The sequence below is a fragment of the Bos indicus genome, chromosome 8 (assembly GCF_029378745.1).
Source record: "Bos indicus isolate NIAB-ARS_2022 breed Sahiwal x Tharparkar chromosome 8, NIAB-ARS_B.indTharparkar_mat_pri_1.0, whole genome shotgun sequence".
In the NCBI taxonomy this organism is placed as follows: Eukaryota; Metazoa; Chordata; class Mammalia; order Artiodactyla; family Bovidae; genus Bos; species Bos indicus.
In genome coordinates this window covers 18746628-19323343 of record NC_091767.1, presented here as the reverse complement: position 1 = coordinate 19323343, position 576716 = coordinate 18746628, and the positions used below count along the sequence as shown (strand labels likewise).

At 36.8% G+C, this 576716-nt stretch overlaps 1 long non-coding RNA gene across 1 annotated transcript; it reads left to right on the top strand.

The window, feature by feature from the left end:
• Positions 1-313627: 313627 nt before the first annotated feature.
• On the top strand, positions 313628-564428 carry LOC139184507 (uncharacterized). Its single transcript, XR_011568009.1, has 4 exons — positions 313628-313902; positions 403246-403328; positions 420630-420835; positions 563874-564428. It is a non-coding gene; the product is annotated as an uncharacterized lncRNA (long non-coding RNA).
• The last annotated feature ends 12288 nt before the right edge of the window (positions 564429-576716 follow it).

The window sequence follows — 576716 nt, the reverse complement described above, 5'->3', positions numbered from 1 at the left end:
TTTGTTTCATAAATGCTTGCAGCTGTTGTTTCATTATTCTTGTTACCAACATGATAGCTAAGATATGTGTCCTTAAGTGACTACATTCTTGCTTACCTGTCATACCTATAGGAAAATGATACAGACTGAAATAAAAATGGGTAAATAAATGAGCTATAAATGGGCTTTATGCTCAAATAATCCATACCCTCCTTATCGTAAACTTAATCAAATTTAAGAGGCTCCTGAAAATAAGGGGCAAAGTCTAGATGTACTGGAACACATTATATTGTATTACAGAAGCCTCTCCCTTCACCTGTGGGAGAATCAAAATCTGTAGCACAAGCCATAGATTCGTAACTCAGTTAAGAATGTCACGATATCTCTTTTTAGGTAGGATTTGAAATTATAATGTCATTGAATACTAGAACTGAAAAGGGCCTTAGCAATCACCTCTCTGATGTCTTAATTTTATAGATGAAAGAACTGAGACCAGGATCATAGGATGATTTGTTCAGAGTCAATCAAATGGTCAGTGGCAGAGATAAAAAAGAATTCTGGTAGTCTCATAGCCAGTGTAGATATGAAAGTTTTATATCAGCAGACCTTACAAACAGTTTCAGTAAGAAGCAGCTGGAGGCACAAATACATTTTACTATATTCTGCAAGAAAAATGACTCTGAAAATAGTTTTATTCCAAGAGAACAGTATTCCACCAAAATTAGGTTCAAAAACTGTCAACAATAAAATAATTCTATCAGCTATTTAAAGTACAATTATTGCTGTGAAGTACTTGGTAGTCTAAAGATGTTTTTATATCACACCAAAACATCTGGACACTTCAATCAACCAGACATATTTACATTTTATAGACAGAACCCAAGAGATAGAGCAAATTTAGAATTTTTGTTTTTTTAGCCACAGGATTAAGTGTGGCATAAAATGTGTGAAAAAAGCCTACTTCTAACATAGAAAGTACTCGGTTAAAAATGGATTTGCTTATCACTACTCTGATCTATTATTTATCTAGTATTTGTTTTAAGTTTTAATTCCTAGACGGAAAACTTATTTCCATCTTCTGGAAGTCCTATATTGGGAGGGATAAGAGGGGGATGAGATAGAGAAATGTAATCTTTATATTTTGTCAGTAAAGATATATTACTTAAATTTGCCAGGAGAGCATAACTTGTTATTTTTCTACTAATATTGTGCTAGGTTTTAGGATGTAGTTCTAGAAAAGTAGCCTGCTTCTAAAGAAACAGTCATCTTTCAAGAAATGAAACCAGAAATCCTTTACTTTTTGTCTTCCAGTACAATTCTCATACATTGTTTAAAACGTAAAGATTATCTCCTCTAATAGTTAACTTTATTAATTTCACCATTCAGTAACTATTTAATTTATTCAATAAATATTAATTATGTTTGAACTATTTACCAGATGGTGTATTAATCGTTGGATATATAACAGTGAACAAGTTAGAAGGCCCTTAGCTTCAGAGATCCTGGCAATTGACGTGAGATACAGGGAGGTAATGATGCAAGGTGTGGTAAAGACCAAGAGAGAAGAGCATATGGGATGCTGGGAAACAAGAGAAGTGGCATCTCACAGAACTTTTGGTGTCTTGGTTAAAGTCAAGTTAAGCGAGAAGGAGGGGAAAGAGAAGAGAAAAAGGAAAGAGAGAGGAGGGAGGAGGAGGGATGGAAGCTGGAAAAACATTTTGAGAGCCCAAAGGCAATGTTGAGGTGCCAAATGGAGATGGCTTTCAAAAGCCATCTTTAAATAAAACTGGGCTTCTGAAAGAGATGGGAATACCAGACCACCTGACCTGCCTCTTGAGAAACCTATATGCAGGTCAGGAGGCAACAGTTAGAACTGGACATGGAACAACAGACTGGTTCCAAATAGGAAAAGGAGTACATCAAGGCTGTATATTGTCACCCTGCTTATTTAACTTCTATGCAGAGTACATCATGAGAAACTCTGGGCTGGAAGAAGCACAAGCTGGAATCAAGATTGCTGGGAGAAATATCAATCACCTCAGATATGCAGATGACACCACACTTATGGCAGAAAGTGAAGAAGAACTAAAAGCCTCTTGATGAAAGTGAAAGAGGAGAGTGAAACATTGGCTTAAAGCTCAACATTCAGAAAACAAAGATCATGGCATCTGGTCCCATCACTTCATGAGAAATAGATGGGGAAACAATGGAAACAGTGTCAGACTTTATTTTCTTGGGCTCCAAAATCACTGCAGATGGTGACTGCACCCATGAAATTAAAAGACGCTTGCTTCTTGGGAGGAAAATTATGACCAACCTAGACAGAAATTAAAAAGCAGAGACATTACTTTGCCAACAAAGGTCCATCTAGTCAAAGCTGTGGTTTTTCCTGTGGTCATGTATGGATGTGAGAGTTGGATTATAAAGAAAGCTGAGCACGGAATAATTGATGCTTTTGAACTGTTGTGTTGGAGAAGACTCTTGAGAGTCCCTTCGACTGCAAGGAGATCCAACCAGTCCATCCTAAAGGAAATCAGTACTGAATATTCATTGGAAGGACTGATGCTGAAGTTGAAACTCTAATACTTTGGCCACCTGATGCAAAGAACGGACTCGTTGGAAAAGCCCCTGATACTGAGAAAGATTGATGGTGGAGGAGAAGAGGACTGCAGAGAATGAGATGGTTAGATAGCATCACCAACTCAATGGACATGAGTTTGAGTTAACTGTGGGAGTTGGTGATGGACAGGGAGGCCTGGTGTGCTGCAGTCCATGGGTTCCAAAGAGTTGGACACGACTGAGCGACTGAACTCAACTGAACTGATCTCCTCTTCGAAAACTCCAGACTTCTTATCTACCTGCCTAGGATTTACTCTCTCAATATAAAGAAATATACAGCAGAAATAAAAGCTGAAAAGTGAGTATAGTATGTGTGGCCGAAAAGTTACATCTTTTCCCAATGACACTGGAAAGGACCTGAAAGGTTTTATGCAGTAGAATGGCCATCTTATTTCACAATAGGCTGAATATTCACACTAACTCATTTCCCTAGTGTCATATCCTTCCTTTCATTACTAATTGTTTTTTTCAAATTTATGTCTCAATTATCTAAGAATAATTTGGGATACCATAGGCTAAGAACTATGCCTTATATTAATATTTCTTATATTTATGCTATGTAGTACTTTTAATATCATGATGGAATGTATTTGTATAATATTCAATATGTAAAGTTCATCACACATTATATCCTTTACATGCTTTTAAATAAATTATAAAATTATAAAAATCACCTTTAAAATGTGTGAGGGGTCCATGGTTATTTTGAAAATTATTTTAGCATTACTCAAGCAAAATATGCAAAAACCACTGTTTTTCAATTGAAATTCTGAAATAGGTTAAAAAAAACCAACAACAACAGAAGTTCAGATAGAAATTGAAACTCAAGGAGGGATAAACAATGGGTAGAATGAAAGAGCTAAGTAAAAATTATTTTCAGAGAAGTAGGCCTCGAGAGAGAGGCAAGATATGAATGGCTAGGGAGTTACCAAGCTCTCATATGCAAATAATTCTAGACTGTGTGGTCTCATAATATAAAAATACCCTTTACTACTCAGAGTGTACACTGTGGTATAGCATCCAGGTGTCTCTTTGAGGATAGAGGCATTCATTCCTTCACAGGCTATTAAAGGAAACTGGCTTTGTTTGAAAGTAGTTGTCCTCCCTGAGGTCATACCTTCTGTCTTCCCTGGGTTGACTTGCATCTAAGGAGTCATTCAAACAGTGATACAAATGCATGGACTCCCCTTTTCTTAACTTACACAAGTCCAGAGGTTCTGTCCGGCTGCCAAACTACCTCTAGGACTGCTAAGTCACTTCAGTCATGTCTGACTCTGTGTGACCCCATAGACGTCAGCCCACCAGGCTCCCCCGCCCCTGGGATTCTCCAGGCAAGAACACTGGTGTGGGTTGCCATTCCTTCTCCAATGCATTAAAGTGAAAAGTGAAAGTGAAGTTGCTCAGTCGTGTCCGACTCTTAGTGACCCCATGGACTGCAGCCTACCAGGTTCCTCCATCCATGGGATTTTCCAGGCAAGAGTACTGGAGTGGAGTCCCATCGCCTTCTCTGACCTCTAGGATTAGTTGACCTAATTGACCTGGAATTAGGAATTAGCAATGACCTGGAAAATTCTCTCTTTGCCCAATTCTGCCTATTTAACTCTTTTGAAGATATTATTAAGGGCCCTCCCTGATAAAATTTGTGCAGGCAGAGAAATCAGAGATCAAATTGCCAACATCCGCTGGATCATCAAAAAAGCAAGAGACTTCCAGAAAAAAACATCTATTTCTGCTTTATTGACTATGCCAAAGTCTTTGACTGTGTGGATCACAATAAACTGTGGAAAATTCTGAAAGAGATAGGAATACCAGACCACCTGACCTGCCTGTTGAGAGACCTGTATGCAGGTCAGGAAGCAACAATTAGAACTGGACATGGAACAACAGACTGGTCCCAAATAGGAAAAGGAGTACGTCAAGGCTGTATATGTATGTCACCCTGCTTATTTAATTTCTAAGCAGAGTACATCATGAGAAACTCTGGGCTGGAAGAAGCACAAGCTGGAATCAAGATTGCCGGGAGAAATATCGATCGCCTCAGATATGCAGATGACACCACCCTTATGGCAGAAAGTGAAGAGGAACTAAAAAGCCTCCTGATGAAAGTGAAAGTGGAGAGTGAAAAAGTTGGCTTAAAGCTCAACGTTCAGAAAACGAAGACCATGGCATCTGGTCCCATCACTTCATGGGAAATAGATGGGGAAACAGTGGAAACAGGGTCAGACTTTATTTTGGGGGGGGCTCCAAAACCACTGCAGATGGTGATTGCAGCCATGAAATTAAAAGACACTTACTCCTTGGAAGGAAAGTTATGACCAACCTAGATAGCATATTAAAAAGCAGAGATATTATTTGTCAACAAAGGTCCATCTAGTCAAGGCTATGGTTTTTCCTGTAGTCATGTATGGATGTGAGAGTTGGACTGTGAAGAAAGCTGAGTGCCGAACAATTGGTGCTTTGAACTGTGGTGCTGGAGAAGACTCTTGAGAGTCCCTTGGACTGCAAGGAGATCCAACCAGTCCATCCTAAAGGAGACCAGTCCTGGGTGTTCATTGGAAGGACGGATGCTGAAGCTGAAACTCCAATACTTTGGCCACCTCATGTGAGGGGTTGACTCATTGGAAAAGACTCTGATGCTGGGAGGGAAATGGGGGTGGGAGGAGGAGAAGGGATGACAGAGGATGAGATGGCTGGATGGCATCACCGACTCAACGCACATGAGTTTGGGTGAACTCTGGGAGTTGGTGATGTACAGGGAGGCCTGGCATGCTGTGATTCATGGGGTCGCAAAGAGTCGGACACGACTGAGTGACTAAACTGAACTGAACTGATCTGAGTCTGTTTCCTTGGAAGATGTTTATGTGTGTGCTGTCTCTCAGTCGTGTCCAAGTCTTCGAGATCCATGGACTGTAGCCCACCAGGCTTCTCTGTCCATGGAATTTTCCAGGCATAAATACTGGAGAGGGTTGCCATTTCCTACTCCCAGGGATCATCCCGACCCAGGTTTTGAATCCGAGTCTCTTGTATCTCCTGCACTGGCAGGCAGATTCTTTACTGCTGAGTCACCTGGAAAGCCGTGTTTTCTGGGACCCCAGCCTAAAACACTTTGTTGGAAACTTACTAGCTTTATCAAAATTTGGTCATAGAGGTAGCTCTATCTAATTTTCAATGATCCTAAATTAATATTAAATACTAATTGATAAATAAAGATTTAATTACAGAAAATCCTGTATTTAAACATGATAATTGCCTGTGATTTCATGTTTGAGAGAAAGCATTACCGTCTTCATGGGAACCACTTGGCTAACTCAGTGGTAAAGAATCTGCCTATCAATGCAGGAAACACAAGTCCCATTCAACGTGGGCTACAGGCCACAGGGTTGCAAAAGAGTTAGACATGACCTAGCAAGTAAAAAGCAACAACAACAACAAAGTGTTACACTATGGAAAAAAATGATAAAAATAGAATTACTGCTAGCCTTAAAATGCTGTAACAGTTTCAAATGTTTATTGGAGGGTGACTTTGAAGACATTTTTGAATCTTAAAAAAAGAGATACTTGTTGGAATGTGAAATTCAAAGCAAAAGTTTTCTCAAGAATCTCTTCTTCCTTGATATTCCTTAGAAACTTCTAGTCTATGTGAATTTGCTTAGTATTTTACTAGAGACTAGAGACTTAAAAATTGACACCAAGTACTTTAAAAATGCAATAGAAAAAGTAGAGTAAAATCAATAATAGTGTGAGGAATGACTTGAACAGCTTGTATTTTCACAGTGGTCATCAAAAAGTAATTTTATATCCAATAATTTGTATCGATTGTTTGCGAAACTGTAATGCATTATGCCATAAGCCTGGTTGTGCAGTTATAAATATATGTATCATTTTGTTGGTCTTGATTTTCTTTTCTTTTTTTTTTTTCTTATTGAGTTTCGTTTTCTCTAAAACGAATCCTATTTCGTAGTATTTATATGTGGAGGCAAGATTCAGAACCGTGACTATTAATTCAAAATAGCTTCAGCCACACAATGGACACTGTCCTCTTTGGGTAGTGAAAAATGAAAAACAAGGGCAAAATAAGTTAAACTGTATATTATTCAAGAGAAAGTACTTTTGGAATCATCTACAGTGTGATCATAAGCTAAGGTGACTTCTCCAGGGATCCATGGGAAAGATTTCATTAAAAGCCGGATTTTGCCACTTATGACAAAAAGATGCATGTGCTAGGGCATATTCAGCATAAAACCTCTCAATACATCTAGAATTTTATCCTGGATACTGAAGATATTACCTCACCAAACCTGTATTGCCCTTGGCTTCTATATTATGAGCCTACCTGAAGGGAGGCCTCATTTTCTCTTATTCTTTGAGTCAGAACACTTTGGAATGAAAATGCCACAGAGAAAAGAGTTAGTTAACATACTTATTAAGGTGCCCAAGCAAGATGTCCCTGATGTGACTAGAAGCACTTTTTTCCCCCTTTATAATTCTCACGTTTACTTGACTTGGGATAAGTGCTGATTCTATGAGGGCTATTTCTTGACTGCCTCAGTGGATATTTATATTAATTTGGAAGAGATGTTGAAAAGGCGTGAATTCTCTGAAGAAGGAAAGAAGAAGGAGCATGAGAGGGAGGGGACGGCTAAGAGAAGCAGCAGAGGAGGAGGAGCAAGAGGAAATAAGAGAGGGAAGGAGAGAAGAAGAGCAGAGGAGGAAGAAGGAAAAATTGCATCAAATGAAGATGGGAGACTATATGTCTATTATGATGTTTGATTAATTAACTATAGGGTAAGAGAGAAAAAAATTTTCCCTCTATCCTTCTGTTGAGTCCATTTCTCAATACTGGTAAGAGATGAAAGTAGATTCTATCTGGAGAACAAGAAAAGAAACTGAGCTCTTATTTCCAGAAGGAGGGATACTTTTGAAGTAATAGAAGTTAACTCTACAATCTCTCAAGCTTAATCGGTTGTGGCTTTTAATCATAGCTCTAGCATTTTCTGTTTATGAGAACTTGAGCATCTTACTTAATGTCTTTGAACTTAATTTCCCTCATCTAAAAATAAAGAAAATTAGTACATGTTTGAAGAATTGAAGGTTGAAGGTTGCTGTTAAGTTTTAATTAATACATTTATTCATTTACTCAACAAATATGTGTCAGGAATTGTCCTATGTCCCAGTTACATAGAAATGCACAATATGGAAGTTCTCTGACCTTAAAAAGGAAGTTAATAAGTAAGAAATACACAAATAAGATAACTTACAGAATGAAATAATGAAGATATGATGAGCGGTAGATCAAAGATAATACGGTAATTTTTCATTGCTTTAGATAAGTATGTTTAGATGGATTCATCCTCAAGTGAACCTCTTCTACAACATTTCAGTTGGAAAGTGACTAGTGGAAGTCAGCCACTGAAGACAAGCATCTGAGGCAGAATGAACAGCAAATGCACAGGCCCTAGAGTGCAAAGCTAGATATAGAGGAAAAATGGCCAGATGTGGTCTGGGGTGAAGCTTTTAGTCATCACATAGTAACTATTGAAATGTCATGTTTCTCATTGAAATTGTTTCTATTATAACTGTAGTGGACAATTGAATTAATGTGAGCAGAATATTACTGTATTTAGTAGTAAGTTGTTTATTGAATAAATTGCTAAACTATCAGTCTATGGGCTTCCCTGGTGGCTCAGAGGTTAAAGCGTCTGCCTGCAATGTGGGAGACCTGGGTTCGATCCCTGGGTCAGGAAGATCCCCTGGAGAAGGAAATGGCAACCCACTCCAGTATGCTTGCCTGGGGAATCCCATGGATGGAGGAGCCTGGTGGGCTACAGTCCACGGGGTCACAAAGAGTTGGACATGACTGAGCGAGCGACTTCATCCAGTTTTAATTCACAGACTTAACTATCTTTGGAAACACAACCTGTTTTGTGAGTGAACATTATTGATAAATTTAACTTCGGTTTCTTGGTCAGATGAATAAATTGAGAGAGGATGGTAATTAAATGGATCTTCTGACTCACGGAAGTTTACAACTTTGAACATGGAGCCCTATTAGTAAATCGCCCTAATAGAACCTATTACTTCTATTAGATAAAGTTATTACCGATCAGTTTTAAGGATTTCAAGGAATCAGTTACAATTCATAAGACTTCTTTCTTCCTCCCACCCCTCCAAGCATAGTTTTCCCAGAAATGGATTAAGTATATTGATTCATTCCTTCTCCTAGGCATGTGCCATGCTTGTTTTATACTCAAGTTCTCATTTAAAGCAGTAATGCACCTTTTATTATATGTAATTTTGAGATGCTTCTGATTGAAAGTCAAATCTATTATATAAAGTGATTTTAAAAATCCTAAATAAATGGCAAATGGCTTTAACATCACAGTTTCTGAAGTTCTAAGATGCTGCACCCTTAAGTGCATTGTTACCGTAAGTCTCCCAGTGAGCTTTATCATTGTGGTAATTCTGGGATCCTGCTTTCAGGAAAGGTCCAGGACCCAGTTTTAACTTTGGAAATGCCATTTGTTTCCTTCAGAAGTCTGCAGCAGATGTGTGATGTCTCAGTGAAGAAGCACAGTAGCCTCACGTCCATTCAAGTCATCATTAAACAGGAGACAGAGCAGGGCTGTATCATTCGGCAACCTCATACCGTTATTATGTTTGCTTAAGCAACAAAAAATCTATTAGTAATCAAACTTCATGTCTAAGTGTAAAGCACAAAGCATAACAGGAACAGAGAAGAACAGCCACTTAAATTCGCATTGGCACCTTGCTTCTAACTTAACTTTTATTTGTGCTTAAATTCGTACTCTCTTTTTTTTTTTCTCCCTTGCTTCCACTTAGATTTAGCCATAAATCATCTTCAGCTCTTACAAAATTCATTATTTGGGCTAAGATAAAAATTTAATTTATGCTTATATTGTCCACTAATGCTTTGAATGATCTTAGTCTATCAGTGTAAAACATTTCTAAGTATCATAAGGCCTCAAACTTCCTGGAATTTTATTATTTTCTCGGAGAAAGATTGTAAGCATTGTGTATTAAGCCTTTTTATAAAAAATACTACTTGTGCCTATTTTAATCAATCGACTAATAGTAATCAAATACTGTTTTAACAGAGCGAGTATCATCTGAACCAGGTTAAATATCAAACAGATACAGGCCAACTTTAACCAAAGAGAAGAATTTCCTTTAGAGTCATTGATACTCCATCACTTTAAAAAGAACACGTATTACAGGTATCATCCTTAATAATTAATATAAGATGGAAGTTATGTTGTTAAGAACCAGTTTCATGGGTATGCAACTTGTGAAGTCACACAGAGTCCTGCACTTAGAGGGGTTCCATGCTTGGTTTAATATTTGGCTATTGCCACCTTGAAATTTGTAATTTTTGAATACGAGGCTTCATGTTTTCATTTTACACTGGACCTTTCAAATTGTGTAGCCAACCTGGTTATATTTTATGATGTATTTATAATTTTGTTTGAATTTGTCTTCCAAGTAGCCAGTATGTCCCAGCATACATAGCTACCAGTGTGTGGGGTGAAGTTTTTTTGGTTTTGTTTCCTTTTTTTTTTTTTCTTCAGTATAGTTGATAAGGTATGCTTTCATATTCCCCATGTTTGTATTCAAATATCTAGAGTAGGAACTGAATTGATATTTGGATTGAAAGTCAGTCACAAAATTTTAATTGGTCAGTGCTTCCCTGGTAGTTCAGCTGGTAAAGAATTCACCTGCAATGCAGGAAACCCTGGTTCGATTCCTGGGTTGAAGGAATTCCTGGATCTTCCTGGATCCAGGAAGATCTGCTGGAGAAAAGGATAGGCTACCCACTCCAGTATTCTTGGGCTTCCCTGGTGGCTGGTAAAGAATCCACCTGTAATGTGGGATACCTGGGTTCAATCCCTGGATTGGGAAGATCCCCTGGAGAAGGGAATGGCTACCCACTCCAGTATTTTAGCCTGGAGAATTCCATGGACTATATAGTCCATGGGGTCACACAGAGTCAGACATGACTGAGCAACTTTCACTTTCACTTCATGGAAAAGAAGTATTAAAGTATCCAGGAAATGCAGATAAAGACTAGACAAGAAAATGACCTTAAAATGCAATATGAGATTTTGATTGGACATGTGGCTGATGTCAATACACTGATGATATTTGAAAGAGAATATAATACTTATTTCTCTCGCTCTCTTTTTTTAAATTTGTGAACTGAGACAATGGCTTCCCTAGTAGGTGTGCAGCATCCTGCTCTTATCAAGGTAAAGGGTGGTTGCTGGACCTTCAAGCTCCCATTACAACTTTTCACGTTTCTTTATACTGTTCTCTGTATCTCTAAATCAGTTCAACGCAAACTTTGGCATTCTGCCATACTCAGCATCCACTGAAAAATCAAAATGAAAGGAATTAAAGACTTAGATGTGATTAAAATTTAACATCTACTGCTTAACTCTCATGAGTCCTGTCCTGAATTCATTAAGGCATCAGCATATGGGCCAGTATGTGTTTATGTAATGGTTAAGATATTCTCCTGTTTGAAGATTCAAGAATAGATTGAGAAAAGCCCCCAAGGCCCCTTCTAGGCCTACTGTAATATTTGATATTGAATTCATGAAATAGTCCTCTTCAGGGTAAAAATCACCTTCTAGCAGAGAAAGAAGATGAAACATTTTTTTTAAGATGTATAATATGCCACAACATCAGGTGGCAGCATGCATTAAAATATATGGAATTTTTAGATCTGGCAGCAAGGTACTCTGCTGTTCTTTAAGAGTCATAGTAGCATCTAGGAAAGAAGACTGCAAAGATAACACAACTTTTAGATATTAGGACCTTAATGAATATGAATCTTCATATGCATTGCATAAAAATTAGACAGTGTTAAAAGTATCTTTACCATTATCTTGTATGCACATTTCAAGTCAGAAGATTGTTTACATCTCATTTTATTATTAGCACTATAAGCATTTGGGAGATATGTTTCTGGGAATACTCCTTAAAAATGACATCCTTTTGAGTAATTGAGGACATTATGCACATAATGTTTATGACAAGAATTAATAGTAAAATCTTAAATAGTAAACTGGTATCGATGCACAGGATGATGTGCAAAGAATCTTTGCCGTTAGTCATTTGAAAAACTTTCATGTAAAATTATGGGTTGGCCAAGAGAGATCACTTTCATATGAGATGCTACGTTTTTCTATGGTTATAAGATCTGTTGAAAGACTTAATTGTTTATGATCCATTTTCAGGGTTCACAGTTTCACTGGTTTCCTTATTCACTCATTTGTTCATTTATCCAACAGGTTTTACTTGACTGCTGTTAAGCACTTTCTTTAGTTCTAGAGTCTCAGTGACAAGAGAGAGTGAGGCAGGAGAAGGTGGGGGCGACATTTTCTAACTCTCCTTCCACTCACTATCTAGTGAGCTAAGCAGAGAATGAAAAAGAATGACAGAAGTAAGCTTCGCTTTGAAACTGTGGTGAATATTATCACAAAGAACTACACGGAGCTAGGAGTTGCATGCTAGTTAGTTAAGAAGAACGAGGAAAGCTTCCCCGGAGCTTCTCAAGATTAGACTTGAGATCTGAGGTGAGAGGCAGAGTTAATGATGTGAGCAAGTTCGAGTCAGGATCGGAATAGGAAAGAGCATAATCTTGATGGATAATAATGATATAATAAAAGACAAAATTAGCAAAGTATTCTTTGAACAACGGGATCCTTGTTCTTCTTGACTCCAGAGATAATTATGGAACTATTTCATTTTTCCTGTAAGTTAAAAAGCAGTTCTTCTCACATTTGTTTCCTTTTATCTAAATATATATTTTAGCATTTTAAAGGGTTGGTACTCACTGAAACACCACTTATTGTAACACTGGACAGGGATGAACTAATGCTAACTATTTCGAATTGATGATCATATCATAAATCAGGTGACATGTTGCATGATGCTTGTGTTTCATGCAAAGGAAAAAACAAATAGAAGTTGATTCCCTAACCTTCCTGTTTGTAGAAACACTGACAGAGCTGACTCATACCTGACATGGTAGACAGTGCTTTGAATACATAATTAGAGATACATTAACTGAACTCTTCTTAAAAACTGAAATTTCTAAGTGATTGAAGGCATTGGATATGTAGTATTTATCATATGAATCAATAAGTGCTTTCATAGTAAATCCCCACTCTCTAATAGCATCACATGGAGACAGAGTGCTTGTTGCTCATGCCATTTTGTTTGGAGGCTGACCTAATGACAGCTAGTCACAGCTCAGTCCTTATAAAAGTTAACAGATTTTGCATTGCACTTTAAAATAAACTTTAGCAACAGTAGATTTCCAGTTTCAGTATTTAAATTCAGAATTGAATGGTTATCATAGTATTTAAGTAACTCCAGTGAAAAATGAATACACAAGAAACTTTTCTTCATGAAACTAAAGACCACACATCAAGTTTTATGTATTTAAAAAAAAAAAAACTTATAAAACAAACTCTGAGAGATTCTGATTATGTGGGGAGATAATGATGGTGCAATAATGCATTTCCCAGAATGACAGCAAGTGATATCTGTAAATGGCCTTCGGTAGAAGAAAGAAAACGTACTGCTCCAATCAATACACAGAGAGTCCGTAATGTAAAGATTAGGATCAGAATATTTAAAAATTTAATACTTTGCCACTCTGTATAGCACTTTGGAAGTCAATATCTTTGGAAACCTGGTCCATTTCCCTTCTTTGAAAGCATTATATATTTAAGGTTTTTAAATTATTTATCTAGTCCATGTGATTAAAAATGAAAAAAGTTAGTCATCCATTATCTTCTGCAGCTGCTGTCTGGATATTATTTCCCCCTCCCCGCCCTCCTTAAATCCTTGATTTTTTTTTTTTTTTCTATCCTGTTAAGAAACTTAATAGATACATTAAGAGAGCAAAAGAAAACCTCAATCACTCACTAACATCAGAGAATGTTGCCGCTTAAACAGTGTCCAAAGGTGGCTGTGTAGGAACAATATACTCAAATATTTTTACTCAGGTATATTACTTTCAGATCTCATAATAAGAAATATAATGTAGTTAAATCACAAAAAAGCCGATATGTCTGTTTTTTTTTCCTGGCCAATTGTAGTTGGGGGCTTTATTTATTTATTATTTATGTAAAAAGCATTATTCTCAAAGTCACTTCAAAGTTTACACTTGAGAATGAGACCATTTTAAATTCTTTTAGTCCTTCCTTTCCAAAATTCATTGTCAAGAAAGGGAGAAATAGATCTGATAGGGTGCCTGATGAACTATTGATGGAGGTTCGTACATTGTACATGAGACAGTAATCAAGAACATCCCCAAGAAAAAGAAATGAAAAAAAGCAAATTGGCTGTCTGAGGAGGCTGTCCAAATAGCTGTGAAAAGAAGAGAAGTGAAAAGCAAAGGAGAAAAGGAAAGGTATACCCAACTGAATGCAGAGTTCCAAAGAATACCAAAAAGAGATAAGAAAGCCTTCCTCAGTGATCAATGCAAAGAAATAGAGGAAAACAATAGAATAGGAAAGACTAGAGATCTCTTCAAGAAAATGAGAGGTACCAAGGGAACATTTCATGCAAAGATGGGCTCAATAAAGGACAGAAATGATATGGACCTAACAGAAGCAGAAGATATTAAGAAGAGGTGGCAAGAATACACTGAAGAAATGTACAAAAAAGATCTTCACAACCCAGATAATCACAATGGTGTGATCACTTACACTCACCTAGAGCCAGACATCCTGGAATGTGAAGTTAAGTGGGCCTTAGGAAGTATCACTATGAAGAAAGCTAGTGGAGGTGATGGAATTCCAGTAGAGCTATTTCAAGTCCTAAGAGATGATGCTGTGAAAGTGCTACACTCACTATGCCAGCAAATTTGGAAAACTCAGCAGTGCCTGGACTGGAAAAGGTCAGTTTTCCTTCCAGTCCCAAAGAAAGGCAATGCCAAAGAATGCTCAAACTACCACACAATTGCACTCATCTCACATGCTAGTAAAGTAATGCTCAAAATTCTCCAAGCCAGGCTTCAGCAATACGTGAACCATGAACTTCCGATGGTTTTAGAAAAGGCAGAGGAGCCAGAGATCAAATTGCCAACATCCGCTGGATCATCAAAAAAGCAAGAGAGTTCCAGAAAAACATCTATTTCTGCTTTATTGACTATGCCAAAGCCTTTGACTGTGTGCATCACAATAAACTGTGGAAAATTCTGAAAGAGATGGGAATACCAGACCACCTGACCTGCCTCTTGAAAAACCTGTATGCAGGTCAGGAAGCAACAGTTAGAACTGGACATGGAACAACAGACTGGTTCCAAATAGGAAAAGGAGTACTGTCTATAAAAGGCTGTATATTGTCACCCTGCTTATTTAACTTATATGCAAAGTGCATCATGAAAAATGCTGAACTGGAAGAAGTACAAGCTGCAATCAAGATTACTGGGAGAAATATCAATAACCTCAGATATGCAGATGACACCACTCTTATGGCAGAAGGTGAAGAAGAACTATAAAACCTCTTGATGAAAGTGAAACAGAAGAGTGAAAAAGTTGACTTAAAACTCAATATTCAGAAAACAAAGATCATTGCATCCTGTCCCATCACTTCATGGCAAATAGATGGGGAAACAGTGAAAACAATGGCTGACTTTATTTTGGGGGGCTCCAAAATCACTGCAGATGGTGACTGCAGCCATGAAATTAAAAGAAACTTACTCCTTGGAAGGAAAGTTATGACCAGCCTAGACAGAACATTAAAAAACAGAGACATTACTTTGTCAGTAAAGGTCCATCTAGTCAAGGCTATGGTGTTTCCGGTAGTCATGTATGGATGTGAGAGTTGGACTATAAAGAAAGCAGAGGGCAGAATTGATGCTTTTAAACTGTGGTGTTCGAGAAGTCTCTTGAGAGTCACTTGGACAGGAAGGAGATCCAACCATTCCATCGTAAAGGAGATCAGTCCTGAGTGTTCATTGGAAGGATTGATGTTGAAGCTGAAACTCCAATACTTTAGCCACCTGCTGCAAAAAGCTGACCCATTTGAAAAGACTCTGATGCTGGGAAAGATCGAGGACAGGAGAAGGGGATGACAGAGGATGAAATGGTTGGATGGTATCACCAACTCAATGGACATGAGTTTGGGTAGGCCCGGGAGTTGGTGATGGACAGGGAGGCCTGACGTGCTGCAGTTCATGGGATCACAAAGAGTCAGACATGACTGAGGGACTGAACTGAACTGAACTCCAAAATTTGTTGTCAAGAAAGGGAAGGTTCATATTTAAGAAGGGTGGAATTAAAAAAAAAAAATCATCAAATTGACTGTTATTTCCTACCCATTTTATTTTATGGTTATCAATTTTCTTTTTTTTTAAGCTTTTATTTTCTTATGTATTTTCTTTCGATTTTGCTGATACCAGAATTGTTGTTTTTTCAAATGTGCTATTTATTTTGGATTACAAAATAGATAACTTTTATTATTTCTTTTGATTGTTTTTACTATTAGGAGTGAAATCAATGTTACACTATTTTAACATCTATTTTTCCGACCTTACCTCAATAACCATTTTATCCCCATTTTCACATAGACATATTTAAAATATCCTATGAGTGAACTGTAAAATATGATGTGTTAAAAAATGAAACCTAGCAATATTCAAAGATGTAAAAGGAGAAGCATTTTATATTCCTCTATTTGATACTAAAAGACCTCAGATAGAAATCCCTTAGATCATTCAAAGAAATTCTCCTTTGATTCTATAGAGATCCCATTATGCCCCTTGGCTCTCAGGAACATTGACTATTAGAAATTCAATACATTGGTGACAATACATAACAGTACTTTTTCCTTTAAGGGCCAAATGAGGTCACGATTAACATGTTTTCTTCTACTTTATCTTAAACTAAATAAGCAAGAGATTGGAAGGAAGATTCAAACTAAGACTCTTGGTGTTTCCATTGGTTATGAACAGATATGGAGGAATGACAGTGAGTTATGTTTTTTACTTCTTTGGAGTCTTGTGCTCAAAAATGTGTATTTTGTGGCCTGACATCAATAGGAAGAATCTTCCGAAGATTTTACTCTTTCTTTTATCCTAGATTTCATTCAGTTAGAAATGAACAATTGATCTCCTTCTGTTGTTCTTGAGATCAGATTTTGGCTGAGATTAGAAGGATAAATGGGATGCTTCCAACATTGCTATTTTATGATTGATAAAAGGGTGGAATATGTGGTGAGAAGAGAAATTTATATTCTGCAGTATTTGGTACTTCTCACACCTTTCTGTAATAGATTCTTTTCACTAGTCTGTCTACTATGATAGCCAATTATGTTCAGAGTGGTATTTCTGAATATCAAGAATTAGAAATAAATCACTGAAGGTAAAAAAATCCACCTGCCAATGCAGGATATGAAGTAGACATGGGTTTGATACCTGGGTTGAGAAAATCTCCTGGAGGAGGAAATGGCAACCCATTCCAGTATTCTTGCCTGGAAAATTCCATGGACAGAGGAGCCTGGCGGACTACAGTCCATAGTGTTGCAAAGAGTTGGACACGACTGAGCAACTGAGTATGCATGCATGCAACTGAACTGATAGAGACATGATAGGATGGCATATATTCTCTCTGGTGAATGTAAGCACAATTGTAGGCTAAATTTTTAAAATAATAATTAGAATGATTTAGATACAGGCTTATAATTTATTAGGAATAGAAATATCCTTAGTGAACCTGAATGCTTCACATCTGGTCTTGTTCAATTTTACTTCTTTTTTGCTTGGTTATATTTTTCTCCATCTGTTCTAATATGTGTCACCTTAATCTTGTATAATCTGAATTGTGTTCTAGTTTACAGTCTCCTTTGTGGATTATAATCACTCTTTGTCAAATACCATTACTCAGGGCAGACTTAGCACCCAGCATTTGTATCTATCTTAGCTTCAGCAAACCCAGTTATTCCCCTGGATCCACCAGCCTCAGCAGACAATAAGATTGCAACATTAATGTTTGAAGTTTGATGGCATCTTTTCTTCAAGGCACTGCAGATTATCTACACCTTTCAAAATCTTCCTAAGTCATTAGAAGTAATAAGTCATTTATCAAATTACTTTAGTATGTGTGTGACACTGTGCTAAGTGCTTTATGTACATTTTCAAATTTAATATTCATCTCAGATAGATAATATCATTATTCTCTCTTTGGAATAATGATTTCCCTAAGAAAGCACAAGCACAGAGAATTTAAGTAATTTTATAAAAAATCTGGTAAATGAGATGATATAATTTGAACCCAATGCTCTGTAATCCAGGAACCGTGCTTTTAATTTCTCAATATGCTATTTTTGGAACTTCCGTGGGGATCCAGTGGGTAAGACTCTGTGCTTCCAGGAAACACAGGTTCGATTTCTGGCTGGGGAACTAAGGTCCCATATGTGACATGGTACAGCTTAAAAAAAAAATAAGTCACGATTTTCTGGAAATGTTTCACATTTACTTACAAGTAGTCCTCTCATGTTCCTCTTCCATGTTCATTTTTATGTCTATTTTTGAAGCAACACTTGAAGGTACACAGTAAGCCACCTTGCTGCTCTTTATCAGTTTCCTTCATGAGAAGCTTGCCTTGCTCACCGCATTGGTGCCATGGAGCTCTAAGATTTTTGTATTGCCCTAAAAAACTAGATTCCTTATTTGCTCTTTGTTTAATTCTGTAGATTTTTAACTTGCTGTCAAATTTGAGTATTTTCTATTTGCCTGCCAGTTTATTCTGTGTTTCTGTGATCAGCCTTTTGTTCCTTTAGTCATCACTGGAGGGCTGTTTTATTAGTCAAAGACTTTTGTTAGAGTGCTAAAGTATAATTTTCAAAAAGTTAAAAACATGACCCTCATAACAATATAAGATGAATATGTCAAAGTTTTTATTAATGTTAATGAAAGAACCGGTTTGATATTAAACCTGGTTTGAAAGGAATATGAGGAATTGGGGTTTTTCTAGTTTGTCAGTTAAAAAATGCAGAAATAAATTTGCTAGTGAATATATGACTGGTTAATGGTTAATGTGTGCTAAATAAGAGATAGTAATCCTTGCATCACTATCCCTAATGACCAGAAATCATTTGAACTGCTGCTGTTGAAGAATCACTTGCAACAAATACTCTTAGACAAGGACTACTTGCAATGCTTTTAGACATAAATTATGTGCATGGCTATCAGTTTTCTAAAAATTAATCTCTAATATTATGGAATTATAAAAACAGTAATGAATGGTACATTTGCTGTCAAAATGATACACACACCAGAAAACCAGATAATCTTCAAGAAAGGTTGGTTACAGCCCACACTATATTGAAAATATCACCAGTGATGTCTGTGTCTGTTTTGGATAAAACTTTTGGATCAATTTTCATGGCGCATTTAATTGGCAGAGTGAAATGTGGCTGAAAACAGATCCTGTATTGTGTAGAAACATGGATGTCATATCAAATTCTTTGTAAATTTAAATCTAGTAAGTACTCTCCTGTTAACCCAGGTCAGGCTTTTTTTGTTTTGTTTTGCCATTTCTGGTTCGCTGGCTTATAGTCTACAATGGTGCTCTTGTATAATATGTAAACTAAGCATTAACTAAGATAAGAACATTTTCCCACCACTCACAGTGGGGAAAAGACCAGGGGACCTTCCTCTGACCAAACTTCATAAGCAAATGACTAAGGTGAAAAAGACCTAGGTTGAATTCTGAGTTTTTTATTTTAGAATTCTTTTGTTTTGGCTTTCCAGAAAGTGTTGACTGATAATTTTCAAACCTTTATATGTGATGTTAGTGTAAGTTTCAAAGAATTTTATAAAACAACCTTGATTTAAAAACTGAAGATTGAATGGAACTAAAAGTAAGTTCTTAACATAAAATTTCTATGATTTGCATAATCTGAAGAAAGTTACCATACAACTACATATACTATGGTGATCTTTCCTATAGCTGAAACAGTAAAGAATCTACCTGCAATGCAGGAAACCTGGTTCAATACCTGGATTGGGAAGATCCTCTGGAGAAGAGAATGGCAATCCACTCCAGTATTCTTGCCCAGGGAAATCCCATGGAAAGAGGAGCTGGTGGACTACAGTCCCAGGGATTCACAGAGTTGAACATAACTGAGCAACTTACACTACATGTTCTATAAACACACACACACACATGCACACACGCACACAAGCATGTATAAATGCATATAATATAAAAAAATTACCTGAGGTATGCAGATGACACCACCCCTATGGCAGAAAGTGAAGAAGAATGAAAGACCCCCTTGATGAAAGTGAAAGAGGAGAGTGAAAAAGTTGGCTTAAAACTTCACATTCAGAAAACTAAGATCATGGCATCCAACCCCATTAGTTCTAGGCAAATAGATCTGGGGAAACAATGGAAACAGTGAGAGACTTTATTTTTCGGGGGCTCCAAAGTCACTGCAGATGGTGACTGCAGCCATGAAATTAAAACACATTTGCTCCTTGGAAGAAAAGCTATGACCAACCTAGTCAGCATATTAAAAAGCAGAGACATTACTTTACCAAAAAGGTCTGTCTAGTTGAAGCTATGGTTTTTCCAGTAGTCATGTATGGATGTGAGAGTTGAACTATAAAGAAAGCTGAGCGCCAAAGAATTGATGCTTTTGAACTGTGGTGTTTGAGAGGACTCTTAAGAGTCCCTTGGACTGCAAGGATATCCAACCAGTCCATCCTAAAGGAATTCATTGGAAGGACTGATGCAGAAGCTGAAACTCCAGTACTTTGGCCACCTGATGTGAAGAACTGACTCATTGGAAAAGACCTTGATGTTGGGAAAGATTGAAGGCAGGAGGAGAAGGGGATGACAGAGGATGAGATGGTTGGATGGCAACACGAACACTATGGACATGAGTTTGAGTAAGCTCCAGGAGTTAGTGATGGACAGGGAAGCCTGGTGTGCTACAGACTATGAGGTCACAAAGAATCGGACACAACTGAGCAACTGAACTGAAATGAACTAAATATAAAAATGTTTTTTAACTAGCTTCACCACACTTCCCTGGTTGGTCAGACAGTGAAGCGTCTTCCTGCAATGCAGGAGACCCGGGTTCAATCGCTGAGTCCGGAAGATCCCCTGGAGAAGGAAATGGCAACCCACTCCAGTATTCTTGCCTGGAAAATCCCATGGACAGAGGAGCCTGGTAGGCTACAGTCCATGGGGTCTCAAAGAGTCAAACATAACTAAGCTCCTTTACTTTCTTTTCTTTTCTTTACAGAACAAAAAAGGGACAACTATGGGGGAAAATGAAATTCAAATGATCTTCATTATCAAACCAATTGAAAAAACTGTAGTCAGGATAAAGGATAACAAGTAGAGATTCTGAAACTAAATGAACAAATCCTTTGATTAAAATGCACGTTGAACCAAAGAAAAGGTCCTATTTTATTTAATTCAAACTGTCTAGCCAAGACTTAATATGCATTTTTTCCTAAGTAGAAATATTTGATGACTTTTAATGCTAATAAATGCCAATAATTATTAGAAGATACCATTCTTTATTTTCAATGAAAACCACCTCACCTATATTGTTTTTTAATGAAGTTATATTTAAATGTTTTGTCAAATGATTGTCTAGCATTGTATTTGCTTTTGCTCTCACCTGCCATCCCACCCTTCCATTGACAGCTACCATATATGAATATAATACCCTTAAGATTCTATTGCATTTTACTAAAAATTCTGAGCTACAATAAAGCAAATTTAATACTGAGGAAAAAACCAGTAAAACATTATGAACTTGATTAATAGATGTTTATATAACCAAAATACTTACCACATGTAGGTTATAAAGTTTTCCAACTTCTTTATTGATATAATACCATGGACTTCCCTGTTGACTCAATGGTAAAGAATCCACCTGCCAGTGTAGGAAACACTGATTCTATCCCTGGTTTGGGAAGATCCCCTGGAGAAGGAAATAGTAACCCACTCCAGTACTGTTGCCTGGAAAATCCCATGGACAGAGGATTCTGGTGGGCCAAGTCCATGGGGTCTCAAAGTGCCAGACACAAGTTAGTGACTAAAACAACAAACCCAATACCAATGTTAGAAATAATAATCAAGATTTCTGCCTTCGTTGCTATTAACAAATTTCTTCCTGGTACCCCCTTGAGAAAACTTACATACACTGTTCTCTGCTATGTATATAAAGTACCATGGATTTTATTTGAGCTGCTTATTTAGATTTTTTTCCTTCAGATCACCTTCTGGGACATGAAAGAAGGAACCAGAAAACTTGGGCAGTATCAACTTTAAATGAGGCACACAATTTATTTTCTGTTAGTGGCATGCATATTACGGGGTCATTGTACTTGACACATGACATTTTTTTTTTCTTACAAATGTCTGTCTCGAGGGACCCTATCATCCTAATAGGTTCTGATGAACACTTTTGTCAATAAAGAAAAGGTATGTATGACAGGATTTTAGTATTTCCAGGTAGCTGAGAAAAATGAGTAAGATAGGAACAGCTTTTCCTTTCCAATCAGTGGTTGAGAGGATAATAGAAAGTGGAGTGTCTGTTATATCAAAATATAACCCAGCTCTGGACTAGACCTTGGCAGTGGGTGGGGGGGTCAGAAAGAGGACAGTACAGGGAGGTGAGTTTTGCTATCAAGCATTCTAATGTAATAAGCCCTACATTTCTGTAAAACCATTGTCTTAGATTCATAAGGAGGAATAGTCCCCATGATGAAAAATGATATATTTGAGAGATATTCTGTTTTTAATCAATTTATCATATTTCCACATTTTTTGCATGTGGAACATTGATTTTGACTTCTGTGGCTTGCATTCTAGAGTTCGTCAAACAGATGGAACAGTGGAGAATTCTAAACAAATGGTTTAAATATTTTGATGTCTTTAACATCATTGTGATAGAAGTTTCTGGACAAAAAACGTAAAGGATATGATTTTCTCACAAATAAATCCATCAGGTGTCCTCTCCCCCCTGTTCCCTCTGCACATTTGGCATCTTCCTGATGACTTCAAGATATAGAAGCATTTTATGAAATATTTGAGACGAAACATTTATTGGAAACTTTGGCAAATGACTATGAACAGACATAATGTATTAATAGTAAAAGCTAATAAAACAATATTCAGCCGAAGGTCTGATGCATACCCAGTAGTTTCTTCCCCTACAGTTGGAGTATGAAGAGTGTAGCACACTGGAGGCAGTTACATTTTCAGAATGAAAGGCATTGTAATTCCTGATCCTTTGGCTCCTTCACTTAAAGTCTTGCTCAATTGTAAAATGTAACCTGAGATTTAATAACGTGTTATCCTGAGAGGATGCTTAGGGATACATTTAGATTAAAAAATATATATTCACATCTTCTGCATAACTGGCAGATTTTTCTTTCTTGCTCAGGAGAGGACTGACAGCTTACCCACCTTTCTGTATTCCATGGGCATTTGCAGCATAGATCTTTCAGTCATGATATAAAATAGTTCTCCAGACCAACATTTTTTTTTTTTTTTACAAGCTATTACTGAGTTATCTGGGTGTCAGGGATTTGATAAATGCATGTGTAGAAAACCTGAAAATGGGTGTATAAGACCTCTTTGAAATGATCACATCTTCTTCCTCAAAATCTTTGGATCTGCAGCAATCCATATTGTTTCTGCCCCATCTTGGTTGGTGATTCCTTTTCAATCTCACTTATAAAGTCTTCCGGTTCTGCTTGTGCTTTACTAATTTAAAATAAAAAAGATCATTTATTCTTTGAATAGATAATATTTCCACATACTATAAAAAAATAAGGACCCAAAGAATAAATGGGTGAAATAAATAATTGCGTGAGATGTCTCCATTCTTTGTCTACTAGTAATCTAACTTCTTGGCAATTCATTGCAGAGAAGCTCTTTACATTTGAAAGAATCTGTGTATCAGTTTTTCTACTAACAGCATATTCTACATATTATTCGCTTTGATTTTTGCCACTTAAAATATATATTTTAGATACCAGTCCTATAAAACTATCTCATCCTTTGTGGTGACCTCATAGTATCATTTAATATATGTCATTTAGATTCATATGATTATGAATTATGATTATGAATCCTTATGATTATACAGTGGAAGTGAGAAATAGATTTAAGGGATGGATCTGATAGAGTACCTGATGAACTATGGTCGGAGGTTCGTGACATTGTACAGGAGGCAGGGATCAAGACCATCCCCAAGAAAAAGAAATGCAAAAAAGCAAATGGCTGTCTGAGGAGGCCTTACAAATAGCTATGAAAAGAAGAGAAGCAGAAAGCAAAGGAGAAAAGGAAAGATAAACCCATTCGAATGCAGAGTTCCAAAGAATAGAAAGGAGAGATAAGAAAGCCTCCCTTAGCAATCAAAGCAAAGATATAAAGGAAAACAATAGAATAGCAATGACTAGAGATCTCTTCAAAAAAGTCAGAGATACAAAGGGAACATTTCAAGCAAAGATGGGCTCAATAAAGGACAGAAATGGTATGGACCGAACGGAAGCAGAAGATATTAAGAAGAGGTGGCAAGAATACACAGAAGAACTATACAAAAAATATTTTCATGACCCAGATAATCATGATGGTGTGATCACTCACCTAGAGCCTGGAATGTGAAGTCAAGTGGGCCTTAGGAAGTATCAGTATGAAGAAAGCTAGTGGAGGTGATGGAATTCCAGTTGAACTATTTCAAATCCTGAAAGATGATGCTGTGAAAGTGCTGCACTCAATATGTCAGCAAATTTGGAAAACTCGGCAGTGGCCACAGGACTGGAAAAGGTCAGTTTTCTTGCCAATCCCAAAGAAAGGCAATGCTGAAGAATGCTCAAACTACAGCACAGTTGCACTCATCTCACACGCTACGAAAGTAATGCTCAAAATTCTCCAAGCCAGGCTTCAGCAATATGTGAATCATGAACTTCCAGATGTTCAAGCTGGTTTTAGAAAAGACAGAGGAACCAGAGATCAAATTGCCAACATCTGCTGGATCATCAAAAAAGCAAGAGAGTTCCAGAAAAACATCTATTTCTGCTTTATTGACTATGCCAAAGCCTTTGACTGTGTGGCTCACAATAAACTGTGGAAAATTCTGAAAGAGATGGGAATGCCAGACCACCTGACCTGCCTCTTGAGAAACCTGTATGCAGGTCAGGAACCAACAGTTAGAACTGGACATGGAACAACAGACTGTTTCCAAATAGGAAAAGGAGTACGTCAAGGCTGTATATTATCACCCTGTTTATTTAACATATATGCAGAGTACATCATGAGAAATGCTGGGCTGGAGGAAGCACAAGCTGGAATCAAGATTGCTGGGAGAAATATCAATAACCTCAGATATGCAGATGATACCACCCTTATGGCAGAAAATGAAGAACTAAAGAGCCTCTTGATGAAAGTGAAAGAGGAGAGTGAAAAAGTTGACTTAAAACTCAACATTCAGAAAACTAAGATCATGGCATCCGGTCTCATCACTTCATGGCAAATAGATGGGGAAACAGTGGCTGACTTTATTTTGGGGGGCTCCAAAATCACTACAGATGATGATTGCAGCCATGAAATTAAAAGATGCTTACTCCTTGGAAGGAAAGTTATGACCAACCTAGATAGCAATATTAAAAAGCAGAGACATTACTTTGCCAACAAAGGTCCATCTAGTCGAGGCTATGGTTTTTCCAGTGATCATGTATGGATGTGAGAGTTGGACTGTGAAGAAAGCTGAGCGCCAAAGAATTGATGCTTTTGAACTGTGGTGTTGGAGAAGACTCTTGAGAGTCCCTTGGACTGCAAGGAGATCCAACCAGTCCATCCTAAAGGAGATCAGTCCTGGGTGTTCATTGGAAGGACTGATGTTGAAGCTGAAACTCCAATACTTTGGCCACCTGATGTGAAGAGCTCACTTATTTGAAAAGACCCTGATATTGGGAAATATTGAAGGCAGGAGGAGAAGGGGACGACATGGATGGTTATGGAAGAGGATGAGATGGTTAGATTTTATCAGCGACTCAATGGACACGAGTTTGGGTAGACTCCAGCCTTTGGTGATGGACAGGGAGGCCTGGCGTGCTGCAGTTCATGGTGTCACAAAGAGTCAGACACGACTGAATGACTGAACTGATAGATTCATATTTAACCTGTTTCTTTTTTTTTTTTTTTTTAGCAAAAGTCCTGCATTATATATCTTTCTGCAGACTTCTTTATGTTCTTGTATAATTAAGTTCACATAATAAATTTTAGGAGTAGAACTTCTGAACCAAAGAATATGTACATTTTTAACTTAAATAGATGAATTTCCAAATTGCCCCTTAGAGACTAGAGTAACAGAAACTCCCACAAACAATAAATGAGAAGTTTTCTGGTATTAATCGATAGTTTTTTATAATATTGATTAGCTTTTTCTATAGCTACAATTTTCTCCTTCCCCTTCCTTCTACCACCATACTATATTTTGGTGGTAAAATTTCCCTTCACTTACATACTACCATCACAATATATTTATTGGCTCTTGAATCACATCTGTATCTTCCAATATACTTATGTTTTATTACTTGATTAACTTTAAATTTTAAGTCTATCACTTATATTGAAAATACAAATAAATTAGCACAAATAAAGTATCCCTTCTCTTTGACTTCTGACTTCATTCTATTATTCCAACATTGTCAGAATTCAAAATATTTCTGTTCAGTAGCCTAAAGCCTTAGCCAATTTTTTGCTTAAGTCACTTTCACTAAACAACAACAACAACAAAGAATTTATTGGTTTTGGCTTCAAATCTAGGTGCTTCTGGATCCAAACATTACTATCAGTCATCAACTTTCCCCTTCCCTGGGGTTAATGTTCCTTGTGGTAACTTCATTTTCTGATTGTGTCTCAGCTTATTGTGGCAGAATTTCCAGGCTGATGGTGTAGGAGTTTAGCAGTTGTATGGATTCATATTTCAATCTTGTTGGATCCATTGGATTAGGGTCCTATTCCTAAACCACATATTGTATTAAATGCCTTCATTTGCTGCATCTGGGTCATATGTATTACCTTATGCAAGGGGATAGTATCAGCCACACAGAATCCACATGGACTAAGAGTAGGGGAGGAATGGTATTTTTAATGCAAAGTTATAATTGTTGTTTTGTTCAGTTGCCCAGTCATGTCCATCTCTTTGTGACCCTTGGAATGACCCCATGCATGCCAGGCCTCCCTGTCCCTCACCATCTGCCAAAGTTTGCCCAAGTTCATGTCCATCGCATCAGTGATGCCATCCAGCCATCTCATTCTCTGACGCCCTCTTCTCCATCTGCCCTCAGTCTTTCTCAGAATCAGGGACTTTTCCAATGAGTCAGCTGTTTGTATTAGGTGACCAAAATACTGGAGCTTCAGCTTCAGCATGAGTCCTTCCAATGTGTATTCAGGGTTCATTTCCCTTAAAATCAACTAGTTTGATCTCCTTGCTGCCCAAGGGACTCTCAGGAGTCTTCTCTAGCACCACAGTTTGAAGACATCATTTCTTTGGCGTTCTGCCTTCTGTATGATCCAGCTCTCATAAGCATACATGATGACTGGGAAGACCATAGCCTTAACTACAGAGACCTTTGTTGGGAGAGAAATGTCTCTGCTTTTCAACACACGGTCTAGGTTTGTCATCGCTTTCCTGCCAAGACGCAAACATCTTCTGATTTCATGGCTGCAGTCACCTTCCATAGTGATTTGAGAGCCCAAGAAGAGGAAATCTGTCACTACTTCCACACTTTCCCCTTCTATTTGCCGTGAAGTAATGGGCAAGATGCCATGATCTTAGTTTTTTTTTTTTAATATTTAGTTTTAAGCCAGCTGTTTAACTCTCCTCCTTCACCCTCATCAAGAGGTTCTGTAGTTCCTCTTCACTTTTTTCCATTACAGTGGTATCAACCTCATATCTGAGATTGTTTATGTTTTCCCCGCCTATCTTGATTCCAGCTTGTAACTCATCCACCTTGGCATTTCTCATGATGTGCTCAGTGTATAGGTTAAATAAACAAAGTGACAGCAGACAGCCCACTCAAAATCCTTTCTCAATCCTGAACCAATCAATTTTTTCATACAGGGTTATAACTGTTGCTTCTTGACCCTCATTCAGGTTTATTAGGAGACGGGTAAGATGGTCTGGTATTCCCATCTCCTTAAGAGCTTTCCACAGTTTGTTATGATTCACACAGTCAAAGGCTTTAGTATAGTTGATGAAACAGAGGTAGATGCTTTTTCTGGAATTCCCTTGATTTCTCTATGATCCAGTGAATGTTGGCAATTTGATCTCTGCTTCCTCTGCCTTATCTAAACCCAGGTTGGACATCTGGGAATTCTTCAGCATAATGCTGAAGCCTAGCATGCAAGATTTTAAGCATGACTTTACTAGCATGTGAGATGAGTGCAATTGTCTGATGATCAGCACATTATTTAGTACTACCCTTCTTGGGAATTAGGATGAGGATTGATTTTTTTCCAGTCCTGTGGCCACTGCTGGGTCTTCCAGATTTGCTGACATATTGAGTGCAACACTTTGATAGCATCAACTTAGGGTTTTGGACAGCTCTGCTAGAATGCTATCACATCCACCAGCTTTTTTTGTCAGCAGTGCTTCCTGAGGCCCACTAGACTTCACATTCCAGAATGTCTGGCTCTGGGTGACTGCCCACACCATCATAGTTATCCAGTTCATTAATATATTTTTGTACAGTTCTTCCTTGTATTCTTTCCATCCACTGGAGGAAGGAATGGCAAACTACCCCAGTATACTTGCCATGAGAACCTCATGAGCCGTATAAAATACAAAATTATAATTATTGCTTGATAAAGGATAGGATGGTTGGTAGGTATCTGCAAATGTCTAGAACACTGTTTTTCTCAGATTTCAGAGTGTGCACACTTGCATTCACAGGGTCAGTGAGGCTTTAGCTTATTCGTTCCACTAAATTTATTGCCACCAATCTACCTAGTTTCTCTCTATGAAAATTTTATTTCATTTTCCTTTCAATCATCTCTGCAATGTTTTATTCAACAAACATTTACTGATCATCCACTATGAACTAAGATTTGAGCTTAGTGCTGAGGATACATAAGCAAAGACAAAAGCAATCTGTCTTCCCTATGGAGTTTATAATCTAAATGGGTAGACAGATGGTTATTGAATAAATGTAAAATCACAATGGCTGATGTGTTTTACAAATTGTGGATGTAGAGATCAATGGTGTTATGAGACTGTAACATGAAATCTGACTTACGAGGTCAGGGAAACAGTGAATGCATTTTCATTTGAAAGAACACTAAGAATTAAGAGTATATTGCAATAGGAGAAATCACATGCCAAAGTCCTTTAGCAGTTATCTGCTGATTTCAACTCCAGGGAGGTGGGAGGTAAAGAGGAGATGAGAAGTGAGAAGGAGAGACAAGGTGGAAAAGGGGACACCTACCATACTCTCAGAAAAGATGAAGCATTTATGTGATGATTGGTGTTGAAGATAGTGATGTTGAAGGTATCCAGACCATCCTTACAGCCTTCAGTGAGGAAGGGTTTCATAGGAAAGATCATTGCGGCTTACAAGTATCCATTTCAGTTCTATACATCCTTAAACTACATCTGGAATTCTTGCTAATTTTGAATATGGACACTTTTTTTTTAAGAGTCAGCTGAATATGTTCTATTCTAAATGTTTTAGAGTCACTTAAAATTTATATATAAGTTGTTTTGCATAATATAAGTCTTGGGACTTAAAGAAATGCTTGCCATCTTTGAATAACTGAAAGATTATGGATAGACTAGTCTGTTGGCTACAAGACTCAGAAGCAGAGTTACTGAGTAGAAGCATCATGCTAAGTCGCTTCAGTCGTGTCCGACTCTGTGCGACCCCATAGACGGCAGCCCACCAGGCTCCCCTGTCCCTGGGATTCTCCAGGCAAGAACACTGGAGTGGGTTGCCATCTCCTTCTCCAATGCATGAAAAGTGTAAGTGAAGTCGCCCAGTCGTGTCCAACTCTTCGCGATCCCATGGACTGCAGCCCATCATGCTCCTCTGTCCATAGGATTTTCAGGCAAGAGTGCTGGAGTGGGGTGCCATTGCCTTCTCCGAGAAGCTTTATGGAGTACTGTTATTGTTTAGTCAGTAAGTCCTGTTTGACTCTTTTGTGACCCCATGGACTGTAACCCACCAGGCTCCTCTGTCCATGGGATTTTCCAGGCAAGAATACTGGAGTGGGTTGCCATATCCTTCTCATGGAGTGTAGTTTAGTCCTTATAGAAAAACAAAATAGAAAAGACAAATAAGAGCAAAAAAACAAACAAAAACATTTTGCCATTGACTTAAAGACTTAAAATGGAATTGATTGATTCAGAATGAATTTCCCATCAATGAAGGGAAATACTATGGTAAACAGTCATTTCCGAGGATATCTTATTTGCGTTTTTATATGTGGTCATGAAGAGGGAAATGTTAATACAACAGATGATAGTTGACTCAGATAACCTTCAAGGATACCTGCTTTCTGGATTCCATGAATCTAACTTCTGTTGCTACCCTCGTTCAGTTCTTGGTCACTTAAACATCACCACTTTTTTTTTTTTTTTGTCTGCAGGAAGCCTAGGCAGTTCTTTCGCCTGAGGCTTAAGATCTGAATGAGCTGGATGTTGCTCTTTTACTTTTTTCAAAATGGAAAATATGTTTTTGGTTTGTAAATGCACTCAGAAGTACAGCAATGGGCACTGAAATTATTATTTTTTAAATGAAATAAAAATAGAGCTGACAGCTAAAGAACTTTCACAGCAGTTATTATGATGTGTTATTATTAGCAGCAGCATGTGGTGACATTTTAGGCTCTAAATTCGCAGAAATACTTCCTGGATCATAGATATTCCAGATGCTAATGGGAAGGAAACAGAAATGCTGGTGTCTGGCTTCACATGAGAGAATTTAAAAACCAAATGAAATAAGAAGGCGGATAATTTTGTACTAGAGAGTAGAGACTGATTTATCTCTATCCCTAGACATTGAAGGGTTAATTCTCAGACTTTCCTACACATGTAAATATCTGCCACCAAGAACAAAATATTCTGAGGAATATATTTGACTCTTTAAGCATATGAAATCTGTCATATTATTAGTGACTTAACAGCAGACTATATCGTGTTTCATGGATTTAGTCAGCATGAGCCCTCTAAAACACAGCTGAACAGAGTGAAAATCTAACATGATGTGGCCTCATTTCCAACGAGAAAAGGCTTCTGTATGCATATAAGCTTTCAGACTTTCCTGAAGAGGTTTCCTGCTTTTAGTAGTAAATTTCTCATAGCAGAAATTCGATGTTGACATTCTATACGTGGACTTAAGACAGCGAAGTGTATTCATTAGAAATGTGGCTTTGGAATCAGTGAGCTGCTTCCATGGCTCTGCTCATCACTAGATGTGTACTCCTAGGAAGTTAATTCTTCTTTTCAAACCTTTCTTTCCTCATCTGTAATATGTGATAATAGTGGTCCCTACCTCTTGGGATGTATTTAGTTTTATTATATAAGGTCAAATCAAGTCTTTCGGTCTATGTATGGCAATGTCACACAATTGGCAAGTCGGGAAACCAAAACTCATACCATACCAGGCCCTTAAATCACAGGGAGCAGTGCATAGTCTGAGTCTGATTGTGTACCTCTCGAATTTGAACTCTGGCTCCACCAGTAACTTATTTTGCTACTAAGGCATGTTTGTATTCTTAGTATAGAAGCTGACTCAGAGTCTTCAATGTGTTATTTATTTTTATTTTACAAATGTTAACCTACCAGTGCTATTCAGGATGGATTATGAAACCCTTTAAAGAAGTTGAATGAAAGGAAATTCATTGTATCAGATGGGAATTTGTTTGGCTTTTACAGAAATTCTCACAAACAGTGACTTAAACAGTTAGGGTGTTTACTTTTTGTCACAAAATGAAGATTTGCATATAGGGGTCAAGGGGTCATGCAGTAGCTCCATGATGTCATTAGGGGCTTGAGATCTATCCTGGCATCCTCAGCCTGGGGTTGTGCCCCTCTGTGGTGACAAGTTTGTTGCTCCACCTTCCTATTCAGGTACCAGGCAGGAGGTAGAAGGGCAAAGAAAAAAAAAAGGCACATGCTGTTTCTGACATCCATGTAAATCCTGAAAAGCAACTTATTTTTACTTCTCATTGGTCAAAACCCTTTAGATTATCCTCTATCAGGAGTCTGGGAAACAGAGTTTTAGTGAATACAGTGTTACCACTATTAAATGAAATTTTTGTTGTTAGTATGGATAATATAGAAGAGACAAATGGACATTGGGACAATGCAATCTCAGACAAAGTATAGAAAAATGGATTTGATGCTAAATTGCCTACTCACACACTCATTGTTAGATTTAATTCTTAAAATCCTTTAGTAGCCGTAAATAGTCCTATTTGCAGATGATAGTAAAGGTTAGTATGTCCCAATGCTGTGAATAGATACAGTCTGTATTTGTCTGGTTCCAAGTTCTATGAAGGGCCTCCCAGATGGCGCTAGTGTTAAAGAACCTGCCTGCCAATGCAGGAGACATAAGAGGTGCGGGTTCACTCCCTGGGTTGAGAAGATCCCATGGATGAGGGTGTGGAAACCCACTCCAGTGTTCATGGAGAATCTCAGGGACAGAGGAGCCTGGCGGGCTACAGTCATAGGGTCACAAAGAATCATATACAACTGAAGCGACTTAGTACGCACACACAAGTTCTTTGCACGCTGTGATCTGTGCACTGTACCACCAGTGTTTCCATTGGGATGCTGTCTCTGATTGGTAGCAGATCATTGGATTCCTGGCTTTAATCCTCATCATTTATATCTTCTCAGAAATGGCAGGTATATGGTTAACTGCGCTTCTGCTGCTGAACTGAAATATAAGTATGTGTACATCGTAAAAGGTGGTTATATCGTGGGGCAGGGTTATCCTGTGAACAGAGCAATTAACTCAGATGTAGGAAAGCTAGGGTCTTATGCTTTGTTTCATCTCTGCTGACAATGGTAGTTAACTTTTCAGGTCCTGAACTATTCTCATTTGTGAGACGGAAAAGGTGATCTGACCCTCATATCTGACCCTGTTCTTGTAAAGATAAAATTAGACAATAGATGTGAAAGTACTTTTCGGAAGTTTAAGTGCTTGCTAGACAAATACAGGGAATTATTATTATTGATCTAGAGCCCAGAGTGGCAGTCTGCTTGATCCTCTATCAGAGGCTTAATTGAACAGTTTCAGTGCAGCCATCTAAGCTGACAGCATTTGAAGACTGATTCTACTCTCTGACAAAGCCCAAGATGTAGACAAAAGCATTCTCTTCTCTCTGGTGCTTGCCTGTGAGGGTGTTTTCGGCACCTTCTAGAAAATAAATGTAAACCTCAGTCTTTAAAATGAGATATCCACTCCTCACAGACCCATTGAAGATTATTTGTGTGAAGAGTGTCTGAGACACAATTTTCTCTTTATATTTCTTCTAAATAAAATAAAATATGATTTAATTTACTGTGGCAACAAGAATTTATTTATTAAGTGGTTACTACATCTCAGACATTGTACTTGTGCCTGGGGACACAGCAGGAAACAAGAAAAATATGGTTCCTACCTTCATGGATTTTCTAATCTATCATGGAAGAATAATATTAGACAGTAAATTAAACATTTCATGTTTCATTAGGCACCTCAGTATGTCACAAATCAGTACAAAATGGTGTAAGGAGGTATAAGAAAGAAGCACAATGGAAACTTTCTTTGTACATTGAATGCTTACACACACACACACACACACACACACACACACACATACCTTTTAACACTCATGAGAAATGTGCCCTAAGAATTCTTAATTTTATAAATCCATAAAGTCAATTTCAAAATGTGATTTTTATCTCAAATTCAGAAAAGTATGCATAAAAAATTCAACTGACCAATAAGAATCTTACTGATTTTAGAAAAACAGTACTGAAAAAATTCATAAAACTGTAATGATAAAGTCTTTGTAAGGTTATATCATTATATTATTAACATTGATAAAAACTTTGGAACCTGAAAATAGAAAGGAATTACATGAATATGATGCATGCCTAAGTGTGTAGCTATGTATCATGCTGGTAATAAATAGACAAAGGGAATATAAAGTTAGGTCATCACAGAGAAGCAGGGACCTTTGACCTTCCTCTTGAGGTTATCTTCTTTTAAGCTGAACACTTGCTTTGGCTAGTTACTCTATACTTGTACAAAATATTTCAGATCTGAAGGCAAAGCTTCCAAATCAGTGTCATCAAATGAAGATGCCTCTTTTATTTGACAAAAACTATCACTAACAATTCTTAAATGAATTTCTTATCCAATTAATAATAGTTTGTTATTGTTGTTCAGTTGCTCAGTAGTGTCCAACTCTTTGTGACCCTATGGAGCAGTACATCAGGGTTCATGTCCTTCACCATCTCCTGTAACATGCTCAAACTCACATCCATTGAATGATACCATCCAACCATCTCATCCTCTGTCGTCCCCTTCTCCTCCAGCCTTCTATCTTTCCCAGCATCAGGGTGTTTTCCATGAGTCAGTTCTTTGCAACAGGTGGTCAAAGTATTGGAGCTTCAGCTTCAGCATGAGTACTTCCAAAGAATATTCAGGATTGATTTCTTTAGGATTGACTGGTTTGATCTCCTTGCAGTCTTGAGAGTCTTCTCCAACACCACGTTTCGAAGGCATCAATTCTTTGTCACTCAGCCTTCTCACATCCATACATATCGACTGGAAAAAACCATAGCTTTCACTATGCAGACCTTTGTTGACAATGTAATGTCTTTGCTTTTTAATAGGCTGTCTAGGTTGGTCATAGCTTTCCTTACAAGGAGGAAGTTTATTTAATTTCATGACTGTAGTCACTGTCTGCAGTGATTTTGGAGCCCCCACAAATAAAATATGTGACTGATTCCATTGTTTCCCCATCTATTAGCCATGAAGTGAGGGGACTGGATGCCCTGATCTTCAATTTTTGAATGTTGAGTTTTAAGCCAGCTTTTTCATTCTCTTCTTTCACCTTTATCAAGAGGCTCTTCAGTTCCTCTTTGCTTTCTGCCTTAATGATGGAGTCATATGCATATCTGAGGTTATTGATATTCCTTCTGGCAATCTTGATTCCAGCTTTTGCTTCATCCAGTCCAGTATTTCGCATATTGTACTCTGCATTCATTTCAGTTCAGTCGCTCAGTTGTGCCCGACTCTTTACAACCCCATGGACTACAGCACGCCAGGCTTCCTGTCTATCACCAACTACTGGAGCTTACTTAAACAAATGTCCATCGAGTCAGTGATGCCATCCAAAAATCTCATCTTTGTCATCCCCTTTTCCTCCCGCTTTCAATCTTTCCCAGCATCAGGAGCTTTTCTAATGAGTCTGTTCTTTACATCAGGTGGCCAAAGTACTGGAATTTCAGATTCTGCATCAGTCCTTCCAATGCATATTCAGGACTGATTTTCTTTAGGATGGACTGGTTGGATCTCTTTCCAGTCCAAGGGACTCTCAAGAGTCTTCTCCAACACCACAGTTCAAAAGCATCATTTCTTCAGCACTCAGCTTTCTTTATAGTCCAGCTCTCACATCCATATATGACTATTGGAAAAACAATACCTTTGACAAGATGGACCTTTGCTGGAAAAGTAATATCTCTTCTTTTAATATGCTGTCTAGGCTGGTCATAACTTTTCTTCCAAGGAGTAAACATCTTTTAATTTCATGGCTGCAGTCACCATCTGCAGTGATTTTGAAGCCCAAGGAAACAAAGTCTGCCTTGTTTCCATTGTTTCCCCATCTATTTGCCATGAAATGTGGGACCAGGTGCCATAATCTTAGTTTTTTGAATGTTGGGGTATAAGCCAACTTTTTCACTCTCCTCTTTCATTTTCATCAACAGACTTTTTAGTTCTTCTTCGCTTTCTGCTATAAGGGTGGTTTTCTCTGTATATCTAATGTTATTGATATTTCTCTTGGCAATCTTCTTCCAGCCCAACATTTTTCAAGAAGTACTCTGCATATAAGTTAAATAAGGAGGGTGACAATATACAGCCATGACGTACTCCTTTCCTATCTTGGAACCAGTGTGTTGTTCTATGTCCAGCTCTAACTGTTGCTTTTTAACCTGCATACAGATATCTCAGGAGGCAGGTCAGGTGGTCTTGTATTCCCATCACTTTAAGAATTTTCCACAGTTTGTTGTGATCCACACAGTTAAAGGCTTTGGCGTAGTCAATAAAGCAGTTCAGTTCAGTTCAGTTGCTCAGACATGTCCCACTTTTTGTGACCCCATGAATCGCAGCAGCCAGGCATCCCTGTCCATCACCAACTGCTGGAGTCTACCCAAACCCATGTCCACTGAGTCTGTGATGCCATCCAAACATCTTATCCTCTATTGTCCCCTCCTCCTCCTGCTTTCAGTCTCTCCCAGCATCAGGGTCTTTTCAAATGAGTCAGCTCTTCACATCAGGTGGCCAAAATATTGGAGTTTCAGCTTCAACATCAGTCCTTCCAATGAACACCCAGGACTGATCTCCTTTAGGATGGACTGGTTGGATCGCCTTGCAGTCCAAGGGACTCTCAAGAGTCTTCTCCAACACCACAGTTCAAAAGCAACAATTCTTCAGTGCTCAGCTTTCTTTATAGTCCAGTTCTCACATCCATACATGACTACTGGAGAAACCATAGCCTTGACCAGACGGATCTTTGTTGGCAAAGTAATGTCTCTGCTTTTTAATATTCTGTCTAAGGTGGTCATAACTTTCCTTCCAAGGAGTAAGTGTCTTTTAATTTCATGGCTGCAATCACCATCTGCAGCGATTTTGGAGCCCCCAAAAATAAAGTCTGACACTGTTTCCACTATTTTCCCATCTATTTCCCATGAAGTGATGGGACCAGATGCCATGATCTTCGTTTTCTGAATGTTGAGCTTTAAGCCAACTTTTTCACTCTCCACTTTCACTTTCATCAAGAGGCTTTTTAGTTCCTCTTCACTTTCTGCCATAAGGGTGGTGTCATCTGCAAATCTGAGGTTATTGATATTTCTCCCGGCAATCTTGATTCTAGCTTGTGCTTCTTCCAGCCCAGTGTTCCTCATGATGTACTCTGCATATAAGTTCAATAAGCAGGGTGACAATATACAGCTTTGATGTACTCCTTTTCCTATTTGTAACCAGTCTGTTTTTCCATGGCCAGTTCTAACTGTTGCTTCCTGACCTGCATATAGGTTTCTCAAGAGGCAGGTCAGGTGGTCTGGTGTTCCCATCTCTTTCAGAGTTTGCCACAGTTTATTGTGATCCACAGAGTCAAAGGCTTTGGCATAGTCAATAAAGCAGAAATAGATGTTTTTCTGGAACTCTCTTGCTTTTTCGATGATCCAGCAGATGTTGGCTTTTTGATCTCTGGTTCCTCTGCCTTTTCTAAAACCTGCTTGAACATCTGGAAGTTTACAGTTCATGTTTGCTGATGACTGGCTTGGAGAATTTTGAGCATTAATTTCCTAGCGTATGAGATGAGTGCAATTGTGCGGTAGTTTGAGCATTCTTTGGTATTGCCTTTCTTTGGGATTGGCGTGAAAACTGACCTTTTCCAGTCCTGTGGCCACTGCTGAGTTTTCCAAATTTGCTGACATATTGAGTGCAGCTCTTTCACAGCATCATCTTTCAGGATTTGAAATAGCTCAACTGAAATTCCATCACCTCTGCTAGCTTTGTTCATAGTGATACTTCCTAAGGCCCACTTGACTTCACATTCCAGGATGTCTGGGTCTAGGTGAGTGTGAGTGATCACACCATTGTGATTATCTGGCTTGTGAAGATCTTTTTTATACAGTTCTTCTGTGTATTCTTTCCACCTCTTCTTAATATCTTCTGCTTCAGTTTGGTCCATACCATTTCTGTCCTTTATCGAGCCCATCTTTGCATGAAATATTCCCTTGGTATGTCTAATTTTCTTGAAGAGATCGCTATTCTTTCCCATCCTATTGTTTTCCTTATTTATTTGCATTGATTGCTGAGGAAGGCTTTCTTATCTCTCCTTGCTATTCTTTGGAACTCTGCATTCAAATGGGTATATCTTTCCTTTTCTCCTTTGCTTTTTGCTTCTCTTCTTTTCACAGCTATTTGCAAGACCTCCTCAGGCAGCCATTCTACTTTTTTGCATTTCTTTTTCTTGGGGATGGTCTTAATCCCTGTCTCCTGTACCATGTCATGAACCTCTGTCCATAGTTCATCAGGCACTCTATCTATCAGATCTAGGCCCTTAAATCTATTTCTCACTTCCACTGTATAGTCATAAGGAATTTGATTTAGGTCATACCTGAATGGTCTAGTGGTTTTCCCTACTTTCTTCAATTTAAGTCTAAATTTGGAAATATGGAGTTCATGATCTGAGCCACAGTCAGCTCCTGGTCTTGTTTTTGCTGACTGTGTAGAGCTTCTCCATCTTGCACTGAAAGGAATATAACCAATCTGATTTCGGTGTTGACTATCTAGGTATGTCCATGTGTACAGTCTTCTCTTGTGTTGTTGGAAGGGGTGTTTGCTATGATCAGTGCATTCTCTTGACAGAACTCTATTAACCTTTGCCTTGCTTCACTTTGTACTCCAAGGCCAAATTTTTCTCTTACTCCAGGTATTTCTTGACATCCTACTTTTTTGTTCCCATCCCCTATAATGAAAAGGACATCTTTTTGTGGTGTTAATTCTAGAAGGTCTTTTAGGTCTTCATAGAACTGTTCGGCTTCTTCAGAATTCCTGGTTGGGTCATAGGCTTGGATTACTGTGATATTGAAGCATGTGCCTTGGAAATGAACAGAGATCATTCTGTCATTTTTGAGATTGCATCCAAGTACTGCCTTTTGGACTCTTTTGTTGACTATGATGGCTACTCCATTTCTTCTAAGGGATTCTTGCCCACAGTAGTAGATATAATGGTCATCTGAGTTAAATTCACCCATTCCAGTCCATTTTAGTTTACTGCATTCTATTTTTTTTTTTTTTTCTGTTTTGAATTTTATTTATTTCATGCTTTAGATTTACTGGACTTAAAAAGAAAAAAAGGACATTAACAGAAAAAGATAGTGCCAGTAACAACTTTGCCTACTGCTAAAGACCTAGATATGTGGCAACAGAACACTAGAATGCAGTGTTCACTCTTGCCTTCTCCTGTTGGATCACTTCCAATTTACCTTAATTCTTGGACCTAACATTCCAGGTTCCTATGCAATATTGCTCTTTACAGTATCAGACCTTGCTTCTATCACCAGTCACATCCACAACTTGGTGTGTTTTTTGCTTTGGCTCCATCCCTTCATTCTTTCTTGAGTTATTTCTCCACTGATCTCCAGGAGCATATTGTGCACCTACTGGCCTGGGGAGTTCATCTTTCAGTATCCTATCTTTTTGTCTTTTCATACTTTTCATGGGGTTTTCAATGCAAGAATACTGAAGTGGTTTGCAATTCCCTTCTTCAGTGGACCACATTCTGTCAGACCTCTCCAGCATGATCTGCCTGTCTTGGGTGGCCCCATATGGCATGGCTTCATTTCATTGAGTTAGACAAGGCTGTGGTCCGTGTGATCTGATTGGCTCGTTGTCTGTAATTGCCCTGTCTCTGCACCTAGCATTTTACTTGGGTTTCTCTTACCTTGGATGTGGGGTATCTCTTCAGGGCTGCTCCAGCAAAGCACAGCTGCTGCTCCTTACCTTGGATGAGGGGTAGCTCCTCTCAACTGCAGCCCCTGACCTTGGATGAGGGGTAGCTCCTGCGCCCTCACGGCTGCAGCTCTAAATCCATCTTGAACACCCGCCACTTCTAATCCTCCACTTCTAAATCCATCTTAAACATCTGGAAGTTCTTGATTCATGTACTGTTGAAGCCTAGCTTGGAGAATTTTGATCATGACATGGCTAACATGTGAAAAGAGTGCAAATTTGTGGTAGTTTGAACAAATCTTGGCATTGCCCTTCTTTGGTATTGGAATGAATAATGACCTTCTCCAGTTGTGACAACTGCTCAGTTTAATGTCTCTTCTAAATGTTAATCCATATATATATTATGTATCTCTCTTTTTTAGCCCAGGCCTAATGGTAAATTTTACCTATTATTCTACCTTGATATTTTAAAATATAGAAGTTTTATTTCAAGAGATCAATTATAGTATATTATATATGAAAACATGGGTATAATTATATAGAAAAGACCTTAGAATGATTCACAGCCTACCCTTAGATATCTTGAGTGTGGCCTCCTTCCACTGACCCCATCCATGCCAAGAGTGGGGGTTTCTGACTTAAGTTTGAGGACTAATTCTACAAACAGCATTGAGGCCTTCATGTTGACTCCTGATGTGGGTCATGTTTATATGATAATGTGATGAAAACTCTTATATGATTTACGTATATGATATTCTAATTGAAAACTTTATTGCATGTAATAAATTTTTGATTGTTTATCAAGATGAACATTTTGTGAAATGGTATGAGAAAGGGTTCATCAAGTTATATCCCATAGGCCAAAGCTGGCTCATTGCTTATTTGTGTAAATAAAGTTTTATGGGAACACAGTCATGTTCATTTGTTTATGGCTGCTTTCCTACTGTGATGGCAGTTTTAATTGTAACAAAGACTATCTGTCCCACAAAGTTGAAAATATTTACAATAGATCCCTTTACAGAGAAAAGTTTATTTACTCCTGATGTAAGATATGTACCATCCCTTATTTTTCTGGGCCCAGTAAAATAAATGAATTGCATTGTTGACTTTGATCTCTAATAGATACTGCTTGGGACCTTGGAGTTGTACAGTCCCATGTTTGGATTCTGGCCCCCCTGTTTACAATTTGTAGGATATTTATTCTATTGTTCACCAGTTGAAAGCTTTTATTTCCTCTCATAGTAAGTGAGCTCATAATACCTATCTCACAAGGATGTGGTGAGGACTATATAAAAACATATTCAAGCACAGTGCATGGCATATGCAAGAACATAATTTTTACCATATTTTACAGTTTAAAGAAAATTAATACCATCAGGGTATTAAGAACTTGAGAATGAAAACAGAGCTTAAAATTAAGGTCAGAATTAGGTGAGTGTTTAGGTGGGTCACCAAAACTTCGGGTAGCTGGAGAGAATACAGAACTGCTGGGCCATTGATACTATCATCTAGTCTCAGCATCTCTGAAAGTGATTCACCTTCCTTCAGATTGGAACTAGATACCTGAAGAGATACCCCACGTCCAAGGTAAGAGAAACCCAAGTAAGACGCTAGGTGCAGGGACAGGCAATCACAGACAACTAGCCAGTCGGATCACACGGACCACAGCCTTGTCTAACTCAATAATTCACAATTTCTTGATAAAATAGAGGAATAGATTTTCTTCTCTTTAAAAGACTGAATGGTAAATAGTGTCTGGAGTAGTGGGGATATGCAGAATCTTCCCTCTCTTCTTAGGGTACATAATCAACCTGATTATGTTTATTCTGTTAGCAACAAGTGTAGAAACATTCAAAACTGGCTTAGCTGTGGTCTCAGCATTGATTTCAAAACATGGATATAAGAGCAGTAAAGTGCAGTTTTCCTCTGACACATAGATGCTCCTTCCATCAACTGTTGCCTTTATATGCCCATATTCCATGGTGGATTTGGTCACTTTTATATACAACAATTCATATTTTTCTCATATAAAAGAAGACTTAAGGTTTCCCTGAAATCTTCCTTCGTTTAAGTAATCTGGGAGAGATTTCTTTACAGTGCCTCAAATCTTCTAGAATAAGCAATAATGGTATCAATTCATTTTTTCTTTGCTGGTTATAGTATATGAAATATTTAAAGGTTATTTATACAGTCCTACTGTCTGACTCTAATGCCGTAAAATGTGTTTTGATGATGATAAATTCCATGGCTTGTTCTTTAGACATCACAGTCAATAGCATAACAATCCTTATGAATCATGTCAAAGCTTTGTTGGCTGATCCTGTAATAGGTGGACATTTGTCTCACAATAATATTGCTGAAATATATTAGCAATAATTTGTTACCACATGGTAAATGTATTAATTTGTATCACATCTGATAAATGTGTATGAAAGGAGATTAAGATGAATATGGATGCTGGCATTAACATTTGGTGATTTTTTTTGTTTGTTTACAAGACACTTTTGTGTCTATTTTCACCATCTCTTAATTTTCTGGACTCAAGGACACCTAGAAAATTCCCATACGTTCACCATGATCCTGAATAGCAGATGCTTAGTGCTGATAAACAGGATCACTGTTGCCTTGCCATTTATTACTGGGGAGTATGATAAATATGCAGGGCCATTTGCACTGAGCTTTGAATCTGCTTGGTCTATTCATGATGTAAAGAAGCATCTGCTTCCCTAAGTCACCCAAACAAATTCCAAAAATGAAAGGTGAAAATATCCAAAAGTTGTTGGATTTTATTTTTCTAAAATTTACTAGTGCTCCACATCAAGGAGATTTAAGAGCAATTGCTTGTGAGAGAAATGATAGATGAAAACTGAAAGCAATGACCAAACATTACTTATGTAAAGAAAATAACTTGTTTTTCCTCTTCCTAAGAGAGGCAAAAAAGTTATTGTACCAGGTTTCTGAGTAGATATTTAACAAGTTCTTAAGGAAAATTTCTGCAACCTTGACATAGGCCATAATGTCTTTTAATTATGGTGATTAAAACAAACAGTACCCCAGACTGTTTTCTTCACATACAGACTTTTTAACCTTTTTCATTCAAAAAAAATACCCAACTCTTATTTCACCCCTGGCCCCCCCATTCCTTCTCCTCCTTTTTCCAAAACAACTAGATTTCTTTATATGCAGTATGAAGACACCTATTTGAAAGGGTTAGAACAGTGATTTTTAGAAACTTAGTATGTGTATATGTGTGCGTATACTGCAAATACTATCACAAGAGGAATTAAACTTGGACAATATAGCCTTTAATGAATATATCTGAGTTTAAAGTATTGAGGAATAAATTTTGACTTCGTATATGATTGATATTTCTATGTCAGAAATATCTAACTTTGGAATGGATTGTCTTAGTGAAATATTGAACTTTCAGTGATTGGAGATACTAAAGCATAAATGCATAACCACTTAGAAGGCATTTTTTGAGACTTAAGAACAGATCTGAGTATCTTTTGAGATACCTTTCAGCTTTGATTTTTATGATATCTACAATGTATATTCACAACGCACATGCACGTGTACAGAGGTGTACTTGTGTGGTAGGCAGGACTATGATATTCATGATTACCCAATTGTGTGGAATGTTCTAATGTTGGACTTTTAGTGATTACCTTGTTAGAACCAAATGATGGGGCTTACTTTGCAGTAGTTTCTAATGAAAAAATAATCATTATTCTTAACTGTCTTGAAAAGAAGTTAATTTCAGGCAGGAAGAAACAGGGAGAAGTGACTACAGGAACAAATGTCTCCATCCTTCTAAACAAGAAGGAGCATTGAGCCTAGAATCTGAAGCATGAATAAGCCTTGACTGGTTCTGGGTTTACGGTTGAACTGCCTCTGGAAGATTTATACAGAAATATGGTCTGCAATAAATAAATATAAAATGAATATTTATCTGAAGATAGATGGGTCAAAAAAGTCTTCCCAGAGGAAATAATATCTAAACCCTGTAAAGGGTTAGGGTTAGGGTTAGGGTGTGTAAAGGGAATTCTAGGAAGAAGGATAATCATGTATAAATGGAGACTAAAATATAGTTTTTCTTTTTTTCCAATGGAGAGATGAAATAAGACTGGGAAGAAACACTGGCATCAGGTATTAAGTGGTTAGCATATGTAAGTTGTGTTAAAGAATTTGGAGTTTATCCAAGAGAAATGGGAAGCCTTTTTAGGATTTTAAGCAGGGGAGTGAAATAACCATATAGACATTTAAAAAAATTCCTACAGGCTATGCTTTAGAGAATGGATTAAAACAGGGCCAGACTTGAAATAGACCACTTGGAAGGCTGTCTCAGTCATCTGTACCGTCAATGTAAGACCTCTGTCACCAGTTTTCCAATCATTCATTTCCAATTCCTGAGCATCCAGCCTAACCTTAGCCACCAGCCATAAATCACTGTATATGTGTCTTTTGCTGTCTTTCTTTTCAGGTAAAAATGAACACCTGTGTGCCTGCTTAAAGGTCTGTCCTTTGGGAGCATTCCTTTCTCTGTTGTCCTCCTGGGTTTCCCAAAGACTGAGGATGTTGTGTTGTAGTTGTGCAGACTTCCAGCATATCATACAATGTCATCTATAAACCTGGGTCCCAAATGTTTCTTCTTTAAGTCAACTGGGCATAAAGAACTCCACATGAGGCCATAGGGGGAAGTTGAGAGAGAAGAGGCAGTAAGTATAGGTAAGCACTGTGAATCTGGTTCATTATTTACTTGTGTCTTCAGGACTAGCTTGAGCCTGATCTCTTACACACCCTTCCCACTTGATGTTGGAGTGATCCTTTCCCCACCTAAATTCATATCTTAGGGTGGAGAGGGTTGTTCAGATGGCACTCTTTCAACATCTATCCATACCTTGAGCTAAACCTGCATCAACATTTTTAGGTATTTGTTGCAGCACGATCTCCACTTCTTGGTTTCATTTGTTGTCTTGGTGATCCCAGACTGCTATAACAATATGCCATATACTGGAAGGCTTGAACAACAGACCTTTATTTCTAACAGTTTGGGAGACTAGTTAGTCCAATATCAAGGAGCCAGCAGATTTGGTTACTGGTAAGAGCCATTTTCCTGGCTGGAAGGTGACCATCTTTTCTCTGTGTCCCCATAAAGTAGAGAGAGGAAGCTTTGGTGTCTCTTCCTCTTCTTTTAAGTACTTTAATCCTGTCTTGTGGGCTCTTCCCTTGTGACCTCACCTAAACCTAATTACCTCCCAAAGGACCTACCCTCTTAGTACTATCAGACTGGGGGCTAGGACTGCGACATATGAACTTGAGGGGGCCACAGACATCAAATTCATAATAACATATTACTATTAAGGAGTCTGGATATTATCTAAAGAAAATGTGGAGTTAGTTTACTATTTTATCAGGCCAGTGAAATAATCATATTTGTATTTTCAAAAGCTCACAAAGGCTGTGTTTTATACAAAGGATTAAAATGGGCAAAACTGAGGACAGGAACACCTCTTGCTGATTAAGATAATAATTTAACTAAGAAATGCATTTTATGTAGACTAGGATAATGGCCATAAAGAAAAAAATTGTATAAGCTTTAGAGATGTCAAGGAGGTCAGTGCAACAGGTCTTTGTTATAGTTCAAGGTTTGAGAAATTGAGAGCTATTAATATATTTTATTGAAATTTGGGTCACATCGTTGGGAACTAAACTGTCACCCCTGAAAGGAAATCTATAGGTTGTTTTAGGTTCATGTAATGGTTGAAGTCCTTTCAGGGTATCTGCATGGAAATGTCAGATATATTGTTGGATATTTAGGAGAATCTAGAGAGAAAGTAATTCATCACTCAGGTTTCATAATGGCCATGCTTGAAACACGTAAATAAGCCATAGGGTTTTTAAATTTATTGTATAGTCATTTGTTTATTTAAGACACATTATACTAAAATGACACAAAGGAAGAGACTATTTAACATTTGTTAGCCTCAGTTTTTCTTCATTTTTCATCATTTTAACAGTGAGGGAAAAACTGAAGCTAATAGATACAATATAGCATATCAACATCTAACAGAATTTAGTGGAGACAGAACTTAAACTCACTTCTTCATGTTGCCCTGACAAAGTCCTAGCAGAAATACCTTGTTTTAGGACCTCAGGCTCATCATATATAAAAGGAAGGAAACCTCTCCCTTCTAATTCAAGAGTCTATAAGTTGATGGTTAGATAATCTTTGTTCTTGTGCAGCCTAAACTTCATCATACCAGGACAGTAATGTTCATAGGCAATTTAGTTTCAACTGTAGGCCCAGCCTACAGGATAAATTTGAAATTAGTTTTACTTATGAAGATTTGAAGGGGAAGGATGACCAGTGTCTCAGTATAACATCAGACTATTTGAGGGAACCACTGCACAATTAGGGTAAGATCCCCTCATTTTACTCTCCATAGAAGACAAAGAATGTTTTACACTTAAAATGAAAGTCTGAACTTTTTTTTTTTTTTTTTGCCTTCATAGATTTTATTTTATTTTATTTTTTTTTATTCTTCCAATTTTATTTTATTTTTAAACTTTACATAATTGTATTAGTTTTGCCAAATATCAAAATGAATCCGCCACAGGTATACATGTGAAAGTCTGAACTTTTTAAAAGGATCTGAGATTTTCCTTGAAAGGATGAACATTTATGTACACAGATTATATTTAGAAGCACAAATGACAAGTGCTTATTAAGCAATATTATCTGGTACTCTAATGATTGTCTCCTCCCTTAGGAAATCTCATCTTACATTATGTGAGGAAATAAATTGACCTGAAAATGAAGATTCCAAAAACAAAATAATCACCAACATGCATATTTTGGTCTTTGGTGTCTACTTTCATTCCCAAAGGACCCCTTAGCAGTATCTGATATTCCTAAAATTTAATGCTTTTATGCTTGATTTAGGATAAATCTGCTATTATGACCTTGTTTTGAATGGCCTGGTGATTTTGACTGGCCTGTTCTTTGGCTCAGTAGTCAATGGGGTAGAATGTATATTTAAGTCTATTAAACGAGGGCACAAACCATCACTTGAAAGAGCTTAATGTTTGCACTCATGAGTTTATCTGCCCTGTCAAACCAGTGGAAGAGATTTTATAAAATACTTCTCTTTTGGAGATAGGACCTTAAAAAATTGATTGCCTCTTTGTTGAAGATATTTCCCCACTGGTCTAATAGAGTCAATGTTAAACATAATGCTAGAAAGGAATGTGAATTTACCCCTCTCTTTTGAAAAAATACATGGATTATTTCACTTGTTTATTATTTCCATGTGACCTCAACTGGAAAACTTCAGTTGAATTTAAAGTAGTATTAGACAATAAAATATCAGTGGATAGGTGTTCTAGACTGTGGTAGATGGGCCTGTGGGCAATGGGCATATGGTAGATGGTAGATGGAAGATGCAAAAAGACCTCTTCAAAAATCGACCCAAGGTAATTCTCTTGAGAGGACTAGAACATTATGGAAAATGTACTAGAGATTTGATGATTTTTTTAAACAAAAATTTGACTGCATCAGGTGGCATGGAGGATCTTAGTTCTCTGACCACAGATTGAACCCAGCCCCCCTGTAGTGGAAGTGTGGAGTCTTAACCACTGGAGTGCCAGGGAATTCTCTGGTAGTAGGTAGGAATGGAATGAAAGGAAAAAAATATTTTGCTACTCTTATTATGACTTTAATTTTAGCTCCACAGAGGTGAGGCTACCTAATGCACAAGATTCATAAACTACCGACTCAGTCTTTACATTTGATTCAAAGACTAAAATAGCACTTTATTCTTAGAAATAAATAAATATACAAAGTAATAGTAAACATTAAATATATTCCACAGAAAAAAAAAGACAACATTTTAAATCGCTGATCTAGTTCTAGTTGTGGGAATGTATATCACTAAAATAAAACTTAAAATATGAGAGAATAGCTAAAAGAATGAGATGAACTCCATTTGGAATGAAATAAAAACCATTTAATTGAATGTCTCCTTTGAAAACATCCACAGAGGAATAAGCTGAAATAAAGCCAGAAATACCAGGAGAACAATAAGAGAATGCAAAACAACTAAACAGAGATTTGGTAGGATAGAAAATGAAGAAGTCATAACTACACACAATGGACTTCCTCATTCACTGGCCCTCAGATTGCTTTTGACACTCCTGTAGAATAGCAAATATAAAGCCAGGCAGATGGGGCCCTTTCAATGGATACTGATAGAAAAATCCTATAATGGGAAATTCTTTCAGATGGCTGAAAGAAAATGGTACAATAATTTGGTCAACTGAAGAAGCAGTAGAGAGACATTTAGCAATAGATATTGTAACAGGAAAAGACTCCTAAACAAACACATGCCCATTGCTTTCACTGGTCCAGGATATTCTGGATTAAGTTGGAAGAGTTTACTAGTGACCCTCATACTTTCTGAAAGTGCATGTACTATTGTGAAGGTAATAAAACATTATCTCAGAATCAATAAATACCACTTTCTAATAACATATAATATGATAAACACTAAGATATAATTAAAAAGGCCAAGTCTCAATATCATAACTCTAATTTTGAATGACAGCTTTGGAAAAAATGCAGCTTTTTGCTCAAACTGTCTTATCAAATATTTGCCCAACAGAAATATCCCATACGAAAAATAAAATTTGCCTTGCAGTATTTTATGTTTCATCTCACATGAATGATAAAGTAATTGGCTGGCTTTATAGTAGAAAACTTATAGGAAAATTATTTTTCTGATCTATTTCTGTATTTATTGAAGTGGTATCCATGGACTTTCATCCATCCTGGACTTTCTCTATTAGTTCTGACACTTTGATCCAGAAGTAAATACTTTCTGCTATTCACTAAAAGGAGTCATGCTCATTGTTTTGACTAGGCTTATGTGTAACTTTATACTGAAGAACTATCATAAGATTACCATAAAATTAATCACAATTTCAAGAATATTCAAGATTACTGAGCAAAATAAAAGAATTGTGAGTCCAATTATTAGTCCATTGTCAGACCTGAATGGAGGTTAAGAAGACTAGATACTCTGAGCTTGAGCTGGGAAGAGGGAAATCTCATGTTGACACTTGGAGATCAACAATAAGTTTGATCAGAAAAAAAGATACTAGGTCAAATTAACTGTTTATAAATTAGTTATTAATGTTGGAGGATAATTTCTGTGGAGGTTTAGTAATTTTTTTCTTCTGCTGCCTAGAAGACTCAACTAATACATGATTGAACCTCTTAATATTTATTTTAACTACTTAAATATGGTACTGTTAAAGTTTGGAAGAGTGTTTAAGGTGGAATGTATATAATGATGGACCTTAGGATACATTCCCTAAAATGATTTGGAAGAAATCTTGGTATTGTTCATCTGGATTAATGAGATTGATGATTTGGTTTGAAGGTTATGACTTTTTGTGTTAGCAAATTCTAAGTTTTGAATTTTACTCATGACTTTATTCCATGCCCAGTAGAAACATTACAAGATGGCATGTAAAGAGGAGAGACAATTAGATTCCAGTTTCTCACTTGTAGCTCTTTTGATCTCTTTTATGAGTTTGATCTCAACTTTAGTATATCTTGTTGGCTTCCCATTTCCTTTTTCTTCAAGTAATTCTACTTTCCCTTTTCTCCATACTCTGTATTCCAGTTCGTCTCCAGCTTATTGATGTACTCTTAGGTTTTCTCAACTCTGTAACAATGAGCTATTAATTCAAATTTCTTATTTAACTCTTAGATTAAATTGAAGGAGGCCAGTTATTTCTGGAAATAAGTATTACCTCCCTGGCAACTTGGGAAGTCAGATGTTGATGAATTTCTACAGTTCTTTAGAAAGAATTTCACTCTTGTGTCAGAGATGAATTTTCTATACAATCCATTGAATATGCAATGGAGAAAAACCTGGTTATGGGTCAGAAAATGGTGGTGATGGAGAAGCAAAAGATGACAGTGAATAGGGTGACTTGGTAGATCATGCAGAAGTTACAAATTGAAAGAGAGCTTTTGTGGGCGGGAAGTTAGATTTGTACATATAGTTATCAAAACACTTTTGATTCAGTGAGTACTAATTAGAGCTAGTTGGCATCTCTTAGGTAATGTAACCACACCAAAAAAGTAGTCTTGATAGCAGAGAGTTTCTAATAAAGGACCTCCAGTATCTTTTACTTGTAGGTAAAAGTTTTAATTATAAAACTGTTTGAAAGAAAAGTAATTCACATTTCTTTTAGGGGGGACTGTGGACCATTATTACCACAGTATTATCCACAATTTATTTTTTACAATGAATTTTCACCATGAACTTTTAAGACAGGGAATTAAAATAAATGGCCTTTCATAGGAGCTCATTTAGGTCTCTCTATTGTGGATCTAACATAAATGCCTTCAAATAACTCTCTGCTTGTGTGTATGTATGTGTACTTGTGTATGTGTGTGTGTGTGTGTCTGTGTGTACAGCAAAAATGTTATGGACTCTAAGAGAGTTATTACCCAAAAACTGTATTTGGGAGTCTCTATACATTTATTTTAAAATATTCAGCTATACCATGGTCTAGCACTCTTCAATAAATAAGCATGGAGGGAAAAAAAAAAATCTCTTCAAATAGCACCTCTCATAAAGGCTATGAAATATTTGACATGACAACTGTTTGAATTTCCATACTGTGTTCACAGTCTACTCATTATTCTGTGGTGCTTTTTCTGCTAATCACTTATTATTGTGCAAGGTGAGCACAGTTAACCTCTTTAAAGAACTCTGATCCAATATTGAATCACTTTCATAAAGATTCTTGGAGCACAGGATCAGTTTGGCTCAATATCACAAAACCCTGGCGTGGTTATTGTCAAAATAGTCACTATTTTTAATCAGATAAATTGATTAAGACCCAGTTAGATATGCATAAAGGAAGTTAGGACCTGGGAAATCCCTTGCAGATGAATTAGATTTTACTTGAAAGGGAGCTTAGGGTTCAGTTTCTTGGTGAAAAGAAGGGATCTGGAAAGGGCTTTGGGTAGCTCCAAAGTTTGTAAACAGTTTAAGACTGGGCTCAAGCATAAAGGGACAAAGTAGAAATCCAGTTACCAGAAATGAAGTGAAAAGGTAGAGCCTTAGTTGCATCATCACAGAAGAAAATGTTCTGCCTTCAGATCTAAAGCACCCATTTCCTGTGGGAGTATCAGGAAATGATGTAGATTCCAAATCTCATATGCACTGAATTGGAGGTTCTTCAATTCCTCCTGACTGACAGCAAATGGGTTCCATGTTGTGGAATACTTAGTCTAAAAGTCAAACTCTGGAATTCTAACTCAAGGAAAGGAAGGAATGGGGGACAAAGTTCCTGGCATATTTTGAGAATTCTGAGTGATAGCTGACCCACTAGACAAGATTTAAACTTGAATTTATTTAATTTTGGCCTCTCTGGGTCTTCATTACTGCACGGACCTTCTCCTAGTTGTGGTGAGTAGGGGCTGCTGCTAGCTGCTGTGTGTGGGCTTCTCTTTATGCTGGCTTCTCTTGTTGCAGAGCACAAGCTCTAGGCTGTGTGGGCTTCAGACGTTGAGACACATGGGCTTGGTAATTGCAGCTCGTGGACTCTAGCCAATAGGCTAGAGTTGTGTATCCTGCTGCCTATTCTCTTTGCCACTAACAGGCTCAGTAGTTGTGGTACATGGGCTTAGTTGCTCCTCAATGTGGAATCTTCCCAGACCAGGGATGGAACCCATGACTCCTGCATTGGCAGGTGGATTCTTTACCACTGGGCCACCAGGGAAGCCCTGGAGAAGATTTCTTAACTTTTAAAGTCAAAGTTGTGTAATTCATTTCCATGCTGTTTTGATGCCTAATAAGTTCTATTACTGTATGCCAAACCTGACTAATTAATGACAGAAAATACTTATCTTATACTTTCCATTTCCTAATAGTTTTCTGTATAATTATCCAAGGCTAGGTTAGATTTTTGAATATGAACCACATTTAAAAAGAAAAAGCAGGGGTGAAAATAGACAGGTACTCTAGAATTATTAGACAGCATTTTAAAAGTCAGGCTTTTTCATATATAGTTTTCAATACTGATAAAAAAATACATAGTTAAACCAATGTATGAACTGACTATTGATATTTCTTGAGAGACCAAAAATATTAGAAATATTCTATTGGAATTTACTGGAAATTATTTCTATTGGAAATAATTTTCAATTATTCCTGACTGTTCAATTTGAAGGAAAAATACATGAATTAAACTTACATTAAATTTATTTCATAATTACATACATTAAATTTATTTCATACATTAAATTACATACATTAAATTTATTTCAAATTTAGTCAGATTGTTTCAACATCAACTCCTTAAATTTATAAGTTCATTTCTATACTGAAAGTTTTTACTACAATCACATCCTGCTGGTTTGTTTCATAGGTCATTATTAACATTATAGAACATTTCTCAGATGTCCTCTTTAACAAAACTATGAAAAAATACCCATGAATTTGTCACCTTTAGTCTCATAACAAGTGGCTTATGTAAAGACATCCTGCTTTGATGTACACCCTCATCTCAGTATAGTAGATATAACATTGTTTAGTACAGGGAAATAGGACAGACTAAGACCAACTCTGATTGAGAGAGTAGACAACATGATACACATTTTTGTCTTTTTAAAAATAGTGTCTAGTTTTAATTATGTCTGGCTTCCCTGGTGGCTCAGATTGCAAAGAATCTGCTTGCAATGTGGGAGACCCAGGTTCAGTCCCTGAGTGGAGAAAAGATCCCTTGGAAAATGAAATAGCTACCCACTCCAATATTCTTGCCAGGGAAACCCCATGGACAGAGGAGCCTGCTCTCTACAGTCCATGGGGTTGTAAAGAGAATAGGCAGCAGGATACACATTTTTGTCTTTTTAAAAATAGTGTCTAATTTTATTTATATCTTACTGCAACTGCCTCCTATAATGGAGGTGTGGGTAGCCAATATGGTATATAATATTGATACATTTACAGTTCAAAGCAGAGGTTGGTATACAAATAAACATATGTGGGTTACCAGAATTTCAGCAACATTTAAAGACCTTGGGTTGGATGAACTGTCCTGTGGAGTTAATGTAATATATTTTAGAAGATACCAGAAGACTAAATGCTAACACTTTCAATTAATTCAGATTCAGGATAGTGGAGAATAACAACCAGAAGAACCCAAGAAAGGGGAGCCAGGGAGGTAAGATGAGAACCAAGAGAACAAAATTGTTCCAAAATCAAGAAAAGGAAAAGTTTAATAAGTATCACCAAAGCTTAAATAAATAAGAATTTACATTCTAAAGAGCAATTTTGGTTGGAGTGGTAATAAATCCTGATTGCATTGCATTCAAGAGAGGAGGAGACATGAAGGGCAGATAACTATATTGAAGGGTTTAGCTGTTAAGAAAAGAGAGATGTGAGACAGACTTGGGTCAAGGGAAAGCTATATTTCTTAGATAAAGATTGCTTGCAGTATGTATGCCATTCAAAGCCTTTTTAACATGAGTTATATATTAAACTGAATTAGGAATAATAAAAGTGTTCAGCCAGGAGTATTACGTGTGTTCTTTTCTCTGAAGTAAAAAAGATGACAACTAAACCTCTCCAGGAAAGGAGCGCACTGTATAGGCTATTCAATATTAATGTTTTCAGTAGAGTTTTTATTTTTGCAGCAAAAGTAAGGATTTTGGAGTTAGGAAGACCCAAGTTCAAATCTATACATTCAAGGTTTAAATTTTTGAATTATTTCTATAGAGGCTGGTTACAAGTATAGACACGGAGTCACCTTCAACCTGTGAGATGATAGTAATTGATGGATCTTTTCCTTTCATTGTTTGATGTCTGTTCTTAATGAAATAACATCTTAAAAATTCTAAGATTTAAAAGAGTTGATTTTAAAAGTTCTAAATGTCCGATAAGCACTCAGTTTAGTTCAGTTCAGTCACTCAGTCGTGTCCAACTCTTTGCAACCCCATGAATCGCAGCGTGCCAGGCCTCCCTGTCCATCACCAACTCCCAGAGTTCACTCAGATTCACGTCAGTCAAGTCGGTGATGCCATCCAGCCATCTCATCCTCTGTCGTCCCCTTCTCCTCCTGTCCCCAATCCCTCCCAGCATCAGAGTCTTTTCCAGTGAGTCAACTTTTTGCATTAGGCGGCCAAAGTACTGGAGTTTCAGCTTTAGCATCATTCCTTCCAAAGAAATCTCAGGGCTGATCTCCTTCAGAATGGACTGGTTGACCTGCTTGCAGTCCAAGGGACTCTCAAGAGTCTTCTCCAACACCACAGTTCAAAAGCATCAATTCTTCGGCGCTCAGCTTTCTTCACAGTCCAACTCTCACATCCATACATGACCAGTGGAAAAACCATAGCCTTGATTAGATGGACCTTTGTTGGCAAAGTAATGTCTCTGCTTTTGAATATGCTATCTAGGTTGGTCATAACTTTCCTTCCAAGGAGTAAGCGTCTTTTAATTTCATGGCTGCAGTCACCATCTGCAGTGATTTTGGAGCCCAAGAAAATAAAGTCAGCCACTGTTTCCACTGTTTCCCCATCTATTTCCCATGAAGTGATGGGACCAGATGCCATGAACTTAGTTTTCTGAATGTTGAGTTTTAAGCCAACCTTTTCACTCTCCACTTTCACTTTCATCAAGAGGCTTTTAGTTCCTCTTCACTTTCTGCCATAAGGGTGGTGTCATCTGCATATCTGAGGTTATTGATATTTCTCCCGGCAATCTTGATTCCAGCTTGTGCTTCTTCCAGCCCAGTGTTTCTCATGATGTACTCTGCATATATGTTAAATAAGCAGGGTGACAGTATACAGCCTTGACGTACTCCTTTTCCTATCTGGAACAAGTCTGTTGTTCCATGTCCAGTTCTAACTCTTGCTTCCTGACCTGCATACAAATTTCTCAAGAGGCAGATCAGGTGGTCTGGTATTCCCATCTCTTTCAGGATTTTCCACAGTTTATTGTGATCCACACAGTCAAAGGCTTTGGCATAGTCAATAAAGCAGAAATAGATGTTTTTCAGGAACTCTCTTGCTTTTTCGATGATCCAGCAATTTGGTCTCTGGTTCCTCTGCCTTTGTACTGAGAACCACTTACCACGTTCAACCAAACATATGAAATTTCGACTAGTCAAGATAGTTTTGGAAGCTGCTTACTGATACAGAATCCAGGCTAAGGATATTCAAGAAATTCAGTGTAACAGATAAAGAGCCTTAGACATCATTTTATAAGTATGTTAGTATTCAATGTATGCAAGAAAGAAGAATCCTCCTAAAGACATTATTCCTCCTGTAGACATTATATTCTGGGCTTCCCAGGTGGTTCAGTGGGTAAAGAATCTGCCTGCAATCTTTGGGAAGATCCCCTGGAAAAGGGCATGGCAACTCCCTCCAGTATTCATGCTTGGAGAATTCTGTGGACAGAGGAGTTTAGTGGGCTACAGTCCATTGAATTGCAAAAAGTCAGACATGACTGAAGTGACTGAACACAGAGGCATTATATTCTAAAGAAACAGTGATTATTAGTCTGTTTTTTTGCCATCCAACATGGACACTTCCTGCTTATGTTCCAAGGATTTGTTTACAGTCTGAGTCTAGGTAAGAGATGATTCTGCCTCTACCCATGAAAATTGTCAAAGACCAGACATTTGTTCTGTCAAGACTCATAGAAGCTAGGGGCACATCAATGAAAAATTGCATCAGGAAAGTTCAACAGACTAGGAAGATTTTATTCAATACTATAGAAAAAGAGGAAAAAAGTGAAAGTGCTCTGTCGTGTCCAACTCTTTGTGACCCCGTGGACTGACCAGGCTTCTCCATCCATGGGATTTTCCAGGCAATAATACTGGAGTGGGTTGCCATTTCCTTCTCCAGGAGATCTTCCCAACCCAGGGTCTTCTGCATTGTAGGCAGATGCTTTACCATCTGAGCCACCAGAGAAGTCCAGAAATAAAGGAAAGAGATTAAACTCAAGACTCCTGAAATGAAAGATGGGATAAGCTAGTAAACTTACTAGAGGATGTTACTGGGGAGTGGGTCAATTAACAAATATAATTAGATCATTTGTGTTTGCTAATTGGCACTTATCAAAATTAGACTTCTACCTTTCCATAAAGACTAGGAGATAGAGGTGCTATCTTCTTTGATGATGATATTTCAAAGAGATGGTTCTCAAGTCCTTGAAAAAGACATTTCTGAGTTGTAAAACTGGCAAGGGGCTGAGAAGATTTACATCTCAAAGAGGCAGAGAATTTACAATTGCAATTTTCTAAAGTAAATTCTTTAAGAAAAGGGATATCAGGGCCTTCTAGTCAGGAAGAAACCTATCTAAAGTTTAGTCAAACTGAAGGAAATTTTAAGGCTATGTTTCTTGGTCTGAAGAAGGCAGGTAATAAAGGGCTTAGTCAATCCGCTACTACTCTTGGGACCTTTAGAATTTACCCTGGTCTTAGTATCTGGAGTCTAGTGCCCACTGGGATGGGTGGAGGTACTGTTGGAGTTGAGATTCCAGCAGACTTATTAGACAATGCTGTCTGACGGCGGCAGCACTAATAACATCTTTTCCATAGCTAAACTCTCCCCATGACTATATTTATGGCTTCTTTTATGAGCCTGGTTTGCCATATTCTTGATTTAATGAACACTCCAATAGCTTGAATAAAATGGTCTTTCTGCTCAGTTAACCAGAATTTATTTTTTCTTTTGTTTGCAATGAAGCATATTTACTGATTGCTCTTTAATGTCTTTTTGGATACATTTTGCGCATTTTTCACTGGATGTTATTTCTTTTATGCCTCTAGGAAGAATTTTATTTACTCCTCTTTGGCACTCCACTGTCACCATCATCACTACGAATTCATTCTTATATTGCCTGGAAAAGTAACAACAGTTCCACATACCATAGCTTTCCCTCAGAAGAGTATTCTATGCCAAAGCAAAAGAAAACTAATTAAAGCTCTCATCATAACTAAAACAACTGGGAACATCACGTTCAGCATAACTGAGGATGCAGGGTATCTGCCAAAAATGTGAATTCAATTTTTTTTGATTCATGTATAGATATAAAAATGTGAAGAATACAAATGTAATTGTTCAGTACATCATCCTCTTGTATTTATGTAATTGTTCATTATGCATTATTACAATATTCTCCATTATTCTATTTTTCCTCTTTCCTTCCTCCCCCTGTCTTTCCTTCGAAATAAATATTTCTTCAACATCATTCATGTTACCAGTATAGTGTGAGATACTATAGGAATATTTGAAATGTAGAAAATTACTTATTGACTAGACTATAGTAAGGAGTTTTTTTGTGGTGCTTGCAGCAGTGAAAACTTACAGGAATGAAGGGAAACTACTCCATGGTATAAAATAAGGAGTGTCCTTGGGACTTCCCTGACAGTCCAGAGGTTAGAAAAACATCATGCTTCTACTGTAAGGGACCGGGGTTCCATCCCTGGTCAGGGACCTAAGATTCCACATGCCATGTGGCACAGCCAGAATAAAAAGGAACATCCTGAGGACAAGGGCATCTGTGCTTTGGAGTCAGTTTTATAGACTGTATTTCTGTTAGCATATTTATACTTGTCATCTTTCTTAACATCATTTAGAAGGTATCATTTCCCCTGTTTTAACCAGGCACTACCTTCCTTCAGAGGCTGTTTGCATACATTATATATGTATCAAGGTCAGAGGGTAAAAAGAATGAATTGACTTGATTTCAGTTATTTCTCTGCTTCTTATTATTTGAGAAGTTCTTTAAAGTTTTCCTTATTTTCCCATATCTGCCGATTTTGGTTATCTTTTTTTAAATATTTTATTTTTTAACTTTACAATATTGTATTGGTTTTGCCATATATCAACATGAATCCGCCACAGGTATACACGTGTTCCCCATCCTGAACCCTCCTCCCTTATCTTAAATCCAGCTTTAACTCTAAAATGATAAAGAAATATGAGTCTCTTATTTCAAATGTTGTATTTAATGAGTATGACCAGGCAGCCAAATAAATTAATAAAACTTTACTGAAGATTATAGTTATTCTATATGAAATTTGAAAATGGTTTCTCAAATCAAATAAAATGCAAAGGTAATTATAAATTTTCTTGCCTTGAAAAAGCCTTGGCTAAAATAAGAGGCTGATGAGAAAACTACTGATCATTAATTATAGGAATGAGAAGAGGTTTCAGGAAAGAATAACTGAGATGACTAAGCAAGGTTGTGCAGATTTCATTTTTAGTTGACCTGTATTGAGTTTCTCTTTTTGTCTCTGTCAAAATATATTGACTTCATTAACTTCTCTAGTCCATTTCTACATTGGGATCCTGGACCTCCAGAGTTATTGAGGAAACATGTGTGTAGAGAATGAAATACGAATTAAATTCAGGAAACATAGCTTTTGTTTTCTGCTGTAAAATATATGTTTGTGTGTTTTTTAAGGAGGTTGGTACTTAGGATAGCAACTATTTTGGTGCCAGAAGACTTGCCTATGTTTCTTGGATTTTGTATCTGTGAAATGTATAACATGATATTTTTATGAATCCTAGTGAAAGAGGAAGGAGGAAGCCATGAAAGGACTTAGTAACCATCAGATAGAGAATCCAACTTTCAGATTTGAACGTGCAATAGCACATGTGGTGGTGATGACTCAACCTAAACCTGCTCTTAAAGGGACTCAAACCCAAGGTAGGCTCTTGACTGAGTCTAACAAAGACAAAATATCCCCAGTAATTAAAAAGATGCTTTTATTCAGGATGTGAAAATAGGAATTGTGTTCATTCATGAGGAACATGTCAAAGAGAGAGAAAACTTTAGGTTTTAAGAGGCAAATAAACAAGTGAGTAGTTTTGAAGCATGGAGAGAGAAGGGATGTGTGGCTCGTTTTGGATATTATATATATGAGGGCAGAGTGGTCCATTATATTATGTAGTTAGATATTTCTTGGATCTCGGCTTCCCTAACTCAGTGGTAAAGAATCTGCCTGCCAGTGCAAAAGGTGTGGGTTTGATGCCTGGATTGGGAAGATTCCTTGGAGAAAGAAATGGCAACCCAATCCAATATTCTTGCCTGGAAATTCCATGGACAGAGGAGTCTGGTTGGGCTGTGGGGTCACAGAGTTGGACATGACTTAACAACTAAGCAGTAATAATATTTCTTGGAACACAAAAATGTATGTGGAGACAGGGGTAGATTTCTTAACATACTTTGCTACTTTCTGGGAACTCAGGGCTTAGATAAACTTCAGCACTGTCAGTTGGTTTCATGTTACACCAGAAAAGAAGGGATTCAGATTTAGAGATGGGGCTATTTGGTTTTTAATTTCTCATTTTGATAAGGTTTTTATTGGCTCTGTTCTTTCCCTGTATCTTAAGAGGGAGCACTACCCAAAAATTGAGTTTGACTCTTGGTGGACATCAAGCCAAAAGACTAGAAGATGATGCTGTTAAAGTGCTGAAATCAATGTGCCAGCAAGTTTGGAAAACTCAGCAGTGGCTACAGGACTGGAAAAGGTCAGTTTTAATTCAAATCCCAAAGAAGGACAATGCCAAAAAATGTTCAAACTACTCACAATGCACTCATTTCACATGTGAGCAAAGTAATGCTCAAATTCTCCAAGCTTGGCTTCAACAGTACATGAACTGAGAACTTCCAGATGTTCAAGCTGGATTTAGAAAAGGCAGAGGAACCAGATCAAATTGCCAACATCTGTCGGAACTTCGAAAAAGCAAGAGAGTACCAGAAAAACATCTACTTCTGCTTTATTGACTACGCTAAAGCCTTTGACTGTGTGGATCACAACAAATTGTGGAAAATTCTAAAAGAAATGGAAATACCAGACCAGCTCACCTGCCTCTTGAGAAACCTGTTTGCAGGTCTAGAAGCAGCAGTTAGAACCAGACATGGAAAAATGGACTGATTCTAAATTGGGAAAGGAGTACGTCAAGGCTGTATATTGTTACCCTGCTTATTTAACTTCTATGCAGATTACATCATGCAAAATGCCAGGCTGGATGAGGCACAAACTGGAATCAAGATTCCTGGGAGAAATATCAATAACTTCAGATAGGCAGATGACACCACCCTAATGGCAGAAAGTGAAGAGGAACTAAAGAGCCTCTTGATGAAGATGAAAGAGGAGAGTGAAAAACTGGCTTAAAACTCAACATTCAAAAAACTAAGATCATGGCATCTGGTCCCATCACTTCATGGTAAACAGATGGGAAAACAGTGGAAACAGTGAGCGAGAGACTTTATTTTCTTGGGCTCCAAAATCACTGCAGATGGTGACTGCAGCCATGAAATTCAAAAACACTTGTTCCTCGGGAGAAAAGCTATGACCAATCTAGACAGCCTATTAAAAAGCAAAGACATTACTTTGGTGACAAAGATCTGTATAGTCAAAGCTATGGTTTTTCCATTAGTAATGTATGGATGTGAGAGTTGGACCATTAAGAAAGCTGGACACCAAAGAACTGATGCTTTTGAACTGTGGTGTTGGAGAAGACTCTTGAGAGTCCCTTGGACTGGAAGGAGATCAAACTAGTCAATCCTAGAGGAGATCAGTCCTGAATATTCATTGGAAGGACTGATGCTGAAACTGAAGCTCCAATACTTTGGCCACCTGATGCAAAGAACTGACTTACTGGAAAAGATCCTGATGCTGGAAAGAATGAAGGCATGAGGAAAAGGGGATGACAGAGGATGAGGTGGTTGGATGGCATCGCTGACTTGACAGACGTGAGTTTGAGTAAGCTCCAGAAGTTGGTGATGGACAGGGAAGCCTGGTGTGCTGCAGTCCATGGGGTTGCAAAGAGTCAGACATGACCACATGACTGAACTGAACTGAGGTAATTTGGAGTCAACTTCATCAACTTTTTTCCATCTGGCCTGAGATCTGCATAGTTGTGGACAGCAGATCACTTTTACCTGGTGGGGGTTTCAATATCTGCCAAACGCCTCAAAGATATTGTTATGCATATCTTTTGAGGGGCCATCAGGACACTGAAGGAAGGCTGCACTTTTTTTTCTTGACTGTTTCCCCCTTGTCTCCGTATCCCCTTCGTTCCCTGATTAGCAACTGCTTGATCCTGCCCTTTGGAACAGGGAACCGTCTTGGAGGCTGAATGAAGCCTGTTTCCTACACTGAAGATTTAGGGACAGAGAAAGGCTTTTGTGCCTTGGAGGCCCACAGGTTCCTGCTCAGTTTCAAAGGGAGAAGGTGGAAAAAAGTGCCTGCTTCTTGAGTGGAAGAGGCGAGTTGCTTTTGCTAAAAAGAAAAAAAAAAAAAAAAAAAAGAAGGGTTTGTCTCATGATCACTGATTATTTCCAGAAATCATTAAACTCATTTGATTATCTGCAGTAGCCCCATGGTGGCTATCAGGAATAGGCAATTCTTCTGTGAGGGGAAAGTGTGTTGCTTATGAATTTAAGGTTCTTGCTTCATTGTGAAAGAATTCAGGGACACAGCGATAGGTAAGAAGTGGACTTATTTAGAGAGAAACCCACTCCATAGAGTGTGGGACATCTCTGAAGTTGAGAGAGCTTCAAAATACAGTGTGGTTAGTTTTTATGGGCTAGGAAATTTCATAGGCTAAGGAATGGAAGAATTATTCCAGGTATTTTGGAAGAAGGGATGGGGATTTCTAGAAATTGGGCCATCCTGCCCACCTTTTTGGCCTTTTATATTTAGCTCAGAACTGTTGTGGTGCTGGTGGCTATGTCATTTACCATGCTACTGTGTTACAATGAGTTATCATGAGGCTCAGGGTCTACTGGAAGTCAGCTCTTCTACCATCTTGGACCCGGTAGACCCTGAACCTCTTTATACACTCATTGTAATATAGTAGCATGGTAAATGACATAGCCACCAGTGCCACAAAAAGTCTTTGTCATGTCCTGTGGCATTCTTTTACAGATTGTGCCCTGCCCCTCCCCTCCTGTTCCAAAAGGAGTCCATGAGAATTTTCTGCAGGAAAGCACTGGAAGAGATAAGGTTAAAATTTATAGTTGAGTTTCTTATCTTGTGCCAACTAAGTATACTTGCTTGTGTAACAGAGATAAAAGTTCATTTTTTTTTTTTGTTGTTCCTGGGAGCCTGGTTTTTATTCTTGGGACCCGGGCCCACGGGACCTTTGTTCTTTAGCTTCCAAGGCCTGTTTTGCCCAAAACCAGTCCCTGATCCTTTTCCTAAATAGCTGTGCTCTTGTCTTCCCTGTCTCGGTTTTGCTCTGGTTAACCAAAGGTTTGAATAATAAGCTCAAAGTCTCCATTAAAGAACAAAATATGAAATAATCATCTTTTGGTGGAAAAGGACTATCTGAGGAAATATCCTCTCTTTTTCCCCCTTATCTTTGGAGAAGTTAATATTAGGTTGATGCAATTGCAGTTTTTGCATTGTTGAAATTTATTGTTTGATATTGGAATACTTATCAATAAATATGGTTATATTAGACATCATTTTAATGTGCATTTCTCACTTTATGTTTTTGCTAATGACTATTACTTGCTGTTTATTTTATACTTATTTAGACTATGGAAATGATATTAGACAAAAAGCAAATTTTAGTGATTTTCTTATTTGAGTTCAAAATGGGTCATAAAGCAGGGAAGACAACTCACAAAATCAACACATTTGCCCCAGGAACTGCTGACAAATGTACAGTGCAGTGGAGGTTCAGGAAGTTTTGCAAAGGAGATGAGAACCTTGAAGATGAGCATAGTGGCTGGCCACTGGAAGTGGACAGCGACAAACTGAGAGCCATAATTGAAGCTGATCCTCTTACAGCTACATGAGAAGTTGCTGAAGAACTCAGCATGGACCATTCTATGGTTGTTTGGCATTTGAAGTCAACTGGAAAGATGAAAAAGTGCAATAGATGGGTGCCGGATGAACTGACTGCAAATCAAAAAATCATCATTTTAAAGTGTTGTCTTCTCTTACTCTACACAACAACAATGAACCATTTTTCAGTTGGGTTGTGATGTGAGGCAAAAAGTGGATTGTATACAGCAACTGGTGACAACCAACTCAGTGGCTGAATCAAGAAGAAGCTCCAAAGCACTTCCCAAAGCGCAACTTGCACCAATTAGGGTCATGGCCACTGTTTGGTAGCCTGCTGCCAATCTGATCCAGTATGGCTTTCAGAATCTTGGGGAAACCATTACATCTGAGAAGTATGCTCAGGTAATCAATGAGATGCACTCAAAACTACAATGCGTGCAACCGGTATTGGTCAACAGAAAGGGCCCAATTTTTTTCCAGGACAATGCCCAACCACATGTCACACAACCAATGCTTCAAAAGTTGAATAGATTGGAATACAAAATTTTGCCTCATCCACCATATTCACCTGACCTCTTGCCAACCAACTATCACTTTTTTAAACATCTCAACAACTTTTTGCAGGGAAAATGCTTCCACAACCAGCAGGAGGCAGAAAATGCTTTCTAAGAGTTTACTGAATCTCAAAACACAGATTTTTATACTACAGGAATAAAACTTATTTCTCATTGGCAAAGATATGTTGATTGAAATGATTCCTATTTTGATTAATAAAGATGTGTTTGTGCCTAGTTATAATTATTTAAAATTCACAGTCCGAAACTGCAATTATCTTTGTGCCAATCTAATAATCTAACCAGCTAAATTTCAAAGCACTGATTGGTATAATTCATTTGTAAATAGAGTCAATTTTCATTGACAGCCTGAATGTGGTGTGCCTTTTCTTGTCTTCTTCTACTCAAGTAAACAGACCCAGAATCTACTTTTTAGGCCAGTGCAGGCCACATTTTTCCTAGAGTCTATTTTTTTCTTTAGCTCTTCCTTCCAGGCAACTATCTGGGCTGTGGAAGGTGCTAAAAGTAAGATTTGGACAGAGAAGGGAACATGGGTAGGTGTGTTTACAGGAGTGACAAAATGAGGAGGCTCTTTAGATTTGTCTGAGACTGCAGGCTTCATTCATGCTTCTTTTGCTTTACCTGATGTTTTTATATCCTAGCCATAAATATATATGTATGTGTGTGTGTGTGTGTGTGTGTGTGTGTGTGTATCACAAACTGGTAGCTTAAAAGAATAGAAATTTATTTTCTTAGATCTGGAGACTACAAGTCCAAAATCATGATATAGGCAGGCTTATACTCCCTTGAAAGTGCTAAGCAAGAATGCTACCTTGCCTCTTTCTAACTTCCTAACATCAGGTGACTGCTCAGAATCCTTGGTATTCCTTAACTGTAGCTTCATTACTCCAATCTTTGCCTCCCTTGTTTTATGGGTTTCTTTACTGAATGCCTTCAGGTATACATCTTTTTACAAAGCCACTATCCATTGGATTTAGGGTTCATCCTAATCCAGTATGACCTCGCCTCAACTAATTACCCCTGCAAAGAAACCTATTTCCTGAAAAGATCATATTCTGAGGTTCCAGGTAGTTGTGGGTTTGGGGGAACTTTGCTCAATACTGTGTATTGGCTAATAACTAATTGTTGCTTTTTTCTCCACTTCTTTCTGTGCATATATCTTGCTCAGGAACCTCATTATTAAGGAAAACTTTCAGATACATGGCTTTTCTGGCATTTATGGCTTGCTTCACTATTAGGCCTCCTATGATCTGGTGGCAAAGTCTTTCAAGCAGAGAGTTCTAGGCATTCACAGTAAGTGCTTTGTTAGATAGAGGTGAATTCAGAAGAAATGTAGATAGGTCACTGGTAATGACTGCTTCAGGAATCTTCTTTTAAATTTTATTTTTCTGTATGACATGATACTAGATTTTAAAAAGTATATGTGCTTGTTCTTCCTTTTTAGTTTGGAAAAAATATTATTTATATGCATAATATATATTTTTATAAATTGAATAGTCGGTAGACTATACAAGGTAATTAATGCCTCCAAGAAGAATTAAAGCTAAACCATTACAAAGTTGGTGTTGTGATTTTTGGTAGAGTTATCACCTCCCCTATTATTAAATGATATTTAATGTAACAATTTTTTAAAGACATGATACATCATATAATATTGTTTTTCACTTAATAAATAATGTATATCTTACAGATGGAAGCAGTATACCTCAGAGCTGTGCAATGCTATGAGTACTTTATTAAAATTTTAATTTAGTCAAAGTATATGTATAATTACATCTGCCTTATTTTTTTCATGCTTTAACTCTGTCAGCCATTCTATATAGCAGAGAATTTTAGTGTTTTGACTATGCATTTATCTATGCTTGAAGCAAATCCAAAACAATCATCAGAATAGAATCCTGTTTCCTCCAGGCACAACTCAGAGAGAGGTGGAATGGCATTATAATTGGTTAAAATTCCTCATCAGACTCTTCTGCTTTCAAAAAAAAAGATAACAATTTTACCTACAGTACATTTGCTTATTAGAGTGTATGGGCTTTTTTTCCAACTGGGATTAAAAAGCAGAAATATAGTCATAATTCAGAAACAGCAATCTTGAATGCTATGTTACTCAATATTTATTGAAAACTTTGTTGAGATAGTATCATTCAAGGAAGTTAATGCTTAAAGGGGATGGAGTCTATTCCTGATATTCAAGGCTAATTATCTGTATTCATTCAGATCACTAAAAAACTGGATTCTTAGACTACGTTGTACTTCTCTGACACACCTCTTCAAACTATTATCTTTACCTTGATTTCTCTTTATATGCTTTTAGAAAAAAAGACGATGTTTTAAAATAAGGCATGTATTATATGTATAACTGAGAGAAAATGAGCATCATGTGGTTAATGAAAAATAAACAATCAAAACAAATAAAAAAGATGAACTGTTACTTAGAACTAGTTGTCCAGGTGTGCAGCAAAGTTTGGTAACAAATCTATTCTTCCTATGTGTTGATTTCTCTCTTTTCTGAAAATTTTGTCTTGGGTATCTGCATTGATTTAGATATCCTAATACATGTGTCAACGTATTAGTTTCCTAGGCCTGCCTTAACAAATTAATGCAAGTTGGGGGGGTTTAAAACAAGACAGATTTATTACCTCCCCTTTCCGGAGGTTAGAGGTTTGAAATTAAGGTATTGATAGTGTTGATTCCTTCTGCAGCCTCTGAGACAGAAGCTATTCCATGCCTCTCTCCTAGCCTCTGATGACTCTGGCAATCCTTGACATTGTGTGGCTTATAAATGTATCACTCCAGTTGCTTCCTCTATCTTCACATGATTTCCCCTCTGTGTATTCATGTCTGTGGTTTGAAATCTCCCTTTGCTTTCTCTTATAAGCAAAACCATCATTTGATTTAGAGCCCACCTAAATCCAGCATGATCTTGTCTTAAGAACTTTAACTTACATCTGCAAAGACTCATTCCAAATACCGTCACATTTGGAGATTCCATATGATCATGTATTTTGGGGAGACACTGTTCAATTCTCTATATTAGAGTTTTCAGCATCTGAGGAAACTGGTCAAAAATCTAAATATTGATACATCTATTCTGTAATAACATGTAGATATGTTGAGAATGTTAAATATTTTAGAATCTGAAAATTCAGAGACTTATTCAGTTGTTGTTGTTCTGTTGCTCAGTCATGTCTGACTCTTTGCAACCCGTCAACTGCAGCACACTAGGCTTCCAAGTCCTTTACCAACTCCTGGAGCTTGCTCAAACGTATGTCATTTAGTCAGTGATGCCATCCAACCATCTCGTCCTCTGTCATCCCCTTCTCTTCCTACTTTCAATCTTCTCCAGCATCAGGATCTTTTCTAATGAGTCAGCTCTTCACATCAGGTGGCCAAAGTAGTGCAGCTTCAACTCCTGCATCAGTCCTTCTAATGAATATTCAGGATTTATTTCCTTTAGGATTGTATTTATTTCCTTTAGGATTGACTGGTTTGATCTCCTTGCAGTCCAAGGGACTCTCAAGAGGCATCTCCAACACCACAGTTCAAAGCATCAATTATTTGGCCTTCAGCCTTCTTTATGGTCCAACTGTCACATCCATACATTACTACTGGAAAAACCATAGCTTTGACTATATAGACCTTTGTCACCAAAGTAATGGCTCTGCTTTTTAAAACGCTATCTAGGTTTTTCATAGTTTTTCTCCTAAGGAACAAGTGTCTTTTAATTTCATGGCTGGGGTCACCATTTGCAATGATATTGGAGCCCAAGAAAATAAAGTCTGTCACTATTTCCATTGTTTCCCCATCTGTTTACCATGAAGTGATGGGACCAGATGCCATGATACTCATTTTTTGAATGCTGGGTTTTAAGCCAGCTTTTTCATTTCCTCTTTCACCTTCATCAAGAGGCTCTTTAGTTTCTTTTTGCTTTCCACCATAAGGGTGGTGTCATCTGCATTTCTGAGGTTATTGATATTTCTCCTGGCTTATTCAATAGATGTTAAATATGAGGCAAAGACAAGTAACGTTACTGAATGTTTGAGTTCTGCTTTGTTTTTAGCCACTTTTAAAGACAAATGCTCATCTGTAATTCTTGATGAGGCATATTCTTGATATTTGATATTACATGACTCAACTCAACTCTCCTATCCACTTTATAAACTAGGCAAGGATCATAAATAGCCAGAGAAACTATGCTCATGAGATTTTTGCCTTTCATAACTTGAATTGGGAATCATGGGCAGTCACATAGTTAAGCAGTAGGTGTTGAAGCTAAAAGAACACATTGAGAAATGGGATAATGGGGTAAACTAAAGGTCTTATCTCATTATGAAGTATAGACATAATGAGGAAGCAGTAATTAAAATAAGTAGATCATATAAATAGTACTTATAGACAGTGAAGAATGTAGTTGATAATGGGTTAAAAAAAAGACAAAAACTTGTTCACAACTCAGGGAATTTACTCTTGCTGTTCTGTCTTTTAATGTTGTCTTTCAAATATTACCCTCGTTTGTCATTCCACTACCTCATGTTTCTGCTCAAATGCCACATTTTCATATACCTTATTTCTGATCACCCTGTGTTAAATAAGCCAGTGCCACATCTCATCACCAGTGCCACAAATACACAACACTCTATCCTCCTTTCTCAGATTGCTTTTTCTTTATGGTACTTATCAAAATACACACACATGTGATACTTATTTTATCTCTTCCCACTGTAATATAAGGCATTCAAAGGAAAAGACTTTGTTTAGTTGACTACCATAAACTCAACTGCCTAGAAGAATGCCTGGCATGTAATAAATAGGCACTTAATAAATGTGAAAGGGATAAAAAAAAAAAAGGTTAAACAGAATCTGAGAGATCCATGAATTATGTTGATAGACATAGAAATTCAGAGAACTCTGGTGGATCTCTACATGCAGTCTTAATGTCCTTGAGGTGGTTTTGTACCATAGACCCTTTTAGAATTCTATAAGACATCTGATACAATTTTTGATAATTACCATGCTACTTAATGAAGAGTTAACAGGTCTTATTGGTTTCTTTTTGTTTGTTTGTTTTTACCAGAGCAATATGAATTAGATACAATACAGCTTAAATTTGTATAAGGGAAATATATTTAGAAATATGCTCCAAATACAGATGTAAAACACATTTCATAGCCAAATATATTGGTAAGATTATCCATTAGCTTGGGGGCTAGCTGTGTCTTTAATCTGATATTTTTAAGTAGATATTCAAAAGTTGGTAACATTGGTAGTAAATAAGGAGTGTATGTTTTTGCAATAACATTTGTAATTCTCCAACCCAGCAGCAAGTTACGTATATTTTTCTTTTTGAATTGTCAGTGAAACAAGAATATACCCAATGTAGGACTGATCTGTGTGATTTTGATGAAAATGTGAGTTTATATTGCTATTTTAAAAATAGGATTATTATAAAAGGAGTTTTTTTATGAATGCATTTTTAGGTTTTCAAAGGCTATTGTTAAAACAAGTTCTTTTTTTTCTTTTGAAAACCCTGTAATTCACTTTACACCTTTATAAATTAAAGTACACCTTCCCTAAAAATGCATTGTATTGGATAGATTTCCCTCTGAGAAGTCTATAGTCTGTGAAAGCCAGATATGAATAGAATTTTATGCCATAAACTATATTACACAATTCATTTCTGCCTCTACTACAGGTTCTTATTCAAATCAGATAGTCTTCCTTTTTTTACCCTTGGATATCAACTGTATTCACATGCATTAAACACATCAAGAAGGTATCTATAAACATTACATGCCCACTTGCAAAATGTATTTCATTTTCAATTTGTAATGGGGATATATGCTTTATGTAAGGAGACATATCTTTTTCAAAGATTTTGGTTAAAAATCATGATACCTTAAAATGACTAATTGTCTTTAGGTCATTCAAAGTGATATCTGTATGAAAGTATCAGAAACAGTAGCTGCTTTCTTTCAGTCTCCATTTCTTATAAATGCTATTTATATGTAATTAAGTTCTAAGGTAATGGATATAAACCAAGGTAACTTGAAAAAGGATGATTTATTATAGTATAGAGATGTCTTATTATGTCTTTACCTTTGTATTTCTTTATTAAATTTAAGAAAAATTTCCTTCTCAGATCTGGGGATGGTATACAGAAAGACTACTGAAACATGAACTCAATATCAATCTTTCAACTGCTAATCATTTGCTAATAGGTATTTATACAAGTATTAGTTACAGTAAAGCTTTTCAAATTCATAGCAAATAATAATCACTTGCAATAAGACATCGTTTAAATAAGACATCTGCCTTATTGATAAACTCAGTATCACCTACTTTGGATCCTTTCTTCATAAAATGTAACATTAGCTAACATCTAACATTTCATATTTTAAAAATATAAGCATAAGACTTCTTGCTGTGAAGAATAATAACTGACTATATTAGCTAAGAACTTATTTAAAACAAAAGATGTTATTTGACAATAAAACAGGGGTCATATTTACTATTTAATAACTGTTTCCCAGTTGTAGATTTAAGTTAAAGTCTGGTTTATCCTCAGGGACAAAAACATTAGTTAAGTCTTAGCTTTTAAATGTTGGTGCCGGGTAGGGGGGCAGGGGATGGGGGTTACAAATAGAGAAAGTAACTGTCACCAGTCTTCAGGTATCTGTAGTGGGAACTCTTCTTTTTAATTTTATTTTTTAAATAATTTGTTTTAATTGGAGGGGAATTATTTTACAATTTGTGATGGCTTTTGCCATACAAATTCATCAACATGAACTTCACATTGTGGCTTTGATTTTAATGGTTTGGTCTACTCAAAAATGTATTTCAGATAAAATGAAATTAGTGAGACTACCCATCCATAATATCTGTAGTTTGCTTCACAGAGGAAAGGTGCTTTCTGTGTCATATTTACATTTTTGTAGTTCAGCAAATTCTTATTTTATTGAAATCTCTCTTATTATAGAACATTTAATTTTAATAAGCTTTGTCTTTAAAAAAATAGGCTATATTATAATATGAAACTCTATGACTTTAAAAAAACTCAAGTTGGATATGTTTAAAAGAGAAATTATGTGATAAAAATTAGCATTTGACTTTCCATGATTTTCACATTAGATGACCTAACACTATTTGGACCCTATTTTTTCCCACTTCCCCTTGCTATCACTATTAATACATTTCTGCCCACCTGATCTTTCAATGTTTTTTCTTTTTTTTCCTATAATGCATTGTCTAAGGGATTATAATAAGTCTAGGTGTTCTTATGAAAAAAATATTGCATGGTCCAATGCAAAAAGCGGCCATGAAGTCATAAAATCTGAGTTTACATTCAGTTCACCATTTACATTCCTGGACAAGAGTATTTCATCTTGTTAGATCTACTTTCTTGTCTTTCAGTACAGTTCACCAGTTCAGTTCAGTCGCTCAGTTGTGTCCCACTCTTTGTGACCCCATGGACTGCAGCACGCCAGGTTCCCTGTCCATCACCAACTCCTGGAGATTGCTCAAACTCATGTCCATTGAGTCAGTGATGCCATCCAACCATCTCATTCTCTGTTTGTCGCCTTCTCTTCCTGCCTTCAATCTTTCTCAGCATCAGGGTCTTTTCCAATGAGTCAATTCTTCACATCAGGTGGCCAAAGTATTGGAGTTTCAGCTTCAGCATCAGTCCTTCCAATGAATATTCATAACCGATTTCCTTTAGGATGAACTGGTTGGATTTCCTTGCAGTCCAGCGCACTCTCAAGAGTCTTTTCCAACACCACAATTCAAAAACATCGATTCTGCAGTGCTCAGCTTTCTTTATAGTCCAGCTCTCACATCCATACATGACTACTGGTAAAACCATAGCTTTGACTAGATGGACCCTTGCTGGCAAAGTAATGTCTCTGCTTTGTAATATTCTGTCTAGATTGGTCCTAACTTTCCTTCCAAGGAGCAAATGTTTTTTGATTTCATGGCTGCAGTCACTATCTGCAGTAATTTTGGTGCCCCCCAAAATAAAATCTGTCACTGTTTCTTATCCTTAAAATAGAAATAATAATATTTTAAAATAGAAATCAAAAACTATCTTTAAAATAGAAATAATAATAATAATAATTCATCTTTTGCTAAGCATTAGCTAAGACAGTGTAAGCAAAGGACCAGATATACTACCTTGTCCAGCCCAATCATTCTGTAAAGTTTCCTGTATTGGTCAGCATTCACCAGAGAAACAGCACAAATAGGAGATAGATAAATATAATTAGAGCTCCAATTATATATTCTTTATTTATTATAAGAATTGGTTCACCCTACTATGGAATTTATGAAGTCCTGTGATTTATCATCTGTGAGCTGGAAAACCAGAGGCCAGGTATGTTTCAGTCCTAAAGGCTGAGAATGAGGGGAGCTGATTGTGTCTCAGTTATAGTCCAAAGACCCCAAAATCAGGGCCAGAAAGGGTAATGGTGTAGATTCAATTCCAAGAGCCAAGAACACTGATGTATAAAGGCAGAAGAAGATGGAAGTTCCAGGTCAAGGAAAAATTAAATTCTCCCTTCCTCTACCTTTTCGTTTTATCCAAGCTCTTAAGAGACTGGATGAAGACCTCTTTCTTTAGTATGGGAAATCTATTTTATCCAGTCTACAGTTCACGTGCTTCCAAAAACAGCCTCACAGATGCTCAGAAGTAATGTTTTTTCACTGTCTGGGTATTCTTAGGCCTAGACAAGTTAACTGGCCCATAAAACTAAACATATTAATCATCCCATTTGGTTCATCTCTCCTGCCACATTTGCCTGTCTCATAGGCACAGAGGTTTGCTGTGTGGTTTTTCTTTTTTTGTGTGTGGGGGTGGGGATTGTTTTATGTTCTTTGTAGCTTGTAATATCCTTAGATTATTTCCCAAAGATGTGTTTACTCAGGATCAAATATGTTTGAAACTGTTCATCAGTATTTCAAGGACAGATGAACATCTTAGTTGGACATAAAAAAGAGTGACTGAAGAAAAGTTAGTGAGCAGGAAGAAAAGGATTATACGTAGACCAGGTGTTGTAAACTAAAAATAAAACTAGGCTGGGTTCTGTTAGCTGAGGTGACAACCACCAAACTTGAAAAGCAGTCTTCAATTTAAGAGAGAGTGAAGCCAGAGTCCAATATGAGCTTTTAGGGTACAGTTTACAGAAGGAATCAAGCAAAGAATTTAGGAGTTAGATCTTTAAATGAACCCAGGAGAGAGATTAGTAGCAAGGTGACAGAAAATTATGGAAATGGGTACAATCTGATGCCAGTTTGATATCAAGCCTCATTGCCTTCAAGACTCCTTTTAAAAGACAAAGTGAATGTTCTTTCTTTTATTATGGGCTCATCTACCTTCATAAGAAGTCTTTGAAAGAGAAAGTGATTGAAAGGGCTCTGTCCATTTTAAAAGTCCTCACAGATTTTAAGCCTTGGACAAGAGCAAGATAACCCAGCATTTTTACTATCTGCCTTGTGCACTGCTTAATTCAGTCTATGGTAGACCCATCAGTGTCTTAAAATTAGGTTCAACCCTGGTTTTGTTTCCTATAATCAAAAGGGATTTGCAGAGGTGTCCCTGATACTTTTGCCTAGACTGAAGCATAGGCAAGTTTTCTGATATTTTATATTTTTGCATACATGTTAGTTTTGTGCTTTAACCAACAACACAGTGGTGAAAGTAAAGTGGATTTCTCTAATTATTTATATAATCTATAATATAAGAAAAGATTTTTAGCTTGGCATTTATAATATGGGACAATGTTACATATTGAAGAATATAAAATGTAACTTTCAACTTTTATTTGGTTAAAGGTTTGATTCACATTTAAAATGCAGACAAGATCATTGGAACTGCATGTTATAGCCATATTTAGTAAGAAACAGTAGTAAAAATATAGCTTATAATTTTGATCACAGTTAGTTATTAATTCATTAATCTGAGCCTTGTATTAACTATCGATAACATGTGAGAGGCCTTCCATTCTAACAGGATGATGGGTATATATTTTATACTCTATGAATGCTTTATTATATCTGAAACTATATTATCTCTAAATGACTTACCGTGAGTCTCAATATTGCCATAGAAGGGTTATGCACATGCTTTCCTGACTGTTTTACATTCCTGCTGGAATGTAACTTTGTTATTCTTTCTATTAAGATATGGGATATTTTTTTCCCCCATCTCTTGAATATCAGCTTGGGTCTGTTACTTGTTTTAGCCTAGACCAACCAGCCTGACAACTTGTATAATTGCAAGGGATGCCTTCTTGGACAATTCGATACCATCAAATCTTGCCCAAATCAGAAAAGCTGGCTAGGCTGCCTGAAGAATTATTAGAAATTATAAATGCTTGTTGTTTAATGTTTTCAGATGGTTTTTTATGTAGAAAAAACTTACTGCTTTAAAAAATAGTATGTGTCTCCTGAAGGTATGAGTTAATACTTCAAGAATATTAATTACTTTAATTCCAAATGCTTTATACTAAAAAGAGGAATAGAAGGAAACCTTTGAGAGTAGTAAGATGAAGCAATGTTTCCTATCACCATACTAAATGATGCTTGGTGAGTAGAAAAATTAAAGAGTCTCTGTGTTATGGGAGTTTATAAGAGAATCATTAGGGAAATTATAAAATGCCTATCAGACCAACAAAGAAAAAAGAATATCAAGAGGACTATTGAACTGATCTGTAGGATAAATGTTTTGTTCTCTGTCTTCTTGACTAATAGAAAGATTTTTCCTATGTTACATGTGCAAATTGATCCTTCTGTAGAAGAGAAAGGGAATGAACTCATGAGATGAATATTTTTGTTCTTGTTCAGTTTCAAAGTTGACAAATACTAATTAAAGAGGTAAATTTTTGGTAAATTTTGGAGGAACTAGTCAAAATGAATAACAGGGTCTTTTTGAGAAGACTGCTGCTGCTGGTTCGACCCCATAGACGGCAGCCCACCAGGCTCCCCCGCCCCTGGGATTCTCCAGGCAAGAACACTGGAGTGGGTTGCCATTGCCTTCTCCAATGCATGAAAGTGAAAAGTGAAAGGGAAGTAGCTCAGTCGTGTCCAACTCTTAGCGACCCCATGGACTACAGCCTACCAGGCTCCTCTATCCATGGGATTTTCCAGGCAAGAGTACTGGAGTGGGGTGCCATCACCTTCTCCATTTTGAGAAGACAGGGTAGTATTTTTAAAAGAATAAATAAATAAATCAATGAAAGAGAATAGAGAGCCCAGAAGTAGGTCCACATAAACATTGTAAATTGATCTTTGATAAAGGAACAAAGACAGTTTAATGCAGAAAAGGTCATCTTTTCAACAAACAATTCTAGAAAACCTGGACAGCCACATGCAAACAAAACAAAGCAAGAATAACAACACCACCACCAAAATCTTCACAGAGACATAGACTTTAATACCTCTTGCTAAAATTAATTCAAAATGAATCAAGACCTAATGATAAAACAAAAAAATAGATCTTCAAGAAGATAAAAAAGAGAAAATATAGATGACCTTGGGTATGGTGATGACTTTTGAGATATAATACCAAAGACACAATCCATGGAAGAAATAATTGATAAAGTAGATTTCATTAAAATTATAAACATTTGTTCTGTTAAAAAATGTTTCAAGAGGCAGAGAAGATACCACAGACTGTGTGAAAATCTTCCCGAAAGACATATCTGATAAAGGACTATCATCTACAATTATTAATATAAAAAAGCAAACATAAAAACTTGTAAAATTTAACAATAAGAAAATGAACACCCTGATTATAAAATGAGCTCAAGACCTCAAAAAATGCCTCACCAAAGAAAGTGAACCCATTTGTAAGGCAGCTATGAAGACAACAGACTTGTGGACACAATGGAAGAAGGAGAGGGTGAGCCCAATGGAGGGGGTAGCAAGGAGACATACGTTATCATACGTAAAATAGATAGCCATGGGAAATTTGCTGTATCTCCCAGGGAGCTCAGTCCTCTCTATGACAACCTAGAGAAGTGAGATGAGGTAGGAAGTCGGGAAGGGAGGTTCAAGAGGGAGGGGACACATGTATATACCTATGGCTGATTCATGTTGATGTATGGCAGAAACCAACACAATACTAAAGCACTTACCCTTTGATTAAAAATAAATAATTGAAAAAAAAAGAATGTACAAATGGCAAATTAGCATATGAAAGGTATGCCACGTTTCATCAGAGAATTGCAAATTAAAGCAATGGGATATCACTATACATGTATTAAAATGGCTAAAATCCAGAATACTGCCAATCCCAAATACTGGTGAAGATGTGGAGCAACCAAAACTCATTCCTTGTTGGTAGGGATACAAAGCAGACATAGCCACTTTGGAAGACATTTCAGCAGTTTCTTGCAAAACTAAACATATTCTTACCACATGCTCTGACAGTTTTGTACCTTGGCATTTATTCAAAGAAGTTGAAAATATATGTCTACACACACACACACACATACACTCACACACTACATATAGACGTTTATAGCAGCTTTACTCATAATTGCCAAAACTTGGAAGAAACCACAATATCCTTCAGGAGGTAATGTGTAAATAAAGTGTAGTACATCCAGGCAGTAGAGTACTATTCACTACTAAAAAGAAAGTGTTAATGTTGATTTTGATAATTACACAAAAGAAGACAACAAAACCATGACGGTTCCCCCTTAATATCAGGAATAACAAGGTTGTCTGTTCCTACTCCTTCAACACTGCTCAGGGGGTGCTGGTATGCACAATTGGACAGCAAAATGAAATAAAAGACATTCTAATTTGATGATAAGAAATAAAACTATATCTATTTGCAGATGACATGGTATTTTGAAAATCCTAAGTTATGTATAAATAATTATTAAAACTAATGTGTGAGCAAAGTAGATACAAGAACATTATCAAATTTCAGTTGTATTTCTCTACACTAGCAATGAATAATTAAAAAAATGAAATTAGAAAAACAGTTTCATTTACCATTGCACCAAAAGTATTTAAAGAATAAGAATAGGGAATAAATTCAACAGAAGTGAAAGACCCGTATGCTGAAAACTAAAAACTTTATTGAAATAAATGAGGGAAATAGTATATAAATGGAATGGCATTGCATATTTATAGATTCAAAGAATACTTGTACTTTTGAATATTAAATTTGTTGTCAAGGGAGAAATACTCCCCAAGTTTATTTCTACCCAGTACCTATCAAATTATTGCTTAACTTTGGGAGGATATAGACATGTTTTCCCTAAAATTTATATGGAAATGCAATAGAACTTCAGTAGCCAAAAGCTCTTGAAAAAAAAAAAAAAGAACAAATATGAAATTTGAAATACTTACATTTCCCAATTTCAAGACTTAATATAAAAGGGCAGTAATCAAAACCATGTAGTGCCCGCAAAGGGGTAAACATATAGATAGAGATCAACAGAACAGAATAGGGGCCAGAAATAAACCCTTACATTTATGGTTAAATGGGATTTGGCAAGATTATCTAGATATTCTCTTTCTTTCTAGCATTATTGCTAATGAATATAAGGTTTCTTTTTGGAGTAATAAAAGTGTTCTAAACTTAGTGAGAATAATTGCCTAACTATGAATGTACTGAAAACCACCTTATTGTACACTTTAAAAGGTGAGTGCTAAGGTATATGAATTATATCTCAGTAAAACTGTTATAAAATATATAATGGAAGAAAAATATACTATGATAAAAAGAAAATCTAATATAAAAAAAAAAAAAGAGAAGGCAAACACATTATAAAAGGAGAATGATTAAAATAACAACTCAATAGTTGTGCCAAGCCACACTTTATACCTGTGTAGCAAGAATCATAGATAGTCTCAGAAAATAAACTTGAGAGCAATTCAGAATGCAGTATAAATATAAAATGTGTGATGTGCATCTATATTTATAGCTATAAAATATACAAATATGTCAGTGTGTTTAAGAAACTTAACAAATTGAGAATTCTTTTATGTACAACAATTAAATGACAGATTCCAACTTAGGCTGAATAAAATTTTTACTGGAGAATATTTTCAATTTGGGGAAAAGCAATATTTAAAGAGTTTGCGGCTAATAATATATCATAATAAAAAATGCATTCACATTCACAATGTGAAGAAGCAAAAGCAGACATGTATTAGATTGGTAGCGATAGATATACCTCTAAACACAAGTAATGCAACAGAACAGAGAAAGTCTAGGGAAAATAAGAAAAATTAAAAAAAAAACAGAATGAAATGAGTCATGACCCATAAAGGTAAATGGCTTTTCAGTGGCAATCATGGAGGCTTGAATAATTCAGAATAATATCTGCAACGTGATGATGGGACATAATTATTAACTTATATATCTATATTCAATAAAATAACCTTTCACAGGCCTACATTTAAAGGAGGAAGAAAACCTAGAGGAAAATAGGTGAATGCACACAGCAAATGGTAGACACATGGGTAATCCAAAAATATTTAGATTATATTAAGTAAGAAATGTAACAAAGACTAATTTGAGGAGTATAGCAATAGACTGGAACAAAAATGTGTGTTGACAATTATATTTTAGATGAAGGTGTCTTTGAATTCAAATTCTAATGATCCTACATGATAAGCATAAGAAAAGAGAGTAGCATAGTGGAAAGAAAAAAAAGGAGATTTGGTGTCAGAAACATACACATCAGTACCCCTGATCTGTCACAAATTAATTTACCTTATCTCTCTTTTATTGCCTTCTGTAGATTTTAAAACTGGTAGGGAGTCAAAAGATTTTAGTAAATAAGGTCCTCAATTTACTTAACTTTTGCATTTCAATAACATTTTAATCTGTTAAGGAAGGAAAACAATCAAAAGAAAGAAACAGCAACACCAACAACGAAACAGCTATTGACTTAATTACGAGGGTTCCTGAAGCAAAGCTAGTTCCCAAGAGAATTCCCCTGAGTTCTATTGTTTAGACTGTAAACTGGAAAATCCAAACTGCGGTCAAGAAAGTTGGAGAGGGAGAGGGTGGGAAGATTTGGGAGAATGGCATTGAAACATGTATACTATCATGTATGAAACGAGTCGCCAGTCCAGGTTCCATGCACGATACTGGATGCTTGGGGCTGGTGCACTGGGACGACCTAGAGGGATGGTATGGGGAGGGAGGAGGGAGGAGGGTTCAGGATGGGGAACACATGTATAACTGTGGTGGATTCATTTTGATATTTAGCAAACCAATACAATATTGTAAAGTTTAAAAATAAAATTAAAAAAAATAAAATAAAATAAAACAATTAAGATATAAAAAAAAATGTTATAACTGGAATGGCAGGACTAAGTATCAAAACTTTGGGAAGAGAGAAGAAAAACATCAGTAATGAGATAAAATACTTGGAGGATTGGAGCTCCTCAGCATAAGGACCATAACATGAATAGGAACTAAAAATCCAACAGAATATGTTGCTGCTGCTGCTGCTAAGTCGCTTCAGTCGTGTCCAACTCTGTGCGACCCCACAGACGGCAGCCACCATGCTGCCCCGTCCCTGGGATTCTCCAGGCAAGAACAATGGAGTGGGTTGCCATTTCTTTCTCCAATGCATGAAAGTGAAAAGTGAAAGTGAAGTCACTCAGTCGTGTCTGACTCTTAGTGACCCCATGGACTACAGTATGCCAGGCTCCTGCGGCCATGGGATTTTCCAGGCAAGAGTACTTGAGTGGCTTGCCAGTGCCTTCTCCTACAGAGTATGTTGGGATTCCATTTTAGGTAGTACTGGCTATATATTGCAGGGGCTAAGCACAGAGTTTGAGGAACACATAGACAGCCAGATCTCAGTACCTCTGAAGTGTCAAGATTTGCCTCTTCATCTACCTCCAATCATCCTTTACAAGTAAGTCAACTTTATTGCCCAAACATAAGCAAATTCATTTCCTATCCTTCCTTCATTAACCGCTAGAACTTCTCACCCTGACCCAAACAAGATTTCTAATCCTCACTTTTTCTCAAGTCTAGAAGTGAGTAAAAGAGTCTTTTAACATGCCTTTCATTTCCCTTTGTTGAAAGGTTTTCATCTGGTGAGATTCTGCTTGTCTAAGTTATACTCAGCTCCTACCCAGATCTTCTTGACTTTTAGGAACTTTTCTGATCTTTTGTGTCAAAATGCCAATCCTCCGAATGCAGAATCTCTATGTAGCCACTTTGTAATTCTGGGGACACTCTCTCTAAGGGGACGTTGTATTCCTTCAGAAATCTTTCCTGAAATTCCTGCTAAATTTCTGGGTGCTTGCTTCTCAGACCAGGGAGGGAAGTTTAAGGAATGAAGACGTTGAATAGGAATGAATGAGTGGCGTCAGCATAAACTAGCTGCATGAAACAGCACACAAGTAGCAGAGGAAATTTATTTTATTGGTACAGATATTATATCTCTCAATTAAACAGCAGACATGATATAAAGGTTTTTTAAATCTGATAGCTAGACTGCTAATACTTCATTAAGAGCAGGCTATTAAACATACTTTCTTTGCAAGTTCCATTAATTTTTCAAGAGGTTAGTTTTTCAAGAGTCCAGTTAGAAAAAATAATGAACAGTTATACAACTCCAGCCCAGCAAGAGAAAATTTCTCAAATGGCATTTAGTAATATCATTGGAAGTTAGAATCCAGTGTGAGGTTAAGAGAGAACTTCAGAGAGGAGGTGACAGCCAAGATGATAAAGCATGCTGAGGACTGATTGCAATTGTCCAGGATAAGAAAGGTAATAGGAAAATCAGGCCGGTCTGTAAGAAAACACATAAGAAAAAACATATATATATATATATATATATATATATATATATATATACACACATACATACATAAAGAGACAAGATAAATGATATTGCATTGAAAGTAGTTAAAAAGGCAGGTAAGTAGAGTAAGAGACTTGATTAAAGATATAAACCACAGTGAAATAAACAGAAAAGATGATGAAATTTTTAAGCATTGTTTTTTGTTTTAGGTTTTTTTTTCTTTTTTTAAAAATTTTTTTTTTGCTTGAACTGCTGACTTTAAACTGCTGACCAATTGCTTTATTAAATTGACAGAAGTGGTTGTTTGGGATCTGTATTAGCACAATCCAAATCTTTTGGACAGTTATGATTCTTCTGTAGTTGAATTTGGGCTAACTGAAACCAAAAACTGCCAGGAAATTCATTAATCCTGAACCTGTTTATAGATATGTTGTGAGGAATGATGATTTATTATCTTAAGACCCTGTGACTTCTTGATAACTATCATGTAAAAATATGAACAGAGAGTACCCATTGGCAAGAACTGTTACTCTTTTCAGTTCACACTTAAACCACTTGTAAAACCTAAGCACATTATCTCTCATTGAGAGGAAGTAATGACAAGTTGGTTTAAACCAAGAAAACCTCTGTATAAATTAACAGATGTTTTAGTTGAAAATAGAAAATGAGTTTACAATACCTGTTCCCAGAATGAAAGAATATGCCAAGTTTTAACCTGGGTATAGTGGAATACATGGAGGCTTTACAAATTAGACTGAGAATATAATCTTAGCTTGAACCTTATCTACATCTCATTTTCATCTCATCTTCAGTTTGGATGATGATGTTCTTCACCATCTTGAGTAATTATCAGATTAATCAAAGATGAGAATCATCCTCCCATATAAGGTGCAGTCGACTAGTATGCAATATTTAGCAGTACTCAATGAAAATATGCCTTTATGCTCTTTCATGGAAAGGAAATCTGAAATATTGAACTTATTCTCTGCAATCTATATTTTCAATCAAGCAATTATTCTACCTACATGTTAAATGTTTGCCAATATCTTCAAGTGTGTTAAGTGCATTTTCTTTAATTAAGGGTCGTGTGTGTGTGTGTGTGTGTGTTTAGTGCTTGTGCATACGTGCATGCTTGGATTTGTGAAAAGAATGAAAGATGTGTTATTTATTGACTTATTAGGTAAACCTCATCTGTGTTGATTTTTGAGGTGTTTCTGTCCATTCTAACTACTGCCAGAAATAAGGATTTTTAAATCCGTTCTCAAATTAAAATCAGTCACGTGGGGTACACATTTCACAACTTTTAAGTAAATTATCTCTAATAAACCCATCCAATGAGATCCTCATTTAGTTACCTTAACATAGATTTTGTAACTAGTTTGTTTTTGTAACCATTCTGGGAATCCCACTGATGCTTTATTGAGACTTTTCTGTAGATCAGGTAGACTTCTGTTATCACCTATATGAAAAAAAAAAAAAAAAAAAAAACAGGCTAAAAGTACCATGGCCATACAATATGGCTCAGAACTTTGAGGCCTTTATTATTCTATTATTATTATTTAGAAAAGGCAGATAGTATTATTTTTTAGAAAAGGCGGATTTAGAAAAGGCAGAGGAATCAGAGATCAAATTGCCAACATCTGTTGGATCATCGAAAAAGCAAGAGTTCCAGAAAAACATCTACTTTTGCTTTATTGACTATGCAAAGGCCTTTGAATGTGTGGATCACAACAAACTTAAAATTCTTAAAGAAATGGGAATACCAAACCACCTTACCTGCCTCCTGAGAAATATGTATTCAGGTCAAGAAGCAACAGTTAGAACCAGACATGGAACAACAGAGTAATTCCAAATCAGGAAAGGAGTACATTAAAGCTGTATATTGTCACCCTGTTTATTTAACTTATATGCAGAACACATCATGCGAAATGCCAGGCTGAGTGAAGTAAAAGCTAGAATAAAAATTGCTGAGAGAAATATCAATGACATCAGATATGCAGATGACACCACCCTTATGGCAGAAAGTGAAAAAGAACTAAAGAGTCCCTTGATGAAAGTGAAAGAGGAGAGTGAAAAAGTTGGCTAAACCTCAACATTTAGAAAACTGAGATCATGGCATCCAGTCCCATCACTTCATGGCAGATAGATGGGGAAACAGTGGAAACAGTGGAAGACTTTATTTTTGGGGGCTCCAAAATCACTGCAGATGGTGATTACAGCCATGAAATTAAAAGACACTTGCTCCTTGGAAGAAAAGCTATGACCAACCTAGACAGCATGCTAAAAAGCAAAGACTTTATTTTGCCAACAAAGATCCATCTAGTCAAAGCTATGGTTTTTTCCAGTAGTCATGTATGGATGTGAAAGTTGGACTATAAAGAAAGCTGAGCACCGCAGAATTGATGCTTTTGAACTGTGGTGTTAGAGAAGACTCTTGAGAGTCCCTTGGACAGCAAGGAGATCCAACCAGTCCATCCTAAAGGAAATCAGTCCTGAATATACATCGGAAGGACTGATGTTGAAACTGAATGGTCACCTGATGGGAAGAACTGACTCATTGGAAAATACCCTGATGCTGGGAAAGATTTAAGGCAGGAAGAGAAGGGGACAAACAGAGAATGAGATGGTTGGATGGCATCACTGACTCAATGGACATGAGTTTGAGCAATCTCTGGGAGTTGGTGCTGGACAGGGAGCCTGGCGTGCTGCAGTCCATGGGGTCACAAAGGGTCGGATATGACTGAACGACTGAACTGAAATTGATTATCCCCAAATTTATGAAGAAAATGTCAGATTTTATGGACACTTTCTCTTCTCATATGATTTTGTTTCTCCTTAAATTTTATAGGAAGATTTTAGTTGTTCCCTAGTGGAATTACAGGTCTTCCTTTCTTGGGTAATAGAATTTCACAGCTATTCTCAGCATCTTCTAGACCTTGTAGACATTACTTAGGAGGTATGGTTTTCATTACCAATTTCCATTCAGGATAGGATTGATTTTGTCTTTTCCCTTGAAGTTAGATACCCTCATTTACTTACTTTGGTCAGAGAAATGTGTGACATGCATTCTGTCAGGACAGAAGCATTTAAAAGCCAGTATATAAATTGCCATCCCTGTCTTTGTGTTGTGGTAATCATCCACATTGTAGAGTATGTACACCAAGCATGCCTGATGTGTAATGTGGGCTAGATGAGTCATAATTGTTCTAAGCTATCAAGTTATGGAGACTGTTTGTTACTACATTGTAACCTGGCCTATCCTGTCTAAAACAAGGATGGCTGGCTGAAGGTTATGCAGCTGTCAATTTCATGGTGGACATGACTTAATTAAAGTACAGCATTAAAAAACTCTGCACAGATACCACATTCTTCTGTACCAGAAAAGGCTTGCTTCTACTGAAATGTGTTCTGGTATGATGCATTTAATCTAAACCAGGTACATTTATACCTTTATAAACAAAAGACTCAACCTTATCATGGTAGCTGTGCATTCCAATAGTAAACAGGTGCTTCCCCAACATACCCATTTTCCAAACTGAGTTAAATTTTGTTTTATGACATTCCTAGTTGGAATAAAAATCTAGTGAATGGAGATTTTTTTTGCTTTACTTACTTTTTAAAATATCTACTACCCAGTAGGTTGCCTGGCACAGCATAATTCATAAGTAGTTAATTCAAGTGTGTTATAGTCACTGTGGTTATTGTTCATTGTTTGACCATGCCCTGTGATAAGCCATAGGGGGAACTTCTCTCTACTAAACCTTGTGTTTTACATATTATTAATTCTTCTAAATATCTGGTGTAGTTTTTGACATGTTTTTGAATCATATGATGTGATTTTTTTCTTATTGGCTAAGAAATTCAGTCCATTTTGAAGTCCTCTTCTAACAACTGATGTATATATTATGTGATTTAATAGATCAGATTTAAATTTTTTAGGGTGAATATTTTCCTTTTGCCTAATGTTTATTACCTATTTTAGTTGTGTTTTGTTTTTTGTATTATTTTTATAGACTTTAAATATATACCACATATATATCTACTTTTGTATACACAAAACTGTATTTTATTTTTTAATATCTATGTTTTTTATAGTTTGGAAATTCTTTATAATTATTGCTTATATCACTGTATTTTAAAACTTTATTCAAACATTTTAAAGCATACAAAAACCTGCATAGTTCAATTGTAAAAGTGTTAGGATTGTTAGACCATGTCATCTGGCTATAAGGCTTTAAGTAGCAAGGACAATTTAGTTTCAGTGAAATTGCTCACTGCTTCAAGGCACCTAATTAGAAATTAAAATACCTAGGTGTTTTTTTTTTTTAATTTCTTTCAAGCTCCATTTCAACATATTTTAATCTGAACTATATTTTTCTGTTAAATATGATTACTGAGCAATGACAGAGCTCATGGTCATTCATTGCTCATTCATTACCAGTTTTCATTTATAGTTGAAATGAACATTTTCCCCAATTATATTTTTTAATCATTCCCAATCATCCTTTCTCTTTTATATAAGAGATATTAAGTCTTGAGAAAATTTCTGCAGAGTAATAAAACCTGTTAGATTAGATTAATATACATGGACTGTTCAACTGTTATTAATTTAGACAGACTTTCATTTTTCCTTTTTTGATTACACAGGACATTGATTTATGGTACATGAAATAACCAAATTGCATTTTTGAAATTTAAAATTCTGGAGTCTTTCTTACATTATTGGTCTTGAACTTAGCTTTTTGTCCTTTAAATTATAAAATATATGCTCTTTTTTAATTCAAAGATTTATATTGTGTAGTGTAGCAAGTATATTAGCTAAATGTTTGCCTGAGATTACTGGATCATTTTTTATGTCATTAGTCTGCTATTGAGTCATGATAGAACACAGCATATCATAAATACTTTTATACTTCCTTTATTAGCTTCGTTGTAGTATGTTTACAGTGCCTATAATACCACTTTCTTAATTAGTTTTATTGTTTGTGCTGTGGTTAGTCACTCAGTCATGTTCGACTCTTTGCAATCCCATGGACTATAGCCTGCTAGACTCCTCTATCCGTGGGGATTCTTCAGGCAAGAATACTGGAGTGGGTTGCCATGCCCTCTTCTAGGGAATCTTCCCAACCCAGGGATTGAACCCAGATCTCCTGCATTGCAGGTGGATTCTTTACTGTCTGAGCCACCAGGGAACCCCAGTTTTATTATTTATACCTCTTTGAGTGAGAAAAAATTTTTGTTTCAAGGCTAAAAATGAAAAATGTTGGTAAGGCCATTGCTCCATCTCACTCTGATAGATGCCAAGAATATTAATATATACAGCTGATTATGTATCTTTAGGAACCTAAACTCAGAGCTGGTCATCAGTGTCCATTTATGAGTGACCCTAGGCCCCATAGTGAATATGAAAGGAAGAATTTTGGCAAATCTTCTGTGTGCCTAAATGTAGTACTTCTAGGAAGTGTATATGCTTGTACTTTATATTGCCCTGATGGATTGTAAACCTTAAGGTTAGTTGAGAGATTATTAGGGAGAACCCACTCAGTAAAAATGCTTGAATGGAGAGAACACATGGATTAATGGCAGGACAACACCAGGTAGACTGATATTTACCTTTTCTCCCAAGTAGATGACAAGAACCTGAAGTCTGCATATAGAAATCTTCAGGGCTTACTCAATCAGAACATTTATTTTTCCTTCCTCAGAGAATCTGACAATCAATCAAAGAGAGATATCAGTCTTTTCCAAAATGATGGGGACTGATAGTGCATCAGAGGCCACATACACTGGCTCCTACTTCTCCTATTCCCTTCCCTGGAGGAGGGCATGGCAACCCACTCCACTGTTCTTGCCTGGAGAATTTCATGAACAGAGAAGTCTGGCCGGCTACAGTCCATGGGATTGCAAAGAGTCGGACACTACTGAGTGACTATCACTTCACTTAACTTCATAACCCTGTCAGGCTAATGCCCAAATTCCTTAATTGACATATGTAAAGAGCTTGGCAGTGGCATCCCCAAATTTATCAACCAATGCATACAGAGTGCCTTTGTGGAGCTATCGTCTAATCACTGGGAGAAGCGTAAAGACCTTTAGAGGTATATAGACTCTAATTTCCTGAAATGTGCATGTCAGTGGATCGGCACAAGACAGAAGGTATTCAGCCATAATTGCATAATTAAATAAATATGATTGTGAGAAGTGCTACAAAGGAAAAATACAGGATGCTATAACAACTAACAAATGAGGAATGGAGGGCAGCAGAGAAATTCTGAGTCAGAATATAAAGCACAGATAAGATGAAGAGGAAAGGTCCTAAGTCAGGGGAAAAAAAAAAAGCCTGGCAAGTTTGAAGAACTATGGTGGAATTCTTGTGAGCAAATTTCCATTGAACAAGAAGAGAGTGCAAAGCCTAAGACGTTGCTCTTGAATTAGGCAGACCCCAGATCCTACAAGACTTTAGAGACCATGTTATAGATGTTGATTTTGTCTTAATGCTAATGAAACCTAACATCTGTAGAGATCTTAGGTCCCACTCAACATGAACGGCAGGTAAGGCATAAAGGGATACTGGTTCTTACCTATCAGTCCTTGTTGTGGAGATTATAAGTATTCTGAGACTTTTTATGAATGGTTATTTGAGTCAAAATGATTATTTGAGTAAAAATCATCCAAGGTCAAACTCAAAGTACAAACAAGTCTCTTTAAGAGAGTCTGTAATTCACCATCACATTTGACCCTTATCAGCATAAACATTAGTTTGAGTTCAGTGTATAAAAATCCAATTTTGGATCAATGTACAAACTGGGGAAAAGTGCTTTCAAAATATCATCAGCATGCAGTGTCCTGGGTTGCAAGTTTCTCTATTTCTTTGTGGCATCAATAAAGCAGTCTAGCTTGTAAAGCTTCTTTTGGCTTTTCAGTGTGTCTTGCTATTGCTCTAATGTGGAAGGGCATAATGGTCACAAATATAAAAAGCTCTTTTACATTAAATTACACAGAATAAATTTCTCTGCTCAGAAGATGATAGCAACTGATTTCTTCAATTTAGTCGCAGAAGATTCTAACATTAAATCTGAAGCTACTGCAGAGTGATCCAACTTTGAAGATTACAGTGATGATAATGGGGCTTCTAGTGAACTAAATTGATGTTTATGGCTTTTTCTTTCCTGCTTTCATTGTTCATGCTGCTACTCCTGCTGATGCTCGGTTCTGGTGTGTGTGGTTTTCTCAGTACTGTTGGCATTTGAGATTGGCTTTAAGAACAGAAATAGAATAATGTACTTGCAAATGAATAAAATTCCACAAAATCTTATAATTTGATAGGACTAACAGTGATGTTAAGTTGACTACTTACTTGTATATTTGTACTTTTCCCACCTAATTTAGTTTTGGTACCATACATAAACTTCATCTTAGAACTTCCTTGCATTTGAAAATACTAATCAAAAGTACTTAAATTCTCTTTAAGAAGACTCTTTATTGCCTTAACTAGTGCACATATTTTATATAATATTAATTTTATTGTTCTTGCTTTTTTCTGTCAATTTTAATATTATATTTTTAATATTGTTTCTTTTTCTTTAGAAGCAAATTCATTATGATTTCCACAAAATTGAAACGTATACTGGATTCTCTTACCTATCATGTTTTATAGGCTATTTTAAAAGATACAGTTCTGAATTATTGTCCTTGTCACAATTTAAATCCTCAGTAAGAAACATTTTTAATGCTGGCGCAGAGGTTAAAGCGTCTACCTCCAATGCGGGAGACCTGGGTTTGATCCCGGGGTCAGGAAGATCCCCTGGAGAAGGAAATGGTAACCCACTTCAGTATTCTTGCCTGGAGAATCCCATGGATGGAGAAACCTGGTAGGCTACAGTCCATGGGGTCGCAAAGAGTCAGACATGACTGAGCGACTTCAGTTTATAATTTTCCACCAAATGGATATCACTTACCTCATTTTAAACTGTTACCCAGTGGAGATTGAGTCTGATTTTACCCTTGTACACAATTTCACCAAATATCCTCTTGTAGAACAATAAGAAGTGTTAGAGTGACTGGTCCCAGAATATCAAGTTGCCTTGCAATAGAGTGAACAGAAGAGAGGGCTCCCTCTTCTTCAGTAGGAATGTCTGAATGAACTCAGTTTCCTACAGGACCAAATTGTGCCTTCTTCTTAGAAGCTTGAATCTGAATTTAATAAAGATCTGCAATGCTAACTTTAAGAATTCAAGAAAATTCTCTTTATACCTAGAGTTGACCAGTAGATTACCTGATGCCTAAGTCCTTCCTGTTTATCCCTACTAAAGTATGTTTCTAAGTTTACACTATGAATTGATGAAGTGTTGGGGGCAGGATGATGCTAATACAATGAACCATGGCTCTTCTATTGCCTGGCCCTCAAATCTCCTAAGAAAGCCTGTCCCCTAACCTTCACTGTGTGGCATTATGGAAACTGCCTTCATTCACCTCGCTGCAGTCCTAGGACATACATTTTTGCAGGCATATCTAATTGCTTCTCTAAAAAGAAAATAAATAAAATATTCACTGCATTTTAGAATCCTTGAAATGCCAGGAAGTTTGCTAAGCTTTCATGAGTTTTATTTTATTTAATTATTTAATTTGATGAAGTTTCAGTAACCCCATTTTACAAATGAGAGTCTAGACTGAAAATTTAAAGACCTAAATATTTTTCCTAGACACATAAGTAATTAAGATAGACCTGATATCTGGGTCCAGCTCTGAAAAGGATAAAAGCAAACTTCTTTCTTTTCTGAAACTAGGGAAAGGGGTTGATAAAGACCATGGTGACGGGGTAGGAAACACTGTGCTAGGGCTAAGTAATGCATAGGGAAGGATGGAAAGCTTGGCACAAACAGTAGAGCTTTAGAATTTTATTCTTGAAAAGTCCATTTCAGGTCCATTTCAAGTCCACTTTGGACTAGAAAGCCAATAGCTGAGGAGGTGAGGCTTATCTTCAGCCCACAGGAGGGGAAATTTTTAGCTACTGCATTGTTTGAAAGCATGTTTTACTTTCAGAATGAAGGCTTAAAGTGGTAAGTATAACTGTTCCCACTTGGTGAATTGAGAGACTTTGCTAAGGTATTGATATATGAGAGTTACAAACATAAATATAAGGTTACCATGCAATTTAAAATAGGAGACATATAGGCATGTTGGTGCAAAATAATGACCTGGAATTGGCAATGAGGAAACAAGTGAATATTCACATGACATCTAGGTCCTGAGATAAAAGGAAGATGCATGCATGTTATGCTAAGTCGCTTTACTCATGTCCAACTCCTTGCAACCCTATGGACTATAGCCCACCAGGCTTGCTGTCCATGGGATTCTCCAGGCAAGAATACTGGAGTGGGTTGCCATTTCCTTTCCAGGGGTTCTTCCTGACCCAGGGTTTCAACCTGTGTCTCCTGCATTCTTTACCACTGAGACACCAGAGTGGCAGAGTTTAAAGACTTCTTCCAATATAGAAACTGAAGCAAAGTCAGGATCAGTCACACCAAGAGCTAAGAAAAACTTCCTGTGAAAAGATGGAGGGTGGATAAGTTCTTAACTACAGGATGGAAGAAGCCAGTATTCCGATTAAAAGTAGAAAGATTTAGAGGGAAGAAAAGCCAAGTCCAGAGAGCTTATTGAGAGGACAGAAAATACATTGATGCTAAATCTAAAGAGCAGATTTATGAATTAAATTCATAGGTTCTGTAGAACCTATAAGAGTCTCTATGAGAGTCCCTGCCTAAGTTTCTAATATTTTCTCATAACAGATTTCTAAAGTTACTATCAAACTCAATTCTACAGTAAATCACATAAAAAGCATCAAGGAAATTTTTTTGATCCTGAATCCAAATATAATCTCCTTGGCTCTGATACATCAAAAAATAGCAGAGATTGTAATCAACCAAATCATTGTTAACCAAAATGGATTAATCTATAGTTTTCATTCATAATTCTGTTACTTATTGAGAGAATTTCCCTGCTATGTTCAGTTCAGTCGCTCAGTCGTGTCCGACTCTTTGTGACCCCATGAATTGCAGCACGCCAGGCCTCCCTGTCCACCAGCAACTCCCGGAGTTTACCCACACTCACGACCATTGAGTCAGTGATGCCATCCAGCCATCTCATCCTCTGTTGTCCCCTTCTCCTCCCGCCCCCAATCCCTCCCAGCATCAGAGTCTTTTCCAATGAGTCAACTCTTCGCATGAGGTGGCCAAAGTACTGGAGTTACAGCTTTAGCATCATTCCTTCCAAAGAAATCCCAGGGCTGATGTCCTTCAGAATGGACTGGTTGGATCTCCTTGCAGTCCAAGGGACTCTCAAGAGTCTTCTCCAACACCACATTTCCAAAGCATCAATTCTTCGGCACTCAGCTTTCTTCACAGTCCAACTGTCACATCAATACATGACCATTGGAAAAACCATAGCCTTGATGAGATGGACCTTTATTGACAAAGTAATATCTCTGCTTTTGAATATGCTATCTAGGTTGGTCATAACTTTCCTTCTAAGGAGTAAGCGTCTTTTAATTTCATGGCTGCAATCACCATCTGCAGTGATTTTGGAGCCCCCAAATATAAAGTCTGACACCGTTTCCCCATATATTTGCCATGAAGTGATGGGGCCAGATGCCATGACCTTCGTTTTCTGAATGTTGAGCTTTAAGCCAACTTTTTGACTCTCCTCTTTCCCTTTCATCAAGAGGCTTTTTAGTTCCTCTTCACTTTCTGCTATAAGGGTGGTGTCATCTGCATATCTGAGGTTATTGATTGTGTATATTGAGCTGTATATTGAGGTCACTGATTGTTTTTGCTTTTGATTTGATAAAGAAATGGCGTAGCTAGGCAACAGAAGCTTTGTGGAATGCTGCTGGAAGGCCATATGTATCTTACTTGCATAGGTTTACTGCAGTCCATGACAGCATTCTTCACTAAGGTTCATTTTAACCAAAAAGGGGTAACCTATAGTAACATTCTATAAAACAAACAAATAAAAAGCAATATTGTTAAAAAAAAAAAAAAACAGTTCAAAAGGTAGCAGTGATTGTGCCCAGACTGTTAACAGACTAATACAAAGAGTGATGACCTTGTGGAGTTTGCTGGTGATGAGATCATAAAATGTGACAAAAAGAGATTGCAGTTTTTATTGTTCCATTGATTTCACCTTTTCCCTTTTCGATATGAAGTTGGATAAAAGACTTTATTTTGTTACTCACTGAGTCTAGGGAGTGTGCAGAGTGAATGATGTTGTCTTCTATTAGGTGCTAACTCTGTTTAAAAGTGGTCAAACAAGTTTATGTCAGGTGAGAACTAAGCTGGGCCTTGCCTCTTGCAATAAATCCAGTGTATGTGATGAAAATTATAATAGTCAATACATTAGAGGATATATAAAATCAAGAGCAGATGGGCTTTCAGAAACCAAAGGTCCTGTTTTCAGGAAATTATCTTGACTATACAAAGAGAGAATAAAGCAAATACAGAGCATTATTAGTGTCATATAGAAGTGATATTTTTTTGCTATTTTTTTCTTTTGCATATTTCCATTTTGTTACATTTGCTCAGGTTTTCTTATCTTACTCTGTGCTCAGTTCATGACCAAGACTTGGTATAATTAATACTAGAATAAAAAGGTAACTAAAGATCACTTCGAGCTTAATTTTTTATTTGTACAAACTTCCTACCAAATGACAATATTTTACATAATCTAGTATGACATTTGAGCTTCAAGAGTCAATCATTTTGGAGAGTCCAAATTTTCACATATTTTGCATGTTTTGTTTTCCTTATAGATAACTTGCAGTCGTTCAGTAAGACTGATTTGAGTAAAATTGTAGAAATTGAGTTAAAATACAATGGCTATGTAGAGTACTTTAAATATTCTGCTGGGGTAGAATTACTGAGGAAATATTACAACTGTTTAATCTTCAGTTCAGTCAGTCAGTCATGTCCAGCTCTTTGAGACCCCGTGAACTGCAGCACGCCAGGCCTTCCTGTCCATTACCAACTCCCAGAGTTAATACAAACACATGTCCATTGAGTCGGTGATGCCATCCAGCCATCTCATCCTCTGTTGTCCCCTTCTCCTCCTGCCTTCAATTTTTCCCAGCATCAGGGTCTTTTCAAATAAGTCAGGTCTTCTCATCGGGTGGCCAAAGTATTGGAGTTTCAGCTACAACATCAGTCCTTCCAATGAACACCCAGGACTGATCTCCTTTAAGATGGACTGGTTGGATCTCCTTGCAGTCCAAGGGACTCTCAAGAGTCTTTTCCAACACCACAGTTCAAAAGCATCAATTCTTCAGCATTCAGTTTTCTTTACAGACCAACCCTCACATCCATACATGACTATTGGAAAAACATTAGCCTTGACTATATGGACCTTTGTTGACAAAGTAATGTCTCTTTATTTTAATATCCTGTCTAGGTTGGTCATAACTTTCCTTCCAAGGAGTAAGTGTCTTTAAATTTCATGGCTACAATCACCATCTACAGTGATTTTGGAGCCCCCCAAAATAAAGTCAGCCACTGTTTCCACTGTTTCCCCATCTATTTCCCATGAAGTGATGGGACCAGATGCCATGATCTTAGTTTTCTAAATGTTGAAGTTTTGCCAACTTTTTCACTCTCCTCTTTCACTTTCATCAAGAGGCTCTTTAGTTCTTCCCTTTCTGCCATAAGTGTGGTATCATCTGCATATCTGAGGTTATTACTATTTCTTCTGGCAATCTTGATTCCAGCTTGTGCTTCCTCCAGCCCAGCATTTCTCTGCATGTAAGTTAAATAAGCAGGGTGACAATATATAGCCTTGACATACTCCTTGCCCGATTTGGAACCAGTGTGTTGTTCCATGTCCAGTTCTAACTGTTGCTTTCTGACCTGCATACAGGTTTCTCAAGAGGCAGGTCAGGTGGTCTGGTATTCCCATCTCTTTCAGAATTTTCCACAGTTTATTGTGATCCACACAGTCAAAGGCTTTATCATAGCCAATAAAGCAGAAATAGATGTTTTTTCTGGAACTATCTTGCTTTTTCCATGATCCAGCAGATGTTGGCAATTTGATCTCTGGTTCCCCTGCCTTTTCTAAAACCAGCTTGAACATCTGGAAGTTCATGGTTCACGTATTGCTGAAGCCTGGCTTGGAGAATTTTGAGCATCACTTTAGTAGCGTGTGAGATGAGTGCAATTGTGTGGTAGTTTGAGCATTCTTTGGCATTGCCCTTCTTTGGGCTTGGAATGAAAACTAACCTTTTCCAGTCCTGTGGCCACTGCTAAGTTTTCCAGATTTACTGACATATTGAGTGCAGCACTTTCATAGCATCATCTTTTTGGATTTGAAATAGCTCAACTGGAATTCCATCACCTCCACTAGCTTTGTTCATAGTGATGCTTCCTAAGGCCAACTTGACTTCACACTCCAGGATGTCTGGCTCTAGGTGAGTGATCATACCATCATGATTATCTTGGTCATGATGATCTTTTTTGTACAGTTCTGTGTATTCTTTCCACCTCTTCTTAGTATCTTCTGCTTCTGTTAGGTTTATACCATTTCTGTCCTTTATTGAGCCCATCTTTTCATGAAATGTTCCCTTGGTATCTCTAATTTTCTTGAAGAGATCGCTAGTCTTTCCCATTCTATTGTTTTCCTCTATTTCTTTGCATTGATCACCGAAGAAGACTTTCTTATCATTCCTTGCTATTCTTTGGAACTCTGCATTCAAATGGGTATATCTTTCCTTTTCTCCTTTGATTTTCACTTCTCTTCTTTTCACAGCTATTTATAAGGCCTCCTCAGATAGCCATTTTGCTTTTTTGCATTTCCTTTTCTTGGGGGTGATCTTGATCCCTGTCTCCTGTGCAGTGTCATGAACCTCTGTCCATAGTTCATCAGGCACTCTGTCTATCATATGTAGTCCCTTAAATTTATTTCTCACTTCCACTGTATAGTCATAAGGGATTTGATTTAGGTCATACCAGAATGGTCTAGTGGTTTTCCCCACTTTCTTTAATTAAGTCTGAATTTGAAATAAGGAGTTCATGACCAGAGCCATAGTCAGTTCCCGATCATGTTTTTGCTGACTGTATAGAGCTTCCCCGTCTTTGGCTGCAAAGAATATAATCAGTCTGATTTCGGTGTTGGCTATCTGGTGATGTCCATGTGTAGAGTCTTCTCTCATGTTGTTTGAAAGAGGTGTTTGCTATGACCATTGCTTTCTCTTGACAAAACTCTATTAGCCTTTGCCCTGCTTCATTCCGTATTCCAAAGTCAAATTTGCCTGTTACTCCAGGTGTTTCTTGATTTCCCACTTTTGCATTCCAGTCCCCTATAATGAAAAGGACATCTTTTTGGGGTTTTAATTCTAAAAGGTCTTGTAGGTCTTTATCAGATCAGATCAGATCAGTCGCTCAGTTGTGTCTGACTCTTTGCGACCCCATGAATCGCAGCACGCCAGGCCTCCCTGTCTATCACCAACTCCCAGAGTTCACTCAAACTCACATCCATCAAGTCAGTGATGCCATCCAGCCATCTCATCCTCTGTCATCCCCTTCTCCTCCTGCCCCCAATCCCTCCCAGCATCAGAGTCTTTTCCAATGAGTCAACTCTTCACATGAGGTGGCCTAAGTACTGGAGTTTCAGCTTCAGCATCATTCCTTCCAAAGAATTCCCAGGGCTGATGTCCTTCAGAATGGACTGGTTGGATCTCCTTGCAGTCCAAGGAACTCTCAAGAGTCTTCTCCAACACCACAGTTCAAAAGCATCAATTCTTCAGCACTCATCCTTCTTCACAGTCCAACTCTCATATCCATACATGACCACAGGAAAAACCATAGCCTTGACTAGACAGACCTTTGTTGGCAAAGTAATGTCTCTGCTTTTGAATATACTATCTAGGTTGGTCATAACTTTCCTTCCAAGGAGTAAGCGTCTTTTAATTTCATGGCTGCAGTCACCATCTGTAGTGATTTTGGAGCCCAGAAAAATAAAGTCTGACACTGTTTCCACTGTTTCCCCGAACCCTTCTATTTCAGCTTCTTCAGTGTTACTGGTTGGGGCATAGATTTGGATTACCGTCATATTGAATGGTTTGCCTTGGAAATGAACAGAGATCGTCCTGTCGTTTTTGAGATTGTATCCAAATACTGCATTTCGGACTCTTTTGTTGACTCTGATGGCTACTCCATTTCTTCTAAGGGATTCTTGCCCACAGTAGTAGATATGATGGTCATCTGAGTTAAATTCACCCATTCCAGTCCATTTTAGTTTGCTGATTCCTAGAATGTTGATGTTCACTCTTGCCATCTCCTGTTTTGACCACTTCCAGTTTGCCTTGATTAATGGACCTGACATTCCAGTTTCCTATGCAGTATTGCTCTTTACGTCATCAACCTTGCTTCTATCACCAGTCACATCCACAGCTGGGTGTTGTTTTTGGTTTGGCTCCATCCCTTCACTCTTTCTCGAGTTATTTCTCCACTGCTCTGCAGTAGCATATTGGGCACCTACCGACCCGGTAAGTTCATCTTTCAGTGTCCTATCTTTTTGCCTTTTCATACTGTTCATGGAGAAGGAAATGGCAACCCATCCAAGTACTCCTGCCTGGAAAATTCCATGGATGGGGGAGCCTGGTAGGCTACAGTCTAAGGGGTTGCAAAGTCGGACACAACTGAGCGACTTCACTTTCTTTCTTTCTATAGTTCCTTTTGGAGAAGGAAATGCCAACCCACTCCAGTGTTCTTGCCTGGAGAATCCCATGGACAGAGGGGCCTACTGGGGCTGCGGGCTATGGGGTTGTAAAGAGTCAGACACGACTAAGCAACTAACACACACACACACACACACACACACACACACACACTGTTCATGGGGTTCTCAAGGCAAGAATACTGAAGTGGTTTACCATTCTCTTTAATCTTGTGGTTTAATCTTGGGCAAGCTGTTTACTTTTTGTGACTGTTTACTCACATGTGAAATGAAAGGAATAAACTGGCTTTCCAGATCAAACATGCTATTTCTATATGTAATTCACTGATGAGATCATTTCTTTCTTCAAAAATATCAAAACCAATCGAAATAGACAAATTTAAATCAACTACAAAGGAAAATATGATCCACCAGCCTTATATTTCAGATTCTGACCAATAAAAAAAGGTAAATGGCAAAGCCAGTAAAGATTGAGGATAGTACTTTAAAAGCAAATTGGCATAGAGAATATATGTATTTATTATTAGCCACATTATGTGGAGAAAAGAAATGAGGCTCATCGAGTTTAAGTAACATATTCAAGGTCACAAGAGTATTAAGACTGAGGATCAAATTCTTGTACCTGATATAAAAAGTAAATCCTTTCCCATTATTCCTGTGATCTATCCTTTCTCAACAATTTAGACTGAAAATTGTTTAAATGACAAGGGTAATTGGTTTTGTTATTTGGAACTTCATAGTAAATTGATTTACCTTCTGGATGTGTTGTCTAGACTTGGCTATATTATATTAACATTAATCTTCACATGAAAATTTTTCCTTAAAATCTAAAATTTTTGAATTTAAAATATTCCTTTAGGAAGTGACCTCAGAGGACATCTAATCCAAACTATTCCGTTTTTTTTTTTAATTTTATTTTATTTTTAAACTTTACATAATTGTATTAGTTTTGCCAAATATCAAAATGAATCCACCACAGGTATACATGTGTTCCCCATCCTGAACCCTCCTCCCTCCTCCCTCCCCATACCATCCCTCTGGGTCGTCCCAGTGCACTAGCCCCAAGCATCCAGTATCGTGTATCGAACCTGGACTGGCAACCCGTTTCTTACATGACATTTTACATGTTTCAATAAAATAAGCTTTAACTGAGCTTAAGCAATCAATTTAAAGTTATGACCAACCTAGATAGCATATTCAAAAGCAGAGACATTACTTTGCCAACAAAGGTCTGTCTAGTCAAGGCTATGGTTTTTCCTGTGGTCATGCATGGATGTAGGCTGAGCACCAAAGAATTGATGCTTTTGAACTGTGGTGTTGGAGAAGATGCTTGAGAGTCCCTTAGACTGCAAGGAGATCCAACCAGTCCACTCTGAAGGAGATCAGCCCTGGGATTTCTTTGGAGGGAATGATGCTGAAGCTGAAACTCCAGTACTTTGGCCACCTCATGCAAAGAGTTGACTCATTGGAAAAGACTCTGATGCTGGGAGGGATTGGGGGCAGGAGGAGAAGGGGACAACAGAGGATGAGATGGCTGGATGGCATCACCGACTCGATGGACGTGAGTCTGAGTGAACTCTGGGAATTGGTGATGGACAGGGAGGCCTGGCGTGCTGCAACTCATGGGGTTGCAAAGAGTTGGACATGACTGAGCAACTGAACTGAACTGAACTGAACTGAAAATTATACTATAAAGCAACCTGTAACCCACAATTCTAACTTTAAGCTAAAAGTTTTTAACTTAAAAAGCTTAGACATAGGGAAAAAATGCTTTGCTCTTTTATTATAGAAAATTTTAATAACATTCTTACCAATTCTTGTGGCCATATGCATTAAAATTTGATCTCTTTGTATTTTGATTGTTTGTCCTAAAAACCATATGGAATATGATCTCATCAAGTGTGAGTATGTGGGTGTTATTTGCTCAGTCATGTCTGACTCTTTGGGACCCCATGGATTATAGCTCACCAAGCTCCTCTGTCCATGGAATTCTCCAGGCAAGAATACTGGAGTGGGTTGCCATTTCCTTCTCCAGGGCATCTTCCCAACCCAGGGATCAAAGCTAGGTCTCCTGCACTGCAGGCAGATTTTTTACCATCTGAGCCACCAGGGAATCAAATGTGAGATGACAGCCTAAAAGAAATAGTAAGTACAATAACACAGACTTGATTTGCAAGGTAAATACTTCATTGCTTGGTAACAAAATTTTAAAGTCATAAAAATTTGAGTTTTGAAATCCCTGTAATTTGGCCACAAACTCCTTTTCCTTGCATAGTGTATTACCTCTTCCTCTCTCCGTGTCCTCTCTTGCAGCTAAATTCAGGCATCTTCCCCTGCTATGTTCATGCCTCATGTTTCACCAACTAGGATCACTAGTTATTCCATTTCATTGGAATGCCCTTTCTGTTACCCTTTCTTTAAGCCTCATCTCCCCTTCAAATATCTTTTCTTGAGTATGTTCAACCTCCTCTGTGAAGTTTTACTGATCTTTCCTTCTATTTGTGATTTTTATATCCTCTGAGCCCTTAGGCAGTCTTCACCATTTATACTGTTCTTTTGATTTTTATCAACCAGTGCCCATGGTATTTGTTCCTGAGCTCAATTGTTAGCAGTCACCCAATATTTCAGGTACTTCCTCATCTAGATTTGATTGTGCTGAAATCCCAATAGTTCTGACTTCCTTTATGGTCAGGTCAGTCAATTTTCTTGAGATAAAATTTCATCCTAGATAGAAAGAAAATAAATAAGACAATAAATAGATTTAACTTGATATAAAAGTGACATGACCATAACAACAGCAAGTCACAAAGCTAGCATTTGAATTAAGTTTTTCCTTATGTCCAATCATGAGTTTTTTCACATACACTTCATTGGAAATCCATACAACACTACTACATGATTTTATGCTATTGATTACCAATTCTAATTTTGTCGCACCTTGATTACTACTAGCTGGTAGCATATAATTCTTGGATATTTAAAAAAAAAAAAAAAAAAAAACCTTTTTCTTTTCAGTTTCAAGATAAAGACTATGAACTGTAGAAAAGCAGACACTTTTCTGAAATTGAACCAACAATAATAGTTACAAATGCTCAAAAATATGGGAAGATACAGAATACTATACCTTCTAATATTATGTAAATGGAAATTGAGGTCCTTTGGATCACGTATAGAGTTAGTGGCACTTATTCCAAGAAGCCACCCATTTGCTCATTGACTGATAATTTATTACTATTGTGATTAGTGCTGTTTGTAGTAGAATCGGTGATATCAATAAGATGCGGAAGGTATTATAGCTTGTATTGGATTCTTCATTGTAAATTTTTTCCTGTATTTTCATGTTGTTTAATTACAATCCCCCCAGTAGGGGATGGACTCTTTTAGTATTTCTGAACCATTCTTATATTGCAGGTGACCCACAGAGACTCTAACACCTAAGGTATATTACATGTATCTTTGTTGGTTTGGGGCTTGCCTTGTGGCTCAGCTGGTAAAGAATCCACCTGCGATGTGGGAGACCTAGGTTTGATCCCTGGGTTGGGAAGATCCCCTGGAGAAGGAAACGGCTACCCATTCCAGTATTATGGCCTGGAGAATTCCATGGACAGGATAGTCCGGGGTCACAAAGAGTCGGACACAACCGAGTGACTTTCACTTGTTGGTTTCATAATAAATGAGTAAATTGATAATTTGATTATTGAAAATCTTTATTTTGAAAGAAAAATTAATCTACAAACAAAATCAAAATAAGATAAATGATTCCAGGCTGAAGAACATCTCTCACTAGGGTAACATAATTTACCTACACTCATTGTCAAACTGAATACCAATAAAGATCCCAGGAACAAATCATTATTGAGTAATTTTGCCAAAATGAAAGTTATATCATGTCACTCCTGTGTAACACCTCCAATGGTTTCTGTATTCTCTCAGAGGATAAAAGCATTTTCCTTTTAGAGTGGCTCACACAGCACCATCTTACAGGACATTTGTCCTTCCTTTCATGTGGTCAGCGTCAGTCACATGCCTCTGTTCACTTTCCTCCTGATACCAGGCACCTTTCAGACTTACAGACTTTTCATTTACCTCCGCCTAAGCAGAGACATTACTTTGCCAAGTTTCGGATCAGCGAGACCTTCCCTAACTACTTACGTAAATTGCAACTTCCCTGTCCCATAATCCACCCCACCCCCACCTCCACACACACAATCACCCACTCCAGTACTCTTGCCTGGAAATTCCCATTGATGGAGGAGCCTGGTAGGCTGCAGTCCATGGGGTCGCTAGGAGTCAGACACGATTGAGCAACTTCACTTTCACTTTTCACTTTCATGCATTGGAGAAGGAAATGGCAACCCACTCCAGTGTTCTTGCCTGGAGAATCCCAGGGACGGGGGAGCCTGGTGGGCTGCCGTCTATGGGGTCGCACAGAGTCGGACACGACTGAAGTGACTTAGCAGCAGCAGCAGCAGCAGCAGCAGCAGCCTTTAACGTAACATACTGTTTCTTTATTGCCTTATTGTCGTTGTTATTCAGTCAGTCAGTCCTATTTGACTTTGCAAACCCATAGACTGCAGCTTGCCAGGCTTCCCTATCCTTCCCCATCTCCCAGACCTTGCTCAAACTCATGTCCATTCAGTCAGTGATGCCATCCATCCAACCATCTTGTCCTCTGTCATTCCCTTTTCCCTCCACCTTATATCTTTCCCAGCATCAGGGCCTTTTCCAATGAGTCTGCTCTTTCCCTCACGTGGCCAAATTATTGGAGCTTCAGATTCAACATCAGTCCTTCCAATGAATATTCAGGACTGATTTCCTTTAGGATTGACTGGTTTGATCTTGGAATCCAAGGGACTCTCAAGAGTCTTCTGCAACACCACAGTTCAAAAACATCAATTCTTCAGCCTTCAGTTTTCTTTATAGTTCAAATTTTACATCTATATATGACTACTGGAAAAACCATAGCTTTATCTAGATGGACCTTTGTCGCCAAAATAATGTCACTGCTTTTAAATATGCTGTCTAGGTTTGTCATAGCTTTCTTCCAATGAGCAACAATCTTTTAATTTCATGGCTGCAATCACCATCTGCAGTGACTTTGGTGCCCAAGAAAATAAAGTCTGTCACTGTTTTCATTGTTTCCCATCTGTTTGCCATGAAGGGATGGGACTGGCTGCCATGATCTTAGTTTTTTGAACGTTGTCTAAAGTCAACTTTTCTACTCTCTTCTTTCACCTTTGTCAAGAGGCTCTTTAGTTCTTCTTTGATTTTTGCCATAAGGGTGGTGTCATCTGCATATCTGTGGTTATTGATATTTCTCCTGGCAATCTTAATTCCAGCAGTGCTTCATCCAGCCTGGCATTTCACATGATGTACTCTGCATAGAAGTTAAGTAAGCAGGGTGACAATATACAGCCTTGAAATACTCCTTTCCTGATTTGGAACCAGTCTGTTATCCCATGCATGGTTCTAACTGTTTCTTCTTGACCTGCATACAGGTTTCTCAGGAAGCAGGTAAGGTGGTCTGGTATTCCCATCTCGTTAAGAATTTTCCACAATTTGTTGTGATCCACACAGTCAAAGGCTTTGGCATAGTCAGTAAAGCAGAAGTAGATGTTTTTCTGGAACTCCCTTGCTTTTTTGATGATCCAGCAGATGTTGGCAATTTGGTCCCTGGTTCCTCTGCCTTTTCTAAATCCAGTTTGAACATCTGGAAGTTCTCAGTTCACATAGAACCAAAGTTCTCTGTTGAAGCCTAGCTTGGAGAATTTTGAGCATTACATTACTAGCATGTGAAATGAGTGTTATTGTGCAGTAGTTTGAATATTCTTTGGCGTTGCCTTTCTTTGGGATTGGAATGAAAACTGACCTTTTCTGGTCCTGTGGCCACTGCTGAATATTCCAAATTTGCTGGTGTATTGATTGCAGCACTTTCACAGCATCATCTTTTCAGATTTGAAATAGCTCAGCTGGCATTCCATCACCTCCTTGTTCAAGGTGATGCTTTCTAATGCCCACTTGACTTCGGACTCCAGATTGTCTGGCTCTAGGTGAGTGATCACATCATGGTGCTTATCTGTGTCATGAAGATCTTTTTTTGTGTAATTCTGTGTATTCTTGCCACCTCTTTTTAATAACTTCTGCCTCTGTTAGGTCCATTTATTGTTTCTGTCCTTTATTGTCTCCATCTTTGCATGAAATATTCCCTTGGTGTGTCTAATGTTCTTGAAGAAATTTTTAGTCTTTCCCAATCTATTGCAATCACTTAGGAAGTGATCTCTCCCTGCTATTCTTTGGAACTCTGCATTCAGATGGGTGTATCTTTCTGTTTCTTATTTCCTATACCAAAATATATGTTTTAAGATGGTTAGGAAGATTTTTTGTTTAGTTTGTATATCCTCTGGCCTCAAATAGTGTCTGACACATAGTCAGTGCACAATACATGCTATTTATTAAATGGATAACATGATCAGTATTAGCTTTAGTGTATCTAGAAATGAATATTTTAGTCTCAATGTTTCTGTGATTTGACAGGCTGTATTATGGTTTTGAACAGCAAAGAATCCTTTTGAAATATTTTTCCATTTTTTTCCCAGTAATTTCCCTGTCATGAAATTTTCCCATGATGTGTGTGCACTTCATGTCTTAGCTTTTGTTGGATGACAGTGTAGTAGATTGAGGTCCACTCCATAGGACATAATTTTATTTTAAGGCATAGTAATATTAAGGACAGAGACAATTACCAGATCATTCCTATTTTATCTGACTAATTATTTTTTTGCTTTGTTTTTACCAAAATAGCTGAAATTGGTCCGAATTGTTTTACTTCTTTTCTCAATTTTAATCTTCTAGTTCAGACATGAGCAATAATGACTGGTGGGCCTGACTTGGCTTCACTTTGTATTTTTTTTTGTTTTGCTTTGTCTTTTTGTTTTAATAGCCAATGAGCTAAATATAGTTTTAATGGTTATATTTTAAGTGATTATGTAAATATCTTCATAATAGCATTGACTTTCCTTTTTTTTTTGACCTACAAAGCCTAAAATATTTATGTGCCCTTTAAGCAAACCTTGCCAACCTGTTTTCTAGTTATTTGATGTTAAATAAGGATCTGAAACTTATGAACAAGATGGTAAAATTAACAGGTCCCATTAGTTGAATGCCTACTATGTGCTTATTAACATTATAAGCACTTTTCATATGCTATTTTAAGTTCTTAATATTCCGTCAAGTAAGATATTTTTAACAATGGTTTTACATGTGAGTGAATAAAAACCCATAAAGATAAATCATGTAAATATCACATTAACAGTTTCCCCAACTATTTTGGAATGAAAATCTTGGCTTACTAAACCTCCCAAAAATTTAACTCCTCTCAACCTTGGTGCCAAACAACTACAATCAAAGTAGCAACAGCAACAATAACAATAAAATAAGGCCAAGTAAGGGGAAAAATTAAGACTCAATGAATAAGATATCAATTCCTTAGAGTTTGAGACTTCCTGTGGGCAGTCTACTGTCTTTGTTTATAGGACTGTCTTATATTTGCTGCTCTGTTTCAGTAACGTATGAAGAAAGATGGAGTTTGTCAGCTTGTAGCCAGGAAAGTAAAGAACTCTTGCCAATATCCAAATATCCCATTTGGTAGTTGATCATGACTTTGTCCTTACACATGTTACCACAACTGTGGGCGCTGCATCTTGATCTCTGAGTGGTAGGCTGTGAGCAGAAACTGTGCGTACTAAAACAAAATAAAATGTTCCCAAGGTAAAGTCAACATAAGTTGAATTTTACACCAGAAATATTTTGTAATACGTCGATCCCATAAATAATAAAACGGCCCTGAAATTTTTGGATATTTATGTTGAGAGACTCTCTTCAAAGAATAGATTGTATGCTTATTTCTTTTATGGATAAAGGCAGAGAAGTAGCTCTCAGGTGTGAATTAACACTGGATGGTTTCATAGAAATGAATGTTCATAAAATTTTTATTTGACCTATGTGAAATCAAAAGTACACAATAAGTGACATAGTATGTTTGAAATAGAGAGTCAGGAAGAAAATTTCATGCATTCCATATTACCTCTTGTGAGATATACAGTTAACTTTTAAAGCAAGCTAATCCTTTGACAATTTTCCATGTATAAATGTTTAAAAATACATAGCAAATAATCTGTCTGCAAAATTATATATATGTATACATATACATACAAAATATTCATATATATAACATATATAAATCAGTGTATATTCACACACGTGCAAGCATATAATTTATACACATACCTTTACCTTTCTATAATATATAAACAAAACATTTCTTTTTTCAAGGTAGACAACCATTAACAAAAGTCCATTTCCCAGGGAACTATAGCATATCCAGTTATTAGTGTATTGTGCTTGTCATTTCTGCTAATTTTCCTGATAGAATTGCTTAATGTTATTTAGTGATGAATAGGCAGGGAGTCCGGAGAAGGTAATGGCACCCCACTCCAGTACTCTTGCCTGGAAAATCCCATGGATGGAGGAGCCTGGTGGGCTGCAGTCCATAGGGTCGCTAAGAGTCGGGCAGGACTGAGTGACTTCACTTTCACTTTCACTTTCATGCACTGGAGAAGTAAATGGCAACCCGCTCCAGTGTTTTTGCCTGGAGAATCCCAGGGACGGTGGAGCCTGATAGGCTGCCATCTATGGGGTCGCACAGAGTCGAACACGACTGAAGCAACTTAGCAGCAGCAGCAGCAGTGGCAGGCCGGGAGTCAGCTTAGAACATAACATTACATATGATCAATATCTAATGATACAGAGAGCGCTAGTCTGGTATGCAATCTAAAACAAAGTGAAAAACACATGGGAAAAAAAAACAGAGACAATTTGAATGTAAGGGATATTGGTAATATGGCAGTTCAAAATCCTGATAGGTGATTTCTATGGTATTTCCACAATTTAATAGTACAAAATGATGAAAACATATTTTCTCCTATTTATCTTGCAATTTTATGTTTCATTTATACAAATATTTTCAAAGGAGATTACCAGCCTCTATATTCCTGCTGCTACTGCTAAGTTGCTTCAGTCATGTCCGACTCTGTGCGACCCCATAGACGGCAGCCCACCAGGCTCCCCCGTCCCTGGGATTTTCCAGGCAAGAACACTGGAGTGGGTTGCCATTTCCTTCTCCAATGCATGAAAGTGAAAAGTGAAAGGGAAGTCGCTCAGTCGTGTCCAACTCTTAGCGACCCCATGGACTGCAGCCCACCAGGCTCCTCTGTCCATGGGATTTTCCAGGCAAGAGTACTGGAGTGGAGTGCCATTGCCTTCTCTATATTCCTAGTAGCTAGAATTCTAATTTCTATTAAATTCAATATTGATTTTTAATTTGTTGGATAGTAAATATTAGGTGAATTAATATTAAATTATTAAAGAGAAATAAGTTGAATTAATAAGGGAATTAGTAATAAAATGATAATGTTTTGGAGAATTCCTGGTAAAGATGGTAGAAAACTAGAACTTCCATGACAGAAAGAAAGTTAAGGAGATATTTCACCAGGTTCAAAAGTTCTTTGAATAAAAGTCAAATTATTTGTTTTAAACTCTATTTAACAAATATCTCTATTTAAAGTTAGTCCTAAAGGTATTTTGTTTTAGACTTGAAAGTTTTATATCTATTTTCTTTTAAAAGGAAGTTAAAATATAAGTACAAGCATATGAGTTATTAGAGTGCCAATATATTTAATATTTAGAGTTAAAAATAACTGCCAAGATAAATTACTGGACATTTGTATCACTTAAAATTGTCACCTGGATCCAATGAACTATAATATTTTTTTAAGCAAAACTTGTGTTCTTGAAGTTCATCTTTGAAAACTGTAAATGAAATAAAAAGTGTTATATGTAGTCTAAATCTTAAGAGTATCTCAGTAAATATTTTTGCATAAAATTCACATTCGTTGTCGTTCAGTCACTCAGTTGTGTTGTACTCTTTGCGACCCCAGGGGCTGCAGCACGCCAGACTTCCCTGTCCTTCCCTACCTCCTGGAGTTTGCTCATATTCATGTCCATTGAGTCAGTGATGCCATCCAACCATCTCATCCTCTGTTATCCCTTTCTCCTCCTGCCTTCAATCTTTCCCAGCATCAGGGTCTTTTCTAGTGAGTCGGCTCTTCACATCAGGTGGCCAAAGTATATATTTGGTTATTATTAGGATTTCCTGTCTTTATACTTAGGATTAACCAAGTGGTATTTTTAGCTATAAAAGGTCCAGCAAGAAGAAGGTAACCAACCACTTACACACCACAAACTGTGCTCTGAAGTTTCCAGGTTTCTAAAACCCCAAGAGAATCTTGAGTTTATTCTCCTTTCAAATTAAAGGCAAATTTTGCTAGTCAATTTCGTACTTCTTTTTTCATTGCAAGCTGGCAGCAAGGGGAATTTTCCCATTAGACTTTGTAGTGTTTGGAGGAGGGATAGTGGTTTTTCTGTAGTACGTGTCATTAAAACTTTGTTGACTTTATGATTTCAACAATTTGCCAGACTGTTTCAGGATGTTGTTGCTACCACAGCAGCTGCATTGCTTCCTTTTTGCATGCATGATTCAAAGGAAGGGGAAATTTTTGTCTAGCTTCTGATTAGAATTAGGGCTCTAATGTTGGTAGTAACTTTGGAGACCATCTTATGTATCAAGATTTACTCCTTTTTATACAATGAGAAAATAAAAATCCAAGAGTTCGAGATGATGGCAAGTGTTCTACAATAGAGTGCAACTTAGAATCTGAGTAATTTGACTCCCGCTCATTTCTGTTTCTATGTCAATTACTCTGCCACTAGAATGTGATCTATGGAATGTCTAGGAGAATAGGGAATTATTAACTTCCATGTTCTTAGATCCAAGATTGTTTGTGAAAAGGAAGTTTTCTTTGTTTTGCTGGCATACAGTGGTCAGAGAGATTTACCTGAAAGATATTTTTCCTTCATTGTTAGCAAATAAAATTTGCATTTTATTATACCTAGTCTGTGGTCTTATTATTAGCCTGCATACATTGCTTAGATAATGAGTACTAAAAATATGATAAATACAAGATTAGTTCTCAGTGTTACTATTAACATAAGGAAACAGTAATGTAGACAACATAAGGATAATAATCATAAATACATAGTACATTTTAAGGTTTTATTTGCTCAAAAATCTGTCTTCTCAATTATGTATTACTTAGAGTAACAGTGACATTGATGTTTTTTTAAAATTTTTTGGTCTACATATAAAGTGATGAATAGAAAATATCCAGAAGGGTATTCTCAGATACTGAGAAGTTTTTCTGCAATTCAGTCTATGATACCGCAGTCCACTGAGTGTATAGGCCACCCAGAGATAATGTGGAGCTTATTGCTTATTAAAGTATATTGCCATTTACTTTGACCCTTGACAAACTCTATTCTTCAAGGTTTTTCCTCTACCCTTCTTTTCCCTTCTTGACAGGTAATGATTTCAAAAGATCTATTAGATATTATATGCATAATGAAAGTGCAAAGCTTGCTGTCAGGTACAATAGACTGCAGTTTTTATTTGAGGCCTCAAAGTTATACTATGTCATGGGTACCTGGAAGGTCAGCAAAGATGGTACATGCTTCCCATCTCATTTCTTTGGTAGATATTAACAAGGTTACTTGGTTAATGCATAATCGTTCGCTTTTCTTTACCCCTTCTCTATCTCAAAGGTCATTTTATTCTTCCCCAAGCAGAAGGTCAATGATGTTCTCTATTCTAATGGTCTGTCCTATACATTATTATGCACTTTGTAGGTTTGCAAATAATATAGACTAATAAAACTTGGTTCATTGATTTTCTTCTTATAGACATTATTGTGTTAAATTCTAAAAGATAACACATTTAAAACATCAGCCATAATTCTATCAATTTTTATTTATATATATTCTCTTTCACATGCATACTTTTTAACATAGTCACAATCACAATGTAGATACCATGTTATATATTTCTTTTCATTCTTAAAATTTTACTCTTAAGTATTATAAATGGTGGTCTTAATTAGTCTTTTAATGACTATGGATAATTTTACCATTTTGATACACCAGGTATTTCTTTAAGGGTCCTCAAAATTTGGACCTTTTTTTGAGCATTACCAATAACGGTGCAACAAATGTTTTCATGCATACTAGTTTGAAATTGTTTTGAATTGTTTCCTTAGGGTACAATCCTAAAATTGGAGTGGTTTAGAAAATGAATGTATTATTATAAGACATTTGACATAAATTCTTATCGCAATTTCCAAAAGGTATGCATAAAATTCAATGTCATCAGCTCTAAGTAAAGAAGTCAATTTCATTGTAACTATGTCCATTCACTATGATCATTTGTATTTTCCCTGTTATATTGGCATAAGTTATTCCTGGTGGCTTAGATAATAAAGAACCTGCCTGCAATGAAGAGACCCAGATTTACTCCCTAAGTTGGAAAAATCCCCTGGAGAAGGGAATGGTAACCCACTCCAGTATTCTTGCCTGGAGAATTCTATAGACAGAGGAGCCTGGCAAGCTACAGTCCACAGAGTCACAAAGAGTCAGACACAACTGAGTGACTAACACAAACATACTCTAGTGATTTTATTTTTATAAAAATTCCTCATAACCGTTCATGTACTTATATTAGACCCCTAATTTTCTCCTGATAAATGTTTTCAACTATTACATTGGAGTGATTCATAATAATCAACTTTTATTCTGAAAAGAACACAGTTTAAGTTTTTATGTTTACATTTCTCAGTATTGTTTAGGTGATCTCTTCTGTGATTTCAAAGCTACAAAATTTGTTTTTCCTTCACATGACTGACAAATAATCCTTATATTTTAAGACTGTTTTTAAATTGATCTGACAAGTGTTTGATTGTAAGTAGAGTTCATCGTGGTGCATGCATTAATTTTGGCATATAATCCACTGTGTCCATTTCAGTTTTCCTAATATCAGTTCAGTTCACTCACTAAGTCATGTCCAACTCTTTGTGACCCCATGATTTGCAGCACAGCAGGCCTCCCTGTCCATCACCAACTCACGGAGTCCACCCAAACCCATGTCCATCAAGTTGATGATGCCATCCAACCATCTCATCCTCTGTCATCCCCTTCTCCTCCTGCCCTCAATCTTTCCCAGCATAAGGGTCTTTTCCAATGAATCAGCTCTTCATATCGGGTGGCCAAAGTACTGGAGTTTCAGCTTCAGCATCAGTCCTTCCAATAAACACCCAGGACTGATCTCCCTTAGGATGGACTGGTTGGATCTCCTTGCAGTCCAAGGGACTCTCAAGAGTCCTCCAACACCACAGTGCAAAAGCATCAATTCTTCAGCGCTCAGCTTTCTTCACAGTCCAACTCTCACATCCATACATGACCACTGGAAAAACCATAGCCTTGACTAGCTGGACCTTTGTTGGCAAAGTAATGTCTCTGCTTTTGAATACACTATCTAGGTTGGTCATAACTTCCCTTCCAAGGAGTAAGCGTCTTTTAATTTCATTGCTGCAATCACCATCTGCAGTGATTTTGGAGCTCCCCAAAATAAAGTCTGACACTGTTTCCACTATTTCCCCATCTATTTCCCATGAAATGATGGGACCGGATGCCATGATCTTAGTTTTCTGAATGTTGACCTTTAAGCCAACTTTTTCACTCTCCTCTTTCACTTTCATCAAGAGGCTCTTTAGTTCTTCTTCACTTTCTGCCATAAGGATGGTGTCATCTGCATATCTGAGGTTATTGATATTTCTCCTAGCAGTCTTGATTCCAGCTTGTGCTTCCTCCAGCCCAGCATTTCTCATGAGGTACTCTTCATATAAGTTAAATAAGCATGGTGACAATATTCAGCCTTGACGTACTCCTTTTCCTATTTGGAATCAGTCTGTTGTTCCATGTCCATTTCTAACTGTTGCTTCCTGACCTGCATACAGGTTTCTCAAGAGGCAGGTCAGGTGGTCTGGTATGCCCATCTCTTTCAGAGTTTTCCACAGTTTATTGTGATCCACACAGTCAAAGGCTTTGGCATAGTCAATAAAGCAGAAATTTTTCTGCTATTTAAGTAATGGCTTTGAACCTTCAATTTTAGAATTCTCATTGTATCATAATGAAAATATCTCCCATCCAAACTTCTAATCTTGTTGTTTAGTTTTGACTGACTTATAATTTAAATGCTACCAAAAAAAAATAGTATTTTGTTTATGATTAAATTACTTCATCAATAAAAGGTTTGAGAGGACCATTCATGCTATTGCATGTAGCTATAATTCACTAAATTAAACAATTATGTCTTTATTTATCTTTTGTACTACTGATGAACATTAAAGTTGTTGCTTTATGAATAAAACATAAATAATATTCTTAGACATGTTATTCGCTGCATGAATTTCTGTTGCATAAATATTTAGGAATAGAATTGCTAGGTCAGAACATCGGCATTTGATTCCACTTAGTTAATAATGGCAAAGAGTTTTACAAAATTATTTAACCAATATATACTCTGGCAACAGTGTTTGTGAAATTCAGTTGCTCCACAGTCTTTAAATCATGTGACATTTTAAGTCATTTTAATTTTAACCATATCAGGGGGAAATTCACAGGTACTGATTCTGGAATTTGGTTCCTGTTTCAAAGTTTTATTAGGTATTTGGGTTTTTTTGGGGGGGTATTTTTAAATTTTTACTTTATTGCACCTTTCTTCTATTCAATTTTCAGGTTTTTTTCTTATCAATTTGTGGATTCTTTTATGTTATTCTGCATATGAGCATTTTATGTGTTACATGTATGGCGAATATCTTATCCCATTGGATGCCTTGCCTTTTCAGTGTCATAGTTGGGATTTTGATAAATTTATCATTCTTTCTCTTGTGGTCAGTGTTCCGTATCTAACTTAAGAAATTCTTTCCTTACCCAGAGCCTCAAAACTAGTCTCTGTATGGCCTTCTAACATCTTTGTTGAAGTAGTCTTCATAATTAAATCTAGAGTTAACAAGGTATTGATGGATCTGTGAAATATGAAGCTGAGGACTGATGTTTTTCTCTGTGTGTGTGTACTCAGTCATGTCTGATTCTTTGAGACCTCTGGACTGTGGCCCACTAGGCTCCTCTGTCCAGGGGATTTCCCAGTCAAGAATATTGGAGTGGGTTGCCTTAAACACCCACCCTTTATTATTATTAAAACTTTAAAATCTATGTTTAATTTATTTATTATTAACTGTCTTTTACCATTTATAATAAAGCAAGTCTCTGAATTTACATGACTCAATTTTTGGTCCTTTGGTCTTATAGTTCAATTTTGGGTCAGTAGTAGACGATATTAGTTATTGTACTTGGGCAAACGTTGGGAGATAGTGAAGGACAGGGAACCCTGGCATGCTTCAGTCCATGTGTCATGAAGAGTTGGACATGTCTTGGTGAATGAACAACAACAACTTTACATTAAGTTTGCTGTTCTATGGAACAAACTTCCTACTTTGATACTAGTGAGTCTTACCTATTCTGGTCTGGTTGTACTGCCATATCAATTTTAGAAGTACTTTATTTCTTCACTCCTATCCCACAAAAAGCAAAACAAAATACTTGGTCATGTAAAAGTTTTATTGTGATTCTGAATGCAGAGTTCCAAGAATAGCAAGGAGAGATAAGAAAGCCTTCCTCAGCGATCAATGCAAAGAAATAGAGGAAAATAACATGATGGAAAAGACTAGAGATCTATTCAAGAAAATTAGAGATACCAAGGGAATATTTTATGCAAAGATGGGCTCGATAAAGGACATAAATCGTATGGACCTAACAGAAGCAGAAGATATTAAGAAGAGATGGCAAGAATACACAGAAGAACTGTAGGAAACAGAGCTTCACGAACAAGATAATCATGATGGTGTGATCACTCACCTAGAGCCAGACATCCTGGAATGTGAAGTCAAGTGGGCCTTAGAAAGCATCACTACGAACAAAGCTAGTGGAGGTGATGGAATTCCAGTTGAGCTACTTCAAACCCTGGAAGATGATGCTGTGAAATTGCTGCACTCAATATGCCAGCAAATTTGGAAAATGCAGCAGTGGCTACAGGACTGGAAAAGGTCAATTTTCATTCCAATCCTAAAGAAAGGCAATGCCAAAGAATTGCTTGTGCCTATCGCACAGTTGCACTCATCTCACACGCTAGTAAAGTAATGCTCAAAATTCTCCAAGCCAGGCTTCAGCAATATGTGAACCGTGAACTTCCAGATGTTCAAGCTGATTTTAGAAAAGGCAGATGAACCAGAGATCAAATTGACAACATCTGCTGGATCATGGAAAAGGAAGAGAGTTCCAGAAAAACATCTATTTCTGCTTTATTGGCTATGCCAAAGCCTTTGACTGTGTGGATCACAATAAACCGTGGAAAATTCTGAAAGAGATGGGCATACCAGACCCCTGATCTGCCTTTTGAGAAAGCTGTATGCAGGTCAGGAAGCAACAGTTAGAAATGGACATAGGAGATGTACAATGTTTTGTTTTAGACCTGAGAATATACAAAGAAAATTATTCAGTCAATTTAAAAAAAAAAAAAAAAAGAAATGGACATGGAACAATAGACTGGTTCTAAATAGGAAAAGATGTACATCAAGGCTGTATATTATCACCCTGCTTATTTAACTTCTATGCAGAGTACATCATGAGAAACATTGGGCTGGAAGAAGCACAGGCTGGAATCAAGATTGCTGGGAGAAATATCAATAACCTCAGATATGCAGATGACACCACCCTTATGGCAGAAGGTGAAGAAGAACTAAAGAGCCTCTGATGAAAGTGAAAGAGGAGAGTGAAAAAGTTGGCTTAAAGGTCAACATTCAGAAAACTAAGATCATGGCATCTGGTCCCATCAATCATGAGAAATAGATGGGGAAACAGTGGAAACAGTGTCAGACTTTATTTTGGGGAGCTCCAAAATCACTGCAGATGGTGATTGCAGCAATGAAATTAAAAGACACTTACTCCTTGGAAGGAAAGTTATGACCAACGTAGATAGCATATTCAAAAGTAGAGACATTATTTTGCCAACAAAGGTCCATCTAGTCAAGGTTATGGTTTTTCCAGTGGTCATGTATGGATGTGAGAGTTGGACTGTGAAGAAAGCTGAGCGCTGAAGAATTGATGCTTTTGAACTGTGGTGTTGGAGAAGACTCTTGAGAGTCCCTTGGACTTCAGGGAGATCCAACCAGTCCATTCTGAAGGAGAACAGCTCTGGGATTTCTTTGGAAGGAATGATGCTAAAGCTGAAACTGCAGTACTTTGGCCACCTCATGCGAAGAGTTGACTCATTGGAAAATACCCTGATGCTGGGAAAGATTGAGGGCAGGAGGCGAAGGCGATGCCAGAGGATGAGATGGCTGGATGGCATCACTGACTCGATGGACTTGAGTTTGGGTGAACTCTGGGAGTTGGTGATGGACAGGGAGGCCTGGCGTGCTGCAATTCATGGGGTCACAATAAGTTGGACATGACTGAGCGACTGAACAAAACTGAACTGAATTGATATTATATCACAGTTTTTGAAAATTTAAGTATTTACAACATAGAACCTTTTAATTAGATGGCATTTAAAATTTTAATTTCCTTATTGTTCTTGATATCTAGAAATAAATTGATTTTTATATGGTATCCAGTGTCTTTACTCAAATTACTTTTGGATTCTAAAGTTATCAACTGTTTGTTGTCAATTATGTGATCTAAACATATTGACAATTTTTCTTTGTTTCATTCATACATCTTATTTCTTTATCTTGCTTTATTTTATCATTTATAGTGATAGTCAGGCATCTTTATCTAGTAACCAATATCAGAAGGAAAACATTTAATCTAATATCATTAACTGTAGTTAGGATGGGTTTTATTTCTCTATTCTGCAAAAAGTAGGGTTTCTGGGGTGTCAATATTATTTATACCACTGGAGCTGAAGTTTTCTTTGTGAAAGTGTTTTTATTATAAATTTAAATTATTTAATAAAAATAAACTATTTTGAGTTTCACTTTTTGGTGTGTCAGTTTTAGTGTGCTTTGCTCAGAATTTGTATATTTCATTTACACTTTCAATTGTAATGGTGTAAAGTCACTTTTGATGTAGTGTGATCTGTTTATAGTCACAAAATTATGCTTTTGTATCTCTCTTCTCTCTTGCCTTTCCCTATTTTTGTTTCTCTCTCTGTCTCTTATTTTTCAAGGTTAATCGACAAATTTATCAATTTTATTATCTTTTAAAAAACTTTGATTTTGTTGAGCCTTTTAATATTTATTTTGTAATAATTTATTAAATTATATTTTATTTACTTTCTTATACCTTATTTGGGTTAAATTTGCTGTGTTTCTTATAGTTTCATGGGATGATTTCTAGATAACTTTTCAACATGTTCAGTTCTTCAGTTATATGTTATGAATTGAAGGGTATTAATTTCACTGTACACATGATTTAAGCTACATTCTACACACTTTATTACATATTTTTATTATGTTCATTTCAAATATTTTCTCACTTCCTTAGTGATTTCTACCTTGATACATGAGATATTTAGATGCTTATTGTTTACTCTCCCAAAGTTCAGGATTTCTACTTGCTATCTTTTAGTCTTCATCTTAACTCCACTTTACTCAGAAAACATTTTTCAGCTTTTGAATTTTTGGATACCTTTTTTTTAAAACCCACATAAGCTGAAAGTGAGTAAATGTTCCATCTGCATTTAAAAATAATGTGTATGCTGGTTTTATTTAGTGCATTAATACACATATTTTAATTAGGTCAATTCTATTCATCTGATTGCTTAAATAGTTTTTGATCTTGATTTTTTCAGTCTCTTTGTTGTGTTATTCAGCTGAGCAATTTTGTTTTAAGAAAACCTCATGATTTATCTTTTTTTAAAAATAAATTTAATTTTTTTTTAATTTTTCATCTATGTTGCTGAGTGTATACATGTTTAAAATTTTATGTCTTCCTAATGTCTATCCTGATGATGGACTTCATGCTAATGAAAAAGAACTCTTTACATCTTGTAAAACTTTTTGCTGTAGTGCATTTTTGTTTGATGATAATTGCATTAGAAAATCTAAGTCTTTCCTTCTGTGTGTCTCCTTTACTCTCATACTGTTGTCATACTCATATTACTCCTGACTCCAGATATGTAGAGATTTCCCCTCCCCCATAGGCAGTGTGTGACACCAGCTGAGTGTCCTGCAATTTAACTCAGTTCTGACACCATCTGGGGATAGCCTCAGGTGCCCCTTGGGATAGCTCAGTCTCACCTTGAAACTGAAGTGGGCTAAGTCTCACTTCAGAGGCCATTCACAAGTCCAAGTGGTCACTTGTGCTTCTGACTGATTGGCTGTAATTCTGAAGTTCCCATTACCCCCTTCTTGGGTTCAATTAAGTTGCAAAAGCAGCTCACAGAACTCAGCAAAAAAGTTCACATACTGTTCTATTTTATTAATTATTAACAATAGTGTTTATTGTTTGGAACATCCAAATGAAAGAGCTATGTTTGGAAAAAAGTATGTGGGAAGGGGGCCCCAAAATTCATGCCCTCTCCAGGGGCACCCCTCTCCTAGCACAATACCAGAAGCTTCATCAGGTAGGTGTAATGGATCATTAACTGCACTTTGAGCCTTTCTCCCTTGGAGAAGGGCATGGTGACCCACTCCAGTATTCTTGCCTGGAGAATCCCACGGACAGTGTAGCCTGGGAGACTACAGTCCATAGGGTTACACAGAGTCGAACACAACTGAAGGGACTTAGCATGAACCTCTTGTAAGAGATGTGGGGCACGCTGCAGACTCGAACTGTGATTGGTCTTTCAGATGCATAGCCTCTTCCATGAGCCCAACCAGTGTTGCCTCATTAAGAACAAAGTATCCTCCTGTTACCCAGGAAAATACAAGTATTTCAGTGGTCCTGTATGAGGAATCAGAGTCAAGGAGCAAACACAAGAAAAAAAGATGCTGCTAATGCTCTTATCATTTAGGAAATTTCAGGAACTCTGCCAGGAACCAGATATCAATTTATTTTGTTTTATTGTCTCACAGTAATACAGCCATTTAAGTCTTATTTTAGTTAGAACATCCATGAAAATGTTTTTTCGTTATTCTCCTTTTAAGTGTTTTGCATGCCTGTGTTTAATTAGTCTTTGCAAGAATAGTTGGGTTTTATCCAGTCTTATAATCATTATCTTTTAGTTAGAATACTTATTCTAAATAATGTAATTTAATATAATTACTGACATAAATAATTCTACCATGATGTTGCTTACTTTCTAACTGTTCCTTCTATATCATCTTTTCTCTTCTTTCTTGCCTTTTAATTTTTTTTTCCACTTTACTCGTTTATTAGCTTGGTCATTGTAGACTTTTTACTCTTCCTTTCAGTTATCCTAGAAACTAAAACTTACAATCCTGACTTCTCAAAACACTCCATGTTTATCTTTTTCCTGACAATGCAATGGTCGTAGAACACTTTTGCACTATTTTGCATCTTTTTGTCTATGTGCTGTTGTTGATGATTATTTCAAATCTATGAGTATTTTAAACCTAAAAGAAATGTTAATTTTTTACAATCCATACTTATTTAGAGTTAGCCACATTTTAAACAATTCTGTTGCTCTCTTTCTTTCCTCAATTTCTGACTTTGTTTCTGGGAGCCTTTCTCTTCTGCCTGAGCAACATTCCTGTACTGTTTCTTTTAGTGAGTCTGTTTGAGGCAAAAATCTTAATTTTTTTCTTGTTTTTTTTTTTTTTTTTTCCCCCTTAGGTTAATAAATTTCCTTCTAACAACAAGTGTTTCCAAAATCACCTATTAATTTAAATATTACTCTAGGCTTCTTTCTAGATGATTTTAGAATTTGTTTGTTCTTCACTTTTCTGCTCTATAAGTATTGTTGTAGTGACCTTTATAGTCAATAATTTCAAGATGCTTTCAGTCATTATCTCCTCCAAATTGCTTCTTCCTTATTATCTTACTTGTTTCTCTCTGGGAAGAAAGTGGAGCTGTATATTATCTATATGTGTGTGTATACACACACACACACACTGTTTTGTTGGCTATCTAGGTATCTATGTCCACTGTTTTTTTAATTTCTATCCCCACATAGGTCAATACAGACTATTGAGTAGAGTTCCCTTTGCTATGCAGCAGGTTTTTATTATTTATTTTATATACAATATTGTCAATCACAGTCTTCCAATTTACCTGTCTCCCCCATCTTTACCCCTAATAACCATAAGTTTTTTTTCTACATCTGTGACTCTATTTCTGTTTTATAAATAGGTTCATTTGTTAACATTTTTTTTTTAGATTCTGCACCTAAGTGATATATGATTTGTGTCTTTCTCTGACGCACTTCACTCAGTATGGCAGTCTCTAGGTCCGTCCATGTCACTGTGTATGACATGTTTCACTTTTTATGGCTCAGTAATATACTCCATTGTATTTGTGTACCATGTCTACCTTATCCATTTCTCTGTCAGTGGACATTTAGGTTGCTTCCATGCCCTGGATTTTGTAAATAGTGCTGCAATGAACCTTGGGATACATGTATCTTTTTGAATTATGATTTTCTCTGGATATATGCCCAGGAGTGGGATTGCTGGATCAAATGGTAGCTCCATTGAGTCTGTTTCTGCCCACTTTTGTTCCTAGTTGTTATTTCTGTGGTCTTGTTTATTCGTGTGCTTGACAGTTTTGGGATTAAGGGACAGATCTTATTTATGGGAAAAAAATCTGTGAACTAAGATAATATATTTCTTTAGAGAGAACTTTTTTGATAGGATGCTACTTGCATTAGTTATATAAAGTCTTTAATCCAACTTTAAGGATTAAGATTCAAAACTGGAGTTTTGTTCCTACAAGCTCTACTTGTAATTTATCATTTTCAAACCAAAACGTGCCTCACCAATATTGGGCTCTCAATAATGCTGCCCAGATTCTCATTTTTCTTTTTTGAAATTGTCTTTGGAAGAAAATGGCCCTAAAAGTTTTGCTTCTCACACTAATTTCCTTTTATTCTGGACTCTTGACTTCCTAATTGTTGAGTATAGTATTAAATCTACAAAGTTTTAACATAGAAAATAAAATGTTTAGCCTTTTTATTTTGTTTTGGCTTTCTTAGTTGACCTTTGTTTGGAAGTTAATTCAAATTACCTAGCCTACCATTATTAGTAGTGGAAGTCTCCAGTTATGTTTTGTTTTTAATATTTTGATTTTTATTTGTTTTTTAGAAAATACACTTTACTTTTTAGATGAATTTTAGGTTCACAGAAACATTGAGCAGAAAATATAGAGATTTCCCATATATCACTTGCCCCCACATATGCATAGCCTCTCTCACTATCAAAGTTCTACACTAGGATCAGTGAACCTACATTGATGTATCATAATTACCCTAAATCCCTAGTTTACATTAGGGTTTACTCTTGGTGTTGTACATTCTATGGATTTTTGACAAATGGATAGTGACATATATCCAGCATTGTAGTGTCATACAAGATTATTTTACTGCACTAAAAATCCTGTCTACTCCACATATTCATCCTTCCCTCCCCTCAACCATGGTGACCACTAATCTGTTTCTGTCTCCATAGTTTTGCCTTTTCCAGAATGTCATACAGTTATACTCATACAGTACATAAACTTTTCAGACTAGTTTCTTTCATTTTGTAATATGTACTTACATTTCCTTCATTCATTTCATGATTTTGATATCTTTTTTTCTTTAGTACTGAAAAATATTCTACTTTCTGGATGTACCAGTTTATCAATCCACCTGCTTACTGAAAGGTGTCTTTGTTTCTTCCACATTTTAGCTATTATGGATAAAGCTGCTGTAAGTACTCTTGCAAGTTTTTATATGAGTACAAGTGTTTAAAAATCATTTGGGTAAATAGCAAGGAGTATGATTGCTGGATTGTATAGTCAGAGTATATTTCACTTTGTAAGAAACTGCTGGACCAACTTCCAAAATGGCTATACTCTTTTGTGTCTCCAGCAGTGATGAATGAGACTTTGTTGCTCTACCTCCTCACCAGCATTTGGTATTGTTAGTTTTCCAGGTTTTGGCGATTCTAATAGATGTAGAGTTGTACTTTTTTGTTTTAATTTGGAATTCCCTAAAGAACTAAAATGGACTGGGATGGGTGAATTTAACTCAGATTACCATTATATCTACTACTGTGGGCAGGAATCCCTTAGAAGAAATGGAGTAGCCATAATGGTCAACAAAACAGTCCAAAATGCAGTACCTGGATGCAATCTCAAAAACGACAGAATGATCTCTGTTCATTTCCAAGGCAAACCATTCAATATCACGGTAATCCAAGCCTATGCTCAAACCAGTAATGCTGAAGAAGCTGAAGTTGAACAATTCTATGAAGACCTACAAGAACTTTTAGAACTAACACCCAAAAAAGATGTCCTTTTCATTATAGGGGACTGGAATGCAAAAGTAGGAAGTCAAGAAACACCTGGAGTAACAGGAAAATTTGGCCTTGGAGTATGAAATGAAGCAGGGCAAAGGCTAATAGAGTTTTGCCAAGAGAAAGCACTGGTCATAGCAAACACCCTCTTCCAACAACACAAGAAAGACTCTACCCATGGACATTACCAGATGGTCAACACCAAAATCAGATTGATTATATTCTGCCAAAGATGCAGCCAAAGATAAAAAAGCTCTATACAGTCAGCAAAAACAAGACCGGGAGCTGACTGTGACTCAGATCATGAACTCCTTATTGTCAATTAAGATTTAAATTGAAGAAAGTGGGGAAAACCACGAGACCATTCAGGTATGGCCTAAATCAAATCCCTTATGATTATACAGTGGAAGTGAGAAATAGATTTAAGGGCCTAGATCTGATAGATAGAGTGCCTGAAGAATTATGGACGGAGGTTCGTGACATTGTACAGGAGACAGGGATCAAGACCAGCCCCATGGGAAAGAAATGCAAAAAAGCAAAATGGCTGTCTGGGGAGGCCTTACAAATAGCTGTGTAAAGAAAGGGACGCAAAAAGCAAAGGATAAAAGGAAAGATATAAGCATCTGAGTGCAGAGTTCCAAAGAATAGCAAGAAGAGATAAGAAAGCCTCAGAGATCCTTGCAAGAAATAGAGGAAAACAACAGAATGGGAAAGACTAGAGGTCTCTTCAAGAAACTTAGAGATACCAAGGGAACATTTCATGCAAAGAGGGCCTCGATAAAGGACAGAAATGGTATGCACCTAACAGAAGCAGAAGATATTAAGAAGAGGTGGCAAGAATATACAGAAGAAATATACAAAAAAAAAGAGCTTCATGACCCAGATAATCACAATGGTGTGATCACTCACCTAGAGCCAGACATCCTGGAATGTGAAGTCAACTGGGCCTTAGAAAGCATCACTACGAAGGAGGTAATGGAATTCCAGTTGAGCTATTTCAAATTGTGAAGGATGATGCTGTGAAAGTGCTGCATTCAATATGCCAGGAAATTTGGAAAACTCAGCAGTGGCCACAATGGAAAAGGTCAGTTTTCATTCCAATCCCAAAGAAAGGTAATGCCAACGATTTCTCAAACTACTGCACAGTTGCCGTCACATCACACACTAGTAAAGTAATGCTCAAAATTCTCCAAGCCAGACTTCAGCAATACATGAACTGTAAACCCCCCAATGTTCAAGCTGGTTTTAGAAAAGGCAGAGAAACCAGAGATCAAATTGCCAACATCTGCTGGAACATCAAAAAACAAGAAAGTTCCAAAAAAACATCTATTTCTGTTTTATTGACTATGCCAAAGCCTTTGACTGTGTGGATCACAATAAACTGTGGAAAACTCTGAAAGAGATGGGCATGCCAGACAACCTGACCTGCCTTTTGAGAAAGCTGTATGCAGGTCAGGAAGCAACAGTTAGAACTGGACATGGAACAACAGACTGGTTCCAAATAGGAAAAGGAGGACATCAAGGCTGTATATTGTCACCCTGCTTATTCAACTTCTATGCAGAGTACATCATGAGGAACGCTGGGCTGGAAGAAGCACAAGCTGGAATCAAGATTGCTGGGAGAAATATCAATAAACTCAGATATGTAGATGACACCACCCTTATGGCAGAAAATGAAGAGGAACTAAACAGCCTTGTGATGAAAGTTGAAGAGGAGAGTGAAAAAGTTTGCTTAAAGGTCAACACTCAGAAAACTAAGATCATGGCATCCGGTCCCATCACTTCATGGCAAATAGATGGGGAAACAGTGGAAACAGTGTCAGACTTTACTTTTGGGGGCTCCAAAATCACCGCAGATGGTGATTGCAGCCATGAAATTAAAAGATGCTTACTCTTTGGAAGGAAAGTTATGACCAACCTAGACAGCATATTAAAAAGTAGAGACATTACTTTGCCTTCAAAGGTCCATCTAGTCAAGGCTATGGTTTTTCCAGTGGTCATGTATGGATGTGAGAGTTGGACTGTGAAGAAAGCTGACCACTGAAGAATTGATGCTTTTGAACTGTTGTGTTGGAGAAGACTCTTGAGAATCCCTTGGAGTCCAAGGAGATCCAACCAGTCCATCCTAAAGGACATCAGTCCTGGGTGTTCATTGGAAGTACTGATGCTGAAGCTGAAACTCCAATACTTTAGCTACCTCATGCGAAGAGTTGACTCATTGGAAAAGACCCTGATGCTGGAAGGGATTGAGGCAGGAGGAGAAGGGGGAGGAAGAGGATGAGATGGCTGGATGGCATCACTAACTCGATGGACGTGAGTTTGAGTAAACTCGGGAGTTGGTGATGGACAGGGAGGCCTGGCGTGCTGTGATTCATGGGGTCGCAAAGAGTCAGACATGACTGAGAGACTGAACTGAACTGAACTGAAAGACAAGTAATTTTGAAATCATTTTTCATACACTAGTTTTTCAACCTGATTTTGTGTGTATGTGAGTCATCTCGTCAGATATTTTGCCCATTTTAAAATCAGATTGTTTTCTTGTTGAGTTTTAAGAACTCTTTTGTATTTTAGATAATATTCATTTACCAAATATGCCTTTTGCAGGTATTTTCTCTCAGTTTGTGACTTATCTTCACATTCCCTTGACTTTGCCTTTTACAGACAGAATTTGTTAATTATAATGAAGTCTTACTAATTACTTTTCATAGACTGTGCCTTTGGATTGTATCTTGAAATGTAATTACTGTATTCAAAGTCATCTAGATTTACTCCTGCATTATTTTTTAGGAATTTTAGAGATTTGTGTTTTACACTGAGATCTTTGATAATTCATTTTGAGTTAATTTTTATAAAATGTGTAAGTTCTGTGCCCAGATTCTTGTGGCGATTTTTCAGGGCAGGAGGTGTTGGCAAGAATGTGGATGTCTAGAAGATCAAGGTTGTTTGTTGAAAAGACTCTCTTTGCTCCAGTATGTTGTCTTTTTTCCTTTGTCAAAGATCCGTTGTCATTAGAGTATATATATGCATCTGTTTCTGGGCTTTCTATTCTTTCCCATCCTTTTGTTTACTCTTTCAAAATGCCCCACTGTTTTGATGACTGTAGTTTTATAGTGAGTCTTGAAATCGGGTAGCATTTATCTTTCAGTTTTGTTCTTCTACTTCAATATTGTGTCCTCTCAGTTTTTAAAACATATGTAGTAAGAATCTCTATCAAAAGAGCTCAAGCTCATTTTCCAGGGACTATTATATAGGCTTTACCTTATTTAAATGTTACAAAATTTTTATGGGAAAAATTAAAACCTCTCAAAAAAAGACTATGGAATTTGTATTCATGATTCATAAGGATAAAGAAAATTTATAGTAAGCAAGAGAGCTTAAAGTTTTAAACTTTTAAATATGATTCCAGATGGCATACTTTAAGGTTTTTCTTCTTTTCCTTTCCCCTTACCCACTTTCTCCCCCCAACCCTTTATTCCTTCCTCTCTGCTTTTATTCTTTGTTTCATCATTCAGGCTTCCCTGGCAGCTCAGTGGCAAAGAATCTACCTGCAATGCAGTAGACATGGGTTTGATACCTGGGTCAAGAAGATCCCCTCGAGGAGGAAATGGGAACCCACTCCAGTATTCTTTCCTGGGAAATCCCATGGACAGAGAAGCTTGGTGGGCTACAGCCCACTGAGTCACAAAGAGTCAGATGTGACTGAGCGCAGGCCAGAGATTATTATAGGCACTAGAGGGAAGCTGTGAAAAAAAAAAAAACAAATCTAATTCATACTTTTCACAGCTTATGGTCAACTGTGGGTAAGTGATTGGAAGGTTGTGAGAAAACAAGTAATAAAGAGAATAAATCAGAAAACAATATATTAAATTGTAATAATTCCTCTGGAGAAAAATTAAGCAAGTAAAGAGGATAATAAATACAGGAATGTCATTGTAGTTTTAAATATACTCATGAGAGTACACTTCTGCTAAGAAGGTACCAGTTGAGCAGAGACTTAAGGAAGGAAAGAGCTGAAATGGCATAGTCATAACTGAGGGGAAAAGTTTCTAGGCAGAGCAACATCTACAAAAATGTTCTAAGATAGTAACATACTTGGATTTTTGAAAAAAGGGGAGCAGAAGACAAAATAAGTGGACAAAATTATGGTAGGAATGAAATCAGAGGAATAATTAGATGCTAGACTTCGTATAATATTTTTTAGGCCCAGATCTACAAAATGGTTCTTAACAGATGAGTTTCCTCTACTAGTTGTTGTTCAAGCTTCTTAAGAGACTCAGTCTCAATTTAAGCAATATTTCAAAGAGTTTCTGTTTATGATCTCATGGATTGTTTAAAAAGCACATACTACTTTACTTAATGTAACTTCGAAAAAACTCATTTTGCTAGAGTCTGACTATACTGTAGTTGCTACTTATGCAGTTTAACTATGAACATATTAACAAATTAATATGAATTTGTCAGCTTATTGAATTATTGGAATGAAAATTTTGACCAATCTTTAGTATTGATATTTAAGTCTAAAACTCCCATTTCCAATAGAGCTGAATCTATAGAAGGAACCCTTTTAAGTTTTCCTGTATAAAACATTAAGTTTAGAGACCAAGCTAGACATGAAAATTGTCAAGGAGTGGTATGTGTATGTATTAATATATCCCTAAGCATACACCTGCTCATTGAGAATCTCTATCATCAGAGGTGAGCAAAAATCTATGAAGGAAGACTTTAACTTCTAATTAGAATGTGGAAAATTACAAAAGATACCACTGTTGCTTGAACAAAACCTTTTGGAAGACTATGGGGATTATAGTTGTTATTGTAGTCCTGTGAAAATGTTTTGGTTTTAACCCATTTAAGAACTGATGATGAAAAAAAAAAAAAAAGAACTGATGATGATGGAAAAAAAAATGATAAACTAAGTTTCAGAAAGTAATGAGCCCTTAATTGGCACATAAAAAGCTTTGACTACTTCTTATACCTTGTGGATACTAAGAAGAGGAGAGATATACCATAGCCTGCAGTAATGAGAAACTATTTTACCCTTTATGAAACTTAGTCTGAAGAGCCCAGTCACACACAGCACAGGTCTTCATCCACCTGTTTAATCTTTCCCATGAGTTGTCACTTAGTGTAATGCAGTATTGTGCTCAAGTCTGGGAGGAGAAAGGGAAATTTGAATGATATTTCTGCTGAGCACATAGGCCCTTCTACAAGAAGAGCAAGGCAGGGGCCTGAAATATGAGACAGCCAGGAGAGATTTAAGAAGTCCTCTGTGACATTCCAGGCCTTTGCAGACAGTAAGACAGCTATTTCCTAAAGGTTCAGAAAACTGAGGCAAGCCTGGAAGGCAAAGTGAACTCCTCAAGTTCCTCCCTAAAAGCTAATAGCTAGGCATTACAGCAATCTGAAATGCTGGGGAATTGACTATAAAACAAAACTGATGTCAGTTCTACTATTTTCTATTGGTTAAAACAAATCACAGAGTCAGGACCCAATTAAATGGTCAGGGAAGGGAACTCCTCCTCTTGAGAGTTGCTGCAAAATGACATTGCAGTGTCATGTGGGAGTGATTTGTTGGCAGGAAGACCAGGATATTTTGATAACCCAGAAGAAGAAAAAGAGTTCTGAACTAAGGAAGTGATGCTGTTTAGTGAGAAAAGAGGACAGGCGTCAGATGGGAGAAAGATTTTGAAAATTTAACCAACAGGACTTTGTGATCAATTATTAAACTTTGTGGGAAACATATGAAAACATAAGTTTATCAACTTGTATTAAGTAGAGCTAGACTTTTGACATTGCACTTGGCATAACTTTTTGACTGTTTTGATATAATCTCCATGATTACCTCATCTGAAGGCTTCATGAGGCTTTATACACTTCATTTGGACATTGTCACGCTTCCTTTACCATTGAACATGTATCAGTGTTCAGGTATCTATGTTCATTTATCAATGAACTTGTTCATTATTATGAACATGATGAACATGTTCATTTACTGATGAACAGGTAGCAAACGTCATTACTCTTTATATGTGCAATACCTGTGGAACATATGTATGTGCGATGTGTCTTCTACTTAATTGCTCCCATATTGATTCCTTTTAAAAGTTTCTAATGTCATACTGTACATGGCTGCTACTAATGAATTATATTTAGAAATATATTCTCTGGTTAAGCACCAACAGACATTCAGTAGGAAGAATTTACTCTCCTGGTAGTTGGGGTTGTATATCAGCACTACAAAACTTTATGAGTCTTTCTCAGGACCCAATGCTATTAATAAACAACCAAAAAGATGGCTTCTACCCTCAAAAGCTAGATGTTCTGTGTTGCAATGCATTCTGTGGTGTCACATCTTTATTTTGATATTACATATATCAAAAAATTACAACATTTTCTGTAAGGTTTCACTGCTGTAGAATATTGGTTACACTTTAAGCAATCATTTTCTCTATCCATATATGGAAATATTATAGATGATAGACATATTGACATTTTTTGCATTTTGTTTCTTATATCTCTGCTAGAATTTCTATATATTTGAGTGAAATGTGAATCAATTAAAAATTTGATCTTATATAAAAAAAGTCAACAGGTAACATAGGAAATCCAGAACCTTACTTTAGTGATGATACAACAGTAAAGCAAATTACATTTTATAACACAAAGTAATATCGGTGCTAGCCCTGACCAAATGTGAGTAAGTAAGAGAACTGCCACCAGAATGTCTCTCAGAAATCATGACGTGATCTATGAAATTCTTTGTCATCAATAGATGAATAGAGTAAGCTTGTTCTGAAGCAAAACCTTGAATTTCTTCTTCTCTTAACAGACAACCTTAGGAAATATCTTAGGAAATATTGAATCTTGAAAATATTCAATACTGAATATTGAATCTTAAATGAGCATGTAATTTCTCACTGTTTTGAATTGAGACTGTCATTTTAATGTGACTCTGACATTTTAATAGTGTTATATCATTTCTATTGCTCCTTTAAAAAGCATATTTATCTAAAATTATTTCATGTCAATGAATAAAATATTTTAAAAATAATGTAGCTCACACATTTAAGTGGGGGATTAACATCACTATGAACTGAATGTTTATGTCCCCCTGCAATTCATATGTTGAAGCCCTCATCTCTGGGGTGATGGTATTTGGAGGTTGGGCCTGGGAAGTAAAGTCAAGAAAGTGGAACCCTCATGAATGGGTTTAGTGCACTTAGACAAGACTCGAGAGATTTTCTCTCTCTGCTATGTGGGGGTAACATAAGAACATGACTATCTGTGCAATCAGGAAAAAGTTCCTCACCACTGAATGTGTTGGCATAAAACATTAGAATAAATACCTTGATCTTGTACTTCCTAACCTCCCCAAATTTGAGAAATGAAAGTTTGTTGTTTAAGCCACCCAGTCTATAGTGTTTTGTTATAGCAGCTAACTAAGGCAGACATGTAATTAAATCTTAATCTCAAAGGATCCCCTCATTTCTTTTCTGATTGTTGCCCCCTTTGATAGAGGACTCATTAATTTTATGTCACTTGGAATAAATAGGTGATTAGAAAGGGCTAGTAGCAAGTAGAAATATTTTTTTCTATTTTGTTTTCATTTTTCAAAATTCCAACACGCTTGGGCTGAGATCGATGAGAACTGCCCACTGTTAAGGTCAGTGTGGCCTAATTAGTTTTGCTACATTGCTACTGTAATTTTGCTTGACATGACATTGAGGGGAGGCTCAGAAAGTAATCAGCATCTAACAGCCATGATGAGGATTAGTTATACCTAGTGACAGAGTAATTAGCAACTGTATGTACCACTTAATATGAAGGGGAAGACAAACTGTGATGCCCTTTCCCTTGTAAAAATATCAGTGATCATCCCATTCTTACTAAAAAGCTTTTAATTCATGAAAACTTCTCAATAATAAAAATCTACATGTTATACAGATTATAAATATCCTGGCCTGATTGCAGTTTTAAGAGATGACGTGACCTAGTAATTTATCAAATTCTCTGGTACTAAACTATTTTCAGATTCTATGCCACAGCAATCCGTCTTACTTTAGACATTCGGTAAAAGCTACATGCGAGTTGAAGCGAACTTTAATATCTCTTTAGTGACCATATTTCCTTTCAAGAGTTTATTTAGAGATGTATTCTGGGACATTGACTTTTCTTTGAATGTAAGCTGGAAAGACTTTAGCCAGATCTTTTTCTCAAAGCTGAAGTGAAGACAAACTACTCTAGTTCCTTGGGGCTCTATTTTTTCTTGAATATATAAGAAATAATTTACCTAGATTCCAAGATTTGTTCTTATTTTTTCACAAACTCCTTGATTGATGTATTCACCTCATTAGGTTGGTCTGTTGAAGTGTATGATTCATAATATTTAAATTTCTTGAGTATTTATTTATTCTTGAAGATAGAACAAGATTTAATTAAATTCTGAAATGTTTCTTTTTTTTCTTAAACACTCTTCTATTTTGAATTGTTTCTTAGCTGAGTGATTTTTTCTGTTGAAGTTTAAATGATTTCTCCTGATTCATGGCTCAGACTTGATAGTCTTTTTACTATTTGTTGTAGTGATCTTTTGTACACTTGACAACAGAATTGTTGTCATTTTTTTTCTCTCCATAGAAATAACAGAAGATTTCCAGTCATTGGTTTTCCTCAAGGAATCCAAGTCCTCATTTGTGCAAAGGTTGGTCATAGAACTGTAAAGCTGAAATTTTCCCTTTGAATATGTAAAATACCCAAAGACTATACTGATGGGAAATAAAATAATAAGTATTAAATAAGTTAATTTATCTTTTGATACTGTTTAGAAATACTTGATACCCTCTGTGTGGTGAGACTATAGAGATTGTCAAAGCCTAAAATTAGTAATTGTGATTAACTACTGGCCAAATGTCTACTTCCTTTCTAAAATACTGTAGAATGCTGCCTTTTCAATTTCTAATATCACTTGGGAAAATTTTTATCATCATCTTTCAAGAAATTATCTACACAAATGTGTATAATTACTTTATCTTCCCTTAGGCTGTTTCTCCTATAGGAAGGAAACCCTGTTCTCACAGCAAAGAGTATACAAATTACCTGGTTTGGTTTGTTTGTTTGTTTGAAAGAAAAGTAATATTTATTGAGATACAATTTATAGTAAAAAATACACCAGGTATACACACTTTCAATCACACCATGCATTCCTCACAATCTTTTTTGTTGAATTCTCCCAGTCCTGACCAGATCATTGACAGGCACAAATCCTCTTCCTGTCACTTTAGGTTAGTATTACCTATTCTTAAATTTTGTATGAAGAAATACATTCCACATATACTCTTTTGTGTCTGGCATATTTTCCTAAACATAATTATTTTGAGATTCATCCATATTGTTATGTGATTCTGTATTTTAATCCTTTATATTCCTGCATTATATTTCATGGTGTCTGGATATACCACAATTTATTTTCACTCTCTAAGGAGACTACGATTGTTTCCAGTTTGAGTCTATTTACATAGAGCTGTTATGAACACTTATCTGTAAGTCTTTTTCTGAACTCATATCTCTTATGCAAATACCTAGGAGTGAAATTAACTAGTCTTAGATAAGGAAATATGAACTTTATAATAATCTGTCAGTATGTTTTACAAAATTGTTATACCTATTTTACATTCTCATCATTGGTATATGAGAAGTCTAGTCTAGCTGTTCTTTATCAGTACTTGTTCCTAAGATTATAAGTTTAATCATACTAATGGATATGTAATAGTATGTCATTTTGTTTTTAATTTGCAATTCCATGGTAATTAGTGATGATAAGTACTTTTTAAATATTTCTTAGCCTTTTATCTATCTGCTTATAAAAAGTTTTCAAATTATTTGCTCATTTTTAAATTATCTTTGAATTGCAGTTTTTGCTTCATATGTTCTATATATTTTATATATGTAAAATGTATACCACATATATAATTTTTGAAGTCTCTGCTGTTTATTTTTCTTCAGAGAGTCTCTTAAAAATAGAAAGTTTTAATTTTGATGAAGTCTAATTTGTAATTTTTTTTCTTTATGAATTTTTAAAATCTTATCTAGGGAATCTTGACCACTGAAAGATCACAGATATTTTCTGCTGTATATGATTCATTTTGAGTAATTTTTTTCATGAGGGAAAATAATAAGTTTTAAAATGCACATCTAGGTGTTCTAGCCCCATTTCTCCATTGAAATGTTCTATTACCTTGTTAAAACCAATTTTCCATACATGTGTGGCTTTATTTCTGAACTGTCTTTTCTGTTCATTGATCTGCATGTCTATCCTTAATCTAAGTCACATTGTCTCAATTGATTCTATGGTAAATCTGAAATCAGGTAGTTAGGGTCCTTTAATTTTGTTTTATTTTTTTTCTCCTAGAATACTTTGGCTAGTTCAGATCCCTGGCAATTCCATATTCATTTTAGCTTCAGCTTGTCAAATTCATCAAATGATTTTATGCATTTGATTAGAATTACCCTAATCTAGCCCTGGGTGTTCTTTGGAAGGAATGATGCTAAAGCTGAAACTCCAGTACTTTGGCCACTTCATGAGAAGCGTTGACTCATTGGAAAAGACTCTGATGCTGGGAGGGATTGGGGGCAGGAGGAGAAGGGGACGACAGAGGATGAGATGGTTGGATGGCATCACTCACTTGATGGACATGAGTCTGAGTGAAATCTGGGAGTTGGTGATGGACAGGGAGGCCTGGCGTGCTGCGATTCATGGGGTCATGAAGAGTCGGACACGACTGAGCCACTGAACTGAACTGAACTGATACCTTTCTTTCAAACATTACTCCTGGTGGAGCTACATGTTTGAAAGTCATTCTGTTTACATGTGTACCTAAAACACATGTCAATTATATGTTTGTTAACTTGTGGGCTTAATTCCCTTGTGGACCCAATCAGAGAACTATTCTCTAACTAAACTTCCAAACTGGAGGAACACAAACTTTCTATGCTCAATTATTTTTCTCTGAATAGAAACATGGGCACTAAATGATGGACTCACATAACAATGTAAAAATATAGGAATTGAAAGCTGTTAACAATAATAGCACAATAAGATATCAATTTTTAATTGTGTGCCCTATGTCCCAGCATGTGTAAAGCATCCTTAGAGTTTTAGAAATATTGACTCATGAATTCTCACAAATATCTCACAAAAAATATATTACCATCCCTAAACTGGTGAATACATTAAAGATTTAAAAGTTTAAGCTATTTTTAAGGCTACATACACAACACTTTGAAGCTATAGTATTAGTCAGCTATTGCCATATTGATGTTGCATTTATAGTGGATTAACTCAAGGGCTGACACCAATTATTTCTTCTCCATTGTACATCTGCGTGGTTTGAATGGGTGCATCTGCTTCAGGCTATGTCTCCTCACTGAAGGTAGAGCTTACGTCTATTCCATGTGTGGGGCCCAGTCTGAGTGGGCAGTGGCAACTCTTCTCATGGAAATGGCAAACATCGTCAAGCTCAAAGTCAAAAGCATATCTGCCTCTTTTCACTCTAACTTGTGTGGAAGTCAAAGGTTGTCCCAGTTATCATTACTGTGTTACCAACCAACCAGAACTCACTGGTGTAAGGCAAACATTATATTATGTTTATGGACTTTGTGGGTTCCAAATTTGAGTAAGGCACAGTGGGCCTGTTTTGTCTGTGCTCTACATTGTCTAGGGTTTTAACTGGGAATGCTTGAAGACTGAGGGTGACATCACTAATGGCTGAAGGCTGACATCACTATGGCTCCTTCATTCACAGATACAGTACCTAGGCTGAGATGACCAAAACTCTGGGCTTAGCTGGAGCACAGCTTGGAGCACTTACATTCCCACTCTCCATGTCTCTTGCGTTTCCTCCAGCTCCTTACTGTGTTGTGAGAGGTAGTGTCCCAGGAGACATGTGGAGAATGAGTGTTCCCAGAATAGGAGGCAGAAAATACATGACTTCTGTGCGTCACAGTCTTTTATTGGTTGCAATATAATTCCTTTCAGAGGAGTGTCACAGAACTTGAAGATATGTTTTAAAACTGCCTTGAAATTGAGTTACTATATCCCTGAGATATGAAAGAGAAGTGGAGGAGAGACTTGAGTTGCAAAGAGAACCCAAGGAAGAGAGGGCAAAAATAAGAAGAAAAGAGGAGGGAGTTTCTTCCATAGTTGATTGTTTCTGGCAAATGATTCTCCATCTAAAGTGCTAACTGCATAAACACCAGTTAGTTTTGGAAGTTTTACCTCTGCACTCAGTTGATTATTAAGACTGAATTCACTACCTTCTGCCTCTTTCCACTCCCTCCAAACCCTTCAAAAGTAGTTTTGCAATGGCTGGTTTCTGTTGGCATTCACAGTGTTTATAATCATCTCTGACTTCATCTCTTCTTTGTGATTATGGCCAGCTTCCTGGGAGTGTGGCAGTTGTGCAAGGCCCTGTGCTGAGAAGGGCCTCTTATTTGGTTTAATTTTCTGCTCTCCTCATCTGGATATTCTTAATTTTATTTTGAAGTTAAGTTTTATAAGTGAAGTCTGGTATATTTTGTTAGTATTTTGATTTGAATGTGTTAGTCACTCAGTCGTGTCTGACTTTTTGTGACCCCAAGGACTATAGACTGTCAGGCTCCTCTGTCCATGGAATTCTCCAGGCAAAGATACTGGAGTGGGTAGCCATTCCCTTCTCCAGGGGATCTTCTCAACCCAGGTCTCAAAACCGGGTCTCCTGTATTGCAGGCAGATTCTTTACTACCTGAGACACCAGGGAACCCTGAAGTCTGGTAGAACAGTGAGCAGGTATATGAAAAGAGTTGATAGCAGACGGCAAGTAGGCCACTCCTCTGACCCAGTAGCAGCTAGGCACAGAGGGTAGTGCAAACAGCAGTTGGTCTGAAAGGCACATTTTTGCCTCAGAGAAGTCTGTGGGTCCTGAGGGCCTGAGAGGAAGGCTCAGTGGAACCTGGCCCAGATTGGAGGTGGTGATGCCACCAGAAGCAGCAGGAGTGGCCATGGGAGAAAGAAAATGATCCACTTTGGGGCAGCAGCAGGCCCCATAGTGGGAGGCCAGTTGCCTATTTGTCTTGGAGCCTCGACCTGTCATGTCTGTGTGATTATGAATTCTTTAGCTAGTGTGTTGGAACAGGAACTACTAGCACTCAGGAAACAAACTTTCAATGAATAGTACAAAATGCATGTATATCCATGGACAGTAAAATAAAGCATATCAAGGAGATTTTAGAATTTATCAAAAATTTTCAATCTCTGGTTTTGACCAGTGATGTGACATTGGAAAGCAAATATCCACAAGCTTAAAAGTAGAAATTAAATTTAAAGATCATCCTATAAAACACTGGTGAAAGAAAGCAAAGAGGACACTAATAGATGGAGAAATATACCATGTTCATGGATCAGAAGAATCAATATAGTGAAAATGAGTATACTACCCAAAGCAATCTATAGATTCAGCACAATCCCTATGAAGCTACCAATGGTATTTTTCACAGAGGTAGAACAAATAATTTCACAATTTGTATGGAAATACAAAAAACCTCGAATAGCCAAAGCAATCTTGAGAAAGAAGAATGGAACTGGAGGAATCAACGTACCTGACTTCAGGCTCTACTACAAAGCCACAGTCATCAAGATAGTAAGGTACTGACACAAAGACAAAAATACAGATCAATGGAACAAAATAGAAAGCCCAGAGATAAATCCACACATCTATGGACACCTTATCTTTGACAAAGGAGGCAAGAATATACAATGGAGAAAAGACAATCTCTTTAACAAGTGGTGCTGGGAAAACTGGTCAACCACTTGTAAAAGAATGAAACTAGAACACTTTCTAACACCATACACAAAAACAAACTCAAAATGGATTAAAGATCTAAACATAAGACCAGAAACTATAAAACTCCTAGAGGAGAACATAGGCAAAACACTCTCCGACATACATCACAGCAGGATCCTCTATGACCCACCTCCCAGAATATTGGAAATAAAAGCAAAAATAAACAAGTGAGACCTAATTAAAATTAAAAGCTTCTGCACAACTATAAGAAACTATAAGCTGTGAAAAGACAGCCTTCAGATTTGGAGAAAATAGTAGCAAATGAAACAACGGACAAATAATTAATCTCAAAAATATACAAGCAACTCCTGCAGCTCAATTCCAGGAAAATAAATGACCCAATCAAAAAGTGGGCCAAAGAACTAAACAGATATTTCTCCAAAGAAGGCGTACAGATGGCTAACAAACACATGAAAAGATGCTCAACATCACTCATTATCAGAGAAATGCAAATCAAAACCACAATGAGGTACCATTTCATGACAGTCAGAATGGCTGCTATCCAAAAGTCTACAAGCAATAAATGCTGGAGAGGGTGTGGAGAAAAGGGAACCCTCTTACACTGTTGGTGGGAATACAAACTAGTTACAGCCAGTATGGAGAACAGTGTAGACATTCCTTAAAAAACTGGAAATAGAACTTCCATACAACCCAGCAATCCCACTGCTGGGCATACACACCAAGGAAACTAATCAGAATTGAAACAGACATGTGTACCCCAATGTTCATCACAGCACTGTTTCTAATAGCCAGGACATTGAAGCAACCTAGATGTCCATCAGCAGACAAATGGATAAGAAAACTGTTGTACATACACAATGGAATATTACTCAGCCATTAAAAAGAATACATTTGAATCAGTTCTAATGAGGTGGATGAAACTGGAGCCTATTATACAGAGTGAAGCCAGAAAGAAAAACACCAATACCGTATAATAATGCATATGTATGGAATTTAGAAAGATGGTAACGATAACCCTGTATGCGAGACAGCAAAAGAGATGCTGATGTATAGAATAGTCTTTTGGACTCTGTAGGAGAGGGTGAGGGTGGGTTGATTTGGGAGAATGGCATTGAAACATGTATATTATCATATGTGAAACAAATCGCCAGTCCAGGTTTGATGCATGATACAGAATGCTCGGGACTGGTGCACTGGGATGACCCAGAAGGATGGTACAGGGAGGGAGGTGGGAGCGGGGTTCAGGACGGGGAACATATGTACACCCGTGGCAGATTTATGTCAATGTATGGCAAAGCCAATACAATATTGTAAAGTAATTAGCCTCCAATTAAAATAAATAAATTTATATTAAAAAATAAAGATCATCACATTTAGTGGAAAAAAACTTTCAGAAAACTTCAAACAACCAATTATTAACAAGGGGCAATTTTATATTTAAATTTTCTTTATAAATCAAAGTGCAATGATAAAAATCCATTAACAGATGTGTTGATTATACTCATTTTAAGTTTATTGAATGACCTCAAGTTACTGAAAATGTCAGAGGAAGCATTACAATGCCAGTGAATAATTTTACGTGTTAAAATAAATTTATAAGTACCCACACATGTGTGCACACAAACATGGTAGATCTGCAAATACACATGGTAAAGAGTGAAAGTGTAGAAAGAGATGAGGAATTTTAAAGTATGCTGCCACTGACTGCTTCTGTGACCTAGGAAATATATCACAGGCTTTACACATTCAATTCCCTGATTCACCACTATAATCTGTGATGTAGATATATGACTTTCATGTTATAAATGATAAAACTAAGACTCACAAAGGCAATTTTCTTAAGGCTACTCAACTAATAAGTATTATGCTTTCATAAACTTTTCTGAAAACATCGTTGTGGCCCACAGTAATCTATATCCAAACTTCTCTGAAAAATCTTAATGTGAATTTCAGTTGATCTTATTATACTATTTGGTACTTTTTTTTAGTTATCTATAATCAAAAATAAATAAATAAATAAATGAGATTGCACCTAAGATGTGGCTTAATATGTTGGAAGGAATTTTCTCCTTTCCTAAGCAAAAATCAGAGCTGAATGATATGATGAGATAAAAAAGATAGAAGCTTGAATTAGAGATCCATTAAATAATTAAAATTTGGAAAATGTTTAATTTCTAAAATAGTGTAAAGTTTTTTAACTAGTATATAAGTGATTCCATTAACAAGAATTTTCCAATAGCAGATAATTTACTATGTTGAAATCCTGATTCAGATACTATTCTGGAATACTAATTTGCTTCTGGGACCCTTAAATTAGAGAGGTGTGTCAGGATGGTTTATATATAACTGTATTACATATCTTATCAGTGAAACATCTTGATTTTATACTCCTTTCAGAGTCCCTTTTTATTAGCAATCTGCCCTACCACACATATAACACTCAGTATATGAGACCTGCCTCCTGAGAAACCTGTATGCAGGTCAGAAAGCAACAGTTAGAACTGGACATGGAACAACAGTGTGGTTCCAAATAGGAAAAGGAATACGTCAAGGCTGTATATTGTCACCCTGTTTATTTAACTTCTATGCAGAGTACATCATGAGAAACACTGGGCTGGAGGAAGTACAAGCAGGAATCAAGATTGCTGAGAGAAATATCAATAACCTCAGATATGCAGATGATACCACCCTTATGGCAGAAAGTGAAGAAGAACTAAAGAGCCTCTTGATGAAAAAGAGAAGAGTGAAAAAGTTGGCTTAAAGGTCAACATTCAGAAAACTAAGATCATGGCATCTGGTCCCATCACTTCATGGAAAATAGATGGGGAAACAGTGGAAACAGTGGCTGACTTTATTTTTCTGGGGCTCCAAAATCACTGCAGATGGTGACTTCAGCCATGAAATTAAAAGGTGCTTACTCCTTGGAAGGAAAGTTATGACCAACCTAGACAGCATATTCAAAAGCAGAGACATTACTTTGCCAACAAAGGTCCATCTAGTCAAGGCTATGATTTTTCCAGTGGTCATGTATGGATGTGAGAGTTGGACTGTAAAGAAAGCTGAGCACCAAAGAATTGATGCTTTTGAACTGTGATACTGGAGAAGACTCTTAAGAGTTCCTTGGACTGCAAGGAGATCCAACCAGTCCATTCTGAAGGAGATCAGCCCTGAGATTTCTTTGGAAGGAATGATGCTAAAGCTGAAACTCCAGTACTTTGGCCACCTCATGCGAAGAGTTGACTCCTTGGAAAAGACTCTGATGCTGGGAGGGATTGGGGGCAGGAGGAGAAGGGGACGACAGAGGATGAGATGGCTGGATGGCATCGCTGACTCGATGGACGTGAGTCTGAGTGAACTCCGGGAGTTGGTGATGGACAGGGAGGCCTGGTGTGCTGCGATTCATGGGGTCTCAAAGAGTCGGACACAACTGAGCGACTGAACTGAACTGAAAAATAAGAAACATATTTTCCTGTATTGTTTCTAAACATTATTTTTGTTGTTTTTCCTTTATTTTTTTCTCAGTGTACATGAACTGATTCTGTGTATGGTGTGAGGTCCAGGGTAAGTGGCAACAATGAAAATGTGTAGCTGAAATCTCCTGCCTTGGGGAGTGTAATTAAGGGAGGACACACAGAATCTATAGCATATGTGCTGAGAAGACACTTCCTAATGAATTCGCTTGTCAGGGATACTAGGATGTGCCCATTCCTGTGAGATAATGAACACCTTTTGTTTCTGACTTTGACTCAAGGGCACCTCATTGACTTGGTCAAATGTCTAAAAAATGGAACTTCAGGCTGGGATTCTTCCTACCAGCTCTACCTCTTTGTTCTGCCTTCCAGGAGTCAGACCTTCATCACAGCCTGGTATCTCTCTTCTTTCCCCTTTTCATTCTCAACGATTCTCTTAAATAATCTCTTATGTGGAAAATCTCTATGTTTGCTTCTTAGATTATCTATTTTTATTTTGTTGTGATTTTTCATATATGTAACTAGTTGTCTCTATATTTGAACTTGTTTTCTTATCTGCAAAATGGATTTAACATCTATCCAAATGGCTCTGAGAGTCAGAGAGCGAGAACATTTGCCTCAGTGCTTCAAAATGTTCGCCGTTGCTAATTCATTTCCATTCCTCATGATGTCTCTTTCAGGATATGGAGCCATTGTAATTTGATTACAAGTAACAAACATATTTTCCTGTATTGTCTCTACAATTTTTTTTGTTGTACAACAACATTTGTTGTACAAAAAAACACATTTTTTTGTTGTTGTTGTTTTTCCTTTATGTTTACTCTTATGTGAGCAGTACCATAGAGTATTTTTGTGATTTGTATAATCCCCTTGACAATCCTGAGCCTTTTCTTCACCACTTAACACATCTAAGAGAAGATAATCTGCTTTGTTGTTCAGTAGCAAAGTCATATCTGGCTCTACTCGCCCCACACCAGGCTTCCCTGTTCTTCACTATCTCCTGGAGTTTGCTCGAATTCATGTCCATTGAGTCAGTGATGCTATCTAACCATCTTGCTGCCCCTTCTCCTTTTGCCTTCAGTCTTTCCCAACATCAGGGTCTTTTCCAATGGCAAAAGTATTGCTTTACCTAGTTGATTACTTTATTTTAGGTGATCAATTACTGTAAAGGACATTTTGTGGTAATGTGTAACTAAATTGGTTAATGTACATAAAGATATTTTTAAGACTGAAGAATTATACAAAAGTAAGGGTCAATCAGACATTAGTAATTTGAAACTAATAATTACAAGTTGACACTGTATACAGTGTCATCACATATTTGCTTATATCTTTTGCACCTATTTTATGGCTCTATAATGGTGGGTTTAAGTAAATTGTATGCAGGTGAATTTTTCTCAATGATAGGTGAACCTTAGCTAGGTAGATACATAAATAGCAATATTATATAATACATATTTCTTAACTCCATAATGGAAGCTTATTTGGCTATAAGCCTATGGTGTGTATCTATACCTTTATAAATTATATGATGATCAGAAGCAAAGCTCAGATGTGTAGAATATAGTTTTATTTTTCCTGATTTCTGTTCTGATAGTCTGTTTGTTCAGATACACCAAAATAGCTGATAGCTGCAAACTTTGAAAAATGACATCAAGTACTCAAACTGAATATAACTGCAGTCCCAATATGTAGGTCTTGCTTAGACTAGAAATAAGGAGTATGGAGGAGGACTTGTTTTCCAACAATTACAGATATTGCCTCAACCTTCAGAGATATGTTTCAAACTTATTTATGATTTAATTTTAACTTCTCTATTACGTTTAATGTTATCATGTTTATCTTTGATATTTATATGTATCTCAATAGCTTTCTTTATTGAATTACTTTTCTACAAATATTGCTTCTTAAAAAGTTCTTCATGTGAATATAGAGGCAAAGATTTTCAATATCTGGTTACTTTGTTCAGTAAACCAATTGCCCATCTCAAGAAATATTTGACACAAGATTCTAGTGTGGCCAAATTATATTGTGCTCAGTTGCTCAGTCTTGTTTGACTCTTTGTGACCCCAAGGACTATAGCCCACAAGGTTCCTCTGTCCATGGGATTTTTCAGGCAAGAACACTGGAGTGGGTTGCCATTTCTTCCTCAAGGGGATCTTGCTGACCCAGGGATCAAACCCACATCTCTTACATTTCCTGCATTGGCAGGTAGATTCTTTACCACTGTGGTGCCTGAGAAGCCCCAGGCAAATAACATAGTGAGTTCCAAAATAATTAGTTCAGTGAAATTCCAATTTATACCAGTTTATGATTGCATGTGCATATATATTACTGATTCTAAGAAAACTGCCGATTTGATTTTAATAGGCCTAATGAATGATGACCAAATCGACCATTCAATAATATATTATTAGAACCAATCATTACCATGGTGACAGTATTTCTAGGTTGTAAGTCTTACCTCCTCTTCAATAAATTGAATTTTTAATACAGCATAAGTTGTGGGATGAAGATTTTGAATATATATATAAATATTTTGGTTTACTGTCTGATATTTTATTTTTTTACTGTGATATTTGCCTCTGAGAAGAAAATTTATGAATAAGATGAAGAAATCATAAAACATTTATAATTTCAAAATATACACAAAGCATTATGATTGCCTGGTAAGACTGAAGACTCTGGGCAATATTCTCAGAGTGTAAACCCCAGAAGCATAGATATGTCATTAGATATATTCCAAAAAGTATTGCTAGGTGCTCTTCAAAGAAAGGGTTCTGTAGCTAAATAAGTTAGGCACGTGTTTGCTTTAGCAGGTTTGTTTTTTTTTTTTAATTACACGGCTTTTCAAACTCTAAGGTAATGCACGTTCTGAATCTTCAATAGCAAGCTCAAGTTCACAGTTGATTTCTATACTTTTTCTATACTTTCTATACTCTTGAACTTTAGATTCCATCTGAGGTTTTTATGGTAAATGCATTGTCAAATATGGACTTCCCAGTTGGTGCAGTGGTAGCAGAATCCGCCTGCCAATGCAGGAGACACGAGATGTGGGTTCGATCCCTGAGTCAAGAAGATCCCCTGGAGTAGGCAATGGCAACCTGCTCAAGTATTCTTGCCTGGAAAATCCTATGGACGAAGGAGCCTGGTGGGCTATAGTCCATGGAGTCTCAAAGAATCAGACATGACTAAAAGACAAGTACACACCCACTTTGCCAAATATTGATATAGGCATTTAATGCAATTTGAATTTGGAGGGGGGAAAGGTAACACTTGGCAAAAAGCAAACACCTGCCTAACTGATTATGTTACTATATTTTTCCGTTTTTACAATTTTGAAAGTTTCCTTTGTATATCTGAGTATGTGCTATTGAGTGCAGGAAAGTTTAACTACATAAAACTTTCTGAAAAAAATTGAACATTTCATCATTTTTATGCTATGCTATGCTAAGTCACTTCAGTCATGTCCGATTCTATGTGACCCCATAGACGGCAGCCCACCAGGCTCCCCCATCCCTGGGATTCTCCAGGCAAGAACACTGGAGTGGGTTGCCATTTCCTTCTCCAGTGCATGAAAGTGAAAAGTGAAAGTGAAGTCGCTCAGTTGTGTCCGACTCTTAGTGACCCCATGGACTGCGCCTACCAGGCTCCTCCGTCCATGGGATTTTCCAGGCAATCATCATTTATATAGACTCTCTCTAGCAATGCTTTCACTTTTCAGATAATTTTCTCTGATATTAATAAAGTACATGTTTGCAATTGCTTTGTATTTGCTTGGTACATTTTTTTTTCACCTTTTTATAGGGACTCTGCTGATTTCTAGCGTTATGTCTCTATGCAATTCTCTTCTCTAGTATTCTGTCCTGAGAATATTTATCTTCCTTTATCCCTCTGAACTCAAAATAACTTTTAAACTTGGGGAGTTTGCCAGGTTCCTCCTTACTTTCTTCTTTGTGCATTATGGCTTGGAAACTCTTTCAAGGCAGTAGACTCTGGTAATTGTAGGACTCACCTTATTTGTTTCTCTTCTCTTAAGGATTAGTGTCTGTTATTGTTGCCGCCCCATGCCTGACTGTTGTGTCATGCATGTTTTGTTTTTTTGTTGATTCAGATGAGAGGATAAATCTCATCTCTGTTATTCCATTTTTGACAGAAGCCAAGTCCTTAGGCTTCTAATTTTCATTTTTTTGTTTTTATAATTAGAAATATTTGGTTCATTTTCAAATTTTCCTAGTAATTTATCTTATTCTTTGGTTTGATGTCCCTTTTTATTTTTAAATATATTAAATACATTGTTTTTAAATATACTTAAAATACTAAATATGTTAAATATTTTATTTAAATATTCCTTTAAGTAAAAAAAAAACTATTATTTAATTTAAATGATTATTAATAATTAAATGCACTGATATTTAATATTTAATTAGATACATAAAATATTAAATACATTTTTGTGAATATATTAAATATATTCAGGCTATAAGTATTCTCTTTTTATTTTCTGGGCACCTGCTTATTATATCTTTTGTCTTTGTGTTTTGACAGTTTTACTGAAAATCACATTTCTTTGAACTTAAACTATAAATTTGGATATTTTATATTTGGGAAGAGGCTCGCTTTCTCCAGGAAGAATTTTATAGTAGGCTTTGTACAAATTGCTTTTTTAACCAATGTTGTATTCATGACCACTGTAATTCCCTTGGCCTAAGTTCACATGCAGCTATAGGTTTCCAGCAGCTAGATGCTTCCCCCTCAAAAGTGACTAGGTTCCCCTTGTTCTCTGGCTGTACTCTTTCTCCAGCACCACAGGAGCTGGCTAGGCCTCAGGCAAGCAAAACCCAGTAATGGGAGAGGGTTACTATCCCAGGAAAATCTTCAGTGGATGACCCCACATACTGAGAAATATTCCAAAGGTTTTCTTAGGTAACTAGTGTAATAGAGCCTCATTTTTTAAGAATTACTTATTAATGGCAAATTCTTGGCCTTCTCTCTCCTTTTTTTTTTTTGCTCGTATTATCACCTGTCCCTCCTGAAATCATCTCCAAATTAAACTGCCTACATCTGACTTTTAAAAATTGTCTTCATTTTTGCACAAAGTGATGCATTAGTCAGCATTCTCCAGAAAAATAGGCCAATAGAATATATGTATGTGGAGAGAGAGAGAAAACAAGAGAGAGACCCTATGTAGGATACATATCTACACCTATATATCTCTCTATCTGCCTATCTATATATAAAGACTTATTATGAGAATGGGCCCATGCAATTATGGAGTGTGAGAAATCCCATGATCTGTCTGTCTGTGGCTGGAGACCAAGGAGAACCAGTGATACAGTTCTAGTCTGAGTCTGAAATACTGAGAAGCAGAAGAACTGATGGTATAAGTTCTAGTCCAAGTCCCCTAGGCCTGAGAACCTCTGAGGTCTGATAAAGTAAGTTCCAATCCAAGTGCAAAAGACCAATGTCCTTACTTGAAAACAGAGAGGACAAAAGTTCCTTTACCCCACCTTTTGTTCTATTCAAGTTTCCAACAGATTGGATGAGACCTATCTTCACTGGAGAGAAGAGTCTACTGATTCACATGTGAATCTCCTGCAGAAAACACCCTCACACTATACCTAGAATAATGTTTAACCAAAAATTTGGGCACCCTATAGCCCAGTCAAATTAATGCATAAAATTAACAGAGATAAGAACCTATTATATATGGGTTTTTTTCCATTTAGGATGGTGGAAAGAGACTTACTATACCTTTACAATAATAGATCAACTGTAGATACCCTTTATTTAATACAAGTCCCTCCTATTAAACAGCTCAACTTGAATGCACCTGAGTCTTATTGTTTATCTCCCAAGTTCTATAAAGAACTAAAAAGTGAAGTTCTAAAAAGTATTTATGAGGTTTAGCTATGATCTCAAGGGCTAAGTTTAGGGCACAGCTTTCTTTCTGGATTCCATTCTTGGGTAGTTTTGTTTGTTTTTGAATAATCTTTTTTTCTTGCCAACTTAGAAATTCATAAAAGAACATATATATGTGTGTGTTTGTAATGTGTTTATGTGTGTGTGTAGTAGGGTCAGTAATGTATCTAGCATGGCATACTGATGGACACGGCAAATCACAGCTTTTTCATAATAAATGAAATGATGTTCTTCTTTACAATTATTTTTGTATTCATTAGCTTCAACTTTTATTCAAATTCACCTAAAAATACACTCTCTTGAATTTTTAAACACAAATTGTAGACAACAGTCAACACTCTAGAATTAAAAGTAATGTTTTCTCAAGGATTTACATATATATGATCTTTACTGAAGATATCCAGTAGAGATTGTATTAGCCCTTGATTCCTTTTGTTGCATTATCATGCAGGAAAGTTCCATTAAAAGTTTATTGGGATACAGAGTTGAAATTCACCATGTAACAATTTTTAGAAAACTAGAAATGTGCAAAATTGGACAATTTTCATGATATTTAAATATATGTTAATGTGCAGTTTATTTGGACTTCATTCATTTTGCTGAACATGTTTTATACCTTAGTATTCATTTTATGAAGTATAAAATGCATGCAAATGTATGCCTCATCAAAATGCTGGTCAGATTTTTGCTCTTGATTTTGTCTGTTGCTTTAGATGCCAATTTTCCCTAATGTATATGGGATATTAGTAGTGTGGCTTATGATTATTTGAAAATTCATAATAAATTATCCTAGCCTCAAAGTGAAAAATCTACCTTGCTCAATAATAAAATAGTGAGTTGTTTTATATCCTTAAGTGGCATCATGGGGTTTCATTAATTTATTTATTTATTCAGCAAATATATACTGACCACCTACTATTTCAAGGAAAAAAGGGTGTAATAGTGACACGTTAAAGAGAGATAGTGTCTACTTTCAGGGAGTTTACAGGTCAGTAAATGAGACTTTACCTTAATAGATAGAATTAACAGTAAGCAATTACATGTTTTGGTAAGTTCAGTGAAGAAAAATAAAAGTGATCCCAAGAAACTGTATAAGAAATACCTGGCCTGGATGCAGGATCAGGGTGTTCTATCACTTTTTTTTCTTTTACTTATTTATTTTTAATTTTTAAAACTTTTCATTTTATATTGACAATTAGTTGTGTTAGTTTAAGGTGTACAACAAAGTGAGTAAGTTATACAAATGTGTGCTAAGTCACTCGTCTGACTCTTTGCAATCCCATGCACTCTAAACCCACCAGGGTCCTCTGTCCATGGGAGTCTCCAGGCAAGAATATTGAAGTGGGTTGCCATTTCCTTCTCCAGGGAATATTCCTGACCCAGGGATTGAATCCACATCTATTATGTCTCCTGCATTGGCAGGCAGGTTCTTTACCACCGAGCTAATAGGGAAGCTCTCTCTATATATATGTTTATATATATATATATACATCTATTCTTTTAAAATTTCTTTTCCCAATTAGACTGTTATAGAATACTGAGCAGAGTTACCTCTGCAATGCAGTAGGCCCTTGTGTTCTCTCTTACATTGATGCTAAGACATGAAGGACAAGAGGTATCAGTGAAAATTCAGGATAAGAGTAGTCCTATAAAAGGGACAAATAAGAGATGAAGAAGAGCTTTGCTGACAAGACAGTAAGGTGGTATTCAGGAGAGTGATCTAGAGTGAAACTCATGTGGGCAAAGACCAAGTCAACTGAATTCTTTAGATCATGTTAAATTTTTGAGATTTATCCAAAGTAAAGTGGAAAGCAAGCTGTTTTGGGGCTTTAAACTAGGAAATTGCATGACAGAATTTTTGCTCCTAAAATTTACTTTGGTTGTTTTGTGGAGAATGGATTTAAGGAGACAATGGTGGGAAATGGGAACTAATTAGAAATGCAAAGAAGGCAGACCCAATAGGCTAATGGACTGAATACCTAACCTTACCATCCCACAGTGTCAGTTTAATCCACTGTTTATACACATAAATTTTAGTTATATTCCTAATATCTGTGATGGTCTCCAAACTATAACAATATATAAAAAATATTATTTACATACAAACAACTTTGTGAAGAAGCTCCAGCAAAATGGTAGGTGCTGGAGGAGCAGCTGCACGGTGCTGGAGTGGCTGTGAGGAGATACCCTATGTGCAAGGGCAGAGAAGCCCCAGCAAGATCGTAGGAGGGGTGTAATTGTGTTTAGAATCAAGCCTCATATCCACCAGAGATGCTCAGAGGGCTCAAACAAACCTTGTGTGCACCAAGACCCAAAGATGCCATAGAGACTGAGACAAAACTGTGTCTGAGTGTCTCCTGGGGAGGTATGGGTCAGCAGTGGACTGCTGCAGGGACAGGGGCTCTGGGTTCAGCAGACTTGGGTATGGCGTGAGTGCTCTTGCAGGAGGCCTCCATTACCCCACCATAGACCCCCAGAACTTACACGGGACTGGGGAATCAGACTCTTGGAGGGCACAAACAGAAACTTGTATGAACCAGGACCCAGGAGAAAGGAGCAGTGACCCCACAAGAGAATGACCCAGACTTGCCTGTGAGTGTCCAGGAGTCTCTGGTGGAGGCATCATTCGGCAGTGGCCTGCTGCAGGGTTGGGGGCATTGAGTGTAGAAGTGCCTGCCTGGGACCTTTTGGAGGAAGTCCCCATTATCTTCATTACCTTCACCATAGTTTGAGTGAGTGAGTGAGTGAGTGAGTGAAGTCGCTCAGTCGTGTCTGACTCTTTGCAACCCCGTGGACTGTAGCCTACCAGGATCCTCTGTCAATGGGATTCTCCAGGCAAGAATAGTGGAGTGGGTTGCCATTTCTTTCTCCAGGGGAACTTCCCGACCCAGGGATTAAACCCAGGTCTCCCACATTGGAGGCAGATGGGTTAACCTCTGAGTCACCAGGGAAGCCCTCACCATAGTTTGGCCTCTGGTAAATAGCAGGGAGGGAACACAGCCCCTCCCATTAACAGAAAATTGGATTAAAGATTTACTGAGCTTAGCCCCACCCATCAGCATAAGACCCAGTTTATGGGCTGCCCTGGTGACTCAGAGTTTAAAAGCATCTGCCTGCAATGCAGGAGACTTGGGTTCCATCCTTGGGTTGGGAAGATCCCCTGGAGAAGGAAATGGCAACCCACTCCACTACTCTTGCCTGGAGAATCCCATGATGGAGGAGCCTGGTGGGTTACAGTCCACAGGGTCGCAAAGAGTCAGACACGACTGAGCAACTTCACTTTTACTTTCCCTCTCAGAGGAACTAGAGATCAAATTGCCAACATCTGCTGGATCATTGAAAAAGCAAGAGAGTTCCAGAAAAACATCTATTTCTGCTTTATTGACCATGCCAAAGCCTTTGACTGTGTGGATCACAATAAACTGTGGAAAATTCTGAAAGAGATGGGAATACCAGACCACCTGACCTGCCTCTTGAGAAACCTGTATGCAAGTCAGGAAACAACAGTTAGAACTGGACATGGAACAACAGACTGGTTCCAGATAGGAAAAGGAGTACGTCAAGGCTGTATATTATCACGCTGCTTATTTAACTTATATGCAAAGTACATCATGAGAAACGCTGGGCTGGAAGAAGCACAAGCTGGAATCAAGATTGCCAGGAGAAATATCAATAACCTCAGATATACAGATGACACCACCCTTATGGCAGAAAGTGAAGAGGAACTAAAAAGCCTCTTGATGTAAGTGAAAGAGGAGAGTGAAAAAGTTGGCTTAAAGCTCAACACTCAGAAAACTAAGATCATGGCATCTGGTCCAATCACTTCATGGAAAATAGATAGGGAAATAGTGGAAACAGTGTCAGACTTTGTTTTTCTGGGCTCCAAAATCACTGCAGATGATGACTGCAGCCATGAAATTAAAAGATGCTTACTCATGGAAAGGAAAGTTATGACCAACATAGATAGCATATTGAAAAGCAGAGACATTACTTTGCCAACAAAGGTCTGTCTAGTGAAGGCTATGGTTTTTCCAGTGGTCATGTATGGATGCCAGAGTTGGACTGTGAAGAAAGCTGAGCGCCGAAGAATTGTTGCTTTTGAGCTGTGGTATTGGAGAAGACTCTTGAAAGTCCCTTGGACTGCAAGGAGATCCAACCAGTCCATTCTGAAGATCAGCCCTGGGATTTCTTTGAAAGGAATGATGCTAAAGCTGAAACTCCAGTACTTTGGCCACCTCATGCGAAGAGTTGACTCATTGGAAAAGACTCTGATGCTGGGAGGGATTGAGGGCAGGAGGAAAAGGGGACGACAGAGGATGAGATGGCTGGATGGCATCACTGATTTGATGGACATGGGTTTGGGTGGACTCTGGGAGTTGGTGATGTATAGGGAGTCCTGCGTGCTGCGATTCATGGGGTCACAAAGAGTTGGACACGAGAGAGTGACAGAACTGAATGGAACTGAATCATTATATCTACTACTGTGAGCAAGAATTCCTTAGAAGAAAAGGAGTAGCCATTATAGTCAACAAAAGAGTCCAAAATGCAGTACTTGGTTGCAATTCCAAAAAAGACAGAATTATCTCCGTTCATTTCCAAGGCAAACCATTCAACATCACAGTAATCCAAGTCTATGACCCAATCAGGAATGCTGAAGAAGCTAATGTTGAATGGTTCTATGAAGACTGAAAAGACCTTCTAGAACTAACACCCCCAAAATATGTTTTTTTCCTTATAGGGGACAGGAATGCAAAAGTAGGAAGTCAAGAAATACCTGGAGTAAGAGGCAAATTTGGCCCTGGAGTACAGAATGAAACAGGGCAATGACTAATAGACTTTTGCCAAGAGAACACACTGGTCATAGCAAACACCTTCTTCCAACAACACTGAGAAGACCCTACACATGGACATCACCAGATGGTCAACACCAAAATCAGATTGATTATAGTCTTTGCAGTCAATGATGAAGAAGCTCTATACAGTCAGCAAAAACAAGACCAGGAGCTGACTGTGATTCAGATCATGAACTCCTTATTGCCAAATTCAGACTAAAATTGAAGAAAGTAGGTAAAACCAATAGACCATTTAGGTATGACCTAAATCAAATCCCTTATGATTATACAGTGGAAGTGACAAATAAATTCAAGGGATTAGATCTGATAGAATGCCTGAAGAACTATGGATGTAGGTTTGTGACATTGTACAGGCAGCAGGGATCAAGACTATCCCTAAGCGGGTTTAGGGATAAACCGCCTTAGGTTTATCCCTAAAAAAAAAATCAAAAAGACAAAATGGTTGTCTGAGGAGGCCTTACAAATAGCTGTGGAAAGAAAAGAAATGAAAGGCAAAGGGGAAAAGGAAAGATAAACCCATTTGAATGCAGAGTTCCAAAGACTCGCAAGGAGAGATAAGAAAGCCTTCCTCAATGATCATTGTAAAGAAACAGAGGAAAATAATAAAATGGGAAAGACTAGAGATCTCTTCAAGAAAATGAGAAATACCAAGGGAACATTTCATGCAAAGATGGGCAAAATAAAGGACAGAAATGGTGTGGACCTAACAGAAGCAGAAGATATTACAAAGAGGTGGCAAGAATATACAGAAGAACTATACGGAAAAGATCTTCACGACCCAGATAATCATGATGGTGGGATCTCTCACCTAGAGCCAGACATCCTGAAATGTGAAGTCAAGTGGGCCTTAGAAAGCATTACTATGAACAAAGCTAGTGGAGGTGATGGAATTCCAGTTGAGCTATGTAAAATCCTAAAAGATGATGTTGTGAAAGTGCTGCTCTCAATATGCCAGCAAATTTTGAAAACTCAACAGTGGCCACGGGACTGGAAAAGATCAGTTTTCATTCCAATCCCAAAGAAAGGCAATGCCAAAGGATGCTCAAACTACTACACAATTGCACTCATCTCAAATACTAGCAAAGTAATGCTGAAAATTCTCCAAGCCAGGCTTCGGCAGTATGTGAACTATGAGCTTCCAGATGTTCAAGCTGGATTTGGAAAAGGCAGAGTAACCAGAGATCAAATTGCCAATATCTGTTTTTGATCATTAAAAATCAATAGAGTTCCAGAAAAACATCTACTTCTGTTTTATTGGCTATGCCAAAGCCACTGACTGTGTGAACCACAACAAACTCTGGAAAATTCTTAAAGAGATGGGAATAACAGACCACCTCCTGCCTCTTGAGAAATCTTTATGCAGGTCAGGAAGCCACAGTTAGAACTGAACATGGAACAACAGACTGGTTCCAAATTGGGAAAGGAGAATGTCACGGCTATATATTGTCACCTTGCTTATTTAACTTATATGTAGTGTACATCATGAGAAACGCTGGGCTGGAGGAAGCAAAAGCTGGAATCAAGATTGCCAGGAGAAATATCAGTAACCTCAGTTATGTAGATGGCACCACCCTATTTCAGAAAACTAAGAACTAAAGAGCCTCTTGATGAAAGTGAAAGAGGAAAGTGAAAACATTGGCTTAAAGCTCAAATTCAAAAAACTAAGATCATGGCATCTGGTCCCATCTCTTCATGTCACATAGATTGGGAAGCAATGGAAACAGTGACAGACTTTATTTTTCTAGGCTCCAAAATCACTGCAGATGACTGCAGCCATTAAATTAAAACACACTTGCTCCTTGGAAGAAAAGCTATGACCAACCTAGAAAGCATATTAAAAAGCAGAGACATTTCTTTGCCAGAAAGGTCCGTCTAGTCAAGGCCATGGTTTTTCCAGTAGTCATGTACGGATGTGACAGTTGGACTGTAAAGAAAGCTGAGCACCGAAGAACTGATGCTTTTGAACTGTGGTGTAGGAGAAGACTCTTGAAAGTCCCTTGGACTGTATGGAGATCCAACCAGTCCATTCTAAAGGAAATCAGTCCTGAACATTCCTTGAAGGACTGATGCTGAAGTTGAAACTCCAATACTTTGGCCATCTTATGTGAAGAACTGACTCATTGGAAAAGACCCTGATTCTTGGAAAGTTGAAGGCAGGAAAAGAAGGTAACAACAGAGGACAATATGGTTGGATGGCATCACCAACTCAATGGATATGAGTTTGAGTAAGCTCTGGGAGTTGGTGATGGATAGGGAGGCCTGGCATGCTGCAGTTCATGGTGTCACAGAGTCGGACACAACTGAGGAACTGAACTGAACTGAAGAAGATAAAGGTTATGGAAAATACAAAGGTTGTCCTTTGGAATACCACTGTGTGGAGAATAAGAAAATGACCCAGAAGCCGGGGTTAATGGAGACTCAGAACCTGGGGTTTGGAGAGAAGTCAATAGAAAAGAAGTCTAGGAACCATTGTAAAGACACACTGATTTATTTCCCAACCCCTCTTTCTTTTTATAAGTATGCATATATGCAAAAATAATGGAGGTATCTCTTTTCCCTTCATCTTTTGTCAACTCAATAAAATATTCATATACTTTGTTGTTCTGCTTTTTGTCATGCCTGACCAAATTACTGCTACAAAAAGAGAGGGGGGAACACTTAATTCTGTTAACAAACTACTTAAAATACTACCACTTCAGATAATCTAAGGTGATATGAAAACATGATTTTGGGAAATATGAAAATGGGGAATTTGTAGATTTTAAACTCTTCATTTTTGAAATGGTAAGCTTCTACCCCTTCCCAATAATCTTTTTTTATTTGACTTAGTTTTAAGTAATCAACTGACTTTTATTCTTGGCAACTCTCATTACTATTTTAAATATCTGCTTCTTCAATTGTATTCAATAATTTTTTGCCTTGAAAACTGTGCAAAACTAAGCGTACTCTTACCATGCAGTCTAACAATTGCACTCCTTCGTATTTCAACTCCTTTGGGAGTCTGTTCAAAAACCTGCACAAATATATTTATAGTAACTTTATTCATAATTGCCAAAACTTAGAAGCAACCAAGATGTCCTTCAGTAGGTGAATAGATAAATAAACTCTGGTGCATCCAGATAACATAATATTATGCAGTACTGTAAAGAAATAATCTATCAAGCCAAAGAAATATATGGAAGAAACTTAAGTGCACATTAGTAAGTGAAAGAAGCTAATATCAAAAGGCTATATCCTTCATGATTTTAACTATGAGATTCTAGAAACGGCAAAACTGTGGAGATAGTAAAAAGATTAATTGATGCCAGGGGTCAGGTGGGGCAAGGATGAAGAGGTGAAGTACAGAGGAATTTTAAGAGTGAAAATACTCTATAGGATACCATAATCGTGAGCACATGCCACTATACATTTATCCACACCCACAAAATGTACATTGAGAAGGAATTGGCAGCCCACTGCAATATTCTTGCCTGGAGAATCCCATGGACAGAGTAAGGTGGGACACAGTCCATGGGGTCACACAGTTAGACCCAACCGAAGAGACTCAGCACAGCACAGCACACAGAATGCACATTACCGAGGGTGAGCCATGTTAACTAGACTTTGGGTGATTATGGTGTGTCACTCTAGGTTTTTCAGTTGTAACACATACACCACTCTGGTGGGGATGTTGATAAAATGCATGCTCTGCAGGTGTGGAGAAATATCTGTCCCATTTCCTCACTTTTGCTGTGAATCTTAAGCTGCTCTTGGAAAATGAATTCTTAATTTCAAAAATGTGTGGACTGATGAATCTTGCTCTGGAAAAATTCTTAATTTAAGAAGAAATTAAGATAATTTTAATTCTTCTATTTATTGATACATTATGATTTCTGATATAGAACTAGCTTTTTAAATTCTTGTATAAAATATTACTTTCTGATTTAAAACTCAAGGACTTTCATAGACAGCTCTCTTGTTAAGGATTCAGAGCTTTGGACCACATTTTGGCCTTTTATTTTTAAATATTTATTCATCAACTCAAGAGATATTTCTTATCCCGGCAGGTGGAGGCTGGGATGAAGCACAAGCTGGAATCAAGATTGCCGGGAGAAATATCAATAGCCTAGCCTCAGATAAGCAGATGATACCACCCTTATGGCATAAGGCGAAGAACTGAAGATCCTCTTGATGAAAGTGAAAGAGGAGAATGAAAAAGCTGGCTTAAAACTCAGCATTCAAAAAACTAAGATCATGGCATCCAGTCCCATAACTTCATGGCAAATAGATGGGGAAACGATGGAAACAGTGACAGACTTTATTTTCTTGGGCTCCAAAATTACTGCATGTGGTGACTGCAGCCATGAAATTAAAAGATGCTTGCTCCTTGGAAGAAAAGTTATGACCAACCTAGACAGCTTATTAACAAGCAGAGACATTACTTTGCTAACAAAGGTCCATCTAGTCAAAGCTATGGTTTTTACAGTAGTCATGTATAGATGTGAGAGTGGGACAGTAAAGAAAGCTGAGCACTGAAGAATTGATGCTTTTGAACTGTGGTGTTAGAGAAGATTCTTCAGAGTCCTTTGGACAGCAAGGAGATACAACCAGTCCTGAATATTCATTGGAAGGACTGATACTAAAGCTGAAGCTCCAATCCTTTGGCCACCTGATGAGAAGAACTGACTCATTGGAAAAACCCTGATGCTGAGAAAGATTGAAGGTGGTAAGAGAAGGGGACAACAGAGGATTAGATGGTTGGATGGCATCACTGACTCGATGGACATGAGTTTGAATAGTAAGCTCCGGGAGTTGCTGATGGACAGGGAAGCCTGGCATGCTGCAGTCCATGGGGTCGCCAAGAGTTGGACCCAACTGAGCAACTGAACTGAACTGATGGACCTACTTTGTATCAGAGATGGTTCAAGATTCTGGATATATGCATCAGTGAACAAGCAGGTAAAACCCCTTAACCTCATAGGGAGATATGATAAAAGTGGTTTGGTTTGTCTCTTTCTTTTTAAAATTAATTTGAGATCCCTATAAATAGTGTCAGCACATTATTTTGTAAAGCAAGATACTTCAGATAGTTGAAGGGAATATCATTAAGAAGAATTCTGAGACCATGGCCTGACATGCAGCAGTCCATGGAGTCAGAAAGAGTCAGGGATGAATGGTAATCCTATTATAAAGAATATTGGTTCATTGTATTGGAAGAGTGTCCAAAGATTTTGAACCAGTTACAAAAATATACACACTGGAAAAAATAAATCATCTGAAGACTCCTATAGCTTTCTGAGAAACTTGAGGCATGTACCATTTATATTTGATTTCTAATGCTAGGAAACATTTTTTATAGGGGATGCTTCAATTCAAACAAGTACTAAAATGTGGCTTAGGCATGGCTTGGGGCTATAATGCAATATACTCCCCTGAGGTTCTTGTTTAGAAATGGGAGACTATTGTTCAGAATCACTGTGCTGCTTAATATCCTCAAACAGCTTTCACTTTTTCCCCTGAAAAATGTTAGGGATTTTCTGAAAATTGGTTTTTATGATCAAAGCCTATCTACTCTCAAAAGTGTCTTCAATAAATTATCAAAGATCTTCCCTGCAGTTTCTTTAGGATATATTGGGTTTTTCCCACCACGTTTACTTTAGTTGAGTTTTGTGTTTCAAAGAGAGCAAGTAAGAAAGAGACAGAGAAAATGTGTAAGTTACTTGGGTTTCTTCCAATACATGATTGCATTTTATTTAGGCAGACAAGGCATGTAACAACTTGGAATGTGTTTTGTTGTTTTTGTTTTGTGTGTGGTAGGAGGCAAGGAGATGGGGTTGTATGCTTGATTGGAAAGGAAAATTCATCTTATTTTAATTGAAATACCTAATTAAACTTCTGTGGAATCATAATTTACACTGCTTGTGTTTCTTATTGCCATATTTTAGCCCTTGTATTCCTATATGCAATCTGATAATTTATTAGTGGAAATTGATCTGGAAGACAGAACAGGGCAAAATTTTGCACCATTTGATTCACTAGTTAAATTTTTAATTTAGTGCTGATGTTTAAATGCTACCAGTGAGTTATCTCCCTGACACCATCAAGGAGTGTCATTGAAGTGATGCACTTTATTAGTCTAGTTTACTGTATTCTACTAGTTTAGATTTTCTTCTTTCTCACTGATTTATTTAAAGCCATAGGATCATAATTAATAGAAGCAGCAAAATGAGCCTTCAGCAAATTAATTATAATTATGCATGCCATGTATTTGAATAATAATCTGGATGATATATTTATAATGGTGAAAGCTATTATGTGGATTAAAATGATAAAGGCAGTTTTAGCAGGGAATGGGGGAGGATATATAACTTAAAGATGCTCGCAAGCTGTCCTTTAGTCTAATTTGGCTCCCAGCTGTGATTCAAGTTTTGATATGAAGCTATTTATTTTGAGTTCAATTGTCATAAACACCAAGTTACAAATGTTATGTGGTGCCAATGTATAATATTTGATCAGTGAACTGTTCCAAAATATAATATTGTGCTTTTTTAATTATTCACTTTACCAAAATTTGCCAGTAATATTAAACTAGATGAAAATCCATTTTGTATAACACTGTAATAAAGTGAGCAGACATTTTATTTATTTTTTACACTAAATTTTAATGATAATGTAGTAGTTTAAGTGTATGGGGGAGTACTCTTAGGATTCCTTGGTAGCAATCATTAATCTGTGATTGAGTTAATCAGTTAATCCACTTTTATGACAAATTTTACATAATGTTATTGTAAGAAAATAATTCTAGAGACTGGATTGTCTTTTGTCCTTCTCAGCTACCTGGTACTTATATTTTTGTAGAAGACAGTTATGGTCATCTATATTCAGTGCCCTAAATAACCTTCTTACATCCTCTCTACATTGGGTTCTGAAGCTAGCCATATCTCCAATGGGAATGATTAAATTCTAACGATCAGGGCATTCCTACCTCAGATGATAGGGGGAAGTACTAGAGAAGTAAGCTATAACCAAGTCCAGTGATGAGAACTGAGATCTACTTGGGAAAGACTAAAATGCATGGTAAATTTAAAGAGTTCAGAGTCATAGAGGTTAAAGAGACAGCAATCAAGAGCTCTGGAGAAGGCAATGGCACCCCACTCCAGTATTCTTGCCTGGAAAATCCCATGGATGGAGGAGCCTGGTAGGCTGCAGTCCATGGGGTTGCTAAGAGTTGGACACAACTGAGTGACTTCACTTTCACTTTTCATTTTCATTCATTGGAGAAGGAAATGGCAACCCACTCCTGTGTTCTTGCCTGGAGAATCCCAGGGATGGGGGACCCTGGTGGGCTGCCGTCTATGGGGTCGCACAGAGTGGGACATGACTGAAGCGACTTAGCAGCAGCAGCAGCAATCAAGAGCTCAGAGGGAGTCAATGCTATCAAGTAATTTTGGAGAAATAAGTACATATGTGTGTATGTGTGTTTGTGAGTGTGTGGGGATTGGGTGCTGAGTAAGTATAGGGAATTAATTCCTTATTCATCACATACAAATTGTTTTATCATAAATGTTTGTCAACCTGGTTTCACATTATAATCATTTGGAGAGCTTTTAAAAAATACTAATGCAGCAGTCCAATGCAAGATAAAATTGATCATGGTCTTTCAGCATGATCACAGGTATGAATAATTTTTAAAAAGCAGACATTTTAATTTTGAGGTCAAAAATAAAGAAATCATGCTTTATAATGGTGATATGCAATTAGGTTTAGAGTGAGAATCTTGCCTCCTCAATGTTTTGCTTATAAATTATGTTGACATGACCCAAAGGAAATGAAGAGTTGATGGCAGTGTTTAGATGAATAATGCATAAAGGAAACTACACGCTGCTCTTATAAATAAATATTTCTAGAAACAGTTATTTTTCACCTGGTGCCTCACATATTTTTCCTCTCTACTTGGTAGATGGCTTGGTAGGTTTTACAGGTTACGGAATGAAATGAGTTGTTTGGATGAGTGCAAAGGCGAGTGTGATTATGATTTCTGGTACAGTCAACTAATTTTGAAAAAACTGTGGCAGTCTCAAACCAAAATGATTATATACAGGTGTGGGTATGTACTGAGTGGTTTTGCTCATATGAACTCCATCATGGTCCTGTCTTTGAACTAATTTGTATCTTCATGTTTATATTTATTGGTAAATGTGCTTTAGAGTAACAGGCTTACATTTTGTAACATATATGGATTGTTGTTGTTCCGTCGGTAAGTCCTGTCTGACTCTTTTTGACCCCATGAAATGCATCATGCCAGGCTTCCCTGTCCTTCACTGTCTCCCAGAGCTTGCTCAAACCATCTTATATTCTGCTGCCACCTTATCCTCTTGCCCCCAATCTTTCCCATATCAGGGTCTTTTCCAGTGAGTCAGCTCTTCACATCAGGTGGCCAAAGTATTGGAGCTTCAGTTTCAGCATCAGTCCTTCTAAAGAATATTCCTGGTTGAATTCTTTCAGGATTGATCTTTTGGCAGTCCAAGGGACTCAAGAGTCTTCTCACTCACCAAAACTTGAAATCATCAATTATTTGGCACTCAGCTTTCTTTATGGCCCAGGTCTCACATCTGTACATAACTACTGGAAAAACCACAGATTTAACTATACAGACATTTGTCAGCAAAGTGATGTCTCTGCTTTTCAATATGCTGTGTAGATGTCTCCTAGCTTTCCTTTCAAAGGGCAGGTGTCTTTTAATTTTGTGGCTGCAGTCACCGTCTGTTGTGATTTTGGAGCCCAAGAAAATAAAATCTGTTACTGTTTTCACTTTTCCCCTTTCCATTTGCCATGAAGTGATGGGGCTGAATGCTATGATCTTAGTCCTTTGAATGTTGAGTTTTTAGCCAGCTTTTTCTCTTTCCTCTTTCCCCCTCATCAAGAGGTGCTGTAGTTCCTCTTTACTTTTGCCATTAGAGTGGTATCATCTGCATATCTGAGGTTATTGATCTTTCTCCTGGCAGTCTTGATTCCAGCCTGCGCTTCATTTCACATGGAATGCCAGGCTAGAAGTTAAATAAGCAAGGTGAAAATATATAGCCTTGACATACTTCTTTCCCAACTTTGAACCAGTCTGTTGTTCCATGACCAGTTAAGGCTACAAAAACTCATTGTAGTACACATTTAAGTGACTCTTGGTAATTGGCCTACTATTTATACCCCTCAGGTTGTTTATAATCTGTAAACTAAGGGTTATGAGCTTTACTGAAAATATTAGAGTGATTAAGTACTATATGTAACCCATTTAATATAGTACTACATTACTTCACAAAGCAAGGGATTAAAAAATGTGAGTCTTCTCAGTTCTCTCCTCTACTCTTTCCCTCTTCCAGAAAGTTTTAAGGCATGTTATGATGGAAATCTTCCTACAGTAAGATGAACAAATAGAAATTCAAATACTGGGTTGGTCTAAAAGTTCGAGTTTTCTTTAACATCGTATGGAAAAAAACGAACAAACTTTTTGGCCAACCCAATAAAATGTTTAAGACAAGTACATTAGCTATAAGAATTTATTTAGTTATGTTAGCTAGTATTGCATACAACTTTGAGCTTCCTGGCATCCAGGACAAAAATAGGAAATGAATTTTGATTTTATTAAAAGTATGATGATGTAAATCAGTCCTACAGAAACTCTTTTTTCCCCCTGACATTATGTTCAAAAAATATAACACCCAAGGTCTTTCTTACCGAGAACATTGAATAATGTAAATGAATAATGCCATCAAAAATGATTTTATAGTTGATGCAGGAGCCATCTGCATATGGCCGTTCCTTGCATCAACCCTCAATAAAACCCAAGGGCATGACTTTAAAGGGTAGCAGCTTGATCATTATTACATTTTTATGGATGAGTCAAACATCCTTCTCCATTGTTATACAAGAGAAAAGTCAAATGAGAGATCATCTGGCTTAAGGTTATAATTCAAAATATTCCTCAATTATAGAATTCATCCCATACTTATAATTTTTATGGAACTCTTCTGTATATAAATTTGTACACTTTTATCTCTCATGTATTTCAGTAAATTAAAATGGAGTACTCTGTTATACATCTGTGCTCCATGGTCCATGATATTATAACAGAAACAATGATAACCTTGGTCTACAGAGAAACTCAGTTACACATTATACTAAATTACAGATGTGTTAAAATTGTATTTTAAAAAACCCCTGAAAAACAGCAAGCTAAACAAAGTCCAGATTCAGTGCTTATTTTGACTGTCAAATTGCATGAAATGCATCTATTAATGTGTAAACCTTCAGAAAATTTAAGTAATTAATAGGTAATTGTCACTGGGAGAAGGCAGTGAGTTAAGATATATTTCCCTTTACATGCTTTTTAAAAGATTTTTATGTTTGTAAAGTATTTTTGTGTTTGTGCTATGCTCAGTTGTGCCCGACTCTTTGTGATACCATGGACTGTAGCCCACCAGGCCCCTCTGTCCATGGAATTTCCCAGGCAAGAATCCTGGAGTGGGTTGCCATTTCCTTCTCCAAGGGATCTTCCTGACCCAGGAATTGAACCTGAATCTCCTGTGTATCCTACATTACAGGCAGATACTTTATTTCTTACTGAATACAATTTTCAGTTACAAATTTACAGTATGTACAAATATGACACCATAAACTTTAACAAGGGCATTTTAGATCTGTGCTCATCCATATGGAATGGCAAACATTAGAACACTTGTTACTATAATATTCAGATTAGCATCAGGAATGTGTAAAACATTTAGATTATTCTAAATTATCAAGACAATGATTCAGATGTTCCATAACTTTAATTCATAGTAAAACTGAAAGGAAGATAAATCACTAAAATTATGAACCAATTATTAATTTCTCAAGTTATTAAATCTGTAGAATAATTTAGATAAGGCCTTCATTTGATGGACTGGTACCACATGGACATGTTTCTAAAATGTTGCTTTCAGACCTGAAGATTTGACTTTTTTTTTTAATTTTCTGTATAGTTGAATTACAATATTAGTTTCAGGTGCACAGCATAGTGATTCAGTATTTTTGCAGTTTATACTCCATTAAAGTTTAGCACAAAACAATGACTGTTATTCCTTGTGCTATACAATATATCCTTGATTTTCTTATATTTTATACATAGTAGTTTATACGTCTTAATCCCGTAATATGTTACTACACCCTTCTTTCTCTCCATTGGTATTCTTGATTTTATTTTCTATAGGTCTGTTTCTCTTTTACTGCCTATGTTTGCATTATTTTGTAGATCCCACATATAAGTAGTATCATATGCTGTTTGTCTTTCTCTGGCTTATTTCACTAAGCATAATACTCTCTAGGTCCATCTACTTTGCTGCAAATGACAGAATTTCATTTTTTGTCCTGAGTACTGTTGTACATATATACCACATTACTATATACCACCTCTTCTTTATCTGTTCATATGTTGATGGAAACTTGGGTGCTTCCATATCTTGGCTAATGAAAACAATACTGTTACGAACATGGGGGACCATGCATCATTTTGAATTAGTGCTTTTAATTTTTCCACATGCTTGCACAGGAATGGAATTGCTGGTTAATAGTAGTTCTATATTGGAGAACGAAATGGCAACCCACTCCAGTATTCATGCCTTGAAAATCCCGTGGATGGAGGAGCCTGTAGGCTACAGTCCGTGGGGTCGCAAAGAGTTAGACATGACTGAGTGACTTCACTTCACTTCATATTATTAATAGTTTTTTGAGGAACCTATGTGACTGTTTTCCATAGTTACTGCACCAACTTACATTCCCACCAACAGTATAAAGGGGTTCCATTTCTTCACATCAGGATCAGCATTTGTTATTGGTAGATTTTCATTTTTATTTATTGAAGTATTGTTGATTTACAGTATTATATTAGTTTCAGGTATATAGCATAGCAATTAATTTATATATATAATATGTGTATGTGTGTTTGTATCCTTTTTCAGATTCTTTTCCCTTGTTGTTGTTATTCAGTCACTAAGTTGTGTCCGACTCTTTTTGACCCCATGAACTGATGCACTCCAGGCTTCCCTGTTCTTCATTATCTCCCAGAATTTGCTCAAATTCATGTCCATTGAGTCAGTTATACTATCTAACCATTTTATCCTCTGCCACCCCCTTCTCCTTTTGCCTTCTGTCTTTCCCAGCATCAGGATCTTTTTCAGTGAATCATCTCTTCGAATCAGGTGGCCAGAGTCTTTGAGCTTTGCATCAGTCCTTTCAGTGAATGTTCAGGACTGATTTTCTTTAGAATTGACTGGTTTGATCTCCTTGCAGTCCAGGGGACTCTCAAGAGTCTTCTCCAGCATCACAGTTTGAAAACATCAATTCTTCGGCTACTGCTGAAACAATGTATTCTGCATATTCAGAAAAAATTAATAAAAATGAACATAAAATATCAAATGCTGATGATCAGGGTTATCTGATCTCAATCTAAGAAATCATGTTTAAATAGTATTCAAGTATGTCTAGAATTTCAAATGTGAAGATGGTGTTGTAGGCAGCCATTTCTCTACTTTTTGAAGTCTTCATTCATATGATTGTTTAATCACATTGTCAGGATATTTTATTAGGTATTAAAATTTCAAATGACAGAGTGGTACAGTTTTAGGATACACTTGAACTGTTAGAATCCTCAGTTGCTTCAGTGGGCTGTGGTTGTGTCAGCCACGGATAGAGTTCTTGCTGCCTGTGCAAGTGCCCATGTTTTCATTCATGCAAAGCCTCGCGTGCAAGTCCGCTTTGTTTCTCACAAGCCAGTTGCTACCCTCAGCCTCCACTGCCCTGATCCTGTTGTAAAATCGCTCTGTATGGCTTGCAGGAACTGCATTAGTCTAAGTGTGTGCCTAGGGGTAAGTCGTGGTGGAGTGGCTGCCATCAGAAACCTGGCCTCCTTCTGAGGTACTGCTTGAGTAGATGCCAACAGCGGCCACCACTGCTGCCCTTAGGCCGTACCCCAGGACCAGGTCACCTCTGCTTCCTGTTGGTTGAGTCTTTTTATTAGTCTTAGCTGCCCTAGATCCAGTGCTGCACTGTGAGTTGGAATAAGTGGAACCGGAGTGTTCACTGGCCTCTGGTAGGGCATGGGGCAAAGTGATCAAGGAAACCAGGGAGTCACTAATGCAGATCTCTCTCCATCCTGCCTTGCCATTAAGCCTACATAAGCAATTACTCCCTCCTCATGAGTAGAGTCCAGGCTTCCCACAGCAATTCTATTAGTTCCAGAGATCTTCCAGCTAGACAAGGGGGCTTGTGTTTCCCATGGAGGACCCCAGGACTAGGACATCCAGTCTGTGGCTTGAACTGCTCACTCCTCTGGGTGTGTGTTCTCCCATGTAATCTAGGAATATGGATTCTAACAGTGAAAATATACGTTAGAATTTTTAAGTCCTTTAGAAAGAGGAAGACAAAAAAACGTATGAAGTCACTTATTTGTCGAATCTAAAATACAATACAAATGAATTTATCTATGAAACAGAAAATGACACACAGATATAGAAAGCAGACTTGTGGTTGCCAAGGGTAAGAGGGTGAGGGAGTGCTATATGGAGAATTTGGGATTAGCAGATGCAAACTCTTATATATAGAAAGGATAAGCAACAAGATCCTACTTATAGCACAGGGAAGTATATTCAATATCCTGTAATAAGCCATAATGGAAAAGAATATGAAAAAGCGTATACATATTTATGTATGACAGAATCACTTTGCTATAAAGCGAAGTTTAACACAGCCTTGTAAATCAACTATACTTCTATAAAATAAATTTTAAAGAAACTCAAAATTGTTCTAGTCCTGTTATTTGCAGTTTCAAAACTGAACAAAATATCCTGACAATGTGACTGAACAGTGAATGCATGCATACTTCAAAAAGTAGGGAAACTTCTACGTGTAGTTTATCATCTTCAAACCTGAAAGTCTAGCCACATTTGAATTCTGTCTAAACATGCTTTTTTATTTTGAAACTGAAATGAAGACTGATCATTAGTAGCTGATAATCTGTGTTCGCTGTTATTAATTTTTTCTAAATATCCAATAAAAATATGCACATTTTAGAAAAACACGTTTATTATCCTATCTTCTGAAGAAAGTCATTGCTAATATTTTTGTCATGTTTCATTCCATTATTATTTCTGTGCACTTCTTATTGTTTGTATAATGTATAATCAGAATCATTACCTTTTAGTTAACATGAATTGTATGGAAGATTGTTTAAGTAAAAAAAAAAATATGATCTTAATGGCTACATAATTTTTCATTGTTTGAATTTGTCTTATTGCTGTACAGTGAATTGTTTATTTTTTTATTGTAAATTCACTAGAAATATATTATGTGTATATAAGTATTTATCTATCATACAAGTTTATAATTTTAAAATAGACTTTGAGCTTACTAATTAGCAGATCAAGGCTCTGAATATATTTCAGGCTCTTGATTTATATTTACAAATTGCTTTCCACAAAAGTTGTAGCAACTTGTTACCACCTTATCAGTATGTGTGAGTGAGTGTGCAACTGCCATCTAGCCTACTTTTAACTTTGCCAAAAAATAATAATCACTTAATGAAGAAATTTTAATTCCAAATCATAATTTTTCTTAGGAATTAACATACATCTCATTTTATAATAAAATTAGAAAAATAATTGAGTGGCACATGTAGTCAGATCCATTGCACTAATTTTAACAAATAAAGAACTAGAAATACAAAGGGATTAAGTAATTTGCTATCTGTCATAAAGCTGTCAAGGGAAAAACCTAGGATTAAAATTTAGAACCGTTTATTCCTGCTACTGCTGCTGCTAAGTCGCTTCAGTCGTGTCCGACTCTGTGCGACCCCACAGATGGCAGCCCACCAGGCTCCCCCATCCCTGGGATTCTCCAGGCAAGAACACTGGAGTGGGTTGCCATTTCCTTCTCCAATGCATGAAAGTGAAAAGTGAAAGTAAAGTCGCTCAGTAAGTGTCCAACTCTTTGTGATCCCATGGACTGCAGCCCACCAGGCTCCTCCGTCCATGGCATTTTCCAGGCAAGAGTACTGGCGTGGGGTGCCATTGCCTTCTTAAATATGCATACAATATTGGAATAATAGCAATAATTGGGAGGAAGTGAATAATTTGTATACATGGGGGAAAACCAATAGCAGTTGCCTAAAGAATCTATAGCCTCAGGGTAAACAGTCTGTTTTTTGGTAAGAGAATTTGCAAAATATAAATATGTTGTTATAGAAGTATATAATTATACTTCAGATGACTATATTGAAACTCAGAGAGGCTAGATGACTACATAGCACAGTATCTTTTCAATCAGTAAGATATTAAAAAGTAGTGTCAATCTTTTACCTCATTGGAAAATTAGTCCCATTTTTTTCTATTTTAGGAAATACTTTCTACTCTTCTTGACTTCAGTGACTTAGCATACTGGGTTGCTATTTATCATTTTACCTAAAAGTGTCCAAATTTGAGACATAATATTCATTTAGATATCTTAAAGTATCAATTTGAACTTTTATTTTATAATTTATTCATCACAGATGTATTGAGCACCTACTTTTTGTTTGACTCCCCAGTGTTTTTTAAGAAAATGACAAATCGAGTTCAGAAAACAGCTCCCACTCAACTGACTGATCAGCATATCAGAGTAGATCAGAGCATTCAGTTTGGAAATAGGACTTGGAGGCTTTGTGCCCAGCTTTGTGTATAAATATTTAGGTGAGTCTAGATTAGATACTGTACCTCTCTGAGTCTTTATAGTTGTAATATATATCTTTATAGTATTCTATAAAAGTTGTGTGTGTGTGTGTGTGTGTGTGTGTTAGTCGTTCAGTCGTGTCCACTCTTTGTGACCCATAGTCTGTATACCACCAGGCTCCTCTGTCCATGGAATTCTTCAGGCAAGAATACTGGAGTGGGTTGCCATTCCCTTATCCATCTATATATGATAATTTTGATAATTTGTATTATATATGGTATCTAATTGCATTTTTATGTAATTAAATATTTTATATAACATTTATGTTTATGCATTTATATGATATATACATAAATACCTATATATTTATCTCTATAAATATGTTCATTATGTTAAATGTCTATATATATATTTATATATATGTACATATTACATTATAAATGTTATATTTTACATCTATAGCAGTTGTATATATACATTATGTATAATTTATACATATAGTAGCTATAGCTATATTTTCTACATATATAATTGCTATATATGGAATGGCTAATATAGTAGTATAATAAATACTAGATACTTTATTAAGTCCTCCTTCTATGGAAAAGATAGTAGGGATTTTAGGACTAGTATTAAGGAGAAGAGAGGGCATGTATTTCATTATTGGGCAGTGTCAGGTTGATTATTAATACATTGAATTATTAACACATTCAACAAACTATGTTGGTCACACATCATGCACAGAGACTGGATATGTACGTTTCAGTTCCTCGGTTTAGGAAATCTATCATCCACTGGGAGTGACAGATACTACAATATGTAACACTGATGATTCACTCTAATAACGTTAAAATATAACTAATTCCTCTGAAATAGACATCCAGGTGAACTTGAAGAGGTGAATATGAGTTTAGAGCTTGGGTGGAAGTAGGCTAAATTATGAAGATTTAACTTTATTAACATATCAGAGATATAATGGTGACATATTTGATATGTAAGTGTGGTAATAATGGTCAGGGAATTGAAAAGAATAACTATCATAAAGGAGCTGAAGGAAAACATTTAAGAAGTGCAAAGCAAACATGATTCACCAGAAAATGGCAGAATAAACATTCTGAAAAGAACAGAAAAGGATAAAGTAGATAAGGAAAATGTGGATTCACTTGATTCTAGGATGAAGATGGTTTCATTGGTGATCCAAGTATTCAATGCAGCTGATAGGTGAAGAGGATCTGAAAATTCACACTGACTTTGACCAAAAGCTAGTCATAGTTGAATTTAGAAAACACAGCTTAATTTCAAGTGATTTGAAACCCAATTCTACAATTTACAAGTATGTGACCTTGAGCAAGATAATTGGAACCATAGGTTTTGCCATCTTCCCTCATCTATTATGAGTGTAAGTGTGTGAGGTGTGTGGGGAGGGTGGGGGGAGAGAAGTGACTGGTGCTGAGCTAAGTTTTAATGCATCTACTCTATTACATGTAGGCACTAATATTTTTTTTGAATTCTGAAAGTTTCAGATCTGGAATTTTATAGACTCGTGCTAGGAGTATCCTCCTTATGGATCTGTGGAGTTTGCATTCCTAGTTAGCAGTGAATGGTGAGGATCTCCTTTGGATTCCTGTTGATTCTCTGTTGTCCTTCAGCACTGGAATGGGTGTTACAGGCTTCTATCATCCAGGACTCTGCCGTTGATCTCCTGTGCTTCATTTTGGCTTCTCTAAGCTGACATGCAATAAGTATGTAATTTTTGGAATTCACCTGGCATGTGGAAATTGAAGCAGGGATACTCCAAAGGCTATCATTAGTGTTATTGAGGAAAACTCCATTCTCTGCAAAATAATAATAATAATAATAATAATCATAGTCCTCTGAATGAATGCTAATAACTTGGTTGTGGAAAATTATTTGATATTTCAAAGGCCAGAAGTAGGCTTATCTATGACTTTTCCTGTCTCTCTTGGTACAGTTATGTGCCTTTGCCATTGGTTTCAGGTTTAAGTGAAGAAGATAAAAGGAGAGATGTGTATTAAAACTGAGAGAGAACTGAGAAATACTCGAACAATTAAACAAAAGGATTTTGATGATAAATAAGTCATGTTTATAGTGTATATTCCATTGCACTAAGTAGGAGATACTAATGACTGATTCATATTATAGTTCAGGCTAACCAGTATGAAAAATGCCAATAAAATTCCCCAGCATTCTGAGTGAACCTGGTCCTCAGTGTCACTGGTATCCCATGAGTCATGGTTGTTTACAGACTGTATCTTAGCACTATAGTAACGATGACCCCTCACCTTCATCACCCATATGTGTCATGAGCAGAGTGACAAAACTGAGCAAATAAAAGAGAATGGAGCTTCTTCTGTGAAGATAAGAATTTAAACATAACTAATGTGATATGCCCACGTGTCTCTCAAACTGTAATGTAAAAACTTTTGTCGATCTCCCCAGCCCCTTGATTTCCTTGGGAAGGAAGCAGGACCGCTGTATTTCAATTCTCCATTTCATTTTTCTTTTGTAATAGAGATACATCCTGAATGATTTACTAGGTGTTTTTTCTCCTCTTTTTTCCTGGACTGTCTGACAGGTGAAGGAGAGAGTCTGTCAAAGCATAACATTCGAAAGGTCAGATTGAGACAGAGGAGAATTCATTCTTCTGACAAAGATATAACAAGACAAAATGGATTTTTAGTTGTCCCTAGCAGATATCTCTATAATGCAACATATTAGACATGTATAAAAGAGGTGTGGAAGGAGAAATCAGAGATGTGGGTAGGAAACCTGTAGCATAAGAATTATCACCCAGTTATGAAATTTACGAAGAGATGAAACATGAAGCATATCTTTAAGGAAAATTATTATTATTTGCAATGCATTTTGTCTATGTTGACATAAAAATGTAGGCTTAAGGAAACGTAAATATAATTTAAAGTATATGGATTGAAAAAAAAAAAAAAAAAAACTAGGCAAAAGGAAAGTGAGGATAAGAGTGGTTATGTGGGACCAAGATATAGATTGCAGGCTTTAGAGTTTGAGCTCGGTCCAAATACCACTCCAAGTATTCTTCAGGTCATTGCAAAGATGGGCACGTGGTCCTTATAAAATTCAAAAAATCCATAACATAAAATTAAACTGTTCAAAAGAATCATAGCCATTTCTAATACTGGTATAAAATTTTCCTTCAAAGTTGAGTCTATAGTAAAGAGACATAGATACTGTTATGAACATCTTCCTTAGTCTGCAGATACTGTATAGCAATACATTTTGTTAGAATATTCCATTAAACATCTCACATATCCAAAATATGATGCCAGTCTGTAATGTGGCAGATGCAGCCCTGGTTTTGGAGAAGAGGAAAAGTTTCAGGTGTTTATCTTGGAAAAGGTACTTTGATCTGTTTGAGTCTTTTTTTCTCATCTATTAAAATAAGAGAAAAGATAATTGTATCTCCTGGTACATAGGTAGTCTAAGCTTATTCCAAAGCTTATTCCATCATCCAAAGAAAATTAGGGTTAGGGTTAGGGTTATTCCAGTCTAATAGAATGTGCTGAGTAAAGGTCAGATTTTTTCCCCCTCATAAGTTCTCTATAAAATTCTACTACACTATAGCATTGCAATCGCATTCTTGCTGCTGCTGCTGCTAAGTCACTTCAGTCGCGTCCGACTCTGTGTGACCCCATAGACGGCAGCCCACCAGGCTCCCCAGTCCCTGGGATTCTCCAGGAAAGAACACTGGAGTGGGGTGCCATTTCCTTCTCCAATGCATGAAAGTGAAAGTGAAGTCGCTCAGTCGTGTCCGACCCTCAGCGACCCCATGGATTGTAGCCTATCAGGCTCCTCTGTCCATGGGATTTTCCAGGCAGGAGTACTGGAGTGGGGTGCCATTGCCTTCTCTAAATCACATTCTTATATATTGTAAAAATGATTTTTATAACATATTTGCCTCAACAGAGTTACAGTATTATTTGTATATATGAACTGCATTTTTCAGTGAATACCACGTCCTTTTGCATTTCCAGCACTTAATCATGCTCAACTCTAGGACAGAGGCACCTTCTAAGGCCTTCTTACTTTTGTTCCATGCAAAGAGCTTGGCAACCATGGAAACAGTCCTGACTGCTCATTTTGCACATTTCTTCCCCAGTGTGTTAATCAGACACAGCTACTTACTAGATAGCATCAGATACCCCATGCATACTCATTTTAAAAAGAAAACTACTCTAGCTTCTTTGTACTACCTTCACAAGATATTAAAGAGAGAAACATAACAAAACATGATATATTTTACACTGTTTCAAACTTTCTCAGAGAAAAGGTACTGAAATTCAGAGAGACTGTTGGGAAATTCTAGCTGAAGTGGTGGGTGTTTTGTTTATTTCATCCAGAAGTGCTATTTGCTGTGATTTCACATACTGGGATCCACCATTACTTTTAATTCCCTGGTAGGTGAATAAGGTGGTGGACTGTGTGTAATAATACAGAAAGAGAAGTTATTAGTTTTGAGCAGAAGGTAGGTACTACTAGATTTATCAGTTGAATGTGGTTCATAGTAGGAAATAGGAACCAAAATAGGGAAAATAGGAACAAAAGAAAGAAAAACCTCTTGAAAATAGGTGAAGCCAAATAGTGAATAATAGATTGTTCCCCTTTGGTGTAATCATATCCTATGTTTTGTGATAATAAGTTTTTTATTTTATCAATATGTGTATTTTTAAATATTTTATATGATATTTTAATGAAATATAAAATATGAAAATATTTTATATTTTATATGATAAAATATATACATATATTTTATCAATATATGTATTTAATTGAAGTATAGTTGATTTTTAAATGAAAAAATATTTTTAAACAAATGATGAGTTTTGCCGGAGGTTGAACTTCCTGTGAATGGAATCATACTAGCGTGTTGTTTCTGTGTCCATTTCTTCTACTTAATTTTATGCTTTGGAAATTTGTTTGTTACATTTTAGTAGTAGTTTGTTCTCCTTCATTATTGTGAAGCATTCATTATGTGACTATATTACAATTGATTTATTTATTTTAGTGATAACTATTTGAGTAATTTCCAGGCTGGTGCTATTATGAATAATATTGCTATGAGCACTTTTGCGCATGTGTGGAATCATTATTTTCTTTAGGATAGTCAATGAGGAGTTGAACTGCTAGGACATAAGATATGTGAATCTTCAAATTAGCTACTTAATGTCAGATTATTTTCCAAAGTGATTTACTAATTTGTTCTCACAACAACAATGTGTGAGAATTCTCATTGCTTCATATACTCACTGATAGTATTATGGGGAAATTAAATTATTTGGGGGAAGTGGGGTCCACATTAGTGTTCTGCTGGAATCTCCAAGAAGTGGGCCATATACATACAATACTTTAAAAATCTTTTGAGATCTATTAATCACATCTATTCAGATAAAATCTAAAATCATAATTTTTAGTCTTAAATTGTAACATCTGCTTCCACCTGTCAATGGAAAAAAATCTGTATATTTTAAAACTATATTTGTTTAGTATTTCTGAAGTATATCAGGAAGTATTCAACATATACATTTAAAGAAATTAAAAATTAATTCCATTTTTTCTAGAGGAGGGAAGTGTATGAACCTTTACCAGAAACATATCCATTAAATATTTTACAATCAAATGGTTGAATATGAAACTTGCAATTCAGTTTGTAATAAAAACTGAGGAGAAAATCAGGGTTATTTCCACTTTATTTTATAAAGCAATAAATACAGTAACAATGAATAACAGAAATGTGTGAAATTTAAAATCCACAAATTGTATTTTTTACTGACCATATTTCCTGTCTTGGCCTCAGGAATAGGGCAGATATAATGAGGAAGAAAATTCGCTAATGTGTTTTGCTGAATTCATGCCTGGACGCATGCACTCCCAGACACCAAGCCCATATTGATTAGCTAAACTTTGCCGGTAGCGGAACATGGCTGACTGCTGCTGTTCTGCCTTTCTTCACAGCATCTGCTGGCAGACTGCACAACAAGTCTGATTATTTCCCTTTCGTTATTTTGTTTTCTGTGAGGTCAGCAAAATCATCCTGTTGTCACAGTCTCTATTGGAACTCCAGGATACAAAATAGTGAAATAAACTTCTTTGAACAAGAGGGCTATGCTGTTTGGGGTACCATTAATTTTTTCATTGGCTTGTTGATTTACTGTATTCTAAAGGCAAGTACTGTATAGGCAACTACAATTAGAAAGCAAGCCTTTTATCCATTGGCGAGACCAGAGTACACTTATACACCTTCACACAGCACTTCCTGGGCTCAGAAACTTCAGGGGAAAACTTCCAGATTCACATAAATTTTGTTGTCTTTAGCCCCTAGAGTTCTCACTGAAGAAAACAAGTGGCCAGAATTGTTGGTGTGCTGAACAGGACTTCAGAATTTTATTTTCTTGATCAGACACACAGCCTTTCACATGGGGCTTCCTAAAATAGAATAAGACTCTCTGATCCCCTGCATTTGTGAGTGCCTTCCCTTCCCTTCAGACTTTAGCCCAGATCCATAAAGATTGATAAAATCCAGCCAACTCCTTGGAAAAGTCTCTGATGCAGGGAAAGACCAAGGGCAGAAGGAGAAGAGGGCATCAGAGGATGAGATGGCTGGATGGCATCACAGACACAATGGACATGAACTTGGGCAAACTTTGGGAAATGGTGAGGTACGGAGAGGCCTGGTGTGCTACAGTCCAAGGGGTTGTAAAGAGTCTTTATAACAAGTACTTTTTTTTTTCCTAAGGTATAGGAGCAGGTTGACTTTTGAAACCAGGATCTTTTAAAATCACTTTCAACAACTAGAGTTCTCACTGAAGAAACAAGTGGCCAGAATTGTTGGTGTGCTGAACAGGACTTGTATTGAATAAGATGAGGAACATGCAAGGATATTCATTCATATCAGTTTATATATTAAATATATATTAACTTTAAAAATTAGTTCTCTTCATATAATGAGGAGTTTCTGTCTCTTTTACTTCTTACAACTTCCACTCCCAACAAGCAGCTCAGAGACCAATGAATGATGATTTTCTACAAACCATCTTCAGTTAAATATAGGAAATGAGTAAGTGGAGCATATTTAGCCTGGAAAGCATCTACTTTCATACCAGTATTCACTCAATGTTTCAAAATCTGTATTTTTAGGGCCTAATACTATACTACAGAGTAAATGTCTAGGATTGCCCTTAAGATGAGGTGTGGGATCAAAGGCTAGGGTTTAGAAGGAGAAATATTGTGACTCAGTGTAAAAAAGAAATATTTAATGTCAGAGGTAGAACACTATGTAATGATCTCCCCATTTTCTAAAACTAGTATGAAAATTAACTATCAACACTTCAGCTCAGTTCAGTCACTTAGTCATGTCCGACTCTTACAACCCCATGTACTGTAGCACTCCAGGCTTCCCTGTCTATCACCAACTCCCAGAGCTTCCTCAAACTCATGTCCATTGACTTCGTGATGCCATCCCACCATCTCATCCTCTGTCGTCCCCTTCTCCTACCTTTACTCTTTCTCAGCATCAGGGTCTTTTTCAATGAGTCAGTTCTTCACATCAGGTGGCCAAAGTAGTAGAGCTTCAGCATCAGTCCTTCCAATGAATATTCAGAACTGATCTCCTTTAGGATGGGCTGGTTGGATCTCCTTGTAGACCAAGGGACTCTCAAGAGTCTTCTCTAATACCACAGTTCAAATTTTCAGTTCTCTGGTATTCAGCTTTCTTTATGGTCCAACACTCATATCCATACATGACTACTGGAAAAACCATAGCTTTGACTAGACAGACCTTTGTTGGCAAAGTAATATCTCTGCTTTTTAATACACTGTCTAGGTTGATCATCTTTTCTTCCAAGGAGCAAGCGTCTTTTAATTTCATGGCTGTAGTCAGCATTTGCAATGATTTTGGAGCCCAAGGGTCATGTCATCTACATATCTGAGGTTATTGATATTTCTCCCAGCCATCTTGATTCTGTCCTCTCTTCAGAGAAACTCTCTATTTCAAAAGAGGATTCTCTTCTCACTTGTCTTTCCCTTTTTTGGTATTATATCATTTACTAAGTTTGTATTTACTAAAGTTTGTATTATACTATATGTATTTTTTAGCTTGCTTGTTTAAAGTACATCAAACTTCACAAGGATAAGAGTTCTGTGTTCTTTTCATCTATATTCCCAGTGACCTTCACATTTAATAAATATTTGCCAGATAAATAGCACTACAAGATCATGACTGTTACAGAAGCTGAAGAGGCAAAGGAAGAGAGTGTCTGTATTGGTGTTTCTAGAAGTTTTTCCCAGAAGATGTGATATTTAAGCTGAATTTTACATGATAATAATAAAATAAGAATTGCCCAAGTGAAAATGGCTGAGCAAGAATGATTTACTAGGTTTCTTCCTCATATTGGCTTCCCTTGTAGCTCAGTTGGTTAAGAATCTGCCTGCAGTGCAGGAGACGCGGGTTCAATCCCTGGGTCAGGGAAGATCCCCTGGAGAAAGAAATGGCAACCCACTCCAGTATTCTTGCTTGGAAAATCTCATGGACACAGGAGCCTGGTGGGCGGCTGTCCATGGGGTCGCAAAGAGTCAGGCACAACTGAGCAACTAACACTTACTTACTTACTTACTTACTTTCCTGATATTAGGGGTTACAGAAGGTAAGGAGAAGTTAATGAGAAGAAAGAGGGTATAAAAAATGACCTAGAAGTCTTACCATGAGAATTTACCCAACTGCTGACCCTTTGGAAAGCAGTCTTGGAGATGGAGGGCGTGAAGTTGACAGAGTTAGTTGCTTCTGTTTGCGCAGACCGCTGACTGCCAGATGTAAGGTACTGCATGAAAGCGGAATACACAGGCAGAGGACAGAGCTTGATTCTGCTATCCTACTGCCAGGGACATTGATTTTACTCATTCTGAATAAAAATGTACACTTTGCTTGGATCAAAGTGCTTAATACATAGTAATTTCTATTGTGTGTGTGCTGAGTCAGTTTAGTCATGTCCAACTTTTGGGACTCTATGGACTGTAGCCCTCCAGGCTCCTCTGTTCATGGGATTTTTCAGGAAGAATACTGGAGTGGGTTGCCATTTCCTCCTCCAGGAGATCTTTCCAACCCAGGAATGGAACTGAACCTGCATCTCCTTTGGCTCCTGCAATGCAGGCAGATTCTTTACCCCTGAGCCATGGGGGAAGCCCAGTAATTTCTATTAGCCTTCTATTACTCAGTTTTGGTTACCCCTCTACAAAAACAGCATAGATAAACTTCTTTAAGAAAATATACTCATTCTTTTTAAAAAAATTATTGTAAGAAATGAAACACGCAAAAAATGAATTTGCCATATCCAATTGCAACATGCTAGAGAAAGCAACTGAGTGGACTCTGGATAAAAGAAAGTGAAGATAAGTCAGTGCACATGCATGCATGCATTCTCAGTCTCTTCAGTACTGTCTGAGTCTTTGAAACCCTATGGACTGTAGCCCACCAGGCTCCTCTGTCCATGGGATTCTCCAGGCAAGAATACCAGACAGTATTCTGTTACTTATTTTGCTTTCCAGAAATCATTATATTGAAGAAGGCAAAAAGGAATCTTTTCTTTTTAAAGCCTTGGTTCTCCTTTTTATCCTTTTCTTTTCTAGAATTGAACTTCAAATTTGCATTACAAAGTCTGTAATTGGAAGTCTAACTTGCAAATATGAGCTGCTTTCCATTTTAATTTTCATGAAAACAAAGAATCAATCTGTGGAAATAAAGTCTATGGAGTTTTCTGAAAATGTATACATGGTAATTTAGGCTTATAAAACTTTTGTGCTTAGTTTGTAAGATACACAACAAGGAAAATCAAACATTTTAAACAGATTTTTTAAAGAAATTGTAGGCACAGTCCCCATTGATTCATGGACTGTTCTGAGAGGAACATGAAATATCATGAAATCCCTTTGCTTTAGTTGACAGAAAAGACCTTGGGGCTCAGTGAGGTGAAGTAAGTTTGAGTGGGTGGGTTGAAGTGAGAGATTTGGGGTAAAACTCAGGGTTCCAGTACATGTTGGCCTCATAGGCTACATCCACTAGTATAATCTGGAGAAAGTGCCAGTGCAAATTGCTTTGCTAAGTGATTCTTAAGAGTCTAGACTTTTTATCCAATGATCTTCTCTGTATCATTAAAATTTTTTAATTGAATTATAATTATGATGTGTTAGTTTCTACTGTACAGCAAAGTGACTCAGCTATATGTATACATATATCCCCTCTTTTTTGGATTTCCTTCCCATTTAGGTCACCACAGTGCAGTTGTGTAGAGTTCCCTGTGTTACACAGTAAGTTCTCATTAGTTATATATTTTGTACATAGTATCACTATGTATCTATCTCAGTCCGTCTCCCAATTTATCTCATCTCTGCCTTTCTCCCTTGGTGTCCATACATTTGTTTTCTATGTTTGTGTCCTTATCTCTGCTTTGTAAATAAGATCATCTATATATGTTTTTTTCAGATTCCACACAGTATGTGTTATTTGTTTTTCTCTTTCTGACTTCACTCTGTATGACAGTCTCTAGGTCCATCCACATCTCTACAAATTATCCAATTTCATTCATTTTTGCATAAAATAATAAGATTAACTACTTCTTATAGGGCTATTTTGAGAATTAAATAATATAGTGTAGATAAAGTATTCATCCTAGGGCATGGCAAGCTGGTAAGAGATCAGGATGTGCATGTGTTGTTTAAAAAAATGATACAATTTCTATGTTGACCTTCAATATCACTACATGTATCAGAATAACTTAAATGGTGTTTTATAGTGAACAAAGCTACTATATGTGTATATTATATATACTTATGCTTCCTAGTTAAAAAGAATATTCAAGTAAACTACCAACCAGAAAATTAATTAATCCCTCATCAAGGAAGGGAATTACAGAACAAGAATGTGAAGGAAAACAATACCTTAGAGGTTTTGATCAAGTTTCTCAGTTTGGGAAGAATATGGAATAGATGATTACACAAGCAAAATGGTAAGGCTCAGGAGATTTTTCTACTTCTCTTATACTTTCAGAATAAATGACTGAATGGCTTCGTTGAGGATTTTTAAGAAAACCCAACACGTTGATGTTCAAGTGGAATTTCAGAAGCATTTTCCTTTTTACTATTCTCAATAAATTGCTGTAATGATTTTATTCATTTTTGTTTATTGTCTGTTCTCCTCCAGAGACTTAAAAAAAATCCTCAGAGTAAACATAATCCTCTAAATCACTATGCAGAGTACGTAAAGTTGCAATTATTCCATTAAAATTCTAATTAAATTAAGAAGAAAATCAACAAGAAACTTAAACATTCTGTGACTACTGATGGGAAGAGTGACTGTAGTTATTAAGCCCTTAATGCTACATGGGAGAAGGGAGGGAGGAGATGATGTGAAGCAGACAAAGAAAAAAAAAAAAAGACTAGAATCAAAAAAGTATGTCATAAAGAACAAAACAAAACAACTAAATCTCCTTTGCCTAGCAGTCATGCTTTGCATTTAGATTATGTTTGCAACATTTTCAAAGCATTTTTTTCATCTGTCATTTCATTTAATCTGTACTGCTGTGGACCTCTGGCTTCAGTGTCATCATATTTTGTAGCTAAAGGAGTTTAAGAATCAAGTATAAAGTTGTTTGGGGCACTGTTGGAAAAATCAGAATGATGACTCAGGTTTCTGAAATCTTTACTGTTTCTTTTTCTTTTAAATCTGCACTATATAATCATTCCATGGCAGAAATTCAGAGTATAGTTGAGTCTAGAAATACTAGGCTTCTCATCTAAGTCCTGAGTTATATTGACTATTTGTTGTTATTAAGAAAATAAGAAAGAGAAGGAGAGAGATTTCTCTAGAAAAAGGACAAATTAGAAGGGCTCCCCTTCTAGACATGTATGGTTCTAGGGAGCATGGTTAGGAGAATAAAGGATGCCTTGTGAGAGAAGGGCCACCTTTTCCTGCAGATAGACATGATCCATATTCTGGACTCAAGGTTGGGATAGTGAGTTTCAGCTGCTACTCAACTCTTGGCTGACTTCTGGTGCATTTCACAGACATATTTAATGGGTTCATTCTATCTACTTTATAGTTCCTGTCCTTTAGATCCCCTCTACCACCACCTTCACCTTTTAAAATCATCACATCAGACTCCAGGGAAAAGAGCACAAGCAAATAAAAAAACTCCAAGGTTGGCACAAGAATAAGGTGATCACAAAAAATCAGTGTTCTCTAACTTTCTTGAAACTAAAAAATTTAAGTAAAGAAGATTTGAAAAGTGAAAGTAAAGTCGCTCAGTCGTGTCCAACACTTTGTGACTCCTCTGTCCATGGGATTTTCCAGGCAAGAATACTGGAGTGGGTTGTCATTTCCTTCTCCAGGGGATGTTCCAGACCCAAGGATTGAGCTCCAGTCTCCCACGTTACATGCAGATTCTTTACTGTCTGAGCCACCGGGGAATCAAAAGAATTTTTACAAGTGAAAGTCACTTAGTCATGTCTGACTCTTTATGACTGCATGTACTGTACAGTCCATGGAATTCTCCAGGCCAGAATACTGGAGTGGGCAGCCTTTCCCTTCTCCAAGGGACCTTCCCAATCCAGGGATCGAACCCAGGTCTCCCACATTGCAGGTGGCTTCCTTACCAGCTGAACCACAAGGGGAGGCCCAAATGAGATTTAGAGCTCCATAATCCTAGATGGGGATCGTGGTTTTTGTTGTCTTTGGTAAATAAGGCTGACTAGTAGAATATAGTTTGCTTCTGGCTCTTTTTCAAGGGTTAGACCTTCAGTCCATATATCAGGGAAGATATGTTAGGAAATAGTGAACAAAGGAAAGCCTTGTTCATTCACTAAGTTGTGTCTGAGTCTCTCTGACCCCATACACTGTAGCACTAGCTTCCCTGTCCTTCTCTGTCTGCCAGAGTTTACTCAAACTCATGTCCACTGAGGCAGTGATGCTATCCAATCACCTCATCCTCTGTCCCCCCTGTCTCCTCCTGCCCTCAGTCTATCCCAGCATCAGGGTATTGTCCAATGAGTCTGCACTTTACATCAGGTGGCCAAAGTAAGGAAGGCCTGATCATCCTTAAATATTTCACCGGGTGTCACATTAAAGTCACCTTTTAAGAAAATGAAGATGCCTTCTCTGGGAAGCAGATGATGCACATGACTTTCTGCTCATGAATAGTGATTCAGAAAATGCAACTTTAGTGTTTTAAAGATTAGATGTAACTTGAAGGCACAGGTAGATTTCATTCAAATCTATTTTGCTTTGCTTGATGTCCTTCTTAATGCCAACTTTCATGAAGGACTCAAATACAAACAGAACACATTATAAAATTAATTACAATAATGTTGAATCACAATTACTAATGGACCCAAACCTGGTTGTTTGAGACCTAATAGCCATTGATATTCTGACATATAGAGTACAAGAAAGAAATTGCACTGGGTACCGGTTACAAATGTGAAGGAAAACTTTATTCAAGACTATTGCCATAGGGAAAAAAGGTTGCACTCAACTCCATGAAACAAAAGGCTAGAGATTTTTGAAGCTTTGGATGAGCTAGTGGAAAAGTACTAGAGGATGTTAGGGGGTAAGTTGGTCATTGTGATTAGGCTCTTAGGATTTGCTAATTGAAGTATATCAGATTTAGGCCCCTGCTGTCACCCAGAGACTGGATGGATAGAGGCACTCTCTTCTTGATGATTACATTTCAAAGGGATTTGCTGGCTCCCAGGTTCTTGACAGAGACAAAGACATCCCTGGACTGTAGAAGATTTACATCTCAAAGGGGCAGAGAAAGAAATTACAATTGCACATTTTTCTAAACTAACTGTTCTAAGAAAAAGGTCAATGAAAGAAACTCAGTAAGAAACTTACCTAAAATTCTACCGAATTGAGGGCAACATGGAGGCCAGCCGCTGGAGTTGGTCAAAATTAGACCCTTTTGATCTTCTTACACTTAGTATTCAAAAATAAATAAATGAAACTCTTGTAAGCAGTGTTATCTTAAAGATATGTGGTGGGCACCCAGACTATTAAAAAATTTAAGGAGAGGAGCAGCAAACTGCGGCCATGGGACAACACGATCCAGTACTTTTCTTCCTTCCTCACCTCCTTCCTTCTTTCCTCCCTCCCTCTTTTTCTCCCTTCCCTTCTCTTTTCATTCCTATTCTTTTCCTTTCTTCCCTCCATTCCAGTACTTTAGTCTGTTCTGGTTTAGTCACTAAGTTCAGTCAAACTCTCTGTGATGCCAAGGACTGCAGCACACCAAGCTGTATCTCCAAAGAAAAATAAGACTTTTTTTAAACAGAGTCAGAACACTTCTCTACCTAATAAATTTAGTATCAACTTGGTAATCTTATATCTTATACAGTCCATATTCAGATATAACAGTCCACAAATTGTCCGGTATTTGGAAAAATTCATTCATGAAGAATTCAATCAAGGATTATGCATTGCTTTCACTTATCATGTCTGCTTCAGTTCAGTTCAGTCACTCAGTCATGTCCAACTTTTTGCGACCCAATGGAAGGCAGCACGCCAGGCCTCACTGTCCATCACCAACTCCTGGACTTTATCCAAACTCATGTCCATTGAGTTGGTGATGCCATCCAACCATCTCATCCTCTGTCGTCCCCTTCTCCTCCTGTCCCCAATCCCTCCCAGCATCAGAGTCTTTTCCAATGAGTCAGCTCTTCACATCAGGTGGTCAAAGTATTGGAGTTTCAGCTTCAGCATCAGTCCGTCCAATGAACACACAGGACTGATCTCCTTTAGAATGGACTGCTTGGATCTCCTTGCAGTCCAAGGGACTCTCAAGAGTCTTCTCCAACACCACAGTTCAAAAGCATCAATTCTTCAGCACTTGGGTTTCTTTATGGTCCAATTCTCACATCCAGGCATGACTACTGGATAAACCATAGCCTTGACTAGACAGACTTTGTTGGCAAAGTAATGTCTCTGCTTTTTAATATGCTATCTAGGTTGTTCATAGCTTTTCTTCCAAGGAGTAAACATCTTTTAATTTCATGCCTACAATCACTATCTACAATGATTTTGGACCCCCAAAAAATAAACTCAGCCACTGCTTCCACTATTTCCCCGTCTATTTCCCATGAAGTGATGGGACCGGATGCCATGATCTTCATTTTCTGAATGTTGAGCTTTAAGCCAGCTTTTTTGCTCTCTTCTTTCACTTTCATCAAAGATTCTTTAGTTCTTCTTTACTCTCTGCCGTAAAGGTGGTATCATCTGCATATCTGAGGTTACTGATATTTCTCCCAGCAATCTTGATTCTAGTTTGTGCTTCCTCCAGCCCAGTGTTTCTCATGATATACTCTGCATATCAGCTAAATAAGCAGGGTGACAGTGTATAGCCTTGACGTACTCCTTTTCCTATTTGGAACCCATCTGTTGTTCCATGTCCAGTTCTAACTGTTGCTTCCTTACCTGCATAAAGATTTCTCAAGAGGCAAGTCAGGTGGTCTGGTATTCCGATCTCTTTCAGAATTTCCAGTTTATTGGGATCCACACAGTCAAAGGCTTTGGCCTTTGGCATAGTCAATAAAGCAGAAATAGATGTTTTTCTGGAACTCTCTTGCTATTTTGATGGTCCAGTGGATGTTCGCAATTTCACCTCTGGTTCCTCTGCCTTTTCTAAAACCAGCTTGAACCTCTGGAAGTTCATGGTTCATATATTGCTGAAGCCTGGCTTGGAGAATTCTGAGTATTACTTGACTAGCGTGTGAGATGAGTACAGTTGTGCAGTAGTTTGAGCATTCTTTGGCATTGCCTTTCTTTGGGATTGGAATGAAGACTGACCTTTTCCAGTCCTGTGGCCACTGCTGAGTTATCCAAATTTGCTGACATATTGAGTGCAGCACTTTCACAGCATCATCTTTTCACATTTAAAATAGCTCAGCCAGAATTCCATCACCTCCACTGGCTTTGTTTGTAGTGATGCTTCCTAAGGCTGACTTGACTTCACATTCCATGTGAAGCCCTAGGTGGTGTCTGCTCTAGGAGAGCGATCACACCATCATGATTATCTGGATTGTGAAGATCTTTTTTGTACAGTTCTTCTCTGTATTCTTGCTACCTCTTCGTAATACCTTCTGCTTCTGTTAGGTCCATACCATTTCTGTCCTTTTTTGAGCCCATCTCTGCATGAAATGTTCCCTGGTATCTCTAGTTTTCTTGAAGAGATCTCTAGTCCTTCCCGTACTTGTTTTCCTCTAGTTCTTTGCACTGATCGCTGAGGAAGGCTTTCTTATCTCTCCTTGCTATTCTTTGGAATTCTGTATTCAGATGGGTATAGATTTCCTTTTCTCCTTTGCTTTTTGCTTTTCTTCTTTTCACAGCTCCTCAGACAGCCATTTTGCTTTTTGGCATTTCTTTTTCTTGCATTTGCTTTTTCTTGCATTTCTTTATCTTGATCCCTGTCTCCTGTACAATGTCACAAACCTCCATCCATAGTTCATCAGGCACTCTGTCTATCAGACCTAGTCCCTTAAATCTATTTCTCACTTCCACTCTGTAATCATAAGGGATTTGATTTAGATCGTACCTGAATGATCTAGTGGTTTTCCTTACGTTCTTCAATTTAAGTTTTAATTTGGCAATAAGGAGTTTCTTTGGACGATTCTTTGTGCCCAATACATATTTGAGGAGTCCAGGTCAATAATTTTGTAGAATATTTTGCAACCAAAATTTAACTTATTGTTTCCTCTTTAATACATCAGGTAAAACTTATCACCATTTTTTATAAATAAAGATTTATGAGGCACGATTATATTCATTAGTTTATATGCTGTTTATTACTATTTCCATGCTATGATACCAAGCTGAATGGTTTTAACAGAGACTATTTAGTTAACTGAACCTAAAATACTAATTATCACTTTTGAGATAAATCTGTTGGCCCCTGATTTAGGATTTTATCTTTGAAAGAGCAGAGCTTAAATTTCTGAGTTATCCATATTTAGCTGTGTGACCTTGGAAATGACACTTAACCCCTCTGAGCTTCACTTCAGTTTTACCTGTCTTACTTCATAGGGTGTTTATGAAAATTACATGTAAATTTGCTTTGTTGTTGTCATTTAGTCACTCCGTTGGATCAAACTCTTTTGTGACCTGTGGACTGTAGCCGACCAGGCTCCTCTGTCCATGGGACTTCCCAGGCAAGAATACTGGAGTAGGTTGCCATATCCTTCTCCAGGGAATCTTCCTAACCCAGGTATTGAACTGCTGCTGCTGCTGCTGCTAAGTCACTTCAGTCATGTATGACTCTGTGTGACCCCATAGATGGCAGCCCACCAGGCTCCCCCATCCCTGGGATTCTCCAGGCAAGAACACTGGAGTGGGTTGCCATTTCCTTTTCCAATGCATGAAAGTGAAAAGTGAAAGTGAAGTCACTAAGTCATGTCCAACTCTTCACAACCCCACAGACTGCAGCCTCCAGGTTCCTCCGTCCATGGGATTTTCCAGGCAAGAATACTGGAGTGGGTTGCCATTGCCTACTCTGAGGTATTGAACTAGCACCTGCTAATTTTGATAGTCTAGTTTAATATATTAGCAATATTTAATACCTTGTAGAGACATGAAACTTCCAAGGAAGAAATGTGTTTTACTAAAATTAAATTTGTACAAGGGATAAGATGGTGCTTGAAAAGGCCCATACCCTGTTAGTGGGGGAGTTTTTTGGGGATATTTAAGAGTTTATCCCTACATGTGTGTATTTTGTATGTGCCAGTATTTTTGTTGCAAGCATTCCCCTTGTTAAGAGAAGAGTTTGTACATTCCTTCCTAAGAGACATGACTCTCAAAGAGATAAGATCTCTCTTTAGTATTACACTGTGAATCTCGTTTTAAACCACCACTCCTCAGGGTGGTTTCAGTCTTCAAGCTGTAAACCAATATGAGTATATGGAAAAATGAAATAAAACCGAGTTATTGATTATATTATTCAACTGATAAATTAACTAAGATTGGGAAATGTCTATTTCAAGTTTTCTTGTTATCTGTGATGATAAAAACTTCTCCTTATGGCTTATGTAAGTAATTTATATTACTTCTAGGTTTAGTCTCTAGAACAAGGAAATAAATATTGTACCTTTTCTATTTCAAAGCATATTAAACAACACCAAAGCACTCAACCTATCTCAAATGATCACTTTGCATTCACTCTTGTATCATTAATTTTCCAGATGGAAGATAATAATCTTCTTACATATTTTTTCTTAAAGTTTTCCTCAGAGTTCATTATAGTTTTCCTATAATCTAACTGCATTTTCTTAACTTTTTTTTTCTATTTAACTGGCAATTTCACATCTAAATACAAAATATATAAAGTGCTAAAATCCTGTGTATACTTCAATAAAATTTAACACAGTAAGCACAGACATTTAAGCAGCTCCTAGATCAAAATGTGGAAATTACTAGCATTCCCTTAACCTATCTCTCAATCACTGCTTCAAGGTTACACTCCAGAAATTAGCAGTATTCTGATGTCTGTTATCATGATTAGTTCTTTCTCTTCTTGACCCGATACATGTGGGATTAAATAAGTACTTACTCTTTCGTGTCTCACTTTTGTGAAACATTCATGCTATTGTATTCATCAGTAATACAATATCTTATTTTGATTTATGGTATTTGATTACATGGGCATACCGTCAATTTGTTTTATCTATTCTAATGCTTTTGAGCATCTGAGTTATTTTCACTTGAAGGCAATTATGTATAATGTTGCCAAGTTTAGTTGCTCAGTCATGTCTGACGCTTTGCAAGCCCATGGACTGACTGTCACATGCCAGGCTTCCCTGTCTCAACCTGAAGCTTGCTCAAACCCATGTCCATTGAGTTGGTGATGCCAACCAACCATATTGTCCTCTGTTGTCACCTTCTCCTCCTGCCTTCAATCTTTCCGAGCATCAGGGTCTTAAGTGAGTCAGTTCTTTGTATCAGGGGGCCCAAGTATTGGAGTTTCAGCTTTAGCATCAGTCCTTCCAATGAATATTCAGGACTGATTTCCTTTAGGATGGACTGGTTGGATCTCCTTGCAGTCCAAGGGACTCTCAAGAGTCTCCTTCAATACCACAGTTCAAAAGCATCAATTCTTTGGTGTTCAGCTTTCTTTATAGTCCAACTCTCACATCCGTACATGACTACTGGAAAAACCATAGCCTTGAGTAGATGGACCTTTGATGGCAAAGTAATGTTTCTGCTTTTTAATATGCTGTCTAGGTTTGTCACAGCTTTTCTTCTAAGGAGCAAGCGTCTTTTAATTTTATGGCTGCAGTCACCATCTGTAGATGGTTGGATTGCATCACTGACTCAATGGACATGAGCTTGAGCAAGCTTGGGGACTTGGTGATGGACAGGGAAGCTGGGCATGCTGCAGTCCATGGGGTTGCAAAGAGTCAGACATGACTGAGAAACTGAACTGAACTGGTTCACCATCTGCAGTGATTTTGGAGCCCCCCAAAATAAAGTCACTGTCACTGTTTCCATTGTTTCCCCTTCTATTTGCCATGAAGTGATGGGCCGGATGCCATGATCTTCATTTTTTGAAAATTGAGTTTTAAGCCAACTTTTTCACTCTCCTCTTTCACTTTCATCAAGAGGCACTCATAATCATATTTGGGGGATATTTGTATACATTTCTATTAGCAACTACTTATGAGCAGAGTTGCCAGATTGTTGGGCTTCTCAGGTGGTACTAGCAATGAAGAAACTGACTGCCAATACCAGAGACATAAGAGATGCAGGTTCAATCCCTAGGTCAGGAAGATCCCCTGGAGCAGGTCATGGCAACCCACTGTAGTATTCATGCCTGGAAAATCTCGTGGACAGAAGAGCCTGGCAGGCTATGGTCCATAGGGTCACAAAGAGTCAGACACGACTGTAGCGACTTAACACACACACACAGTGTTCTCTTATGTTCAACTTTAGTAAACATTGTGAGTTTTCCAAAATAGTTATACCAATTTTTACTGTCATCAGAAGCATCTGAAAAAAAAAAAAAAAAAGAGGAAATAAAAGTAGAACATGAGAATTCTAGTTACTCCACATTTTACTTGCTATTGGCAGTCTCTTAATTTTTATTCTGGTTGTTATATAATAGTATCTTTTCATCTTTTGTAGTTTTAAATTTGCATTTCCCTAATAACTAAACATGTTAAATGCCTTTGCACAAGTTTATTGTAGATCAGCATACCTTCTCTGGGAAATATTTAAAGCTTTTGCCCATTTTTTAAAAATTAGGTTTTTATCTTTTATTATTGATTTATGTGGGCTTCCCTGGTGGCTCAGATGATAAAGAGTCTGCCTGCGGTGTGGGAGACCAGGATTCAATCCCTGGTTTGGGAAGATCCCCTAAAGAAGGAAATGGCAACTCACTCCAGTATTCTTGCCTGGAAAATCCCATGGGTGGAGGAGCCTGGCTGGCTACAGTCCATGGGGTCACAAGAGTCAGACACGACTGAGTGACTTCACTTTTACTTTATTGATTTATAGGAACCCTTTGCATATTTTGGTAATAGTCTTTATTTTTTATATGCAATTCCAAAATCTTAACTGTGTCTTATCTTTTTACTCTTTTGTATTGATTTTGTTTATGAACAGAGGTTTTGGGTTTTTTTTTATGAAATCCAAATGATTAATTATTCCCTTTATGGTTGGATGGTTATGTGTCTTACTGAAAAATCTTGGGCTACCATATATCAGGAAGATGTTCTGCTGTTTTATTTTCTGGAAATCCTTATCATTTTACCTTAAAGATTGAGACCTTTAGTCTACTAGAATTCATTTTTACTTACAGTATTATATATGGGTTTCCATTACTTTTTATATGCAGACTATACCAGGTAGTAAACTTTATAGCTTTCACTCTTATTTTACATGTTGATATTCTCAGCAAGCATGTAGTTTTCTGCTGTGGTGTTGATCCTGTTCAATTAAGTGATTATGTTTCTATGATGTGGTGACTCTATTTCTATGATTATGCTTAGTTGATATATACTTTTCTTGGTCATGCCTTGAATACTCCAGAAAAGTTTAAAAATACTTTATAGATATGTTCCTATCTAAATTCTTCTTTCAAAACTCTTTCTGACCCATCAACCCATTTCTGTCTTTGTTTTATAAAGGTCTGTACTTTAGAAAAGAGATTTTCATAGTATAGATAATATAGATTTTGAGAATAATTATCTTTTCAGGGCTTTCTATTGAGGAACAGAAATGACCACATCCAAAACCTCCTTCTCAGCTGCTGATAAGATTATTTTACTGATTAACACCTTTTCCAAGTTGGATTGGAGGTGAAAGTAATTCCATTTGGCAAGGCTTCATCCCATTTGCTGACATCTTCATTAACCTCACTGATAAAGAAACCATTTCACAATACAAATTTCTCAAGCCTGGAGATTGTATCTTCACAGAGAGTCACCTAACAATACTAATTTGAAGTATGAAACATGCAGGTTCAATTGCTTCAATAATTTCATTGTGCCCTCTCCTTTTATTTTTCCTATTTAAAAGGTTGACAAAAAGAAACCAATTATTTCACATTAACTAGTAGAGTTCATACTCAAAAGGACATTTTATATATATTCAGAAAAGAGAGTGCAAAAGTAAAGCTCAAAGTAAATGAAAGTATCGTCATGCATGCTTAGTTGCTCAGTCGTGTTTGACTCTGCAACCCCATGGACTGTAGCACAAAAGACTCCTCTATCTATGGAATTCTTCAGACAAGAATACTGAAGTGGTAGCCATTCCTTTCTCCAGGGGATCTTCCCGACCCAGAGATCAAACCTGGTCTCCTGCATTGCAGGCAGATTCTTTACTGTCTGAGCCACTAGAGAAGGGAGAAACAAATGGATGAAAATCTGTGAAAAGAAAGTAATATAGTTCTGTTTGAATTTTATTAAACACAAGAAAAAAACCCTAGAGTTGAAAAAATGCATATTAGCCATTCACCTTTTCCTTTGCACATTAAGTTTTTTGTTAAGTTTTTAAAATGTGAATTTTTAAATTTCATAATCAGTTAAATATCTTTAATTAACTTTGGCTTATATGACCTACATATAAGTCATATAAGCCATTTTCTCAACTTTATAGCAATTTTTCCAGTGTCTGCTGTCTGTTCTTCAAAAGCAGCTTTTAATAGGACTTCTAGAAATCTTCAGTTATAGCCAGGGATGTGCAGGTAATGACGTTGTTCAATTACCCAGTCATGGCCGACTCTTTGCATCCCCAAAGACTGCAGCATGCAAGGACTCTCTGTCCCTCACCATCTCCCTAAGTTTGCACAAGTTCAACTCCATTGCATTGCTGGTCCTATCCATCCTCTGGTGCCCTCTTCTTCTGCTCTCAATCTTTCCCAGCATCACTGATTTTTCTAATCAGTCAGCTGTTTGCATCAGAAATCCCAAAATACTGGAGTTTCAGCATCAGTCCTTCCAATGAATATTCAGGGTTGATTTCCCTTAAGATTGACTGTTTTAATCTCCTTGCTGTCCAAGGGACTCTCAGGAGTCTCCTTCAGCATCACAGTTCAAAGGCATCGACTCTTTAATGCTATACCTTCTTCATGGTCCAGCTCTCACACCCATAAGTGACCTCTGGGAAAACCATAGATTTGACTATATGAACCTTTGCCAGCAGAGTAATGTCTCTGCTTTTCAGCACACTGTCTAGGCTTGTCATAACTTTCCTGCCAAGAAGCAAACGTCTTCTGATTTCATGGCAAGTGATGTAGATGACCTTAAATCATAGAAAAGCACAAGATTGAGTAAAATATTTGTGAAGCAAGGGTCCTTCAGTATATATTACTTTTGTTTTTAACACTGTGTTTAACATAATTTTAAATAAATAGCTATGTTTTAACAACTAACTGCAAGGTACTTAAAATTTAACCATCCGTCCTGAAGAAAAAGTGTGATTCAGATCTTGCATAATACTAGTTTATAGCTGTAGTCAAAAGGGGCATCAGCAATAATTTTTCCGTAATAGCTTAACAGCTTCTTTTAAATATCATGTTAAAGAAATGCATGTTCTTTGTCATCTAGGTTTTTAGCTGCTTCTCAGTACTGAGATAAAAGGGCTTGACTTTTGTCTCATGGTAGGATATTTCTGTCCTGTATTCTAGGGGGATTATAGTCCTGAACTCTCAAAGTGTGAACCATATGGAAATTCAGAGATTTTCATATGTCTCAAGACAATTCCGTAATAGAACTCTGTCCCTAGGAAGTTCAGCTTTAGAGGCCCTGACTATAGGACCTTGATAGAATTTAGGATGTTGGGCAGAAAAGAATTAGAAAATGTGGCTGCAAATGAGCTTTTTGAAATATGAAAGAAGAAAGAATACATCTGGAGCTTCAGGTTTTCCATCTTAGAATAGTTGGTTCACTAACACTCGTTTGTATTGATATAAGTTAATTTGTATACTGTGACACCTCAGGAAACATGATCATGCTTTTGTCTGAACAAAGCACGCAGAGTGCTCTGCCTGAAAAAGTGTGGTTTAAATCAGAGGTTTCTAAGCATTGGCATGCATCCGAATCACCAGGAGGGCTTGGTAAAACATGGATTTCTGGACCCAGCTCCTAGTTGTCTGATTTGGTGGGTGACCTGTGGAACCTAAGAATTTACCTTTCTAATAAGTTCCCTAGTGATGTTGTTGCAGTCCTGAGGACAAAACTTTGAAAATCACTGGTTTCAATATTTTCAGTTTCATTCTGTTACCATGAAGGGTCAATCCTGTGTTGCATAGAGAAGCTAACATGCATTTATTGTGTAGCTTCAGGTATTAACTGCAATTACCTTGTCTTCTAGTGTCTGCCTTCAGTTATACATAATGGAGATCCTAACTGGCTAATCTTAACTATGACATTTCCTTTTTCCATCTGCCTCTCTTTAAAAAAGAGAGACAAATATTTACTATTTGAGTACTTGTATTGCTTTCTCCCTTCTCTTTAATTCTCCTTTCTTCCTTCTTTCCTTCCCATTTTCTTCCTACCTTCTTTATTCTTCTTTCCCTTGCCTTTTACTGTTTCCCCTTTCCCTTTCTTTTCTTCACTCTCTCCATTTCTTCCTGCTTTCACCCCTTATCCAAGCCCCTTATTTGTTCTCCACAATTATTTTTATAAATGACAGTGCCTTTTCCAACTCCAGTAGCTATCAAGATGTGTTCTGTACTTACCACAATTGGTGTCTACACTGAAGAATTATTTATTATAGTATCCTGTAAATACTTTTATTTTTTTAAATACAGAGATACAGCTGTTCATAAGCAGAAGAATGAATGTCTCCTTAGTAAAGCTTCTGGTTAAGTAAAAGTCTAATCCTTAGTAAAGTATCTAGATTTATAAAAAGAGTAGTGAGGGTAGGGAAGGGTCAAGTCATTGTCAAGGTACTTTAAAATCCTTCAGATATTGTTAATTTTAGGTTTTTTTGGTAACTTTTAAAAATTATTTTTTTAATTTTTATTTTTAGATTTTAACTTAATTTTTGTATTATATTTAAAATATTTTGGTACTACCTGTCTTAAAAACATCTGCTTATTATACATATATATCAATATATGTATATATATGTACACGCACATACATAATGATATACTATAAGCAAGTAGTATGCATGATTGCATGGTCAGTCACTCAGTCGTGTCTGACTCTTTGCAACCCCATGAACTACACCATGCCAGGCCTCCTTGTCCATCACCAACTCCCGGAGTCCACCCAAACCCATGTCCATTCTGTCAGTGATGCCATCCAACCATCTCATCCTCTGTCGTCCCCTTCTCCTGCCCTCAATCTTTCCCAGCATCAGAGTCCTTTCAAATGAGTCAGCTCTCCGCATCAGGTGGCCAAAGTATTGGAGTTTCAGCTTCAGCATCAGTCCTTCCAGTGAATATTCAAGGATGATTTCCTTTAGGATGGATTGGTTGGATCTCCTTGCAGTCCAAGGGCCTTGCAAGAGTTTTCTCCAACACCATAGTTCAAAAGCATGAATTCTTCAGCGTTCAGCTTTCTTTATAGTCCAGCTTTCATACCCATACATGACTACTGGAAAAACCATAGCATTGATTAGACGGACTTTGTTGGCAAAGTGATGTCTCTGCTTTTTAATATGCTGTCTAGGTTGGTTACATCTTAGGTCCAGATAAGGTCACATTCTGAAATTCTAGTAGACATGAATTTTGGGGGCATAGGTGATAGAGAATGGTTCACACAATAGACCATCTTAACAAAATACTATTAATGATGACTAAAAAAAAAATACAAGTTATAGATATCAAATATTGAAGAGCATCAGTTCAGTTCAGTTCAGTTGCTCAATTGTGTCCAACTCTTTGCAACCCCATGAATTGCAACAAGCCAGGCCTCCCTGTCCATCATCAATTCCCAGAGTTCACCCAAACCCACGTCCATTGAGTCAGTGATGCCATCCAGCCATCTCATCCTCTGTCCTCCCCTTCTCCTCCTGCCCCCAATCCCTCCCAGCATCAGAGTCTTTTCCAGTGAGTCAAGTCTTCGCATGAGGTGGCCGAAGTACTGGAGTTTCAGCTTTAGCATCATTCCTTCCAAAGAAATCCCAGGGCTGATCTCCTTCAGAAGGGACTGGTTGGAGCTCCTTGCAGTCCAGGGACTCTCAAGAGTCTTTGCCAACACCACAGTTTGAAAACATCAATTCTTCAGTGCTCAGTTTTCTTCACAGTCCAACTCTCACATCCATACATGACCACAGGAAAAACCATAGCCTTGACTAGACAGACCTTTGTTGGCAAAGTAATGTCTCTGCTTTTGAATATGCTATCTAGGTTGGTCATAACTTTTCTTCCAAGGAGTATGTGTCTTTCAATTTCATGGCTACAATCACCATCTGCAGTGATTTTGGAGCCCCCCAAAATAAAGTCTTCCACTGTTTCCACTGTTTCCCCATCTATTTCCCATGAAGTGATGGGACTGGATGCCATGATCTTCGTTTTCTGAATGTTGAGCTTTAAGCAAACTTTTTCACTCTCCTTTTTCACTTTCATCAAGAAGCTTTTTAGTTCCTCTTCACTTTCTGCCATAAGGGTGGTGTCATCTGCATATCTGAGGTTACTGATATTTCTCCTGGCAATCTTGATTCCAGCTTGTGCTTCTTCCAGCCCAGCGTTTCTCATGATGTACTCTGCATAGAAGTTGAATAAGCAGGGTGACAATATACAGCCTTGACGTACTCCTTTTCCTATTTGGAACCAGTCTGTTGTTCCATGTCCAGTTCTAACTGTTGCTTCCTGACCTGCATATAGGTTTCTCAGGAGGCAGGTCAGGTGGTCTGGTATTCCCATATCTTTCAGAATTTTCCACAGTTTATTGTGATCCACACAGTCAAAGGCTTTGGCATAGTCAATAAAGCAGAAATAGCTGTTTTTTTGGAAGTCTCTTGATTTTCTGATGATCCAGCGGATGTTGGCAATTTGGTCTCTGGGTCCTCTGCCTTAAGAATTTTAAAACTTTCTCTGACACTGAATTTATTGCAATCAATATTTATAAATGTCTGGGCATTGTAAAGAATACTAAATTGAACTCTGCTACTATCCTGGAAGGCAGAACTTATATGTTCATCACTGCTCAGCTCCATATATGCCTAGTTAATACTTTAATCATTAGTCTGTCTTTAATGACGGAAGATTTCTTTTTAATCTGTAGTAGCTTTTACATTGCTACTTCATTTGACCTTCCCAATGATATGGAGCAGGCATCTGAATAATACCAAGCTTCTCACACATTGTTCCTTTGATGTCTTGCATTCTGTAGGATTGTGCACTTCCTACTGAATTCTATAATATGATATTTTGAAATTGCCATATAAGCAAAGTAATATGCTAAAATTTACATGATTATTTAAAAATTTCCTAGAAATTTCATGTAAAATTGAAGTAGTACCCAGCCATGATGTTGAATATATCTTGAAAATTATTTCCAAGAAGTAGCCTAAATGTCCATTGACAGATGAATAGATAAATGGATAGATGGATAAAGAAGAATACTACATATATACACTGTAGTATAGTCATAAAAGGAAATAAAATTGAATCAGTTGAAGTAATGTTGATGAACCTCAAGCCTGTCATACAGAGGGAAATAAGTTTTAAAGAGAAAAATATTGTATATTAGTGCAAATAAGTGAAATATAGAAAAATGGTACAGATCAACCTATTTACAGAGCAGTAACAGAGGCAGAAACATAGAGAAAAGACTTGTGTTGCAGGAGGGAAAGGAGGGGGCAGAAAAATTGAGACAGTAGCATTGACATATGCACACCACCGTGTGTAAAGTCAATTGCTAGTGGGAAGATGCTGTGCAGCACAGGGAGCTCGGCTTGGTGCTCCGTGTCGACCTAGTGGGGTGAATGGGAGGATGGGAGAGAGGTTCAGGAGAGAGGGGGGATACATGTATATGGCTGGTTCATGATGTTATACAGAATTGTAAAGCAACTATATTCCAATAAAAGTGTTAATAATTTTTTCCAAGGATACAAGATAAAAATTAAAGATGTCTAAATGAGTTTAGAATGTATGTTGTTAATAATTTAAAGGTAAAATATCATAATTATCTTGTCACAAAGTCTTTCAGACTTGCATCCCTGGGTATGGCTCCAGAACATATAGGGGAAGCCTCTTGATGTGAGTTTTATTCTTCCTTACTATTATAAAATAAATTCCAAGATAGTGTCTGAGGTATCAATGATTTGGCGATCCTGATGAAGAAAAATAATACTTTATAAAATAACAAGTTTTAGAAATTATTTTATTTATTTATTTTTTTGATTTTTTTAAATTTTATTTAATTTTTAAACTTTACATAATTGTATTAGTTTTGCCAAATATCAAAATGAATCCACCACAGGTATACATGTGTTCCCCATCCATGGCATTTCTACAAAGGTCAGTAGCAAGGTCCTTAGTACCTAAGTGATTGTGCATTTCTGTGTGTGTGTGTGTGTGTGTGTGTGTGTGTTTAGCTTTGGTGGTGAAGGGGTAGGGAGTTACTTTTTATCTAATGTGTGTCTACTCGGTATGATAGTAGGATGTTAAGAAAAGGAAACATGCACTTTCATCATAAAGCAATTTTAATTTAAATCTTATGGGAAATATACCTTTCATTTGGCTGTAATAAAAGTAAAGGCTGAAATTTAGGTTAAATATGTATCTGTCTTGTAATTAAATAAAAGATTTAAGATGTTTTTTCCATGGGTAGCAATAGATTTGCCGTATAAAACTGATATGTTTCAGATGGCAGTTCTATTTGGAAACTTCCGTTCATAGAATTAAAAAAGCAACTTTCATTGTCTTCCACAAATAGATATGGTATTGTCACTTTAATTTGAAGGTTATAGCCCAATGGGACTCCTCATTTTTAAGTACATATAGAATTCCTTTCCTATTATCTTTATTGTCCATCCTGCTCTTTTAGGTTTAAAGTTTGTGTGACCGTATATTAGAGGTAAAAGGATAGTCTCTTAGAACTTGTGTCCAGTCTTTTAATTTGCTGATTGAGAAATGTAAGGTGATAGTCATTTTACTTGTACCAAGTCATAGATAATCAGTACTTCAGCCAAAATTAGAATCTAGGTTTTCTGATTGCTAGTCCAGTGGACTTTCCATTGACTCAAACTACCATACCAAAGGCTGCTGTTGACTTATTACCTCTTTACTTCCTTTTGGTCTTCATTACTACTTCCTTGCTAAAATATTCTTCAAGCCCTTATGACTCAGTTTTCCTGTATGTGCAGATACCTGTTGACTGTACACATCCATTTAGAGTTTCTTATAAAATAGACATTGTGAGGTAAAACACTGCATGAAACTTGACTGAAGAGAGCATCAGGACTTCTTACTGAGGAATAATTTGTAATAATTGATAGATAGGTTTTTGGAGAACACATTCATCAAGTTTTTATTAGGTGATTATAGTGTCTTTTTTTGCTCTTGCTGATAATTTTTGTGTAAAAATTTTAAAAAATTACATATGTCTAATTTTGTATCTTTTCCTTATAAAAACTGTGATAAAAAATATCACATTACCACCTTGAGTATACATAAGCAAATTAATATACATATATAATGATCTAGCCTAACCCCTTTTGTTTCTTTTTCTGGTTCTTCATTGACTTTTAACTAATTGTATCACCTGTGTTTAGCATATTTATTTGGCACGATCTATTTATTAATTTTTTAAATAAAGTTATATGAATATATAACTTTATAAATAAAATATTAAGCTTATCAGTCCTTTTATTAGCAGGCTTTTTCATCTTTAGTTAATAAATAATTTTCTTTAAAATGCTAAAATTATTGCTTTAATTTTTATATTTTAAAATGTGGCATCTTTACAGATTTCTAGAGAAGATTGTGACATGAGCATATTTTTGGCTGTTTTTTCTAAACTAGTTGAAATGATTAAGGCAAAGTAAAGAAGAGGGCAAGTCTACATCAGCATTGAGAGCAAGTGAAGGATGTTAAATACATGTCAAGAACTCTAAGGAAGCAATAGGTGCTCAGGAGAAACACAGAAAATCTTGACTTTTAGAGGTACTCTAGACGAGAGGGTTAAGGTTTGAATCAGAAAGGGAGAAGTTCTAATAAAGCAGAGAATACACCTTTTAAAGGATCCTGTTCAATGGAATTGGTTTACAGTTACTGCAGGGGCCTGTATTTTCTTTGAGTGATGATTGTATAGTTGACTTTTTTTATTTGAGTTTTACTTAGTGTTTTCTATATGTTTCAACTGTAAGCATATAGTATTTTATAATTAGGAAATTTTATACCAGTTATATAAAACAATGATGGTGACCATTCCTTGGTTTTTTGAGTTTGTTGAAATTCTGTGAGATGCATTAAGTTGAAGTTTACTCTGAAGAAAAATGATACAGATTACCTGACATTTTTTCATATTTCCTAGGTCAAGAGTTAAAACAATAGAATTGTTTTCTGGTCTAGCTACTCTCCTATTGATGTTGGTCTCAGATCTAGCAGATGTAAAAAAAAGTGTATAAATTACATCTTCATGAATCTGGAACATTAGGCAAGAGTATCAGTCAACACTGTCAACTTATTGAAATTTTTGAGGAACATTTTAACACTTTGATGATAAAGAAAACCCATAGAGACATAAATGTGAAAGGACTAAATTTATGATTGATCCTATAGTATATAAATTCCAAATCTGAGGGCCTTAGGTTTAAACTTAAAATTCTCACTATAGAGGTAAAATTTCCACTCTTTTATGGGAAACATAGTAAGATTGTTTCCAACTTTATTACACCCATACACAGGATCTCCCCATGTTAAAATAATGCAGCTTAGACTATAGTATACATTATTGTAAGCAGCACTGAGGTGTGGCTGGAAAAGATAACAGTGGATTCTCAGGGGATTAAAACAAAGTAGAGTGATAGTATATATTTTCACATGAGATCTGAAAAGGTAAAGTGCATAATATGAAAAGTATAAGGATGGGAGAAATTTTTTAGATGAAAAATATCTTTGAAATAAAAGATCAAGATTCCCACAAGATTTTAGCATAAAAAAAATTCTCATCAAAATAGGAAATGTGAACCTCTATGGAAAAAGAAAACAATCTCTTTAACTCCGCTTTCAGTTACTTTTCCTGGAGAAGGAAATGGCAACCCACTCTAGTACTCTTGCCTGGAGAATCCCATGGATGGAGGAGCCTGGTGGGCTACAGTCCATGGGGTGGCAAAGAGTTGGACACGGCTGAGCGACTTCACTTTCACTTTCAGTTACTTTTGGTCACACCTTATTTCAAACAAATTAATACATAATAAGATAAATGTTCCTCAGTCCCCAACAGTTATTATAAAATATGATCTACAGATTCAAGATTAAAATTGGCTCAGTTTAGGACACAGTTGAGTTTTTAGTGAGAGTAAGTCTAAAAACCCAGTTTGTGATTCGTTCTCTACTGTTCATTAGATATTTAATTCTGTATAACTAAAATTGAGATAATTTATGTGAAAGGACTTTGAAAAATTCAGAGTGCAATATGAATGGTTGTTATAATATTGTTACATGATAATACAAACAGATACATTTTAACTGGATTGTCATAATAAGAAAAGTGAAGAATAGTAAGCCTTTTGAAAGACAGTTAAATTAAGTTGATAGAATATACTGGATAATACATATGTTTGCACATATTTGCATAATAGTTTTTAATATGCAGAAACTTAATTTTGGATAAATCTGTATGCTTGAAAATCCTAATGCTGTTAACCTAGATTCTTAAAATCTTATCAAATTCTAAATTATGAGAGAAAAATCTAATGTGCAAATTGATGAAGAAGTGTTTAATAATGTTTAACAATAATTATCATAAGAACAAACCATCAGTTTTCTTTCTAAAACACTATTCTGCAGGAATCACTTATAGCCAGTTATTCACGAGGCTTTGTAATTTAGAAAGAAGAAAGCCAGCAGGAAACTGATACAATTATTTGACTGTTTTAACAATAACCAAATAATACGTTCTAGTACCAAGTCCTCTTCTGAAATTGGTTGTGCTCTTTTGTCCACAGACACATCATAAAGGTGTTATATTTCATACTTTCTTAAGGTACATAAGGTTTGATAATCATTTCTTGTCACTTATAAAATCATAAACCCGAACCCAGAGGTATAAGGACCTTGCTGAAGGTTTCTCAACTAATCAGTCCTAAGTCAAGACTCCTAATTCTCAGGCTGGTGCAGTTTCCATTGCACTATGGAGTGTGTTATGAATGGAGCAAGAGCTGACTGGACTAGCATTGCAGAGTTGGGACAACTTGGTGATTCTTTTTGATGTTGGCAGCAGTGCCCTAGGAATAGGGAAGGGAGCTCTTATAATAATGTTGTGCACTCATCGAATCCTGAAAAGATAATCAAGTCTTCTGAATGCCTTACTGTCCAGAATTCATATTGGAGGCTCCATGTAGGAGATTGTGCTGCTCCAAGGTATATAAGGGTGCAGGAAGAAAATTTTTAAACTTCTGTTAACTAAAATATGAAAGCTAGACATTACTAATAAGTAATATACAAACAGACATCATCCAATTAAAGTGAGTAAATATGTATTTGGGGTTCATCCTCAACATTATTTTACTTTTAGAAGTACACAATCAAAAACATGTGGAGATCATCTAAATTGCTAAAATTGATGAATACATTATTTACAGTAAAGCAATTGGGAGGCCCAGAGTAAATGTTTAGAATGCTTTTTTAATTATGTTATCAAATTATGAGTGAATCATACACTGAAATCCCCATTAGTTAAATCAGTTCATTAATTTAAATGTTTATTGAGTGATTATTATGTGCTAAATACTGTGGTGAATACTAGGAATACAGCGGTGAAGGAGTGTAATTCCTACCTTCATGAACCTTATTATTTAGTTATGAAAAGCTGGAGGTTTAGAAAACAGACAGGATTTCAGAGATTACCAGTTCAGTTCAGTTCAGTCACTCAGTTGTGTCCAATTCTTTGGACCCCATGAATCTCATAACACAAAGCCTCCCTGTCCATCACCAACTCCCAGAGTTCACTCAGACTCATGTCCATCGAGTCAGTGATGCCATCCAGCCATCTCATCCTCTGTCATCCCCTTCTCCTCCTGCCCCCAATCCCTCCCGGCATCAGAGTCTTTTCCAATGAGTCAACTCTTCGCATGAGGTGGCCGAAGTACTGGAGTTTCAGCTTTAGCATCATTCTTTCTAAAGAAATCCCAGGGCTGATCTCCTTCAGAATGGACTGGTTGGATCTTCTTGCAGTCCAAGGGACTCTCAAGAGTCTTCTCCAACACCACAGTTCAAAAGCATCAATTCTTCACACAAAGCTTTCTTCTCAGTCCAACTCTCACATCCATACATGACTACTGGAAAAACCATTGCCTTGACTAGACAGAACTTTGTTGGCAAAGTAATGTCTCTGCTTTTGAATATGCTATCTAGGTTGGTCATAACTTTTCTTCCAAGGAGTAAGTGTCTTTTAATTTCATGGCTGCAGTCACCATCTTGCAGTAATTTTGGAGCCCCCCCAAAAAATAAAGTCTGACACTGTTTCCACTGTTTCCCCATCTATTTCCCATGAAGTGATGGGACTAGCTGCCATGATCTTCATTTTCTGAATATTGAGCTTTAAGCCCACTTTTTCACTCTCCACTTTCACTTTCATCAATTGGCTTTTTAGTTCCTCTTCACTTTCTGCCATAACGGTGGTGTCATCTGCATATCTGAGGTTATTGATATTTCTCCCGGCAATCTTAATTCCAGCTTGTGCTTCTTCCAGCCCAGAGTTTCTCATGATGTACTCTGCATAGAAGTTAAATAAGCAGGGTGACAATATACAGCCTTGACGTACTATTCCCTATTTGGAACCAGTCTGTTGTTCCATGTCCAGTTCTAACTGTTGCTTCCTGACCTGCATACAGATTTCTCAAAAGGCAGGTCAGGTGGTCTGGTATTCCCATCTCTTTAGAATTTTCCACAGTTTATTGTGATCCACACAGTCAAAGGTTTTGGCATAGTCAATAAAGCAGAAATAGATTTTTTTCTGGAACTCTCTTGCTTTTTCGATGATCCAGCAGATGTTGGCAATTTGACCTCTGGTTCCTCTGCCTTTTCTAAAACCAGCTGGAACATCTGGAAGTTCACGTTTCACATATTGCTGAAGCCTGGCTTGGAGAATTTTGAGCATTACTTTACTAGCGTGTGAGATGAGTGCAATTGTGCGGTAGTTTGAGCATTCCTTGGCATTGCCTTTCTTTGGGATTGGAATGAAAACTGAACTTTTCCAGTCCTGTGGCCACTGCTGAGTTTTCCAAATGTGCTGGCTTATTGAGTGCATCACTTTCACAGCATCATCAACCAGGATTTGAAACAGCTCCACTGGAATTCCATCACCTCCACTAGCTTTGTTCATAGGGATGCTTTCTAAGGCCCACTAGACTTCACATTCCAGGATGTCTGGCTCTAGGTCAGTGATCACATCATCATGATTATCTTGGTCATGAAGATCTTTTTTGTACAGTTCTTCTTTATATTCCTGCCACCTCTTTTTAATATCTTCTGCTTCTGTTAGGTCCATACCATTTCTGTCCTTTATCGAGCCCATCTTTGCATGAAATGTTCCCTTGGTATCTCTGATTTTCTTGAAGAGATCTCTAGTCTTTCCAATTCTGTTGTTTTCCTCTATTTCTTTGCATTGATCGCTGAGGAAGGCCTTCTTATCTCTCCTTGGAATTCTTTGGAACTCTACATTCAGATGTTTATATCTTTTCTTTTCTCCTTTGCTTTTTGCTTCTCTTCTTTTCACAGCTATTTGTATAGCCTCCTCAGACAGCCATTTTGCTTTTTTGCATTTCTTTTCCATGCGGATGGTCTTGATCCCTGTCTCCTGTACAATGTCACAAACCTCCGTCCATAGTTCATCAGGCACTCTATATATCAGATCTAGTCCCTTAAATCTATTTCTCACTTCCACTGTATAATCATAAGGGATTTGATTTAGGTCATACCTGAATGGTCTAGTGGTTTTCCCTACTTTCTTCAATTTAAGTCTGAATTTGGCAATAAGGAGTTCATGATCTGAGCCACAGTCACCTCCTGGTCTTGTTTTTATTGACTGTATAGAGCTTCTCCATCTTTGGCTGAAAAGAATATAATCAGTCTGATTTTGGTGTTGACCATCTGGTGATGTCCATGTGTAGAGTCTTCTTTTGTGTTGTAGGAAGAGGGTGTTTGCTGTGACCAGTGCATTCTCTTGGCAAAACTCTATTAGTCTTTGCCCTGCTTCATTCCGTATTCCAAGGTCAAATCTGCCTATTACTCCAGGTGTTTCTTGACTTCCTACTTTTGCATTCCAGTCCTCTAAAATGAAAAGGACATCTTTTATGGGTGTTAGTTCTAAAAGGTCTTGTAGGTCTTCATAGAACTGTTCAACTTCAGCTTCTTCAGCGTTACTGGTTAGGGCATAGACTTGGATTACTGTGATATTGAATGGTTTGCCTTGGAAACAAAGAGAGATCATTCCGTCATTTTTGAGATTGCGTCCAAGTACTGCATTTTGGACTCTTTTGTTGACCATGATGACTATTCCATTTCTTCTGTGGGATTCCTGCCTATAGTAGTAGATATAATGGTCATCTGAGTTAAATTCACCCATTCCAGTCCATTTTAGTTCGCTGATTCCTAGAATGTCGATGTTCAGTCTCGCCATCTCCTGTTGACCACTTCCAATTTACCTTGATTCATGGACCTGACATTCCATGTTCCTATGCAATATTTCTCTTTACAGCATTGGACCTTGCTTCTATCACCAGTCACATCCACAACTGGGTATTGTTTTTGTTTTGGCACCATCCCTTCATTCTTTCTGGAGTTATTTCTCCACTGATCTCCAGTAGCATATTGGGCACCTACTGACCTGGGGAGTTCCTCTTTCAGTATCCTATCATTTTGCCTTTTCATACTGTTCATGAGGTTCTCAAGGCAAGAATACTGAAGTGGTTGGCCATTCCCTTCTCCAGTGGACCACATTCTGTCAGATCTCTCCACCATGACCCGCCCATCTTGGGTTGCCCCATGGGCATGGCTTAGTTTCACTGAGTTAGACAAGGCTGTGGTCCTAGTGTGGTTAGATTGACTAGTTATCTGTGAGTATGGTTTCAGTGTGTCTTCCCTCTGATGCTCTCTTGCACACCTACCATCTTACTTGAGATATAGAACCAATTAATCCCCTATTTTATAGATAGAATCAGACTTAGGGAGGTTAAAGGTCTTATATGTGTTTAGTTTTAGGGATTTTGGTTTGTAGAATTCTCATAAATTTCCATCTTCTTCCTCCTGTTACTCCTTTCCTCAACCATCAAGTGTATGTTGGGCATTTTCTACCCCAGTTTTACTCAGCTGAATTCCTAGCACTTTTGCTGATATTGACCACCATAGACCTGCTTTCTAACGACACAGTTCCTCTCACTTGTCTGTGATTACACTCGTTCTCAAACCTCGTTATTGGGAATAAAGTATCTAACAAAAATGATCTATATTTTAAATGTTTATGGCAATCTACTTAAAATAAACTAAATTATAACTCAACAGAATTCACATTTATTGAGTACTTAGTAAGTCTGAGACTGTTCTTCAAAGGGGAATGATTCCTGAAGTCCCTACACTGTGCTTAGTGTAAAACTGTTTACAGTCTTGGTGGTCAATAAATGTTGATTAAATGGATGAATAACCTTCCAGTGAGTATCCAGATCTTGTGAAAAGTAATCTACTTGTATGGAAATAGAATGACACTTGAATTCATAGATTGATTTTAATCTTATTTTTCTTCTTATTTTCTAGTGACCTTGCTTAGTTATTTAACTTATCTAAGCCACAGTCTCTATTTAAAGTGAGACAATATCTCACTTTGAGTTGCAAGTAATATTAGTATTGCAACTAATGTAGGTAAAGTGCCTTGGGTATTGCTTATAGTAGGCACTCATTGATCTAAAAAATAGTTAAAACAGGCATAAATGTTTTAAAAGAATTGTACTCAATGTCAAACTTAGGAGAAACATTGACTAAGCTAAGTTTTTCTCAATATGGGGAAGAAGAACATTGGTGTATGGACTATTGACTGTGGACTATTGACAGAGATGAAACCTATAAGAATCTTGAAGTGTGAAACTTTTTAAAAGTAAAACTTACTTTATGTGGTTTTGGCTTCCTAAGACAGAAGAAATAAGGATAAATTCAGCACAATCTTCTTCTTCAAGATGATAAACAAGAGGAAGGGTATTTTATTTAGATTGATGCCAGGGCTCCCCACGAGTTAACACCATAGTCTTTGTCACGAGAATATTCAGTGGTCATGAATACGTACACAGACATAATGGGTGTGATGCCAGGTTAAAAAGTTATCAATAATATCTTAATTTTTCTAGAAAAATATTATGTTAATATTTATGAAACTTTAATCCCCAAAGTTGTATATTTCTCCAGTAAAAATCAAGTTCTTGGAAAGATATTGATGCAGCTCATAGACTTAGAGAATAATTTGAAAGCCCAACCTCTAGAAGCCCGGGGACCAGGGAGTTTTTGGAGGTCCAAGTAGCAGCAACTAAAAGTTGACCTCTTTGAGGTGTCATCGTCAAATCGATCATTTCACGAGATGATTGGTCAGGGCACCTTGACTAACAGTCCTGCCAAGTTTACATGAGGTGTGGAATGAGCCATTACTCAAAGCAAATTTGAGAATTCTCAAATATGTTTAGAAGTATGTTTTAAAAAATTCTATGAACCAACTTAGTGTTATAAATATGTTTACTTTAAACTGAAATATATGACTTTACTAGTCATACAGCTAATATGAAGCTATGGTATAAAATTTGGTGTTAGTTGGGGTACTCTTAAAAAGCAGATACTTAGATGTGATGAGACATGAAAAAGATTCATGAGGCAAAACAGATACGAAGGGCAAAGGAGAAGAGAGCTATAGTAAGAGGGAGAGACTTCAGAACAATTAGGTAAGAAGATTTTGATTTTAGAGTAATTTTGAGGAAGAAAAAAATACTTAGCCAGGCTGTTAAGAACTTCTCTAACCAAAATTGCTTAAGAAGTACTAAATAATTACCTGTTAGAGGAGATGTTACTAGAGCCACCATGGTTGCTCAGTCCTTGGCTCTGAGTGATCTGAAGAAAGCATGACCTGTGTGTGAATGAATCTACTTGTCTATCCAGAAGGTAGCATCTGAGGTGGCCATTTGACTGTGCTTCCTGTACCAGGAGGTCTGAGCAGCACATTTCCATGGTTGCTACAATTACACAGGGAAAAACAAATTCTTTTCCTATAATTCCCCAGTTTCCTAGTCACTCAGCTTTCTTCCACACCATCTGTTTTCCCCAAATAAATGGTGCCTCACTATATATGGAATTTTTGTTCCTTAATCTGTCTTGCAGATCTTTCCATATCGTTTCATTAGAGATACTTTATTCTTTTTACCTGTTAATAATTCCATTGGGTGATAAGTGTAAATGCACCATTCCTCCTTTGATAACTTTTTAGGTTATCTTTTATTTATTTTAACTTTTTTAAGTAATTTATTTAATTAGAGGCTAATTACTTTGCAATATTGTGGTGGTTAGGTTATCTGTTTAAATGTCTGGCTGTCTGACCAATGCCAAATAAATTTGATTCTATTTTCTTTTATATACGTCTGTGGATAAATCCTAGAAATAGGATTACAGTCACAAGTTTTAATTTCTTTTAAAATTAGTCACTTTATTTAGAGATAATTTTAGATCTAAGACTTTAGAGATAATTTTAGGTCCCCATGTAGTTCTAAGAAATAATACAGAGGTTTACCCAGTTTCCAACAGGAATAACTTGTAAGCCTATAGTAATTGTAATATAGCAATTGGGATATTTAAGTTGTAAAATCACCTATAACTATCTTATAAAGATTTTCTCCAGTGGTACTCATTTGTGTGTCTGTGTATTTGTATATATAGGGATACATGTTTCTGTGTGGTGTATTTAGTTTTATGCAGTTTTATTATTAGTGTAGGTTTATGTATACACTAGAACAGTCAAGATACTATAAATAGTTCCTTGACAATAGGAAACCGTTGTGTTGCCTTTAATAGGCACTGTCACTTCTCTTTCATTATCCTACCCTAACACATGGGAATTACTGATCTGATCTGTTTCTAAAATTTTGTCATTTCCAGTATGTTCAGTCTTGGAACTGACTATTTTCATCAGAAACATTCTCTTGGAATTTATCATAGGTCATGGTGTATATCAGCAGCTGATTTTTTTAATTTATTATTGCTGAAGAGTATCACATAGTATAGATGTGCCAGCTTGTTTAACTGTTCAACCACTGAGAGACATTTGGGTGGTTTATAGCATTTGACTGTTATAATAAAGCCTCTATGAACTTTCATGCATAGGATTTTGTGTGAAAAGTCTGTCCTCTATTGGATTGCTTTATATCCTTGTCAAAAATTAGTTGAGGATATTTCTTTAGGTCTTCTGGGTTCTCTTATCTGTCTCAATTATCTAAGTATTTATCCTTCTGCCAAAGTCATATTTTCTTGATTACTATAGATATATAATATGCCTTAATACTGATTCATAAGTCATTCCTAAGATTATATAGTACATTTATGACTGTAAAGTTCATTTGTCTCAACTTTCTTTCTAGAACCTAGGGTCTTCTAAAAAATTAAGCCATACTTTTCAATGTAGATTTATTGGCACCAATATCTGGTATCTTTTAATTCATGTTGACTTCTAGTTATAATATGACTTGGTCAAAAAAAGTTGAAGGAATGAAGTAAGAAAATAAGTAAAGGGAAATGAAGCAAATTAGAAAGGAGGGAAAAAGAAGGGAAGGAAAATAAAGTTATTTTTTCAAATACAATTTTACCCTAGTACCTCAGTGCTGCTGCACAAAGAATTCACAACTATTCTGTTGTAGTGACGATTGCTATGCCTTTTGGAAAAAAGCCTGGGAATAGTTATTTAGAATTTAATGGCAGGGGGCATGCTACTTTTTTACCTAGAACTAAAATATTTTTATTTTTAAAGTTCCTTTTCAGGATCAAAATTTACTATAATAGAAGTTTCACTAGGATTTAAAGTAGGTCCTGTACTCAGTTGAAATTTGCAAGGAAGCTAATCAATGATAGTGGGATATCTATGGACTATTTATGGTTATATTTGTAATTTTTTTCCTGAAGAACTGCTTGAAAAATGAGGTTTATTTTTATAATTTGTTGTATTTTTCCTTTGAAAGCATATTTTGTTTATGAGTCCAGGACTATAAAAATAAAACCATTTGATTACTCTGTAGTGTTTATGATGTTCTATATAGCTCAATAAATTCAACAAATGCAACGTTGATGAGAAAGAGAAAATGTGTTTTTGTTTATTTAATTTGAAAGGTATAGATGTAGCCATAAAATTCATCTTAATTTCAGAAAAAGTACATTAAATCATTCCACTTGTTTACTTGGTGGGGATAAGGGAAAGAGAGGCAGTGAGAAATTAGCAAACTTCCTTACAAAATCAGAAAACATTGAATAAAGATTTCATTTTCATATTAGATGTGAGAATAAACAAATGTTATTTCAAGAATCATCCTTACAGAAATCCTATGATGTTGTAAATTTCTTTCATGGATAAGTTTTTATCCATTTTAATTAATTAGCTAATTGTCCCCTTGGAGCCATAAGAATATGAAATTAACTTTTAAAAAGTAACTGAATCACACAAAGCAAAAGAGATAAGTAAATGTACAACTGTTAATATGAGGCAAATTGTTAGTCAATATAGTATGAAGGATTTTGAAAACATTATTGTAATGAATTGAAAAATGACAAATTATCATTTCAGTCAGCATTCTGCATCCACAGATACGGAGAGTTGACAGCACTAAACATTGTACATAAGGAACTTGAGTATCCATGTATTTGGGTATCTGTAGAAATTAGGTATGGTGGGTTTTGATATCCTGGAACCAATCTCCCATGGATACCAAAGGATGACTGTACATTCCAAAGTATTTCTGAATTGACTGAAAGGTTTTTAAATAGCTCAATAGCTATTTTTGCTCTCAGAGGTAATCTTAGGTACTGCAAAGCATTAAGGATGAAGGAATCGCTGTTTTACTAAATGATAGAACATCTCTGATATAGTATAGACTGCTGCTGCTAAGTCATTTCAGTCGTTTCCGACTCTGTGCGACGCCATAGACGGCAGCCCACCAGGCTCCCCCGTCCCTGGGATTCTCCAGGCAAGAACACTGGAGTGGGTTGCCATTTCCTTCTCCAATGCATGAAAGTGAAAGTGAAGTCACTCAGTCGTGTCCGACTTGACCTCATGGACTGCAGCCTACTAGGCTCCTCCATCCATGGGATTTTCCATTCGAGAGTAGTGGAGTGGGGTGCCATTGCCTTCTCCATAGTATAGACTAGAGAAATTGAAAACTTTTGTAGATAAATTCCGAACAACTATACGAGACATTGGGCTTCCCTGGAGGCTCAGATGGTAGAGTCCACCTGAAATGTGGGACACCTGGGTTCGATCCCTGGGTTTGGAAGATCCTCTAGAGAAGGTAACAGCTATCTACTCCAGTATTCTGGCCTGGAAAATTCTATGGACAGAGGAGCCTACAGGCTATATAGTCCATGGGGAGGCAAAGAGTTGGACGCGACTGAGTGACTTTCACTCACTCATACCAGCCATAGAGGGCTCCCTGCTCACAGAAATAAGACAAAAGGATAATGAAAAAATAGATTTTGGGAGGAAGAGTTTAAAAGATGGTAGAGGTATATTTTCTAGATTTATCATTTGTTAGTTATGGAAAAAGTCTTTAGGAGACTTTCCTGTCTCCTAATTCTTACTGTATTTTCATTTTTTGATTATTTTTTTTTCTTCTCTGCTAAATCATTCATTTGTTAAAGGCAATAACTTATCTGTCTACCCTGGAATAGGTTTTAGTGTGCTGAAAGTAGTTACTAAATTTTTCTTCTGGGATATGTTATTCTAGACTTGTATAAAAGGCATATTGTAAAGTAATTAACCTACAATTAAAATAAATTAATTAATTTTAAAAAGGCATATCTTCAAATATACAAAATTAAACCATGATTAAGAGAGAAAATTTCCAATTTCCAGCTTGACAGAATGTATGTAACTTGTCAGTGCATTGAAAATTAGTATGATGTTGTGATGGAGGTAAGCTTTCTGTTTTTGAAATATAGTTGGTTTTGAATCCCAACTATATTCCTTAAAAAAAACTTTTTTATATCTGTTTTCTCATGTACATCCTGCTGATTCAAACTGTAAGATAATGAGTCAAACACATTGTCAAATTTTACACAGCGGGGACCTGCTTATGTTGAGTTGTTCTGTCACAGTCTAAATTGGTGACCACCATGTTTTGGGATATTCATGAATTGTACATAATTAATGGGCTTCCCTGGTGGCTCAGACAGTAAAGAATCCACCTGCAATGTGGGAGACCTGGGTTCAGTCCCTGGATTGGGAAGATCCCCTGGAGGAGGGCCTGGCAACCTACTCCAGTATTCTTGCCTGGAGAATCCCTGTGGACAAAGGAGCCTGGCCAACTACAGTCCACCACGGGGTCGCTGGTTCAAACTGTAAGATAATGAGTTAAGCACACTGTCAAATTTTACACAGTGGAGACCTGCTTATGTTGAGTTGTTCTATCACAGTCTAAATTGGTGACCACCATGTGTTGGGATATTTGATGAATTGTATGTAATTAATGAGCTAACTACTATGTACTACTTATACAGTACTTTCACACCAAAATTCTACAATCAGAATATTTTCATGAGCTAAGAATTAAAATTAAGTTGTAGATGTATTCATTATTTGTGGGCTTATATTTCAAACATTAATACATCTCAATGACCACATGTCAAAATATGCTAGAAAATTCCCAAATACTATCCAGTAGTGTAGCTCGCCATAGCCTTGATACCAAAGACTAGTGTTTGTTAATAGAAGAATTTTAGGATCATTTGAGTTTGTGTTATTTAAATAATTCTTAACCTAGAGCTGGTCAAATGCTTATATTCTGCTAAGGCAACAAAATTTCATGCAAAAGAAATCAGTAGAGCTTTATGCAATTAGAACTTTTATTGACATCAGTTGCACGAATGAGGCTTCAGTAGGATCCTTTGTTCTTATCAGTAGAATTCTTTGTTCTTTTTCCCTTTGTTCATTCATAAGGTGAGACAGGATATGTTGTGCTACATTATCAAAGCTTGTCCTCATAAAATGTATATACAGCTTGATGAGTCAACTGATGTTGATGATCTGTTAGGTTACTAATACGTGTGAAGTAAGTAAAGAAGAAAATGATCACAGAGCAGTTATTGTGCTTTGAAAAAAAAAGTGATTAATATAAAAGGAATCAATGTGTTCAATCATATCACAGACTTCTTTAGGAAGCCTAGCTCACCAGGGCTCCCTTTTGTTGCCTACAAAAAAGCAATTGGAATTTTTCTTTATATGTTGGTGGGAGGAAAGAATCTTGATCATACAATGCATGTTGTACCTTCATGCACTTGCTACTTAGACTTTGCATGAATTTAAAGTATAGATTTTTCTCGGATGTTATGAACACTAAATAACATCATAGGTATACTCTGAACTTTTGCCTTCTTGGAGGTTTTATTGGAGAAGTAGATACCAAGCAAATTATCCTTTGACAAACAAATGAAGGTGGCTCTCCTGGGGTGATTTAGTTACTACAATTTTTTTGAAAGTGGTAAAAATTACATTTTAGCTTATATAACATAGCAAAAAAGAAAACTAATCTTTCTTCCAGGAAACATAACTTTTTCATAGGTGAGTTCAATAAATATTATATGGATAAGCAGGAAGAAAATATTAGAATATAAAGATATGTTGTGTTTTAAAATAACTATATGTTTTGACAAAACATTCTAAAAATATATTTTAACTAAATTTTTATTTTGTGAAGGAGCATTTGTTTTAGAAGATAAAGGATGGATGCAGTAATTGGTGTGATAGTATTGGATCCATTTCATTTGAATTTTGTCAGTGATGATGATTTGATACACTAGTCTGTCCCAGAACCTGAATAATGTAAGTTAGTGAAACTTGAGTATTTGGTTTGTTTAGTTAGCTCCATTTGTATAAGCAGCAAAGTGACTACATAGGAAACTTGAATATTCTATTTTAGAGTGTAGATGTGTAAATTACTATTCCTAAAGGTATCTCAGAATATAGCATACTCCACTCAACTATCCAGAATGTCAAAAAGTTCAGTATTTTCTGTCTCTTAAGATGTCAAGCCTAATTTTTCCTCACATTCAAAAGGCAAGTACTGTTTGCCGCTGAAACTCAAACTGTTCAGATAGATCTTCAGTTCACTCAATCTCTTGCCATTTTTGCTAACGCTTTCATCTCATGCTTAAAGAAATTAACAGCATTGTTAATTTTGTCCCAGGAGTAATGCTGAGTTGTGAAAATCTTTCTGTAAGCTGAAACACAGATAAGTCTCCTTGAGAGGCAGACAAAACACTGAAAGTTCCAAGTACTCATTACACTGCCAGAGGATCACGTCCTGGCATTGGTGGTGGGGCTGAGCTGCTTGTTTTTATCCCACCCATTTTGGGGACTGAAAATTCTATTTCAGGCTGCTGCTGCTGCTAAGTCACTTCAGTCCTGTCCGACTCTGTACGACCCCACAGACCGCAGCCCACCAGGCTCCCCTGTCCCTGGGATTCTCCAGGCAAGAACACTAGAGTGGGTTGCCATTTCCTTCTCCAATGCATGAAAGTGAAAAGTGAAAGTGAAGTTGCTCAGTTATGTCCAACTCTTAGCGACCCCATCGACTGCAGCCTACCAGGCTCCTCCATCCATGGGATTTTCCAGGCAAGAGTACTGGAGTAGGGTGCCATTGCCTTCTCCGATTTCAGGCTACCCTGAACCTATTCAGGCTCTGGGAAGGAACTCCTGTCCCAAACCCACTTGGTTCTTTTGTCAACTGCCTTGCCAAATTGTCTGGAATTCCTTAAGTGGCAGCACATTAGATTCAGCCATGTGAACACTTGATTAAGGAGAAGGCATTTGTCTTGGTAGGATATGGCTGAGCACAATTCAAAGTCTGCAATTTTGCAGACATGAAAAGATCTTTCACCACTAGACTTGATGCAGGATCAACTAATGATTGTTTCACTTCTTACCTCCATGGTTATTTTTCACGTTTCACTTTTACTTGTCTTTGTGTTGAGATTACCTGCTTGCCATCTGAGAAATGTTAATAATTTAGAATCTTTGGGATGATAGATTGGGTTACTGTCTATTCCTTCTCAAAAGACCTCTGGGCTCCTTAGTCAAACCAGTTCCCTCTTTTTCAGGAAAATTTAAGAAATGCTAATCAGTACTTTTCTCAAAAGAAAGACAAAAAGAGAACTCTGCGTTATTGAACAAAATACTATTTGTATTTGACATGGGAGAATCATCACTATTATACATCAGTACAAAAACTAGCAACTGTCTAAAGAGGAGTGATAAAGTATACATGGCATTTCCCAAAGTAATTCCTCATTTATTGACTAGAATAATGTAGTACTGAGAAAGCTACTGAACCATTTAGCTATAAAAATGTTTAAGGCACACAGCTTTTATATATTTTTTAATTATTACCTCAAAACTAAAATATGTCCTAATTTTTTATTATTTTATATTTATAACTTTTAAAATGAAAAACAGTGTCAATGAGTTTAAAGAGGTATAAAGAGCAGTTTTGAAGCAAATTGCAGGAAGGTTAAGACTCACTGGTCTGGTACAGATTAGGCCATTTGGGCTATATTTATTAAATGAATTGAGGACTTCCCTGGTGGCTCAGATGGTGAAGCATCTGCCTGCAATGCAGGAGACCTGCGTTCAATCCCTGGGTTGGGAAGATCCCCTGGAGAAGGCAATGGCAACCCACTCCAGTACTCTTGCCTGGAAAATCCCATGGACAGAGGAGCCTGGTAGGCTACAGTCCATGGGATCCCAAAGAATTGGACACAACTGAGCAACTTCACTTTTCCTATTAAGTGAATTAGAAAATTAATATGATTTTATTCAATGAATGAATGCATGAATAAATGTAATTTAGAGATAAAAAACTTTATAAACATTATTTGAAAAGATTTTCCATTTATGGATTTCATGAGAAGAGAACATCATACACATATTTTTTAAATGCTAAAAATGATTCAAACAATGTTTTTAGAAACACTATCAAGAACTGACAAAAGCTGTGACAAGCAACTAAGCGATTTCCAAGATTTAAGATATATATTTTCAGGCAAAGGAGGCCAACATATCCTATAATCCTTATTAGGACTTAGAATTTAAGCATCATTGTCCTTAAGCTCATGCTGCTTCTGACCAGGCAGTAGTGGTTCTAACTCATGCTGCTCTTTTAAGACCTTCTCCGTCATTACATTTGAGATTTTTTTCTGTAAAGCAGAAATGCCTTTGCTGCTGCTGCTTGCTGCTGCTAAGTCGCTTCAGTCGTGTCCGACTCTGTGCGACCCCATAGACGGCAGCCCACCAGGCTCCCCTGTCCTTGGGATTCTCCAGGCAAGAACACTGGAGTGGGCTGCCATTTCCTTCTCCAATGCATGAAAGTGAAAAGTGGAAATGAAGTCGCTCAGTTTTGTCCGACTCTTAGCGACCCCGTGGACTGCAGCCCACCAGGCTCCTCCGTTCATGGGATTGTCCAGGCAAGAGTACTGGAATGGGGTGCCATTGCCTTCACCATGCCGCAATGATCGATAAAAATGATGTTCTTTGTATCAAGGAGAAAAGGTTCATATACATAATATAGAGTGCCCTGACTTAGGTATGAAAAATCCCTTGGGAGAGAATAAAGATCTGCACAGAGAGAACAACAAATAAAATAGGGACTGAAGGATTAGATGGTATTTAGAATCTTCAAAATCTGCCTCACATTTATTCTGCTTACCTTTACTTCAACTCAGAGTCAATAATACTGCAGTACACCTAAGAATCATAGCCTAAGAAGTGTTGCCTAAAATAGTTCAGAACAAAACTAATTCACGTTGTAATACTTGAGGATATCTGCCTCTAGACATGGTATTTACATACAAGCAAAAATCATGTTAAAATCTAATTAACTATACCAGAATTCCAGACCTGTCCTTTTCACTTGTGTTAATTATACATGAAGTTTTAAGTGATATCTCAGATTATATACCAACCTCAATCTGTGAATCAAGATGAAACACAGATTTAGAAAACATCCTTTTATACAAACTGAAATATTCACTGGTTGTCTTTCATTTTAGCAGTTGGCTTAGCATTGTGTTTATCCTTTAATCGGGGTGTTAAATTAGCTTAGTTCTCTGTGTCTAGTAGCTTCATTAAAAACATGATTATTTGCCACCAGAAGAAAGAAAATATTTTCTTTTTATATGCAATTCAAATGCCTTACAAAAAAAAAAAAAAATGTATCCCTGTTATTGTATTGTGAGCTTAAAATAGGAATATAGTTTCAGTTTGGTAAACTCTGATTGACTTATCTTTCATTATACATGGTCTTTCTCTTTACCTTGTTTGATAGCATTCTTACGAATTATAGCACTCCTTTGTACTAAGGCATTGTTTCCAGCAGGCCCCTGTTAAAATGCAAATATGCCATCTGGCAAGCCTTTACCTCATTAGCTCACACCATCTCAGCAGCACATATTATGTATCATATTAGATATGGAAGAGACACTGAGCTGATGAACTCTAAGAGAAGACGGATGGAAAAATCCCAAGAAGGGGGTGCTTTGGGATATGGGCTAGAGGCAGTAGAGCTGAAAGAGAAGAGTAAGATGCAGAGTAGGGGGAAAGGAAAACAGTTTTTCCAAGTTTGGCGTTTCATCCAGATCCTGGCTGTGATGGATTCAAAGAGACACAGAAAGCTGGTGCTGGAAGAGAAATTCACAAACATGTGATCGAACACTTTTACTTTACACGCGAGTAATTGGAGGTTGCAAAGAGCTAAGTGACCACTTTAAGTACCCTCAGCTGGATTCTCATCATTCGCTCTTAAAGCCCAGAGGGCCTGCACTTACCTAATGCCTTAACATTGCACAGTGTGTAAAGGTGCACAATTATTCACGTCCAATTTTATGTGCATACTTGGTAGCTTTTACTGTCTTCAAGTGCATTGAAATCCCCTAAATATTTCTGTTGTGTTCTCTCATAGCAGTTGATAGAATTAGGGTGATGCCTGCTCCAGTCACAGATTGACCAAGGTCAATCTCTCAGGAGAAGTAGAATTTGGTTAAAAATTCAGGGAAATTAAACTCCAGGGTAGCCCTGTCTAGAAGACTGTGTGCTAAAATATTTAACAACATTTCTCCTGGGTTCATAATCCTATACCCAAGTCCTGACATACATGGAGAAAAGTCTTATGCCCTGTGCTAAAAACCACGTAACAACCCCTACCTTCCTTGTCCAGTTTCTGACTGCCACATGTATGACTACATTGTCAAGTTGGGGATTTTAGGTGAGTAGGAGAGGCTCTATTTCTACAGATACATAGCAAATATGAGCAGAAACAGTTTATTTGTAACTGAAGAAATGGTGTATTTTGGGTTTTGAAACAGCAATGGATGAGATTTCTCAGGAAGTAGCCAGTAAACCTCTGAGATGTTGACATGTTTTATTAAAAAAAAAACTATAATAAACTGGATTTCCCTCAGAAGCCCTAATTTCAAATTGACAAATTCTATGTCATTGCCCATACTCATTTTAAACATAACCACATTTTTTTTTTTGATTATGAAACTAATGTACTCAACTTGTGAAAGATATAGAAACTAAGAGAAATAGTCAGGCTAAAACATCCTCTTCCATTAAATTCCCTCATCTAGAAATAAACTCTATAAACCTCATATTATATTCCTATTCAGGAATGTTAGTTGTGAATTCAGCAGTTTCACCATCATCTTCTGAAGTCTCCTCAGAGAAGTTGAGACTGTATGTCCTTGACTTCCTTCTCTGTGAATCCAGGTGAGAGTTTCCTAAGTGAGAGGCAGGAGATTTGAATAGAAGAAAATGAGAGACTATTATTAATATTATTTGGGAGAAGTGGAAGTGAGAGTAAGGAGCACACAAAAGATGGAAAATAGCTTTCTTAATGAAGAACTACCCACCTGCCTGCTTGCTGGCCGAGACAGCTATTGAGAGAGATTATGGAGAATTGCAGCAGCTCTTTTGCAGAAATGAAACCCTTCATACCCTGGAACACACATTAAAATGTCTGCCATTTACTTAAGTGAAGACTGACCATGTATTTTCCTTTTATTTTTAAAGTGTGTGTGTGTCTATGTGTACACACGTATATGTAATGCACACACACATATATATCTGTCTCGTTTTGTATCTCAATATTATATTAAGTGAACTCTATCATTAAACACCTTATTTTTTATATAATATTTTAAATCATTTTGGCATCTTTAATCTTTCTCCAATATGTGGCACTTTAAGATTATTCCATTTCAATAATGTCATAAATGGTAAATTCACAAAAGCAAGGAAAATTTTAGTTTACATAGCTGATTATTCCCCTAATAGATAGCCAGAAATAAATTAACTGGGGCAAAGAATAGAATTGATCATTAAGGCATTTGATATATATTGTTTTTTGTTCAGAAAGATTGTACAGATTGAATTATCATTAGCAACTTTTGACTGCTTTCATTAATTTATTGCATCATTAATATTAAATAATATACTCATTCTTGTCAGACCATGTATTCTGTTATGTATTTTAGAAAACTAGACAACTACCACTTGTGATTTGTTCAGAGTAGATGCACAATAATTGATGATAGGAAACATGGTAGAATTATTGAAGAAGTAAGAGTGTATTTTAAAACTGATATAACACTTAGTTTGCACCCAGGAGTTCCAAAAGGCAACCAAAATATCTTTCTCAGATGGAGCTCTGAAAACTCCCATTAAGTATTTTTGTTCGTTAGCAGACTGCTGAATGACTCTAATTATCAAAGCGATTGGCAAGAGTTTTAAGAAGAGCAGCCTGTTCTTTGGGACTTTAAAAGGAGAATACAGAATGGAGCATAGATCCAGCTGGTAGCCAGTGAGGTATTAATGGTATGCGATCTTCCTGTCCTCCTGACAAGTGAAAGTCACTCAGTCGTTTCAGACTCTTTGCAACCCCATTCAACAGCCCATGGAATTCTCCAGGCCAGAATACTGGAATGGGTAGCCTTTCCTTTCTCCAAGGGATCTTCCCAGCCCAGGGATTGAACCCAGGTCTCCCACATTGCAGGATTCTTTACCAGCTGAGCCACAGGGAAAGCCCAAGAATGCTGAAGTGGGTAGCCTATTTCTTCTCCAGCGGATCTTCCCAACCCAGGAATCGAACCAGGATCTCCTAAACCTGATGTGAGTAACACCTATAGGTTTTAAGTGAAATTGTTTATTTTTAAATTCTTTGAGCCATAGTCTGGCACTCTAAAGAAGAAAGAATTCCATCATGATTATTTCTGATGGAATGATAGCTCTGGTGCATTGCCTGAGAGTGTAGAAAAGATCAGTGTCCTCAAAACATTCAACTTTTGCTACAGTTTTTCAAAAAGTTTAAATTAGAAATGGAAAGCAGCTGTACACAAAGAAGGAAACAGAAGAGGACCCTTAAAGGTGTCTTAAGAACAAGATCAGTAATATGCCAGAATTTTTCTAAGAAAGATAAACAACAGACAGAAAAAATATCAGCAGGAAAATTTGGTTGACATTTAGTAACTGGGAATACATTCTTTGAAGTTTGAGCAAATTGAATCACAAATAATGGCATGGTAAACAGCTAGAACATGTACATTTCTGGGCTATAAAATTCCTGTCACTTATTTTAAATATCTTTACATAGAAACTTACGATATATCACTTAGGTATTGCAGATATAAAATAGCATACCTAAAAATGATAAAATAATGGAGTACATTTTAATTTAATGTGTATCAACCAAGTAAAGTTATAATCTGGTAACTTCCAAAGACCTGCTTCTCTTTGACCTCATACATTTTTTTCTATATTGAAACTCTGAATTTTGCATAGCCAATTTCTTGGTCTAAGTGCTAACATTTTTTTTTTCTTTTTGTATCCAGAGAAATCTGTAAATTGTAACTCATAGCCTGTCTCATAGAATGTATCCTGTGACATAGAATTGAAACAAAGACAATGTCTTTCTCTTTTTGGAAACAGGATTTTTTCCAGAGTTCTCTTAATTTTCTTGCTTTCTGTTCAGGCACAGAAAAGTCAGATAGTTATGGATTAATCAGCATTACTTGATTTTCAGACAGCTTTCTAAATAAATCTTGATGTTTACCTTAGTGAATAGTACTTAGAACTTCCTGTGATTTAATTATATCTCATTTAGAATAATTCATTTCAAAACAAACAAAAGCATATACAACAGTGCCATTATCCAGGAAAAGCTACATAATCTACAGGGCCTGGTGCAAAATTAAAATATGGATCAGATCAGATCAGATCAGATCAGTTGCTCAGTCGTGTCCGACTCTTTGTGACCCCATAAATCGCAGCACGCCAGGCCTCCCTGTCCATCACCAACTCCCGGAGTTCACTCAGACTCATGTCCATCGAGTCAGCGATGCCATCCAGCCATCTCATCCTCTGTCGTCCCCTTCTCCTCCTTCCCCTAATCCCTCCCAGCATCAGAGTCTTTTCCAGTGAGTCAACTCTTCGCATGAGGTGGCCAAAGTACTGGAGTTTCAGCTTTAGCATCCTTCCTTCCAAAGAAATCCCAGGGCTGATCTCCTTCAGAATGGACTGGTTGGATCTCTTTGCAGTCCCCTTTGCCAAATAATTATTAAGACATCAGACAGCAATAGCAGCACACCATTATGGCAAGTATGGGTTCTTCCAAGTGCAGAGTCCTGGGGAACATACACTTTGCACACTATTAAAATGGGAAATTAAGTTAAAAGCCTTTAAATAGAAAGAGACTATAGACCCATTTTAGGTGAAACTCAAGCCGAAATTTGATTACCTGTTCCATTCAGGTAAAGGGTCTGTGTTCAGTAGAAAATAAGCTGGATATCTCAATGTGTTCTACAGATTTGCTGTTACATATTGTTGGTCACTGTTGAATGAGATTTCTCAACCATGACACTTGGACTAGATAACACTGGAGTGGGTTACCATGCCATCCTCCAGGGGATCTTCCCAACCCAGGGATGTCTCCTGCTTTGGCATTCGGGTTCTTTAACACTAGCGCCACCTCAACTGCCCGCAAACCAAAGTTGTGACAGAGGTGTCTGTAGACATTGCCAAATATTCCCTGGGTTAAAAAAATCATTGAATTACTGTTTTAGAGGCTACTTTATCTTGGACTTTACTGTTGACAAAGACCCTTGCCTTAAACAAACTTCAGTGGAGCTCCCTTGAGTCCTCTTTTAGACTAGACCTCACTGGGAGCTCTGCTGTTGGCCCCTTTAGTTCAGTTTTAGCAACTAGTAGGTCAGTATAGGGAAAATCCCCCAGCCTCCATATCTTAGAAGACTCCTCATCCCCCATTCTTGGTATCTGATTACCCTTTGTATGTGTTTAAGTTTCTTATCCCCCACCCTTAGTTAGTATCTTATCACCTTGGCAGGGCTTAAGCAAAAATCCTGTCAAGTTGGCTGATCCAGAATCTTCTTTACTCTTGATATTTCCTCTTAGTAATTTTCCATCCACTGAGCCCCGCCCTGCTGCTTGGCTCTAAATCTCCAGCAGTCCATATTGTTTTCAGAGTTAAGTTCTCCCCTCTATTAAAAAACCTCATCCCAGTAACCCCCTGAATGAAGTCTGCCTTCTAGTCCTTTAATAAGATGTGAATATTTTCTTTAACACTGTTCAAGAGAACCTCTCAGAGTGTTTGTTAAAAATTCAGTTTCTCTAGAATTTCAATCTGAGATTCTGATAGTGTAGATCTTGAGTAGGACTCACATATATGCATTTTAGAAAGAGCATGGGTGACTCTGATGTAGGTCATCTAACTTAATTCCTAGAAAAATACTGATGTATGGATGAATCAATGCAAATAGAGCTCTACCATTTGATGAGTAGAGCTTAATGATGACTGGATGCTATTGTCATATTTACTTAGGACAACACACACGCATATGGCCTCCAGATTAATGTTCAAGTCTCCAATTCAATTTGCTTTTGTAGACACAGACACAATCTGCTTTGCAATTAGGTAAGCACCCATCTGGCAGAGAGAAAATTTGGAGGCTGTAAAATAAAACAGGTAAAGATTTTTCTTTGTCAGCAAGGCTGCCTGAAATAATGATCAGCAAATGAAAGTACCGTAGGACTGAGCATTTGTGATTCTTGCAGGGTGAATTGGAATGGATGGCCCCTCGAAACAATATCTGATGTCAGATTATTAATGGAACCCTCCTTTCTTTCTGACTAAGCTTAATTAGTTAAATATTTTTTGAGCATAAACAAGGTCAGATATCTGAAGGAAAGCTCAACCCATGCAACCAATTACAGAATTTACAGAAATAAGATTTTAGAAATTAAGCTAATTCCCATATAATTGATAGAATCTTTTTAAATTTGCTTCCAGATGTTTTGGATTTCATACTGTGGCATGTTCACACGGCTAACAGGCAACAGAAGCAACAGGAAATCCATTTCTTTCTGGGTATCCTCTCAGTTTTTTTCTGTGAATATATGAAGTCTCTCTCAGTGTATTTCTGCCTCAGGGACTCAGTCCCCAGCTTCTGCCTTCTAACTCCACTGTATTGAATGTCTTTATTCAGGAAGACAGGGATCAAATCTGATTAATATCAATTAATGAGTAAATCAAGTCTCAAAAATTTCACTATTAATTTTACTTTTTTCCTAGTTACTCACTCACTGCCACTGACCATCCAGTCACTTTCAATCTCATGTTTAGCTATAGCTTCAAAGAATCCAATTCAAACAGAGTCTCTGATAAACTCTTACTCTCATCTCATACTCACCTAGGAGGCCAGAAATATTACAATCCAGATTGTTACAGCCTACCTTTTAAATACCCTTTCTACTGGAAATACATTCTATTGAAAATTGAAGATCAGTTGAAAAGAACAAATAAATCAGGATGCAGAACATTGTCATTCCCATCTCATAAAAGTACAGCCTTACGGCATCTTTCAGAGTCCACTTGGGTCTCAAAATTAGTAACTCCTTTGCATACAACTGTCAGCGTCAAGTGGTTTTCATTACATTTCACTGGTTTCTTTCAAGGAATCTATAATATATGTTCATCAAGGCTCATTTTCCTGGATGCCATGAATGTTGCTCATTGAATGAAGTACTTCAAGAAAATAATATGTAAATATATTATTTACAAATCATGAGATGACAAAATTCAGGCATAAGGAGGTCTAACTTTAGTCCAAAATATTTGTTGTGATTTCTTGCATTTTATTAATATGCTGAAGAATCCTAAATAATTATGGGTTAAATTATTTTTAAAACCCTGTCCAATTTCAAGTCTTAATCAGAATAGCTCAGTGAAGACCCTATCATGGAATGTGAAATATATATACTATTCAGAATGGATAAAAATGTGCAGGGAAATCTCTGAATATGTATGTGCACAAACATGGATTTTGTGAACATGCATTTCAACTTTTCACACTTCACTGCAACAGTAAAGAATTGAAAGTCATGGCCAAAGTGGGAAAATTGTACGTTTTGGTGCATTCCAAGCTGCTTTGGTACAGATAAATTTTTCAAGACACACTTCACAATGTTTCAGGTGGGATTTAACACTTAGAGTTACTGGTAACTCTTCTAAATCATGAAGAGAGGGAATACTAACAACTTGAAAAATAATTTGCACCTAGGTTGAGTCTGATATAGGGCCTTATTTGACCACAAATGTAGATGTCTTCCAGTGTAAGATCCCTGGACTGGGAAAAATTTAAAAATGCAGACATTTGGATGAGAAAGGAAGGAATTCCTCTAAGTGAACTGCCACCTTTTTCATTTTTATTTATTGGGTGAATCATTGTTATAGATCCTCATGGCACTGGATATTTTGAACCCAGATCTCCTGCATCCTAATGGTACAACTTCAAGGTTATTTCCTCTTAAAATTCCAAGTTTTTGTCCATTGAAGTCTCTTTGCCAGAATGCCCCACTGTAGAAACTTGGGGACCCATGTTTTTTCAATGTACTTATTTTTACTCTGATTTAATTATATCATGCTACTTTTTCAGAAGGTCTGAATAGACAGATATCTAATTTACAGAACTAATATTTTTTTAGGCTTTCTCTTGCCAATAAGTTTCACATGGGCAAACCTCTTTCATATGTATTTGTCTTATTTTTTATTCACAATCACCCTTTGAGGTAGTCGAGACGATTGTTATATCCGTCTCACCAATAGTGAAATTTAGTCTAAGAGCTACTGAGAGTTCACTTCCCGAAGAACATACAGAGTAAATGACAAAGAACGGAGCCTGAGTCTGTGTATTATTGATACCGTGCTCTTTTCATAACTCGATGCTGTTGCTTTGTGCCTCCTGTATATCAAAGAAACAGAAAAAGTGATCACACCTGAGAGATAGCCTATGTAATTAAAAGGAACCTCATAATTCCTCTAAAAGAATGGATAAGGGTAGAGAGCTCTGAAACAGGGCAATTAAGTGGTTAATTGCGGAATAAATATCTTTCTATGACATTCACTGAAATTGTATTCAATACCTGATTTGCATATTGCAAACCTGCTGTTTATTCTGGAATTAATCGTCTTCCTAAGTTGTCATCATTAGAACTAAAAAAAGTGATTCTGGCTAAAGTTGCCTAAAATAGAATTAGGTCTAGTTTGAGTACCAGGCTCTAGGATAAAATAAATGATATTGGTAGTCATATTCATTAAATTATATTATAGTCAGTTTTCTGATTTGTCACAGTGGCTATATGAAATTAATACAGATTTTGAAACAAATGCCTAAAACATTTGAACAAATGCCTAAAGTTGTGGAAGTGACCTTGGAATTGCTAATGGGTAGAGAATGAAGGAGTTAGGGGCATCAAGACACAAAAAAATTACAGTGGCTTTAACAGGTTGTTGGTAGAAATATGGAAGCTAATGACTCTGCTGATGAGGAAGTGAGGATTATAATAAAGAAAGACTGTATTATCTAAGGGGGCTTCCCTGGTGGCTCAGTGGTTAAAGAATCTGCCTACAATGTAGGAGACCCTAGTTCAATCCAGAGTCAGGAAGAACCCCTGTAGGAGTGCATGGCAACCACTCTAGTACTCTTGCTGGGGAAATCCCATGGACAAAGGAACCTGGCAGGCTGCAGTCCTTAGGGTCGCAGAGAGTCAGACAGTGGATATATTGTCATAAACAGAGTGTTCGTAGAAATGTGAATGTTAAAGGTGCTATTGGTGACAGATCAGAAGGAAATGAGAAATATGCTATTGGAAAGTAGAGGAAAGGTGATTCTTGTTATATAATGACAGAAAACTTGGCTGGATTGCATCCTACAGTTTTAAAGATGTCAGAATTTATAAGGAATGAACTTGAATATTACCTGAGAAGATGTAGAAGCAAAGTGATAAAGGTACACACTAGCTTCTCCTTGCTGCTTATAGTAAAATGTGAGTATCAGTTATCAGTTCAGTCGCTCAGTCATGTCCGACTCTTTGCGACCCCATGGACCACAGCACACCAGGCCTCGCTGTCCATCGCCAACTCCCGGAGTCCACCCAAACCCATGTCCATCAGGTTGATGATTCCATCCAACCATCTCATCCTCTGTCGTCCCTATCTCCTCCTGCCCTCAATCTTTCCCAGCATTAGGGTCTTTTCCAATGAGTCAGCTCTTTGCATCAGGTAGCCAAAGTATTGGAGTTTCAGCTTCAACATCAGTCCTTCCAAAGAACACCCAGGACTGATCTCCTTTAGGATGGACTGGTTGGATCTCCTTGCAGTCCAAGGGACTCTCAAGAGTCTTCTCCAACACCACAGTTCAAAAGCATCAATTCCTTGGCACTCAGCTTTCTTCACAGTCCAACTCCCACATCCATACATGACCACTGGAAAAACCATAGCCTTGACTAGACAGACTTTGTTGGCAAAGTAATGTCTCTGCTTTTTAATATGCTATCTAGGTTGGTCATAACTTTCCTTCCAAGGAATAAGCGTCTTTTAATTTCATGGTTGCAATCACCATCTGCAGTGATTTGGGAGCCCAGAAAAATAAAGTCAGCCACTGCTTCCACTGTTTCCCCATCTATCTGCCATAAAGTGATGGGACTGGATGCCATGATCTTAGTTTTCTGAATGTTGAGCTTTAAGCCAACTTTTTCACTCTCCTCTTTCACTTTCATCAAGAGTGGATCACAATAAACTGTGGAAAATTCTGAAAGAGATGGGCATACCAGACCACCTGACCTGCCTCTTGAGAAACCTGTATACAGGTCAGGAAGCAACAGTTAGAACTGGACATGGAACAACAGACTGGTTCCAAATAGGAAAAGGAGTTCGTCAAGGCTGTATATTGTCACCCTGCTTATTAACTTATATGCAGAATAAATCATGAGAAACGCTGGGCTGGAGGAGGCACAAGCTGGAATCAAGATTGCCGGGAGAAATATCAATAACCTCAGATATGCAGATGACACCACCCTTATGGCAGATAGTAAAGAAGAACTAAAAAGCCTCTTGATGAAAGTGAAAGAGGAGAGTGAAGACATAAGTTGAGTGAAGATCTGTTGCTGTTGTCCAGTCACTCTGCCATGTCCAACTCTTTTCGACCCCCTGAACTGCAGCATGACAGGCTTCCCTCAGAGTTTGCTCAAATTCATGTCCATTGAGTCGCTGATTCCATCCAACCGTCTCATCCTCTGTTGCCCTCTTCTCTTCCTTTCCTTAATCTTTCCCAGCTTTAGCATCTTTTCGAACTAGTCAGCTGTTTGCATCAGGTATTCACAAAGTATTGGAGCTTCAGATTCAGCATTGGTCCTTCCAATGAATATTCAGGATTGATTTCCTTTAGATTTGACTGGTTTGATCACCTGACTTAAGATTATTAAACAAAAATAATCTGCTGCTGCTGCTGCTGCTAAGTCGCTTCAGTCGTGTCCGACTCTGTGTGACCCCATAGACGGCAGCCCACCAGGCTCCCCCGTCCCTGGGATTCTCCAGGCAAGAATACTGGAGGGGTTGCCATTTCCTGCTCCAATGCGTGAAAGTGAAAAGTGAAAGTGAAGTCGCTCAGTCGTGCCCGACTAGCGACCCCATGGACTGCAGCCTACCAGGCTCCTCCATCCATGGGATCCTCCAGGCAAGAGTACTGGAGTGGGGTGCCATTGCCTTCTGGGGTTTTATGAATTGGAAAATTCTCAGTCTATCCACATTGTAAAAGATGCCAAAATTAGGAGATTCACTGTTGGCTGGATAACTATTGGTTAAAGCCTTCAGAGGATCAAAAATGTGGAGTATTGCCTCACACAGAGGAATTTTTAAAGAGACTAGACATATGACTTATGGATATATTCAACCATATTAGCAGAAGCCAAGAATAGAGATGGGAGTTTTTAAAGTAAAATCCTATCTTTTTGTGTGAATCAACATTTATATTTATTAACATTAACTCAGTGCATGACATGACTTTATATTTTTCTATCTGATTTGGCTGAATATTCTCTGAGAGTAAATTTAAAAAATAAATTTTTTTAGAATAGCTTTAGATTGGTAGAAAAGTTTCAGAGATAGTACAGACAATACCCATATACCCAACACCCAATTGCTTTTATTATTAACATTTGTAGTAGTAGGTACTTTGTCACAATCGATGATCCAGTATAGACTCATTATTATTAACTGAAGTCCATCCATTCTTTACTTAGATTTCCTTAGTTACTATAGTCTTTTGTTGTTGTTGTTGTTGCTGGAATTCGTGTCAGTTCTGAGTTAGTATCCAGTTATCCCTAAAACACTATTTCCTTTTTCCAATGCATAGACACCATGAGAAAAGGCCTTAGGTCCCAATAGGAAAGGCTGGAGAAAGATTAGCAGTATACCATTTAGGTAGTGTAATGTGATCCTTCTCTAAGAGTACCCTAACTGTCTTTCATTTAAGGGGTTCTAGGTCTATAAATTGATTCAAGTCAGGAAATTGATTGAGGGGCCATGTGTTAGTCTGTGTGAAATAACAAGTTATGGCATCAAACCTGAAGAGGGGGTTGTGGGAATCTCTAATTCATAGCCAAGCTGGACAGAAGTTGTGGGTAACTGGGGACCTACTCCTGACCATTGATGTCTAAAGTGGTCAACAGCCTTGTGGGACTGGGCTTTTAGCCTATGAGGTGTGCACTGACTCTGGTTAGTGTCAGAATTGAAATGAGTTGTAAGACACCCAGCTGGTGTTGGAGGATTGGTCAGAATCTATGGAGGTCAGTTAGTCAGTGGAATTTTAGCTTGTATCCATCTCATGTTGAGCCCAGTGGGTCCCTACACTCATCTTGCGGTTATTTCCTCAGTTCTGGAAGGCATGATTGAAATAAATACATTCATTAACTAGTGGAATCCTCTCATTGGTTTCCCGATCAATGGAGTTAGGGCTGTTGTGGTAGGAAGGACCAAGTAGAAGCTACTTGAACTGACTCTATATAGGAAAATATGAGACCAGTAGTATTTTATTCCTAAGGGAGATTTCAGAGATTAGTGCCACCATCAAGGACTTGAAATATGCAGGTATAGTTACTATTATCACAATCCTATTTAATTAACCTTGCAGAAGAAAGATGGACCTTGGAGAATGACACTGAATCACCATAAGCTTAACTGGGTGATGAATTAAAATTGAAGCTGCTATACCATATATGGTTGCCTTGCTTGAACAAATGAACACATCCAAGTATGTACCTATTGATATGTTTTTCTCCTAGACATCTTTTAGAAGAAAGCACCAGAAGCAGCTTGTGTTTGGTTAGCAGGAACAGTAGTACATCCTACTTCAGGAGTATATAAGTTCTCCAACCCTATGTCATAATTTAATTTCACAACTTATTTCCTGTGTCAGGAATTTGATCACTTTTCCCTTTCATAAGATTTTGCACTGGTTCATAACACTGGTGACATTATGCTGATTGGATCAAGGGAGCAAGAAGCAACCACTACTCTAGACTTATTGGTAAGACCTTTGTGTGTCAGAGAATAGGAAATAAATGTGACAGATATTGAAAGATCTTCTCCCCCAGTGACATTTTTAGGAGTTCGGTGTTATGGAGCATGTCAAGACATTCCTGCCAAACTGAAGAATAAGTTGCTGCATCTGGCCCTTTCTGCAACAAGGGAAACACAACATCTAGTGTGCTTTCTTGGATTTTGGAATCAACATATGCCTCATTTGGGTGTGTTGCTGGCCCATTTACTGAATGACTCAACAATTTGTTCATTTTGAGAGGGGCCTAAACCAAGAGAAGGCTCAAAGACAGGTCCAGGCTGCTGTGCAGGGTACTCTGCCCCTTGGCTCACATGATTCAGCACATCCAAAGACCAGAAACACTGGTGTTCAGGTAAGGAGCTTTTGGCAGGGCACTATAGATGAATCACAGCACACATCCTTAAGATTTTATAGGAAAGCCTTATAGTTCTCCACAGATAACTGATTTACTTTTGAGAAACAGATTTGAACTGCTAGTGGGACTTAGCAGAGACTGAATGCTTACCATGAACCACAAAGTTACCATGCTACCTGAGCTACCATTAATGAACTGGGTGTCACCTAACCTATTAGGCCACAGATCTGAGTGGCACTCCACTCTGTTATCAAATGGAAGTGGTGTTTGCATAATTTGGCTAAGTAGACTCTGAAGGCGCAAGTAAGTTACATGAAAAAATGGCCCAAATACCCGTGGTCCCTAATCCTGCTACACTGCCTTCTTTCTCCTTTTCTGCACCTGTGACTTCATGGGAAGTTCCCTATGATCAACTGACAGAGGAAGAGAAACCTCAGGCCTGGTTTACAGATGGTTATGCATGGCATGCAGACACCATTCAAAAATGGACAGCTACAACACTTATAGCCACTTTCTGGATATGTGCATAGTTCATTTCCACAAAAACATTAAAATATGTTATGTTTATGATTTTATTATATACTTTGTCAACAGAAAACTTCTATATTTGAATTAGGTATAAATTAAATCTAAATATTTTTCTTGCAATTTTACACATTGGATGCTTGAAAATGTTTTCAAAGTTAGGGCCTAGCTCCATATATTCAAACTCTGTCACTTCTCAATACATATCTGCTGGAGACCTTGCAATATACTCATGTCAGGCCTGGCCTTGCCATATTTTTCATATCGCCATGTGAGTCAGAAGAGTGAGTTAGTAGGAATAACATGCATACACAGGGAGATAAGTGCACAGCACATAAAACTATTTCACTAAATTAAACTCAATATTTCCACAACTTAACTTTCCCTTGTCTCAGTTCTCAAAATGTACATAGTCATTATCAAAACCACTGGACAAAAAGGATGTGTTAAGATGTGTTTAAGTGGAAATAAGAGTAGCCTTAACCAGTGATGGTCAAAATAGTTTATTTTACACACACACACAGGCACATATGCACTTCTAAGGTTCCTCCCAGGGTCATGCAGAGGGCTGTCTGAAAGTGAGGAGCCTTGGGTATTAATCTACATTAGCTTTATGTACATCTACCTCTGCCTTATAGAAGACATGCTGTATATTTAAGGATGAAAATAAGTTGGCCAAAACTAAAGGGAGAAAAGCATTCTAAGCAATGTGTACAGGATACACAGAACTTCTCTGGAGATACTTGAGGGAAATTTACACATGGGGAAATATAGATATTTCTGTCTGAACTAATATAATTTCAGAAGATGGAAAGGGGAAGTCATATCATATTTTTCAAACAACTGAAAGTAAAACTCTCATCATTCATTATCTCTATTATCTATCGTTACTCTATCATATGTCCAGGACTGCGATAAGATTTCAAAATTAAGTTTTAGTTCAGTTCAGTCGCTCAGTCGTGTCCGACTCTTTGCGACCCCATGAATCGCAGCACGCCAGGCCTCCCTGTCCATCACCAACTCCTGGAATTCACTCAGACTCATATCCATCAAACTGGTTAATAATCTATGGAGAAATAAGAATGTAATACATTCTACCTAACAAAACTAATTTGCACTTCTGAACAAAAATTAGTGGCAAGTCAGTGATTTTCTAGAAGTTTCCATTTCTTTGCAGATTCGGGACCTTAGTTAATAATGTTAATAGGGAATAGTATGCCAAATAAAATTCCATAATCCGTATCACCAGATAACCCATTAGGTGTGCTTGTTATTCAGTACTTTATTTTGTCATTGAAAGTGCAGGAAATAACTCTTTTATCCTATTTTCAAATTCTAGATAGTTTTTCTCAAGAGGTGAGCTAGGGCAGGCTTCCCCTCAAGTATCTCCAAAGAATCTCCAAAGAAGTTCTGTGTATGTAGTTCACATTGCTTAGAATGCTTTTTTCCCGTTAGTTTTGTCCAACTTATTTCCATCCTTAAATATATAGCACATCTTCTATGAAGCAGAGTTAGATTTGAAGTCTTCACCCCCTTTTTCTCAAGGGGTGAGTTAGGCAGTCTTAAGTGGCTTGATGTCTAGACAATGTAGTATCTTTGGATGCTTCTAAGCAAGGTAATAATAAGATTATTGATGTTTTTAAGTCTTAAAATAACACTCTTATAGTTGGAAAAATGAGAATTCAAGATCATCTGTACTAATAAACACAGGTGTCAAGTACTATTACATTTGAGATAGTTTGACAGTGGGGAGTTTATGTTATTGTCATAGAACAGAATTAAATGGAACTGGTCTGAACTCTTCATCCAACTGACCAAGCTAATTATAATGCTAATAATCAAACCATTGGGTACTCTTCTCTGTACAGAATTTCCTACTTGAAAAGGATTTATGAGACACTTTCTTTATTGCAAAATTCATGAAGCTGCTTCTATGATTTACTGAAATCTACTGTATATGGAAAACATTTTGTAAACATTCTAACATTTTTCTGAAGATTTATGTTATATAAATTTGATACTTTCCTGTAAGTTATATAATTCATTCTCCTTTCTTTGAAATGTAGAATAAGTAGTCCTTAGAGATATTACTATTACAGATTCATTTATAAATGCTACTTTTAATTTTTTCAACTGTTCAACTGCCATTGTCCAATGGCAATGCCCCAAATAATAAAAATATTACCATGCTTTTTTAACCAATTAAACTTTGAAGTAAGAATTATTTTTAAATTTCATAATATAAATATACAATTTCATAATAATTCAACATTTCTATCAGTTTCAAAGTTTCTAAGGAGCTGTGGCTTTTCTCTGCAGAAATAGGCTTTTACCCTGTGTGGTTCATATGGAAAGTCAAACCAGTCTTTCAAGCTGGATTTCCCTTGTTGATAATTAATCAACAGAGTATTCCCGAAATATCACTTAACTCATCTTCTGATGCCCTGCATGAATCATAGCTCCGGAAAGGAAGCGTCAGCACACTTCACTAATGGGATCAAATGACTAAAATAATGGCGCAACCCTAAGATTGCATTTAATTGAATTTAGAATCTGTTACACTCAATCTAGAATAGGGTTTTCCAAATACGGGTTCATAAGATATTGTTTGCCTTTTTTGGTTTCCTGTTTTGTTTTGTTTTTTAACCACTGTTCACAGAGAACTGTTAATGCATTCTCTTCCCTTCCTCCCTCCTACTCCAGTATTTCTGGAGTTTGAAATTCAAATTTGATTTTTATAGCAATAATCTTCTAGTGATCAGCAGCGTCATGCCTGTAAGTGATTTAATCCTGGTGAGTAAAAGGAGACGTAGGTAGATCTGTGTGCTAGATGAGGAACTGTTCAGTATCATAGTGTGCAGCCACCAAAATTAGACCTGCCAGATGCCATTCTGGGTGAGCCGCTCTCAGAGAAAATAGCAAGATTTTTCCCTCCGGATCAAAACTAACTTATGAAATTGTGACTGTAGTTATCCACTGGAATTGAGTGGCATTTATTTCAAGAGTGGTTTTGGAAATTTAAATTTGTTTCATAATCTGTGAGGGGTGGAAATATATGGGAAAAAATGCAGAAAACAGTATAGCAGTTTTCAGGCACTTAATTGCTGAACATGATTTCCTATGAGGTTTTACTAGGCTGATAAAACAGCCAAATTTCCTGGTGCTTGTCAACTTGTTTATTGGCACATGCCAGTTAATCAAACACTAATGGTGAAAAATAGGAGAGGCCTGTTACTTGATTTCAGTTTATAGTAATGACTTCAACTCCCATTTAACCAAACGTTTTATGTTTTGTAAAATAATAATACCATAAGTATTTCCTTCTTTCTCTCCCTTAATTTACACACACACAGACACACATTTTCTTGTTACTTCAGAATATAATTAATATATCAAAATATTTTTTAATGTTTATAGCACTTTTAACCTCTACATATAATAATATTTTAAACTCTTTGGGGAGAGGGAAATAGTGGATTAGTAGACTCTTGGAAATACCCAGCTTGAAAGATGCCATCTTAATAGAATTCATTTTTGAGCTTTCCTCTTTCCTGCTACAAATGTATCTCACTAGAATGAAACTCAATATGTTAAATGAAATTACTTGTTCTATTTCCTGAGTAAGACTGTATATAGAATTGAAAATCCCATAGTATTGAATGTAGTAATTGCAGTATTGCTTGTTTGTAGGCCTTGTCTCAAAGTTACAAATTATGTGGAGATCTGTTAAAATGTTGTATGATATGATGTCACTGCAAAAGTATTTTTTTCCTCTTACTTGAAGAACATATAGTGACTGAGAATCCCTCATTTTCATCCAACCCTTGAATAGAATTTACAAAGCAATGAACAAAAAGAATGGAAGCAACTGCAAAGTTAACTTCCACTCATTATGTGAAGCGACAAAAGAATTTAATGTTTAAAAGGTCTTGGAATTATAAAGATTATTTTCGATAAAATGTGAATGAAAATGACTTCATTAGAAAGCCAGTCATAAAACTCTCCTAATGAGATAAAACTTAAAGATATCTGAGTTGATATTTCTCTCAGAGCATAGATAACAAAATGAGCTCTGGTGAATGTAATGCTCAGTTTAATGTCACTGCTTTTAGCCTGTAAATATATTTAATTATCTTTAAATATATTAATTATATTTTATAGTAATAGCTAAATTTATTGACAATTGTTACTTTATACCTTAGAGCACTCTTTTTAATACCTGTGATCTCACTCAATCCTCAGCAGCAATCCTAGGTGATATTATTAATTTTCTCTATTATGAATTTGAGGAAATTAAGGTATAGAGATATTGGTAAATTACTGAATAACCTGCTTTATTCTTTCCCAAATATACAAACATTAAGATTGTTTTTTACTTTTAATGGCATAGTACTGTGGTATAGAATTATATAAACTCATTTCTCTTTCAGAATGCCTAATGCCTTTTTGGAATGAAGCATCTGTCAGTAGGTAGATTTGCAGTATGTATATTATAAATCTAATCCTAGATACTCAAAGCCAGCTAACTTCATGTTATCCCCTTGCTGGTGTACAGATTTCCTTTGATCTGCCTATCTCCTATTTGTTTATTATGACCTGCTCCAATGGTCATCTTGGTAAGAAGCATCTTCTCAAGATGGTCCCCTAAACTCAGGTGATTATTTTAATGCTTTTGCTACTCTTCTGTCACACACACATATTCATGTTTTGCTCCCTTTCCTTAACATAGAAAAATGAGGAATGTTCTGTGATTTCAGATTTCAGAAGGTTGCTTATCCCAAGCCCAGTTTCCTATGAGATTTTGTCTACTTCTGTATGCTTGCCTGTCTCCTCTCAGTTTAAATGTCTGTGAGTAGTGACTCTCTTGGGATCCAATATCCAGGGTTCTAAATTCACATTTCTACCATGGCACAAAATTGTATTTAGGATTGGAAATCTATCTATCATTTACTTTGAATCCATTGTAATTCCAAAAAATGATGTTTTTATACTTTAAATTCAATGCCAGTAAAAAAAAAAAAAAAAAAAAAGCTTTGTGACTTTTAAAAACCAATTTTTACTTTAAACAATAATATTTTGCTAGCTTCTGAGGAATATATTAAGTATGGTATTAGTCGCTCAGTCATGTCTGACTTTTTGCAACCCCATGGACTATAGCCCACCAGACTTCTCTGTCCATGGGATTCTCTAGGCAAAAACACTAGAGTAGGTTGCCATTTCCTTTTCCGGGTATCTTCCCAACTGTACATAAAGGAAACTTCATTAATGTGCATTAGAGGATACCCCAGGTTATTAAAAGAATATAAAATTTCTATTCTTACAGCCTTAGTAGCTCTTCAAATGTTTTTGAAAAGTATGCTGACAGGTGATTAGTCAAATAGAGCCAACTGCTCCAAAACTTAATCTAAACGATAAGTGATTGCTTTGTTTTGAATATATTTCAGCTAAATACTTGAGTAATTTCCTGAGATGTGTACTATTATTTATAGTAACACAGTGTCTCAACTCACATCTTTATATGTATATATAAATAACAAATTTCCTTGATGTTAAAGAAATCACTAAGTTTTCTATTTGCCCCTAATATGTGCTCCATTAAATTTCAAAGTGTTAGTAGCAAGAAATATGCTACAGCTTGACAATATTCCTACTATTTAAACCTATTTCTTTTACAAAATATATATTAGTATATAAGATATACTTAATGAACTTGGAACCACGTGCTGACAGCAGGACAAAGGTAAATTTGCATAGTCTTAAAGGGAAAAAAAGCTATTGTTTTAAAGTTGTTTTGAAGAAAGCACTGGAATTCTATGGAGTCAACAAATGGGATTCTAAATTTTACGAAATGGTATTAAGTAGTTGTTTTCAGGAATGAGCATGTGTGTTTTTCTTGGTTTTAATATTTTCTCCAGGAATCCAAAGATATTCATGATCCCCAAGTCAATATGAACCACAGCAACGAAAATTGCATTAAAAAAACATTTTATTAATTCCAGAAACATGGTGAACTAGTGACTGAATCGGTCTACGAAAGGAACTGTCCATGGTCAGGATTTTCCTTTAGAAAGTATGAGTTGAAGTCTGGAATATAAACTAGATAATAGCTCTGAGATAACTCCAGAAAGAATGAAGAAAGAGAACCAAAGCAAAAACAACACCCAGTTGTGGGTGTGACAGGTGATGGAAGTAAAGTCCGATCCTGTAAAGAGCAATATTGCATAGGAACCTGGAATGTTAGGTCCATGAATCAAGGCAAATTGGAAGTGGTTAAACAGAAGATCGCAAGAGTGAACATTGACAATTTAGGAATCAGCAAGCTAAAATGAACAGGAATGGGTGAATTTAACTCAGATGACCATTATATCTACTACTGTGGGCAAGAATCCCTTAGAAGAAATGGAGTAGCCATGGTAGTAAAAAAAAAATAGTCCGAAATGCAGTACTTGGATGCAATCTCAAAAATGACAGAATAATTTCTGTTTGTCTCCAAGGCAAACCATTCAATATCACAGTAATCCAAGTCTATGCCCCAACCAGGAATGCAGAAGAAGCTAAAGTTGAACAGTTGTATGAAGACCAACAAGACCTAGAACTAACACCCCCTAAAGATGTCCTTTTCATTATAGGGGACTAGAATGCAAAAGTAGGAAGTCAAGAAATACCAGGAGAAACAGGCATTTGACCTTGGAGTACAGAATGAAGCAGGGCAAAGACTAATAGACTTTTCCCAAAAGAACGAACTGGTCATAGCAAACACCCTCTTCCAACAACAAAAGAGAAGATGCATGGACATCACCAAATGGTCAATAGCAAAATCAGATTGATTATATTCTTTGCAGCCAAAGATGGACAATCTCTATACAGTCAGCAAAAACAAGACTAGGACCTGACTGGCACAGACCATGAACTCCTTATTGCCAAATTCAGACGTAAATTGAAGTAGGGGAAATCACTAGACCATTCAGGTATGACCTAAATCAAATCCTTTATGATTGATTATACAGTGGAAGTGAGAAATAGATTTAAGGGCCTAGATCTGATAGATAGAGTGCCTGAAGAATTATGGATGGAGATTTGTGACATTGTATAGGAAGCAAGGATCAAGACCATCCCCAAGGAAAAGAAATGCAAAATGCTTATCTGAGGAGTCCTTACAAATAGCTGTGAATAGAAGAGACATGAAAGGCAAAGGAGAAAAGGAAAGATATACCCATTTGCATGAAGGGTTCTAAAGAAGAGCAAGGAGAGATAGGAAAGCCTTCCACAGTGATCAATGCAAAGAAATAGAGAAAAATAATAAAATAGGAAAGTCTATAGATCTCTTCAACAAAATTGGAGATACCAAGGGAATATTTCATGCAAAGATGGGCACAATACAAAACAAAAATGGTATGGACCTAACAGAAGCAGAAAATATTAAGAAGAGGTAGCAAGAATACACAGAAGAACTATACAAAAAGATCTTCATGACCCAGATAATCACAATGGTGGGATCACCAACGTAGAGCCAGACATCCTGGAATGAGAAGTGAAGTGGGACTTAGGAAACATCACTACAAACACAGCTAGTGGAGGTGATGGAATTCCAGTTGAGCTATTTCAAATCCTAAAAGATGATTCTTTCAAAGTGCTGCACTCAATATGCCAGCAAATTTGGAAAATTCAGCAGTGGCCACAGGACTGGAAAAGGTCAGTTTTCATTCCAATTCCAAAGAAAGGCAATGCCAAAGAATGCTCAAACTACTACACAATTGCACTCATCTCACACTCTAGCAAAGTAATGCTCAAAATTCTCTAAGCCAGGCTTCAACAGTATATGAACCATGAACTTCCAGATGTTCAAGCTGGATTTAGAAAAGGCAGAGGAATCAGAGATCACACTGCCAACATCCGTTGGATCATTGAAAAAGCAAGAGAGTTCAAGAAAAACGTTGACTTCTGCTTTATTGACAATGCTAAAACCTCTGGCTGTGTGGACCACAACAAACTCTGGAAAATTCTCAAAGAGATGGGAATACCAGACCACCTGATTTGCTTTCTGAGAAACCTGTATGCAGGTCAGGGAGTAACAGTTAGAACTGGACATGGAACAACAGACTGGTTCCAAATAGGAAAAGGAGTACGTCAAGGCTGTATATTGTCACCCTGCTTATTTAACTTATATGCAGAGTACATCATGAGAAACGCTGGGCTGGAGGAAGCACAATCTGGAATCAAGATTGCTAGGAGAAATATCAATAACCTCAGATATGCAGATGACACCACCCTTATGGCAGATAGTGAAGAAGAACTAAAGAACCTCTTTAGTTCTTTAGAAAGTGAAAGAGGAGAGTGAAAAATTTGGCTTAAAGCTCAATATTCAGAAAACTAAGATCATGGCATCTGGCCCCATCTCTTTATGTCACATAGATGGGGAAGCAATGGAAACAGTGAGAGACTTTATTTTATGGGGCTCCAAAATCACTGCAGATGGTGACTGCAGCCTTGAAATTAAAAGACACTTGCTCCTTGGAAAAAAGAGTTATGACCAACCTAGAAAGCATATTAAAAAGCAGAGACATTACTTTGCCAACAAAGGTCCATCTAGTCAAAGCTATGGTTTTTCCAGTAGTCATGTATGGTTGTGAGAGTTGGACTATAAAGAAAGCTGAGTGCCAAAGAATTGATGTTTTTGAACTGCGGTGTTGGAGAAGACTCTTGAGAGTCCCTTGGACTGCAAGGAGATCCAACCAGTCCATCCTAAAGGAAATCAGTCCTGAACATTCATTGGAAGGACTGATTCTGAGGCTGAAGCTCCAGTAGTTTGGCCACCTGATGCGAAGAGCTGACTCATTTGAAAAGACCCTGATGCTGGGAAAGATTGAGGGCAGGAGGAGAAGGAGCCGACAGGATGAGATGTTTGGATGGCATCACCGACTCAATGGATTTGAATTTGAGTAAACTCCAGGAGTTGGCGATGGACAGGGAGGCCTTTCGTGCTGCAGTCCATGGGGTCGCAAGGAGCAGGACATGACTGAGCGACTGAACTGAACTGAATAAAATTATTTCATAACTTTATTGGTACAAAGCAGAGATGGTGTTTATAGGGCAGATAGAACATTATAAAGTTCATTAATTCAATCATTTAAAGATACATACTGCAATTAGTAATTTAAGTCATTTCTCATGGAGCCAAATTTTTATTTTGACTTGAGATTTTATTTTTCTAGTTATATCAGTCTTTGCCTTGAATGGGTATCTTATAGCCATACTCTAATCATGTTACTTCATTTCACTTTTATACTACCAAATAACACAAACTTTATTTTATCTAGTTTTAGTTTATATGACAGCCATGTGGAGTTTTTTCGTACTAAAACCACTATATGTATGTTCCAAATTATCTATCTCATGTGCTTTTCTGTAACTTCTGTAATTTGTCAATATATTAAACCACTACCCTCGACTCACCAGTTCTTAAGGGGCTCATCTGATAATACCAGTTGTGATGTTAAGTGGTGAGAAGCATTATCCTTTATGACTTGTCTGGATAGAGAAGAGAGTGTGAAATATGGAAAAACTTCATTCAGAAGGATTTTCCTTAGCCACATGGTATTAAATATTTCTCTGTGCACTTCCATTTTCACATCTGTAAATAACATTTCACAAAATTATTGAAAGGATTAAATGTAAAATTTATATGAGCCAACTTCACAAACTATACAGTGCTTGCACAAATGCTAAACTTTTTTCATACATTTAAGCTTATCTTACCTCATGAGATTCTGAATCCTTCAAAGGGCGAGTTGTTTCTGGTTTGGGGGCTATTTTTGATGACTTCACCTTAGAGGAAACAGCTTGCCTAAGGCTCGACATGTAGACCTGCTGCTTTGCAAGCTCCCTTTGCTCATTTTTGGCAGGTTGTGCTGATTTATTGAGCTATTTGATTTATTTAATGTACCATGCCTTTGACTGCATTTACTCTATAGCAGTCACTCAAAATGCAAACAAACACATCATATGCTCTTTAATTACTCCCATCCCCCTTATTATCAATCACTGCCAATACCAATGGGACATCTGTGATCCATGCCATATAATTAAGGTCAGCAAACTTGGGTTTGCAAAAGTGAATAAGAGCAATTCAGCCTAAATTCCATAACTTAATGTTTAATGCTAAAACTGGTTCTCAGGAAAATGGTATTCAGGATAAGTCTTGCTCACAGTAAAAATGGAACAGAAAAAAGATATGATAATTGGGCAAGAGACAGGAAAGAACAGCAGGAGTAAAAGAAAAAAAAAAGAGGAAGGAAAGAAGAGTAAGAAAAAAATTGTTGAAAGAAATGAGGAAAGAAAATATAAAGATGATAATATAGTTTCTTTTAATACTACTCATCCTGATTTAGAGAAGAATGTAATAATATTTAGCATGCACACACAGAAACACACATACATACACAACACACACACACACTTGTAAAACTGCCAATAGGCCAGTCTTTGATACCAACTTAGAATCTTACTCTATTTTCTTCACCTCTTTTGTTGCTGATTCATTATTTATTCTGTTTTGTTTTCTTTCTCTTAATCTTAACCATCCTTAACTTTAGTAATTCTGTGTACACCTGCTTCAGGTAATACTGCAAATATGATCAATCTCTGCAATTTCCCATTGGTCTACTTTTGCAGAAAGCTTTCTGTCATGTTAATCCTTTTGTATACTCACAGAAAATACCCATTTTGAAGGGAGGCACTAATCCAACCAGTCCATCCCAAAGGAGATCAGTCCTGGGTGTTCACTGGAAGGACTAATGCTAAAGCTGAAACTCCAGTACTTTGGCCACCTCATGCGAAGAGTTGACTCATTGGAAAAGACTCTGATGCTGGGAGGGATTGGGGGCAGGAGGAGAAGGAGACGACAGAGGATGAGATGGCTGGATGGCATCACCGACTCGATGAACATGGGTTTGGGTGAACTCCAGGAGTTGGTGATGGACAGGGAGGCCTGGCGTGCTGCGATTCATGGGGACACAAGGAGTCAGACACGACTGAGCGACTGAACTGAACTGAACTGATACCAGTTTTCCATTAAATATTTTATCAATACTATATAATTTCAAGTCTGTCCCAGGTTTTCATAGATTTGTGGATGAAAAGAATATTTTATATTATATTATATATACATATATATTATATATAATGTATATATAATATATATGTATGTTATATATATGTGTGTATATATGTGTATGTATGTATATATATATAATATATTATTTTCATCCACAAATCTATGAAAACCTGGGACAGATTTGAAATTATATGGTACTGATAAATATATATAGTACTGATAAATATATATAGTACTGATATATATATATGTATGAATGTATACAGGCATACCTTGGAGATATTTTGAGTTCAGCTTCAGATCACCACAAAGAAACTAAGATTGAAGTAATGCCAAGTCACACAAATTTTGTTTTCACAGCACATATAAAAGTGATGTTTCTATTATACTATTGTCTATAATAGCATTCTGTCTTTTAAAAGAAACTGTATACCTATCTTAATTTATAAATGCTTTATTGCTAAAATACTATAACCATCATTTGAGCCTTCAGTGAGTCATAGTAATAACATCAAATACCACTGATCACAGATCAGCATAACAAATATAACAATAATGCAAAAGCTTGAACTGTTGTGAACTTGACAAAATGTGATACAAAGACATGAAATGTGCAAATTCTGTTGGAAAAAATGGGACTAATAGAGTTGCTCCATGCATGGTTGCTATAAATCTTCAATTTATAATTAAAAATGCAGAATCTTCAAAGCTCAATAAAGCAAAGCATAACTGTGTATATTTGAAAATTGAAACAGTGTTGCATATGCTCAATAACTTAGGACAGAATATCATTTTTATGCTATTGGAAGAACAGTAGAACTTCTTAGCCTGCATGTAACCTTAATGCTGCTGGATAAATACATACTTGGTAGCAGTGGCAAATGCCTCACTGCGATTTGTTGAGCTGTGTTTCAAGGGGGGCACTTGTGAAAATCAGCATTTGAGTAAGCTTTCTATTTGTCCAAAGGGTCTGAAATGCCTTCAAATTATATTTCCTCTCCTTTGACTAGTCACTTCAGCTTATTGCAAGACATGGATAATCTTCTGAGACAGAACTTTTCGAGTTTTAATGTATATTCAGTTATAATATTTGACAATAAGAGGTATTTAATCAATTCCTGTTGACTTAGCAAAATTTATTGAAAAGTCTATAAGAAAGAATATGATCAGATCAGATCAGTGGCTCAGTAGTGTCCGACTCTTTGAGACCCCATGAATTGCAGCACGTCAGGCCTCCCTGTCCATCACCAACTCGCGGAGTTCACTCAGACTCACATCCATCGAGTCAATGATGCCATCCAGCCATCTCATCCTCTGTCGTCCCCTTTTCCTCTTGCCCCCAATCCCTCCCAGCATCAGAGTTTTTTCCAATGAGTCAACTCTTCGCATGAGGTGGCCAAAGTACTGGAGTTTAAGCTTTAGCATCATTGCTTCCAAAGAAATCCCAGGGCTGATCTCCTTCAGAATGGACTGGTTGGATCTCCTTGCAGTCCAAGGGACTCTCAAGAGTCTTCTCCAACACCACAGTTCAAAAGCATCAATTCTTTGGTGCTCAGCCTTCTTCACAATCCAACTCTCACATCCATACATGACCACAGGAAAAACCAGAGCCTTGACTAGACAGACCTTTGTTGGCAAAGTAATGTCTCTGCTTTTGAATATGCTATCTAGGTTGGTCATAACTTTCCTTCCAAGGAGTAAGCGTCTTTTAATTTCATGGCTGCAGTCACCATCTGCAGTGATTTTGGAGCCCCCAAAAATAAAGTCTTCCACTGTTTCCACTGTTTCCCCATCTATTTCCCATGAAGTGATGGGACTGGACGCCATGATCTTCGTTTTCTGAATGTTGAGCTTTAAGCCAACTTTTTCACTCTCCTGTTTCACTTTCATCAAGAGGCTTTTGAGTTCCTCTTCACTTTCTGCCATAAGGGTGGTGTCATCTGCATATCTGAGGTTATTGATATTTCTCCCGGCAATCTTGATTCCAGCTTGTGTTTCTTCCAGTCCAGCGTTTCTCATGATGTACTCTGCATATAAGTTCAATAAACAGGGTGACAATATACAGCCTTGACGTCCTCCTTTTCCTATTTGGAACCAGTCTGTTGTTCCATGTCCAGTTCTAACTGTTGCTTCCTGACATGCATACAGATTTCTCAAGAGGCAGGTCAGGTGGTCTGGTATTCCCATCTCTTTCAGAATTTTCCACAGTTTCTTGTGATCCACACAGTCAAAGGCTTTGGCATAGTCAATAAAGCAGAAATAGATGTTTTTCTGGAACTCTCTTGCTTTTTCCATGATCCAGCAGATGTTGGCAATTTGATCTCTGGTTCCTCTGCCTTTTCTAAAACCAGCTTGAACATCAGGAAGTTCACGATTCACATATTGCTGAAGGCTGGCTTGGAGAATTTTGAGCATTACTTTACTTGCGTGTGAGATGAGTGCAATTGTGCGGTAGTTTGAGCATTCCTTGGCATTGCCTTTCTTTGGGTTTGGAATGAAAACTGACCTTTTCCAGTCCTGTGGCCACTGCTGAGTTTTCCAAATTTGCTGGCATATTGAATGCAGCACTTTCACAGCATCATCTTTCAGCATTTGGAATAGCTCAACTGGAATTCCATCACCTCCACTAGCTTTGTGCATAGGGATGCTTTCTAAGGCCCACTTGACTTCACATTCCAGGATGTCTGGCTCTAGGTCAGTGATCACACCATCGTGATTATCTTGGTCGTGAAGCTCTGTTTCGTACAGTTCTTCTGTGGATTCTTGCCATCTCTTCTTAATATCTTCTGCTTCTGTTAGGTCCATACCGTTTCTGTCCTTTATCGAGTCCATCTTTGCATGAAATGTTCCTTTGTTATCTTTGATTTTCTTGAAAAGATCTCTAGTCTTTCCCATTCTGTTGTTTTCCTCTATTCCTTTGCATTGATTGCTGAAGAAGGCTTTCTTATCTCTCCTTGCTATTCTTTGGAACTCTGCATTCAGATGTTTATATCTTTCCTTTTCTCCTTTGATTTTTGCTTCTCTTCTTTTCACAGCTATTTTGTAAGGCCTCGTCAGACAGCCATTTTGCTTTTTTGCATTTCTTTTCCATGGGGATGGTCTTGATCCCTGTCTCCTGTACAATGTCACAAACCTCATTCCATAGTTCATCAGGCACTCTACCTATCAGATCTAGTCCCTTAAATCTATTTCTCACTTCCGCTGTATAATCATAAGGGATTTGATTTAGGTCATACCTGAATGGTCTAATGGTTTTCCCTTCTTTCTTCAATTTAAGTCTGAATTTGGCAATAAGGAGTTCATGGTCTGAGCCACAGTCAGTTCCTGGTCTTGTTTTTGTTGATATATAGAGCTTCTCCATCTTTGGCTGCAAAGAACGTAATCAATCTTATTTCGGTGTTGACCATCTGGTGATGTCCATGTGTAGAGTCTTCTCTTGTGTTGTTGGAAGAGGGTGTTTGCTATGAACAGTGCATTTTCTTGGAAAAACTCTATTAGTCTTTGCCCTGCTTCATTCTGTATTCCAAGGTCAAATTTGCCTGTTACTCCAGGTGTTTTTTGACTTCCTACTTTTGCATTCCAGTCCCCTATAATGAAAAGGACATCTTTTTTGGGTGTTAGTTCTAAAAGGTCTTGTAGGTCTTCATAGAACCATTCAACTTCAGCTTCTTCAGCATTACTGCTTGGGGCATAGACTTGGATTATTGTGATATTGAATGGTTTGCCTTGGAAATGGACAGAGATCATTCTGTCATTTTTGAGATTGCATCCAAGTACTGCATTTTGGACTCTTTTGTTGACCATGATGGCTATTCCATTTCTTCTATGGGATTCCTGCCTATAGTAGTAGATATAATGGTCATCTGAGTTAAATTCACCCATTCCAGTCCATTTCAGTTTGCTGATTCCTAGAATGTCGACATTCACTCTTGCCATCTCTTGTTTGACCACTTTCAATTTGCCTTGATTCATGGACCCGACATTCCAGGTTCCTATGCAATATTGCTCTTTACAACATCGGACCTTGCTTCTATCACCAGTCACATCCACAGCTGGGTATTGTTTTAGCTTTGGCTCCATCCCTTCATTCTTTCTGGAGTTATTTCTCCACTGATCTCCAGTAGCATATTGAGCACCTACTGACCTGGGGAGTTCCTCTTTCAGTATCCTATCATTTTGCCTTTTCATACTGTTCATGGGGTTCTCAAGGCAAGAATACTGAAGTGGTTGGCCATTCCCTTCTCCAGTGGACCACATTCTGTCAGATCTCTCCACTATGACCCACCCATCTTGGGTTGTCCCAAGGGCATGCCTTAGTTTCATTGAGTTAGACAAGGCTGTTGTCCTAGTGTGATTAGATTGACTAGTTTTCTGTGAATATGGTTTCAGTGTGTTTGCCCTCTGATGCCCTCTTGCAACACCTACCATCTTACTTGGGTTTCTCTTACCTTGGGCATGGAGTATCTCTTCACAGCTGCTCCAGCAAAGGGCAGCCATTGCTCCTTACCTTGGATGAGGATTATCTCCTCACCATCGCCCTTCCTGACCTTCAAGGTGGGATAGTTCCTCTAGGCCCTCCTGCACCCGCGCAGCCATGGCTCCTTGGACATAGGGTTGGTCCTCCCGGTCACCGCCCCTGGCCTCGGGTGTGGGGGCGCAGGGTAGCTCCTCCCTCCTGCCACCCCTGGCCTCGGGCTTAGGGGCATGGGGTATCTCCTCTCGGCCGCCCCCCTTGACCTCGGACGCGGGTTAGCTCCTCTGGCTGCCGCTGTTCGTGCATGGGGTCCTCCCGGCTTCTGCCCCTGACCTAGGACATGGGGTGGCTCCCAGCGTGCTGGTCGCAGCCGCCTGTGCTTAGTGCGCCGTTAGCAGCCATAATCACTGTCAAATTAAAAGGATTTCAAATAGTCAAAATAACTGCATAAATATAAAAACCAGTATTATTGATAAATGATATGGACCAATGCTTATATGTTTCACATCTAAATATCATAACAACCTTTGTGGTAAGAATTATTAACTCAGTTTTTGTCTATGAATAAAATTCAATGCAGAAAAGTTAAGTTACCTAATTGTCTGAGTCACTCTGTGATAACTATCTGCTATCTGTGACAGATAGCATTGCCACAGAGGTGTCTTGAGTGAAAGACTACATTTCTTCCACTATACCATGTGATCCTTTTAGGGCAAATATCCTATTAGAAAGAGAGTATGCAAATAGAAAAAAAAATGTGCAATTTGTAAAAGTCTGAGTAACTGTTTTTTTTTTTCCAAGTGAAGCTCTAAAACTTTCAACATTGATTGCTAAGTACTTGGAATGATTTTGGTGATCGGCAATGCATTGTTCTGTGTCCATTTTTTTAAATCAACAGATATCCCTAAAAGCAGTGAAAAATAGGAAGTGCATCTCAGAAGGGCACAAAGTAAGTTTGAAAGGGCAAGTTTGATTTTCTATTTTTACAGCTCTTCTCTAAGATGATACATTTTGTGAGGTGAGTTTTTTTTTTTTTTTAATTCTGGAACATACCTCTGATTTTTGATTTTGAAGGTATTCAGAGGGGACCAGTTCTTCAAGTGAAAATTGTCACGTTGAGAATATGGATGATTTATCAGGTGCAGATTTTTTATTTCTTGCAGAATGTACGATGAGGTGAGATTCTTTCCTAACATCTTACAGATTAGTATCAAAAGCCTGAACAATACCATTGAAATCAAGGACATTCCTCAGAAAAGCAATCGATTGTTATGGAATAGATAATGTGTTTTCTTGCAAAGCAAGAGAATAACTACCATTTGGGTGTTATTAATCTTCCCTGAAATCATTTTAACATTCCAATGTGCTGTTAAACTCTCTTCTTTTTTTCTTTCTTCTTTTTTTAAGGAAATACAAGAATGTGTACTGATTTATTGTCAAATTACAGGCAGCTGTATAGCTCAATCAAGGAAATTAAATTAATTATTTTCCAATAAGTCACACTATTGTTTGCTCCATGTAGTATAAATATGTCTTAAAGTTGTCCTTTTATATGGTAAAAAGGAGGCAGACTGGTTAAAAGGAAATGCCTCTGTTTAAATGCGTCTGTTTAGCCAAAGTCAGATATGTCTATATTTATATAAATATGTGTGTATTTCTTTTCTAAATATATATATATATATATATATATATATATATATATATATACACATATATATACCTAGTACAAAATTTTAAAGAAACTGTTGTAAAGAAATGCATATTAAGCAAAAAGAATGCCATTGTCTTCAATGCTATTTAATTTTGTCTCTCCCTCATTGTTGTAGGAGGGGGGTGCCCTCCAGGGCCCCAAAACACTCAGAAAAGAATTGTTTGAGGAGATACATACTGACAAAGCAAGAGACTTTATTGGTAAAGGGCACCCAGGTGGAGAGCAGCAGGGGTGAGAGAACCCAGGAGAACTGCTCTGCCATGTGGCTCTCAGTCCCGGGTTTTATGATGGGATTAGTTTCCGGGTTGTCTTTGGCCAATCATTCTGACTCAGAGTCCTTCCTGGTGGATCCTTGTAGTCCTTCCTTGTCTGTATCACTCAGACAAGATGGATGCTAGCCAGAGGGATTCTGGGAGGTGGACGGACATGCAGTGTCTCCTTTTGGCCTTTCCTGACCTCTTCTGGTTGATGGTGGCTTATTACTTCCATGTTCCTTACCCAGACCTGCTGTTGTAAGACGACTTATGCAAATGGATCCTAGGGAGCCTGGCTAGGGTGAGTGGTTTCAGTCAGTGTGTTTCCCCTAACATCATGATAATTTTAATTTACTGGGAGATATTCTTTAGAGAATAATTCATGGGTGTATGAGTGTACCATTGCTGCTATAAATCACTTTAGTTGTAATAATGCTAGCTTTCATGTGCACTTTTAAGTTATATTTATTTAAGGGTATTTTCTGTAAAATGATCTAAAATAGTATTCATCTTATACACTAATACAATGGCAGTCATGTACTTTTTACCAAGTTAAAATCTTATCTTCCAAATTATGTTTTCCTTCTGGTTTTACTAAAGAATATTTGTAGTTAACAAAAGATCACAAATTGCCACCATTCACATTTGATATTAACACTTATTTTTTATTCCCGTAGCACTGTCTTGCACAGAGTATACTCTGTTTTATTTGAAACTTCTTTAAATTTTGAGTGCTTGATTTCATTTTCATTTATCAGCACATTAAGGATAGTGGTATATTATGCATATTTATTACTTTCTTGTAGCTTATTCTCTGATGAAAGTGGGAACTCTGTTTTCAAGAGTACAGTAACTAAAAAGTTATTATTTCAAAATATAGCTTCAAAACATTCATTTCCTTAGCATTTTTAAGCATTATGTTGTATACTAGGTATAAAAAAATTGATGAAAATGTATTCCTTGACCTAAAAGTCTTCAGAATGACAGAGAAAATATCCCTATAAAAATTATAATGAAGCATGATAACTGTTATAAGTGTACAACATTTCCAGCTCTGTACGTGGAATGAAGTTTTGAACTCTGTGGTAGTCAAAGATCTAGGTAATGCTGAAGTTGAGAGTAGGAGATTGTGTTAAAATACGCCCTGCAAGGTGGTGCAGGAAGTCAGAGAGGGGAATGTGATGAGGCTTACAGAGTGTATGACAGAAGTCTGTGTAAGTTCATCATCAAATGCAGTGTCCCGTAAGGGGTAACAATGGGTGTTTATTGAATAGGAAAAGGAGAGTCAGTAGAATTATAATGACTTAAACCTAAACAACCCATGGCTAACTAAAGAATGCCAAGCAGCAATCAACTGTTTTGAAAAGTGTTTAAGAACTTACTTGAAGCTAATGAAGCTCTTGATATATCACATAGATGACTTTCCTGCTAACATCCTAGTGCTTAATTTTTTACTTTAGTCTGAGACATTAATAAGTTGAGACGTCTCAACATGGATGCATTTCCCTTGAAACAGTGATCAAACGAACAAACCAAATTGGTTACAAAATTATGTTATATACCTTAAAAAAGTATTACTATTTGTCTCTAGTCTGTTTCTTTTTTTTTTATTGAAGAATTACTCTTTTGTTCTTTATTTTTTTAATGAGATAGATGTAGTTACAAGTTATTACAAATAAACTGAGATATTTTACATATTTATATTCACATATAAATACATTATATAATTTTAAAAACATATTATATATGCACCCTTGTATCGATATATACATACATTGAAGGCATCAATGACATATGTGTAAACATATGTGTTAATATATACATTACACATAAACATATGTATATAATGTTACATATATACTGTTTCTCACACACACACATATTTCTCCAAGCACTGACAAATCCCTATAACTCTGGTTCTGCATATATGCAGAATCTAGTCTGTTTCTAAGCTGAGTCCACTGTAACATCTTAATCAGTTTGGTTAATAGAATATGTCTATCATATGGAAAGTTTTATTGAATAGAGATGTGTATAAAATTGGCACTCAGTCCAGGTATGGTGTAACAGTATTAACTGAATTCAATTCAATTCAGTTTAGTTGCTCAGTCGTGTCTGACTCTTTGTGACCCCATGAATCACAGCACGCCAAGCCTCCCTGTCCATCACCAACTCCTGGAGTGCACTCAAACTCATGTCCATCGAGTCAGTGATGCCATCCAGCCATCTCATCCTTTGTGTCCCCTTCTCCTCCTGCCCCCAGTCCTTCCCAGCATCAGGATCTTTTCCAATGAGTCAACTCTTCGCATGAGGTGGCCAAAGTATTGGAGTTTCAGCTTCAGCATCAGTCCTTCCAACGAACACCCAGGAGTGATCTCCTTTAGGATGGACTGGTTGGATGTCCTTGCAGTCCAAGGGACTCTCAAGAGTCTTCTCCACCACAGTTCAAAAGCATAATTCTTCGGTGCTCAGCTTTCTTTATAGTCCAACTCACATCCATCCATGACTACTGGAAAAACCATAGCCTTGACTAGATGGACCTTTGCTGGCAAAGTAATGTCTCTGTTTTTCAATATGCTGTCTAGGTTGTTCATAACTTTCCTTTCAAGGAGTAAGCATCTTGAAATTTCATGGCTGCAATCACCATCTTCAGTGATTTTGGAGCCCCAAAAAATAAAGTCAGCCAAGGGAAGTAAGCATGGGGCATTTTAGAGGCGAGAACTCCAAGCAAAGGGGACCACAAGTACAGAGACCCTTAGGTGGGACCACATGTGGTATATTCCAGAACCAGTGAATTTAGATACAATTATTGAGAAGATTTAAGATAAATTGGAGCAGGGAAACATACTAGAGCATGATGATGATCCAGGGTGGTGTTTTTTTGTGTGCTAGTTGTTATGTATTGTTCTTGTTTAGGATGAATAATAGAAAAGGAGGAAATATAGAGATTCAGGAGAAATATTGGCTGGAGAAAAGTCTTTGAGCAGGTAAGAGAAGATTTTACAAGCTGAGGATTAGAGTTTGGGCTTAAAAAAGTGCATGGAGGAAAGTCAGAATATTGTATAGGGAAAGAGACAGAGAGGATGATAGACATTGTGTTTGAAGCACAGGAGAGGTTTTTTTTTTTTTTTCTTTTCTTTTTTCTTTTTTTAATAAATGTGTTCCCCATCCTGAACCCTCCTCCTTCCTCCCTCCCCATACCATCCCTCTGGGTCGTCCCAGTGCACCAGCCCCAAGCATCCAGCATCGTGCGTTGAACCTGGACTGGCATCTCGTTTCATACATGACATTTCACATGTTTCAATGCCATTCTCCCAAATCTTCCCACCCTCTCCCTAGGAGAGGTTTTATTTGCACTTTTGTTTAATTGCTTCTCTTTTCTCAGTGATAAGGGAAGAGAGGCATCAGCTAAGGATAAGGAGAGCAGGGAGGATTTTGAGTGTTTGAGGAGAGAAAAAAAAAAAGGTATAAAATAGTTGTCATAAAAGAGGGAAAGAGATTATGGAAATGCAGGAAATGTAGTAAAGTTTGATGGGCTGGAAGTTAAGGTAAGGCTTGTCATTATAGTTATATGTTTAGCTTCCCTGATAGCTCAGTTGGTGAAGAATCCCCCTGTAATGCAGGAGACCCTGGTTCAATTCCTGGGTCTGGAAGATCCACTGGAGAAGGGATAGGCTACGCACTCCAGTATTCTTGGGCTTGCCTTGTGGCTCAGCTGGTAAAGAATCTACCTACAATGCAGGAGACCTTGGTTCGATCCCTGGGTTGGGAAGATCCCCTGGAGAAGGGAAAGGGTACCCACTCCAGTATTCTGGCCTAGAGAATTCCATGGACTGTATAGTCCATGGGGTCACAAAGAGTTGGATATGACTAAGCAACTTTCACTTCACTTACCAACCGTCATTAGGTTGATAGAGAGTTGGATTGGTTAGGGTTAGATTTTGTTGTTGTTGAGTGGGCTGATTCTAAGGGAGAGACGAGAGTGATTCTAAGACTGTCTTATGAATCACAAGGATAATCTAGATAAGAATCTAGGTAAGAAGAGAAATGAGCTATTAGAGATGAGAGTGTTGGAAACAATGCAGAGTTACTCCAAACTGTAAAAGAGTTTTTCAAAGCAGTTGTACCAAAGCAGTACTTCTTAAACATTTTATGGTATGTCAGAGAGGTTATAAAGCTTGTAATAAGTAAATGATCTGGGAGTTCTAGCTGTTCATGCCTAACCAGGCCTCCTAGAGGGCTAGAAAGATCAACATAGCCACACATTTATATTTTTATTCACTGCTGATTACTGTACAGTCCATTTTAAAAGCTGTTATATGAAAGAAGGTCATAGTAGACAAGGAATGGTCATTTAAACTGAGATTATGGCAGAGTCAGGCCTTCATTTTTAGGGTAAAACCTTGTTGTTGGTGGATTTTTAACCAAAGGAGTTGAAAATAGATTTGGCTTTAGGGTAGAAAATGAATTTTCATGGGACAAAGGTAGCATGGAGAGGTTTTTCAAATAGATAGGAAATTACTGTGGCTTTTATTAAGTTGGGAGAATTGGAAGACTTGTGAGAAGTAATTGGATTCTTAATCTAGCCATGGGATAATATTAATTAACTTTAATAATTGACAGGATATAAAATTAAAAAGAGATGGAGGAATCAGAATTGATACCTCAAATTTCTGCTCTTATTATCTACATGGGTACAGAGTTAACAGCTGAATGAAAATATGGAAGTAAAGTTTTTTGGGGAAAAAAATCAATGTAATTTGGGACAAAGAGAAAGATTGAATATATGGTAAAGGTGATGGATTGAGGGAAAAGATCAAGGATGGAGCTATACATTTGAGAATAATCTGTATAATCGCATATAAAATATACACCTATATGCCTCACAAAGTCATCAGTTATGCATGCAGATTTGTTCATTTACATGAGTATATTTCTTGTAAATTAAACTAAATACTACATATATATTAAAAAACATTTAAAAATAGAAAGTAAGCAACCCTGGATTCTCTAAAAGTTCTTCATCAGGCAGAGGACTAAAAAATGATGGTGTCTAGTTGCCTAGTAGAGTTACTATCAAAAGTAGGAGATACAAAATACAGTGTTTGAAATTGCTTGAATTTAAATATATTTGCCATATTTAAATAATATGTCATTTCATTTTCCTAATCTCTACAAGTAGGTTATTCATTGAATTTAATTAAATTTAAATGAATTACACTGAGTATCATGGCATATAGTTTTTCTTCTTCCAGTTTTTTTTTCCCTTAGCTTATACATTTCTGAACATATGAGAATCATGTTTCCTCCTTTGTATACAATGAACTGATTGCCAACTATAATTTAGAAGCTTTTAATGAGACAACCTGAATGAATTCAGAGCTCCGCACACGCAAAGCAATACAGATTGTCACTCAAGAGATGTTTTAGATTTATAATGCACCCACAGAATCCAAATATGCTGGATCTGCAAAATAAAAAGGTGAGGAAGGGAACAGCCTCTCTTAGGTTTTATTTTTATCTTGCATGTAGGATATTGGATATTAATTTTCTTGTTTCTTGGATACCATTTCTCCTTACTTGTTGAGGCCCATATTGTCTTTAGATTCAACCAAGATTGAAGCAGGAACAATTATCCTGCTTGTTCCCCTTCTCTGCCATGAATCCACCTTAAGGTGGATATATCATAATTTATTTGGTCATTCTCATTCAGGCATTTCACTTTTTTTTTTTTAGTTGTAAAGAATGTAGTAACTTAAGTCTGTGTACTGAGTTGGACAAAAAGTTTTTTTGCATTTTTCCAGCTCTTATGGAAAAGCCCAAATGAACTTTTTGGCCAACCGAGTATTTGCCTAATTGTGCACTTCAGCCATGCCTCATAAATGTTAATATGAGGTATTCTTATTGACTTTGTGATATAAATATTATAAATAATTGTACTTTTGATTTTCTTGGAAGTTTAACTGGATCCTTTAATAATATTTGAAAATTTGGATTTTCCCCAATTATTATCTTAATAAACAGAGCTTAAACAAACAACTTAGGCAAAAGTTTTATGTATTTGTTTCATGATAATTGTTTTCCACCAGATTTGAGTTATTTGTCTTCATGAGAATATATGCTTTTACTGGCTTTTAAAACAAGTAAAGGATTATGCTAATTAATATACTCACTAGAAATGTATGTGTGTATGTACATATCTATGAGGGAGATATTGGCACTTGAGTAATAACCATCATTAATTTACATCACAGATAAATGATAACCCAAATCCTTCACCATACCTACTTTTCTAGCATGATCTTGGGAAACTTTCCCTAATTCACTAAATACTGGACACACTTCAGGGCCTTTATTCATGGTGTTTCTTCCACCTGGAATGTTCTCCTTTGCTCCTTATACCCTCAATCTTGCTTATTCTTCAGTTCCCTGCCTAAACTGTACCTCAGGCAGTAGGAACCTGATTTGCTCTTTAAGGTAGCCATTCCTCCAGATACTTTACGTTCTTCCAGCCCCCTTCTACTGTATTTATCACAGTTCACAAAATTTATCTGTTAGGCTTACTTCACTCTGTATAATTGAAAAGCACCAATACAGTATACTAATGCATATATATGGAATTTAGAAAGATGGTAACAATAACCCTGTATACGAGACAGCAAAAGAGACACTGATGTATAGAACAGTCTTTTGGATTTTGGACTCTGTGGGAGAGGGACAGGGTGGGATGATTTGGGAGAATGGCATTGAAGCATGTATAATATCATATATGAAACGAGTTGCCAGCCCAGGTTCGATGCACGATACTGGATGCTTGGGGCTGGTGCACTGGGACGACCCAGACGGATGGTACTGGGAGGGAGGAGGGAGGAGGGTTCAGGATGGGGAACACGTGTATACCTGTGGTGGATTCATGTTGATATATGGCAAAACCAATACCATATTGTAAAGTTAAAAAATAAAAAAAAGCTAAAAAATATATATATATATATCTGTTAGGACTTGCTTATTCTCTGTTCCATTCCCTAGATTTACATCTCCCTTGAGACTTAGAGATATTGTCCTTTTCATTCATCATTGTACATTCAGTTCTGAGTATGGTGTCTAGAAATTAATAGGTTTAGATGAATATTTGTTGAATTGTTGGGCAAATGAATAATGAAGAAATGAATGACTGGAGGTAAGAGACTCTTATATTTTCCTTTTCCATGAATAACTAAAGGAAACTAAATACATGTAACTAATAATATAATACTTCAGAATTCATTGTAGTTACATGCTTTATTATATTTAAGGTTAGTCAATGTATTATCTAATTAAGAAACATCCAAATTTAAACAAGTAATCACCAGCTCAATGATAAGAGTAGTATTTTTTCGGTTCATGTTGTCATTGTCTTATTTATTGGCATTGAGTCAGATAAAATCAGGAGGCTATATTTTACCATTAGAAAACCTACCACACAATGAAAATATTTCATCAATTTAATAAACATTTCTCAAATGATATGTAAGAGAAATGATTATTTTCATAGCAATATTGAAATTTCCAAGTAATTGCAATTGCAGTAAAAAATTAATTGCTAATGAACTGTGTTTGAGATCTAAGTAATGCACAAATATTTTTTTGACAGAAGATCTTTTTATGTTAACCACTATTAACTCTATCCTGAAACAAACAGGATTTTAAACTATTTTAATTCATTTTTTCCCTGAAGTTTTGCTGGCTCGTTACTATTATCATATAGTGCTATTAAAGGGCATAATTTTGTGATTGTCACTTATAAAAATGACAGCTGCTTTACTTGAGTAGTAGGAATGATTTTTTTTTTTTTTCAATTGTGTAGCCAGTTCATCCCTGCATGTCACCATAACAGTCACACTGAAGCCCTAAAGAATTTGGCTGCTCTTGAGTTCACAGTTCTCAGATATTACGGGTGTTTCTTCTCTTCCTGCTTTCTCTTCTGTTCTGCCTTTTATCTAAAAGAGACACAACCATGAATTTGAACAAAGTGGTGTTTCTATCCTTAAATAGCTAATGGTTACCTTCAAGTGACCTTCAGAGGTGTCCTGTTTACCACCCTTTTGTGGGTGCTCAGATTTCAGTTCAACTTTACAGGAGATACACGTCCACTTTTAATGACAGGGTCCCTGTTGCTCTGATGAATGTCTGTCCCCTAGTCCTGATTGACACCAGCAGGCTGTGGAGGATGACAAATTGTCAGACAACAGATCAATCTGTTTTCTCCATTAAGTAATGAGGAATGAAAGGGCAGAGGCTTGGGGTGGGGGGTGCTTTCTGCGATTACCTGGAGGCCTACTAAAGATGTTTGTAAATCAAGCATGTCAGCAGTATGCATATGCTTATTATACATGCAGTAGTGTGCATGTTTGAGTGATGAGGATCGAATACTCAACAGATACCTTCAACAATAAAACCACAAATAAAAATGATGAGAAGAAAAGTATTGAACTAGCTGTGAATGTAAAACTTAGTATCCCCTGGGGATGCTAAGAATACGCTGAGTAAAGAGATGGAAAGTATTAATAAAACCACCAGAATAATAGCCATTTGAAGAATAGGGAACTGTGTTAATTATTAGTTATTACCTTTTTTGCAAGTGTCTTTTGATTGACAATGAGGATTCATGGGAATAGCTTGAATTATAAAATATTTGTCATGGAGTACATTTCATAAAGACTGTGCCTGGGAATTATCATGGAATATGTATTTTGTCCAATTTTGTCAACTCAAAATTCCAAAAGAAGAGAGACCTACAAAAAATAGGTAGTTTTCAGGGAAATGATAGATATTTTTTATTTTCCTCGACTCAGCAAGCTAGAATTTATATGCCACTTTTTGGTTACATGATATGCTTATGAAACAGTAAAGAATAAAAGTTAGGGGCTTAGAATGGAACTATGCTAACACTCTGGTTATTAGGTGACCTTAGAACCTGCCTTCCAGGATGGGTATATACTATCTTTTTGCTTGTTCTCTTGGTTTCACAGTAGACACAGTGTAGTAGGCTTAACCAGAAAGAGGAATTTCGTAGAAAGACAAAAGGAACATTTCTAACTATCTAAGGAATGGGATACAATTACTCCATAGAGACAGATTTTAGCCTGGGCCTAGGGAAATTAATCCATCAATCTCTCTCTCATTTGCATTATTCCTTCCTACAATCTCTTCTGTTCTATTCATACAGACTATATATATATATATATATATACACACACACACACACACACACACACATATATATATATGATATGTATGATATATATGATCTATGATCATATATATATGATCTGTATAAAGACCAGATAGGTGTTTTCAATATTTTCAATATTTCATCTTAAAAAATAATCTCTCTTTAACTATCCAGCAACATAAAAGGAACTACTAAATCTATGTTCCAAATTTCCAAACCAAACTTTGGTTAACAACTCAAGTCAGGTGCATATCTAGTTGTACTCACAAAAAAAAAAAAAAAGAAAGAAAGAAAGAAAGAAAAGCCAATTAATTTAAGTGTACCTATGAGCATACAGACAAAGAAGAGACTGTTCCAGAAAATGGGAGACAGATGCTCCCAAAGAAGGCTGCCTTAACAGCCAAAACAGTAAGATTCTCTGATAAAGAATGTTTTTGAAAAATTCCAGTGCAAGTAATAATTGTATACAGACCTTACTTCTCATAGAATTTTAGTTCAAGATCATCAGTGCCTCTGGGAAAAATGATGACCCCTAAAACAAATCCAAACATATTTGAGATTGTAATAAAATTTTAATTACCAGAAAATTTAAGGCCAACACACTTATTTTCATTGTACATTTTTTAGGACATACTTTATTAATTGCAGTGAGAGAAACTTAGTTTTAAAGTTAGGTCTTAAAGGATTATAGATGCCACTGGTGTTTGGAAATGATTTGAGTTAGTCTATACTAAATGGCAACAAAAATTTAAAAAACAAAGCAGCAATGAGAATACACATTATGAGGGACCAAGGGTATTGAATTACTTGCAGAATTTGCTTGTGAAAGGCTTTAAAAAGTGTAGGTATAAGAATTGAAAGAGACACGTGTACCCCAATGTTCATCGCAGCACTGTTTATAATAGCCAGGACATGGAAGCAACCTAGATGTCCATCAGCAGATGAATGGGTAAGAAAGCTGTGGTACATATACACAATGAAATATTACTCAGCCATTAAAAAGAATACATTTGAATCAGTTCTAATGAGGTGGATGAAACTGGAGCCAATTATACAGAGTGAAGTAAGTCAGAAAGACACCAATACAGTATACTAACGCATATATATGGAATTTAGAAAGATGGTAACAATAACCCTGTATGTGAGACAGCAAGAGACACAGATGTATAGAACAGTCTTTTAGACTCTGTGGGAGAGGGTGGGGTGATTTGGGAGAATGGCATGGAAACATGTGTAATATGATATAAGAAGTGAATTGCCAGTCCAGGTTCGATACAGGATACAGGAAGCTTGGGGCTGGTGCGCTGGGATGACCCAGAGGGATGGTATGGGGAGGGAGGTGGAAGGGGATTTCAGGATTGGGAACACGTGTACACCGTGGTGGATTCATGTTGATGTATAGCAAAAACCAATACAATATTGTAAAGTAATTAGCCTCTAATTAAAATAAATAAATTTAAATTAAAAAAAAAGAAATATATGTCTAGGAAAGGTTCATTTAACTTCAAAAAAAAAAAAAAAAAAAAGTGTAGGTAGAAAACTATTTACTGAAACAAGTTCCTGACTTCTAAATTGCATTATTTCAATTTCAATATATTAAGTTCATTTGAAATGAATGAAAGTCTCAACAAAATGCTACCATCAAATATATGTGGTATTTTTATCATGTTTCCTGATTTCTTTTTGTTTTTTTCAATATAAGACTCTTGAAATTACAAGTTTATGCTAGAGATCATTTAGTATAAATTTCCTATGCTCCATAGGAATTTTTCCTGCTGTACTTCCCTCTGTTACTCCACAGACATTTCCATGACCTGAACCAACTGTCAGGGTTCCCAGATACTCTATTTATTTGCCATATAAGGCCACCCCAAAAACTGAAAAAAATGATAGTTTAAATTACATATAATCAGAGTTCTGTCTTTGTTAGAGAAACTAGTATAATAGAATATTACACACTAAGTTTATAATGAGACAAAACTAATAGTATATTGTCAAAAAGAGGGGAAAATCTTATAAAATTTACAAAAAAAGATGCACTAAAAACTTATCACATGGCTAAAATCTCTTATACTAAGGATTTTTAAATTGTACTTATGAAGACTCCAGAGAATTTAAGATGATTGGAAAAACATAGCCTTGCATCATAAAAAAAAAAAAAAAATAGTTGGTGAAGATATAGAAAAAGGTAACTCTTGTTCACTGTTGGAGGGAATGTATATTGGTACAGCCACTATGGAAAACAGTGCAAAATTTCCTCAAAAATTAAAAATAGACTACTAGAGGGTCCAGCTATTCCACTTCTGGGTACATATCCAAAGGAATTCAAGAGTCTTCTCTAGCATCACAATTCAAAAGTATCAGTGCTTCAGCGCTCTGCCTTTTTTATGGTCCAACTCTCACATCTATACATGACTACCGGAAAAACCATAGCTTTGGTTATATGAACTGTTATCTGCAAAATGATGTCTCTGCTTTCTAAAACACTGTCTATGTTTGTCATAGCTTTTCTCCCAAGAAGCTCTTTTTGAGTGAGAACATTTAGCCATCTGTTATCTAAGCAATATTCAAATATATAATACAGTGTTATTAGATATAATCATCCTCCTGTGCATAAGATTCCCTGAACTTGTTAATTTTATAACTCCTTTAACAAATATACCCCCATTTTCCTCTTTGTGATCCTACGGATTATGTGACCCCATGGAGTCGTGTCTGACTCTTTGCTAGACTGCCAGGCTCCTCTGTCCGTGGGATTCTCCAGGCAAGAAGATTAGAGTGGGTTGCCATTTTCTACTCCAGGGGATCTTTCCAACCCAGGGGTTGAACCCCATCTCTTATGTCTCCTGCATTGGTAGGCAGGTTCACCAGCACCACCTGGGAAGCCCCTTCCACACCCCAGGCCCTGATAATCACCACTTCACTCTCTTGTTTCTCCCAATTTACCTGTTTTAGATTCACATATAAGTGATAAACAGTATTTGTCCTTCTCTGTCAGACTTATTTCACTTAGAATAATGCTCTCAAGTTTCATACAAATTGTTGTAGATGGCAAGATTTCCTTCTTTCTCATGGGTGAATAATATCCCTTTGTGTGTGTATGTGTGTGTGTGTGTGTGTGTGTGTGTATGTGTGTGTGTGTATATATATATATATATATATGTCTAAACATACATACATATATATATATATGTATGTTTAGACTTCCCTGGTGGCTCAGACAGTAAAGAATCTGCCTGGAATGTGGGAGACCTGGGTTTATCCCTGGGTTGGGAAGATCCCCTGGAAGAAGGCAAGGCAACCCACTCCAGGATTCTTGCCTGGAGAATTCCATGGACAGAGGAGCCTGGCAGGCTAGCAGAGTCAGACATGACTCCATGGGATCTCAAAGAGTTGGATATGACTGAGTGACTGTGTGTGTGTGTGTGTATACATTTATATATATCACACCATCTTCATCCATTCATCTGTTGATGAGCACTTAACTTGTTTCATATCTTGACAGTGAACACGTGGTACAGTAATCTCTTTAAGATCTTAAGTCAAGGAAATATTTACCAATAACCAGAAATGGGCCACATGTCTGAGAGAATTCACATGAAGCCCTAGAGAATCAGCAGCTCAGGAGAAACTGAGGGGTGATGGAAACTCTAAAGGGTCTCACTGAATAAGCAAAGATCAGGACCGAGGAAGAGGGCCAGCTGTAAGAAAATCCATCACTTTTGACATAGGAAGTCCAGTTAGTTTTTCAACACCCCCACAGCACACATACAACACATACACCTTAAAAGGGAGAAAAGGAGTCAGCTTTACATCAGCCAGATCTAGAATGCAGAAGATGAGTAGAGAGCAGTGAACAGTTAGGTGCAAATAGCCTAGCTCTTTTTATCTTTTACCACCCAGGCTCTTTCCATCATCTGATGAGTGGGGCATAATATAATCAAGAAAGTCGAAGCCTGTCTGCAGGAGAGGTCTCAAGCAGCTGTGGGCCTCGCTGGGGCAACAGGAATTAGCTATAACTTACAATTGTATTGAAAGTTTTGACTATTTCATTAGACTGGACATTTAATTACTGAACTTAAGAATTGATGACAGAGGGACTGTAAGGCATTCTATTACTTAAAATTAATCAAAGACATAATGGCTCTGCCAAAGTTTTCATCCAGGAGTGTGGAGAAGCTCTGTCTGAATAACATTTAAATGAACAAAGTAAGTTTACTTTTGTCTTAGTCATCATGAATTATATTAGACACCAAAATATCCCATTTGGTGATAATACTTAATGCAGTATGTGTGAAACTTGTGGTATTCACTTATTCAACAATTATCTACTCTGAATACTGTGTGATGATTACATTCCTAAGTATTGGAGATAAAACATGAACTTAACAGAAATAATCCTTCCTGGACTGTTAACAGAACTTTCAGTACAATAGTAGAGAAAAATAAATAGACTTATTGATAACTTAATTTGGGCTTGAGTAATGAGAAAAGGGATCCCAAATTAAGATGTATCCAGATAGAGGTCTGAAGGCCACGTAGACAGTAGCCTAGCGGGCAGACTGAGAAAGAATTTTCAGGTAGAAGAACTAGTTCTGATACTGAAAGAGAACATGGGTCACACAAGGACTTAGAAGTTGAATGGGTATATGAATCCTATTTTAAAAATAGAAGTATAGCATGATTCTGGAGAGAATTTCAAAAAATCGGACTAGAAAGAGAAAATCCAGATGACAAAAAGTAATACAAAAGGTGCTAGCCAAGTGTGACTTCATTTTAAGGGCAATCAGCAGTCACTGAAAGATTTTCAATAGTTAATATATTTGCATATGGAAAAAAGAATTTTCTGAAAATATCAGTGGGCATTTTTGGCACCAGCTGGTGTTAAGGGAGTTATTTTAGATGGGCAAACAATGTTGTGCCCACATATATTAATAATATAAATACACGTACTTAAACCCTACTGTCAGGAAAATTACAGGTATTTTATTTTTAATCCTGTTTTTCCATGATGAAATGTATTAACCATTTTTGTTACCTTTACCTTAGAGGTAAGAATGCTGAATTACAAAGTGGTAAACGTGTAGTTCATGGATCCACACCTAGAAAGTGGTAGAGCAGGAAATAAAGCTCAAATTTTTAACTCCAAAATCTAGACCATTCTGTTACCTACTGCCATAATTCTAGACAATATGAGGAGAAGCTGAAACATTTAACTAATGATTAACTAAAGCTTAATCATTTAACCGATTCAAGTTTCACATTCAAGTGAACTCATGTCAGTTTTACTGATCCAAGATCATTTGCTTTTAGCATCCAAAAATTCTTGCACTATTTTCAGTTTTATGGACATGAACTTATAACTACAGTCTGCTTTTCCTTCTCAGTTGTAAAATTATTCCTATTTACCCTCTATAATGTCCATGTATTTGTATGGTTGCTGCTGCTGCTGCTGCTGCTAAGTCGCTTTAGTCGTGTCTGACTCTGTGCGACCCCATAGACGGCAGCCCACCAGGCTCCCCCATCCCTGGGATTCTCCAGGCAAGAACACTGGAGTGGGCAATCAGCAAATTCTCTTCTCTCTAACAATATATATTCAGGCAGTCTTCAAGGCCTTTCTCATACAGTTCTAGTTCTGGGACCCACAGGTTTTATTGGAATACTCCAACAGTAACATTATACTGTAGGCCTGTACATTAGAATGATGTATCATAGTAATTCTAATGCAGTTATTCTAGTATGATTTAGATTGTAATCCTAAAGCATTATCTAGATATAACACTAAAGCAATCTCTGAGGAAATTTTGTTCATTCCAGCCAGGGAAAGGCAAGTCCTATTTCTATTTCATGCATGAATTATTAAATATGTACTTAAAGGGATAGCAGCCCTTTTAATTTGGCAAAGCTCATGGTTTTAATTGGTAAAATTGACAAATGACCTAAAGTTTGCTGCATCTAGACCCAAGGGAAACAAAAGAAAAGGAAGCAAAGAATGCATACTTGGCCTGGAACTGAGCTGTCTTTCTGTGAGTAGGAAAAAAAAAAAAAAAAATTCTAGCAATTGTTTGACAGAGCTACCAATTAGTGTCCGACTCCATAGAAGAGATCATAAAGTTGAAGGAATTTCTGCACAATTAAGGGATGTAAACATAGGGACTTTTGGAAAACACAACTCAAAGAAAATAATGTGTCAGGCCCTTATAAGTGACTGAACATGCTATTAAAGCAGATGAAAACCTAGTGGAGCAGTACTTGCCTGCATTAAGATGGAAGCCACCTACGGTCCTCAGATTTAATACTTACCATTTCATCTTGGTGACATTTAGTTTAACCATGTTTTAGTAGAATACAAGGCAGAGGGCAGCTTCTGTTCCATACTCCGGTGCTTCTGAGATTATCTCCTTATCCTCGAAGCTCTCTAACTCTATATTCTTCAGAACAAAAGATGCAAAAAAAGAGACATAGTATGTCAACAGAATACAGATAAACAATTTAGAACATCCAGACCCCCAAAGACACAGAAATTATGTGGTGGTTTTATTTTTGCAGCACAGATCCAAGTAAAAGACCTAAGTCTGTAGAGTCAGTCTTTGCAAAATCTGAGTCACTTTCAGGATAAATTGTAAGGTGTTTTTTCCTTATCTTTTTTTTTTTTTAATACCAGTTCAGAAAAGTTTAAAGAAAAACACTATAGACATCCCTATAAAGAAAGAAATTTGCTCAGTTATGTCCAACTCTTTGCAACCCCATGGACTATAGCCTACCAGGCTCCGCTGTCCATGGGATTTTCCAGGCAAGAGTATTGGAGTGGGGTGCCATTTCCTTCTCCAGGGGATCTTCCTGACCCAGGGATCGAACCCAGGTCTCCTGCATTGTAGGCAGATGCTTTACCATCTGAGCCACCAGGGAAGTCAGATAGAATTTTTACCTATTTGCTTTATCTCTTTGTGTACAGGGGAGACACACACACACACACATGTGCTCACACAAGTATAGTTGTTTTGTTGCTGAACAATTTGAAAAGAAATTGCAGCTGTAAGTATATTTTAAATCCTTCAGCATGCATATCCTAAGGAAAAGGACTTTTTCCTATATAATTAATTATGGATAAGACGTATAGTTCTAACAACTAAGAAAATTAGCAAGTATATAATATCTAATATCGACAGAATACTCAAGTTTTCTCAATTGTCTTTGATTTACTTTCCAAATGAGAATCCAATCAAGGTCCACATATTTCATTTTTAAATAATCAATTTAATTTTTCAGAGCACGCTTCGGTGTATAGTAAAACTGAACAGAAAATACAGGACAGTTCCAACATATATATTTGTAAAACTAATTTTATGTATTTTTGGCTGTGCTGGGTCTTCGCTGCTGCGCGGGCTTTTCTCTAGTTGCAGAGAGCAGGGGCTACTCTCTAGCTGTGGCGTGTGGGCTTCTCATTGTGGCCGCCTCCCTTGTTGCGGAGCACAGGCTCTAGGCACATAGGCTTCAGGAACTACAGCGTGTGGGCTCAGGGGTTGCGGCTCCTGGACTCGAGAGCACAGGCTCAATAGTTGTGGCAAACAAGCTCAGTTGCTCCATGGCATGTGGGATCTTCCTGGAATCCATGGATTGAACCCATGTCCTCTCCATTGGCAGTCCTCTCCATTTACCACTGAGCTACCAGGGAAAACTTCCAAAATATAATTAAAAAAAAAAAATTCCCTTAATCCATTTTAATCTAAAATATACTCCTCGCTTTTTAAAATTCCATTGCCTTTTGAAGAAACCAAGGTTTTATAGAAGGCCTCACAGTCTGGGTTTGTCTAATTTCTAATGGTATCATTTAATATGTAACCCTATTCACCTTATTTTCTGTAAACAGAAATAAATAGCTCTAAGGGCTTATTTTCAAGTTAAAATTTTTTCACAACACTACTTTATTCGTAGGAGACACTTTATAATTGCATCACATGAGGAGGCATAGATGTCAGCTTCTCACAATATTAGTGATGATAAATTGGATAACTTGTTTAAAGTGATAACCTGTAGGTTTCCTTAGTTTAAAAGTCTGGTATTCCCCTGTGTGATTTATGAATAATCTCTGGGGTGATCCCTTGTCACTGTGGGAATATCTTTTCTCTCAAGAACTTTTAAATCCAGTAGTTTTCTGTGCATTGATGAAGCATGACTGAAACAATCGCAGGGATTTGAAATTGATAATTTAGTAATTCTGTCATTCATTTTACATTTATGAAATGGCATTACTCTGTAAAGAGCTTTTCCTAATCAGCACTTTGTGATTTTTAATATAAATTATTTGATTGTACCTTGGAAAAAAAGTATTGAAGGATTACTTACAGGTATTAGCATTAGGGTAAGACAAACTGGAGCACTGGAAGGAACAGGTGGGTATTTATCTTTCCTTTATAAAATTTTGTATTGTTCTACAATAAATTGGGCACACATAAATATTGTAATTAAAAATTAAGGCTGAAAATTGATCATTCCAATTTCAAGTGCCATTTAATTACTAAGTTTACAAATAAAAATCTATAGTTTTGAGCATTTAATGTGTGCTGGCCAATCTGTAAATTAACAACTATCCTTGTAAGTAGAAATCACTGTTTTGCAGAGGAGGAAGTAGATAAGAAAATGTATGCAGTTAAACATATTGTCAAATACTTAATTACTGATTAAGTTTCAGAGCCAAACTAGAACCTAAATATTTCTCTCTTCAAAAAAGCTTTGCTTTCTGTATTTTTCTTTATTAGCTCTCTTCATGGAACCATAAACTTCACATCAAATTTTTCAATGCATAGAACTAAGGTGAACTTAGAATCTTTTGAAAGAAAATGGATTTGATTAGCTTGTTAGAATGTACTCAGAATTTGATTTAATTCAGTTATGGTGAAGGCGATAGATCAGGAGACTATTGCTACTCACAGTCTCCAAAAGAACAAGGCACGCCAACCACTCAGGGCCATACGGGGAAGCACCCGAATTTGTCAGGTATCAAATGAACTGGCATGAGCCAGAGGCTTTTTTGTGGTTTTTATGGGAAGAAATAGGCCAAGCAGAGTAGGAAAGCTGAGCCGGTTTAGGATTGTATAGTTTAAATAATTTCAGGGATCTCTGGACTGTATGGCTTCCCAGGTGGCTCAGTGATAAAGAATCCACCGCCCAGTGCAGGAGATACAGGTTTGATCCCTGGGTCAGAAAGATCCCCTGGGAAAGGCAATGGCAACCAACTCCAGTATCCTTACTTGGGAAATCTCATGGACAGAGAAGCCTGGTGGGCTACAGTTCATGAGGTCTCCAAAGAGTCGACACAGCTTAGTGACTAAGCAACAACTGGACGGTATGGGTGATTGCTAGTGGCCTGGTACCTGGCCCTGAGGTGATTTAAGGCAGGAGGAGACAACACACAGCACACAGTGTCCTGGGATTGCAGGATTCCGATCAAAGGAGAGAGACCAGGGATATTCACTTGGGATTGATTGGTTTGCCTTTAAAAGGTGTGTTTACTGACAGATTGTTTGCTATTTCTGCGAATTAGCTATAGTTAGAACTGGACATGGAACAACAGACTGGTTCCAAATAGGAAAAGGAGTACGTCAAGGCTGTATATTGTCACCCTGCTTATTTAACTTATATGCAGAGTACATCATGAGAAACACTGGGCTGGAAGAAACACAAGCTGGAATCAAGATTGCCGGGAGAAATATCAATAACCTCAGATATGCAGATGACCCCACCTTATGGCAGAAAGTGAAGAGGAACTAAAAAGCCTCTTGATGAAGGTGAAAGGGGAGAGTGAAAAAGCTGGCTTAAAGCTCAATATTCAGAAAACGAAGATCATAGCATCTGGTCCCATCACTTCATGGGAAATAGATGGGGAAACAGTGGAAACAGTGTCAGACTTTATTTTTTTGGGTTCCAAAATCACTGCAGATGGTGATTGCAGCCATGAAATTAAAAGATGCTTACTCCTTGGAAGAAAAGTTATGACCAACCTAGATAGCATATTGAAAAGTAGAGACATTACTTTGCCAACAAAGGTCCATCTAGTCAAGGCTATGGTTTTTCCAGTGGTCATGTATGGATGTGAGAGTTGGATTGTGAAGAAAGCTGAGCACCGAAGAATTGATGCTTTTGAACTGTGGTGTTGGAGAAGACTCTTGAGAGTCCCTCAGACTGCAAGGAGATCCAACCAGTCCATTCTGAAGGAGATCAGCCCTGGGATTTCTTTGGAAGGAATGATGCTAAAGCTGAAACTCCAGTACTTTGGCCACCTCATGCAAAGAGTTGACTCATTGGAAAAGACTCTGATGCTGGGAGGGATTGGGGGCAGGAGGAGAAGGGGACGACAGAGGATGAGATGGCTGGATGGCATCCCGACTCGATGGACGTGGGTCTGAGTGAACTCTGGGAGTTGGTGATGGACAGGGAGGCCTGGCGTGCTGTGATTCATGGGGTCGCAAACAGTTGGACATGACTGAGCAACTGAACTGAACTGAAAGGAAAGGGTCAATCACCCTCTGAGTCTGCAAAGTCCTAAGATGGCAAGACATAATAAAATATATCAAATTTAAAACCATATTAGTACAATTAGCAGTAGGCATGTTGAAAAGTTAAGAAACTATGATGAATAGGTTAGAATGCCCTGTAAAGTTATTCAAAATTGTGAGATTCTACACTTGTTAACACATAGCCAAAAGTAATGCAAACTTATTAAAGAGAATGTATTAATTAACAAATGTTAATTTCATATCAGAGGATATGTCTGTTAAGCACTGGATTTTATTTTTAATCAATGAAGAAACATAAGATACATATGCTCAGTTCAATTCAGTCTCTCAGTTGTGTCCAATTTTTTGTAACCCCATGGACTGCAGCACACCAGGCCTCCCTGTCCATCACCAACTCCCAGAGCTTACTCAAACTGATGTCCATAGAGTCAGTAATGCCATACAACCATCTCATCCTCTGTCGTCCCCTTCTCCGCCTGCCTTCAATCTTTCCCAACATCAGGGTCTTTTCAAATGAGTCAGTTCTTCACATCAGGTGGCCAAAGAATTGGAGTTTCAGCTTCAGCATCAGTCCTTCCAATGAATATTCAGGACTGATTTCCTTTAGGATGGACTGGTTAGATCTCTTTGCAGTCCAAGGGACCCTCAAGAGTCTTCTCCAACACCACTGTTCAAAAGCATCAATTCTTTGGCACTCAGCTTTCTTTATAGTCCAACTCACATCCATACATGACTACTGGAAAAATCATAGCTTTGACTAGATGGACCTTTGTTGGCAAAGTAATTGTCTCTACTTTAGCATATTAAAAAATATGCTGTCTAGATTGGTTATAGCTTTTCTTCCATATGTACATAATAAGATAATATACATATAGAAGTGTATTAGGAAGATCTTGCCAGTAATATAACTATAATTTTACTTTTAGAGAAACCTAAATATTACTTGGGCTTCCCAAGTGGCTTAGTGGTAAAGAATCTGCCTGCAATATAGGATAAGCAGATTTAATCCCTAGATCAGGAAGATTCCCTGAGGAGGAAATGGCAGCCCACTCTAGTATGCTTCCCTGGTGGCTCAGTGGTAAAGAATCTGCCTGCCAATACAGGAGATATGGGTTTGATCCCTGGGTTGAAAAGATCCCCTGGAGAAAGAAATGGCAACAACTCCAGGATTTCTTGCCTGGGAAATCCCATGGACAGAGTAGTCTGGCAGTCTTCTCCATGGGGTCATAAAGAGTCAGTCATGACTTAGTGACTAAGCAACAGCAACAAAACTATTCCTTGCATTAAACTATCAGCAATGTTTGGAGTTTAATGTATTTAATGGATATTAGCATATGGGTTTTGGATGCCCCTACACTTTCTTTGAAGAGGTTAATGTTTGTAAGTACTTTACCCGTACTTTGTATGCCATGTGAACAGTTTGTATTGTTTACCATATTGTCGTGATAAGAGGTACCGTTTGCTCCAAAACAAAGTAAAAAATATTTTACACGTTCACTCCCACGTATTTATTAGTTTTAGTAGGAGTCCTGTTATTGGCATAGAGTGAGAGTTCTACATTTATCAGATGTCAGTGGCAAAGATGTGAGATTTACAAGATGTTAGGTGGCTTCCATCTGGGTAGCACTGGAGCATCTGCCAGTGCGTATGATCAAGCAGAGGACTCAGACAGCAAATGCTGAAAAGCAACAGTCTGACTCTCATTCTGTTGGATAAACAGAATATTTTTGGCTCCACCAGCATATCAGTGGAACTAAAATAAATGTGCAGCAATCAAATCAGCTTCTAAAAAAAGTTACAACTTTATTTTTAACAGCCAGCATATTAATATGGAAATGGCAAATGATAAGAAATCACTTTTCTAGAATTTAAATGCCACTGTTAACTGCATCTATGATAAGCTTCAGAAACCTTCTGCTCTGAATAACCATTTCTATAGAAAGGTGTACCCAAGTTATTCATTTCTTTGTGCTTTAGTCTGAAGCTCTGCAAAATGGAGCAAATAATACCAAAATCAGTTTTAATATAAGAATTAAGATTTTGCAATGTGTTTCAAAAGGAGATGCACTGATCACTTGTTAGCTTCATTCACTGGCCCCTGAAAAGGACTGCATATTACAAAATCATGGAGGAAAAGAGATATTCTATAAAGCTTACATGTACACAGGTCAATTCATATAAACAATGTCCACTTGTATTTCTTTCATATATATATATATATATATATATATTTCTTTTAGATTTCTTTTGCTTTTAATATTAATTTTTACTTATTTTAGTCCCAGTTATTTTACTTCCAAGTATTTTTACCAACCTGTCCTTTTTGCCTATCTCATAGTAAATTAATTTTACAATGATGCAAAAAGTAAGAAAATGTGTTTTAGGCTTTATCTTTCTGTACAATGTGCATTTTATTATGAAGACTTAAATGTGCAAAAAAAAAAATCAGAGTAGGGCAGGGACTCTTATATAATCTATAAACCTATATACTAATGTTTTTCCATATTTAATTGATAGATGTGTTTTACCTTCTTATTAATTTTTTTTGTGAAGTATTAAAACACAAATCCCCTATGCCATGCCAGTAGCTACTTTAGTTTGCATCTTTAAAATCATGAATATTCTCTTGAATAATCACAAAGACATTGTCACATCTAAGAACATTAATGTTAGTCTGTTTTCTTTCTCTAGTTTTAAACAAATGGACTTCAGAGTAAAAGTGAACTTTTACTGTTATGGACTGTATTCTGCAATTACTCTGACTCATATTGCAGGTACAAAATATTACTTTACACTCTTCTAAGTGAAAATAATTATTTGTAGCCCTGAAAGTACGCTTTCAGTCATGTCTGACTCCATGGACTATCGCTCCCCAGGCTCCCCTGTCCATGGAATTTCCCAGGAAAGAATACTGGAGTGAGTTGCCGTTTCCTTCTCCAGGGGATCTTCCAGATCCAAAGATCAAAGCCACGTCTCTTGCATCTCTTGCATTGGCAGGCAGATTCTTCTACCACTGTAGTAGAATTCTTCTTCTACCTGGGAAGCCCATAGGCCTGAAAGTATATACTAAATATTCATGGTAGAGCCAAGAACTAGTTTACAGAACACAGATTTAAAGATTCAAGTGCCACCTTTTAAAACCATGTGCATAGTCTCCAATGCATCGTAAAATATTAGAATGTATAAATTATTTTAATGATAATTTAGGGTGTAATGACTTAAATCAATTCAGAGATAAATATTTAGGTCATGGAAAAAAAAAAAAAGGATCAATCAATGGCATATCTACTTAACAGTCCTAGTGGGGATTCTGATTTCTGAAAGCATTACTTTTGGCCCTTTAATTATTAGTATTTTAATTGTGTGAGTACCTTTATTAGACTATGTAAAATTATCATTATAAGAACACACAGGCAAAATCTGTATAAAGCTAGCATTTCTAATGTTTCTGTGACAGGTGGGATCATGTCAAGAAAGCCCAGGTTATCCTATGTTTTCCATTTTTGAAGTGTTTCAATCAAGGAAATGAAAGAAGTATACAAGTGTTCATGATTTAGTAAGAACAAAGGACAGGAAAGCCTCTCCTTCCAACGATTTCAGCCTTCAGAGCAATGCATGGGTCTCAAGAATGTGCCCCTCAGCAGCTGAAACCAGGAGAACCTCTAGGAATCTTTCAGCAACTCATCTGGAAGCTATTTGAATACTATAAACCACTGCTAAGAAATAAATAGGCTGAGGAAACCATTAAATGGCATATGAACAAATATTAGCAGATTATGTAATTCAGAGTAATACTCAGAAAATCTAAGGTGGCAAATAAGAATGAATTCCAGGACTTTCTACCTAAGTTATCTATGGTGTGCTGTGTGAAGTCAGTCGTCTACCTGGTATCTACCTTTCGGGGTGCAGGCATACTGCTTTGCTCCTTCAGTTGACTCCATCTTCTTCCAGACACCCACTTTTCTAACTGGGGAACTGCTCAGAAAAGCGAGCACTGTCTCCTTTCTCTCACTTCCTACTACTTCTTCTGTCTCAGAGTAATTTCTTCCTACAGTTTTTTGTTACTCATAAAAATTGTTTCTACTAAAGTAATTTCAGTAACTGTAAGATTGTATACAGAAAAAAAATGTTTCTAGCAATTTCTTCTTGGTGCTCTGAAAATAACTGTATTAATTAATTGAACATCTAAGAGTTAAATGCTTTTTGAATAGTATTTGGCTACCCTCTTTGAATGGGGTCACTGGGAGGAGAGGAGGGAAACGCATGCAATATAATACCTTTGTAAATTCTTCTACTGTGTCCTCTGGAGTAGAAATGATGAGATTGGGCGTTTGTATTAAGGGATGGTATAGAAATGATAAAAATAAAGGGAGAAGAGATAATCATTACTTTTATATATTATATATGTGGAAAAGCTACAACGCACTGTGGTCTTATGTGTGAGAGAGATTCTGAATGCTTCAGACCCAAGGCACAAATTCTGGCTGGGTTTCATATTTTCACCAGATGTCCTACATGGGAACTGGTGATTCTCAAATCCTTGATCTTGTTTCAGATTCTGAGGGCACAGAGACAAGGCACTTCTTAAATAATGCAACCAGTGCAATCTCCTAGATAAATGGCAAATTAATCAGTCTCTAAATCCTTGTTTTTTGAAGACTTGTGCATTTTTAAAGAAGACAGAGTAAATTGTTTAGTGACTTGGTACCATTGATTTTCATTATGGATGGTGTTGGCTGGGTCTGTGTCAGGTCATCAGGGAGAGATAGCCTTTGCATAGCTAAATGAAATGGGAAAAGAGGCACTTCTAGTTTCATACTCAGGAGAAGAAACTCAAAGTCATAAAGAAGTTTTGCATGACCTTCCTTTAAGAACAGCTTTTGCCCACCGCATGGTTTTTAGGGAATGACAAGAATCTCTCAGCACAGATAGCAACAGGATGTCTCAGCTTCAGTGGTGCAAAAAAATTCCCCACGTGGGACAATTTTAAAGAAAGATGAGTCTGGAACAATATGAACAGGATAATTTAAAATATTCTATTGAAACCCATAGTGAATTTCATGTCTATGGTTGAACATGTTTAGAATAGAACAATCAAATCAAATGAACACTACTTGCTTCAGCTGATGCAGAGAGCTGAAGTTTTGTGTTTTCAAAAGTTCCACTTAAGTTAGGTTTTCTGTGGTCTGATGAAGGTTTAACCACACATTTCATCTCCCAAGGCAGAATTCGTTACAGTTAAAATGCCTCTTGTTAGTCCCAAGATAGGTATTCTTTTCTGGATGGAATTCTCACACATTTGACTTGGACATAATATTGTTTTCAATTTCTACCCAAATTTCTCTCATCCTTCTCCATTTTGCTGAAAGGTTGGTTAAACTTTATTCACTGTTGATTCAGTTTTTTTTTTTTTTTTAATGTAACCAACCTTACTTATTTATTCCCCAACCCAGATTTATTTAGTTTATATAAGACTTCAGCTTCAGAGTTTCTGTAAATGAAGTGTTTTCAGAGACTTCAATGTTTTTGAAATGAAATCTATAATTTTTGTGCTTCACAATGGCGCTTCTGCTGCTTTTTTTTTTTTTTTACAAGAAATCACACAGTTGTCATATTGTGACAACTCATTGAATTACTCCAGAGGAAACTGTGGTTCTTAAAGGATTTTCAACTTGATTTTTTTAGATATATGCCACAGCAATTCCCTTTTTTAATGATAACTAAATGATTTGAGTCAGCAAGCTGTTACACAGTTTAGTAGAAAGAGAGGAGTTGTGCCTGGCTGGAATTAGGTATTTGTGAGATTTAGCCCTTCTAATCTATGATAATTTTCTTCTGAATATAGTGATCAATAGCTATTAAATAAATATATAAATTAAAAACATATTAAGAACACTCCCACATAATGGCAAACAAATGTTATTAGATGAGATGTTATGATACAATATTTCAGAAAATGTCATGGTAATTTTAGAGTCTATAAAGGTTTTTGATTCACTGACTGATGCTTTTGAACTGTGGTGTTGGAGAAGACTCTTGAGAGTCCCTTGGACTGCAAGGAGATCCAACCAGTCCATTCTGAAGGAGATCAGCCCTGGGATTTCTTTGGAAGGAATGATGCTAAAGCTGAAACTCCAGTACTTTGGCCACCTGATGCAAAGAGTTGACTCACTGGAAAAGACTCTGATGCTGGGAGGGACTGGGGGCAGGAGGAGAAGGGGATGACAGAGGATGAGATGGCTGGATGGCATCACTGACTCAATGGATGTGGGTCTGAGTGAACTCCGGGAGTTGGTGATAGACAGGGAGGCCTGGCATGCTGCGATTCATGGGGTCACAAAGAATCGGACACGACAGAGCCACTGAACTGAACTGAAATATGCCTTATATAAAGTTTAATCAAGGCCTGTTTAGAAGACAGTTAATGGTACTTAATACTTTTTTTTGTTGTCCACGTCATAAAAACAGTCCCAAGATATCAAATAATGATTTTCATTTTCATCAGGTCAGTGAAGAAGGATTTTAATATTCCCTTGTATATCCATTTGAATGTTGTTCTCCAGAGAGGAAAATAAACATTGTGGTTCTAATCTAAAACGTCTAATCCTCTGAATATTCTAAGAAGTGTTCTGAATATTCTAAGAAGTGTTAAGTTTTCATGACAGGAGATCACTTTTTTTTCATTGATCAATTACCATTCCAGGGAACTTCTCAGTTATGAAACCTCAGGTAGACAGTTTCAGAGAACAGGAACGGTAAAGTCTAATTTCATTTGCTTTCAAATTATTTGTGCATTCACATTTTGCCCTTATGTTTAATATTATGACTCGTTTTATCTCTTAGTTACAAATTTTTGTCCTGCATAGTATGAAAAATAATTCATCAGGAGTATTCCTAGAAGTTCATATAATAGTTTTGATATATAAAAAGCTTTGTGACACCATTCCTGCCTTAGTTATTCTTGATAATAGACTGCAAAATAAGGTATTATTTAAGAGACAGAGAAATAAAGGGAGAGACCGAGAAAAGAAGGAAAATGGAGGGAAGGAGAAAAAGGAAAAATAATAGAACAACTGGAAATTTGACAGACTTCACATAATATTTCCATTGTTTATCAATATGCAAGAATAATTGTATGATTAATTAGTTAAAAATTAATTGTCAACCTTAAAACCACATTGATAATGATGCAGTGTTTGGCTATGTGAATTACTACCTCCTATGTTCCTTTGAGTTTGAAATTTATCAATATGGATTTCTTACACAATAGGCAGGATGCAACAAAGTTCATTCTAGTTATTGATGACTAGGTCATGTTTTGGGGGGAATACATGAAAGAGAATATGTATTGAACATATTAATATTTTCATCACTTGCACAGTAAATGGTTCTCTTTTTTAGAAAACATTTCTGTATAGAAAACAATGGTATGAATTAATTATTGGTAATTGGTGATGTAAATTATTTATCAGTAGTTTACTGGTGAAAATTTAGAATATGTATGTAATATATGCCATGTATATTCTCTCTATATAATTCTATGTATATATTCTATATATGTAATTCTGTATATATTACATACTTATATATTTATAATTAGAGGTGTTGATTATATGGGGAAGATAATGTTGGTGGGGTACCTCAGAAGTTTCATATGAAGCAGAAACCAAGTGTGTGTGCACTTGTATATTTCTGTACTTAAGAGAAAATTTACACATTTTCAAAATTCAGGATGCATACTGAGGCCTAGACATTAGGAGTGAGAGCAGGTGTTAACACACTTACAGGGTCAAAGAAGGTATCAGAGGAGAAGAGGAAGCCTAATGGTGAAGTTTGGAGGATGAGTTCAAGAGCATGACATATGATAGTAATTGCCTGGTCAAATTTTGGATGTTAGTAGTTTTTATAAGTTCTTGTGACCTCAAGGCAAAAGTAGACAGATTTTTCAGGGCCAGAGGATGATTTGAGTGATAGGGATTGGAGAATAAGAAAAAAAAAATTGGATATTTTGAAGTCAAGTAAACTGTCTTAAAAACCCTGATAAATAACATATATAGTTTACTGGAGAAAATCTAATCAAATGACTGGAGCTGGCTCCTACTTGTCTTTAGATAAGTCTAGTCTTTCTCATAACATTCCAGTTTTACATTCTACTTGCTGGTCTCCATTTGTAGACTATATGCTCTTTGAGGATAATGTTCATTAGTCATCTGATTCATTTATAAGTGAGTTGTCATGGTTTATCAATATGATGAACATTTGAGTTGGAAAAAAAAATTGGATTTCAACTTCCTAAGATGTTATTTATTAGTTGTTTGAATGTAGGCAAATTAGTTGAACTCTCTGAACATCATAGTCCTTAGATTACTTTGCAGAATTGTTGTGAGTATTAGGGAGAATGTCAATAAAAGGAGTTGAATTGTATTCCATCCATAAGTTTTAATAGCTGGTAGATATATTGGATACCCACAGTGTCTGACTCATGTAGATACTCTATTTATCCTTCTCTAAATATACTTGCTTCACTGAATGGCTTAGTTTGGATTCACTCAATAGTAGAGACAGAGACAAAGAAGTAGTTGTACCTGTTGCCCTCCTCGTGGGATTTAACTATCCTGAACATCTGGAACAAGCAAGTTCCTGTGCATTTGGAGGTCAGAGCAGAAATGCCTGCAACAGACTCTGGAAGAACCTGTCAGTATATGCGGAACTGTCTCGTGCTGTTGTGCTGAAATCACAGCAGCTTTGTGGGATATGGTACATAGCACAAAGAAGGGTCTCTACAACAAATAAATTGTGACAGTTGTGCTTAGCATTTCAAAAGCATAGATATTAGAAGCGGGGAGGTGGTTTTCTGCTTTATATCTGTATTCTGCATACCTAGCATAGTTTCTGGCTCGTACTAGATATTTAAAAACAGTTTCTGATTTAAAATACATTAATCTACTAACAGTGTCCTACAGAACTGCCAACAAGTGCATGCTTATATTTTATGGTAAAGGGCAGTGTACCATTCTTCTTAATTAGCTCAGCATATTGACTGACACTGTTGCTGAAGTAATCCTCATAACTCTTTTGGTTTTTAATTACTATCGTAATATCATTTTGAATTACCTAAATGTAATATTCTTGGTCAGTAATCAATGATAAAAGCCTACAGTATTATAAAGTATATAAAACATCTTTTGTGATTATATAAATGCTATTTTATAGTAGAGTTCTAATGGATTTATTTTCATAAGGATATGAGAATACAAAAAGGCCATTTAACAGAAAGGAAAACAATTATGAAAATTCTCTCTTGACAGCAAGTTATTTGTATCACTTGTAAGGTGATACCTTTTTACTTAGATATGCCGTAATAAAAGAAGCCCTCTCCAAACGTGTATACATAGGATGCTATTATTTTAACTATTACCTGGTTTATGTAATTTTTATTTTTATTGTTTCTATCATCTTTTCAGAGAAAAATATTAAAACGTCATGGTATTTTACTATGAATTAATGTGGTTTCTCTTATATACAGCTTTGTGTTTTGGTTTCTATGAGCTTTCACAAGGAATGTTTAAGCCCAGCAGTTCTGTGCAGTACAACTATCTTTTTTAACAAATTTCTCAAGAAGGAATCATGGTCATTCTTGCACACTAGATCTTCCCACTGTGAGAAGAGAAGGTGCAACCGCCTGTCATCTTATAGGAGAAAGGGGAGTTGTTAGAATATATGCCAAATGTATTGTCTTTCAAATAGCAGAGTAGAAGTATGGTGTTTGGAGAAACAGTGTCAGCAGAATAGGACAGCATTACCTCTTGCAAAAACACAGTCTCAAAAGCAAGAGACTGGAGAGGTGATAATCTTTCTGATCCTCAGAACTCTGTGTTAGAGTTTGGTCGTGTGGCTGAGTGTTATTTTTTTTCTTTTGTTTATTTAAGAATCAAGATACCAGATAAATCACTAAACCAGGAATGAATTTGAAATTAAGATCACTGAAGTTTTTCTCATGCCAATAAAATCCCTCCCTGCAACCCCTAATCATAAGTGTGTCTAGTTCATAAAATACACTGACTAAAACATGTTGAAAAAAATTCAAACAAGTACAGTTAGAATAATAAATATTGATGATACTAAGCTTCCTCATTATCTGTTTATTTTAATATAATTGACAACTGCTTTATCTTTTTTTTCAAATTTATCTTAATACAGAACAAAAATGCAGATATAAACACATTTTTATATGATAAATTAGTGTCTGGGACATTTGAATGCTTCTTTGTAAACAAACACGGCTTTGTAATAACAATTGTGGCGTGATTAATTCAAAAGGCTAATGACCTCATAGAAAATGCAGTTTTATGCTTGAAATTATAACGGATGCCACGTAACACACCACTCAAACAACCTTCCTGTTTCTCTCCTGTTAGGCTACGGGGATTACAGACACATTCTTGTGGTTCAGTTGCATCCAGTTAGGCCCATTAGCAGGAATGTCTTTTCAACTCAGGTATGAAGCTGCAGTTTCTAACCACAGAATGTCTTTGCACTAGGAAAAGACACTTCTTAAAGTCAGTAGAGGTTTTTAAAAGTCAAGAGAAGCTTTACAGAATGTCCAGGAGCAGCATCTCAAGGGAGAAACTGAAGGGGATGGGGACCAAAGGGAGAAACGGTAGGAGAAAAAATAGGATGGGGACCAAGTTATGTAGGATTCAGGAGGTACAGGCTGTCTTCAACAAACTGTTAACTCCTGCTCTGTTGTTCCATCACCTGGCCTCAGAGCCTTTCAGTTTGCTTTCCATTTTAAATTTCTTTGGGCTCAAATGCCCTTTTTCCTCCTTCACCTCTATTTCCCAGCAGAAGACTGAAATAAATAGAGGTGAGCAAGTCTAGAAAATATTGCAGAGTTTGTGTTAGTATTTTAGCAGGAAGAGCTTTTCTGCAAGACTGCAATAAAAAGAATTACAGTCTATATTCTTCTAAAGCTGCCTTCGGACTCCTTCCAGCTCTGATCTAATAGGAGAAGCCCTCTCTAAAGGTCTCTTCCCGAACTATCCACGGATCCTCCTTTTGGCCCCTTTCCAATTATTCTTGCAATTAGCATTTTGATTCTTTGTTCTTGTTATTCAGTCACCAAGTTGTGTCTGACTCTTTGCAACCCCAGGGACTACAGCCCACCAGGCTTCCCTGTCCCTCATCATCTCCTGGAGTTTGCCTTGGTGATGCCATCCAACCATCTCATCCTCTGTCACCCTCTTATTCTGCCTTCAATTTTTCCCAGGATGAGGATCTTTTCCAATGAGTCAGCTGATCACATCAGGTGGCCAAAGTATTGGAGCTTCAGCTTCAGCATCAGTCCTTCCAAAGAGTATTCAGTGTTGATTTCCTTAAGGATTTACTGTTTTAATCTCCTTGCTTTCCAATTTTTTATTTTGATTTTCCAAATTTTGATACTACCTATACTGAATGCTGTCTCTACCTGTCCTTTAAGGCTCTTACAATGTTGTTTGGACTTGCCCAAATATGACTCATAATTTAACAGTAGGTGGAACCAATACTTACTGAAGCTAAATGTTCTTATATTAGAGCTGTGTGAACACTGTGCAAAACCTTTAAAAATTATTTAAAGATTTTTGTTGTTGTTGTGTGTATGAAATTTGTAATGATCAACTTCAGTGAGAAAAGTTGTTTCTCTCTTTTTTTTTTTATTACTTTTAAAATGACCTCACCTTGATTTGTTTCTCAGCTTTGCCTTAGCAAACTCTTGTCATCATATTTATTTAAATATTCATATATTTTTGCTTAGTTCACTAGGAGTTCCTCAACTTTGAGGAGCCTATATTCCCAAGGTCTAAGTCAATGAATGACAGATACTGATTATTCAATACTGTTTGCTCACAAGAATGAAATAAGAAGGCAAGGATATCATTGTACCTTTTCAGATGATAATAATTTTTTATTTCTCTTATATAAAATTTTTTCTTGAGGCTTTCTGAATAAGTATTTGATTAGTCATGCTGGAGTCTTTGTGTCACAGGGAAGAAGAAGCCTACAATTTAATTTTAACTAATTATTTACTAACATTTATCTAGTGATCCAAATGCTTCACATGTTTTGGGGACCTAGAATATAGAATTTTTTGATTTCTTTGAATTGTCTTTTTTTCTTGTTTTGTCCTTTTTTAAATTAGTGTTGAGTCACTTGTGTTTTTCTTTTTTTATCCATTTTTTCTTGGTTTGTATTTGTTTTTTGGATTTATTTACAAATTTATTTTGTTATTTTTTAATTGAGATATAACTGACAAATAAAATTATGAGATATTTACAGTGTTGTTCAGTCGCTAAGTTGTGTCTGATTCTACAACCCAACTGACTACAGCATGCCAGGCTTCCGTGTCCTTTACCATCTCCTGGAGTTTACTCACACTCATGTCCATTGAGTCAATGATGCCATCCAAACATCTCATCCTCTGTTGCCCGCTTCTCCTCCTGCTCTCAATTTTTCCCAGCATCAGGGTCTTTTCTAATGAGTTGGCTCTTCACATCAGGTGGCCAAAGTATTGGAGCTTCAGCTTCAGCATCAGTCCTTCCAGTGAACATTCAGGGTTGATTTCCTTTAGGATTCACTGGGTTGACCTCATTGTTGTCCAGGGGATTCTCAAGAGTCCTCTGGTACCACAAGTCAAAAGCATCAATACTTTGGCACTCAGCCTTCTTTATAGTCCAACTCTCACATCCATACATGGCCATTGGAAAAATCACGGGTTTATAGTGTGCATTGTGACAATTTGATATATGTGTACACTGTGAAAGGATTCCCACCACTAAATTAATTAACACATCCTTCACTTTACGTATTTACTTTTTTGTGTGTGAGAACATTTAAGTTCTATTCTCTTAGAAAATTTCAATTATACATTGAAATATAGTGTTGTCAGATACAGACCATGCAGAAGCGTTTCTAATTCTTTGTAACAGTGTTTGGGAACATTCCTGTTTCCGATCCCAGAGTCCCAGGTATATGTGTTCTATGTACCGTGTGTAACTGTACTATGCATAATTGTATATACCCTGTATTATGTGTAACTCGCTTACATGATGAAAAATATCTCACTCCCTTAAAATGTCAAAAGCATCCCCACTGAAAACTTCTACAGAATCTTAAGATAGAAATCAACATTTATTGAGTATCTATATTGTGCACATCCTTGTGTTTGAACTGTGGAGACAGAGAAGGACTTGGGAGATGTATAGATGTTTAAAGTGCGATTTCTCTTTCTGTGGGAGTTTAAAATCCAATTAGGAGATTACAAAGAACTTGAAAGCTAGAAATATGAAAGTGCTTATGTTCAGATTGTTTGTCATTACTTACCAATGACTAGCTCACTCCACATTCTAAACTCACTTTTCCAATGAATCAGTATAAGCAACATGTGATAAAAGTATGTAGCAAGGAGCACATGTTTCAAGGGACATCAGGTGGACCACTAAGATCATAGAGGCTTTATTCATCTTGTGGAATAATTCAACATTTTGTATTGCTCTGCTGATAACAAACAAGAATACTCTCAGGGATATTAGGTACTACGTGGCTGACTTTGGGCAATAAGCGAATAGGGGATAAGTCTGGCATAACTTCCTGGATTATTAATTTTATTGGAAAGCTATTTTATAAAATTTTATTTTAGAATAAACATATACATTGTTACCAATTACATTAGAGAATTTATATGAGTTGTAAACATAAAGCAGGTGATTCTGAAGATGTTTAATTCTTCTAACAGACTGCTTTAAGTTATATTCTTAGCCTCAGGGTGTGGAAGGACTGATGTTGAAGTTGAAACCCCAATACTTTGGCCACCTGATGCGAAGAGCTGACTCATTTGAAAAGACCCTGATGCTAGGAAAGATTGAGGGCAGGAGGAGAAGGGCACACAGAGGATGAGATGGTTGATGGCATCACCGACTCAATGGACATAGGTTTGGGTGGGCTCTGGGAGTTGGTGATGGACAGGGAGGCCTGGCGTGCTTCGGTTCATAAAGAGTCGGACATGACTGAGAGACTGAACTGAACTGAACTGAACAGGGTGTATATGTTTGTTTGTCTCTATTATAAGGGACATGTAGTGGAAAATTTTAAGAACACTGGAATTAATAAATAGTCTTCTAATCAAGCAATTCATTGCTAAAAAAAAGTCTACATCCAAGACAAGAAGAATAGTACAGTTCAGTTCAGTTCAGTTCAGTCACTCAATCATGTCTGACTCTTTGTGACCCCGTGGACTGCAGCATGCCAGGCCTCCCTGTCCATCACCAACTCCCGGAGTTTACTCAAACTCATATCCATTGAGTTGAAGAACAGTACAGTGAGTGGCAATGAACCCTTTTAATATTTGTCACCACAATCCTGAATTCTTCCATTATGTAGAATTATTATGCTCACCAAGGAAGTGCTGATAAATGGGTTAGAAAAAAAAATGAGATTGAATTAGCTGTCTGAAATTTCTAGGTCCTTCCTGATGAATCCGGGAACTTTCAAACAGACCATAAGCTCAGTCCCCAAAATCAGTTTTCTGAAGGACATAAGCTTTCTTTTTGATACAGAAACAAAATTTTGAAAATAGCTGTAGTACTGACAGCCATGAGCATGAAAGTGCTGAAATCATAAATAGCTCAAGGAATAAAGGAACACTGAAAGATTCCTGGAGAAATTGATGAGACAATGTAGGTTGCCCACTACCTATATATTGCTTAAGCGATCCAGGTAAGAAACTATAGATGAATTGTAAATGAATACTCAGTGGCTTCTGGTTGAAGAATGATGGATAAAACTGCCAATTAGATGGTACTGATGAATAAAGCACCAAATTCAATGTCTATTAAGGTTTATTTTTCATAAATGCTACCATATTTTAATTAAAGAGACAGAGAAGGTATTGATTTGAACGAGTATTCTTTCAGTTTTTGCTTGCCATGAATAAGCATTTGTATTGCTATTACTATGAATTTGCCTCTTTTGTTATATCTAGAATGAAAATAACACCTTCATCCCAAGGTTTACATGAGAAATAAAGGAGTAAATACCAGCATAATGTGCTGATAAAGTAAACATACAATAAGCAAGAGCTTTTAATTAAGCAAGGATGGTCTTCAACCATTTCTCTTTATTATTCTCTAGGAAAGAACACAGTCTGCCTGTTTCTGTTATCAGTTCTGATAACAGATTAACAAGATTTCAACCTGTCTAGAATTCTATATTTCTTCCTACCCTGAACCTCAAACAATTAGAATTTTATTTGTCATGATTATTTAAATTACAATCTTTGCAAGGTGGAGTGACACATCAAATTGTTTAGTTCAAACTTTTTATTTTCTCTGTGTAGCCACTTACACTTTGCAAATTTGAATGCATTTGTAAAATATGTCATTTAACAGATATTTTTCACTGACCTGTTATGGTTTGAGTACTATAGTTGTCACTGGGAAGGTAACATGAATTCAGGGATAAGGCACACAAAAACTAAAAGACTATTTTTAAATACTGTAGCAACTGTAAGAAATAAATACAATATGTTTGGGAACAAAACACAAAAGTAGTTAGTTTACATGTCTGAGTGGGATGGGAAAGGGACAATTTGTAAAGAAGGTTTTTTGGAAATACTGCATCTTAAGAGTAAAGAGGATTTAGGACAGAGGAAAGGAAACCACTTATTCTTGGGCTAGTCTGCCTCTGCTGCAGGTATTTTACATGTTTCAGTATTGCTCAATTCAGATGTTTCTTTCTCATTATCTGCTATCACTCATACCAACAAATAAGTTTTCTGCTTTACAATGAGGCTTATGTATAACTCCTGCTATGCCAGTTAAATGTTATCAAATTGACTTAGGAAGTGAAGCAAACTATGCACTCTCATCAATCACCTGGCATAGAGATAGCCCCCCCTACCCCACCCAAATCTGAAGAAGGGAATTTAAAAATGAAAGACTCAGATGGGAAGTAGAATTAAAAAAAAAAAAAAAACTTTTGGCTTTTCTGAGCACTGTCTACAATGGATATTTTTTTGAGGCATGGTGTGGTGAGTTCCTTCTAAACCCTTTTTCTCTATTTGAAGGGTTTAATACCTCATGAGTTTTTCCAGATGGCAGAGCCTGCTTACTATTATAAACATTAAAAATGACAAGCCTGTGTCTGCTCATCTTTGCAACCAAGGCCTGGGCATATGATCTAGACATTGCCCATCAGATACACTATCCCAAAGTTCACATCAGATGGTAAACTCAAAGGCACGGATTCTCTGGAGAATCTATCCTGACAGCAGGTGGCAGCAGCAGTGGCAGTGCCATCTCATTTGGTCATGTCTGTGACTATGAACACAGTGACATTTAATGTTCCGGAGCAGAGGCTGAGGTTACTACGGATGTTGCCATGGCTACCACATAGCCTTCCCTGAATTTTTACATGTCTCACGTTTTACTCAGCAACCTTTCCAGCAATCCTATATACTTGCTAAAATTCTTTCAATGTACTTTATTCTTAAGGATAAGAGTAGTTTATGTTGCTTGAAACTAAGAACCAGAAATGATTTAAAATAAGGGAGAGGGCCTTGGAAAGTCACTGTAACTGGTATTTTCCACATATGACTATGCCAAGTATGGAAGGAAGTGGCCCTGACAAGGTCTTGCAGACATGAGTGGCTATTTGTGAGTTTCATGCACATCTTTTGGACTTTATAAACTCTTTTTAGACTTATTCTCTGAGTTTCATCAATGTTACTAATATTAACTTTTAGTAGATTTTTTTAAAGCTTCTATTCTACCACATTTGTCCTAAACAGGACCCAAGGATAATTTATAAACATATTTGATCAATTAAATGTTTGCTTCTACCACTCTTTGTAATGGGAGCAAGGGGAATTAGAACAGAATTTTCTTCATATGTGGTCATGTCATCAGAGGGGCTTCCCTGGTGGCTCAGATGGTAAAGAATCTGACTGCAGTGCAGGAGACCTGGGTTTGGTCCCTGGATTGGGAAGATCCCTGACAAAGGGAATGAAAACTCACTCTAGTATTCTTGCCTGGAGAAGTCCATGGACAGAGGAGCCTGGCAGTCTATAGACCATGGGGTCGCAAAGAGTTGGACATGACTGAGCAACTAACTATTTATGTAATCAGAAAACAGAGACAATTTTAGCTCAATATAATATAATATAAGAGGTTATATAAGACAAACCCACAACTCACATTATAGTCATTGGTAAGACTGAAAGCTTTTCCTCTAAATTCAAGCACAAGAAAAGTGTTTCCACTCACTGCTGCTGCTGTTGCTGCTAAGTCGCTTCAGTAGTGTCCGACTCTGTGCGACCCCATAGATGGCAGCCCACCAGGCTCCCCTATCCCTGGAATTCTCCAGGCAAGAACACTGGAGTGGGTTGCCATTTCCTTCTCCAATGCATGAAAGTGAAAAGTGAAAGTGAAGTCACTCAGTCATGTCCAACTCTTAGCGACCCCATGGACTGTAGCCCACCAGGCTCCTTCATCCATGGGATTTTCCAGGCAAGAGTACTGGAGTGGGGTGCCATTGCCTTCCTATTCAAAATATTACAGAAGTCCTAGCCAGAGCAATTAAATAGGAAAAAATAAATAAATAAAAGAAGAAGAAGAAGGAAGAAAGAAAAGACATCCAATTAAAAAGTTAGAATTGCATTTCTGAAGCCAAAAACAACTATTCTCAATTCCAGTGTGCACAAATAACTACTAATTACATTTTAAGTAATTTTTTGGGCATATTATCAGTGAAATAGAATAAAGTCTAAGTGGATATTATTTTTATAATTTTCCTTCCATAACATTAGTGAATTAATATCTTAAACTTTAATGAATACTGTTTTAGTCCCTTTGACTGCTATAACAAAATACCAAGACAACAGACATTCGTTGGTCATAGTTCTAGAGGCCGAAAACTCCAAGATCAAAGCAATAGCATAGTCTCTTAGTGGGCCCTCTTCCTGGTTCATACCAGACACCTGTTGCTGTGTCCTCACATGGTAGTTTGTGTGTGCTAAGTAGCTTCAGTTGTGTCTGACTCTGCAACACTGTGAACTGCAGCCCGCCAGGCTCCTCTGTCCATGGGATTCTCCAGGCAAGAATACTCGAATGGGTTGCCATGCCCTCCTCCAGGGAATCTTCCTGGCCCGAGGATGGAACCGCAGGTGGTTTCTTTACCACTAGCCCCACCTGGGAAGTCCAAGGGGCTTCAGATCTCTCTGGAACCTCTTTGTTAAAAATCTCATACATGACAGTTCCACCCTCATGCCTCAAGCACCTTCCAAAGGCCCCACCTATTGGTACTATCACATTGGTCATTTGGATTTCAGCGTATGAATTCAGGGATGGGAGGACGTAAGTATTCAGACTAATAATATTAAATACTGTAGCATATACTAATAATATATGACAAATACTGATCATATCTCATACTAAAAAAATTATGATCATACCAAATAACCTATGAAAAGTGAGAGAAGGAATAATTGGTTGAATACATTCTCATATGCTCTTTCTATGAAGTTACTCTACACAGAAAATATAGTGAAGGGGATTTTCACCATCTGAGAATATTCTAATCTAGCTCCTTAGTTAATTTATTGATTCTTTCACAGAAAATTATATAATAATCAAGGGTTTTATTTTAATGGTGGGAATTTAGACAAAGATAGAAATAATTGAACAATGAAGGGTAAGAGATGGAAGGTACAGTAGCAGAAATATGTATTTTTAAAATCAGAAACACCATTTGTAAAACACTGGTAACATATAGGGTAAGCAAAAAGTCTTGACTTTCTGGTCAAATTAACTCGGTGACCTTCTACTATTGAACTGACTGGAACCAGTGAGACGGTAACTGAGAAAAATGTCACAATACAAATGGACTGTTACAGTGATTTTCTTAAGAGGTTACTAAAATATTAGGATCAAGTGACTTAAACAGATCTCAAAGGAATAGTAACCTCTCAGTGTGAATAAGCCTTTCTTCATACACTTAGAAATATTGATCTCTGTGATAAGTAAAATAATAACCTGTAAGACAGTTCTCTATTTGACCTGCAAGAAGACATATCAGTATGGCCCTCAGGGTAAATGATGTTAAAATGAAGAAAAAACTTTATTCCTAGTTTCACCTTACTACAAGTTACTGATGTATATTCAGACAGTGTAAGAAAAAGATAGTAGGTAGTTTAAGCTATGACTGTTAACAGTCTAAGACAATGCCAGCTCATACAGTGGTTTGCTAAAAAGGTTTTTTTAAACCTCACCCTTTGATTTAGGTACTACCTAAATAGAAAGCAATGTAAAAGCAGTTCTCTAGTCTCTAAGATTAATGGCTTGTTGAATAGCTACTATAAGAAATGGTAACTTGGAAAGAAAGGAAGCAGATGGCCAGCCTCAGATTTTTTAAAAGGAAAAATATTTATAGATATGATCGTCAAGATTTAAGCTCAAATCCACCAAATTTATTGAGTACCTGTTATGGCCCAGAGACTATGCTAGGTACTTAAGTATTTATTTATCTATCACGGACTCGATGGACTTGAGTCTGAGTGAATCCGGGAGTTGGTGATGGACAGGGAGGCCTGGCGTGCTGCGATTCATGGGGTCGCAAAGAGTCGGACACGACTGAGCGACTGAACTGAACTGAACTGAAACCTCACAAAGTATGTATTTATTCATATGCATTGAAGTTGATAATTAACACAGAACAGACGTACCTTTGGTTCTTAAAACTGATATTCATTAGTAGACAACTTGATATGAAGAACGATAAACTTGGTTGAGGAAGAAACAAAATCTATACATTGAATTGTCAACTAAGTAGTTTATTAAGGAGTTAAATACAAATAAACATATGACAAACACTACATAAGAATTTTAGGGTTAACTTTAAGCCTCTTCTCACTGTTCTGCCATTTCTGTCCTTAATTGATGTTGCAGAACTTTGTGCATAGCAGGCAATGTTGGAAGGACGAACCTTGTTGATGGTGCATGCACTCGGTCAATACTAAAAGCCGCATGCCTTCTACACATGAACGCCTTCTGAAAATGTCCTTTGCTTTCCTTTCTATCATTACTTAGTGCAGTGAGGGACACCTGAATATTTCTAGGAAGTGTTTTCAATTTATTCAAAAGCTTATTCTTCAATGTCCATTTTATATACTTGCAATTGTGCACTAACTACAGCAGGACTTTTTGCTTAATCCCTTTCATTCCAGCTGCATTTGAGTGACAACAGCAGTTGCTAATGTATCATATCAAAGGTTGTCCTTTTAGAAACTTAAATGAATTAGAAGGTCTTGTGTACAGGAGGACAGACAACAATTTAGATGTTGTAGAAAGGGCAGCAGAATGTATTTACAAATAGCAGTTATGGAAGCGGCTTAAATGAGTGTGAATGGAAATAGCTTTAAGTTTTCTCGTTCTTAAAAAAAAAAAAAAAAGTCATTTTATTTAGGGCTGACCTAGCTCAAATATTCCTTTGGACATGGCTTTTGAAGTCTTTAAAAAACACTGACACCATTTCACTCATCTATCCTCATTCCCATAAATCTAAGGAGGTTTGGCAAAGTTTTGCAATTATGGTGGGTGAAATAGGGACTCCATATATCACACTCTATGCAATACACCAGAAAGACAGGCATTTTCATCTGTCTAAATTTACTTTTCTTCTTAACAAAGGAATCCCCTTCCCACCAGGGCAGTGTCTCAACATTTGTAGGTCTGGGAGAGTGATGGCATAATCTGTGATTTAAAACAAAAATTGAATTAGTTATAAACTTCTAAAAGTCAGTGTCTTTTTATGTATTAAAAATGGTAATGTTTAATATCCTTCAAAAAATTGGATAGTATGGTAAGGCAGTTGTTATTGCTACCAGACATCATATGCAATTCTCTCTATACTTTTTATTGTCTTCTGAACACTGAAGCATTTTGGTCAGCTCCCATTTATTACTGTATTCACATTGCTTTTCTTTATAGTAAATGTAGATGAAAATAAAACATATCTTGAACCTATGCCTCTATTTAGAGTGAGGAAATTAAGAATAGACATAGAAGGCTATAATTTACACTGGCTGTAGTAGTTGATACTGTGACTTTTGTAAAAACTCATTATTGTGTTTGTGTGTGTATACGTGATGGATATATATTCACATCTATATATATTTATATTACTATCTGTATCAAGCTTTTCAGTGTAGTCACTTAATGACTGGAACTGTTTTTTTTTTTTTTTTCATTTTAGTTGCTTCAGTGGCTGTTATAAATCAGACACTGGAATAAAATTTAGTGAATAAATACTTAATACTTAAAATATAATGAAATTAGATCAGGAGGTAATGATCTGAAAGGAAATCTTACCAAAATGTTTTCTATGTCTCAACAAAATGTTTTCTACTGACTTTAGGACTTGTTTCAATTAGACATTAAATATTTCTCCTTGGCATAATACTGGCAAAACATTAATGCATTTAATATTTTTACTTTCTCTACCATAGATTCTGTCACCAACCTATTTTATGGCAAACCCTTTTTTTAAAAAGAAAAGAAAATGCTCTCCAGCAACCTGAACGGTGTGGAGCTAGACAGAGATGAAACGTGGTGATGAATAACGATTTAGCCGACGATCCCAGGGACAGCATAGAAGGAGGTCACTAGGAGACACAGTCAATTTAGAAAATCGGAGTCCAGAAAGGAAGAAAAAATATTGGAAAATAGGATTTACAGTTGTTTTCCAAGAGGCAAGGTCCTAGGAACAGTTTTAAGGTCTAACTCTGCTTTTTTTCTTTTGGTCCAGAATGACTTGTAACTGTGCCACATGTATGCATACAGAATCTTAAAGGCATTACTCTAATCTGCACCTAATCTAGGAAATTAACTACAGATGAATTTAAGTCATATTTTATAGTCATATACCTTGATTAGACTTGTGTGGAAGTCTTGTTTCCTTGACTGAAATAATATAAAACATCAGTTTTTATTATTAGACTGGAAGATATTCCAATTTAATCAGGCACACAATTAGTAAATTTTTATATGATAAAGGTCTACAAATAACTAGTATTACCCAGGTTATTATTAAATAAAAGGTAAATAATTATTTATTATATTAATAAGAATAATTTCTTCATGTTTCTCTACATATTTGTGGAAAATATTGTTGTAAAATATATTTTATTAATTATTTTTATTTAATAATGCTAAACATTAATTTCAGAAAAAGATATTATTTGGATGAACTCATGTTTAGGAGAAGAAAAACATCTCACCCTAGGGCATAGTGATATGCACATTACTTTTTTAAGATTTCCAGTAAAGAAATGAGCTTGTTTTAAAATACAAGGTAAGGATGCAGAATTCTGTGTTGCTTGCAATTCCTTTGCCGTGGCTCTCATTCACATATGTTATGGTGCCTTCACTTGATTAATGTTCTCCTTTTATAGAACTGATAGAGACCTCAAACACACACTGAAAAATACAAACAAAACCGTTCACTGAAACAAAGCAACACATTTAGAAATGCCACAGATAGAATTTCCACAGAATAGAGCATACAAATAAATAACCTGTACATTCATATATAAGGCTTCTTAAATTATATATTTATGACAATTATGGAAAATTCTATATTTATCTTACAACTTGATACAAAATGGTAGCTTAAGAGTCAGAAGGTCTAGTTAGTAATGGATGTGTCATTTGTGGAGAACTGTGGGAAGATTACTTTGTATTTGTGAACCTTCAGAGAGCAGGTATTAAGCTAAATCCTTTCAACAAGCTTGTGCTAAGAGACTTGTGATCTGGGGTTATACATGTATACAGTGGTTTCTTTGCTTATATGAGTTCTTTGCATGTACTGTCTGTTTAGGAGTAAAATTCCCCTGAGGTTAGAGACTTCAAGTTTCTTATAATGCACCTTAAAAAGGTTAATATCCTTTTGAAAAATAAATAATTTTGAAAAAAATCATTTTTAATCCATAGTTTCAAACTGCGATGCTAAAACATTTCTTTTTTTGAAGGCTAAACTGATATCTACTATCAGTTTCTGTGATTTGCTTCCATCAGAGAGCAGCCTGACGTGGATAATTGTATAATTCTTCATTTTTTATGCTTGTATGTCACCTGAAAAATTAAGGAAACTGTAGCATGTTCATGGAGGTTCTCTTCATGTCTACAAGGCCAATAGGCAATACTTCGCTTGTCCTAAATTAATAAGAATTTAATTGGATTATATTTCTCAATACATCTGCACCAATCTGTTCAGTTCAGTTTGGTCTCTCAGTCATGTCCAGCTCTTTGCGACCCCATGGACTGAAGCATGCCAAGCTTCCCTGTCCATCACCAACTTCTGAAGCTTACTCAAACTCATATCCATTTGAATTGGTGAAGCCATCCAACCATCTCATCCTCTGTTGACCCTTTTTCTCCTCTTATGTTCAATCTTTCCCAACATCATGGTCTTTTCCAATGAGTCAGTTCTTTGCACAAGGTGACCAAAGGATTGGAGTCAGCTTCAGCATCAGTCCTTCCAATGAATATTCAGGACTGGTTTCCTTTAGGATGGACTGGTTGGGTCTCCTTTCAGTCCAAGGGACTCTCAAGAGTCTTCTCCAACACCACAGTTCAAAAGCATTAATTCTTCAGCGCTCAGCTTTCTTTATAGTTCAACTCTCACATCCATACATGACTACTGGAAAAACCATAACTTTGACCAGACGGACCTTTATTGACAAAGTAATGTCTCTGCTTTTTAATATGCTGTCTAAATTGGTCATAACTTTTCTTCTAAGGAGCAAGAATCTTTTAATTTCATGGCTGGAGCCACCATATGCAGTGATTTTGGACATTCCAAAAAATAAAGTCTGTCACTGTTTCCACTGTTTCCCCATCTATTTGCCATAAAGTGATGGGACCAGATGCCATGATCTTTGTTTTCTGAATGTTGAGTTGTAAACCAGGCTGTTTAGTTTTTCTTTGCTTTCTGCCATATGGGTGGTATCATCCAGCTTGTGCTTCATCCAGCCTGGCATTTCAAATGATATACTATACATATAAATTAAATAAGCAGGGTGACAATATACAAGCATGACATACTCCTTCCCTGATTTGGAACCAATCTGTTGTTCCATGTCTGGTTCTAACTGTCCTAGTGCACCAATACTGTATGAGTATAAAATACGTATGTTTTATGTCCATAAATGGGCTTCCCTTGTGGCTCAGACTGTAAAGCGTCTGCCTGCAATGTGGGAGACTTGGGTTCGATTCCTGGGTCAAGAAGATCCCCTGGAGAAGGAAACAGCAATCCACTCTAGCACTCTTGCCTGGAAAATCCCATGGACGGAGGAGCCTGATAGGCTACAATCCATGGGGTCGCAAAGAGTCGGACACGACTGAGTGACTTCACTTTCATGGCTATAAATATACGTGTGGGTCTATAGCAACAAATCTATAACTACATGTGTAACTGTGCAACCCCATGAACTGCAGCATGCCAGGCTTCCCTGTCCTTCACTGTCTCCCAGAGTTGGCTCAGACTCATGTCCACTGAGTCATTGATGCCATCCAACCATCTCATCCCGTGTTGCCTTCTTCTCCTCTTGCCCTCAGTCTTTCTCAGCATCAGGGTCTTTTCCAAAGAGTTGTCTCATTGTATCAGTTGAACAGATTACTGTAGCTTCAGCTTCAGCATCAGTTCTTCCAATGAGTATTCAGGGTTGATTTCCTTTATGATTCACTGGTTTGATATCCTTGCTCTTCTAGGGACTCTCAAGTGTCTATATGTATTATCAGTTCAGTTCAGTTCAGTCGCTCAGTCATGTACAACTCTTCGCGACACCATGAATCGCAGCATGCCAGGCCTCCCTGTCCATCACCAACTCCCGGAGTTCACTCAGACCCACATCCATTGAGTCAGTGATGCCATCCAGCCATCTCATCCTCTGTCATCCCCTTCTCCTCCTGCCCTCAATCCCTCCCAGCATCAGAGTCTTTTCCAATGAGTCAACTCTTCGCATGAGGTGGCCAAAGTACTGGAGTTTCAGCTTCAGCATCATTCCTTCCAAAGAAATCCCAGGGCTGATCTCCTTCAGAAGGGACTGGTTGGATCTTCTTGCAATCCAAGGGACTCTCAAGAGTCTTCTCCAACACCATAGTTCAAAAGCATCAATTCTTCAGTGCTCAGCCTTCACAGTCCAACTCTCACATCCATGCATGACCACAGGAAAAACCATAGCCTTGACTAGACAAACCTTTCTTGGCAAAGTAATGTCTCTGCTTTTGAATATGCTATCTAGGTTGGTCATAACTTTCCTTCCAAGGAGTAATCGTCTTTTAATTTCATGGCTGCAGTCACCATCTGCAGTGATTTTGGAGGCCCCCAAAATAAAGTCTGACACTGTTTCCCCATCTATTTCCCATGAAGTGATGGGACCGGATGCCATGATCTTCATTTTCTGAATGTTGAGTTTTAAGCCAACTTTTTCACTCTCCTCTTTCACTTTCATCAAGAGGCTTTTTAGTTCCTCTTCACTTTCTGCCATAAGGGTGGTGTCATCTGCATATCTGAGGTTATTTATATTTCTCCTGGCAATCTTGATTCCAGCTTGTGTTTCTTCCATAATCCAGCATTTCTCATGATGTACTCTGCATATAAGTTAAATAAACAGGGTGACAATATACAGCCTTGATGAACTTCTTTTCCTATTTGGAACCAGTCTGTTGTTCCATGTCCAGTTCTAACTGTTGCTTCCTGACATGCATACAGATTACCTAAGAGGCAGGTCAGGTGGTCTGGTATTCCCATCTCTTTCAGAATTTTCCACAGTTTCTTGTGATCCACACAGTCAAAGGCTTTGGCATAGTCAATAAAGCAGAAATAGATGTTTTTCTGGAACTCTCTTGCTTTTTCCATGATCCAGCAGATGTTGGCAATTTGATCTCTGGTTCCTCTGCCTTTTCTAAAACCAGCTTGAACATCAGGAAGTTCACGGTTCACGTATTGCTGAAGGTATATGTATTATACCTAGTTATAAATAATATACATTTTAGGGATCCAGACATTCGTCAAGAAAACAGCATAAATGTATGTTGTTGAAGTCATATGATGCATTTAAATATATACCACTTTGATATAGTTATTATATGTAAATATTTTAAATAATCATATATCATAATTATTTAGGGATGTATAGGTTAATAATGTGGAAAAGGCAATGGCACCCCACTCCAGTACTGTTGCCTGGAAAATCCCATGGATGGAGGAGCCTGGTAGGCTGCAGCCCATGGGGTCACACAGAGTTGGACATGACTGAAGTGGCTTAGCAGCAGTAGCAGCAGGTTAATAATGAATCTCCCTGGAAGGTTTAGCTGTTTACTGAACATAAAAGATTATTAAATACACCAAAGATAAAATCTTCCGGTTTCTAAATGCTTGATTTACCTGAAAATATACCGTTAGTAGAAAATATCTTCAAATCTTGGACATAATTTCATCTGTTAAAATTATAATATCATACTTGTCCAAGAGTTACTGAAATGATTAAATTAGAATATCTATGTATAATACAAGACAAATTGTTTGAGGAAACACTATAATAATAAAACAGTAAAGCTGTGTTGAGGGATATGTAAAACTATTTGATTTATTTGTTGTGTTTAGAATGACTCATCCTCTAACTATTTGAAATCATGTTTTCAGTTAGTTTCCTGAAGTAAAATACTTGAAATTTTTGTTTTAATTTAACTGTTAAATTAAAAAAAAAGCACTAAAAATATAACCTAAATTTTATTCAGTTGCCTTTTCCCCCCAAATTAATCAGTTATTTGATGAATGTTTAAAGCATCTAGTCATAATTCCATTGGGTTGTTTGTTCAGTTTCTGCTGAAAAGTAATCAAGAAATTTTTATTTCACATTTGTTCCTAGATGAGTAGACCCTGCAATTAAGCTGCCTTTAAAATCTGTAATATAATAGATGTTTTGTTAGAATATTAATGTATTTTATAAATGCAATGTATTTTGATGTTGTTAAAATGTTACATTAGCCATTGTATCTAATTACAAAAAGATTTGGCTCTTGTGAAATGTATACATCTTGTAGAGTGTGATTAAAGGCTGTTATTTTTAGGGATGTAATTTGGGGAGCAATTTTCTATAAAACTGCTTAAATTGTTACTTTATAAATTTGAAATCATTTGGCACAATATTCATTTAACCAAATTACTGTTCTAAGAGCAATTCCACCTTCTAAATGGTTTTCAAAGAGTTAGTGAGTATGTGGCTCTCATTAACCTCTAGCATTTATGGCTTGAGTGATGGTTGTCCTTCTCTGCACAAGTCATATAGTTTACTTAACAATTCTTGGTTCTGGCCTTTATCTATAGCTCCAAAAGTTGCTAACATTGATTGAACTTCATTTATATACAGTTTCTTCAAGGAGAAAAACCAATTTTCAAGGTTAAGATTCAAGTCTTCTTTTAACCAACCAGTAAAGTAAAATGGATAATTCATTTATTCTTCCATTAAAATTATTAAGAGCCTACTATTTATAAGATATTAGCAGGTGAATCAAATTCAAGGACACAAAGTTTAAGACTTTATCTTTAAGCAAAGCAGATTAGGGGAGAGTTTCTTGCAAGATGGCAAGATTGGAAAAAAACTTTAGGAATGCTCAAGTTATAGAAATTAACCAAATGTTATAGAGGAAATGGCTTTAAAACTATGTTTGTAAACCAAGCTACAGGGTTGAGAAACTTGAGGATTTGTTTAGCGTTGACAATTTGTAATTGCGTGGTGTTCAAAAAATGAGAAAAACAGACATGTAATATGTCAGTAGGGGCAGAATACAGCAGGTGTTATTAAAAAAATAGAGAGAGAGAGACTACAGATATTCTTCAGCAAATAGTGGCTTAACATAGATGTGAGTAGCAGAAGAACATGAATAGAGGCCCTGGTGGCTCAGATGGTAAAGCATCTGTCTACAATGCAGGAGACCTGGGTTCAATCCCTGGGTCGGGAAGCTGCCCTGGAGAAGGAAATGGCACCCCACTCCAGTACTATTGCCTGGAAAATCCCATGGAAGGAGGAGCCTGGTAGGCTACAGTCCATGGGTTTGCAAAGAGTCGGACATGACTGAGCAACTTCACTTCACCTCATTTTGGTATGTATAGAATACATTTGGAATAGAGAAAAATAGAAATGTAAGGAGACTGAAAAAGGAAGATGGCACTAAGAATAGGAAAAGTATTTTCAAGAGACACTGAAGAATTGATAGGACTTCAGTTCAGTTCAGTTCAGTTCAGTCGCTCAGTCATGTCCGACCCTTTGAGACCCCATGAATTGCAGCACACCAGGCCTCTTTGTCCGGAGAAGACAATGGCACCCCACTCCAGTACTCTTGCATGGAAAATCCCATGGATGAAGGAGCCTGGTAGGCTACAGTCCATGGGGTCACTAAGAGCCGAATACGACTGAACGACTTCACTTTCACTTTCCACTTTCATGCATTAGAGAAGGAAATGACAACCCACTCCAGTGTTCTTGCCTGGAGAATCCCAGGGACGAGGGAGCCTGGTGGGCTGCCGTCTATGGGGTCGCACAGAGTTGGACCTGACTGAAGTGACTTAGCAGCAGCAGCAGCAGGCCCCCCTGTCCATCACCAACTCTTGGAGTTCACTCAAACTCATGTCCATCGAGTCAGTGATGCCATCCAGCCATCTCATCCTTTGTCCTCCCCTTCTCCTCTGGCCCCCAATCCCTCCCAGCATCAGAGTCTTTTCCAGTGAGTCAACTCTTTGAATCACGTGGCCAAAGTACTGGAGTTTCAGCTTTAGCATCATTCCTTCCAAAGAACACCCAAGACTGATCTCCTTTAAATGGACTGATTGGATCTCCTTGCAGTCCAAGGGACTCTCAAGAGTCTTCTCCAACACCACAGTTCAAAAGCATCAATTCTTCGGTGCTCAGCTTTCTTCACAGTCCAACTCTCACATCCATACATGACTACTGGAAAAATGATAGCCTTGACTAGACAGATCTTTGTTGACAAAGTAATGTCTCTGCTTTTTAATATGCTATCTAGGTTGGTCATAGCTTTCTTTCCAAGGAGTAAATGTCTTTTAATTTCATGGCTGCAGTCACCATCTGCAGTGATTTTGGAGCCCCAAAAGATAAAGTCTGACACTGTTTCCCCATCTATTTCCCATGAAGTAATGGGACCAGATGCCATGATTTTAGTTTTCTGAATGTTGAGCTTTAAGCCAACCTTTTCACTGTCCTCTTTCACTTTCATCAAGAGGCTTTTTAGTTCCTCTTCACTTTCTGTCATAAGGGTGGTGTCATCTGCATATCTGAGGTTATTGATATTTCTCCTGGTAATCTTGATTCCAGCTTGTGCTTCTTCCAGCCCAGCACATCTCATGATGTACTCTGCATATAAGTTAAATAAGCAGGGTGACAATATACAGCCTTGACGTACTCCTTTTCCTATTTGCAACCAGTCTGTTGTTCCATGTCCAGTTCTTACTCAGAAATTAGAAGTAAATGAAAAGGAGAGTCAAATTTTATTTGATTTTGACAATTTGATTATCAGGGTTTCTGGTCTTACTAATAGAGAGTGATATCATAGAAATAAATAGTTGTTAGGAGAAATATTTCACATCCTGAATATTTTGAATGTGACACCTGGGCACATATGCTACTATGAGACTGAAGAGAGGTATAGTGAAGCCTTTGAGAACTATCAGGGTTGAAAGCAAACTTGTGTGAGTGATTCTAATAGAGGAGGTTACATGGAATTATGAGATTGCTTGAACTCTTTGAGGGTTCTTGGAAAAACAAAATCAGTCCAGGAATAATTTCTGGGAAAACATAACAGGTGTTTAGAAGCAAAAGTGCAACAGAAAATAAGAAAAATGAAAACAGAGAATTAGGACAGTGAAGAGAGAGCATCTTTCCTCAAAAGAAGAAGGAAGAAGGTTTTGAGGACTCACCAAAGTTAAAAGGAAGGGCCAGAATGCACCATCTCCTTGCATTCATAAACAAAAAGACTAATTGTTGAGCAGGGAGAGTCCAGTCTCATTAAGAATCTTGTGGACATTTTGACTCTCTTCCTAGGAAAATATAAACTATACAAAAAATTATATTTCAGATGACTGATGAATCTTTAAAGTTTATCCAGAGCCTCTAACTTAAGGAAATGTTGCAAAAAAAAATATCTTTTGATAACAATTTCAACAAGTTTCAAAGCACAGATTAAGTTTATATAATGGATTATGGTTTTGTTTAGTCGCTAAGTGGTGTCTGACTTTTTGCAACCTGAAGGACTGTAGCCCCACTTCCCTGCATCCCCCGCCAGGCTCTTCTGTCCATGGGATTTCCCAGGTAAGAATACTGCAGTGCATTGCTATTTTCTTCTTCAGAGAATCTTCCCATACCAGGGATTGAATTAATGTCTCCTGCATTGGCAGGTGGATTCTTTACTACTGAACTGCCAGGGAAGCCCCATGATTCCTTATAGACCTTTCTTTTCAGATTCTATCTCATTTACAATAACTTACTTTGTTTTCAATTTTCTCCTGATTTATGATTAATTTTAAGACTTACTATAAGGATAGAAGTGTGTATGAATGGAATGGCCAGTGGTTCTGGTTTACAGCCCTCAGTTCAGTACATCACTCAGTAATGTCCGACTCTTTGTGATCTCATGGACTGCAGCATTCCAGCTGTCCTGTCCATCACCAACTCCTGAAGCTTACTCAAACTCATGCCCATTTGAAACGGTGATGCCTTCCAACCATCTCATCCTCTTTTGACCCCTTCTCCTGCATTGGTATTTCCCAGCATCAGAATCTTTTCCAGTGAGTCAGTTCTTCTCATCAGGTGGCCAAAGTATTGGAGTTTCAGCTTCAGCATCAGTCCTTCCAATGAACAACCAGGACTGATCTCCTTTAGGATGGACTGGTAGGATCTCCTTGCAGTCCAAGGGACTCTCAAGAGTCTTCTCCAGCACCACAGTTCAAAAGCATCAGTTCTTCTGCACTCAGCTTTCTTTATACTCTAACTTTCACATCCATATGTGACTATCGGAAAAACCAAAGCTTTGGCTAGACGGACCTTTGTTAGCAAAGTAATGTCTCTGATTTTTAATATGCTGTCTAGGTTGGTCATAACTTTTCTTCTAAGAAGCAAATGTGTTTTAATTTCATGGCTGCAGTCACCATCTGCAGTGATTTTAGAGCCCCCCAAAATAAAGTCTGTCACTGTTTCCCCATCTATTTCCCATGAAGTAATGGGAAAAGATGCCACGATCTTGGTTTTCTGAATGTTGGGTTGTAAGCCAGCTTTTTCACTTTCATGAAGAGGCTTTTTAGTTCTTCTTCACTTTCTGCCATAAGGGTGGTATCACCTGCCTATCTGAGGTTATTGATATTTGTCCCAGTCAAGCACAAGCTTGATTCCAGCTTGTGCTTCATCCAGCCTGGCATTTTGCATAATGTACTCTGCATATAAATTAAATAAGCAGGGTGACAATATACAAGGTTGATCTACTCCTTTCCCTATTTGGAACCAGTCTGTTGCTCCAAGCTCAGTTCTAACTTCTTTCTTAACCTGCATGCAGATTTCTCAGGAGACAGGTTAGGTGATCTGGTATTCCCATCTCTTTCAGAATTTTCCACAGTTTGTTGTGATCCACACAGTCAAAGGCTTTGGCATAGTCAATAAAGCAGAAGTAGATGTTTTTCTGGAACTCTCTTGCTTTTTTGATGATCCAAAGGCTGTTGGTAATTTGATCTCTGGTTTCTCTGCCTTTTCTAAATCCAGCTTAAACTTCTGGAAGTTCACTGTTCATGTGCTATTGAAGCCTGGCTTGGAGAATGTTGAGCATTACTATGTTAGTGTGTGAGATGAGATGCTTCCCAAGGCCCCACTTGATTTCACATTCCAGGATGTCTGACTCTAGGTGAGTTATCACACCATCATGATTATCTGGGTCATGAAGTTCTTTTCTGTATAGTTCTGTGTGTTCTTGCCACCTCTTCTTAATATCTTCTGCTTCTGTTAGGTCCTTACCATTTCTGTCCTTTATTGAGCTCATCTTTGCATGAAATGCTCCCTTGGTATCTCTAGTTTTCTTGAAGAGATCTCTAGTCTTTCCCATTCTATTGTTTTCCTCTATTTCTTTGCATTGATCACTGAGGAATCTTATCTCTCCTTGCTATTCTTTGGAACTCTGCATTCAGATGGGTATATCCTTCCTTTTCTCCTTTGCCTTTAGTTTCTCTTCTTTTATCAGCTATTTGTAAGGCCTCCTCAGATAACCATTTTGCTTTTTTGCTCTTCTTTTTCTTGGGGATGGTCTTGATCACTGCCTCCTGTACAATGTCCCAAACCTCCATCCATAGTTCTTCAGGCACTCTGTCTATCAGATCTAATCCCTTGAATCTATTTGTCACTTCCACTGTATAATCCTAAGGGATTTGATTTAGGTCATACCTGGATGGTCTAGTGGTTTTCCCTACTTTCTTCAGTTTACGTCTGAATTTAGCAATAAAGAGTTCATGATCTAAGCCACAGTCAGCTCCCAGTCTTGTTTTTGCTGACTGTATAGAGTTTCTCCATATTTGGCCGCAAAGAATATAATTAATCTGATTTTGGTATTGACCATCTGGTGATGGCCTAATCCCAGGAAAATTTCATTCCTTAGCCAATCACTGCATGGTTAAAATAGATAGAAGGAAATAAGAACACTCTTAAATGGAAACTGCAGAAAATACTGTATATATAGTCCTCAAAGCTGTGGAGGTTTGTACCTTTGATAACATTTAAAAATGGACTCTGTCTTTTTTTTTCTTTCCTGCTCAGTATTATCCTCTTTTAAGGGAAAGCTTCTGAACTATCATCTTTAACAATTCATCCACCTCAGGGAAATTTCAAAAAAGAGTAAAACCCTGTAAGAAATATTTGTGTACAACTGAATGATTTATTAAGGAAGTGCTTCTAAATGAAATCTGTAATGGAGTGAGAAAAGCAGGCAAGAAGTGGAAGAGGCCTAGAAGCGATTTCAGGAAAAGTGCCAGACTCAGCTTGTTTCATCAAGGAACTCTGGACAATACATTAAACCTCAAAATCCACTCCAACTGGAGGCAGGGAGCAAAACTTGCTAATACTGCTTCATCTGCATAGTTGCTAGTGTTGAAAGGCTTGGGGAGGGAGGGTTAATAGTAATCTCCAAGGCATTTAGAGATACCTTCAATGCAGGCAAAGCATTTGCAGTGTTCCTTGTGTACTGCTGATGATATTGTTGAAACGTTGATAATATTATCCAAAGAATATTGTGCCTGGTAATATTCTTTTCTCTGAAATAAAGTTTGATATTAATATAGTCACTGTAGCTTTGTTTACCTGAGGGTAAGCCAGATAGAAGCTCAATTGGTAAAGAATCCACCTGCAATGCAGGAGACCCTGGTTTGATTCCTGGGTTGGGAAGATTCCCTGGAGAAGGGATAGGCTACCCACTCCAGTAGTCTGACCTGGAGAATTTCATGGACTGAATGCTCCATGGGTTCACAAAGAGTTGGACACAACTGAGCGCCTTTCACTTTCACTTTTCAACCCAGATAGACATTTTTTATCCTTTTACAATTAACCTGTATATATTTTTATATTTTAAATGGATTTCTTGAGAGTGACATATAGTTAGGTCTTGTGTTCTTTATTCAAACTGGCAATCTCTGTTTTTAATTGGGTCATTTGAACTGATTGCTTTAAGTATGATTATTGAGATGATTAGGTTTAAATATATTACCTTGCTAAATCTTTATATCTTCTATCATCTGTTCTACATTCCCTTTTCTACTCTTACTACCCCCTTTTTTATTTTTAATGATCTATTTTATCTCCTTTGTTAACTTCATAGCTATAATTCTTTGTATTGGTATTTTTGTGCTTATTGTAGAATTTCGTCTAGATCTTTAATTCATCACCATCTACTTTTAAATGACATAATGGTAATTCATTGTAAGGTGAATTTTAACTTTTAAGGTGACTGATGAATACAATCACCTGAATATTAATTTCTATGTTTGAGCTTTGTTTAGGGATGCAGGTTAGTTATTTGGGAACAGTGTGATCATTTTAGGGTTCTGATTTTTAAAATTTTGTGAAGTGAGATTGGAGCAGTATCTGTCTAGGCTTGGACTGCAAGGAGATCAAACCAGTCAACCCTAAAGGAAATTAATCCTTGATATTTATTGGAAGGACTGATGCTGAAGCTCTAATACTTTGGTCACCTGATGCAGAGAGTTGACTCATTAGAAAAGACCCTGCTGCTGGCAAAGATTGAAGGCAGGAGGAAAAGGGGATGACAGAGGACAGTGGATGAGATGGTTGGAAGGCATCGCTGACTCAATGGACGTGAGTTTGAGCAAACTCTGGGAGATGGTGAAGAACAGGGAAGTTCGGCTTGCTTCAGTCCATGGGGTCCCAAAGACTCAGACACGACTGAGTGACAGAACAACAAACTCTAGAGGCAAAGTTCATTTTTGGAATGTTGTGGTTTTCCAGCTGGCTACTGGGAAATATACTATTTTGAATCCCATTTGAGCAATGGATACTGTTTCATTTAAACCATTTGATAGCTTCTTTTCAGAAGAGTTTGTAAAATATCTATCTTTTAAATTAGTTGAGACTGTTTCTGAAGTATAATTGACCTATAATACTATATTAGTTCCTGTTTATACAATGTAATGATTCAATTTAATATTTCTATACATTTCAAAATAGTCACCACAGGTCTAGTTACAAATTGTCACCACACTAAAATACTACGTAACTATTGACTCTGTTCCTCACACTGTACATTTCATACTCATGCTTCACTTATATAGCAAATGGGCATTTGTATCTCTTAATATCCCTCACCTATTTCTCTCCTCTAGCACCCTCTCCCTGCTGGCAACCACCTGTTCATTTTCTGTATCTATGACTGTTTCTATTTTTTTATGTCCATTTGTTGTGTTTTTTTTTTCAGATTTGACATATAAGTGAAATCATACAATATTTGTCTTTCTCTGAGATATTTCATTTAGCCTAGTATCCTCTAGGTCCATCCTTGATAACACAAATGACAATATTTTGGGTTTTTTATGGTTGATTAATATTCTATTATATATATATTTTATATATATCATATTTTCTTTATTCATTCATCTATTGATGAGCACTTAGGTTGCTTTTTATCATGGCTATAATAAGTAATGCCATAATGAACATAGGGGTGCATGTATCTTTTCAAAATGTATCATTGTCTTTGGCTAAATACCCAGGAGTGAAATTGATGGGTTAATGGTAGTTCAAGCAGAAAAACAAACTTATAGAAAAGGAGATAAGATCTCTGTTTACCAGAGATGGAAGGATGAGGGGATTGAATGAAGGAAGCAGAAAGATACACATTTCTAGTTATAAGATAAATAAGTAGTAGGGATTTAATATATAACATGATAAATATAATTGCCACTGTTATATTTTTTTATGAAAGTTTAAGAGTAAATCCTAAGAGTTCTCATCACAAGGAAATATATTTTTTTCTGCCTTCAAATTTTGCATTATGGGCAGATTCTTTATACCATCTGAGCCTCTGGAGAAACTCATTATTTGATGATATATATGAGTCAAATCATTATGTTGTAAACTTTATATAGTGCTATACGTGAACTTCCTGATGTTCAAGCTGGTTTTAGAAAAGGCAGAGGAACCAGAGATCTAACTGCCAACATCCACTGGATCATGGAAAAAGCAAGACAGTTCCAGAAAAACATCTATTTCTGCTTTATTGACTATGCCAAAGCCTTTGACTGTGTGCATCACAAGAAACTGTGGAAAATTCTGAAAGAGATGGGAATACCAGACCACCTGATCTGCCTCTTGAGAAATTTGTATGCAGGTCAGGAAGCAACAGTTAGAACTGGACATGGAACAACAGACTGGTTCCAAATAGGGAAAGGAGTTCGTCAAGGCTGTATATTGTCACCCTGTTTATTTAACTTATATGCAGAGTACATCATGAGAAACGCTGGACTGGAGGAAGCACAAGCTGGAATCAAGATTGCTGGGAGAAATATCAATAACCTCAGATATGCAGATGATACCACCCTTATGGCAGAAAGTGAAGAGGAACTCAAAAGCCTCTTGATGAAAGTGAAAGTGGAGAGTGAAAAAGTTGGCTTAAAGCTCAACATTCAGAAAACGAAGATCATGGCATCCAGTCCCATCACTTCATGGGAAATAGATGGGGAAACAGTGGAAACAGTGTCAGACTTTATTTTTCTGGGCTCCAAAATCACTGCAGATGGTGACTGCAGCCATGAAATTAAAAGACGCTTACTCCTTGGAAGGAAAGTTATGACCAACCTAGATAGCATATTCAAAAGTAGAGACATTACTTTGCCAACAAAGGTTCATCTAGTCAAGGCTATGGTTTTTCCTGTGGTCATGTATGGATGTGAGAGTTGAACTGTGAAGAAGGCTGAGCGCCGAAGAATTGGCGCTTTTGAACTGTGATGTTGGAGAAGACTCTTGAGAGTCCCTTGGACTGCAAGGAGATTCAGTCAGTCCATTCTGAAGGAGATCAGCCCTGGGATTTCTTTGGAAGGAATGATGCTAAAGCTGAAACTCCAGTACTTCGGTCACCTCATGTGAAGAGTTGACTCATTGGAAAAGACTCTGGTGCTGGGAGGGATTGGGGGCAAGAGGAGAAGGGGACAACAGAGGATGAGATGGCTGGATGGCATCACTGACTCGATGGACGGGAGTCTGAGTGAACTCCAGGATTTGGTGATGGACAGGGAGGCCTGGCGTGCTTCGATTCATGGGGTGGCAAAGAGTCGGACATGACTGAGCGACTGATCTGATCTGATATATCAGTTATATCTCAATAAAACTTGAAGCAAACAAAAGAAAAAAATATTACCTGACATGTACTTTATAGCATGTATATTCAGTCTCTGTAAATGTTTCACATGCATTTGAACAGTGATTAGATTTTACAGATGTTGGCTATAGTAAATGGCAGGTTAGGAGAGATGGTAGACAATAATATTCACTTTTTAAATATTCTTATTTATTTATTTGACCATTTTGATCACCTTACAGTCCAAGGGACTATCAAGAGTCTTCTCCATTTGTGTTTTATTTAGAGTTTATAGTCCATTTGTATTTAATATAATTATTGATATCATTAGTTTTAAGTCTGCATCTTCTATATTCATTTTCTGTTTGTCCCACCTGTTCTTTTTTCTTCTGTTTTCACCTATCTGATTCTTTATATATTTTTATTATTAGGCTTGATTTAGCACTTTAGTATTACATTGTATTTTCTTTATTATCAGTATTGTTAATGATATTTTATTGCATTATATAAAATATTATAATCTAATTACTGTATCTATGTTTCTATTAAGTTACTAGCTCTACCAATCAGGCAGCTCAGATAGAAACCTCTTGTTCTTGGACTTTAGTTTTAACTTACCTCTGATCAGGGTACCAGGTCTACTTTTACATTACCAAATCTTTTAAATCCATCACCTCGTCTTTAAAATTAATCAGTATGACTGCCATTGTTCAGGATCATATCACCTTTTACCTAATGAAGTATAATAGCCTAACTAGTTTGTCTTCTTAGTTGCTAATTCCCAGTCTATCAATTTCAGATTAATTTTGAGATTCATGGTCTCATATAATGAAATGGGAGATCAAGTGACATGTGAGATCAAAGTACTTTAAAGATAAGGTTTTATATGGATATGTTTGTCCTGTGGATTTGTTCTATAATGGAGAAGCTACTGTGAGAAAAGAAGAATGGACAGAAAGAAAAATTAACTGGGGGAAAAGAAAGAGAATATTGAGGACTCTTTTCAGTGAGTGTAGGTATTATGTGTAAGGATTATGTATAAAATTAACAGTGGTGATGGAAACCAAAGGCTAGTGAGTGGCTAGAGGATCTTTTAACTGTACGAGGAAAAGAGGATGCTCCCTGGAGAAAATCATCTTCAGTTTATGTTCTTTCTTTGTGTCCTTAATCTGCTCAATTTCATGGTTATTTGCAGATACTAAGCGCTCTAAATGGTTTAGTGGAAAGATAACTAGATGACTAAAGATGGGTGAATAAATGAGACACTTTTGTTTATGTTTCATTTCACTGGGACTAAGGCCTGACATTTCCCCCCTAGTGTGGCAAAGAAAATCAAGGTTTTCAAAGGAAAGCATTTCTGGAATGTTGAGAAATGTAGAGTCATTGCCATAAAGTGAAGAATATCAAAAATGCAAAAATTCCAGATTGGTAGAAAGAAATATTGAAATGGCTAAAGGCATCGTGAATGACATGACATTTACACAGTGGCTACGTAAATTTAAATGGTATGTCATAGAATTCAAGTAAGTTGGACTTGTATTTTCAAAGTGTTTTCTTTCAAAAATATTGTATGTCTGTTATGCTAATTGTAGAAATTAAAAGGTGATACTAGCAAATCTATTTTAATCTGAATTAATGTCTGGCAATCTTAAAGTTCCAAATTAAATTCAAATATATTCATGTTCCCTCAACATTGCAATGTTCTTACTATCTGATAGTATTCTAAAGCTTTGGATATGTTATGACATGTTATTCATACAAAATTAATTATTGAAAAAAATTGAAAGACTTATCAACTGGATACTTAATAAGCAATATCATCTGGGATTTCTGCTTAAAATAGAAGTAGACTTTTTTCTTAATTTATCTGTATATATGTAAAAGAAAAGAGAATTCCATGGACAGAGAAGTCTGGCAGGCTACAGTCCATGGGGTTGCAAAGAGTTGGACATGACTGAGAAACTAACAGAGAAAAGGAAAGAAAGTGAAATTCTCTCAGTTGTGTCCAACACTGTGACGCCACAGACTGAACCGAATTCTCCAGGCCAGAATACTGGAGTGGGTAGCCATTCCCTTCTCCAGGGATCTTCCTAACCCTGGGATTGAACTCAGGTCTTCCCAACCCAGGCATCAAACCCAGGTCTCCCACATTTCAGGTGGAGTCCTTACCAGCTGAGCCACCAGGGAAGCCCAAGAATACTGGAGTGGGTAGCCTATCCCTTATGCAGCGGATCTTCCCCACCCAGGAATGGAACCTGGGTCTCTTGCATTGCAGGCAGATTCTTTACTAGCTGAGCTACCAGGGAAGCCCCTTTTGGTAAGTTTTTTTTTTTTTTAATGTATCTTTCCCTGACTGTACCCTCTGTGAAAGTATAGTAATTGCCAACTGATTGCTACCCTGCTTTCAACAATGCTCTGGATTATAACTGCTTCACAGACTGACCCAATCAAATTCAAGGTTTTTAAACCAATACATCCTGAGGTAGATGTATGAGCTTTTTTTTCTAAATCTAGGAGGGCCCTTTTCAAACTTCTCCTTCCCCTTTTCTACCTTCTCCTTCCCCTTTTCTACCTTCTCCTTCCCCTTTTCTGTCTGGCAAATTAGCTGTTCCACAATTTAGCCACTGAGTCTATCAATTCCTCCCAATTGCCCTTTCACTCAATCTCCACTTCTTTTGAGAGCAACCTTAGGCTTCATAACTACTTAGCAAAGAAAAAACCCTGTGTCACTTTATTAGGCTTATAGTTGGACTTCCCAGGTGGTGTTAGTGGTTAAAAAACAAACAAACAAACAAACCTGCCTGCCAGTGCAGGAGGTGTAAGAGACACAGGTTCAATCCCTGGGACAGGGAGATCCCTTGGAAGAGGAAATGGCAACCCACTCCAGTATTCTTGCCTGGAGAATCCCATGGATAGAGCAGCCTGGAGGGCTACAGTCCATAAGGTTGAAAAGAGTCAGACATGATTGAAGCGTCTTAGCACAGCATGCACAGTAACATTTTATTCAAAGAGCTTTAAAATATTTTTTTCTCATTGCTTTTGTCTTGCATTCCTTTCTCTTGTGGAATAGCCATTCCATCAAGATGACCACAAGAACACATCATCTGTGTAAACTTCACCTGATTCTCTCCCTTGGGTGAAAACTTTCTGGGCCATGTGAGGCCATACATTCATCATTCCTTTGAATTCCTTTAGTAGTTATTATATATCACTCTGCATTGTTATTTCCCTTTGTGTCCATATTCTTAACTGCAACCCAAAGAGATTGGGAGTTATTTTCTGGCATGTTCTATGTTTTGAAGACTTTGCTTAAAAAAAAAAAATTACGTACTTTATAGTATATTTATTGGTTCCCGTCACCCTTTGACTAACCATTCCTATTTTTCTATTAATATCTTCTTTTGAAATCTACATCCCTTTGACTACTCTAACCCATTCACATTTATTTGTTTTTCTTCTCTAATTTCATAGCATTTTCCCTTACATTTATCAATATAGACTATCGTATTTCTAATTTTGAACTGTGGTGTTGGAGAGGACTCTTGAGAGTCACTTGGACTGCAAGGAGATCCAACCAGTCCATTCTGAAGGAGATCAGCCCTGGGAATTCTTTGGAAGGAATGATGCTAAAGCTGAAACTCCAGTACTTTGGCCACCTCATGCTAAGTTGACTCATTGGCAAAGACTCTGATGCTGGGAGGGATTGGGGGCAGGAGGAGAGGGGGACGCCAGAGGATGAGATGGCTGGATGGCATCACTGACTCGATGGATGTGAGTTTGAGTGAACTCTGGGAGTTGGTGATGGACAGGGAGGCCTGGCCTGCTGCGATTCATGGGATCGCAAAGAGTTGGACACGACTGAGCGACTGAACTGAATGTCAATTTACATGTCTGCCTCTATATATTTAAAGGCAAGTATCCTGTCTATCGGAGAAGGCAATGGCACCCCACTCCAGTACTCTTGCCTGGAAAATCCCATGGACAGAGGAGCCTGGTAGGCTGCAGTCCATGGGGTCGAAAAGAGTCAGACATGACTGAGCGACTTCACTTTCACTTTTCACTTTCATGCATTGGAGAAGGAAATGGCAACCCACTCCAGTGTTCTTGCCTGGAGAATCCCAGGGACGGGGGAGTCTGGTGGGCTGCAGTCCGTGGGGTCGAATAGAGTTCGACACGACTGAAGCAACTTAGCAGCAGCAGCAGCAGTATCCTGTCTATGATTTATTTTGCAACCATTCTGCATTCACTGAGAGTTTTCTCTGATGCCAGTTATCATCCTTTTCCCCAACAGATACCAGGGATTGAGAGAATCTTAAACAGTTAGTACATGTGTTGTAATAGATAAATGTATGAAAAATATTTTATTCAGAACAAATATTTACTGATATTGTTCATGTTCAATAAATATTTTATTATTTTCTTGGATTAATAATAAGTATAGAAGATTCATGTATATTTGCAATTTTAGGCACCATTTATCTGACCAGTTGCAGTAGTATGAATTTATGAAGAATAGACTTAGCTACTGAGTACCTACATTTCAGTTAACTTGTTGAAATTATTTGTAATATTTAGTTTTCACTTTCCCAGTATATAAAATGAGGCATTTGGTTAACTGAAAGCTGTTGATTTTGCACTAAACAAATCATGTCTTTCAAATGAGTCTGAGTGAGAAAATTAAATACATTTTTTCCATGAGATTTACACTTTTATGTGCAAGTCAGAACTGGCCTGCATAGCGGGTGAAATAATGCTACATGGTTCAGGCTCCTAGGCCCCCATGTTTCATAAATGTCTATAATATATCTCAAAAACATTGTACACACTGTGACAGAATCCAGAATCCAATAACTCTCTGCCTGGGAAAAGTAGTTTCCCTTTTTTGAAAAGCTTGTCTGTTTTGGTGAAATCATATAATCACTGGATGAATAAGAAATCTGAAATAAAGGCACAGGCATCCTTCCTTTATCCTGACCTTGCTTCTTAACTTATCAGAGTCACCTAGTTGGCCAGCCAGCATGCTCTTTTTTTTGCCAAATTTATTTTTTAATCATTCGATGTGACAAAAAATTGCCATTAGTACCAGAATACTTAGACAGCAATAATGGTTTGCCACATTGAAAGGAAATGTCTCTAGAGCTTTGTCTGTGGGAGATCAGAGTCCTGTCAAAACATTCTATTCCGTTGGATTAATCTCTTAAATATGTTAGAATACTTCCATTTATAGAACTCTCTTGTGACTTATAAGCAGTGATATTCAGGTACTGACAAATGGATTGATAAAATCTTTCTGTGGCTTAACGATAGAAATAGAGCAAGACAAGCTAGGCTTTTTCTTTTTCTTTTTGCACTAGTTATATAGGAATACATTGGTCTTAAGGGGTCAAACCATTTCTCCTTTGAATTTATATGATTCTATGATTTGCCCTTCCATTCTGTGATGCTGAAAGAATTTTTTAAATATTAGGCAGTGATTTTTTTTTCTGATATAGGAATTTTTAAAACAAATATTGTATGAGATTGTGTTTATCTTATGCCTAGGACATTAGCATCTGGAGACACATACTGTTATATATTATATGAAAACCACTGCAAAAGGTATTATAGAAGATAATACACTTCATAATTCCACATAGCATCCGAAAAAATTCCAAGATACTTCTTGACTAACCACCTTTTATTGCAATTAACATAAGTAGTGCTCCTTTTCTTAAAATCTGTTTTTATAAATATTTTAACACAATTATATTAAGATTTTTCATTCAATATGGCAAAGATATTGGCTAACCTCCATAATAAGACTATTAAAATTGTAGTAGAGAAATAAAATGACATTATTAAAGAGACTATGAGGACAGCAATTTAGCAAATCTTTAGATTTTATAATATGGAAGCAACTTTTGCTTCCATTCATTATTATTTCATTGGTAAAGGAATTGACCCCCATGAAAGAAAAAACACTGGAAAAAAATACCTGAAACAGCTGTTTAGATATTGGACAAAAGGCAAACAAATGGAAAGAATGGAAACAAAAGAGGCCATATCTACTCTTACCCTGGCTTCCTACCTGGAGGCACTTTTGGCAACACCACAGAGAAGGGGAAAAACCAAGCAGAACATAATAGTTGTAATGGAGTTAGGAGACTGAGATCAAAGTTCAGCCGGCCTGGGACACTGGAAGATTACTGAAAGTGAAAGTGAAGTCGCTCAGTTGTGTCTGACTCTTTGCGACCCCATGGACTGTAGCCCACCAGGCTCCTCCCTCCATGGGATTCTCCAGGCAAGAGTTCTGGAGTGGGCTGCCTCTGAGCCACCAGGGATGTAACAGTGAAAAATAGGAGCTTCTGAAATCTGCCTAGGGGCCTACTGGAGTCTGTTGCTAAGTAGTTTATGCATAGGGCGAAATTCCCAAAACACAAAGCAAACTATCAGTGACATAAAATGAAATCACTGAACAGTATATAATGTTAGGAAATATTTAATTTCTAATTAAGTGGAGAGAATTTGTTGAAACTTGGGGCATTCTGTAGATGCTCCAAAAGGGTTATATTTTCTAGGAGGACTAAACACTATATACTCAAGAAATACCCTAACAAAGCTGATGTATAAACCTCAAGAGATTAAGCTGCTCTACAGTTAACTTTATTCCAAAGCAATGATTGCTTTTCAAAAACAACAGAATCCAGACAACATCTATTATTCACAATATCCAACATGTTCAAAAAGAAGGAAACTCTTAACCTAGCAAAGGACACCTATGCTTTGCTATGCTAAGTCACTTCAGTCAGGTCCAACTCTGTGCGACCCCATAGACAGCAGCCCACCAGGCTCCCCCATCCCTGGGATTCTCCAGGCAAGAACACTGGAGTGGGTTGCCATTTACTTCTCCAATGCATGAAAGTGAAAAGTGAAAGTGAAGTTGCTCAGTCGTGTCCGACTCTTATCGACCCCATGGACTGCAGCCTACCAGGCTCCTCCATCCATGGGATTTTCCAGGCAAGAGTACTGGAGTGGGTTGCCATTGCCTTCTCCTAGAGGACATCTATTTTTTTTTAAAAAATACATCTAACCTTGTATATATATATCACTTTCCTGGTGGCTCAGATGGTAAAGCGTCTGTCTGCTGCTCCTGCTGCTGCTAAGTCACTTCAGTTGTGTCCGACTCTGTGCGACCCCATAGACAGCAGCCCACCAGGCTCCCCCGTCCCTGGGATTCTCCAGGCAAGAACGCTGGAGTGGGTTGCCATTTCCTTCTCCAATGCATGAAAGTGAAAAGTGAAAGTGAAGTCGCTCAGTCGTGTCCAACCCTCAGCGACCCCATGGACTGCAGCCTACCAGGCTCCTCTGACCATGGGATTTTCCAAGCAAGAGTACTGGAGTGCGGTGCCATTGCCTTCTCCAAAAGGACACCTATTTTTTTTTTTTTTTTAATACATCTAACCTTGTATATATATATATCACTTTCCTGGTGGCTCAGGTGGTAAAGTGTCTGTCTGCTGCTGCTGCTGCTAAGTCACTTCAGTCGTGTCTGACTCTGTGTGACCCCATAGATGGCAGCCCAGCAGACTCCCCCGTCCCTGGGATTCTCCAGGCAAGAACTCTGGAGTGGGTTGCCATTTCCTTCTCCAATGCGTGAAAGTGAAAAGTAAAAGTGAAGTCACTCAGTCGTGTCCAACCCTCAGCGACCCCATGGACTGCAGCCTACCAGGCTCCTCTGTCCATAGGATTTTCCAGGCAAGAGTACTGGAGTGGGGTGCCATTGCCTTCTCCAAAAGTGTCTGTCTACAATGCGGGGAGATCTGGGTTCTAGCCCTGGGTTGGGAAGATCCTCTGGAGAAGGAAATGGCAATCTACTCCAGTACTATAGCCTGCAAAATCCCATGGGCAGAGGATCCTGGTAGGCTACAGTCTATGGGGTTGCAAAGAGTCGGACAAGACTGAGCAACTTCACTTTCAACCTTGTATATGGGCTTCCTTGATAGCTCAGTTGGTAAAGAATCCACCTGCAATGCAGGAGACCCTCATTCAATTATGATGAAAGACTATTTCTTAATTTAGGGAACTTGACCAGGATGTCTGTTCTCACTATTTACAGACAATAATGTCTTGGGTTTTCCAGCTATTTTAATAAGGTGATATAACAATATAGAGAATAGAAAATAATTGATAAATTTGTTTTTATTTTCTTTTATTTATTTATTTATTTACTTTACAATATTGTATTGGTTTTGCCATACATCAACATGCATCGGCCATGGGTGTACATGTGTTCCCCATCCTGAACCCCACTCCCAACTCCTTCCCCATACCATCCCTCTGGGTCATCCCAGTGCACCAGCCCCCAGCTTCCTGTATCCTGCATCGAACCTGGACTGGTGATACGTTTCTTATATGATATTATACATGTTTTTATTTTCAAATACCAATGTCATTTATGCAGAAGAGCCTAAGGAATCTCCAAAAAGCTATTATAACTGGTAAAGGAATTTAATAAGTAATAATAAAGATGTAGAGAAACTAGAGCCCTCATACAATGAAAATGAACATGTAAAATGAATCAATCCCTTTAGAAAATAATTTAGTAGTTTATTAAAATGTTAAACATATACTTAACATAAAATCCCCAAATTCCAGAACTAGGTAGTGACCACTTAGGACATATGAAAACATATGTACATATAAAGACTTTCTGCGAATAATTATAATGGTTTAATTGTAATAACTCCAAATGGAAACTATCTAAATATATATCAACTGGCGAATGAGTAAGCTAGATCCACATAATGAAATACTAATTAGAAATAAAAACTATTGATATATGTATGTATAATATATAATGTATATATATGATATATAATATATTTATATATAAATATACATATATGAGGGTCCTGGAGTCTCCAGCGGGGGCGGGGGTTGGTGGCGGCCCACTGCAGGGTTGGGGGCACTGAGTATAGCAATGCATGCATGGGACCTTTTGAAGGAGGTCACAGTTATCCTCATTACCTCTACCATAGTTTGGCCTCAGGTCAAATAATAGGGAGAGAACACAGCCCCAGCCATCAACATAAAATTGGACTAAAGATTTACTGAGCAGGGCCCTGCCCGTCAGAACAAGACCCGTTCCCCCTCAGTCTCCCCCATCAGGAAGCTTCCGTAAGCTTCTTATCCTTCTCATCAGAGGGCTGCTGCTGCTGCTGCTGCTAAGTCGCTTCAGTCGTGTCCAACTCTGTGCAACCCCATGGACTGCAGCATACCAGGCTCCTCCGTCCATGGGATTTTACAGGCAAGAGTACTGGAGTGGGTGCCATTGCCTTCTCTGTCATCAGAAGGCAGACAGACTGAAAACCACAATCACAGAAAACTAACCAATCTGATCACATGGACCACAGCCTTGGCTAACTCAGTGAAATTATGAGCCATGCCATGTAGGGCCACCCAAATGGATAGGTCATGGTGGAGAGTTCTGACAAAATGTGGTCCACTGGAGAAGGGAGTGGCAAACCACTTCAATATTCTTGCCTTGAGAACCCTATGAACAGTATGAAAAGGCAAAAAAATAGGACACTGAAAGATGAACTCCCCAGGTTGGTAGGTGCCCATGTGCTACTAGAGATCAGTGGAGAAATAACTCCAGAAAGAATGAAGAGATGGAGCCAAAGCAAACCAATAGCCAGCTGTGGATGTGACTAGTGATGGAAGTCAAGTCTGATGCTGTAAAGAGCGATATTGCATAGGAAACCGGAATGTTAGGTCCATGAATCAAAGCAAATTGAAAGTGGTCAAACAGGAGATGGCAAGAGTGAACATCAACATTTTAGGAATCTGCAAACTAAAATGGACTGGAATGGGTGAGTTTAACTCAGATGACCATTATATCTACTACTGTGGGCAAGAATCCCTTAGAAGAAATGGAGTAGCCCTCATAGTCAACAAAAGAGTCTGAAATGCAGTACTTGGATGCAACCTCAAAAATGACAGAATGATCTCTGTTCATTTCAAAGGCAAACCATTCAATACCATGGTAATCTAAGTCTAGGCCCCAACCAGTAATGCTGAAGAAGCTGAAGTTGAACGGTTTTATGAAGACCTACAAGACCTTCTAGAACTAACACCCCAAAAAGATGTCCTTTTCATTATAGGGGACCAGAATGCAAAAGTAGGGAGTCAAGAAATACCTGGAGAAACAGGCAAATTTGTCCTTGGAGTACAGAATGAAGCAGGGCAAAGACTAATAGAGTTTTGCCAAGAGAATGCACTGGTCATAGCAAACACCTTCTTGTGACCACACAAGAGAAGGCATCACAGGACATTACAGGATGGTCAATACTGAAATCAGACTGACTATATCCTTTGTAGCCAAAGATGGAGAAGCTCTATACAGTCAGCAAAAACAAGACCAGGAGCTGACTGTAGCTCATTACATGAACTGCTTATTACCAAATTTAGACTTAAATGGAAGAAAGTAGGGAAAACCACTAGACCATTCAGGTATGACCTAAATCAAATCCCTAATGATTATACAGTGAAAGTGACAAATAGGTTCTGGGGATTAGATCTGATAGAGTGCTTGAAGAACTATGGATAAGGTTTGGGACATTGTATAGGAGGCAGTGATCAAGACAATCCCCATGAAAAAGAAATCCAAAAAGGCCAAATCGCTGTCTGAAGAGCCTTTACAAATAGCTGTGAAAAGAAGAGAAGCAAAAGGGAAATGAGAAAAGGTAAAATATACACATCTGAATGCAGAGTTCCAAAGACTAGCAAGGAGATATAAGAAAGCCGTACTCAGTAATCAATGCAAAGAAATAGAGAAAAGCAACAAATGGGAAATACTAGAGATCTCTTTAAGAAAATTAGAGATACCAGGAACATTTCATGCAAAGATGGGCACATAAAGGACAGAAATGGTATGGACCTAACAGAAGCAGAAGATATTAAGAAGAGGTGGCAAGAATACACAAAAGAACTATACAGAAAAGATCTTCATGACCCAGATAATCATGATGGTGTGATCAGTCACCTAGAGCCAGATATTCTGTAATGCAAAATCAAGTGGGCCTTAGGAAGCATCACTATGAACAAAGCTAGTGGATGTAATGGAATTCCAACTGAGTTATTTTAAATCCTAAAAGATGATGCTGTGAAAGTGATGCACTCAATATGCCAGAAAATTTGGAAAACTCAGCAGTGGCCACAGGACTGGAAAGGGTCAGTTTTCGTTCCAATCCCAAAAAAAGGCAATGCCAAAAATTGTTCAAACTACTGCACAGTTGCATTCATCTCACATGCTAGCAAAGTAATGCTCAAAATTCTCCAAGCCAGGCTTCAACAGTACATGAACCGTGAACTTCCAGATGTTCAAGTGGATTTAGAAAAGGTAGAGGAATGAAATCAAGTTGCCAGTATCCACCATATTATCAAAAAGGCAAGAGAGTTCCAGAAAAACATCTATTTCTGCTTTATTGACTGTGCCAAAGCCTGTGACTGTGTAGATCACAACAAACTGGAAAATTCTTAAAGAGATGGGAATACCACACCACCTGACCTGCCTCCTGAGAAATCTGTATGCAAGTCAGAAGCAACAGTTAGGACTGGAAATGGAACAACGGACCGGTTCCAAAAAGGAAAAGGAGTACGTCAAGGCTGTGTATTGTCACCCTGCTTATTTAACTTATTTGCACAGTACATCATGAGAAACGCAGGGCTGGAGGAAGCACAAGCTGGAATCAAGATTGGTGGGAGAAATGTCAATAACCTCAGATACGCAGATGACACCACCCTTATGACAGAAAGTGAAGAGGAACTAAAAAGACTCTTGATGAAAGTGAAAGAGGAGAGTGAAAAGGTTGGCTTAAAGATCAACATTCAGAAAACTAAGATCGTGGCATCTGGTCCCATCACTTCATGGCAAATAGATGGGGAAATAGTGGCTGACTTTATTTTTTTGGGCTCCAAAATCACTGCAGATGGTGACCACAGCCATGAAATTAAAAGATGCTTACTTCTTGGAAGGAAATTTATGACCAACCTAGACAACATATTAAAAAGCAGAGACATTACTTTGTCAACAAAGGCCCATCTAGTCAAGGCTATGGTTTTCCAGTGGTCATGTATGGATGTGAGAGTTGGACTGTGAAGAAAGCTGAGCGCTGAAGTATTGATGCTTTTGAACTGCAGTGTTGAAGAAGACTCTTGAGAGTCCTTTAGACTGCAAGGAGATCCAACAAGTCCATCCTAAAGGAGATCAGTCCTGGTTGTTCATTGGAAGGACTGATGCTGAAGCTGAAACTCCAATACTTTGGCCACGTGATGCAAAGAGTTGACCCATTGGAAAAGACCCTGATGCTGGGAGGGATTGGGGGCAGGAGGAGAAGGGGACGACAGAGGATGAGTTGGCTGGATGGCATCACCGACTCGATTGACATGAGTTTGGGTAAACTCCAGGAGTTGGTGATGGACAGGGAGGCTTGAAATGCTGTGATTCATGGGGTTGCAAAGAGTTGGATACTACTGAGTGACTGAAATGAACTGAACTGATACCAAAGTAAAACATGTATTTCTGCTTTATTGACTATGCCAAAGCCTTTGACTGTGTGGATCACAATAAACTGTGGAAAATTCTGAAAGAGATGGGAATATCAGACCACCTGACCTGCCTTTTGAGAAACCTGTATGCAGGTCAGGAAGCAACAGTTAAAACTGGACATGGAACAACAGACTGTTTCCAAAAAGGAAAAGGAGTACATCAAGGGTGTATACTGTCACCCTGCTTATTTAACTTATATGCAGAGTACATCATGAGAAATGCTGGGCTGGATGAAGCAAAAGATGGAATCAAGATTGCCGGGAGAAATATCAATAACCTCAGATATCCAGATGACATCACACTTATAGAAGAAAACGAAGAAGATCTAAAGAGCCTCTTGATAAAAGTGAAAGAGGAGTCGAAAAAGTTGACGTAAAGCTCAACATTCAGAAACCTAAATTCATGGCATCTGGTCCCATCAGTTCATGGCAAATAGATGGGGAAACAGTGGAAACAGTGTCTGACTTTATTTTGGGGGCTTCCAAAACCACTGCAGATTGTGATTGCAGCCATGAAATTAAAAGACACTAATTCTTTGGAAGCAAAGTTATGACCAACATAGACAGCATTTTAAAAAGCAGAAGCATTACTTTGCCAGCAAAAGTCCATCTAGTCAAGGCTTTGGTTATTCCAGTCGTCACATATGGATGTGAGAGTTGGACTACAAAGAAAGCTGAGCACTGAATAATTGATGCTTTTGAACTGTGGTGTTGGAGAAGACTCTTGAGAGTCCCTTCGACTGCAAGCAGATACAACCAGTCCTAAAGGAATCAGTCCTGCGTGTTCATTGGAAGGACTGATGCTGAAGCTGAGACTCTAATACTTTGGCCACCTGATGCGAAGAGCTGACTCATTAGAAAAGGCCCTGATGCTGGGAAAGATTGAGGGCAGGAGGGAAGGGGACCACAGAGGATAAGATGGTTGGATGGCATCACCGAGTCAGTGGCACATGAGTTTGGGTGAACTCCAGGAGTTGGTGATGGACAGGGAGGCCTGGCATGCTGCGGTTCATGGGGTCACAGAGAGTCAGACACAACTGAGTGACTGAACTGAAGTGAACTGATACCAAAGTATAATACCATGAAATTTTAGGGTATCAAAGAAAATTTTTCCAAGAAGAGTTAGAATATCACTTCACAAAGTAGTCAAATAAATAACTTGAAATCTGACTCTTAGAATTTTTATTAGAAACTTGATGATAAAAGAAAATCATGGAGACAGACACTGCAAAAAAGCTTTTTGAACTTACCAATGTTACTTAACAATATCTTTAATTATATTATTAATAATGGAACTCTGAAAGCATATTTTTAATGCACTTTTCTAAGAAAGTTTCTTAAAGATGTTTTCCAGTTAAACTGAAATAAATAGAAACACATGAGCTTACTATTTTACAAATACTGCAACTCAAGTCTAGATATAAAGAAAAGAATTTGGCCTTGATTACAATAGTTAGCAAATATATGTCAAGAAGAATGTCTTTAAAGAAAAGGCTGATGAATTCCAAACATAATATAGAATGACTGCTGCTGCTACTGCTGCTAAGTCACTTCAGTCGTGTCTGATTCTGTGCGACCCCATAGACGGCAGCCCACCAGGCTCCCCCACCCCTGGGATTCTCCAGGCAAGAACACTGGAGTGGGTTGCCATTTCCTTCTCCAATGTATGAAAGTGAAAATGAAAGTGAAGTCGCTCAGTTGTGTCTGACTCTTGGTGACCCCATGGACTGCAGCCCACCAGGCTCCTCCGTCCATGGGATTTTATAGGCAAGTGTACTGGAGTGGGGTGCCATCGCCTTCTCTGATAGAATGACTAGTAATAGATAAAAACTGTAAAAAGAATAACTTAAGGTCCATCAACAAGTGAATGGAAAAACTGTAGTATTGGTATATGTGCTCAGTAGCATCTGACTCTTTTTGATCCCATGGACTGTAGCCCGCCAGGCTTCTCTGTCCATGGAATTTTCCCTGAAGTGGGTTGTCATTTCCTATTCCAGGAGATCTTTCCAACCCAGGCATCGAATCCCTCTCTCTTGGGTCTTCTGCATTGAGAAGTGGATTCTTTAACATTAGCACCACCTGGGAATAATAAAGGAATTACTGTTTTTTGCAACAACATAGATGAATCTCAATCATTATGCTGATAAAAAAAGGAGGTAAAGTGCCAGGTTTACATATTTTGTAAAGTTTTCAAAAATGCACATTAGCCTACACAGAAAGAAAGCTAATCAGTGGTTTCTTGGAGATAGAAGTGAAAAAAGGTATAGTTTACAAAGTGACATGATGGAATTTGGGAATGTCGTGGAAAGATCTGTTATCTTAATTGTGGTAATACTTGCACAGGTTTATACATATGTCAAAGTAGAAGCAATTGTGCACTTTTAACAAGCGAAATTTAATACATTTCAATTATAGCTCAAAGAAATTGTAAAAACAAAAAAAATAAAATCATATTTGAGTTGAGAATACACTTGACTAGCTTTTCTCTTCTCCAACATGTCCCTGATTACAAAAATCCACTTGGTTATTCAGTAAGATGTCAAAGCTCTGGTCCTATTGAGCATCAAGGAAAGATAAATGTGTCTTCTATTATGCAGGTATGGAAATATATTTTGTAAATAACTTTTTTAAATAAGAAAAAAATCAAACCTTTGTAGTATACTAAGCACATTGTAAATGTGTTAATTCTCCATCTCTTGTAACCACTTAAGGATAGCCATCTTTTGGAAGGATGATTTTTGAGGGATTTGTTTTTAAACTCTGTAAAACTTTTTTTTTTTTTTTTTTGCTTGAATTTGAGGTTAAACTTTTAGTAATAAATCAGAGACTATAAGTGCATACAAATTTTTTATGTGTCCTGATGTTTCAGTTATTTATTGCTCTGTAACAAATGGCCCTAAATTTTCTTGTGTAAATAATAATAATTATTTTACTCAAAAATTTCATCTTGGACAGGAGTCAGTGGAAGCAAATCATGTCATTTCACAAGGTGTCACTTAGGCCAGCTCAACTGCTGCAGACTGAAATCACATGAAGACTGTCCTGTTTACACTTTTGTGGTTGATTTTGGTAGTCCGCTCGGATCTCAGCTGAAGCCCTCGGTCAGAACATCCACATATGGCTGCTCTGTATCCTCATAGACCGTTAGCTGGTTTCCAGGAGCTACCATTCTGCAAAACCAGGTGGACGCTGCTAATTAGTTATCTCGTGCTATGTAAATACCTCCAAACTTAGTGGACTGAAACTACAACACGTTACCTCGCAGTTTCTTTGGGTCAGGAATCTGAACATATTTTAACAAAGTGTTAAACAGTGCTGTATGAGAGTGTTTCACAGGCTATAACTCAGGTGTTAACTTGGGTTTTAGCCTTCCTAAGTTTGGGGAAATTAGCCAAGATGGTATGCTCAGGCACTCTCGCCCACGTTTTGCTAATAAAGACTAACAGCTGAGCTCGCTGGTAGCACTGCGCATGCGCGTCACAAGGTACTCGCTTGGTCACGGCCTGCTTTGTACTGTAGGCCTGTATGCGCCCCACCTGAGAAGCAGCAGCATTACTGCTGCGTCAGGGCTGTGTCTGTTCAGTCATCCGGGAGAGGAGAGAATATAGCGTGTCTACTGCGTCACCCGGGATAGAGGCTGTGCTTGGCTGCCGTGCCAGCCAGGAGAGAATAAATGTATCTGCAGTTCCTACATCTCCTCGAGTCTCCTTCCGGCCTTAGTTCCCGCCTTGCCTACCCTGGTGTCAGCGCACCGTGTGAACAGCAAGACAATTGGCCTTGGCGTCAGGGACAGGATCAGCAATAAACTAAGGTTTGATTGGACACATTTCGTTCTAAACTTGCTCACTAGGTTGTTGGCACAATTGTTTCTAATAGGCTGTTGGACTGAAGGCAGTTGTTTCCCACTGGCTGTTGGCCAAAAGTCATCCTCGGTTCTTCAGTATGTGAGCCTCTGCAACTCGGTAACGTGCTCCAGCAATGTGTGCCTGCTGAGCAGGCAGTAGAGAGAAAGTCCAGTAAGAGAGAAATCAATCTTCATTCCCATTATCTCATGACCATTAGGAATTCCTTTCTGAAAATAAGTATGATTATCAGTATCTTAAATATGAAGAAGAGAACGTTAGGAAATATTTGAGGATAAAATAGAAGACTTAAAAAAATATCTATTATTTTTCAGATTCTTTTCCATTATAGGCTATTATAAGATATTGAATAATGTTTTATATATGGTAGTATATATGTGTTAATACCAAATTTCAAATTTATCCCTCCCCCACCTGTTCCATTTAGTAACCATTAGTTTGTTTTCTATGTCTGTGAATCTATTTCTGTTTTGTAAACAAATTCATTAGTATGATATTTTTAGATTCTGCATATAAGTGATACCATATGATATTCATCTTTGTCTGACTTCACTTACTGTGAAAATCTCTAGGCCTATCTATGTTGCTGCAAACGGCAGTATTTCATTCTCTTCTATGGCTTAGTGATATTCCATGTGAATAACATCATGTTTTCTTTATCCATTCATATGTTGATGGACATTTAGGTTGCTTTCATATCTTGACTATTATAAATAGTGCTATTGTAAACATTGGAGTGCATGTATCTTCTTAAATCAGTTTGCATCTTTTCCAGATATATGCTCACAAGTGGGATTGCTGGATCATATGGCAACTCTATTTTTAAAGGAAACTCCCTACTGTTCTCCATAGTGGTTGTACCAATTTACATTCTGACCAACAGTATAGGAGGGTTCCCTTTTCTCAGCACCTTCTCCAGAATTTATTGTAGACTTTTTAATCATGGCCATTCTGACCAATGTGAGCTGATTCCACATTTTCGTTCTGATTTACATTTTTCTTATAATTAGAGGCATTGAGCAATTTCTCATGTACCTCTTGGCCATCTATATGTCTTTTTTGGAGAAATGTCTGTTTAGATATTTTGCCTATTTTTGATTAGTTTGTTTGTTCTTTTGTTATTGATCTGTATCAGCTGTTTATATATTTTGAAAATTAAGCCCCTATTGGTCACATCATTTGCAAATATTTTCACCCATTCTGTAGATTGACTTTTGTTTTGTTTATGGTTTCCTTTTGTATACAAAAGCTTGTGAGTTTATGTCCCGTTTGTTTATTTGTGCTTTTATTTCTTTTGCCTTAGGAAACTGACCTATGAAACTACTGGTATGATTTCTATCAGAGAATGTTTTGCCTATGTTCTCTTATAGGAGTTTTATGGTGTCATGTCTTATACTTAACTCTTCGATGCGTTCTTAGTTTATTTCTATATATGGTGTGTGGACGTGTTCTAACTTCGTTGATATATGTGTGGCTGTCCAACTTTCCCAACACCACTTGCTGAAGAGACTGTCTTTTCTCCTTTGTGCATTCTTGTATTCTTTGTAAAAGATTAACTGACCATTAATCTTGTGTGAACATATTTCTGGGCTGTCTGTTCTGTTCCATTGATCCACATCTTTTGTGTGTGCACCAAGACCATGTTGTTCTCCTTACTATAGCTTTGTAGTATTATCTGCAGTCTGGATGTGTTATGCCTCCAGCTTTGGCTTTTTTCTCTCAGGATTGCTGTGTCAATTTGGGGTCTTCTGTGGTTCCATATACATTTTAGAATTATTTGTTTGAGTTTTGTGAAAAATGTCATGGGTAAATTGATAGAGATTGCATTAAACCTGAGGAGAAGGTAATGGCACCCCACTCCAGTACTCTTGCCTGGAAAATCCCATGGACGGAGGAGCCTGGTGCACTACAGTCCATGGGGTCGCTAAGAGTCAGACACGACTGAGTAACTTCACTTTCACTTTTCACTTTCCTGCATTGGAGAAGGAAATGGCAACCCACTCCAGTGTTCTTGCCTGGAGAATCCCAGGGATGGGGAAGCCCGGTGGGCTGCCATCTATGGGGTCGCACAGAATCGGACACGACTGAAGTGACTTAGCAGCAACTAAACTTTGCTTTGAGTAGTATGGCCATTTTGACAATGTTAATTTTTCCAATGCAAGAACGTGGATTATCTTTCCATTTCTTTGAATCATCTTCAACTTCCTTTATTCATATTTTATAGTTTTCAGCATATGCCTTTCACCTCCTTGGGCAGGTTTATTTCAAAGTATTTTATTTTTTTTATACAATTTTAAGAGTTTTTTGTTTAACTTTCTCTTTTTGATATTTAATTGTTTAGTCTAAAGAAATGCACCCAATTTATATATGTTAATCTTGTATCCAGCTACCTTGCTGAATTTACCAATTCCAGTAGCTTTTGCATGGAGACTTTAGGGTTTTCTGTATATAGTATTATGTCATGTGCATGAAGTTTTACCTCTTTCCTTTCCATTTCAATACCTTTTATTTCTTTTTCTTTAAAAAAAAAAAAGTGGAGTATAGTTGCTTTACAATATTCTGTTATTTTCTGCTGTACAGCAAAGTGAATCAACTATACATATAGCCCCTCTTTTTTGTATTTCCTTCCCCCTTACATCACCAAAGAGCAGTGAGTAGAGTTCCCTGTGGTATACAATAGGTTCTCATTAGTTATCTATCTTATACATAGTAGTATGTATATGTCAATCCTAATTTCCCCATTTATCCTGCCTCCCTGTCTCTGTTCCGCTTGGTGTCCGTATGTCTGTTCTCTATGTCTGTACCTCTGTTTCTGCTTTGCAAATAGGTTCATCGCTACCATTTTTCTAGATTCCATATATATATATATATATATATATAGATATGTTAATATGCGGTATTTGTTTTACTCTTTCTGACTTACTTCACTCTATATGAGTCTCTCAGTCCATGTGTATCTCTGTAAATGGCACGATTTTGTTCCTTTTTATGGCTGAGTAATATCTCATTGCATACATGTGCCACATCTTTATTTGTTCCTCTGTTGATGATCATTCTTATCTGATTGCTGTGGTTAGGACTCCCAATACTATGTTAATTAGGAGTGTTGAGGGTGGGTATTCTTGTCTTGCTCCAGACTTTAGTGGGAAGGCTTTCAGCTTTTTATTGTTGAGTATTATGTTGTCTCTGAATTTGTCATAAATACCTTATATTATTATGTATGTCCCCTCTGTACCTTTTTGGTAAGAGTTTTTATCATGACTAAATGTTGAATTTGATCAAATACTTTTTCTGCATCTGTTGAGATGATCATGAGTTTCTTTGTCTTTTCTGTTGCTGATGTTGTATATTACATCACATGTTGGGCCATCCTTAAAACCCTGGGATGAATACAACTTGCTTATGGTATATGATCCTTTTTATGTATTGTTAGATCTGGTTTGCTAATATTTTGTTAAGGATTTTTGCATCTATATTCATCAAATATGTTATCCTGTAGTTTTATTTTTTGGTAGTCTCTTTATCTGGTTTTAGTATCAGGTTGATAGTGGCTTCATAGATTAACTTTGGAAGTTTTCCCTATGGAAGACCCTTTAAATTTGCCAGGTCTAAGGTAAAGAAATGACTGATAAACTTCCTGTCCTTGAAGACCTAATAATCTCACACTTCGTAATGAGAAACTCAGATACTAGAATTTTTTAAAGAGAGAGCAACAAAATGAAACTGAGGAGAAGGAGTAAGATACAAAAACAAAAGTGCAGAAAGATGGAGAAATGTGGAGAGGAGACTCAGCTCTTCAGAGAGTCTTGTTCCACATTATTATCCCTTACATGGTCAATGCAGCAGATGTTATAGATCCACACAAAACTCATCAATTGTGCTCTTAGCTTTGCCCCCACCAAAAAAAAATCATGGATTGAAATTAACATTCCAGTTTTATGAACTGAGTCTAGAAGCATAAAATACTTTAGTGAATACTAGCTGTAAAGAAAGCTGTGCTACACTGAGGTTTAATATCATCTCCCTACACATCAGTTCAATTCCGTTCAGTCACTCAGTCGTGTCCGACTCTTTGCAACCCCATGAATCACAGCACGCCAGGCCTCCCTGTCCATCACCAACTCCCGGAGTTCACCCAGACTCCCGTCCATCGAGTCAGTGATGCCATCCAGCCATCTCATCCTCTGTCGTCCCCTTTTCCTCCTGCCCTCAATCCCTCCCAGCATCAGAGTCTTTTCCAATGAGTCAACTCTTTGCATGAGGTGGCCAAAGTACTGGAGTTTCAGCTTTAGCATCATTCCTTCCAAAGAAATCCCAGGGCTGATCTCCTTCAGAATGGACTGGTTGGATCTCCTTGCAGTCCAAGTGACTCTCAAGAGTCTTCTCCAACACCACAGTTCAAAAGCATCAATTCTTCGGTGCTCAGCCTTCTTCAGTCCAACTCTCACATCCTTACATGACCACAGGAAAAACCATCACCTAACAAGCACACACATACTTTAACCCAGAATTTGTACTGCTAAATCTTTACTTAGGAGAAATAAAAATTTATGTTCATACAAAAAATATGTATATTTATAGATATTTCATTCATAATTGCCTCAAATTGGAAATAATGAAAATGTGCTTTAATTGGTGAATGAACAAACTGTGGTAAATTCTTACCATAGAAAAATCATATGGCGATTAGAAGGAGCAAACTGCAATAATTGCATGAACTCAAATGGCATATTCCAAGGGAAAGAAATCAGATTCAAATAGCTATATGCTTTCTATCTTGTCTGACTGTATGGTTTGTAGGACCCAGTGCAAAATGGAAATATGGAGCCTATTGTTCACAGAGTTAAGACTTTCTGTACAATTACAGTAGAGCAGTAAACCAAGCACAGAGCCTTCTAAGTATGGGGTCCTGTACGACCGCCTTAGTCAGAATCCCTTGAATCTGGCACTGACTATTTCATTTCATTATTATGACATTCTCAAAAGGCACATTTTCAGGAAAGAAAGAAGATCAGTTGCTGTCAGGGACTAGAGTGAAAGGGAGGAGTTCACTACAAAGAACATAAGGGAATTCACAAGGATGATCAGACTGCCCTCTGTCTTGCTAAGCATGGTGGCTACAAAATTATATGTGTATGTCAAAATTTATAGAACTGGCCACTAAAAAAGGAAAATTTTTTCTATGTAAATAATATAAATCTGACTTTTAAAAACCTGCATATATAAAAAGAGTGTATGTTAACATTTTATTGAATAATTCCAGAGAAATATGCTCATGCTTATGAACATCATACAACTCAAAGAAACAAACTATAATGGAAAGATCAGGGATAATGAGCTGGGTTGAATATCATCTTGGCTTCTTACTAGCAGGATGAAATAACTTCTGTCATTTAACCTCTTCGAGTCACAATTTCATTATCTCTAAAATCAGATGGCAATAAGGATCATCAAACTTACAGGAGGCTTATAAGGATCAAATAAAATAATACATGTAAAAATATTTTTCAAAACTGTGATACTGAAGCATTTTCAAACCAGCAGTGGTAATAAAAGCACAAACTTAATACCGTCTTTTTTCCCACAGATTTATTGTGTCATTCATGGTGCACAGCACTCATTCAGAAAAGACAATCAATCACAAATTCACCTTAGCAGTGTCCTATAGAGATGTAACTTAATATATAACACATTTGAAACCTGGAGAGAATTACTTGTTTTCACAGTCAGAGGGATACAGTGTTGGGGAAGAATCGATTTTCTACCTGGAGAACTGTATTTCTCGAAGTAGGGAGTATTTTCCTCTATAAGGCTAAAATGAATGTACAAAGCAATATCATTCTCCTTTATTTTTAAATGTCATTGTCTAATTTTGACAGGTTTGGAAAGCTTCAAGTAGTATAAATAGTATGACTAAACAATGTGCTAAGTTGCTTCGGTCATGTCCTCCTCTGTGACCCCATGGACTATAGGCTGCTAGGCTCCTCTGTCCATGGGATTCTCCAGGCATGAGTACTGGAGTGGGTTGCCATTTCCTTCTCCAGGGGATCTTCCTGACCCAGGGATTGAACAAGTATTTCTTACCTATCCTGTATTAGCAGGCAGGTTCTTTACCACTAGGTAAAGGAGAAGGCAATGGCACCCTACTCCAGCACTCTTGCCTGGAAAATCCCATGGACGGAGGAGCCTGGTGGGCCGCAGTCCATGGGGTTGCTAAGAGTCGGACACGACTGAGCGACTTCACTTTCACTTTTCACTTTCATGCACTGGAGAAGGAAATGTCAACCCACTCCAGTGTTCTTGCCTGGAGAATCCCAGAGACGGGGGAGCCTCGTGGGCTGCCGTCTATGGGGTCACACAGAGTCGGACACAACTGAAGCGACTTAGCAAAGACTAAACAATAATTGATTATAAATGTATACAAGGATTAAATAGTTAAAATTTGCACAGTTGATACAATTCTTGAGATACTTTTCAAGAAATGTAACTGGATACATAATAACAAGTGTAAATACTGCAAATATGCAGCTTAACAATTATTATATTGGAAATTTTCTAACTAGACCTATGACTTATATACTTTTAACTTGGAAGAGGAAAAGAGCTGAGTTCTGAGTTGCTTTATGTCCCCTTTGTGCCTGATAATGTAATTTCCATATAGCACCTTATCACACTGCAATATAAGTGGTTTATTTAGTACATATTGATAACTGTCTGGTGTATGAACTGATCATTGCAGGGTATGAGCCTTGTTTATTTGCTTTTCAGCCATAATACCTTTCCTAAAACATTGTATTCGTATAATGATTTTTGCTTTCACAGTAAGGAAAACCTGGTATAATGACGTTGGCAAAGTGGCAAATTGGATAGGGTGCTGACTCGTGCCAAAATACTGTTATAACTCTGTTTTCTTATTAGATATGCAACATTGGTTATGAGATTTAACCTTTGTTGAGTCCCTGTTTTCTGAACAATTCAGTGCCAAGAAAAATACTTGACTTGCAGCAATCTCTGAGTAAATATCAAGTACTTTCCCTAACACATCATGATAGACTACTTCACAGAAGTGATAAAATGGTCAAGTATAATAATGGATGTGAAATACAAAAATACTTTTTTTTGAATGTAAAGCTCTATTCCCAGATGGAAAGAGAGAAAGACTATTAGCCTCTTGAGAAAAAAAGGCCTTGACCACTAGCACAACTTCTGTTACTAACCAGCTAAATTACCTTGGATAAGCTTTATACTATCTCTGGGTTTTTACTATAAAATAAAGTGTTCTAAATTTAGTTCTAATTTCTGAAATATTTGCTCCAATTAAAAAAGCTAAATACACATTTTATATAATGCTATTTGCCTCTATTTGAAAATATATAACTGGACACTTAACTAGAAAATTCAAGATTAGTGAAATATAAAGTGCTTCAGAGATTCCATTTTCAAACATATTCAAATTTTGCTATAGTATACCAACAAATGATTTTGTGGCATTAAACCATTTTGATTCTTTTAGCATATGATAAAGTAACACAGATTTTGTTATGTTTTAGTTTTAGTAAAAAAAAAAAAAAATGCATGGTGCTGAAAGAGAAATATACCAAGAAAACTGTTTTGTTGCTGTTGTTGCATATGGGTTTTCATCTTTTTGTTATTGTTGGTGATATTGACAGTTTGTTCATATGTTTGTTTTTTCATTCTTCTGTTGATGTTACAGGATTGGTATTTTTGTCTCAACTATATTATAGAATTCATTAAAGCTGGATCATGGGTTATATATATATTTCAAATCTCCACACCAGCTAGACAGTGTCTTACACTTAGTAGTTGCTTAACAGATGTGCATAGGTTTATGGATTCAACTCTGATGTCAGTGCAATTAATCATACTTTTTTGAATATTGATCCATGATTAGGTTCAGATAAAGGACAGGCTAGACAACAAACTCCTTAAATTTCACTGTGGAATTTAAAAACAAACTGCTTCAAATTATTTGAGATTATAATGAGCTATAATCAATTATAGTTATTCATTGTTGGACATCTAGGTCTATTATACAGTCCAGTGTAAGTGTAATTGTCTTATTATAATGATACAAAGAGAACTTCATAGAGATAAGACTAATGCATCTTCCCTAGACAATTACAGCCTTTTGTCCATTAGCCAGAATGAAGTAAGCTCTGTTTCCATCAGTCACAGCTTCTGACTCTGAAAGAGTGAGGGGGGAGGGGAGAACAAGATCTGATGCTCATGAGTAATTCCATTTGTCCCTTCTTTGGCTGGGCTCCAGTACCTAAGAGAAGGAAAAACTCATTGTGAATTGTGTCCTTTGTACTTCGTAATCAATTACACTTTACTGATAATAATGTCTTGCTTTTGCCTGAGACTTAGTGACCAATTACCTTCTATAAGTGATCTTTGCCACATGGAAGCCCTCATTTTGGGTACCTTAATTAACTTTCCAAGGACTTATAATCTGACTTAATCAGTTTATGTGATTCTTTAAAATTGCACAGTCAGTGTCATCTCATTTCATTAATTTGGCTTAATTATTACACTTGCTACTTAGAAATTTTAGATTAATGTTAACTGAACCGAGGGACTTAGATTCTTTTCACTATCATTTCAGTTTGTTCATATAATCTTAAATAAAACTTAAATTTGCCCAATGTTAATAAAATGTTCAAACTTCCAATGTCATTAGCATCTAGAGTAGTTATTAAAAACAAGTTGATTTCAGAAAATGCCTTCTACTCATTTATAAATTGTCTTGAGTAACTGATTTTTGATAATAACCATGAATTAAAACATTGCACAGTGAAATGCGTAAGAACATACTTTTAAGAACAGGCCGTTCACACTTTGGAGTATCAGGGCAAAGGCTTTGCTGGCTTATAGTAATACACATGTCCAGATTGCAGTTCAAGACATGACCTTTATTATGCATAAATATTTTTTTCTTTGTGAGAAGTAACTTTGCACATAAAATTTTATGCGATTTTCAGGCTTTTTTTGACTACAATAAATCTTTTACTGAATACCCTTTATACTAGGATGGTGAACACAAGTGAGTAAGTCAGAAAATAGTTTGACTTAGCAAATCTGTAAAGTTATTACATGATAAGGAGGAATTTATGTATTCTGTAATCTAGCCTGGATAAGAGTGTGTGATTTGTTCCATCTAAATGATTTGTTTAATCTACATTCTCAGGATGTATTCTGATTTAAAAATATTCCCACTTTTTCCCTAATCTTTGGGATGTAACCTAGGGAAAGAACATGGACTTGTGTTTTAGATGGTTATTTAAATGCTGCCTCCAATTTCCAGACCTTGATAAGTAATTAAGTCTTTCTGAGCTACAATTACTTCATTTGTAAGAAGAATATAGAATATAAACTCCACAGCATTATCATCAGAAGAGTGATGGCATATGTAATATGCCCAACACAGTACCATGTGTATATATATATAGTCAATACCCAATAAATGTCACTTCCTTTAGCTGTGGTTTCTTGTCTGTGTCCTTTTGTTGTTCATAGCTCAGTCATGTCCACCTCTTTGCAACCTCACGGACAGCAGTACACCAGGCTCTCCTGTTCTTCACTGTCTCTCAGAGTTTGCACAAACTCACGGCCATTCGGTTGGTGATGCCATCCAACCATCTCATCCTCTGTTGCCCTCTTCTCCTGCCTTCAACCTTTCCCAGCATCAGGGTCTTTTCCAATGAGTTGAACTGTGGTGCTGGAGAAGACTCTTGAGAGTCCCTTGGACAGAGTGGAGATCAAACCAGTCTGTGTCCTAGTTTTACTGATCTAGTCACATAATACTATTGTGTAAGTTTTGCAAATTATTACAAATTACTTTTATGTCAGTTGGCTGAAAAAAGTAGGAGTTACAATCCTTATTATTTCTGGAATGATTCTAATCCTTTTAGCTATAAAAATAAAAAGAAATGACTATTATAATTCTTAGCTGAAAGTATGTCAGACACTTTGAGATGTTCAAGCATCTGTAATCTGGATCTATTAGAAAGATTTTAGTCTTTTTCCCACTTTCCTTTGGCCTTCACTGTACACTTAAAGAATTAGAGTCACTACCAGTTGTAGAAAAATATTAAAAGGCCAAAACAGTCCTAGCTCTGGAAGCATTCATCCTTCTGACTATTGATAATAGAGTCCCAAATTGCCTGGCAGTAGGAAGTTGATTTTCTCAATAAGCAGATCAAGCATGTGAGAAGTTTAATGGGAAGTCTCTTAGATTCAATATTTGAAGAATGGAGAGGAAGAGAAGAGGTGGGAGAGAAGGGAGCAGACCAGGCAAAGGGAGAAGTTGAATAACAATTTATTTCAGTGGGAATATCAGATGACTCCACAGGAGTTGTAGCTGTTCCATGGGCTGAGGTGACTGGTTCTTTGTATGCATGTAATGCTCAGTCTTGGATACAAAATATTTGATAAGGGATGTAATCTAGAACAAGGGAGCACTCCTAAATTGAGGTGGTAGCCCGAGAAGGGTGGGGAACTGGAAACTGTGAACTGTCTTCTGGTAACACTGCCAGCAGCTCGGAAATAAATCCTTGACAATTGAAGGGGGATCAGTGTGGCACACCTTGTTGGCTTTTGAGACTTTTAACTTGTATGATGATTTACTCATTCTCAATCCCTCAATATATGTACATAACAACCTTCAGTCGTTTCTTCTACTTGTCTCTGCTGGCTCATCAGTTGAGAATTACCAGACTCCTATGAGTCCTGATTTACTGTCTGCTCAGAGTTTAGGTCTGTTTCATCTCCCAAGAGATAACTGAGTTCTTCATTTTGTGAGAGATGCTAAGTTAGGTTTTGCCCGAAACATTTCAGTCATGCAACCACCCATGCTTCAACAAAATAACAAAGTAGATTATGCTTCTCTGTCCTCATATCTGTCTACTAAATGTGTGTGTGGAGAAAGAAAAATTGAAGATAAATCTTTCACCAGGTTGTGTTTATCCATATGAGTAGGTAACAGTTCCAGGTGGTAGGTGCAGATATGGTTGTTTTATTCAGTGTGACAGATAGTTCAAATCTAGTATATATTAGTTCCTAGAGAAGGAGAGCGTTTTCCTTTTCCACAGCAGGATAGATATTGAAATTTTTATCCTTGGTGACAGTTGCTTCTTTGACTCATAGTCATAGGTGTGAATAATAATTATCAATGTATTATCATCCCTTCTGGAATTTTTGCCATTTGCAAGTACCTATTTATTTTCTTTTTCTGTACTCTTTAAACCACAGGAATGGACTCAAAAATAAAACCCCAATCTAAAATGGATAAAATAAAGAATTTCCTCATGCATGTGTGATCTGTAAGAACCCTATCTGTGGAAAGGGCTAACAGGTCTCATTAAGGGTGTACACTAGGGAAGATGAGGAAAAAGCAAATAAATGAAAGTGTAACTGGATAACAGAGGTCTGTAGTACCTTTCTAATTTGCCTTCAGTTTTCGAGCACTAGGGGACTACTGTTTTCTTTCCAATTGGCCTGAGAACACTGTAAACAAATAGGATTGTTTCAGTATAGAACAATTTTTTTCTCATTATGTAACAAAGTTTTTTTTTTTTTTTCCATTATATAATTAGTTCCCATTATAGAACAAGTTCATTTGAATTTTTGTACAAGTCAAAATTTTCTCACATAAATTACATTTCTGGGGGGAACTGTTCAACTGAACATTTTCTGGATAGTACCCTTTCTCCTTGTAACATCACAACACTGAACTGATGTTATCCTTATCCTGTATTTTTCTAATCGGTACTATACTGTGAAAATAATGAGAAAACAGAGTGTCTAAGCATAACAAGTAGGAGAATACTATATCCAACAAGGATGCTCTCTTGTGGGGCTTTTTTAGTTCAGAAAAATACAGTGATCCCTGCAGTGTGGTTTGATATTTGAGGTCCTTGGTGTTTCTTTATTGCATGGTGTCTTTCAGCTTCAAGTTGGATAGGCCATTTGGATCTTTCATAGAAAATATGGCAAGATCATAGAATTTTTCTTTAAAAGTGCCTGATGAACTTTCTAAATCTTGACAAATCATGGAAACAATGTTGCATTGTGCCATATGACAAATCTATTTCATTATGGAATATTAAAGAAAACTTACTAACTATAAGGAAAATTGTTCAGCTTATGAATGAAACTTCATTCTACATCTTGTGATGTGAGTTTTTTCCCCTATTTTTGGCAATTACATTACTGTGCCAGAAATATTTTGTTTTCAGTTCTGTTGGTATCTTCTGATACTCTTCATTTTCTTTTTATGGCTTTTTAATTATTTCATTAATTTCACCTATCAGCATGAAGGATAATGCTCATTCAGAGAACGACATTTCTCCATTTGGCAAATTATTGCCATAGAGGGTATTGTGGGTTTGATGCTGAACTTGATAAAATATCCTATTTAAACATTCAAATTTGAGATTCACATAGTCTTTATATATGAGAACATTTCCTAGTAAGTATCATTTAGGAGGTCTTAACTTACCATATTTTATAGCATCCAGAATTAACAATGAAGAAAATAATTAGGAAGACTGGGATAGGAGAGACTGGTGAGTGTTCAGCTGAAACACAAAGTATAAATAACTCAATTTATGGCTCTGTGTCGAAATCACGCTTACAAGTCACCACGGGGAGAAATAGAACATGTGCTGCAGATGCATGTGATAACTGATGAAACACTGAATTTATTGTCTGTTTGGAGAGGAGTCACAAATAAAAATTCAAATATGTTATGCCTGGCAGAGAGGGTGACATCTACAAGTCAATTCAGTGAAACAAAGGACTCTGAAACTCTCCCATTTTTGAATTATCAGGTCAGCTTAATTCCATGGAGACTTGTCATTTCTGTGAGAAATGAAACCCAGCTGATGTTATTGCTAGATACAATCAATTCACTGCATACCATGAAGGCAAAGAACCATATTCTCCAGGGAAGAGATTAGTGGTTTTCTTCTTTTGGAGGAAAAATAAAACAATTTGAAAGTGACTTTTTGAGCAGAAAGAAAATGCAAGGACCGCCCAGGAAAAATAATAGGTTGAACTTAGTAAAGGGGAATGGGATTTACCAGACCCAATGAAAATTCCTGCAGTCACATTTAGGAAGAACTTTGGCCAAAGTGGATGGACAGATGGAGCTATTCCCCCTATGTCCCCTTCAAAAGGAAAGTAAAACAAATACTAATGTGTGACCATTCTTTTCTTAGTTTTGGTAAATAATTAACCAGTTCACAAATAATAGACAAAACTATATGTTAGGGATATAACCTCCCTAGGTTGGGAAGATCCCCTGGAGAGAAGGGCATGACAACCCACTCCAGTATTCTAGCCTGGAGAATCATAACTAAACCACGTGAAAGGTATCCTAATTCTTCTTTAGGTACCAGAGACTTCTCCAGAGAATGTAAATGATAGAAAAGAAAACCAACCTGGAAATTACAAGTTCTGAATTTTAAAACACTTAGAGCCTATTTAGAGCCTTTTTTTTTTTTTTTTTTTTGGTTAGTCTGTTCAAGGTTTTTCAATTTTGTTTTCCTTTCAAAGAATCGGCTTAGTTTTGTCAATCTTTTCTACTATCCTCTTGTCTGTTCCATTTCTTCCTACTCTAATCTTTATTTTTCCTAACTTCTGCTTACTATGGGGTTAGTTTGTTCTTGTTTTTCTAGTTCCTTGGGATGTAAAGTTAGGAGTTCTTTATGCAAGATTTTTTTTTCCCCTTGATGTGTGTTATTATAAGCATTCTTGTTAGAACTACTTTTGCTGTTTTAGTATTTTGTGTCTTTTTTTTTTTTTTCATTTCTGTCAAGGTTTTTTTTTAATCCCCTTTGATTTCTTCTTTGATTCATTGTACAGGAATATATTTTTAATTCTCATATATTTCTCGATTTTCCAGCCTTCCTCTATTTATTGGTTTCTAGTATCATACCACTGTGATCAGAAAAAGTACTTGATATGATTTATAATTATATTACTGAATTAAATTATATTACTGAATTCTAATTATATTACTAATTAAATTACTGAACATGTGTATCCTAGAAAATGTTCTGTGTGTACTTGAGAAGAATATGTATTCTATTGCTGTTGGACATAATATTCTATATATGTCTGTTAGGTACATTTGGTCTCCAGTGTTCAAAGCCACTGTTTTCTTATTGATTCTTGTCTAGGTTATTTATTCAGTGTTGAGAATGGACATTAAAGTGCTCAACTATTTTTGTATTGCTTTTTTTTCCCCTTAAAGTTCTATTAGAATTTGATTTTAATATTTAAGTGCTCTGCTACTGGGTGATAAATAATTAGATTTGTTATATCTTCTTGACAGTTTGACTCTTTTGTCATTATATAATGACCTTCTTTCACTCTTTTGTCTGTATTTAGCTTAAAGTCTATTTTGTTTGTTATAAGTATAGCTATTCCTACTATCTTTTGGTTACCATTTATTTACAAGAAATATTTTTCATTCCTTCACTTTGAGTCTACCTAAGTACTTAAGTCTAAAATAATCCTCTTGTAGACAGTACACAATTCGATCTTGTTTTGTTTTTTGTTTGTTTTTAAATCCATTCAACTGCCTTATGTCTTTTGATTGAATAATTTAGTCCATTTACATTTAAAGTAATCATTGATAGATAAGAATTTCATGCTGCCATTTAGTTCATTGTTTTCTGATTGTTTTATAAATTCTTTGTTCCATGTTTAGTATCTTGCTGCCTTCCTTTCTGATTTGATATCTTTTGGGAGTAGTATGCTTTGACCTCTTTATCGTAATCTTGTGTGCAGCTACTATTGGATTTTGCCTTTGTTACCATGAGGTTTACATAAAGTATCTTATATTGATAAAGTCCTGTTTTAAACTGATAACAATTAACTTTCATTTTCATTAAGTAAAACCTACCTTCATCCTCAAGTTAATGTTCTTATAAGCATGAAAACCCAATCACTGCTACAGACTCTAAAACACTGTCCCAAGTCCTCAAGAGCTTGACTTTACTGTACAACACTATGCCTGTAATCAACAACAGTGTGTTGTAGACTTAAAAATGTAAGAAGGTATATCCCAGGTAAAGTGTTTTTATCACAATAAAATGCTTTTTAAAAATTTAAAAAGAAGACAGCATGATTCCCCCTGACCCCCTTCTCCCTTTTTCTTTTATAAAAATAAGATACAATACAGATGACCGAATTATTCACAAGAGTTTCAAGCCTGGAAAGCCAAGAAAGATTCTGTTTTCTAGGTAGAGACAATCTGCTGTTGTGTTCTTTGCTGTACAGTAGGTTAATGGTCTATGAATCAACTCATTAAGGAGCTCTGTTTAATGCTCTTGTTAAATCCAATATCAGTTTTACCCCTCAGCCTCAGGCCTTTTTTTTTTTTTTGGCTTTTACATTTCACTTGGAAACCTATCTTCAGAGACATGTATGGTATAATGAGTAGTGCCAATGGAAGCAGGATCATCTCACAAATTCACTGTTATAATGATAATGTTTCCTGAAACTCTTAGGGACTGTTTAGTTTAGCACTGGTCAAGGAACCTCTGTCAATATTTAATCTGTATTGACTGTGGCTCAATTACAATGCATAAATGCTAATTATATCCCTCTTCCCCTGTCGAATGATTACTTCTTGTGACAAAATTCTATTGATACTTTTGTCCTGACCATGCAAAGTTTCAAAAATGCTAGGGTTTTTACTTTGATGTACTGTATTAGTTTTCTCATACAATGCATAAAACATTAAGTTATAACAGTTTTACCCTTTGTGAAACAGAGTTAACAGGTCCCATCACAGTGTCATGTTACCATATTTGCACTTACTCTGTGGAGCATCATTCTGTAAATGAAAAAAAAAAAAGCATCTTTTTATTGATGTGTTTAACATCCATATGAAATGTGACCTTGCGAAATACAACGTTCTTGGAAACATTGTTTTAGCAACAGCAAACTGAATGAACAGTTTCTGCTCTTGGAGTACTGAACACTTTGTCTATGGAAAAACCACCTAAATGTACAGGGAAAGTTCTTCCTATTATAAATACAATAACTTGATAATATTACAAGTTTTAAGATAGCAGAATGAGACAGTGATTCTTTTCCTTTCAGTTCAGTTCAGTCGCTCAGTCATGTCCAACTCTTCATGACCCCATGAATCACAGCACGCCAGGCCTCCCTGTCCACCACCAACTCCCAGAATTCACCCAGACCCACGTCCATCAAGTCAGTGATGCCATCCAGCCATCTCATCCTCTGTCGTCCCCTTCTCCTCCTGCCCCAATCCCTCCCAGCATCAGAGTCTTTTCCAATGAGACAACTCTTCGCATGAGGTGGCCAAAGTACTGGAGTTTCAGCTTCAGCATCATTCCCTCCAAAGAAATCCCAGGGCTGATCTCCTTCAGAATGGACTGGTTGGATCTCCTTGCAGTCCAAGGGACTCTCAAGAGTCTTCTCCAACATCACAGTTCAAAAGCGCCAATTCTTCGGCGCTCAGCCTTCTTCACAGCCCAACTCTCACATCCATACATGACCACTGGAAAAACCATAGCCTTGACTAGACGGACCTTTGTTGGCAAAGTAATGTCTCTGCTTTTGAATATGCTATCTAGGTTGGTCATAACTTTCCTTCCAAGGAGTAAGCGTCTTTTAATTTCATGGCTGCAGTCACCATCTGCAGTGATTTTGCGGCTGCGACCGGAGCACTAAGCGCTGCGTCAGCGGCTGTGACTGGCGCACTAAGCGCGGCGGAGAGGAGCTACCCCACATCCAAGGTCAGGGGCAGAAGCCGGGAGGACCCCATGCCCGAAGGGCAGTGGCCAAGAGGAGTTACCCCATGTCCGAAGTCAGGGGCAGTGGCCGAGAGTTCCAGGCTGCGACGGCGCAGGAACGGCTGAGAAGAGCTACCCAAGTCTGAGGTCAGAGGTGGCAGCTGGGAGGAGCTACCCCACTTCCGAGGTCAGGGGCGGCGGCCGGGAGGAGCTACCCCACGCCCCCATGCCTGAGGCCAGGGGCAGTGGCCCTGAGGAGCTACCCTATGCCCGAGGCCAGGGGCAGCGGCCGGGAGGACCAACCCCACATCCAAGGTGCAGTGGCTGCGCAGGCACAGGAGGGCCTAGAGGAGCTATCCCACGTTGAAGGTCAGGAAGGGCGGTGGTGAGGACATACCTCTCGTCCAAGGTAAGGAGCAGTGGCTGAACTTTGCTGGAGCAGCAAAGTGAAGAGATATCCCACACCCAAGGTAAGAGAAACCCAAGTAAGATGGTAGGTGTTGCAAGAGGGCATCAGAGGGCAAACACACTGAAACCATACTCACAGAAAACTAGTCAATCTAATCACACTAGGACCACAGCCTTGTCTAACTCAATGAAACTAAGCCATGCCCATGGGGCAACCCAAGATGGGCGGGTCATGGTGGAGAGATATGACAGAATGTGGTCCACTGGAGAAGGGAATGGCCAACCACTTCAGTATTTTTGCCTTGAGAACCCCATGAACAGTATGAAAAGGCAAAATGATAGGATACTGAAAGAGAAACTCCCCAGGTCAGTAGATGCCCAATATGCTATTGGAGATCAGTGGAGAAATAACTCCAGAAAGAATGAAGGGAAGGAGCCAAAGCTAAAACAATACCCAGCTGTGGATGTGACTGGTGATAGAAGCAAAGTCCAATGCTGTAAAGAGCAATATTGCATAGGAACCTGGAATGTCAGGTCCATGAATCAAGGCAAATTGGAAGTGGTCAAACAAGAGATGGCAAGAGTGAATGTCGACATTCTAGGAATCAGCGAATTGAAATGGACTGGAATGGGTGAATTTAACTCAGATGACCATTATATCTACTACTGTGGGCAGGAGTCCCTCAGAAGAAATGGAGTAGCCGTCATGGTCAACAAAAGAGTCCGAAATGCAGTACTTGGATGCAATCTCAAAAATGACACAATAATCTCTGTTCGTTTCCAAGGCAAACCATTCAGTATCACAGTAATCCAAGTCTGTGCCCCAAGCAGTAATGCTGAAGAAGCTGAAGTTGAACGGTTCTATGAAGACCCACAAGACCTTTTAGAACTAACACCCCAAAAAGATGTCCTTTTCATTATAGGGGACTGGAATGCAAAAGTAAGAAGTCAAGAAACACCTGGAGTAACAGGCAAATTTGGCCTTGGAATACGGAATGAAGCAGGGCAAAGACTAATAGAGTTTTGCCAAGAAAATGCACTGGTCATAGCAAACACCCTTTTCTTTTCCTTTCAGAAATCATCAAAAGTTATAATAAAAAGAAAAGTGCATACTATATTGAGATAAAATTATGGAGTGATAATATATGAAGTAGAGGAGGTAAATGTTCTGAGGTAAAATGGAGGTAATAGAAGATGCTTGAATCTGCAGATTTGGGGCAAAACCAGCTCCAATACTTTGGCCACATGATACGAAGGGCTGGCTCATTGGAGAAGACCCTGATGCTGGGAAAGATTGAGGGTAGGAGCACAAGAGGGCAACAGAGGATAAGATGGTTGGATGGCATCATTGACTCATGGATATGAGTTTGCGCATTCTCTGCAAGACGGTGAAGGACAGGAACGCCTGGCATGCTGCAGTCCGTGGAGTTGCAAAGAGTCGGACACGACTGAGCGACTGTGCAACAATAACAGTGTTTGCCCCTGCAAGTGAGAAGGATGTCTTGCAGGGGAAACTATAAATTACTTGTTTGAAAATGCAGACAAAATTTACATAGTTTGATGCTGAAAGATTCCTGATGCACTATTGCACCAAAGAGAAGTGTTGGAGCTTCAGCTGAATGAGAAATCAAATAATTGAGTGGAAGATTGACTCTAGACAACCAGCATCCCAGAAACTGCTAAACTCTATTCACTGTGGAAAGATAAAAGCTAAAATAAATCCCACTTGCACATGCCAACAAGATATGCAGTATAGTACAAACATACTTATACATAAAAACCTACATAAAAACCTTTTTTCATAGTTTTTCAGCATCAAGAAAAAATGAACAATTAAAACAAAAGCCACACTGGGATGCTTGGTAGGAAAAAAAGAGACACTATTGAACAAATAAAATTCCTTCCAAGCATATTAATGTTACAACCCAAATAATTTAATCAGCCAAAGAACACTGAGGGCACATGCAACAAATCTGGGAAAATACAGAAAAAGATAAAATATGAACTATCAGAGTTCAGAAAAAGTAGTAGATGGTGAAATAAAACTGTTCTAAAATTTTAAGTCATACTGAGTGAGTGTTAGTTGCTCAGTTGTATCTGACTCTTTGCAACCTTATGGACCATAATCTGCCAGGCTCCTCTGTCCATGGAATTCTGCAGGCAAGAATACTTGAGTGGGTAGCCATTCCCTTCTCCAGGAGATCTTCTGGCCCCAGGGATCAAACCCAGGTCTCCTGTATTGCAGGCAGATTCTTTACCATCTGAGCTGCCAAGCCACTTGTAAGTCACACTGGAAACAATGTAAGAGAAACTCTGCAGTATAGTTGTTCTCCAGTTTGTTGGGTCACCCACTCGGGGGTACGGAATTGGATTTTATTGTGAGTCCACCCTTTCTACCCATCTTGTTGTGGTTCCTTCTTTATGTCTCTGGTTGTAGAAGATCTTTTCTGATAGATTCCAGTCTTTTTCATCAATAGTTGTTCTTCAGATAGTTGTGATTTTGGTGTGCTCATGAGAGGAGATGGAGAAGGAAATGGCAACCCACTCCAGTACTCTTGCCTGGAGAATCCCATGGACAGAGGAGCCTGGCAGGCTGCAGTCCATGGGGTTGCCAGAGTCGGACATGACTTAGCAACTAAACCCCCACCACCACCACCACCACCGTGAGAGGAGGTGAGCTGAGGTTGTTTTTACTCAATTATCTTGGCTGCTCTCCTGACCATTTAGTTGGCATTTCCCTGGCTGCTAATGAAGTAGATGATCTTTTTACATGTTTATTGACAATCCTATTTTTTTTATGTGAATTTCTTAATGTACTTCATCGTCTATTTTTATCTTGGTTGTCTTATCTTTCCTGTTTTTATTTGAAATCATATATACATTTAAAATTATGTTTTATGAATATCTTTTCTCAGACTATGGATTGGCCTTCCACTTTCTTGTATTATTTTTCATTGACAGAAATGATTTCAATTTAGTTTAATTGCTCAGTCTTTTTCCTTATATAATCTGTGCTCTGTATGCCTCTTATGAAGCATTTCCTACTCTGAAAGTACACTATCTTCAATACTTTAATTAAAAAATCACTTTGAATATCAATAACCTCAGATATGCAGATGACACCACCCTTATGGCAGAAAGTGAAGAGGAACTAAAAAGCCTCTTGATGAAAGTGAAAGTGGAGAGTGAAAAAGTTGGCTTAAAACTCAACATTCAGAAAACTAAGATCATGGCATCTGGTCCCATCAGTTCATGGGAAATAGATGGGGAAACAGTGGAAACAGTGTCAGACTTTATTTTGGGGGGGCTCCAAAATCACTGCAGATGGTGACTGCAGCCATGAAATTAAAAGACGCTTACTCCTTGGAAGGAAATTTATGACCAACCTAGATAGCATATTGAAGAGCAGAGACATTACTTTGCCAACAAAGGTCTGTCTAGTCAAGGCAATGGTTTTTCCAGTGGTCATGTATGGATGTGAGAGTTGGACTGTGAAGAAGGCTGAGCGCTGAAGAATTGATGCTTTTGAACTGGTGCTGGAGAAGACTCTTGAGAGTCCCTTGGACTGCAAGGAGATCCAACCAGTCCATTCTGAAGGAGATCAGCCCTGGGTGTTCTTTGGAGGGAATGATGCTGAAGCTGAAACTCCAGTACTTTGGCCACCTCATGCCAAGAGTTGACTCATTGGAAAAGACTCTGATGCTGGGAGGGATTGGGGGCAGGAGGAGAAGGGGACGACAGAGGATGAGATGGCTGGATGGCATCACTGACTCGATGCATGTGAGTCCGAGTGAACTCCGGGAGTTGGTGATGGACAGGGAGGCCTGGCGTGCTGCAATTCATGGGGTCGCGGAGAGTCGGACACGACTGAGTGACTGAACTGAACTGAACTGAATTTTAGATACACAGGAAATTGCATAGGTAGGACAGAGAGCTCTCTTGTACCCTTCATGCTACTTTTCTAGCAGATCACATCTTATATACTCTGTACACAGCAACAGCAGGAAATTAACATTGGAACACTGTGTGTGAAAATTTTATCATCTTACCACAAGTTACTTCATGTTACCACCACCATAATCAAGACACAGAAATATTCCTTCACCACAAAGTTTTGTCTTAAAATACACATTCATAGTCACACCCTTGCCTCCCACCTACCATTCTTAACTCCAGGAAACCACTAATTTGTTCTCCATATGTATACTGTGTATTGAGAATGTTCTGTAAATGGAGTCGTATAGTAGATGACCTCTTTAAATTATTTTTTCAGTCAGCATAAATCCATCTGTGCTGCTTCATTGATCAACAGTTTGCTTTTTTTATTGCTGATAAGTACTTTTTATTACTTATTTTTATTAAAATATATTATTTTTATTCCATGCTGTGGGTGTAGTAGTATATTTAATTGTCAGTCAATTGTAGGTCACTTTGGTTGTTCCCATTTTTTAACAATTACAAATAAAACATGAACAATCATGTAGAGATTTTTGTGTGGATATAAGTGGCATTTATCTCTCTGATAAATGCCCAAGGATGCCAAGGGGAATGATTCTTGAATTTTATAATGAATGTATGTTTATATATATATATATATATATATATATATAACTAAAATGTTTTCAAGAGTGACTGTAGCACTTTAAATTCCCACCAACAGAGATTCGGTTTTACTGCATCCTTGTTAGAATTTGGTATTTTAATATTTTTTATTTTTAGTTCTCCTGATAGATACCCTAGTCTTAGTTTACATTTTACTGATGGCTATGCATTGGAGAAGGAAATGGCAACCCACTCCAGTGTTCTTGCCTGGAGAATCCCAGGGACGGGGGAGGCTGGTGGGCTGCCGTCTCTGGGGTCGCACAGAGTCGGACACGACTGAAGTGACTTAGCAGCAGAAGCAGCAATGATTTGAATATCTTTTCATGTATTCATTTGTCATCTTTATATTCACCTTAATAATAAAGTGTATATTTATGTCTTTTCATTATGTATATTATCTATATATACCCTTATATCACATATAATTATATATGTAATAAATAATTGTATGTTTTAAATACATGTAAAACTGAGATTTGAGAGTGCTTTGTGTCTTCTTGATACATCTCTTTTGTTGTATGTGTGATATACAAATATCTCCTGTTAAACCGCAGCTTGTCCTTTCACCCTTTTCTTGAAGTCTGTAACAGAGCAACTGATCATTTTTATGTTTAATTTGCTGTGTTCTTATATTGTCCATGCTTTTGGTTCAGTGTTTCATAAGTTTTCATTGAGCCCTAGGTTACAAAAATTTCTCTTACATTTTGTTTTGTGTTTATATTTAGTTTATGATCTATTTTAAGTTAATTTTTATATATAGAAGATACAAGGTTTACATTGTTATTATTTTTCATATGATTTTTCCAAGTGCTCAATAGCATTTATTGAAAAGGCTATTCTTCCTCCAATGAATTGCTTTTTTACTCTGTCAAAAATCACTTGACTGTACTTCTTTGAGTCATCTCTGGGTTAACTATTTGGTTCTATTGATTATGTGTTCCTGTGTCAGGAGCACATGGTCTCGGTTATTGTAGCTATCTAGAAAGACAATATTTAATGTAATGATTCTTCCAATTTTATTATTTCTTTTTCTAAAGATTGTTTGTTAGCTCTTCTAGGGCCCATGCCCTTCCTTGTATGTTTCAGAATTAGCATGTCTGTCTACAAAAAACTTATGGGTGTTTTGATAGGAATTACATTAAGTTTTTGCATCAATTTGAAGAGACTGGCATCTTTATATTGTTGATTATCCCAGTCCATGAATATTTTTCTTATATAATTTTCTTCAAAATTTTCTACTTAGTTACCTGCGTCATATGTGTAATAGTCCATTAATTTTCTGGTTACGCACAGCAAAAATCTGCACACCTGATTCTTTTTCGTTTATTATGGGAATCTATATCCTGTTTCCTTGCTTAATTTGTGTGCCTCTGCATCCACACCATAAGCTTTTAATTCTCATAGCTTTTTCTTAAACTTTTGTATCTGGAAGAGTAAGTACCTTATCTTAGTTTTCTACAAAATAATCTTTACTATTCTTGGACATTTGATCTTCCTATAAATTTTAGAATTAATGTCTTGATTTCTATGAAATAAAAGACTGAAACTGAATTAAATTTATAGGTTAATTTGGGAGAATATCAGCATATTTATGACAAAGAGACTACCTAACCTTAGGCATGGTATATTTCTTTGATTATTGAGTCTTATTTAATGTCTCTCAATAAAGTTTTATTATTTTCATTAAGGTCTTTCACATAGTTTATTAGATTTATGGCTGGATATTTAAAATTCAGTTACTATTGTAAATGTCATTATTTAAAATTAAATTTCCTAACTCTGAATTTGGTATGTGAAAATCTACTTCATTTTCAGATATTGATCTTATATCCAGCACTATTTAGAAATTCTCTTTAATTCTATTAGATAATTGAGGAATAAACAAGAGTAATAGGAAGTGGGAGATGGTCGGGGTATGTAGTGTTGAACAAGGAGTAGAATCTTAAACTCCTGTATTTTTCTTCTGCTTTTCTGTAATCACAGACAATACAGTCTAATTATAGTTTTCCTTTTGTTTTGGCCACTCAAACACCAAAACCAAATTTGTCTACCTCTCACAAATGTGTGGATTGAATGCATTTTGTGTTTTTCTTTTATCTGTTATCTTCATTCCATTTCTACTATTACTTTTCGCTTAATCCCAGTTTTTATATACAATAATAATTGCTGAGATTTTTTCACATATTTCAAGAAACTAAGCAAGTTGTCAAAGATCACACCAACCAGTAAGTGGCAGAGTCAATAACAGAATCCAGAAGATTTGGTTTTGAGACTTGTGTTGAGTTATTGAACTGCTATTAAGCACCATTACATAGTTTTCAATATGACAGTGCAACATGTTTATCATTAATACTGTAATCAGTGGGGAGATACAACATATGTTTACAAGTAAAGATGTGGCAGGCTCAGTTTCTCCTCGTTGACTGTGCCATGAATGAACGTGATGGTCATCAACATGAACCAGAGTGAGAAATTTAGAAAATATCATAGTAATTCAAGCAATGCTTCTGATTCTGAATAGGCAGCTTCCATTAAGACGAAACAGTGAAGCCTCATTTATGTGATAGTTCTATGGCAGAATCAGTGATACTAAGAAATTAATTACACGTGAGGAATGAGAGATATGTAGGGGGTGAATGTGATTATTAGGTTTTGTGACATGAATGATCAGGTACATGATGAAATAGAAAAGAGAGAACACAGACTTTTGTGGATAATCAGAGACCAGTTATGAATAGGTTAAGCTAGGATGTGTGCAAAATTCAAGGTAGGAATATATAGTGCAGAGTTAGAAACATGGGTAAAAGCTGGAAATTGGGGAGGCTTAAATATATATATTCCAGTTATTCAGCATGTAGGTAGCAGTTATAATTTTGGGCTCAGATCCATTTCTTTTGTAAGAAATATAGAAACAGAAAACAAGTACAAGGACAGGCCAGAGTACATCCCAGCATCTTTGATAATTTTTTTGGCTATGCTGCGTTTTCATTGCTGCGTGTGAGCTTTCTCTAGTTGCAGTGTGTGGGCTTACTGCAGTAACTTCTCTTGCTGCAGAGCACAGGCTCTAGGACATGCGGACTTCAGTAGTTGTTCACAGGCTCCAGAGTGAGGACCCAGTGGCACATGGGCTTAATTGATCTGCAGCATGTGGGATCTTCCCAAATGAGGGCTCAAACCAGTGTCCCCTATATTACAAGGCAAATTCTTAACCATTGGACGACCAGGGAAGCCCCATTTCAAAGATTTTTTAAATGATTTTCTAAACATCAGTGTCTTGGCTTTGTCAGTTTCCTATGCTATGCATTATACAAGTTTCTCCTCTCTCAGTTTATCATCTATGAAAAATGACATTGAGAATAAAAATTCACTTTCACTAAGCACTTATTTGGGCCAGACTCTGGCCTGTAAAGAATTTCTCATGCACTATGTCATTTAAACTTCCTAACAAGCTATTACTACAGTGTACACTGTCCACGGTATTTTCCAGGCAAGAATAGTGGAGTGGATTGCCATTCCCTTCTCCACGGGATTTTCCTGACCCAGGTATTGAACCCAGGTCTCCTGCATTGCAGGAGGATTCTTGAGTTTGGTGAGGGTTAAATGTGATCAAGCATGTAAAGTATTTAGCTTAGTTCCAGGTGTTTATTTCAAATAAAAATTTGAGTTATTAATGTTATAGTTTTGCTATGTTATTTCTTTTGATTTCTGTGGATACTGACTGGCTAATTCTAATTATTCCTATATCACTGAAATTATAATTTAAAAATTATACATTTAACAAAAAGCATCATTTTTATGTCTATATTATATATGCACATATACAAATGTATTGCATCCATATATTTTGTTCTCCATATTTTCTACCTTTTTAATGAGAGCTCAATTTTCCATCTGTTCACTATCATATTAAATTTAAAGAGAGACAATTTGCCTGTGTACTGCTTCTTTCACTGTATCTTCATTTGACCTGAAAATCTATTATCAAAAGCTGTACAAATTGAATCATTAGACTGACTTTAACAGCATATTTTAGTTCAATTGCAGTATCTCCGTTGCCTCCGAAAGCAGTTAAATTGAAAAGAAATCATGCCTTCATACTTTATGAACATGTAGTTTCTTGTCAAACCAACATATTATCAACTTACTTCAAAGAGTGAAACCAAACTACCAGAACAGATTCATTTCTATCTTGAAGCCTCACTTCAGTAGTTTGGCTAGAGTTCTGATTTCCAAATGCTCCATAGAATGACCTCCAGTAGAGGTTACTCTGTTTCTTCCAGTGAATGGCTGTTCAGTGACACTGACAAAGAAATAACTTTCAGTAGTAGTCATCTTAGATACTGCAACAATGGGTATGTCCTTTGCCACTTTACAAGTACAAAGCAATGTTTATATACCAGTTACCTGAGGAACTGCTGAATTAGCCAGTTTTGTAAATTGTAAATATCCCAGCTTTATCTTTTAACATCTGTTTGACCTTGGATGGGGTCCTTAACTCTCTAAGCTTTAGTTCTGTCTTCAATAAAATAGGTTAATAAATTGTACCTTCAACTTATAAGAATTATCTAAGTCAACCTTAACTCTCTAATACTTGATATATGCCAAGTCCTCCTTCATCTCCACTTAAATCCCTCAACATTTCAACATTCCTCTGAGTTTATCCCTTGTTTAAGATGATAGTTCTTATGACTTGGAAATTCCTTATCTGTGAGAGCATTTCATTGAGATACAGTCCTCTCTCTTCTACTAGCAGTCTTTGGACTCCTCTGTCCACTTCACTGAGTGCTTTGCAGTTTACTGAAATATTTGCTCTTGCAGTTGCTGAGGTTTCCCACAAAATATGTAGAGACATCAATATAAAATTGATAAATATAAAATGGGAAAATGCACTGTAACACTAGCTAAATTGTCAACAACAGTTTACCTAGAAAGACAGCTCGACAGAGAAAAATTAAAAGAAAATAAAATTAAAAAAATCTCTATGTATAAAAGTGACATAAATTTGACCATTTATCTTACAATTGACAGGGATCGTCTACATGTTAACAGAGTATAACATAATTCTTAATTTGGGGAATATAAAACACTAAGGTCTAAACATAAGGCCTGAATTTCCTCAGTTCACCATGAGTTGGTTTTAAATAACTTTTTCCAGGTTATCAGTTCAGTTCAGTCGTTTCTGACTCTTTGCAACCCCATGAATTGAAGCACACCAGGCCTCCTTGTCCATCACCAACTCCCAAAGTTCACTCAAACTCAAGTCAATCGAGTCAGTGATGCCATCTAGCCATCTCATCCTCTATTTTCCCCTTCTCCTCCTGCCCCCAATCCCTCCCAGCATCAGAGTCTTTTCCAATGAGTCAACTCTTCGCATGAGGTGGCCAAAGTATTGGAGTTTCAGCTTTAGCATCATTCCTTCAAAAGAACACCCAAGACTGATCTCCTTTAGAATGGACTGGTTGGATCTCCTTGCAGTGCAAGGGACTCTCAAGAGTCTTCTCCAACACCACAGTTCAAAAGCATCAATTCTTCGGCGCTCAGCCTTCTTCACAGTCCAACTCTCACATCCAAATGTTACCACTGGAAAAACCATAGCCTTGACTAGATGGACCTTTGTTGCCAAAGTAATGTCTCTGCTTTTGAATATGCTATCTAGGTTGGTCATAAATTTCTTCCAAGTAGTAAGCATCTTTTAATTTCATGGCTGCAATCACCATCTTCAGTGATTTTGGAGCCCCAAAAAGTAAAGTCTGACACTGTTTCCACTGTTTCCCCATCTATTTCCCATGAAGTGATGGGAGCAGATGCCATGATCTTCGTTTTCTGAATGTTGAGCTTTAAGCCAACTTTTTCACTCTCCTTTTCACTTTGATCAAGAAGCTTTTTGTTCCTCTTCACTTTCTACCATGAGTGGTGTCATCTGCACATCTGAGGTTATTTATATTTCTCCCAGCAATCTTGATTCCAGCTTGTGCTTTTTCCAGCCCAGCATTTCTCATGGTATACTCTGCATATAAGTTAAATAAGCAGGGTGACAATATACAGCCTTGAGGTACTCCTTTTCCTATTTGGAACCAGTGTGTTGTTCCATGTCCAGTTCTAACTGTTGCTTCCTGACCTGCATGTAGGTTTCTCAAGAGGCAGGTCAGGTGGTCTGGTATTCCCATCTCTTTCAGAATTTTCCACAGTTTATTGTGATCCACACAGTCAAAGGCTTTGGCATAGTCAATAAGGCAGACATAGGTGTTTTTCTGGAACTCTGTTGCTTTTTTGATGATCCAGTGGATGTTGGCAATTTGATCTCTGGTTAAACATCTGGAAGTTCATGGTTCACGTATTGCTGAAGGCTGGCTTGGAGAATTTTGAGCATTACTTTACTAGCATGTGAGATGAGTGCAATTGTGTGGTAGTTTGAGCATTCTTTGGCATTGCCTTTCTTTGGGATTGGAATGAAACTGACCTTTTCCAGTCCTGTGGCCACTACTGAGTTTTCCAAATTTGCTGGCATATTGAATGCAGCACTTTCACAGCATCATCTTTTAGGATTTGAAATAGCTCCACTGGAATTCCATCACCTCCACTAGCTTTGTTCATGGTGATGCTTTCTAAGGCCCACTTGACTTCACATTCCAGGATGTCTGGCTCTAGGTGAGTGATCACACCATCGTGATTATCTGGGTCATGAAGATCTTTTTTGTATAGTTCTTCTGTGTATTCTTGCCACCTCTTCTTAATATCTTCTGCTTCTATAAGGTCCATACCATTTCTGTCCTTTATCGAGTCCATCTTTGCATGAAATGTTCCCTTGGAATCTCTAATTTTCTTGAAGAGATCTCTAGTATTTCCCATTCTGATGCTTTCCTCTATGTCTTTGCATTGATAGCTGAGGAAGGCTTTCTTATCTCTCCTTGCTATTCTTTGGATCTCTGCATTCAGATGCTTTTCTCCTTTCTTTTTCTCCTTTGCTTTTTGCTTCTCTTCATTAATGATGATATAAAAAAGTACTCCTTCATATAATACTTGCATCCTATTTGTAGCAACTTCTTTGAAGTCTGTTATTTACATTTTCTAAGCATTTTTTTTTTCTCTTTACCTAACATCCAGATTATCATTTTTTTCTCTCCCCTCATTAGCAGGACACTAAATACATAGTTTCTCTGTCTAGAGTTCAGGGTGAATTGTTAGGTCCTTATAGGTTGGGGTCTCACTAAACCAGAAGTTCTCTGGACCCTGTTGTTTAGAGGATTTTATAGAAGTTCAGTACATAGACATAATTGATGAAATCATTAATCATTGGTCATTGAACTCAATATCCAGTCCCTCTCCCCTCTCCAGAGGTCCAGGTATGAGACTGAAGTTCCAACATGCTAATCACATGGTTGACCCCTCTAGCAACCAGCCCCCATCCAGAAGGAATCTATAGATCCATCAAAAATTATCTCTTATCCTATCACTTGTAACACTTGAGAAATTCAAGGCATTTAGGACTCTGTGTTAAGAACTGGGAACAATGAACAAACATATATATATATGTGTGTGTGTTTGTGTGTGTGTGTGTATCTTATTGCATCAAACGTTAATTATGGGCTTTTCTTAGTACTTTGACAAAGTGTTAAGTCCTTGAGTTTGTCCACTGTTTGCATCAGATCTTGTCTCTATTAGTAAGCACCATTTTGTACCACTCTCACCTGGTCTTGCTATCCTGCAGGCACACTAGGTTTTCTGTTTCTGTGCTGCTCCATACCACTATACGCTCTTTACTTTTCATTGTCTTCTTAAAAAATCAAATATATAGTTTAAAACAGTTTTAGGTTTACAGAAAAAGTAAGCATAAAGTCCAGAGTTTCCCATATACTTCCTCACCCATTGACATACAATGTCTCCTATTATTAATATATACATACACATGTGTTACAATAAGTCAGTATTACTGACTAAAATCGATAGTTAACACTAGAGTTCACATGTCATATCATGTATGTTCTGACACGTGTGATATCTGTCTACTGTTATAGTGTCAAGTTATCTTGTAGAATATTTTGATTACTCTAAAATTTCCTATGCGCCATCACTTCCTTCTTCCCTATTGCCCTTCTGAACTCTTGGCAACCACTGATCTTTTAACTGTCTCCAGGGTTTTTGCCTTTTCCAGAATATCACATAATTGTGAATATACAGTATGTAGCCTTTGCAGATTGGTTTTCTTTCATCAATGATTTTCTTTCAGTGTATGCATTTAAGACTTCTCTATGTCTTTGGAGTATTAATAGTGTATTTCTTTTTGGTACTGAATAATATTCCACTGTCTAGATGTACTACAGTGTATTTATCCATTTGCCTATTGAAGGGCATCTTGCTTGCTTCCAAGTTTTGGCAACTATGAATAAAGCTGCTATAAACATTTGTGTGCAGGTTTTTGTGTGGACATACATTGTCACCTTCTTTGGATAAACCACAAGGAGTACTGAATCACAAGGAGTTGCTGAATCATGTGGTGAAATGTGTCTTGTTTTATAAGAAACTGCCAAACTGTCTTTGAAAGTGGCTGTGCCATTTTTAATTTCCACCAGCAATGAATGGGAGTCCTGTTTTTTCATATCCTCACCGGTATTTTACATTCTAAGTGTTCTGGATTTTGGACATTCTAATAGGTGAACTAATCACCATATATAAACTGTGTGAAAAAGGTGTCATCCTCAATGCCATCATCAGTAAAGATATTTTTTCTTGGTCTTTTGATCTCTTAGGTGAGTTACCACTAATAATGATCTATGCAAATTTGACCTTTTTTACAGATCATTATAGATATAAGTGAATAAGACCTTATAGATAAAATAGTGCCGTGTTAAACACTTATCCCCCAGTGCTCAGGATTTCCCACCAGCAATGCTGTCTCTAAATCCTGTACTGTAAGAGATTTGATTTATGATCTTCTAGACAGGAAAAAAAATATATCCAGAGAATATTGTAATCTAATTTTGCTTACAAACACAATACAAATATTTATATACGATTATTATTTAATAATGGCTTCCTTGGTGGTTCAGATGCTAAAGAATCTGCCTGCAATGTGAGAGACCCAGTTTGATCTCTGGGTCCAGAAGATCCTCTGGAGAAGGAAATGGCTATACCCACTCCAGTACTCTTTGACTGGAGAAGTCCATGGACAGAGGAGCCTAATAAATTACTTTTAATCAATGTGTGTAGAAATTATTAAGAGTATTCTGTAAACAGATCTTAATCTGAGTTCTGAGTATGCTTCTTATATGTTGTCATCTTGAAAATGACTCAATACCTTTGTGTTCATTGAACTCATTAATAAAATGTGTGGATTAAATGAATTAATGAATACAAACTAACATAATTACAGCCTCATGTTGTGTCCATTGAATGTTAACTATTGAACATTATTGCTATTCTCACACCATATCTTTAATTATGATAACTGCTGATGTATACTGCGAGTATACTACATATCACAGTCTAAACCAGGCCATTACCATCTTACACAGTGGTGGTGGCTGACCAGGAGGTAGCAGTGGGAGATCTTAGTGGTAGTCAACCTGGAAATCAGAGAAGTAGGGGAATCTCTTTGGGAACTACCTGGAGCTCATCTCTATGGTGTAAAATTATGACTGCTGAGGGGAAATATTGCTCACACAATAAAAGTTTTTTCTTTTGCTTTGGCAGTTTCTAATGAGAATCTATGCAAGGCGAACAGCTAGCACCTTTTCTCTTTGTTTATAAATTTAATCAAAGTCCCTGTTTTCCTCATTTGTAGAGTCAAATTAATTGTGATCTAAATTATTCCACATGAATTTTTGCCATATAAGGTAATATCTAAAATACAAGAAGTCACGCCCATTTGAAAAACGTATCTATAAATCAACAGTCTTGTACATATTCCATGATGTGTTTCCCTCTGGGCACTAGAGTAATATATATAGTTTCATCACAATAAATTTCATTTTAATAGAATGGCAGGAGTGGATTCTACAAATGCCTCCACAGGAAAATTATATAGTCACTTCTGAATTGAACACAATCTTAAAAGACAGTAATATGTATAGATTTAATTCTGAACTCCCTGCCCACTTCTCCAAATAGTTATTTTTGTAGATTCAGTTCAGTTTAGTCACTCAGTCATGTCCAATTCTTTGCGACCCCATGGACTGCAGCACTACAGGCTTCCCTGTCCATCACCAACTCCCAAAACTTGCTCAAACTTATGTCCATTGAGTTGGTGATGCCATCCAACCATCTTGTCCTCTGTTGTCCTCTTCTCCTCCTGCCTTCAATCTTTCCCAGCATCAGGGTCTTTTCAAATGAGTCAGTTCTTTGCATCAGGTGGCCAAAGTATTGGAGTTTCAGCTTCAGCATCAGTCCTTCCAATGAATATTCGGGACTGATTTCCTTTAGGATTGACTAGTTTGATCTCCTTGCAAATGAAGGGACTCTCAAGAATTTTCTCCAACACCACAGTTCAAAAGCATCAGTTCTTCAGCACTCAGCTTTCTTTATGGTCCAACTCTCACATCCATATGTGACTACTGGAAAAACCATAGCTTTGACTATACCGACCTTTGTTGGCAAAGTAATGTTGCTGCTTTTTTAATATGCTGTCGAGATTTGTCATGGCTTTTCTTCCAAGAAGAAAGACACTTTTATTCCAGTGTCTTTTAATTTCATGGCTGCAGTCACCATTGGCAGTGTTTTTGAAGCCCAAGAAAACAAAGTTTCTCACTGTTTGCATTGTTTATCCATCTATTTGCCATGAAGTGATGGGACTGGATGCCATGATCTTACTTTTGAATATTCAGTTTTAAGCCAACTTTTTCACTCTCCTCTTTTACTTTCATCAAGATGCTCTTTTGTTCCTCTTACTTTTGCCATTCGGGTGGTATCATCTGCATGTCTGACATTATTGATATTTTTGTAGATATGTTTATGTATATAATAATGTAAATGTTGACCTTTAAAATATACAATTATTATATTAAATAATTATTTGTATGTTTAGTTTTCATTTAATAAGATATCATGTGAAAGTGAAAGTGTTAGTTTCTCAGTCATGTCCAAATCCTTTGCGACCCCATGGACTGTAGCCCTCAGGCTCTTCCCTCCATGCAATGCTCCAGGCAAGAATAGTGGAGTTGGTAGCCATTCCTTTTTCCAGGAGATCTTCCTGACTCAGAGATCTAACCTGGGTCTCCTGCATTTCCAGCAGATCCTTTACCATCTGAGCCACCAGGGAAGCCCAAGATATCCTGTACCTGCATGTTTATGTTTATTCTCAATTTTTATTCTAATAAGATTTATAGCCATATATTTACATTCTAAAAATAAAATCATCTGTCATTTAAAAAGTTGATGCTTTTCATTTATATCTATAATTGGAAATATTTGGCATTCTAAAAGAGCAAAAATTCCAACAGATGTAGATTCTTCCTTTTCTCTGGATTTTTATTTAACTTTGTTGGTTTCTCTTCTAGTAGTATTGGTGAAAGTGCCATCTTGTATTTTGAACACATAACTTTAGAGCAGAGCTTCCAAACTGTGTTCTGTAGAGCATTATTTTTTGCAGAATTGTAATAGATTTTACAAGTGTCCTATTTTCTCTGGAGTGGAATTAAGTCTGATGGGTTTGATGTACTCCTATTTATTTTTGCTTTATTGCCTTGCTTGAGGAGACAGGTCTAAAATATATATAGCTAACACCAGTGTCAAGGAGTTTACTGTCTTTGTTTGCTTCTAGGATTTTAATGGTTTTTACATCTTACATTTAAGTCTTTAATCCAATTTCAGTACTTTTTTTGGTCTGTTGTCTAGTTTTATTCATTTTCATGTAGCTGTCCAGTTTTTCCAACACCATTTTTTAAAACTTTTTTCAAACACTTGTATTGTTTCCAGTTTTTGGCAGTTATGAATAATTATACTGTAAACATTAGGGCAGAGTTTTTGTGTAAACCTAGTTTACACAAAATTGTGCAATTTACACAATAATTGTCCTTATTTACACAATAATTGCCCTTATTTACACAATAATTGTCCTTATTTCTCTTGGGCAAAATAGAGTTTCTCATTACTATAAGTGAAGGTTTAACTTTAGAATAAACTTCTATAATGATTGTAGCATTTTGCATTCCCACCATAATACATGACATATCTCATTGTTCTACATGCTCACCAGGACTGGATATTTCACTTAAAACATTTTTACAAGTAAAAATCTCTCAATTAAGAGAGATAATATGAATTCAAATTTGCTGTGAATGAAATATATAATGTTTTAGGGTACAAGGTAATGAATCAGTAATTAGCAAATTGTGAAGAATTTTCTTCTGCCATCTGAATCTATCTTTCATGACCTTGATTTATATCTTGACATATCAACTTGATGATAGCACTCTGGTCAGATAATATACTTGGTCGTTTTAAATAGCCTTTTCCTAATGACTGATCACATTGATGACCTTTTAATGTGTTTGTCATTCATATACCATCTTTGGGTTAAGTGTCTGTTCAAATCTTTTACCCAGTTCTTAATTGGGTCATTTATTTTCTTATTCTTGATCAGTTAACCTGTTAGTATAATCTTGATTTCTCTGGATTAGCTATACTTATGGCCCTGCTGTTTGGCTCTTCATGTCTCATTTTAGACTGTTGTTAAGCAAATAGATTGACTTAACCATTACTAAAGAAATGATTGTAGTGAAACGGCCATCATTCATTTATTATTGGTAATTGTAGAATTCTTAAAAGGCTATATCAAAAAAAGAAAAGATTTCAATCACACCTTACTTAATGGAGCAAACTCAACTAATGAGGACTTAAGGCAATTGCTTTAACTAACCATTTTACAGATGCTTGAGAAGCCAACATAAGTATTGGAAAATGTATTCATATATACACATATATGTGCACATTTAAATATATAAACCCCTCAGGCCCTCAGAGATAATTTACTCCTTATTTTAAAAATAATTCTAGCAGTTTGCATTTTCAGTTCTTAAATTGTTGACAAGAAATTTGAATTGAGGTAGAGACTGCTAAAGGCCAATTCAGTGCTTGTTATGAAGAAAGATTAGTGATAGTCTTTAAGGGAGATGAATAAGATTATAGATGCCAGAGGTTTTTTTTTTTTCCTTTAACCAAGCAGTTTGGGGTGAGCCCACTTAGAAATTTATATGTAATACATTCAGTACTTCTGTGCTGCAGCCAGATAATACTTTTTGCAAATGGTAAATGTTAAACATTGAAAGTAATAGAGGAGTGAGTGTAAATCATCTAAAATAATCTTCTCTAAAATATGGAAATTGTTTCATAACTGTTTATGGTGATAAAAAGTTAACTAAGTTAGTTCACATTTCTGGAGGCTATAGTCCTTCATATGTTACAAATAATTGTCTGACAGGGCTTCCCTGATAGCTCAGTGATAAAGAACCTGCCTGCCAATGCAGGAGATGTGGGGTTGATCCCTGGATCAGTAAGATCCCTTGGAGTAAGGAATGGCAACCCATTCTATCTTGGAAAATCCCATGGACAGAGGAGCCTGATGGGCTACCGTCCATGGGGTCCCAAAAGTGTCAGACACAACTTAGGGGCTAAACAGCTAATTGTCTGACAAGGTCATATAAGCCTAATTGTCTGTGTCATAACATTTAAGAAAAAGACTCTCTGCTACATTGGAATAATTTTCATGTTACTCTAAGCTACTGATGCTAAAAACAATTAGGATATTAAAGTAGCAGAGATATGTTAAAACAAGAAACATTATGGTAGAAAATAACATATGCTTATGCATATGTAGAGATTTAAAGAACTGCATGTGTATACCTGAAATTTTTTTAATTAAAAAAAAAATATTTGGAAAATAAATAAATAAATAAATAAATAAAATGGCCAAGATATCCTTTATGCATGTCTCCACTTTTGTATATTATTCTGTTTATTTAGATGTCTTGGAAATATCCTGTGCACCTGTTCTGATGCTTCATTGCTGTCTCACCTCCTAGTTTCAGGATATCCAGGGAATGCTTTACTGTTGGTTTTAACTTATTCCTACTCATTCTTAGTATTTTGGTAAAATCCAAACTCTTTCCTTTTATATAATTGATCAGTTTTACCTTTTTGTTCTGCATTTTTTTCAGTTTCAAGTTGTGATTTCTATTACCATTATGACATATTCTTTTATTTAATTTCCCAGCTCCTTCAAAGAACTAGACAGTTTCAAGAAAAAAGAACTTGGCATTTTGATTTGGGAATTAGAATTCCATATAAGTCACAATGCTTCCCCTCTTTCATAATAAGTAAATATTGCAGGTAATTGCATATATCTTATTTCTTATAAATGATCTTTCCAACTTTAACCTCAGTGAATTCTCTAATAGTGACAGAAATAGAAGTGACTCATGAATCACCATGCTGCTGCTGCTGCTAAGTCGCTTCAGTCGTGTCCGACTCTGTGCGACCCCATAGACAGCAGCTCACCAGGCTCCTCTGTCCCTGGGATTCTCCAGGCAAGAATACTGGAGTGGGTTGCCATTTCCTTCTCCAATGCATGCATGCATGCTAAGTCGCTTCAGTCATCTCCGACTCTGTGCAACTCCATGGACAGCAGCCCACCAGGCTTCTCTGACCACGGGATTCTCCAGGCAAGAATAGTGGGTTGGATTGCCATTTCTTTCTCCAGAGAATCACCATACATCTAAATAAAAATGATCTCCTGGTTAATAGAGGTCATTTGAATTCATTGTACTTTTAACATGAATGCAATATTCATCTTTTTATTGGCAGGTAATTAATCAATATGTATCAAATTATGAAGAATTTTATCCCTGCCAACTACTTCTGATTTGTTTGACCCTGATGTATGTCTTTGTTGTACTAACTTAATTCAAATAATTTGCTGTCTTGGGTTAAATATGTTACTTCAATGGAAATATTCAAATAAGCAATACGAATTTTAGAGTTAAATATGTTCATTCCCAAACCTGAATTCAGCCCTACATGTCTGGGTAATTGTTGGCACTTTATGGCAAAACACTTAGCTGTGATCAATTGTAGCTTTCTCAGTAAAATCCCAGAGCTCATCTCTAGGAAGAACATGTGGTTAAAGCAAAGGGGATGGAGGGATGAAAGATGTTAAAAAATTGCTTAGCTGAGTCTGACATTTTACTTTTTAAATATTAATTATACTGTGGGCTTCTTCCTATTTACATACCTAAGTGTTTGCTTGGGACATAAATGGTACTAAATTGTCTTGAGAAAGCCATAGAGCAGCTTTGTTAGATAAAATTTCTTGCAGCTGGTAATTTTTGGCAATTAATATTATGAATGTTAATGCAATGGGGAGAAGGGAAGGCACTTCCAGGATGCCACTTATCTCTATAAAATGAAAGAAAATGTCAGAAGTGGTGAGCCTGCTGAGAGTATTACTTCTGGGAAGGAAATAGATGGCAAATGTTAAAATTATCATATTTATGGACAGGCTAGAATTTTAAGACTGGGATATCTGATAAATAGTTTAGTAAACAGAGTTTATTATAAATATTTTAAATGTTTGTTTTGGATTATTTAGTATTAACAATAAAGGTATTTTTAAAGTTATATTGAATATATTACTGGCCCAAAATAAGAACTGGAAGTTTACTCACAGAAATTAGGTCATTAGATTATGTCAGTAATTGGTGAGGAATTAGGGGCAATTCATTTGATGCTATAGGGTTAATTAGAGATAAACATTAAAATGGTATATGTATTAGGTACAGAGGAGCTTGATAGATAAAAATGTAAAAGTCTAGAGTTATAAGAAACAAAGTATCAGCAAATCTATTGAAATCCAGTACTTAGATATTAGAATTGTCATCATGTATTTCAAAGTATTTACATTCTTTTACACTTTCCAAGAGAATGTAAAAAGTAGCTGTTCTATCACAGCTCATTAGGCAATATGATTTAAACCAGACTAACTCTTCACTGGAAGGAATGTAGGAGGAGATCAGTAAGACGCATTATTAGCATACGAGTTGTTTATAATTCAGAAATGAAAATAAATTATATCATTTTGTACATTTTTATTTATGATTTGAGGAACTCTGTGTTTCAGCTTATACTAGTTACTCTATGGTTTCAGATTTCCAGGTAAATTAATTTCACAAGGATTTAGGAAATATATAATGTAAAATATCTTGGATTATATTTTTGACCCAGATGTAGGCTTAAATTATAGTGACTATGAGAAAATAGCATTTTGATTAGTAAGGGGAAGAGTATTTTATGTTAAAACATAGCAATAGGAATAAATATATTTTCTGTAGCCATTTTTCTATGCTCATGAGGAATGTTACTAATGTTAATGCTACTAAAATAAGCATTTCTAATTTTGTATGACAGTCTAAATCTTCAGTTTCAATTATTCTGCCCCATAATGCCCACAAGTACATTCACAAGGGGTATGTCATGTATGCTAATTTTTGTCTGTTAAATATAGTCACTGTTTAAAGAAAACATAAGAAAAGTAATATGTTAAGAAAATATCCTTCTTCTTTTTAATATAATTCATCAAGTCTTTATTAAACATCTGCTTTTTATCTTCAGATCTGCAAGGAAAAGGAAATAAATAATATTTTTCTGTGTTAGAAAACCTACTTAATTTTTTTAGGAACAAATTTATAAATGTGAAAAAATTAAAATGTAAATGAGTGGGCACTGCAAAGGATATATACTAAGACAGTCTCCTTAGTATATATCCTATAAAAGGATAAAATCTAAAAATTAAATCAAAATGGGTCATATGTTAGTTTATCAAAAAAAAAAAAAAAAAAAACCCTAAATGCTGTAAAAAAGAATTACAAAATGAAACAGGAAAAATAGTATTTTTGAATTTGAGTAAACATTTCTTACATACAACACCAAAAAGTAACCGGTAAAAGAATGAACAAATTAAACTTAATTAAAATTAGTAACTTCTCTGAAAAAGCTATTTAAAAAAAACTAAGGCTAGAAAAACATATTGACAAATATTTCCAGTAGAGGATTTTCACTGAGGATACATGAAGAAACATCAAACCTTAGTAATAAGATAACAAATCATATGAATGGAAATTTCCAAAAAATATATATGGTTAGCAATTAACACATGAAAAATCACTCAATGTGATGTTATTAAGAAAATGCAAATTAAAATCATGACATACACCGCACACCTATTTTATCACTAAAATTAGAAAGTTTGACCCTACCCAGTGTTGGTAAGGATCTAAGGGAACTCAAACCCTGGTTCTGATTTTTCTGGTGAGGATGTAAATACTTTATGAAAAATTGTGTTTTAATAATAATAACACCAACTACTCTGTGAAGTTGGTGGGGAGCAGTTGGGGAAGAGAGTGGGAGTGGGAACAGGGGAGGGAGAGAGAGAAATAAGAGCACACATGCACACACTGCATGCTCTGGTATCTTTAAAAAATCATTGGAGTACAGTTGATTTAGAATTTGTTAGTTTCGGTTGTACAACTCTGGTCTCTTCCATAAGCACACTAATCTCACCATAAAGCACCTACCCTCCTGACCTCAACTAAATCTAATTACTTCCCTAAGACACAATCTTCAAATACTATCACTTTGGCGTTAGAACTTCAACATCTGAAAATAGGGGGAACACAGTCCATAGTGACATAGAAAATTTTTTAAATATATATTTGTTGCATATTTGCATGGCAAATAATGTAACATGCTAAATAATAAAGGACATTGCAAAATACTAAAATATAATGTCTAGAAAAAGATAGATACAATAGAAAACATTAGCAAGAAAACCTCAAAGCTATTTCCATGAGAAAAGAATCTCAAAGATAAAAAAAAAAAATGATTTCTAAGTACTTTCTAGTAGTATCCAACTTATCTGCAATAATTATATAACATTGGGAATTATAGAAATAAATGTATTACTAGAGGAGTATTAATATGACATTCTTTAATGAGTAATGCATATTTCAGAGTATTAAACTCATGGATTTGACATAATATTAAGAGGAAAATAATTGATAATTTTTTATGATGCAACGAGAGATCAGAAATTCCCTAGGCTGCTGGATCAAAGTAGAGAAGAAAATGGAAGCAGAATTCTGCATGGGAAAAACACAGTATGGGTTTTGAAGAAGTGAAGTTGCTCAGTCGTGTCCGACTCTTTGCAACCCCATGGCCTGTAGCCTATCAGGCTCCTCCATCCATGGGATTTTCCAGGCAAGAATACTGGAGTGGGTTGCCATTTCCTTCTCCAGGGATCTTCCCCACCCAGGGATTGAACCTGAGTCTCCCGCATTGTAGGCAGACACTTTGACTGGCTGAGCCACCAGGGAAGCATTATGGTTTTGAAGTGCTTCACTATTTTCAAATAAAAAATATCCTCACTGAAAACATTACTCCATTTTAAGATATCTTAAGGGGAAAAATTAGTGTTGACCAGAATTATGAGAATAAGTCTTATAAAACAGTAAATACTTGAAAGCTTCTGATGAAACTTGAAAGGGTTAGGAAAACTATGAATCTCAAGCGAAGTCACATATTAGAATCACTTAAGAAATTTTCAAAAATCCTTGTACACAGAGATCTTAATTTGCATGTGATGAGTCCAAGGATGGATATTTTAAAATGACTCCTAAATATTCAAAATATGCAGCCAGGATCGAGAACCACTGATGGCTAAGCATTCAACCCATACATTGGGACTAATTGCCATACAGTCTGAATGGATGAGAACTGGTATTTGACACAATAAACATTCAGGATGGCATCAGGGTCATTGGGTAGGTCTAATAAAAATTGTTTTCTAACCTTAGTTGGTTACTGAAGAATCTGAATCAAATGTAACTAATTTTTGTGAAATTTTGCATAATTAATTTAGAAATAAAATGAGGGGATAAAAAACATAAGCTATATTCTGTTTTATAAAAAGAGTTACACTCAGAGCTAATTGGCAATGTATGTGACTGTCACCTGATTAAATGAGTTGCATATTAGAGGAAGTGTCAGGAGTAGGCAACAAAATAGCCATGTAATTGAAATATTTCAGAATATTTTTAAATTCTTTTATTTTTTAAATGAGAAGCTAAAGGCAAAGGAAAAAAGTAAAGATATATCCATCTGAATGCAGAGTTCCAAAAAAGAGCAAGGAGAGATAAGAAAGCTTTCCTCAATGACCAGTGCAAAGAAAGAGAGGAAAACGGCATAGAATGGGTAAGACTAGAGATCTCTTCAAGAACATTAGCGATACCAAGGGAACTTTTCATGCAAAGATGTGCCCAAAAAAGGACAGAAATGGTATATACCTAACAGAAGCAGAAGATATTAAGAATAGGTGGCAAGAAACACAGACGAACTATACAAAAAAATCTTCATGACCCAGATCACATGTGATCACACGATGGTGTGATCACTCACCTAGAGCCAGACATCCTAGAATGCCAAGTCAAGTGGGCCTTAGGAAGCATCACTACAAACAAAGCTAGTGGAGGTGATGGAATTCCAGTTGAGCTATTTCAAATCCTAAAAGATGATGCTGTGAAAGTGCTGCACTCAATATGCCAGCAAATTTGGAAAACTCAGCAGTGGCCACAGGACTGGAAAAGGTCAGTTTTCATTCCAATCCCAAAGAAAGACAAAGTCAAAGAATGTTCAAACTACCACACAATTGTACTCATCTCACACACTAGTAAAGTAATGCTCAACATTCTCCAACCAGACTTCAACAGTATGTGAACCGTGAACTTCCAGGTGTTCGAGCTGGATTTAGAAAAAGCAGAGGAACCAGAGATCAAATTGCCAACATTCAATGGATCATAGAAAAAGCAAGAGAATTCCAGAAAAATATCTATTTCTGCTCTACTGATTACACCAAAGCCTTTGATTGTGTAGATCACAGCAAACTGGAAAATTATTCAAAAGATGGGAATATCAGACCACCTGACCTACTGTCTGAGAAATCTGTATGCACGTCAGGAAGCAACAGTTAGAACTGGACATGGAACAACATACTGGTTCCAAATTGGGAAAGGAGTATGTCAAGGCTGTATATTGTCACCCTGATTATTTAACTTATATGATGAGTACATCATGAGAAATGCTGGACTGGATGAAGCACAAGCTGCAATCAAGATTCCCGGAGAAATATCAATAACCTCAGATGACACTACCCTTATGGCAGAACATGAAGAGGAACTAAAGAGCCTCTTGATGAAAGTGAAAGAGAAGAGGGAAAAAGTTGGCTTAAAACTCAGCATTCAGAAAACTAAGATCATGGCATCCGGTCCCATTACTTCATGGCAAATATGGGGAAACAGTGGAAACAGTGAGAGACTTTATTTTCTTGAGCTCCAGAATCACTGCAGTTGGTAACTGCAGCCATGAAATTAAAAGACATATGCTCCTTGGAATAAAAGCTATGACCAACCTAGACAGCATATTAAAAAGCAGAAACATTACTTTGCCGACAAGGGTCCGTCTAGTCAAGGCTATGGTTTTTCCAGTAGTCATGCATGAATGTGAGAGATGGACTATAAAGAAAGCTAAACACCACAGAATTGATGCTTTTAAACTGTTGTGTTGGAGAAGACTCTTGAGAGTCTCTTGGACTGCAAGGAGATCAAACCAGTCAATCTTAAAGAAAATCAGTCCTGAATATTCATTGAAAGGACTGATGCTGCAGCAGAAACTGCAATCCTTTGGCCCCTTAATGTGAAGAACTGACTCATTGGAAAACACTCTGATACTGGGAAATATTGAAGGCAGGAGGAGAAGGCGACAACAGAGGATGAGATGGTTGGATGGCATCACTGACTTGATGGACATGAGTTTGAGTAAGTTTCGGCAGTTGGTGATGGGCATGGAAGCCTGGCGTGCAGTCCATGGGGTCTCAGAGTCAAACATGACTGAGTGACTGAACTGAACTGATTTATTTTTAATTGAAAGACAATTGCTTTATAGAATTTTGTTTTTTCTTTCAGACATCAGCATCAATCAGTTATAGGTATACTTTTTTTTTAATTTGATGAGGAGTTATATAACATGAATATTTGTTGTTGTTCATTCACTAAGTGTTAGACTGCAGTGCACCAGGGTTCCCTGTTTTGCACTATCTTCCTGAGTTTGCTCAAACTCATGTCAGTTGAGTCTGTGATGTCATCCATCCATCTTGTCCTCTGTTGTCCCCTTCTCCTCCCTTCAATTTTTCCTAGCATTAGGATCTTTTCCAATGAGTTGGTTTTTCGCATTAGATGACCAAAGTATTGGAGCTTCAACTTCAGCATGAATCCTTCCAATGAATATTCTGAATTGATTTCCTTTAGGTTTGACTGATTTAATCTCCTTACAGTCCAAGGGACTCTGAAGAGTCTTCTGAAAGACAGTTTGAAAGCCTTTAGCACTCAGCCTTCTTTATGGTCCATCTCTTACATCCATACTTGACTACTGGAAAAATCATAGCTTTGACTGAACAGACCTTTGTCAGCAAGTGATGCCTCTGCTTTTTAATACACTGTCTAGGTTTACCATTGCTTTTCTTCCAAGGAGCAGGCATTTTTTAATTTCATGGCTGCAGTCAATGTCTGCATTGGTTTTGGAGCCCAAGAAAATAAAGTCTCTCACTGTTTCCATTGTTTCCCCATCTGTTTTCCATGAAGTGATGGGACCAGATGCCATAATCTTCCTTTTTTGAATGTTGACTTTTAAGCCAGTTTTTTTCACTCTTCTCTTTCACCTTCATCAAGAGGCTCTTTAGTTCCTCTTCACTTTCTGCCACTAGGGTGGGGTCATCTGCATATCTGAGGTTATTTATATTTCTCCCAGCAATCTTGATTCCAGCTTGAGCTTCTTCCAGCCCAGCATTTTGCATGATGTACTCTGCATAGAAGTTAAATAAGCAGGGTGTCAATAAACGGCCCTGACGTACTCCTTTCCCAATTTTGAACCAGTCTGTTGTTCCTTGTATGATTCTAACTGTTGCTCCTTGACCTGCATACAGGTTTATCAGGAAGCAGGTAAGGTGGTCTGATATTCACATCTCTTTAAGAATTTTCCATTTTGTTGTGATCCACACAGTCAAAGGCTTTAGCATAGTCAATGAACATGAATTTTTATGTACCTTTAAACTCTAAGATTAAAAGGACAGAGGAAAATGATGGGACAATAGACTTGAGAGCAAAGTTAAGACTCATTATTGGTAGTTTTTTCCCCCTCCCCTCCCCTTTGTAAATGTCTACTGCATAATGTACTTATATTTAATATGTTCCAGTAAGGACCTTTGTATTTGCAGATCACATGTGACCATAGGGCAAATAGCCTTTGAGGGGATAAACATGAACTCATGAACTCAAGTTTGATAAATGATGACTTTGAAGTATTGTTTTGTATTCATATTTGACTAATTTGAATACAATTTGAGAATTGATAGTAGGGAAAGAAAGTTTTGGGTAGAGATGCTGTGGAGGTAGTACAACTAGTAAACTTTGAACTCAGAAGAGCCCCAAACAAGAAGGTGTATGGGCAAAAGAGTTGGGATCTTCAGATAATTGATGGAAGTCTATTTGCTAAGGATCACTGAAAAGTCTTGATTTAATGGAGCATCAAGAAGATGGCAATCTGCTTTCCAGGATTTTGTTCCCTCAAATCTGTTCTATAAGCAAACAAGCAAGGAGCAGTAAAATGACATGAATTAATTGCAAGAGTATAAATCACTTACTTCACTTGCATGTATTGTAAAATGACTGAGAGAAGCAATTGCTGGACTGAAAAGCCTGTTAAAGATTTGGCTACATTATCTTGCAGTACACAGAGACCTACTAGGTCTCCAATAAATGTTTGACAAGAGAAATTTTAATTCCACCAGCATAACATGGACTCTAGATCTTGATAATTGTTTATCTCCTAATGTTTAACAATGGCAACCCACACCAGTATTCTTGCCTGGCAAATCCCATGGACAGAGGAGCCTGGTAGGCTGCAGTCCATGGGGTCGCTAGGAGTCAGACACGACTGAGCGACTTCACTTTCACTTTTCACTTTCATGCATTGGAGAAGGAAATGGCAACCCATTCCAGTGTTCTTGCCTGGAGAATCCCAGTGACTGGGGAGCCTGGTGGGCTGCCATCTCTGGGGTAGCACAGAGTCGGACACGACTGAAGCGATTTAGCAGCAGCAGCCTTCCATATGACTTAGCAGGTAAAGAATCCACCCGCAATGCAGGAGATGTAAGAGATGCATTTTCATTCCCTCAATCAGGAAGATCCTCTGGAGCAGGTCATGGCAGTCCACTCCATTATCCTTGCCTGGAGTATCCCTTGAACAGAAGAGTCTAGCAGGCTATGGTCCGTGGGGTCGCAAAAAGTCGGCCATGACCAAAGTGACTGAGTAAATCTTTCATATAAATGAGACCTCGGCAATTTCAGAAAGAGTAAAGTTAAAACTTACCCACCTTTCTAGGGGAAGGCAAGAAAATTTTCCAGTCTCGAATAGGTTCTGGATAAACAAGTTAAATTTTCCCAAAGAAGTGGTCACCTTAATCTAACCCTCAGTATGATTGACAGAAAAATTCATATTGACTGTATAGCCCAGAACACTTCAAACTGAGAATTTAGTTTAAAGGAGCCATGAATAATGCCCTCAGGTGTGTGGTCACATGGCAGAAGCAAATAGAATCCACACAGAAATGAAGGACAAAGTTTGAATAAAACTTATTTTAAAGAGGCCATATACAAAAGGCACAGTTAAATGTTATAAAGCTGCAAAAGTTTGACAGTAAAAAAAGTGAAAAATAGTATATTGGAAATAATTAGGCAAAAGAGAATTATTATTGTCAAATTCATGCTCAGTCCTGTCTGACTCTTTCTAGCCTCACGGGCTGCAGCCCGCCAGGCTCTTCTGTCCATGTGATTTCCCAGGCAGGAATACTAGCGCAGGTTGCTTTCCTTCTCCAGGGAATCTATCCTGACTTAGGGATTAAACACATGTCTCCTGTGTCACCTGCATTGGAGGTGGATTCTTTACCTGCTGAGCCATCAGGGGATTGAGGAAAGAGGGTCAGTATATAATTATACATGTTTTAATTCACCAGGAACAGACAAATTTTAAACTTGTGTACATCTAATAACACACCCAGGAAATTAAATAGAATTTGACACAACTGCAGAGGAGATTAATCTACCACCCTATTTAGAGATACTATATACATATTTTAATAATTGATAAGTAGGCAAAAATAAGTTACAAAATATAGAAAACCTAATAATAATCACTTGGAGAATTATATGCTGTATTTTATTTATGCAAATAAATAAATAATGTGAAGTTAACATCTCATTTAACCATTCTAAATATACCCTTCATATTATTCCTACAATTGGAAAAAAGAAAATTCTAAGACTGTCTGGAGAAAAAGTACTCAACTGAATATCCCAGGAACATAGTTGGGCATTTGATGGGTTGGAAAAATTAGGCTTTTGCTAAATTAGAGTATTTGTCCTCGAATCCTAGACCCTTGGTGCCAGGACAGAACCATAATAGATTAAATGAATATTATGAAAAGTTTTCAGATCTAGTCAAAAATTCATTTTGAAAGCTTTGAAATAAAATTGAACAGAATCCTGACAGCTTTTGTTCTACATCTGTCACGGGTGCTTCTGAGTATTACAGGATACAGAAACTTGATGGGCCATTGAAATAGCTCAAATACTTCTTTCCATTTCTTCTTAACCGAATGGGGTTGGGTTTCCCTGCCCTCAAAATATATCTTTCTTTTTCTTCACATATACTGATCTACTATTTTGTGTCTGTGTGTCTGTGGATTTTATTTAACTTTTTTTCTGTGTGACTTTGAGTACTTGAAAGTGTATATTCAGTTTCTTTTTTTTTTTTTTTTTTTAAGTAGGAGATTTCTTCATTTTTGGTTAACCAGAGCAAAATTAAGAACCTCCCATTTTTTAATAAACCTCTATTTTCTTTTCTGTTCTTCTTTTTGGGATCCTTGGGACTTTTTATACTACCTCTATGATTCTTAGCAGATGATGCTTTGTGATGTATTATTAAATGTTAGACTTCCAATTCTACCCTTCCGTTTCCTTTAGAATACAAAATGTGCCTTTTCTGTCTTTAATACTTAGATTCTCATATAGTTCTGTGTGTATTAAATAGTCAAAGAATGCTTATTGAATGGATTACTGCATGGATGTATGCATAAAAGCCTAGCTAGCTAGAATATAAGGCCTCTTAGCTTAGTGAATGCAACCTTTTGGTTGTGGATATCTTTCATTTTATACTGCACTGGCTGACTTCCCAGAGCCCGAGGTAGTGCTAAAGTTGAGACCTGAGTTCAATCTGATTTGTTGGAAAATGCACTGGTGAACTTTAATTAAGAAAATTATTTCTTGGACATTAAAATAGGATGAAATGGCTAAAAAGAACTGGTACAATCATTTTTAGAGTTACAAAAGCCGTGTAAATAGTGTCCAAGATCTTCCAAAGGAAGAAATAGAGAGAAAAAAGGAGATATATTTTAAAAACCAAATAATCTTTCTAAATTCTTTCATGGTGTAGTTTATCATAACAAAAAATTTCTACCTAAAGATATCTCCTTCTGAAAATTTTTATTCTTGTAAAACCTCAGATTTATTAAATCAATCTTTGTTTTGTGTTTTTATCCTAATTATGCCTCTTCTAAAAGGAGATTTCTTCACATGATGAGCTGTAGCAATAGCAACATTTTGAAGCAGCTCAGGATACTTTTTTATCTAAACACCCATTCTTTAGCTAAAGACAGTACACACACACACACACACACACCCACACCCACCTGTTATTGAGTTTTACTCTAAGGTTTTACAAAGTGAAAAGTGGGTCACTCAGTCGTGTCTGACTTTTTGTAGCCCCATGGACTGGGCTCCTCTGTCCGTGGGATTCTCAATGCACGAAGACTGGAGTTCGTTGCCATTTCCTTCTCCAGGGGATCCTCTCAACCCATGGATCGAGCCTGGGTCTTCTGCATTGCAGGTGGATTCTTTACCATCTGAGCCACTAGGGAAGCCCTAAGGTTTCAAACGGGCCTATTTTCCTTTGGCAAAATTAAGTAATATTGCATGGAAATGTCCAAATATGCTAGATAATTTCATTAGTAGTTTTACACATAAATTAATATATTTGCTTTGCATATTTACATACAGATATTTTTAAACACACATACACTAATACCACACACTGTGTCTACTTAGCTTGAGTAAGTGTCCCAGAGGAAGAAGGAACAAGTAATAGCCTGTATTATGGATATTAACATGAGTGGGTCTCAATGTTTGGAAATGTGTGCGTGTGTGTGTGTGTGTTTGCATTCTCAGTTGTGTCAGACTCCTTGTGACACCATGGACTGTGGCCCGCCAGGCTCCTCTGTCCATGGAATTTTCCAGGAAAGAATACTGGAGTGGGTTGACATTTAGTCCTCCACAGGATCTTTCTAGCCCAGGGATCAAACCCATGTCTCTTACATCTCCTACATTGGCAGGCAGATTCTTTACCTAGGGAAGAATCACTAGTGCCACCTAGGAAGCAGTCTGGAAGCACACCTATGTGTGTGCTAAGTTGCTTTATTTGTGTCTGACTCTTTGCAACCCCATGGGCTGTAGCTCACCAGTCCAGGATCCCATGGACAGAATCTCCTCTGTCCATGGTATTCTCCAGGCAGGAATACTTAAATGGGTTGCCGTATTCCTCAGTTCAGTTCAGTTCAGTTCATTCGCTCAGTCGTGTCTGAGTCTTTGCGACCACATGAATCACAGCACGCCAGGCCTCCCTGTCCATCACCAACTCCCTGAGTTCACTCAAACTCATGTTCACCAAGTCAGTGATGCCATCCAACCATCTCATCCTCTGCTGTCCCCTTCTCCTCCTTCCTCCAATCCCTCCCAGCATCAGAGTCTTTTCCAATGAGTCAACTCTTCGCATGAGGTAGCCAAAGTATTAGAGTTTCAGCTTTAGCATCAGTCCTTCCAATGAACACCCAGGACTGATTTCCTTTAGAATAGACTGGTTGAATCTCCTTGCAGTCCAAGGGACTCTCAAGAGTCTTCTCCAACACCACAGTTTAAAAGCATCAATTCTTCGGCGCTCAGCTTTCTTCACATTCCAACTGTCACATCCATACATGACCACAAGAAAAACCAAAGCCTTGACTTTGTTGGCAAAGTAATGTCTCTACTTTTGAATATGCTATCTAGGTTGGTCATAACTTTCCTTCCAAGGAGTAAGCGTCTTTTCATTTCATGGCTGCAGTCACCATCTGCAGTGATTTTGGAACCCCCAAAAAATAAAGTCTGACACTGTTTCCACTGTTTCCCCATCTATTTCCCATGAAGTGATGGGACCAGATGCCATGATCTTCGTTTTCTGAATGTTGAGCTTTAAGCCAACTTTTTCACTCTCCACTTTCACTTTCATCAAGAGGCTTTTTAGTTCCTCTTCACTTTCTGCCATAAGGGTGGTGTCATCTGCATATCTGAGGTTATTTATATTTCTCCTGGTAATCTTGATTCCAGCTTGTGCTTCTTCCAGCCCAGCATTTCTCATGATGTACTCTGCATATAAGTTAAATAAGCAGGGTGACAATATACAGCCTTGATGTCCTCCTTTTCCTATTTGGAACCAGTCTGTTGTTCCATGTCCAGTTCTAACTGTTGCTTCCTGACCTGCATACAGGTTTCTCAAGAGGCAGGTCAGGTGGTCTGGTATTCCCATCTCTTTCAGAATTTTCCATGGTTTATTGTGATCCACACAGTCAAAGGCTTTGGCATAGTCAATAAAGCAGAAATAGGTGTTTTTCTGGAATTCTCTTGCTTTTTTGATGATCCAGTGGATGCTGGCAATTTGATCTCTGGTTCCTCTGCCTTTTCTAAATCCAGTTTGAATGTCTGGAAGTTCACTGTTCCCCTCAGTTTACCATAAATAATCTTAACAACTTTACAAAACATGTTTTCTTAGCTTGTGTTTCTTAGATACAGAGCCTGAGTTGTTGATTCTTATACAAGTGATTGATGAGGGAAGGCTCACCATTGAAACCTGTAAGGGGACAAAGGAAGCAAATAAGGAAAGAAGTAGGCAAAGTTATGGGTTCAGCTAAAGTTCATAAGAAGCTCTGCAAGATAAAGTACCACCATTAAATTGTCATACCTTGAGGCAAGGGGCCAACTTTTTGTACTTTTAACTCAATTAGTCATTGACTTTTACTGCCCTTGTGAGAGTGTATAACTTCCTAGGCATTTCTTGGTAAGTGACTCCTCTAGGTCCTGAGTCATTGTAAGAAAGGGGAAACTATAACATCAGCAGATAGCACTCTCAAAAGTTAGGGGTTAGTTGCACTGTCCCAGCAGAGGGTTAGTGCGGAGCACCAGCAGCATCTAACCACCTACCCACTCTAAGTTTTCATCTGTGTATATGGGGAGCAGTCTTTGGAAGGGAAAATGTGAATGTTAATCAGAAAGGTGCCAGAGTAACCATCAAAATTGTGTCCTTTTTTTGTGTGTCATATTTCAAAGTTATCTGACAGTAATCCAGCTACGAAATAAGACCCAGAATCCACTCATTTGATACTTTTTTTTTGCAATGAAAAGTGATGTGCTCATGATAAAACAGATCTGGACTCCTTGAAGTCCCCTTCCTAACAAAACGGTATCAGCTCAAAGCCTTGATCCTGAATTGGAAATACATAGTCCTAGAGCCGTAACACTAGATCTTCAAGGAGATAGACCTGCCAGTTTTCAAAGGAATGAGAATTACACGTGAGAGAGAATTCCCATATTCTCTTATATCTTCTCCAGAGATAAAACATATTTAAGAAGGATCACAGCATTCAACTTAATGTGACTATAGAATCAAAAAAACTTAAATTGAGATAAACTTTATAAAGTTCCCCTCACTAAAGTTGCACCATTCCCATACTGAAAGCAAAGTCCACCAGAGATTAGACAGCCATTTTTGTGTTTTAAATATGACCACTTCCGTTGAATTCTTTCAAAGGCTGTCTCATATTTCTACTGGCTCATCCACGTGGTACTTTGTGTGCTTTGGTGTTTTGTTAATTTTGATTGAGTTCGTTTCTTCTTAGAACTTTTATTTTTTTCTGTAGAATTTAATAAAATTAAATTTTATACAGTTTTAAAAATGTAAATGTATTTTCCATTTACAGTTATTACAAAATATTGGCTATTTTTATATTCTATCATTTTTATTTTCTTTAACTTTCATTTTGTTCTTGAAAGTTTCTTAGAGCATTTTTATAATCTTTGAATTTTTGTTTTTTTAAATTATATCTCTTTATATATACTTATACTTTAATAATTGATATAGTTGATAATTCCAGATCCAAGTTTGTTTGGATTTAATTCTATGTTTGTTCTTGCTGGCTTTCATAGTGGTAACTTCCCACATCTGTTTATAAGCTTTCTGGTTGTATTTATTTTATTATAGTGTGGATATTCTGAGGGACCTTAGATGAAGATACTTTCCTAGGAAAAATTCTTTCCTTCTTTTATATATATATATAATTTATTTTTAATTGGAGGATAATTGCTTTACAATATTGTTAATTTCTGCCATACATCAACATGAATCAGTCATAGGTATACATATGTTCCCTCCCTCTTAAACCATTTGTTTCTCCAAGGTGTGCTTCCAACTCAAGACCATTTTAGATCAATTTCTTACACTGTGGTTTCAATAACAACAGAGATTACATAAAATTTAAACTTGAAATATATATGATGGCAGAGTTGTAATTACATGTGTTCATGTGATCTTTTTTCATGAAGGAGTGGTGATAAAATGGAGGAATGAAAGAGGCATTTTTACTAGTCAGAGGTGAGGTCAGATCAGTAGGATTGTTTGTAACCTCCCATTGCTGGAAGGTATATTGTGTTTCTTTTACCCAACCCATTTATCAAGAAGAAAATTTTTTCAAAAGTTTCAGCTTAAATAGTTACAGTTGTAACTATAGATCAATCTGATACACATTAGATTCATTTTTTTTTTTTTTTTTACTAGTTTTCTATGGCTGCTAGGAGAAGGCAATGGCACCCCACTCCAGTACTCTTACCTGGAAAATCCCATGGACGGAGGAGCCTGGTAGGCTGCAGTCCATGGGGTCGCTAAGAGTCGGACATGACGGAGTGACTTCACTTTCACTTTCACTTTTCACTTTCATGCATTGGAGAAGGAAATGGCAGCCCACTCCAGTGTTCTTGCCTGGAGAATCCCAGGGACAGGGGAGCCTGGTAGGCTGCCGTCTATGGGGTCACACAGAGTCGGACATGACTGAAGTGACTTAGCATAGCATAGCATATGGCTGCTATAACAAATTAGTGCAAACCTGGTGGCTTAACACAACAGAAATCCATCATCTTACATTTCTAGGGGACAGAAATCAAAAACAGGTCTCACCGAGCTCAAATCAAAGTGTTAGCAGGACTTCATTTATATATGAAGGATCTAGAGTAATAATTTGCTTTTTTGTTCTTTGCTTTTTTCTATTTTCCTGCTTCTACAGGTCCTCACATGCCATGGCTCATGGTCCTCTTTCATCTTCAAACCAGGAATGCAGTTTGGGTGCTCACATTACATCATGTTCAGTCACTCCAATCTTGCTTCCTTTTCACATCTTCTCTAACATCTGCCTCTGCTGTCATCATATAAGGACCTTATACTTATATTGGACCTATCTAGATAATCTAGAATATGATCCTGTCCTAAGTTTAGCTAATTTATAAATTTCATCTCATAAATTTCATTTGTAACTTTAATCTCCCTTTACCATATGACCTAAAATACTCATTTGGTCAAGGGATTAGGATGAGAACATCTTGGTTGGGGTGGGGAGCATTATTCTTCCGATCACAATATTTATGTTTAAAGGAACTAATTTTCTTGTAAAATTATATGTGGCCAGTTTATAATTTCTATGTCTAAATAATTAGTGATTTTTTTAAAATATCATAAACAATATCATAATTTGAAGCTGCTCCATCCTAGTGACTTTCTTTTTCTTGAAGTATATTATATACATGAACAAATAATGACCCCCCAAATCAAATATAATGTTTTTTCTAGTGTTGATCACTTTGATACCTAACTATGCCAGTGTACTAGTGGGATAATATACATTTTGGGCAAATCATTGTATACATTTTAAAATGTATACATTGTATACACTGAAGTTGGCTTAAAGCTCAACATTCAGAAAACGAAGATTATGGCATCTGTTCTCATCACTTCATAGGAAATAGATGGGGAAACAGTGGAAACAGTGTCAGACTTTATTTGGGGGGGGCTCGAAAATCACTGCAGATGGTGATTGCAGCCATGAAATTAAAAGACGCTTACTCCTTGGAAGGAAAGTTATGACCAACCTAGACAGCATATTCAAAAGCAGAGACATTACTTTGCTAACAAAGGTCCGTCTAGTCAAGGCTATTGTTTTTCCATTGGTAACATTTGGATGTGAGAGTTGGACTGTGAAGAAAGCTGAGCACCAAAGAATTGATGCTTTTGAACTGTGGTGTTGGAGAAGACTCTTGAGAGTCCCTTGGACTGCAAGGACATCCAACCAGTCCATCCTAAAGGAGATCAGTCCTGGGTGTTCATTGAAAGGACTGATGCTAAAGCTGAAACTCCAGTAGTTTGGCCACCTCATGCAAAGAGTTGACTCATTGGAAAAGACTCTGATGCTGGGAGGGATTGGGGGCAGGAGGAGAAGGGGACAACAGAGGATGAGATGGCTGGATGGCATCACCGACTCGATGGACATTAGTTTAAGTAAACTCCGGGGGTTGGTGATGGACAGGGAGGCCTGGTGTGCTGCAATTCATGGGGTCACAAAGAGTTGGACATGACTGAGCAACTGAACTGAACTGAACTGATACACTGAAACTTAAAATTTCATACGTGTTGTTAGTAAATCAGATACTAGTAGCCAATTTAATCTGCTGTAAAACTGTACAACTTGTTTTTAGTAAATCAGTATGAATTGTAAATGTTATATAATCATAGATTCTTTTTAGAGTTTTGTCCCAAAGCAATTTTCCTTGCGTCAGAAGTGGAAAGGGTATCTGGAATCCAGAATATAAGCACTTCTGTCTTACTCTACTATTAGTGTCCATAATTTAGTCATCATAAATTTTTGTCTGTAGTGATCCTCTAACTGGCTACCCATCTCCCATGATTACCTCCCAAATCTTATTTTCAGTGCATACTGTTGAATGATCCTTTAAAATGGCCCAAACAATCCTACAAAACAGTCAGGTTCCAATCATTCCTGTGTTTCAAACCACGCAAAGAATCCATATTTCAGAAAGAGACAAGTCAGAGTGTTTAAAATTTTATAGTATACATTTCCCACATCTTTGACCATGTCTCCCACTATCCTTCCCTTGCCTAATCCACTCCATAGTCCCTGGCTTTATGGTGATTCCTCAGACCTCAAGCTCTCCAGTTATAGTCCTCTCTTAAGAAGGCTTTCTCTCTGACTGGGCTGCCCTTCCTCCATATAACTGCTTGATCAACTTTTTGACATCTTTCAGGTCTCTGCTCCACTATCCCCTTGTCAGTCAGTGTTTTTCTGAGCATTCTGTTTAAAATTGCAACCCCATTCCATTTTTTTAAACCTAATTCCCTTCACTCTTTTGTATTATGTTTCTGTGACATTTATTTTTTCAACTAGTTTATGTTTAATGCTTAGCAGTCCTGTGTGAAGAATACAGAGACCTACATACTGTAAATATAATTAAGTGTTTTAAATCAAGGTAAAAATTATTAAATAAGATGCATTTTATTCCTCCACCTTGATAAGTTTAAGCATTCTTGAAGTCTGGTTTTGCATTTAAAGTAGCAGACTACTCAGTGTTCCAGCTCCTAGCTCAAATTTTGAATCCCGTATTATCCCTGTTCAGGCCCCATTCCTCACCACAAGAACACCTATGTTCTTCCTAGACAATAATTCAAGGCTTTGAGTTATACTTGCAGTACACAGGAACCCTTGGCTTCTTGGTCTCCAGGTACACACACAGGGAGGACTCTGGCATGGGATCCTTTTGAACTGGAGATTATAGGGTCTGAGTACAAGAATCATGATGGGTGGGGGGAATGCTTGGCTTGCTGGTGAGCCAGTCCCTTAGACCTGTAAACTGCTTGCCCCATAAGGAGGCTGTTTCCTGAGACATGCTAGAGTGGAGGCTTCTAATAGCACCCAGTGTTTTGGGGGAGTCTAAGGGTGGCAGTGTACTCTAACCTAATTTACTTAGTTATTGTCTATATCTCTCCTTGAGGAATGTGCAGTTGATTTATGTCAGCATCTTTTAATCTATTTTGTCACTGATTTATCTCTAGTGTCTAAGATAATGCTCATCACACTATACATGTTCAACAAGTATCTATTGAGTGATGAGCAAAGTGTTTGAAAAGGCCCTCAGCATAAGTTAGCTTCCTTTCTGCTTTTCTGCATAAGCTTCTGGCTTCTGTCAAGGTCCACTTCTAAGTATTGAGAATAGGCTAAAAGTATTTGTTTTATTCTGCAGGTAATTGATGCTCTATTATTTCATTCTGAAATAGGAAAAAATGTACCATTGTAAATATTCATAACTGATTGTTGAAAGAAAGTTTTTGATCAGAAGTTTCTACCAGTTTCCAAGGTTTCTAAAAGGAAGGGAGAGACATACAAAAATGCTGAAGAAAGATCAACAGATACAAACTAAGATTTGACAACACACTTATTCTACTCTTTGGGTTATGACATGTGATGCATCTAGAGTGCACAATTTAAAGAAACCTCCAGCAGTTAGGTTTTGCAAGTACTGACTCTGTACTCTCACAGCTCTGAGAGCAAGCTCTCCCTTCAGTTTTGTTCCCTGGGCACTTTACTGGCCACACTCTTGTCCTGGCCCATGTGGTTTATTCATGTGTACCTGCATGCCCCTGCAAATTACAGAAATGGCACATCCTTTTTTCAGGTTGTATTCAATCTCTTAATAATATCAGCGTCTCTATTGATTATAATTGTGCACATGTAGCATTTCCAGTTCAACTTAATTTTCTTCATCTGTAAAATGTGCATAATAAATCAACCTGACCAGGGATATTTGAATGATTTAAGGTAGGTAAAGGTATTACACACTTAATATGTGTTGTTTCCTTATCTTGTGTTTATTTTTATTTTTTGAACTAGAACTTTAGAAATTTGTATTTTGACAAATTAAAATCTGGAACCATTTATCTTTCATTACAGAATTAACTTCATTTATATTAAATAATTACTTTGCTTTGGGAGGATTAGCATTTAAATGTTTTATTATAAAATTAAAGTATTCGATGTATATGAAATTATTCTTTTTATCGAAAATTATTATATTTTCTAGAAAATTTATTTTATTTTCCCAATGGTCATATTTGAATGTATAGATCGTGAAAGTTGTATCTAAAAGGGTGATTTACTACAAAGAGAAACAAATAGACTCAATATGAAGTCAGCCTGAGTAGCTTTTATAAATGAGAATTGCCAAAATACTTATATATATACTCATAAAAATACGCACTTAATGTGGGAACACAGGAGTAAAGGTACAGGTTTGAGGTTAATTTTTTATTCTTATATTTTCCTTGTAAGACAAACGTCTTTAACTTTTACTCCCTCTTTTGATAGCATTTGCTTATGTTAGCTCTGTCTCAATCTGAGTGGTAAATCCTCTTTATTTTAAGCATTTGCTAAATTATTTATAGTAATTATATGCTTTAATCATGAATGAGAGCATATTATTGTTGGATTTGCCAAAATAGAATACAGAACACTAGAAATTCCCTTGAATAGCCTGAACAACGAGTACCTATTGAGAGACAAAGGAAATATAATTAGAAACATACCCTTATGAAAGTGTATTATTATTATTACTGGTTTAAATGATTCAATGATTTTTCCAAGAATGATCTTTTTCACAAAAACACACTCATAATAAGATTAATTATGGAAACCAGCTGTACTTTTAAAACTAATGTATTTCAAAGGAAAAAAGAAGAGTCAGTATCTTCCTCTGCTTTTTCTCTCCACTGAAAGACAGTTTTCAGAATCACTTGTTGTGAAAGTAGAGGTGTTTTGTAGCAAGTTGTTCGGAAAAGCTGGCTAACTAGCTCCCAGAGAGACTGCCATGTTATAGATACGAGAACTACAAGGTCATTTTCAGTTTGGAGGTGAATCTCATGTCCACATCATGTCCATGATGCTGGAACACTAAATATGTGAGGGCAATATAAGAACCATTGTTTCTCGTCATCTTAATTTAGCAACAACCGAAAGGTATACAAAGCTAATAACCATAGAGAGGTAATATATCAAATGTTCAAAAGGAAGTAGTAATGAGTAATAGTAAAAAAATATAAAAAACTTTAACATTCGTAATACATTGTTTTGAAACAGATACTTTTTTCTAGGGGGAAGGTCTCTCCAGTGACTCAGCAGTAAGGAATCTGCCTGCGGTGCAGGAGCCACAGGGAACACAGATTCAATCCCTGGCAACCCACCCCAGTATTCTTTCCTGGAGAATCCTATGGACAGAGCAGCCTGGTGGGATACAGTCCATAGGATCGCAGGGAGTCAGACAGGACTAAAGCTTCTGAGCATGCATGTACACACTTATTTTTCAATCATAATATGCATAAAATTGAAAAGAAAAGCATATTTTCTATTATCATTAACATGTGCACAGGTTATGACTGGGACAAAATTCATAAAAACTTCACCTTAGCTTTAATTTCCTATAATGATCCCTAGTTAATGTTGCCAGCAAACAGTTCCTTAGCAGGTTCTTAGTTAACCTTATGAACCTCTGTATGAGCCTAACTGCTGATTAACTTTTAGTAAGTACTCGTATGCTAATACGGCTGGTTATGTGTAACTACTTATATACACTGTGATAAAGGGTTATATGTATTATGTAACACAGTTTCATTTTCTAAACAATTATGTCTTCAGTTCAGTCACTCAGTCATGTCTGACTCTTTGTCACCCCATGGACTGCAGCATGCCAGGCTTTCCAGTCCATCACCAACTCCTGGAGCTTGCTCAAACTCATCATATCCATCGAGTCGGTGATGCCATCCAACCATTTCATCCTCTGTTATCCCCTTCTCCTCCTGCCTTCAGTATTTCCTAGCATCAGAGTCTGTTCCAATGAGTCAGTTCTTCACATCAGGTGGCCAAAGTATTGGAACTTCAGCTGTAGCATCAGTCCTTCCAATGAATATTCAGAACTGATTTCCTTTAGGATTGACTGGTTTGATCTCCTAGCAGTTCAATGGATTCTAGTCTTATTATCCTTATTTTATAAAAGAAGTATGTACTTTTTCATATTCAAGTTAAACTTCATCTAAGAGCACACAGTTAATGACAGAGAGAGTCAGAATTATAACTCACCTGCTCAACAATAGAAGATGTGCTAAATTGCTTCATACTTATCTCAGTTGCCCTGTCACCTACCCCAGTTTGACCATTTAAGAAAACTTTGTAAGATCCTGCTCCTGAAACCTGGGTCTGTATATCCTTCATATCTCTGACCATTTGATACCTATGTAGGACTCATCCTGATCTGAAGTAGAAAAGTTTTAAGGGCTTTAGACTGCCTCTTTGAATTTCAGCATCAAAGGTTTCCTTTTTTTGTACTCTAGATCTGACTGTGCACCTGATCTCTACTTTGTAGGATGTTGCCTTATTTTTAATCATGACCTTATACTCCAGTTTTTCTTTCTGGATTCTAATCTTGGTATCTCTCCCACCCTTGGTAATAAGATACTAAGAAGTGTTCTTATTCTTTGACACCAAAGGGCTTGAATCTTGCTTCTGAGCTCTGATCTCTAGGATGGAGGGACTTCCCAAGTGGCTCAATAAAAGAAACCACTTGCCATGAAGGAGCTGCAGGAGATGTGGGTTTGATCCCTGGGTCAGGATGTTCCCTTGGAGGAGGGCATGGCAACCCATTCCAGTATTCTTGCCTAGAGAATCTCATGGACAGAGGAGCCTGGCAGGCTATGGTCCATAGGGTCACAGTCGGACATGACTGAGCATGCATTCACACACTGGGTGGAACTTTTTTCCTGATGGGTCTTTTTAGATGCCTTTCCCCTGCTTCACTTACTCTTGTGCCATCCATTTCTTTGTTGAGAACATCCTCTCTTGCTGCTACACGTCTTAGAGACTACTACCTGCTATCTGGGAAAGGCGCTTTAGCTTCCTTAACTTTAACAGCCTCTTCTTCCGAGTCTAATTCTTTCTTGGCCCTCTTTCCTCTGCTCCATTCCACTGTTTTTAATGAGACAATGTCATCACTTTTCTTTAAATAAATAAATACAACAAAGCAGGGAAAGCTGCTATTTTTTCATATTTTTAACATGTGTTGGTTGACTCTCATTTTTTTTTTGTCTGCCATTTTTGTCTTTCCATTTTCATAATAGGTTATTAATGCTCACTAGTTATTAGCCAGGTCATAACCCAGTTTGTATAAATCATGTTAAAAATAAAGCAGTCAAGTTTGTATATAAGTAGACCATACAGATTATGCATGCTTTTATCCTAGCCCCCTATTGTGTGGTAATTTATAAAAAGACCAACAATTCACTCACCGACACTGATGCAATTAAGACATATTAAATTAGGAAATGATAATAATAAGAAAGGCCAAACCTAAATGAAACAGTTCAAGTGCTTGTAAAGTATATATCTGCATATGCATGTAGTAATAAGGTGACATTTGTCCATTACCCATTAAATGTCAGAGCAAGTATTTTTTTAAGTGTCATTATCCTTTGAGATTGTCATTATATCAAAATGGGCTTTAGAACATACACAATAACTATTTTACATAAGGAACTAATATAAATAGAGTCATATTTTGCTGCTGTAGTACCAAAATGTTCTTATTAATCATGAATGCAGTCTTAAGCAGGATGATTTTGTCTTTTTATGCAAAGAAAATCTCTGTGTATCTGTCCCAGCTAGTAAGTGAAGAAGTGAAGTGAAGTCACTCAGTCATGTCTGACTGTTTGCTACTCCATGGACTGTACTCTGCCAGGCTCCTCTGTCTATGGAATTCTCCAGGCAAGAATACTGGAGTGGGTTGCCATTTCCTTCTCCAGGGGATCTTCCCAACCCAGGGATTGAACCTGGGTCTCCTGCATTGCAGGCAGACGCTTTATCCTCTGAGCCACCAGTAAGGCTAGTCTCAACCCTTTGGAATGAGAATCTTAATATAAGTATCACCTACCATAGGCATTCATTTATTTTAAAAATTACTTATTGGGTATCTATGATATTCCATTCACGGGGGATAGAGTGATGGACAGATTAGACAAACATCACTGCTCTCCTAACGTTTATGCTAGCGGAATAGTTACTACCTGTGTTAGAGACTAACTGTGTTAGAACAAGTTCTTCTACTAAAGACTGTGTGACCATGGATAGAACACCTGTTTTGCCTCAGCAAAAACACAGAGGCAAAAACTTGAACTTTTGCCTCTCTGTTTCATTTCTACATTTTTCAAATCCTTAGCTTTATTCTACCGCATTGCCTATTGGTTTTATTCACCTGGCAATAAAGATGGTCATATAGCAAGCTTAAGACTCAGTATAATTTATGGTTATATGAGCCTATTACTTATATAAGTGCAGAAATTCTAGGGAAGAGAATTTTGGCCCAGCTCAAGTTAAGTGCCTATCTCTGACATGGTAAACACAACCAAGGGTAGGTATATGCAAGAGTATGTGACTTTTTTTTTTTTTTTTTTTTTTAATGATGGCTATATGAATGGCAGTGAAGGAGGGTGGTTCTCGGAGATTGAGTTGACTCATACATTCTGAAGAGATATCTACTATAAAGAATAATGGGATCAGATATTGGGTTGACCAAAAAGGTCATTAAAGTTTTTCTTTAAGATGTTATGGAAAAACTCAAATGAACTTTTTGGCCAAACTAATATACATATTGGAGAAGGAAATAGCAACCCACTACAGTATTCTTGCTTGGAGAATCCCATGGACAGAGGAGCCTGGCAGGCAGCAGTCCATGGCGTCACAAGAGTCATACACAACTTAGCAACTAAGCCACCAATATAAATATAAGCATGGTTTACTGTTTTGCTCATCATTCTAACTATATGAGGAAGAAATGTGATTTAAAATTATACAATGGAAATGAACTCATGTAAGTTTATTTATTTATTTATTTGTGTGCACTTGTTGAGGAAGTACAAGAATTGCATTCTAGAGTAAAGACTAAGAGTGGATATAATTCTTTGTATTGTAGCCTACCATAGCTTGCAGAGTATTATGAGAACCAGTGGAGCAGTGTCTGTTTTCATGCACTGGGTGTGATCAACTTCTGGTACTTCTCACATTCTAATTCAGAGGCAGCCTAAAAATAGGACAGTGGATATAATAGTAACTTCAGTTTCTGTTGGGGAAAAAAATGTTACTAATATAGACATATTTTAAAGGTCATGCACTTTAGATATCAGCCCTGGTAGTTTTCTATGGCCTCATTCTCCAAAATATGTGTTTATCCTTGAAGGTAAAATCAATCAAATCTTTATGAAGTACTTTTATTGTATCCCAATAAAGAATATTACTGTCCTGACTTCTATTATTGGTTATTATAATCAGTTTATCACAGACATTCAGTTCTACTATCAGAAAATAGTTACTGTTTTACTCTCATATTTGCCTAAAAGTTGTTTATAAGTTATGAAACATAAGCTGAACTTCAGCTAAGATCAGTTGCAGATCTTATGGAAGTGCTATACCAAATACTCTTAGAAGTCAATGCTTCAAATAATAGAGTTTTCAAGATCCTGATTTCAATTCTTTCAGATAAATGCCTGAAAGTGAGATTTTTGGATCATGTGGTAATTCCATTTTAAACGTCTATCAACAGATACATGAATAAAAAATATGGTGTATATAGATAGATAGAGATATATATATGAAACATATACATGCATTCAGTTCAGTTCAGTTCAGTCGCTCAGTCGTGTCCGACTCTTTGCGACCCCATGAATCACAGCATGCCAGGCCTCCCTGTCCATCACCAACTCCCGGAGTTCACTCAGACTCACGTCCGTCGAATCAGTGATGCCATCCAGCCATCTCATCCTCTGTCATCCCCTTCTCCTCCTGCCCCCAATCCCTCCCAGCATCAGAGTCTTTTCCAAGGAGTCAACTCTTCACATACATGCATTGAATAGAATATTTTTAACTTTAAAAAAGAAGAAAATACCTTCATATGTGACAACATTTATAAGACATTATGTTAACTGAAATAAGCCACAGTTTCTATTCATATGAAATATCTAAAGAAAACAAACTCATAGAAGCAGAAAATAGAATGGTGGCTGCCAGGAAGCAGGTGAAGAAGGAAATGCAGTATTGCTGTTGAGTGAGTATAAAGTTTCAGTTATGCAAGACAAATAAGTTTTAGAATCTACTAAACAACATTCTGTGTTTAGTTCACAATACTTTACACTTAAACATTCCAAAGGCTTGCGCTCATGGTGTATATGTTTTACTATAATAAAAATGCAAAAAAATAAAAATAAAAATAAAAATGAATTGTAACTCAAAAAAGTCTTGGCACAGGGTTCTGAACAGACATTGCTCAGACACTTTCAACAATACCAAGGTCTAGAATAGCCTTTCCAGAATGTGTTTTAGACCAGAATCAGATAAACTTCTTGAAAGCAAACTACTGACCTAAGATCCAGAGGAAAGAGAATTATTTACGCAGATTTGAATAGACAGATTAAGGAAATTTGATTGTGGTTATTAACTTGAAATTGATGATATTTTAATGTTTTCTTTTCTGATGGACACATGAGTAAGCTCTTTCTTTTCCCTCTTAAATCACTGCTTTGTATAAATTCAGTAAGAATATTGATAGCATTAGAGCAGCTGATTGTGCAACCAAGTCCAAATCTCTTGTGCAATGTTTGAGAACAAATTCTGTTTCACTTAATCAAGCGTTATAAGCTGTCATTTAAGAACAAGGATATAACTTCATATGGAGCCAATGTCTCCATGCCCTTACTGGATTCTTGAATAATGGATAAATTTGACTTGCAAAGACAGACTTCTGGCTGCCTAGAGGACCAATATATATCCTAGAAATGCAGAGGTATTTGGCCATTGGGAGATGAGAATTTGGAGAAATCCAGTGGAGAAATAATTTACCTTTCCTCCAAAGATACATTGTATTGAGATGTGGTCCCATATAATTCCTCTAAAGATGACAAATAGTTTGAACCATCAGTTGTATTTGTTATAAATTTATGGTCATCTCAGTAATGAAGTAATAAATTCACTTGTATTTATTTCTAGTGAATACGTATAAACATATATTTAAAAATATATTGTTTAAACCCAAATAATGAAGGAAGGTCAAATATTTGAAGTGGATATGGTTACAAAAAAAAAAAAAAAATGGGGCTTCCCTGGTAGCTCAGATGGTAAAGAATCTGCCTGCAATGCAGGAGACCCAGGTTCAATCCCCAGGTCAGAAAGATCCCCTGAGAAGGGAATGGCAACCCACTCCAGTATTCTTGCCTGGAGAATCCCATGGATGGAGGAGCCTGACAGGCTACAGTCCATGAGGTCACAGAGTCAGATACAACTGAGTGACTAACACAATTACTATTACTAAGGTTAAAAAATAAAACTTCAGATTTATATGCAAACTTGTCTTCCTCCATCTTTTTTATTTTAAGTAATTGATTTCTATAGTAATGATGTATTTTAAAATAATTTTTGGCTTTAATCAAGCATTTCCCGCAATGGATATTCTAGAGACTCCTTCCTCTAAAAATTGTAAAATAGAATGGCATCATGGAATAAAGTGCAGTAAGGAAATAGAACAGCTCCATTTTTAGTCTGGCAGACTGCAATGAAAATCACTTAAGAAATCAAACAACAATCTTAAGCTTAATCAGCTGTTTCTAAATACAAGGGGCAATTTCACAGAAATATATCCTTCTGGAATTGGCTAGACACTACATTGTTCTTCAGAACTTCAGTATTCCCTTGAGCAATATAGGAAAGCTTTTGATTTAATTTGAAAAATTGAAGAAACAAACTTTGGGAGACATTGACAGGAAAGGGGAGCAATGCAGTCAAGTAAACAGGAAGTTTTTTAGAGTGTATGATATTTGAAGATGGACTCTCTTTTGACATTAAGCATCTGAGAAAAGGGACCTCAATTTAGGAACTGAAGGATCAACTCATGACTCAAAGTATCATCCCTTACAAAGAGTGGACCTCTGATTTTGTACTTTGAACCCTAAAAATTTATTTTAAGCAGAAAACTTTATCTCCTTCCATACCCTGAAAAAATTTGTAACTTATCACACTATATTAAGGCAATGTATTTGGTATCAGCAGAGCCTGGAGCTATAGTCATGGAGAAAATCAAACGAAGGAGGACCTTTCATAGACCTTGTCCATGTCAGCATGGGTAGATCTGAAGCTTGAGCATCATTCTATCAAGCACATGTCCTCTGGGAGATAAAGCAATTTCAGCATCAAACTTTATGGTGGCAGGAGCAGCAAGTGTTAAGCCAGGCTGGAGCTCCAAACACAAGGGAACAGTGTGAGCTCAAAGAAACCTCTCCTAAGCAGATATCTCAAAAATTTGATAAGATCCAATTTTCTGCATATCCCGCTAAGTCAGAGGAAATAGACCTTCAAGACAAGGAAAAGAAATAAATGTCTATATCTCACTGAGATGTATTTACTTTTAAATGTGAAACTTTTCCAGCCAAAAAAGAGAGGAATCTAGGCATATGAATATTAAATCTGGCATTTTCACTAACTTTTATGTAGGAAACATAAATGTTTATGACCTCTATTTGTAACCTTAGCATTAAAAAGCCACCATGAATGGGGAAAGCATTACCAAAAGACAATCCATTTTGTGCTACAATTCCTTAAGCTATATTTCAAAACCTAAGTCCACCTGTTTCTTTGCTACTGTAATCATCTAATTTTACAAGCAATTAAATCCACACAATGTCCGACCCACTTGACCTCTTAATTATATTTAGATTACACAACATGTTATTAATATGGGGTCTTTTCATATCTGCATGCCCCTGCAACTCCTTAGCACAATTATTTGCTTGAGTTTCCTCAAAAGTAACCATGATTACATGCCCATGCCCTCTACCTTAGTTTTTTCCCAAATTCCCCTAAGGTTAAAAATTATCTGAAATACTTATTCAACAAATTCCCAAGCTTCATCTCACACTAACAAGCATAAAATACCTTTGATCCCATGACAGATCCATGGAAAGATATGTGTTTAATAAGAATTCCAAACAAATTTTACATTAGGCAGATCTGAGAAGAGAGTGTGCCTCCACCCCAGTCCCTTTGTGATGATCCTCTCTTGCATGATTGCGGTAGTCCATGAATGTTGTTGATTTTTATTTTCCTCTCTCCTCCATTGTTTATACTGTGCACTACATAATCAGAATTTTCTTTTTATAGTTGAAGAGTTGATAAAAGCACTTACAATTTTAGATGTTTTGTTGCTGTATAATTACCAAGATATTAAAAGAAACATATTTTTATATTTTGTGATAAATTGTGATAAAATCCTCCCAAATCTGATCCCAAGTTGCCTAGACTTCCTCTTCCACCAAGTTCCTGTGTGCATCACATTTCTACCACTTTAGACCTCGCATTTGTTCCAGATTATGGTTTGCCCTGTTCATATTTTTGCTATGGCTTTTGCCTCTGATTGGATTGTCTTCTCCACAGATCCCCTCCACGGACATACTACTTCACATCTCTCCCTAAATTCATCTTCTCAATAATCCCCTACCCCAGTCTCCAATTTCTTTAGTCAATGGAAATAATTCAGAGTCTATCTATCTATCTTCTTTCAATCTACCAGTCGTGTTTTCTATCCCCTCCATAAGATTACAGGAACCTTGGTGGTAAGGAGATTATATTTCTTTGTTATGTTTTTCCCTCAATATGAGGACATTGTCTACACATAACAAGAGATTCATAATTAAGATACATAATTGAATGGATGGGTTAAAGGAAACACTTTAAGGATAACTTTCGTCATCAGTCCAGCTTATTTGGACGTAGTCTCTTTGAAATAATTAAACACGTGTTCTCCCTTCCCTTTGCTCCTACTCTCCTAGTCTCTTGAGCACTACCTTCGACCTCTCTCTCCTTATGTTTTCCTCACTTCCTGCCTGCAATTTTTAATACCTTTGCATCAGCTTAATTGCTTACTAAATTAAGTCCTTTTACAGGATTGTCAGCATAATTCATTTCCATGGAAAGAGAAGCTTCAGGGCTGACATACCTTTTGAGAGGCCATAGTGCCCACTCCAGTACTCTTGCCTGGAAAATCCCATGGGCAGAGGAGCCTGGTAGGCTGCAGCCCATGGGGTCTTAAAGAGTCAGACATGACTGAGCGACTTCACTTTCATGCATTGGAGAAGGAAATGACAATCCACTCCAGTGTCCTTGCCTGGAGAATCCCAGCGATGGGGGAGCCTGGTGGGCTGCCATCTTTGGGATCGCGCAGAGTCAGACACGACTGAAGTGACCTAGCAGCAGCAGCAGCAGCAGCAGCAGTGCATACTGGATGGTATGAAGGGGAAAGCTGATTTGGTGGCTTTGGAGGTTTGTTCAGTGGCAGGATGCTTTGAATTAACGTTGTGGCCCTCTCCTCAAGAATGCATTACTCCTGGGTTCTCTGCACATTTGGCTGCCTCGTTCTCTCAGCATTTCAGAAATTCTGGGGCTGCCCTCAGGTTATTTGTAATGTATGAATTTATATTTTTTGAATGATGAACTGTATTTAAATTCTTTTTAAACAAAGTTGACTTGAAAACAGCTAAATTCTTTGAAACTGCAAGTTGATTTTGCTGAGCGCCTTTCAGATTTTTAGTAGCCAACGGGCAGGGGAAGCCAAGAAAGATTGTTTGAAAAGACACTGAAACTTTAAAGATGCCCTACTTCCCCTCAAGTGCTGTCAGCTACTATATCAAATAGAAAGAAGCTTTCAGACAGGGGAGCTCTCTGTCTAATGCCATTCTAAGGAAAGAACTGAACAGGGAATTGTGGCTACAGGACGGGAATTACATGATTACTCTTTTTAAAGGTATAATAGCTTGTAAGTTCCTAGGCAAGCAGCAATGCATTATTAATATTGGCGCTCAGTACTGTAGTTGGCCAATTGGCATTCCTTATTCTGACTTCCCTCAAGAGAAAAGTTTATATAGCAGGTGTATCAATGTTATGATATATCAAGACACTCGTTTCAGATTTTACCTAAAGGCCAAAACTTTAGACAACTCTGTCAAATTTCCTCTGTCTCTAGACTAATCCCCTGATACATATTTTCTTAAGGAAACAGGTGATAGTAAAGGACTAGAGTCAAAGAAGATGATGATGGTGATTTTGCTTCAGCCTTGAAGAAACATTTTCAAATATTAATACTAATGCAAGTGACACGAGATTCTGAGAAACATGTTTCAATATCTGAGTCAGATTCAGCTTAATCTTATTTTACTCTCTTAAAAAGGAGTTAATGAAACTGAGAATAAAGAGTCTAATATTTTTTAGTTGAATTACCATGGGAAACCTTAGTCTATCTAAAATCCTGTGTAGTGAGAAAGGATTGGAGAAATACAATTGGACCCACATGAGCATTTCCCCCTCTACTCTCCTGTTCTGTTAAGTTTAAATTTACTTTAATAATTTAGTGTCTCAAGCATGAAAATTTATCTGCATGACTGGTTCCATATTGGATTTAGGTGATATAAGCTAGATAGTTTTATCTATTAAATAATCACATGATCTAATTGACTGATCACAAATTCCAATTTTTCCCCACTGGAAAAAATTAGTACAATTCCTGGAGATTCAATAGAAAGAGAGTGAGTGAAAATTTCTATTAATTAAAGTGCATGCTTCTTTGAATGTAGATCAAGCATCATCAGAGAGTTCTGGAGGTGAAGTCTGGGAAAGAAGTGCATCTATTCTTAGTTGCCCTTTAGGGCTTAATGAAGTTTTCTTGTCATTTTCCTCACAGCTTGATAGAAGTGGACTAATGGTAAAGAGATCTGTGGTCCCGCTCTGCAGCCTCCAGGCTAAATAAAGCTAATGAAGTAGAAAAATGATATTGATAAAACTATCCTGCATTTTATAAGTATGCCCATCAGATGGAAACTGTTCAGGGTTTGTGTTTAATCTGACCTGACCACAATCATCTTTTCCTGACTTCCAGGTATAAATTGGTAATTTGTTATTTAGACTCAATAAGCTTAAAAATAATCCCATTCTAAGTCCCTCACAATGCTTCAGTGCAGCGTACAAAGACAGAACCAATAGAATACATGTGTTTTTAATCTTAGATGGTAAAAGGATTACATAGAGGTTTCATGACTGCTGAAAACGTCTTAGAAATAACTGTTTTTATATGATAGTTTCATTATTGTAAATGCTTTGACTCCTGTTTCTTCAGATACAACAACAAACTAAAAAAGGTCTTTTGCAAAATTGTTTGCATAGGTGTATTAAATTGAAAAGTGTATCCCAATTCCATGGGATTCTTGAACTGAATGGAAACTTCTTGACAGCAGAGGCTTTATTTTATTTTCCACTGTATCTCCAAGAGTTTAGAGAAGTTCTTAACACATGGTAGGCACACAAAAATACCTAATAGATTTCAAGAACTATGATACTTTACTGCACTGCCCATTTGTTGATTTCTTAATTTTGCCACTATCTGTTCAGAGAATGCTTTATTTTACTCTTACATTTTATTTTAAAAACCAGTGTTATTTTACAAACCAGATAAGTATCTTTAATTCGGGAAAGAATCAAATTATGGGAAAAGTGAGTAGGATATGGTAAATCATTTTCAAGGGCAATTCAACATACTTGCCTTTAAGTTTCAATGGAGAATTTATTGAACAACACTCAAAAATGCCTAAGAGTTACCTTGTAACTCACCCAGAAAACTATAAGACTTCACCACTTAAACCTTGGCATTCCTGTCTAGTGATATGTCAAATAGGACTACAAAAAATAACTGTGCAAAGTGGACCTAGTATTTATATCAAAAATATTGGGTAGGGATATCTGAAAAATGGTGAAATCCTTCCAGAGATTGTATTGAATATCTAACTATAAGGTTGGTTATAAGAAGGCGAGGCTTATGAACATATTAGCTTCAAGAAATTACAAGGGGATGACAGATGCAGCAATACACTTTAGTTGAAATTTACCTGGAGTACTTAAAGTTTCCCTAACTCACTGACTATTAACAGTAATTCAGATTTTTATTCTTAGGCATTTAATAGGGAGGGACAAAAATATGTCATGTTAAACAAGAATCAGTAAAAACATTTGAATTTATAAATTAATAGGTGACAGTTTTCATCAGAAACTTTTCTTTTCAGTAAAAATAAGATGCTTCTCTTGCTGTTGGGTTTTTTAATTGACTTTTGAGAAGAAACAAATACAGTTCATTTAAAACAATGGTAGATATTTTGAGGGGCTTCCCTGATGGCTCACTGGCAAAGAATTTGTCTGCTAATATAGGAGACGTGGATTTGATCCCTGGTCTGGGAAGATCCCTTGAAGAAGCAAATGGCAACCCATTCCAACATTCTTGCCTGGAAAATCCCAGATAGAAGAGCCTAGTGGGCTATAGTCCATGGGGCACAAAGAGTCAGACATGACTTAGCAACTGAGTAACAACAGCAGATGTTTTTCAGAGACATCTTTGTTAAGGCTTGGCTCATCTACCCTGAGGTATAGGGGTTGATCTGAAGTTTTCAAAGTAGTTCTGTTGTGACACTTTATACTGTAATTACTGGCTTCTTTGTTTAGGGAACTTCTTTTAATATATTAATTCAGTAAGATATTGGTCCTGAAATCTTACTTTGTGGCAGGAACTCAACAAGACAAAAAAACACTTTTGTTTCAATAGGCATTAAAAAAATTTTTTTTTGAGCTGTGAGATTTAGCATTGGCATGTTGGAAGGGAGTAGATATGCACATGGTAGAGTATAGAATATTTCCATTGTTGTGTGTTTAGAATTTTTTATGTTAAATCTGTCAAATGGACTGGAACTGAAAGTGTGTTGTTTTTGCTGATGGGTGTTAGGGTGGTCAGTAATAATGAGGACACTATTTACTTAGCTTCTACTCTGTATCCCAAAAGCTCTATGTGCTAAGATTACCTTTTTACAGATGAGGGACATAAAACTTAAGGTAATTGATATTTGCTCAAGCTCCTGAAGTTACAGAGTGAATGATCTCAAATCACAAGCATGATCTGCCTTAGTCCATAGCTTATTATTTTAGCCTGTGTTAGAACTAGGAATGGCAGACTAATGTGAGAGTGCTGAGGAAGAAAACTATTTACATTGTCACTGGAAATAAGATAAAAATTGTGAAAGAAAAATTGTCATCATCCCTTCTCCAAACTGCATCCCTCACTAATGTAAATGAGATGTATGAGAATGTTCCAAAGTGATAGCAGTCGAGATTTTTTAGTAATTCATTATTTCAGTGATTCATCAGATAGTCTATTTCCTCACCTTTTTTTTGTGTTTAAAGAAATGAGCTACATTTTCCTCACATTAATGTCTATGTAAATTTCTTCTTTGCCTTTTTGGCTGGTTTTGTGTATATATTTACAGGCCAGTTTTTAACTATTTGAGAGAAACAGATTTCTGGCATTTTAATGTTCTCTAAACCTTAAACTCTTTCAATTAAGGAGTTAAAAAAAATAGTATATCAAAGTTTCATTTTCTCTTCATCCTAGCCTACAGTTATTATAGTCATATTTTAATTTTAGCCACTCTGATGAGTGAGTAGCAGTATCTCATTATGGTTTTAATGTGCATTTCCCTGATAAATAATAATGTTAATTATCTTTTCATGTGTTCATTTGCCATGAGTATATGTTTTTAGTTGTCTGTTCAAACTGTTCAATTTTAAGTCAATTTATTTCCTTCTCTTAATTAAGTTTTAAGAATCATTTGTTCTTAATCATATTTCTCCAGGTGGCTCAGACAGTAAAGAATCCACCCGCAAGGCCAGAGACCCAGGTTCGATCCCTTGGCTGGGAAGATCCTCTGGAGAAGGGAATAGAAACCCACTCCAGTATTCTTGCCCAGGAGCCAGGTGGCTACAGACCATTAAGTCACAGAGAGTTGGACACAACTGAGTGACTAACACACACACACACACACACACACACTTTCTTTCTGCATTTTTAAAATGTTGCTCCACTGTTTTCTAGCATTTGTAGTTTCAGAAGAGAAGCCCATTGTAATTTAAAATAAATGTTGCCCTGTATGTCATGTGCTTCTTAAGATTTATTCTTCATTGACTTCTTAAGATTTATTCTTCACTTTCATTTTAACCAGTTTTCCTATGATATACCTGTACATTGTTCTCTGAATTTATCAGAGCATGGGGTTCTCCATGATTCCTGAAACTTAAATTTATACAGTTTCATTAAATATGAGAAGTTTGGGGCCATTCGTTTTTTAAGCAGTTTTTTCTACTTATCCTAACTTTGCTCTCCTCAACAAACTCTTGTGACCTGCATGTCAGACATTTGATGCTATCCTATAGGCCCCTGAGGCTTTCTTCATTTTGTGAAAATTTTTGCATTTCTGTCCAGTTGGATAATTTATATCAGTCTGTCTTAAAGTTCACTGACTCCTTTGTCATCTATATTTTGCTACTAAGCCAGTGAGTGAATCTTTTACTTAATATATTACATTAAATATTCTTGTTAGTATCTATTTTTTAATTATAAAATTTTATTTTGGTTCTTATGTTTTTTATTATTCTATTCTGATTTTATATTTTCATTTCCTGTATCTTTCTTTACTTCACTGAGCTGAGTTCTAATAGCTACTTTTTAGTCATTGTCTGATAAAATCATCATGGGGTTACCATGTATTAAGTTTCTTTTCTCTTGAAAATGGGTCACATTTTCTTTACTATTCTTAAGTTTGGTGATTTTTGCTCTGTCCTGCACAATGTGAATATTAATGTTGTATACACTCATGATTCAACTACTGCATTCTTCTTACATGTGTTGATTTTTGTCTGGTTTTGATTCAATTCAGACTTAGCCTTGGCCAAGCCTGTAGTGGAAGGTATCCTCAGGGAGGTGTCCTCAGTTTAGTTCTTTAAGGCTTCACTGTAAACTGCTTTCAGTTTTAGCTTGTGCTGGCATGCTTCAGGATTTAACCTAAAATTTGGCCTTAATTTATATAAAAGTTAGGTTCCTCTTCTGATGCCTGTCTTTTCTGGAGTTCCTCATACATATTTTAGTGTCTCTGGTTGCTGTGAAATTCCTTGATCTGGTTTTAGAAAGACAGTGGGGTGTAATTGCTATGGGAGATTTAGTCTCCCTGAGCCACCACCGCTTAAACTGCTATCACCTTCAGGTGTAACCTCAAAAGATGGAGAAGACAATACTGCAGATTTCTTCCAACCAATTCTGATTTTTAAAGATTTTTTTTTTATTATGTTTAGTTTTATTTTGTCCATACTTTGTAACTATTGCTTATAGAGGCAGAGGTGTACTACAAGCTAATTCTCTAATCTTTCTTTTTTTTTTTTCTTTTTCTTTTTGCCATATGTTTTAAAGTTCTTGTTCATCATTTTCTTTTCAACTTTTATGAATCTCTGTATTGTAGAGACATCTAAGTGTATGATTTGCTCTAATTCCCTTAACATACTTAATAGAGTGTTGGATTCCCTGGTAGCTCAATTGGTAAAGAATCTGCAGTGCAGATTCAATGGGTTCGATCAGTGGGTTGAGAGGATCCCCCAGAGAAGGAAATGGCAAACTACTCCAGTATCTTTGCCTGGAAAATCCCATGGATAGAGGAGCCTGATGGGCTGCAGCCCATGGGGTTGCAAAGAGTCAGGCATGACTAACCAACTAAACACACACACAGCTTCCCTGGTGGCTCAGACCATAAAGAATCTGCATGTAATATGGGAAACCCAGGTTTGATCCGTGGGTCAAGAAGTTGCCCTGGAGAAGGGAATGGCCGCCCACTCCAGTATTCTTGCTTGGAGAATTCCATAAACAGAGCAGTCTGGCAGGCTACGGTCCATGGGGTTGCAAAGAGTCAGGCACAACTAAGCGACTAACACTTTCACTTAATGGAGTAGAGTAATGTCTAAAATTTGGAATATTTAGAAATGGATAAATGTTTAATTTACAAAAAGCACTTGAACAATTAAACACAAACAAGGCCTTCAAAATTGAGGCAAATACATACATGTATAATCTAAAGAAGATAATCCACTTCATGTCAAACATGAGGAGACAAAATAAATAAACCTCACTCAGAATACAATGATAGTATTATGTTTTCTGTAGAGCATTCACTCCAGTGCTCTTGCCCGGAAAGTCCCATGGGTGGAGGAACCTGTTAGGCTGCAGTCCATGGGGTCGCTAAGAGTCGGACATGACTGAGCAACTTCGCTTTCACTTTTCCTTTTCATGCATTAGAGAAGGAAATGACAGTCCACTCCAGTGTTCTTGCCTGGAGAATCCCAGGGACAGGGGAGCCTGGTGGGCTGCCGTCTATGGGGTCGCACAGAGTTGGACACAACTGAAGCGACTTAGCAGCAGCAGCAGAAGCAGCACCAATTGACATTCCCACCAATAGTATAGGAATGTTCCCTTTTCTCCACACCTTCTACAGCATTTATTATTTGTAGACATTTTGATGATAGCCATTCTGACTAGTGTGAGGTGATACCTCATTATAGTTTTGATTTGTAATACTCTAATAATTAGCAGTATTAGGCAATGGCACCCCACTCCAGTACTTTTGCCTAGGAAATCCCATGGATGGAGGAGCCCAGTAGGCTGCAGTCCACGGGGTCGCTAGAGTTGGACATGACTGAGCGACTTCACTTTCACTTTCATGCATTGGAGAAGGAGATGGCAGCCCACTCCAGTGTTCTTGCCTGGAGAATCCCAGGGATGGGAAACGTGGTTGGCTGCCGTCTATGGGGTCGCACAGAGTTGGACACGCCTGAAGTGATGCAGCAGCAGCGGCAGCAATAATTAGCAGTATTGATCATTTTTTCATGTGTTTGGCCATCTGTATGTCTTTTTTTAGAGAAACCCCTCTTTTGAACTTGTGCCCATTATTTATTTGTTTTGGGTGTGCTGGGTCTTCATTGCTTTGTGCAGGCTCTCTCTAGTTGAGATGAACAGAAGCCACTCTTTATTGTAGTGCGTGGGCTGCTCAATGCAGTGCCTTCTCTTGTTGTGGAGCACAGGCTCTAGGTGTTCGAGCCTCAGTAGTTTGGCACACGGGTTCAGTAGTTGCAGCTTGTGGGCCCTAGGGTACATGGGCTTCAGTAGCTATGGCATGTGGGCTCTAGAGCAGGGGCTAAGTCATTGTGGCTCATGGTCTTAGTTGCTCAGTGGTGTGTGGAATCTTCCCAGACCAGGGATTGAACCCATGTCCCCTGAATTGGCAGGCAGATTCCTATCCACTGTGACACCAGGGAATCCAGACTTATGTCCATTTTTTGATTGAGTTGTTTATATTTTTTTAATATTGAGTTGTATGAATTGTTTGTATATTTTGGAAACTAGCTCCTTGTTGTCCCCATAGTTTGCAAATATTTTCTTCCTTTCTGTAGGTTGTCTTTTCATTTTATTGATATTTTCCTTTGCTATGCAAAACCTTGTAAGTTTGATTAGGTCCCATTTGTTTATTTTTATTTCTTTCATCCTGAGAGACAGATCTAGGAAAATATTGCTAAAATTTATGTCAAAAATATTTTTAATTAATTAATTTATTTTAATTGGAGGTTAATTACTTTACAATATTGTAGTGTTTTTGCCAAACATTGACATGAATCAGCCACAGGCACACATGTGTTCCCCATCCAGAAGCCCCCTACCACCTCTCTCCCTATCCTATCCCCCAGGGTCATCCCAGTGCACCAGCCCTGAGCACCCTGTCTCATGTATTGAACCTGAACTGGCAATCCGCTTCACAAATGATAATATACATGTTTCAATGCTAACCTCTCAAATCATCCTACCCTCGCCTTCTCCCACAGAGTCCAAATGACTGTTCTATACATCTGTGTCTCTCTTGCTGTCTCGTATATAGGTTCATCGTTACCATCTTTCTAAATTCCATATATATGCATTAGTATATTGTATTGGTGTTTTTCTTTCTGACTTACTTCACTCTGTATAATAGGCTCCAGTTTCATCCACCTCTTTAGAACTGATTCAAATGCATTCTTTTAATAGCTGAGTAATATTCCATTGTGTATATCTACCACAGCTTTCTTATCCATTCATCTGCTGATGGACATCTAGGTTGCTTCCATGTCCTGACTATTGTAAACAGTGCTGCAATGAACATTGGGGTACATGTGCCTCTTTCAATTCTGGTTTTCTCAGTGTGTATGCCCAACAGTGGGATTGCTGGGTCGTATGGCAGTTCTATTTCCAGTTTTTTAAAGAATCTCCACACTGTTCTCTAGAGTGGCTATACTAGTTTGCATTCCTACCAACAGTGTAAGAGGGCTTCTTTTTCTCCACACCCTCTCCAGCATTTAGTGTTTGTAAACTTTTGATAGCAGCCATTCTGACTGGCATGAGATGGTACCTCATTGTGGTTTTGATTTGCATTTCTTTGATAATGAGTGATACTGAGAATCTTTTCATGTGTTTCTTAGCCATCTGTATGCCTTCTTTGCAGAAATGTCTGTTTTGTTCTTTGGCCCATTTTTTGATTGAGTCATTTATTTTTCTGGAATTGACCTGCAGGAGCTGCTTGTATATTTTTGAGGTTAATTCGTTGTCAGTTGCTTCGTTTGCTATTATTTTTTCCAATTCTGAAGGCTGTCTTTTCACTTTGCTTAGAGTTTCCTTCATTGTGTAAAAGCTTTGAAGTTTAACTAGGTCCCATTTGTTTATTTTTGTTTTTATTTCCATTACTCTGGGAGGTGGGTCATAGAGGATCCTGCTGTGATTTATGTCAGAGTGTTTTGCCTATGTTTTCCTCTAGAAGTTTTATAGTTTCTGGTCTTATGTTTAGATCTTTAATCCATTTTGAGTGTATTTTTGTGTATGGTGTTAGAAAGTGTTCTAGTTTCATTCTTTTACAAGTGGTTGACCAGTTTTCCCAGCACCACTTGTTAAAGAGATTGTCTTTTCTCCACTGTATATTCTTGCCTTCTTTGTCAAAGATAAGGTGTCCATAGGTGCATGGATTTATCTCTGGGCTTTCTATTCTGTTCCATTGAGCTATATTTCTGTCTTTGTGCCAGTACCATACTGTCTTGATGACTGTAAGCTTTGTAGTATAGTCTGAAGTCAGACAGGTTGAGTCTTCCAGCTCCATTCTTCTTTCTCAAGATTGCTTTGGCTATTCGAGGTTTTTTGTGTTTCCATACAAATTGTGAAATTATTTGCTCTAGTTCTGTGGAAAATGCCATTGGTAGCTTGATAGAGAGTGCACTGAATCTATAGATTGCTTTGAGTAGTGTACTCATTTTCACTATAGTGATTCTTCTGATCCATGAACATGGTATATTTCTCCATCTGTTTGTGTCACCTTTGATTTCTTTCATCAGTGTTTTATAGTTTTCTATATACAGATCTTTTGTTTCTTTAGGTAGATTTATTCCTAAGTATTTTATTCTTTTTGTTGCAATGGTGAATGGAATTGTTTCCTTAATTTCTCTGTTTTCTCATTGTTAGTGTATAGGAATGCAAGGGATTTCTCTGTGTTAATTTTATATCCTATACCTTTACTGTATTCATTGGTTAGCTCTAGTAATTTTCTGGTGGAGTCTTTAGGTTCTCTATGTAGAGGATCATGTCATCTGCAAACAGAATTTTATTTCTTCTTTTCCAGTCTGGATTCCTTTTATTTCTTTTTTTCTTTGATTGGTGTTGCTAAAACTTCCAAAACTATGTTGAATAGTAGTGGTGAGAGTGGGCACCCTTTCTTTTCCTGACTTTAGGTGAAATGCTTTCTATTTTTCACCATTGAGGATAATGTTTGCTGTCGGTTTATCATATATGGCTTTTATTATGTTGAGTTATGTCCCTTCTATTCCTGCTTTCTGCAGGGTTTTTATCATAAATGGATGTTGAATTTTGTCAAAAGCTTTCTCTGCATCTATTAAGATAATCATATGGTTTTTATCTTTCAGTTTGTTAATGTGGTGTATCACATTGATTGATTTGTGGATATTAAAGAATCCTTGCATCCCTGGGATAAAGCCCAGTTGGTCATGATGTATGATCTTTTTAATATGTCATTGGATTCTGTTTGCTAGAATTTTGTTAAGGATTTTTGTTTCTATGTTCATCAGTGATAGTCTCCTGTAGTTTTCTTTTTTTGTGGCATCTTTGTCTGATTTTGGTATTAGGGTGATGGTGGCCTCATAGAATGAGTGTGGAAGTTTACCTTTTCTGGAAGAGTTTGAGTAGGATAGGTGTTAGTGCGTCTTTAAATTTTTTATAGAATTCAGCTGTGAACCTGTCTGGTCCTGGGCTTTTTTTTGGCTGGAAGATTTCTGATTACAGTTTTGATTTCCATGCTTGTGAAGGGTCTGTTAATATTTTCTATTTCTTCCTTGCTCAGTTTTGGCAAGTTATACTTTTCTAAGAATTTTTCCATTTCTTCCAAGTTGTCCATTTTATTGGCATGTAGTTGCTGATAGTAGTCTCTTATGATCCTTTGTATTTCTGTGTTGTCTGTTGTGATTTCTCCATTTTCATTTCTAATTTTGTTGATTTGATTTTTTTCTCTTTTTTTCTTGTTAAATCTGGCTAATAGTTTGTCTACTTTATTTATCTTCTCAGAGAACCAGCTTTTAGCTTTGTTGATTTTTGCTATGTCTCCTTTGTTTCTTTTTCATTTATTTCTGCCCTAATTTTTATGATTTCTTTCCTTCTACTAACCCTGGGGTTCTTCATTTCTTCCTTTTCTAGTTGTTTTAGGCATAGAATTCGGTTATGTTTTGCTATGAACCTTCCCCTTAGCACTGCTTTTACTGAGTCCCATAGGTTTTGGGTTGTTTCATTTTCATTCATTTCTATGCATATTTAGATTTCTTTTTTTATTTCTTCTGTGATTTGTTGGTTATTCAGAAGCGTGTGGTTTAGCCTCCATATGTCTGTGTTTTTAATTGTTTTTTTTTTTCCTGTATTTGACATCTAATCTTACCATATTGTGGTCAGAAAAGATGCTTGGAATGATTTCAGTTTTTTTGAGTTTACCAAGGCTAGATTTATGGCCCAGGATGTGATCTGTCCTGGAGAGGGTTCCATGTGCACTTGAGAAAACAGGTGGAATTCATTGTTTTGGGGTGAAATGTCCTACAAATATCAATTACGTCTAACTGGTCCATTGTATCATTTAAAGTTTGTGTTTCCTTGCTAATTTTCTGTTTAGTTGATCTATCCATAGGTGTGAGTGGGGTATTAAAGTCTCCGACTATTATTGTGTTACTGTTAATTTCCCCTTTCATACTTGTTAGCATTTGCCTTACATACTGTGGTGCTCCTATGTTGGGTGCATATATATTTATAATTGTTTTATCTTCTTCTTGGATTGACTCTTTGATCATTATATAGTGCCCTTCTTTGTCTCTTTTCACGGCTTTTATTTCAAAGTCTATTTTATCTGATATGAGTATTGCTACTCCTGCTTTCTTTTGGTCTCCATTTGCGTGAAATATCTTTTTCCAGCCCTTCACTTTAAGTTTGTATGTGTCCCTTGTTTCGAGGTGGGTCTCTTGTAGACAGCATATATAGGGGTCTTGTTTTTGTATTCATTCAGCCAGTCTTTGTCTTTTGGTTGGGGCATTCAACCCATTTACATTTAAGGTAAGTATTGATAAGTATGATCACATTGCCATTTACTTTGTTGTTTGGGTTCGAGTTTATAAACCTTTTCTGTGTTTCCTGTCTAGAGAAGATCCTTTAGCATTTGTTGAAGAGCTGGCTTGGTGGTGCTGAGTCCTCTCAGCTTTTGCTTGTCCATAAAGCTTTTGATTTCTCCTTCATATTTGAATGAGATCCTTGCTCGGTGCAGTAATCTGGGTTGTCAGTTTTTCTCTTTCATCACTTTAAGTATGTCCTGCCATTCCTTTCTGGTCTGAAGAGTTTCTATTGAAAGATCAGCTGTTATCCTTATGGGAATCCCCTTGTGTGTTATTCGTTGATTTTCCCTTGCTGCTTTTAATATTTTTCCTTTGTGTTTGATCTTCATTAATTTGATTAATATGTGTCTTGGGGTGTTTCGCCTTGGTTTATCCTGTTTGGGACTCTCTGGGTTTCTTGGACTTGGGTGGCTATTTCCTTCCCCATTTTGGGAAGTTTTCAACTATTATCTCCTCAGGTATTTTCTCATGGCCTTTCTTTTTGTCGTCTTCTTCTGGGATTTCTATGATTCGAATATTGGGGCATTTGACATTGTCCCAGAGGTCTCTGAGGTTGTCCCCATTTCTTTTAATTCTTTTTTCTTTTTTCCTCTCTGCTTCATTTATTTCCACCATTCTATCTTCCACCTCACTTATCCTATCTTCTCCCTCAGTTATTCTACTGTTGGTTCCCTCCAGAATGTTTTTGATCTCAGTTATTTCATTATTCATTATTGATTGACTCTTTCTTATTTCTTCTAGGTCATTGTTAAACATTTCTTGCACTGTCTGAATCCTTGTCTCCAGACTATCTGTAACTCCATTTTGTTTTCAAGATTTTGGATCATTATTCTGAATTCTTTTTCAGGTAGAGTCCCTATCTCCTCCTCTTTTGTTTGGTCTGGTGGGCATTTATCATGTTCCTTTACCTGCTGAATGTTTCTCTACCTTTTCATCTTGTTTAGATTGCTGTGTTTGGGGTGGCCTTTCTGTATACTGGAAGTTTGTGATTCCTCTTTATTGTTGAGGTTCCTCCCTGTGGGTGGGGTTGGACAAGTGGCTTTTCAAGGTTTCCTGATTAGGGAAGCTTGCGTCAGTGTTCTGGTGGGTGGAACTGGATCTCTTCTCTCTGGAGGGCAATGAAGTGTCCAGTAGTGAGTTTTGAGGTGTCTATGGGTTGGGTGTTACTTTGGGCAGCCTGTATATTAGTGCTCAGGGCTATGTTTCTGTGTTGCTGAAGAATTAGCATGGTATGTCTTGCTCTGGAACTTGTTGGCTTTTGGATGGAGCTTGGTTTCATTGTATATATGGAGGTTTTTGGATCAGCTCTTGTTGCTTAATGTTCCCTGGAGTCAGGAGTTTTCTGGTGTTCTCAAGTTTTGGATTTAAGCCTCCTGCCTCTGGTTTTCAGTCTTATTCTTACAGTAGCCTCAAGACTTCTCCATCCATACCACACCGATGATAAAACATCTAGGTTAATGGAGAAAAGATTCTCCACAGTGAGGGACACCCAGAGAGGTTCACAGAGTTTCATGGAGAAGAGAAGAGGGAGGAAGGAGATAGAGGTGACCAGGAGGAGAAGAGAGGGAATCAAAAGGGGAGAGAGCAATCTAGCCAGTAATCAGTTCCCTATGTGCTCTCCGCAGCCTGGAACACCAAGAGAGGTTCACAGAGTTACACAGAGAAGAGAAGAGGGAGGAAGGAGATAGAGGTGACCAGGAGGAGAAGAGGGGGAGTCAAAAGGAGAGAGACAGATCTAACCAGTAATCAGTTCCCTAAATGTTCTCCACAGCCTGGAATACCCAAAGAGATTCAAAGAGTTGGGTAGATAAGAGAAGGGGGAGGGAGGAGATAGAGGTTACCTGGGGGAGAAAAAGGAGAGTCAAAGTGGGGAGAGGCCAATAAAGCCAGTAATCACACTCCTAAGTAAAACTGGGTGCTGAAGAGTGGATTCTTAAAGGTACCAAATTGGTAACAAATACCAAAAAAACAAAGATTAAAAATCTAGAGTATAGGTTAGACTCTCAAAAATACCATATTAAAAAAACAAAGCAAAACCACAAAAATTATAAAAAATATATATGAAATGTGCTGTAAAAATCGGGTCTTTTTTTTGCAAGGTAATAGTAGGTTATAAAAATGAAAATTAAAGGACTTAAAATTTTTTTTAAAAAGCTAAGTTTTAAAAATGGTAATAGTAAAATATATCTAGGAATTTCTCTTGAGCTGTTGTGGGCAGTGTGGGGTCAGTTCAGTTTCAGATAGTTCCTGTTCCAGCTTATACTTCTTTTTGGGGTCTATAGGCCCCTTCCAATGTAGTTGGTGCTAACTACAGGGTTTTAATCTGTTGCACCTGTCACTCCAAAAGTGGTTCCTTCTGTTTATTTTGGCTTCTTCTGTTTGCAAGTCTCTTCAGTGTCTAATTTCCACCCTGACACAAGGAGGTGGAGGTGGTCACTTATTTAGGCTCACTTGTTCAGTTGTGCTGTGGAGAGGGAGGAACACTGCAAACAAATATCACTGGCCTGTGTGGGGAGTGCTCACAGTATCTGGGCCACATCGGGTTTGCCCCCGCTCACGGCGTGTGTGCTTTCCTGGTCTACACTGCTCAGACTCCAAGTTGCTCTGCAGGGGAACTGTCTAAAACAGGCTCTGAGTTGTGTACATTTCCCAGGTCTAAGCCACTCAGGTTCAGGTTCTCAGGTACTCCACAAAGGCACAGATTCGGTTGGGCCTGAGTTTTGTACCCTTCCCAGGTCCAGGCAGTTCAGGCAACCAGGTGCTCAGCGAGTACACTCTCCCCAGGTGGGGCGGTACGTCTTATTGCCTCCCCTGTCCCAGCTGCTTGGATTCCTGGCTGCACAGCGGGAGTGCTGTCTCAGGTGTGCCGTGTGTCTCCTCTGGGGAGCTGATCTCTGGCTGCGACCCTCCTGGTAGATGTCAACCTTCCAGGATCCCAGGAAGACTTGGTTAGCAACTGGGGGCCTGCTCACAGTTTGGTGGAAGATGCCATCTCTGGGGCCAAGATTGCCCCTTGCCTTCCTGCTCTAGCTGTAGCCCGCCTGCCTCCCTGCCTCTGGTGGGGAGGCAGGGAGGCAGGCCTCCTCTCCTCTGGTATTCACTCAGTGGTTTGTTCTGTGTGTGGGCCCAGCAGTGCCTTAGGTTAGAGCTTTTTGCAGGAAAGTTCTCTCTCTCTCTCTCTTTTTTTTTTTTTTTGCCTCTCTGCCTATCCTGCAGTTTGGGTTGCTATCTCACATTAGTTTCCTCAGGTTGTCCTCAGGGCATTCAGGCCTGTTCCTTACCCTAAGCAATACAGCCTGTGCCTCCCTGTTCAACCCCCGCTGGCTGGTGGAGGACGTGAGTGTCTGGGCTACTTCTCCGCTGGGAGTTGCAGTTAGGCTTTTATTTATTTATTTATTATGGGTTTTATTTATTTGTTTTTTTCCTCCTGGTTATGTTGCCCTCTGAGATTCCAAAATTCCCCACAGACCCACCAGTCAGAGGGTTTCCTGGTGTTTGGAGACTTCTGTTTCATGACTCCCTCCACGGGACAGGTCTCCATCCTCAACTTTTTATCTCTCTTTTTATCTTTTATATCTTTTCCTACTTCCTTTCAAAAACAATGGGCTGCCTTTCTGGGTGCCTGGTGTCCTCTGCCAGCGTTCAGAAGTTGTTTTGTGGAATTTTCTCAGTGTTCAAATGATCTTTCAATGAATTTGTGGGGAGAAAGTGGTCTCCCCGTCCTATTCCTCCACCATCTTAGGACCACCCCCACGTAAAAAATATTTTGCCTGTGTTTTCTTCTAGAAGTATTATGGTCCTATGCTTTATTTTTAAACCATCCTGAATTTATTTTTGTATATGATGTGAGGAAGTGTTCTAATTTCATTGATTTACACCTGGCTATCCAACTTCCCCAACACTGGCTGCTGAAGAGACTGTCTTTTCTCCATTGTACATTCTCACCCACTTTGTTGAAGGTTAATTTACCATACGTGTGTGGATTTGTTTGAGTTCTCTATTTTGTTCCATTGATTAATGTCTGTTTTTGTGCCAATATCATGCTGTTTTGGTTACTGTAGCTTTATAGTATTGTCAAAAGTCTGGGAAGTTTATGCCTCTAACTTTGGGTTTTGTTTCCCCCCTCAGGATTGCTTTGGTAATTCTGAGTCTTTTGTGATCCCTTATAAATTTTAGGATTATTTTACTCAGTGGACATAGGTTTGGGTAGACTCCAGCAGTTGGTGATGGACAGGGTGGCCTGGTGTGCTGCAGTTCATGGGGTTGCAAAGTGTTGGACACTACTGAGCAACTGAACTGAACTAGTTCTATTATAAATATCATGGATAATTTAATAAGGATTGCACTAAATCTATAGAGCTTTGGATAGTATAGCCATCTTAGCAATATTAATACTTCCACTCCAAAAGCGTGAAGTATAATTCCATTTCTTTGAATTTTCTCCAGTTTCCTTTGTCATTGTTTTATATTTCTTAGTATATAGGTCTTTATCAGGGCACGATGACCTTATAAAATTACTCTGGGGGAATGTCCCTCTTTTTCATTCTTCTAAAAGTGTTTGAGAATGAAATTCTACCAATCATTTGTTTTGTAGAATTCCCCAGTGAAGCCATCATGTCCTGGATATTTGTTTGCAGTATGTACTTTGTTTTTAAATTACAGATTTTGTTTCATTTCCAGTGATCAGTCCATTCAAATTGTCTGTTTTTTATTGACTCAATTTATGCAGACTGTGTTTCTAGACACTTGTCCATTTCTTCTTGGCTGTGTAATTTGTTGGCATATAGTTCATAGTATTTTCTTATGATTTTTTTTTTTTTTTGTATTTCTGCAGTGTTATTGCTTATTTTGTTTATTTGGGTCTTCTCTTTTTTGTGTGTGAACCTAGGTAGAGGTTTGTTGATTTTGTTTATCCTTTCAAGTAACCAGCTCATAGATTCATTGATCTTTTATTGTTTTGTTTTTTTTTTAAATCTCTATGCTTTTATTTCCTCTCTGGTATTTATTATGTCTTCCCTTCCGCTAACTTTAAATTTTGAATGTTCTTCTTTTCTAATTATTTTAAATGGTAAGTTAGATTGTTTATTTGAGATTTTTCTTACATCTTGAGTGTGACTTGTATTACTATGAACTGCCCTCTTAGAACTGCTTTTTATGCATCCTATTGAAAATGTAAGGTTGTGTTTTCATTGTTATTTATCTTGAGATATTTTCTAATTTCCTCTCTGATTTCATTGTTGAAGTAATTTCTATCTTCTTAAATTTGCTGTGGCTTACTTTGTATGTTAGTATATAGTCTATCCTAGAGAATGTCTCATGTGTGCTTGGAAAAACTTGTATCTGTATTTTTTTAGGTGTAGTGTCCTACAGATATCAATTAAGTCCAACTGTTCTGTTGTGTCATTTAGGAGCTCTGTTGCCTTATTGATTTTTGTCTGGAAGATATTTCCATTGATGTCAGTGGGTGTTAAGGTCTGTTGTTCTTATTATATTCCTGTCAATTCCTTCCTTTATGTCTGTTAGTGTTTGTTTTATATATTTAGGTGTATCTATATTGGGTACATACATGTTAATGAGTGTAATATCCTCATCATGTATTTATCCCTTTATCATTATATAGTGTCCTCCTTTCTCTTTTATTATTTTAAAGTTTATTTTGTCTGATATTAGTGTTGCTACCCTGGCTTTCTTGTGTTTCGGTTTGTATGAAATACCTTTTTCCAATCCCTCACTTTAAATATTTATGCATCTTTCACCCTAAAGTGAATCTCTTGCAGGCAAAACTTTGTAGGTTCTTGTTTGTTTGTTTCCCAATCTAATCCACCCCTCTATATCTTTTAGTTGGAGCTTTTAGTCCATTGCCATTTAAAATAATTATTGATAAGTATGTATTTGTTGCCATTTAAAAATTTTTTCAGTTGATTTTAGAACTCTTCTTTGCTCTTCTCTTCTTTTTTATTTTTCCTTTTGTGGTTTGATAGTTTTCTTTTGTATTTTAGTTGAATTTCTCAATTTCTTTCTCTTTGATTATAGTGAATCTGTTGTGTGTTTTTAGTTTGTGGTTACCCTGGTTTTCAGTATTAACCCATAACTATATCTACTTGCTTTATATTGATAGTCATGTAAGTTGAAATTCATTCTAAATGATAAACATTTGGGGGTTCCCTTGCAGTCTAGCAGTTAAGATTCAGCACTGTCACTGCTGTGACCTGGTTTAGTCCCTGGTCAGGGAACTTCTTACAAGCCATGCAGCACAGCCAGAAAGCGGGGAGGGGGCAGGTAGCAAGCTAAATTTTATGCATTATTTTACTACCCTCCTCCATAGTTTGTGATTTTGATGTCCTATTTTATATCTTCATGCTTATCTTTTTGCTCTTCATTGTATCTAGCATCACTTTTAAAAGACTTTTGTTACATTTTAATCTGGGTGCTAGCTTATTTAAGTGATCTTCAATCATTTTATATATTTGCCTTTCCTCTTGTGTCATCCTCTTTCCTTTAGATTCTTCCTTTCTATTTAGAAATGATTTTTCAGTTTTTTTTTTTTTCAGAATAGGTTTAATATTGCTGTATTCTTTTAGCTTTTGCTTATCTGAGAAGTTTTTAGTTTCTCCTTCTATTCTAATGATAATCTTTATGGGTAGAGTACCCCAAGTTTCAGGTTATTCCCTTTCAGAACTTTGAATGAATGTAGAGCCTATTAAACAAAGTGAAGTAAGTCAGGAAGAGAAAAACAAATAACTTACATTAATGCATATGAAAAATGGTATTGATAAACCTATTTGCAAAGAGAAGGAAAGGAGATGCAGATGTAGATAATGGACTTGTGACTATATCATGACATGGCCTTTTGGTCTGTAAAGTTTCTGTAAAGAAATCAACTGATTGCCTCATGAAGGTTCCCTTGTAACTGATTTTTGTGTTTTCTTTCTTATTGCCTTTAAATCCTCTTTAATTTTTGCCATTTTAATTATGTTATATCTTAGAATGTGTCTATGTAGTTTCACCTCATTTAGGACCCTCTGTACTTTCTGTACCTGGATATCTTTTTCCTTCTTTAGTTGGGAAATTTTCAGCCATAATTTCTTTAAATATATTTTTGATCCCCTTTATCTGTCTTCTTCTGGAACCTCTATTACACATAAGGTGACAAACTTTACAGTATCCCATAGATCTTGTATGTTGCTTTTATTTTTCCTTCATTTGTCTTCTGTCTGCTATTCTGATTAGGTGATTTACATTATTCTGTCTTCCAGATTACTTATTCATTCCTTTGCATATTTAGTCTGCTGTTTATTGCCTTTAGCTCAGTTTTTATCCCCACAATTGAATTGTCTAATTTGATTGATTCCTGTTCATAGTTTCTTGCTCCTTGTTTTAGTGATCTGCATTTCTATCAGTATTCTTCTTTAATTCCTTTCAGTTCAGTTCAGTCACTTAGTCGTGTCTGACTCTTTGTGACCTGATAGACTGCAGCACGCCAGGCCTCCCTGTCCATCACCAGCTCCTAGAGTTTACTCAAACTCATGTCCATTGAGTCGGTGATGCCATCCAACCATCTCATCCTCTGTCGTCTCCTTCTCCTCCCTCCCTCAGTCTTTCCCAGCATCAGGGTCTTTTCCTTTAGCACTTTCATTACCAGCTTTTTGAACTAGGGATCTGCTAGACAGACAGGAGAGATCTGTTTAATTGTTTTTTCAAGGAATTTCTCTTATTCTTTGAATTGGGAATATTTCCTCTGCTTTCTCATTTTACTTAAATTTTTCTGACTCTGTGAATTAGGGGACACAGTTATCTACTGTGATTTTGAAGGACTGCTTTTATGTGGGAGACTTCCTGTGTAGATTGTCCAACATTTTTGGTGTGAGGGCTGTTTTTGATATGGATTCCTGCCACATCTTCCTCATTGTCCCTTTGATAGGGGGTGTATTTGGTATTGTGGTTCCACAATACCAAAAAGCCTGCACTAGGTGTTGGGTGAGGCCTTCTCTTTATTCTGTGGCTGTAAGCTCTGTTGAAGGGCAATGTCTGCCCCCTAGTTGTTTAAATAGAAGATCCTGGATCTCATTCTATGCTGCAGTGAATGTAGGCGGGACATGAGTGCTCCACTGAGAAAAGAGCAGCTGTGTATCATTCTCCAGGGACTGTCTCCTGGGGCCCTGCATTTCATGACACCACCGGACACCGGTGTGCACCCTGGTGCTGCCAGAAGAGCTGACCCTGGACCTGCCCCTCACTGAGGGAGCACTGATCACTGGCTCAGATGTTGGCTCTGCCCCTGAGATGTGCAAGCTAACCATAGAGCCCCAGACCACACTTCAGTTCCTTTAGGCTTCCTCTGCACAGCTAAACTGAGTCCTCTCCTTGGGTCCATCCACTAAAGCCTGAGTTTCAGTACCTAGGCACTGCATGTACTAGCAGGCATTTGTTTTGAGTCAAGACGTGTGATGACATGGCAGTTGTCAGTGCTGGTCTCTTTCTGCCCTGTTTGTTAGCAAGCCAGCACTGTGCACACTCTTCTTAAGCAGAGTCCAGTTCACTCCAGCTGTCTATTCTAGTGCACCTCCTAGCCAGTGGGTTCCTAGGGCAACCAAATCTTTCCTTTCTCTCACAGCTCCCTCTGAAGAGCATGAGTCCTGTCCTGATTTCTTTTTTTGTTTATTTGTTTTCTTTTTGTCCTACTAGGTTATATGGGGCTCTTTCTTGCAGCTTTGGTTTTATAAGAAATCTTCTGACAGCCTTCACTTGGTTTTTTGTGTGAATTATTCCACATGTAGATATATTTTTGATGTGTTTTTGGGGGGACATGAACACATTTTTGTACTCTGCCATCTTGATCTCCACTTTTTTTTTTAATTATTTCAAAAATTTTAGTTGTGTTATAAAAACAAATTTATTTTTTTTAGGTACCAGGCACTACCTAAGATTTCCACAAGCATCATTTATTTTAATCCTCAGCATAACTCTGAGTTAGGTGCATCTAATCTCTGCAATTATAGTTGAAGATACTGATTTACAGAGATGTTAAGTATCTTGCTTGAAATCACAACTAATAGACTGAAGCCACATATTCTTGCTCCAGTGTCAGTGTTTTTAACCACTGCTACATCATCTATAAAACAATTTGTTACAAATTAATACAGTTGCTAACACTAGTCTGTTCATCAAGACCAATGTTGACTGTGTCCCTTTGCCTTACAGCATATTTAGTGTTACCTTTCCTTTTTTTTTAATTATAGACCAGACTGGCCTGTTAGATGATAATATTTCTCCACTTTCTATGAAACTTCCCTTGCTTATTAGAACAATTTGCTCCAAGTAACCTTGAGTAGCTTCTTGGATGGGCTAGACTTGTTATTCTCTCCTGGGGCAGAACATTTAATGTCCACTGAATATCCATGTATTCTCCCACATTCCGCCACCTTCTTCTAATCAAGCAGGACCACTGGACTAGTTCTGACAAATAAATTTTGAGAGAAAGTGATACGTACCTCTTCTTGGCCATATAAACATCCCATGCAATTCTCTAGCTTTTCTGCCTTGCCCTGCTTTCCCTCACCTTTCTTTTCTTTTCCTTTCCTTTCTGATTAAATTTCTGATTTTTGGAAGAACAATGAGAAAACTGCTTGTTGTCAGTATGTAGTGTTAATAAGCTTTTGCAAACACATTTATTCGGTTATCTAATTGCTAAGTATATGATGATTTTGCATTTCATCACTTATAACCTGAAATAGATTTGAATTAACAATTTAGTGACTTGGTCAACCAAAATGATTGAGACTCTACTTGATACCAAGCACTCTTGGTTAGTACCAAACTTGTAAAACAGTGTGTGACTCATAGGACTTCATTATATATATATATATATATATATATATATATATATACACACGCACACACACATATATATATATACACATATCATATATATATATGTATACATATATATGATATAAAAATAATGTATTATGGACCACAAGAGGAACATAAAGTATAGTGTAAGGGTAGAGGAAAGAATTTGAAAAGGAGTGGATACAACTGAACCTCTGTGTTGTACACCTGAAGCTATCACAACACTGCTAGTCAACTATATTCCAATATAAAGTAATAAGTCAAATAATTTTTCAAAAAAGGACAATTGTCTATTCAAAACTGGCTCAATAAATGAATTAATATTTGAAATATATTTAATTTTCTAAAATCTTGATTTTAGTTTATCTTCTTTTTATTTGTCTCAATTATAAAAAGTGGGCTTTTTATGGATTTTTAAAAAATAAATGGTACATGTTTAAGGAGTTGTTTCACACTGCTATTTTTAAGAGATAGTGCTGGTGAACAAAAGTAGGTGAATAGAATTTTTAAAGTATATGCTATTATTTGGCACTTTTTAAACTTGCTTTCCTTCTCCATTTTTTTTTTTCCTCCAGTATAGACCATACTTTGGTTCCCCCTAAGAAGTGGACACTTACAAAGAAATTTTGACATACATGATCTGCTTTTAAGATTTAAGGTAAGAAAACATTTACTCTACTTTGTATTTTATATGTGAGGGAAATCAAAACAAGAGAAACTCAGTGAATTATCTCGGGCATCGCAAGTGATCCTCCTCTGCATCACTCTATTAAGAGAAAATACAACTATATTAGCTATAGATACAGGATGTAACTCAGGTGAAAGCAAGGCATGAGCTTGAACCATAAAGGGCTGTAGAATAAATAACAGAAGATAGTGTAAATCTAATCTAATCTAAATGAAATAGATGAGAACTATGTTTGCTTCATCTGACCGATTCAAAACTCACAAGCTGAGGGAAAAAAAAAAAAAAAAGGCAAATTTTTCTAGGTTTACATACTGTGAGTCTAACATGAACCTTTGTATCTTTTATGATGATAGTTCTGAAATCATATATTTACTTATTTTTCTCTCTCTGTTTGCCCTTCCTTCAAAACCATCCAGTTGAGTTGCTGATGTAAAAGTCTGGGTACATTTTAATGTAATAAAAAATGTAATACAAAGCCCACAAAGCCAGTAAATACCCTCTTTGTCTCTGATGCATGTCAGGAAATTGAAGTAAATAGATTTAAAACTCTAACATTACAGACTATGAGATTAGAAAGCCATTAGCAGTCATAAGCCCATTAGAACTCTGGGCACCCAAAGACTGTTACAGAGAAATTTCTTGACCAGATTAAAAAAAAAATGTATCGATATCATCCTTCTTTCATTATTCAATGAAAGGTTTTATTGGATGCCTTGTTAGTATTCTGTTCCTTTCTGTAATGGATGCTTTTAAACAGAAAAAGTTTCATGAATGTCCTCTTTAAAGAAAAAAAATAAAAGAAAAACAAAAGTGACCGCTTGTTTCTTTGACATCGTAAGTGAGATGATGTCATTTAACAGTCTGGGTAGAGGAAAAAGCTTGACTATCTTCAATTTCTGTCTGTTTTCTTAGTCTTTTCTCTTGCTGCCGTGTTATTTGTCCATATTCTTCACCAGAGACCTATGATAACTGGATCAATGAACATCTTCTCGAGTCTCCTAAACGTAGTACTGTGTACTCCAGAAGATGATAGGGAAGACAGCGTGTCCGTTCTTATTGCTTCCTCTCAGAGTTTTCATTCAAAAACTGGTTTCAAATTGAAATGAAATAACTGTAAGCCTACTGTTTAAGTACAGGATCAGAATGGTCAATGATGGGGAAAAGGAGATTAAGGATAAAAAAAAAAAAAACAACTGGTCAATAGGTGTGATCATCTAAAGCACTGATGGACTGAGATAATGAATAAACTGCAATGTTTTAAAACAGTAATTCATTCTATTTGTGAAAGTTACCATGTGACATACGTACTAGAATTTCAAATCTTTCTCTAAAAGAGGAGGAGTGCATGAATTTTACTATACTGAACTAAACAAAACCTTTACCAATGAGTGCTTGCATTGAATAGTGTACTATTTGCCACTCCCATCCCTACAGTCCTGGAAAAAAAAAAAAAAAGATATGACTGGACAACAGTTAACACTGAAGGGAAATCATGCCATAAGATGACTGATGATAATTATTGCACTTGGCACAGTTCTCTTTATTGATACTTCACTTGCATCACTGCAGTTTCCAGTTCTTTCCATCATTTTATTTTATTAATTTTTCAGTTTGCTCCATCTACAGTTATTTCTGCGTCATTTGAAATCTCCATCATTTTCACTCTGGATTACAAGCATTGCCATATGAAATACAAAGGCTAGGGAATATTAACAATTACAAAAGCAACCTTGCAATTCCACAAGAAGCTTTACTTTTATTACATTAAAAAGGCACCGACTGAAAACTGAAACTCTATTCTTCCTTTCAACAACCTGAGTCAAAATTATTGTTTAATAATTCATATCAGAGTTCAGTCAACATATTTCTTTGATCAGTACACAACTATATACTGGTAACACAGTAGGATTTAAAAAATATGACTACTTCATTACATACCTAGTTGTAGTTTGATTATTTACTAAGTTGACTGATTGTTGGATGAAGCTAGTAGATGCCATTTTGTGTAAATGGGAATGCATTAAGTATACAGTTTAAGAATTTGACTTGAAATTTTCAGGGGAAAAAAAAATTGTTGCCTATTGTCTTATAGTTAGGATAGCACTCTTAGAGGTGATCTAATCAAAATGCTTTCTGGATATCTTCCAAGTAGAGGATGGGCTGGGGATGATGTTCCAGTCTTTGGTAAGCAACTAATGAGCTACCTAAGTGCTTTTATCTACTCCTGGCTTAATATGAGGCCCAGAAACTATAGAACCAGCAATTGGTGGTACAGGGCCCTGAGCCTCTTGGTTTTATCATACTATACAGCCAATCCATTACAAACGTGCTAGCCACACACATGGGGTGTTAATTGGAGCTTGGCACCCCCTGGAGCATGACAAATTAATTCTCCACCAGTTAGAAATAAACAAACCCTCAAAGGACTTGTATTAACTACTATGAATTTGGGACTTTTTAACCTTTTATGAACTACTCCATTTATTTAATACAAGTTTAAATGAAATTAAATCCCCAAAATGTGCCTTTATTCTGAAGATGCAAAAATGCACTAAAGTAAAATTATGGTTAATATGTGAATTGTCTGATATGCTTTACTGATGTATGGTTTGATTTCTTTCCTTATTAATTGAAAAGTCATTCCAAAGTTGTTTTCTTTCTTTAAATGTGCTGTAGGGTAATCTCACTCTAATGCAATACTGCATAATGATTAAGAGAGTATTTAAAAAGGCAAGCAAATTTAAAAAGGACTCAGATTTTACAAGTCTGAAAACTGTCTCTACCAATTATTTTATTTGTAGCCTTGAGAAGCACCTATTCACTTTGTCCACACATGTAAAATGAGAAATTATAGTATTTTAGGATTGTTGTGAAAATTAAATGTGAATAGCACACACACTGCTGAATATAAAGTCTTTGTATATGGATCATAGCAATTCAAACGTGCAAATCATGGATTATATTTGGAAAAAATTCACACATCTTTCCCCAGAATATTGCACTAGGGGAGCATGTATTTTTAAATATCCTTTCAACATCTGGCAAGACTGAAAACCTTCTTTTAGTCAGGTTAACCCATTATAAAAGTTTGCATACCTGCCTTTGCATGCATGCCAGAATATATTACTTCTCCGTACAAGACTCTTTCCAAAAGCCTTTCATCCCAACCAAAGTTAAAGCCATATATTTTTAGTAGCTCATTCGTGTTTATATTCTCTACTGTTCTCTATCTACCTCTTTTTCTACTCCTGCTATACTGGCCTACTTCTTGGTATTCTAACTTTCCAGGGGAAATAAGCTCCTACCTAAGGATTTAAATTTTTGTGTTCCCCAGATTTCTACATGATTCACTTCCGTATTTCCTTAAGGTTTTTGCTCAAATGTCACCTTATCATAGAACTTTACTGGCCTCCTTATATAAAAGAGAAAGTCCTTCATCTTGGATCATCCCTCCTTTAAGCCATTTTTTAGTAGCCTACACCAGAATACAAGTTCTGTAAAAGCAGGGAATTCTTTTTTCCTCTATTGCCTATAACAGTTCCTGATATATAGAAAGAACTTGACATAGCTTGACTAACAATTACAAAATCCAAAGTATCAGTGAATTAAACAAAACAGTAACCTGTTTTGCTCTCACAGAAGTCCCCCATACATATCCAGGTATGGTAGGACATTCCCATGTCAGACTATGGGTTTCTTGTTTTCAGAGTCTTAAGCTGCAGGATAGATACTTTAACTCTAACTCCAGCTCTCCACCTGCCATGTCTGTATTCTAGTTGGCAGAAAGGAGAAAAGAGAAGGCCATACCTCTTTCATTTTAAGGGCATTTTGCAGAAGTTTCAAATACCACTTCTAATATGTATCATTGGCGATTAGTCGTATAACCAAACTTTATTACAAGAGATGTTGTAAAATAAAGTGTTTTGGGGCAGTCAGACATATAGCTAAAATCCCATAGTTCTGTTATTATAAGAGATGGGAAGAATAGATATTGATGGAAAGCTAGTGGACTCTGGGACATTTCTAAGTGAATATTTGTAGGAAGACTTTTTTCAGTTCAGTACAGTTGCTCCGTTGTGTCCGACTCTTTGTGATCCCATGAATCTCAGCACGCCAGGCCTCCCTGTCCATCACCAACTCTAGGAGTTTACCCAAACTCATGTCCATCGAGTTGGTAATGCCATCCAGCCGTCTCATCCTCTGTCATCCCCTTCTCCTCCTGCCCCCAATCCCTCCCAGCATCAGCGTCTTTTCCAATGAGTCAGCTCTTCACATGAGGTGGCCAAAGTATGGAGTTTCAGTTTCAGCATCATTCCTTCCAAAGAATACACAGGGCTGATCTCCTTCAGAATGGACTGGTTGGATCTCCTTGCAGTCCAAGGGACTCTCAAGAGTCTTCTCCAACAGCACAGTTCAAAAGCATCAGTTCTTCGGCACGCAGCTTTCTTCACAGTCCAACTCTTACATCCACACATGACCACTGGAAAAACCATAACCTTGACTAGACGGACCTTTGTTGGCACGGTAATGTCTCTGCTTTCGAATATGCTATCTAGGTTGGTCATAACTGTCCTTCCAAGGAGTAAGTGTCTTTTAATTTCATGGCTAAAAAGGACTAATTTTTAAATTTTATTTTGATTCCATAAAGGGCAAAACCAGTTAATTCTAAACTAAAATATCATCAGTTATAAGGAGTTATGATGATTTTGTTATTGTTCAGTCACTAAGTCATATCCAACTTTTTGTGACCCCATGGACTCCCTGGGGTCAGCACACCAGGCTCCCCTGTCCTTTACTATATCCCAGAATTTGCTCAGATTCATGTCCATTGAGTTGGTGATGCTGTCAAACCATCTCATCCTCTACCACCCACTTCTCCTTTTGCCTTCAATCTTTCTGAGCATCAGGAATTTTTCCAGTGAGTCAGTTCTTTGCATCAGGTGGCCAAAATACTGGAGCTTCAGTTTCATCATGAAACAGTTATGATAGTGAAATGTTGTTTTACATTCTTAACAAATCATTGCAAGAATGAATGCTGAGTATTCATTGAAATATTTCATTTTGATATTGGAGAAAAATGCTGTCTACAAAATCTAAATACATGAGTTGAACTCTTAGTTTTCATGTAGATTCAGAGAATAATATTTCCTAACTCTGTCTTTCATTCTTTTTGATCCATGTGATAAAGAATAGTGGTTGATTAGCGCAATCAGGTTACCTAGAGTTCAATAAACCCTATTCTGTTCCATTATATTCTACATCTTGAAGTTATTAAAGTCTGCTTTTAAACAAACAACAACAACAAAAAAAGACTACTTAAAAACAATCTTACTTTCTTTAAAAAAAAAAAAGAGCTTCAGTGAATTTCCCCTGTCAATTGCATTTTCTGCCTCTGAGGCTTCTCTGAGCTATTTCCCTGATCTGTGAGGCAGGGGATTCTTCCTGCCAGCTTCCTGAGCAGATCTAGGGGGAAATTAACACATCCACAACTGAGTTCAAGCATTGCTGACATCTGCTTTACTCATTTTCACAGCACACTCGCACTGCACCCTTATGCACTGTTTTATCATGTGGCTCATTTCAAGAAAATGCATTTAACTTTTAGGTACTACTCTGTGGTATGAAGTGTGGCAAATAGGAAGTAAAATAACCTTGAAAGAGCATTTCCACCTATATGCAGCTATAATAATCACTGAGTCTCAAACCTCAGTGCTTATGATATGCTCCGTTTGGTAAAAGCTTATGAAGCCAGGGTCAATGTTGATACCTAAAGAAACCAATCTCACTTTTGAAGAGAAAACAACAAAATATCAACAACAAATCATCTCTTTACGTGGACTGGAATTTATTGCTTCCCAGAAAGATAGTAAGCAGTCACTTTTACAGTCATTTATTTAATGGGTCTGTTTTGTTTTAATAGTAGGAAAATGAAACCAAAGTTAAAGGCTTTGGGTTTAATTTTGAGTTCTACCTTTGAAAAGAATTCTGTGTGTTTTCTGTGCTCTAATTTATTTCAGTTGTTCCATTTACATATAATTTAAAATTGAGAAGACTCTTTAATGTAGATCCCATTTAATTTAGAATATATGATAAAGCAAATTGTACTAAAGACTGCTTTGATTCTATGGATACAGGCTTTGCTAAGAAGATGTATATTGTAAACAAGATTTTTATTATAGCATAACATCTACAGTGAAAGACATAATGAATGAATTATTAGTGCTCCATCACTAATAGCAAATTGACAGAGAAGGTCTGCCAAAAATAGCTTAATCCAAATTGTTCCAAACAGTATTATTGACAATATACTTAAAAATGTCTCTCAGTTCAAGCTTTAATAATTGTGATTTGTTCTTCTGTTCAGTCATTAACAGTGTATTCTTGAATCTTTTTTTTTTAAGATACATTCTTTTTTAAATATTTTAAATAAAAAACATTTATTCTTGGTTTGTATATGAATATCAACTCATATAACATTGTTATGTTCTTTTATAAATGAAGTACAGGAGAAAGAAGGAAAATATAATTATTACAGTGTAACATTTCCAAGAAATTGATTAATTTGTAAAACCAAGAGGTTATTTAAATACCTGTGAGATATTTAACAATATTATCAACTGTCAATTGTTGCTTTGAAAATTATAATAAATGTGTTCTCACAACAGTAATCTTTAGATAGAAATGTGTAGGCATAGATAGGTTGAGGGTGGGTGTTAAATTCAACCATATTCCCTATATAGTCATTAGGAAAGTCTTTAAAATGCAACTTAAATTTTATTACAAATCTTACATTTTAGTTGTAAATTTAGTTATGCAGTTAATAAAACTACACTTGTAAGAGGAAATCTTTCTTTTTTTGTTAATAAAGTGTTAAGATATCTAAATTTAAATTATAGTGAATAACAACTTCAAAGGAATAATAATAGTATTTGGAAAATAAGACTAGTACATAAAGTCAAATTATCTAATAAATAAAGTTTTTTCTGTATCATTTTGCCATCCTGAGTCTCACTGATATGTACATTTGTATCCATGAACGATGTTGTCATGTTTTGTCTCCTGAAGAGACCACCAGAAAAACCTTTTGATCAAAAAGTTAAGTTTATTAGATCTACCCCCTTAAGGAAGAACCCACCTTGCTTCCTGTGCGGCTCAGATGGTAAGGAATCTGCTTGTAATGCAAGAGACCCAGGTTGGATTGCTGAGTTGAGAAGACCCCCTGGAGAAGGAGATGGTTACACACTCCAGTATTCTTGCCTGGAAAATTTCAGGGACAGGGCAGCTACAGGACAGTGGGCTTCAGTTCATGGGATCACATCAAATTACCTTTTTTTTTTTTCCCACTTAAGGGAGAACCCATCTTGAGTCTTAATAGTGCCTTAGAGGGAGGCATCAGAGGAAAACATGTATAGAGTTTTAGGGCCTAGAGTTGATTATTTTAAGGTAGATCCTGCAAGGAAGGGTACTGGTTAGGGTTGGTCAGCATTTTTGACATGATAGTTTAGGATTGGCCAGCACAGCAAATCAAGGATTTTGAAGCATGTCATGATGAACAAGCTCTTAGTCTTGAAAAGTACAAGAGCTCTTTTTAATGCACTGTTTTAATTGGTTCACAGTCCTTTTTTCCAGGGGCCAGTATTTCCTGGAGCAAGCAGCTCAGTTATTTTCACTTATCCTCATATTGTCTAGCATATGAAACTCTACCTGTTACTTCTGTTATTTAACATAGGAGCAGGTAATTTTCTCAATTTAAAGTACCTGTTTTGTATGAGCACAAACAAAAATTATTAATTTATGCTAGATACTGTTCACACCTTGGTGTATCCCTAGATGCAATCATTATATCTAAAACCTATTTAGATATACTTTTTCTTCTCTGTGCTATCTCTTTACTTCTTTGTCAGTTCACAACACAAGGGCATCCTGATTTATAACACTCCTATTATCAAAACTGATCAAAACCTAAAAATAAATGAAATTTTAATCTTGAAAATTAATTATCATGAAAAGTATAAAATTCATAACAGTGATACTTTATGTGGACTATGTTATTTGTCATATCCTGTTCTATTATTATCGCCATTTAACATGCACTGATACTAAGGCAGATGCAAGTTAAGTAGCTTGCAGATAGACTATGTGTTAATTTCTTTAACCTCTATGGTTAAAGAAAATTTTATAGGTAAAATAAATATAATCAATAATGAATAAATTAAAGAGACAGATATTAAAAGTTTTGAGTGGACATATTGGTATTTCTATGCCGAACAAAAGTCTAAAGGTTTTCTTCTAAAGAAATGGAACTAATTATTTAGAATACCTAAAATATTTAAATATGTGAAAGAATAAGAGATTTGGTTAGAATGTGAGCTTTCCAAATCCTGGATTCAGTTAACCCAGATTTGTGGACAAATATATCCCTCTTATATTCTATCGTACGTATAGTATGCAGCTTTTCTTGTACCCTACAAAACATTTTGGATCCCCAATTAGAAGTAGCTGTGGATCCCTAATCTAGGGCTATGGCTTTCTGCTTCATGCATTTATATACACCACTCCTTAAGTTGCTTTTCTTGTTATCACATGTATTGACAGTTTTCATGGGTTATCTATGTTCTGCATTGCTCTATCTCAAATATTCTTGCAGTTATTATTTCTGGGGGCTTATATTTAGTAATTCTACTATATGATCATACCTTTTGAACAAATCTGGCTCTTGAGGAATATGGATTAAAAGATGGAGTGATTGGTCTTGCTGCTCCTTTATCCCTTAGTGCCATCCTCTCTAAATCATCACATTTCATGCCATGTATCTGACTTAAAATAATTAGTGTTTTTGCTAGTAGGAAAAATCATTGGAAAATATAAGATGAGCTCAGTGGATAGAGCTTGCCAATAGAGTGTTCTGGAGAAAGATAATACTATGGAGTTGGAAATTTCACTTGTTAGACATTTAGTTATCCTGGGCCTTTAAGGACTAATACTTCTGCATGTGTTCTTAAGTCACCCCCACCAGAATAAACTTGTTGTCTCTAAATTTGCTTATAGCAATTAGAGGGCAAAGAATTGAGAATGCTTTGCTGTAAACATTAATATAAACTTCTACTTTCAAATGGAAGTAGAAAAAACTCCCTAGCAAAACTATTGATAAAACTGGTAAAAATTACTTTAAAAAAAGCATTTACTGTCTGAGGAAATTGTCCTAAGGGTACACAGCTAATGAAGAAACATTTATCCAAAATTGAAATGAGAAGTAGATAATTCAACAATAGTTGGAGAATTCAGTGTTCTACTTCCCCTAATGGATAGAATTGCTAAGCAAAAGATCAACAAGGACATAGCTGATTTAAATAATGGTACAAAGCAATTAGATTCAATAGATATCCATAGAACATTCCATTTAACGACAGTGGAATAAATATTCTTCTCAAGAGCACATGAAATACCATCTATGAAAGACAATATATGAGGCCATGAAATATGACTCAATGAATGTAAGGTGCTAAGATCATAGAAACTATGTTTTCTAATAACAATAAAATTAAATTGAAAATCCAAACCCACAAAGAAATTTGGGGAGTTAATAATTATGTAGGCATTAAATACTACTTTCCTAAACAACAAATGGGATAAGGAAGAAATCACAAGGGGAATTAGAAAATACTTTGTGATAATTAAAAATGAAGACATTAACATCTTTCAGTAAAAGCTGAAAAATATTAGTTCACTTTGGTGAAATAGACAAGTCCCAAGAAGGTCACAAAGTACTGAAAGTCACTTGAAGAAATAGAAAATCTGAATAAATCTATAGTAGTGAAGAGATTGATTTAAAAAACAAACAAAGTACCCCTAAAATGCCCAGAGTCAAATGGCTTTACTGGTGAACTCTGCCACATATTTGAAAAGTGATTAATATCATTTTCTTACAAATTATTCCAAAATATAGACGAGGAAGGAATACTTCCCAACTCATTACATTAAGCCTATATTTCCTTGTATGGAAAACATTTTGGCAGTTGTTTAAAAGGTAAAAACATAGAAGCATCACCTGACCCAGCAGCTCTACTAGATAAACCTCAAAGAAATAAAAACATACATCCACACATAAACACATACAGAAATATTCCTAGCAGGGTTACTCAAAGAGCCAAAAGGTGGAAACAACACAGATGTCCATGAACTGATAGATGTTAATTAAGAATTGTATATCCATTAAAGGGAATATTATTTAGTAATTAAATAAAGGAATGAAGAACTGTTGTTGTCATTTTAGTTGCTAAATTGTGTCCAACTCTTTTGGGACCCCCATGGATTATACCAGCTCCTCTGTCCATGGGGTTCTCCAGGCAAGAATACTGGAGTGGGTTGCCATTTCCTATTCCAGGGGATCTTCCCAACCCAGGATTGAAACTGCATCTCCTGATTATGCTAGAACTTATGGTGGTAATAACTGCACAACTCTGTGAATATATTAAAAAGCTTTAAGGGATTTCTCTGGTGGTCCAGCAGTGAAGACTCTGCACTTCACACAGGAGGTACGGGTTTGATCCCTGGTCAGGGAACTAAGATCCTGCATGCTGTGTGGTGTAGCCAAAAAATAAAACATAAAATAGTACACTTTAAATAGGGAATTGTATATATGTATGTGAATTATATAAAGCTATTATAAAAAAAGTCAAACTTTATATTTTGGGGCTCCAAAATCACTGCAGATGGTGATTGCAGCCATGAAATTAACAGATGCTTACTCCTTGGAAGGAAAGTTATGACCAACCTATGCAGCGTATTCAAAAGCAGAGACATTACTTTGCCAACAAAGGTCCATCTAATCAAGGCTATGGTTTTTCCAGTGATCATGTATGGATGTGAGAGTTGGACTGTGAAGAAAGCTGAGTGCCGAAGAATTGATGCTTTTGAGCTGTGGTGTTGGAGAAGACTCTTGAGAGTCCCTTGGACTGCAAGGAGATCCAACCAGTCCATTCTAAAGGAGATCAGCCCTGGGTGTTCTTTGGAAGGACTGATGCTAAAGCTGAAACTCCAATACTTTGGCTACCTCATGCAAAGAGTTGACTCATTGGAAAAGACCTTGAAGCTGGGAGGGATTGGGGGCAGGAGGAGAAGGGGACGACAGAGGATGAGATGGCTGGATGGCATCACTGACTTGATGGACATGAGTTTGAGTGAACTCTGGGAGTTGGTGATGGACAGGGAGGCCTGGCGTGCTGTGATTCATGGGGTCGCAAAGAGTCAGACATGACTGAGCGACTGAACTGAACTGAATTATAAAAATAATACCTATTTCACTCATTTTTGTGATGTATTTAAAAACAAGCCACGCTCAGTCACTTCAGTCATGTCCAACATTTTGCGAGCCTATGGACTGTAGCCCGCTAGGCTCCTCTGTTCATGGGATTCTCTAGGCAAGAATACTGGAGTAGGTTCCCATGCTGCCCTCCAGGGGATCTTCCTGACCCAGGGATAGATCCCTAGCCTCTTATGTCTCCTTCACTGGCAAGTAGATTCTTTACTACTAGTGCCACTAAGCAGGGATCTATGTTTACATGTACTTGGTAATAAATTTATGTGTGGGAGCAAAAGTTAACAAATACATATATGTATGAAGGAAAGTCCAATGCACACTGTGTACATCTTCATGTGATATTTGGGATCTGAAGGAATTGTTTACCTTCATATAAATGAACACTAAATTTCCTGAGTAAGAGTTATTCATTCTAACTTATAGAATCAGTTCCTGCTAAGTGAACATGTACACCCTTCCAGGAGACTTCTGATGGTTAGCAACGAAAATCCCAACTACTGAGTTTTTATCATTATGACTAATAAACCCATGGGGAAGACAATAAAAAATAAGAGCAAAATTCCATGATATTTTAGGATTTCCTTGTAGAGATATTAATTTTGAATAAAACATGAACATTTTGGTCCCCTGGTTTTTAAACAAATGGTTGCTTAATTGAAAATGTGTCCTAAAGCACTATAGTGATCATCTCACTTCCATAATATTATTGCTTCAAGCACATGCATTTTGATACATATTCTGACATTTCACAATATGTACATACTGCATAATCAAATGGCCTAAAATTTTCAGATAAAGCATAAGACATCCAAACAATGTCTTGAAAAATAAGGTTATGACAAGTGTGTTATTAGGAGATTATATAATATATATATGTAAGAAAAAACTGAGTTTGTTTACATTATTAGTATTTTACAGGATTTATGCTTTTTTTTCCAGCAGGAATACTTTATGTATTTTTCCTTTCATTTACTGCAGCTGAGTTGATAATTGTTTTTCCAAATGTCACAGCTGCAAGAACATATTTCAAATATGTTATAACCACAGGTATTAAATTCACCTCCTACTTCTTGGGAGTTTATACTTTTTAGCCTATAATTATAGAATCTGGTCTTTTAGCCTTCTTTTCACTTTTTGAGTTAGTAGCGGGCACCAGCGGTAGCTCATCTAATTTTGACAACCTTGAATGTATTTGAATATCTAAGGAAACATTGCGATCTCTGCTCAGAATTTTCTCCGAGATTGTCTTCTTTTCTAGCTTGCGTGTGTGTGTGTGCATGTGGATTTTTCCTAAAGCAAGAAAGCTGAAGTCAGAAATAATGTGCAGTGAAAGAAAATAAATCTGGCCTTTTTGATACAAGAGAAAAAAACTGCTTCTTTTGTGTAAATACGCTTTTTCCAATTTTATTTATTTTTTAAAATTTGTATTGAAGTAGAGTTGATTTGCAATGTTGTATTGGTTTCGGGTATGTGTAGATGTTTTATTTTCATTTCTAAGCTGGCAAATTACTAGGAGAATGATAATAAACACAGTAGTTGCAGTGTTCTGATTTGGTCCCACCCAAAACAATTGTGGTTCCCTTCGTGGCTAAGATGGTAAAGAATTTGCCTGAAATGCAGAAGACCCAGGCTCAGTCCCTGAGTTGGGAAGATTCCCTGGAGAAGGAGATGGTCATCCACTCCAGTAGTATTGCCTGAGAAATCCCATGGACAGAGGAGCTTGACGGGCTACAGTCCATGGGATTACCAAGAATCGGACATATCTGAGTGATTAACACACATACAAAACAACTGTATATTTTATCTTCCACGAAGGTTGAACTGTAATGACTAGCAGTAAGGCCTAAAAGTACTGAGGTAATCTAGTTCCAGTGAACTCTTCAAGGCACCTTTCTTACTCAGGATGGTGTTAAAATTAAACAGGGGAAGGACCACAGGAAAGCAGGCAAGAGTAAGTCCAAATAGAAGTGGAAGTGAAGTGAAGTCGGAGGGCAACAAAAGAGAGAAAATCTCAGAAAGCAGTTTACCATAGTTTTTAGCACTACCCTCTCAGGGGTTGCGCAGAGTCGGACACAACTGAAGTGACTTAGCAGCAACATAACAGAAGGGGGAGCTCTGAGAAGTTAAAAACACTCTTCAATTCAGTTCAGTTCAGTCGCTGAGTCATGTCCAACTCTTTGCGACCCCATGAATCACAGCATGCCAGGCCTCCCTGTCCATCACCAACTAGCGGAGTTCACTCAGACTCACGTCTATCGACTCGGTGATGCCATCCAGCCATCTCATCCTCTGTCATCCCCTTTTCCTCCTGCCCCCAATCCCTCCCAGCATCAGAGTCTTTTCCAATGAGTCAACTCTTCCCATGAGGTGGCCAAAGTACTGGAGTTTCAGCTTTAGCATCATTCCTTCCAGAGAACACCCAGGGCTGATCTCTTTCAGAATGGACTGGTTGGATCTCCTTGCAGTCCAAGGGACTCTCAGGAGTCTTCTCCAACACCACAGTTCAAAAGCATCAATTCTTCGGTGCTCAGCCTTCTTCACAGTCCAACTCTTACATCCATACATGACCACTGGAAACACTCTTAGTCAATCCCTTTTTTTCTGGGTTTGGGAAAATTAAATTCAAATAGGAATGTACAACAGAAAAGTATCAAGGTTAAATTTCATAGAAAATTATTTGAAGAAAAAAGAATGTAGAGTCTTATACTGGAAGTACTGAAGTACAAAGTAAAAACAAGAACAAAATTTAAATATAAAGTAACAAAGGAAGTGATAAAAACATTGCAGAGATGGTGATAAGTACTGAAGGTCAATAAAGAGTTTTAGGCATACAAATACTAGAGTTTCTAAAGGACCTAAGAAAAGCATCAGAGAAAATTATGAAAATGTACATTTCAAGGAAATTTTCCTTTAAATAAACATTTAAACTTTACATTAAAAGACAAACTGTGAACCTGAGAATATTGACTATGATGACCAACAAGAATTAGTCTAGTAAAATTATTGTCCTTAAAATGAGGGAAAATTGAGAATGTGACTTGAAACAGAAATAAAACTAGATCATCACCTGATTTTCAGTAACTATTTTTATGCAAAATTGAGTATAGTACTCAACTTATTCAAGGAAAGAACATAAGAACCATGGATTTTGTGTCCAGGAAAATTGACCTCCATGTATAAAGGGCTTTGTAAAGGATACTGTAAAACTAATATCAAGTGACAAAATCTCAGAGAATACGGTTCTTATAAGACTCTCCTAAATATTTTACTTAAGAATAAGCTTCAAAAAAACAAAATGACTAGAGAGACACATAATAGAGAAGAGATTAGCATTAAATAGGTAATTCTTATACTAAATGAGAATTAAAAGGGGAGTAAATAGCACACAATTCCCATCTGTCGTGATGATTTAGTTAGAGGACAATGATTGAAAATGAGGAGGATGAGGATAGCATATATCAACTATCAGTAAAAAAAAAAATAGTTATTGGTAATACAAAAGTACTATTAACATTGTTAGTCTAAAACTGTATATATGAGAAGACACTGAAAATATGTAATTATAGTTCATTTGAATTCCATCATCCCTATTGTTCTAGAAAACTAGAATTCTCTTTGTGAAACTAAGGAGATTCAGATGTATTATAGAAAAGGTTAAGTAGAAAACCCTGAATGCTACATATGTAATTGGAATATCAGTATAAAACATGAAATATTTTACCTTTATATATTTATACATAACTTATATACACATATGTGTGTTATATATGTATGTCGATGTAAACACACACACAAGATTTCAGCTAGTATATATTCCTAATAAATATTCTTAGCTCTGTCCTTCAAAAACATGATAGAAACAATGACCAGCTCAGCAGTAGTTTGCTTCCCAAGCCCTAATAATGATCCTGATTTATCATTCCCCATTAGAAGAAAATCAGGTCTTGTAGAGAAACAAATGATTCTTGTTCTTGGGAAGAAAATATACAAGATGAGCCTGGGACATCTTGACATACTAGTTCTCAAGAAAGTTTTCTAAGAAAATAAAAGGAGTTAGGAACCCTCTCCCTCTTAGGGAGGGGGGGGAAGCATTACTGAATACAGATATTAGAAACTGAGTATTTTAGCCATGTATTGGGTTAAAAAGATACAGTGTATGAAGTAAGAGGGCTTCCCTGGTGGTTCAGTGGTAAAGAACTCTCCTGCCAATGCAGGAGATGCAAGTTCAATTCCTGGATAAGGAAGATCCCATGGAGAAGGAAATGGCAACCCACTCTAATGTTCTTGCCTGGGAAATCCCATGGACAGAGGAGCTTGGTGGGCTGCAATCCATGGGGTTGCAAAAGAATCAGACACTACTTAGCGACTAAGCAACAACAACAAAGTAAGAACTTGAATTGAGACAAAATTTCCACAGTAATTAATATGTCCTTGTTGGTAATTTCTTTGAGATTCAACCTCTGTGATAAAAAGCTGGCCGATCTCCCAAAATATGAAAGATTTGTTTCATGGGCCAACTCTTAAAAATAATACTTAAATATTTAAGAGATAGTGTCATAGCTTGTTCACTGTATACTCTAGAAACACAAATTGATTTTTATACCATCTCCAACTGATTAAATCATTCTGAAAAGGTCAGTGTTTTAGTTTATTTTGAATTTGGGTTATGTATCAAAGAAGTTCCATTTCCCTAGTACAGGTCATAAAAATTTGATACCTTGTAAGAGGGATTTAAGAAAAATTCTCCAATGAAGTATGAATAAAATAACAGATAGATGTTTGTAATTTAAAGGATTCTACTAAAAACCTGTGACTTCCCTACTGAATACCTATCATATCCAAATTGTAGTGAATAATTGATATCAATAACATAAAATAGCTTTAGTCATAAAGGAAAACACATACATTTGATTATATGTCTATATTATGGGACATCAGTAAGCCGTCTCCCATTTATTACCTTGACTAGCACTCAATACAATGTAATATTTTAAACGGACACAGCCAATGAATAACTGTGACTCCTGCATCTCACATACCAACTCATCCAGCTGCTGAACCATGGAGGTTCTTGTTATTTTAGTTTTGTAAACAGAGTCAAAAAATAATTTTTTTAAATTGTTACATGCTTACTATCTTAGATCTAAACTTTAATGGATCCATTAAAGAAAAAAAAATAATTTGTAGCATTACTAGGAATCAGGCTTTAATTAAAATAGTTCTGAAATTGTGAATACTTTAGCTAACTAATTAACATATAAATATTAATTTTTAATTATTAGAATAATCTAGAAAGAAGCACAAGTCTAGCTTATTATTGATTGCATCATCAACTCCCAGTTACTCTAGAAACATCATCTCCCATCTTCTTGGCTATATCACTGCTCCACAGATTTGATGTCTCCTGTAGTAAGCAACGTTTGCTTGGAGAAGTCCATCAACAGAGGAGCTTGAGAGGTCACAGTCCATGGAGTCACAAAGAGTTGGACATGACTGAGGAGTAAACACTTTTAGCCACCTTACCAGTAACTACCTCAACACTTGCTTATTTATAACTACACTTGTCTGGTTTACTTTGTATGCACAGAAGTCCCTTAAAATGTTCACACTTAACCCTTCTGCTGTTCTACAATTTAAAAGAGAAAATGCTCTATAAAAATGGTGTCATATAAGTCAGCAATTAGAGAAGTAGGTCAACTTGCTGACACCATCTTCAAGTAATAGTTTTATTTATTTTGAAGAAATAAGTGGTTCATTATTTGTCTTGAAGCATAGCTTAAAGACACTTGCCATACCCATTTAAATGTAAATACAAAACATATCAAAAAGTTAAAATATGTTATCTCAAACCAAACCTATCATAGCATCTTCTGAATTATGTATTTGATTTTGAAAAATACAGTCTCATTTACTTAATACAAATCCTCCTGTGTTTTCTCCATTGAACACAGGGAATGATGACAAGAAATCCTTTGTATCTGAAGTGATTTCAGTTCTTATAAGCCGAAACTGGTCATATTCATCTCCAGCTGTGGATTAGAAACAGAACTTGGATTTAAGAAGATAAAAATGACAGATTCATGAGATTAGAACTCCTAAAGTGATATCCAATGAGTAACAGTCTGGACCAGAAAGGGAACATACCCTACTGATGCAGGTAATACTCATCAACTTGTCTGAACGTTGAATTTGGGTAGAGCAGTATTTCTCCTGAAAAATCTTAGTCTAAACCAGATCTTCCACTATATTGTCAAATTTTTATGGTCTGTAGTGTTAAAACCAACAGAAAAAAATTATATAAAAATTACTTCCAGGTCTGTTTTATATGTATAACATTTAGTTCTTATTTCAACCTGGTTCTCTGTCTGCCATGGAACAGATCATATACATGACCAGAAGATGATTTAAATTTTATTTTTACACTCTGAGATGAATCAGGATGTTGAGTTCTTCGGTTTGGCTTTATTTGTATGTATAAATGTTGCTGTTCAGTTGCTAAATTGTGTCCGACTCTTTGTGGCCTCATGGACTATAGAACACCAGGCTTCTCTGTCCTTCACTATCTACCTGAGTTTGCTCAAACTCGTGTCCATTGAGTCGGTGATGCCTTCCAACCATTTCATGCTCTGATGCCCCCTTCTCCTCCTGCTGTCCATCTTTCACAGATTAAGGTCTTTTCCAATGTATCGGCTCTTCAAATCAGGTGGCTGAAGAATTGGAGCTTCAGTATCAGCCCTTCCAATGAATATTCAGGGTTGATTTTCTTTAGGATTGACTGGTTTGATCTCCTTGCACTCCAGGGAATTCTCAAGGGTCTTTTCCACCTCTGCAATTTGAACACAACAGTTCTTTGGCATTCAGCCTTCCTTAAGGTCCAACTCTCATATCCATACATGACTACTGGAAAAGTAATGTCTCTGCTTTTTAATACACTGTCTAGGTTTGTCATAACTTTTCTTCCAAGGAGTACGACTTTTAATTTTGTGGCTATAGTCACCATCCTTAGTGATTTTGGAACCCAAGAAAATAAAATCAGTTACTATTTCCATTTTTTCTCCATCTATTTGCCATGAAGTGATGTGCCCAGATGCCATGATCTTAGTTTTTTGAATATTGAGTTTTAAACCAGCTTTCACTCTCCTCTTTCACCTTCATCAAGAGGCTCTTTAGTTCTTCTTCTCTTCCTGCCATTAAAGTGGTATCATCTGTATATCAGAGGTTGTTAATATTTCTCCTGGCAGTCTTGATTTCAGCTTGTGATTCATCCAGCCCTGCATTTTCCATGATGCACTCTGTGTATAAGTTATATAAGTGGGGTTACTATATACATCCTTGGCATACTCCTTTCCCAATTTTGAACCAGTCCATTGTGCCATGTCGGTTTCTAATTGTTGATTCTCGATCAGCATACAGATATCTCAGGAGGCAGGTAAAGTGGTCTGGTATTCCCATCTCTAAGAATTTTCCAGTTTTTGTGATCCACACAAAGGCTTTAGTGTAGTCAATGAAGCAGAAGTTGATGTTTTCCTGGAATTCCCTTGCTTTTTCTATTGCCCAATGGATGCTGACAATTTGATCTCTGGTTCCTCTGCTTTTTCAAATTCAACTTGTACTTCTGGCATTTCTCAGTTCACATACTGATGAAGCTTAGCTTGAAGGATTTTGAGCATCATCGTGCTAGCATGTGAAATGAATGCAATTGTGTTGTAGTTTGAACATTTTTTGGCATGGCCTTTCTTTGGGGTTGGAAAGAAAACTGAACTTTTCTAGTCCTGTGGCCATTGTCGAGTTTTCCACATTTGCTGACATATTGAGTGCAGCAGTTTAACAGCATCATCTTTTAGGATTTGAGATAGCTCAGCTGGCATTTCATCACCTCCGCTAACTTTTTTCATAGTAATGCTTCCTAAGGCCCACTTGACTTCACACTCAAGGTTGTCTGACTTTAGGTGAGTGACCACAGCATTGTGGTTATCCAGGTCATTAAGACCTTTTTTGTATAGTCTTCTGTGTATTCTTGCCACCTCTTCTTAATATCTTCTGCTTCTGTTAGGTCCTTGCTGTTTCTGTTCTTTATTGTGTCTATCTTTGCATGAAATGTTCCCTTGGTATCTCAAATTTTCTTGAAGAGATCTCTCATCTTTCCCATTCTATTGTTTTCCTCTGTTTCTTTGCTTTGACCGCTTAAGAAGGCCTTCTTATCTCTCCTTGCTGTTCTCTGAAACTCTGCATTCAGCTGGGTGTATCTTTCCTTTTCTCCTTTGCCTTTCACTTCTCTTCTTTTCACAGCTATTTGTAAGGCCTCCTCAGACAGCCATTTTTTCCTTCTCTTCTTTTTCTCAGGATGGTTTTGGTCACCAAAACCATCCATAGTTGGGATATTACGAACCTCCATCCAAAATTCTCCAGGCCCTCTGTTAGACCTAATCCCTTGAATGTATTCATCACCTCCACTGTATACTCAGAAGGGATTTGATTAGGTCATAGTTGAATGGTCTAGTGGTTTCCCATACTTTTTTCAGTTTAAGCCTGAATTTTACATATGTGTGTATGTATGTATTTTGTTGTTGTTATTATTGTTTTGTTGTGTTTGATTGGTTATTTTAAAATTTTAAATATTTTTTATCAACATGGTATTTTAAATGGAATTCAGTGAAAATGGTGGACTGTCATATGAGAATTAAAATTTCAGCCAGTTGTTTCTTCTGAAATTTGGCTACTTTGCATTAGGACGTTTGACAAAAGAAAAAATCTCTTTCAGAAATCATAAATTTCTATAATTTGATTTCTTTATCATGAGTGTAGCTCTAATAACCCAGAATTTCAGACTGGAGGCCACTTCTGGCTGGTTAACTCAGGAAGAGAAACTCAGCGGCCTTGGTGATAGTAATGTAGCTATTGTACCTATTTTTAAAATGTATATCTAAATATTTCTCTTTTTAGTGGTAATATAAATGGTATTTTATATTTAATTTCAAATTACATTGTTTGCTGTTAGAATATAAGAAAGCAATTGACTTTTGCATATTTAACTTGCGTCTGGTAACCGTGTTATAATTGCTTATTAGTTCTGGTATAATTTTGTTGATTCTTTGTGTTTTCTTAGTGTACAGTTATATCATCTACAAACATAGACTGTTTTACTTCCCAATATGGGCTTTTTCTTTTCTTTCTTTTGGTTTTTCTGTATTAACTATGACTTCCAATATACTGTCGAGTAGGAGCAGTAAAAACAGATGTCCTTGCCTTGTCCCTGATGTTAACAGAAAACCATCTAGTTCCTAACATTAGTTATGATGTTAGCTGTGAATTTTTTGTGGACGTTCTTTATCAAGTCAATGAAGTTCACTTTTATTCCTAGCTTGCTGAGTTTTTTTTTTTTTAATTATGAATGGGTAATGAATTTTGTTATATTTTTTGCATATGTTGATATGATATTATTTTTCTTACTAACGTGTTGTTGTGATGATTGCATCAGTTGATTGTCAAATATCAAACCAGCATTGCACACCTGAGGTACATCCCACTTGGTTATGTTGTATAACTATTTATAAATTTTTTAATTAAATATTTTCTAATATATCATTGAGGATCTTTACTTCTATGTTTGTAAGGATTATTGGTCTGTAGTTTCCTTGTCTTGAAACATCTTTGTCTGGTTTTTATATTAGGTTGATGCTGGCCTCATAGGATGAGTTAGGATGTATTCACCCTGTTTTCTAGGAGTCATAGTTGAAAACTGGTGTAATTTCCTCATTTTTTTGGCAGAATTCACCAGTGAAAACATCTGTGCTAGTATTTTGTTATGTAAGGTTATTAGTTATTGATACAATTTCTTTAGTAAATATATGACTATTAGGATTATATGTTTTTCCTTGTGTAAGGTTTGATGGGTTCTGTCTTTCAAGGAATTTATCTAAGCTTTCAAATATGTGGGCATAGCCTTGTTCATAATATTTATTTATCATCCTTTAATGTTGAAGGGATTAGCAGTGATCTCTTTTAATTTCCTATATTAGCAATTTGTATCTTTTCTTTTTTTCTTAACTTGGCAAGAAGTTTATCAACTTTATTGAGTTTTCATAAAAAACAGTTTTTGGTTTTGTTGATTTTCTTTATTGATATCCTATTTCAAATTTCCTTGATTTCTGGTCTATTTTTTATTAGTTATTTCCTTCTGCTTGCTTTCCATTTTATGCAAGCTCATTTTAGAGTTTCTCTCAATATTTCTTTACTATATTCTTCCATTCTGAAATACATTTCCAATACATTTACTGATATTTGGTTTGGAACATATCAGCATTTAAATGTGCTATTTCATTGTTTTGCAACTTAATTTCTGATGAGATGTCACTGTCATTTTATTTTTTAATTTTTGAAAGTTAGATGTCTTATACCAGCTTTGAGATTTTCTTGTTTTTGCTTTCTGTAGTTTGACTTATATAAGCCTAGGTACATTTGGAAAAGGAAATGACAACCCACTCCAGTTTGCTTGCCTGGAGAAGCCTTTGGACAGAGGAGCCTGGTGAACTATAGTCCATAGGGTCACACTGAGTTGGACATGACTGAGTGCCAGCACTTTACTTTTATGCTTCTTTGTTCTCCTCTTAGGTATTTTCAACTTGTGAACTGGTAATTTTTTTTCAGTTTTTGAATATTCTCAGGCATCATCTTAATTATACATTCAATTATACATTCATAAGAACTTTCCAGTGTTTTTCATTTATTTATTGTGCAATTTTCTTCAATTTCCATTTTTCTTCTATTATTTTGCTTGAACATAAGACAATCCTGTCTTATGCTAATTCTATCTGATATTCTAATAAAACACTGTCACAATTTTCATTCACATGGCAAACTTGGTCCTAGCCAGATATTTAAGGCAAGTAAAATTATAAAGTTTAAGAAAAAACATGTGAAGTTATCACTCTTTGGCAAAAATATGATTGTTTATATAGAAAACCTAATGAGTCTATGGATATACTTTTCTAATTGACAGTGAGTATATCAAATTTATTGAAGACCAGGTCATTGTAGAAAACAAACAGAAAAGATTTTAAATAGTGTCATTTATTACAGCTTTAGAAAACATCAAATGCCTATGAGTAAATGTAACAAAATATGTACAAAATTTCTACACTTCTGTAAAAGATAATTAAATATGAATTTTTAAAAATCTAAGTAAATTTCTTGAATTAGAAAATGTTTTAAGATTTGAAAACACTATTTTAGAACTGTTTTATAAATTCAATGAAAATATATTCAAATCATATAAAAGTTTTTACACTTATGTAAATCCCAAATTTCATTCTAAATTGATAGTTAAAAGTCCTGAATAGTCAAGGAAAACTCAAAAAAAGAAATACAAAGCTGGATAAATTAAAGATTTAGATATAAAAAGCCATTAAAAATATCTATATATTATGGTATTTGGCATAAGAAAAGACAAAAAACAATGAAACATATTAACATTCTTTTGATTAGTGACTATAGCAAGAAAAGAGGAAAATTAAATGGTTTTAATTCAAATGATCATTCACATTTTTAAGAAAGGAATGATAGCCCTTGATTAATATCATATGTGAGTCAATTACAGCTATATCACAGATTAAAAAAAGAAAAGTAAAACAATAAAGCTTTTTGATGAAGCATATTTGTTATCTTGGAGCAGGCTATTTCTTCAGCAGAATACAATGTGACATGATATTTGATAAATTAAATTCCATTAAGATTAAGTCCTGGCATTAATTAAAGTGCACCATTTAGAAGGCTAAATTTCAGCCAAATAGAGTGAGAAAAATGTATGCAATGCATAAATCTTGCAAAGACTACCTAGATAATATATAATGGTCACAACAAAATACTAAGAAAAAGGCAAAGAAGCCAATAAACAATGGGCAAAAGGCTTGTTCAGACTTTTCAAATGAGGATTTGCCAATTGTCAATATGCATAGTAAGAGATATTCAAGTGCTTATTCATCAGAAGAATGAAAGTTAGGTACAACTACACAGCCAGAAGAATGGGTAAAATAAAAATGACACACAATACCAATGTTTATTGAAGATGTAGATCAATGGAAATTTCTGTGCACTTCTGTTGGGAATGTAAATTGGTAAAATTACTTTGGAAATTGTGCTGCAATACCTACTAACATAGAACATACATTTACTGAGCCAATTACCATAAAGTAATTCCTCTTTACTCCAGAAATGCATGCACATGCATAAGGATGGTCCTGGAAGCATTATTTATAATAACCAAACACTGGAGAAAATGCAAACATTCACAGCAGTGGAATGCATAAATAAATCGTTGTGTATTAAAGAACGTTGAACAAACTTTACAACGTATAGCAAAACGGAAGAAATTCTAAGCATAATTTGAATAAATAAAGCTAGTGATAAAAGAGTATATATGATTCCATTTACATGAAATTTAAAAAAATAGGGAAAACAAAAGATAATATTTCAAAATACCTACCAGTTGGTAAAACTATACAAAAAAAGTAAGAAAGCATTTATTTTCCATTACCATCAAAATAGTGGTTGTAACCTGCTGGGAGGAAAGAAATTATTAATTGCAGAGTCATGCAAGGATCACCTGAAATGCTGGCAATATTTTACCTTTTTCCTCGTAGGCAGTATGCAAGAATTCCTTCAGAATAATGTATTGAACAGTACACACCTTTTTGTGCACATTATTTATCCATAAACATTTCATAGTAAGTTTAAAATGCTTTTTTTAAAAACTAAAATTATGTGTGATACATTAAAAGATATTTCAGATTAAGTGAGCATTCCATAAATATTTCATAGTAAGTTTAAAATGCTTTTTAAAAACTAAAATTATGTGTAATTCATTAAAAGCAATTTCAGATTAAGTGAGCATTCTGATTCTTAAAGGTAGATTGACAATTGTGGTGAAAATAACACATTGTGTCATGGTAAGTAGATTAAGCTAGTTTTTGTTTTGAAAAGTTAATTTCTAAAATAGATGAGTGAAGGGGATATTAACAAGGAAAATAGTTAAATTTGAATGAGAACCACAAAATCTAAGTGACAGTCATAATAAATAACTATGTTTAAAATTAGAGTCAGAGACATCATTTCTATAAAAGACATCTCAGATCCATAGATTGTATGCTCTTTACTCTCATTTGCTCATTATCTTTCTCAATAACTTTAAATTTCAAATATATCTTATACATTGTCACAATCTGTCTAATTATTACTTATTTAAATACAGTTTAATCTTTTTACAAAGTTCTCTAATTAAAAGAAAGTTTATATTTTTTCTTACTGTGATGTTCAAAGGTCTGTAATATTTGAGAACCTGATGACAGTCAAACATTTAAGCCTACATTTTCTTTTTGGGGGGAGGGAGGGGCCCTATTGTGAAACAAGGAATTAATCCATTCTTTTTTTGTATGTAACAATTTTGATACATGTCCCCTTAAGAGGTCACAGCTTTAGCTAAAAGGAACATATTCACCCATAACTTCATAAATCGACCAGAAAAGCCCTGAAATGTTTATCACTGTATTTCACATATATCATATCTTCTAACCAAAATGTTCATGATTAAGACAGTCCAGGGAACACTGCACTGTCTTTTGATTTCTAAAATAATCCTATCTTCTAACAGAGTCTTTCTGTGTTCTACTTTGTTGACAGGTTAAAAAGTTCAGTGTGAATTAAAAATTCTGTGCTTAAATACTATTTTTGACAAATTTAAATAGATTTCTTTACTGAAGGATTTTTCATCCTCTTCTATTTGATAGTATATATGTTGACTCTTGAAGAAAAAAAAATTCAAATATATTTGACCATAGAGTTTTTTTGAGTAAGTTTTTATTAGCCAGGATTTGCAGACTGGGCCTTGGTAACATTGAACTTAATTCTAGATAACAATAGCAGCAATCATTTCTACAATATAATGTGTGTTAGTCACTCAATTGTGTCTGACTCTTTGCAACCCCATGGACTGTAGCCCGCCAGGCTTCTCTGTCCATGGAATTTTCCAGGCAATAATACTGGAGTGGGTTGCCATTTCCTGTTCCATATTCTATAATAGATGTTATAAAATAAAGACTATTTTATCTGTTACTTTTGGTGGCTTTCTTGATTTACTTCTTTTTTAATGCAATCATGTATATGTTACAAAGATCATGGCTTATCTATTAGTATACTTCTCAAATGTTTTATCTTGGTAACTGAGAAGTGATAGATGAAAGAAATGAATCATTAGAGTTTGGACTTAGCATGGCTGTCATAAATGATAAATATTTTATAGTAGTTAAGACATCTTTTATCGTAACTGTACCAACTAGGCATACTTTTATATCTGTTGGTCACAGGAATCAATGGTTGCTTGTAAAATGATATCATACCTGTAAGCGTCCCAAGGGTGCTAAGTGAAGTGAAGTTGCTCAGTCGTGTCTGACTCTTTGCGACCCCGTGGACTGTAGCCCGCCAGGCTCCTCTGTCCATGGGATTCTCCAGGCAAGAATACTAGAGTGGATTGCCATTTCCTTCTCCAGGGGATCTTCCCAACCCAGGGATCGAACCCAGGTCTCCTGCAGTGCAGGCAGATGCTTTATCCTCTGAGCTACCAGGGAAGCTAAGGGTGCTAATGTGCTTAAGATTAAGAGATAAACTAAATTTACATAGATATTTCTTAGGCAGCCAGCTATTTGTCTGAAAACACATATTCTAAATCTTGATTCTGAGCCAAAGGCATGGAACCACATCCAGTGATGTTTCCATATGCTTACTACATTTTTTTTACCTTTGCACTTTTTAAGAATTGATACTTTAAAGGAAAAGAGGACTTTCTGCAAGATTGCTTAGTTCCAGTGGAAGTGTTCATTTGGCTTTAAGTGGGTGCATGTCAATTAGGCATCAATTGACAGGTAAGAGAGTATTGAGATTTATTATGAGAGATGCAGTGTAATCAATTTTAAATTATAGGACACTAATATAATTAGATTTTTAGCACATAAAAATTGTAAGGAATATTTAGGCACTTAATTGGAATTTTAAAAGCCCATGACAGCAAGTTAATAATTGTAACAACGAATAGAGTATCTAAATAAATGTCACTATTTTTATTAATTGATATTTAATTTGCTGTAGCCTGCCTTGGTAAATGTTAATTAAATGCCAGAAAATTCCTTATAATTTTAACATATTAATAATCTTATAATTATGTCTTTATTGCTTACATAATTATGTTAATTACACAGTTACTAGATTTACTGTACCCTTTATAGAAAGCTCAGGACTATTCATTTTTCTCCACAGGTCAATAAACTCGATTGCTTGGTAACCACTGTAGGTCATAGGACATCAAAACTATTTGTGAATTAATATATATTTCCATATAACACTGTGAACTTTACACATTAAATCAAGAGGAGTGAAATAATGGAAACCTGTCATTAGTCCTTTTATGAATGTATTATCTTTTACTTTAGAAAATATGTATCGATATGGGAGAAAACATGGAAATTGTCTTTCACAAACTTTTCTAAAATGGTATTTAATAACAGTATTTTCTTCAATATGCTTTCATATGTATAGCCTGACTATATAAACAGTATATAAATTATATATATTTTATATATAGAACAACTTTATAAAATTCAACTATCCTCATTTTAAGGAAACTGATTTAGAGATTACATTACTTTCCTGATATAATTCCACATTACTGTTGCTTACATACACACTGAGCTTTGTCAGTCTTTAGCCCCTTATATTTTCAGCCCTAAGTTCCTACCAACTCTAAGTTTCCAATCTAGGCACATTGTTGCAACCCTTTGTACCTCTATCTCTGGTAAATAATTAGACCTATGAAGAAAAAACCATAGTCATTGGTTCTTCAAAAAAGTTTGATTCTATCAGCTTTTCACCACTGTGGTCAAGCCTGGTGTTGAATAGGTCATGACTTACTCATCTGTGAATTCCTAGTTGAGGTTCTATCACAGAATATGATCCAAAACTATATCGAATTCAAAACTTGTGTAAGTTTTGTTGTTAGTTCCGTTACTTCTTTTTCCTGGCAGTTCTCATAGAGCATCATCTCTCCTCAATGTTCAGATTTTTTTTTTTTTGTCTAAACCCTCCGTTTCTATTCTTGATCATCTCTATTTGCATCTTGTTTTTATAGCCAACCACAGATTTCATAAAATGTTCAACTAAAAAGCTTATACCATTAATTAATAATACAATTTGCATGTCAGAATCACTGAAGTGAAATCTCACTATTGTTTATTTTATATTTATAGAAATATTTGTAATATAATAATAGACACATCTGGATTGCATTTTTAAATTAATTGCTTATTCTAAATTAGGTAAGTATAACTCAACACCATGGAGACATTAATATGTAGTATTAGTCTTTTCCAACATATTGCATCATGATGTAATAGGAAAAAAAATAGTTGGATATTATGACATCTACAGTCCAAATTGTGCACTGGAAAATGTGATAAATGGATGAGAAAGCTTTTGTGGCCTTTTCTAATTCTAACTTAAAATATTTGTTCTTCTACTGTATATAACATATTGATTAGATTGTTAAATAAGCAACAACCACTTCTTCCATATTCTCATTCTTGATTTTATAAAAATGTTATTTTATTCATGTTTACATAAATTTTATCAGAGTCATTCTTGCATCACATGAAAAAAATCTTTGTATTATTTTGATGAAAGAGACCACATTTTATAGTAATCAGTGCAGTGTCTTCTACTCTGCCTGTTGTCTATTTTTCTTCTTAATTTGATGTCATCCTACTTATTCTATATACTTTCACAGTTCTCTTCAGTATGTAATTAGAGTTCTTATTTCATTCTAACTCTGTAACTTGCAAATCTACAGCTTTGACAAAAAGATCCTATCTACTAATCTCTGAATATTCTGATGGTTCTCATTTTTAAAGAACCAACAAAGTCTTCTATTTTATCATCTTTATGCTGGGAGAGATTGGGGGCAGGAGGAGAAGGGGACAACAGAGGATGAGATGGCTGGATGGCATCACTGACTTGATGGACATGAGTTTGGGTAAACTTTGGGAGATGGTGATGGACAGTGAGGCCTGGCATGCTGCGATTTAAGGGGTCGCAAAGAGTCGGACACGACTGAGTGACTGAACTGAACTGATGATACATTATCAAAAACTTGGGCCTGCAGTGACCTCCTTCAGTACTAACATCCCTCAGTAAATACTGTTTATTTAATTGATTGCTTCTTTATACATACTTGCCTTGTGCATTTTTAATTTTCCCAAACTGCATCATTGGCCCCTTCAGATTAATGACCAGGACTCTTGTTTCTGTTTTATCCTTAACAGTCCCCAGCATTGTATTATCCACATAACAGGCAATAGGCATTGTTCAATTTAATTCTTGTTTGAGTCGTGTACCAGTGCAGCATTTTTTATTCTGTGTTCTTCAATGAAAGACCATTAATTACCTAGAAGTTTGTTGAAATATGGATTTCTCTGGTTTTCCTGGACCTGAGAATCATAGTGAAGGGCAGTACTTTTTAAAAGGAAGCACACTAAATCTTGTACATGATATCAACTAGGGGCATATAGAACTACAGACTGAGCTTGGATCTAGATTTCTAATAAATAAGGATTGCTTCTTATCTTATTTTATTGTTGCTGATGCTTATTTTATTGTTGCTTATTTTTGTTTCTTACTATTGTTGCTGATGAGCAACAAAATGAAAAGGATCCTTCCATTCGTCATATATTTTTAGAATCTTTAGCTAACAATGTATTTTTAGAGTAAGTGTATGTACTTCCATTTCCTTACATGCATTCTCCATGGATAACATTTACAATATCACACACAAAAAATATGTAACACCAATGAACCTAGACAGCATATTAAAAAGCAGAGACATTACTTTGCCAACAAAGGTCCGTCTAGTCAAGGCTATGTTTTTTTCAGTGGTCATGCATGGTTGTGAGAGTTGGACTATAAAGAAAGGTGAGCGCCGAAGAACTGATGCTTTTGAACTGTGGTGTTGGAGAAGACTCTTGAGAGTCCCTTGAACTGCAAGGAGATCCAACCAGTCCATCCTAAAGGGGATCAGTCCTGAGTGTTCATTGGAAGGACTGATGTTGAAGCTGAAACTCCAATACTTTGGCCACCTGATGCGAAGAGCTGAATTATTTGCAAAGACCCTGATGCTGGGAAAGATTGAGGGCAGGAGGAGAAGGGGACGACAGAGGATGAGATGGTTGGATGGCATCACCGGCTCAATGGACATGAGTTTGGATAGACTCTGGAAGTTGGTGATGGACAGGGAGGCCTAGTGTGCTGCAGTCCATGGGGTCACAAAGAGTCGGACATGACTGAGCGACTGAACTGAACTGAATGAAAGATCTTTGGATAATCTCATAGTTCATGTACTTTGAAATATAGTCTGTATAGTGAAAGAAACACTGTCCATGCTGTCCAATGAACAGCAAATTCATTTAAAATAATTAAACTAGATCTACTTCAAAAAAGACATTAAAGAAAATTCAGTATATATCACTGTTCTTTTTTTTCCTGACTTTCTAAATAGAGAAAGAAATTTATACAAAATATAATTGAAAGGAAAAATTGAATTATCCTGTTTGTCTTTATTTTGCTTTCCTGTGGGTAAGAGTCCACAGACCAGTCTGTGAATTTTATCAAGGAAAAAAATGTGTCTTAATCAACTGCCTAGGTAAAGCTCCATTTTAGAGTAAAAAATAAATTTCATGAGAAACCAATTTCTCCAAAGCTTTTCAGCTTAAAATGATTTTTAAAAATCCCTAATCATTACCTTTGGTTTAATTCAAGCATCAATCCAGAGTTTCATGAGCATGCTTTACAGAGGAAGTTGGTCTATAAACTTCAGTTTTTTTCTCTTTGGGTGTATAGAGATAATGTGTTTTCCAGATATGTATTTAATTTGTAATTTATATTTGTGCCATTTTGAGACCCATTGATTGCCTCATCTTGGTACAGAGCTCCTATGGTGGTAGTGCTGCCTTGGTATAGTTGCCAAGTCGTGTTTCACTCTTGAGACCCCATTGACTATAGCCTGCCAGGCTCCTCTGTCCATGGGATTCTGTAGGCAAGAATACTGAAGTGGGTTGCCATTTCCTTCTGCAAAAGTTCCCATAGGACTGGACATTTATACATTGTAAATGAACAGTTGCAGAGTGTACTGGTTTCCAAGGCTCACATTAGTATAATGCTAATCCATGTATATTTGCAAATTGTTATGATCATTGCTCAGAAATGGCATCAGTTGCAGCTGCAGCATTCTGAAAATATTTCAGACTTGTGATAGCTGGAACAACAACACAGAAATTATAATCATCTGACATCCATCACCACTGCTTTCACTTGATTACACCAGTCAACAAATTCTGGGCAGGAAGACAGTGAAATAAGGAACAGTACAAGCCTTATCTACTAAAGAAATTGTCATCCTTTTTTCAGATTCTTACTATTCCATATTTCTACCAATTTCCTTCTTCCAATTCAAACAGTATCTAATACACAAACAGAATAAGAACTATGATTTTTCAGAATGTCCATTAAAGTGCTACGTCTTAAGAACTAAGTCAACAAAGAGCTTCTGAGAAAACAAGAATCTGCCTGCAATGCAGGAGGCCTGGGTTCAGTTCCTGGCTGGGGAAGATCCCCTGGAGAAGGAAATGGCAATCCACTCCAGTATTCTTGCCTGGAGAATTCCATGCAGAGGAGCCCATCAGGCTATACTCCATGGAGTTGCAATACGTTGGAGTTGGATACGATTTAGCCACCAAACCACCCAGACCCAGGTAATATGAAGTTGTTAAAAATATTAGTCTGAATAAGATTTTGTTTTTAGTATAAACATATTTATCTGCTTCCTTTTCTCCTTTCTTCCCCCTCTTTGTTTTCTGTTTTCTTCTTTCTGAAAGACTAAAAATTCCCAATGTACAGGGTAGACAGGATTTCTTTTTCAATGCTTCTGTTTTTATCTTGTATCTTCTAATCTATATACTCTGGCCCAACAGTTCTCTGCTGAAGGCTATTCTGATAACTGATGTCTATGAAGTCACTACAGAAATTCAACCTATTATTTTTTTCAGTCTCAGTTGTAACCTTAGTTTACTATTTTTCTTTAATGTATCAGACAAGCTAAGCAACTTCATAAAATCCAACGAGGCAAAGTGCTTTTATTTAACGTATGCTAATAAATGCTGTGGAATGAACTAATGAAATAATATTTATATCAGATGACCTGCTATGAAATATACTGTGTCTTTTCAATTAAGATCCAGTTAGACAAAAAAAAAAAAAATCCTAGTATTATAAAACCTTTCATTGGCTGACCTTTGCTTGTCTATTATCCTGCTTGCAAACTCCATCTTTTCATCAATTACCACACCATATATTATGTCTGAATAGCCTTAGATCTTAAGTATAATATTTCATTATTTGTGCATGATGTTCTTTCTGGGATAATTCTTTCACTAATAATTTATTTCAAATGATACTTTCTCCAAAAATCTGCCTAAAACATACAACCCAGGTTTTTTTTAGTAAAGTTAGAGTTGGACAAGCATTGCCATATCTAATATAGAACATTTTCATCACTCCAGTTTTAATTCTCTTGATTTTTTGTAGAAATTTGTGTTACCATCTTGCTGTTGCTGCTGCTGCTAAGTCGCTTCAGTCGTGTTTGATTCTGTGCGACCCCATAGATGGCAGCCCACCAGGCTCCCCTGTCCCTGGGATTCTCCAGGCAAGAACACTGGAGTGGGTTGCCATTTCCTTCTCCAATGCATGAAAGTGAAAAGTGAAAGTGAAGTCATTCAGTCATGTCCGACTCTTAGTGACCTCATGGACTGCAGCCTACCAGGCTCCTCCGTCCATGGGATTTTCCAGGCAAGAGTACTGGAGTGGGGTGCCATTGCCTTCCCTTGCAGTATACTTTTATTCCCACTTGCCTACTTTTGTATGGCTATTATACATTTGTATTAATTGATATGATATAGAATACATATTTATGTGTGTGTGTGTATATATATATATATACCTCCAATAACAATTATATACATATTGTTATATTAAATTTTTAATTAGAGAAAGGAGAAGAAATATGTAATTCCTTTCATAACTACCTGCATATATTTTTTTAAACTAGCACTCTTTGTTTTTTCATGTGACTTTGAATTTATGTCTGTTCTCACTTACTTTGAACCTGAAGAGTTTTCTTTGATTATTTCATTCATATAATAGCAATTTGTTTTTGTTTTACCTTTAGAACTTTGGATAACTTGTTCACAACTCTCTGGTCTCCACTGTTGCTGATAAGAAGTCTGATGACTCTTACTTGATTTCCCTCATATGAGTTATTTCTCTCTCAACTGAGTTGTTGATGAGTTGTCTTCCTGCTTTTAAAAATTTTATCTTTGGCTTTCAGCATTTGACTGTGATGTATCTGCATGCAAATATCTTTGTAATTATCTTACTTGAAGTTCACTATATTTTTGGATGTATAGATTAATATTTTTCATCAAATTTAGAATATTTTAAACCATTACTTCTTCAAATATTTTTTCTGCCCTTTTTTCTCTCTCTTCTCCTTTTAGCATTATGCATATATCGATACTGTTAATGAAAGTGATAGTCACTCAGTCATGTCTAGATCATTGGGATGGACTCCATGGACTCTAGCCCACCAGGCTCCTCTCTCCATGGAATTCTCAAGGCAATAATACTGGGGTGGTTTGCCGTTACCTTCTCCAGGGGATCTTCTGGACCCATGATCAAACTGGTGTCTCCTGTATTGCAGGCAGATTATTTACTATCTAAGCTGATGCCTCACATTTTTTCTGAGGCTTTATTTATATCACTTTATTTTTATCTCTTCTTTAGATTGATAATTTCTATACTCTTTATTCAAGTTTGCTAAATCTTTTTTTTTTTTTTCTGTTCATATCTACTACTGAGCATCTAGTGATTTTTCATTTTGATTTACTCTAGAATTTTCATCGGAGAAGGCAATGGCACCCCACTCCAGTACTCTTGCCTGGAAAATCCCATGGGCGGAGAAGCCTAGTGGGCTCTAGTCCATGGGGTCGCTAAGAGTTGGACACGACTGAGCGACTTCCCTTTCACTTTTCACTTTCAAGCATTGGAGAAGGCAATGGCACCCCACTCCAGTACTCTTGCCTGGAAAATCCCATGGGCGGAGAAGACTGGTGGGCTATAGTCCATGGGGTCGCTAAGAGTTGGACACGACTGAGCGACTTCCCTTTCACTTTTCACTTTCATGCATTGGAGAAGGAAATGGCAACCCACTCCAGTGTTCTTGCCTGGAAAATCCCAGGGATGGCGGAGCCTGGTGGGTTGCCATCTATGGGGTCGCACAGAGTTGGACACGACTGAAGTGACTTAGAGAGAGAATTTTCATGCAGTTCTTTATTATAATCTTTATCTTACTATTGATATTCACTGTTTAGATATTATCCTCATGATTTCCTTTCATTCTTTATACACAGTTTGCTTTGGTTCTTGGAATAATCTTAGCTGCTTGGTAATCTGTTGACTTTGATAAGTTGAAAATCTGGTTCCCACAGAAAGTTTCTGTTGTAGGTTTCATTTTGTCTTGTTTGTATGTGGTATGTGTTCCAGAACTTTACATGTCTTATAATTTTTCAGCTGTAAATTATATCTTAAGATAATGTCAAATCTATGGAGACTGATTCCCACCTGCAAACAACTATGGGGAGTTGCTATTGTGGTTTGATTGTTCATTTTTTTGTTTAATGACTTTATTGACCTGAAATATGATGGTTCTTTACCACAGTTAGATTTCTACTCTTTAATGTTGTATATGTGAGTAGTTTGTAAGCTATTTTACAGTTAGTTTTTAGCAAACAGTCACTCAGAAATAGTTGCTTGGATGTACCCATTCTGATTACTTTTAAGAGGGCATACCCTTGAGCATACACACACTCTTCCAGATGGGGTGCATGTTATTTGATTTTTAAACAAATAAAATTCCTAGTAGTTGTACCATGGTTAGAGTAGCCTAATATTCAGCCAACGTTGGTTAAAGGTTGTAGTTAAGCCCCCTGTGCTAGTTGTTTTCTATTAATAGATAAGTGTGAGATACAGGGATTGTTTCCAAGGTTGCTTCCTGTTCTGAGATTGGGTGCAGCCTAGTGAATGTGCACAGTCTTCATGATTCCCAGGGCTGAATGTAATCTCAAGAGGTCTCTTTTACCTTTCCCTATCAGGGTCTTATATTTCTGATTGCTCTGCTGTTTTGCCTGTCTCTGTCAGTATTATGGAGATACCAGACCCTCTTAACTGCTTTCTCCCAGGCTCCTCATTGCCTTGGCAATGAAGGGACGATCAGTCCTGTTGTCAGTGCTCACCCAGGAGAGTATGTCTGCAACAGGGAGTTGAGAAGACAAGATAAACTAGTGCCCTTGCCTTTTGGTGTGAAATCACAGCCCTAGACTAGGAGCTGGAGAGAGAAGGAGCTTCCTTTTTGCCACAACCACCCAGAATTTCCATATGCAGATCTGGGGAGAAACATAGGAGTAGTCTATGGTTCAAATTCCACAACCACATGTTTTCTCACAAAGATTTAGAAGATTTCAGTGAGTGACTGTTTCCCTATTTGCTATGTATCATTTAGATAGTTTCTGGAGATTAAAAACAATTTTGTTGTTGTAATTATTTCTAGTTAAATAGTTGTTGTTGTCGCTGTTGGAGACAGTGCCATCAAGTTCCTCATTTCACCATTCTAGAAGTAAAAATAGGGTTTATTACAACAAGGTGAGGGTTTTGGTTGGAATAACTTTATTAACATATCTATCATCAGATCAGATCAGATCAGTCGCTCAGTCATGTCCGACTCTTTGCAACCCCATGAATCGCAGCACGCCAGGCCTCCCCGTCCATCACCAACTCCCGGAGTTCACCCAGACTCACGTCCATCGAGTCAGTGATGCCACCCAGCCATCTCATCCTCTGTCGTCCCCTTCTCCTCTTGCCCCCAATCCCTCCCAGCATCAGAGTCTTTTCTAATGAGTCAACTCTTCGCATGAGGTGGCCAAAGTACTTTCATTCCTTCCAAAGAAATCCCAGGGCTGATCTCCTTCAGAATGGACTGGTTGGATCTCCTTGCAGTCCAAGGGACTCTCAAGAGTCTTCTCCAACACCACAGTTCAAAAGCATCAATTCTTCGGCACTCAGCCTTCTTCACAGTCCAACTCTCACATCCATACATGACCACAGGAAAAACCATAGCCTTGACTAGACGAACCTTTGTTGGCAAAGTATGTCTCTGCTTTTGAATATGCTATCTAGGTTTGTCATAACTTTCCTTCCAAGGAGTAAGCGTCTTTTAATTTCATGGCTGCAGTCACCATCTGCAGTGATTTTGGAGCCCAGAAAAATAAAGTCTGACACTGTTTCCACTGTTTCCCCATCTACTTCCCATGAAGTGGTGGGACCGGATGCCATGATCTTTGTTTTCTCAATGTTGAGCTTTAAGCCAACTTTTTCACTCTCCACTTTCACTTTCATCAAGAGGCTTTGAGTTCCTCTTCACTTTCTGCCATAAGGGTGGTGTCATCTGCATATCTGAGGTTATTGATATTTCTCCTGGTAATCTTGATTCCAGCTTATGTTTCTTCCAGTCCAGCATTTCTCATGATGTACTCTGCATATAAGTTAAATAAACAGGGTGACAATATACAGCCTTGATGAACTCCTTTTCCTATTTGGAACCAGTCTGTTGTCTATCATAGTAGAAGACTAATTTGTAAAATATATAATTAGATAATCATTTTAAAAATGTAGTAGTAAGCATGGTCACTTACTAAAAACTCACATTTAATTTTCGTAGTTATTTTTGGCTTTGTAAAAACACAAATAAATAGATCATAAAGTTAACTCATTGATTGACTTGCCACCCATGTAAGTTTGACAAATATTTATGCTTTTATTTATCTTCTTTAGTATTGTTTCCAAGAGTCATTACTGAATCATCATTCTTAGAAAGAATGAAATATTCTTGTATTTTAATAAAATTTTATCAAATCATCCAGCCAAATATCAAAATAATAATTAGCACAGTCAAGTTATGGCTTATTCCAGAAAGATAAGGATTTGTCTATTAATCAATCTGTTAACAAAATTCTCTACAGTAATAGACCAAAATTTTAGGAAAGTATATTGTCTTCTCAGATTCTAAAAACTCAGTGATGAAACACATACTTTCTAAGTTCAGTTCAGTCACTCAGTCATGTCCAACTCTTTGTGACCCCATGAACCGCAGCACACCAGGCCTCCCTGTCCATCACCAACTCCCAGAGTTGGTGTCCCATGTCCATTGAGTCAGTGATGCCATCCAACCATCTCATCCTCTGTCATTCCCTTCTCCTCCTGCCCTCAATCTTTCCCAGCATTAGGGTCTTTACCAATGAGTCAGCTCTTCGCATCAGGTGGTCAAAGTATTGGAGTCTCAGCTTCAACATCAGTCCTTCCAATGAACCTTTAGGATGGACTCATTGGATCTCCTTGCAGTCCAAGGGACTCTCAAGAGTATTCTCCAACACCACAGTTAAAAAGAATCAATTCTTCGGCATTCAACTTTCTTTATAGTCCAAGTCTCACATCTATACACGACCACTGGAAAAACCAAGGCTTGACTAGACAGACTTTTGTTGTCAAAGTAATGTCTCTGCTTTTTAATATGCTGTCTAGGTTGGTCATAACTTTCCTTCCAAGGAGTAAGCATCTTTTAATTTCATGGCTGCAGTCACCATCTGCAGTGATTTTGGAGCCCAAAAAATGTAAAGTCAGCCACTATTTCCACTCTTTCCCCATCTATTTGCATGAAGTGATGGAACCAGATGCCATGATCTTCATTTTCTGAATGTTGAGCTTTAAGCCAATTTTTTCACTCTCCTCTTTCACTTTCATCAAGAGGCTCTTTAGATCTTCTTCACTTTCTGCCATAGGGTGGTGTCATCTGCATATCAAAGGTTATTGATATTTCTCCTTGCAATGTTAAAACTTCCTCAAAAAAATAACCTGTAAGCATAATTTGAGCTATCTGCTTACTCACTTATTTCAACCAACACAATGTTAGCAACAAATCTAATGACCAAAATTTCTCTGAAAATTTCTCTGAAAATTTCTCCAGTAAAGTTAAGGAAAAGCATAAGGATCTCCTTTATCACTACAATCATTTAAGAGTCTTCTATAAGTATTTAAAAGAAATGAGGAGTAAAAATCAGGGGGAATAAAATTATTCTTATTTACACATCATATTACCATTTACCTCAAATACCGAAGAGACTTAATTAAAACAGCAAGTGATATGATAGTTCAATAAAGAGGTGGGTAACAACAGCCAGTGAGGTAATAAAATTAATGAAACAAATTATTTATACAAGCAAAAAAAAAAAAAAAACCTAGGAATCAATATGAAATATACACGATCTGTTGGAAAAACTGTTTTAAATCCTACTAAAGGTCACAAAAAAGTAGTTAAACAGAAAGACATGAATGTTTGGCTAAAGTAATATGACAGTAAAGTAGCATGAGTGCTAAGCAGTGGGTTATTATTAAGTGAATACGCAATCAGTTGGATAACCAGATATTTTCTCACAATGACTGAGTGGTTTCCTGATATCTCTACTTTATCACATTAATGGGCCACCAGAACACAGTCCTTATTTAAGCAAACAGTAAAAAACAAGCGTGTCTGCATTATGAAGGCCTATTAGAATTTCAGAGGAGGACGTCTCCTAGAAACTGAGCTGCAGTTGCGGGGCTGGGTAATTCTGTTTTTAAACATCATGATTGAACTCCATAGAGATGCCCTACCACCATCGCCAACCCAGCCAGGAATGTAATAGTTGCTGTATAATAACTAGTAGAAAAAATAAAAAATACTCTAAGGCACTGGATTGTTTTCCAGTATAAGGGAGTTTTATATATAGTCTAATCTTATAAATGAGTTCAGTGCACTCTATTTACTGACGTTAAAAAAAAATTGACTTTGGCTTATAAGGTTAATTAACTATATCTTTAAAAGGTATTCATCTTTCTGTATAAATAATGTCCAAAAATAGTGCCTCCATGTTTGGGTAATGTTAATAAAGCATTTTCTTTCTCTGGAGTCCAGAATAGAAATGTTTCTGTGGTTCTGCTTTTACAGAGGAAATTTATTGTATTAGGCCACAGCTGTAAATTTTCTCCCTCCAATCCTATAAATTTCTTCTAAATGTTTAATGGTTTATAACTGTAATTATTCTTGTGTGCCAACATTAAACTTTAAAAAGTTTAATTTGGAGACTATTCGGAGAAACTCATCTTTTTTACAGCCTCATAAATAGTTCTTTGATGAAATGAGCAGAGGCTCTGTGTCTGCCCGAGGTGAATACAAATGACACCACATAGACTGTCCTTATGGAGAGGAAACAAATGCATTGATGTTGAAAGTGATCAGCTGGTGCTCAGTGGCAATGGAGAGTGATATGTTCAAAGATGGGAAATGACATGGTTCTCAAGCTTTATGTCTTTCTCCTTCTCCTCCTCCTTCTCCTTATTTTTCTGAAAGTTCTCAATATTCCAAACCAGTTATAAGAAACAGAGGGTAGGGGTAGGCACCACAGAACATAACACAGATATATAGTTTGTGGCTTCTATTTAGTAAATGTGGTTCCATGCCACTTTTGAATACTGTGTAATGGAGAGTATATAGCTATATATTATATATTGCAAAGATTATATCTTCTTTGCAGAGCTCAGTTGCTACATCCTATCATTTCAGAAACTTGAGATCCATGAGAATTTCTTTAGTTTCAATGTAGGCCATGAACATTGAGATATGCATTGGAAACTCTCAAGTAAATGGAAGTATATAGAATGCTTCCAAATGTGAATTTATACACAATACTATAAGTTCAATTAATATAGAATAACCAGTCAATTTTATTTTATTGAATTAAAGGAAAAAAATGGAAAACTTCTTACCTACAGGTACCTAGAAAGACATAGGAATAAATTGGAAAGTAATCAAGGTTCCATTTCATTTTTAAATTGTTAATTATTTGTTTAAACACAAAAATATATTTTTATTTATATGATTTCTTGAGTTGAAAAAATTCAAATTAATTCATGATATATTAGCATACTGCCTTAACTGAAAAAACATTTAAGATGACAAATAAAATATATATCAAATAATTATACCATCTATATAGGCAATATACATATATTTGTAGCATATACATTTAAAAAAATTAAAGCTAATACACAATTAAAGAAAAATATGCAAAATTGATATAAGCACAAACAAAAAAATAATCTATTTTTCTTTCCAAAGTAGTCTATTGACACTAAAGGTATAATTCAAATATGATGGTAAGAATTCTAAGTTACATAAATCTAAGATAACTTATATGTTGTCTGTAAGAAATGTATCTTAGATGTAAATACACATAAATTGAAAGATATATATGGAAAATAGATATACTGTGGTAACACTAATAATGTAACACTAGTTATGGTAACACTTTTCCTTAGAAGAAATGGAGTAGCCCTTATAGTCAACAAAATAGTCTGGAATGCAGTACTTGGATGCAATCTCAAAAATGACAGAATGACCTCTGTTCATTTCCAAGGCAAACCATTTATATCACAGTAATCCAAGTCTGTGGTCCAACCAGTAATGCTGAAGAAGCTGAAGTTGAATGGTTCTATGAAGACCTACAAGACCTTCTAGAACTAATGCCCCCAAAAGATATCCTTTTCATTATAAGGGACTGGAATGCAAAAGTAGGAAGTCAGGAGATACTTGGAGTAACAGGCAAATATGGCCTTGGAGTACAAAATGGCAGAGTAAAGACTAACGGAGTTTTTCCAAGAGAACGAACTGGTCATAGCAAGCACCCTCTTCCAACAACACAAGAGAAGACTCGACACATGGACATCACCAGATGATCAGTACTGAAATCAGATTGATTATATTCCTTGTAGCTGAAGATGGAGAAGTCTATACTGTCAGCAAAAAAAAAAAAAAAAAAGGACTGGGAACTAAGTGTGGCTCAGATCATGAAGTCTTTATTGCCAAATATAGACTTAAATTGAAGAAAGTAGGGAAAACCACTAGACCATTCAGGGATGATCTAAATTAAATCCCTTATGATTATACAGTGGAAGTGACAAATAGGTTCAAGGGATTAGATCTGATAGAGAGAGTGCCTGAAGTATTATGGAAGGAGGTTTGTGACATTGTACAGGAGGCAGTGATCAAGACCATCCCAAAAAAAGAAATGCAAAATGGAAAAATGGTTTTCTAAGGAGGCCTTACAAATAGCTGAGAAAAGAAGAGAAGCAAAAGGCAAAGGATAAAAGGAAAGATATACCCATTTGAATGCAGAGTTTCAAAGAATAGCAAGGAGAGATGAGAAAGGCTTCCTCAGTGATTAGTGCAGAGAAATAGAGGGAAATAATAGAATGGGAAAGAATAGAGATCTCATCATGAAAATTAGTAATACCAAGGGAACATTTCATGCAAAGATAAGCACAATAGAGGACAGAAATGGTATGGACCTAACAGAAGCAGAAGATATTAAGAAGAGGTAGCAAGAATAAGAGGGGAACTATACAGAAAATGTCTTCACGACCCAGATAACCATGATGGTGTGATCACTCACCTAGAGCTAGACATCCTGGAAAGCAAAATCAAGTGGGCTTTAGGAAGCATCACTCCGAACAAAGCTAGCAGAGGTGATGGAATTCCAGTTGAGCTATTTCAAATCCTAAAGATGATGCTGTGAAAAGCTGTACTCAATATGCCAGCAAATTTGGAAAACTCAGCAGTGGCCACAGGACTGGAAAAGGTCAGTTTTCATTCCAATCCCAAAGAAAGACAATGCCAAAGAATGCTCAAACTTACCACACAATTGCACTCATCTCACACACTAGCAAAGTAATGCTCAACATTCTCTAAACCATGCTTCAACAGTATGTGAACCATGAACTTCCAGATGTTCAAGCAGGATATAGAAAAGGCAGAGGAACCAGAGATCAAATTGCCAACATCAACTGGATCATTGAAAAAGCAAGAGAGTTCCAGGAAAACATCTACTTCTGCCTTATTGACTAGGCCAAAGCCTTTGACTGGGTGGATCACAACAAACTGTGGAAAATTCTTAGAAATGGGAACACCAGAGCACCTTACTTGCCTCCTGAGAAATCTGTATGCAGGTAAAGAAGCAACAGTTAGAACTGAAAATGGAACAACAGACTGGTTCTAAAATCTGGAAAGGAGTATGTCAAGGCTGTAAATTGTCACCCTACTTATTTAACTTATATGCAGAATACATCATGCAAAATGCCAGGCTGGATGAAGCACAAGCTGGAATCAAGATTGCCAAGAGAAATACCAATAACCTCAGATAAGAAGATGGCACCAACCTTAGCACAGAAAATGAAGAGAAACTAAAGAACTTCTTGATGAAAGAGAGAGGATAGTGAAAAATCTGGCTTAAAACTCAACTCTCAGAAAATTAAGATCATGGCATCTGGTCCCATCAGTTCAGTTCAGTTCAGTTTCTCAGTTGTGTCCTACTCTTTGTGACACCATGGACTGTAGCAAGCCAGGCCTCCCTGTCCACCGCCAACTCCCAGAGGTTACTCAAACTCATGTCCATTGAGTCAGTGATGCCATCCAACTATCTCATCCTCTGCTGTCCCCTTCTCCTCGTGACTTCAATCTTTCCCAGCATCAGGGTCTTTTCCAGTGAGTCACCTCTTTGCATCAGGTGGCCAAAGTATTGGAGTTTCAACTTCAGCATCAGTCCCTCCAATGAATATTCAGGACTGATTTTCTTTAGGATGGACTGGTAGGATCTCCTTACAGTCCAAGGGTCAAGAGTCTACTCCAACACCAAGTTCAAAAGCATCAATTCTTCAGCACTCAGCTTTCTTTATAGTCCAACTCTCACATCCATACATGACTACTGGAAAAACCATAGCTTTGAGTAGATGGACCTTTGTGAAAAGTAATGTCTCTGCTTTTTAATATGCTGTCTAGGTTGGTCATAACTTTTCTTCCAAGGAGCAAGTGTCTTTTAATTTCATGGCTTCAGTCACCATCTGGAGTTATTTTGGAGTTCAAAAAAATAAAGTCTATCACTGTTTCCACTGTGTCAGCATCTATTTGCCATGAAGTGATGGGACCAGATGCCATGACCTTAGTTTTCTGAATGTTGAGATTTAGGCTGTTGAGGTCCTTTATTGGACCAGAACCTAGTGGTCTGGAGTTGACGATAAGAAAGTAAAGGAGAGAGAAAGAGGCTGATATTCCTTGGTTTATGCAGAAAACCAATAAAGTCCCTGACACAGGGCTTGCTCTGTTCACGAAGGCCTCAGGCGCCCTCTCAAGGGGGGTGAAGACACAGAGTGCCCTCTTGAGAGGGTCTTAGAAGCCTGGGCAGGAAAGTGAACCCAGAGGGCCTCTACGCTCCAGAGAATTAGCCTGAAAAAGAGAGAGAGAGAAAGAGAGAGAGTGAAAGAAAGCAAGACACAGGAACCAAAGCTCTGATGGAGCAGAGGTATTTTAACCAACATGGTGTGGGCATATATACGGTCTTACAAGGTAGTTTTTCTCAGATAAAGATTAAAATTCCAGACTTACAAAACATAGGTGATCCATATTAAAGAGAGAGAGAGTTGTAAAGAATCACTTTTACTGTATGGTTCACAAGAAGGAAGGAGGGTACTTATCACCGTATTGAAAAACTAACGAAAGAAATGCCTGGATCTCTCAGCCCTGGGAGAGGCTTGCCTCTCCTCTTAATTCCTGAATATTCAGGAATTAAAAAGGAACAGAGGATTCCTGACAGATCCAAAACAGCACACAGGAAGCCTCCTGTTAAATGCTTCCTGACAATTCCCCCATTTTATTATATTTATAAAATGAAATTTGATTTGTATCCACTTGTAGGCACTATGATTAAAATGAATCAAGAGTAACACAAAATTAAAGTAATCTGGAAACAAGTCCAGCCATGGGACCTTCTTTCCAGGGTCGTTGGAGATTTACTGGTAACTGCAAATTACGTTGAGATCAAAGAATCAAAAGGGAATCATTTCTTAAAGAGATAAAGGAATTAAGACAAGTATATAGTTTACAATTAATACAAGTTACAGAACATAAAGTCTTATTGTAAATTTCCTATGGCTATAACAAAAGCAATTGGGACATCAGGTCAAATCAGTCACTCAGTCGTGTCTGACTCTTTGCGACCCCATGAATCGCAGCACACCAGGCCTCCCTGTCCATCACCAACTCCTGGAGTTCACTGAGACTCACGTCCATCGAGTCAGTGATGTTATCCAGCCATCTCATCCTCTGTTGTCCCCTTCTACATAGGCCTGGATAAAAATATGACTGATTATAGAAATAGTTACTATGACCATGACTGGTCCCTGTAAAATGTCAAGTCCAAGTTCCAAGTTTTTTGGTGCTCGCAGCAAGTTTCCAAATGTCCCATTGTTCAGGCCCAATCTGTTTATCGAGGATGATCCTAGAAGGAGGTGGGACTAATCCACTGTCAAGCCACCCAAGAAGTCCTTTGTCATGTAATGTTCCATTTAGTGTCAATGACCTTCCATATCACACAGTGTTGTTAATATCATCTGAGCAGTCAGATAACCACATACCATGGGGTCCCCAATCAACAACTGTATGATTAACACAAACATTGATTTTCTTGATTTGGTTTGACATTTGTCCCACTGAACAGGAGTATATGTAAAGTTTTTATAAGTAAACCCTTTGTATAATGTTCTTTGTTCTTTCCCTAATTCTTTCCCTAAAGTCTCAGTAGTATAAACATGGTTCACAGACAAAGAAAGGGCAGTAAATAAGCAACGTCCAAAAACCCTTTTTGGGAGGCAGAGTGAAATTCAGCCCAAGTTTGTCAGCTGACATTTGTACTCAATTCTGCTGGGCCCATGAACAAGGGAAGGACTTCATAGCCTAAAGAAATGTTAATTAGTTTTCCCTCCTCCCCAGGATGTGAGGGCCCTTTCACGTTCCAGGGAGGGGGCTTATGGGTAGAGTCATTGGTTGATATGATCGGTCTTTTCTTGTCCATTCTACGACCTGCAATAGAGGGTGTTGGGTATTAGTCTGAGCTCGAGTCAGGGGAGGTACAGGCCAAAAGACTGAGCATTGCCAGGAGAATGTATTCAGGACTCTGAGGCAATCCCTGTTGAGAGACCAAATTTTCAGCTCGATTAGTAAGGGTTTTTATTTGTCCTCAAGTGGGGAGATCATAAGGGTGATGCCACCGAGGGTGGTGCTTCCTGGACATCTTTAGAGCCGTCATGGCCCATATTGGAATTTCTTCCTCCTGGGGTCCTTGTTGTCCCATCTCCATTTTCAAGGCCGGGGGCCCCCTTGGGTCAAGTCTTCCAAAGAGGAAGCCATGTGAGTTTGTTGGATCCATCTGGGGAAATACAAGCATACCCCTTTCCTTGTAAGATTAGTTTCCCAGATTTCCATTGTTTCGCTAACCTGTCTTGGTACCAAATGGGCAGAGGAAGAGAAGTGTCCTTCAATTCCTCAAAATGCGTTTCTACTCTCATTAAGATATCTCCCTGTGGTAAGTCTAAAAAATTTTAAACAAATACAGCTGTATTAACAATAGTTACAGGTTTAGAAAATATCTTATGTTGGAATCTAGTAAAGTCTGCTTTAGATAAGGAAGACAGTAGTGTTCCTGTAACTACTTTATTCCCCCTTTTTAAATTTTTTTATTTGTAACTTTAGTGTGTGATGTGCTCGTTCAACTATGCCTTGTGCCTGTGGATTATAAGGAATACCTGTAATACGTTTAATAGAAAAAGATTGTAAAAATTGTTTAAAGCGTCTAGAAATATCGGCAGGGCCATTGTCTTTATAGAATTAGGAGTTCCTATTACAGCAAAACAATCTAATAAGTGAGTTATAACTTGTTGTGTAGCCTCACCACAAAGAGGTGTGGCCCAAATAAAAGAAGAATTAGTGTCGATACAGACATTCAAGAAAGAAGATGGAGAGAGTTCAGGGCAATGAGTTACATCCATTTGCCATAGTTCATTAGGTTGCAAACCGTGAGGATTAATACCTTGTGGGATGGGTCAAAGATGTAGGGGTCTACAAGTAGAGCAATTACTAATAATTTCTTTAGCCTGGCAGTATGGGAATTTCCATAGCTGTTGTAGAGAGCCAGCATTGTTATGCAACAGAGCATGCTGTTCCTCTGGAGTAGCAAAAGAAACCAGTTTATCAGCTTGCTCATTACCGTAAGTCATGGGGCCTGGAAGACAAGAATGTGCTCGAATGTGTGTAATATAAATGGGAGAATTGCCATTTCTAACAACAGATTGTAGTTCGAAAAAGAGTTATTGAATAATAGGTTGATTGGAATTTATGGTGGAGGTTTCTATATTTTTTTTAACACAAAAACAGGATATATAGAGTCAGAGACTATATTAATGGTGTAAGGATGTAGGCAAATAACTTGAATAAGAGCATATAATTCATTTTGTCAGGTGCCACTTGTTGAGGTCCTTTAATGGACCAGAACTTGCTGGTCCAGAGTCAACGATAAGAAAGTAAAGGAGAGAGAAAGAGGCTGATATTCCTCGGTTTATGCAGAAAACCAATGAAGTCCCTGACACGGGTCTTGCTCTGTTCATGAAGGCCTCAGGTACACTCTTGAGAGGGATGAAGGCACAGAGCGCCTTCTCAAGAAGGTCTTAGAAGCCTGGGCAGGAAAGTGAACCCAGAGGGCCTCTATGCTCCAGAGAATTAGCCTGAAAAAGAGAGAGCGAGAAAGAGAGAGTGAAAGAAAGCAAGACACGGGGACCAAGGCTCTGATGGAACAGAGGTGTTTTAATCAACATGGTGTGGGCATATATACTGTCTTACAAGGTAGTTATTCTCAGATAAAGATTAAAATTCCAGACTTACAAAACATAGGCAATCCATATTAAAGAGAGAGAGAGTTGTAAATAATCACTTTTACCATATGGTTCACAAGTAGGAAGAGGGTACTTATCACTGTATTGAAAAACTAATGAAGGAAATGCCTGGATCCCTCAGCCCCGGGAGAGGCTTGCCTCTCCTCTTAATTCCTGAATATTCAGGAATTAATAAGGAACAGAGGATTCCTGACAGATCCAAAACAGCACACAGGAAGCCTCCTGTTAAATGCTTCCTGACATTAAGCCAACTTTTTTTTTTTTTTTTTCCGGGTTCCAGCACTTCATGTCAAATAAATGGGGAAACAATGGAATCTGTGAGATACTGTTTTTTGGGGCTCCAAAGTCACTGCAGATGGTGACTGCAGCCATGAAATTGAAAGACACTTGCTCCTTGGAAGAAAAGCTATGACCAACCTAGACAGTATATTAAAAAGCAGAGATTACTTTGCCAACAAATGTCTGTCTAGTGAAACCTATGGTTTTTCCCTTTGACATATATGGATGTGAGAGTTGGACTTTAAAGAAAGCTGAGTGCAGAAGAATTGATTATTTTGAACTGTGGTGTTGGAGAAGACTCTTGAGCATGCCTAAACTGCAAGGAGATCCAGCCAGTCAGTCCTAAAGGAAATCAGTCCTGAATATTCATTGGAAGGACTGATGCTGAAGGTGAAACTTAAATGCTTTGGCTACCTGAGATTCAAAGAACTGACTCATTGGTAAAAAACCTGATTCTGGGAAAGATTGAATGCAGGAGCAGAAGGGGATGACAGAGGATGAGATAGTTGGATGGCATCACTGACTCGATGGACATGAGTTTGAGTAAATACCAGGATTTGGTGATGGAAGGGGAAGCCTGGCGTACTGCAGTCCTTGGGGTAGCAAAGAGTCAGACACAACTGAGCAACTGAACTGAACACTAATTATAAAAGGTTGATCTTAGCATCACACAAAGTTATTATAAGCAAGGAATATTACCTGAAATAAAAAGATTATTTTATAATTGTAATAAGTTAATTATTCCAGGAGTTATAAAGTTTTTTAGTATTTATGCATATAAAATTCAAAATATATGAATCAAAATATATGCATCAAAGTTGGTAGAATTGAAAGGAGGAAAATCCAAATCTACTATTATAAGGACAGATTTTTATATTCTTCTCTCAATAGTAGGCCACATAAGCAAAATCAGTAAGGATATAGAAAATTTGATCAGTACTATTATCAAAATTAAACTAATTGATTTTATAGATTTTCAGTCAAACAGAATACTCACATTCTTTTCATGGATACGTGAAACTTTTACCAAAATAGATATATTCTGAAATATAAAGCATGTTTCAATTGTTTAAAAGAATTCAAGATAAAAAGATGTATGGGAGCTTATTGAAGCAGTACGTAGAAGAAAACTAGTAGCACAGGCCTATAACAGAAAAGAAAATTTATATAATAACCTATTTTCATGTTAAGATATTCTAAAGATAAAAGAAAGTTAAATGCAGGTAAGTATAGAAAGAAATAATATCAAAATACAAAATCAATGAAGTGAGAAAAGTAGAGGAAGTCACTGAAAGTGAAAGTTGTTTGAGAATATCAGTAAAAGTTCCCTAGTAGACTGACGAAAAAAAAAAAAAAGAAATGAGGAAAGATAGGCATTAACAAAGTCAGGAACGAGAGAGAGAACATCACTATAGATTTTTCAAATAATATAATTTAATAAATTAGAACTTCTTATGTGGTGCTAAAGATAAAGAACCTACCTACCAATGCAAGAAACTAAGAGACACAGGTTCCATGCCTGAGTCAGGAATATCTCCTGGAGTAGATAATGGAAACCCACTACAGGATCCTTCCCTGGAGAATCTCATAGAGGAAACCGGCTGGCTACAGTCCATAAGGTCACAAAGAGTCAAAAGGACTGAAGTATATACAATCTTTTCAGAGAATGGAAGAAAAGGGAATTCCCAATTAATTCTGAGGTTAGTATTAACCTGATATTACATATCAGACTACATAAGGGCAAATTTCTAAACAAATATTTAGAAAATCTAACAATATACAGAAATATATAATACTTATCAACATTTGGGATTTATCATAGGAATAAAACTTGGTTTACCATGTAAATAATAAAAATGTAATCCACCATATAGGCATGTAATCTTCTAAATAGACATAGAAAAGGCAATTGGCAAAACCCAACATCCACTCAGATGAGAATCTCCAAGTAAGAATAGTAAGAACTTTTTCAACCTGATAAAGAGCATCTTAAAAAAAATCTCAACCAACAGCTAGCAACATGTTTAATGGTGAGAGACTGAATTGATAGCAAGAAAAAATATCTGCTTTTACCATTCCTATCTATCATGGTACTAGATATCCTACCTAGTGAAATAAGAGAAAGAAAATTAAAAAGTCATATATATAGGAAAAAAAGAAATAACACCCCTAATTGCAGACAACATGATTATGTAGAAAATACCAATCTACAAAAAATATCACAGAACTAGTGAGTTTAGTAAGATCACAGAATAAGAGGTCAAAGTACAAAAAGTCAGTTATATTTCTATTTACTAGCAATGGACAATTGGAAACAAACATTTTTCTTCTAAAACATCATTTGGTAACTCCTTTAATTAGTACATATATCACAACACATATCTTTGAATTCTCTCTGCCATAATTGTTTTTCCCATTGGCCGATATCTTTCAGGCATAGTTGATAGAAAGAAGAGCTTTATTTAATATCTCTGAGGATAAGAGGCTTACTCCTTGGAAGGGAAGTTATGACCAACCTATACAGCATATTTTAAAGCAGAGACATTACTTTGACAACAAAGGTCTGTCTAGTCAAGGCTATGGTTTTTCCAGTAGTCATGTATGGATGTGAGAATTGGACCATAAAGAAAGCTGAGCGCCAAAGAATTGATGCTTTTGAACTGTGATGTTGGAGAAGACTTTGAGAGTCCCTTGGACTGCAAGGAGATCCAAACAGTCCATCCTAAAGGAGATCAGTCCTGGGTGTTCTTTGGAAGGACTGATGCTAAAGCTGAAACTCCAATACTTTGACCACCTGATGTGAAGAACTGACTCCTTTGAAAAGACCCTGATGCTGGGAAAGATTGAAGGCGGGAGGAGAAGGGGATGACAGAGGATGAGATGGTTGGATGGTATCACTGACTCGATGGATATGGGTTTGGGTAGACTCTGGGAGTTGGTGATGGACAGCAAGGCCTGGGGTGCTGTGGTCAATGGGGTTGCAAAGAGTCAGACATGGCTGAGTGACTGAACTGAACTGAGGATAAGATCCCTATCCTTATTTGAACTTAGTTTAAAGTATCTTCCTTCATACTCCTTTGCTGGGTTCACTATCTAACCATTCATACCAATTTAAATCAAATCAAGAATTAGAAATTACACAGTAAGTTAAACAGGGAAATTGAGATTAAAAAAACTGTGAAAATCTGCTAAAATAGTAACTGTAAGTATAAGGAAACTGAAATATGTACCTGAGGGATGAGAGGTAGGACTCAAGAACGGATAAACTTGGAAAAGATGAAGACTCTGTTAGAGAAGCTTTAGTTTTTAATTTTTTATTTTATATTGGTGTATAGTTAACTAACAGTGTTGTGTTAGTTTCAGGTGTACAACAAAGTTTTTCAGTTGTAATACACATGTATCTATTCATTTTTAAATTATTTTCCCATTCAGGTTATTATAGAGTACAGACCAGTTTCCTGTGCTATACTTATACTGTAGGTCCTTGTGTGTTACCTGTTTTAAAAATAACAGTGTGTACATCTCAGTCCAAACTCCCAATCTATCCCTCCCTCCTCCCTTGCCCCCTGGTAACCATAAGTTCAGTCTCTAAATCTGTGAGTCTGAAAGAGTCTGAACCACTGAGTGACTGAGCATGCATGCATACAGTTTAAAATCTTATATCCTTACACAGGTCGAATGGCAAAAAAGTTATCCATTCATGTGCCACATAGCTATATTCCCACAAACCAATATAAACTTCATTTCCCAGAGATAGTTCCATGAGGACCTTAAAAGAACTTTAAAAAAATTATATTCATCTCTTTTCATTAGCACAACAAATTTACTGTGATCACTACATTTGCCACCTGCATGCTCAGACTCTTCTTTCATTCCTTTTCCTGTGTCCTTGAAAGTGAAAGTGAAGTCACTCAGTCGTGTCCAACTCTTTGCGACCCCATGGACTGTAGCCCACCAGGCTCCTCTGTCCATGGGATTCTCTAGGCAAGAGTACTGGAGTGGGTTGCCATTTCCTTCTCCAGAGGATCTTCCCGACCCAGGGATTGCCACCAGGGAAGCCCTGTGTCCTTAGGTATTCCCAAACTTTATACTAATATACTAATTTCCCTTTCTGTATACAACCTCATCCCCTTTACTTTCTGGATTTCTTCATGATCTTTTATCTCTTAGTTTTTAAAACAGATTTATTGAGGATTAATTGACATAAAATAGGCTGTACGTATTTAAAGTGTATAATTTAAACTGGAAAACCATGGCAATCAAGATAATGAACATAATCATCAACCCCAAAGTCTGTGCAAGCTCTGATATACTCTCATTCTTGTTCCTCTCAACCTCATTGCTCATCTGCTAGCAACTACAGATAAGCTTTCTTTGTTCATAAGATGTCATTATTATCCTTTTTTTAACTCTAGAATCTTTAATGATATCACCTCTCTCATTCCTGATTTTGGCAATTCGTAGGTTCTCTCATTTTCACTGATCAATCTGGCTAGAGGTTTATCAGTTTAATTGATCTTCTCAAAGAACTAGGTATTCATCTCATGAGTTTTCTTTCTCTTTTTTGCTTACTATTTTGATTCCTGGTTGACTTTTACTTTCACTTACTTACACTGTATTATTTTATCTGAATTTAGTTTGTCTATGTTATAAGATGAGATCATTGACTTGAGACCTTTCTTCTTGTCTAATATCCACTGATAATTTTGTTTAAATTATCAATTATTAATAAAGTATTCATTATTTTATAACTAAAGCTACATTTCACAAATTTTATGTTAATTTTTAAATGTTAATTTTTAATTTCATTTGGTTCAGTATACTCTGTAATTTCACTTTTGATTTCTTCTTTGATGTATTGTTTAGTAATATCATTTAGTTTCTGAGTTTGGGGGAATTTTCCAGAGTTCTTTCTGTTATCAGTATATTATCTATTTATTCACATATTTACCAGCCTTTCTCATTTATTTATGATGTTATTTTCAAATTATTCCATCCCGTGGACACATCTTAATTTATTAATAATGACACAGCAGACCATTTGAAGATAAGTGAGAAGTCAAAGAAAATTATAGGTGATATAAATGTAAATGGAAAATTCCAAAAGTAATTTGATTAAATTCCATATGATATTAATTTTAAAAGGAATTGATATATAAATGTATTATACTTACATAATACTCATCACAGACAATTGATCAGTAAGTACGCAAGTGTTTAGTTGTTGCACAGCTCAGGTCCCCCAAATAAACCATGTCTCTATATCTTCATGAATTTAATTATATTTCTTAATATATCACTAATTTAGGTATTTGTTGAGGATTTACAACTGCATACTGGATATATTGCTTTATATACTCATAAATGTCTTTTAAGAAATCATTAAAGTATCTATTTAACCTCAATAATGATCCTGTTAAATTTCAATTTAATGCCTAGTTAAGTATGTTTAGGGAAAATCACTTAGACTATGCCTATACAGATGAAATGAATTAAAGAATCAAAATAGTTATGTGAATAATTTCAGTCAAAAGTAAATTTTAAGATATAAATTAACCAAGGCAAATATTTTCTTTGATCATTTTTGTTAGGTACCTCTATAATTTTGGGGTTTTTTTGTTTGCTTGTTTCTTAAAGTTTATATGTCATTAAAACAAATGTGAAGGTTCCTCAGGGTAGTAAACCTTTTTTTTTTTTTTACCCCTGTTTCTTTTTTGCTGCAGTATTCTTCCCATAGACCAATTGAATTAATTAGGATATATAGAATTGATGCACAATAAATTCTTAATAAAAACTACGTACCCTGAATTAGAAACACTAAATGATATCTACATAACATCAATTTTCATGGAGTATGAAATTTTATGGTTTTTATTATGAGTTTTATAAAATATTTTTATGCTATAATTTTCTAAGTGTCTCTAATGTAAAACCAATTCATGAGGTTTTGTGTTTCTGTAAGAAATGAAAATTAGGGCACTAAATACTTTAGACGAAACTTGTCTCAATTGTCTGGCAAAGAAAGCAGTTTTACTGATTCATTATTTGACTATCTAAAATTGTCACCATTAAAAGATAAAGTGAGGCGTATTGAAAATGTTATTTGAGCAGAAATTAAGTTCAGTAGGGCAGTGCCAAACAGGAAGTAGTTATGAGTATTCCTCAGATAGGAGCCAAGATAAAGACTTATACAGATAAGGTACAGAAACAAGGGAAGAAAATTGATTGGCTGTAGCTTAAAGCCTGCTATTACTGCTAAGTCCCTTCAGTCGTGTCCAACTCTGCGACCCCATAGGCGGCAGGCCACCAGGCTCCCCCGTCCCTGGGATTCTCCAGGCAAGAACACTGGAGTGGGTTGCCATTTCCTTCTCCAATACATGAAAGTGAAAAGGGAAAGTGAAGTCTCTCAGTCACGTTTGACTCTTAGCGACCCCATGGACTGCAGCCTACCAGGCTCCTCCATCCACCAGATTTTCCAGGCAAGAGTAATGGAGTGGGTTGCCATTGCCTTCTCCAAGCTTAAAGCCTAGTTGGCTGTTTGTGATTGGTTGTCCTTAGGTTTCAATTTATTAACCTTAAGGTGTTTACAGGCTTATGTTTTTGTTTGTATATTTAGGCCATCAAAACATTAGAGCCACTTCAGTCTAATGGGTATCTTATATAATTAATAACTTATAATGCTTATTTTTTACTTAAAAGTACCACTATCTAGGTACTGAATCTTATTTGAAGATTAAAAGTGTATAGATATCTAACCTTTCAGTCTTCATGTTTGCTAAGTCACTTCAGTCATACCCAACTCTTTGTGACCCCATGATGCATAACTCACCTGACTGCTCTGTCCATGGGATTCTCCAGGCAAGAATACTGAAGTGGGTTGCCATGCCCTCCTCCAAGGGATCTTCACAACCCAAGGATCAAACCTGGGTCATTTATGTCTCCTGCATTGCAAGCCTGTTTTATTTTACCACTGAGCCACCTGGGAAACCAGTCTAAATAGTAATATATATGGGAAAAAAACCATAAAGAAGTACAAATAGAATGTGATAGATAAAAAAAAAAAGGGGGATAAAGATGAAAATATTTGAGTGTTCAGAGGAAAAGGCAATTATTTCCAAAAAATTAAGCTTTTTTTTTTAATAAAAAATGACATTCAATCATATTCTAAAAAAATGGTGAAATTTGGAAAACATCAAATATTTGAAAATCATTAATAAAGAACTATCAGTTCAGTTCAGTCACTCAGTCGTGTCCGACTCTGCGACCCCATGAATTGCAGCACGCCAGGCCTCCATGTCCATCACCAACTCCCAGAGTTTACTCAAACTCACATCCATCAAGTCAGTAATGGCATCCAGCCATCTCATCCTCTGGCATCCCTTTCTCCTCCTGCCCTCCATCCCTCCCAGCATCAGAGTCTTTTCCAATGAGTCAGCACTTCGCATGAGGTGGCCAAAGTACTGGAGTTTCTGCTTCAGCATCATTCCTTCCAAAGAAATCCCAGGGCTGATCTCCTTTAGAATGGACTGGTTGGATCTCCTTGAAGTCCAAGGGACTCTCAAGAGTCTTCTCCAACACCACAGTTCAAAAGCATCAATTCTTCAGTGCTCAGCTTTCTTCACAGTCCAACTCTCACATCCATACATGACCACTGGAAAAACCATAGCCTTGACTAGACAGACCTTTGTTGACAAAGTAATGTCTCTGCTTTTGAATATGCTGTCTAGGTTGGTCATAACTTTCCTTCCAAGGAGTAAGCGTCTTTTCATTTCATGGCTGCAATCACCATCTGCAGTGATTTTGGAGCCCCCCAAAATAAAGTCTGACACTGTTTCCACTGTTTCCCCATCTGTTTCCCATGAAGTGATGGGACCGGATGCTATGATCTTCGTTTTCTGAATATTGAGCTTTAAGCCAACTTTTTCACTATCCTCTTTCACTTTCATCAAGAGGCTTTTGAGTTCCTCTTCACTTTCTGCCATAAGGGTGGTGTCATCTGCATATCTGAGGTTATTGATATTTCTCCAGCAATCTTGATTCCAGCTTGTGCTTCTTCCAGCCCAGCATTCATGATGTACTCTGCATAGAAGTTAAATAAGCAGGGTGACAATATACAGCCTTGACATACTCCTTTTCCTATTTGGAACCAGTCTGTTTTTCCATGTCCAGTTCTAACTGTTGCTTCCTGACCTGCATACATATTTCTCAAGAGGCAGGTCAGGTGGTCTGGTATTCCCATCTCTTTCAGAATTTCCCACAGTTTATTGTGATTCACACAGTGAAAAGCTTTGACATAGTCAATGAAGCAGAAATAGATGTTTTTCTGGAACTCTCTTGCTTTCTCGATGATCCAGTGGATGTTTGCAATTTGATCTCTGTTTCCTCTGCCTTTTCTAAAACCAGTTTGAACATCTGGAAGTTCATGGTTCACATACTGCTGAAGCCTGGCTTGGAGAATTTTGAGCATTACTTTACTAGCGTGTGAGATGAGTGCAATTGTGCGGTAGTTTGAGCATTCTTTGTCATTGCCTTTCGTTGGGATTGGAATGAAAACTGAACTCTTTCAGTCCTGTGGCCATGGCTGCCTTTTCCAAATTTGCAATTATAAAGAACTATAAATAGCCCCAAAAAGCTAAGTTGTAGGATAAAAATAAGAAAAAATACTTACTATGAGCCCAAGAAATAGCTCTAATTTTCATGGAAATAAGCTATGTAAGAAGGACAATAGTTTAGTTGCTAAGTCATGTCTGACTCTTGCAAACACATGGACTGTAGCCTGCTAGCTCTTTTGGCCATGGAATTCTACAGGGAAGAATACTGAAGTGGGTTGCCTTTTCCTTCTCCAGAGGATCTTCCCCCAGGAATCAATCCCAGGTCTCCTGAATTGCAGGCAGATTCTTTACTCACTGAGCTATCAGGGAAGTCCAGTTTAGAATATAGTTGTCAGCATTGTCTGGTACAGTGAATGAATTGAATGTCCAGTTAAGGAGTTCAAATATTGATGGGATTTATTAAAGTGACTATACTGAGTACAATTTTTCAAGGAGCAAATCGCATATATTAACCCAAGTTTTTCATTGACTCTGTATAACTGGCATATTATTTGTTTAAATAAGCTTAGGCATAGAAAAAAAACTGAAAACCCTAAGTGTTTGTTCAGAAAATGAAACCTAAGATCAAGATGAGCCCTGAGAGCATTAATCATGTGTCAAATTTTAGTTTGTAATCTTTTAAATAACTATTGTAAAAAGACCTGTTATGTTCAATCCAATGAGGGGAAAAATGCAATGCTCTGAATGTCTGTCCAATTATTTTCCTATTTCCTTTTCCTACACCATATCAGCTGCATCATTCACCTCAGGTCCTCACTGTTTTTACAATGCAGCAGCTCCTCTAGTTCTCATGAAAAGTGATCTATAATCATGCTGAAATTGATGTGTTAGTGACTTAACATGTAAATCACCACTTTAGACAAAGAGCAGGAAGGGCTAGTGTAATTCTCCATAAGAATTAAATGCTAATGCTGAACTTTTGGCATCAATAAGGTCAGTTGGTATATTAGCTAGAACTCTGGTTTGCAAGCGGCATAGAATTCAAACCAAACCATCTTAAAGGGGAAATTACTGGTTGATGTCACTGTAATATTAAGTACAAGCTTGCTTACGTAAGAGGAAATTAGATGGGAAGTATTCTCACAGATGTGCTTTTTTTTTTTTTATCTTACCCTGTTTCTCCTGACTCACTCCATATTCTGTGAGATTTCATTTCTTTCCTGGACTCTATTAGCAGCTTTAGATCTTACATTACTTCAGTTTGAATTGGGTGGTAGAAGTTGGGTTTCTTTCCCAGAATTTCCAATAATAACGTTACCCTGTTTCATTCATTATGATTAACTCAAGAACTTCCTCAGTGAACAATTAATGGAGTGTTCTGATGTGTTTGGTCCAGAACACCTGCTTCATTCCCCATCTGAAGGCGGAAGTGGTTATAGGTAGGAGAAAGTGGTTATAGATAGGAAGTGATTATAGGTAGAGAAAGGTAAACTTGGTGGTGTACTTACCAGCAGAGAAGCAAATGAGAGAAAGCACATGGTAAGTAAGTAACACACAAACCTAACTTTTAACTGACCCCCATCTGATAGGTAGAATTTTTCTTTCTGGAACTCTATTACTTTTGCAACAACATGTAAATAGTGTTTTGTCAAAATGTAAAGTTGACTTTGATTAAAATTGTATGGCTTATGAATCGTTTGTGCATTCAGTAATAGTTTCAGGTATGGGAAATTTATGTAGCAATATGAAATATTCCTGAACCTCTTTCAGCCAAAAAACCCTCATATTTTGTTCAGTGTCAAACCTCAGATTTTTAGAAAGGCTATACCTACTGTCCTACTTCATAATTCAGGCTGAGTCACTTTTAATTTGTCTTCCTCTTTAACTTTTTCTCTGTAACTGCGCTATTACATGAGGCCAGGTGGCTCTTGGTACAATTTCTGGATCCAGATACTCCCTCTCATTCTCAAAATACTTCAACTTTTGCAGCAAACATAACTTCTAAAAGTAGTCATTTTAAAAATCAAATTTTTGAGAGAATGTGAAAGTGTTGGATGAATTTCTATAAGAAAGGACTTTATTATATTTATTTTGAATACGTTTAAAATAATCACTTCTAGTCAAAATTTTTGTACAAGGTTCTGAATCAGGTCCTTTCCTCTCCAGCCTCAAAATGTGTGGCCTCTCATTACACAGGAAAATCCCACACCATGTTATTAATTCAAAGAGCTAGAGGCAAGAGAGTTTCCCATCTTAATATGTAGAATACAGAAGGCATGGAAAGACAAGCATCCTTCTAAGCCAGTCTAAGGATGATATTAAGACTGCCTAGTCTTCACACAATATTGGATGTTTTTGAACTGAATCTATGTTACTGTGCTGTTTTCTCTAGATTCTACTTATATTTAGATACACCGCTATTTAAAATGTTTAGAATTAGTATGATGATTTTTTAGATAAATTTGATCTTAAAGTTGATTTCTACTGGTATCATCACCTTTTATGTTACTTTTGAATCTACTACTTATGAATCTATTACTTATTTAACTATTTGTTGAGAGTCTTTTCTTTCTGGAATTCCCTCTTCTCCCTACCTTCAGTGTAGTTATTTTAAGGACTCAGTTGATACTTCTGTGTCTATACTCTTAATCCCTTAAATAATACCTTTATGTAGGATTCTATGACCAGGAACCTAGCAAACTCTCAATATGTCCTCTATTGTTTGTAAAGACTTCAGAGGAAAAAAACCAAAGTCTCTTCTTTCCTCTTTTCTCACTCTCCCCATCCACACCCCACACCCCAACCTGGGTGGATTTTTGTCAGCTAGGAAGCTGGTCACAGGTTCCATGCAAAATTTTCAAATCTTAATGTAATGAAACAAAGAAAAGTAGATCACTTATACTCAGTAAATTTGTATACCCTTAAAATTTTGCTTTGTTACATGGGGCATATATATCTATATGTGTATTTACATACAGACATATATTAGTGTACACATTTATATTTAGCAAAAGTACTTTTATGGAAAGTTGTACTTTTGTTCATCTATCTTTTTCTATACAGATATAAATAATTTGGGGTTTATATTGAGATCATGAAATATTATCCAAAGTTCATTACTGGCCTTAAATGTTGAAAAAGGTTGAAGTCTTAAATGTTGAAAAAAGGTTAAAATTATACAATTTTTTAATTTTTAGAGAAATTTCAAAGATGTAAAACAGAATGTTGTATTCTTCCACCTGAATATATGCTTTATTTTTTGCTAAGCAGCAAACATGGGAAAAATTACTTCAATTGAAGGGGAGTGGAATTTGTCATTTCAAAATATACTCTTTGACATAAGTATTATTTGGGGCTGAATATGTTTAAGAGTTTCCCTGGTGGCTCAGTGTTAAAGAATCCACCTGCAAATCACTGGGTAGGGAAGATCCCCTGGAGAAGGAAATGGCAACTCAGTCCAATATTCTTGACTGGGAAATCCCATGAACAAAAGAGACTGGTAGGCTATAGTCCATGGGATCACAACAGAATCAACAGGACTTAGCTACTAAACAACAACAACAGCAACAAATGTTTAAGAAACAAAGGACAAAGGAAAAGGTCTGAAAACTGAGCAGAAGTTACCCTTTTGTAGAAGACATTTACATTTATAAGGATATCTCCCTCTTTGTACCAGGAAGAGGGGGGGTGACCAAGTCTCTGAAAACTCTTACAATAGAGAAGGTACTGACTTAAATCTTCATAACAACCACCCCTTTGTTTATTCTGCTTTTCCAGGTAACTTACCTCAACTGGTTTACTCTTCTTTCCCCCACACTTAACATCTTTGTTTTGTCTTTAGCTGGAAATGATATTTAAGGGTATGGCTTGGATCATTTCAAGGAGTTTCTCTGTTTTCCTGGATATCTCCAATGTATATTATATATATATATATACAATTAAAATTCTGTTTCTTTTTCTCCAGTTAATCTGTCTTTTATTTTAGGGAACTCTCAGCCAAAAATCTTGAAGGGTAGTGGGAAATTTATTTTTCCTCCCTACCAATCCAGCAAGCAAATCTCAGCTAAGGTTTCAGAGTTTGTTAGAGGAATCAGTCTCCTGTTGTTTTTTTTTTAATAAAAATTATTATTATTATTATTTTTGATAGATGCTAAACTCCTCTATTTTTTCTTTTCCTTAGCACTGTATATCTACTAAAACATTCATTTAATTTTTCAACACGTGTACAAGCTTCTGATTCTCCTGTGTTGTGCATTTTGTGAATAGCCGACGATTTCAGAAGAAAACTGGTAGTGTCAGGCATTAGATCCAGAAGTTGGGGACCGCTTGGTCTAACTTATTCTAAAATATGTGTGTGTCTATCTATCTAGTTTTTTTTTTTTCCTAGTTCTATCTGCTTAGTAAAGACATACATAATTCAGAGAGAGAAAACAACTTTTGGATTGTATGGGTAAATAAATTGTCATCTTTGGAAACACTGGCCACCTTACAAATAAATATGAAGGTGAAAAAAGCACAAAAGCCATAATGTGGTAAACATCTTTGCTGCATATGATATCCATCTCTTCCCCAAGCCCTTCCTAGTCTATGTCAGGAGAAGCATAAAGCCTCACTTTATTTATTTATTTATTTTAATTGGAGGCTAATAACTTTAAAATATTGTGGTGGTTTATGCCGCACACTGATGTGAATCAGCCACAGGTGTACATGTGTCCCCCATCCCGAACCCTCCTCCTGCCTCCTTCCCCATCCCATCCCTCTGGATTGTCCCAGTGCACTGGCTCTGAGTTCCCTGTTTCATGCATCGAACTTGGACTAGTGATCTGTTTCACATATGGTAATATACATGTTTCAATGCTAGTTTTTCAAATCATCCCACCATCGCCTTCTCCCACAGACTGCAGAAGTCTGTTCTTTATATCTGTGTCTCTTTTGCTGTCTTGCATATCGGGTCATTCTTACCATCTTTCTAAATTTCATATATATGCATTAATATACTATATTGGTGTTTCTCTTTCTGACTTACTTCACTCTGTATAATAGGCTCTATTTTCATCCACTTCATTAGAAATGATTCAAACGCATTCTTTTTGATAGCTGAGTAACATTCCATTGTGTATCTGTATCACAGCTTTCTTATCCATTCATCTATGGATGGACATCTAGGTTGCTTCCATGTCCTAGCTATTGTAAACAATGCTGTGATGAACACTGGGGTACACGTGTCTCTTTCAGTTCTGGTTTGCTCGGTGTGTATGCCCAATAATGGGATTGCTGGGTCATATGGCAGATCTATTTTTAGTGTTTTAATGAATGTCCATGCTGTTCTCCATAGTGGCTTTACTAGTTTGCATTCCCACCAACAGTGTAAGAGGGTTCCCTTTTTCTACATCCTCTCCAGCATTTATTGTTTGTAGACTTTTTGATAGCAGCCCTTCTGACTGGCATGAGTGGTACATTATTATGGTTTTGATTTGCATTTCTCTGATAATGAGTGATGTTGATCATTTTTTCATATGTTTGTTAACCATCTGTATGTCTTCTTTGGAGAAATGTCTTTTTAGTTCTTTGCCCATTTTTTGATTGGGTCATTTATTTTTGTTACTGAGCTACATGAGCTGTCTGTATATTTTTGAGATAATTTTTTGTCAGTTGCTTCATTTGCTATTATTTTCTCCCACTCAAAGGCTGTCTTTTCACCTTGATTATAGTTTCCTTCATTTTGCAAAAGCTTTTAAGTTTAATTAGGTCCCATTTGTTTATTTTTGCTTTTATTTCCATTACTCTGGGAGGTGGGTCATAGAGGATCCTGCTGTTAGAGAGTGTTTTGCCTATGTTTCCCTCTAAGAGTTTTATAGTTTCTGGTCTTACATTTAGATCTTTAATCCATTTTGAGTTTATTTTTGTGTATGGTGTTAGAAAGTGTTCTAGTTTCATTACTTTACAGGTGGTTGACCAGTTTTCCCAGCACCACTTGTTAAAGAGATTGTCTTTTCACCAATGTATATTTTTGCCTCCTTATCCTATGGATAAGGTGTCCATAGATGCATGGGTTTATCTCTGGGCTTTCTATTTTGTTCCACCGATCTATATTTCTGTTTTTATGCCAGTACCATACTGTCTTGATGAGTGTCCAGACAAAGATGCTGCAAGAAAAGAAAACTATAGTCCAATATCACTGATGAACATAGATGCAAAAATCATCAACAAAATTCTAGCAAACAGAATGCAGAAACTTATGAAAAAGATCATATATCATGACCAAGTGGGCTTTATCCCAGGGATGCAAGGATTCTGCAATATTTGCACACCAATCAATGTGATACACCACATTAACAAATTGAAGGATAAAAACCAAATGATTATCTCAATAGATGCAGAGAAAACCTTTGACAAAATTCAATACTCATTCATGATAAAAATGCTTCAGAAAGAAGGCATAGAAGGAACATACCTCAACATAATAAAAGCCATATATGATAAACCCACAGCAAACATTATCCTCAATGGTGAAAAATTGAAAGCATTTCCCCTAAAGTCAGGAACAAGACAAGGGTGCCCACTCTCACCACTACTATTCAACATAGTTTAGGAAGTTTTAGCTACAGCAATCAGAGAAGAAAAGGAAATAAAAGGAATCCAGATTGGAAAAAAAGAAGTAAAACTCTCACTGTTTGCAGACATTATGCAGATGACATTTGCAGATAGAAATGGGTTTTTTCTTTACATAGAAAACCCTAAAGACACCACCAGAAAATTACTAGAGCTGATCAATGAATATAGTAAAGTTGTAGGATATAAAATTAATACACAAAAATCCCTTGCATTCCTATACACTAACAATGAAAAAACAGGAAGAGATATTAAAGAAACAATCCCATTCACCATTATGATGAAAAGAATGAAATACTTAGGAATAAATCTACCTAAAGAAACAAAAGACCTATATATAGAAAACTATAAAACACTCATGAAAGAAATCAAAGATGACACAAATAGATGGAGAAATATACCATGTTCATGGATTGGAAGAAGCAATATAGTGAAAATGAGTATACTCCTCAAAGCAATCTATAGATTCAATGCAATCCCTATCAAGCTACCAACGACACTTCTCATGGAAATAGAACAAATAACCTCACAATTTGTGTTATGGAATTACAAAAAACCTTGAATAGCCAAAGCAATCTTGAGAAAGAAGAATGGAACTGGAGAAATTAACCTGCCTGACTTCAGACTATACTACAAAACCCACTTTTGATCCCTTACTGAGTATCATAAAACAAAGAATGTTGTTCCTATCCTTTTACAGGGATAAAATGATAAGCTGCTGCAGTAGTTGACACTATACCCTGAGAGAAATTAAGGATGAAAACCAAGTGAGGTATTCTGAGCTTTGGAAAAACAGGCCCCTTAGATAGTTCGATGTATGTATCAGGAAGAATTTTAATGAACCCAGATTATTGCATCTTCCCATACATTAAAAAAAAAATCACTAAAATAATTAACCAAGATATCTGTTCCTTTGAATAGAAGTAAACTTTAATTGAGATGTGTGCTTAATTACATGTATTCCTTAACCAAAAAACATATATATATATATACTGGCTTTTTCTCCTACCTCTTTGGAGCAGTTCTCTCAGAAGCCACTGAGAGGCTGTTTTCTGGCTATAGTCCTCAGTGAGGTCCTGAATAAAACTGATACAACTCTTACGTTGAATATGTTTCTTCCAGTTCACATTATCTATGTCTTTTTGATGGTGTCTTCAACTTGAATGGGTGAAATTCCGTTTTTTCAGCCATACTTGCTAATTCTATATTCCTTGCCAATGACAGTATTACAAATAATCCTGTAATGGAATCCTAGCTATGAATATGTACTAGAAAGCCTTCTTTGTTGCTTTAGAGTAGGTCCTCTTCTTCTTCTTCTTTTCTTTAAAGGCATATGAAGATTAGATGCTAATTTAACCCTCTCTGAGTTTTGGGAAATTTGACTTGAAAATACGATTTCTGGAGAATTTACAAACAGAAGCCCGGGGTAAGGGAGAAACAACATGTAACAAATATCAGAATGAAAAGTTGAAAGGAACATGCATCCATGAAAATTTAGTTCAGTTACTAAAGCAACTTGCTTGGGAGGATTCTATCATTGGGCATCTCAATGTGATAAGTGAGATAGTGTGGCTGTATTGCCTAATCCACTTTATTTATTTTTAAATGTTTATTTATTTATTTAGCTACATGGGTCTTAGTTGCAGAACACTGGATCTTTATTTGCAGCATGCAAATTCTTAGTTGTGGCATGTGGGACCTAGTTTCCTGACCAGGGATCAAAGCTGGGCCCTAGCATTTGGAGATGGAATCTTAGTCACCGGACCACTAAGGAAGTCCCCATAATACACTTTAAATTATGTCACTTAAAGTCAAGAGATGGGAATACCAGACCACCTGACCTGCCTCTTGAGAAATCTGTATGCAGGTCAGGAAGCAACAGTTAGAACTAGACATGGAACAACAGACTGGTTCCAAAGAGGAAAAGGAGGACGTCAAGGCTGTATATTGTCACCCTGCTAATTTAACTTATATGCAGAGTACATCATGAGAAACGCTGGACTGGAAGAAACACAAGCTGGAATCAAGATTGCCAGGAGAAATATCAATAACCTCAGATATGCAGATGACACCACCCTTATGGCAGAAAGTGAAGAGGAACTCAAAAGCCTCTTGATGAAGGTGAAAGTGGAGAGTGAAAAAGTTGGCTTAGAGCTCAACATTCAGAACACTAAGATCATGGCATCCGGTCCCATCACTTCATGGGAAATAGATGGGGAAACAGTGGAAATAGTGTCAGACTTTATTTTTTTGGGCTCCAAAATCACTGCAGATGGTGATTGCAGCCATGAAATTAAAAGATGCTTACTCCTTGGAAGGAAAGTTATGACCAACCTAGATAGCATATTCAAAAACAGAGACATTACTTTGCCAACAAAGGTCCATCTAGTCAAGGCTATGGTTTTTCCTATGGTCGTATATGGATGTGAGAGTTGGACTGTGAAGAAGGCTGAGCACCGAAAAATTGATGCTTTTGAACTGTGGTGTTGGAGAAGACTCTTGAGAGTCCCTTGGACTGCAAGGAGATCCAACCAGTCCATTCTGAGGAGATCAGCCCTGGGATTTCTTTGGAAGGAATGATGCTAAAGCTGAAACTCCAGTACTTTGGCCACCTCATGCAAAGAGCTGACTCATTGGAAAAGACTCTGATGCTGGGAGGGATTGAGGGCAGGAGGAGAAGGGGATGACAGAGGATGAGATGGCTGGATGGCATCACTGACTCGATGGACTTGAGTCTGAGTGAACTCCGGGAGTTTGTGGTGGACAGGGAGGCCTGGAGTGCTGCTATTCATGGGGTCGCAAAGAGTCAGACACGACCGAGTGACTGAACTGAGAAAGTCAAAAGTATCCTAACTTCTTCAGGGGCATCTGGGGATATATCTTGCCATCATCATATTTGCATTTCATAAAAACTGGAAACAGCGTCACAAAATGCGACTGCTCCCTTCAGCTCAATTCATTATTACGGGTGAACAGTTAGTTAAGGGTGCCGTTTTATCTTTCAGCAGGCTTCTCTTTGCCCTTCATCTTGAAATTTTACCTCTTTCTAGTTCTATGGCTGTTGCTTTGTTTCTAGATGCTTCGTTTCAGGATCCATACCTGATGCCTTTGCTCATACCTGAGGTCCCCTGCCCATGCCCTGTGACTTCTACCTGTGAAAATGTGACCTTTGTTCAATGTCTACTTACTCCATATTGAAGGTTTTTTTTTCTTTCCCAATAAAACCGCTTTTTATTTTTCCTGATTTTTCATAACATTTCTTTTTGGGATCTTTTATATCCACTCATATTTTATTCAGACTTTACATTTTATAAGGTCAAAGATGGCCTCATGTATACAGTGAGGTTCTTGAAAAGGGGACGGGTTTTCATTCATCATTGTATTGACAGCCCCTGGTACATAGTAGGTGTCTAAGAAGCATTTATTTAATAAATTATATTAGAATGCCGATTTAGAAATTTTCTCTCATAGACTCTCTCATTTCAGCTCCTTACCTGGAAATTCACATTGCAGATGTCTGTGAGAGTAGTTACCCCTTTGGATCCAATTAATGTTTAGCTTTTGCTTGCAAGAACAATTCAGTCCTGAAAGTAATATCAGCCATAAAAATGAGGCACAAAAATTAACTCTTTTTTTTTTTTTTAAACAATTCATTCTCCCTATAGGAGGCATGCAGGTAGAAAAATAAATGAAATTAGCATTCTTATCTCCTCTCCCAGCATAGATCTTAAGGCACTCTGGATGAGTTTGCAAGATTAACATGCCAGAATATCACATAAGAATTGTTCACAGCTCCGTGGATGAATTTAAATGTAATTCAGAAATATCATGAAAGAATTTAATTTCCTAAAAGTGAGTGCAGACTTCGCAAGGATTAGAATGCAAAATACTACCAATTTTCACTGAGTATTTGCTGGAATTAACCTTGATGTATACAACTATTCTATAATTCAGTATGCACTGGTTACTTTTCTATCAGATGTGGTACTTAGTTTAATTTTTTTCTCTGCACACTTGAGAATGTGTGGTCTCTTAATCTAGAGAAGAACATGGTGCTGGCACCTCCCGTCTGAATAGCTTTATACAGAGGGGACACATTGCATGTGCTTTGAGATCTGCAGTCTTACTGCTGCTCAGCAGAAACAGATGGGATCTAAGTCTAGTGGAATCTAAAAGGAAATGAATTTGAGGAGCTTGCAAATTATTCAGTTCAGTTCCCTCATTCTTTTCTTGAATCACAGTGGAAATAGGAATTCCTAACATGTATGGAGTTTGTACTGTGTCTCAAGTAGCTTGCTTAATACTTAGCATGCATTATCTCACTGAAGATCACAGACACAGCCATGGAAAATAAGCTATGCACCTTGCTTTTATCATTCTTGAAAATAAAGAAGAGGAAAAGATCTAGGATCACTGCCTCTAATCATCCACTGACATCCATCCTTTATTACACATCATTTTGTAACTATAAAAATGAGGGCAAATTAGTTCGCAGCATATATTTTATGGCTTCCCTGGTGTCTCATTGGTATAGAAATACTCCACCAATGCAGGAGATGTGGGTTTGGTCCCTGGATTGGGAAGATCCCCTGGAGAAAGAAATGGCAACCCACTCCACTATTCTTACCTGTGAAATCCCCTGGACAGAGGAGCCTAGTGGGCGATAGCCCATGGAGTTGCAAAGAATCAGACATAACTTAGTGACTGAACAACAACAATATACATTTTATAGTTTATTTTAATTGGTATGTTCTTATCTGATGGTATTGAGTCATGAGGACTTGAAATATGGATACTGTTCATGAATGAAAGTACTTTTCTTCTGACTTATTATATTCAGTATCACCAAATCTGGACTAGATATTTTTTTATTTGTCCATAGGATTAACAAAATCATTAATCCTTCAGGAAATAAAAAATAAACAGAGAATGCAGGAAATAAGAATAAAACAATTGAAAATGTTTTCACAAATGACAATGAGAATGCAGTGAAATAACTGAACAGTGTGATTTAGACTTTGCAATGAAATGCATAAGTGTGGGTGGCTCTGAGCTTCAGCTTCCTCATCAGTAAAATAAAAGAGATTGGATTCTGTCTTCCCTGATATCCATTTAATTTAAAGTTATACATGGTACTAGGAAAGAAAAAGAAAAACTATTTTTTCTAAAACATGAACAAAGTTGAACAACTTGGTGTTGATTCTCCTGAATATTTGACACCAGGAAGGAAAAGCAATTTATTTATTTATTTTTTCCTTCTAGCACTGGTAGTTTATACAGTAATCAAAGAGAAGTTACTACACTTGTTCTCAAAAATGTATTGAAAATATAAAATTCAGAAATATTGAGAGAGCAAGCTATTGAATGATACATAGACTTACATTGATTCCTGTTTCTTATCATGCAAGGATAATGCTGTAATAAACACCTGAAAGGAAGTTTACTAGAATTTTTGCAAGAGTAAGAAAGCAGGGCCTTAAGTACAAAACAAATAAATTAGTCTATTCAGTCCCTAAATCTATGAAGGTTGACACCTTGTGGGACTCGCAACCTGCACACTGAACCATTCGCTTCTAGCATTGCTGCGTGACAGTGGTGTGGCTCAGTATTAGGTTTGTCTGCTTCTCTATTCACAGCCTTGGTGGAAAATTTCTACTTTCACAGCTCCTGGCATAAAAGCTTATACACTGAAAGGAGTGGCAGGCCATTTTCCCTTTCAGTTTGGTAAATCCTTCATTTTAAATAATAAAATAGTATAATATCACAATATATAATTACTTTACAAACTCAGAGCTCATAAATCTGTCATTTTCAGTTATTCAAATACTATGGGGGGGGGGGAGAGAACAATAAGTAAAATATCTTCTGAGCCACTGATACCTTGTAAAATGTACACATTAATACCCAGTCTAACAAACAAAACATTCAGACAACATTAAAACTAATAGCACAGAAATAAATGCTGGAGGCAGATCATTTTATAACCTTAATATATAAACACTTATTGAGCACTTGCTATTTGGCATTTATTGTCCTAAGTGCTATATCACCACCATGAAATAGAATTATTTTGTAAATGATTACCATGAATTATTATTTATTTCTATTTCATGATGATGAACCTGAGGCTCAGAAAGATGATGTAACTTATCCCAAGCCACACAGCTATAAATGATGTTGCCAGAATTTAATTTCAGGCAATATTAGTATAGAACTCAAATTTAAAGCCATGACATTTTATTACTTTTCTGACATTGGAAAAGTGGATAATTTATAGCCTAAAAGTAGAGATGAAATAAAGAAATAAAGAAACATTTTAAAACATCCATTAGGGAAAGAAAAATTGGTAAAATATAAACAAATATTTGCTACTGCATTTACTACAATTGGGTATCAATGCTTTCAGAAAATTATTTTTCTCTTAGATTTCTGTCATTTGTGTGTATTGAGTGGCAGAGCAAATTTTCTTAATTTATGGACCATAGTTTTTCTCATTTATAAAATTGAAATGTCTTCATTGTGGAAGATGGTGTGATAATTAAATGACTCTGAAAGGTCTAGCACAATGTCAGACATATTTTGAACACCCCACACATGATGACTATTAGTCATTAGTTAATAACAATGTAATATAGAATGTGCTTAGATTCTTATATTGATTCAAGTGGATTGTATCACATGTATTTGTCTGGTGCATCATACCCGATTGCCTGATGCTTATGCTTATATATATATATTATTATATATAATTGGAGAAGGAAATGGCAACCTACTCCAGTATTCTTGCCTGGAGAATCCCGTGGACAGAGGAGCCTGGTGGGCTACAGTCCATGGAGTCACAAGAGTTGGACATGACTTAGCGACTAAACCACCACCATATATAGATAATACATCAATAGTAATACAAGAAAAAACTGAAAGCAATAGTCTTCTAGAAAAAGTTTGGAAAAGGAATCATTTTCAATCTCCAACATATTTAAGGATAAAATAAAATGATATCCTCTATCTCAAAGATTTTAAATAAATGATTCTTAGTCTGAATCCATCATAGTCTAAAATGCTGCTGTAGTGTAATTGCTCATATGAAACATAAATTGCCCATATCAGAGGCAAATCATTCATACAGCACATAACACATATAGTATTGGTTATTTTTACAATTCCTTGGTAAAATCTGTTATAAATACTGAATTTCTCAAGAAAAAGATATTTTTTACATGTCAGTTTAACCTGAAAAAAAAAAATGTCTTTTTCTTTAATCTTATAGTATAAAGCCTATTAACAAAGAGTTAGTAGACATACTTTTTTAAAATAAAGAATTATATGCATTGTGGCTACATTTTTATCTATTTAAGAGAAACTACTAAAATGTTGGGTAAATATCAAAACTTTTATTTTAACATATGGCTAACCTCTTGCACACAAAGGACATTTTGGTGACAAGAATAAAACTAGGTAATCATTGTAGCTGGAAGTTGCCCAAATGTATCTGATGACAGCTTTAGTGGATTAAGATATGAATATATTTAAAGGTGTGTCTAAACAACAGGGACAACATGGAAGTTGAGACTATATCAGAGCAACCTGTTAATATTTACACATAAAGCCAGGGCACAGGACTCCTAGAGACAACACTTGCCGTAAGAGAAATATTTGCACACATGCTCCCTCTACCCTACATCCCATGAAATCTGAGAAGGGACATGTAAAGATACACAGTCTTAGTCAAGGGTTGCTTTAAGAATTCTAGCCAGAGTACTATACAAATGAGGGTTAAGATAACTTAGAAGTTTATTCTGGATTGATAGTGTTTCCAAGGGTCTGGCAAAGCCTACTATAGAGGAACTCACTTAAACTGGTAACTCAAAAGCTTGCCACAAAGAAAGTTGCAAGGAGTATGGCTCATCTTCAAAGCTCACTAAAATCATAGGGAAAAATAGGTCATCATGAGCCAATAAGAAAATGAATTGCAAAATCAGAACTGCCAAACTCATAAATGTTAGACTATCAATAATAGAGACATTATATAAAATTTTACTTAAGATATAATTTAACATCAGGTGAGGAGGGTTGAGTTAATCAAGGTCCTCAGTTCATAGAGTCATAGCAACGTTGGTCTCTGTGAAGTCCCTTTCATGTTTCATTTATCCCCCTTTAACCAAATCCTTAACTCCTTTCTGTATCTTTATAGGCAATGGTTGGGGTATGTGGATATATGTCCTTGAATTGGTGTATATTATTATAAATATGTAGTGAAGTTCCAGGCTCTGCTTTTGATTCACATATATGCTACTTTTGTTTAACATAATTACTCTATGCTATTTTAAAAAAATATATTTCCACAGTGTATTTCCATAATTGCTTTCCATTTTGAAATTCATATATTTCATGTAACAGTTCTCTCTGTTCACACAAACACTTCTTGATGAACATCTTACATGTTTCCTTTTAGAACTTTGTGTAAATGTGTGTGTGTGTGTGTGTGTGTGTGTATAAGTGTGTCTGTGTGCACATGCGTGCAAGAGGGAGAGAGAGTGAGAATAAACATGAATCAGGAGAGGAATGCTTGCTCCTAGGTACTTACTGAACATAAGCAAGTTACTCTTAAGAATGGCTGTATATGTCTTTTCTCTCCTCCATCTGACTTTAGTAATTAGAAATCTAAAGTTAATTGTGTTTGAACAAAAAAGGCCAGTCTCTAACCCGTTGAAAATTTAAAGTTTGTTTACACAAGACAGGGGAAATAGATTCTTGGTGGGCACAAACAGAACCTTGTGCACACCAGGACCCAGGAGAAAGGAGCAGTGACCACACAAGAAACTGACCCAGACTTGCCATGAGTGTCCAGGAGACTCTGGCGGAGGCGTGGGTCAGCGGTGGCCTGCTGCAGGGTTGGGGGCACTGAGTGTAGCAGTACATGCATGGGATCTTTTGAAGGAGGTCACCATTATCTTCATTACCTCCACCATAGTTTTGCCCCAGGTAAATAACAGAGGGAACACAGCTCCACCCATTAACAGAAAATTGGATTAAAGATTTACTAGCATGGCCCTACCCATCAGAACAAGACCCAATTTCCCCCTCAGTCAGTCACTCCCATTAGGAAGCTTCCATAAGCCCTTATTCTTCTCCATCAGAGGGCAGACAGACTGAAAACCACAGTCACAGGAAACTAACCAATCTGATCACATGGACCACAGCCTGTCTAATGAAATAAAACTATGAGCCATGCCATGTAGGGCTACTCAAGACGGACGGGTCATGGTGGCAAGTTCTGAGAAAACGTGGTCCCCTGGAGTAGGGAATGGCAAACCACTTCAGTATTCTTGTCTTGAGAACACCATGAACAGTATGAAAAGGCAAAAAGATAGGACACTGAACGATGAACTCCCCAGCTTGGTAGCGGCCCACTATGCTACTGGAGGTCAGAGGAGAAATAACTCCAGAAAGACTTAAGAGACAGATTCGAAGCAAAAAAAGCACCCAGTTGTGGATGTGGTGATGGAAGTAAGGTCCTATACTGTAAAGACTGATACTGCATATGAACCTGGAATGTTAGATCCATGAACTCAGGCAAAATGGAAGTGGTCAAACAGGAGATAGCAAGAGTGAATATCGACATTTTAGGAATCAGCGAACTAAAAAGGACTGAAATGGGAAAATTTAACTCCAATGACCATTACATTTACTACTGTGGGCAAGAATCCATTAGAAGAAATGGAGTACCCATTAGAGTCAACAAAAGAGTCCTAAATGCAGTACTTGATGCAATCTCAATAATGACAGAATGAACTTTGTTTGATTCCAAGGAAAACCATTCAATATCACAGTAATCCTAGTCTATGCCCCTACCAGGAATGCTGAGGAAGTTGAAGTTGAACGGTTCTGTGAAGACCTACAAGACCTTCTAGAACTAACCCAAAAAAGATGTCCTTTTCATTATAGGGGACCAGAATGCATAAGTAGGAAGTTAAGAAATGCCTAGAGTAACAGGCAAATTTGGCCTAGGAGTACAGAATGAAGCAGGGCAAAGGCTAATAGAGTTTTACCAAGAGAATGCACTTGTCATAGCAAATACCCTCTTCCAACAACACAGGAGAAGACTATACACATGGACATCACCAGATGGTCAATACCAAAATCAGATTGATTATATTTGCAGCCAAAGATGGAGAAGTTCTATACAGTCAGCAAAAACAAAACCAGGAGCTGACTGTAGCTCAGACCATGAACTCCTTATTGCCAAATTCAGACTTATATTGAAGAAAGAAGGGAAAACCACTAGACCTAAATCAAATCCCTTATGATTATATAGTGGAAGTGACAAATAGATTCAAAGGATTAGATCTGATAGACAGAGGGCTGGAAGAACTATGGACAGAGGTTTGTGACATTGTACAGGAGGCAGGAATCAAGACCATCCCCAAGGAAAATAAATGCAAAAAGGCCATATGGTTGTCTGAGGAACACTTACAAATAACTGTGAAAAGAAGAGAAGCTAAAGGCAAAGGAGAAAAGGAAAGATATACCTACTTGAATGAAGAGTTCCAAAGAATAGAAGGAGAGATAAGAAAGCCTTCCTCAATGATCAAGGCATGAAAGAGAGGGAAAAAATGGAATGAGAAAGACTAGAGATCTTTTCAAGAAAATTAGTGATACCATGGGAACATTTCACGCAAATATGGGCACAATGGACAGACATGGTATGGACCTAACAGAAGCAGACGATATTAAGAAGAGGTGGCAAGAATACACAGAAGAACTATACTAAAAAGGTCTCATGACTCAGATAATCATGATGGTATTATCACTCACTCAGAGCTGGACATCCTGGAAGGCAAAATCAAGTGGGCTTTAGGAAGCATCACTATGAATAAAGCTAGTGGAGGTGATGGAATTCCAGTTGAGCTATTTCAAATCCTAAAAGATGAGGCTGTGAAAGTGCTGCACTCAATATGCCAGCAAATTGGGAAAACTCAGCAGTGGCCACAGGACTGGAAAAGGTCTAGTAAATAAAAAAAAAAAATGTAATAAAGTAATAAAAAAAAGTTTTTATTCAAATTCCAAAGAAAGGCAATGCCAAACAATGCTCAAACTACCACACAATTGCACTCATCTCACACACTAGTAAAGTAATGCTCAAAATTCTCCAAGCCAAGCTTCAATAGTACATGAACCATGAACTTCCAGATGTTCAAGCTGGATTTAGAAAAAGCAGAGGAACAAGACATCAAATTCCCAACATACATTGTATCATTGAAAAAGCAAGAGAGTTCCAGAAAAACATCTACTTCTGCTTTGTTGACTATGCCAAAGCCTTTGGCTGTGTGGATCACAATAAACTGTGGAAAATTCTTAAAGAAATGGGAACACCAGACCATTTGACCTACTTCTTGAGAAATTTGTATGCAGGTAAGGAAGCAACAGTTAGAACTGGACATGGAACAACAGACTGGTTCCAAAATCTGGAAAGGAGTAGGTCAAGGCTGTATATTGTCACCCTGCTTATTTAACTTATATGCAGAGTACATCACGTGAAACGCTGGGCTGGATGAAGCACAAGCTGGAATCAAGATTTCTGGGAGAAATATCAATAACCTCAAATGTGCAAATGACACCACCCTTATAACAGAACGCAAAGAAGAACTAAAAAGCCTCATGATGAAAGTGAAAGAGGAGAGTTAAAAAGTTGGCTTAAAACTCAACATTCAGAACACTAAGATCATGGCATCCGGTCCCATCACTTCATGGCAAATAGATGGGGAAACAATGGAAACAGTGAGAGACTTTATTTTGGGGGGCTCCAAAATCACTGCAGATGGTGACTGCAGCCATGAAATTAAAAGATGCTTGCTCCTTGGTAGAAAAGTTATGACCAACCTAGACAGCATATTAAAAAGCAGAGACATTATTTTGCCAACAGAGGTCCATCTAGTTGAATCTGTAGTTTTTCCAGTGGTCATGGATGGATGTGAGAGTTGGACTATAAAGAAAGCTGAGTGCCAAAGAATTGATGCTTTTGAACTGTGGTGTTGGAAAAGACTCTTGAGAGTCCCTTGGACTGCAAGGAAATCCAATCAGTCCATCCTACAGAAAATCAGAACTGAATATTCATTGGAAGGACTGATGCTGAAGCTGAAACTCCAATACTTTGGCCACCTGATGCGAAGAACTGACTCATCTGAAAAGATCCTGAATTGGGGAAATATTGTGGGCAAGAGGAGAAGTGGATGACAGAGGATGAGATGGTTGGATGGCATCACCGACTCAATGGAGATGAGTTTGAGTAAACTCCAGGAGTTGGTGATGGGCAGGGATCCTGGCATCTTCCAACCAATGTGGTTGCAAAGGGTTGGACAGGACTGAGCAACTGAACTGAACTAACTGAAGTGAAATGTCTTTTATCAACGTTGCCCAAAAGGAAATTTCATGCTGTCCTTATTACAAAACAGGGAATTGATTTTTGTGTTGTCAGGATATAATGCTACTAGAAAGGCATAAAGTTTGGTTTCTGATCTGAACCTAATCTCTACATCTACCACATTCTGTGTGTGTAACACTGGGCTGGTGACTTAACTGACTTAGGAGCTTTGATATTGTCATCTGTAGTCATGAGAATAAATACCTATTTTATATAATTATCATCATGATTAGTAAAAAGAATATAATTTCATTCCCCTTCACATATCCCCCTTTTTGCTTTTCATAATGCTTCTCTTAGTGGCTCTTCATATTTTGAGGCATGGACTGCTTTGAGAAGTAAATGAAAGCATTCCAGCAGTTTTGTTTTAAAAGTCACATATATATTAAATGGCTTTCCTGGTGGCTCAGTGTTAAAGAACCCACCTGTCAGATGTAGGAAATGCGGGTTTGATCCCTGGGTCAGGAAGATCCTCTGGAGAAGGAAATGGCAACCTACTCCAGTATTATTGCCTGGAAAATCCCATGGACAAAAAAGCCTGGTGGGCCGCAATCCATGGGGTTACAAAGAGTTGGACACAATTTAGTGACTAAATAACAACAACAACAACTACAACATATATTAGATACAAAATATTACACAAATTGTCAGTGTGATCATAGAGACTAAATATGTGTTTAGTCTCTTAAAGACCTCTTTAGAGACCTCTAAAGACTAAATATGTTTAGAGACTAAATGTGTTTTTAAAAATTTTTTCTGAGCCTCTGGCATTTACCTCCTTCCATGGAGGACAGCCCTCAAATATAAATTAGATTCACAATCCTCATGATTGGGATAAAGGAACTCTTTACTGGGAACTAATGTAACTCAACCAGAGTTAGGCTGGCAGTAGCAGCACTCCAGCCTCACAGAATTCTTTCTGCTCCATTCCACTGTCAGGAGATAAAGAATGAGAGCTTTATGCATACCTTTTGCAAATTACAATTTGCTTTATATGGAGCATTCATTAATGGCTTTTGTTTTCTTGTCCTGAGGCACACATTTCTGTCTATGCCTTTGGTAAATGGTTTCATTTTCTGCCATTGTTTATTATTTGTACTTGTCAGATTTTTAATTGTATAATTAAGATGCTATTGGTCTTCACTAGAAATATCATCAAAGTGTTGTGACAGTGTTGTACTAAATAAATCCTGAAGTCACTGAATATAAAAGGAAATTTAAAGATTCTAGGCTACAAGATATGTAACATATTTCCCTTATAGACATCCTAATCAGGTCTACGAAATAACCAGTTTTGCTGATAGCCATTGGAAAGCAGACAGTTATTAGCTCTGTATCATTTAATGAAATGCCATTACAGCAGTGACCAATGTTTGAAATGGGGAATTTTAGGCAAATAATATTCAGGAAAAACAAGTAGATCGTTTTTCCAGTTTCTTTCTATGAAAACAGCGATATTGAGAAATAAATAAAGCCAATTTAGAACTATAGGAGTTGACAAAACTGAGGTCTAGAAAATGTGTGTCATTTGCATGAGGTTATATGTTAATTGGGTTTTCTGGTCAACTTGATGGTTTAGTTATAGTTTTGTTGTTGTTGTTCTGATTTCTTTTCTCGCTATACTTTGGGCATGCCACTGCTTGGCCCCAGTGGTAATATTATTAGTTTAGACACACATGTCTCCAGGATGTGGAGGTTCTGGGAATGCAGATTAAAATATTTACAGCAAACTCCATACGTCTATATATCATTTTTTAAATTGAAGTAGATTTTCTTTCAGGTGAATATTGATTTATACAAATCCAAACTGCCTAATTAGAAAAACAAAGAAAACTTCTGAATTTGTGTAGATTAACATCATAAGCAAGTGCTAAAACAAGTGCTCCCAGGTACTATGTAGACAGGACAATGTACAACTTTTTGAATATAAATTATTTTTATCCTTGGGATTTTTTTTTTCTAATTTTTTCTTCTGGACACTTTGTTTCCAAGGCTCATCTTTTCCCCCCACCACTGTTCTGAAATGAGGCTTTTAAAAAATGCCTTTATATTTCTTCTTGTATTCATTGGAAGGACTGATGCTGAAGCTGACACTCCAATGCTTTGGCTACCTGATGTGAAGAACTGACTCATTTTAATGGACCCTGATGCTGGGAAAGATTGAAGGTGGGAGAAGGGGATGACAGAGGATGAGATGGTTGGATTGCATCACTGACAGACATGAGTTTGAGCAAGCTCCAGGAGTTGGTGATGGACAGGGAAGCCTGGCATGTTGCAGTCCATGGGGTCGCAGAGAGTCGAATACGACTGAGAGACTGAACTGAATTTCTTCTTGTATATCAATTGTATCGTGGTGTCGTGCATCTGGTTTGGGGCCTTTTCCCCCTTTTAATGTGAGTAACTCTGAGACAGAAAAGTAGTGAAACAAAGCATTCCCAGTTCTCCATATGAGAAATCTACTGACTCCTGAACTGGCTTCTATTGGAATTTGTTTTTGGCTGATCTTTACATGACCTTTGAAATTCTGGCATCTGACTTGCCTTGAGCTTGGCCTCTAAGGCTCTAAGTCTAATTCCTTCAGGGACCTTGTCCTCCCAATCTCGTATTTTCTGGACCTTTCTGTCTATCTTAACTCTCTGGAAGTCCAGATAGGAGAAACTGGAAGCTATTTTCTGGGCCTCTTTGTTGGTCTTAACCCTATGAAAGATAAGATACGTTAAGCAAAATACCACAAAACTCTTTTTAGTTTTGTTGTATCCCAATGAATGTGCCGGTGCTGAAAGAGATGCTTATAGAAGGGAAATAATGAGTTAATTGGAAAACGCCAAAGACTGGGAAACTTCCGGCATTGTTGTCCAAAAAAAGGGCTTCAGCCACTGATTCAGTATTTTTAAACCATTCTAAATGAGAGATGGCTAAAGTTAACAGATTAAAATTTTCAGAAACTTTCAAGAGCATGAGTCCAAAAAATAATATTTTTAATAATACATCCTTTCACACTCCACTGCACTTCTTGGTTCTGGCTTGGGCTATTGACAGATGTGCCAACATTCTCCCGGGGGGAGGCGGGGATATGCAGTCCTCACAGGGCTCTTGCCCAACTGGAAAAGGGAAATTCCAGCCACCTCTTAATAAAGCATGTGCTCCAGAGATTTGCAACTCAATTTTGTAGACCTAATGAGTTTGAAGATGATTGGAATAAACATTGAAATTTTGGTAGCAGCTTAGCCGAATTCTGGCTAATCTCTGTGTCCTCTGTGGTTTTGCCCTTCACAGATGCAAACTCCACAGGGCTACTGCTCACCAAGATCATTAGTGCCATACAAAGCCAATTGAAAACAAGTCGAGTGACAGTCCTTGTTGTGCATCTTTAATTTACAAAGGGAAATTCTCTGGGCAGTTTCATTAGCTTCTAGCAAGTTTAATTGGATGAAAACATTGCTTTCATGATCTTTGATACCATGTGTTGGTACAAATTAAAGCATAGCGGCTCCTAGTCACGGAATTTTGCTCCTCAAATGCCTCCAGAGGGTTAAACTTGACAAAGGAGGATCCTTAACAGAATTATTACAAATCTCCAAGGGTGTAAATTGATGCTTGTGAATGTCAAGATTCAGTATCAAACAAAATAACAAAGTTCAGATAAACACATGCATAATCAAAGGTTCATGAAAAACATAATGTGTTCAATACAGACAGTGCATGTAGGCGTTCTGCATTGCATGCAAAGGGGGCAGGTACTTTTATAAAAAGATTGGTTTTAATATACATGGTATATGAATTTTGTCCATATGGTATCATAACATATTGAGAGTTTTCTTACCAACTTGAATTTGTATAATCACTGATGGCCTATTAAGTGAATTTGGTCAATAAGAAACATTGAACCCTGATTATTCTGTGTGCAATTTATATTGATTACCCCACTGAAGTAATCTTTGAGCTTGAAAAATATATTATTCTTGAGTTAGAGAAGGTAAAGAGAGGAGGCAGTGGAATAAGATTTGATATATTTGTCTAATAAGATAATCATAGAAATAGTCATGTCCAGATTTTTCTGGTTGAGAAACATCATTATGTTGATACTTGTAAGGGGCTCAGTCTTCAGAAGGTGGGCCATCACTAACGAAAATCACAAATTCCTAAAGCTGCGCTAGGATATATGTCTGCTTCTGCAGACCAGGCTACTTAAGACCGGCGTCTCTTAATGAATTCCTAAAAGACAGCAAGGGGGAATGCTAAGGGAAGTGTCACAGTTACAATAGTGCACACTAATCACTTTTACTGTCTCCAGTTTTGTCGGCCACACATAGTAAATGTTTGTGTCATCCACTGACTCTAGTGGGTATTGACATATTGAGACCTTTTATCTTCCATTGACTAGACTCAAGTAGGTAGACTTGTGACTTCTTGTTTTGAAGATTGTCACCTTAAGAATAACCCCTTAATGAGTCTGTGAATAATTTTTGAGACATAACAAATATGTATCATGGATGTCTCCACACTCTGTTCCAATGGTCATGACTAACGGCATGTGGTCCTAAGATTGCTTCAGGTGCCTCAGGCTGCCAATACCAGCCCATCAGGATGGATACCTGAGTCAAAAAGTTTTGGTCCTGCCCTAACTATGTTATGAATTTTATAAAGCACTCTGGGCTTATTAGGAAAACATGTCTAAACTGTCTCATAGGGAAGAATCTCCTTGAAAATGATTCTTAGTAATCTAATGACACTAATTCTTAGTAATTTCAGATTCTGATGGTAATATTTTCAGGTTTGTCCCTAACTCTAGTGTGTGTTCTCTATCTAAATAACAGGATATATATTTTATGATAGGTTCAAATTTCAGTGGTCATTTTAGCAGAAAAGTTAAGAAGTTTGGAAGCATTCATTACCATATGACTCAGGGAACTCAAACCGGCCCCCATGATAGAAGGCAGGAGGCGAGTTTAAGAGGGAAGAGTCATATGTATACCTATGGCTGATTCATGTTGCCGTATGGCAGAAACCAACACAATATTGCAAAGCAATTATCCTTCAATTGAAAATAAATAAATTTTAAAAAGTGTGAAAGCCTTCAAATGATGTCAGGAAACATTTTAACCTTTTCTTTTTTTTTTTTGTATAAGTTATGCATACATTTAAACTATTGCTAATAATTCATTTGCTTGAATAGTCATAAACTTTAAATATAATATGTAGCTACTGAATTCAACTCCACTTTTTAATTAGAAAAAAATGAAATCATTTTAGCATTAAAAATCATTAATAATGTTTTAAACGGAAGATCGTGCCAGTGGTTGTAAAGAATTAATTCTAATCTCTAGAATAAAACAGTGAAGCACATTTTTGCTATTTAGAAAATGTTTCCTAAAAAGAAAAAAAAAAAAGCATTTGTATGCAAGCACTTCTTTTCCCTTCTTATGCAAATCTCAAAAATGCTTTAATTTTCCTGAACACTTAATTGACATTATACATAGCCATGAAAGCTTTATACAGAATCATGTGTATGTGAAAGCAAAGGTTCCTGTTGAACAGTACAGACTTGAAAGCTGAACCAGGAAATCATAATAAGCAACTAAGTAAACACTGAAGTCAAATGTGTGCTACGATGGTGGTGGTGTAATGGGATGAGTCTCAGTCAATGATAGGAAACAAAAGAAGAAACACCACTTAAATCCTGTGACACCAAGTTTATCTTTCTCATTGTTCCCAAATATTTACAGTAAGTGAGGAGACGTTTCTTCCATCTTTTCCTTTTCTTTCTTTCTTTTTAAATATGTGTTTATTTGTCTACATCCGGTCTTAGTTGGCGACATGCGTGATCTTTCCTTGTAGCACATGGACTCTCTGCTTGTGGCACAAGGCCTTTGGAGCACAAGGGCTCAGTAGTTGTTGTTCATGGGCTTAGTTGTCCCCTGGCATGTGGGATCTTGGTTTCCCAATCAGGGATCAAACCTGCATCCCCTGCATTGCAAGACAGATTCTTAACCATTGGACCAGGGAAGTCCCCATCTTTTCCTTTTCTATGCCCGCCCAGTGGAAGAAAATAATTTCATCGTCTCTTATGCTCTGCTTTTAGCTGCTCCTTGTAGAATACTCCCCAGATGCAGGTGGACCAAAGTTAGCAATGAATGGAAAGGGCAGGCATGGAGGGGTCCGTTCCCTATAAATTTTTCTCTGGCTACTTACTGGAACTGCTTCACTGGGCATTACTTCTCTCTCACCAAATAGAAGAAAATTTATCATTTCACTCTTTGCCCCAAGTTTTCTTTTAACTCTTTTGATTCATAAAAGGCAAGATTTAACTCTCCATTTCACTGTAAAATTGTACTGGATTCCCTAGGATCCAACCCAGGAAGCTATTCTAATTATCACAAACTTTGTACAGTACCATTAGCTTTTCTAATTTATCCTAATCTTGTGTTGTCAAATTGAGCTCAAAACTCCTGGACTCACACCTACCCTGGACCATGCCTTTCTATAACACCTTCTTCATGGGTCTGGAAAACTTATTTGAAGGCCTTAATTTGAATCACGTAGGCTTCTATATTTGATCTCTGGTTCCTCTGCCTTTTCTAAAACCAGCTTGAACATCTGGAAGTTCACGGTTCATGTATTGCTGAAGCCTGGCTTGGAGAATTTTGAGCATCACTTTACTAGCTTGTGAGATGAGTGCAATTACGCAGTAATTTGAGCATTCTTTGGCAATGCATTTCTTTGGGATTGGAATGAAAACTGACCTTTTCCAGTTCTGTGGCCACTGCTGAGTTTTCCAAATTTGCTGGCATATTGAGTGCAGCACTTTCACAGCATCATCTTTTAGGATTTGAAGTAGCTCAACTGGAATTCCATCACCTCCACTAGCTTTGTTCATAGTGATGCTTTCTAAGGCCCATTTGACATTGCATTCCAGGATGTCTGGCTCTAGGTGAGTAATCATACCGTCATGATTATCTGGGTCATGAAGACTTTTTTGTACAGTTCTTCTGTGTATTCTTGCCATCTCTTCTTAATATCTTCTGCTTCTGTTAGGTCCATACCATTTCTGTCCTTTATCAAGCTCATCTTTGCATGAAATGTTCCCTTGGTATCTTTAATTTTCTTGAAGAGATCTCTAGTCTTTCTCATTCTGTTGTTTTCCTCTATTTATTTGCATTGATCGCTGAGGAAGGCTTTCTTATCTCTCCTTGCTATTCTTTGGAACTCTGCATCCAGATGCTTATATCTTTCCTTTTCTCCTTTGCTTTTTTCTTCTCTTTTTTTCACAGCTATTTGTAAGGCCTCGTCAGACAGCCATTTTGCTTTTTTGCATTTCTTTTCAATGGGCATGGTCTTGATCCCTGTCTCCTGTACCATGTCACAAACCTCTGCCCATAGTTCATCAGGCACTCTGTCTATCAAATTTAGTCCCATAAATCTATTTCTCACTTCCACTGTATAATCATAAGGGATTTGATTTAGGTCATACCTGAATGGTCTAATGGTTTCCCCTACTCTCTTCAATTTAAGTCTGAATTTGGCAAAAAGGTGTTCATGATCTAAGCCATAGTCAGCTCAGTCTTGTTTTTGCTGACTCTACAAGCTGGTTTTAGAAAAGGCAGAGGAACCAGAGATCAAATTGCCAACATTGCTGCATCATGGAAAAAGCAAGAGAGTTCCAGAAAAACATCTATTTGTGCTTTATTGACTATGCCAAAGCCTTTGACTGTGTGGATCAAAATAAACTGTGGAAAACTCTGAAAGAAATGGGAATACCAGACCACCTGACCTGCCTCTTGAGAAACATATATGCAGGTCAGGAAGCAACAGTTAGAACTGGACATGGAACAACAGACTAGTTCCAAATAGGAAAAGGAGTACGTCAAGGCTCTATATTGTGACCCTGCTTATTTAACTTATATGCAGAGTACATCATGACACATGGTGGGCTGGAGAAAGCACAAGCTGGAATCAAGATTGCCAGGAGAAATATCAATAACCTCGGATATGCAGATGACACCACCCTTATGGCAGAAAGTGAAGAGGAACTCAAAAGCCTCTTGATGAAAGTGAAAGAGAAGAGTGAAAAAGTTGGCTTAAAGCTCAATATTCAGAAAACAAAGATCATGGCATCCGGTCCCATCACTTCATGGGAAATAGATGGGGAAACAGTGGAAACAGTGTCAGACTTTATTTTGGGGGGCTCCAAAATCACTGCAGATGGTGATTGCAGCCATGAAATTAAAAGATGCTTACTCCTTGGAAGGAAAGTTATGACCAACCTAGATAGCATATTCAAAAGCAGAGACGTTATTTTGCCAACAAAGGTCCGTCTAGTCAAGGCTATGGTTTTTCCAGTGGTCAACTATGGATGTGAGAGTTGGACTGGAATTGATGCTTTTGAACTATGGTGTTAGAGAAGACTCTTGAGAGTCCCTTGGACTGCAAGGAGATCCAACCAGTCCATCCTAAAGGAGATCAGTCCTGGGTGTTCATTGGAAGGACTGATGCTGAAGATGAAACTCCAGTACTTTGCCACCTCATGTGAAGAGTTGACTCATTGGAAAAGACCCTAATGCTGGGAGGCATTGAGGGCAGGAGGAGAAGGGGATGACAGAGGATGAGATGGTTGGATGGCATCACTGACTCGATGGACATGAGTTTGGGTAAAGTCTGGGAGTTGGTGATAGACAGGGAGGCCTGGCGTGCTGTGATTCATGGGGTCTCAAAGAGTCGTACATGATGGAGCGACTGATCTGAATCGAACTGAGGCTTGTATATTATTGGTATCTCACATTATAAGAAAGCTCAGACATGTGAAAGGTGAAAAGGGATTTAATGAACATGTTTGTATATCATTTGTCATACCAAAGATCACAGACTGTGGTGGAATGAGCAGTGAAGAAAGCACAGGGCCTAGAATTGGGTTTTCTGGGTTTGAGCACTGACTCTACCTCTTCCTAGTTGAGTGACCCCAGGAAAGTTACTTAATCTCTCTGTGCCTCAAAACACGTATCGGCAAAATAACACTTAAACTTAGAAACAAAACCATAAACAAAACCAAAACCATTAAGGGAATAAAAGTATTGGTATATGTAAAACACTCAGATGTCTGCCTAGCATTTAGTAAAGCATAGTGTACTTCTTAAGAAAGACGAAAAACTTGATCCATTTGTCTTTTTTTTTTAATTTTTATTCATTTATTTATTTTTGGCTGTGTCAAGTCTTACTTGCAGAACGCGGGATCTTCCTTGTGGTGTGCAGGCTTCTCTCTTTGTGGTGTATGGCCTTGGGAGTTGCAGTACATGGGTTTAGTTGCCCTGTGACATGCGGAATCCTAGTTCCCTGACCAAGGATTGAACCCGCATCCTAACTTAGGAAGTCCCAAGTTTGTCTTGTTCTTGACTTTGTAGAAAATTCTTTATAACAATCATTACTGTTTCTGTGTGTTTTAAATGTCTTAGATAATAGCTTATGTTTTCATTATATTTTCAGTGGCGTCTGCACACAGTTTTACATTTTAATATAAACACAAACTTAAGTATTTTTTTAATAATTTATCTTTTTGGTATTTCATCTAATAAATATTTAGCTTATGCTAAAGTAAAATAAAGACAAAATACAACATTGTATATATAAATTATTTTGTTTATCTTAAAAATAATCATGGAAGACGCTTAAAGTAGAAATCTGATATAAATGTTAGTGCTTTACATTGAGTGTGTCTCCCCAAAATTCATATGCTGAAATCCCAGCCTTCAAGGGGATTGTTTTTAGATGCAAGGCCTTTGGGAGGTGATTAAGCTGTGATGGTGGAGCACTTATCAGAGGATTAGTGTCCTTATAAAAGAGACCCTAGAGAGCTCCCTTGCCCTTTCTACCATTTGGGGACAGTGTGAGACCCAGGAAGTGGACTCACATCAAATCTGCAGGTCCTCGATCTTAGAATTCCCAGCCTCCAGAACTGTAAGAAATACACGTTTGTTGTTTATCAGCCACTGAGAATTATGGCAGCCCAAACATGCCAAAACAAGTGTTTTCCACTGTGTAATGGTATTTTCGTCCTATGTGCTCTGCTCTTTTTTCCTTGGCTGGACTGGGTCTTTGTTGTGGTCCACTGGCCTTCTCTAGTTGAGGCGTAGATGGGCTTCTTTCTGGTTGTGGTGCACAAGCTTCGCTTAGTTCCCCAACCAGAGATCATCCCTCGGCCCTTGCACTGGAAGATGGATTCTTGATCACTGGCCCACCAGGGAAGTCTACTCCCCACAAAATTCTATTATAACTATACTGCCAAGTATTATGTAAGTAAGTAATACTAAAAGTTTAAGAGACAGTGAGTGGTCTGCAGACACAAACAGATAAACACACTCACGTGGACCAAAGGTAGCAATCTGATTGTCAAGATGGCAGGCACAGAGAAAACACATGGAGAATGACTTCCTCTTCAGTTGGAATCCCACGGGGAATCACAGTCATTGAAGATCCTCCACTGATTAAAATAGCACTCTCTTTTAAATCAGTACACAAAATACACCCTACAGACCTCATCCAGATTCTTCAAGTATTTTGATAAATAATCCTCGGATGCAGTGTTTTGAAAAGAGGAACTAACTGATGAGGGAGAGCAGAATGGTGACTAACCTGGAAAGAAGGAGACGATGATCAAACAGCAAGCACCCTCCACATAAATAATGTATCTCTCCATGACCTCTTGCTTTGACAGCTGGTTGCTGCCTCTATCTAGCAAGCTGAGGTCTTTCCTCCTGATTAGGTCACCTCCTTTGATGATCATAATTCTTAGTGTCACAACAACACAGAGACAACAATAAAGCAGTGATAACAACAAAGCCTTACGGGCACCGACATAGCTTTCATCTCTGCACATTGTATGGTTTTGTAAATTGTCTTCACTATGTAAATGTGCAAAGGCTGACTACCAGGTTTCTTTTCAAATTGGACTTTTATATAATGAATGATACCATCAAAATCAGACAGTGATAGGGGTTCCTGTACAATCTCCTGGCAAAATGCTTTTATCATTATGCTCCAACTGATCACGTTTGAACTGTTTACTCCAGAGGGATTAGAAAGGATATAGTTTATTTTTAAGGATCCTCTGTTGGGGAGTTAAGTATGGAGATTCTCTAGTGAGTCTGGATAGGTTAAATTGTTGTTCAGTCACCTAGTTGTTTCTCTGTCCATGGGATTTTCCAGGAAGGAATACTGGAGTGGATTGCTGTTTCCTTCTCCAGAATAGGTAAGTAGTTCATCCACTTTATAGTCTCACCACCAACATATCCTTTGTAGGTTTTTCTCTGTATGTGTCTACATAGAGAAAGCATCTCTCCAGTTTTTTCCTTGATGTCTATGGGATCCAAAAACTCAGACCATTTTTTTAAACAGGGAAACAGATAGTTATATAGGAAATTACAAACTTGGAGATGTTTAAAAAAAAAGTTCCAGGCATGCTTCTTGGTTAATAGTCCCTGACTCACTTCTGGGATGGTAACTAGATACCATATTGTTTTTATGGCTCCAAGAAGACCTATTTTTCCCCAGTGTAGACTGAAGAGGCAATCCAAGGGAGAAAAATAAATGTCTATTTTTCTCATTTAGGCAGTTTGCATGCCTAGGGATTTACACTGCTGCTGCTGCTGCTGCTGCTACTAAGTCGCTTCAGTCGTGTCCGACTCTGTGCAACCCCAGAGACGGCAGCCCACCAGGCTCCCCCATCCCTGGGATTATCCAGGCAAGAACACTGGAGTGGGTTGTCATTTCCTTAAGAGTTTACACCTCACTGAAGAACCTTCTGAACATTTCTTACCTATACAGACTATCCAGGAGAAAGTAGATTCTTTGTGCCCCCTTTTGTTACCTAAATGATTTATGTGGGGTAGAATGTATTTTTGATGGCTTAGGAAATTCTTTAATATTTTTATTTGTATGAAATATTTATTTTTTTAAATTTAATAAAAACAGATGCTTCCTATACACACACACAGGGACACACAAAGTTTATATGAATGTAAACATAACCATAGTGTATTATAAAGGCAAAAGAAACCTAAAGATATCATATCATCATTTATTATAGCTGTTGTATATCTCACAATTTTTTTTTTATATCACAATTTTTTACACAGCTTTTTGTTTTAAATGTGTAAAATGTATGGGACAGGAGCTTCTGATTTTATCAATTTGAATTTAGATATTTCAGGTAACTTTTATTTTTTATTTGTTATAAATTTACTATTCATTATCTCTGATGAGATTTGCCAGCATTTATGATAACATTAAAATTGTTATTTTCAACTGAACCATTAAATTATGAAATTGAAAATTAATCTAGTCATGTTCAGGTATTAATAGTTCACTTACCCTACCAACTCATGTTAGCCTTCTGTTGTTCTTCAAAATTATATATTCAAATTGTATGATGTATATCCAAAAGTAAAAATGAGTAAGCACAAAAAGTTCTATGTATTTTTTAAATATTGGTTTTCATTAATCCAGAGCATATTCACATCAAATTGGGTCTTAAAGAAATTAATGTTCAAATTACCAATGAGAAAAACAAGACTGCAAAACTTCAGTGACTGTACAGACCAATGACCAGAACTCTGGTTTATGGATTTCTTGTCACCAGAACTGTTAGTCTATAACTGATGGCAGGACCAGCTCTGTCACCTAATAAGTTGGCTTAGTCATAGAAATGATTTTACCTTCTGTTACCTTCATATATGAACTACAAAGTATGGAGGCCAACTAGATACTTTCTAAAGTAATTCTGGTCCAAATATTCTGTGATTACATTTCTACCCATTCTACCAAGCCTGTTTGCCCTCTTAATTTCCAGATTAAATTTAAGAGCTCCTATCCCCTAGAAGAATATTTCCTGCAAAAGAATTGGGAATTCTATTCTATTAAGGGAGAATAGTTATCATATGAGCTTTCAGATAAAAATAATATTCTAACATGCATTTATCACACACACTTCAGATACAGAAATATAAGTTCTATAGTCTCTTCTTCAGAGTTGAGGAGTAAGCAGTCTTTCTGTGGAATATTAAGAATGCAATATTGATTTTTTGGCTAAGTAATTTGATCCTTTAGACACATTAATCAATGACGTTTTCAGAGTGCATTGAGTAACAGGTAATCACTGGTATGGTAAGCATATTCAGTCAGTGGTCAAGACTGACAGCAAGATGGTAGGCACAAAATGTGTCTAGAAACCTTATAGTGGTTTGATATCCCTAGGATGGTTGTAAAGAAGGCAATGACACCCCACTCCAGTACTCTTGCCTGGAAAATCCCATGGACGGAGGAGCCTGGTAGGCTGCAGTCCATGGGGTCGCTAAGAGTCGGACAGGGCTGAGCGACTTCACTTTCACTTTTCACTTTCATGCACTGGAGAAGGAAATGGCAACCCACTCCAGTGTTCTTGCCTGGAGAATCCCAGGGATGGGGGAGCCTGGTGGGCCGCCATCTATGGGGTCGCACAGAGTCCGACATGACTGAAGTGACTTAGCAGCAGCAGCAGGATGGTTGTATTACTATTGAATCAATAAAAGATATTAGTAAAGTGAAAAGGGCATATGAGGTTTCTACTATGGGGAAGTATTTCAACTTTGGAGAAGATAGGTTCATGTGTTAATACTTTCAAGGTTTTCAGGAAAGACATTCAGGTTAAACCCAGGCAGAAACTAGTTTATTCTTGTAATTGATATTTATGACAATTACATCATACAATTACAATTTATACAATTATACATTTTATACATAATGTATAAATGTATACACTTATACAATTACATCATCACAATTACTTTGTGATGGGCAAAGAAAGTAGCATACTCAGTGGCTACATCCTTTGTACTCCAAGTATGATCCACTGATTTTATCTGAAATCTTTTAGAAATGCAGACTCTCCAGCACCATCCCAGCCCAGAACTATTATATCAGAATCTTTTAACAAGATGTTGTTCACTTGCTCAGTCTGAGTCTTTGTGACCCCATAGACTGCAGCACACCAGGCTTTCCTGTCCTTCAGAGTCTCACGGAGTTTGCTCAAACTCATGTCCATTGAGTTGGTGACACCACCCAGTCATCTCATCTCTGTTGTCCCCTTCTCCTCCTGCCTTCAGTCTTTTCCAGCATCAGGGTCTTTTCCAATGAGTCAGCTCTTTGCATCAGGTGGCCGAAGTACATGCATTTTAAAGTTTGTGAGGCATTTGTTTTAAACCTTTATGACTTTAACAATCTTATTTTCCCAAATTCAGGCGAAAATAACTAATAACTAATGTCCAGTTTTTCTCAACGTTGTGAGAACACCTTTTTACAGAAGGTGGAGGACACCTTTTTACAGAAGAGGTTATTTGTCATCATCTCATTGGAGAAGGCAATGGCACCCCACTCCAGCACTCTTGCCTGGCAAATCCCATGGACGGAGGAGCCTGAAAGGCTGCAGTCCATGGGGTCGCTGAGGATCGGACATGACTGAGCGACTTCACTTTCACTTTTCACTTTCATGCATTGGAGAAGGAAATGGCAACCCACTCCAGTGTTCTTGCCTGGAGAATACCAGGAGTGGCGGAGCCTAGTGGACTGCCATCTTTGGGGTTGCACAGAGTTGGACACAACTGAAGTGACTTAGCAATAGCAGCATTTTCCCCTGAAGGTCAGAGGCCAGCAAGCAAGGTGATGTTCCAGCCAAAAGTTGCTGTTCTAACGCATCTGCCCCTGCCCCCACCACTGTTTTCTACTCTGAGGTTTGCATTTGGGAATTTCCTTCAGGAGAGAAACAAAACTGCCAGCTTTATCATCTACACCTCAGATATATCTCTATCAAATCCTAGTTTCCAGGCAAACCCTCCACCACTGAAAATTTCAAGTTTTTAAAGAAATAAAAAGTGGTTACTTTCAATGAAGAGGTTAGGGAAATTTGGGGCCTTTTTGGTTATTTCATTTGTTTATTTCTTGATACGAAAGAGGGTTTTTTGGGTTTTTTTTTAACTTCTTATAAACCTCCATGACTCAATCACAGAAGTTTTTATTTTGTTTCCCTGGCTAAAATGCCATTTTATTTCTGAACTTAAGACAAATTCTTTCCCCTCTATAGTGCAGACTAGGCCAAACTTGTTTTCATTGAATCTCAGAGAACCATGATCCTTCTTATACCGCTCATCTAAATGTATAATACACTCTCATTTGTTACATTGGTTATTACTATCTAGCCACTAGAAAGCAGCAAGTATGTCTTATTTCTGTGTTATTTCCTCTGTTTAACACAATGCCTGACCCATAGTAATCATTTAATAGTATTTGCTGATTAACAAAGGGATATAAGACTCAGAAAGTAATTGTTCAAAGAGTCACACAAACTTGAGATGTTTCTAAATATAAACTCTGTGCTTTTTTTTCTGTAGCAATAATTTTTTCCAATCTGGCTACATCCCAAAACAATTAAATCAGAATCTCTCGATATGGAACACTTGTTTTGGTATTGTTGCTGCTGCTGCTAAGTCACTTCAGTTGTGCCCAACTCTGTGCAACCCCATAGACAGCAGCCCACCAGGCTCCCCCGTCCCTGGGATTCTCCAGGCAAGAACACTGGAGTGGGTTGCCATTTCCTTCTCCAATGCATAAAAGTGAAAAGTGAAAATAAAGTCGCTCAGTGTGTCTGACTCTTAGCGACCCCATGGACTGTTAAGGTCCTGCAAATATTCTAATGAGAAGTGAGCCTTGAGAGCCTTGCTCTATACTTGGCTCTCTCTTTAATATAATGGCATAAAATCTTCTAGAATGATAAAGTGCAGCAATTGAGGAAGTCAAAATACACTTGTCAGTTGGTAGGAAAATACAAGGAGTGAAAAGTATTCAGTCTAAAGTAATGAAATCTCAAAAAGAACTGGCTATCTGTTTTTAACTATTTGAAAAGTGTTCTTGTATAAATGGGATTAGATTTACTCTATATATTCTCAGAAGTCAGAACCCAGCTGTATGCATGCAAATTATAGGAAGACAGTTTAGGGCTCAGTATGAGGAAAAAGCCTCTTAGAACTTAACACTAAAAATATATTGCACTATTTTTGGAGGTGATGAGGAACACATTGAGGGAGGTATTAGGTAAAACCAGATGGTGATTTGGCAAAGTCCAAATGCTGAATTAGGTTAGTTAGAATGTGACTGTGTGGGATTCTGTGATTCTATGTCTATCAGAATATGTATTAGTTTTATTTTGATATTATTTGGTAATAATATTAAACATAATGATAGTGAACATTTGTTGAATGTTGTTTATGAGTGAAGCCTATCTTAAACAATTTATATCATTATATTACCTCCATAAGCCCTGCAAAAACTTGGTGACATTGGTGTAATGTATAGCCCCATTTTAATGAAGAGGTAGCACAGACAGAGATTAGTAAACTTGCACATGGTAATTAGCCATAAATTATTGAAACAAAGATTCAGACTCAAGCAGTCTAAGCTTGAAGCCTGAATGCTAGCTCACTTGGCTCCAATCATCCATACAGATTTCTGTACTTGTCAAACAATTAAATGCTGTTACTTATGGACAGAAATGATTCTCACACATAGGTTCAAGCTACCTACTTTAAGATACAAGAATAAAGCCACTAGGAAAATAAATATTAAGTTCTGGTCTTTAAAACTGAGGTATTGCATCCATGTGTTTGAAGCAGCTAAGGATGAAACTTTGTTTTGTTGGCTAAGATGTTGAAGAGATATGCTTGATTCCTCTATCAAGTTATAGAAAGACAAGCCCTAGAGGAGAAAGAGGCAACCCACTCCAGAATTCTTGCCTGGGAAATCCCTTGGACAGAGGAGCCTGGTGGGCTACGGTCCATTGGGTCACAAGAGTCGGACATGACTTAATGATTATACCACCACCACCACCACCAGGCTGAGGTGCTGCTTCTCAAAACCTGAACTCAGAAGTTTCCATTAAAATGTTTTATACTCTTCTAAATAATGTTTTACCCAACTTTTAGAGACAATAAAATACTTTCTTTGTCTGGATCTTCCTACATTTTTCTGTTATTAAATCTATACTAAACCTACAATTGAATTAGTTTTGGTACTCAGAAGCTAGTGTGGCTTGTCTTATATGTGTCATCATCTGACATATAAGGTTCACATATGTGAACCTACTTAAGGTATAAATATGTCACTATTTATCCTTGTAAGACTGGTAGTCTGGGACTTGTATGATCTAGTGATCATTCCAGAAACTATATTCTCTAAGTAGATAAGTTAAATACCTCTGCTTCATGTAGTGGGGAAAAAGATATCTTCCTGATTAGCTTTGAACTTTTGTAGTTTATTCTTAGAACTTCAGTTTACTCATTGCTCTCAGAAGTGGAAAAAATTATGCCAATTTTGACAGACTCAATGAGAATTAAATGAAATAATTATCTAAAATACTTGGCAGAGTTCCTGGTTCTCAGCATATGTTAAGCAAGTTTTAATTGCTTTTCTTTTTCCCTTTTATATTCTTTGTTCCATCACCTTGAAAATGGGGCCAGTAAAACTCCCTGAGTTAAGCCATAGTGCAGTTATGAAGATAAAAAATGAATTTATGTATATTCAAGCTATGCATACTGTAATTTACTGTTTAGAGCTATCACTAATAGTCACTGTCCTTTTAATTATTTAGTTGTCTATCACTGTTGAGTTGCTTTAGTATTTTGATTCTCCAAAATGTGTGTCACCTCTGAAACACTGTAGAAATATTTCTAAGGAGAAAAAAAAAGGTCATAAAGTTAGATATGTACCTAAGCTTTCACATAGAGACAAAAAACTATAAAGTACTAAAGAATATTGCTGTAGTAATTTCCATCTGTATCCTGTCTAGTTTTGCTCTCATCATCCTGCATAGTTTCAACATAAAGAAACTGTGGGAGAAGCAAAAGAGGCCACTCATCAAGTCCAAGGACGTCTCTCTCTTCTCACCTATTCAGTCTTACTTGGAATTGAGTTCCCTGCCACCGTCATCTGTTGTTGTTGTTGTTTTTGACTTGCTAAGTTGTGTCCGACTCTTTGCAACCTCGTGAATGGCAATAAACCAGGCTTTCATGTCCTTCACTATCTCCTGGAGTTTGCTCAGACTCACGTCCACTGAGTCAGTGATGCCAACCAATCATCTCATCCTCTGTTGCCTGCTTCTCCTCTTTCCCTCAGTCTTCTCCAGCATCAGGGTCTTTTCCAATGAGTCAGCTCTTCACAGCAGGTGGCCAAAGTATTGGAGCTTCAGCATCAGTCCTTCCAAGAATATTCAGGGTTGATTTCCTTTAGGATTGACTGGTTTGATCCACTTGCTGCCCAAGGGACTCTCAAGAGGCTTCTCCAATACCACAGTTCGAAAGCATCGATTCTTTGATGCTCAGCGTTCTTTATGGTCCAACCCTCACATCCATACATGGCTACTGGAAAAATCATAGTTCTGACTATACAGACTTTTGTCAGAAAAGTGATATTTCTACTTTTTCAGATGCTGAGCTTTTCTTCCAAATAGCAAACGTCTTTAATTCCATGGCTGCAGTCATCACAGTGATTCCTGAGCCACCACAGTGATTCTGGAACCATTGTCTACAGCCATTGTCAAATATTTCTACTAGTATCAGGAAAACTGATGCATTTCTCTTCTTATTCAAGCTTATTCAGGCCATCCTCTTTCAAATGTTTTTACTCATAAATATCTGCTTCATTTCCAGGCATACATTATTCTGTTTCAGATTGAAACTTTTAGTACAGTGATGAACAGCTTGTGTTTGTGTTTTCTTTGCTAGAAAATACATACACAGAAAGGATATAAGTTTGGTGTAATGTTAGGCCAATAACTCTAATAGAAGACTCTTCAGAATAAAAGCAATGTAGGTATTTTCCCCCAAACTAATCATGTTTGTGAACTGATAGTGACAAAGAGACAGAATAACCATGTCTGAGAAAGCATGTTTATTATTATGAACTTTACAATACATAGGGCAAAGAACAAGCTGTGATGAATTATGTTTTACTTAGGAGTACATTTTCAAAATTGTTAATAAAAGGAACTTTGGCTTCAAATGAAAGGCATAGTATTTAGTTATTTTGTATATACATCATCAAGAGAGAATGACTACAAATAGGTTTTACCCCAGTCCTTTATACTAGCAGAAAAAATGGACTTAAATTTTCTGGGGAGTAGAAATCAGTTCTCATGTAATCAAGTTAAAGAAACTACATAAAGCATCATCATAAATGTGGAGAGTAGTTTGGTGAATATATCCTTCTGTATACAATTTTTCAAACTTTTTTTTTATTCAATCAGTTCAAATGTGCAGCTTATAAAACCAATGGTATCTTTCATTTACCCCAAAGGAGAAAATAGCTACATATTTTCTGGCAGATGGGATCAAGCTGCCTTGGTTTTAAATATAGGGAGAATGGAGTCTTGTCCTTCACATTTGGAAAGTATGTTGTGGAAATGTGAAGTTCTGCTGAATGTCACGTTTTAGATTTTTCAGCTATCCAAACTCCCGTATTGAGGGCTCGTTTACACACAGATTGATTTGTTTAAACCAGAGGAGCTGGCTTTCTCACCAAAAGTCATTCAGAATCATCAGGGCTTTTAAACCTTAGCCAAGGCGAGTTCCACAATACCCACAGTTTAAAAGGGATGAAGGATTTCTTCACAAATACTCAGGGGATATTTAGGAACTCATGTCAGTCATCCAGAATCATCCTGGTAAATTTCTCTTATAAACAGAATACACATTGATGGTGACATTCCAGCTTCCTGCAGCTATTCCAGAGGTAGTGTCTTTACATCTGTTACAGCACTTGAGATTGATCTGTGCTTTTTGTCTTCTTTTTTTGGGGGAGGGTTTTGGTTCTACGGCATCTTGAAGAGGACAGGGCATCTTTGGTTAGGTAGAACTGAATTCAAGATTTACTACTCTTTGTGACCTTGGACAAGCTTCTTAGACTTTCTGAATCTCAGCATTCTTATTTAGGAAACCAGTGGAGTGAAATGAGTCTTGCACTGTCAGAGGTAAGCAGGTCAGCTTTGTACCACTTTGCAAGTGCTATGTTATCATTATCTGAGTAAATGAAATAAAGACTAACCCTTAATTACCAGGAATCTATGAAGATGTATAATTTTGAGGCATAAGAAATGGCTAGTGAAATGTTTATGAATTTTTCAAATAAAAAATGTTTTCCAGATCTCCAAAATATCCATTGATGAATTGGATTATTACAATAAAATTTAGACCATACATTTGCATAAAGAGAAGTGTTTGTTTAGTTGGACTCATAAACTGTGTCCATTAAGAAATTCAAAAACTTCTCTATTTAAGCTTTTCCAAAACTGTGATTCCCTGTTCCACTTTTTTTCTCCCTTCCGGAAACCCTTATATCAAGCAAGTAAAAGACAATTTATCCAGAATCATTCTAGCATGTCACAGTTCTATTTAGCATTGAAGTGAATAAAATGACAGCTCACAAATCCCAACCCTGTTTTTGGTCAGGATTTTCAGTCCACAGTTTAAATGAAACTTCAGCAGTTTCCTTAATGCCCAGAGTAATTTGGCAAACAGAATTTGAGAAAAGAACATTTTTGCTACTGCTATGCAAGGCCCATATGCTCCATAAATATTATTTAGCATCTCCATGGTGCATTCTGTGTGCACTGTGCTTTATAATCATCGCTACAGCCATTAGCATAAAAATGCTTTTCTCCAGTCTTTTTTTTCCATGCCTTGGCTTTCAAATTTTATCCTTATTCATAGTTCAAAAACTTTGCAAACAAATAAGATGCTGCACAGAATACTTTAGACAACTTCAATCCCAGTACTCACGTTCACTTTGTAGCATGAAACAAATGTTAAGCAAGCATATAGCCAAGACTGGAACACAGATAATAATATGTCATGAGACATAAGAATGGGAATATTTATTAATTTCATTAATTATAATATATGTTCCTCTTCACTTTCACTCATGCATTGGAGGAGGAAATGGCAACCGACTCCAGTGTTCTTGCCTGGAGAATCCCATGGATGGCGGGGCCTGGTGGGCTGCCATCTATGGGGTCGCACAGAGTAGGACACGACTGAAGAGACTTAGCAGCAGCAGCAGCAGCAGCAGCAGTTCCTCTTATGAAATTTAAAGCTGATCACAGAAGTAAACTTGTTGTCCTGTGTATATATGTGTATTATACATATATATGTATATATAAATGTAGTATATTTACACATATACACATACATAGTCTTGTTATAGTTCCTTTTTACTTTTATATTGATTATGTTTTTTATATAAAAGGTTAATAAATATATATTCGGGCAATGGTCAAATAAAGGCAAGGATAACCTTAGTTTGGAGAAATGTATATGTAGGTTCTTTTGTAGTTTATAAATGTGGGGTAAATATTTTTTGGGAAACAAAGCAAAAAAAGGGACCCAGTCTGCCACAAAAGCCATAGTTCCCATTGACAAAAAAACTAATCCAATTGCCCAGCACAGAATTTCCTGATTTTGAAACTTGAAGGAAGCTTTTTTGATGAATTATCTAAAAGATAAACCATGAGTAGAAGGTAGAGAATAAGTTTTTAATAGATTTTGACCATTGACAGTACACACAAAATAGACAACTATTAATGAGTGGGTTGCTTTTTCTAATACTGGTGTCTTTACACAGATTTAAAAAAAAATACCTATCTTTGAGTCAAATCTTCCACTATAGAATGTTATTACCATATTGAAAACCTGCATTTTTATTTCATTTAACAGACATAATTCTAAAGATTTGAATGAGAATCAAATTTTGGTAAAAGAGATTCTATATTTTAAATAATATGTTTTTACTTAAAATCTCACAATTGTGTCCTTTGGTATGCAGAAGTTCTTAATTTCAAAGAAGTTTGAAGAAAGGGAAAAGAAAACCAACTCATTTTTTTTTTAAAGGCAAAATTGTTGCCTCATCAAAAGTGATAACCAAGTAGCTCATTAACCTATCAACATGTGCTTAATATCATCAGTTGTTGGGAAATATAAATTAAGACAACTGCCAGATATACTACACATCTACCATAATAACTAAAATGAACTGAAAAGCATACATGCATTTATAAGATAAATATATAAAAGGATATTAATAGAATTTATCATACTAGCTTCAAAGTAGAGACCATCCAAAGGTTCCTCCCCAGTATCATGGGTAAATGCATTCTGGTATATTCATTCAATGAAATTGATATGGCAGTAACATTTCACAAACTCCAGCTACACAAAACAATATCAATGACTCTCACAAACGTGGTGTTATTAATAAAAATTCAGACTTGGGACTTCCCTGGCAGTCTAGTGGTTAAGATTCTGAGCTTCCAGAGCAGGGACCATGGGTTCAATGCTTGGTAGGGAACTAAGATCCCACGCTTTGCGTGGTTCTCCCCACACCCCCCAAAAAAAGTACAGTTAAAATGTCAGACTTAAAAAAAGGACATACTGTAGGATTCTATTTATATGAAGTTAAAAAAACAGGCATCGCTAATCTATGGAGAGGGAAGAGAACTATGGCTACCTTTAAATGATGATTGGGGAATACTTACAGGGAGGAAGCATGAGGGAGGCATCCTGTGTTTTGGTAATGTCTGACTCATAGGTGTGTTCATTATAAAGCTTCATCTAGATCTTATTAGTATATTTTTCTGAAATTTAACATGAGGGCTTAAAAATCTCAAAAATAAAGGGACCTTCTATATAGAATGGGCTTCCCTGGTGGTTCAGACGGTAAAGAATCTGCCTGCAATACAGGAAACCCAGGTTTGATCCCTGGGTCAGGAAGATCCCCTGGAGAAGGGAATAGCTACCCACTCCAGTATTCTTGCCTGGAGAGTTCCATGAACAGAGGATCCTGGTGGGTCCACGGGGTCACAAAGAGTCAGACACAGCTGAGTGACTAACACTACAACTGCCATACAGAATAAATCACAAGTTTATTAATAAAGCAAAATAAAATGTAAAGTACAGAGCCTTAAGAGTGTATGCATCTTTGCTGTATAATGCGATTTCTCAGTTATTCTGATGACTGTCCTTTGCGCCTGCCTTTCTTATGGTACTCATGCCACAGCATTGTGTTTATCTGTTTACATCTTTGTCATTTTGGGTTAGCCTGGAAACTTTCCTTGGGAAAGGAAAAAGGTAATACAAATACATGAAATAGTTAGATTTCTGTGCTATACTCTTTACAAAGAGGCAACATTGCAGCAAGCCCTGTCATTCCTGTGGCCTGTGCTAGAATCTCTTTACCAAGCCCCAGGTTCTTGGGGCTGAGCTATCATCTCTGAAGCCACACATGCCAAAAGTCGTCCCAATAAGCCATGTTTCTGCCCTCAAACCCTAGCCCACTCCTGCTGCCATCAAGTTTGGGGAAGGTGATGACCTGAACGCCAGTCAGACTATCTCTGTTGAACTTTTGTTCAGGAGATTTAGGACTAGAGATCAGTTGACATTTTTTTTTTTTTTTTTCTTACTGAAAATGAGAAAAAAAGATTCCTCATCTAAACAACCTTTCACTGACAAATGCATAGTAGAGAAGAAAGGCCAGTAAACATGCAGAATCAAGAATGAAACAGAGAGATGAGATGAGACCATGTTACCCTGAAATACAGATGAGACCATGTTATCCTGAAAGCTGGAGGAAATTAGCTTCCTTTGTTCATAACTTTATTTTTCACCTTCTAGCTATATGTGAAGACAACTACACTTCCCTGTATAAGCAATAGCTGCATCATTTTAACTTGATGCCACTTCTCCATGCTTCTGTTACTTGCAAAACCAAGCAAGCAAACCTTAAACCCTTACTTTAATATACGTGTGTGTGTGTGTGTGTGTATACGTATATACACACACACTATATACACTGTTTCAGTTACTTTAGCAGAGCTTGGAAATTTGTTCTATATGTATAACTTTATTTTTTTTTTTAATTTATACCTTGTTGATTTTGTTCATCTGAATTTAAATAAAGTAGCATCATAATTTATCATCCTGCTTAGGTTAACTATGGACTTCCCTGGTGGCTCAGATGGTAAAGCATCTGCCTACAATGCAGGAGACCTGGGTTCAATCCCTTGGTCAGGAAGACCTCCCAGAGAAGGAAATGGCAACCCACTCTAGAATTCTTGCCTGGGAAATCCCATGGATGGAGGAGCCTGGTAGGCTACAGTCCATGGGGTCGCAAAGAGTCAGACATGACTGAGCAACTTCACTTTCCTTCACTTTCTTTAGGTTAACCATGGAACAAAATCTGGTTTACTAGAAGGCAAGTTTGTTGAAAGTGAGGAAATCATATTCTAAGTCTCATGTTCAATATTTAGTGGGGCTTGAAGTAAAGAGAACTTCCAGTATATACAGACTAGAAAAATGAATTGTCCTGACATGCCGAAAGTCTGCCTAACTGTGGACACCAGAAGAATCCTCTGTAAGGCATGGTGGTGGCAGTGGTTGTTAAGGGGGAGAGTTTAGGGTGAAACCATGGGTATTTGGTGAGTTTTAGTTTCAGTTCAGTCCCTCAGTCATGTCCGACTCTTTGTAACATCATGAACCACAGCACACCAGGCCTCCTTGTCCATCACCAACTCTCAGAGTCTACCCAAACTCATTTCCATTAAGTCGGTGATGCCATCCAACCATCTCATCCTCTGTTGTCCCCTTCTCCTCCTCCATTCAATCTTTCCCAGCATCAAGGTCTTTTCTAATGAGTTAGCTCTTCGCATCAGTGGTCAAAGTACTGGAGTTTCAGCTTAAACATCAGTCCTTTCAATGAACACCCAGGACTGATCTCCTTTACGATGGACTGGTTGGATCTCCTTGCAGTTTAAGGGACTCTCAAGAGTCTTCTCCAACACCACAGTTCAAAAGCATCAATTCTTCAGCACACAGCTTTCTTTATAGTCCAACTCTCACATCCATACATGACTACTGGGAAAACTATAGCCTTGACTAGACAGACCTTTGTTGACAAAGTAATGTCTCTGCTTTTTAATATGCTGTATAGGTTGGTCATAACTTTCCTCCCAAGAGTAAGCAGTCTTTTAATTTCATGGCTGCAATCACCATCTGCAGTGATTTTAGAGCCCAGAAAAATAAAGTCAGCCACTGTTTCCACTGTTTCCCCATCTATTTGCTGTGAAGTGATGGGACCAGATGCCATGATCTTAGTTTTCTGAATGTTGAGCTTTGAGCCAACTTCTTCACTCTCCTCTTTCACTTTCATCAAGAGGCTCTTTTGTTCTTCTTCACTTTCTGCCATAAGGGTCATGTCATGTGCATATCTGAGGTTATTGATATTTCTTCTGGCAATCTTGATCCCAGCTTGTGCTTCATCCAGCCCAGTGTTTCTCATGATGTACTCTGCATATAAGTTAAATTAGCAAGGTGACAATATACAGCCTTGACGTACTCCTTTTCCTATTTGGAACCAGTCTGTTGTTCCATGTCCAGTTCTAACTGTTGCTTCCTCACCTGCATACAGGTTTCTCAAGAGGCAGGTCAGGTGGTCTGGTATTCTCATCTTTTGAAGAATTTTCCACAGTTTATTGTGATCCACACAGTCAAAGGCTTTGGCATAGTCAATAAAGCAGAAATAGATGTTTTTCTGGAACTCTCTTGCTTTTTCCATGATCCAGCGGATGTTGGCAATTTGATCTCTGGCTCCTCTGCCTTTTCTAAAACCAGCTTGAGCATCTGGATGTTCACGGTTCATGTATTGCTGAAGCTTGGCTTGGAGAATTTGAGCTTTACTTTACTAGCATTTGAGAATTGCACAATTGTGTGGTAGTTTGAGCATTCTTTGGCATTGCCTTTCTTTGGGATTGGAATGAAAACTGACCCTTTCCAGTCCTGGAGCCACTTCTGAGTTTTCCAAATTTGTTGACATAGTGAGTGCAGCACTTTCACAGCATCATGTTTCAGGATTTGAAGTAGCTCAACTGGAATTCCATCACCTCCACTAGCTTTTTTCCTAGTGATAGTTCCTAAGGCCCACTTAACTTCGCATTCCAGGATGTCTGGCTCTAGGTGAGTGTGAGTAATCACACCATCGTGATTATCTGGGTCATGAAGATCTTTTTTGGACAGAGCTTCTGTGTATTCTTGCCACCTCTACTTAATATCTTCTGCTTCTGTTAGGTCCATACCATTCCTGCAGTCGCTGTGCTTTGCTGGCAGCCGTGGAGAGATACCCCACGTCCAAGGTAAGAGACACCCAAGTAAGACAGCAGGTGCTGAGAGAGGGAATCAGAGGGCAGAAGGACTGAAACCACAATCACAGACAACTAGCCAACGTGATCACACGGACCACAGCCTTGTCTAACTCAGTGAAACTAAGCCATGTCGTGTGGGGCCACCCAAGACGGACAGGTCATGGTGGAGAGGTCTGACAGAATGTGGTCCACTGGAGAAGGGAATGGCAAACCACTTCAGTATTCTTGCCTTGAGAACCCCATGAACAGTATGAAAAGGCCAAAAGATAGGACACTGAAAGATGAACTCCCCAGGTTGGTAGGTGCCCAATATGCTACTGGAGATCAGTGGAGAAATAACTCCAGAAAGAATTAAGGGATAGAGTTAAAGCAAAAACAGCACCCAGTTGTGGATGGGACTGGTATTAGAAGCAAAGGCTGATGCTGTAAAGAACAATATTGCATAGGGACCTGGAATGTTATGTCCATGAATCAAGGCAAATTGGAAGTGGTCAAACAGGAGATGGCAAGTGTGAACATTGACATTCTAGGAATCAGTGAACTAAGGTGGACTGAATCGGTGAATTTAACTCAGATGACCATTATATCTACTACTGTGGGCAGGAATCCCTTAGAAGAAATGGAATAGCCATCATAGTCAACAAAAGAGTTTGAGATGCAGTACTTGGATGCAATCTCAAAACCGACAGAATGATCTCTGTTCGTTTCCAAGGCAAACCATTCAGTATCACAGTAATCCAAGTCTATGCCCCGACCAGTAATGCTGAAGAAGCTGAAATTGAACGTTTTTATGAAGACCTACAAGACCTTTTAGAATTAACACCCCAAATAGATGTCCTTCTTATTATAGTGGACTGGAATGCAAAAGTAGGAAGTCAAGAAACACCTGGAGAAACAGGCAAATTTGGCCTTGGAGTACAGAATGAAGCAGGGCAAAGGCTAATAGAGTTTTGCCAAGAGAACACACTGGTCATAGCAAATATCCTCTTCCGACAACGTAAGAGAAGACTCTACACATGGACATCACCAGATGGTCAACACTGAAATCAGATCGAGTGTATTCTTTGCAGCCAGAGATGGAGAAGCTCTAAACAGTCAGCAAAACTAGACCAGAAGCTGTTGTGGCTCAGATCATGAACTCCTTATTGCCAAATTCAGATTTAAATTGAAGAAAGTGTGGAAAACCACTAGACCATTCAGGTATGACCTAAATCAAATCCTTTATGACTATACAGTGGAAGTGAGAAATAGATTTAAGGGACTAGATCTGATAGAGTGCCTGATGAACTATGGTTGGAGGTTTGTGACATTGTACTGGAATCAGGAATCAAGACCACCCCCAAGAAAAAGAAATGTTAAAAAAGCAAAACGGGTATTTGAGGAAGCCTTACAAATAGCTGTGAAAAGAAGAGAAGTGAAAAGCAAAGGAGAAAACGAAAGATATACCCATTTGAATGCAGAGTTCCAAAGAATAGCAAGGAGAGATAAGAAAGCCTTCTTCAGTGATCAATGAAAAGAAATAGAGGAAGACAATAGAATGGGAAAGACTAGAGATCTCTTCAAGAAATTAGAGATATGAAGGGAACATTTCATGCAAAAATGGGCTCAATAAAGGACAGAAACGGTATTTCATGAAGTGTGAGGGAAATCTTTAACAGAATTGAGGTGGGCCTAGCCTTGATGATTTTCTTCTCCCAAGAAACTGGCTCCATAGCTCCAAAAATAACATCAATTTTTAAAGTTTATTTGCTGTCCAAATAGTGACCAACATCTTTTTTTTTTCTTTCTTTCTTTCTTTCTTTTTTTTTTTTTTTAATATTCATAGAATCAAGGAACAAAATGTAGCCATTAAAAGGGGCTGTTTGGACGTTTACATTTGAGAAACAAATTTCCTCTCTTATTTCTGCTTATGCTCCAGAATGCCTAATTTGAAGGCTCATGATTTTCTGAGGCAGTGCAGCAGCCTGAGCTGTGCATAGCAGCTGCATGTTTATGTCTGATCCACAGACAGGAAGATGTGTCCATAAAACATGAGAATGTGACTATCAAAGCTCTGAAATGAGCAGTAGTGTGTAAGCAGGCACAAGACTGACTGTGCCAGACCCACTGTGGGCCCTGGATGACAAAACAGCGTAAAACACACAATTTCAATTTTAATTTCCAAAAGGCTTAATTGATTTAAAACTGATACACAACCATGATTTACTATTTATTCCACTTCTGTTTAGTTAGTCTTTCACTTAAACCCCATGGTTTCCTAAAGATATAGAGGGCCTATACCAAAAATGTTAACTAAGGCATACATTCTTATATGGCTGTTTTATTCAGATTCTTTGTTGTTGCTGGGCTTCCCCCATGGCTCAGCTGATAAAGAATCTACCCGCAATGCAGGAGACCTGGGTTCGTTCCCTGGGTTGGAAGATCCCCTGGAGAAGGGAAAGGCTACCCACTCCAGTATTCTAGCCTGGAGAATTCCAAGAACTGTATAGTCCATGGGGTCACAAAGAGTGGACACAACTGAGTGACTTTCATTTTGTTGTTGTTAGTGTTTATTGCAAGGGGAAATTTTGGATGAATTTAAGAGATAGGGAGATAAGATAATGAAATGGAATGAGGCATAGTTCTGAACTTCAGGTTCCAAAACACCCTGATATATCACAGTCATTCCTGAGCTAGGTGTAAAGACTTTGTACAGATAGGGGTCAACTTAATGAAAATTTTTTATGATTTCCTTTTAAAAACATATTATATATTTTGAAGTTATATTTTTGGGATGTTTTTCCAATTGTATTTTTCAAATCTTCTTTGAGAGAAGCTGAAGTTGTGGTTAGATCACCAGGTAAAGGTAGGGTGAGCGGAGTACCATGTTGTAAGAAAAGTCAACTTCATCCTTCATTTATCTGACAAGAGAGAAGAAGCTTTAAATTATCGAAATGAAAGGTCTCAGGATTTCATTACTGACATTCTTTATGTCTAAATACATCCTTAAAGTCCACTGAAGACACCTTTCATTTTTTCTCAAAAAATTATTGACTAACTGAAATCAACATGGTGTCCAATGTTTGGGGGGAATATAGGTTTTTGCCATGACCAGGTTATGGGCAAATCACATATAATTTTATTATAATCAAATATTGGGATAAAATTGCTTCTTGAAAGTCTTTAGACAAAGTAAGGACTTTGTCATCTTCAGGCATTGCCCCTTGAGGATGGGGACCAGGGCTGGTGTGAACAGAGCAAAGGTTTATGCCGCCTTTTCCCAATGGACTGCAAGGTTTGTTCCACCAGAGTGGAATGTATGGCAAAAATGATATGGATATGACACTGTGAAATTCTCATCATGGTTATTTTTGCTTTGTATCTTCTGAGCATTTGAAAGTGTTTTTTCTAGCATTTGGGGCCCAAATTATTACTTTATTCTAAAGATGAGACATAAGTTCATTATGTAGATGTTGTGACCCAAAACATGGATACAGAACTGGATGTAAGAGGATCGTTATCACTGCTGTTGTGGGTTTTTTTGTTTTTTTTTTTTTTTCCTTTGCTATATTTCAGTGCAAGAGACAATTTATGTTAGAAGTTAATGTTTAGAACTTTAAGTTAGAACATTTTCTAATGTTCATAGTTCATGAGGCCAATACAAAATAATGTTTTATATCTAAACTTTACTGAAATTTTAGAAGCTGGGATGATTAGAAAAGACTGTAAACAAATGTATTGCTCCTGGTGGCTTAGCAATAAAGAGTCTACCTACAATGCAGAAGATGTGGGTTCAATCCCTGGATTGGGAGGATCCCCTGGAGAAGAAAATTGCAATCCACTCCAGTATTCTTGACTGGGAAATTCCATGGGCAGAGGAGCCTGGTAGGCTATAGTCCATGGGGTCACAAAAGAATCAGATATGACTTAGCAGCTAAACAACAAAAACAAAAGTCAGAAGACATCAAGTTCTTTAGGTAGATGTGGTGAGTTTTAAGTCAACTCACATTTCTTAGTTCAATATATGGTAATTGTATAATTTTAAAGTTCTGTTTTTGAATAGAGGATGCAGTGGTTTGTTCTTGGGAGTAATGATTTTATAATCAGATAGATTTAGGTTTTCATCTTTTTCTATTTACTACATAGTTCAGGAAACCTCATAATATTCCAATATTTTGGTCAAAATGATGATAGTATGTCTGATTCATAGTTTATGATGATAAATAAACTATATAAGATGTTTAAAATCTCCAGCATATAGTAAGTAACCCATAAATGTTTGTTTATATTTTCTTCATAATTAGAAAGATAAAACTTATATAATCTCACACAGATACATGAATGTCTATGCTAATGTTAGGTAATAAGAGTGAGAAAATATTAATAGTCTTTATTATAGTGAGAAAAGCATTTAATGGGAATTTCTCTTTTGATCATCATAACCTTCAGAGATAAGTGCTATTTTTGTCCTCACTTTACAAAAGAGAAAATAGAGAAACAATATTTCATAACTGTCCAAGAGCACATAGTGATGGAGGGAGTGTTTAGTGTTGGCAATTTGACTCTTCAACATGTAACCTTATATAGACACCACATCTAGAAACATATTAGGTTGGTGCCAAATTAATTGCAGTTTTACACTGTTGAACTTTGCTGTTTCATATTGTAATACATTCTTAAATATGATTATGTCAACATCATTTTAATGCAAATTCTTGCCTTTTTTTTTTTGCTAATGACATTTTGCTGTTTATTTTACATCTATTTTTGGCTAGGGAAATGATGTCAGGCAAAGGCAATTTGAGTGTTTTTATTATTTGAGTTCAAAATCAGTCATAAAGCAATGGAGATAACTCGCAACATCAGTACATTTGGCCCAGGAACTGCTAGTGAACGTACAGTACAGTGGTGGTTCAAGAAATTTTGCAAAGGAGACGGGAGCCTTGGAGATGAGGAGCATTGTGGCTGGCCATTGGAAGGTGGCAACAACCAGCTGAGAGGATCACCGAAGCTGATATTCTGACAACGACACAAGAAGCTGCCAAAGAACTCAACGTTAACCATTCTCTGGAAATTCAGCATTTGAAGCAAATTGGAAAGGTGAGGAAGCTCAGTAGATGGGTGCCTCATGAGCTGACCTCAAATCAAAAAAAATCATTGTTTTGAAGTGTCATCTCTTATTCTTTGCAACAACAATGAACCATTTCTCAGTCAAAATATTGATCAGATTGTGCCATGCTACGAAAAGTGGGTTGTATATGACAACCAGTGACTAGCTCAGTGATTGTACTGAGAAGTGCCAAAGCACTTCTCAAAACCAAACTTGCACCAGAAAAAGGTCACGGTCAGTGTTTGGTGGTCTGCTGCCGGTCTGATTCACTACAGCTTTCTGAATTCTGGGAAAACCATTACATCTCAGAAGTATGCTCAGCAAACTGAGATACACTGAAAACTGCAGTGCCTACAGCTGACATTGGTCAACAGGAAGGGCCCAGTTCTCCACAGCAATGCCTGGCCACACATTGCACAACCAATGTTTCAAAAGTTGAACAAATTGGGCTGTGAAGTTATGTTTCATCTACCATATGCACCTGACCTCTTGACAACCGACTACTACTTCAAGCATCTCAACAACTTTTTGCAGGGAAAACACTTCCACAATCAGCAGGAGGCAGAAAATGCTCTCCAAGGGTTTGTCAAGTCCTGAAGCATGGCTTTTTATGCTACAGGAATAAACAAATATTTCTTGTTGGCAAAAATGTGTCAATTTGTAATGGTTCCTATTTTGACTAATAAAGATATGCTTGAACCTAGTTATAATGTTTTAAAATTCACAGTCTGAAACTGCAGTTACTTTTGTACCAACCTAATAATAATATGGCTGTAGAAAAATAAAAATAAATTTTAAAAAGTGCCTCAAAGATATGGAAAGAGAATTAGGATGGATATAGAACTTCATACTTCTAAGTACCTACTTTAATATCCCACTTTGCAATTATTATTAAACCCATTCAAAGAATTGTTCATTCATTTTCTGGTTTAGATATTAGAATTTCCATCTTCTTATAATTGCCTTTCTTCTGTTAAGCTTCCCTATCTGATTGAACATTAAGACTGTAATTTTTAAAATATTCTTTAAGTTTACTTTTTAACACATTTTTAAGACAAAATTCATTTGCTATACAATTCATTCATTTAAAGTACACAATTTCATTTTTTAAGTAAATTCAGAGCTGTGTAACTTCACAATTCAAGTTTGCGTGCTAAATTGCCACAGTCGTGTCCAACTCTGTGTAGCTCTATGGATTGTAGCCTGCCACCTCCTCCATCCATGGAATTATCTAGGCAAAATACTGGAGTGGGTTGCCATGCCCTTCTCCAGGAGATCTTTCTGACCCAAGGATCGAACTTGTGTTGCTTACGTCTCCTGCATTGGCAGGCAGGTTCTTTACCACTAATACCATGTGGGAAGCCCACATTTCAAGTTTAGAACATAGCAAACTCTGTAAAAGAAACCCCATATCCTTTGTCAAGCATTCCTCCTTTCCCAATACCACCCCATAGACAACTACTAATTTACCTTCTCTTTCTATGGATTTGCCTTTTCTGGATACTTAATATAAATGGAATCATAGAACATATGATCCTATGTGACTGCCTTTCTTCACTTAGTATAACACTTGTAAGTTTCATCCACTTTGTAGTAAGAATCAATACTTCATTCCCTTTTAGTGCCAAGTAATATTCCATTGTATGCATATTTTGTATTTCACTTATCTATTTGTCAGTTAATAGGTATTTTCTTTCTACATTTTGTTTTTATAAATAATGCTACCAAGCACATTTATGAGCACATTTTTGCATCTATCTATATATTTTTTTTAATTTTTTTCTGGCATGTATACCTAGGAGTGGACTTGCTACTGTAACAAAGTACCACAAACATACTGGTTTAAATTAATGCAAATGTATGATCTTACAGTTCTAGGCATCATGGGGTTCACTGGGAAAAATTCAAGGTGTTAGCTGGACTCTTTTCTTTCTAGAGGCTCTAGGTGAAAATCTATCATTCTTGCCTCTACCAGAGTTTGGAGGCCATCTGCATTCCTTAGTTTCTGTGCCCTTTTCTCATCTTCAAAGCCAGCAAGGTGTGACGTTTAAATCTCTGAGTCTTCTGTTTCCTGGCTTCACCTATAAAGGTCCTTACGATTTCACTGGACCCAACTAGACAATTGAGGATAGTCTCAAATCCCTCACCTTCTTTATATCTGCAAAGTCCCTTTGCCGTGTAAAATAACATGCTCATAGATTCTAGAGTTTAGGACATGTATACCTTTGGGGAGGGGGCATTATGTTCCATACCACAGTCATATAGTGATCCTATGTTTAACATTTTAGGAATCGCTTATTTTTCAAAGTGGCTGCTGTACTTTATATCCACACATGCAATACCTAAGGGTTTTAATTTTTCTGTATTCTCACCAACACCTGTTTATTGTCTGTTTTTTGGTATTAATCATCCCAGAGTGTATGGCATCATATCTTGTAATTTTGACTTGCATTTTCCTGATAAGTAATGATATTGATACTCTAGTAATGTGCTTATTGACCTTTATTTCTTTTATAAAGAAATGTCTATTCATACCCTCTGTTTATATTTTCTTGAGTTGTCTTCTTATTTTTGAGTTGTAAGAATGATTTACATGTTAGAATATAAGGCCCTTATCAGATATATGATTTACAAATATTTCTTCCGATATGCACTTTGTATTTTCACTTACAGGATGATATTGTTTGTAGTACTAAAATTTTAAATTTTGAGCAAGTCTAATTTATTCAACTTTTCTTTTGCTGCTTATATTTTTAAGTTGTATTTAAGAAACCATTACCTAACTTAAGTTCATGAAAATGTATACCTATATTTCCTTTCATTCTTTGAGCATATATTTTTAGCTACTTTTAACATATTTATTATAATTTATTTAAAAAAATTGTCTTTAAATCTGATATTTTGTCACCTTAAGTTGATTACTGTTGACTTTTTACTTTTTTTCTTGAGTATAGGTCATATTTTTCTTTTTGTACTTATAGATCTTGACTGTACTCTAATCCTGCTGATAATTCATTGTGGAGACTCTTGTTTCTCTTATCTTCCTGTAAAGACTTTTGTTTGAGCCAGTCATTCTTTTAGCAGATAATCACTTTTCACTTGTCTAGACTGGATCTTCTATGTTATTAAAGCTATTTCTGGGAAGTCAAAAGAATTTTCAGGGCTGTCAAATTTAGAGGTACTAACCAGCCATATCTTGGTTCCTCTTTGGTACTTCAGATTTGATTTTAGGCTTCATTTGCGCAGATCCAGAATGAACCTTGTTCTACAATATAGTCTTCATTCCAAAGGCTTGGCTTTACTGATAGATAAATTCCTGCAGCGGTACTGCAGGGGTATGTAAATATCTCCACTTTAATTGGGCTGAATCTTCAATGTCACCCTCTATTGCTTAACCATTTCATATCCTCGTTCCACTTCAATTGTATCACCTGCTTTTTGGAAAGCTTTGTGTAATCTCATCCTGCGTGTGTATAGGCCAGCCATAGTTCAGGGAATTGCAGAGCTCAATGACAGACACTGACACCTTCCTATGTACATCCCTTAACTGCTTTGTTTTGCACCTTCAGCCACTTTCAAATTCTGGACTCTCTCCTAGCTCAGTAGAAATGCTGGGCTCTGCTGGGATTCCAACTCTCTGTGGCATAGTTGGAAAATCATCCCCAGTAGAGAATAAGAACTCTTATAGAGCTCACTCAAAGTTTCTTTCCTCTCAGGAATCATACTGTTCTAATGCCTCTTGTCCAATGTCAAAAACCTTTTTTCACTCATATGTTTTCCCCCTTTAATTAATATTATAATCTGATACAACTATTTCCTCATTACTCTTTACTATAAAATTTTACTGACTATTCTTGTGAGTGAGTGAGTGTGTGTGTGTGTGTGTCTGTTTCCAGATAGACTTTTAAATCGTTTCCTCAAGCTCCAAAGTATATTTAAATTTTGTCTTTGAAGTTGCATTGATTTCATAGATTTCGGAGAACTAATGTATTTATACTGTTGAGTTCTCTGAACTGAGAAAAATATTATGTTGTTCCCTTTTTATTTTCTCTCAGCAGTGTTGAGAGTATAAGTACAAAAAAACTTTATTTTTTATTTACCTCAGCAGTGTTTAATACCCTCTTTATATATGTTGTAAACATTTCTTCTATACTTCATCTCAAGGATTTCACTATTTTTGGCTTGTGTAAAAAATTAATATGATCATTTGAATAACAATTAACTTACTGCCATTTATCATTTAAAATATTTTATATAGCTTTACAACCAGCTATTATAATAATTAAAAAAAATTTTTTTACATGTCTTTATAGTTTCCTAGCTACTGGTCTTAAATTTCCAAATAAACAGTCAAATCTGCTGCATATGATAATCTTATATTCTACTTTCTACCACCCCTTTCTTAGATAAAATATACTTTGCTTTTAAGATATTACTAAGACATAGATGTTTGATTTTTATCTAGTATCATACCAGCACTACACCTATGATCATGTGTTACTCATGTTGAATATTAATTTAATGTATTCAATTAACAGATGTTCCAAAATTGTGACATAATTTTACAATTTTTTTAAGAAAACCTGCTTTTCATTTCAGTGTAGATGTTGATGCAACTGCTCTTTTATTAATTTTTTCTTTCTATAGCTAATAATCTTTAATTTTGCATATGTAGAAAGGTTCATCTCTAAAGTATTCTTTGGGATTTTTGAAAAATTCCAGAGTACATTAATCATTAGTACTTTGTAATTAGAATTAGTATTTTCCTCCTCATATTTTTCTTCTTATTGGTAGTAACTAGTCAAGATAATTCTGTTTTCTGTTTGTTACTCCTCCTTGAATGGAAGTCCATTCTTTGTATTTGCTTGAGAATTTCCTATCTACTCTCTTTGCTCTTATTTTGCAACATTTCCTTTAGAACTTAGTTAAAAGATTGGAATTTGACTGTTCAATATATCTCTTGCTTGAAGGACAAGGAAAGAGAAAAAAATAAGCTAGAGTACATGTTTCAATTTAGATATGTTATCTAAAGATGAACACTTTTCTGCAAAACATGACAGATGCTTTGTCTCTCTCAGTGTTTGATTTTTTTTTTTTTTTTTGATTGAAAATAAATACAGAGGCTTGAATTAAACATATATCACATGCATCTTTTATTTGGTTGTTTGTGTGTATTTAAGTCTGCTGTTTATCTCTGAAAACTTAAGTTAAATGTGTACTTCGCATACCTGTCTGCTTTAACAAGCCTCTAAATTCTTATTTGGGTAGCCAGTTGTGCAGGTAGGGGTTGGTTGGGGAGGAGACAGGGAAGAGAAACAAGAAGGTAGGTGCGCCCCCTCGGGGGAAAGGGAGGAAGGAAGTGACCTAACGTTATCTACTAGTCAGAGTTCTGTGTATACTGGATGGAAATTATTTAATAAATCTAATACTATGTGGTGATAAAGGTTGGGAAAATCTAATTTAAAAATCTGGTCCTCTGTGTTAATTCATCTCTATTTCCCTCCTTCCTGAAGTCAATAGAAATCTCAGGGATCTCTGGTTCTTTTCAGTGCATGATAATATATGCTTTTCTATCAAAAAAATATACAAAATCATCTAATGTAAATTCTCTGTTCTAAAATGGTTGCTTTAGTCACTAAGTTGCGTCTGACTCTTTGCAACCTCATGAACTGCAGCACACCAGGCTTCCCTGTTCTTCACTATCTCCTAGAGTTTGCTCAAATTCATGTCCATTGAGTCGGTGATGCTATCTAACCATCTCATCCTCTGCCACCCCCTTCTCCTCCTGCCTTCAGTCTTTCCCAGCATCAGGGTCTTTTCCAATGAGTTGATTATTCGCATTGGGTGGCCAAAGTATTGAAGCCTCAGTTTCAGCATCAGTCCTTCCAATGCATATTCAGGGTTGATTTCCTTTAAGATTGACTGGTTTTCTCTCCTTGCAGTCCAAGGGACTCTCAAAAGTCTCCAACACCATGATTCAAAAGCATCGATTCTTTGATGCTCAGCCTTCTTTATGGTCCAACTGTCATATCTGTACAGGACAACTGGAAAAACCATAGCTTTGACTGCATGGACATTGGTAGTAAAATGATGTGTCTGCTTGTTAATAATATGCTGTCTAGATTTGATTTGATGAATTGATACCTTTGAACTGTGGTGATGGAGAAGACTCTGTAGTCCCTTGGTCAGCAAGAAGATCAAACCAGTCAATCTTGAAGGAAATGAACCCTGAATACTCATTGGAAGGACTGATCCTGAAGCTGTAACTCCAATATTTTGGTCACCTGACGCAAACAGCCAACTCATTGGAAAATTCCCTGATGCTTGGAAAGATTGAGGGTAGAAGGAGAAGAGGGTGTCAGAGGATGAGATGGCTAGATGGAATCATCAAAGCAATGGACATGAACTTGGGCCAAATCTGTGAGATGATGAGGGACAGGGAGGACTGGCATGATGCAGTCTATGGGGTAGTGAAGAGTCAGACACGACTAGGTGACTGAACAGCAGCAACTAGGTTTGTTACGGCTTTCCTTCCAAGGAGCAAGTGTCTTTTATTTTCATGACTGCAGTTACCATCCACAGTGATTTTGAACCACAAGGAAAGAAAATCTGTCCCTGTTTCACCTTTTCCCCCTTCTGTCTGCCATGAGGTGATAAGACTGGATGCCATCATCTTAATTTTTTGAATGTTGAGTTTTAAGACAGCTTTTTCACTCTCCTCTTTCACCCTCATTAAGAGATTCTTTAGTTTCTCTTCACTTTCTGCCCTTAGAGTAGTATCATCTGCATATCAGAGGTTATTAATATTTATCCTGGCAATTTTGATTCCAGGTTGTGATTCATCCAGCCCATTTGTCATAATGTATTTTGCATAAAAGTTAAATAGTGTGACAATATACAGCACTGGCATACTCGTTTCCCAATTTTGAACCAGTCTAGTGTTCCATGTCCCGTTCTAACAGTTGCTTCCTGACTGGCATACAGGTTTCTCAGGAGACAGGTAAGGTGGTCTAGTAATCTCATCACTTTAAGAATTTTCCACAGATTGTCATGATCCACATAGTCAAAAGCTTTAGAGCAGTGAGTAAAACAGAAGTAGATTTTTTTTCTGGAATTCTCTTGCTTTTTCTATAACCCAGAAAATGTTGGCAATTTGATGTCTGGTTCCTCTGCCTTTTCTAAACCCAACTTTTATATCTGGAAGCTTTCAGTTCACATACTGCTGAAGCCTAGCTTGAAGAATTTTGAATATAACCTTACTAGCATATGGATGAGTACAATTGTGTGGTAGTCTGAATATTCTTTGGCATTACCCTTCTTTGGGATTGGAATTAAAACTGACCCTTTCCAGTCCTGTGCCCACTGCTGAGTTTTCCAAATTTTCTGACATACTTAGTGCAACATTTTAACAGCATCATCTTTTATTAATTGAAATAGCTCAGCTGGAATTCCATCACCTCCATTAGCTTTGTTTGTAGTGAGGATTACTAAGGCCCACTTGACTTCACACTCTAGCATGTCTGGCTCTAGGTGAGTGATCACACCATCATGGTTATTTGGGTCATTAAGATCTTTTTTGTATAGTTTTTCTGTGTATTATTGCTACCTCTTCGTAATATCTTCTGCTTCTGTTAGGTCCATACCATTTCTGTCCTTTATTGAGCCCATCTCTTCATGAAATGTTCCCTTGGTATCTCCAATTTTCTTGATGAGAACTCTAAACTTTCCCATTCTCTTGTTTTCTTCTTCTTTTTTTTTTTTTCATTGTTCACTTAAGAAGGTCTTATCTGTCCTTGTTATTCTCTGGAACTCTGCATTCAGTTGGGTGTATCTTTTTCTCCTTTGTGTTTCACTTCTCTTCTTTCCTTAGCTATTTGTAAAGCTTCCTCAGACAACCATTTTTCCTTCTTGCATTTCTTTTTCTTTGGAATGGTTTTGGTTACCATCTCCTGTTCAGTGTTATGAACCTCTGTCCATAGTTTTTCAGGCACTCTGTCTACCAGATTTAATTCCCTGAAAGTGTTCATCATCTGCATTGTATAACAATAAGGAATTTGGTTTAGGTCATACCTGAATCGCCTAGTGGTTTTCCCTGCTTTGTGCAATTTAAGCCTGAATTTTGCAATAAGAAGCTCATGATCTGAGCAACAGTCAACTCTAGGTCTTGTTGCTGACTGTTCTGAGCTTCTTTGGAATTGTTGGTGATGTCCATATATAGAGTGGTCTCTTTGTGTTGGGAGAGTGTGTTTGCTATGACCAGTGTGTTCTCTTGACTAGTGTGTTCTTTAAATAAGATGGAGTTTTATTATTTTCTCATGTTACTAGACACTACTTTTACTTTTTGTGTTTGTTTCTTTCTTTATGCATAATAGCTTACTTTGGGGACTTATTTTATACTCTTGTTTCTAAAAGCCTTTCCTCTTTCTGTTACATTCCTAACAATACAATGTTATATTAGAAATATAATAGATAAAGAACTTAATATGGCCACAGTTGGAGCTTGAGTGATCTACACAACCCAAGGAAAACATAAACAAAAGAAAAGGAATAGGTAACTGGACTGTAAAAAACAAAAATTGTGAAAACTCCAGAAATTTGCAAGAGCATTCACTGGCAAATATCTCAAATTTGTATTTAAAATTAAAATATTACTGTCTTGATGACTGTGGCTTTGTAGTAGGGCCTGAAGTCAGGCAGGTTGATTCTTCCAGTTCCGTTCTTCTTTCTCAAGATTGCTTTGGCTACTCGTGGTTTTTTGTATTTCCATACAAATTGTGAAATTATGATCTGAGCAATAGTCAGCTCTAGGTCTTGTTGCTGACTGTTTTGAGCTTCTTTGGAATCTTTGGTAATGTCCATATATAGAGTGGTCTCTTTGTGTTGTTCTAGCTCTGTGAAAAATACTGTTGGTAGCTTGATAGGGATTGCATTGATCTATAGATTGTTTTGGGTAGTATACTCATTTTCACTATATTGATTCTTCCAATCCATGAACATGGTATATTTCTCCATCTATTAGTGTCCTCTTTGATTTCTTTCACCAGTGTTTTATATTTGTCTATCTATATAGGTCTTTAGTTTCTTTAGGTAGACATATTCCTAAGTATTTTATTCTTTTTGTTGCAATGGTGAATGGAATTGTTTCCTTAATTTCTCTTTCCGTTTTCTCATTATTAGTGTATAGGAGTGCGAGGAATTTCTGTGTGTTGATTTTATATCCTGCAACTTTATTATATTCATTGATTAGCTCTAGTAATTTTCTGATGGAGTCTTCAGAGTTTTCTATGTAGAGGATCATGTCATCTGCAAACAGTGAGAGTTTTACTTCTTCTTTTCCAATTTGGATTCCTTTCATTTCTTTTTCTGCTCTGATTGCTGTGGCCAAAACTTCCAAAACTATGTTGAATAGTAGTGGTGAAAGTGGGCACCCTTGTCTTGTTCCTGACTTTAGGGGAAATGCTTTCAATTTTTCACCATTGAGGGTAATGTTTGCTGTGGGTTTGTCATATATAGCTTTTATTGTGTTGAGGAATGTTCCTTCTATTCCTGCTTTCTGGAGAGTTCTTATCATAAATGGGTGTTGAATTTTGTCAAAGGCTTTCTCTGCATCTATTATCATATGGTTTTTATTTTTCAATTTGTTAATGTGGTGTATTACATTGATTGATTTGCGGATATTGGAGAATCCTTGCATCCCTGGTATAAAGCCCACTTGGTCATGATGTATGATCTTTTTAATGTGCTGTTAGATTCTGATTGCTAGAGTTTTGTTAAGGATTTTTGCATCTATGTTCATCAGTGATATTGGCCTGCAGTTTTCTTTTTTTGTGACATCTTTGTCAGGTTTTGGTATTAGGGGGATAGTGGCCTCATAGAGAAGGAAATGGCAACCCACTCCAGTGTTCTTGCCTGGAGAATCCCAGGGATGGAGGAGCCTGGTGGGCTGCTGTCTATGGGATCACACAGAGTCGGGCATGACTGAAGCGACTTATCAGCAGCAGGCTTCATAGAATGAGTTTGGAAGTTTACCTTCCTCTGCAATTTTCTGGAAGAGTTTGAGTAGGATAGGTATTAGCTCTTCTCTAAATTTTTGGTAGAATTCAGCTGTGAAGCTGTCTGGACCTGGGCTTTTGTTTGCTGGAAGATTTCTGATTACAGTTTCAATTTCTGTGCTTGTGATGGGTCTGTTCAGATTTTCTATTCCTTCCTGGTTCAGTTTTGGCAAGTTATACTTTTCTAAGAATTTTTCCATTTCTTCCAGGTTGTCCATTTTATTGGCATACAATTGCTGATAGTAGTCTCCTACAAAGCCACAGTCATCAAGACACTATGGTATTGGCACAAAGACAGAAATATAGATCAATGGAACAAAATAGAAAGCCCAGAGACATCCACACACCTATGGACACTTTATCTTTGACAAAGCAGGCAATAATATACAATGGAGAAAATACTATCTCTTTACCAAGTGGTGCTGGGAAAACTGGTCAATCATTTGTAAAAGAATGAAACTAAAACACTTTCTAACACCATGCACAAAAATAAACTCAAAATGGATTAAAGATCTCAACATAAGACCAGAAACTATAAAACTCCTAGAGGAGAACATAAGCAAAACACTCTCCAACATAATTCACAGCAGGATCCTCTATGACCCACCTCCCAGAACATTGGAAATCAAAGCAAAAATAAACAAATGGGACCTAATTAAAATTAAAAGCTTCTGCACAACAAAGGAAACGATAAGCAAGGTGAAAAGACAGCCTTCAGAATGGGAGAAAATAATAGCAAATGAAGCAACTGACAAACAATTAATCTGAAAAATATACAAGCAAGTCCTGCAGCTCAACTCCAGAAAAATAAACGACCCAATCAAAAATGGGCCAAAGAACTAAACAGACATTTCTCCAAAGAAGACATACAGATGGCTAACAAACACATGAAAAGATGCTCAACATCACTCATTATCAGCAAAATGCAAATCAAAACCACAATGAGGTACCATTTCATGCCAGTCAGAATGGCTGCTATGCAAAAGTCTACAAGCAATAAATGCTGGAGAGGGTGTAGAGAAAAGGGAACCCTCTTACACTGTTGGGAATGCAGACTAGTTCAGCCACTATGGAGAACAGTGTGGAGATGTCTTAAAAACCTGGAAATAGAACTGCCATATGACCCAGCAATCCCACTGCTGGGCATACACACCGAGGAAACCAGAACTGAAAGAGAAATGTGTACCCCAGTATTCATCGCAGCACTGTTTATAATAGCCAAGACATGGAAGCAACCTAGATGTCCATCAACAGATGAATGGATAAGAAAGCTGTGGTACATATACACAATGGAGTATTACTCAGCCATTAAAAAGAATACATTTGAATCAGTTCTAATGAGGTGGATGAAACTGGAGCCTATTATACAGAGTGAAGTAAGGCAGAGAGAAAAACACCAATACAGTAAACTACACATATATATGGAATTTAGAAAGATGGTAATGATAACCCTGTATGTGAGACAGCAAAAGAGACACAGATGTATAGAACAGTCCTTTGGACTCTGTGGGAGAGGGCGAGGGTGGGATGATTTGGGAGAATGGCATTGAAACATGTATAATATCATATGTGAAATGAAAAGCCAGTCCTGGTTCGATGCAGGATGCTCTGGACTGGTACACTGGGATGACCCTGAGGGATGGTATAGGGAGGGAGGTGGGAGGGGGGTTCAGAATGGGAACACGTGTACACCCATTGTGGATTCATGTTGATGTATGGCAAAACCAATACAATATTGTAAAGTAATTAGCCTCCAATTAAAATAAATAAATTTATATTAAAAATTAAAATATTTATTGAGCTTATTTGATGCCAGAAATTGTACCAAAGACTCATTTTGTAATTTTTTATGAAAGCAATTTTATAATATATTGATAGGGTGTTTGACTGATGCAGGGTTGACTGAGCCAAGCCTTTTCTAATGGTCTAGATTTCTTTTGATGCCAACTAACAGTGTAACTAAGCCAAAAATAAGCTAAAAGAATATACCTCCAACCATCCACTCTTCCAATAATCAGTTGTTTATTGAGCAGTTCTTAAATGGCACATATGAGGCTTATGTATATTGAAAATAAATAAACATTGTTAATATCTTCAAAAAGCTCATAGTCTAGGGAGAGACAATGCAATATAAACATACAAATCAATGCATATTATAAGTTATGATGAATACTCGGAAAGAAGGAAATTGTTTATGGTGACAGTGGAAGAAAGACATCATTCAAGATGAAACTGTATTATCATAGTCGTGCTATGTTGATTGAAAAAAAGGACAGGTGCCCATCACCAAAAAGAGTAAAAAGTAACTTTACAACAATATGTTAAAATGTTTGGTTGCACCTGGTCACAGTAGTTTTGTGCTTAGAGACAGCATTTTATTTCACAGTTCCTTTGTAGTATAGTTTCTTTAATGTTGATGGAATTCAAAATACTGTAGCACTTTCAAGTACTAAACAATAGTGTAATATATTCTTTATGACTTTAAAAGAAAGCATTCAGGAGAAATTAAAGAGCTCCATAAGTAACCCACATGTGTGGCAGACCAAGGGAGCTCGTCACCCCTTCCATTCCTTTAGGATACAGAAGGTCCTTGTAACACCAGTGAAAAGGGAATCAATGAATGCCATATGTTTTAAGTGACAAGTGCAAGAGTATATATTATTCCTGTTCATCCTTGCAACAATTACAGAAGAACCATGTTAAGCTTATGGATAACTTTTCTTCAACAGATATTTGGCAAGAGTTCACAAGTGGTATTTCTTGCTACTTGGTGAAAAAGAAAATGATGAGGCTACTTTCCCAATTAGTATATTCAGCTGACTTTCTGTGGCAGAAGAAAATGCAGACTGATTATTCAGCGTCCAAATGAGTGTGTCCTGAACTTGCTCATTCCATAAGTGAGTGTTGATACATAGCTGCCTTCTATAAATGCCATAGGAATAAGTGAGAAAAAAAAAAGAGAGAAAATAAGAGGAACAGGAAGACAGGAAATAACAAGCATTTCGAGTACTTCAGGCATTATTTTCTTTTTCCAGTTTGGTTGACATAATTAACATATAACATTGTGCAAGTTTAAGGTGTACAACATAATGGCTTCATGATATGTGCCAATATTGTGAAATTATTATCACAATAGAAACATTTGAGATTTATTCCTTTATTCTCTCTCAAATATATAATATCATTAACTATATTCACAGGGCTTCCCATGACAGTAGAGAATCCAGCTGCCAATGTAGATGATGCAGGAGACACAGTTCAATTCCTGGATTGGGAAGATCCCCTGGAGTAGGAAATGACAACCCACTCCAGTATTCTTGCCTGGAAAACTCCATGGACAGAGAAGCCTAGTGGGCTATAGTCCATGAGGTCTCAAAGAGTCGGACATAACTGAGCAACTGAGAACGCACACCATGCTGTACATTACACCCCCAGAAATTATTTGTCTTACACCTGAAAGTTGTCCTTTTGCCCACCTTTGCCCATTTCACTCCCACACCCCCACCTCTGACAAGCACCAAACTGTTCTCTGTTTCTATGAGTTTGTCTTCTTTAGAATCTGCATATAAGTTAAAACATGGTATTTGACTTTCTCTGCCTGACATTATTATTAATTTGAAGTAACAAATACGTGATTGTGGCACAGGGGCAGGGAAAGAAGGAAGACAATTACACGTCATTAGTTAACAAGCTTTGAAATGAGCCAGCCTGAACTTGTGTTATGTTAATAGTACTGGACACAAAAATAGGACATATTACAAAAGATGCACACACATTTAAAAACAGACATGTTGGAAAAGGTTAACAGAGATATGTAATCAAAATGAAGTAGATATATCTATATGACACGTTGACAGTCTTCCAAGGAATCTCTATTTCTCTCCCTCTCTTCTGAGTAAGAAGAATATTGATAAAATATTCATGTAAGATAGAGAGTATGTCTTTATTATTATTATTCTTTTTCTGAACAGAACTGTAGGTGTGGCAGGGACACCCATGGAATCATAGCATGACTAGATGTCTTAGTGAGGTTTATGAATGTTTAAACATTTAAGAATTGAGACCTCCTGAGTATGAAAGTCTAATTCTTTTTGGCATTTGACAGTTTCCTGGCAGTTTACACTTGGTAAGTGCACCTGACTCTGTCAGTCTGTTTTCACAAGCTACCTATCTGTCACATTGTGAGAGGCTTTTCCTCCACTTTCACACAGGCTGTCTTTTTTATATTGTTTTCCTCATGAAGATTTAAAGAGACTGAGTGGTGAAAAGCCACATAATCAGTCTTTGTGATGACACAATGTCTGTACTCTAAATATCAAAATAGTAAGAAAAATGCGTACTGTTTCGGAAACTGTGATTTAAGTTACAATCCAGTACTGAATGGACATTGAACTTCAGGCACTTGTTAGCAATTTGTAGTTCTGCTTGTTTGTTATTGTTCATAATTTAGAATCTAGTCTTCCACAATACAAGTAGTGAAGCCACAATGTGAGGAATCAAAATGATGCAAAGATAAATGGAGAAAAGTATTTGTAATCCCTAGAAGGATTACAATCCCTCTTAATAGTAAACCCTCCCAAGAAGGTCTGTGAAAGTGGATTTGTCAGTCCTGAGATCTGTAATATAACAGACTGTGAATCACAGGGAGAATCCTGGTGTCCTTGTGATGATATTGCTAGCGGAGTTACAGTTAGCTGGACTTCCCTCATGGCTCAGATAGTAAAGGATCTGGCTGCAATGTAGGAGACCCAGGTTTGATCCCTGGGTTGGGAAGATCCCCTGGAGGAGGGAATGGCTACCCATGCCAATATTCTTGCCTGGAAAATCCAATGAACAGAGGAGCCTGGTGGGCTACAGTCCATGAAGTCACGAATAGTTAGAGCACAACTAAGTGACTAACACTTTCACTGACTCCAAATGTAGGCTAGACTGTGAAGAATGGTATGACACCATGAAAGAAAAGGTTCAGAGAAGAAAGGCAAAGGATCAGAAAGCTCTTGGGTCATTACATAAGATATTTTATCTCCTGACAACACAGCGTGCAAATGCACTAGGATATTTGTGTGCTGCAGAGGGCCACTTGACTATTTGGGGAATGCTGAGTAAACAGGCATCGTAACAGGCAGTGTGTCTTGCATCTCATAGCAGTTGAGAGGTGTTACTGTTCACTTACCCAGGGGAAAGAGCAAAGGAGGTTTTACCTCAAAATTTACCTCACACAGAATTAGCCTGGCCTGAACATAACTTCTCAGCCTTAGTAAGTCAAATAATAAGTCTTCTCTGAAAACTTTTAAAATGCCTGGCCTGGCATGTAACTGTAAAAGTAGGGTTGGAAAATTTCATATCACTAACAAGAAGAATTCCTAAAGGCCTTCTTTTCAGTAGAAAATTTTTCAACAGAAGTTAAGGTTATTAGTAGAAAATTTGTTAGGGTAATGCACTGATATTTTCAGTCTCCTTAATGAAATCATGAAACATGAAAATTAAACAAAAGATGTTTGTGGGCTAAAAGCAGATGTTTAACCATGCCATTGTGTAAAGAAAAAATTGCAGTGCTCTTGATCAGAAGTTGATATTGGAGAAGTATTTCCTCATCTGACTGTCCAGGTAAAATTTATCTGCTAACATTTACCTGGTGATTTTAAGTGATTACCATATATCAACTAAATGCCAGGCATGAAAAGAGTTATTTCATAAGAGAATTTTTTAAAAGACTGAAACACACTCTCTATTAGTCCCATCAGAAATTATGAGGATTAGAAATACTTTACTCTGAGAAGAGAACAGAGAGATAGAGATTTTACTGTTTTAACAACTGAATTAGCAGTCCACAGTTAAGTATTAAAAATAAAACTGACACTGACTCTATCAATAAATAATTCATTTCTGCCAAGAGAAATTTTATTAAAATTGAAATTGAGGACTATCAAAAGAACAATGATAAAGACTATGTATCAAGAGTGTTTTATTGTGAAGATTAAAAGCCATGTGAAGAGAAGAGATAATTTAGTTTGTTTCAACACACAAAAAAAGGAATAGAAACAAAAAAACACTCTTGTTTGAAAAATAAAAGTCTGACAATGACTTCAAGCAGGCAAGACAAACTATACAAACTGCCAGCCAATTTTCATTAAAAATAAGGAAGGAGATTAAAGGAAAAATTAAAATTCAAGCACAAATCACAATACATCATTTGAATGTGAAGGATGGCAAGGAGATTACAGACTTTCTAGACCCCAATTATTAAGATAATATTAGATATATGCACTTGAAAAGCCTATATCAGAGAGGGAATTTAGCATATAGTTTGAGGATTCTGATAGATTATTTTGTGATATGATAGAAACAGTCAGAAGTTTTGTCCTTTTTTGTTTTTTTCACACAACCATTTTTTTTTTTCAAGAACTCCTTGATGACTCATACAGACTACAAAATGTCATTTCCATATACTGAACCTATAAACTTAGCTGAGATGACAGTTATTTACATCACATATTTTATGGTTTGGTTCAGTTCACTCAGTTGTGTCTGACTCTTTGTGACCCCATGGACTGCAGCACACCAGGCCTCCCTGTCCATCATCAACTCCCAGAGCTTACTCAAACTCCTGTCCATAGAGTTGGTGATGCCATCCAACCATCTCATCCTCTGTTGTCTCCTTCTCCTCCTGCCTTCAATCTTTCCCAGCATCAGAGTCTTTTCTAGTGAGTCAGTTCTTCAAATCAGGTGGCCAAACTATTGGAGTTTCAGCTTCTGCATCAGTCCTTCCAATGAATATTCAGGACTGATTTCCTTTAGGATGGACTGGTTGGATCTCCTTGCAGTCCAAGGGACTCTCAAAAGTCTTCTCCAGCACCTCAGTTCAAAAGCATCAAGTCTTCGCCACTCAGCTTTCTTTATATTTTATATTTATATTATATGGTAGAGAATGGAAAATGAAATTAAGGAGTATAGAAGAGAAAAGAACAAAGGACCACAGATGAAATTTAAATGAGAGAAGGAATTTAGAATTCTCTGTAGCAGAGGACATTGGCATGTCTTTTTATTGAGTTATGGAGTAACTATACCAGCCAGGTGAGAGAGATCTTTAAAATTCTTTTATTTAATGTTTACAGTGAACTAGATCTAAGAAACTCACAATCAGAAGGCTCCTTGGTCTCCAAATGACCTATGTTTCATATTTAGCTTCTAATCAAAGCAGCAACCCTTCCCATGAGCTTTATAAATTGTTGTTTAATATCTGGTTAAACTAATCAACCAGTCATCTACTTATGACAAGATTGTAAAATTTTAGTTACTTACCATTTTAGAAAGTTAGACCTTATTTTGATTACAAATATATCTTCATGTAACTTTTCTTACATGGTTTTATCTTGAGCTGCAGAAATCTAATTGCTTTCACATGAATGGTTTAAAATATTTGAAATTACATTTGTCCTCCTTTTTAAATTAAATACCCTTGGCTATTTTCTATAATTTCTTCAGGGGCATATAAATTTATCCTGTATAACATTGAACTACTATATACCAAGAACTACTATATACCAAATGAATTAGATATATCATTTATATAAACTAAAGATGAAAGCATGAAAAACTTTAAAATTGGTATTCTATTTCCCCTTTCAGCTCTAAGGAACTAGTTTTGTTGGATCAATCATTATTCTAAAAACAAATTAGAAATTAAATTCTCTCTCTTTCTCTATCTAGATAGAGAGATAGACATACACATATTAGTATCTCTGTAACCTCTGAAATCTTGGGCGAAAGGAAAGGGTTCCTGAAGACTAAAATGAATCTTTCAAACAGTTTAGTATCATATGTTTGTACAGATGATTTACTTTTCATCTAACTTCTTGTTAGAATCAGAAGTACATGCTTTCTTGATTAGTAATGCACAATTCAGATACTAGGTTTTATGATAATTTCTGCATAGAATAAGTAATGTTCAGTAATAAATGTCCATGCATACAAGAAAATTTTACCAAGAGAAAAACAAGAGAACAAACCTATAGGCAATTCAGACTATGGTGTTACTAGAAGCAAAATTTTAAATAATTGTGGTTGATATGTTAAATGTTAAGAATTAGCTTTGCTGCTAACAGATATGGCATATGGATACTGTATAAAATAAAATATAAGAGCTAAAATTTAAAAGCAAATGAATGGGTTTAATAGCAAAGTTCAGTTCAGTCCAGTTCAGTCGCTCAGTCATGTCTGACTCTTTGTGGCCCCATGAACTGCAGCACGCCAGGCCTCCTTGTCCATCACCAATTCCCGGAGTCCACCCAAACCTATGTCCATTGTGTTCGTGATACCATCCAACCGTCTCATCCTCTGTTGTCCCCTTCTCCTCCTCCACTCAATCTTTCCCAGCATCAGGGTCTTCTCAAATGAGTCAGCTCTTTGCATCAGTGGCCAAAATATTGGAGTTTCAGCTTCACATCAGTCCCTCCAATGAACACCCAGGACTCTTCTCCTTTAGGATGGACTGGTTGGATCTCCTTGCAGTCCAAGGGACTCTCAAGAGTCTTCTCCAACACCACAGTTCAAAAGCATCAATTCTTCAGTGCTCAGGTTTCTTTATAGTCCAACTCTCACATACATACATGACCAATGGAAAAACCATAGCCCTGACTAGACAGACCTTTGTTGGCAAAGTAATGTCTCTGCTTTTTAATATGCTGTCTAAGTTGGTCATAACTTTCCTTCCAAGGAGTAAGTGTCTTTTAATTTCATGGCTGCAGTCATCATCTGCAGTGATTTTGGAGCCCAAAAATATAAAGTCTGACACTGTGTCCACTGTTTCCCCATCTATTTGCCATGAAGTGATGGGACCAGATGCCATGATCTTAGTTTTCTGAATGTTGAGCTTTCAGCCAACATTTTCACTCTCCTCTTTCACTTTCATCAAGAGGCTCTTTTGTTCCTCTTCACTTTCTGCCATAAGGGTGGTGTCATCTGCATATCTGAGGTTATTGATATTTCTCCCGGCAATCTTGATTCCAGCTTGTGCTTCCTCCAGCCCAGCATTTCTCATGATGTACTCTGCATATAAAAACAAGCAGGGTGTCAATATGCAGTCTTTACGTACTCCTTTTCCTATTTGGAACCAGTCTGTTGTTCCATGTCCAATTCTTGCTGTTGCTTCCTGACCAGTAAACAGGTTACTCAAGAGGCAGGTCAGGTGGTCTGGTATTCCCATCTCTTTCAGAATTTTCCACAGTTTATTGTGATCCACACAGTCAAAGGCTTTGGCATAGTCAATAAAGCAGAAATAGATGTTTCTCTAGAACTCTCTTGCTTTTTCAGTGATCCAGTGGATGTTGGCAATTTGATCTCTGATTCCTCTGCTTTTTCTTGAACTTCTGGAATTTCACAGTTCATGTATTGTTGAAGCCTGGCTTGGAGAATTTTGAGCATTACTTAACTAGCGTGTGAGATAGTGCAATTGTGCAGTAGTTTGAGCATTCGTTGCCATTGCCTTTCTTTGGGGTTGGAATGAAAACTGACCTTTTCCAGTCCTGTGGCCACTGCTGAGTTTTCCCAAATTTGCTGACATATTGAGTGCAGCACTTTCACAGCATAATCTTTTAGGGTTTGAAATAGCTCAACGGAATTCCATCACCCCCTCTATTTCCCATGAAGTGATGGGACCGGATGCCATGATCTTCGTTTTCTGAATGTTGAGCTTTAAGCCAACTTTTTCACTCTTCACTGTCACCTTCATCTAGAGGCTTTTTAATTCCTCTTCAGTTTCTGCCATAACGGTGGTGTCATCTGCATATCTGAGGTTATTGATATTTCTCCTGGCAGTCTTGATTCCAGCTTGTGCTTCTTCCAGCCCAGCATTTCTCCTGGTGTACTCTGCATAGAAGTTAAATAAGCAGGGTGACAATATACAGCCTTGACATACTCCTTTTCCTATTTGGAACCAGTCTGTTGTTCCATGTCCAGTTCTAACTGTTGCTTCCTCACCTGAATATAGGTTTCTCAAGAGGAAGGTCAGGTGGTCTTGTATTCCCATCTCTTTCAGAATTTTCCACAGTTTATTGTGATCCACACAGTCAAAGGCTTTGGCATAGTCAATAAAATAAAATGCTGCTGCTGCTAAGTCGCTTCAGTCGTGTCCAACTCTGTGTGACCCCATAGACAGCAGCCCACCAGGCTCCTCCGTCCCTGGGATTCTCCAGGCAAGAACACTGGAGTAGATTGCCATTTCCTTCTCCAGTGCATGGAAGTGAAAAGTGAAAGTGAAGTCACTCAGTCATGTCCGACTCTCAGTGACCCCATGGAATGCAGCCTACCAGGATCCTCCATCCATGGAATTTTCCAGGCAAGAGTACTGGAGTAGGGTGCCATTGCCTTCTCCAATAAAATAAAATATGAGAGCTAAAATTTAAAAGCAAATGAATGGGTTTAATACCAAAGTTACATGGAGTTAAAAGGAAAATTAAGTAACTGGAAGATAGATTAGTAGAAAATATTTAAATGGAAGCATCAAACTTCAAAAGGGAAATATAGAGAAACGAGTGTGTTCTGTAGAGCATAGTAATAAGTTTAGCTAATGTATAATTTGTTATCAAGTTAAGAGAAAGAACGGAGAAGGCAATGGCACCCCATTTCAGTACTCTTGCCTGGAAAATCCATGGACAGAGGAGCCTGGTGGGCTGCAGTCCATGGGGTCGCTAAGAGTCGGACACGACTGAGCGACTTCACTTTCACTTTTCTCTTTCATGCATTGGAGAAGGAAATGGCAACCAACTCCAGTACACTTGCCTGGAGAATCCCAGGTATGGCGGAGCCTGGTGGGCTGCCGTCTATGGGGTCGCACAGAGTCGGACACGACTGAAGTGACTTAGCATTAGCATTAGCATAAGAGAAAGAAATGGAGCAGATAAAGTACTTAAAAGGATAATAACTGGTATTTTATAAAATTGATTGAAAATATGTAACACAGATTAAAAATGCTATAGTGCTTCTGCTTCTGATTATGTTTAAAGAAACTAGATGTATTCCCACATGTTAAATGGCTTCTGAAAAGAAAAAAATATACAACACACATTTGCCAGTCATTGGACCATGAGCAACAGAAGACAGTGATTCTTGAAGGAAGAAAATGAATAAAATGAGGCTTATGTTGGCCAAGCTTGTAGCCTAGCTAGACTTTCCAGGGTGCAATGTGGGAGGGCGCCTGGACAGAGGTTAGCAATGTTCTTGAGTTGAGCAGTAGAGATCATCCATTGTTTACTTACTTGTCTGTGTCAGGTCTCAGTTGCTGCTTGTGGGATCTTCATTCCATCATGTGGGATCTTTCATTGGGGTGCCAGGGACTCTTTAGTTTGGGTGCATGGGCTCCAAAACACAAGACCTTCACTAGTTGCAGTGCACAGGCTTAGTTGCTCTGAGCCATGTGGGATCTTAGTTCTCTGACCAGGAGCGGAACTCTCATTCCTTCCATTTCAATAATTCTTAACCATTAAACCACCAGGGAAGTCCAAAGAGTTCCTAATTTGAAGCAGACAAGAAAGGTAGAACTTGTGAGGCAAAGTGCTGGAGAATACTGTGCATCATCTTAAGAAATCAAAATTATAGTTATATATCTTTCCCTCAGGAAAGCAAAACACACACACACACATACAAACAAAGCAAGAGTACTATGACAGGACCAGATGGCTATGCTGGCAAATTGAATAAAAAATCTAAAAAGGAAATAATACCAAATCTATGTAAATTTTTTCAGAAAACAGAAAATGAAGAAATACTTCTCAATTCATTCTTGTCAACATGCATTACCCTCTAGTACAACCAGTCAAGGAACACTAGCAGAAGAGAAAACCACAGATTCATGAATAAAGCTATACAGATTTTCATCAAAATGGACCAAATGGAATCTAAATATATAAAAAAGTATAGTTGCTTGTGACTAGGTGAGATTTATCGGAAAATTCAAGATTATCTTAAAATGTTAAAATTTATTTTTTAAGATGAGCCTCAGTTGCTGACAAAAATAATTTTTTATATTGGGTATGAGTGTTAGTTGCTTAGTTGTGTCTGACTCTTTGTGACCTCATGGACTGTAGCCTGCCAGGATCCTCTGTCCATGGAATTATCCAGGCAAGAATACTGGAGTAGGTTGCCATTCCCTTTTCCAGGGAATCCTCCCAACCCAAGGGTTGAACTTGCATCTCCTGCATTACAGGCAGATTCTTGACTGTCTGAGGCAGTATCATTAGGTATATTAGATATGAAGTTTTCATCTTAATCATTACCCCTTTTACTGTCTTTGTTCTTGGTTGTTCAGTTGCCTAATCATATCTGACTCTTTGTGCTCCCATGGACTGTAGCATGCCAAGCCTTCCTGTCCCTCACCTACTCCCTAAGTATTCCCAAGTCCATGTCCATTGCATTGGTGATGCCATCCACCATCTCATCTTCTGACACCCTCTTGTCCTTCTATCCTCAATTTTTCCCAGCATCAGTGACTTTTACAATGAGTCAGCTCTTTGCATCAGATGACCAAAATACTGGAGCTTCAGTTTCAGCATCAGTCCTTCCAATGAGTATTCAGGGTTCATTTCCTTTAAGATTGACTGGTTTGATCTTCTTGCTGTCCAAGGGACTCTCAGGAGTCTTCTCCATCACCACACTTTGAATCACAAACCGTGTGGATCACAACAAACTGTGGAAAATTCTTAAAGAGATTGGAATACCAGACCACGTGACCTGCCGCCTGAGAAATTTGTATGCATGTCAAGAAGCAACAGTTAGAACTGGACATGGAACAACAGACTGGTTCCAAATGAGGAAAGGGGTACATCAAGGCTGTATATTGTCACCCTGCTTAAATTATATGCAGAGGAATCATGAGAAAAGCTGGACTGGATGAAGCACAAGCTGGAATCAAGATTGACGGGAGAAATAACCTCAAATATGCGGATGACACCACCCTTATGGCAGAAAGTGAAGACGAACTAAAAAGCCTCTTGATGAAAGTGAAAGAGGAGAGTGGAAAAGTTGGCTTAAAGCTCAACATTCAGAAAACAAAGATCATGGCGTCTGGTCCCATCACTTCATGGGAAATAGATGGGGAAACTATGGAAACAGTGTCAGACTTTATTTTGGGGGGCTCCAAAATCACTGCAGATGGTGACTGCAGCCCTGATATTAATAGACACTTGTTCCTTGGAAGAAAAGCTATGATCAACCTAGACAGCATATTAAAATGAGAGACATTATTTTGCCAACAAAGGTCCATCTAGTCAAAGCTATGGTTTTTCCAGGAGTCTTGTATGGATGTGAGAGTTGGACTGTGAAGAAAGCTGAGTGCTGAAGAATTGATGCTTTTGAACTGTGGTGTTGGAAAAGACTCTTCAGAATCTCTTGGACTACAAGGAGATCCAATGAGTCTCTCCTAGGAAATAAGTCCTGAATATTCATTGGAAAGACTGATGCTGACACTGAAACTCCAATAGTTTGGCCACCTGATGTGAAGAACTTACTGATTGGAAAAGACCCTGATGCTGGGAAAGATTGAGGGCAGGAGGAGAAGGGGACGACAGAGGATGAGATGGTTGTATGGCAACACCAACTATATGGACATGAGCATTCAACTTGGATCAAACTCACAGATTCATACCATGTAAGGGTAAAAACATATGTTATTTGTTCCTAACACATCACTTTCTCCCGGTAAAAAATATATAATTTCAAAATATCAGAAAAGAGCTAATTAAATCTATTTTCAATTATATCAACAAATCAAATGGAAACTTTTTTTCAATTCTGTTTGCATTTAAACTTTTTTGGGGCAGTTTATATATATATATATATATATATATATATATATATATATATACACACCTCAAAATATATTGCTGTGCTTCTATTTTTGAACACAGCAGGTAAGCATATTTATGCAGGATTAGCATGAATGAACTAGTGTGCAGCATCTGTTCAGTGCAGCGTGGCTTTCCTCCAGGGTTAAAATGTCAACAGAGCATAGCAACTTTTTTAGGAAAGGGAAAAGTTAGCTTTCATTGTTTCTAGGCAGACATAAATATCATAGGTAGTATCATGACAGACAGATTAATGGACTTAGGAAAAAGTGGAGAAAATGGAGCACTTTTATCATTTGATCAGTCTTGCATATTCTTTCCTAATTTTCTGGTTGTGCCAGAACATGCTTTTTTTTTTTTTTTTAAGATTGAAGAATCAATCAAGTGATTCATTGTAAGCACTGTATATTAAAGACTGTGACGTTATCATATGACAGTCTACAGTAGAAGATGCTGAAGTGCTTATGGTCTAAATATATGGTTCTATGTTTAAGAAACAATATGCTTGCTTTGTTAGACAGTTTTCATATGCATTTATAATATTTCATATAAATTCATACCTAAGTAATGATATGAAAATAAATATGTATATTCATGTCTAAATACATGTACATTATATACAAACATATATATATGGATATGGATACATATGGCATTCCTGATGGCTCCAATGGTAAAGAACCTGCCTGCAATGAAGGAGACTCAGGTTTGATACCTGGCTCAGGAGATCCCTTGGAAGAGGGTAAGTAAACTCACTGCAGTATTATTGCCTGGAGAATTCCATGGACAAAGGAGCTGTCCATGGTAGGCTACACGGGGTCACGAAGAGTCAGACATTAGTAAGCAACTAACACTTTGAATTTTTTCCACTTTCATGGGTACATATATAAATAAATGTATAAATGTTAAAATATATATTCGTTCAGTTCAGTTCAGTGTCTCAGTTGTGTCTGACTCTTTGCAACTCCATGGAGTCCAGTATGCCAGGATCCCCTGTCCATCACCAACTCCCAGAGCTTACTCAAACTCATGTCCATCAAGTCAGTGACGCCATCCAACCTTCTCACCCTCTGTCATCCCCTTCTCCCACCTTCAATCTTTCCCAGCATCAGGGTCTTTTCCAATCAGTAAGTTCTTCACATTAGGTGGCCAAAGTATTGGAGTTTCAGCTACAGCATCAGTCCTTCCAATGAATATTCAGGACTGATTTCCTTTAGGATGGACTGATTGGATCTCCTTGAAATCTAAAGGACTCTCAAGAGTCTTTTCCAACACCACAGTTCAAAGCATCAATTCTTTGGCGCTCAGCTTTCTTTATAGTCCAACTCTCACATCCATCCATGATGACTGGAAAAACCATAGTTTTGACCAGACATTAATTATGACTGTATAAATATATAAATACAAATGCATCAGCATACACAATTCTTATCAAACTAGAGTTTTTCACAATACAAAAATCTCTCATAATATCATTAGGAATTTGTATTGCCATTCATAATAAATGACTATTGCTCTTTGATTTGATTTGTGAGCATCAAAAGTCTTGGATATAACCCATCTTTAAATTAATTTAGCTTTTATCAAAGTCAAAATGGGCTTTATTTGACTCTATTTTTTAATCTGTCTTCTTAAATGTACCTCCATTTTCACTTCAAGTATGAAGTCTTTTCTTTTCTGAAATAAAAATTTGTCTTCTGAAAGAATATACTCTAATAAATCACAAGGAATAGAATATGTATGCTTCTAGAAACTTAAAAATAATATGATTCATCATTGCAACTTGGATTTAATAGCCAGGAAAATTATAATCATTTTAAATTTTTGAGAGGACTAACATGAGGGAAAGTAATTTTTACTATTGCCAAGAGAGAATTTTTGTTTGCAACAATATAAATTATTTTCTACAGAATTTATTTTGCTCTTAGTTTCTTACCAAAGCACCTTGTTTTCTTCACCTGTTTGTCTCCACTGGTAATTACACCTTATTTAAATTTTGTGAACATTTGTTCAGTGTAGGATAAGAAATACATCAATTCTTTTATATTTGAACATGATTGAAAGCCTGAAAATTACACATTTTAAGCTACGTCTTGGGCTGTAAGCGTCTTATGAAATCTTAAAGTGACTAAAATCATGCTTCTTAAATTTATCATGGAGAGAAAAATAATTTTATCATAAGTTATTAGTAGATAAATCAGAAGTTTGTGGGTTAAACACAGACAACAGTGTTTTTAAAGTTAGGATTAATTGGGAGGTAACTGCAGTTCAGATTACTTAAACTTTAGCATATTTTATAATGTTTTGAGATAGTAGCCAAACATGAAGTGCTTTTTTTGTGATTTATCTAACTGGAGATAATGAAAAATCAACTTTAGTGTGAGTCATCAGCACTAATATCATTTTATTATCATTATCCCCATTTCTGTCACATAATAATGTTATATTAGGGACTAGTATATATCAACATAGCTTTGTAGTCATGGATTTTTCAGAAAGTGAAGAAGAAAATAATCTTCAAAGGAATAAAAGTGTGGAGATGACATAATGAAAAAAGTGTTACTATTAAAATAATTTAGGTAAGAAGTGAATTATTTCTTCCTTCATGTATTTTTTTCTTTCTTTTTTTTTTTAAATCCTTCTTCCTTCATTATTTCTTAAAATTTTCATCCTGATGCTTTGGCACAATGTGGAAAATATGGCCTCTATTACTTAATAATTCCTCCTTATCCTTACAAGTCAATCTATGTTTTCTCCTCCTTCTGTTTTCAATAGAAAGTAAGATAGTGTTAAAAGTTACTGGTCATAGGATAAATATCATTATTCAGCAAATTTAGAGGAAAAAGTTATACTTTTTGCTATATAGAATTAGCTATATTACCTTTGAATTTCTCCATCAAAAACAATATGCCAGTATATTTCCTTCCCCACTCAGAAATAGCATCTGTTCAAAACTTATGTAAAACAGGAAGCTGCACATGAGAGTTGGGTCTTAAAAGAGTTTTGAGAGTCACATAAAGGCAAGTGCTTAGCAGAACAGAGAAAGGACTTAAAGAAGAGCAGAGGGAGATGAATCTTCTGCCAGAATAAGAAAAACCATAAAATGCAACTTCTGAGTTTGATTCTGAAACTCAAATGTGTCTTCCCTGGCATAGAACCAGAGAGGAATGAAGCAAGCAGCACTTTCTGTTTGGCACAAGTCTCAAAATGTGCCTCCAAAAAACCAGATTTTTGGCACAGTGAGACCCCAAACATCTAAACGAATGGCTGACTTTTTCTTTTTCCATGAACTGAGTGATGCCATCCCAGCCTCTATGTATGTGAAGCAGCCTATTCATGTGCATCATGTTTCAATCCCCAGGATTATCACTCCTCTATCTTTTGTGATTATACAGACCAATAGTTTCCAATATTTGTTGATATGGTGTGTGTGTGTGTCCAGTGTCTTGGCCTGAGAAGTCACATGAAATATGTAACATCTTATGTTGTCAAATTGGGAAATCATGTCAGAGAATGATGGGAGACCTACCAACAGAACATACTTTGAAGGAGTTTCTGTTAGACAGCTCTGAAACCATTTGAACATAAAATCTGATTGTAAACCTTTATAACTTTCTGAATAAAATGGAAATCTATAAGGGAGGAATAAAAGTAAAACTTTTCTTACAATGGAATGTCCTTTAACATAGGAGGATTGACAGATTTAGAAAATCACCACTTGAAAACCATAAAGGTATCATTTATTCAAACAAAACTAATCAATGCATGTTAAAATTATTTGATAAGATATTTATTACAGAAAGGACAATTTTATAGTTGCAAAACCAAGGCAAATACTAACTCAAGTGACCAAAGTTAAGACCATCAGCAATGGAATAAATTTATACTGTGACATCCAGACATGAAATACTAAGAATAATCAATATGACTCATGAACAAGAGGGAATATTAGAGAAATCTAAATTGAGATACATTTCACAAAATAATCACTGTGAGGTCTTAAAAACGTTGCAAGGTCATGAAAGGCAAAGGAAAAGGGACAATTTGCTCCAAATTAAAAAGGATTAAAAATTCATGACATCGAAACATCATACATAATCTTGGCCAGACACTATTTTTTTTTGCTTTGAAATACATGATTAAATTTTGATAAATTTAAATAATAAATATACTTTCCTCAGCTCTTGACCTCCTTACCTCTAGTCTTGATGTAGACATGTGTTACTCAAGTGAAGCAGAAAATATATCATCCATCTATTCAAACAATCAGTGACAAGTTATTAAGGTAAAATTCAAACTTCTTACTACAATCATGGTGACTTATTATTCCAAACTGGGACACTTTTGAGAGTGAATACACATTTTTAATATTCACCCCTAAATAATAGGCATGCTGCTGCTGCTGCTAAGTCACTTCAGTTGTGTCCGACTCTGTGCAACCCCATACACAGCAGTCCACCAGGCTCCCCCATCCATGGGGTTTTCCAGGCAAGAAAATCAGGAGTGGGATGCCATTGCCTTCTCAAAATATTAGGCATAAAATTGGGTATATGATCACCTTAATTACAAAATCTCATGTAGCCCCCATTAATTCTCTGGTCTTCTCCTATTGTGTCTCCCTAACTACACTGTTGCAGTTACTTTGGCCTTTATGCTCCTATGAGCCAGCTAATAAGTCCTCCACCACAGTCTTTGCCAACACTGCTTAGCCCTGCCTGGAAGGCTCTTGAAACGGATTTCCTCATAGTGAACTCTTTTATTTCCTTGATGTCTGTACAGCAAAGTCACTTTCTCAGTGATGCCTTCTCTGGCTGGCTTACATAAAACCTCAATATCCCATCTCTAAAATGTCATATCTCTCTTTCTGCCTTATTTTAGGCATTTACTTATAATTTATCAATATAAAAGAGAATATGTACTTTAATGATTTATCTTGATTGCTATCTGAATTCCATATGAGAATATAAGTTTAAAAAGGGCAAGTATTTTTGTTTGTTGGATACAGTGTATATTCATATCTACTACAATAATGCCTAGCACTTGATAGGCAATCAGTAAATATTCCTTGTAAGAACTTAAGACTGTGTTTTATCATTGCAATGAAAAATACTAAATTTACTGAATGTTTAAGAAAAATAGTCATGAATTATATGAAGAGTCAACCTAGATCTTTATTACAATACATATGTTTATTCATGACAATAAAAAGAAATTAAGCATTTGTTATATTAAAATAATAACGAATATTTATATCAGAGTCATGATAAAAAATATAAATAGTGAATTCTGAGCAATATACAGTTATTCTTCATCCTCAGATTGGGCTGAATGGATTTTATTTTAGTGTTTTCCTTGCATCTCACTGATTAGTTGTTAGGTAGAATATTATTTTTTCATATTTTTTGAAACATTTTTTTCCTATTCAGAATTGTGTCTCTTAAGTCCTTTTTATTTGGTTTTTAGTAATGTATTTATTTTCTATAAAATCATAAGCTTATTCATTGTTCAGTTCAGTTCAGTCACTCAGTCGTGTCCGACTCTTTGCAACCCCATGAATCGCAGCACGCCAGGCCTCCGTGTCCATCACCATCTCCTGGAGTTCACTCAAACTCACGTCCATCAAGTCGGTGATGCCATCCAGCCATCTCATCCTCTGTCGTCCCCTTCTCCTCTTGCCCCCAATCCCTCCCAGTATCAGAGTCTTTTCCAATGAGTCAACTCTTTGCATGAGGTGGCCGAAGTACTGGAGTTTCAGCTTTAGCATCATTCCTTCCAAGGAACACCCAGGGCTGATCTCCTTTAGAATAGACTGGTTAGATCTCCTTGCAGTCCAAGGGACTCTCAACAGTCGTCTCCAATACCACAGTTCAAAAGCATCAATTCTTCGGTGCTCAGCCTTCTTCACAGTCCAACTCTTACATCCATACATGACCATAGGAAAAACCATAGCCTTGACTAGACGAACCTTTGTTGTCAAAGTAATGTCTCTGCTTTTGAATATGCTATCTAGGTTGGTCATAACTTTCCTTCCAAGGAGTAAGTGTCTTTTAATTTCATGGCCGCAGTCACCATCTGTGGTTTCTATTAAATACAACATTTTATATTATTCTACCATAAGGAATATACAACAGCATCTTATAAAGTTTAGGGACTAGAAATATATTTAAAGGATTCAAATGTAAGCTTACATTCCTAAATGTGGATTTGAAGTCAGAAACCTGGGTTTAAATTCCAAAACTGTACTGTATTCCTGTATGATTATTAGACCATTGCATAAAATCTTCAAGCTTCAGGAACTCTTTCCATGGTTATTATAAAATGGAATGGAATAATGAATTCTAAGCACTTAGTGTTACATTGTTTTGTATTACTATATAGTAAGTTATCTCCTTTTAAGGTATTCTCCTATTATTAGGTTTTATTTTTATTGGTTATCATCTTTGTTGAATAATTTCCATATGCATACATATTTGCAATGATGGAGTTATTTAATTTTATATCATGTGTTTTGCTTAATAGCATATCATCAATAAGGTTAATGCAACAACATAATATGCATAATTTTAATTTTAATGAAATGCATATTATTCCATCTAGTGATGCTATCATAACTTATTCAAATATTAGACTAGTAGTAGGCAGTTAATTAAAGTGCTTTTCAAGTTACAAATCAGATAGGGTGTATGAGAGGCATAATCATAAACTCATGAGAGGTGTACAAATATGATCATAAAGGCTTTTAGGAAAGCACGTTTGGAATAATACCCAAACTTAAAACATATTCATTCTCATTGACTCAGCAATTCCATTTCTGGGACTCTGTCCTAAAGAAATTATCAGAAATGAAGACAAAGATTTATGCACAAAGATTTTTACCATGTCATTATTTATGGCAGCAAACAATTGGAAGCAGTCCAAATGTCTGGCAGTGGATGCTTACCCATTTCTCAGTGCAGCCATAAGAATAAAGAATAAGCAGCTCTTTTAAAATATACTTGGAAGAGTTTTAAAATAGGGAAAATGCTCAACATATAATGTTAAAAGAACAGATTTTATATGTATAAACTTTTAACATGTACATAAGCAGGAAAATGTTTGCAGTCTTATCTCTGAGTAGAGAAATTATAGGTGATTTAAAAAATTTGATCAATTTACCAAAGCTTTTACAATGAGCATGCATTACTTTAAAGCTCATTTTTTAAAGAAAGTAAAGCTACGGTTAAATTACTAATAGTGACATCTATGTTGAGGTGAGGAATTCTGAAGGATTTGGCATGCTGTGTGTTATAGTTCAACACTGATGGCCTGACACCCTTGTTGGCAAGCATGATAATGTATCCCAAAGGCAATGTCAAGCCTTAGCCAACCATTTTCAGCTTTGCTCTGCTCTGTGGAAAGTTTCCACATTGCAGTGCTGTAAAAGGAGAATAAAGTTAAAGTCTTATGAAGTTACAGACTAATGAACAGTAGCAGCAGGCTCATCTACAATCCAATTACTTGGAAAGTAAATGTACCATATCTAGTTAGTGATATTGTTTAATATTTAATCCTGTGAAACGAAAGCACGGACATTAAAGTTCTATAGCAAACCCTAGAAGCATGAAAATAAAGTATAAAGGTAGCAGGTCTTAATATTTCTACAGAAAAGCAAAACTCTGTATAAAAAAATTACCCTGCACATGTGCTGTTACAACAGGAGAAGTGAAAACTGAGTCAGTTCTCATTTTTTCCTTCTGTCCAAAATAATTAAAACTATACTAGGTCTGTCACAATCTTTGCAACTGTCTTCTCAGATTCTGTAATGACTGACAGTCCATTTAAAAATGAGCATTATTTAAGGTCACATAGTTTTGAATCTGAACTTTTAAAAATAAGTTTCCAATAAAAATATAGTAGGAAGATGATTTGGGCTCATTATTATAGGAATCATTATTTCCTATTTCTCCTGACTCCTCATAGCTAGAGAAACTGAGACCTCCGAACTGCAAGCTCACTCTCATCAAGACTTAAACCAGTTCTCATCTAGGAAGCAGAATGTAGTAAGCCTTATCCTTACCAATGGTAGAATTTGGAACCATCCATTTTATTCTTATTATAATACATGGTTATAGAGGGCGAATCTACCAATGAATAGCAAGTACACTCAATTGCAGAGTAGTTTACAGAAATGCCACATTTGCTTATTTGCTATGATTAGATCCAAGCTGCCACATACAGATTATTCTAATATGTATACATAAAACAACTAACGAACTGTTAAAATAGTGGTTTGAAGTACTCTTAACTTGAAATATCAATGTAAATAAATTGTATTTTATTTTGTTATTTATTTACTTTTGTTTCACTGTAAACATCCAAAATACACTAATTTTAGGCAAACTGAATGTTTCCTAAATATGAAGAAAATTGGATTTATACCTAATGCCTGTAGGAAAATATCTTTGTGACTCCTATTTCTACCCTGGAGTTTATCTGTGCTAAGATATTATAGTAAGGGATAGCAAAAAGATAAGAGAGTTTGAATATTGTTTAACCATTTGTTAACTGTAAAAGGCTAGTGTTAGTCACTCAGTCATGTCTGACTCTTCGTGACCCCATGGACTATAGCCCACCAGGCTCCTCTGTCCATGGGATGCTCCAGGCAAAATACTGGAGTGGGTTGCCATTCCCCTTCTCCAGATCTTCCTGAAGCAGGGATGGAGCCTCAGTCTTCTGCATTGCAGGCAGATTCTTTACCATCTTGAATATCGCTTAACAGTTCAGTCGCTCAGTTATGTCTGACTCTTTGAGACTCCATGGACTGCATCATGCCAGGCTTCCCTGTGGATCACCAACTCCCAGAGTCTGCTCAAACTCATGTCCATCGAGTCAGTGATGCCATCCAACAGAGCATCTCATCCTCTGTTGTCCCCTTTTCCTCCTTCCTTCAAACTTTCCCAGCATCAGGGTCCTTTCCAGTGAGTCAGTTCAGGCTAGAGAGTTTACTAAATCTTTGAGTCTGTTTCTTAATCAGTAAAGTACATATGCTTTCTTCTGCCACATAGGATTTCTAGAAGGATTAAACTAGGTACCATATAATGAACTAGTAACACATAAAATTATTATGCCCAAATACTGTGATACACTAAATTTGAGGAAGGTGTTAAGCCAGGGTCATAAATATCTCTGACTCCTTCACCTCCACCATTAATTTAGTCATTACAGGAAGATTTAGTGTCAGAAAGTTTGCATTGCATCCTAAATTTGTGTTTTCTTCACAGAAATTCCATGTGAAGATGGCGTCAGTAATAAGTGTACCTCTTAAAATATTATAGGTAAATTATAAATGTTAACAGTAAAGTAAAATTGAAAAGGCCACATTGTGCAACTTTCACTGTTCTCAGACCTAAAGTTACTTGACTCTTCAATAGAAGCAGAGTTGATATCTGGGATCTGTGATGGAATGTACGTACATGCAAGTTGTCTAGACCATGGAATCCATGATTTGCTAGAACTTCATCTATTTCTGCAAAGAGAATAAGTTCCTTTCCACAATTTGTCTGTTTTGCCATTAGAATCTCAGCCTACCTTTGTGACTGATACAGAATCAGCACCACCTATTGCTACTTCACCCACACACCTTAAGAACTAAAAACACCTTTTCTCCACAACCCTTCCTCTGGGCCCACATCTCTGCTCTTAGGGAATGAGGGGAAATCCTTGACATACTCCTGGGCATTTCTGCTCCCTTTGCAATTCCTTTTCTCAGTTTCCCACTTCTCAATAACCTGCTCGTTGATTCAGGGAACTCCAGCAGCATTTCGTCTAGTAAACTGTCCCTGATATACTGGTCTAAATTAAAGTCTTCTTTGTGCCTTCTGTTACATCCCTTGAAAATTCCTACTCTTGAACTTCACATGTTATTAAGTGAAAATAAATTAAGATTTAGTGTCTAGCCAAGAACAGGGGCTCAATGATTGTGCATTGAATGAATAAGTAAGTAGGAGTCAAGGCTAATATAGGAGCTGATATAAGAGCTGAATGTACTCCTTTTCTCATAGCTGATACCTTATCAATAACATATAGCCTTCTTGGGATGTCCTCTGAAACTTAGTTAATACAAAAGGCCACTAAACTATAGAGTTTTGCTACACAAAATGAACACACAATATTTCTAATATTTAGGTTTTACGTTATTTGAAATTTCTAGTCGGCCTTGAAAAAAAAACTGGGTAAAAGAATTAGAATGGCAGTCAGCACCTTCCCCACTCCCCACAAAATGTTAAGGAGCAACACAGTTACAAAATTCATTTTATAAAATTCAGTGACTGAAAAGTTCTAAGAACAGGCAAAAAATCCTCTTTTATTCTTAGTTCAAAGAAAATTCTTATACCGATGGGAAGTATATGAATATTTTGACGTTAAGAATAAAGATATATTGTACTTTGTACATATAAGATACATGTATATCTCAAACTTGAAATTTAAGATATTTACCATGTCACTGCAGAAATTTAGCTGTTGAATAAGGTAGCTGGACAAGTTTCAGTTTTTATTACTTAATCACAGAAATAATCTAAAGAAAAATGTTTTAACATTTCATTAATTCATGTAATTTATGATGTATTGAAACAATTATGTCTTCAACTGTATAAAATTGTCCATTTCATGAACCAAAGTCAGAGGGTTCAAACAGACTCAACCTGAGGATCAGTTCTCTCCTATAATACTGCAATAAATACCTTTTGTTGACTGTATATCTGACATTTGCTATCCCATTTTATGAATTGCTTAACTTCATTGAACTTCAGTTATTCATCAATACGATGAGAACAGTTCAGTTCAGTTCAGTTGCTCAGTCATGTCTGACTCTTTGCAACACCATGGACTGCAGCACCCCAGTCTTCCCTGTCCCTCACCAACTCCAGGAGCTTGCTCAAACTCACATCCATCGAGTCGGCGATGCCATCCAACCATCTCATCCTCTGTTGTCCCCTTCTCCTTCTGCCTTCAATCGTTCCCAGCATCGGGGCCTTTTCCAATGAGTCAGTTCTTTGCATCGAGTGGCCAATGTATTGGACCTTCAGCCTCAGCATCAGTCCTTCCAGTGAATATTCAGGATTGATTTCCTTTAGGATTGACTGGTTTGATCTCCTTGCAGTCCAAGGGACTCCTGAGTCCTTTCCAACACCACAGTTCAAAAGCATCAAAAAAAGATGAGAACAATAAAAATATATCTCAGCATTGGTGTTAAGATTGAAATGAGAAAATATATCTGACACATGAAAGACGTCAAATAATCTTCCTTCAGCTTATAATGTATATATGTTGGAATTGGTTAGGGGAAGAAAGTGAGCCTTCAGCAAATTTGTCTGATTCATCACTGTGCTCTCTACAAAATTTAGGACAATTATGAATGAACATCCATGCCTGCATAGAATTGTGTAATTCTGCTCTGTAATGTTCATAATGTCCCATCAGCTTTATTTAGGAACCTGCACTATTTTAGTTCAAAATTAATTTAAGCAAATGTTACAAAGTTGACAATTGAATCATGTGTCTGGATTGGGTCAGCAATCTATAGCCCACAAGTCAAATCCAGCCTGCTCCCTATTTTGTAAATAAAGTTTTATTGTAACACAGCAGGCTCATTGTCTATGGCTGCTTTTATATTTCAGTAGCAGAGTTGAATTGTTGAAAAGAAATCACCTGGGTAAATATCTTATATTTAACCCTTTAAAGAAAATGTTTGCTGAACCCTCATTTACACAATTGAGGAAACCAAAGCTATAGTCCAGTTAAGAATGGCTTTATTTGATTGAAGGGGAAAATTTGAATAGAGTTATGGTTTGGAATATATATGCAGGAAACCCAAGAATAATTCATTTTCTTTTCTGATTTCTCAATGAAGTACAGTTGATTTACAGTGTTGTTGATGTACAACAAAGTGATTCAGTTATACACATATATACACGTTTAAATATTCTTTTCCGTTATGGTTTAATCACAGAAAATTGAATATAGTTCTCTGGGCTGTACTTGGGACCTATTGTTTACCCCTTCTGTATATAAAAGCTAATATCTGTTAACCCCAACCTCTCCCTCCATCCTTCTCCCAGTCTCTTCTCCTGGAAACCAACAGTCTGTTTTCTATGTCTGTGATTCTGTTTCTGTTTCAGTGATAGATTCACTTGTGTTATCTTTGAGATTCTACACATAAGTGATATCAGAGGGTATTTGCCTTTTTCTTCCCAATTTACTTCACTTATTATTATTATCCCTAATTTCATCCATGTTGTTGCCAATGGCATTATTTTTTATGGCTGAGTAGTACTCTGCTGTAAAACTATACCATGTCTTTTTTTATCCAAACATCTGTTGATGGACATTTAGGTTGTTTCTGCGTCTTGGTCATTGTGAATAGTGCTGCTATAAGCATAAGGATGCATGCATCTTTTTGAATTAGAGTTTTGTCTCAATATGTGCCCAGGAGTGAGATCCCTGCATTGTATAGTAATTCTATTTTTATTTTCCTAGGAACCTCCATGATGTTTTCCACAGTGGCTGCATCAACTTATATTCCTACCAACAATGTCAATACCCTTTCTAGCCTTTGTTATTTGTGGACTTTTTAATGATGGCCTTTCTGACTGCTGTGAGTTGGTACCTCATTGTGGTTTTGATTTGCATTTTTCTAATAATTATTGATGTGGACTATATTTTCATGCATCTTTCTGTATTTCTTCTTTGGAGAAATGTCTATTTCTTCTGCCCATTTTTTGGATAGGGCTTTTTGTGTTGTTGTTGACTTGTATGAGCTGTTTGTATATTTTGAAAATTAAGCCATTGTCTGTGACATCATTTGCAAGCATTCTATAGGTTGTCTTTTTGTTTTGTCCATGGTTTCTTTTGCTTGTAAGTTTGATTGGGTCACTTTTTTTTTTTTAATTTATTTGCTTTTATTTACATTGCCTTGGGAGACTGACCTTAGAAAATACTGGTAAAAAAATTACGTCAGAGAATGTGTTGCCTATGTTCTCTACTAGGAGTTTTATGCTGTCATGTCTTATGTTTAAGTCTTCAAGGCATGTTGAGTTTATTTTCATATATGGTGAGAGGGTGTATTCTAACTTCATTGATTTACATGTGGCTGTCTAGCTTTCCCAGCACTACCTGCTGAAGAGAACACTGTCTTGCCATTATATAACTTTGCCTCCTTTGTGGAAGATTAATTGGCCATAGGTGTGTTGGTTTGTTTCTGGACTCTCTATTCTGCTCCATCAATTCACATGTATGTTTTTGCACCAGTACCATGCTGTTTTGATTACTGTAGCTTTGTAGTACTGTCTGAAGTCTGGGAGGGTTATGCCTCCTGCTTTGTTCTTTTTCTTCAGTGTTGTTTTGGCAATTCTGTGTCTTTTATGGTTCCATATGAATTTTAGGATTATATATTCTAGTGCTGTGAAAAATGTCATAGGTAATTTTATAGGGATCACATTAAATCTGTATATTGCTTTGGGTAGAATAGACATTTTAATAATATTAATTTTTCTAATCCAAAAGCATAGGATATATTTCCATTTATTTGAATCATCTTCAGTATCCTTTGTTAATGTTTTATAGTTCTTTGTGTATAAGCCTTTCACCTCCTTGGTCAGTTTTATTCCTAAGTATCTTATTTTGGGTGTTGTAATTTTAAAAGGTATATATATTTTAACATTCCCTTTCTGATATTTCATTGTTGGTATAAAGAAAGTGAAAGTGTTAGTCACTCAGTCATGTCTGACTCTTGGCAACCCCATTGACTATAGCCCACCAGACTCTTCTGTCCATGGAATTCTCCCGGCAAGAATACTGGAGTGGGTAGGCATTCCCTTCTCCAGGAGATCTTCCTGAACCAGGGACCAAACCAGGGTCTCCTGAATTGCAGGCAGATTCTTTACCATTGAGCCACCAGTTAGTATAAAGAAATGCAACACATTTCTATATGTTAATCTTGTATCCTGCTACCTTGCTGATAATTCAGTTTCTTGAAGGAAATTTCAGCAGCAGTAAAATGTGGCAGTTTCCTTGTGGATCACTCAGAGTACACATGATTGATTCAGTTTAAAGGATTTCATCTTTTGGGCAGTTAAAATTGTTCAATGTGATCAAACTTGGTTGAAAAGCAGTATCTTCTCCACATTGTATTATAATCATATGACAGTCAAAAATCAATAAACTGGACAATAATAGTAACTTATGGGTAAGAGTTCTAACACTGATGTTGTAGGTTTACAGTCAAACTGGTAGTTTATCATAAGACAGTCTTATTTAAGGGAATATTATTTAGTCCCCTACTTGCAATATAGATAGATAAATAGGTAAAGTAATACATCACTACTTTTCATGCCTTGATTCCTCTTTCATTAGCTATACAAGGACTGGAACTGAAAAACTGAGCAATTATGACTGTCTAGTTTTAATATCTTTCATATTTAAAGCTCTCAGCAAATGTTTTATGATGGCAATACATCAAATTTATTGTAGTTGTCTTATGTGGCTAACTCAGGGTAGATTGTCTAATCCTGTCTATGAAAAATCTTAAAGAGTATATACATCCCGAAATGCAGTACAAAAGAGAACAAAAGAAAAAGAAAAATCCTATGTAATCCATCTGACAGAGGAATAACAAATATTAACATTTTTCTCTGAACAAGGTTAATATTCTGTGTGTTTGTATATCTTTTTCTCTTGTCATCAATTGTACAAACCACTCTAACTCTGCTTTTTTGTTTTGTTTTGTTTTTCAGCTACACTATATTGTACAAACCACTCTCTCTGCCTTTTTTTCCAGCTAGACACTATATTGTCTATCAATACACTTAGACACCACTATTTTTAGTATTCCAACATAGAAGTATGTTATATTTTATTTTTGAAACTTCCCATTACTAGTGCACAAATTCCATAGTGTTTTTTATCATTTGCAAGTGTAAATAAAGCTGGGATATCTACCAAAGGCTTTTTTTTCATCCACATCTCTAACTTCTTTTGAGAAATTCCTGAAGTAGCAATACTGGTTCAAAGTGTATTTATTTATTCATTTGCTAACTTACATGTGGTTTATAGGATAACTACCATTCGACTTTTCTCTATTTGAATAAAACCTTTGAATATTATAAATATATCAAAAGATCTGTTATTATAACATCAAAAAGACTGTGCAGACTTATTATTCTCATGTATAATTCAGAAATCCAGACATCTAGAGTTCACACAAAAATATGTTAGAAAATGTTTGCTTTGTCTATACTGGGCCCTGAAAGTATATATCCCAACACATAGAACTTCTTTAGTGGCATAAAAGTGGAGAGTGTATACTATTATTCCACATTTATATCCTTGTGTATATGAGAGTAGTAATAGCAATATGCAAATACTTGCATTATGTCTAATATAATGGAAGCTGATCTACTATAGGAATTTATATCATCAGAGAAATTGATTATCATGACTTCCTAAAGGTTATTACATGGAAAAAAGAATGAAATAAATCAAAATTATTACTCTACAAAGAATGAATATTTTTAGCTTGATTTGACTGAAATAGTCTTATGTTTCCTTTAAGGTATTTTTCCAAAGATTTATAGCGTTCTAAAATACTTTCAGTACATTTTTAAAGCAAAAATAGTGCTGATTTTGCACAAGAAGCAAATGAAATTTCTTAATTTCATTTAAAACAAGCCATCATATTGCCTATTTAGTGAAGTAGCCAAGATCCTTAGTGCTTTACATACAAAATAGAGGCTGTTGAGTATTCTATAAATTAGATAATGAAATTGCCAATTGTATGAAACAAGCTATCTTTTCCTTAATCAGACTGCCTTCGCTTACATATTTATAGATATTTCATAAAAATCTGGATTGACATTCCTTCAAAATTATATAAACAAAAGGGAAAATTTTATTTTTACTGATTAATCATTGAAAAAGAGCAAAAACCAAGCCATTTCCTTCTCCAGGGGATCTTGCCAGCCCAGGGATAGAACCCGCATCTCTTGTGTCTCCTGTATTGCAGGCATATTCTATATCTGCTAAGCCATTGAGAAATCCTAGTTATTGATCTAACCAACTTCAATATAGAAAATGTAACCCTAAAATTTTACAAATTAGCATTATTTATCCACATAAAAATTATTACCTATACTAAAAACTGTGATAAACTATTTTTGTTAACTGAAAAATTATGACACTGCCCCTTTCTGGCCACATTCCCACATATCTTCTTTCTCCTACATCTCACTTGTTGCCATAGTCTGTTCTTGAGGTTCATTACCATGATAGAACAAGTGGTCAGACTATATAGCATGTGTCCAGTGGAACCAGTAAGATTTTACAGAGGACATAAAGTCCAGGATGGTCAAGAATTTGCTTTGGGGCCAAAAGAGGCCCAGACTCAGAGTAATCAGTAGACCTAGCTGGTCTCTCTGAAAGACAGGAACAATAATGGAAATGAAGCAATGTATCTCCAATAACCTTTATTTTGTTATTGCGTGTATCTTACACACCTAACCCCATACCCTAAAAAGTAACTTCTGTGTTCCATAAATGAATGTTAATTTTGTTTCATATTTTTCCCAGAGATTTATGCAGTGGAGAATGTATCCATTTTTGGAGATATTTGTGTTTAAACCTGCTTAGAAGCTGGGGATGGAGTGGAGTTATATATTACATAGTCTTCATGGCCTGAATTGCAGTAATTTTCTTAAAATTTATATAAACTATATACATATAAAAGAATAGTTTGTCAGTTTTAAGACTCAAAGGCCAAGATCTTCAGTAATTTATGTTCATCAACTCATTTAAACCCATAACAACTGATGAAATAAGTACTTCTTTTAAAAACTACATATTTGTAATGAGACAGTTGAGTCAGTATCAATGTCACAATGCAAATCCATGCTGTCTCACTTCTAAATACTGAATATGCACCTAAAATAACAATAACTGACCTTTACTGAGTTCTGTCTATGCCTAAGAGACTTTGATATACATTAAATGGATTGATATATTTAATCCTTAAAATGAGCTTTAGAGGTAGGGATTAATATTAAAAGTATCACATCTAGTGCAACATATCTATGAAATAACAAAGATGGAAGAAAACCCAGGCAGTCTTTCTTTATTGTTCAGCCTAGAAAAATGGATTATTTATTATAACTTTGAATTAGAGCAAGGACTGCCTGCTCATTTTTCTCTCCCAAATTATCTTGGTTATTGTAACATTTTTATTCCTACATAGAAATTTGAAAATCACTTGAAATATATATTTTAAGCCTTTAAACACCACTCTTTAGCAACTATAAATTCATTTTTTATTCAGTTCACATTAAGATTTTATAATCAGAAATATTACAGGAATAAAATATTAGTAACCAAGATATTCACTGTGCATCTTTTATATTAAAAGCAATAGCAGTAAAAAGATACCTGTGTAACAGTTTTGGAAATCATTAACAGAAGCATGATCTCCGTATTGGCAAAAGATGGTAATTAAAATTGTCTTATGTTAATTTGAACTGTATAGGTTTATCAAATTTGACCACTTTTGACCTACAAAAATGGCCCTATGTTTCAGCCTAATACTGTGAATGATTATGTAAGCCCTAGAAAATACCCATAGATTTAGATGGAGAACTTGCAACTCTATCCAAAACTGAGATTAATTATGCATTATTATATCTAAACAAATTTCTCTACCAACTTCAATATGTATAGCTACAGTTTTTTTAGCCAATGGATGGTTTGAAATTTACTGAATGTGTGTTGCTTGAAATACAGAATATATAACCATCAACAACTTATATAACAGGAATCACAAATTGTATTCATGAGAACTTCACATTAGGAGTCAGTTTTTTTATTAATTAATTTTTTAATTGAAGGAAAATTGCTTTACAGAATTTTGTTTTTTTTTTTTTTCTGACAAACCTCAACATGAATCAGCCATAGGAATACATATATCCCCTCTTTAAGAGTCAGTTTTAATAAAGGATTTCAGGGGTAGAATTTATGTAAGAATTTGCAAGCAGAACAATGAATTGATCCCACAGACCTCTTAAAGGTATACTGTATAACTTAGTAAATGTTTCTTTTTGGCATTGAACCAAAAAAGCAGAGGTCATTAAGAAGAGTAACAGGCCACAATATTTATGTTTCACGTAGCTTCCATAATTATCCAGCACATGACATATATTTCTTTTAATTAAAGCATGGTAGAATGTAGGAATTTGGTAATCTGTCTCATAATGCTCATAAGCTTAGTAGTAATAAACTTTGCTAAATACTAAGTTTGAGAAAATGCTGTGCAGGCAGATGGTGACTATGAGCCTCGAGTCTCTCCCAGAGCTGCAAACAGTACCATCTGCTGCTCTGCTGATTTCTTTTTCGTTCATTGGTATCAAATTTAATGGGGGATCACACTTTACATTTTAATTTTACACCCTGGCCACAATGGTGGGAGCTCTTGTCTCCCACAATATATAATTATTCAAGTAAATAAGGAATTTTTTTCTTCCTTAAAAACAAAAGCCAAAAAACAAACAAACAAAAAAACCAGAGACTTCCACTTTTCTATTCATGATGCAGCAGTAAGAAATGGATTAAACTCTTCTGTTTGAAACAAACTAACATCACATTAGGTATATCAACAACACTTCTCCAGGCATAGGACAACAGTTTCCAGGTCAAGGTATGTAGAAGAAAAGCCTAGATGAAGCTCAGCAGACTTCCTGAATTAAGGATCGAGACCTGGAAGTCTGAGAAAACAAGGAAAGTAGAAATCATAGGGGAAATTATTAGAAAGGAGAGATCCATTCAGAGTGGTAACTCTGGATATCTGGAAAGATATTGACTCTGTATTTAGCAGAGTAAAAGTGAAGTGGCTCAGTCGTGTCCGACTCTTTGCGACCCCATGGACTGTAGCTTACCAAGCTCCTCTGTCCATGGGATTTTCCAGGCAACAGTACTGGAGTGGATTGCCATTTCCTTCTTCAGAGGATCTTCCTGACCCAGGGGTTGAACCCTGGTCTCCCGCATTATAGACAGACGCTTTACTGTCTGAGCCTCCAGGGAAGTCCTATTTAGCAGAGTACTGATCAGCAAACCTGAGAGAAGAAACACTGGGAAATTGAGAAAGACTGATCAGAAAAGATTTAAGGTAACAATGCCTATACTTACATTGGGTTAAGAATAATGTCTGTCCATTCCCACAAATAAGGCTGGAATACTATGTTATTCACATTGTTTTGGGTAGGTTATGCAGGAGTATGTTATAACAGTTACTAAAAGTGAGACCTAAAGTGTCAAACTGTTTTCAAAAAACTACTTTCTGATGAAAGCTCAATAACATTAATAGAATTTTTTTTTAAATCCATAACTCAAATAGGTTAAGTTCATAATGTTTTCTCATTACAAACAAAAATTAGCAGAAATGCAAAGAAACAGGAAAATAGGAGAAACTCCAATCAATTGAAACTTGCACAGATATTAAAATTAACAGATACAAACATTAAATCAGTTATTAAACTAATTCCCATATGTTGAAAAGTTAAGTAGAGGCAAGATTTTCAAAGAGCAAATCTTTTCCTCATAGCAATTTCAAAACTACAAAGTTGACAAAATTAATTATTAGACATTCTGTAAATCAAGCAAAGTGTACAACAGTATGAGAAGTATTTGTGTTTGTAAACCTGCCAAACTTAAGATCAGTGAAAATATGTGACTTTCTTGTTTTAAACTGCACCCAAATTTTCCCCATTATGACAGAATAGAGAATTACCACATGGGACAGGTCATGAAGACTAGCATCATCTACACGTATTTTTAAGGAACTCACTGAATTTAGAGCACTGGATAATACTCATGATCAGCGGCATTGTCAATGGATCAGTAGAGTTATGTAAGCTAATATGCATATCAAAATGGAAAAATATTTAAAATTATCAGAGACTCAGAAGTTTGTACAAAACCAGCAAGTACACCACCATATATGTAATTGGAATCAAGAAGGAGAGGAGCAAAAATATTAGGAACAAATATTAAATAATGAGTAAAAAATTCTCAGAGGAAAAAAGGGAGGTAGGGAGAGGGAATAAAAGAAATAGAGTGAGGAAAGGAAAGGTATGATAAACACAGAGCTCTTCTCATGGATATATCATAAGTAAAGAGTTGAAATAAGGCATAGAAAATAAATTGAAATCCTTAACAGAAAAACTAAACTATCATGTTCAGATGACCCACAATAAGATTAGCATCTGACTTTTTATCAGAAACAAGGAGGCCAGAAATTAATGAAATGACAAATTGAAACTAGTGTATGAGAAACAAAAAAATCAACCAAGAATTCTGTATCTAGCCAAAGTATCCTTCAAAAGAAGAGAAATAAAAAGATATTCCCAAAATAAAAATAGAGTGAGGCAGTTCATCACCAGCTGACTCATTTTACAAGGATTAATAAAGAAACTCCTTCAGACTGACACCAGATGTCAGAATAGTTATTCAGATCTTCAGGAAAAAAATAAAAATGATTGTAAGCACTATTTATGTCACCTTAATATAAAAGACTCAATAGACATATGTATTTTTCATTCAGTCTGTTGACTTCTTTGACACAAGGTTGCACAAAGCAATATTGTAACACTGTGTTATTTGAATTCTAATAGCAGTAGTAGCATAAAGGATGTCTCAGGATTTCGAGCTGAACTTGAGCAAATTGGCTATATTTTACCCAAAATAAATAATTATTAATCTGTAGTTGTTTGTGATAAGATATACCTTATAATGTTATATCTAAAAAAATAAAAGCACAGTAAAAATAAAATTAATAAATTGATATGAAGATAAAACACACTAAGATAGAATTTTAGTAGAAACAAAAAGGTGCATTTTATAATGATAAAGGTCAGTACCTCAAATACATAGGACAGTTACAAATGCATGTTCACCTAAATCAGAGCCCCAAAGTACAGGAAGAAAAAAGAAAAGAGGAAAAATATAAGAAAAGAATATTTAAAAAAGATGAAAAAGAAAAGAGGAAGATACAATTTAACAACTAAAATTGGAAATGTCAGTGTCCTGCCTTCAATAATTTATTTTTCTGTCTAAAAAAATCTAGACAAAGATTTAGTAGATATATAGAATATTTGAAAAATATTTGTGTCAATAACTAACTTCACATAATTGATTTATATAACATTTCACTGAAGAGTACAATAAACATTAATTTTTCAAATGTGTATAAAACATATACTAGGCCATAAAATAAGGTAAATTAAGATTGAAGTTATACAAAGTGAATTCTCAACCTACAGTAAAATTATATTAGACTAGAAATTAGCAAAAGAAATGTTTAAAATTCTCCAAATATTTGGAAATTTGAACAGCAGACTTTTAAGCAATCTGTGATTCAATTTAGATAATGCAAGATATTTTAGACAATATTCTGATTAAAAAATAACATATCAAAATTTATAAGAAGTAGCTAAAGCAGTGATTAGAAGAAAATATGTAACTTAAAATGCCTTTACCATAAATGAAGAAATTTATCAGATAAATAACCTCTTGAATGTTAAAAATTTTTTAAAAATAAGAATAAGTTAAACTCAAAGCAAGCAGAGAGAAGAAAAGAAATATAGGAGACATCAAGGAACTATAAAACAGAAAATTAGAGAAAATCAATAAAACCAAAGTTGATTCCTTTAAATATCAATAAAGCTGACAAATATTTATCTAGACTAAGAATAAAGCAGATAAGACACAAATTATCAAAATCAATAATGAAAGATAACACATTACAACAGACCATATAATTTAAGGGATTGTTATAAATAATTTTTGGCACTATATTGGACAGCTTAATGAAATAGGCAAATCCCTAGAATCATACGAGTATCAAAACTTATTCTAGAAGAAAAAACATTAAAATAGACCTGAAGTAAGTAAAGACATTGAATGACTAATTAAAAATATTCCCACACAAGTGGTACAGCACAGATGACTTGTGAATTATATCAAATATATAAAAAACAATACCAAATCTTTAGCAAACTCTATCAGATGATAGAGACCAGAATCATACTGATTTGAGAGCCGGAGACACTGCAAAAAGAGAAAACTATAGACCAACAGCCATATGAACATAAATACAAAAACACGAAAATATTAGAGCTGAAAGCTAGCAATATTTAAAATGGGTTACATGCCACAACCAAGTAAAATTCATGCCAGAATATGAGGTGGGATTAACATTAGAAAATTAACATAACACACACTATTAATAGAATAAAAGACAAAAACTACTAATTTCAATGGATACAATTAATGACATTCAGTTAATGTCAGATTGCAAATGCATTTGACAAAACTCAATACTTCTTCATAATAAAAACTCTCAACAAAAGTAAAAAGGAAATTTCATTTACCTTATAAAGTGAATCTAGGGAAAACCCACATCTAACATCATAATTAAGCATAAAAGACTGAATTTCTTCTAAGATCAGGAACAGGCAAGGATGTCTACTTGCACTACTTCTACTGAACACTGAATTGAAAATCCTAGATACTTCAACAACCATGAAGAAAAAGTTAAAAGGTACTATAGATATCCATGGTGAAAAGGGAGGGAAAAAAGATCCCTTTAATTGTAGGTGACAGCAAATTCTGAGAAATATACACATAACAAATTATAAACAAATTCTATACAGAACGTTCTAAGCAATGTACACATAACAAAACTGCTATAACTAATACCACGCTTTAGGAAGCCATAGAACACAAAATCAAGATACAAAACTCAATTAATTTATGCTAAAAATAAGCACATGAAGATGTGAAGAAAACAATTTGGTTTATAATAACACCAATATATAAAGTTCAGTTCAGTTCAGTTCAGTCGCTCAGTCGTGTCCGACTCTTTGCGACCCCATGAATCGCAGCACGCCAGGCCTCCCTGTCCATCACCAACTCCTGGAGTTCACTCAGACTCACGTCCATCGAGTCCGTAATGCCATCCAGCCATCTCATCCTCTGTCGTCCCCTCTCCTCCTGCCCTCAATCCCTCCCAGCATCAGAGTCTTTTCCAATGAGTCAACTCTTGGTGGCCAAAGTACTGGAGTTTCAGCTTTAGCATCATTCTTCCAAAGAAATCCCAAGGCTAATCTCCTTCAGAATGGACTGGTTGGATCTCCTTGCAGTCCAAGGGACTCTCAAGAGTCTTCTCCAACACCACAGTTCAAAAGCATCAATTCTTCGGCACTCAGCTTTCTTCACAGTCCAACTCTCACATCCATACATGACCACAGGAAAAACCATAGCCTTGACTAGAGGGACCTTTGTTGGCAAAGTAATGTCTCTGCGTTTCAATATGCTATTTAGGTAGGTCATAAGTACTTATGAGCAAATTTAACCAAAAATAGTGCAAGATTTGTGTATGGAAAAATATACTGAGAGAAATTAAGGATGTAAATGAATGGAAAGGAATTTCATGTTCAAAAGATAGAGAAACAATATTGTCAGGAAAGCAATTTATTCAAAATTGACTTACAAATTCAATGCAATTGTTATCAGAAACCTCATAGAATTATTATGGAGTTCAATAAGCTGATTCTTAAATGTGTTGGAAATTCAACAGACTGAGAACAGCCAAAACAATTTTGAAAAAAAAAAAAAAAAAAAACAGTAAAGTTGGAGGACTTATACTACATGATTTCAAAATTCACTATAAAGCCACAGTAATAAGTGCACTGTGTTATTTGTACAAATATATGCATATAAGTCAGTGGAAGAGAATTGAAAGCATTCATTGGAACATTCTGTCCTTCTGGAAGCAGAATGTACTTCTGTGAAATTATACTTCCAATATGTGCAGTTCATTATGTTGGCTTTACCTCAGTCAAGTTGTTAAATAAAGCCCAGCTACAGTGTCATACTATACAGTCAAATATTAATACTTCAAAAAGTGAGATATGGGTATTTTATTCATAGCATTCTTATTTGCTGTGTGTGTATTCTTGGACTTCCATGTGGTGTAATCATAAAGAATCTGGCTGTCATTGCAGGAGACACAAGAGATGTGGGTTCAATATCTGGGTTGGGAAGACCCATAGAGTAGGAAATGACAACCCGCTCCAGTACTCTTGCCTGAAAAATTCTATGGACAGAAGAGCCTGGCAGACTATAGTCCATAGGGTAGTATATAGGGATCAATTTTGTTTTTCAGGTAAAATTGAGAAGCATCTTTCTTTAGGGCCTAATCCAACAATCCTAGAAAATGTAAAAAGTTTTTGGCTGTCTGTGACTGGAAGCATGATAGAAAAGAAAATTGACTTTCCTTTTTTGCCAACTTCTTACCCTTTTGGGGTAAAGTCAAAGGAAGTGAAGTGAAGTGAAGTTGCTCAGTTGTGTCTGACTCTTGGTGACCCCACGGACTGTAGCCCACCAGGCCTCCATCCGTGGAATTTTCTAGGCAAGAGTACTGGAGTGGGTTGCCATTTTCTTCTCCTGGGGATCTTCCCAACCCAGGGATCAAACCCAGGTCTCTGGCATTGCAGGTAGACACTTTATCCTCTGAGCCACCAGTGTCGAAGGAAGACCTGATAGTAAATGTGTAGTTTTAGAAATGAGACAATATGAGAAGATGTTTTTTTGAACTGAGAGATTTTATGAAAGTCATCTTCATGTACTGTGAAATTTGGTATGAAATAAAAGATGAAAGTATTTAAACATTGTTCCAAGTAATTAAAAATCTGTGTTCCTTGGAGCTCTAATGACTATCTACTTTTGAGTAAAAACACATCACTAAATTGTTTCCTCATACATAAAATGAGGAATTTGGTCAGATAATAGCAAAAAATATTGTCTGTTTGTAAAATGCTACATTTCTAGAAAGTATGCTACATTTCTCTTCCTCTTGTTAATAAATTTCTTTAAGATGAGCAAGGTTTTATTTTTCCTTTTTATTGAATTATTTCCCTAGACTTTAAGCAATTTATTTTATATTTTAGACATATTTTTTGATGAATGAAGAATCAGGGTGAAAAAGTTGTCAACAAACCACTTTGTTTAAATAAAAATACAAAAACCATTTAAGAACATGAGATACCAGTCTAAAAGAACTTTAACATGTTTATTGTAAAGGAAAAAAAACAAAAATCAAAAAACAAGACATATCACCATCTGAACAAAATTACTTTGTTTTCAAAATAAGTAACTCTCAAAATGGTTAGTTTTGTTATTTTAATTAGCTTAATTATGAAAAGATGTGTACTAAAATCTGATTTTGATGTGTTAATAGAGTTTTGTTGTTTTCATTTGCTAAATTCTTTCTGACTCAACCTCCCTGTCCTTCCCTGTCTCCCAGAGTTTGCTCAAAGTCATGTCCATTGAGTCGGTAATACTATCCAACCATCTTATCCTCTATTGCCCCCTTCTTGTCTTGCCCTCAATCTTTCCTAGCATCAGGATCTTTTGTAATGAGTTGGTTCTTGGGATCAAGTGGCCAAAGTGTTGGAGCTTGAGCTTCAGCATCAGTCCTTCCAATGACCGTTCAGGGTTGATTTCCTTTAGGATTGATGGTTTGATCTCCTTGCTGTCCAAGGGACTCTCAAGAGTCTTCTCCAACATCATGATCTGAACACATCAATTCTTTGGTGCTCATTCTTTATGGTCCAACTCTCACATCCATACATGACTACTGAAAAAACCATAGTTTTGACTATACAGACATTTTTCAACAAAATGATATCTCTGCTTTTTAATATACTGTCCTGGTCTATCATAGTTTTTCTTTTAAGGAGCAAGCATCTTTTAATTTCATGGCTACAGTGACAGTCCACAGTGATTTTGGAGCCCAAGAAAATAAAATCTGTCACTGTTTCCACTTTTTTCCCCTTCTATTTGCCACAAAATGATGGGACCAGATGCCATGACTTTAGTTTATTGAATGTTGAGTTTTAAGCCAGCATTTCACTCCTCTTTCACTTTCATCAAGAGGCTCTTTAGTTCCTTTCCACTTTCAGTCATTAGAGTGGTATCATCTGCATATCTGAGGTTGTTGATAATTCTCCTGGAAATTTTAATTCCAGTTTTGTGATTCATCCAGCTTGGCATTTTGCATGATGTACACTGCACAGAAATCAAATAAGCAGGGTGACAATATATACCCTTGATGTATTCCTTTCCTGATATGGGACCACTCCCTTGTGTTATTCCATGTCCAGTTCTAACTGTTGCTTCTTGTCCTGCACACAGGTTTCTCAGGAGACAGGTAAGGTGTTCTAGAATTCCCATCTCTTTAAGAATTTTCCACAGTTTGTTGTGATCCACATAATCAAAGGCTTTAGTGTGGTCAATGAAACAGATTTTTTTTTTTTTTAATTCCCTTGCTTTTTCTATGATCTAATGGATGTTGGCAATTTGATCTCTGGTTCCTCTGCCTTTTCTAAATCCAGCTTGAATGTCTAGAAGTTCTCAGTTCACATACTTTTTGAAGTCTAACTTAGAGGATTTTGAGCATTAACTTGCTGGCATGTGAAATGAGTACAGTTGTGTGGGAGTTTGAAATGTTTTTGTCATTGCCCTTCTTTGGGATTGGAATGAAAACTGACCTCTTCCAGTCCTGTGGCCGCTGCTGAGTTTTCCAAATGTGCTGGCATATTAAATATAGCATATTAACAGCATCATCCTTTAAGATTTGAAACAGCTAAGCTGGAATTCCATCATCTCCACTAGCTCATAGTATGCTCCGAAGGCCCACTTGACTTCACATTCTAGGATGTCTGACTCTACTTTAGTGGTTGGGTCATTAAGACCTTTATTGGATAGTTCTTATGTGTATTCTTGTCACCTCTTCTTAATCTCATCTGCTTCTGTTAGACCCTTGCCATTTCTGTCCTTTATTGTGCTCATTTTGCATGAAATGTTCTCTTGGTATCTCCAATTTTCTTGAAGTTTTTATTATTTATGTTTGCTTTAATCCAGTTTTTCTAAGGATACCTATAATATATTGATTAAATCTTAAGATTAAATCTTAAATTGTGTTAACAGTTGTTTTGTAATACCATGGCAAAGTTACTCTAAGCAGAATGTCCTTCTGTGGAATTCTACCCTCAACATAAACTTAACTGGAATCCAATAAATTTCATTAGATGTGCAGGGTAATAAAATCACCTTTCTCTCTCTCATTTGAAGTATTGTGACAGTAAACTAGACCAGTTTGATGAATGGGGTGGTTGAAGTCCATATAATCTTCCCATGAATGCATACTATATGTTCTGTTTCCAGTAGGGTTCAAAATATCTGGAATTTCAGAAAATAGAATTGCAAATTTTTATTTTGTTGCATTGTTAAATACATTTTCTCTGTCATGTTGCTTGATGTCCAGTATATCTAAATAAGAGAAGCAATGTTTTCTCAAGATTTTATATTCAAGCACTTCCATTTTGGTGGACTATTTTTAAACACTATCATGCATATGTTTCTGAGATATTACCATTTTGAACTTTCACAGTATGCTGTTATTCTTATACAGTGTAAGATTTTTTCCCCACAACAAGAGCAAACATGTTTAATTGATGCAAAATATCAAGTAGAATTCAGCCACATTTTTTCCTAAAATTATTTTCACAGTAGATATTTTATACAGGATATTTTAAAAGTAAAGAAGATAGAGAAACTCATGTAAGTCCCTTCTTGCCAGCATCCCAAATAAAATAAGATCATGATATTTGAAGGGAGCTATGTCATTAGAGGGTCTCATTTTATTTTACATTTAATTGAACATGGAGAAAAAATTTACTGTGTTGAAACAAACACTTTATTACTCTTTTGATTTTTTTTTTTAATCGTTCAGCTGCCTTACATAAAAAAGATATTATTCCTTTATGATATCTGGGGCATTGTATAGCCAAACGTTAGACTTGCCAATGTGATGTGTTGTCCTCATAAATATTCCAACTGCTTAGTATATTTCAATTTCATTTGTCATTATTAACTTCCTTTATATTTGGGAATATTAATTTAGGTAAAAACTTGAAGTTAACACCTCATAAATAATGATTTGATGCTGTATCTCTTATCCAATGGAGACAGACAACTTTTACAAATTTGCCCACTCTAAGAAATCCTCTCTGTTTCATAATTGTTACTCATTCTCAAAATCTGGGGTTCTCTACCAAGTTTGCTATACCTGTCCCAACTGACTAGAGACTAGAAGTATAAATAAGGAAAGGGCAGTTGAGCCAATCAGACACTCCCTGAAAGAAATTTGAAATTGGATTTGAAATGACAGATATAGGTCACATAAACTTTAGAGAACCGGTTGTGATAATACAGTAAATAAGATAACCCGTCTATTGTACAAAAAATGAATCAGATATGAAAGAGACATGTAGCACCCAACAGAAGACTTAGCTTAGTTCCCAGCATGTTTTTTTTTTTTTTCCCCCTCAACCATTCTGTGTTCTTGACACTACTCTTTCTACTTGATTTTTTAACCTGAGGCTTATCATTATAAAGAAATTATTATAGGGTCTTAAGCTAGTTTTAATGAAAGATAAAAATAAGAAAGAGATGTACTGCTTTCTATTTACCACACACTGCTCTAAAACCTTATTCATATTAACCCATCTAAGTGTTACAGCTCCTGCTGCTGCTGCTGCTGCTAAGTCGCTTCAGTCGTGTCCAACTCTGTGCGATCCCATAGACGGCAGCCCACTAGGCTCCTCTGTCCCTGGGATTCTCCAGGCAAGAACACTAGTGTGGGTGTTGCAGCTCCTAGAATTAGGTATTATTACTGTCCTCATTTATAGATAATGAGGATACCAAGGCACATTGTCGTCGTTTAGTCACTAAGTCATGTCCAACTCTTTTGCAACCCCATAGATTGTAGCCGACCAGGTTCCTCTCTCCATAGGATTTCCCAGGAGAGAATACTGGAGTGGGTTGCCATTTCCTTCTCCAGGGGGTCTTCCAGAACTCCTGGTTAGCAGGTGGATTCTCTACCACCATGCCACCTGGGGGCTTCCCCTCATAACTTATGCCTCTTTTATATAAGGCAGTTGAATGAAAAAAATATGGAAAGTATAATAAAGAATTTATTTAAACATATTAAAACTTTTACCCATGCTCTATTAAACATAGACTCCCATACTTGCAGCTAGAAAGTCTAAAATAGGTTTCCTGATACTAAATAAATAAAACCAAGCAAAATAAACCAAACAAGTAGACAAAATAGGAACAATATTAAATAAGGAACCTGGTGAAGAGAGTTACATGAAGCAGAGAAGACTCTTGAGAATCCCTTGGGCTGCAAGGCGAAATAGTGAAACCTAAGGGAAATGAATCCTGAATACCCATTGGAAGGACTGATTCTGAATCTGAAGCTCCAATACTTTGCCCACTTGATGTAAAGAGCCCACCCATGGGAAAAGACCCTGATGCTGGGAAAGACTGAAGGCAAAAGGAGGAGGAGGCTGCAGGGGATGAGATGGTTAGATAGCATCACTGACTTAAAGGACATGAATTTGAGCAAAATCCATGAGATAGTGAAGGACAGAGGAGCCTGGCATGCTACATTCAATGGGGTTTAAGAGTTGGACATGACTTCTGCTGCTAAGTCACTTCAGTCATGTCTGACTCTGTGCAACCCCATAGATGGCAGCCTACCAGGCTCCCGGTTCCTGGGATTCTCCAGGCAAGAACACTGGAGTGGGTTGCCATTTCCTTCTCCAATGCATGAAAGTGAAAATTGAAAGTGAAGTCGCTCAGTCCTGTCTGACTCTTCGTGACCCCATGGACTGCAGCCTATACACTGAATAACGATGGCACTTTTCCCAATCAGAGACCAGAAACAAAGACACTCCCTTTGTAAATTATCACTTTAAGACATTAATTCTCAAAGGAGATGGGTGATATTGTCCCCAGTGGAAAGACAATTGGTTCCCCGGGGGAAAAAAAAATTATGTATATAGGCATATGTATATTGTATTTATGGTATCAAAGTTACACGTGAAAGGCAATTAGAAAAAGCTGTCCTAAAAAGCTATTTAAAGGGGCAATAGTGGAAAAAAAAAAAAAAGATTAAGAAACATAGCTTTAAATTAATTGGTTTTTCCTATGTATATGGAACTCAACTTCCTTCATGATAAAAACTATACATTTTTTTCATTAGAATTTCCTAAGAATTTATACTTCTAGGATTTGGAGTAAGCTTTTATCTACACTTCTCAAGTTCAAAAGCATTATGCAAGTTGTTTTCTGAATTAAAGAGCTGCAAAAAATATTTATGTTTTCTGTCATTAAAAAGCATTTCAAAAATAACACTTTTTTGAGCTCTCATTTGACCAAAAATAGCTTTCCTTTTAACTGATGAAACTTTGTCGCTGGCTCATTCTTCCATGGGAACAGCTGCTCGTTGTATGTTTGAACATATTTGCTTAAGAAATACAAAATTATTAACATTCTAATCCTCTAACCTTTTAAGGCGAGCCAGCTGTGATTATTCACAGCTAGACCAGAGCGTTTGGTTTCAGCTTTGTAGAAATTTCTTCCCTTTATTTCTCATAGACTATTACCTGAACAATTTGATTTTCTGAGTAGGAGCTATGCCATATGTAAATCAACCTCAACTATTAGCCCCAAGAACTAGGGAAAATATTTAAAAAATGTATTAATCTGGTTTTGCCAACAGTAAACATTGTTCATTGCATTTTCATCTTATTAAAAACTTAGAGCCCTTACTATGTACTACGGTACTGTTTTAAACACTTTAAAATATTAATTAGCTGAATCTTCATGAAGTAGGTACAGTCATTACCCTTACTATTCTTATAATTTAAGAAATAGAACCAAAGAGTGGTTAAGCAAATTGCCAAGGGCCACACACATCTGGTAAGCTCCAATGCCACATTCAAATAGAGGCCATCTGGCTCCAAACCCTGTGCTAATTATCATTAAACTCCAATATTCCAAGCACCTAATTAATTACTTTTCTTGCTCTTTCTTATTTATCTTCACAGAAACCCAAAGAAGTAGCACCCTTCCACGTTGATGGATGGAGAACATGAAGAAGATGGAGTTTGAGTGCTTGGCCCTAAATCTCAATATTGTTAAGAGGTAAACATCAGATTTGAACCTGGATCTTTTCTGACTCCAGAACCCCTATGCTGCACTGTGACAGGACCTCACACCAATTGCTTCTCAACATATCAAGGTAATATGTATCATTTATGGAAAATCACCCCACAGGCTTGTTTTTATCACTCTATTTGGCATAAATCAATCCATTAGTCATCAACTAAAAGTTTGTTTCTCACCTATAATAGCACTTTTCGCCCAAGAGAATAATTGCTCTATCAAGTTGGTTGACACTTTGGCCACAGAGTTCCTTTTTTATTTACAAGAATGGAAAATATCTGTCTCTTTATGGTTGTGAATTATTACTGAAGTAGCCTTTTAATTTGACCTTGTAGATTTCAGTACAAATGGTAATCACGCACATCTTTCCCGGGTTCTAAGTATGATGGGTCCTATCCCAGCATGTTTACCATGTTCTGAGTTCAGATATGAAGAAGGCTGCCATCTACAAATATATGTACTATCTTATCACCAAAGAAAGTGGTTTATTTCAGTTAAAGTGATAAATATTCATGTAGTAGTATCATAAGTTATGCTGCTGCTGCTGCTGCTAAGTCACTTCAGTTGTGTCCGACTCTGTGCGACCCCATAGACGGCCGCCCACCAGGCTCCCCCGTCCCTGGGATTCTCCAGGCAAGAACACTGGAGTGGGTTGCCATTTCCTTCTCCAATGCATGAAAGTGAAAAGTGAAAGTGAAGTCGCTCAGTTGTGTCCGATTCCTAGCAACCCCATGGACTGCAGCCTACCAGGCTCCTCCATCCATGGGATTTTCCAGGCAAGGGTACTGGAGTCGGGTTCCATTGCCTTCTCCGTAAGTTATGCTATACCATGAATTATATTGTATTGAGTAACTCGCTTAAAATCTCACATTGCAATCCAATTATGTTGGCAAGACAGATAATTTACTACCATTTTATAGATGTTGAAAAGCTCTGATGATGTCTAATGAAGGTAAAGTTAGACTTGGGACTTGTTTGCCATTGTGTGGATTCTGTTAAGTATATATTTGGTGGAAGAGTGAAGACAAGGATGCTGCTTCCCATTGAAAAGGTTAGTTACTGTTTTTCTGTAATCCAATATGCACTCAAATAACATTGATACCTATAATACAACAACTGGGTAAAACATTTACAAACTGAAAAGTGAATAGGTATAATGTAATAATAAAATTTTCTCCCATTCAAGTACTAGCCAGGCCTGACCCTGCTTAGCTTCTGATATCAAATGAGATTGGGTGCATTCAGGGTGGTATGGTGGTAGACAAAACTTTCTAAAGAAGTTGTACAGTTCATACCCTATCTGTACATTATCACAGATGTATATTATTTTAATTTTTGGTATTTTCAAAGTTCTTAATTATGGAATTTAGTAAATGTAAAGTTCTGTTTATTTCCACACATTTTTTTTTGAAGGATAGTTTTATTAGATACACAATTCTAGGTTGATATTTACTTTTCACAACATCTTGGTAATATTTTTTACTTTCTTTTGGTATCATGTATTGATGCTAAAAAAAAATGCTGTCTTTCAATTGCTGCTCCTTTATAAATGACCTGTGTTTTCTCTATATCCATTTTTAAGGCTCTTTTACTTTGTTCTGAAGCTTCAGTGTAATGAATTTGGACTTGACTAATTTTTTATTTGTGCCAATTTTAATACATATTCATGTATTTCATGAATTTATATTACCATTTCTGTCAGGACTAGGAAATTTGTAGCTATTTTTTCTCAATTCATTTTTAAAATTTTCTTCCCCTACAACACAAATTAAATTTATACTCTACATTTTCCTTCTGTCCCCTGTATCTTTTGATTATTTCCTAATTGTCATCTCCTTTTCAGGGAATTACTTAAATCTGGGTGATTTCTTCAGATACATTTTCCAGCTTTCTTATTCTTTCTTCAGTTGTTTACTATCTGCAGATTAATGTACATTGGCTTTTTTTTTTTTTTCAAGGAATTTATTTTACATCTAAAAAGTCTTTGTTTATAATTTGTTTTCAGATCTTTCTGTTTCAATTCTGATGCCCCTTTGTTGCAATTTTTCTAGTTGCATTTATTCTTTAAATATTTCTTACATAGTTGTTTTATATTGTATGTTTGATAAAATCAAAATCTGTAGTCCTTCAAGATCAAAATCAGTTATTTGCTTTTCATGCTTGTTTTCCAATGTCTTTATTGGCCCTGGGCTGTGAACTCATTCCTTGACCCTAATTTCTGTGAATATAAAAGGGATTAAATTAAGGAAACTTTATTCTAGAGAGGATTTAATTTTACTTCTACCAAAATCCAATGGTCCATTTCTGAACTATAAGCACTGTAGGCCCCTGCAAAATTAATGAATCAGTGTTGGGTCCCAGAGTCAACTTTTGTATTTTTCAGCTGATTCAAGACAGTACCTAATCCACTTCAGCTACTAGCATTTTCCTCTAAGGAAAAATTAGTCTTATTGGCAACCAATCCACTGCCAGCAAAAAGCTTTCTTGGAAATGAAAGGTTGTTCCTGAACTGTTGAAGGAAGGGGAAACCCCTTCCGGACTCTTGTCTAACACTTGAAAATGAATTGTCCAAGGAGACACATCTGCTGACAAAGCAAGAGATTTTATTGGGAAAGGGCACCAAGGTGGAGAGCAGTAGGGTAATAGAACCCAAGAGAACATCTCTGCCACGTGGCTCACAGTCTCGGGTTTTATGGTGATGAGATTAGTTTCTGTGTGGTCTTTGGCCAATCATTCTAATTCAGAGTCTTTCTGGTGGTGCACACATCGCTCAGCCAAGATGGATGCTAGCGAGAGGGATTCTGGGAAGTGGACGGACATGCAGTGTCTCCTTTAGACCTTTCCCAAACTCTTCCGGTTGGTGGTGGCTTATTAGTTTCGTATTCCTTATCAGGATCTCCTGTCATAAACCAACTCATGCAAACAGTTACTATGGTGCCTGGCCAGGGTGGGCAGTTTTCAATCAATGTGCTTCCCCTAACAGAACCACGGAAGATGCCAGGATTCTTGGCCTCTGGAGAAGAATTCAATCTGGGGCCAGAGATGAGGCTTGATCACTCAGAGCTTTCGTGTAATAAAGTTTTATTAAAGTATAAAAGAGAGAAAGCTTCTGACACAGACATCAGAAGGGGTCAGAAAGAGTGCCTCCTTGCTAGTCTTTAGCCAGATGTTATATAGCTACCAGCAGTCTGCTGATTGGAGAAAGGAAATGTCTCAAAACTCAGAGAATGGCACCAGGCCCCTCACCCACAACATGCATTTTGAGATAACACTGGCACAATGTGAGTTGTCCCAGGCCATAAAATGATTGACATGAATCTTGAAGAAAGGCAGATTTCCAAGCAAATACAAGTCTCATTAGCATAGCTTAAGAGGACATTTGCATGAGTAAAACATACTGGTTTCTTAAGTCTGTTCTGATTGTTAGGGGGAACCTACTTGAAGACAGAGTCTAGGGTAAATATATAGTTTGTTAACATAGCTTAAGATGAACATTTCCATAAGAAAAATGCATTGGTTAGCTCAAGGTTTGAGAAAAGTTAAGTTCAGGTGGAGTCAGGTGTCTTCATGGCAACACAGAATTTTAAGAGAAACCTCTTTTTAAATTTGTATAGAGAAGGGGAAAAAAATCTTAACACTTGTAATTTGTTTCCTCCTGCCAGTTAAGAGAGAGAGAAAAAAATGTCTGACACTTGCAACCTGTTTACTCCCTTTGGAGACCCCTGGCCTTCCTCCCTGTTGCCCTCTCAGGGGCAGTAAGATGGGGAAGGGATTGTAGTTGGAGAACTCTTTTTTACCACTTAAGACAGAGTGGTGCTCCACTGTGATGGAACTATCTCAGTGAGCACCTTTTTAATCAAAAGGCTGGAAAATAAGTTTAAAATAATGTCATTACTAATGTCTGCACTACAAATTTAAAATTTATATTTGAGGCATGGAAGTTGAATCATTAACCCTTTACAGAAATATATGCCTTTCTGATGAGTTTGTGGCTTATAAAAACGGACATATATTGCTGTCTACGGAACAAATTATTTCTAAAAACAATTATTTAATCTTCCACCTTTTCCCATCCCACTGGCTGTTTGTGGAGGGAATTGATTAAAAAGATATAAATATTTGAGAATGAAGTTGAATAGACAAAGGTGGAGCAAATAGGATGTCTCAAAGGCTAATGAGATTTAAAATTATGCAAATAACACCTTGGTTGAATTTGCATGACAATTTCAACATGATGACGTATACACACTGTAAGTTCAATATTTAAGAAAAACAATAAAATTACTAATCAATTCTACTAAATTTGATAAGAATCCCCAAAGGCATGCTGGGATGTGAGAGGTTAAAACTGACTAAACTGATGAGCTAATATTTTTTTAGCTTTATCTATTTACCTTCAGTAGTTCTTAAATTTTCCTCCCTAAATTTTTCCAACTAAGGGGTTAGGGAAAAAATAAAATAACATAGTTTCAGTGTTCATTTTGTTCAGGGAGGTAGAACCGTTAGCTGTTATCAGATAGTTATTAAATTTTACACAAATGTATAAATATACTAGGAGAAGGCAATGGCACCCCACTCCAGTACTCTTGCCTGGAAAATCCCATGGACAGAGGAGCCTGGAAGGCTGCAGTCCATGGGATCTCTAAGAGTCGGATCCGACTGAGCGACTTCACTTTCACTTTCATGCATTGGAGAAGGAAATGGCAACCCACTCCAGTGTTCTTGCCTGGAGAATCCCAGGGACGGGGGAGCCTGGTGGGCTGCCATCTATGGGGTTGCACAGAGTCGGACATGACTGAAGTGACTTAGCAGCAGCAGTAGCATAAACAAACTAGTTATAAGTTACATATATAGGAAGAAGACCAAGGGGCCCAGGCAATGAATCTGACAGGCCAAATGGGCCTGCAAAGGAGAAGGTGGTGGAGAAATCTGAGTGAAGTCTGAGAATCCTCTGCAAAGCATCTTGTCATGGACCTTGGCCCTTTACTGGTGAGCAGGGTCAGTAGTTTGACAGAAATGCTATGGACCTAACAGAAGCAGAAGATCTTAAGAGGAGGTGGCAAGAATACACAGAAGAACTGTACAAAAAAGATCTTCACGACCCAGATAATCATGATGATATGATCACTCATCTAGAGCCAGATATCCTAGAATGTGAAGTCAAGTGGGTCTTAAAAAGCATCATTACGAACAAAGCTAGTGGAGGTGATGGAATTCCAGTTGAGCTCATTCAAATCCTGAAAGATGAGGCTGTGAAAGTGCTGCACTCAATATGCCAGCAAATTTGGACAACTCAGCAGTGGCCACAGGACTGGAAAAGTTCAGTTTTCATTCCAATCCCAAAGAAAGGCAATGCCAAAGAATGTTCAAACTACCACTCAATTGCACTCATCTCACATGCTAGTAAAGTAATGCTCAAAATTCTCCAAGCCAGGCTTCAGCAATACATGAACCGTGAAATTCCTGATGTTCAAGCTGGTTTTAGAAAAGGCAGAGGAACCAGAGATCAAATTGCCAACATCCGCTGGATCATTGAAAAAGCAAGAGAGTTCCAGAAAAACATCTATTTCTGCTTTATTGACTATGCCAAAGCCTTTGACTGTGTGGATCACAATAAACTGTGGAAAATTATAAAAGCGATGGGAATACCAGACCACCTGACCTGCCTCTTGAGAAATCTGTATGCAGGTCAGGAAGCAACAATTAGATCTGGACATGGAACAACAGACTGGTTCCAAATAGGAAAAGGAGTACGTCAAGGCTGTATATTATCACCCTGTCTGTTTAACTTACATGCAGAGTACATCATGAGAAACGCTGGACTGGAAGAAACACAAGCTGCAATCAATATTGCCAGGAGAAATATCAATAACCTCAGATATGCAGATGACACCACCCTTATGGCAGAAAGTGAAGAGGTACTAAAAAGCCTTTTGATGAAAGTGAAAGTGGAGAGTGAAAAAGTTGGCTTAAAGCTCAACATTCAGAAAACGAAGATCATGGCATCCGGTCCCATCACTTCATGGGAAATAGATGGGGAAACAGTGGAAACAGTGTCAGACTTTCTTTTTTGGGGCTCCAAAATTACTGCAGATGGTGACTGCAGCCATGAAATTAAAAGACGCTTACTCCTTGGAAGGAAAGTTATGTCCAACCTAGATAGCATATTCAAAAGCAGGGGCATTACTTTGCCAAGAAGGGTCCGTCTAGTCAAGGCTATGGTTTTTCCTGTGGTCCTGTATGGATGTGAGAGTTGGACTGTGAAGAAGGCTGAGTGCTGAAGAATTCATGTTTTTGAACTGTGGTGTTGGAGAAGACTCTTGACAGTCCCTTGGACTGCAAGGAGATCCAACCAGTCCATTCTGAAGGAGATCAGCCCTGGAATTTCTTTGGAGGGAATGATGCTGAAGCTGAAACTCCAGTACTTTGGCCACCTCATGCAAAGAGTTGACTCACTGGAAAAGACTCTGATGCTGGGAGGGACTGGGGGCAAGAGGAGAAGGGGATGACAGAGGATCAGATGGCTGGATGGTATCACGGACTCAATGGACATGAGTGTGAGTGAACTCTAGGAGTTGGTGATGGACAGGGAGGCCTGGCGTGCTGCAATTCATGGGGTCGCAAAGAGTGGGACACGACTGAGCGACTGAACTGAACTGAACTGAACTGAAACAGAGGAGAAGAAAGCAAGTGACAACTCGAATCTGTCAGCCGTCCTGTGTCTGTGTGTCCCCGTAATCAAGCACCAGTTCCCGTAGAGAGCGGTGAGTGTTGCTTCTCTCTGCCTCCCTGTCCTCACAGTTGTACCTTGTTTACCCACATTCCCTGGTGGCTCAGGTGGTAAAGAATCTGCCTGCAATTCAGGAGACCTGGGTGTCTTCCTTGGATTGGAAGATCCTCTGAAGAAGGGAATATTTCCAATATTCTTCCCTGGATAGTTCCATCGACAGAGGAACCTGGTGAGCTACAGTCCATGCGGTCATAAAGAGTCTGACATGATTGGGTGACTAACATTTTCACTTTTTTTTTTTTAACCCACATTAACCCAAAACAGTACAGAGTAGGAGATTCTAGGAGATGTAGTTCCAATTAAACAGAACTGATTAAATAAAATTCTAAGACAATCACTTTCAACTGAAATTAGTAGTTCTAGACATTTCTCACTTACCAAAGAATAACAGTAATAAAATTATAAGATATTAAATTGCATTGGAATGTATATTTTCCTTATTAAAAGTTAAAATATTTTTCCTTATTAAAGATATACATGTAACTTTACATATATTAAATATATATATTAAATATATATATATAACTTTACATATATATTATATATATTTAAAAATACACACACATATATATACATACACACATAGATCTAACAGAAAAATTAACTTTACAAAATGTTATAGGCCTGGGTGTAACAGAATCATGAATTATTTAATATTGATATGAATTTTTCTATTCACCAGATGATTTTCCATTTTTTGCACATAGCACAAGAACTTTCTGGATAGATTTATAAAGTCTTATTATTAAAAAATATGCTTCTCTGAGGAAAACTAGTATGTTCCATTAGATGTAAAAATTTTAGAAATCTGATAGAACCCTTCAATTTAATGTTCTATCAAAAGGCAGTAAGGAATTTCCCAGAAGAGATATATAATGTAAACATGTATTCATTCATATTTTCTGAGTTTTTTTCCTTTCATTCTAATAGGAGAAATTATTTAATTTGTGTTATCTTAGGCTCTTGAAAATATGTGCAGATTTTGTGGCAATACAATCTGATATTTAAAACATTATACCAAATAAATTAGTATTTAAGCAAGTAAGAGAGATAAATTTGTATTTAAGTTAAAATAAATATGCTTGCATTTAAATAAGTAAAGATCTGTTCCTCCACATTTTTGACATGTTATCCAAAATATAATATTTAAAAGAATTTATGTAATCAACAAACATGTGACTCCCCTTATGTTATTTCTCTAATACATGCTTTAGTAGCTATGCATCTCCCCTGGGATAGCACACAGAATCTTTAGTATAGGCTTCATATGTTTTGTAATGTGGCTAAGCTATAGTTTCAGGCTTATCCTCACACTTTCTCATAGGCACACTCTCCAGTATCCTAAAATATTTGTGTTTCTCCAAATGACTCATACATTTCCTTGTCTGCCAGGCTTACCACTATGCTTTAATAATTAATTCCCATATGCTCTCAAAATTCTGTAAGTGGCAATGTCAACTAGCAATTTAAACCAAGGAATTTGAAGGGCAACCCACTCCAGTAATTTTGCCTGAAGAATTCCATGGACAGAGGAGACTGGCAGCCTGTGGTCTATGGGATCAAAAAGAGTTGGATGGCATCTAGTAAATAGTGAATTTTATGTAGCATTATTTTTATCACTATACTTTTCTTTTCTTTTTTTTTCTATTTTTAGTTGAAGTGTCATGGTTATCTTGGTCATGAAGATCTTTCTTTTATAGTTCTGTGTATTCTTTCCACCTCTTCATATCTTCTGCTTCTGTTAGGTCCATACCATTTCTGTCCTTTATTGTGCCCATCTTTGCATGAACTGTTTCCTTGGTGTCTCTAATTTTCTTGAAGAGATCTCTAGTCTTTCCTATTCTATTGTTTTCCTCTATTTCTTTGCACTGATTACTGAGGAAGGCTTTCTTATCTCTTTGCTATTCTTTGGAACTCTGCATTCAGATAACCATGATACTTCAGTTAAAAAATAATATTATATTACAAATAAAAAATAATATAACATTGCTTTTCAATATTATGTAAGCTGTGCTGTGTGCTTAGTCACTCAGTTGTGTCCGACTCTTTATGACTCAATGGACTGTAGTCTGTTAGGCTTTTCTGTCTTTGGGAATTCTCCAGGCAAGAATACTGGAGTGGGTTGTCATGCCCTCCTCCAGGGGATCTTCCCAACCTAGGGATTGAACATAGTTCTCCCACTTTGCAGGCAGATTCTTTTACCATCTCAGCCACCATGGAAGCCCATTATATAAGCTACAGGTGTACGATATAGTGATTCCCAATTTCCAAAGGTTATGCTCCATTTATAGCTGTTATAAAATATTGACTATATTTCTTTGTTGTAGAATGTATCCTTGTAGCCTACATTATATATGATAGTCTGTTCTTAATCCTCTACCACAATATTCCCCCTCTCTCCTCTTTTCTCTTCCCTTGTTAATACTGGCTACTTTTCTGTGTCTATAAGTCTGCTTCTGTTTTGTTATATTCACTAGATTGTTATAATTTTTAGATTCCACATGTTAGTGATATCATACAGCATTTGTGTTTCTCTCTCTGACTTATTACACTTAGTACAATGCCCTTCAGGTCTTTCCATGTTGCTGCAAATAGCAAAATTTTATTTTTTATGACTGACCGTAATTCCATTGTGTGTGTATATGTGTGTATGTGTGTGTGTACACATCTTTATGCATCCATCTGTTGATAGACATATAAGTTGTTTCTATATCTTGGCAATTATAAATAATGCTGCTCTGAACTTTGGGGTGCGTGTATTTTTTTCTAATTAGTGTTGTTACTTTTTCAGACACATACTCAGAAATGAAACTGTCGGGTCATACAGTGGCTCTATTTTTAGTTTTTTTTGAGAAACCCCCGTGCTGTTTTTTTACAGTGGTTGCAGCAGTTTACATTCCCACCAACAGTATAGGAGGCTTCCCTTTTCTCCACATCCTCACCAACATTTATTATTTGCATTCATTTTGAGGATAGACATTCTGACAGGGGTGAGGTGATATCTCATTATGGTCTTGACTTGCATTTCCCTGTTGATTAGCCATGTTGATCATCTTTTCATGCTCCTATTGGCCATCTGTGTGCCATTTTTGGAAAAGATCTATTCAGGTCTCCTGACTTTATTGAGTGGTGGCTTTATTTTTATATTGAGTTGTATGAGCTGTTTATATATGTCAGTCATATTATTTGTAAATGTTTTCTCCCATTCATTAGGTCATCTTTTTGTTTCATCAGTGGTTTCCTTGGCTGTGCAGAAGTTTGTAAGTTTAACTAGGTCTCATGTATTCATTTATTGCCCTGAGAGAATTAACCTACAAAAAATTGGTATAATTTATGTCAGATAATATTTTGCCTATGATCTCTTCTAGGAATTTTATGGTGCCATGTCTTATGTTTAAGTCTTTAAGCCATCCTGAGTTTATTTTTGTTTATGGTGAGAGGGTATATTCTAACTTCATTGATTTCCATGTGGCTGTCCAAATTTCCCAACCCCACATGCTGAAGAGACTGTCTTTTTTTCATTGTATATTCTTGCTTCCTTTGGCAAGAACTTAGGTGTTTGGTATGGGTTTACTTCTAGGCTCTCACTTTTGTTCCATTGATCCATATGTCTGTTTTTGTGCCAGCACCAAACTGTTTTGATTACTGTAGCTTTGTAGTACAATCTAAAGTCAGGGAGTGTGATTCCTTTAGCTCTGTTCTTCTTTCTCAAGACTGTTTTGGCTATTCGGTGTCTTTTTTGTTTCCATGCACATTTTTAAATTACTTTTTCTATTCTGTGAAAAATGCATTGGTATTTTGATAGAGATTGCATTGAAGCTCTAGATTGCCTTTGATAGTATGACCATTTTAACAATATCACTTCCTCAATCCCTGAGCATGGGATATCTTTCTGTTTGTGTCAGTTTCTCTCTTCATTGTCTTGCAGTTGTCTGAGTAAAGAACTTTTACCTCTTTAGATAGGTTTAGTCCTAGGTTTTTTATTCTTTTCGATGTGGTGGCAAATGGGATTGTTTTCCTAATTTCCCTCTCTAACCTATGTTGTTAGTGTATGGAAATGCAGCAGGTTTTTATCAATTTAATGTCCTGTAACTTTACCTAGTTTGTTGAGGAACTTTAGTAGTTTTCTGGTGGCATCTTTAGGGTTTTCTATGTGTAGTATTCTGTCATCTGCAAACAGTGACAGTTTTACTTCTTCCCTTCCAATTTGATTCCTTTTATTTCTTTTTCTTCTCTGATTTCTTTGGCTAGGACTTCCTATACTGTGTTCAATAAGAATGGTGAGAGTGGGCATCCTTGTCTTGTTCCTGATCCTAGAGGAAATACTTTTAGCTTTTCACCATTGAGTGTGATGTTAGCTGTGGGTTTGGCACATATGGCCTTTATTATATTGAGGTATAGTTCCCTCTCTGTCTACTTTCTGGAGAATTTTTATGAAAAATTGATCTTGAATTGTGTCAAAATCTTCTGTGTCTATTGAGATGATCACATTATAGACAAATGATACCTTTGTCTAGTTTTGGTATCAAGGTGATGGTGGCTTCATAGAATGAATCCTTGCTCTGCAATATTTTGGAATAGTTTGAGAAAGATAGGTGTTAACTCTTCTGTTAGTGTTTGGTAGAATTCTATCTGGTCTTGAACTTTCATTTGTTGGGAGTGTTTTAATTACTGATTCTATTTCACTACTGGTAATTGGTTTGTTTACATTTTCTATTTTTCCTGGTTCACTCTTGGGAGATTGAACCTATTTGAGAGTCTATTCATTTCTTCTAGGTTATCCATTGTATTGGCATATGATGAACAGGAGATATAGCAATAAATAAAATGGGAAAAGTTCTTCTCTTGTGTTCTTGTGAAACTTGCATTCTAACAGTGGAGATATGCAACAAATAACAAAGTAATACCTATTTCTATTAATTTTTTATATTTCTTACTTAGAGTTACTTTTAAATATCCCTATTAATTATGCAGAGTACATCATGAGAAACGCTGGACTGGAAGAAACACAAACTGGAATCAAGATTGCCAGGAGAAATATCAATAACCTCAGATATGAAGATGACACCACCCTTATGGCAGAAAGTGAAGAGGAACTCAAAAGCCTCTTGATGAAAGTGAAAGTGGAGAGTGAAAAAGTTGGCTTAAAGCTCAACATTCAGAAAATGAAGATCATGCATCCGGTCCCACCACTTCATGGGAAATAGATGGGGAAACAGTGGAAACAGTGTCAGACTTTATTTTTCTGGGCTCCAAAATCACTACAGATGGTTTCTGCAGCCATGAAATTAAAAGACGCTTACTCCTTGGAAGGAAAGTTATGACCAACCTAGATAGCATATTCAAAAGCAGAGACATTACTTTGCCAACAAAGGTTCGTCTAGTCAAGGCTATGGTTTTTCCAGTGGTCATGTATGGATGTGAGAGTTGGACTGTGAAGAAGGCTGAGCGCCGAAGAATTGATGCTTTTGAACTGTGGTGTTGGAGAAGACTCTTGAGAGTCCCTTGGACTGCAAGGAGATCCAACCAGTCCATTCTGAAGGAGATCAGCCCTGGGATTTCTTTGGAAGGAATGATGCTAAAGCTGAAACTCCAGTACTTTGGCCACCTCATGCGAAGGGTTGACTCATTGGAAAAGACTCTGATGCTGGGAGGGATTGGGGGCAGGAGGAGAAGGGGACAGCAGAGGATGAGATGGCTGGATGGCATCACTGACTCAATGGACATGAGTCTGAGTGAACTCCAGGAGTTGGTGATGGACAGGGAGGCCTGGCGTGCTGCGATTCATGGGGTCACGAAGAGTTGGACACAACTGAGCAACTGATCTGATCTGATCTGATTAATGAAAATGGAGAATATCACAGGGTAGGGAAAATTTTATTCCTTTTCCTCAATACTTTCCATAATACCTGGTCCAAGGTAACCATTCTATAAG